The sequence below is a fragment of the Hippopotamus amphibius genome, chromosome 9 (genome assembly GCF_030028045.1).
Source record: "Hippopotamus amphibius kiboko isolate mHipAmp2 chromosome 9, mHipAmp2.hap2, whole genome shotgun sequence".
Lineage (NCBI taxonomy): Eukaryota > Metazoa > Chordata > Mammalia > Artiodactyla > Hippopotamidae > Hippopotamus > Hippopotamus amphibius.
In genome coordinates, this window is record NC_080194.1 from 33,879,189 (window position 1) to 34,455,904 (window position 576,716).

Consider the following 576,716-nt stretch of genomic DNA (forward strand, 5'->3'; position numbering starts at 1 on the left):
CATCTCACGATTCACTAATAGATAAGGTCGGGAAGGTGAGTGGTATGAAAGTATTGTGACGTGGTTTTGCAGCTGACTAAATAGCCATATCCACGGAGGATTGATAAATAACTGGTGCCCATCAACAGGAAGTTTTCCATCAGAGTCATCCTTCTTTCACCCTGCCTTAGTCAGCATTTTTATAAATGAATTGAATGAAGAAGATCAGCACAAAGTTTAGAGTCATAGCTAAGAGATGAAAGAAGCAAGATGCAAAATACTCTGAACAGCATGAAATTCAACAAGGATCATTATTCAGTTGTGTATTTAGTTTTAAAAAAAAATCAGCAGTACAAATTCATGGGGATTCCTGGCTTGGCAGCAGTTCATGTAAAAAAGCAACCGGGTTTTTTATTGACCACAGCTTCATTATGAGGCATTAATGGAATGTGACAGATAAAAACAAAGGCGAGGGCAATTCTTGACCACGGTCGTAAATCTCATGTCCAGATAAGAGGCTGGCAGGTCAGTCCTGTTCTAGTCAGATCATGCTGGAGTTCTGTTTTCACTTCCAGGCATCCATTTCACTGTTGGAACACGGCACCCTTAACCCATTTTTATGAAGAAATGTTTTCCTACACTCCTTCTCCATCCTGTGTCCCAGCATATTCCAAAAGAAGTGTGCTAAATTGGGACAAGGAAGCTATACCCTTCGTATACAGCAAGATTGCAAAGCAGTGATGTCACGTGAATGAGGTTCCTTATAGAGCTTTCAGTGCTGCCAGCTTTGTGTCTACTTATTCTTTTATTGCCGTCTCCTCTCACTAGGGACGCAGGCCTAAATCTAAGAGTGATGAAATGACCAGAAATCTGACTTACAGCCCTTCTACCACAGTCACAACACAACCCTTTGTCCTTAAACCAGACTGTCTTACCTACATCCTTATCCTTCACTCCAAGACACCAGCCTTGCCAACCTCCTATAGGAGTCCAAATCCACCTTTTAGTCTGCAAACAGAGATCCCTGCTACTCTTGAATAAGTCTGTAAAGACCAGTAAAGACCTCCCTTCCCTCATCAGGAATCCCTCCCAACTCTGATGTTCCCTTATTCCCCAGGCCTGGTGAGAACTGAAAGTAAGGAAAAGTGTAAGGAAGTGAGGAGGGAAATGAGGAAAGAAAGAAGAAGCGAAGAGATTAACTCTAATCCCAAAGATAGGTCCTTTTGTTATTGTTCCAGAAAATCATGGTTCTCTTCTTTCTACCCTCTCTGTCCCCCAACCCTCTTCAACACATACACCTGCCCAGGGTCTAGGAGAACCCCAGGCTGATAAAGCCCTCTCCCTCCAAAGAGATTGATCCTAAAACTAGAACCAGTCTAGCAGGACCAACTCCCAGCCCAGGCAAGATGTCCAAACCTCAAAACAGGCTAAGTTCTAGTTGGGATCTGCTGAGTCAGACCCTTTTGTTCCTTATCCCCAACAAAGGCTTGAGAAATGGTCTGTCTCACTAATGCCCTTGGGCTGGAAGGGTGGAGGTCATTTCTGTAAGGTAGGCTCTGGGCTAATTACTGTGAATGCTTTATCTCATTTTACACCCATGATAAATCCTGTGCTGTGATGTATCAATTAAAGATGTCTTCCATTACAAGAATAGAAAGCTCAACTCAAAATGGCACAATGTAAAGGGGATTATTGGTTCATACACTTGAAACAACAGAAGTAGAACAGGCTTCAGGATGGGTCAATTTAGGAGTCCAGCGACTTCACCAGGGGGTCCTCTATTTTCCATCTCTCCACTCTGCCACCCACAATGGGAGCTACCAGCAAAAGCTGACCCCTGTTGCAGTCTCGGAGTGGGACCACATATATCTCCCATTCTTATCTAGCAGGAGAGAGGGAACTTTTTTTTTTTCTGGGAGTAACCGGTAAACTTCAGCAAGCTCATTGGCCTGAATGAGGCCAGCACTGGGTCTATAATAATGACCTGGAAATGGAATTGCATTAGGCCTGAGCCTTCAGGAGCAGAGGGGTCCACTGGGGAGAGATGTGAATACTCTAACAAAAGCCATGGTAACTGCCATAAGAAGGAGAACAGATGTCGGGGAGGCAACATAAGGCTCCCTTAGAAATACATTACTGCAATTTTGCTAATGAGAAACTGTAGCTCAGAGAGGCTATACAGCTGTGTAAGTGGTGAAGACAGGATTCTCACCCAGGCTGTCTGGCCTAACGCCAGGATACCTTGAGAACCAAATTAAGAAAAGCCAGAATAGTCATCCCTTCACCCTCAACCTAAAGTGTGTTGGTGGGAAAGGACAGCAGGGCATTCATGAAGCTGGGGAAATCTCAGCCACTGTCTTGGCACCCACGAGCCACTGAATCAACCCACTCCACAAACCTGAGGCAGCCTTGCATCCCACCTGAGCTGATACCAAACCTAGCTCAGCAAATGTCTGCAAACTAAAGAGAAGAAACCACAGGTCTATCACTGGTGCTGGTGAGTTCTAGAGCACTGCTTCCCAAGTCCAATCTGGGTGAAATTAACGCTGTGGGCTAGCCTGGGAACCTCGCCACAATGCATAACATTGCTCCTCCTGGGGATATATTCCAAGCTCCAAAGGACAGATTTGCAAATAGACTTCTGGAGCACAGCCCCATCCACTGCTGGGAACTGCCTTTCTTTGACTTGTTTATTCAGGAGAGCTGCTCTGGACTTTCACCCAGCAGCTGCCTGGCAGGAGGTGACCTGGCTTTGACCAGCGGAGGGTGGGGCCCGCAGGAGGGTAAAGCTGCTAGCTACTGCTCAGTGCTCATTGGGCACCAAGCTATACCATGGGAAGGGAGGAGGGCAGAGAACGTTTAGAGGCTTTAGCACAGCAGGTTTCTGACAAAGGACTTCACTTAAGGCGCACGAGTCTCCTTCTGGCACCACTTCCATTCGGAAAGGGAGAGACAAGGTTGCACGCACTCACGTGGCCCGGAAAACTTTTGCAATTTTTGAGGGTCAGTGAGTATTTAAACAGCTGCTGTTTCTCATTCCTGTTGAGGTCTCTCACGAGACAGCACCAAGTTTGAGCATCCCGGCCTGCCACGGCCGCACTGGCCTTGAAGATTTCTGTGCTCTATTTTGAGCGATTTTACTGTTCGTGGTCCTGGCAAACTTATCCACTTTCTGACAATATTTAGAGTCTGATGTAAGTGTGAACTAGATAATGACCTTTAAAGCCGTGGCATGATGTTCTGCTTAAAGCTTTAATTTCTTCCTCAGAGCATCTGCAAGTTCTTCTGATCCCTCTGTATGGCCTCTTGGAGACTTCCCCAAGTTTCTGTCCACTTGCTGGGGCGAGGCTGGTGTGTGATAAGCAGAACTTTCACATGGTTTAGGCCGTGAGGAGCTTCTGAGCCTGCAGAAACCATTCCTTTCATTTTTACGCTCTTACAGAGCCTGTTTTGAGATGCATAATAATGACCGACTCATCCAAGACATGTCTTTCTCTCCGGACATTTTAGGATCTTCCCCAAAACACATGTGAGAGCATGTCACCAGCACCCCCAATGAGTTGTTACTAGGAGTTGGCTAACATTTCAAGCTTGACATGGCTAAAACAATACCATATCTGCAGCTCAACTTTAGGTGACTCATCAGAAGAGCTACTTTAAAAAGAATTTGTAGCAACTAAGATTACATTGGTTCTAGGAAAAACAGACTGAATGGACAACAGGCTAATGCAATATTTTGAAATGCTCTTTTTAAGCTCATAGAAGCCCTGCTGTATTTTCTTGACAGCATCTCAGTTACCAGGCACAACAGGAGGGGCAAGAACCAGTATCTAAAACACTCAAACAACCATGTCCTGGAACCATCTGGCGGCAGGGTGTGTTCATCAGAGGACAGGTTTGCAGAAACAGTGATCTTGTGCCTCATAAGTACGCTTGCAAAATAATGCTTGTCAGGACAACCTTATAAGGAGCAGAGCCTACCAGCCACCTGCTTACCTCATGGTCACCTTCAGTTCACTGGGCAATTACTACACGCTCTTCCCCACCCCAGGATGCAAAACCAGATTGAGGCCTCTGGCTCTGACATGTGGGCCAGGACAGGGTTTCTACAGGGAGCAAGGGATCAACAGATGCATAGGATGGTGGACTCCCACACTACTCAAATCAAACACGCAGATAAATACCAACCTCATTATTTTCCCCAGAAGTTCTTCCCATCCCCCGCTACAAAAAAAAAATTCAGAACCTTCAAGGCCTGAGCACTATCAAGATAAATAGAGTCTACTACTGTATGATTTCATTCATATGTGGACGCCTAAAAAAAATTGAATTCATAGAACAAACATATGGATACCAAGCAAAGGGAGGGGGAGGGGGATGAATTGGGAGACTGGGACTGACATAGATACACTCCTATGTATAAAATAGATAACTAATGAGAACCTACTGTATAGCATGGGGAACATTACTCAATGCTCAGTGGTGACCTAAATGGGAAGGAAATCCAAAAAAGAGGAAATATATGTATTTTTATAGCTGATACACTGTGCTGTACTGCAGAGACTAACACAACATTGTAAAGTTATACTCCAATAAAAATTAATTTCAAAAAACTGAACTCATAGAAACAGAGTGTAGAATGGCGGTGGCAGGGTGCTAGGAGGAGGGGAAAATAGTAGATGTTGGCCACAGGGTACAAACCTTCAGTTATAAGATGAATAAGTTCCGGGAACTTAATGCACAGCATGATGATTATAGGTAACAATACTGTATTGTGTACTTGAAATTTGCTGAGAGGTTAGATCTTAAGTGTTCTCACCACACACACACACACAGATACACACATGTAGATACACACACAGAGTAGCTATGTCAGGTGATGGATATGTTAATTAACTTAATTGTGGTGATCATTTCATAATGTATACATATACCAACTCATCACAGTAAACACTCTAAATGTATAAAATTTTATTTGTCAATTATACTTCAATAAAGCTGGGGGAGTGGGGGGAGAGAAAAAAAAAAGAAAACGTGAAAAGTAGAGAATCTCCAAGAGGGGAGACGCTCCAGTGGGAATCTCCACGACCCAATCCAGTCCACTTGAGTTCTCCTTCCTGCTTAGCGTCTCCCACTTTTACCTCCCATTGCCATCATCACATTAGTCGCCTCAGGGAGATGCTGATATTTCTTCAGTAGGATACAAACCCCTTCCCTGAACTCTTCTTTACATAGCTGAGATAGGCTGAAACTTTTCCAAAGTTCAGAAAAGGAATGCGGGTATAAACAAGAATATACATGAAGCATAAACACAGCCAGGCTTGTGCAAGACATTAGCAATGGTAATGCTTAGGGGATGAGACATGTAAGGAGGAATTTTACACATTAAAATCTTCTTGTTATTTGATTTTTTCCAACAATTATATTTGATGTATAAGTAGTGCACATATATTTTGACACATACAGTATTAGTTTGGTTTTTTGTTTGCTTTTGTAAATTTTTTTTTACTGGGGCGTAGTTGATGTACAATATTATATGTTTCAGGTGTACAATATAGTGATTCATGATTTTTAAAGCTTATACTCTATAGTTATTATAAAATATTGGCTGTATTACCTGTGCTGTGTCCTTGTAGCTTATTTATTTTATACATATTCATTTGTACCTCATAATCCCCTATCCTTTTTTGTCCTACCATAGCATTCTAGTTCCTATGATTCACCTACCCACAGACTTTGCCCCTTATTAAATCTAAGACTCTTCCTTCTGTTCCTTTCTACTCCCAACCCTCCCCAACAGGTCTCACAGACCTACTAGGGAAACAATGGGTGATGAGTTTGATCATTCATTCAATAAACATGCTACTACATGCCAACTATCATGCCAGACATTGAAGAGGGAGCCATCACACACCTTCAAAGCTTATCAGTACCACTCAGATGACTTCTCTTTGATAGAAGAAAGATCGTGTCATTCCCTTAAAACTTCATTCTGCGCCCATCTACAAAGTCCCAAAAGAGGAAGAATAGGCACTTAAAATTTTATGAAAGCACACTTAATAGATTCATTCACCTCTGCCAATAAAAAGAGCTTAGTTGAAAGAATTCTCAAAAGACAATGGAAAGGAACTTATTTACATATAAATGAGTCTTCCGGGAGACAGCAAAGAAAAAAATCCCATTTTCTGATTTGGAGACGCAAAAAGCTACTAATATAGTCAAGACTAGGAAGTCTCTGTCCTCAGGGTGCCTCTGGTAAGGTGACTAATGGCCCTCACTTGGCCTATCTAAGTTTGTAACTATTAACTATTCCCTTGCCCTTTACCTGTGCTTCAAGGAGATGCTATTTCTCTCCTCCACCTCATCCTCTAACTTGGGCTCAAGAATTCGCACCTGGGAGTGATTCAAACTGGGTTAACCTTCATTTTCCTGGGGACCCTACTTCCTTAATCTGCCTTAGTTTCCTCAAGAATGACAAAGATAAAACATTTGGAGACATTGAGGTTCACACATGAACCTCATCCCAAGGTTTATAGCCACCTCTGCTAAGAGCACTTCGGAAGTACTCACTGATACACCCAGGGGGGAACAGTCTGTGCCTGGGGAGTTTGCCTTTGGTTATGGCTTTCAAGACATCATTGGTCCGTGAAGAAAGGGCATCCAAACCTAAACCTCATTGACCAGACCCCGGCGTGCACTTCCTTGGAAGGTTGCCAGGGGTCAGGAAGTCTGCCCTTCTCTCCTTCGCCCTAGCAAGTTTGTACCAAGGGATGGGACTGGCAGGACTCAATGGCCTGAAAGAAGGAAGCCATCTGTGTGGCCCAGCAATCCATCCTAGGAAATGACAGGCCAGCTGGTACCCAACTATACAAACATATATTCTGAAATCCCCCAAATTCTTCAAGGCACTTTGCTAAAATAAATCAGCACATAATCATTCTAGAATTATTTCAAGAATTTATTCCTAAGAAAACAGCAGGTGGCAGCAAAGTTTTACATTTTTTTATCCTTTGGGTGAGAATGAAAACAAAGTGTCATGGAATTATCTCCTCATCTCCAAGTCAGCCAACTGGTTCCAAAACTGGCATACTGCCATCTTGTAATGTGGAGAATACAGAGTCTTCTTGAGTGGGCTCTGTGCATTGTGACAAGAGAACCCAAAAAATGTCACCCCAAACCAGAGACCTGCCTGGTTCTGCAAGCCAGGCAGGAAAGTGACAGGCCCTGAATGACCGGATCACAGAGCCAGAGGCTGTGGCTGTGAGTCTCGTGTTCTCTTGCCCAACGTCAAGGAGTTGCTCATTCACAAGGGGGAGGCCCTCATAGAAACCCGAGTATGATTAAGTGGAAGTATGCCTAAGAATTGTGTGTACACCACTTAGCATTTTCACCATCTATTATGATGTAACTCACAAGGTGAAATGTGTGGATAGAGAGAGATAGGGGAGACAAAGGGGGTTTTAAAATCTGCTCTCTGGTGCAGCTAGAGATTCAGAGACCTCTGAAGGCTACATCACCACCCCACGGCTGCTGAAGCTCTGGGCTCAGGAACAGGGAGTGCCAAGATCACTGTCTGGTTTGGTCTCAAATGTCTTCCTTGCTTTAGTATTATGCTTGGCTCCCGACTTCAAGTTGTGGCTGGAAAGTTTCCATTGCCCCAGCACAGCGCTGGAGTTTGGAACCCAAGTTTTGGCTGAATTGTTTTGCAGAACAAATCCAGTTTTGCCTTTATGAATTGACTGGCTAGTTTGTTTCATCCCAAAATGGTGCTTCAGAACTCTCTCAGATCCATTTTAGATTAAGCTGCTTAATTTCCATCCAGGAGGAAACTCTCTTCCTGTTTAAAGTAGGGATGGGGGGTGGGGGGCGGGGAGGCGATGGAGCTGGAGGATTTTTCATAGTTATTATTTTTAAAGATACAAAACTTGTTATGGAAAACAAAAGACAAAATTGAAGATCTTGTTTTCCAGATCCTAAACAGATTTTACAAACAGGTATTTGTGGGTTTTCTTTTTGGAAATGAAATTGACAGAAAAGTGATTAGACTTAGCCTTTTGTAAGTTATATAACTACATCTGCAGCATTAGCAGCTCCTGGTGATGAAAGAGAACATCTCTGAAAGGTGCAGTGGTGGTAGGAGAAATCCATTTATTTACATAACATGAGGTTTCGGTTCCAAACACAGTATTTTTCTTTCCTGCAGAGAATGTGATCTTGTTCTGAGGGCTTAAGGACAAACTTCACAGCTCTCTGCACAGAAAGTGTCCTTTAAAATTATCTACTAAAGAAAATATTTTATGATTCCTTTGAATGAAATAAAAAATATCTTTTGAGGCAACGTGCAGTGAATGTTCCAGAATGTATATCAACATTTAATTCCCTCTCTGTATGTTCTACACTCCCCAAATATGATGTTAAATCATTTAACATGGAGAATTGACAGCACCAGGAAAATATTTGGATAACTGTCTGGAGTTGCCATTATTGGCTTTAATTATGACCTACTGGCTCTTGGGTCCTGAAGCAGCCAGAAAATGAGATCTGCGTGCCAAAATATTCATTAGAATTCCCTTCTCAGTCATTGTTCAGAAAGAAAAAGTTTCCTTCTGGCCCCCATCTTCAGTGCTTTTAAGTAGGATCATTAATACACCAGATTTTGTAAAGGATCGGTCAGAAAAGATTATGTGCATACCTTGTATTCTGCATTAAAAAAAAAATCTTGAAAAGGTCAAATGTCCCTTTGCTCTTTTTCTGTTACCCTGAAGAATTGTCTTGCAGCCATGAGGTTAACAGGTACTCTCCCCCAGGCCTCCTCCTGCTCTCTTGAAAAAACATCATCCTATAAGCTTTGGACCTGGAAGTGCTAGTGAAGCACAGCTTGAGCCTCCAGAGGAACTAGTCAGAAAAGATGACCTAATTTTTTTCTGCTCTTCGTTTCTCCCTGAAAGTAAGATCTTAGAATGTTGGAGCTAAAGGGGAGGAATCAAAGATCATTGATTCCATCTCCCAATTTTAAAGATGATCAATCTAAGGTGACGTGGTACACCTACTGTTTCAGCTTTGCGTTCTGCCCAGGGGAAAGAACAGGTGCTTTTTTTTTTTTTTTTTTTTAAATCAGGCCATCCTTAGTTGTTACTATTAAAAAGAGTTGCCATTTAATGAGCATTCACTACACTACCTGGCAGAGGCTGATGCTTTCATACATGTTGTATCATTAATCCTCACAACAAGCCTATAAGGTAAATATTATTATCCCCATTTTATGGCTACTGAAACTGAGAGTCAGGTTAAGGGAATTGCCCACAATTACAAGGCTACAAGAAGAAAGAATCCATGGGCACACTCAAGACTGCCTAACTTCAAAGCCTATGCCCTTTACTCTTCCCCCATGCTGCCTGCCAAACGAAACAAGGCCAGAGTGCAAATCAAGTTGGGAGATCTTGGGCTCACATCACTTTAATTTTTCAAATAATGGGGTGTGGAAAGAGTCCTTCCTCCACAGTGATAAAGTGGAGAAGGATGCCTGTGTCCAAGCAGTCCCTGGTTACCAGAATTTGCAAAGAGATCAACAGGGACCATATAGATGTAACTATTTCTCGTCATGTTTGACAAGGCAGTTTACTCTGACAGCTTTTGAAAAACTTCCCAGCTTTTCATAAAAGTTGGCTGATTCGATGTTGACAATTTGTCTTTCATTTAATAGAAAATTGGTGAGGCAAATGTGGGAGGGATGCTTATTTTGGGAAAAAATGATTTGGATGGTTTTTTTTTTTTACTGCTCAAGGTCAAGAAGGGCTGGGAGAGCAGATGTGGTATAAATTAGGGAAGTTTATCTGATGGTTGTCCACAGTGGCACAGATGATGGAATTATTGCCTGGAAATGCTCGCATTTTCCATTGAAACACAGTTTGGGAAAGAAACTCTGACGTTTTAGAACAACTTTAATAAAGTTAAGATAAAATTGGAATGTTATGTGTTGAAGACCATGAGATGGAGACATTCAGGGGAAATATCCAAGTTTGTTAACTGAGGTGCCAGTGAAAACCCTGTGTAAACTGAAACTTTACTTTCTCCCAAAGAGAAAAATCATGTACCTGGATAAGTTATAAATAACCTGCCTGCTCCACAGTTTCTTGTCTCTGAAAATGAAGTAACTCAAACCCCTCTACAGGTAGGTAGGTGCCTAGTCAGGGAGATTTAAGAAGCATCACCTCCATATTGGGTTGTTTCAGTGTCAGATCACCTGATCCATTGTTACCCTCCTAATCCAAGCCAACATCACCGCTCATCCAGACCAATGCAGTCACAGTGTATCCAGTGCCTGGAACAGGGATCAACATAGAGTAGAAGCTTAATAAAATATTGTTGATTGATTGAATGAGATCCTGCTTGCTCAGCCAGTCCTGGTTCCCTGACTGTTGATGTGCGCCTGGTACTGAGAACCAGCCGTGACACCCTATCTCTAGGACTACATCCCTGCCCTGTTCTCTCCAATCCCTTTGACAGCAATGTGTTAGTTTACTTGGGCTGCCATAACGAAATACCATATATTGAGTGACTTAAACAATAGAATTTTTTTTTCTACAGTGCTGGAGGCAAGAAGTCAAGATCAAAGTGCCAGCAGGTTTGGTTTCTTCTGAGGCCTTTCTCTTGGCTTGCAGATGGTCACTTTCTCTTTGTGTCCCCACATGGTCATCCCTCAGTCTGCCTGTTATCTCTGTCCTAATCTCCTCTTCTTAGGAGGACACCAGTCAGATTAGATTAGAACCCACACATAAGACCTCATTTTACCTTAATTACCTCTTTAAAAGCCTTATCTCCAAATACAATCACATTCTGAGGTTCTGAGGGTTAGGACTCCGACCACAAATTTGGGGAGGAGAAACATGATCCAGCCTATGACAAACCGTCACATGTAGAGCTGTCTCTCTGCCTCCTACAGCTGGACTTCCCTAGGGCCTGCCTATAGTTTACTCCTAGGATGCCCACTGCTGGGCTCTCTGCCATTCTCGATGCCCTGGTGCTTCCTGCTGTTCCTCCTTGCTGCCAACGCCAACACCTTACAGCACAACCACCTGTTGTCTGTTACGCACACTGGGCTGGCCTTCCTCCCATCACCTGCAGCTGGTCTTCTCTCCAAACACTTGGCCCTGCTGGCTGCAGTTAACCCTTCTATTTCCGGCTGTGTTAATGTGTATAACCCTAAATCTAAAACTACTGTTAAAAAACAAAATTCAACTGAGTAAATTTGAAGAACTGATTGATTCTATTCATCAAATCATGAACTGGGCAGCATCCCATCTAGCAACTAGAAGGGTGCTCCGAGGGGTGGTACAAAATGGAAGGTTTTTTATAGGAAGAAGGATAGGGTGAGGGAGCTATTAGCAAAAGAAAGGAAAGGATTACTTTTAGGCCAGGGCATCTTTGGGGGGTGGGGGGAGGGAATGGCAAGGGTTTTATCATGCACATACCTTCTGGGGGATGGAGAGGGCCTGATGACAGATTACCTCATAGGTGCTGACCCCAAAATTCCAGCCTGGTTAGGATGACATTTCTCGGGAAGGTTGAAAGTGCAATTAGGTCAGGTAATAAGTCTAGGTTTGATACTATGGACTTTAGCACAGATGACGCTCTTTAGCACTACATACAAACATAAACCAACTCTTGGTCTCAGTCTGTTATGATCAGTGCCGTGCATTTTTGAAATAGCTGAAGAGTGATAACGTCTGGGCTGAACAAAGTTAAGTGGCTTCACAAAGATAAAATTTTACTCACAAACACGCGACATTATGCCCCACCCAGAAGAGAGTCTAGTTCAATTGGTTTGGGATGTGGCCCTGTGTCAGTACTTTTTTAAAAGCTCCCCCAAGTGGTTTTAATAGGCAGAAAAGGTTAAGGATGACTGCTCTAACTAGCAGAATAAACTCATCAAATTGAGACCAAAAATTGGGCTAGAACACACGAGTACAACTCGGCTGGGAGATCCTGTCCCATTTGTGATTTGTGAATGTGCTGCAGGGTCCAGTCCCACCCAAATACAGAGGTGGGTGGCCCTCCCTTCAGCTCACCCGTCCTTTGGTGTCAAGTGCCCCACCGTTTGATATGAGGAGTTGGGGATGGATAATCAGTGTCCTCCGCCACGGCCACTCGGAACCTTCAAGGGCTTCCTGAGGCTGACCTGCAATCTCTCCACAATGCTCTCCTCTTCTTCGTGGGACTCTTCCCCCAGGCCTCCCTTCAACCTCCTAAGTCCTTGCTCCCCCCAAGCCCAGAGGATGCTGGGGTGAAGGGGCTTAGCCAGGTTCTCCCTCTAGTTTCTTTCTAATATGTTTTTAGGGCAAAGTCAATCCCTCAGGCTTCCGGGCCTTCCCTTTTGATTCTCAAGGGCCTTTTCTTCTCTCAACAAAAACTGGTCCTGCAAATAAAAGGCTTTGGCTTTCAAAACTATTGTTTTTGATGTGGGCTTCAAGAGGCTATTTTAAAAGTCAGAAAACCGAACATTGACTGTTTTATTCTGACTCTTTCTCTTTGCATTCCGGTTTTACCAATCCTAATTCTCCTTGAGCAATACCTCTGATTTACTAGGGGAAAGGTCAAGTGGAAACAGTGTAGCAAAGAAAAGCACAAAGATTAACCTTTCAAGATACTCTGTGTAAGAAATACTGAGGCATTGGTCACTCCAGTCCCCCACCCCAACCCCACCCTGGCAAGTGAGCAGGCCAGGATGTTCTGGCTGAGTCTACACAGGCAGAGTGAAGTGGAGAATCAAGATTTTTCTTGATAATAAAGGTTCAAAATGACAATTATTAAAACTTTGTTTTCTTCAACAAGCCAATGGCATGAGCATAAAAAGTGGGGGCGGGGATTGCTCTAGATTAAAATTTAGAGATACAACAATCTTGTTTGGAGTCTGTTTTGAACTAACCACTGTTGAAAGACATTTACGAGACAATAAGTCAAATTTGATTACGGACTGGGTATGAGAGGATACCACAAAATTACTGTTAACGTTAAGTGTAACAATAGTATTTGGTTATGTAAGAAAACATTCTTTTTTTCATTCCTTTTTTCTTGACAGTTGCATACTGAATTGTGTGTGGGTGAAATGAAATGATATGATGTCTGGGGAAAAAAGAGAAGAGAAGAGAAAGGCAGGGAGGGAGGGAAGGAGGGAAGGAGAGAAGAAAGGACGGGAAAACCAGATACTCTGGCAAGAAACAAAACAAACAAAAAAAAAGGATAGATGAATTGTGTGACAAAGTCTTAATAATTGTTGGATTTTAACGATAGGTACACGGGATTTCATTATGTTATTATCTCTGCTTTTTTGTGTAAATTTGAAAAGTTTTATAGTAATTTTTTAAATTGTGAACCTGGTACAGGAAAAGATAGACTGACAGTGGAAGAGACGAAAGGGCCAGAAACAAATTCAACTATTTACTGTTTAAGATTTATTGTACTACTGGTTTGCAGGCAGATTAATTACTTCTTCAAATAAACTCTGACATGGGACCTCAACATATAAAACAAAAGAGTAGAAATGCTCCACTACTAGCTAGAGAGTCTAGCTCTTTTGCTTCCTCGTCTCCCCAGGAATCTGCAGAAGTAACTCAGGGAAACCCTGTGGACACAATTTGAAAACCTCTATAGTATATGATGAAGGAAATCTCTCTAGTCCTGCAGAAAATGTGTATCACTTAGTATACATGTTAGACAACTGCTAACCATTTGGGAGAAAAAAATAAAGTTAAATCTCTACCTCACATCATATACCAAAATAAATTCCCGTTGCATTAAAGTGTTTAAAGTAGAAAATGAAATCAGAAGAGTAACAGAAAAATCGGTGAATATTCTAAAATATTAAGACAGAGAAGGACTTCCTAAGCAAGCCAACAAAGGAAGAAATTATAAAGGGAAAATATGGTATCTTTGATTATATAAATATCTAAAGTATTATAGGGCAAATAATAAATCACACTTCATGGAAAGGAAAAAAAGGAATGTGTATGCGACAACACTTAAATATTCTTAATCATTAAGTAGAATTTCAAATCAATAGAAAAAAAGACAAACACTCCAGTAGAATAAAAGGATCAACAACAATGAAACAATGTATATGAAGACATAAACTATCAAAAAGATATAAAAATATTTCATCAACTATTGATCAAAGAAATATTGTAAGTTAAAGTAATAATGAGAATAATTAATACTGACTCCTATTTCTGGTGATAATGGCAGACTAGATAAGCTGAAAATGCAGCTACCATAAAACATCTAGAAACGCTAAAGTATACTTAACATCCTTTGAAACAGATAACCAAACTCCCATGAAAATACAGAAAATCCACAGGAGACCAAGCCAAGGTAACTAAAAACTAGAATGGAGAGCTTGAACTGAAAAGTAGTTGCCTGGGCTTTGGGGAGTGCTTTCCTCTCCCTGGTAATAAAGAGACTTGCCTAGGGACAGAAAAAAAGGAACTGAGCCAATCAAGTAAATCCAGGATCCTTCAAAGGCTTCATCCCACTTCTCCTGCACAAATGCATGTGTGCGTAGTTTAGAACACCAAATCAAGAAATCAGCATTAAAAATGGTCCCGGGCTGGTAATAACTCTGGGGCAATAAGAAAAAGCAAACACAAACCTCTCTGGAGCAAGTCACCTCAACCCAGAATGACCATAGATTAAGCTTTAATAAGATGAATTCAGAACCCAAAATTATAGAAATAGGAGGAAACAAATCATGATGACTAAGAGTCAGATATAAAGATTATTAGAATGAAGCTATAAACTAAATATGTTTAAAATTATTAATATATAAAATGCAATCTAAAAACATAAGAAAAGAATAAAACTTTTTAATAAGAAATATCATTTTTACTTACCAGATGACACAGTATGAAAAAAAGAAAATAATGCTCAGTGTTTCTAAGAATATAGGAGGGCTTCCTAGGTGGCGCAGTGGGTTAAGAATCCGCCTGCCAATGCAGAGGTCACGGGTTCGATCCCAGCTCCAGGAAGATCCCACATGCCACGGAGCAACTAAGCCCGTGTGCCACAAAAAAAAAAAAAAAGAATATAGGAAATTGACATTTATATACTGTTAGTAGAAGTAAAAACTGATCATTCCAGAGGTCAATTTGTCTGTATGTATCAAATATTTAACAAAAACATACATACTTATTGGCTCAATAAATTTACTTGTTTTTTTATCTGAAACATAGTTGACTTACAATACTATATTAGTTTCAAGTGTACAATATAGAGGTTTTTATAGATTATGCACAATGCAAAGTTATCACAGTACTATTGACTATATTCTCTGTGCTGTGCCTTATATCTTTGTGATTTATTTATTTTATAACTGGTAGTTTGTACCTTTTAATCCCCTTCACCTATTTTACACATCCTCATCTCCCTCCCCTCTGGCAACCACTAGTCTCTTCTCTATATCTGTCTGTTTCTGTTTTGTTATGTTTATTTTTTTGCTTTGTTTTTTAGATTCTACCTGTATGTGAAAACGTACAGTATTTGTCTTTCTCTGTCTGACTTATTTCACTCAGCATTATACCCTCTAGGTCCACCCATGTTGTTGCAAAAGGCAAGATTTCATTCTTATTTATGGCTGAATAATATTCCACTTTGTGTGTGTGTGTGTGTGTGTATATATACACACACACATACACACACATACACCACATATATATATACATATACATACCACATCTTCTTTACCCATTCAACTGTATGGACACTTAGATTTCTTCTATATCTTGGCTATTGTAAATAATGCTGCAATGAACATAGGGGTACATATGCCTTTTCAAATTAGTGCTTTTATTTCCTTCAAATAAATACCCAGGAGTGGAATTGCTAGATTTTTTGGTAGCTCCATTTTAATTTTTTTGTGGAACCTCCATACTGTTTTCCATAGTGGCTGTACCAATTTACATTCCCACCAACAGTGACAAGGATTCTCTTTCCTCTACATCCTCTCCAACACTTGTTATTTCTTATCTTTTTGATGATAGCCATCCTGACCCATGTGAGGTGATAGCTCATTGTGGTTTTGATTTTCATTTCCATGATGATGAGTGTTCTTGGGTATCTTTTCATTGTGCTTATTAGCCATCTGTATGGCTTCTTTGGAACAATCCCTTTTCAGGTCTTCTGCCCATTTTTTTTTAAATCAGATTGGTTTTCTGCTATTGAGTTGTACAAGTTCTTTATATATTTTGGATATTAACCCCTTATCAGATATATCATTTGCAAATATCTTCTCCCATTCGGTAGGTTGCCTTTTTGTTTTGCTGATAGTTTCCTTTGCTGTCCAAAAGCTTTTTAGTTTGATGTGGTCCCATTTGTTTATTTTTGCTTTTGCTGCCCTTGCCTGAGTAGACAGATCCAAAATAATTTTTCTAAGACCAACATCAGAGAACACACACTGCCTATGTTTTCTTCTAAAAGTTTTATGGTTTCAGAGCTTACATTTAAGTCTTTTGCTTACATTTAAGTCTTTTTTTTTGCATGTGGAGTGAGAAAATGGTCTCAATTTTACTTCTGGGACTTCCTAGGTGGTGCAATAGTTAAGAATCCACCTGCCAATGCAGGGGACACGGGTTCGAGCCCTGCTCCAGGAATATCCCACATGCCATGGAGCAACTAAGCCCGTGTGCCACAACTATTGAGCCTGTGTGCCACAACATACTGGAGGCTGTGCACTTAGAGCCTGTGCTCCATAACAAGAGAAGCCACTGCAATGAGAAGCCTGTGCACCACAATGAAGAGTAGCCCCCACTTGCCGCAACTACAGAAGCCTATGTGAAGCAATGAAGACCCAATGCAGCCAATAAATAAATAAATAAATATAAATAAATTAAAAAAAAATTTTACTTCTAAGAATTTATCTTTAAAACGATGCATAAAATTACCCTAAGATGAATACACAAAGATGTTTATTCAGGAATTTTTCATGATAAAAATGTAGGGGAGAGAACTTTAATGTTCAATAGCAGAGGAATGGTTCAACAAATTACGATATTTTCATATGATGAAATATCATGCAGGTAATAAAAACGATATTGTACAGATTTATTTACTGACATGGAAAGATGCTACAAATACACTGATGAGTAAAAATAAATAATTTTTTTAAAAATCAGGTTACAGACCAACCCAATACCACTTTTTAAAATTTGTGTGGCCCAGTGCTTCCCTGGTGGTGCAGTGGTTAAGAATCCGCCTGCCAATGCAGGGGACATGGGTTCAAGCCCTGGTCTGGGAAGATCCTACATGCCGCGGAGCAGCTAAGCCCGTATACCACAACTACTGAAGTCCGCATGCCTAGAGCCCCTGCTCCTCAACAAGAGAAGCCACAGCAATGAGAAGCCCGCGCGCTGCAACGACGAGCAGCCCCCGCTCTCTGCAACTAGAGAAAGCCCGTGTGCAGCAATGAAGACCCAACACAGCCAATAAATAAATAAATAAATAAGTAAATAAATTTAAAAAAAATAAAATTTGTGTGGCCCATTAGGGAAAGTCCAAATGACCAGTAAATAAATGAAGATGTGCTAAAATTCAGTAGTAATCAGTAACAGAAGTTAAAACAATAGTACCATATCACTTTATACCCTTTAGGATGACAAATATGAATCCATACAGAGGTTGGCAAGGACACAGGGAGGTGGGAACTCTCATGCACTGCTGGTGGGAATACAAACTGGTACAGGCATTCTCGAAAGTAATCTCACAGAATTCAGCATTGTCTGCAGAAGCTTTTTGATGCCATTTCTGGATCTATAACCTCAAGAAATTCTCATTCAGACCCATAAAAGAACATGAAACAGGATGTTCATCTATACATTATTTGTGGCAAACAGGTGCTGGAGGCAACCCAAGGGTCGCTCATTAAGAGACAAGAAAAGTTAAATGTGATAGATGCATTATTACTCCACAATATGCAGCTGAAGAAACAATCTCCTTGGATAATTATTTTTTTAAGTGTTCAGTAAGAAAAGTAGGAAAATTTTTAACACAATATATTTGTATGTTAAAAACACATGGTCACAAAACAACAAAAAAGATTTTACAGGATTATATACATATAATAAGTACAGATACCAAACGTGTTAAAGACAGTTCCTGTGGAGGAGATGGGAAGGGAAATGGGATTTAAAGGAGAACAAATAAAGTAAGTAAAACAAGAGAGAAGGCTTGCACAGACCAATAATGACAACTTAAACTGGGAAGTATGTTTAATTCAGCTCTGCACTTGAGGTTCAATTTTTTAAAGTGTGTCTGTATGTATAATACGTTAAAATGTCTAAAAAGGTAAACACTAAAATATTAATGGTGGTTATCTCTCTGGGAGTGGTATGAAAGGTGAATCTTTTTTTCTACACTGAATAAATATTGTATAATAAGTAAAATGCATTTCTTAAGTCTCAAAAACTCATCTTAATACTCAGAACTAGTTTTCTGCTTTTGGATACACATACAATAACCTACTAAATTCAGCTGCCTGTGTGGTCACAGTCATTTTATTGTTTTTCCAGAATGTTCCAAAATAACTTTGAAATAAGACCAGTGGGACCACCAGATAGCTATCTAGCCTCACCCTTCTTCCTATGCAAATGAAGACCAAGCCTCCAATCAGGCTTTGGCAGAAACCTCTGTGGGACCCAGGATAACAAGGCCCTTGGGTTTTCTGCTGGGGAAAAGAGGGACAGCCACTCATAACTCTGTCAGCTCGCTCAGCCTCTGAAAAGCTGGCTTGGGCAGCAGTTGCCAAAGACAAAGCTTCCACCTAAGGGCGGAAACTCTATTTGCAGCTTTGTAGACACAGGTGTCCTTCCAGGCCACTCAAGACCTGCAGTGTGGGACTGGGTTTGGCCAGGAATAGCTCAGAAGGCCTTCCACTCAGAAGCCAGCTCTTAAGGGCTTCAGTGTATGTTCTAACTATATTTGGCAACAAAAACCAAAGAGGTCAGTGGCTTGGGGGGGGGGGGGGGGGCACTATTTCTGATTTATAATTCCCGCTTCAAACCAGATCCAAGAATTTAAAAACTCACTTCATTTATTTATTTTGCACTCACTGAGCATACCACTGAAGTAGTTCTGGTTTCCAGTCCTACTAGCCTCATGCAAATCCTGCAGAACCACAGGTGTAAATCACCTACCCAAACCATCCTTATATTAGAGGACATCTGGGGACATCTGGCTTGACAATCCAAATGTTAAAATTATCCCACTTTACTCTCTATGTCTTCATAGCATCAAAATAGCCTGTAGCACTTGAGTGCAAATCCTGACTCCAGCCCTGATTACTCACTGTGTGACCTTGACTAAGTTACTTTATGTCTCTGAGGTTCAATTTATTTATCTGCAGACAGAACAGAGATAATAACACCTACTCCACAAGGCTGCTGTAAGAATTAAATGAGATAAGGTACATAAAGTGGCTAGGAGAATGTTTGATACAAAGCAGGTGCTAAAAAAAGAAGCTGTTTCCACTCCTCCCATCACTCCCTTCCACCCTTAGCTGTTCAGCCAAGGTGCTGGCTTTTCAAGAAATTGCTTAGTACATTGTGTTTGATTACGAATGGATGGTACCATTCCCACAGCCAGCAACAGTAGCTAAAGATAAAAGCTGCGACTACTCCTCAGCTGCCGACAGGTCGGATCAGCTCACAAATGACTCATCACTGTTGATAAACGATGTGTTCTTGGCACCAAGAGGCCTTATCCTGACAGGCTTTGACACCTTATGAAAAAAAGTCCAGAAGGAAGGTTGAATGGCTCGCAGAGAAGGTCCCCAGGGTTTGATGTTGACCTTCAGTCAATTCTAAACTTGTACCAGTCTGGTGTTAGGAGGGTCTCCTGTCTCTTCAGACATGTCTCCAATCACAGATTTTTTAGTTGGGAAGGACTCCAGCTGAGCAGCTGCGTCTTCATCTCAGAGCTGAACCATCTCCTTCACTTGCCTTGGATTCCCTGAAGGGAGTCATAAGACTCCCTGGGCAGAAGGCAAATGCCTGTTCCCTGCTCAGAACAGCCCTAAGCTAGTGCCCAACCTGCCTTTGGCAGCTTTGCTGGCTGAAACTCTGCCAGGGTGAGGTTTGGCTGAAGGGCTCTGCGGCTATGGGACAAAAGTTGGCTCAAGGAAAAGGGTGAATATTTAATCCTGAGCCACTGTCTGCAAGGCTGAAGTGTTTGCAGCTCTCAGAGTTTTTGTAGCCCCTTCAGACCACCCAGAACCACTCACTCTCATGAGAATTCCAAAACTGGATTTTTTAGTCACTCTTTCATTCTTACATCCCCTGTACCTTGTGCAGTGCCTGGCACAGAGCTCCCTCTAAGTGAGTACTTACTAGAAGGACCTTGAGGAAAGGATGGTCTTTTGCTACATTTGTAATCCCTTGAATTCTGATGAACCTCACAACCAAACAGGACAATGATCTGCATGAAGTTTGCACTGTCAACGGCCAGGTGCTCAAAACTGAGGCCTTGAATGGTCTTAAGGAAACTCCATGTACTAGCATCTACTTTCTTTGAAACTGAAACTGCTTCAGAAGCAGGTTCTCTGTGGACCCCAGCCCTAGGACCCCTTTCAGTGTCATGCAGACTTTTTCTGAAAGGAACTACTCTAGGCCCTTAGAAGGGACCCTGTGGTATGCAACTGATGCAAAAGGCCCAGGAGAAGGTAGGCTACCCTGGAAACATTTCCATTATCCAAAGTCACCCTCAGATTTTCTTCACCAGGAAGGTTTCTGAGATCACCTAGAAGCACCAACATTTCAGTCATGTTTTGAAGTGGAAAGGCCAGGGAGTCTTTCTGAAAAGGACAAGCAGCAGAACTCCATCCTGGGTCTTCAGGCTATTGGTTGAGACCAACAGGGTAGGGACATCAATAGCAGGGTGCCTTCTCTTATCCTCTTCTTCTGTCCTAACTGTTCCCACGTCCCCTGACCTTCTAGTCACTCACTGGGACTTAGTGTCCGGCTTCTATCACCAGAACTGGGGTCAACAGTCTAAGATGATAAGGTATAAATTTAAGCAAAGGGGAGGAAGGAAGACGGGAGAGAAAGGAAGGCTGGAGAGAAGTGGAGAAAAAAATGAAAAAGCCTTGGAAAGGAGGAAGGAAGAGGAGAGCGGCAAAGAGAGGCGGAACAATGAAGGTCTCAGGCCGTCGCAGGCGCACGGTTCCGGCGGCACGTCCGTCCCGCCCGCCTCCGGTCAGCAGCTGCACGCTGCACAGCGTGTGGGCGCTGAGTCACGGTCCCAGAACAGGGAGCCGCCGCGCAGGTCTAGGGGGGCCGGCCCTGCTTGGCATCTGCAAACTGTTTTTTTCTTTCCTCTTTCATTAAGGCTGTGTGCTGACTCCCACGTAGGAGGACTTATTAAACCGCACGTACTGCCTGACGACTCTCTGGCGCGTCGGAGGCGGCCGGCGGGGGGCGCCGCAGCATCGCCTATGAAGCCGCAGACTCGCTGGGGCCCCGGGCCGGGAAAGGACTGGGGTTCCTGGCCCGGCTGTGGGTTTCCCAGAGGAGCTCACACTTTCTGCTGGAGTCGCTTCTCACTTTAGCACCGCTGCAGCAGGGGGAAACTCCTCAGCCGGAGGGCCTCGGAGACCACCCCAACTCTCCGAGGTGCGCCTTCGCGCGGGGTTCTGTGAGCAACTCCATAAAATCTGGGACTCTATTGCGTAATCCGGAGAGTCCAGACTCGCCTCCCCACTGAGGGTTCACCCTACCCCACCCGGCCCGGCTGCCACACGAGGCTGTGACCTGGAGCATCTCCGCGAAGCCCCGACAGGCACGCAAAACACGCGCGCCGCAGGTCCCACCCAAGAGCGTTACCCCGACAGCTCAGCCAGCGTGGAGAGCCTCCAGCACGCGCCCGCGCAGCCGTCCTACCTTCCCACGCCAGGCGGCCGGACCCCAAGGCTCCCGGGCGGACCAAGACCGGGGACACCCTCCCTCCCAACACTCGTGACCCGAGAATGAATCAGCGTTGAAACAGTTTATTGGTTTGCTAGTTCGCATATCACCCATTTTATGTAAATAGATTATACAGACATGGTGTTTTCTTCTTCCACAAGAGGCAACCAGTCTCTTTCACGCACACACTCTCACATTCCACACAGCAAAGTTACACCTCGCTGAGACATTCTCGTATTAAAATAGAGGGGAGGGGAACAATACAATTGCTTTAAAATGCCCTTATTACAATATATAACGTACAAAAATATCTCTATATTTGAAGTTACAAAACAAAATCTGGACAGCAACAAACTTAAATATTGATAATTACCTCTGTATACACAACACGCATTGCACTTTTCCTCTCTAGGTTTTGGAAAGTTCAAGTAATAGTGAGGCTTGCGCCCCGGTGGGGTGACACCCCGTCGGAAATCAGTTTGTGGGCGGGCACGGTAGTGGCTCAGACCCTTGCCCCTGGGGGTCTCAGCATTTATTTCGCAGTTTCTCCTTTCCGTGGGCCTGGCAGACGACACTCCTTTGGATTCCTCTGTACCCCCCTCCCCACCCGGGGCACCCGGGCCGAATTAGGGTGACGAGAACACTGCCTCCGGGGAAGATGGGTTGCTGCAAATCCAGAGCTCGCCGCCGGACGGTGCCTCCCGGAATCTCAGTCTCCCAGGGCTGTCTCAGCCCCGGCCCCATAGGCTGAGGTCTCGGCTCGGGGAAGCCCTCCGCCCCCGGAGGCGCCGGCGGGATACATGCGCGACTGTACGCTGCTGCCACAGGCGCCTAAATCCTAAGGAGGGTGGCGAACGCTTGATGAGCCCGGGGGCCCGAAGCCCCGCGCGCCTGTGGCTCCGGGGACGACAACAGAGTCCGTTGCAGGCCGGCCTTGAGCAGGGAGCGCCGGCGCCGGCGGCCGTAGCCCTGGGGGCTGATCTTACTCCTGGGGGCGACGCCGTCCTTGTCCTTGTCCGTGAACTGGTAGATCTGGTGCGCCAGCTTCTGCACCGTGCACGTCCCGAAGCGACAGCCAAAGCTCCGGAGGCCCTGGAAGTTGTTCATACTCTGGCGGTAGCGCTTGACTCGGATGCGGGCGGCATCGGGACTGCTGGAGAAGGAAAGGAAGACTACATGAGACCCCCATCAAGCAGGTCTTTGGCCCCAGCCACCCGGAACCGAGCCATTCTAAGACCAGAGGGAGCTGGCAACTGCTACCTCCATCTGAACTGCTATACAGCCCTGATGATCCTCAGGGCCACGGCAATGGAGGAGAGCTCCCCTTGCCCACCCCACGACGGCGCCCCGCATTTACCTTGCCTGGGGGCTGCGAGAGGCGCCCTTCACATCCTGGGGCCGAATGAGAGTCTGGGCAGGCCCGACCTTCACGTCGGCGAGCCCGGTGGGGTAGCTGCTGGACTCGCGAAGTTCTCTCTTTCCACGACTTAGAGCCCACTTATTCCATCTAAAAAACACAAATAGACTCAATTCGCAATCGTCCAGGCGAGATCCTGGCCCATCCCTGCTTCTGTTCGCTTCCAACCCCTCGGGGACCAATGGTTAGTTTCTCTTGTCTTGCAGGTACCAGGACTGGGGAAGGCGCTGCCTGCGACTCACTTCTTTCGGAATTCTGCCGCCACGTCGAGCCGTGCGGTGTCAGCGCCTAAGAAGGCTAGCGAGCCCAGATACATGAAGGCGACGGGAACCAGCTTCATCCCGGCGGTGATGCGCAGATCCTGGGCGAGGAGAAAAAGGAACCGCGCGTGAGCACCCGAGCCTGCCGCACCGCCGGGCGGGGCACAGAGGCGGGCGGGGGACCCCGGCGCGGGCAGGCTCAACCCGCGCTCTGCCTGACTCAGACGCTTATCTCCCCGGGGCGCAGAGAGGCGCCAGCAGCATTTGCACCCGCCAGGCGGGTGACAGGCCCCGCAGGGGAGGCTGCTGCCCCGCGCCAGGCTCCTAGATGTTCCCCGCTCAACTTCTCGGAATTTGGCTGACGGAGCAGAGGGGACTGGGTCTCTGGAGTTTCAGCTGTGTCCACGAGCTGGGCCCGGAATGGGGGACGCACCCGGCAGAGGACCCTCCAAGGTGAACTGTACCCCTCACCCAGCGCTCCCAAGTCTCCGGCCTGGGCAAGCACTCCCCCCCCACCTTTAACCCGCCCCGCCGCTGTGCTTACCTGCTGAGGGGGTGATCTGCCAAGATCTTTGGAGGATTAAGTCTGAGAAGTCGTTCTGGCAGTGACAAGACCCCGACGTCCAAGCTGCGGTGAGAAACCAGAGGTGGCAAGGTTCGAGCTGTTCTGCCTAGTGTTACCAAGAAACCACTGAGTGGCCGGCTCTCGTTCCTCGGTTTTATAAGAGAGCGGGGGGCGGGGCCTAGGCTGCCCTCGCGCCCTCCCTTTCTTCCCTTAGGCGCGCGCTCTGCAGTCAGGCACGCGCATTGCTTGCCTGCGGGTGTGGGGTTTGAAGGTGGTGGCGGGGGTCCCTCATGCCTGAGGGCTCAGAGGTGAACTCCAGGAGATTGGTGCAGGAACTGCCCCAGCCTTGCCTCTCTGGGTATAGAGTGCAGACCTTTAGCCTGGACGAAGACCAGCCCGTATAACCTCTTGGTGGTCCTTACCTAGGACCTATGCAGCCCAGAATGTAAGGTGTTCTGGCACAGAACTTCAAGAGCCAGCTCGGGGTACCAGGCGGATGACCCGAACCCCGGACCTCTGGAACGGTGGCCTCGAGTGGACCGCGCCCCGTGCCGGCTCGGCGCTTTACCTGCCCGCGACCCCAGACTCCCACGGAGCCTCAGGGCAGGGCACAGAGCACAGCTGAGAGGAGAGGGGCTCGCCTGCTCCCCGAGAGCGGGGTCCTAGGAATGGTCTATTAAGAGTTTGCAATAGGGGCAAGACTCGGAAAGGCTGATGTGAGAATTGGGATTTAGAGGGAGGAGTTACCTGAAGTTTCAAAATTTGCATGCCTATTTGGAAATATAGGAATAGCCAAAATTAGGGCGAAGAATTCAGTTTCGTTTTTTCCCCCTTCTAATCCAGTTATGCCTTATAAGGTTACAACCTGAGAGTTTGCCTGGCTGCCCTTGGAACCTTCATTCACCTCTTGTAAACGTGAGGCTTTACTGCCAAGGAGCACACTAATGCTTCACGTATGTTAATCGCTTTACAGTTTACAAAGCATGGCCACATCCTGATCGCCTTTGATCCTCACACCTACCCTTGAGTTAGACAAGGAAGGCAACGTTAATTTTCTACTTGGTGAAATGAGAAAACTAAAGTTCAGACGGGTAAGCATTTGCCAAAAGTCACACCAAAGGTGGTAAACAGTAGTGTTCTTAGCTCGGACCCGCAAGCATGCACTTCAGACTAGACTGGGGCGCGGCGGTGGAGTTTTCTAGGCTGGGGCCATCATCCCCTTCAAGGGGGAGAGGAGAGTCCTAGCGCCCGCCCAAGGATTTATGCATGTTCATGATGAATCACCGCCAAGCACGTTTGTCACCCGTTTATACTCTTCCATCACTGCTTCTTGACTTCACTTTCTTACTTAACTTTTGAAGGACAAACTAGGGAGGGAACTTATCCTCGTGGGGCTCCCTACTTCTTACAGGAGGGCCTCTGGTGTACTATCACCCACTACCCTAGATGCAGGTCCTGAAGCCAAGGGCCTAGACTGAGAGAGGTGGGGGGTGGGGCCACTGGAACTCTGTGGACCGTCTTCTAGTCCTCACCCTATGGCAATTCGCTGTGTGCACCTGGGCAAGTTACCCTCCTCCCCACTCCACCCCCCTCCCCACTCCACCCCCCACACCGTTTCCCAATCTATAACTTGCCCCCAGCGGCTCTCTAAGCTCTCCATGTGCTCTGCCACACTGGTTCTGAGACCCAGTGCACAGGACCTTGCCTGCCCTGGACCGCACACTGCTGGCTCAGCCGCCTTTTCACTCCCAGGACTGACCGGTGGACATTGCACCTGGGGAAGGAATGACCGCGCCGAAGTTATTTTGAGGACTCTTCCCCGAGGGAGTCACCTGAGCGGACCTGAGTTCCAGCTGAGGGTGGGGGACAGATTCCTGGCTTGGGCTGGGGACGCCGAGGGTCGGAGGGGTGCAGCGAGGCACAACTGGCTGGGTTCGAGCCGCCTGTCTGGCCTCAGGGCAGCCGCCGCAGTAGACCGGGTCAGGCGGCTAGTCTGCCCGCACCGCAGACAGCAGGTATTACTGAGCTCCTGCTCTGTTTCCAGGAGCCTCCCTAGCCTAACTATTCTGTTTTTTCTCGCTCGTCTCCCATTTTTAATCTCTTCCTTTCAGTTCGTCCCCTGCGAGTCAGGCTTTTCGCAGCGACCCTGTCCGGGACCGGCTGTCTGTCAGTCTTGTCTGAGGATGCGACCTACTCATTGCCAGCTTCCAGCTGGGTCCGCGCCAAGACAGGTTTTTACTTTCATTTCCCCGGCGCGCGCCTCAGACTGCTGGGGAGGTCAAGGACAGCTGGGCGCCGGCCCGCAGCCAAGGAAGGTCCCATGGTCTGGACTCGTTCCTTCCAGTTCCCTCCAGCCCTGGGGGGTTTGGTCTGCAGAGGACTCTTCAGCTGTACCTCGTGGCCTCCTCGCTGTGTCCTTTAAGAGAGCTCTGATTCCAGGAGAGAGGGAGGGTGGCGGGGATGGGGGAAGGGACCGGGGACTGAGCTCTTGCTCCGGCTGCAGGACCGCGAAGCGTGCTCTTGGTGCGAACTTCGCTTTGAGCTGCTGGAGACTTCAACAAGCAAACCCAGCCCAGAAGCGGAGACTTCGCTGGGCTCCAGTGCCTACGCCAGCGGCCTAGCGGCGGTGCCGGGAATTCCCACCTGAGAGCCTTGGCACTCTCCTTACCAGCCCAGCTGTGCCTTGTGGCTCTGGCACTTAGGGGTCTGACGCTTGAGAACTCCGTCAGTTCCTTCTTTAAGTAAAGTCCTGGGTTGGCAGCTCAGAATTTTGCTAGAACATCCTTATCTCCTAAAGTGTGTGTTTGTGTTTTTGCGAGGGTCGGCGACAAGGGCCAGAGGGTTCCCCAAATTGTCATGGAGTATAAGTCGAGAAAAAAAGAAATAAAGTTTGCCAAATGTTGGCATCTATTTTTTTTTCCTGTGGAGCCTGGGGTTCGTTTACTTATTGTTAAAGGGGGGGAAATCACTAGAATGCATTCACGGTTAAACGTCGGATTTAGGAGGAAACAACCTAGCGGGAATTCTGCTTCTGGCGATTTGTTAACTTGGAGTTTCAGCCATTCAGGTTGCAGTAATTATAGATTCACATAGAGTACAAGGAAGGAAGGAAGTGAAGGAAGAAACATCTTTAAAATCTCACTGGCAAGACAAGTGAAAGAAACAGAAGAAAAGAAATTCTGGTTAATAAAGATCCACTTCTTTTGTGCCCAAGAATTTTTAAAAGGTCATGTTGTGAATAACCCCCCAAAGCATGGTAATAATTGTGTGCCTCCTCACATCATATATACAGATATACAGATATGCTGAAGCCTCATTGTATAATGGTGTCTCAACTTCTTTACATTCCAACTGAATTATTTTTAGGCCCTAAATCCAAGCTTTATTCTTAGTAATGTTTGGAGTTGTAAAAAATTTTTGGTGGTGGTTTCTCAGCTAACACTGTGGACACAGTCCTCAAGGCCAGTGTGACCACACTCGGGTCATGAAGAAAAGAAATGAGAAACAATAATATTAATAATATTAATAAGAATAACTAAACTTGAGTAGCTAAGTGTATTGCATAATTATCTCTGATGCCTCTTTTCAAACAGGAAATTTTATAATGCATTTATTTTTCATATGGTTCAAAACGCCTTTGCTAAGCTGAGGGCTTGTTTACCAAGTCCATTTGAAAACAAGTTTCAAGAAGCATCCGGGAGTCATAACACCAAGTAGTTTAGAGAAAGGAGCCAATCAGCTACTCGGATTTAGTCACAGGAAAAAGTAAAGCAGGATACAAAGCTTGGGGCACTTTTATTTTTGGAATCTCTGACTTTTCTAAGGAGCTAAGATATAGATCCTTTCCAGAAAAAAGCACATATACATAAACCAATTTAAGTATAAAATAAGCATACAATTTCAGGACATTGACCAAGTAAAGAATGCAGACACAAATAAAGAGCACTGTTTCTATAGCATTAATTTCTGTCTCAGAGTAGTAAAGGTAGGGAGGGCAGTTAGCCTCTCTCTTTCCAGGGCATAGAATTTTCCAAAGCATCAGCATGAAGAAAAGTAATGCTTTTGCTGCTTCATTTCTGTGCTGTTGCACAAAACATATGGACAGAAATAATCAGTCCTTGTATGTGATAAAGCCAGAAGACAAACCTCCCTGAAGCTTAAAGAATATAAGTTGCTATAGGACAGATGAAAGAGAACACAGAAAAGATGATTAACATATAGAAGCTTCTTATACTAACAGCTATTACAGAATGAGGTGAAGTGACTTCAGGAGAAATTTACCACTGATGGCAAAATGAATGGCATTAGTAAATGGAGTATAAAAGAGATGATTCCATCATTTGGGGTCATCCCTAGCCAATGAGAATGCTGTTAGTGAGAGCAACCATCACGCTACCTGCCTCCAGGTGGGGATACTGTACTCTCAGATTAGAACCGTCGGAATGAGGCAGTTCTAATGTAGGGGCCTACATGATTTGAAAGTTCATTCATTCCTTCAACAAACATTTACAGAGCGTGTGTTATATGCCAACTTCTGTGATAAATGCTGGGCATACAATAATCATCAATGCAAGCATCATTCTTTCCCTCAGTGAGCTTACAGCATGGTAGGGTAGCCAAACATAAACAAATCCTCATAGCAGTAAATATATGATTACAAACTGTGATAAGTGTTCTGAAGGAAAACCAAGATTAAGGAGACCTGATGTTCCAAATGTATGGAACAGCATGAGCAAATGCTTAGAGATGAGAAAGAACATGGTGCATTAGGAAAGAAAAAAGGAGGCCAGTGTGGTTGAAATGTATTGAATGAGGGAGAAGAGAGGCATGAAATGAGATTAAGGAGGTCATCAAGGTTAAATAGGACCCTTTGGGATATGATGAAGATTTTGCACTTTATTCATAGTGATTTGGGAAGCTATTAACAGGTTTGAAGACGGGAGAGAGATGATCTGATATACAGTTATTTAAAAGATCGTTGTGGGACTTCCTAGGTGGCACAGTGGTTGGGAATCTGCCTGCCACTGCAGGGGACACGGGTTTGAGCCCTTCTCTGGGAAGATTCCACATGCCATGGAGCTAAGCCCATGTGCCACAACTATTGAGCCTGTGCTCTAGAGCCCGTGAGCCACAACTATTGAGCCTGTGTGCCGCAACTATTGAAGCCCATGCACCTAGAGCCCGTGCTCCACAACAAGAGAAGCCACTACAATGAGGAGCCCACACACCACAATGAAGAATAGCCCCCAGTCTCAGCAACTAGAGAAAGCCCGTGTGCAGCAACGAAGACCCAACACAGAATGTGATGACTGGATTAGGGAGCAGCAAGAAGGGGAGCAGTGCAGTGGTGGTGCCCTGGAGAGACTGGAGAGGGCCTAGTCCCCCCCAAATCTCAATTAATCCACCCCCTCCCATTGTGCGCACCCCCTCCCCTGCACATTCCACTCTAAACTTCACCAACAGAGCTGGCTTCATGGACATGCACCCTGTTCAGTCACGCAGGGCCCCACACTTGGTTTAATGCTCTGCTTGTTGCTGTTTTGAAATTCTTAGTAATTTTTGAATAGAGAGGATCCTACATTTTCATTTTGCTTTGGCTTCTGCACATTACATAGCCAGTCCCACTCACCAAATAGACATGCAATCTAACTAAAAACAGCCTGCATTCTCTCACAGCACCTGTTTATACTGCTAATGTCAGGGGTACTTTATGTGAGTGTCAAGATTCGTATAATCACACATGTGAAAGCAACTGCAGGACAATTTCTATTAGCCATCTCTGAAGCCTCCTTCCTGCACCCTAAACATACACCCAAGGTAAAAACAGATTTAATTTGAAGACAGGGTTCATGATCCACTTACTGTCGGAAGTTTTACCTACAGGGAAAGTCTGGGCAAGGAAAAGCAGGGAAACCAGTTAGGAAGCTATTGCAATAGTCAAGGTGGAAGGTGATAGTGGCTCATACTAGTGGGGTGGCAGTGCGGGGGAAGAGAAGCATACACATTTGGGAGGTAGGAGCAATAGGACTGAGTGATGAATGTGTGAGAGCGGCAGGTGTCAAGGGTAGCAATCATTCAGTTTCTTACGTGAGCAACCGAGTGGATGGAGATGTAGCAAAGGATCAGGGAATTTTCTGCCACAGATGCTTAGTCTCCTTTGTTATTGGTTGGTAGAGACCGTTTGAAGAGGTCCCAGCCCTGCCTGCGGGCGTTTGGTCAAGTCGAACTCTCATATTGCCTCTCTGAACTGTAGTGGGTAACCACAGGAAGCACTTGAAATGACTGTACAGATCAACCACTTACTCCACGACAGCCAAATGTAGGAGCAGCAGGTTGATAATTCTCGCTCACTAGTAATCAGCTCCTTTTTGTCTTTTAAAGCATAAAGGAAAGGCATCTGCTATGTACACATCATTGTGTTGCATAGTCTTCCTCCCTCCCTGCTCCTGCCACCCTTCAGTAAAATATCTGAGTTTGCTTTACCCCTCACTCTTTGGTGAGAGGTGATGGTGGTTATCTCAGGGGGTGGTCTGGCCTTCAGCCAACCTCAGTAATCAGGCTGCCTTGTCAGGGCTTATCAGTTTCAGCAGACTGGCAGCTGTTGACTGAGAAGCAAAGCACAGTTCCAGTGTATGCTAAATATGTTCACATGTGTATACAAATACATGATGCCTTTATACACATATACCTGGGGTATGTCAAAATCCCTATACTACAAAACACCCATTTACAAATGGCCTGGCAGCCTACCTATGAACTAACAGATGAAATATGTCTAAATGCTAACAGCATTTGATTCGAGGTTTGAAAACAGCTAAGCTTTGATTAAAAATAATAATAATAATACTTTAAACCAACACTTGTGAATGAAATAAAAACACATTTAAAAAGTAAAATGGGACCCCCTACCTTATGTCATTTATAAAAATCAACTCACAATGGGTCAATGGCCTAAAACAAGAGTAAACTATGAAACTCTTAGAAGAAAGCATAGGAATAAATCTTCCCTTCCAAGGAGTGATCTTGGATTTGGCAATGGATTTTTAGATATGACACCAAAGCACAGGAAACAAAAGAAACAATAGATAAATTTGACTTCATATGGTATAATATGTATAACGGAATATTATTCAGCCACGAAAAAGAATGAAGTACAGATACATGCTACAACATGGATGAACCTTGAAAACATTATACTAAATGAAAGAACCCAGATACAAAAGGTCACATATTGTATGACTGTATTTATATCAAATATCCATACTAGATAAATCCACAGAGACAGCAAATTGGTAGAGTCTGGGGGAAGGCAAAATGGGAGTGACTGCTTTATGGGTGTGGGGTTTTCTTTTGGGTAATGAAAATATTTCGGAATGAGATAAAGGGGGTAGTTGCATAATACTGTGATGTACCGCTGAATCATACACTTTAAAATGGTTCATTTTATGATGTGTTTAAAGTTCACCTTAAAAAAAGTAAAATGGAGAAAGAACGTGATAGCTACCTTAAAAATCAGAAAAGCTATCATACAAAGGTAGATTTTATTTTTTCTGGGTATTTCCATAGAGCAAAATTGGGGGAAGTTACAGGACAACTCTGACATAATAAGGAAGAACTTTCTAACAATAGGGTTATTAAACAGTGGAATGGGCTACCTCCCAAGGAAGTTAAATTATGCTTTACTGAAAGTGATCAAGTTGGATGATGAGCTCTCAGGGAAGTTATACAGAGGATTCTTACTTGAGGTGTGACTGAAGCTTTTTCAGTTTAATTGTTATCAAGATCAACCTGTTATCTTTCCTCCATCTCTGCAACTAGGCTGATTCAGTTTGACCAAAAGCAATTTGCAAATAAACTCTTTGAGTTAAAGTATTCCTTTCTGGGAGTTTCGGTGCTAGTGCAGCCCAACCCTCTCAATCTGTAGGCGAAAAAAGCCCCCCACACAAGAGGAAATGATCAATGAGAGTAAACTTTCAGCAGCTGAGACACCAAATCTCTGAACTCCCAGTTCAGAGTTCCAGCCATTGTAGCTTCCTGCTGGTAGCTGGGGGAAACTGTATACATTCACTCCTTAAATATACTCGTTAAGCACTTAAGGCACTTTGCTAAGAGTTCTTATGTGTAAACAGTAAGGGTTAAATCCTCAGTCAATAATGACTAGTGACAAGCAAAGATGATCACATTTGCAAACCATGGAGATTCTCAAAACTTCAGTCTACCACTTGTAACATATCCTACCACTAAAACTTCATGAGATACTAACAGAGGACAAAGCAAATTCATCTAGGTGCCTCAGTTGCCGAATTCGGAACGATCAATAAGAGGTGCAGTAAAAAGAAAGCGACCTAGATAATTCGTAGATTGGATGATGAGATCCACTAATTCATTTTAATTGCATTGTTTGAACAGGGAAGTGGGAAGTTCCTGCTCCTGCTGCAAGAGCCCTGAGACCGCTGCAAGGGACGAAACCCTAGGCGAGCAGGGCTCCCTTGGGAGAGACAAGCCTCCTCCCTCGGACTCTGTTGTCCCCGGGCAGTTCGGGAGGATCCCGGGGATGCCGCGTTCTTCGCAGGAATCCAGCCTCCCCAGGCGCTCCGGGGGAAGCCCAGGCCAACCGCCCCCAGCCCACCCAGCACTAAAGCGCGAGGCGCCTCTGAGGATTGCGCAAAACCCTTTCCGTCCTCCGCCTGCTCGGTGGCATGTTCCTAAAATTCCCATCTGCACAACATAAACAGGAAACGTGCAGCAAAACCCCTGGCGGTGCAAATTCCATGCTTCCAGTCGGGGGCGGGAGAATCTCGTCTTGGGAAGCGGGGAGGGGGAGGGGGGAGGGGAAGCAGCACTTTCCAGAGAACCCCTCAACCATCCCTGTCTCTTCTTCCCAGACCCAGAAAGAAAGAGTAGAGAAGGCGGAAGAAAGGACACCCTGCTTTAGGAAAAAATAGGGGAGTGGGAGGTGGGCCGCGGAGGGGCAGCCAGTCCTCAAAGGGAACCACCCCGAGCGGCTGCGGTGGCGCCGTGTGGTGGGAATACGACTATGGCCCACTCCCCAGACCCCGCCGTCCGAGCGGACCCGGGAAGGTGGGGGTGGGCTTTCCGCCGGGGCTCGGGTCACCGAGCCGGCGAGGGTGGGGGCGGGGGAGGAGCGGACGCTAAGCGCGGCGCACGCGCAGAGCGCGCCTCGGTTGTCAAACATGGCTGAAGCGCCGCCGCTGCCGCTACTGCTGCCGCAGGGAAAATGCTGAGCCCTCTCGGGCCCGGTGGGCGGCGGCGGCGAGGGCGGCGACGGGCACCCGCATCCCCGGCGCGGCGGCGGCGGCGGCCATGGCCCGGCTGGCCGACTACTTCATCGTAGTAGGCTACGACCACGAGAAGCCAGGTAAGGGTGTGGGGCGGGCGCCGCCCCCGGGCCTCCCCGCCCCCGCCCCCCGGCTGCCGTCCAGTGGGCTCCTCGGGGCCGGGCGTCGCGGCGTGGAGGCGGGGAGGGCCGGGCCGGTCCGGGCCGGGCCGGGCCCCGGCGGAGCGGGCGCTCGGCGTCCGGCCTTCTTGGCCCGCCCGAGCCTCGCGGTGGGCGTGGGGGCCGGCACGAGGGGAGGGGGAAGAGGAGGCCGCGTCCTCCGGGCCCGGGGCGGCCCAGCTGGGTTAGCAGGGGCGAGTCTGGCTGCGGCGACCCTCGCTCTGGAGGGGGCCGGGTACCAGGGGCAGCGCCCCGGTGCCGGCGGGATTGGGCCAGGACCACAGGGCTGGGAGGGCGGGAGCCAACTGTGCTAAGTTCCTCGGGGATGAACTTCTGCCCAGCATCCTCAGTGAGTAACGAGTGACGCGGTGGGCTGTCCTCTCCGAGAGGAAGTGCTGAGAGTCCGGTGCTACCTCACCCCTGAGCTGGTGGCGGGGGCTTGTCTAGTCACAGCGCCAGTGGACGCGTGGTACCGAGGAAGGGGAGAGGATCCTTGAACTTCTAAACATTTCTAGGAAATGCTCCTTGTTCTTTCAGGACAAATGTGACGGTCATTTCGGAATGAGTCTGAACACTATCTTTTAAGTAAGGACCGTCAGCAGACCGCTGAAGGTGATCTTGTTTCACTTTAATGTGTTTTAATTCTTTTCATTTGTCACAAAATTTTCCTCATAGGGAGCAGTCTGGCAAATGCATTACATTTTAATTTAATCGATGGATTTACACAACTCAAGAGAATTCAGGTTTTATGCACGTTTATTTTTGCATTTGTATTCCTTTGTGTTACTGTATAGCTAAGCATAATGTAATAAATTGAGCTGGGGAAACATCTATTTCAGGATAACGCTTGTCGCACATTTGCAATTTTAGATCTCAGCTGGACAGTCCCTTCATTTTTCAGAGGAGATGCAGAAATCGTGTTTTGCTGATGGTTACAGCCCTTTGTAGCGTCAGAATACCATTGTTCTACCCACTCTTGGTCGACCGCCCTTTTCACTATTCCTGTCCTAATAACTTCCTTTAGCGGGGAACTTTTATATTCTTTAGTCCATCACTCTTGACCTGATTGAGGTTAACAAGGAAAGGGGTTGGGCTGTATTTAAAGTATTTTCTGGTTCCAAAATTTTATTTGTTATTTCCTAGTAGTTTAGCATAGTTTGCTACCTCTTTCTTACCAAGATTAACAATATGCAGAATCGAAGTTTGTTTTTAACATTATTTCATTTTTAGCGACATTGGGTTTTTTTTCCCCTCTCACTTTTTAAAAAATTTGAAACAATCACAAACTTGCAGAAAACTTGCAAGTACGGTGCAAAGAAATTTTTTCTCCCTGAACTATTTGCCAGGAAGCTGCTGACCTGATTCCCTCCCTGTCACCCCAGAAGGCTTTATTGTGTATTTTCTACAAACAAGGTGATTCCTCTCCATAATCACAGTGCAGGCATCAAAATCAGGAAATTAACACTGACATAGTACTCCATCTAGTTCTCAGACTGGTTCAAGTTTTGTTGATTATGCTATTAATCTCTTTACTGGCAAAAGGATCCAGTTCAGAATTATGTATTGCATTTATTTGTCATAGGACCATCTCATCAGAGGTGAGGCAAGCTCTTGGTTGGCTTTTTTTTTTTAATTTGATTTTATTGAGGATGGATGTTTCTTTTTCTTTTGTTTTTGGTTGCGTTGGGTCTTCATTGCTGTGTGTGGGCTTCCTCTAGTTGCGGGGGCGGGGGGGGGGGGCTACCCTTCCTTGCAGTGCTTGGGCTTCTCATAGCATCGGCTTCTCTTGTTACAGAGCGAGGGCTGTAGGTGCGTGGGCTTCAGTAGTTGCAGCACGCGGGCTCAGTAGTTGGGGCTCACAGGCTCTAGTCGTTGTGGCTCATGGGCTTAATTTCTCCTCGGCATGTGGGATCTCCCCGGACCAGATATGGAACCCATGTCCCTTGCATTGGCAGGTGGATTCTTAACCACTGCACCACCTGGGAAGTCCTCTTAAATGGCTTTTGAGCTCACGTGAGGAATCCTGCTGATCTTCGGGAGTTTGCTGCTTGCATACTTATTCTTGATGGCAATGAATTTCATTTTCATTTACTTTCAAGACATTTTTGGCCATGTGCTGCGTGACTTCTTCAATCTGAAACAATTCCTTCATCTTCTGTTGATTTTCATAACCTTGACCCTAATGAAGATTATAGGGCCATTATTTTGTAGAATGACCCTCATTTGGGACTATCTTCCCTCTTATGATTGGATACATAGAGATTATGTATTTGGGCAGGAATGTCACAGAAGTGGTGCTCATTGCATCCTATATAGTTTACAATTTCATTTTGTCCTATTGTGATTTTTCACTTCGATTATTTGATTACTTTGATTATAAACAATGTCTGCCAGGCTTCTTCACTCTAAAGTTAGTATTTAGTAGTTAATTAATGAATGGTGTTTGTGAGGACTACTTTGAAACTATGTGTCTTGTTCTTCATCAAACTTGTATTCCTTTATGCATTTATATCTATGTGGATTCATAGTTTTCTGTTTTTTTTGGCTGGGTTATATTGTTACTGTTATTTAGTTGTTCATATTATTCTTCATTTGGCCAAGGAGAGCGCATTCAAACTGGCTTCCATGTCTTTATTTATTATTTTAAAACATTTTTTTATTTTCATAAATTTATTTATTTATTGGTTGTGTTGGGTCTTCATTGCTGTGCGTGAGCTTTCTCTAGTTGTGGGGAGCAGGGGCTGCTCTTCGTTGCAGTACATGGGCTTCTCATTGCAGTGGCTTCCCTTGTTGCAGAGCATGGGCTCTAGGTGCGTGGGCTTCAGTAGTTGTGGCTCTCGGGCTCTAGAGCACAGGCTCAGCAGTTATGGCGCACGTGCTTAGTTGCTCTGAGGCATGTAGGATCTTCCCGGACCAGAGCTCGAACCCGTGTCCCCTGCATTGGCAGGCGGATTCTTAACCACTGCACTACCAGGGAAGCCCTTCTGTGTCTTTATGACATGTCCCCACCATTCTTTGAACATGTCTTTACTTTTTGGCATAAGAAGATGTTCTGGGCTTATCTTGTACTGTCCCTGCTTTAGTCCTGGAATCAGACATTTCTCCAGGGAGATCTAGATCGTTGTAATGGAGAGTGGCAAATAGAAGCTAAGATCTCAGTGCTTGTGTGTTTATTGTTGTTGTATTGTTATTGGTCTCAGGCTTTCTTAATGGACCAAGCTGGGGAACATATGTATGTGTACACATGTGTATATTTATGTCTATATTTATTTGTTTATCCATAAATATAGAAAACTGTGAGTTCCTGCCAGTACCACTGACTTCAGTCCAACACTCCAGGGTCCAGTCTAGTTTTTTCCTTTTTCATATTCATAATACTGTTTTCTGACGGTGAGAAATCTGGCTTCTGTGATCCTTAATGTATTTACTTCTGTGTTCAGTCTCCCTGCATTTAACCAGTCTTTCATCTTTGCTACCACCCTCTCCTCTCCTGGATACCTTTCTCTCTCTGCTGGGCTCAGATTCTTCATTCTGTCTCTCCCAACCCCCTGCCCCTGTCAGGACCTAACAGCCCATACCAGGACACCATCCTCAACCTGCTCTGGCTTGGGCTCCCCATGTCGGCTTTTGCACAGTTTGTGGGTATACTTCATATCCCACTTAGATTCTGATGTCTGACACTGGGCTGCTTCCATGGGAAGGAAGACGTCCTCCTCATTCCGTGCTCACCCAGTGCCCCATGCCAGGTTGCTCCTCTTCTTTGACACCCTGCTTGCAGTGCTTGGACTCTGACTGAACTCATTTGGGTGTACCTCCTTGATTCACTTGAGCTCTGATAACCCTCACTCCATCCCCAGGCTATAATGACTACTCTCTATCCCACAGCAGGGAAAGGGAAGATTATTTTTGTAAGTAACAAAATCCAGAAGATTTTATAAATTGTAGAATCTTGATAGTGAGTTGTATCCTTTATTTTTTAACTTGGGGTAATTTTTCTTTAGTCAAGTTTATTGAAGTATAATTTACATGTAATGAAATTCACCTTTTAAACTGAACAGTTCAATGATTTTTGATGGATGTATACATAAGTGTAGCCACTACCACAATCAAGATATACATAGAGAACACTTCCCTCCAAAAAGCTCTTCTGTGCCCTTTTGCGGTCCATTCTCTCCCAAGCCTCTGGCAATCACTGATCTATTTTCTGTCCTTGTGTTTTTGTCTTTTCTAGTATGTCTTATAAATGGATTTATGTAGTTTTTTATGTCTGACTTTTTTTACTTAGAAAAATATGTTTGAGGCTTATCCATCTGTATGTATTGTCAGTTCCTTTATATTGCTAAATATAATATAATTTGTTTATCCGTTCACCAGTTGGTGGACATTTGAGTTTGTGGTTTGGGGCTATTATGAACAAAGTTATTCTCAACATTTGCAGGCAGATCTTTGTTCATATTGTTTCATTTCTCTTTTAGATACTTAGGAGAAGAATTGCTGGGTCATATGATCAGTGTCTGTTTAACTTGATGTGAAACCACCAAACTTTTCCAAACTGGCCTTGCCATTTTGTATACTTAACAGCAATGTATGAGACTTCCAGTTAGTCTTTTAAATTTTATTTATATTATTAAAAAAGTCTAACCATTTTAGTGGACATGTAGTGGTATCTCATTGTGATTTCAATTTGAATTTTCCTGGTGGGTAATGATGTTGAGCACCTTCTCATGTGCCTATTGCACTGGAATGTTTTTGTAAAGAGTTTGAGCAAATTTTTGCTCCTGTTTATTGGATTGATTGCTTTGCTTTTTTTTTTTGAAGTATAGTTGATTTACAGTGTTATGGTAGTTTCTGCTGTACAGCAAAGTGATTGTTATACATATATATATATATATATATATATATATATATATACTTTTTTATATTCTCTTCCGTTATGGTTTCTTTCCCTGTGCTATATAGTAGGATCTTGTTGTTTATCCATTCTGTATGTAATAGTTTGCATTTGTTTGGCTTCTTATTATTGAATTTTTACATTCTAGATACAAGTCTTTATCAGGTGTTTTGCAAATGTTTTCTTCCAGTCTGGCTTGCCCTTTCATTTTCTTAGCAATAGCTTTTGAAGAGCATATTGTTTTAATTCGAATCACTTTTTAGGCATTAGAATAGTTTTATGTATCTTGAGTTGTAGCCTTTGAGTAGTTCTTTTTATGTAAAACTCTCTGTAAAAACTTACTGGAAGAAAATCCACCAAATCTATGTACTTGTTTGAATTGTAAGTGAAGAATAAACCCGAGTCTGCAAACCTTTGTTATAAAGCTTTCTTCAGGAGTTAGTGTGATTTTATTACCTACATCTCTCTAACAGCTAATCATGCTATGATAATATGATACTGAATGTTCTCTGTTTAATTCTGGAATGTTCCTGGAATTATTTTTTCAACATATTAAACTATTTTTGTTTTGTTTAAAGTATCTTTTCAATTAATAATACTTTTTAGTTGATTTTTTTCATATTTCTATTTTAAAGTTGAAAGAAAAAAACCTTGTCTTTTGAAAAATTGCTTTTACAAACTGGAAAAAGTAGTGAATACTTACTATTTGAGTTATTTGCAAAGAAGAGTGCTTGACATGTAGATGTTTAATAAAGATGTATTGAATGAATACACACTTGCTGAACATGTGGAAAATAAAAAACTTATAAGGAAGGTGAGGGGTGGGTGTGGTTTTGAAAGGGCAACAGGAGGGATTTTTTGATAGAACTATTTTGTATCTTGACTGGGTGGTGGATACGTAAACCTACATATGTGATAAAACTGCGTAGAACTAAATACACAAACACAAATGAGTACAGTAAAACTGGGGGGATCTTGAATAAGAAAGTAGATTGTATTAGTGTCATTATCCTAGTGTTAATACTGTACTATAATTTTGCAAAGATGTTATCATTGGGGGAAACTAGGTAAAGAGAAATGGGATTTCTGTATTATTTCTTATAGGTGTCTCAAAATAAAAAGTTTAATTTAAAAAAAGCTATAAGGAGGATAAAAAGACACCAGAGTAGCCTTAATTTTTCCTTAAATCGATGACATAAAGGAAGGTTATTCTATTAAATTCCAGAAAAACATAATCTTAATGGCTAAATTATTACATCTTGTGGGTATATTAATAATGGGTATAATAATCACTTCATCATTTACTTTATTATTGGATATTTAACTTGTTTCCAGTTTTTTGCTCTTCTAAATGCTACAGTTTAAGTCCCCTGCGTGTGGATGAGTTCTGCTCTGAGAGCACGTTCATAAGCCCAGTTTGTTCGTAAGTCCAACAAAGTTAGCCTCGGCACCAACTAACACAATTGGTTATCTAGTACTGTACTGTAGGTTTGTAATACTTTTCATGCGAGTTATAACATAAAAAACAAATACAAATAATAAAGAAAACATTTTTAATCTTACAGTGCCTTGAAAAGTACTGTAGTATAGTGCAACAGCTGAGCTGGCATACAGGGGCTGGCATCAAGTGAACAGGCAGGACGAGTTACTGACTGGAGGAGGGTGAGGAGGTGGGAGATGGTAGAGCTGAAGGATCATCAGCAGGGAGGGCAAGCTGCAGTTTCACTCACGCCTGATGTTGATGGCACAGGTTCTGTTCCTTACTAAATTCAGTTCTATCTTACCTTCTTGAAGAAACTATCCAGTAATGTCTGGATAGTAGCTCTTTTTTTTTTTTTGGTCATAGGTGACATGGTAGCACAGGATTGCATTCTAAATGGCTGCTGCAACCTTCGTGTACCATTCTATGTTCGGGTCCTGTGCCTCAAAAACTAACAGTGCCTTCTCAGATAAAGAAAATCCCTTTGCCGTTTTCTGTGTTGTGAATCTCTTTGGTTCTTAAGTTACTTCTTCCCCTTGTCGCTCCACTCTCTCAATTATTTTCACTTTTGTTTCCATTGTTACCACTTGGCGCTTCTTAGCAGTATCAGTTACATCACTGCTGCTTTTACGCTTTCTTCTGGACATCTTGGGTTTGCAATAAAGATACTATAGTTCTGTACTCTATACAGTATTGTACAGTAAAGTACACAAAAGCACAACCACTTGTAGAGGATGCACACATGTGATGGTATATGCCAGACACGTGAACTAACTTACGTGATTTGGACATGAACGCACGTTTGCATCTTTGAAAGTTCACAACTTGAAGGTTCATATGTAGGGGACTTATTGTACTGTCATATTGAGGAGAACATAGCTTGAAAATCACTGATTTTTGTGACAGTTTGATTTTAATAATTTGAAATTGACTTTATTTTCCTGACTTTGCATACGTACTATGGCAAAATAATTAGGAAATTTCAGTTGTTTCTTGTAGGTGAAGTCACTTAGCCAACTATCTTTATTTTTGTTATAGTTTTTACTTTCTCATACTTTGAGATTTGTGCAAGAAAAATTGATAATGACCACATGGGTAAATTCCCTTATATGCCTTTACTTTTTTCTTTTTATTTTCTTTTGCTGTCTGTTAATACATTTAGAATTTAATCCATTTATCTAGATGGTATTTAACCTGGAGTCAAGTATCATAATCATTTGAGGTTCTTGCATTCTTTCATATCAACCGGCTTAAATATATTAGAGAAAGCATTTGAAATATTTCTTGGGTATTTCATCAGTTTTATTTAAGCAGTATGAGTGAGATAAGCTAAAAGGTAAATTTATGCACAATACCTGAAGTGTCATAGTTTTAGACATTTAAACAGTTTTGATAATTGTTTATTATTGAACCATTGTAATTTATAGTCAGCCTGGAGCCCCTCCCTTCCCCCATTCTATATTGAAGTAGTTGGAATTTCTCTATTGCTGTTTGTTGCCAGTTGTCAAGAACCATTTGGGATTCATTGATTTGACAAGCATTTATTGCTTTGCAGACATTGTGCTAATTGCTAGAACAAAAATAAATGAGTAAGGAGTAAGTTTCTATCCATAACTTAGTCATTAATGGAGGCAGTCTTGAAATAAGTAGTGATAAATGAAGAAGGTGGGTTCACTTTACTGAGGGAGAGAGGAGGCTTCTTATGAGAGGTGATGTTTACGCCAAGTTATGCAGGATGAATATGCGTTTGCCAGGTAGAAAGATGGGAAGAGGAGGCTATAGGTAGAGAGAAAAACATGTAACTGTGTGAAATGTATTGTTCCAGGAATGGAGAGAAGTATAGTGTAGATGGGAATTGAGGTAAGCCTTGATGCTGCAGTGGTGGGGGTCAGATTGTGAAAGCTGTATGTATTAGGCTATGGAATTTAACTTTGACTCTGTAGACAGTGGAGTCTGTTGAAAAGTGGGGGTTCTTGAAAAGCAAGAAACACCTTAGAAATGTGACTCAAATAGCAATGGACTGGCGGGAGAAAGACCAGTGTGAAAAAACTCAGGAGCTTTTACAGTGGGAATAGCAAGGAAGGTATGGATTCTAGAGAAATTTGCAAGCTCATATTAGCAAAATTTAGTAGTGAGTGGATGTGAAGGGTAAAGGAGAAAGAGTAGTTGAGGGTAACAGTTTGTAGCTTGGATAAGTGGGTGGGTGATGATGCTGTGAATGCAAATGGGGAATTTAGGGGAAGAAATGAATTTGGATGAGGAAAAGTAATGGTGAGGTTAGTTTTGATATGTTGAATTAGGTGTGCCTGCCTGTAATCAAGGTAGAGATGTTATTTAGGTGTTCAGATATGTGGGTCAGGAGGTTAGGAGAGAAGTGAAGATTAGAGATATAGTTTGGCAATTACCAGTAGCCAGCTGATTGTCAGAAATAAAGAAAAAAAATGAGATTGTTTAGGGAGTATGTATAGAGTGAAAAGAAGAGCGGCTTAAGAATTGAACCCAGAGAAAATTCAGTATTTAAGAGAGAGATAGAGCAGTAGCAGCCAAGAAACTGAATAGGACTGGTCAGAGGTATTGCAAGAGAACCAATGCAGAGTGATATCGTGGAAACGCTGAGTGTAGAGCATTTTGAGAATGAGGAAATGATGAATAAATGTGAAATACTCTGAAGATGTCATGTATATTGAGGACTAAAAATAATGTCTTATGGGCTGTATTAACAAATTATCATAGACTAAAGGGCTTAAACAACAAACATTTATTTCTCACAGTTCTGAAGGCTGGGAAATCCAAGATGAAGGCATAGGCAGATTCAGATTCAGGGTCTTATGAGAGCTCGCTTCCTAGCTCATACATGGCCGTTTTCTCACTGTGTCCTCATTTGGTGGAAGGGGCAGGGGAGCTCTCTGGGGTCTCTTTGGTAAGGGTACTAATCCCATTAATGAGAACTCTGCCCTCATGACCTAGTCACCTCCAAATACCATCACTTTGGCCCCCCCTCCAAATGCTATCACGTTGGGGATTAGGTTTCAATATATGTATTTGGGAGGGGAACACAGACATTCTTTGTCTATGACAAATAGACTCATAGACTTGATAATTAGGATGGTGACTGAAGAACATTATAGTAGAGCTGGAGGGGCTGAAGTCAATTTGATAAATGCACGTCCCAGGTCATGTGCTATATAAACCTTATGTAGTCCAGTTTATTCCATTCCTTTATAGAAATTCACTATGACCTACAACCTATGGCCTGTGGAAAGAGTCAGAGGTGACTTCAGAATTCCAAACTTGAAGGTCTGGGATACTTGTGATACCATGACTTAAAAAAGAACATTGAAAATATTTTTCTTTTAAAAGAAAAGCATTAGTTATTTGTCTTTGTTGGCTTGGAAGAAAATGGGTTTTACATTATAGTAATCCAAATGGAGACTTCAGAAAATGAACAGGGCGGGGGCAGAACACAAAGACTTGAGAGTCATTAGTGTAGATAGAGCTGTGACACTGTGAGTGCCCTCAGAAAGTCGGTGTAGAGACAGAATAGAGGACCAAGGACTGATAAGAGGATGGAAAATAAAAGGAACCGTAGAAGAAAGAGTTGGCGAGTTTGAGAGAGACATTTAATTTTCCCTAATAGCTATTATTCCCGATGGTGATAGAACCCTTGATTTTTGGCTAGTCATGTAGCCATGCAGGATAGACTATTTTCAAGTTAGTGACAGAGACAGGTGAACACTGTTTTGGCCAGTTGGATATAAGTGGAAACAATGTGTGCAGTATTCCAAAAAGTATTCTTAAAGGATGAGGGTATGTTTTCCAAGCTTTTTCCTTTCCTGAGACTGGCACGCTGATATAAAGACTGGCACGCTGATATAAAGACTGAGGAGTTCTAGCAGCCATCTTGGACCGTGTATCTAAGGACCCACCCCCTAGGGATATCAGAGCAAAAAGCTGGAAAGAACCTGGGTCCCTAATGACTTATAGTGGGGTTGTCATAACTGCCTCTGGAAATTTTTTTTTTTTTAACATGAAAGCCTATAACCTTGTATGTTTAAACCACTATAAATTAGAGTTTTCTGTTGTATATAGTTAATCTTAATCCAGGTACACAGAGGTGGAGGAGATTGCTATCCAGAGTCACAGAAACTGAGGGAGTATTTCTCAGCATCAGGGATGGCAGATGGAGGTCAGTGAGATGTGAAGTTAGTGAAGATCTTTGTGTTCCATGAAATTTTAGAGTTGAAAGTTAACTGCACAGATCATCTGATTCAATCCAGTTTATAGATGAGGAATCAATGTGCCCATGCCCCTGCACCCCTTCCCTACATGTTTTTACCTATGAGTGGTTACAGGCTATCGAGTGGCAAATCCTGGATTGTAAGTTTCCTGATGCCTGTACTCCAGTATGCCATGCTATCCTTTGAGAATTTATATCAAGGATAGTCTTACCCCACAATTGTTTCAGCTGGAATGTTGTGTTGTAAAACAAATAGTAAAACTTTAAACAGGAAGAAAGGATAGGAAGTGGAGGCAGCAGATTAAGACCGTTTGTTTGAGTCATCTGAATTTTGAGAGGTAAGAATATCTGGTTGGAAAACTTGGAATGTTTTCAGGATAAAAAGACTTTATTCTTTTTTGTCCCAGAGCTGTCTGGCTGATTAGTGCTTAATAAGACATATTTAAATTGAATTGCAAGAAATAGCGTCGTCCATTGAGAGTTTAAAAAAATGTGTAGGGCAGATTTGAGCATACACGAAGGCAGAAATAAGAGTGGAAATCAATAGAATGAGAGCAATTGATGCTGGAGAGGGTGCGGGTAGATATGGGAAGAAAGTTCCTTAGGACTTGAAGTCTCAAGCACATGTATATAGGATATATATATATATCGGTGAGCTCTGAATACTTCCCTCTAAAAAGAGTATGCACTTTGGAAAATAATATTGCCATTTCATTAATCTTTGAGATATTCTATAATGGTGTCCATCAGAACATTTCACCGGTCATCTGTGGGGACTTTGTGGGAGGTGACAAGTCACATAGACTTATTATAGAACCAGAAATCCATGTAAAATTAGCCTTATTGGACAGGGTACTATTGGGAAAAGATAGTGCTAAAGTGTACTAAGAGAGGGGTTTGAGGGTAAGCTTTAAATTTTAGATACAAGTATCTAAAGAGTGAATTCCTAAGAAACCTAACCTCTCAAAATAACTTTTTTGAGCTGTAGTTTTATTTCTCAGTTGTAGGTTAATTTATATGTTGTAGGTTGTTGTGATATATGATAATCTTCATTAAAAACTGTCATAACAGTGGAGCCATTGATTAAATCATTGTATTGGTAGACTAGTATTTCTTAATTTAAAAAATTTGCTATTATCAAAACAGATAATTAAATATCACAGAATTTAAGGTCCTGTTTTTAATTATTGCTGAATTTGAGTAATAACGTGAGTTATGCAGTTGTTTATAAAGTAAATGCTATTCATCTAAAGTTCTCATTTCTGTAAGCTAAATTGAAGGAAAATATAACTTTTTTTTTAAGCTCTTTATTGGAATAAAATATAGCTTATAATTTCATAATTATTTTACTTTTCCTTATACATATCAATCTCTTCATTGTAGAATTTTTCAGAAAAAGATTTTTAGTTATATCTGTTAGTTTTCCATTGTTTACTGAACAAAAGGAATGAAAAAATATTTTGCCTGTGGAAATACTTCATATGATTGCTGCTTAGGTATAAATGGATTTCAAACAGTCTAGATTTTTTAAATTGTATATACAGTTCTACAGATACTAATTGTTCTGGAGTATAGAACAAAAAGATTAAAAAAGGAAAAAAGCTTGTATTTTTAAGGGATCATTAGCACTGTTACAGAGAAGTACCGGAGAAATAATCCTAAATCTCTAAAATGTCTTAACGACAGTATGATTTATTGTGTAATAGCTGCAGGTTAGCTCTCCAACGCTTGTGTTAGTTTCCTAGGGCTGCCATAACAAATTATCACAAACTTGGTGTCTTAAAACAACAGATGTTTATTCTCTCACAGTTCTGGAGGTCAGAAGTCTGAAATCAAGATGCTGGAAGGGCAGTGTCCCATGAGACTAAAGAATCCTTCCTTGCCTCTTCCAGCTTCTGGGGGTCCTAGGCTTGCTTTGTTTGTAGCAGCATAACTCTAATCTCTGCCTCATCTTCACAGGGCCTTCTTTTCTGTTTCTTTGTCTAAATTTCCTTTCTCTTATAAAGAGACTAATCATTGGATTTAGGGTCCACCCTAAATCCAGGATGATTTCATCTTGAGATCCTTAACTAATACTGCAAAGACCCTCTTTCCAAATAAGGTCACATTCTGGGGTTCTGGTGGATGTGAATTTTGTGGGATACTACTCAGCCAACTACAAACACAGTGTTCATGCAGTTTTTGTAATGCAGGCTGTTTGTAAATATTAGGAAATTTATCTGGACAGAGTAATGCTAAATCTAAGACTCAAGTTTTGGAATATAATTTTGTAACAGAGTATACATTCAAAGGCCAAATATATTTTAAGAAAATCATTCCCACAACATTACAAGTTAAAACATTTTAATGACAGAGGGTTTATGATGACCAACATCCAGATGGGTGCCTGGGACCTTCTAAATTTATGTCAGGGGCAGGGGAAGAGAGGCTTGATGCATCTGGAACCTGATCTACATTTGTGGTCTCCATGGCAACATGCCCTGTCTAATGGAATTAAAGAAATATGTGATTGTGTCTCCCACTTGAAAAAAAAAAAGCTCAGAAAAAACAACAAAAAAATTGCTCTAAATTGTTGGGTGAATAATATGCTACAGAAAATTCAGAATTTCTTGGACTATATATATATATATATATATTTTTTTTTTATATAGCTTTGCACATAGCTTTTAGAAAGGTTTAGATTAAATATATTCTTTGTTCTAACTTTTAATAGTGCCATCTATTCTCTCCGTATTATTGTGTTAGTAAAATCTACAGATACTTTCTTTGCCTGTGTCACATAGCTTACATTTATTTCTTTAGGCATTTGCTTCACATGCAGAGACTTACCTTCATTTTATCCGTTTAACTAAATTAGAGTGTTTCCACATACATTATCTCAATAACTCTTTGTGGTAACACAGTGAGTTACCCTGTAGGGTCCATCAAAATTAAATAATTAGCCCACTTTCACACAGATCATAAATGGAATTAAATGGGATTAAATAGGACTTGAACTTGATTTGACTTTTTTTTAGTATTTTTCCTGTTTGCATATGGGCTTTCTCTAGTTGTGGCGAGAGTGGGGGCTACTCTTCGTTGCGGTGCATAGGCTTCTCATTGCGGTGGCTTTACTTGTTGAGGAGAATGGGCTCTAGACATGCAGGCTTCAGTAGTTGTGGCTCACGGGCTATAGAGCACAGGCTCAGTAGTTGTGGCGTGTGGGCTTTGTTGCTCTGCGGCACGTGGGATTTTTCCAGACCGGGGATTGAACCCTTGTCCCCTGCATTGGCAGGCAGATTCTTAACCACTGTGCCACCAGGGGAGTTCCTTGATTTTCTGACTTTAAATCAGAACTTTTTTTTGGTTTATTTTTTATTTGTTTATAAAGAGTCTAAATCCAAACTTTCAATTATAAATACATTGTAGGGACTTGGGGGTGAAGAAGAGTGAGGGAGAGGAATAGGGAAGGGATTTTTAGGTGAGGGGCCAGTAGTAGCAAAGGCACTGAAGTGAAAAACTGTGACTAGATCTTTAAAGAGTTCTCCCAGGAGAGCTCTTCTGGTCCCTGTGTAGTGTATAGTATATAGTATAGTAATAGTTTCAGAACCAGAAAAGGAGTGCTGTAGGTAATAAATGAAAAGTATATTACAGTAGCTTAGACAGTTTTTTTTTGGGGGGGGTTTCCCCAGCTATTTTTGAGGCTTGTCACTTTTCATTGCATTGTTTTCTTGTCCTTTTGCGCTTAATCTCTGGAGTTGAAATTCTTGATACTTTGGAAAACAAAATTTAAAAACCTGTTGCACAGGGCTACCTAGGTGGCGCAGTGGTTGAGAATCCACCTGCCCAGGGGACACGGGTTCGATCCCTGCTCCAGGAAGATCCCACATGCCGCGGAGCAACGAAGCCTGTGAGCCACAACTATTGAGCCCATGTGTTGCAGCTACTGAAGCCCACGCGCCTAGAGCCTGTGCTCCGCAACGAGAAGCCACGGCAATGAGAAGCCCCTGCACCACAACAAAGAGTAGCCCACGCTCACCACAACTAAAAAGAAGGCCCACGCACAGCAAAAAAAACCCAAAAACCTGTTACACAAGGTTTATAAATGTTTCCGTAGAACTTTGTCAGTCAGGAAGATAAACTTGCTTTTGAAAATATTTTTCTGTTGCAAAGTATGATTGCTATTTTTTGGTATAACAGGTGAGTCCGGACTCCTAATTATGATGAGAAACATTTTCCCTTTAACTTACCAGCAGTGTCTTTTGTGTAAAGTTAAGTGTTAAACTATGCAAAGTGATCACTGTAAAAGATCATTAGCTATAATCTCAGAAAAAAATTGCTTCTTTTCAAGCTTCTTAAATTTAATGCTTTATTTGATTATAACTATGACCAAAGTTGAAGAGGATTTTCAAGTTTTGAAACCTAAAGCATGTTGTGATCTATAGTATTATGAATACTGTGTAAGTTCAGAGACAACAGTGAAATATCACATTGTTTTACGTGCTCTTTTAAGAAGAGTGTGCTTGCTTTAATAAGCCATTTAGTGGACCTTCACAGGTACATATAATTAAAAATAGAGCCTATCGGATTTTATGTTAAAATATTATTTTGGAATAGTGAATTGTTGAAGTGTTATATGTTCCCCAAGAAACAATTTTTGTTTTATCCCTTTTGTTTTACCAATTAAAGCATGTTGGTATTTTGTTTTTTTTAAGATTCTGTTGCAGCATTGGAACTGAGGAGGATTGGGAAACCTATGTTTTTTTTTTTGCGTGTGTGTTTTTTTTTGGTGCATGGGCTTAATTGCTCCAAGGCATGTGGGATCTTCCTGGAGCAGGGATCGAACCCGTGTCCTCTGCATTGGCAGGCAGATTCTTAACAACTGCGCCACCTGGGAAGCCTGAAACCTGTTTTTTTTATGAAAAAATGTTAAGCCATAGAATAAAAGTTAATGAAAAGTCACATAAGTAAAAGTAATTTTAGTCTGTAAGGTATATATTTTGACTTAGAAATGAAGAGCATGAAATTAAAACAATATTTAAAACATCCAACAAACAACTTAAAATATTTTAGTTTTACATCATGTAAGTAGGATATCACAGAGAGATGGGTGTTGTACCTACCAAGTTGTTCCAGAGAATCTTGAAGAGTAAAATATTTTTTTCTAGTCTTGGAATCTGTGGTAGTGCCACTAAATTCTTTTAAAGCAATGTTGTGCTTTCACAACTATAAGCACAAATGGGGTAACACAATTGCTTGCTTTTATAGGAAGCAGGTTAATAGCCTTTGATATCAGACTGGTGGTCTGGTTTCCTTTCTCTGCAGTCTGTATGTCCTGTTATACTCACATCTTGACTTTACCTACTTGTAGACCCACTTTCTGACTGATCTTTTCTGCTTGGCTCTTGAATTATTCTTCTGTCCAGGTGATTAGAAACTCTGCTCATCTATTTTTCTACCCAGTTTTGACTCCTACTCTCATGGTTTTGGTGCATCAGTATATTCCTGCTTTGACTGACCCATCTGTTGCTAATCTGTTTTATATTTTACTTATTATAGTAACATACTTGTTATGAAAATTTCAAACAGTACAGAAAGTTGGTGACTCTTGACTGTAATACCTATCTCTTCAGACCTTGTTGCAGTTAATTTGGTTCTATGTACTTGTACAGAAACTTTCTAGTTCTCTGGATAAAATGAAAAATACAGCCTTCCAAGGTTGACAATGGAAGGAAAGCCATTGCTTGGGAAGTGTTGGCTTGACCTTCGAGCCCAATTCTTCCATTTCTCTAGTGTTCTCATGGAACACCACCTTTTTCTTCACATTCTGGCTCAAATAACTCCCTCTCCACCCAGTCATTTCCCCTTTGTTTGCTCAGACACAGCTGAAGCAAGCCTGGATTGAAAAAAGACTTTTCTAGAGGCTAAAAACAAAACCAAAGGGTAACGAAGCCAGAGAGTAACTTTTAAGTCAGTCATCTGGTTTACAGTGTAGTTTATTCCCTTTCGATCTTTGGTCTCCTAAAGGGAAACTGTCCTACCTGGTTTCTGGCCTGCCTTTATGTGATGGAGGTCATCTTTCCTATTGACATGTCTCCTTAAGTCTAAGCCCTAGGTGGGGGCCAAGTAGACAGTCCATTCCTGTCAGTTTTATATAGGGTCCACTTTCCTGGTTCTAGTTCTTTCCCAAGGATCTGTCTCAGAACTGGGCTTCAGGAGATATTTAATTCCTTACCCATTGGCCTATAGCACGAACTTGTCCATTGTATTAGAATTCAGCACAAGAAAAGGAGCTATACACAAACAGAAGTGTGGGAATAGGACATCTTTGTGTTTTCACCTGTTTTCCACCCATGCTCCCAGCATTGACAAAACTTTGATGTTACCTAGAAATATGGTCATAACATTCATGTACAAATCAAAGCACAGCTAAACAAGCATCATATTTTCTGTTACTTTCAAAATAAAAATGTTTTGTAGCACTATGTGTTCATATTTATTTTTAATTGATGCTTTGTAATCTTTCCTGTTTGATTTTAATCTGAACAAATATTGATACCATTTTTATTACTCAGTAAGCATGAATGTTAGTTGAAGTAGTTTTTGAAAAACAGTACCTTAAGTCCAAAAACATCTAGATTCTGGATTGATTTAATTTGTACAGTTAAACTGAAGTAATGATTTCTGAAAGCTGTCCCTATCACTTTCTTTTTCATCTCTAGTATAATAGAATTTTTCTTCTACTAATGATTAAACAGAATAATTAGTTACCAAAGCATCTAATTAAGAAAGACCAAACAAAACAGTATAACTGGTCTTTTCTTCTATATACATATTGCATAGAGACTTACAAGGGATTATTTATTTTTAATGGATAATTAAAAGAAATATTATGGTGAAATCACATTTGCCTAGAATTATTTGTACTTGTGGGTCATGAGGTTTGAAACTATTGAAGAAATTGTTGAAAGACTTAAGGAAATAATATGAGTAGCTGATAACTGGCAAACAGATAAGCCTCAGCTATAGTGAGGTACTTGCCATTCTCCTAAGGAATCAAGATTGTTCTTGACTTTGCAGTTGCTAGTCCTTTATTGTTATCCGTCTTTTCAATTATAGCCGTCCTAGTGGTTGTGAAGTGGTATATTGCTGATATCTTAAGATATATTTCCAGAGATTTTTGTGTGCATCCATATGCATCTATGTGTACCATTAGTTTTATTTTAATTCTTATAAAACAAGTTCATAGCATCTGTTCATTTATTCAGTATGTGTTTTTAAAACTTAACTATATATTAGTGGCAGCTTTCCATATTATAAAATATATGTGTGTGTGTGTATAGTAGCATTAATTTTTATTAACTAAGGTGTTTTTATCATTTTAACATATAATTTAATGTACATGTAATAATAACTGTGATGAATTCTTCCAGCTAAATCTTTCCATCCATCTTTAATTTCTTGCGATAAGTAGTTAAAGAGAGAGAGGCAGTAAAGTTAATTAGTTAAAAGCATGGGATGGAATCAGATGATCTGGATTTGATTCCTGGTTTTGCCGCTTAGTAGTTCTGACTTTAGACAAATTATTTAATTTTTCTGTATCTGAGTTTCTGTATCTATAAAATGGGGTAATAATAAATAGTAGTATCTACCTCAGAGTTGTGAAGAGAAATGAGTTTATTTTTGTCATTTATTTATGTTTGGTACAGAATAATTGTATAAATTTTAATTCCTTGAAGTGGAATTGTAGGATCAAAGGATATGTATGTTTATATGGACATATGTTAATTTTCTGCCTGGCATTCCTTCCTTTGGGAAGCATTTTCTATTCCCTGTGGTTCCAGGGAAAGTTTCCTTGTTACTCCCACCCTGTACCTTAAGCTGGGCCATTCATTTATGGGTCTTTTCTTTTGCATAGAAAAGGGAAGTCTCTTTTTTTCTACTGGGATGACTAAGGTAGGGCTTAGTGTGACTAAGTTGGGGCTTTCTATGTCTGTTTTCCCTACAGTGTATAGAGAGTATATCTGAATATTGAAGAGAGGCAAAGATAGCCAAAAAATGAGGAGACAGAACTTTGGCATCATCATTTAAACTTCCTGTTCCAGCCATTCCTGAAAGCCAAAAAAACATTTTAAAAACTAGTCTTGAGGTGTATTTCTCAGTTGTCTTCCAGCAAGATTATATCAGTTTATACTCCTGTTTCCTTCAGGGGAATTTTTTAAAAATTTATTTATTTGTTTATTAGTTTGTGGGATCTTAATTCCCCGAGCTGGAATTGAACCCAGGCCCTCAGCAGTGAAAGCGTGGAGTACTAACCACTGGACTGCCAGGGAATTCGCTTCCTTCAGGGGAATTTTAATTAGGAAAAAAAACAACAAAGTTATTGCTTAAGCAACAGCAGAGGAAACTGCATGGTTTCATGAAAGTGAGAATGCTAAGGGACAGGATCAGGGAGATCAGACCTTACACCTAATTCAAATTATGTCTCTGAAACATTACAAAGTATTACCTGTCTTTGGCCTTTATTAATTACCTAAAAACATTTAAAACCTGGAGTCTAAGTTCTGGAAATTCCAAGGTCTTCCCTTTAGTATTTGCCTGATTTATCCAGACTGAAAGAGTTCCTTGAGGGCTTGGTGTAAATAAATCCCAGTATTCTATGAGTAGAGAAATCTTTGAAACTGGAAAAAAGCCCTTTCAGCAGACATACTTTTATTATTTTAGTAGACTACTTTATCTAATGGGAGTTGAACACTTATTTACTGAATATCGAGTGGACAGATTTGTAGGGCTTTCTTTTTCAGTGATTTCCCTAATAGATTGAGTTAGAAGAAAGAATTTGTATCTTTCTTGGAAAGGCCCATTTCCACAGATGAAGCCATTGTGTAGATGACTTCTTTTCCATTGAGTGGTTGTAGCTCTTTGCATGTACTTTATTAATTTACAAGATCAATTAGTGCTGCGATTTGAAGAAAACAGCTTGTTTGGAAATTTGATATCTCAAGTGTTTTTTTCCATCAAGCAAATATTCAGTTGTTACAGTTTATTTAAATATAAGATTTGAAAACTTGAAGTTGAAGATTCCTTTTTAAAGAAAATGACTAGGTTTTGGGCGAACTTTTAAGTAAAAAAAATCTGTTTATAGTTAATGACATCTGCTTGTAGGTAAAAATATGTTTTTTTTTCCATCTTAAGCTGAGTCTAGATACATTGAGAGAGAGAAATCGTGTCAGAAAAACTTGGCAAATAATAGTATGAAAATTAATTTGCAATGGAGAGTAGTAGTTGGGACTGGAGTGAATTTTACAAATGCTTTATGTAATTATCCCACGCAGTTGTATAGAATTTGAAAAGAATGTTACGTATTTCTCTTTTGAGACAGATGTTTTACCAAATAATTTTAGCTTTAGTAAACCGAAATCCACACAGGATTAGATTAATAAAACTTTTTTTTTTTTTAAGGAGGAAAGAAATGAGAGGAAACAACAATAAAAATTCATTTAGGATAGTAAATAACTGAAGGTGTTTGAAATTACAAGTTAGAAAATTTAGGGAAAAGCTGGACTTGACTCTTTTCTTTTAAAGAAAAGTTAGTAGCCTTTTATAAGTGGAATACCAGATAGCTTCCTTTTAGCTATTCAGTCAAATGTCTAAAGCCATTCAGTCAAGTCAGGCTAGGCTTGATCCAATCTCATTAGCAGAGAAATGGAAAATTCTTCTATTAAAAGGCTCATTATCTACACCAGTATGAAATGTAATGATCAGGTAGTTTTGGACAGGTATAAGGCATCAGGAAGATACTAGCAGGAGTATGTAGGTTAGGACTAGGAGGTAGAACTGCTTACAGGAAAAAAAAAATCCACCTAAATGTCCCATAGGAACTGGAAATTCAAATTCAAGTAAACATGTTCCTCTTCCAGACCTTTTCCTCTTGGTCATTTACCCAAGTCAGAAACTTGCCACATTTTTCCCTTTCTTTCTCACTTTCACTTAACAGTGTTTTTTTTTTCTTCTTAAATTTTTCTCACATTTCTCTTTTTTTTGTCTATTCCCACAGTTAATGCCATCATTCGGGCCCTCCTTTCAGTTAAATTCTTCTCCAGCTAGTTCCACACTGCTACTAGAGTAATTTTTTTCAATAAAATTTTTACATCACTCTGAGTTTAACCTTTCAGTAGTTTGCCACTGGCTTCAAATTCATACCCAAGATGAATGGATGAATGCCTCAAGGTATCTAAGCAGTGTCAGTGACAGAGGAAATCTGCATTACGTGTGTCATGCAGTCACTGTGTCTTACATGACAGGGATGTTTCTTCTCTACCATAGTGAGTGGTGTCTCCTAATCTTTTACAGCCTCAGTGCTCTGTCCTTGGCTGAAAGGTCTCTGTCCAAATAGTGTCCTTTCCTGCTCTGTACCTTTGTAGTGAGGATCTGCATGAGATAGCATAATTCATCGGTTGGTCACAATCGAGCATAAATTTTTAAAAATTAATTAATTAATTAATTAATTTGGCTGTGCCGGGTCTTATTTGTGACATGTGGAATCTTCATTGCTGCGTATGGGATCTTTGTTGCAGCAGGCGTGATCTTTTTTTAGTTGCAGGCTGCAGATTTTTTTTTTTTTCCAGCATGTGGAATCTTTGGTTGCAGCATGCGGAATCTTAGTTGAGGTATATGGGATCTAGTTCCCTGGCCAGCGATCTAACCCGGGCCCGCTGCATTGGGAGTGTGAAGTCCTAGCCACTGGACAACCAGGGAAGTCCCAAGCATAAATTCTTGAGTCAGAAAACCTGAGTTTAAATTTCTGCTTAACCATCTACTGGAGTGTGACTGTGGACAAATCATGTAACTACTGAGCTCAGTTTATCCTCTGTAAACTTGGGTTAATACTAATAGTAGTAACTGCTTCATAAGATTGTTAGGATTAAATGAGCCTGTAAGGAGATCTTCTGCCTAGCAGAAAAAGCATTCAGAAATGGCACCTATTAATTTTACATGTATGTATATATGTTCTTAATACACATATATAATATTTAGGCATGTAACACAAAATTTCAGCTGGGTATGGTTTTTAATTGAGTTCCCTGAATGTTTCCATATTAATTGGCAGGAGATACAGAAATTTTAACATATTTTAAAAAGAAATGCCTTGTGTTGATTATCTTGCTGATTTCTGTCCTTGACTGTGAGCTCTTTTAAGACAGGGACTGTATCCTATTCATTTTTTAAAAATTGAAGTATAGTTAATCTATAATAATTGTGTTAGTTTCAGGTATATAGCAAAGATTCAGTTTTTTTTATATATATATATATTCAGATTATTTTCCATTATAGGTTATTACAAGATATTAAATATTGTTCCGTGTTATACAGTAAATCCTTACTACTTATCTATTTTATATATAGTAGTGTATATCTGTTAATCCCATACTCCTAATTTAGTCCTCCCCCTGCCTTCCCCTTTGGTAACTGTGTGTTTTCTGTGTCTGTGAGTTTGTTTCTGTTTTGTATGTAGATTTGTATTACTTTTTTATTTTTAACTTTTTTTGGCTGCGTTGGGTCTTTGTTGCTGTGCTTGGGCTTTCTCTAGTTGTGGCAAGCAAGGGCTACTCTTTGTTGTGGTGTGTGGGCTTCTCATTGCAGTGGCTTTTCTTGTTGCAGAGCATGGGCACTAGGTGTGCAGACTTCAGTAGTTGCAGCATGTGGGCTCAGTAGTTGTGGCACGCAGGCCCTAGGGCTTAGGCTCAGTAGTTGTGGTACATGGGCTTAGTTGCACCACAGCATGTGGGATCTTCCCAGACCAGGGATTGAACCTGTGCCCCCTGCATTGGCAGGCAGATTCTCAACCACTGTGCCACCAGGGAAGTCGTGTATTACTTTTTAGAGTCTACATGTAAATGATATCTTATAATATTTGTCTTTCTCTGACTTATTTCACTTACTGCAATATTCTCTAGGTCCATCTGTGTTGCTGTAAATGGCAATATTTCATACTGTTTTAAAATGACTGAGTAATATTCCATTGTGTGTGTGTGTATATGTGTGTATACACACACACACCCAACATCTTCTTAAACCAGTCATCTGTTGATGGGTCCTTGGGTTGTTTCCATGTCTTGGCTGTTGTAAGTAGTGCTGCTGTGAACATTGGGGTGCCTACTCATTTTTATATTCTTGATGACTAGTAAAACCCTGGCACATAAAAGACCCATACTAAGTATGTGTGGACTGAATATTGAGTGAACAATTTGCTTAGGCCTAGATGCCATCCTTCTCCTGCTCCCATTCTCTCTTTGTTTTTTATTTTATTTTTTTATTTTTTAATAAATTTATTTATTTATTTTATTGGCTGTGTTGGGTCTTTTTTTGCTGTGTGCAGGCTTTCTTTAGTTGCAGTGAGTGGGGGCTACGCTTTGTTGTGGTGCGCGGGCTCCTCATTGCTGTGGCTTCTCTTGTTGCGGAGCACAGGCTCTAGTTGCGTGGGCTTCAGTAGTTGCAGCACACGGCCTCAATAGTTGTGACTCACGGGCTCTAAAGCACAGGCTCAATAGTTGTGGCGCAAGGGCTTAGTTGCTCCGCGGCATGTGGGATCTTCCTGGAGCAGGGATCGAACCTGTGTCCACTGCATTGCAGACGGATTGTTAACCACTGTGCCATCTAGGGAGCCCCTCCCGTTCTCTCTTTAAACAGGCGCCTTCCTGTATCATCTTCCCTAAAGAGAATTTCTAGTATAAGTCTCTAGGATGTTTATTATAACCACAGAACCATTTATTCCCAGCTTTTTTTCTGATGAGAAGCTAACTTTAATTTCCCTGAAGTATTTTGATCACTAGGGTTAGAGATGAGGGAGACTGAGTCACTGTTTGTAGAAGTTGCTAATGGGAATACAGGGAAGATTATGATTGCTGGCCATTCCTTCTTCATTATAAGGGTTGTGACAGTAAAACCGTCTTGGAATTTGACTGTGTAAGATTCCAGGCTGCCTGCCATTTCCACGTCCCTTGGTGGGCTTTATCTAAGATGGAAGCATATTTATCTAAGCACCTTGAATTAGCTTGTAGTTCTTATTTTTTATATTAACTTCATAAATCAAGAATATTTTTTATAGTTACCAGATCATTGTTTTTTAAGACCTTTTTGGATAAATTTTCCAAGTAGTGCTAGAGTTATATTATTTTTGAATATTAAATACTTTTTTGCCTTTTAGATGAATAACTTAGACTGTTCAAGTATTCTCTCACATTTCCTGTAAGAATTTTTCAATATGTTGAATGTATTCCAGAGATTTTTATTTGACCAGGATAAATTTTTCATTCGATATGGCATGTTCTTCGTTATCTTTCTAGGTAAACAGTTGAATATTCTCTAATATGGTCAAAGGTTTATGTTAGTAAGCACAACATAGAGATTTTATACAGTGTGTAATGAGGAATCTAAAACCTGTTTAATTAGGTACTTATTTACACACAGATGAGTAGTAAAAGTCTCCTGCTTATTTAACGTTCATAGTTTGTTCAAACAGAAGTTCCTGCATTTCTCTTGATAATATTAGTTAACATTTCTGCAGTTTGAATCAATCATAGTTATCATTAATGTTTTAAGGGTACAATAATCGTTCTCTTAGTTATTCATACATGTCAGTGAGGGCAGCACCTCTAAACAGAAAGTAGTTTCTTCCAGAGTTATGTCATGACAATTCAGATGAATTTAGAAAAACTTGTTTGAACATTTGCTATGTCTTATACTTCCAGCTTCATGTTTTTTCTTTTGGGGACAAAAATGTTGAATTATTAAAATTCCTATAAAATACATAGTGTATATGCTTATTTCTTTTTGCTCATACCTAAATGTTGATTTGTTGTGCTGATATGTCTTCCTTAAAAGAGGATAACAGAAGATTCTTAAATGTTTTATTATTGTCCTTTAACAGATATAGAGAAAGGACACTTGTAAAGTGACAGGAGATTTTAAGATCCTAAATGTAAATATTGTGTGTAATTTTTGAAACATGAAAGTAGCAAAACTTCTTTAAGATTAACTAAATGTTGTATTGAACAGTGGGAAGATATTGACCAATTTTAAAGAATGGCATCACTTTTTATGTAAGTGTTTTTTCATCTTATGTGATTGTAGAATTATAGACTCCATATAACTGCCTGAGGATACCTTTATCCTCAAATAAAGATTCTCAAATCTGGTGCCATAGATCTTCACAGAGTAGTTTGAGAAAGCACCAACCAGTTCTTTTTGCACAGGTGACTTCAGTAGTTGAATTCAGTAGGCATAGTATATTTCATTAATAGCCAAGGACTCAAAAAAAAACTCACGGGCACTTGGTTAAAAGTTATAATGGTTTTTATTTTAGTTTTCGGATGCATGTATGTGTGTTGTATGTGTATATATGTATATTTATTGATATTTAAGTTGATTGATAGGTTAGTTGTCTTGGAAATTATGACTCATTAAAGAATTTATACTTACAAAGAAGGAGTAGTCAAGAGATCACTACAGTCTGTCTTAGCCCCCCAGAGGCTTGCACTCTATTTTATAAATATAAGACAACATGTGAAAAGATAACTAACATAAAATTGCCAAATGAGTGCTATTGGCACTGAGACCTAATGGTCAGAGGCTGAGGGTGATAGGAAAGGGCTCATAAATAATTGATTTTGAGTTGAATCTTGAAGGATTGGGTAAGTTTTTTTTTTCTGCCTACATTTGTTTATGAAAAATTTCAGGGAATTCCCTGGTTGTCCAGTGGTTAGAACTCCAAGCTTTCACTGCTGGGGCCCAGGTTTGATCCCTGGTCAGGGGAACTAATATCCCTCAAGCCATGTGGCGTGACCAAAAAATAATTCAAAGCTGAAAGAAATTTATAGTGAACACCAAATGCCTACTACTTACACTGTACAGTTAACATTTTACTGTATCTGTTTTATTACATAGTAATTCATCTGTTCATTTCTCTATCATCCATTTATCCATCTTTTTTGGGGATGCATTTCAGAGTCAATTGTTGATAGTGTACTCCCTCCTAATTAGTTTGGCATGCATATGGTGAACTAGAATGAAATATTTTTTGGACGTTTTTTCTTTTGATGTAAAATTTATGTATAATGAGATACACAAATCTTAAGTTTACATTCTTGGAAATTTTACACATCTGTCTAACCCAACCCTCTGTCAAAATGTAGTATAGCACCATTCTCCCAAAATATTCCCTTATGCCTATTCCCAGTCAGTTCTAGCCCCCACCTTCCCAGATATAATCACTGTCACTGTTCTGATTGTTTTTCCTTCTAGATTAATTTTCCCCATTTCAGAACTTCTGTAAATGGAATTATACAGCATGTACTCCTTTATTTAAGGTGTCTTTTACTCAGCATAATGTTTTTGATTCATATTGTTATGTCTATCAAGAGTTTATTCCTTTTTTTTTTTTTTTTGCTGAGTAGTATTCTGTTGTGTGAATATAAAAGTCTATCCATTCTATTGATGGACTGTTTCCGGTTTCTGGCTATAATAAAACTGCTGTGAATATTCCTCTGAGTCTTTTTGTGAAAATATTTTTCATTTCTCTTGAGTAAATAGTTGAATTTCTGGGTTACAGGTGGGTGTACGCTTAATTTTATAAGAAACTGAGACATCTTTTCCCAAAGTGGTTGTGCCATTTTACATCCCTACCAACAATGTATGAGAGTTGCAGTTATTCTACAATCTCATCAATATTTGGTGTTGTCACTCTTGTAAATATTTGGCCATTCTGGTGTGTGTATAGTAATATCTCGTGGTTTTAATTTCTTGATTTCTCTGATGATTAATGTTGATCATTTTTTTCTTATGCTTGTTGATGAAGTGTCTGTTCAAATCATTCGGCCATGTCAAAATTCGTTTGTTTTTCATTTTATTATTGAGTTGTTACTTTAAAAAAATTTATTTATTTATTTATATGCTGCATTGAGTCTTCATTGCTGCGTGAGGGGCTTTCTCTAGTTGTGGCATGCGGGGACTACTCTTCATTGCGGTCCATGGGCTTCTCATCGTGTTGGCTTCTCTTGTTGTGGAGCATGGGCTCTAGGCACATGGGCTTTAGTAGTTGCGGCACACGGGCTCAGTAGTTGTGGCTTGTGGCTCTTTAGCGCAGACTCAGTGGTTGTGGCACTTGGGCCTAGCTGCTCTGTGGTATGTAGGATCTTCCCGGACCAGGGCTTGAACTCTTGTCCCCTGCATTGGCAGGCGGATTCTTAACCACTGCACCATCAGGGAAGCCTGAGTTGTTACTTTATATGGAGTAGTACTCAAATATGAGCTCAAATTATGCGTTTAATGAGCACAGATTCAATTACTTGTGAAAGATAATTAATCTTATTGAAGTAAAAATAATACAGACTTTTATTTTTCTTAACACATTGTGGGTGGTTAGGGGCAGGTTAATAAAAAAAAGTGGGCTTTTAAAAGTTTGATATACTTTCTCAAGTTGTTCTAACTAATTTCTTTTCTGTCAAACAGGAGAACCCAAACTAACTGAATAGAGGAGGATGATGTAGATAAATAATTATTAAAGTAACTAAATTATTCCTAGAAAGTAAATGACTTTTAATATATGAGGTGAATCTAATATGATCTAGGCATTAATAGAGTTAAAAATACAGTTAGTAAATGGTAATGAGGTCACTTGTTTTTGGATTTGAAATTGTTATTAAAATACCTCAGTAGAAACTTCTATGTATTTGTTTCCTTTGTGTTTCTTGTTATTATAGTAGGTTTGTATATTGATTCTGGATATAGTAATCTTAGAACAAGAGGAATAACATTATTTTATAGAATAGTTTATTTTGTTGTCCTTTAAAACTTATGTTTTGGAATCTTTTAAAATGTTGAAGCTTTAGATAAGGTGTATCTGGTATTGATGTAACAGTTTTACCCTGTTATGGGAAAAAATCATTTCATTAAGATCAAAGATATTTTCATAGTATTTGATATTATTAATTCTGCAAAATGTACAAAGGGTGAAAGATTCCCTAGAGTTAAGACGTGGTTAGTGTACTAGTAAATTAAAAAAAAATTTACCAGATTTTTACATCCAGAAATAAGACTTTTTTTTTTCTTTCTTGGTTATGGTCTAAGGGCAAGATTTTTATGTTGAGTGAGAGAAAAATGGGACATATTTTTCTTCCAGGTAGCCATTTACCCAGCTAAAAACCAATCCATTACTGAGTAAGAGGGAAAAACAGATACTGGGGAACAGGTAGCAGCCAGGTTGATTCTAAGCCTACAGAAGTACTGGTTGAAAAACAAATCTACCTGTTTTAACAAATTCTTTAGAGGAAATGGTTATAAATATTTGAAATATAAATAAAGGAGAAAAAAACAGGAATACATGGTAGCAAAAGTAGATAAGTTAATGTCACATCTGTCTTCACAGATATATCATCCCCCAGACATTCCTTTTTCATAAACAAAAGAGTAGAGAAATGCTGAAAACTATTAAACTTTCCTAGTTAAGCTGCATCAATATTTTAATGTTTACTTAGATTGACCACATTACTTCCTCTGATCTTTCAGGTTTATTGCCATCTCTAACCATTTCTAAATGCTGTGAACAATAACCAGTTTTGCTGAAAGTCTCTTTTCTGGGCCAAAAAAAACCCAGTTCAACTAATTAAAATTATAGGAAGAAAACTCTGGCCACAAAATTAAGAGAATTATCTAAGATCATACATAGCTAATGGATGGCAGAGCCATAAACTCAGGTCTCTTCACCCTAATACCGAGGCAACTATGTCAGAAAAAGAAAGAAGCACAACTGCTGTTACAATCCCTGGTCAGTAATGGCACAAAGTCCCTGTTCCTCCCACCCAGCTAGTCAGTTCGTCTCATTTACACCTGCTCAGTGAATTATTGTGCTTTACTTAAAGGATGTGGGTGATAGTATTAAGCAAGATGGACTCTTTCTGATTGCCAAAACTATATGCAGATTCAATTAGATTACTTTATATTGAGAGTTTAGAGCAAGAGTAGTGTGGAAGGACAGGAAAAGTCTCCACAATCAGGCCTCTTTGAGAACTGGAACACTAGTCAGAATAAAATAAAATTGGTATCCCGACAGGAACTCTAACTGATCATTGTCATCGTTCAGTTTCCTGATTCTGCCTCCACTATGACTGTAGATATGTTTTACTCTTCACCATGACTGCTCCCTGTACTACGTGGCTTCTACTGTCCTGCAACTTCTGCTTACTGCCTTTTTTGCTGTCTCATATTCAGATTCCCTAAGGAAGAGGATCAGACTGAGTTAGTTCATCATTTTGTAAGACAGAACTACTGGACAGCTCTAAGGTTGTGCTAATTTATAAGCCATTGACCTATATATACATCTCTGGTCCAATTAATTGTGGCATAGTGGAGGGAACTCATGATAGAAAGCATAACAAGTGATGCAAGCCCTTAGAGCTGCTTTTTCCAGAAATGAGCTGTGGTTGTTGCTAACACTCAGAGCATTATGTTTGTCTATGTACATTTGGTTTAAAAATCAAAACATCGTTAGGTGAATTTAGTCTGGCCAGCCCTCTCCGGAGCATAGTCTCTCACCATATCGTCACCTCTACACACACACTCCTACATAGCAGATCTCGAACAATAACCTCACCTCATACCACCCCCCATAAATTTTACTCCTGGGTGTAGAAAACTGAATAGCTTCTCTCCTACTGAGGTCTTTTCTGTGAATTGAGAGTCTCCTTTGAAGCCGTATTTATTCCATATTTACCCTAAAATGAAGTCTGACACATGACTTATGCTAGATAAAACTATTCAGATATAACTTCCTGTTATTAGGAGAATGATTGCCTTGACTGGTGTACCCAAACGTTTTCTATTAGAAACACAGGTAATTTTACAGATCACCATTTCTTAAGTATTTACCATGTCAGGCACTGGGGTAAGCACCTGATGGGATATATCACAGATTAGCAAACTGAGGCCTAGAAAGGTTAAATTCTTTTCCAAAATCACATCTAAATATATTGCAGAGCTAAAATTCAAATCCTATCTGTAAGGCCAAAGCCTGTGTTTTTTTTTTTTTTTTTCCAGGCTCTTTATTGAAAAATAATTGCTTTACACTCTTGTACCAGCTTTTGAGGTACACCAAAGTGAATCAGCTGTATTTATACATATATCCCCTCCCTCCTGCAACTCCCTCCTGCTCTCCCTGTCCTAGCCCTCTAAGGCATCACCCATCATCGAGTTGATCTCCCTTTGTTATATAGCAACTTCTCACTAGCTATCTATTTTATAGTTGGTAGTGTATATATGTCTATGCTACTCTCTCACTTTGTCCCAGCTTCCCCTTCGCCTCCTGCCTCCCAACCCCATGTCCTCCAGTCCATTCTCTGCATCCTTATTCTTGCCCTGTCACTGGGTTTATCAGTACCACTTTTTTTTTTTTAGATTCCGTATATATGAGTTAGCATACAGTATTTGTTTTTCTCTTTCTGGCTTATTTCACTCTGTATGACAGACTCTAGGTCTGTCCACCTCATTACATATAGCTCCATTTCATTCCTTTTTATGGCTGATATTCCATTGTATATATATGCCACATCATCTTTATCCATTCATCTGTTGATGGGCATTTAGGTTGCTTCCGTGTCTTAGCTATTGTATAGTGCTGCAATGAACATTGTGGTACGTGTTTCTTTTGGGATTATGGTTTTCTCTGGGTTTGTGCCCAGGAGTGGGATTCCTGGATCATTTGGTAGATCTATTTTTAGTTTTCTAAGGAACCTCCAACCTGTTTTCCATAGTGGCTGTACCAACTTAACATTCCTACCAACAGTGCAGGAGAGTTCCCTTTTCTTCACAGCCTCTCCAACATTTATTGTTTCTAGATTTTTTAATGATGGCCATTCTGATCGGTGTGAGGTGATACCTCATTGTGGCTTTGACTTGCATTTCTCTAGTGATTAGTGATGCTGAGCACCTTTTCAGGTGTTTGTTGGCCATCTGTATGTCTTCTTTGGAGAAATGTCTATTTAGGTCTTCTGCCCATTTGTGGATTCGGTTATTTGCAAAGCCTGTGTTTTAACAACTATCCCCTACTGTCAATGACTGCTAAGTAGAATTACCAATAGTATTTTATTTATTTTATTTTTTTGGAAGAGTTATTTATTTGCTTATTTTCATGAAATTTATTATTTATTTTTTAAAATAGTTCAAGTTATCTTTTCTTTTTTTAATTAATTAATTTTATTGGCTGTGTTGAATCTTCATTGCTGCACACGGGCTTTCTCTAATTGCGGTGAGTGGGGGCTATTCTTCCTTGTGGTGCGCAGGCTTCTCATTGCTGCGGCCCCTGTTGTTGTTGAGCATGGGCTCTAGGTGCATGGGCTTCAGTAGTTGCGGCACATGGGCTCAATAGTTGTGGCTCACAGACTCTAGAGTGCAGGCTCAATAGTTGTGGCGCATGGGCTTAGTTGCTCCGCGGCATGTAGTACCTTCCTGGGGCAGGGGTTGAACCTGTGTCCCCTGCATTGGCAGGTGGATTCTTACCCACTGCGCCACCTAGGAAGTCCTTCATGCATTTTAAAGAATCTTTGTCTTGGACTTACAGTGACCATGAACTTTATATAATTATGGAATCCCTCTCATCGTTTAGGAAGATCAAATCACTACATAGAAGATATCTCTCTAAAACTGATATTCAGTAACACATGTTGACAGTTATAACAAAGATTAGGAAATATAGTATGTGTATATAGGTATATATATTGGCATTTATACGTATACATACATGTAAGTATATGTATATATTATATATATATATACACATATATATGTAAATATTTCATAGACTTGACCCAGAGAACATTTGTTCTTATAAACAACTTTATTGCCTAAGTGGTAATTAGATTCTACTTGCTTGTGTGTGGCATTAACATCAATTGATAGAGAACCCAGGTGCATTCAATTTAAAAAGTTTTAAAGCAAGATATAATGTTTTACCACTTGGTTGCATTTTGAAACTATAAATTACCAGTAGTATTTTATAACAATGAAATATAATCCTACCCTGCTAAAAAATGACTCGTGTACTCTAATGCAGTGCTTCTCCAAATACTGCTCAGTGAGATATCCATTACACCGTAAGAGTTCTGTGACAAAGTAAGTGTGGGAAATGTTATATTAAAGAGCTCATCAGGGACTTCCCAGGTGGCGCAGCGGTTAAGAATCGGCCTGCCAATGCAGGGAACATGGGTTTGATCCCTGGGCAGGGAAGATCCCACTTGCGGAGGAGCAATTAAGCCCGTGCACCACAACTACTGAGACTGCGCTCTAGAGCCCATGAGCCACAATTACTGAGCCCACGTGCCACAACTACTGAAGCCCATGCGCCTAGAGCCTGTGCTCTGCAATAGGAAAAGCCACCGCAATGAGAAGCCCACGCACTGCAACGAAGAGTAGCCCCTGCTTGCCGCAACTAGGGAAAGCCTGTGCACAGCAACGAGGACCCAACACAGCCAAAATAAATAAATTAAAAACAAAAAAAGAGCTCATCAAACCTCCATGTTGCAAGGATTCTCAACTTTTTTCCCTCTCTCTCTTTTTTCTTTCAGAATTTTTCAGTATACCATTCCACACTGTGAATCTCCAGAAACTAAATACATTTGGCAGAGTTTCCCATATATATTTAGTAAAAGTTACCACTCTTCACAGGCCATTGAGTAAAACTGTTTCATGAAAGGCCCCTTAGAAAAATATTTATCTAGTAAAAATTTCACATGACCATCTTTTTCTTCGATAGTTTCACCTAAACTAGGTCAGTTAGTTGTTAATAAGTCTTATGGTACCCTCTGACCCATATCCCACTTCTAGGTGAAATGTCCTGGCCACGCTGAGGGCCAGTAGCCATGTTTTGGATCATGTAACTTTACCTCCCTTCAGAAATGACTGGACAGGATAGGAACTCAAAGGACAACCCATTCACATAGATGATCTGCCTCAAAAAGGTGAGATGGGCCCATACGATTTAGCTCCGAAATGGGAAACAATAAAGCAGTGGGTCTGTAAGAGCCACCCAGCAGCAGTAGGACAGCTAGTGAAATTCACAAAGGAATCCCAAACTACTAGGGAGCAAAGGAGCTGGCCAATGGAAAAAAAGGGGGAGCAGAACAGAGAAGGCATGCAGAGATGAGCGAAACCCAGGCTGTGTTTCCGGGCTTCGTCTAGCTCCTGTGAACCAAGCCCTTGGGTTTCTATGAGATCTTTGTTGTACCTTTATAATAACTCCCCTTTCAGTTGAACTTGCTTGAGTAGCTCTCTTTTCCCGCAACTAATCTTAGTTAAATTCAAACGAGGAAGGTTTGCTAATTTTCACTGAAATGAAGCAGGTATTAAAAAAGAGTATAGATTGTAGAGTTGAGATTGAATGCTTAAGATTGAATCCCAGGTCCTGTACTGTAAGATGCAAAACTTTGGACAAGTTACCTAAAGCCTCCATTTCCTATCTGTAAAATGGAAATAATGAGAGTATTGCTAGCAGACTGTGAGGGTTAAATGAGATGTTTAAAAAGTGCTTTGTACATACAGAAAACACTGAAGAAATGTTAGCTATTATTATTATTTTGCATGTACTTCTTTCACTCAACATAGAAATCTTGTCCTTAGACCATAACTAAGAAAGAAAAAAAAATGTTATTTCTGCATGTAAAAACCTGGTTTTTTTTTTTTTTTAATTTACTAGTACACTAACCATAATGTCTTTTAAATTATTAATTAATTTATTTTTAGCTGTGTTGGGTCTTTGTTGCTGCATGTGGGCTTCCTTTAGTTGCCACTAGCGAGGGCTGCTCTTAGTTGCAGTTGTTGGGCTTCTCATTGTGGTGGCTTCTTTTGTTGCAGAGCACGGGGTCTAGGTGCGCGGGCTTCAGTAGTTGTGGCTCTCAGGCTCTAGAGTGCAGGCTCAGTAGTTGTGACACACGGGCTTAGTTGTTCCGAGGCATGTGGGATCTTCCCCACCAGGAATCGAACCCGTGTCCCCTGCATGGGCAGGCAGATTCTTAACCACTGCGCCACCAGCGAAGTCCCCACAATGTCTTAACTCTAGGGAATCTTTCACCCTTTGTACATTTTACAGAATTAATAATATCAAATACTCTCAAAATACCTTTGATCTTAATGAAATGTTTTTTTCACAATAGGGTAAAAATATTAATGATTTTTCTTATAGCTAGTTGTGGTGATACGATTAAATAATAAACAGTAAGTCACTTTAAGTTCTGGGAGGTGTTTTTAAGAGGAAGGAACACAACATTATTACTTTTCTTTCCTGCTGATTAGAAGGTAGATTTTATGGTTGGAACTTGGGCAGCTATCTTGGACAAGGAAGTAAAAGGTATATATTGAAGATTGTAGAATGAAAAGATAATTATGGCTCCTTCATACCAACCTTGGGTTATTTCATTTGTGTGAAAGAGAAATTTCCGTTTTGTTTAAGCTACTATTGCTTAAGGTTTCCATACACTTGCACCCGAACCTAACCCTAACTGATATGCCTCCAAGTCTCTAAATAAATCTTGTGTTACTCTTTTTGATTAAAAATATTAGACTGTATTTCTTGACTTCCCATCATGAAAATGGGGATTGGATTTCACCTAACTTATTGCACTTGCCTGCACAAACAGGCTTCCCACTCACCTGGCATCTTCCCAAATGTTACATTGTAATTTTGGCTAAGTCAGTGTTCAGTGCTTTCATTTTGACTATGTAAATGAACTTAACAATCATCTTTTTTGTTGTTTGTTTACTTAGTTTTTATTGCTTGTCCTTAGTTCAAATGCAGCTAATTCTGCCAGTTATTTAAATCTCTCTATCTGCTTTATCTTCTTCAAGATCCCTCTCCTTGGGCCTACTGAGGTGCTTTATGTATTAATTGTCATATATGATGCACCACTGATATCTTGGAATTTTTCTTCCCCATCATTCTGAAGATTCCCTTTTTTCCTCTTCCTTGTGTTGCATCTCCAAATCTCACCACTTTCTTGTTTTTTTCTCTTAATTTTGTTGGAGCATATCTTTCAGTGGCATCTTGAAAAAGGGTAAAAAGGAAGTAACATTCCTGAAACCTTGCATGTCTGAAATGTTTTTATTCTTTTTTTTTTTGACATACAGTAAACTGCATATATTTAAAGTGTACAATTTGATGTTTTTTTTCTTATTAGTAATGTATATATGGCAATCCCAGTCTCCCAGTTCATCGCCCCCCTTCCCCACTTAGTGTCCATATGTTTGTTCTCCACATCTGTGTCTCTATTTCTGCCTTGCAAACTGATTGAATTGTATCATTTTTCTATATTCTGCATATATGTTAATATACAATATTTGTTTTTCTCTTTCTGACTCACTTCACTCTGTATGACAGTCTCTAGGTTCATACATATCTCTACAAATGTCCCAATTTCGTTCCTTTTTATGGATGAGTAATATTCCGTTGTATATATTTACCACATCTTCTTTATCCATTCATCTGTTGATGGACATTTAGGTTGCTTCCATGTCCTGGCTATTGTAAATAGTGCTGCAATGAACATTGGAGTGCGTGTGTCATTTTGAATTATGGTGTTCTCTGGGTATATGCCCAATAGTGGAATTACTGGGTCATATGGTAACTCTATTTTTAGTTTTCCAAGGAACCTCCATACTGTTTTCCATAGTGGCTGTATCAATTTACATTCCCACCAGCAGTGCAAGAGAGTTTCTTTTTCACCACACCCTCTCTAGCATTTACTGTTTGTAGTTTTTCTGATGATGCCGATTCTAACTGGTGTGAGGTGATACCTCATTGTTTTGATTTGCATGAAATGTTTTTATTCTTGATTGATAATTTGAATTGGCTAGAAATCATTTCCCCTCAGAAATTTGAAGTTATTGATCCATTGTCTTTTAGATTTCAAGACTGCTGAGAATCCAGAGCTATTCTGATTTCTAATCCTTTATGTGGTGCTCAGTTTCCCCTCCCTCAAAGCTTTTGGGATTTTTCATTTATTCCTGATTTCTGAAATTTTATGTCTTAAAGTGGCTCTTTTTGTATTCATTATTATAGCTGTTCAATAGGCTCTTCCAAACAGGAAACTTATGGACTTCCATCCTTCCATTCTCCACTGTCTGTGTTCTCTCTTCCTGGAATTCCTCTTTTCATCCCTTTGGTTTTTTTTTTTTTAAATTATGTCTTTTTTCTTCCACCTTTTTAAACTTCTACTGTCATTAAAAATATTTCAACAGGTCTTTTTGTCTCTGAATATTCCTTTTCATAACATTTTTGTTCTTGTTTTTTATGAATATGATATCTTCTCCTGTCTCTAAAGATAATACTAATTTAAAAAATGTTTTTGTGTTCCCAGAGAAGTCTTTTTCTTCTAGATTCCACCCCCCCCCCCCCCGACCGCGTTTTTGTTTTGATCTTCCATGTTAGAAGCTTTCCTTAGCTTCCTCATTGATCTTGTGCCTATTGTTTTGGACTGTGGCCTTCACTGTTGCACGATCTTGCTGGGATTGCGTTTGATAAGCCTCCCTTGGTCTTTTGGGTTTGTCAGATTTCCCAGAGAAGGATCTTCCAATCTCCTGCCTGGGAGGTATAGGTTTGGTTGCCAGAATTTTGGGAGCCAGGGAGAAGATCGTTTGGGGTTATAGCACTCACTATGTAAACTTTTAAAGCATTTCTTCTCTGTTCAGTTTGAAATCCTTATTCTCAATTGCTAAGTATTCCCACAGATGAGTTACCCTCTCTTTTATTTTTTCCTGATGTCAAGCCTCCACTCTTCTGCTAGAATGCAGCAAGGACAGTCGTCTAGCTGTATAGAGAAGGGAGGGTATCTGGGGTTCTAACTGCTTCTTACCTAGGCTTTCGTACAGTTCCCACCCACCCTTCACTTCTATAACTGTCTGGTATCGCCAGTCTTGTTTGGTATTGCCAGAGCTTGTTGAGCATTCTGAAGTGTAAATTGGGTAGTTTCTTGTCATTTTCCCTACGGTTTAGGGTTTAGTGTTCTGAGGTGAGCTAATTCAGCTAAATTTATCCAGTTGCTTTTCAGCTTACAAACTTGTGTTTTATCCTTTCCTGTTTTTTCCTTTCTCTCTGTTTTTGCGTGGCTAATTATTGTATCTTTGGTAGCACCTCTCCTTTATTTTAAAACTTTGAAACAGAAAAAAAAAATCAGCTTCACGTATAGTAATTTTATTTGCTTTTGGACTATAATACCCAATCAAGTTTCTTCAAAATCATTTTAAAATTTCAGAATTTCCTGGATGTTAGTTTGTAAAGAATAAAATACACAGAGCATAAGTGTACAATTTAAGTTTTAACAGACAAATACACCCTTGTAATGTAAATCCCAGTCAAGACCTTGATGCTTAACTTGAACAGGTTTTTAGCATGCTTATTTTGATGTTTGTAATTTTTTGATCAAGCTAGGATTTAATGAAGCATTAATGAACTGCTGTTCTGTTGCATCTGGGACTCTTAGGTGCTTTTGAGATATCAACTCACTTTAAAAAAAGAGTTTACAAATATATCTCGATAAAATTGCAAGAAAAAACCAAAACCAAAAACAGCAATAGCAAAAGACTTTTTAATTTTTAGAGTAGTTTTAGGTTCATAGCAAATTGAGGGGAAAGTACAGGGTTGCCAAATACCTTCTACCCTGGTATGTACAGCCTTCCCCACTATCAACATCCTGTACCAGAGTGGGACATTTGTTACAGTTGATGAACCTGCGTTGACACGTTATCATCACCCTAAATCTGTAGTTTACATTAGGGTTCACTCTTGCTGTTGTACATTCTGTGGGTTTTGACAAATACATAATGATTTGTATTTGTCATTATAGTATCGTACAGAATAGTTTCACAACCTTAAAAATCCTTTATGTTCCACCTATTCATCCCTCCGTCTCTCCTGACTCTTGGCAACCACTGATGTTTTTACTGTCTCCATAGTTTTGCCTTTTCCAGAATGTCATATGGTTGAAATCATACCATATGTAGCCTTTTCAGATTGGTGTCTTTCACTTAGTAATATGCATGTAAGTTACCTCCATGTCTCCTCCTGGCTTGATAGCTCATACCTTTTTTTTTCTTTTTTCTTTAAGAACTTTTATTGAGATACAATTGACATACAATAAACTGATAGCTCATACCTTTTTAACACTGAATATTATTTAATTGTCTGGATATGCCACAGGTTATTAATCCGTTCACCTGCTGAAGGACATACTGGTTGCTTCTGAGTTTTAGCAATTATGAATAAAGCTACTCTGAATATCCATGTGCAGGTTTTGGTGTGGACATGTTTTCAACTTCTTTTGATAAATACTGTGAAGCACAATTGCTGGGTTCTATGATAACAGTATGTTTAGTTTTGTAAGAAACTGCTACACTGTGTTCCAAAGAGGCTTTACCTTTCTTCCTTCTTACCAGAAATGAATGAGATTTCCTTTGTTCTACATTCTTGTCAGCATTTAATGTTGCCAGTGTTTTGGATTTTGGCCATTCTCATAGGTGTGTAATGGTATCTCATTATTTTAATTTGCAATTCCTGAATGAAATATGGTATTGAATGTCTTTTCGTATGTTTATATGCTCCTCTGTATATTTCCTTTGGAAAGGTGTCTGTTTAGATCTTTTACCCATTTTAAATTATTGGGTTGTTCACTTTCTTACTGTTGGTATTTGAGAATTTTTAAAAACATTTTGGATAACAGTCCTTTATCAGGTATGTTGTTTGCAAATCAAATATTTTTTATTTTATTGATGTGTAGTTGATTTACAATGTTAATTTCTGCTGTACAGCGAAGTGATTCAATTACACATATGTATACATTCTTTTTTAGTATTTTTTCAACTATGGTTTATAATAGGATATTGAATATAGTTCCCTGTGCTATACAATAAGACCTTGTTGTTTATCCATTCTGTATGTAATAGCTTACATCTGTTAACCCCAGCCTCCCATTCCATGCCTCTTCCAACTCCCTCCCCCTTGGCAACTACGAGCCTGTTTTCTGTGCCCCTGAGTCTGTTTTGTAGGTAGGTTCATTTGTGTCATATTTTAGATTCCACATATAAGTGATATCATATGATATTTGTCTTTTTCTTTCTGACTTCACTTAGTATGATAATCTCTAGTTGCATCTATGTTTCTGCAAATGGCATTTTTTTTTTTTTATGGCTGAGTAGTATTCCATGGTATATATGTACCACATCTTCTTTATCCATTCATTTGTTGAGGGACATTTAGGTTGCTTCCATGTCGTAGCTGTTTTGAATAGTGCTGCTATGACTATAGGGGTGCATGTATCTTTTTAAGTTAATAGTTTTGTTTGGATATATGCCTAGGAGTGGGATTGCTAGATCATGTGGTAATTCTATTTTTAGTTTTCTGAGGAACCTTCATACTACTTTCCATAGTGGCACCAATTTATCTTCTTAGCAACAGTGTAGGAGGGTTCCCTTTTCTCCACATCCTCTCCAAGATTTGTTATTTGTAGATTTTTTAATGATGGCCATTCTGACTGGTGTGAGGTGGTACCTCACTGTAGTTTTGATTTGCATTTCTCTAATAATTTGTGATGTTGGGCATCTTGTTATGTGCTTCTTGGCTATCTATATGTCTTTTTTGGAGAAATGTGTATTTAGGTTTTCTTTGCAAAAATTTTTTCCCAGCCTGTGGCTTGTCTTCTCATTCCCTTGAATCAACTCACTTTTTAGAAGGGAACCTGAAAAAGATTAAAGCTTAACAAAAGTTCTGATATAGAGAATGGTTTATAATGTTATGATTTAAGGTAGATCTTTAAATAAAAAACGTTATAAGCACCATTTACATATTCAGAGCCACTTAAGAGTTTTACTAATTTTGAGAAATACATATCAGTTACCTTAACCTGTGTGTTATTTAAAAAAGAAAAACACTAGTTACCCTCCATTGTAAAATTCCTCCATTATCTTGCTTCATCCCCTCTTTCCAATTTTTGTTTATTGTTGTTTTCCTTCACATAAATATAATGCACCAGCCAAACTGAATTGGAATACACCACTCTGTATTCCCCACAGAGCTCAGATTCAGGACCTTGCTTGTCCTGAGTCCTTCTCTTCTCTATTCAGAATTCTCTATCCTTTATTTATTTATTTATTTGTTTGTTTGTTTATTTGGCTGTGCTAAATGGCTTGTGGGATCTTAGTTCCCTGACCATGAATTGAACCTGCGTCCTCGGCGGTGAAATCTTGGAGTCCTAACCACTAGATTGCCAGGGAGTTCCCAAAATTCTCTATCCTTTAATTCAAGTACCACCTTTTCCATAATGCCTTCGGGAAGATTGTGAATATAACCTAAGAATATTATACAAAATTTGGGAAACTTGCTGTGTAAAGATGTTTACTGCAGCATTATTTATAGTAGCTGGTAATCTTCAGCAACAGTGGAATGATTATAATTAAAAATGTTGTTGGAGTGTATAGAAATATGGAAAGATGCTTATGGTATAGTTGGGAAAAAAGTGAAAATCTAAAATCATATATACAAAATAATTACAGCTCTGAAACACACCCAAATGAAGAGAGATGAAAGGGGGAAGTACATCAAAATAAGTTGTGTTAAAGTGGTCGAATTTTGTATTTTTCTCTCGTTTTATAAATTTTATGTAATATTAAGTTAAATAATTATAAACTGCTGTGGTAAATATATGTATGCATTTTATTTTAGGTGTTAGAAAAATCCCCAAATGAAGCGCATAAAGTGTTGAATATTGGGTAACTACATTGAAAGGGTTTGTAATGTTTTATAGTTAGCTATAAAAGAGTTATGTACTTTCAGTGACAGGGAGAGCTGAGAAACATCTGAATTTGATGTTTGGATAGTGTGGAGTTGGTGAAATTTTCTAGTGTCTGGCTCTGTGAAGAATACAAGACATTCTAAAAAAAGTCATGAGAACAGAAGGTAAAATAAGATGGGAGTATTGATGAGTGCAGATACTGAAAGGATGTAAAAAAGAGCAAGGACAGCCATATAAACAAAGATGAATATAAATGAGAGACACTGGAGTATAAAAATAGTGTGAAGAAGGCCAAAGCTTGTAATGAAGCTTGTGACAAACACTTAAGTCCATAAAAAACTTTTAAAATTGTTTTAGTAGCAGTAGTAACAAAGATAGAAAGAATAGTCCTGCTGTTTGAAACTGAGGTGCTGTTAGTAGATTGTCAGAGAAAGCAGAGCTTTTCTATTCCCAATTGGCTGTGATCTCCTCTTTCAAAATGAATTATCTTTAGATTAAGGAGGGTAAAAAGGCTATTGTTATTTTATAATTAGTTTTCAAATATATTTATTATGTAAGATTTCCATGTTTGTTGTAGATAAAAAACAGACCAATATGGGAAGAAAAACGCCACCCATATTTATGCCACTCAGATATAACTCTTGTTGATATTTTGTTGTGCACCCTCTCAGGATTCTTTTTTGCATAATGTATATATGCAATATATTTTTATAAAAAGAGATAAAACTATTATTCAGTAGTTTCTTCTTTTTCTCAGAACTTAATTTTCCCAGAAATATGCTCTAAAGTTTTCCATGTCAGTACATATAGACTGCACCATCTTTTAAAAAACTTTTAATGAAATTACAGCATGCTTAAACAGAAGTACACGAACTACCCAGCTCAGTAAATACTCCCCCAAATGAACACACCCATGTAACCACCACTCAGTTCAAGAAACAGACCCTTATCAGTACCCCAGAAGCCCTCATTATGCCCCATTCCAATCATTAACCCTTCCTCCTCTCCAAAGATATACTTCTGATTTATAACTCCATAGATTACTCTTGCTTGTGTTTGAACTTCGTATGAATGGAGGAATATAGTAAGTATTCTTTTGTCTTTCTTCTTTCACTCAGCATTATGTTTTGAGGTTCATCCATGTTATGTGTATTGTGATTTGTTTTCATTGTTGTGTAGTATTCTATTTTATGAACAAACTGTAATGTATTTATCCATTCTACTGTTGGTAGGCTTTGAGTTGTTTGTAGTTTATTTTGTTCACTGATGTATGTACATAGTGCCTAGTTTTGTGCTTGGCACACAGCAGGCGTTCAGTAAGTATTTGTTGAATTTAAGAATGAAATGTATGTCATAGAGTGTTCTGCCTATGTTTTCCTCTAGGAGTTTTATAGTGTCTGGCCTTACATGTAGGTCTTTAATCCATTTGGAGTTTATTTTTGTGTATGGTGTTAGGAAGTGTTCTAATTTCATTCTTTTACATGTAGCTGTCCAATTTTCCCAGCACCACTTATTGAAGAGGCTGTCTTTTTTCCATTGTATACTCGTGCCTCCTTTGTCAAAGATAAGGTGCCCATATGTGTTTGGGCTTACATCTGAGTTCTCTATTCTATTCCATTGATCTTCCTTTCTATTTTTGTGCCAGTACCATACTGTCTTGATCACTATGGCCTACCTCCTAGAATCAGGGAAATCAAATCAAGAATAAACGAATGGGACCTCATGAAACTTAAAAGCTTTTGCACAGCAAAAGAAACCATAAACAAGACTAAAAGGCAACCCTCAGAATGGGAAAAAATAATTGCCTATGAAACAACGGACAAAGGATTAACCTCCAAAATATACAAGCAGCTCATGAAGCTTAGCACCAAAAAAGCAAATAACCCAATCCACAAATGGGCAGAAGACCTAAATAGACATTTCTCCAAAGAAGACATACAGATGGCCAACAAACACATGAAAAGATGCTCAACATCACTAATCATCAGAGAAATGCAAATCAAAGCCACAATGAGGTATCACCTCACACCAATCAGAATGGCCATCATCACAAAGTCTGGAAACCACAAATGTTGGAGAGGGTGTGGAGAAAAGGGAACTCTCCTACACTGTTGGTGGGACTGTAAGTTGGTACAGCCACTATGGAAAACAATTTGGAGGTTCCTTAAAAAACTACAAATAGAACTACCATATGATCCAGTAATCCCACTCCTGGGCATCTACCCAAAGAAAACCATAATCCCAAAAGAAACTTGTACCATAATGTTTATTGCAGCACTCTTTACAATAGCCAGGACATGGAAGCAACCTAAATGTCCATCAGCAAATGAATGGATACAGAAGATGTGGCATATATATACAATGGAATATTACTCAGCTATAAAAAGGGATGAGATGGAGCTATATGTAATGAGGTGGACAGACCTAGAGTCTGTCATACAGAGTGAAGTAAGTCAGAAAGAGAAGGACAAATATTGTATGCTAACTCACATATACGGAATCTAAAAATGGTACTGATGAACTCAGTGACAAGAATAAGGATGCAGATACAGAGAATAGACTGGAGAACTCGAGGTATGGGAGGGGGCGGGGGGTGAAGGGGAAACTGAGACGAAGCGAGAGAGTAGCACAGACATATATATACTACCAACTGTAAAATAGTCAGTGGGAAGTTGTTGTATAACAAAGGGAGTCCAACTCGAGGATGGAAGATGCCTTAGAGGACTGGGGCAGGGAGGGTGGGGGGGGACTTGAGGGGGGGGAGTCAAGGAAGGGAGGGAATACGGGGATATGTGTATAAAAACAGATGATTGAACCTGATGTACCCCCCCCCCAAAAAAAAAAAAAAAAAGAATGAAATGTCTCAGGTTTCTTCACAATTGCTTTCAGTTTTCTCTGAATTATCAAAGGCTAATAATATGAATAGATAATTTTACCCTTTTCCAGCTAGTGTAAGGACTTTAGAATACTTTAACTTCATTTATTTCTATTGACTTGTGTGCTGCTGTTGTAGTATAATTCTATTTAAAATTTAAATGCTATAGGAAATTGTAGCTATTGTTTAAACAGTGATTTTTGGAAATTTATGTAAGTGTACAACATTGTGCATGTTGTACGTGTACTCGTTGAAGTCCAGTGTCTTGTTTTCTATTCCCATAACTTTGAGCTTTGCCCATTTAAAGGTCCAAAGAAGGAATGTTGTACATTTTTGAGGGGCTTCCTTCCCTCAGCATGACTATATTGATATTAATCCATGTGGTTGTGTGGATCAAATAGTTTCTTTTTATTGCTGAGTAGTATTCCATTGTATGGCTATTTGACAGATTGACAAAATTGAGATTTGTTGATTTATTCATCCTTAGAAAGACGTTTAGGTTGTTTTCAGTTTTTGGCTATTACAAATAAAGCTGCTAGGAACATTCTTATAGCAGTTTATGCATAGGCATAAGGCTTGGGTGTTTTGCAGTCTGTTTCTAATAATGCTCTTTTCTGGATTCCTGTGGGAGCTTTATTGTTGCTTTTTAAAAAAACCTTTCCTTCTGTGCCTAGTCATATTTCATTGAGCATTGGATATTAGAAATAGAAAAGGTATAGAAATAACTGAAGGTTTAAGATGAAGATTTATGTTTGCTTCTGGCAGATGGGTAGGGACCCTAGTGATTCTGTATCACCTTAATCCGGTTTTAAGTACTGAGATGATTTGAGTTGGGGCTGTAATCCCAAGGATAGTCAGTTTATTTTAGGCTTCCTAGATAGTAGCCTTTCAGGGTATGGACTCTAAACACTGCAGGGTGTTTAACTGTACTACCTTTTTTGGTGGACTCCAGTATTTGTTCTCTATTCCTACCTACCTGTGAAAAGCTCTGCTTATCTTCTGAATCTTAAAATGGATTCGCAGAATTGTGCTAGGGGAAAAGTGGCTCAAAATGCTGATCTTACTTCTAGGTTTCCTTCTTCTCCTTCTGGATCTGTGCCCTATGATTCTTTTCTTTCTGTCTTGCTTACTCTAATGCCTATAATCAGATGATTTTAATGTTTTTCAGCTTGTCTAATTGTTAGCATCAGGAAAGCTGGTCTAAATTACTGACTATACATTACTAGAAGTGAAACACTATTTAAATTGAACATTTTTTTTCAAGTATTCATTAGTTATTTTAAGTTTCTTCTTTGGTACCCTTTTTGGTTATCATTTTTAAAAAGGAAATTACTACTCATGTTGGATGATGATACTCGTGTTGGATTGTGTAGATGAAATAATGATTCAGCTTTCCTGTCATGGATTAATAAAATTCTGGGGCATCATCAGTATGGTCCTAGGGAGTGGTCAGTGATAGTCATTGGGGAATTGTGAAGAACTAGAGAAATGATAAGAAAATAATGATGTGAAAGTATTTTCTCATTTTTTACAAAAGGAAAGAAGTTCATATAACTTTAGGCTTGGTTTTAGTGTAGGTCAGGTTTCTCAGTTGGCTTTTAAAAAATGTTCCTTGTTCACATGGCTGAGACTTTGTCAGAGCTGCATCAGTGAGGAGGCTTTCCTGGCCCTATCCTGCCTCCTTTAATCTTTCACAGGCATTGTTCTCCAGTACATCTCTTGCACTTCTAGCTCCATCTTGGCATCTTCTTCCCAAAGGACTCAACAGACACAATTATTTAATACTGATATATAATAATATTATTATTCATCAAAGATCCAAATATAAAACTATAATTTTAGCACCTCAAAACAAACATTTATTTCTCTAAGTACCCCCTTGGATTCTTCCACGGGTACTTAAAGGATGGGATTTAGAAAATATTGCTCTACAACATTACGAAAACAAGTGATACTCTTTACAGGTTAAAGCGTTTATTTTTTTGTATCAAAATAATGAATGAATCTTCAGGGAGAAAAAAGATTGGTATAAAATATCAAAAACAAATATACTGAAGACTTTTACCATTTTATTTGGGATATTGATTGAGGTCGTGGTTTTTACCCCTGCAAATGTTTTACTTTGACACCAAGGATGTGTTTTTTCTGAGCCAATTTCTAAGCCAGTGTCCTAGCTTGATTAATTTTCTGTACAGCAGTTAACTCTGTACAGAGTCCCAGCCAAGTCAGTGGGGAGCTCTAGAGCAAAGATTGTGTCTTAGAGGAGTCCCATGTTAGGTAGAAATGGCCAGGTCCTAGTATCCCAACAATGCACAGTCATTGGTTGGGATATGCCTGGGAAGATTGTGGTTTTGGCTAAAAAGCTGTGGTAGAACCTGAAGGCTCTAAGAGCTATTTACCTTCCTTACAGGTGTATTTTATGTTCTTTCTTGAAAGGAGATCTGAGCAGCTCATCTCCTCTGCTGCCATACTAATCATCCTTTTTTTTTTTTTAAGAGAATTATCTTAGGTTGTTCAAAATAATACAGAATTTTTGAGGTAAATTTTTATTTTTTGGGGGGTTAAGGAAAAATATCTTTTTCCTTATTCTCTAAATACCAAGAGATTAAGGAAAAATAAATTAAATGGATACTTTTTACTTTAGAAACTGTTAAAAATTAGTGGTATAGATAAGATTATGAGATATGGATTACTCAGAATAAGTGCATCTGAATGATGATCTAGCAGTAGAAAGATATTTTTTTTTTAGGGGGAGGTTTGGGTACATAGTTCTTATGCTTTAAGATAAGGACAAAATAACTCTTCCTGTACAGTTGCAATGAAGATTAGAATATAAACCATATCACATATGTGAAAGAAGTCTTGTCAAAATATGATAAAAGTGGAGAGAATTGATAGCAGTGACAAGGTAACTACTTTCAAATGGAAAATTAAAGAACTCCATTTGTATATCAACATGAAACTTTTGAAATGAAGACATGTTAAACAGAAAATATCTACAAAACAGAAATAGAATTACAGAGGTAGAAAGCAAACTTATGGTTGCCGGGAGTAAGGGGAGGAGGGATAAATTGGGAGACTGGGATTCACATATACATACTACTATATATAAAATAGATAGCTAATAAGGACCTACCTTAAAGCACAGGGTATTCTACTTAGTACTCTGTAATGGCCTATGTGGGAAAAGAATCTAAAAAAGAGTGGATATATGTATAACTGATTCACTTTGCTGTACACCTGAAACTAACATAACATTGTAAATCAACTATACTCCAATAAAAAAGAAAAAATTTTAGTATATGACCAGTTAGCTCCTTTGATTGAAAATACTGGTTTAGGTTCGACATATGCAAATAAATAAATGTGATACATTACATTAATAGAATGAAAGATAGAAGTCATTTGATCATCTCAGTAGATACAGAAAAAGCATTTGGCAGCATATAACATCCTTTTAAAATATATACTCTAAACAGATTGGATGTAGAAGGAACATACCTCAACATAATAAAGACCATTTTTGACAAGTCCACAGCTAACATTGTACTCGACAGAGAAAGTTGAAAGTGTTTCTTAAATTGAAAAACCAACCCCCCTCCCCTCTACCCCCCAAAACAACAACAACAACAACAACAACAACAACAACAACAACAACAAAAACCCGGGACTTCCCTGGTAGTGCAGTGGCTAAGACTTTGTGCTCCCAATGGAGGGGCACAGGTTTGACCCCTGGTTAGGAAAATCCCACATGCCATGACTAAGAGTTTGCATGCCACAACTGAAGATCCCACGTGCTGCAGTGAAGATCCTGCGTGCCGCAAGACCCAGTGCAGGCATACAAACAAATCTGTGTTTTGCACATCTATGATAATAAATGAAGATATATGCTGTTCTTAATAGCTATATACTCTCTTTTCAAAAAATGAATTGTGCCTGTTATGACTGGACCCTCAGTGATACATGAATATACTATAATTTATTTAACCAATTTACCAGTGCCAAATAACCAAATGATATGTAGGTCATTTAAATTTTTTCAGTATTACCCAACAGTGTTGCAGCGGACAGGCTTACTTTACATATGTCTCCTGACTGCTTGTCATTTCTGTTGGATGAAGTTTGAGAAATGAAAGTCCTGGTTTAAAAGGCATGCACTTTTTAAAAACTTCTGAAACATATTACCAATTGACCTCTATAAATTTTGCCAATTTACACTTCTGGTAGCAAGACATATGCATGTTTTTTTTCCCCCTTTTAAATCTCTTCATCAGCTCAGGGTATTGTCAGTTTAACTTTTGCCAATCTGGTAAAATGATGAATGGTATCATATTTTAATTTACTACAAATGCTGCAAATGCTTGAGTCTAGAATGATGAAATGTTCCTGGGAAGTAGTAGGAATAGCTTCCCTTGGGATAGTTAGAATTTAACTGCACAGATTGTTGTTTTAAGAACTTCTAATGTAGGGTGAATTAAAGATGGCTTTTAATAGAATTAAAGAAATAAAAGCAAAAAACCAGTGTTTTCCTTTTTTTTTTTTTTTTTAAATGATGTAGTCATTGTCATCTGGTTCTCCTCTGGAGATAATAAAGGAAATATATACACAACAATTATTAGGAAATAGAATTCTATTTATAATGGCACAAATACAACCTCTGTGACTTGTCTTTCAGGACAGAGAGTACTTCTTGTCTAGGATTTAGATGTTTACTATTTTCTTTTTTTTTTTTTTTTTTTTTTTTTTTGGCACAGGGGCTTAGTTGCTCCGCGGCATGTGGGATCTTCCTGGAGCTGGGATCGAACCCGTGACCTCTGCATTGGCAGGCGGATTCTTAACCACTGCGCCACCTAGGAAGCCCTACTATTTTCTTAAGAACATTCTTATACCACTTAGACAACTACTTTTTTGATAGGAAATTGTGTTTTCAAAATGCTGAATCTACTTAAAAGATCTTTTTCATTTTTCTGGCATAATTTAATAGTCAACTTAAGTTTTTTTTTATAAAAGAAGAAATGTTTTTATTTTTGTTAATTTAAATTGTTAAATATTTTCAGTTATAGTCTCAAATTGGTGTATTTTAAAGATGTGCTCCTGATATGAATTAGTTTGGAATATTGCCAGTTTTTTGTTTTTGTTTTTAATATAACAAAGTATTTTTCATCCTGATTCAAGTAACATAGATTCTCAGGGACAGTAAGGGAAATATTTTATATTCTCTTTATTTTTAATAAAAAATTTTCATCAACATTTATTCGTTGTCAGTCTCCTCTTACTTTCCTACCCACAATATGGTAAACTAAGATGTCAAATAAACTAAAGTGAGGCAGTATTTGAGATGTGTGAATACTTGAACCTGTTTTTGGCTTTCAGTTAATTAAAAAAAATTATTAAGCATCCTCAGTATTTGTGTTGTATTAGCTATCAGGCATCCTAGCAAACCATGCAGACGTAGTCCCTGTTTTCATGCAACTATAGTCCTGTAAAAGGATCTCAGACAATAAAAAGCAAAGTAAAGCAAAACAAAACAAAACCACCATAATTATGATTTGTGACAGGTGTTATGAAGGGAAAAAAATAGTGCAGCATTAGAGGATAATGTGGAGACGTGTTTTTGACAGGGTGGTCAGGACAAGCACTTCGAAGAGGTGAAATATAAACTAGTGTGTTAAAGATTAGAAGGAGCTAGCCATTTAAATAGCTGGATATCTTAGTTCAGGCTGCTATAACAAAGTACCATAGGCTGGTTGGCATATAAACAACAGAAATTTATTTCTCAGTTCTGGAGGCAGGAAGTCCAAGATCAGGATGCCAGCATTGTTGGGTTCTGGTGTGCTGGCCTTCTTCTAGGTTGCAGATTACCATCTTCTCGTTGTACCCTCACATGGTGGAAAGAGGGTGAGAGAGCTTCCTGGGGTCCTCTTTATAAGGATATAAATTCACTGTACCCTCATGACCAAATTACCTCCGAAAGGTCCTAGTTTCTAATGCTGTTACATTAAAGATTAGGATTTCAACATATGAATTTTAGTGTGTGTGTGGGTACTTAATTATTCAGTCCACTGCACTAGGGGATAGACAGGGTAGGGGGAGTAAGCCAGTTTGAGGGAACAGTCTGTACAAAGAACTTCAGGTGTAAAAGAATTTGGTGTGTTCAAGGAATTGAGAGGAGGACCTCTATCACTGAAATATAGTGGGTGAAGTTAAGACTAGAATGGGATGAATGAGGCTGTGGAAATAGGAGCTATATCACACAGATCTTGTAAGTGTAGTAATCCCTAGTTAACATGGGATTCTGCATGATGTGTTGGCACTTGTCAGACTAATGGACACTGGTAGAAATTGCTAGTTGCCTACTTATATCTGTTTTCCCGCCTTCTTTAGAAACAAAACTCTGGTCTTTTAGCAGAACAGTTGTCACTCAACTAACACTCCCTTTCAACTGGGCATGGCTATGTGACTAGGCTTTGACCAGTGATATGTAAGTGAATTTGTTTTGTTCTTTCAGGAATTCTCCCTAAGTAATCTGTGCCCTTCTCAATGTCTTTTTCTTTTGTTTCCTTTTCTTTTTTTTTAATAAATTTATTTTATTTTTGGCTGTGCTGGGTCTTTGTTGCTGTGTGCGGTCTTTCTCTAGCTGTAGCGAGTGGGGGCTACTCTTCATTGTGGTGCGCAGCCTCCTCATTGCATTGGCTTCTTTTGTTGCAGAGCATGGGCTCAGTAGTTGTGGCTCGCAGGCTGTAGAGTGCAGGCTCAGTAGTTGTGGTGCACGGGCTTAGTTGCTCTGCGGCATGTGGGATCTTCCCAGACCAGGGCTCAAACCCGTGTCCCCTGCATTGACAGGTGGATTCTTAACCACTGCACCACCAGGGAAGCCCTTCTTTTTAAAAAAAATTTACTTATTTATATATTTATTTATTGGCTGCCTTGGGTCTTCATTGCGTGTATGGGCTTTCTCCAGTTGCGGCGAGCTGGGGCTATTCTTCGTTGTGTTGCACAGGCTTCTCATTGCTGTGGCTTCTCTTGTTGCGGAGCATGGGCTCTAGGCACAGGAGCTGCAGTAGTTGTGGCACGTGGGCTCAGTAGTTTTGGCTCACAGGCTCTAGAGCACAGGCTCAGTAGTTATGGCACACAGGCTTAGTTGCTCTGTGGCATATGGGATCTTCCCGGACCAGGGATAGAACCTGTGTCCCCTGCATTGGCAGGCAGATTTTTAACCGCTGCGCCACCAGGGAAGTCCCCCTCCTCAGTTTCTGCTTCAAACATGGATGTGTTGTTTTAAGCTCTAACAGATGTTAAACCATGAGAATGAGAGCCAGGTTTTGTTGATAGTGGAGCAATGAAGCTGAAGAAGCTGGATCCCTGAGACCATAGATCTGTCTTTAGCCTTGGGCTCCCACATCTAGACTTCCTTTACATGAAATGAAACAAGCTTCCTTGTTTAAGATGCTAATATTTTAGGTTTTCTGTCATATGGTGCTGAACCTCTCCTAACAGAGACACTGAATAGCCGGATGGATAAGGTGCCACTCCCTGAGACAGAGAATGGAGGAGGAGAAGATACAGGTTTTGTAGAAATGATGGAAAAATCCTATTTTGTCACGTTAATTTTTTTTTATTTTTAAAGAATATTTATTTATTTGGTTGCACCAGCACCTTAGTTGTGGCTCACTGGATCCTTAGTTGTGGCATGCGAACTCTTAGTTGCGGCATACATGTGGGACCTAGTTCGCTGACCAGGGATCGAACCCTGGCCCCCCTGTATTGGGAGCTGGGGGTCTTAACCACTGTGTCACCAAGGAAGTCCCTTGGTCATGTTTAATTTACTGTGTCTGTGGAAATGTTCAGTAAAGGGTGTAGATGGCATTGGGAGCTTGAGAAAGATTCTGTTTTATCTGGTAGAAGAAGGCAACGTTTGTTTCTAAGAGAGAGAAACCTCAAGGAGAACAACCAGCCTTAATTTTTTATTTTTATTTTTTAATTATTTTTTAAAAAGTTATCTATTTATTGGCTGTGTTGGGTCTTCATTGCTGTGCAAGGGCTTTCTCTAGTCATGGCGAGCAAGGGCTACTCTTTGTTGTGGTGCACGGGCTTCTCATTGCAGTGGCTTCTCTTGTTGCAGAGCACAGGCTCTAGGCACATGGGCTTCAGTAGTTGTGGCACATGGGCTCAGTAGTTGTGGCTCACGGGCTCTAGAGCGCAGGCTCAGTAGTTGTGGCACATGGGCTTAGCTGTTCCACAGCATGTGGGATCTTCCCAGACCAGGGATTGAACCTGTGTCCCCTGCACTGGCAGATTCTTAACCACTGCGCCACCAGGGAAGTCCAACAACCAGCCTTATAACTTATTCACTTCTTTTTGTAGGGCAGGAAGTTTGATTTTTGAGAATTGAACAGAAAGCATAAGGCTTGTAATATCTGTGCTGGTAGTTCTGCTCAAAGGTGAACTTTGAGTTGGAGAAAGGAAGAGATGCCAAAGAAAGAGAAGGGGAGAACACTGTAGAGGACATGTTTATATTTGGGAAGAAGAAATTTAGTATCTGTAATTCCTTTAAAGACCTGATTGATTTGCAAGGCACAGGTTGCTAGAGATTCTTTCAAACTCAGAGATTTCCTGCCTTCTCCTTTATTGAGTTAGAGTTAGGGAATCTGTTGATAGGGACTTGTTGAATGAGTTTTAATGAGAAATTTAGGTGTTTCATGCTTGGTTGCATTGTGTAACAGACAGGAATCTCTTGTTTAAGGAAGATGAACATGGTGACCTTTGCTGTTCAATCAATAACTTTTCTCCCTAGTTTAAAAATGTTCTATTTTAAAATTCTTATGCTAAAGCTAAGTAGCTGTCACATAATAATCTAATCTTCAGTTGGAGGGAAATTTAAGCAACATAGTGAAACAGCAAGTCATAGTAGAGAAGAATTGTATTTTAAATGTATAATTTTTTTATTCTGAAAGGATTGATGTATCATGGATACTATTAGGGTTTTTTTATTTTTTTATTTTTTTGGGGGTACACCAAGTTCAGTCATCTGTTTTTATACACATATCCCCGTATTCCCTCCCTTCCTTGACTCCCCCCCCCCCTTGAGTCCCCCCCACCCTCCCCGCCCCAGTCCTCTAAGGCATCTTCCAACTATTAGGGTTTTTAAACTCTTTCTAAGAAAGTTGTCTGAAATTTTTGTGTAGGATTATTTTTTTCTGCTGTATTTTCAACGGGGCTAAATATTCTGTGGTATCATGGTAATACATTTCTATAATACTTTGAGAGGCATAGGTATACTGTTATATTGCAGAAATTCCAGAAAACCCCAGCTGTTTTTTTTTCTCCATCCCTTCTCCTTTTCCATCTATGTTCTTTCTGTCCTACTACTTGTATCCCTCTTTTTTTTTTTTTGGCACACGGGCTTAGTTGCTCCGTGGCGTGTGGGATCTTCCTGGAGCTGGGATCGAACCCATGACCTCTGCATTGGCAGGCGGATTCTTAACCACTGCGCCACCTAGGAAGCCCTTGTATCCCTCTTTTTATTTGTAAAGTTGATGATTTCTCGGCATTACACACTAAACATGTTTTTGTGATATTCAGTTTGGCTTAAGATAACTTTAACCAGTCTAGAAAGAGATCTGTTATTCTACCTTATACAAAATAACAATCTTTAGGCAGTAGCCTGGAGTTCTTTGCCAGCAGATGAGTTGTTGAGGCTTAAATTCAGATAGTTTAAATGAGTATTGTTTTCCTAGCAAGGAAATCCTGTCTGGAGATTTTTGTTTACTCTTTAGGTTGGCAGTCATAGTTTTGTTCCCTCTAGTGGTAGATGTATGTATTTCACATTTTGTGGTGTCTGTTTATCATGCATAGAATTTTAGAGCCAGAAGGCACTTAAGATCACTTTATAGGTGAGAGACTGAGATTCACAGAAGTTAGAGGATTTGCTTAAGGTTACTGTTTAGAGATAGAGGTAAGACAAGACTGAGATCGCCTGATTACCAATGAGGTGTTCTTTTTTAAAACAAGACTCAATGATGTATGTATATATCTGTGAGGACTCTCTTAGATTAGTTAGAAGATACTTACTGTGGGAAGATAGTTATATTTTGAGTTCTGTTTATTCATAATTACTGTTGGTGTCTTTAGTGTAGTGGTCTTTTGAGAAATAGAAAGACCAAGATAGAAAGGGAAATGGAAATTATATTTACCTTTGAGAAGACAGTAGTTGTCTTTTTTTTTTTTTTTTCAAAGTCTTGAGAATTTAATGAAATGGATCTGTTTAGGACTCAAATTGATATTAAACATCTTAAACTGCACATAAAAGCATTCTCTTCCAAACACTAGGACAGTCACACTATTAAACAAATAAATACAACCTTCAAAATGTTTTCTTCCTTGCTAAATGTCAGTTGCTTCAAGAAAAAAAGACCAATGTGCAGAGTTAAAAGACTGTCCTATCCCTGATGGGATAATTTTTCAGGCATAAAAATCTTTATCTCCACCATTACCCATCTCTAAATTATGAAAAACTGCTGGTCTAAGTAGTGATTTTCGAAACAAGCCATACTCTCTATCCCAGGTAGTTGGAAACAGACGTTTGTCCTTTTTGTTATCTCCTTGCTGTCAAGAGCCCCTGCAGAGGCTAGACAGTGCTCTTTCTTCCCCTTCAGCTTGTCAAGGAGTTTAAGCAGACCTGCAGGAGAGGAGTAAAGTAATGAACTGAGCACATCCGTGTTTCTCTCCTTCTCACCAAATTCTCAGTTTCTTCAGCCTAGCACTGATACTACTTCATCTTCATACTAGTTTTTTCTTCCTGTCTCCCTTCTTCCATCTTGTCTAATCATATTCAACAGCTTCACAGCAAATCATACTGGCCCCAAACTACTATTCTCTCCAATGCATTTAGACCAGATAAAGGACACGGGCTTAGTCACAAGAAGGCTGTCAGAAGCAGTGGGGTTGCAGGCTTCTCTGGCACATCCAAAAGGGGGGAGGGAGGAGAGAGAGAGGGAGAGACAGAGAGAAAGACTGACAGTAGTTGTCTTTAAGTAGTTGAAGGATTACTTGTTGGAGAAGGGTGAGCTTATTTTTAGCTTGTTACATTGCGTATAGCAAATATTAATTATTGAATCTCTGGGCTTTCCCCGAGATGGTCTCGTTTCTTTCAGTAGTATAGGAAGAATAGAAGAGAGTCAGGGTCCTAGAACTGGACTTATCTATAGGGTCATACCCAGATTAAGCTCTGTGTTGAAAGAAGAGTTAATTCTGGCAGTTATTACCCATCTGCCCTGCTATAGTACAGCAACTAAAGGTTGCAAGTCAGGCAAGCAGTAAAATTCAAGGTTAGAGAAGTTTTAAGTGATCCAAAGTTTGTTGGACTAAGAATAGAGGGTGAATAATATTGCCCTGGAAAGAGGTTAGAGCCCGTTGACATCAAGACACCAGCCATTGGTTGAGAGGCATTTTGAATATTGGATTTAGGATGACTTGGATTCACATTTGTGGGCTGCTGCTTATTTATACAGTGTGACTTTGGGAGTATTACCTGCTATGTAAATTTATTTTTTTATGTGTAAAATGGAGATTAATGTTTTTATTTCATAGATTGTTAGGATTAACTGCCTCATGTATAGTAACTGCACAATAAATGTCGGTTGGATCTGATCTGAAGTTGTCTGACCTAAACAAAAACAAAACCCCAGTCCTAGGGAGACTTTGATTCTGAACAAATATATCAACATATGGAAGAACTTTCTAATAATTTGGAAAGTAGTAATTTCATTTTTACTTAGAGGTGTTAAGGCAGAGGATGAACAACTCTTTGGGGATATTGTAGAAGGTATTTAAACATTGGATTGAGTTGTTATACTTTTTGTTTAATTATCAGATATGATTTATAAAATTCATGAAGAGAATTATAGTTTATCATATGTACTTATATATTTGCTCTGTCCATTGTTCTTCTTTCCTGATGCTCCAGTATTGCTTTCTTTATCATTTCTTCTCTGTTTGAACTATTTCCTTTAACTGATCTTTAAGGATAGGTCTTCTAGTGGCAGCTTGTTAGTTTTTTTTCATCTGAGACTGTCTGGATTTCCCCTTCATTCCTGAAGGATAGTTTTGCTGGAAATAGAATTCATAGTTGGTAGTTCCTTCTCTTAGCACTTGAAAAATGTTGTGCTACTTCCTTTTGATCTCCATGGTTTCTGATGAGAAATTTGCTGTCATTTGAATTGGTGTTATCCTTTAGGCAATATATTGTTTCTCTCTTGCTTCTTCCAAGGTTTTTTTTTTTTTTTTTTTTTTAAGTTTTCAGAAAGTTAATTATTATTGTGTCTTCGTGTACATGTCTTTGAATTTATCCCATTTGAGTTTCACTCAACTCTTGAAATGTTGAGTTGACATTTTTTTTCTGTTAAGTATTTTAAAGATGTAACTCCATCGTCTTCTGACTTGCATTGGTTATAATGAGAAGGCTGCTGTCATTGTTATTTTTGTTACTTTTCATAACATGTCATAACATGTCTCTTTTCTTCTGATTGTTTTTAGGATTTTCTTTTCATATAATTTTAAAGTAATTTGACTGTGATGTGCCTTGGTATAGTTTGCCCCATTTGTGTGTGTGTGTGTGTGTGTGTGTGTGTGTGTGTGTGTGTGTGCGCGTGCGCGCGCGCGGTGGGGGGGGGGTTGTTGAGCTTCTTGATCATTGGGTTTATCATTTCTATCAAATTTGGAAAAAGAAAATTTCATCGAATTTGGCCATTATTACTTCAGATATATTTTGGTCTCCCTCCCCCCTCCGACTCCTGTTACATGCATATTAGGCCAATAGAAACTGTTTCACAGCTCGCCTATGCTCTGTTTATTTTCATTCAGTCTGTCTCTGTTTCATTTTGGAGACTTTCTGTTGCTATAACTTCATTGATCTTTTTTTCTGTGGTGTCTAATTCATCAATTCTATCCAGTGTATTTTTCTTGTCTATATACCTGAAAGTATGCAACAAAGTTATAATAGCTTTGAATGTTCTTATACTAATTTCATCACCTTTGTCAATTTAGAGTCTGTTTCAGTTGATTGACTTTTCTACTCATTATGGCTTCTACTTTTCTGCTTCTTTTCATGCCTGGCAGTTTTTGACTTAGACATTGTGCATTTTACTCTGTTGAGTGCTGGATATTTTTATGTTTCTATAAATATTCTTGAACTTTGTTCTGGGATGTAATTAAATCACTTGAAAATAGCTTGATCTTTTTGAGGCTTGTTTTTCAGTGTTGTTAGGTGGGCCAACAGCAGCATGTAGTCTCGGGCTGATTTTTCCACACTACTGAGGCAATACTCTTATGAATTCTCTACTTGAAGTCCTGGGAATAATGGCGGAGTTTTTGTTTGTTTTCCCACTGTTGGCTGTTGGGAACACAAACTATTCCTGGCCTTATGTGAGCTATGAGAATCATTCTCTCTGGTCCTTTCATGTGTTTTATTCCCTGGCCTCAGGTAGTTTTTCTCACATTCAGGTAATCAATACTCAGCTGAAGACTCAGGTACACTCTGCAGATCTCTGGACTTAACCTTTTCCTGTGAATCTCTCTTCTCTTTGGTACTCTACCCTGTGAACCCTAACCTCTTTGGCTTTCCTGGACCCTCAATTCTATTCCTTCAGCTCAGGGAAGCTTCTGGACTTCACTTGGATTCCCCTTTCCTGTCCTGCAAGTCTGGAAACTCTCTGCAGGGAGTAAGCTGGGGCAATTGTAGGACTCAATATGTTTATTTTCTCTCCTTTACTGTCATCTACTCCCTGATGTCAGTGTCTGAAAATCATTGTTTCATGTATTTTTTCTGTTTTTTGTAGTTGTTACAGGTTAGAGGGTAAATTCAGTCCTTGTTACTTTCATCTTGTGTGAGGTGGGAGTCCCTAAAGTAATGATTTTGGAATATTTTATTCTGTAGCCAGTGAGAGAATCATTTAATCAAGAGATTGATTAAATCAATAGATTGATTAATTAAAATCTTGATTTTAATCAAGAGAGTTAGCATAATGAACTATAACTTTGCAGAGCTTATTTCCATACTGCCGGAAGCTTGAACATGTCGGAGTAAAGAGCAGCACGGAGATGATGAGGCTCTAGCCATCATTTAGGTGAAAGATGATGGGAGTTTGAACTATTGGAGTGATTGTGAATGATGCTGCAGTGGGGGCACATTTGGTAGATATTTGGAGATATAGACTTGATAAGGCTTTCTTTTATAAAATATTGATATACAACTGTATAGTTTTTATAGCATTTCAGACTGTGAACAGCTTTTCATGCATTGCTATGAAAAAAGGCATTTTTATTCACTAAGAAGATGCAATCTGAAGAACTTTATCAAAATGCTAAATCACATATTTAGTTTTAATTTCAATTTGTGCCCTTTTTTCTTTTCCTAAATCTTGACATTTAATCTCTCAGTCACTGGATTTGTATATTATCAATGAAGTATGAATTTAATAGAAACTAAGGTTATATAGCTGTTGTTGACTTATTTTTAATGGTATACCTGGTTCTCTATGTATTCTGTTCAATTTTGAAATGCATTCTTTTTCACTTCTGTGAAAGCCCATGGGCTTTTTGCTAAATTTAACTCTTGAAAAAAATAGTTTGTTCTAAATAAGCCTTTTGAATAATAGGAGATTATACTGGAAATTTTGAAATCATATTGCATTCCTACCTAAATTTTTGAATAAGCACAAAAAAGCTTGTTTCAGTTGAAAAAAACAGACTTCTTTGATTAAATACTGAATGGATCGAATATGAAAGCCTTTTGTGGAATGATTTCCTGCATGCTTTCTTTTCAGTGAATGAACAGTTTTTATTTTCCTTATCCTTTGAATGTTGGTCTTTACTGGCACAATTAGATCTTGTTTTGGTGAGCTTTGATTTTCTGGTTATTTTGGCATCATAGCACAAGTCTTCTGATGAATAAGCAAACATTTAAAAAAATTGCTAAAAAGCAGATTTTTAAAATCAAGGATCAGGAGCTTGGGACCTGCAAGACCCTTATCTTAATTTCACCTTTGAACAAGTGAATTAAATTTCTGCTTATCAGCTTTTACCCTGTTAACATGTATAGATCAGTTATATGTTCCTGAAAGGTCAGAAGGTCTGATTTTCTAGCATCGTGCTTTTTGCTTTGCTCGTTTCCCTTGAGAGTGATATTCTCAATGAAGAAGAGAAGAACAGGTGCTAGGCACAGTGCTGAAGTTGCAGATTGTTCGGGAATATAATGGAATGGAAGGACTAGTGCCAGTGTCAGTAATGTGTATGTAGCATGTTTTGACCAAGACTTTTTCACTGTGGAAATTTTAACTCCAGTTGGGAAAATAAAAAATTTTAATCAGACTTATGCCGGTATTTATGAAGTGTTTTTGGAAAATATTTTCTGAAGGAACTCCTTGAGTGATTTTTTAGTATAAAACAATTAAATAATTTCCATTTTTTCCATTTTTGTTTTTATTTTACTGAAATAGTTTTTAAGATTTTGTCAACACCTATCAAACTCTCAAAGTTGGTCACATTCTATGAAATGTATGCTCCACTTAAAAAAAATGATTAATATAAATACAGTAAGTAACAGACATAGGATCTAAAACATGCATGTGCTAGGCTAACTAAAGAAATTTAACAGGTCTAATGAGTCTGAAACAGTTTTTGTACAGGTACAGGATAGCATCAAAACATGTTTATAAAAAGGTTTACATGTTTCATTGAAAAGTCTTGTGGTTGCCAAAAGACCTAGTATAACATTTTAAGCTTCATTGCTAGTAGCACAGCTGTTTAGAGCAGCAGGTCTCTATACTGAGTCACTTAGAGCACAGTAATCTCAGGCACTGATCAACTCTGGGTACCACCCAGGCAAACAGGCACACACTTAATTTGTTATAATCATGGTCATGATCATCATCATCATCATCATCAACACTTATGTAGCATTTACCATGTGCCAGGTGCTTGTTGAAACACTTTGCATGTATATTAACTCATATTTTTCCTGACAGGAGCTCTTGAGGTAGATAATAGTATCCCTATTTTGTGTATGGGGAAAAAAAAAACAAGCACAAAGAGGTAATGCAATTTTCACAGAGTCACATAGCAAGTAAATGGCAGAACTGGATTAGAGTGTAGATAATCTAGATCCCCACTCCATATTCCTAACCTTGTAAAAAATATATATATATCACACTGGGATCTGTGGGACAAATTGAAACTATTTAAGTTGAAAAAGTAAAGATCAGGGGAGGTGTGAAGGAGGAGGCGGGGATAAGATTTTTGTTAGTTATCTTCAAAAATTTGAAGGACTATCTTGTAGAAATGTGACTAAATTTATGCTGTATAGTCCCAGGAAGGAGCACCATGACCAGGAGGTAGATATTATAACAAATTAGATGTTTTCTTCTTCTTCATTTTTTTTTTTTTTTTTTTAGTTTTTCTTTCATGTCAACAAAATCAGTTACCTACTAATGTAATGAAATACTTGTAAACAAATATTTTAGTTGTCTAGGGTTGATGTGACAAAGTACTGCAACTTAGGTAGCTTGAAACAACAGAAATTTATTTTCTCACAGTTCTAGAGATTAGAAGACCAAAATCAGGGTGTTGGCAAGGTTGGTTCTTTCTGGAAGGTTCTGAGGGAGAGTCTGGTCCATGCCTCTCTTCTAGCTTTTGGTGGTTGCCTGCAGTCCTTGACATTCTTTGACTTGCCGTTCTAGAACTCCAGTCTCTACCTTTGTCTTCACATGGCATTTTTCCTGTGTATCTGTCTGTATCTCTGCTTTCTCTTCTTCCAGGGCACTGAACATTGGATTAGGGCCTGCCCTAATCCAGTATGACCTCATCTTAACTAATTAAGACCGTATTCTAAATAAGGCCATATTTCCAAATAAGGTTTTATTTTGAGGTTCCAGGTAAACATGAGTCTTTGAGGTACACTATTGAACCTGGTACACTTTATAGCTAAATACATTTCCTACCTTCTGGGCCTTAGAAAAGGTTTAAAATTATTCAAATTCGTTTAAAGATACCTATTTCTTAAAATTAAAAACTAAAAGGTATATATAGAGAGAGCCAGAGAAGAGAAAAATAGCTATTCTCCTTAAATTTTTTTTAATCTGTGAGTTTAGTTTTATTTTTTATTCCATATATGAGATATTCTTATTAAATTTTAACAGACACAGTTGTCTTCTCAGTTTGTATTCACATATTACATTTAGTACTTAGGAAAATGATTTGATAGATTGATAATACTGTACATCAGAATTAAAGTTTCCTATATCAGTTTCTCAGAAAGATCTTCTATGATAATCATCCAGAGATAGAATAGGCTGCCTTGGGACACTGCACATTTCTATCACAATATTTTCCAAACAGAATAGAGGAACATGTTCAAATATAGAGAAAACTATTACAGGAGGAAAGTATACATTACAAATAAGTTATGCTAGGACTGTTTCATTCTTCCATAGATTACAATAGTCTGACTATAGGCAAAATTTAAAGAAGATGTATTTCTCCCAGATTGTCTTAACTCTCTGGTAGCAGAAGTATTTACTCATGTAAACACCATTGCAATAAAAATAAAGTTCCCATCATTCTAAATTCCTTCATACCTGTTTTATTCAAGTCTGTCCCTAATGCCCATCCTTAGCCCTAGGTAACCACTGATCTGCTTTCTATTACTATAGATTAGATTTATCTTTTCTGCAGTTTCATGTGAATGAAGTCCTGTAGTGTGTACTCGTTTGTGTTTTGCTTCTTTTGATCTGCATAATTATTTTGAGATTTATCCATGTTGTTACATATATCAGCAGTTTATTTTTTAGTGCTAAATTATATTCCATTGTATGAATATATCGCAATTTGTTTATTCATTTACCTATTAATGACCCTAAGTATTTCATGATTTTTGATGTATGGCATATGGGTTGTTTTTTCTTTAATGATAAAGGGACTTTACATATAATCTTTTTTTTAATCTTTTTTTTTGACAAACAGTAAACTGCATGTATTTAAAGTGTACAATTTGATTTTTTTTCTTATTAGTAATGTATATATGGCAGTCCCAGTCTCCTAATTCATCCCCCATCAAACCCCCACTTTCCCCACTTGGTGTCCATATGTTTGTTCTCTACATCTTTGTCTCTATTTCTGCCTTGCAACCTGGTTGGTCTGTACCAGTTTTCTATATTCTGCATATATGCATTACTATATGATATTTGTTTTTCTCTTTCTGACTCACTTCATTCTGTATGATAGTCTCTGGATCCATCCATGTCTCTATAAATGTCCCAGTTTCATTCGTTTTTATGGCTGAATAATATTCCATCGTATATATGTACCACATCTTCTTTATCCATTCATCTGTTGATGAACATTTAGGTTGCTTCCATGTCCTGGCTGTTGTAAATAGTACTGCAGTGAACATTGGAGTACATGTGTCTTTTTTTTTTTTTTTTTTTTTAGAACTTTTATTGAGATACAGTTAACAGACAGTAAACTGCATATATTTAGAGTGTACAATTTGGTATCCCAGTCTCCCAATTCATTCCCCCCCAACCCTCCCTGCTTTCCCCACTTGGTGTCCATATATTTGTTCTTTACATCTGTGTCTCTGTTTCTGCCTTGCAAACTGGTTGATCTGTACTAGTTTTCTATATTCTGCATATATGCGTTACTATATGATATTTGTTTCTCTCTTTCTGACTCACCTCACTCTGTATGACAGTCTCTAGGTCCAACTATGTCTACAAATGTCCCAGTTTCATTGCTTTTTACAGCTGAGTAATATTCCATTGCATATATATATATACTACATCTTTTTTATCCATTCATCTGTTGATGGACATTTAGGTTGCTTCCATGTCCTGGCTATTGTAAATAGTGCTGCAATGAACATTGGAGTGCATGTGTCATTTTGAATTATGGTGTTCTCTGGGTATATGCCCAGGAATGGGATTGCTGGGTCATATGGTAACTCTATTTTTAGTTTTTCAAGGAACCTCCATACTGTTCTCCATAGTGGCTGTATCAATTTACATTCCCACCAACAGTGCAGGAGAGTTCCCTTTTCTCCACACCCTCTCCAGCATTTACCGTTTGTAGAGTTTCTGATGATGCCCATTCTCACTGGTGTGAGGTGATACCTCACTGTAGTTTTGATTTGCATTTCTCTAATAGTTAGTGATGTTGAGCAGCTTTTCATGTGCCTCTTGGCCATCTGTATGTCTTCTTTGAAGAAATGCCTGTTTAGGTCTTCTGCCCATTTTTTGATTGGGTTGTTTGTATTTTGCTATTGAGCTGGATGAACTGTTTATATATTTTGGAGATTAATCCTTTGTTGATTCGTTTGCAAATATTTTCTCCCATTCTGAGGGTTGTCTTTTCATCTTGCTTATAGTTTCCTTTGCTGTGCAGAAGCTTTGACGTTTCATTAGGTCCCACTTATTTATTTTTGTTTTTATTTCCATTACTCTAGGAGGTCGGTCAAAAAAGATCTTGCTGTGATTTATGTCAAAGAGTGTTCTTCCTATGTTTTCCTCTAGGAGTTTTATAGTGTCTGGCCTTACATGTAGGTCTTTGGTCCATTTGGAGTTTATTTTTGTGTATGGTGTTAGGGAGTGTTTTAATTTCATTCTTCTACTTGTAGCTGTCCATTTTTCCCAGCACCACTTATTAGAGAGGCTGTCTTTTTTCCATTTTATATCTTTGCCTCCTTTGTGATAGATTAGTTGACCATAGTTTATCTCTGGGCTTTCTATCCTGTTCCATTGATCTTTATGTCTGGTTTTGTGCCAGTACCATATTGTCTTGATTACTGTAGCTTTGTAGTATAGTATGAAGTCAGGGAGTCTGATTCCTCCAGCTCTGTTTTTTTCCCTCAAGATTTCTTTGGCTATTCAGGGTGTTTGGTGTCTCCATACAAATTTTAGGATTTTTTGTTCTAGTTCTGTGAAAAATGCCATTGGTAATTTGATAGGGATTGCATTGAATCTGTAGATTGCTTTGGGTAGTATAGTCATTTTCACAATGTTGATTCTTCCAATCCAAGAACACGGTGTATTTCTCCATCTGTTTGTGTCGTCTTTGATTTCTTTCATTAGTGTCTCATAGTTTTCTGAGTACAGGTCTTTTACCTCCTTAGTTTTATTCCTAGGTGTTTTATTCTTTCTCTTGCAGTGGTGAATGGGATTGTTTCCTTAATTTCTCTTTCTGATCATTCATTGTTATGTATAGAAATGCAGGAGATTTCTGTGTGTTAATTTTGTATGCTGCAACTTTATCAAATCCATTGATTAGCTCAAATAGTTTTCTGGTGGCCTTTTTAGGATTTTCTATGTGTAGTATCATGTCATCTGCAAACAGTGACAGTTTTACTACTTCTTTTCCAATTTGGATTCCTTTTATTTCTTTTTCTTCTCTGATTGCTGTGGCAAGGACTTCCACAACTATGTTGAATGGTAGTGGTGAGAGTGGATATCCTTGTCTAGTTCCTGATCTTAGAGGGAATGCTTTCAGTTTTTCACCATTGAGAATGATGTTTGCTGTTGTGGGTTTGTCATATATGGCCTTTATTATGTTGAGGTAGGTTCCCTCTATGCCCACCTTCTGGAGAGTTTTTATCATAAATGGGTGTTGAATTTTGTCAAGAGCTTTTGACATGATCATGTGGTTTTTATCCTTCAGTTTACTAATATGGTGTATCACAATGAAGCATGTGGTTTTTTAAATTTTAATTTTTATTGCTAGTATATAGAAATGTACTAGTATATAGAAATACAATCAGTTTTTTATATCAATCCTTTGAAGTCTTGCTAAACTCATTTATTAGTTCTAGTAGCTTTTTACTTTTTTAAGATTTCTTAGGATTTTCTATAGGTTGTCTTCAAATAAAGGCAATATTACTTATACTTCTCCCAGTTGTATACCTTTTGTCTCTTTTCTTATTTTATTGCACTGGTTAGCACTTCCAGTACAGTGTTGAATAGAAGTCATGATAGTGGACATCCTTTTTCTGTATCTTAGTGGAAAAGCATTTAAGTCTATATCCATTAAGTATGATGTTAGCCATAGGCTTTTTATTGTATTGAGGATGTTTGATTTGTTATTTGTTGAGGGTTTTTTTTTTTAAAATTATGAATGGATATTGAATTTGGTCAAATGCTTTTTCTACACCTATTGAGACAGTCATATGATTTTTCTTTTATTGTCCAATTTATTGACTGATTCTAATGACAGTACCACATTGTCTTGATTTCTCTAGCTTTAATTGTAAGTCTTTAAGTCAGGTAGTATAAGTCCTTTTCTGCTCAATTTTGATTCTGCTCCCTGCAGTTTCTCTAGTGTGGGGGCTTAAACTGCTCTAGCAGTTTTAGTCCTTGCTGCAGAAATGTTGTCCTTGCCCTTCCATTTTGAGCTGCTGCTCTCAAATTGGCCATTCTGCTTTCTAGTGAATACTTGTTGGCTATTTTGGAGTCCTCCTGTTTTCATACCTGTTGTTTCTTAATCCTTCATAGATGCAGATACTTTCCAGGTTTTGTGGATGTTTATGGTTTTTCTCCAATTTATATTTATTTTATTTACAATTTATATTATATTTCGGGTATACCTTTTCACCTAGTTTTCATATACATGTTGTCCATGAGTATTTGGTTTTGCTGTCTTTTTTAAAATTGTGGTAAAAAAATGCACAATATAAAATTTATCATCTTAAACATTTTTAAGTGTACAGTACATCACTGTTTACTACATATATGTGTTTGTGTGTGTGTGTGTGTGTATACACACACATATATATATGTTGTTTTGCAGCAGATCCCTAGAACTTTTTCAGATTGCAAAACTGAAACTCTGTACTCAGTGAACAAAACTCCCCTTTCCTCTCTTCCCAAGCCCCCGTCAACCACGATTCTAATTTCTGTTTCTAGGAGTTTGGCTACTTTACATTTATCATATAACAGGAATCATTCAGTATTTGGCTTATTTCACTGAGCATAATGTCCTGAAAGTTTCTTCATGTTGTAGCATATGACAGGCTTTCCTTCTTTTTTAAAGGCTAAATAATATTCCATGTATATATGTACCACATTTTCTTTATCCATTTATCTGTTAGTAGATGTTTTGGTTGCTTCCACCTCTTGGCAATTGTGAATAACATTACAGTGGACGTGGATGTGCAAATGTCTTTTTGAGATTCTGTTTTCAATTCTTTGAATATATACCCAGAAGTGGGATTATTGGATTATATGGTAATTCTATTTTTAATATTTTGAGGAACCTTCATACTGTTTTCTACAGGGGCTGTACCATTTTACATCCTAGACGACAATCCACTATAAGAGTTCCAGTTACTCTGCATCCTCACTAGCACTTGTTATTTTCTGGAATCTTGATAGTGCCCATCCTAACCTATGTGGTTTTGATTAGCATTTCCCTAATGCTTAGTGATGTTGAGCATCTTATCATATGCTTTTTGGCCATTTTTATGTCTTCTTTGCAGAAATGTCTATGTAAGTTCTTTGCCTGTTTTTAAATTGGATTTTTATTGTTGTTGTTAGAGCTCTTCATATATTGTGGATATTAACTCCTTATCAGATATATGGCTTGCAAATACTTTCTCCCGTTTTGCAGGTTGCATTTTACTGTGTTCATTGTTTCCTTTGCTGTGCAAAAGTTTTTAGGATTGATGTAGTCCCATTTGTCTATTTTTACTTTTGTTGCTTGTGTTTTTGATGTCGTGTCTAAGAAATCATTGCCAAATCCAATGCCATGAAGCATTGGATTTTGTTTTCTTCTAGGAATTTTGTACTTCAGGTCTTAAATCCATTTTAAGTTAATTTTTGTATGTGGTGTAAGGTAAGGGTCCAGCTCTATCCTTTTACATATGGATATCCAATTTTCCTAGCACTGTTTGTTGAAGAAACTATTCTTTCCCCATTGTGTAACCTTGGCACTTTTCCTAAAGATCATTTGACCATAAACATGAGGGTTTATTTCTAGGCTCTCTATTCAGTTACATTGGTCTTTATGCCAGTTCAATTTGTGCTATTTTGATACTATTTTTTATATGGGAATTCAGAAAGATTGATGAGCTGCATTTCTGCTACCTCCATCTCTGTCTTCTCTCAGATTTTTGCTTTTCACAGATTTGAAGAGGATATCTTCTGTTTTCAACCATGTAATTAATAAAAGGGTTGATTGGTACAGGGTAAAACAGGTATCAACTAAAGGCTTTCCTTTAGGTTGCCATTGATTTCTTAATAGGTTTTGGATACCTCACTTATATTGAGATAATATTAACAATGGGAGCTCCTTTTAGATTATATTCTTCAAGTAAAAGAGTAGGTCTTAAATTGACCTGATTTTTCTTCTCAAGCCTGTCTTTTGTGGCAGATTCTGTGCTGCTAGGTATGTAATTTCATTCTTAATGACAGCCTTGTATGATGGGAATTATATTAACTATACTTTGAGGTTGAGAAAACAGAGATTTCGAGAGATTAAGTGAATTTTTCAAGGGCACAAGACTATGAAATAGCAGAGCCTGAATTTGAACCTGAGTCTGACTAACCTCCTAGCCTGGGTTCTTTCCATTATACCAATCAGAGGTCAGATATACTGTGTCTGCCATGTTTCTTTATCAGAACTCTTCTCCTTTCTGTCAAAGGACAAATATATGTTCATTCTCTTCTTGTCCTCTTTGGGAGAGATGAGGATCAGTTAGGAACCAAGGGATTGGCACTCTTTGATGAAAATAAGAGGACATTTTAGATGATGTATTCTTCTACATTATCTGTTCATTTACTTGTAAAATTATTTCAAAAGTCAGTGATAAAGCTTACTATTTCATTTGTATAATATTCCTATTTAAAAGTTTCTGTTAGTACCCTTCATTAAATTTTTTTTTTCTTTTCTCTGTTTTTTCCCAGCTATTTATTGAGGTAAAACTGACAAATTAAAATTTAAGATATTTAAAGACTACATCATGGTGATTTGATATACATATGCATTGTGAAAGGATTCCCCCGTCTAGTTAATTAACTCATTCATCACCTCACATATTTATTTTTTTAAAGTGAGAACAAGTTCTACTCTGTTAGCACATTTCAGTTTTACAATACAATGTTATCAACTATAGTCACCATGTTTTACCTTAGATCCTCAGACCTTATTCATCTTGTAGTCAAAAGTGCGTACTCTTACCAGCCTCTTCTGATTTCCCCCAGCATTACTCTTAAGTGAAATACACTAGACAAAGACAAATACCCTTCTGTATTAATAGACCTGGAGACTTCTGCTTTTGCATGTAGATATTAATAAATCTAATCTGTTACTTGGTTTATATATTTGAAATGTGTTAGCCAGTCAGAAAGTCTGTACTTTAATTTCCATAATTATTCATGAGTGTCTTTGCAATATTAAATGTAGACTGAGTATAAAGTTTGCTAAGTGTACAGATCACCTGAAAAACAAAATCACTGTGAAAAGAAGTCACCATGTATACACATCTTGCACTTTTAGACAACTTGAATTGCAATTAAAAAACTGAACTATAGTTGACTTACAACATCATATTAGTTTCAGTCGTACAATACAGGACTCAGCATTTTTATAGATTATACTCCATTTAAAGTGACTACAAAACAATGACTATGTTTCCCTATGCTGTATAGTACATCCTGTAGCCTATCCATTTTATACGTTAGTAGTATGTACCTCTCAATCCCCTACCCCCGTCCTGCTTCATAGCAAAAACAGAAATAGAGTCACAGGTATAGAGAACAGACTTAATGAATTGCTTTTTAAACCATGAAAGAATATCTGCTTTTAAGATTTTTCTTTTGGATATACCATTACTTATTTTATTTGGATTCTCAAGAAGTTACATTTCTCATTATTGGACTTAAGTGATGCTACTATTATGTTAAAATAGGAATAAGAAATATCTCTGCTCCAAAATTTGGAATTTTTTAGTTTTTCTCTCCCTGATTTCCTTAGACTCCTTATGACCTGATTTCTAAACAGTATTATTTTCTTCCCTAATCTTTATCCATTGTTATACTGTACCTACATCTGTCCTTTTATTGACAAAAAATAATCATTTAAATGCTGTTTAAAACCCCAATTCAAGTTTTAAATGCCTCACAGCAAGTTTTAGCCTTAGCACCTAACACAAGGCCTGGCATTGTTTTATTGTTGAATAAATCAATTGCTGTAGTAGTCTACTTGCCAGATTTTCTGAATTTGTCCTCTTACCATCCTGCCCAGTTTTCTGGACCACAAAAACTAGTAGCTTGTACTAAAACTCGTTCTAACCATTGCTGTCTGTGGCATTTCATTCTGTTTTTGATGGTTCTCATTCTCACAAGGTTCTTCCTTTATACTGACTCAAAAATATCTCCTCTGAATTATAGCTTTTGCCTCTAGTTTGCTCCACTCTATCTTCTTCCACATAATAGCTCTTTACATATTTGGAGAAAGTTCTCATATGTGCTTCTTACTTTTTAAAGAAAGTTTTCTGACTAAATCTTCTTTTTATGTAAATTTTTCCAGACCCTTTACCAGTTTGAAAGGGCTTGATCTATCAGGGTGCCTCTTACAATGTATTAGAGTTTGGACTCTTCAGTGACAAGGAATCATAGGTCCGTTCTAGCTTAAGAGGGAGGAATATCATTACAGTACTTTAGAAGTTTTGATGACAGATGCTGCAGTGCTGTCAGAGTTTACTGGAGGTAGAACTTAGACAGCTACACAGCCTTTCTCTTGTGTCATTGCTGCTGCTTTCTACGTCTGTATTGTTAACCTGTTCTACTGGCAAATCTCTGCTGAGGTTTCTGCTGTTCTATAGCTGGCTTTACACATGACCCCCTGTGGTTGCCTGAGCTCAGTCTTGATACATCTTTTTAGCTGCTTTAGTCTCTCATTTCTTTTATTCAAGATTTCCTGGCAGAGTAATCAGATTTGTCTAGGATACCTTGTACAGCCAGGTCACTCTGGTCATAAGTTGCTTGCCAGTTTATAAATGCCCTTGCCCACCAGTAGTCCCATTCATTGACTCAACAAATATTTTATTAAGTATCTAATGTATACCAGTAATTGTTCTGAATGCTCAGGATACATCAGTAAACAAAGCAGGCCAAAATCACTTTTCATTCTAGTGAGGTGAGACAGACAAGCAGCAGTAAGCAAAGTAACCCAAATAATGATTATATAATTTCTCTCTGGCCGGTGAGAGGAGAGATAGGATTGTGTGCTTCTGAACATGACTGCTGCCCTTCATTGAGCTCTGGGTAGTGGCAGTTTTGATAGAAGGTGATCTGGGCAGATGGACTTCATAAAACAAGTCTATTGTAGATAACCACTAATCTAGTTGTTTAGATAAACATATGGAAGATTTAGCAAATTATGCGTTAGAGTAGCATTTCTCAAAATTCAGAGTCTAACACAAAGTAGTATATATTTTATACGTTTACACTTTAAGCGTACACAAGCCACTTAAATGATTAATTTTTGTCAATTGGTACACTCAACAAATATCAAGCATCCTGTTTTGTATAGAGCAGAGTATTACATTTCTTCACTTAACCCCTACTAACTCTTTAGTTCTGCAGATGAACTTCTTCCTCATACTACTGGCAACTCCTCACCTGTAGCATACTACTTAGTAACCCCCGAGAGTACTGTTTGACTTTCCTGGTGTCATCTGGTAAGGCTAGAACAGTCACTTTGACAGGGAGATGATGAATGGTTGGATCATCCTTGGTCATTTGCTAATCCTTGTGGCTGGGTTGGGTAGTCTGGCACTCCTACCAGGACCCAAGGGAAAGTGGCTTACCACACATAAAGGAGGGAAAAGTGTGCCTGATCACGCCAGTATTTCCTCACCCTTCCTAAATTTGTTTGGGGCAGTTTATCTAGCATTTGTACTTTTTTCAAAGAAGGCTATTTCCAGATGTGCTGTTATCCTGCCAAGAGTCCCCCTTTTTATGTATGAACTCCATTTGGTCATAATATATCTTGATTTTGTGATGGAGTAGAGGAGTAGTGGCTGGAAAGAAAAACGTGAAGGCCTTGACTAATAACCGCCCCCTCTTTTTTCCAATTTAGCTGCATGCAATGCAGTGAACAGTCACAATTTTGTCTGCCTAGCACCTCTCTATTCTAAGAAGTGGTCCCCTTTCTTTTGAGGAATGTCTCTCTCTCCCTACCCAATCACCCAGCCCCATCTAATAGATAGTGCAAATAAGAGCTGCTTTCACAGCCACTCTGATTGACAATCACCTACTTTCACCTCTGGACAGAGGAATCAGTCCACAGGTAGGCATTTGACTCAAGAACAGTCTTCCCTCAATGTGGCTTGTTTCTCAGTGTAAAATGTCATTTGGTCAGCATTCTTAAATACAACCAGCACTTCCTATAAGAATGGCTTTACATAAATTATATAAATTTGGAAAATAAGCTTAAACATTCAGACTAAACTCTTAAAATCCAAGAAACAAGAATCAGACAATGTTTACTTCTGTATGGTATTTTCCCAAGTTCCTCAAAAGTTGTTAGCTATATCAGTTTACATATTTGATATTCAAAACCAAGTTATTGTAGCTCTTTTCACATTTCATTTGTGAAATGCCATTTTACCATTTTTGTTTTTGCCTTTTTATAACCTAATTTCCATTTACAAATAACATTATCATATAATGAAGTTTTATCACATGAATTATATTTCTATGTGCAGTTATAAATGTTACATCAACATTTCAAACTAAGCTTTCATGTTATTGAAAGACTGCATAATGTTATGAAATCAATAAATAAATATTGCTCCTGGAGAACTTTTGAAAGTTATACTCCTGCTTATGAGGAGCTTTTTACTTCTCAAATTGGCAATAACTAAAACAGATTTTAAAATAACAGTTGTTGGTAAGGATGTGGTGAAAATGCCAGTCTCATTCTTCTACACAGAATGTAAAAAAAGTAATATCTTTCTGGTAGGCCCTTTGGCTTAGTGTGAGTCTTTAAAATTTTCATATTCTTTGATCCATTAGTTGTATACCTAAGAATTTTTCTGAGCAAAAGTGAGATGAGGATAAAGATTTATATAAAAAGATGCTTTTTGTAGCATTATTTATAGTAGAGAAAATAGAAAATGCATGTTACAATCAACGGCCCATTATAAAATATTAAAAATAAACCAATATATAAAGCTAGGTTCAGTATTATCTCAATTCTTATGAAAAAATACATGTATGAAAAAAGCCTAGGATAAAATGTTAACAGTAATTGTCTTCAGGTATGGGATTATGGGTGATTTCTTCTTTATATTTTTATATATTAAAAATTTTTCTGCAGTTAACATTTGTTACTTTTATAATTAGTAAAAATTAATGTGATAAAATATTTACTGAGTCTGCAGCGCATGAGGTGTGACTTTCAGAACTGAATAAACAATATAGGAACACCTGGTTAAATATGAGATAAATAACATGCATTTTTCTCTTTTTAAAAAGAGAGGAGATGTAAGCTTAAAACAATTTCTGTCAATATTAATGAATCTATTAAAATAAACATTTAGCTCAGTATGAACTAAGTGCCAGGCATTTAGTATGCTAAATACCTGGGCATATAAAGATGGTGCTGAAAGAACAAGAAGCTTTCTATCATTTCTTCTGTAAAGTTTTCTGTGGTTTCCTGCTACATTATGTTAGGTTCTCTTCTGTCATTGTACTTACCATGATATACTGAAATTATCAGCTCATTTTTCTGTTTCTCCTAATAGCTTATCAGTTCCTTGAGGATAGGGACCATATCTTTTTCATTATGTATCCCCAGTATCTAGTAATTTGTTGTATCAGTTTTGATGTGGATGTAAGAAGTGGTGATGCTTGAGATAGATTTTGAAAACTGAATGCCTTTGATAAATCACTTTTAGATTACTGTTAATGAAATCCTTTATTACCCTATAATGGTGGGTATACGAAGAGTTACTATACTGCATCAGTTAATTTTAATTGAGAATGTTCTTGTTTTGTCTTTGTCAAATGTGACCTCAGTTTTAGAAGATAAATTCTGAGTTGGTCAGTAAAATGAATTTAACTTTCCATTTATCTAAGGTAAGGTTTGGTCGTAAAGTGATTAAAGTCTAGGTGAGGGCCGGGGGGAAGTTCAGTTCATAGGGATGAGGATGAGAGATGATAGTGAATGACTTTTCTTTTTTAAATTGAAACAGGTGTTAAGATTTTCTTTAGTTAGATGTCCAAATAAGCAGAGTGTTGTTGCTTTTACATCAAAGTGAGTTGGAACAACATGTAGAATGTACAAACACATGAAGCTCTTTAAAAAGCATTGCAAAGGTGGTCCAGTGGTTAAGACTCTGTGCCCCCAGTGCAGAGGGTCCCGGTTCGATCCCTGGTCAGGGAACTGGATCCTGCATGCCGCAACTAAAGATCCTGCATGCCTCAGCAGAGATCCTGTGTGCGGCAACTAAGACCCGACACAGCCAAATAAATAACTAAATTTTTTTTTTTTTTTAAAGTATGGCAGAAAGCAATGTAGACCTAACATGTACTCTCTGTCCCCAAATTACGCACAGATTATATCCCCAAAGTTCAATTTTAAGTTTATCTGGATTTTAGTGTCACAGGGTAATTTTCTAACAATAATGATATAGTCCAGTGGTTTTCAACCAGGGGCATTTTTGCGTCCCCCCCCCCCCCCCCCAAGCACTTTTGGCAGTGACCTGGAGACATTTTTGGTTGTAACAACTTGGTGGTCGTTGGTGGGTGCTGTTAACTTCTAGTGGGTTGAAGCTAAGGATATTGCTAAACGTCTTATACACAGGATGGCTCCCAGCCCTCTGCCTCCAACCCAACAAGGAATTATCTGGCCCAAAATGTCAGTAATGCTGATGTTGAGAAACCCTGCCTAGACAATGTCACATTCCCAGGCCACTCTAAAAATCTTTATTTAACTCAGAACAGTGCTTATAACCCATAACTGAAGCTTAGTGCTAACAGTACCATTTCATTTGTCACTTAAAATTACTTTGTTTTCATAGAAATGTTCTTCTTAAATTTCAACTGGAGATACTGAGAAGATGGTTTTACTTATTGGGAACAAAGGGCAGTTACTTCCATGGTGTGGAGACCCCAATTTCAATGCCTCTGTCTTTTTCTAGCTTTTCGTAAGTGTTACTCTTTTGAGAGTCTATAGGGTAGAGATTGCCTATCATTTCAGTATTATATTTAGAAGATAGTTTTATACCCTTTAAAACTTGAAAATGTTTAACCAGGATATCAATTTATTCAACAAATATTCATTTAGAAATAAGTATTAGTATAATGAATATTCAGATTTTTAAGTACTCTGTAACCTAATTTACTTTGTTTTTATTAATAGGGTCAGGAGCAGGTCTGGGGAAAATAATCCAGAGGTTTCCACAGAAGGACTGGGATGATACACCTTTTCCACAGGGAATTGAATTGGTAAGTTGGTGTTGTTTTATTGTACTTTTATAATGATAGTTTTCTTTTCATGTTTCATTTATGGTTATATTTATGTTGCAGTTACTTTTTTTTAAATAAATTTATTTATTTTATTGGCTGTGTTGGGTCTTTTTTGCTGTGTGTGGGCTTTCTCTTCAGTTGCGGTGACTGGGGGCTAGTCTTCCTTGTAGTGCAGGGGCTCCTCATTGCCGTGGCTTCTCTTGTTGCAGAGCACGGTCTCTAGGAGCGTGGGCTTCAGTAGTTGCAGCACATGGGCTCAATAGTTGTGGCTCATGGGCTCTAAAGCGCGGGCTCAGTAGTTGTGGCGCACGGGCTTACTGGCTCTGTGGCATGTGGGATCTTCCTGGAGCAGGGATCGAACCTGTGTCCCCTGCATTGGCAGGCGGATTCTCAACCACTGAGCCAGCTAGGAAGCCCCGATATCAGTGTCTTTTGTTCTAATGAGGCGACTCTGGGTGGGCTTTTGGATGGCTCCTGGATGGGGGCTGGTCACTGGAAAGACCAAACCATGATTAGAAGCTTGGAGTTTTCAGCTGCATCTTCTGTTCTCTTGAAAAGGGAGAAGGGCTGAAAATGGAGTTAATGATTGATCATGCCTGCATGACAAAGTCACCATAAAAATCCCGACTTGGGATTCGGAGAGCTTCCAGGTTGGTGAAACATCCACCTACTGGGTGGGTGATGCACCCAATCTGCACAGAGAGAGAAACTCCGATGCTTGGGACTCTCCCAGACCTCGCTCTGTGTATCTCTTCGTCTGGTTGTTCATCTGTATTCCTTATCATATTCTTTAATAAACTGGATAATGTAAGAAAAATAGTTTCCCAAGTTCTTTGAGCCACTTCAGCAAATTGATTGAATCCAAAGGGGTGGAGGTCATGGGAACCTCTGATTTGTAGCCAAGTCGTATAGAAGTTGTGGATAACCTGGAGACCTACTTGCACTTGGTATCTAAAGTGGGAGTCTGTCTCATGGGACTGAGCCCTTAACCTTAATCAGTGAGTTAAATTGTAGGACACCCAGTGGGTGTCATGGATAATTGCTTGTTTTGGGGAAGAAACCCCACACATTGGGTGACTAGAGGTGTCAGAAGTCAGGTGTTCTGGGTAAGGTAAAAGTTACCACACAGATGGAGGAGGAAAGTAGATTTTTAAGAGAGCCCTGTATTCCTTTCTCTTCTCTTCCACATGCCTACAAATACCAGTAATTGGTCTTATGATGTGGATAACCAGTGTTTGTACTATTAAAGCTTTTAAACCCTGTTTCACTGTCCTTTTTAGTAATGATTGAAAGGGGAAAATTTTGGTACTGAAGGCTTTTTAGAACTTTTTGTGAGTTCCTACCTCCCTTCACATCACTGTGTGGATGGATATAAACTACATCAGTTTGACAATATGAACGGTGAACCACCTTCATAAATTTCAAGAATAACAGATGTTATTGAGTCAGAGAGACATCATGATTTGACTCTAGCTATTTAGCTATGACTGAGAAGGAGTAATTTTTTTTTTTTTTTTTTACAAATTTATTTATTTAATTGGCCATGTTGGGTCTTTTTTTGCTGTGTGCGGGCTTTCTCTAGTTGCGGTGAGTGGGGGCTACTCTTCGTTGTGGTGCGTGGGTTCCTCATTGCCGTGGCTTCTCTTGTTATGGAGCATGGGCTCTAGGCGCATGGGCTTCAGTAGTTGCAGCACATGGGCTCAATAGTTGTGGCTCACGGGCTCTAAAGCTCAGGCTCAGTAGCTGTGCCGCATGGGCTTAGTTGCTTCACGGCATGTGGGACCTTCCTGGAGCAGGAATTGAGCCCGTGTCCCCTGCATTGGCAGGAGGATTCTTAACCACTGCACCACCTAGGAAGCCCTGAGAAGGAGTAATTTTTATGTTTCAAAAGCTAAGGCATAGATCCTGTGATGCCTCTAATATTTCTCCAGTAGTGATGGAGAGACACGTGTTGACTTTACTACTTAATAAGTGGATATTTTTTCTTTGTGTGACAGACACTCCCATGTTCAAGTGCTGTCAATGTCTCTCCAATAACACGTAGAATCTTGTGCTGCTGGATTGATGAAACCGAGGTGTTAAGAGGTAGCATAACTTTTCCTCACCTAAGATTTTCCAAGATGACATCTTGGCTGATTCTTTGTGAAGCATTTCAGGATTTGGGGGGCCAGATTAATACTTAATGAATATTTGATTTGCTGGATTACATTGGGAATTTTTTTTCTTTTAATTTTTTTGTGGTTGATAGCAGTTCTCATCCTCTGATGTCTGTTGTGCTTTGTCAGGTACAGAATAAATTCATTTATCTATCAAAGCCCATTTTTAAACATAATAGAATCATTAACTGTGAAATTTTTGTTATCTTATTATTTATGGCTTTGTTCTATACTTTATAGGTTAGAGGTGTGCAACTATTCTGTGTATTAACAACTTGAATAACTGTGACAATACTATATAAATATAGAGCAACTCCTGCAACTTCAAGACCAAAGATAGGCCTAATAAAATTTTAGTCTACTTGAAGGTGATTTGGCTCAGAGCCTAAGTGTTTTTTTGATTCCAGGTTGGTAGTGACCCTTTTGTAATGATTTTTTTTTTTTTTCATTTTCACCAAGAACTTTGTTGAAAAATGTATTCACCATTTTGTTCCACTAGCTTCTGCCATTTTTCAGGCAACTTCATAATTCCACCTTCCCAAAACTTTTTATCTTTTTGAGCAAAGAATTGTTCCAGGTGCCTTTTACAGTCTCCCAGGGAACTGAAATTTTTTCCATTAGGAGAATTTTGTAAAGACCGAAATAAATGGAAATCCAAAGGTGCAATGTCTGGTGAATACAGCAGAAGAATCAGAACTTCCCAGCCAAGCTGTAACAGTTTTTGCCTGGTCATCAAAGAAACATGCAGTCTTGTGTTATCCTGATGGAAGATTATGCATTTTCTAAATGCTTTTCTTTGAGTGCTACTTTCAGTTGGTCTAATGGGGAGCAGTACTTGCTGGAATTAATTGTTTGGTTTTCCGGAAGTAGCTCATGATAGAGAACTCCCTTTCAATCCCACCATGTACACAAAGTCACCTTCTTTGGATGAAGACCAGCCTTTGGTGTGGTTGATTTACATGGAAAAAAATCTTACCCTTTCCAAGGTGGTAGCGGAACAGCTTTTTAGCAGGTAACATTAATGTTAATATCTAACAGTTGGATACAATTTATAGACTGTGATGAACCCACAAATTAGATGGTTAGAGGTTGTATATCTAATTTTAAAGGTAGGTAAATTGAGGATTAGGAAGTTTAAACAATTTCACTAAGGTCAAATAGCCAAGATGCAGCAAAGCTAGCATTCAAACCCAGGTCTTTTAACTCTCAGTCTCAGCCAAGATCTGAGAATATTCTGAGAGTGACATTTTAAGCTATGGTTAGTATTTGTATTTTAATGTAAATGCAAGATCTGTAAACAGTATTCTATAATTTGGAAGGACTGAGGTTCAGAAATGTTAAAAGAATGCTGTGTGATTAGAAACCAACTTCACTTGTTTATTTTATTGGAGGATAAACCTGGGTTCAGAGCGTAGGATTATATTGAAATTATTTTCTGTTGCCATCTTTCCTGCCTACACAGCAAGTATTTCATGTATTTAAATTCTAAATGAAAGGTATTGTAAACAGTGCTGCAGTGAACATTGGGGTGCACGTATCCTTTCGAACCATGTTGTTCTCTGTATATATGCCCAAAAGCCAAGACATGGATGCAACCTAAATGTCCATAAATAGATGAATGGATAAAGAAGATGTGCATATATACAATGGATTATTACTCAGTCATTAAAAAGAATGAAATAATGCCATTTGCAGCAACATGGATGGACCTGGGGATTATCATACTAATTGAAGTATTGATAAGGCAGACAATAACAAATATCATATGATATTGCTTATATGCGGAAAGTAAAAATAATGATACAAATGAACTTATTTACAAAACAGAAACAGACTCACAGACTTAGAGAACAAACTTATGGTTACCTGGGGGGAGGGATAGATTGGGAGTTTGGGATTGGTATGTACACGCTGCTGTATTTAAAATAAAATGTCTTTCCATGAAAAAAATAATAAATGAAAGGTAATTGTGTTCAGCCTGAAGACTAAACTTAGGACTTGTGGGAAAAGATTTTAGGCATTCATTCACTAATAAGTCAAATCCCAAATTTAAGTTAGATGATGCTGAATTTAGTCTTGCTGCTTTTGTGTAAAGAAATTGCCTTCTTTCTTTTCCTCTATTGAGAACTGCTGAGCTTTAATTTGGATGGTTTTTAAAAATAAAAATATGAAAATAAGCTAGACCAAACATAATGACTGCTTTTCCAATTCTGGGATATTTTTATCTTTTTCTTGTGCCTTTTAGGCATACATGGAAACCACAGACAGTCATATAAATAAAGTTTCAGTTAATTTTAGTGACTGTATTTCAAAGAAAATTTAAGAATTGTTTTGCAGAGGCATTCTATGGCTAACAATCTATTTCTGATTATGAAATGTTTTTATTGGCTCAGTTTTGAGCATCAACAAAATAGTATTGGTTAGGCACTAGCTCTTTTTAAAGATGCCCTGTCTCAGAAGTGAAATTTTTTATATCATAATTCAGAAAATGTGCCACAATCTTTACTAGGGAATGCCTGCTCTGAGGCATTTGTAGATCTTTCTCATTTCTTTTTGATGACTGAAGTACTGTAATAAAAAATGTTGTGGCTTGTGTAAACGAAGATTAAACGTTTCATTAGAATTTATAAATTTGAGGTTCTTAAGGTATTGGTTCACTTATTGAAGTTATAGACTAATGGTTTGACTGCTTTTCAATATGAAACCAGTTTTTTATAATTGTAAGCATAGATTGAGGAGAAGAGGTAAAAAAATATTGTATTCAACATTCTGTAGTTGTACCATAGGAGAAGTAGCCTTAGTATGGGATGCTATTTGAGGGCAGAGAAGTAAGTATAAATATCATGTAATATTTTACTTCTTTAAACTGTTTAAAATGCATTGAATACCACAAATGGGCTAGCCATTGTCTATCTGACCTAGGTATAAATACTGTTTGGTCAGGAAACTGAGTGTAGAAAGGATGGAGGCAAGCTTTCTCCCCTCTTTGTAGAAGAATATGCGTGAAAGGAGAATGAGAAAATTAGTGAACATATTGGATGACAGAATCAGGGTTCACAAAGATTTTTAAAAGGCTGGAGTTATGGGCCCTTTATATAAGAGGATTAAATATAATAGGTGAAAATGTAGGTCCTGCATGTGAGTATTAAAAACTAGCTGTGTAAGTAATTATTTAGACTAAAGATAGGATACTTTCTTAGCCAGAGATATTTGAGAAATATAAGAAGACAGCTAAAAATAAAAAATATATAATTATAAAAGAGACCTATGAAAGATACTGTAGGTAGCATCTAAAACCTCTGTGCTGAGGTAGGGTGCTTGGTGATGAATTCAGTTTTAAAGTTTGGTATAAAGGATGTGTGAAAGAACTCTTGCTTTTGCATAGAGTTGAAGCTGAAAAACAAGAACACTGCTATGACATATGAAGACATGGCCTTTTTTTTTTTTTTTTTTTAAAGAAAATCTTCATAAACTAATACATTTATTGCTTAAGTTAGAGTAGTGGTCTTTAGTTCCTTTTTTTTTTTTTAACAGAACTTTTATTGAGATATAATTGACATACGATAAATTGCATATATTTAAAGTGAACAATTTGATATTTTTTTTCTTATTAGTGACATGGCTTTTTTTTAAAGTTTATTTCTTTATTGAGGTATAGTTGATTTACAGTGTTGTGTTAATTTCTGCTATACAGCAGAGTGACTCAATTATACACATAAATACATTCTTTTTTGTATTCTATTCCATTATGGTTTATCCCAGGATATTGAATATAGTTCCCTGTGTTATACAGTAGACCTTGTTGTTTATCCCATTCTATATGTAATAGTTTGTATCTACTAACCCCAAACTCCCAATCCATCCCTCCCATACCCCCCCTCCGGCTTGGCAACCACAAGTCTGTTCTGTATGTCTGTGAGTCTGTTTCTGTTTTGTAGAGAGGTTCATTTGTGCCATATTTTAGATTCCACATGTAAGTGATATCATGTGGTATTTGTCTTTCTCTTTCTGACTTACTTCACTTAGTACGATAATCTCCAGTTGCAACCATGCTGCAAATTGCATTATTTTGTTCTCTTTTATGGCTGAGTAGTATTCCATTATATATACGTACCACATCTTCTTCATCCATTCCTCTGTCAGTGGATGTTTAGGTTGTTTTGTGACGGCATGGCTTTTGAAACATACTAAGGACTACAAAAAGGACTTTTAAAGTTATATTCACAACAAAGCAAGTGGATATAAACGGGATTTAAGCTGGAAAGTGGTGGTTTGAGCTAACGTTTTTGTTTCCTACTCTCAAAGATACAGTCTCTTTGAAGTAATAAAACTGCATGATGGGTAGGAACTCCATCCTCCACATGGAGTCTAGAGTGTGCGTCTGAGATAGCGGATTCTCTCAACATCTCAAAGGTAGAAGCTAGTCAGTCTTAGTGTTATTCTTCTCACCTTCCTTGATGCTTACTAAAGTGGTTTGTTACACTGGACTAGACTTTCAGTAACTTACAATTCTGCTTATTTTACTAATGTAGTGATAGCCTCAGTTATGCTGGAGAACCACCTACCTGGTCTCCATGGTCTGTTCTCAGAACCACCTCAGGAAAGGTTTTCTTCCCATACTGGGGTTCTGCTATCCCTAATGCTTTGACACCATAGAGAACTTCCCGAGGAAAACGTAGAACTACAGTACACAAGCCTAACCTACTACAAATTCATGTTGCAAATAGCCTGGCCCCATTACCACACAGAATACTACTACTCATGTATCATGTAATTGTCTTGTCATATCACCACTATGGGTTGTTCTGTACTTTATAACTGCCAGCTCCTTATTCTGTTCTTCATTTTCCACTGATGCCAAGTATTAGCTTTAAAAAGTCTTTTCTTGACTTTATCTCTTTTAGCTATTATCCTGTTTCTTCTTCATTATAAAATGTTTCAAATGATTCTTCTTCATTTCTGTCTCCAATTCTATAGGAGACTAGTGTGGTACTAGGGAAGGAATATGGGATATGAAACTTTAAAATCTTAAGCAAAGTTAATTTATCTTTCTGATAATATTACTGTTGCTACAAGGCTGTTATCAGGTGATTGTTAATATTTTAATAAACTGTAATGTTATGATTTCTTGCTCTCTACTCACATCTCTTATGTACATCTTACCCACATCTCAGGGGTTTATTCTGAAGTACAGTTTATGTCCTCCATTCTGAAATCACGAAGTTGAAGTTTAGTCGTGTTTTATGAATTCATTAAGGTAATACTAGATGTTGTAATAGGTAAACCTTGCAGCCTTAGTGGCTAGAATGAGGTGAGCTTTTTTCTTCTTATTTGCACAATCACTTACTTGATTAGTGGCACAGGGGTAGGTGGGAGTGTGGTTTGCTGTCTTCAAAGTGTGGTTCTCAAGGTTATCTTGGGCATCAACATTCAGTTGGCAGAGTAGTAAAAGAAAGCATGGAGAATAGTAAAGATGGGTCTTAAAGGGGTAGGCCTGGGAGGCTGTATGCATCGCTTCCATCCTGTTCCATTCATCAGAAATCAGTCATTTACTCACAGTTAACTGTAATGGAAGTTTGGCAAGTAAAACCTAGATATGTGCCTAGGAGAAAAGTGAAACAGATTTAGTGAACAACTACTTTTCCTTTGCCACAGTGTTCTTGCTGAAATTCAAAGGTCTTTTCCCTTATCTTAATTCTCCTTGGCCACTTTGTTTTTTGACATCACTAATTCAGTCTTTGTGGTAAGATAAAAAAATGACTACTGTATTTAGTTTTTGTCTCAGTTCCTGGCACAGAATTCCTGAAATCTTTGGAATTTACTGTCTTTTATATGCTAATGAGATGGCTTGTGAGTTTAGGGAACCCTAGATAGTTTCAGGAAAGGGGGTGATGTGCCAAAGGAACCAACCATGTGGTTAGAGGATTGGAAATTTTAGCCCCACTGGGGAGGGGAGAGAGGCTGGAGATGAGTTCAGTCACCAGTGGTCAGTGAGCTAATCAATCATGCCTACCTAATGAAATGTCCATAAAAACCCCTAAATGAAGGGGTGTAGAGATCTGAGTTGGTGAACACATTGATGTGCTGGGAGGGTAGTGTGCTTGGAGAAGGCGTGGAGACTCTGTCACCCCCTCCCTTCATACCTTGACTTATACGTGTCTTCTCTTTGGCTCTTTTTGAGTTATATCCTTTACACTAAACTGGTAAGTGTAGGTAAAGTGTTTTCCTGAATTCAGTGAATTATTCTAGCGAATTATTAAACCTGAGGGGGACAGTCATCTGAACCCCTGAGTTTGTAGTCTCGAGGCGGAAGTGTGAATAACTTGGTCACCCCTTGTGCAGCTGACATCTGAAGTGAGGGCAGTCTTGTGGGGCTGAACCCTGACCCCTCGATTGTGGGGTCTGTACTGACTCTAGGAAGTTAGTGTCATAATTGAATTGAATTGTTGGACACCCAGTTGATGTTGGGCAAAAACACATATTTGGTGTCAGAGAAAATACAACAGTCTTCATCATGCTAATTCTCTCTTAATCGCAGTTAATTCTCTTCCATTTTTCCCTATTTTTGTTTTATTTTGTTTTTGTGGCCCCCTTACTACAGACTTTCTGTAAAATTCAATTTTCATTTTTTTTGTATTTTGTTTTCTCTGGGAAGTGATGTTATCACTATTCTGTCAGTCTTTTGTACTTGAATCCTACTCGTGCCTTTGATTTTTGTTCTCTGCAATTCCTATAATCTAAGCGTATAGCCTACATGTCTCAAACAGAGCAATGCCATATTTTGATACCTCTTTCTAATACTGGACTTCTAATGTGAGGTCGTTTCTGGTAACAAATAGCCTGGGAGGTTTAATCAGAGTTAGTTCTTGCCTAATTTCACTTTTAGCAGTTTGTCTTATAGCGGAACTGACACTTGGATGAATAGTATGTTATTCAAACCAGAATGCTTTTGAGAGTGGAAGGTAGTGAATTGGAAAACATGCATCCTGAACACATTGATTTTTATGGTTACTTATACATATGCATGTGTAAAGTTATTCATGGCAAAAAATTGGAAACTACCTAAATGCCCATCAGTATGTCACTGATTGAGTTAGTAGTGCCACAGTCATTCATCAGAATATATACAACTTTCAAAAAATATGAGATAGAAGGAGATGTGCAGATGGCTAACAAACACATGAAAAGATGCTAACATCACTAACCATTAGGGAAATGCAAATCAAAATGATGAGATGCCACTTCACACCTATTATGATGACTAACATAAAAAAACACAACAGAAAATAAGTGTTGGCAAAGATGTGGAGAAATTGCAGTCCTTGTGCATTGTTGGTGAAAATGTAAAATGGTGCAGGTGCTGTGGAAAATGATATGGCGGTTCCTCAAAAAATTGAGAACAGAATTATTGTATGGTCCAGCAGTTTCACTTCTGGGTATATACCCAAAAGAACTGAAACCAGGAACTCAAATAGATTTTTTGTTCACATATGTTCATAGTGGCGTTATTCACAACAGCCAGTAGCAACCCAAGTAGCCACTGACAGATGAATGGATAAACAAAATGTGGTGTATACATACAATGAAATATTATTCAGCCTTAAAAATGACAGAGATTCTGACATATGCTACATCATGGATGAAACTTGAGGACATTATGCTAAGTGAAATAAGCCAGTCACAGAATAAAGTACCTAGAGTAGTCAGATTCATAGAGAAAGAAGGTAGAATGGTGGTGGCCATGGGTGAGGGTGGCAGGGGGAGAGAAGAATGGGGAATTGTTTAATGGGTATAGATTTTCAATTTTGGAAGATGAAAAGTGTTCTGAAGAGTGATTGCAGGACAATATGAATGTACTTAACACTACTGAACTGCACATTTAAAAATGGTTAGGTTGATGAATTTTATGTTATGTACACTTTACTACTATTAAAAACTTTTTAGAAAAATATGACATAGAGCTTTATTCAGTGACATGAATCAATCGCTAAGACACATTGTGTAGCAAGTAGCTGAAACAATTTGGAGATGAAAGAATAAAGTTGGAGGACTTGCACTACCTGGTTTCAAGATATACTATAGAGCTCAATATTGAAGTGTGATATTGGCTTAAGGATTGTGCTTTGTAGATTCATGCTGCAGTCTAGAAGCAAATGCACACATTGTGGTAAATATATATTCAGTAAAGTTGTCAAGGTAATTCAGTTGTGGAAAAGATAGGGTTGCTGAAACAACTGAATACCCATTTGGGAAAAAAAAATAGCCTTGACCCTGCCTCACACCATACAGAAAAAGTAATTTGAAGTAGATCATGGACTAAATGTAAAAGCTAAAACTATAAAGGTTTTTAAAGGAAAACTTAGGAGAACATTTTGCAACCTTTAGTTAAGCAGAGACTTTACATAGAACACCAAAAGCATGAATGAATAAAGCTTCCCTGGAGTATTTGAAAACCGTTGAAAAATAGTGTATCATCATGCAGAAAAGGTGGATGGTCAGATAATAAGAAGTCCCATTTTGTTTCATAGATTTCACTTGGATCTAAAGAATCTCTGAATGCTGCTTGGGCCTGTGTGTGTGTGTGTGTGTGTGTGTGTGTGTGTGTGTGTGTGTGTGCGCGCGCGCGCGCGCGCGCGCTATTTACCTTTAGTGAGGAGGAGGAGACTGGAAGAAATGACATAGGAGATTCTAGCTGCAATTCACCTAGGATTCTCAGAGCAAAATTTTCTCAGGTGTTATCTCTTCTGCCGAGCCAGATTTTCTTTGACAAGCCAGAATTTTGGATATATTCAAATCTGTAGGGCAACTTTTACAAATAGAACTTCTTTATCAAAATTTTAATTGCTATAGATGGTAGCCATCTTTAGATATAAAAACATTATTATATGTGGAAGACTGTGATATGGAGGAAAGAATACTGAACTCTGAGATTTTATTAATCTGTCTGTATTAGTATGTATACCTATATATAGATATATAATTTGATTAAAAAAGGCAACAGCTATTTAGAGAGAGAACATCAACTCTCTAGGTCTGTCTTCAGTGGTGTATAAGGAATGATATTTTGATGCTATCCATCCTCTTGCACACCAGTTCTTGTTCTAATCAAGTTCTTTGGTGATACAGACATCCTGTTTACTGCATGAAATATATTCACATCTTTTCTCTTGAGTTTGTATTGTGCTTTGAGTATTCGTGTGGAACTTTCCCTGCTATGAATATGGTCATTTTCCTTATAATGTAACAAACAAGTCAGTTTTAAAAAGTGAAGTATTTGGTGGCCTCTAGTGGTACTTATGTGTCTATAAAAAGTCACTGATATCACCAATATACAGAATTTTAGGTGGAGAGTTACTAAGTTGACAAAACTTATTGAAGAGAAATTTTGTAATCTTTGAGAACTAAAAGTTTATTACTCAGTTACAAATCTATCAGTGATGTGGCTGTGTCTGTTATAGTAAATTTTCTCTTTCCTTACTTTTTTTTTCTTTCCTTACTTTTAAGAAGGAAATAGGCTTTCCTTACTTTCAAGACATGCCTTGAAATTATAAGTATTTCTATTTTGTAAGTATTTCTGTTTTGTACTTATGTCAGTAGTTGTTTACTGTTGTATGGCACTGAAATGTGTCCATAAAGCAGATGGTAGAATGATTTCTGATGTCTCCTTAAATGTAATAAAAGCTAAAAATAGGGTCACTATTTCATAAGTTAATCATAAAGATAATCAATCCTTAGTAAAGTTTATTTCTTTAAACAGCTAATTCTGGCTAGCTTAAAGATACTTTAAGTTAGGCCAAGAATTATCCAGAATCTGAAATATATGTGGAAATTTAGATCATTTCATAAGTTGGGAAAATTTGTATAAATTCAAGATTTGGAAAGCTGAAGAGAAAAGTGACAGGTAAGTTAAGTTTGTTTTAAGTGCTGAAATTCAACTCCATTCATGTTAAAAATTAGATATTCAAATCTAGGTCATATAGCTACTTACTGTTGGCTAAGATGATAATAAAAACCTCTGGTCTTTTGACTCTCTGCTAAAGGTTTTCTAAAACTAAACTAAAATACTCTATTCTTGTATTAGATAAGGTAAGCTGATTTTTTAAAAGTTTTTTTTTTTCTGCTCCTTTTTTAAAAAATAAAAAAATTAACAAGGTAAGTCTTACTCTAATTAGGAAGGTTTAACTGGCATTGGAAAGACATGAATAGAAAAGTGTTAACTTTAAAACAAAGGGTCTGATGATACAAATCTTTGGTAATTAAGGAATTGGCAGCTTTTATTTCTTCCAAGGATGGACTGTATTTACAAGAAGCACACATAGTGTGAGTGAGCTCAGAATAACTTTGATTATGACAGCCTTAGTGTTCTAATGAAAAAGTTAGATTCTACTATTGGGTTTCTAACTGACTGGAAGATCTCGTTAAGGGGAGTAAGATCTTCAGTATATCTCTCTAATTCAGTACTATGTACTTACTTTGGAAATAGGAGTATACTGCTATAAAACTTAAATGAGAAGTGCTATCAATTTGTGAATTAATTGTGGTTTTCATTGTTTGGGGTTTACTAGGCTCTTTCCCTAGGCAGTGATTTTTCTGAGCACTGATAAACAAGATGAGGTAGAATCTTGAATTCTGGTTAAATGTTTTTATTTCTGGCAGGTCAGAGAATTGGATAAGGAGACATTTTCTGAGTTGAAAAGAGCCACAGGAAGGCTCCTTGCTCATAAATAATATTGATATTTTCTTTTTATTCCATCAACCAGAAATTCTTTTAAACTGAATGTGGCTTCTTTAAAATTTCTAGAATATGCCTTTCAATTTCACATGAATATTTACTTATATTAATATTGTTCTATCTAGGTAATACCTGCAATTTTATTTCACAGAACATCCTGTTGCCTCTTGGTGGTGGTGACAACTTTAAATAGAATGATGTGCTGCTGTTACTGAAAGTGAATAGTTGTTTCCTAAACATGAGAAGGGGGTAAGGGTGGAGTCCAGAAACTAATAACTTAGATATAGGTCTCTGGTGATTTTTATTTTTATTTTATTAAATAAAAACAATTTTAAATTGAGGTATAGTTGACTCACAGTATTATATAAGTTCAGGTGTATAGCATAGTGGTTCACAGTTTTTAAAGCTTATATTCCATTTATAGTTATTATAAAATATTGGCCCTATTCCCTGTACTGAACAATATATCTTTGTAGCTTATTTATTTTATATGTAATAATTTGTACCTTTTAATCCCTTACTGTTATCTTGTCGCTCTTTCTCTCCCCACTGGTGACTACTAGTTTGTTCTTTTTTGTGAGTCTGTTTCTTTTTTGTTATATTCACTGGTTTGTTTTATATTTTAGATTCCACATATAAATGATAACCTACAGTCTTTGTCTTTCTCTGTCTGACATATTTCACTAAGCATAATACCCTCCAAGTCCATCCTTGTTATTGTGAATGGCAAAATTTCATTCTTTTTAATGGCTGAGTAGTAGTCCATGGTATATACATATCACATTTTCTTTATCCATTTATCTGTTCATAGACACTTTGGTTGCTCCTGTATCTTGGCAGTTGTAAATAATGCAGCTATGAAAATTGGGTGCATATATCTTTTTGAGTTAGTGTTTTTGTTTTCTTTGACTATATATCCAGGAGTGGAATTGCTGGATCATATCTGGTAATTTTTAAAATAAAGGTGATTAAAGTGCTAGCTTCTGAGTACTTAAGAAAAACAAAACTTTTTTTTTTTTTTGGTAGTTTGCTCGTCTGTCCAGAATTTTGCTTTAAAATTTATAGCCATTTTGAAAATTTGGCTATGATTTAATGCCAGTTCATTCACTTAACAGATGTTTATTGAGCACTTACTATGTGTCCGTGAGATGGATATTGACAATATGGCAGTGAACCAGATAAAATCCTTGTCTTCTTAGAACCTAAATTTTTAGTAGAGAATGGACTGATACTAACTATAATGAAAAAGTAAATTATATAGTACTTGAGATGTGATAAGTACTATTAAAAAATAATAAAGTATTGGCAGGAACAATGTGGCCCATTAGTTTGTAAATGACCAAGGCAACCAGTTACCTGCTGCTGCTTGCCAAACAGTGTAAGGAAAGCAAATGAGCTAGGTTAACTAGCTTTTAGAGTTTTGCATATTTTTGATATTACAAAGCAAATTGTAATTACATACTTTAACCTTATCAAATTATTAAAGAAAATATCTTTAATATGAAGTAGTGATGGGTGATAATTTCTTGGTTTAAAGTAGCCAAAAATTATTCGGACAGGTGAGTTGTACATGACCGTGGTTATAACTTTCTGTAATCAAATAGGTTACACTTTTAGTGTGCAGTCTATTTGTATATAGTACACTACTTTAAAAAATATTTAGATTGCACTCAAGGACAAAGAAAAGAGTAGAGAGATGTATCACACATTTGCAATTTATCATTAAAGCAAGTTAAGTACAAGTAAAAAAAGTCTTATGTATTTGTATTTCTAAATTAATTCTGTAACTGAGCAGTTGCTTAACTAATAGAGGACTTTCCAATTTGAGGCTTCTAAGGAAAAAATTATTCTATGTACTTTTGATACCAGGGAATTTCCCCCCTAATTATTTGTTAGTGTATATAACAAAGCATTTAAAAGATTTATTCTTTTAATACAATCCATGAACTTGATCGTTTTTTAAGATTAATCTAATTGTCTAGTTTCAAAATGTAGAAATATGTAAGGTTAATTTGTCCTTTAGGGTTAGTGATGTTTAATGATTCTCTTTTACTCTTTCTTTCTTTTTTCCTGCTTGACAAAGATTTGCATAGAAAGACTGACTAGTGGATTATGATGCAGCCTCAAGTTACTGGTAGACATCTTTCTAAAGGTTCTTCCTATAATATAGTGTGATCCTCATTTAAAATCTTCACTGGGGTAATGATAAAAATATTGTGCAATCTTAGGGTTTGGAAAGGACCTTAAAAGTCTCCTGGTCAAATTCCAGCCTCCCTTTTGGTGGTTAAATTAGTGTGTATACAATAGTCTTGCCAAGTGGTCATGTAGTGTCTAGTGAGTCATCCTTAAGTATTTTCTTCATGCCTGTTAGGTGCTGGACAATGTGTTGGGTGCTGGGAATACAGCAGTAAAGAAGACAGATGTAGCCCGTGCCCTCAGATTCAGTCTAGTAGCATTTTTTTTTTAGTGATGATAAACTTGCTCTTGTATATATGTTCACCTTCATAGTTTTATACACATCATCTTCAAGGGTCTTGTTCTGCTCCACAAATTTATAAGAGTATTAACCTGACCTTTTCAGGTTAATATTCCAGTTGTTGTTACTGTACTTGGAAATCCTTAAAATGCTTTTTCTAAATTTGTATTAAAATATATACATACTCATATTCTTTTTTTTTCAAAAGTTGGAGGTCCTAAAATGTTTAGATGTGTCATTAAATTACAAGTGTAAGACTCTTAACCTAATAAATTTGACGTTCTAGAACATACACAGGGCAAGTGTTGAATCTTACCACCCTATTTAATTACTTTATACTGAGAATATGATTTCAGGCACTTACATAATCTAGTGGAAAGTGATTAAGATGAGGATCTGGTCCATGTAATACTGGATGTTATATTGTGTACATGTATGTTTAGGAGCTTAATTCAGTTGCCTTCTGCTTTTCAAAAAGAAATTTCAACTTGGACAAATCTTTGGGCATTATTTTTGGCTAGCTTTGAAACAGATCATATTAGAGACCAGAGACTAGTGCCAGCTATTGCTAGTGGAGTCATGAGCTCTTGCGACTGCTCTCGCAGTCATTTTTAGAGGTGTTAGCTGCAGTGCTGCGAGGGTATGAAGACATTACAAGAACATCGGAAAATGAGAAGCTAATCTGCTCCATATCACACCATGTTAATATCTGTGGCAAGTTTCAAATATCAATATCGATGTATTTTATAATCCCAAGTCACCTTAGCCCACTGGTTCAGGTAGCTACTCTTTATATGTGAAGGTAAGAGCTCACTAACTGAACAATGGTCAGTTACCAAGCAGCTAGATGAAGCTTCTCTTTGAGGTTTAAAACGGGAATAAAATAGGAGGGTCCAAGGTATAGGTCAGAATTAGCTACTGTTTCTTTCTGTCTCTCAAGAGGAAGAGCAGAAGATAGCACACCCTACATGTTGGCACAAAGGGAGCAGGGAGGTGAGGAACCCATATGAAGGACCTTCAGAGGTGTCCTAGGATTTGGATGACTCTCTGGTTTGGAATAGGTTAGAATTTATGAAGGCTGAGAGCAAATAAGTTGCAGTAGGTGAGTGTGGAACTTGCCAAGCAATGCTCTGTGCCACTTGGGTGGGCAGTCTGTGTTGAGGTATTGAGACCAGTGATGTGAGCAGTCTTGATTTACCATGTGTGCTGTGTAAATAACATCTTCTATGTTGCAGGAAGTGAAAAAGTTTGGAGAGCACTGTGATTTATCCTATGCTGTGGACTGTTTTTAAATTTGTTGGCCACTATTTTTATTTGGTTCTCTCTATTTGGTAAAATCCTTTTTATAGTCTCCAAACTGTCTCATTGATACTCATTGGAACCAAAATGGATTAAAGGAAGCACTGTGCTCCCTTGAGGGTCATATAAGTTATAATTATGGTAATTGAAGTGAAGGTACCCTACCCCCAAATGTAATTTAAGGGTTAAAAGATCACTTTATCCAGCGACCTTTTTTCCTGTAGATTTTATTTCTGGTGCTAAAACCTTAAAGTATGTGTGTTTCATTTGAGTAGGGAGTGTATTGGTACATTGTTAGTTTAAAGTTTTGCTTACCTAGTGTTTGATATATACCTGGAAGGGACTATTCATATATAGGCCAAAATGATGGGCTGAAATTAATAAGAACTTTTATGGGGAAAGGTTAAATATTGTACTGTAATTATGCCCTATAAAACTAATATAAGAGGCCTGCAGTTCATGTGAAAAAGGTGTTTTATTAATAAGGTTGGCATGAACTTTTGGCTTCTTGAAAAGCTGATGCAATTTTTGGCTACAGAGTTGCCAGCATAATAGGAGTGGAAATAGACTATGTATTTAATTGACAGGGTTTGGTTGCATGACTAATTGAATATGAATGCACTGAAGGACCAAAAATCATCTCACGGATTTAGATTTGGGTGACTAGGGGAGTAGCAGTACCTTGACAAGATAGGGAGAGAGCAGAAATAATTTCAGCTCTGTCCAGTTTTACTCTGCAAATGAATTTAAGGTGTAATACCTAAAAAAGACAATTTGGTAAAGTAATTAAGAGCATGGACTCTAGAATCTGAGTTTTAATTCTGGCTTCTCCACTTAGTAACTTGGTGATCTTAAGTCTTAGTTAAAGACTCTGTGCCTCTTTTCTTTTTTCATCAGTCTAATAAGAATAAAAATAGTATTTGACTTACAGGATCATTTATTATAAAGATCAAATGAATTAATACACATAAAAGTGCTCACAATAGTGCCTATACATAGTAATCATTGTGTGTTAGCTGTTGTTACTATTTTTATCATTTATTAGGGTGTGTTTTCCAAAATAATCCTGTGATTTGGTATAAAACTTAGTGATATAAAAAGGATTTCTTTCATTTGGAGCAATCCCAGTTGACTTCATTCTCTTTTCTTTCCTACTCTCACTACCCTCTCAAATTTATAGAACTAAGGTGTGGAAAATTAGTTATACAGTTTTAATTATTAAATCATGTTAATCTTATTACATATTTTAGGGAAGTGGGAGAAGGAGAAGGTCTTCAAAAGCATTTTATTACTGTAATTACAGTTCTTTTTTATTATTTTATAAAGGCATGTTGAAAATGTGTATTTCCTATTTTTATCATCCTCATCTGGACACTGTGTCTTAGCTCAATTTAAGTCAAAGCTCTGATGTCGGATTTCATTTTTCTATTCTACCTCTCTCCATGACATCAGCTTTGTTCTCCCATGGATTTATCTGGTCCTTTGGACTGTCCTTGCCTCAACCCTCATACACTGTGGAGTGTTCTCAAGGAACCTACAGGAAGCAATTTGCTTTCTCAGAAAAACTAAAATTAGCCTAAAGACTCACCTGGAAAAGCAGTATTTCAGAAATCACAGGTGAAAGGGACAGTCTGAGGAAAGCTGTCAAACTGAAGGAAGCCCCACACATAAAAAAAGTGTTCCTAGTTAATCTTGGATCTGTGGAAATCATGTAGTCTTGGATTTTCTTCTCTCTTATTTCCTTCTACTCATCAATATTTAAATAAGCTATGTATACCCACTTCTGTCCAGTCCTTGTAAATATTTAACTGAATGCCAAATAGAATTTGGAAGGGGCCTAGTAGTTTGGTACCCGTAACTACCAAAACCTGTTGCTGTTTTATTTATTTAATTTTTTTAAAAAAGAGTGTGTTTAAGCCTGTGCCTAAAATTATACTGTTCTCAGCTGAATTCTAATATCCTTTCATGAGAAGGGGATGCTATGCCATTTCAGTTAATGTTCTGTGTATTTACAAGGAAGAGATAGCTTTAAACCCTGAGTTCTTATTTCAAACAACTCTGCTTTGGGTGCTCAACATTAAGGTGTGTCTTGTTTCACTCTTGGTTGGCTGTGCCTACCATTGTGAATTACGTTCTTCTATTGCCTCAAAGGGCAGAAATTTCATTTAGTTCCACTAGTTGTCAGCAGCGTTGGTTAAGCTTAGATTCAACTGCGTGCAACAGAAAACCCAAACGATAGTGGCTTAAATGAGGAGGGGATGTATTTTTCTTTCCTGTAACATAAAAAAGTCTGGAGTTAGGTGATTTGTTGTTTTGAACTAGATGTATTGCCATCCCTTCCTAATGGGAGAAAAAGGGGAAAAAATAGATGTTGGGTAGGCAGCTAGCAGTCACTGTACATCCTTCAATATAGAGTTCTTACAGGGCAGCCCTCAGCTAATCATCCCTGGACTAATCATTTGTGGCTAAGAAGTTAAGATTGGTTCCTCTTGAAGTTCTTGGCTTTGCAAGTCATAAAGAACTGCTTTGGCTTGGTTTTTGAAAAAGGTGTAGGGTAGTGTAATTGGCAAGCACTATGAGGCCTTATGCCCTGCTCATTAAGAGTAAAGTTATTTAGCTTGTTGTAGGAAGAATGCATAACTGGATGTGTATGTACACGGCAGCCAGAAAAATGGATCGGCTGTCTTCAAGTAATCTAATCTCATTCCTAATTCACAGTCTTTGATCTTTACAAACATGGTGATGTCTTTCATTATATATTCTATTAGAATTTTATTTTTTTAACTTCAAGGCCAGTTCACTAGTGTTTACTTAGTAGCTTTGAGTATTTAGCCAGTATTTACCCTCTCCTTTAACCACCTCAAGTGTTGTGTGAGAAGAAACCCTTTGTTTTTGCTCATCCTTGTGTCCCTCATGCCAGGCATATATGAGGTCCTAAATAAATATTTGGTGAATAAATGATTGACTGAAGGAACAAGAATGGTAGCATTCTGCTTTACTTTGAGTACTCCAAGATTGGGAATCTGCTATTTTAGGAATTCACCTTTTCAACTTTTATATAGCTCTAGAGAGACAACATAATAGAATAGAAACAATATGACTTTGGAGTCATTTGTATAACAAACTTTTTGATCCCTTACTATGTGTCAGGTACTGCTGTGTTAGATGCTGGAGCTGGAAAACAAATAAGTATGTTTCCTTATTTCAAGGAAAGAGGGAGACGAATTTGCAAACACTATAATTATTGAATTTACCATGGTAAGTGCTATATGTGTGCACTAAGTTCTAAAGGTGCGCATGGAAGGAGTTTTTAGACTAGACTGAAACAGTGGGTTTGAAGTGAGCAGGGTTGTGGTCGAAGAAGGCTTTCCAGAGGAGAGGCTACCCATGTGGGTAAGAATTAACCAGGTAAAGGTGAATGGGGATTGTGTTCCAACTTGTGCAGAGTTACAGATATGAGGATGCAAAGGGTATGGGGAGTGGCAGAAGGCATAGGAACCAACCAATGAAGGACTTAGACTTTATCTGGAATATCATTAAAGACATTTTCAAAGCAATTTCTTTTTCTCTCTGCTGAAAGGGGAAGCACATTTTTATCTTTTGGAAGATCTCCAAAATACAGAAAGGTATATAAAGAAGAATGTGATTACTTGTAATCTTTTCAACCGGAGACAACCACTGTTAACATTTTGGTGTACATACTACCATAATTCCTCAGTTTCTCTTCCTTCTCTCTTTGTTCCCTCCTTTTCTGCTTTTCTTCTGTCTTTCCTCCTTTTCTTTTTCCCCCTGCTCTGGTCAGATTTTGTTGGCCCTTATGGCAAGGACTTGAAGGACTCACTGAAGAAAGAGGTTAAGGCGTGAAATGAGGCAGAGTTTTTGTCTTGGAGTCATCTTCTGAAATAAATATTATAGAAAGAGATATCATTTTGGGGATGGAGTGTTTGAATTTGATTACTAGGTATGTATTTTTTCCCACAGAGCACTATGTGTCCATTTCTATTTTAAGAACTTCCAAAAATTACAGATTTAAATCTCATGACAGACTTATAAGTATTACTATTTCCATTTTATAGATGAGGAAGTTGAGGTACAAAGAGGTCAAGTAATTTGTTCAAGGTTTACATAGCTGTAACTGGTAGAGCATGGAATCCAGATTCTGGATTTATATCATGGCATTCTTGCTCTACCGTTCATGCTCTTTACACTATACTATCACTCAGGTGGAGGCCAAAATGTATGTGAAACAGTCAAATAAATATATCTAGCAGGAATATGGTTATGCATTTGAAACGCAGAGGACAGGTCAGTCTTGGGGATATAGATTTGGAAATCATCACACAGGAGGATATTAAAGTCATGAGAGTTAACGTTTCCAGTATTGTCAGTCATACTGTGTGATGATACTGAACGTGCCTTGTTTCCTGGTTACTTTTCTCTGGGAATCTCATTTTGTCAATATTCCTTTTTAAACTGTGCCTTATGTAACTAGATGTAGAGTTGTAATGCAGAAAAAATGTATTTTCCCACTTTGAAATAGATATTACTTCTGTTAATGCCACCAAAGCTGCATTTTTGCCACTTTCTTTTCCCTCTCCTTAAGTATACTACATTGCCCCAACACACATATTGACCTTGTGGTAACCATCCCACACCTGCTCTTCTTTGGGTTTTGTTTACATGAAACTGTGCTGAGATATATCTGCCCCATAATGTACTTAAGATTTTTTAAGGGCCAAAGTGAGAACTTTATATCTGTAATTTATTAGAAGTTTGTTATTGTCTTCTACCTAGCCATTTTACTTTTCCTTGTCATTAGGGAAGGAGTCAAAGAGCAAAGGAAATTTCCAGAAACTTTCCCCAGTGTTCCTGCTTTCGGATGTTCTTAGACATCAGATGTGTGTCACAGAATTGACTTACACCTGTTTAAGAAGGCCTTGTATGAAAAAGGGAAAATTAAAACAGGGGATGTGAGGAGGTCATTTAAATCAGTTTTGCTTATGAGTAGCAGCTGATCAGATCAGATCAAATAATTTTCTTTTGCTTTTTAAAAAAATTATTGTTGTTTATCCTTAGAAGAGGAATATAGGGGTATGACCACAGATGGTTGGTGGTTTGCAGTTATACCACATCAACCTGCATTTGTATGCGATAAAATTTAGACATGTTATATCTAAAAATATTTAGATGAATATGAGAAAATATTGGTTGTTGTGAGAAGAAATTTATTTTGTTTTGTTTTATTTATTTATTTATTATTTTTGGGGGGTACACCAAGTTCAATCATCTGTTTTTTTTTTTTCCTTTCTTTAATTTTTATTTTTTTGGGGGTACACCAGGTTCAATCATCTGTTTTTATACACATATCCCCGTATTCCCGCCCTCCCTTGACTCCCCCCCCACCCTCCCTCGAGTCCCCCCCACCCTCCCCATCCCAGTCCTGTAAGGCATCTTCCATCCTCGAGTTGAACTCCCTTTGTTTTACAACAACTTCCCGCTGGCTATCTATTTTACAGTTGGTAGTATATATATGTCTGTGCTACTCTCTCGCTTTGTCTCATTAGAAAAGCCTTCTTTCCAATCATTTTAGTTTACCATTATTATTATTATTTTTGCTTTGATGATTGGAAGGGTGAATTTTATATAGAAATGGGTTTTAGGAGACTTCCCTGGTGGTGCAGTGGTTAAGAACCTGCCTGCCAGTGCAGGGGACACAGGTTCGATCCCTGGTCCGGGAAGATCCCACATGCTGTGGAGCAACTAAGCCCCTTTACTGCACCTACTGAAGCCCATGTGCTCTAGGGTCCTTGCTCTACAACAAGAGAAGCCCACACCACAGCAAAGAGTAGCCCCTGCTCTCCATAACTAGAGGCAGCCCATGCACAGCAATGAAGACCCTACACAGCCCCCCCCCCAAAAAAATAAATGGGTTTTATTTAGCTAACTGAGATATTCAGTTATTTTCAGTAAAGCAAATGATCTGATAGCTTGACAAGTTAGATCTCTTTAAAGATATAAACAATTTAAAGTTCTTGGCAATTTTCCTCACTTGTAACTGTTCCTATAATGTGAGAATACCTGTAGATGTGGAAAAATAAAATTATGAAGACATTTAAAAAATTATTCTATTTTAGAAGTTGAGAATTGTCAGAAATAGAAAGTTATTTAGTTATTTAATCCTGTAGCTATATGATCTTTAGAATATATGTGACCATCCCCTCTGAAGAAGAAATAAAATGAAATTTTAACAAAAGAACATAAAGAGTTTCTAGACTATAAAGATACATATATAAATTGGGGGGGGCGTTACCCCAAAATTTCATTTTATATCTCTTTTTTAAAAATTCAAATATATGGAGACAATATATCTTTTAGTATGATGTCTTAGCTTTTCTTGAACCAAGAATGCTTTAAACACTTTCAGATTCTCTTATTTCACCTTTTAATATGTGTGTCAAGCAGAACATAGCAGTGGTGTTACAAAATTTAATGTCTCTAGACATGACTTTTACATTTTCTAACATTTGAATATTCTATTGTGAGGGAAAATAAATTGTGGATTAAGTGTGACCAGTGTATGAAATTATTCTTTTCTTGGTGATGGTGAAACAATTACTGAATTATAACTATTAGCAAAAATATAGATGCCTAGCACTTGTTTTCCACATGACTGACATTGTAGCTCACTGCAAATTGTTTATCTGTCCTTTACAATAAAAAGTAAGTCTGGATATTTAGAGTTTAACACCAAAGCTGACTATATAGAGAAAGATTATTCAGTTCTTGGGAAAGCTTTCAGTAATAAAATAGGTAGTCAGAATTTTGTAATTTTGTTGGAATCAGAACCTGGGAAACTTCCATTCTTTTAACTTAAATCAGTTTCTGGATTTATTTCTAAGTGTTATAATAGGCTACATTGTAGATATATGGGTGAATTAGAAATAGATCAGCCCTCATAGGGACTGAATCCAACCCTTAAATTATTTTAACTCCTGACTGGGTTAAGGTTATCTGCTATTTATGATGTCTTTAGGCTAGCTGCCTGCTAAAAGAAAACATAAATTCACTTTGGAGGAAGATATCATCCAGAGTCTCAAATTATCTCCACCTTAAAAACAACAACAGTAATGTTCAGTATTCAATCAAAAGTAATCAATTCAAGGAGATAAGACAATGTGACTAACACAAATAATAGTAGAAGCAGTCTCACAAAGGATTCAGATAATGGCACTGACAGATAAGACTGTGCTTTAATATGTCCAGGGAAGATAAAAGATTTAGAACTTTGGCAGAGTATTGGAAACTAATGAAAGAACCAAATGAAATTCAAGAACTGATATACAGTGACTGAAGTAAGTAACCCAGAAGATTAAATTAATAGCATGTTAGGCATTGCTGAAGAGAGAATTAGTAAACTGGGAGGTAGATGAGAAGAAACTATTTCAGCTGTTTCATGGTGAGGGTTAAAAGGGTAAAAAATATAGAAATGAGTAGATTAAAAAGAACCAGTGTGTAAAATATCCTAGGGAATCTCCAAACACTACTAGAACTAATAAATGAGTTCAGGTAAGTTACAGTATATAAGATCAATATAAAAAACTAATTGTTTTTGAATATACTAGCAATGAATTAGTGGAATTCAAATTTAGATGGAAATGCAAAAGACCTAGAATAGGAAAACAATTTTGACAAGGACAAAGTTGGAGGACTTAACACTAATTGACTTGAAGGCATATTGTTAAGCTACAGTGTTCAAAATAGTTTAATATTGGAGTTTGGACAGGTAATGGAATAATACTAATTCTCTCAACAGACAGAAGAGATAATCCAAACATAGACCCCCCCCCCTCCCCCGCCACATACACACACACACACAGATATTTTGACAAAGTTACAAAGGTAATTCTGGAGAAAGGATAGCCTTTTCAGCAAGTGGTGCTAGAACATTTGATAGCCATATTAACAGATGAACTTCCATTCATATCTCAAGTACAACAAATAGATCATATATTTAAATTTAAAGCTATAGAACCTCTCTCTTTTTTTTCCTGATCAGTCTATCAATTTTATTAGTTTTATTAATCCTTTCAGCGAATCAGCGTTTGGTTTCATTGATTTTCTCTATTGCTTTTCTGTTATCAGTTTCATTGTTTTCCATTCTCTATTATTTTCCTTCTTCTGCTTACTTTGGGTTTAATTTGCACTTCTTTTTTGATTTCTTATGGTGGAAGCTGAAGTCATTGATTTGAGACCTTTATTCTTTTCTAATAAAAGGTGTTTAGTGCTATAAATTAATCCCCAAATATTGCTTTAACTGCATTTTGCAAACTTGATTAAATTGTGTTCTCATTTTAATTCAGTTCAAACTATTTTTTTTACTTTCCCTTTTAAATTATTCTTTGACCCATGGGTTATTTAGAATTGTGTTTCTTAATATTTTGGGATTTTTCAGATAAACTTCCTTTTATTTAAGGTTTTAAATTTAATTCCATTGTAATCAGAGAATACAGTTTTGTGTGGTTCACATCATTTTCATTTTATTGAATGCCTTTTACATGGCCCAAAATAAGTTCTGACTTGGCCACCATACTTATGTATAATGCTATTACAATTTTTCTTCTTGGTAATTATAACAATTTCCCATCCAGTCTTTGTTACTTTATCACTGCCTACATTTCACTTTTCCCTGAATTATTATTCCCGAATACCAGTCTGATTTGGTCACGCTTTCTCCAAAAGTCTGGTGTTATCCCACTATCTGCAGAATGAAATTCATTCTTTTTATCATGGGAGACAAAGTTAATTATCTGTTATCTTTCTAGGAAAGCCTCATTTAGTACTTTCACCCTTTTCTGTCTCTTTCCACACATTTTGTATTCCAACCATGTTAAACTGGTTTTCTTTTCCAAAAATGCATTATAACATGCATTTCCTATACATCTTTGATCAGGGTATTCCTTTCTTCTGGAATTTCCTTTCTCTTCTCTTCTTGCTTTTCATCTAACACTCATGCCAATTCTGCTGCACCTGTGGAACTTTCTTTGCTTGCCTCTACTGGTGTCTACTGTATCCTTGGGGTTTTTTTGTTTTAATTAATTAATTAATTTATTGGCTGTGTTGGGTCTTCGTTGCTGTGCGTAAGCAGGGGCTACTCTTTGTTGCAGTGTGTGGGCTTCTTATTGTGGTGGCTTCTTTTATTGCAGAGCATGGGCTCTAGGTGCACAGGCTTCAGTAGTTGTGGCACTCGAGCTCAATAGTTGTAGCTCACAGGCTGTAGAGCATAGGCTCCGTAGTTGTAGCACATGGGTTTAGTTGCTCTGTGGCATGTGGGATCATCCTGGCCCAGGGATCGAACTGTTGTCCCCTGCATTGACAGGTTGATTCTTTTTTTTTTTTAAAGCTCTTTATTGGAATATAATTGCTTTACACTGTTGCGCCAGTTTTTGAGGTACACCAAAGTGAATCAGCTGTATTTATACATATATCCCCATATCCCCTCCCTCCCACCCTGCCTATCCTGGCCCTCTAGGTCATCACCCATCATCAAGTTTATCTCCCTATGTTATGCAGCAACTTCCCTCTAGCTATCTATTTTACATTTGGTAGTGTATATATGTCAGTGCTACTCTCTCACTTCACCCCAGCTTCCCCTTGCCCCCCACCTGGGTGTCCTCAAGTTCATTCTCTACATCTGCATCTTTATTCTTGCCCTGTCACTGGGTTCATCAGTACCATTTTTTTAGTTTCCATATATATCAGTTAGCATATGGTATTTGTTTTTCTCTTTCTGGCTTACTTTGCTCTGTATAACAGTCTCTAGGTCTCTCCACCTCGTTACAGATAACTTAATTTCATTCCTTTTTATGGCTGAATAATATTCCATTGTATATATGTGCCACATCTTCTTTATCCATTCATCTGCTGATAGGCATTTAGGTTGCTTCCATGTCCCGGCTATTGCAAACAGTGCTGCAGTGAACATTATGGTACATGTTTCTTTTTGGATTATGGTTTTTTCTGGGTAGATGCCCAGGAGCGGGATTGCTGGGTCATATGGTAGTTCCATTTTTAGTTTTTTAAGAACCCTCCAACCTGTTTTCCATAGTGGCTGTACCAACTTACATTCCCACCAACAGTGCAGGAGGGTTTCCTTTTCTCCACACCCTCTCCAGAATTTATTGTTTCTAGATTTTTTGATGATGGCCATTTCGGTGGGTGTGAGGTGACACCTCACTGTGGCTTTGACTTGCATTTCTCTAATGATTAGTGATGTTGAGCATCTTTTCATGTCTTTGTTGGCCATCTGCATGTCTTCTTTGGAGAAATGCCTATTTAGGTCTTCCGTCCATTTGTGGATTGGGTTATTTGCTTTTTTGGTATTGAGCTGCATGAGCTGCTTGTATATTTTGGAGATTAATCCTTTGTCAGTTGTTTTGTTGGCAAATATTTTCTCCCATTCTGAGGGTTGTCTTCTTGTCTTGTTTATGGTTTCTTTTGCTGTGCAAAAGCTTTTAAGTTTCATTAGGTCCCAATTGTTTATTTATTTTTTTATTTCCATGATTCTAAGAGGTGGGTCAAAAAGGATTTTGCTTTGATTTATGTCGTGTAAAGTGTTCTGCCTATGTTTTCCTCTAAGAGTTTTATAGTGTCTGGCCTTATATTTAGGTCTTTAATCCATTTGGAGTTTATTTTTGTGTATGGTGTTAGGAAGTGTTCTAATTTCATTCTTTTACATGTAGCTGATCAATTTTCCTAGCACCACTTATTGAAGAGGCTGTCTTTTTTCCATTGTATATTCTTGCCTCCTTTGTCAAAGATAAGGTGCCCATATGTGCGTGGATTTATCTCTGGGCTCTCTATTGTGTTCCATTGATCTATATTTTTATTTTTGTGCCAATACCATACTGTCTTGATCACTGTAGCCTTGTAGTATAGTCTGAAGTCAGGAAGCCTGATTCCACCAACTCTGTCTTTCCTTCTCAAGATTGCTTTGGCTATTCGGGGTCTTTTGCATTTCTGTACAAATCGTAAAATTTCTTAAAAATGCCATTGGTAATTTGATAGGGATTGTGTTGAATCTGTAAATTGCTTTGGGTAGTATAGTCATCTTCACAATGTTGATTCTTCCAATCCAAGAACATGCTATGTCCCTCCATCTGTTTGTATCATCTTTGGTTTCTTTCATCAGTGTCTTATAGTTTTCTGCTTACAGGTCTTTTACCTCCTTAGGCAGGTTTATTCCTAGGTATTTTACTCTTTTTGTTGCAGTGCTGAATGGGAGTGTTTCCTTAATTTCTCTTTCTGCTCTTTGATTGTTAGTGTATAGGAATTCAAGAGATTTCTGTACATTAATTTTGTGTCCTGCTACTTTACTTAATTCATCAATTAGTGCTAGCAGTTTTCTGGTAGAGTCTGTAGGGTTTTCTGTGTATAATATGTCATCTGGCAGGCAGATTCTTAACCACTGCACCACCAGGGAAGTCCCCTTTGGTTTGTTTTTAGTATCTGTCTTATGGTATGCTTTGGCTTTGGGTGCCAATTTATGTAGGCATTCAGTGTTCCTTCAGATCTCAATAGTGAGGAAATTAAGACAATATTAAGAGGTTTTTAAAAATTAATACATTTAATATCCTTAATTCAGCATATGGATCAGTGGGTTCAGGAATGGTGAAAAATTTTAAGTTATCTTTTGGAATAAGTTGAACACTGGATTCTAGGTTTTCTGCACCCTTTATAAGTCATTAACATTAAAGACAGTGTTTGCAAATGGAATAAAATTCCCAGCTCAGTTTTCACTGAATCTTAGATAAAACCAAGGAGTAAGTTTAACAATGCTACAGAAAATAATGAATTGCAAAAGGAAACTGAAAATTGTTTATCAACTAATGTCTATAAAATTATATGTTCACAGTTTAGTGAAGGTGATATGTATTAATTAATATTGATGATTAGTTGGAAAATGAAATTATGGGTGATGTAGATATGCTACACATAGTGCAGAAATAGATGGATCTAAATATGAAGAATAGGAGGAGTTGAAATTACCTCAAAAGCTAGAAGTTACTTCTGTGGTATCCAGAGCTGCCCAATCCTTATTTTATATTATAGTCAAAATTTAGTATGTTATGATAAAACAATAGAAAGAATATCTTGAAATAATATTTCTTCTAAACAACCTAAAAACTTCTCATTATAATAAAATGATGTACATAATGTTTTAAGTTGGAAATGTCACAGGTGTTTATCATTTTTTACAGTTCCCTGCTTAACTAACTTGTTTGATCAGCCAACTAGTTATCTGTTACATACTTTGTTTGAAGTAAAGAAGTCTATAAATAATTGTTTGAATGGGAATTGTTCTTATAGCTAGGAATACAAGCTCTGTGCAGTAATAATGTTTGGATAGTACTCTACTGTTTTCACAGCCCTTTTAGGTGTGCTCTTCCTTGGGAGGAAAGGAATACTAGTGAAAGTTGTCAATGGGTACATGGAATCTCATGGTCTTTCTTCCTAATCAATGGAAGAAGGATGCAGAGGAGAGGGCTAGGTGAGCAAAGAAATGCTAAGGGAATTTCTGACTAGCATTACAGAAGCTCTTTAGAACTTGAACTATATTGTGGACATTTTTAGAGGTGTTAAGTAAGTATGGTATGTGTATGCATAGCTGAATATAGATGTTTTCAAATATCATTGAATCTTTGAAGGTTAGAGATGATGTATATCAGAATATTAGATTTGATGATAACACATAAAGTTGTTCTCTTTTAAGGGAGATGCATTCCAACCTTTATTGTAGAAAGTTGGGAGGAACCCTTTAGTTGTCAGGAGTCTTATGAGAAGTGCTGACTAGTGTTTCTGTAATGATTTCACCCCAATTCCAGAAGGTTTTAGTCATGCGTGATTGTGAATTTAATACATTAAGTAATTGCTTCAGTTCTGCCTTTATCCTTATTTGGTTTTTTATCCTTCCATTTCATGCCTGTTCTTGTTTTTATTTAGCAGTTGACCTTTTTATATGGATCTGGGGGGGGAACCCACCACACCACACCAACAACTAAATGCCTCCATCTCATACCAGCCATATTTATGAATGGTTTTCTTTAAAGTGTTAAGTCTGAGCTGTTTTATCCAGTGCAAAATGTGGGACATTTGTTTTAAAGTAGAATTATAACAGTGATTATTTATTTTCAAGGTGAAGCATTTCCAGCTAAACTGCTTAAAAAATAACTTTTGTAGTCTAGATAGTTTTAGTCAATAAAATATATTTAATTATTTAAACAGAACAGATCAGGGTAGTTAAAACAAGTCTTTTTTTAAAAACCAATTTTAAACCATGTCAGTCAACTTAAAATAAATTTAAATGTTAATTTACTAAATTTCCACTTAAATATCCCCTCTTCCATCAGTAATGCTATTCTCCAGAAATAGCTAATCTTAATCTGTTGATCTTAATCTTCTCTGTTGATATTTGTTCAGTGAATGAGAACAGTGTTCTGCCCCTGCACTACTGAATTCCTGATCCACCGATTCCATGAGCATAATAAAATAGTGGTTAATTTAAGCTACTACATTTTGAGATGGCTTTTTATGCAGCAGGAGTATTGGAAGATAAATGGAATCTGAACTTGCTAAAGAGAAAAGCCATTTGTACTGCTTTAGCAAAAGTCCTGAGATAGGATGTTAAGTTGACTGAAGCTTAGAATTTATTTTGGATTTGGAGGGATGTTAGGTCATCACAGAGAAGAGAAGGTTGCAAAGGTGGTAGGAGCCAGTTGTTTATGGCTCTTAATACTTCATTAATGGGTTTAAATTTTTTTCCTGTGTGCAATGAGACCATAAATATTTTTTAAGTATGGAAGGTTATAAAGAAAGTGACTATGGAACTTTTTCTCTTACATCATTCCAACTTCCTGGAATGTGTATCTCAAGTTCATTTATTCTTACATGTGTTTACTCAGCAAGCATTTGTCATAGATATTCTTTCTGACAGGAACATAGTTCTTGTAAAGTGTGAAGGCTTATGTTTTTGTTTTGCCCTGTTTTTGTTTTCATGAAATTGTATACAGTCAAAACAAGAGTCTAATAAGAAAGCTAGGTATAATGTTATTTATATCTCTCAATAGAGACTAAAAATTACCATAGCTTTGTGCATACATTAAGTAGTCCTGTTGAACATGCAGAGCATCAACATGGTAGAAAAGACTTGAATGTTAAATCAAGATCAGAAAATATTATTTGGTGGGGATATACATTTCTATGGATTTGTGAAAACTCATTTGTTGATATCTATGAAAAAGCATTGTGGGAATTTGATGGAGATTACATTGAATCTGTAGATCAATTTAAGGAGAATTGCCTAACAATATTGATCTACCAAACTATGAACCCAGATTTCTTTCCATTTACTTAGGTCTTCTGTAATTTCCTTTGTCAGTGATTTGTAGTTATCCTGCAACCTTGCTAAAATCACTTATTAGTTCTATGAGTTTATGTTCATTTTTTTTTAGTGCTTTTACTTTTGATTATTCCTATTTAAAAAATATTCTTGACTCTCACATCATAATAGCACACTTGTGATTCTGCTATCTTAGTCAATATGGCCTTTTTAAAAACATTTTCATCAAAATGTTGTTTTGTACAGAAACTAAGAAAATATGTATTGTTTCTAAGTCTTTGTTTTACTTTGCCTTATATTTGTTTATTACTTTACCATTTTCTACTAGAATTGGGTTCCAAAAGCCATTGCCAGTCTTTCCTTGAAAAGCAGTGCTATTTTATATCTAGAATATTTGCCATATGACAGTATTTTTTAAGGGAACAAAAAAGCTGGATATCCAATACAGAAAAAATTTTATAATTTGAAAAATAACGTTTGCTATATCATTTTACAAATTTGACTTCATTAATTGTCTTGGTGCTTTTATAGATTACTTCAGAATAGGGGTACTAACTAGTGTTACTTTCTTTCATTCTGTATTGTTTCCCATGGGATTCTGTCACAGGGGCTAGCAGATATCTCCTGCCATACCTTTCTTTGATCTCTCTTTATAGGCAGAAATTCATGTAATTGATTGCAGTGCCTAATTAATGGGAGAGATAAGAATGGGGGCCAGGACACATCAATATTTTATAGAGTAACCAAGGATTGAATGGATTTAAGAAGGGGAATACTCTCATGAGACTGTTGGTTTTGTAGCAGACAAAATATTTCACGTCTGGATACATATTTGATGTCTGCTTATAGTACCCACCTTTATGAATTCAACCTGAATTTTGCAGAATGATTCCCCTCCAAGTGTTTGTGTCAGTTAAATATCCTATCATTGCATTGCCAAGTGCTACCTTTCTTTAGATTATTATTCTCTTTCGGGAGAGCTCAGTCTTAAAATAGTATAAATTCTGATTACAAATACTTCCTCAAACTTCTGGCTAGTGGAATAGTTGTATTAGTTGCTTAAAATCAGTCTACAAGTTTAATGTGGTTGGTAGTGGAAGCACTAAGAAGTGAATGGCTTTATGGCATTATAGTTTGTCATTTATAACATCCACATAAAAGTCATTTTTGCAGTGAATGGTGACTTCAAGCACACCAGAAACTTTTTTTTTTTTTTTTTTTTTTTTTGAGAGATAGCATAACATGACCTCTGGAATTTGGGCAGGTAGAAGGAAAAATGTTTTGACTCAGTATAAACTAGTCTTGAAAAGGAAGGTTGTTATTCTTAGAAATTGTGGCTTTGTTTGATGTAGAAGCTTTCTACAATAATCCTAATTTTCAAAATAGGTGTGAGAGTCACACCTTGTACTACTCTCACATTACAGGAGGACCTGATAACATAGTCCCCTTAGATATTGAAAAATATAAAGCCATACTGCATTCCCAAGTCTCTAGCAGATGAGGAAATTAATTTACATCTAAGTGGCAGATACGTAATAAGAAATTAGAAGGATTTGTACAGTATTTCAGTTCATAGAATATCCTTGTCCAAGCTTGTGACTAAGAGAAACGTTTAAAATGTTCAGAAATGGTGCAGTTCATGCCTGTGATACAGGTTACTTACCTGCTGATAATCGTGACTTCACTATGTGCTTCTTTCTCAGAATTTCAGAATTAGCAATGAGAGAAATCTAGGCTGAAATCTTGGAGGAATGATGTTTCTTGAGGAAAGGTGCAGAGTTACAAGGCTTAAGAGCTTAAAGAGGATGGATAACTTTTACTTCATTCTTACTAACCTGAAGGTTACATCAAATGCTGAAAGAAGTCAGATTTGAGCACCTTTAGGCTTAGATGCTTTATTGCATTTAAATGCTTCATGAGATTATATCCAGGCAACAGATTTCCTCAGCATTCTGTCATCTCTATCCCTCCTTTCCCTCCCCTTCCTTGTTCTCCCAGCCTTACCTCAGAATTTATTAAACAATTGATTGTCACAGAGATGAATATTAATACCTTTACTTAAATTAAAACACAAATTCAGACCTTTTCTGGTAGAAGTTAAATCCAACTTAACTGATTTGACAAGTATTGGTGTTATCAAATGAATTATATGGCACCCATTTTTCATAAATTGAACTAAATTTGTAGCTTGAAGATTTTGATTAAAATATATCCAGAGGCTGAGAGAATTTTAAAAATTTAATTAAAAATGTCATTTTCACTTATGTTTCCAGAGAAGTAGAGTAGATGTACTTTTCCTTATTCTCCCCACTAACTATAGCTAACGTCCTTGGACATTCTGTTTTCTTTTTCTTTTTTAAATAAGAAGATTTTTAAGGATAAAGGCAGAGTGATAAAGTAACTCTTAAAGGTAAAGGGACTTGAGTAGCGTGGTAGTGAGATCTTGGGTTTTTTGTTGATTTGTATATCCCAGATTGGGTGTTGTAGAAGTCAGCAACCCAGCAATGCCAGTTGGCACAAATAGGAAAAAAAAAGGCAAGAAAAACATGCTCTGTCTAGGGAAGGGAAAGGGGAGCCTACCAAGATAAGAACTTTTAGGTAATAACCACTCTGTACAAACACCACAGGAAAAAAACTGCAGCTGCAGCTCTATCCCAACTGTGGTGGCGTCAGAGATGGCTGAGTGGGAGTTGAACATTTTCATTAAAGTCAGGACTTTCATCCATGCGTGGTGAAGAATCAGTCCCCTTCCACCTCCTGGTGTCATAGAAGCCACACGGAGAGCCTGATCTTCCACCCTTACCTGGCAGTAAGGAGGCACCTTTCTTCTATACAGTAGTGATGTCAGAGGAGGCCTATTGGAGAGTTAGGGCTTTTACCATCACCTACCACCAATGAGGCTACCACTCATGGTGTAAGTGAAGGCAGCGTAGATAGCAGCAATGAGGCAGTTCTGCCCTTTCCGATCAGAGTAGTATCAGTGCAGTGTAGTGGAAAGCCTGAACTTCTGCCTCTACTTAGCAGTGACAGGGATCCCGTTCCCTAATAGCATCCACAGAGACTGAGTAGAGAAACTGGACTTCCACTCCCATCAGGTGATAATTTGGCAGTACCCTTCTTTCCCTGCCAGAGCACTATCAGAGGAGGCATGCAAAAATAGAAGATTTGACTAAGATCTGGAATTTTATACATAATATTTTAAATTACTAGGCTTCAATTGAAAATTAATCATAATACCAAGAACCAGGAAAATCTTAACTTGAATGAGAAAAGACAGTTAACAGATGCCAACACCAAAATGACACAGATGTTGAAATTATCTGACAATGATTTTAAAGCATCCATCATAAAAATGCCTTAATGAACAATTACAAACACACTTGAAACAAGTGAAAAAATAGATTATCTCAGCAAAGAAATAAAAGATATGAAGAAGAATTAAATGGAAATTTTAGAACCAAAAAATACAGTAACTGAAAATTTTTAAAAAGGAAAAGAACCCTCAGTGGATGGGTTCAATAGCAGCATAGAAAGGACAGAGAAAAGAATCCATGAACATGATGATAGAGCAGTAGAAATTACCTAGTCTCAACAACTGAGAGAGAGTAGAACAAAACACATGAACAAATGAATAGAGCTTCAGGTACCTGTGGGAATATATAAAAGATTCATGTCATCAGAGTGCTGGAAGAAGAGGAGGAGGGTGGGACTATAAAACTATTTGAAGAAATAATAGCAGGAAAAAAATCCCAAATTTGGCAAACGTTTATACAGACTTACAGATTTAAGAAGCTCAGTGGATTCCCAAAAGGATAGAGCCAAAGAAATCTGTGCCAAGGCACGTCAAATTTCTGAAAACTAAAGAGTCTTGAAAGCAGCAAGAGAGAAATGACACCTAAGCTATAGGGGATATTGTTTTGAGTGACAGCAGATTTCTAATCAGAAGCTATGGAGGCTGTAGAAAGTGACATAACATTTTTCAAGTGATTTGAAAAAAAGAACTATCAACCCAGAATTTTATATCCTTCAGAAATGAGGGAGAAATCAAGACATTCTCAGATGAAGAAATAGTAAGCGTTTGTGTAGTATCATACAAAAATATATTTGGTCTTTGTTCCCAGTTCCTGCATAGAACTCTTAAAAACCTTGAATTTCAAAACAAAACAAAACAAACAAAACAAACTTTGAATTTCCCTGAGGGATATGAAATGTCTTTTATTTTTCATAATGTGTGTCCTTCTATTGCACCCGAATTTATGCTACTGAGATAACTTAGGGTGAGGACTCTAGACAGCCTCAGGAAAGGGCTGTCCTTCAGAAAGATCATCATTGGTCTTTCCGCCCCACACACTGACCTCCAAAAAGGTGAAGGGGGGCTGGAAATAGAGCTCTATCAGAACTCTTGAACAATGAGATTCAGAGAGATTCCAGGTTGGTGTACACATCAACTTTCTGGGAGGGTGGCACACCTACAGAGGGCGTGGAAGCACCATTCCACTCTCCCTTATATATCTTACTCTATGCATCTCTTCCATTTGGCTGTTTCTGAGTTGCATCTTTTATAATAAATCGATAAATGTAAGAACACTGTTTTCCTGAGGTATGTGAACAATTCTAGCAAATTATTGAACATGTTGCAGGGGGAGATCATGGGAACCTGTGAATTTGTAATCAGTTCCTACAAAAGTGTGGGTTGCCTGGGGATTCAAGACCTGTGACTGGCATCTGACATGAGGGGCAGTCTTAACCTGTGGGGTCTGCGCTAACCCCAGGTAGTTAGTGTCAGAATTGAATTGTTGGACACTTGCTTTGATTTTGGAGAATTTGTTGTTTATGTTAGAAAACACATCAGAATTTTTCAACAGCAGACCTACCCTATATGAATGACCAAAGGAAGTTCTTTAAACAGAAAGGGAGTGTTAAAAGAGGGAAATCAGGAGCATTAGGGAGGAAGAAAGAACAACAGAAAGAGTAAAAATAGGTAAATACAATAAACTTTCCTTCTCTTCTTGTTTTCTTAATTATGTTCGATAGTTGAAGCAAAATTTGTAACATACTGTCTGATATGGTTTTTAATGTATAGAGGGAATATTTAAAATAATGATATTACAAGTGGAGAAAGCTAAAGGAACATAAAGGGATGCAAAGTTTCTACACTTCTCTCAGATTGGATAAATGTTGACACTAGTTGACTGTGATGTTAGGTACATATGATGTAATACTTAGAGCAACCACTACAAAATCTGTACAAAAAATATAGTCAGAAACATTGAATATATCAAAATGGAATTCTAAAAGATATTTGGATAACCTACAGAAAGGCAGGAAAACTCAAATAAAGAAATGTAAAACAGAGAGGACCAATAGGAAACAAAAAATAAAATGGTAGACATAAGCTCTGGTATATAAATAGTAACATTAAATATAAATGATATATCAATTAAAAGTGTTTATAAAAAATCATGACCATTATCTATAAGAAATTAGTTCAAATATAATAATATAGGTAGTTTGAAAAAAGATAGTTGAAAGAAAAAGAATGGAAAAAATATCTGATGCAAACATTAATCAGAAGAGAGTAAGGTGGGTTGTATTAACACCAAATAAAATATTCAGAGCAGAAAAAAAAAAACTTACCAGAATAGAGACAGACTTACAGAATGACAGTCGTCCATCAGTCCATCAAGAGGTCATACACAGCAATTTTAAATGCCTGTGTATCAAACAACAGAGTTTCAAAAATGTGAAGCAAAACTGATAGAACTGAAAGGAGAAACAAATTTCCATTTATAGTTGATAGACTTCAAACCCTTCTCTCAACAGCTGATAGGATAACTAGACAGATACTCAGGAAGAATATACTATCAGCCAACAGAATCTAGTCAACATTTATAGAACATTTATGTTTTGTAAATCTACAATCTTTTTCAGGTTAAAAATTTTATAACCTGAAAAAATTTTAAAAATTGAAATCATACAGAGTATGTTCTCTGATGACAGTGGAATCAAACTAGAAGTCAAACCACATATCTGACAAAATGTTCTACAATAAGTGAACGGTTAAGCAAACTGCGGTTCATATGTACCATGACATACTCAGCAATAAAAAATAATAAACTGTTGATGCACTTGACGTTGTGGATGGATCTTAAGGGCATTATGCTGAGTGAAAAAAAGTCAGTCTTACAAAGGCACGTAGTATATGATTCCATTTATATAGCATTCTCAAAATAACAAAATTACAGAGGTCAAATTAGGAACAAGTTAGTGGTTGCCAGGGGATTGAGGTGGGGGAGGGAGTTGGGTGGGACTGTAAAGGTGTAGCATGAGTGACATCTTTGTGGTGTTGAAGTAGGTTTATTTCTTGCTTTGGATGGTGATTGCACAAATATATACAAGTGATAAAAGTGACACAGAACTATACACATTGTACCAATGTAAGTTTTCTGGTTTTGATATTGTACTGTAGTTTTGTAAGTAGTAACCATTGGGGGAAAATTGGTGAAGAGTACAAGAAGCCTCTGTACTTTTTTTAAGTTGCTTAGATTCTATAATTATTTAAAATAGAAAGTTAAAATACTGTTTTACTAGAGTATATTTAATAACATTTAAAAAATTTCCCATCCTCTTTTAGTGTATTTGATTAAAGAAGCTGTCTCTAGGTGAAAGAGTAACACATCTAGTTAATATTCATCAGATAAGTTGTTGAAAAGCCATTTTGTATACTTCTCAGAAAATGAGAAATTTAATCATCCTCCTGTCTGGCCACAAATATTTTTGCAAGTTAGATGATTTCCAGTTAGTTGCTTTCAGTTAAAGGAGGACCTGATCATTTCACAATATATACAGATATTGAATCACTGTTGTTGTATAACTGAAACTAATATAATGTCATGTGTCAATTATATCTAAATTAAAAAAAGCAATTGTGAGAAGATCTTAATTTTTAAGTCTAGATGTAGGAATATGTGTGTTCATTAAATTCTCTTTTTTAATATTTGAAAATTTTCATAATACAGTTTTTAAACTTAATGAAAAAAAATAGTGAAATGCCAGTGTAGGGTTTAGAAAGCTCACATACTAGCCTATAACTAAACAGGAGTGAAAGCAAGAGATCAGTTAGTTTGTTAACTAGTTAGTTATTTAGTTATTACAACAGCTCTGTTAAAAAGAGTATGATGGTTTGAGCCAAGCAGTGGAAATGGATGTGGAGAGAAGTAGTTGGATGTGCAATATATTTTACAGATCAGACCTATGATTATCGAAGGTTTTTAGGTGAGTGAAGATAAAGTGAGCATCAAGGAAAATAAAAATAGACTACATTTTAAAAAATTTACAGAAGGATCATAATTTGTTTCCTCAGTGCTTAAGCACAGTGCATGGCTATATGTTTAATAAATAGGTACTGATTGCTTTGGGGATAGAAGAGAAATTGCATGCAAGTAACAACAAAACATTTTTCTCAAGGCTTCTTAGCACCAACATAATAATAACAAAGGAGCAAGAAATAGTATTCTGTGGCAGACGTGACTCTTTGAGCCTGGGGTCATTGTTTGGATATTATCTGCATTGGTCCAGGTGGAGAGAAATTCCTGTTTTGAGAAGAGCTGAATTATACTAGATAAGAAAACAAGTAGAAAAATAAACATTTATTCATATAAAAATGATTAGAAAATACAGTTCAAAAGAAAACATAAGCTATTTTCCCTACCTGTTTTAAACTGATGACAAGTTCATAACTCTGTAAATTCACTACCTGTTGTTTTGTTGTGGATTTTCTCCAGAAATTGAGTTTATAAATTAAAAAAACTGATAAAATATATTATTTCTCATTTTCAATCCAAACAATAGGTTTTTAATTTTTTTTAGGACTTTGAAGTTCAGTACTGTCCTTTCATCTAATTCCGTAGTCATCAAAGTCTTTAACCAGTGTGTGATGTCCCACTACAGAGTCCTTAACTGGCATGTATTCTTGGTATTAGAACATGTTGTAAGATAGGTGGGGACCAAGATAGATTGATGCTCTCTGGTGATCCTTGCAAAAAGATAACCTTTGGTTATAGTTTTCAGGAAGACTGAATATTTTTGATGAGAGGAAGGTTTATTGTTAATGTTGTAGTAAGTATCTACGTAAACTCTTTGGACTTTATAAAGTATTAGTCATTTCATTAATTTATTCAGCAGTTATCTGAATGCCAAATTTGTGCAAAGATATAAAGAAGGAACCACAATGAAATGGGTAAGAGGGGCAGAGACACAATATAGTCAAGACCTATACTCCCAGGTAGGCGATCTACAAACAGGAGAATAATCAGAATTGCAGAGGTTCTCCCCAAGGAGTGAGGGGTCCAAGCCCCACAATGGGCTCCTCCACCCAGGGGTCCTGCACTGGGAAGATGAACCTCCAGCACATTGGACTTTGAAGGCCAGTGGGGCTCATATTGGGAAGACCTGGAGGACTGTAGGAAACGGACTTGACATTTAAATGGCAGGTGCAAAAATCTCACTTTCTTCAAGATGCAGCACAGGGCCCATAATTTGAAATGAGCCTGGGTCAGACCTACTTGCTGATCTTAGAGAGCGTGCCAGAGAGGCAGGAAGTAATTGGGACTCTCCCTGGGGACATAGATGCCAGTGGCAGTCATTTTTGGGAACTCAGTCTACCACGAGGACACTGGTGCTAGCAACATTTTGGAATCTTCCCTCTAGCCTATTAGTGCTGGGGACTTATCTGCCCACCAGCCAGTTGGCACCAGTGCTGGGCCCCCTCCAGGTCAAGCAGCCAGCCATATGGGGACGCAGACACATCCATCAGCTGGTCCAGGACCTGGTCCTGCCCACCAGTGGGCTGACATCAGTCCCAGGATCCCCAAGGCACTAGTCCCACTCAACCACAGGTCAGCATCATCCTCAAGACCACCGGCACCTGCAGCCAGCTGCCTTGGGATCTGGCTTTGCCCACCAGCAGTTTGGCACTAGCCCCAGGCCCTGCAGCCAGCCATGCCAGGACCCAGTCCCAGTCCCACCCATCAGCAGCTGGCAGCCTCCACATGAGGCAGGGCCTGCAGCCAACTGCCCAGGAGCCATCCCCACCTACCAGCACACCCACAGTAGTTGACCCTACCACAACAGAAGGGCCCACTCAGCCTACATATAGGATACCCCTAGATCATATACCTCTGGTGACCAGAGGGGAGTGTGTTGCTGAGCCACATAGGATGTTTTCTGCATAAGACCACTTCTTAAAGATCAGAAAACATAACCAGCCTACCTAATATGTACAAATAAGCACAGAGAATTAGGCAAAATGAGGTGACAGAGGATTATGTGACAAATGAAGGAACTAGATAAAACCCCAGAAGTAAAACTAAACAAAGTGGAGAGAGGCAGTCTACTTGATAAAGAGTTGTAGGTAGTGATCATAAAGATGCTTAACAAACTGGGGAGAATGGATGAGTATAGTGAGAGGTTTAACAAAAAGTTAAAAAATATAGACACATCTGAGCAGCAGAAGACAATAACTGAAATTAAAAATACACTAGAATGAATCAACAGTAGATGAGATGATACAGAGGAATGGATCAGTGACAGGAAGATGGAGTAGTGGAAATCACCTAAACTGAACTGAGAAAAGAAAAAATAATTTAAAAAATGAGGACAGTTTAAGAGACCTCTGGGACAACATCATATATATTAACATTCATATTATAGGGGTTTCAGAAGGCAAAGAGTTGGCTGGGGGTGGGGGTGGGGGGGCAGGGGGTGGGGGTGGGGAGGGCAGAGAACTTATTAAAGTCATAATAACTGAAAATTTCCCTAACCTAGGGAAGGAAATAGACCTCCAGGTCCAGAAAGCACAAAAAATCTGAAATAAGATCAACCCAAAAAGGTCTACACCAAGAAATATTGTATTTAAAACAGCAAAAATTAAAGGTAAAGAGAGGACATTAAAAGCAGCAAGAGAGAAGCAACTAGTTGCATATAAGGGAAACTTCCATAAGACTGTCAGCTGACTTTTCAGCAGAAACTTTGCAAGCCAGAGGGGAGTGGCACCATATATTTAAAGTGAAGAAAGGGGAAAACCTACAACCAAGAGTACTCTATCCTGTAAGGCTTTTGTTCAGATTTGAAGCAAAGAGCAAAAGTTATACAGACAAGCAAAAGCTAAAAGAGTTCAGCACCACAAAACCAGCTTTCCAAGAAATGTTTCCAAGAATGAGCTAAGTGAAAAGGAAAAGACCACAATTAGAAATATGAAAATAATGAAAGGAAAAAAATCTCATTGGTAAAGGCAAATATACAGTGAGGGTAGTAGATCACCCACTTATAAAGCTAATAGGAAGGTTAAAAGACAAAAGTAGTAAAATCGTCTGTATCCACAGTAAGTAGCTAAGGGATACACACACAAAACATATATAAAATATGTTAAAAACATGAAATGTGGGCAAGGGAGTAAAAATGCAGCATTGTTAGGGTTATTAGAATGTATTTAAACTTAAGAGATCAACTAATATAATCTCTCTCTCACACACACATACACAGAGGGGGGGTGCAAACATCATGCTAATTACAAATCAAAAATCTGTAATAGATATATAAACAAAAAAGAGAAAGGAATCCAAACATAATACTAAAGATAGTTATCAAGTCACAATGGAAGAGAGCAAAAGAAGAAAAAAGGAACAAAAATGATCTGTAGAAACAACCCCCAAACAATTGACAAAATGGCAGTAAATAAGTACATACCTATCAGTAATTCCTTTAAATGTAAATGGAATAATTGCTCCAATCAAAAGACATAGAGTGGCTGAATGGATTAAAAAAAAAACAAAAACAAGACCCATATGTATGCTGCCTACAAGAAACTCACTTCAGATCTAAAGATATGTACAGATTGAAAGTAAGGGGATGAAAAAAGATATTTCATGTAAATGCAGAGAAAGTGGGTATAGAAGTACATATATCAGACACAATAGACTTCAAAACAGAGACTAATGAGATGAAGGGCATTGAATGATAAAGGGATCAGTCCAGCAAAGATATAACACTTGTAAATATTTATGCACCTAACATAGGTGCACCTATATACGTAAGGCAAATATTAACAGACATAAAGGGAGAAATTGACAGTAACAGTGGTGACAGAAGACTTTAACACTTCACATCAATGGACAGCTCATCTGGACAGAAAAGCAATAAGACCTTAAAAACACTGGCCTTAAATGACACAGTAGATCATATGGATTTAATCAATATATAGAGGGAAATTCTATCCAAAATCAGCAAAATACACATTATTTTCAAATGTACATGAAACATTCTCCAGGATAGATCATATTCTAGGTCACAGTAAATTTAAGAAGATCAAAATCATATCAGGCATCTTTTCCAACATAACAATATGGGACTAGAAATCAACTATAAGAAAAAAACTGCAAATAGCACAAACACATGGAGTCTAGGCAGTATACTACTAAATAACCAAGGGGTCACTGAAGAAATCTAAAAGTGAATTTCAAAAGTACATGGAGGCAAATGAAAATGGAGACACAACCATCCAAAATCTATCAGAAACAGCAAAAGCAGTACTAAGAGGGAAATCTATAGTGATAAAACCCTACCTCAGGAAACAAGAAAAATCTCAAATAAACAATTAATCTTACACCTAAAGGAACAAAAGAAGAAGAAACAAAACCCATGGTTAGTAGAAGGAAAGAAATAATAAAGATCAGCAGAAATAAATGAAATAGAGACTAAAAAACAATAGAAATGATCAGTGAAACTAAGAGCTGGTTCTTTGAAGAGAGACACAAAATTGATAAACCTTTAGCCAGACTTATCAAAAAAATAGGGCCCAAATAAATAAAATCAGTAATGAAAAAGAAGTTACAACCAACACCACAGAAATACAAAGGCTCATTAGAGATTACTACAGACAATTATATGCCAATAAAATGGACAACCTAGAAGAAATGGATAAATTCCTAGGCACACACACTATCCTAAAATTGAATCAGAAAGAAGTACAAATTATGAATAGACTGATTACTGGTAATGAAAATGAATCCGTAATCAGTAACTCCCAACAAGCAAAAGTCCAGGACTAGATAGCTTCTCAGGTGGATTCTAGCAAACATTTAAAGGAGAGTTAATGCTTATTCTTCTCAAACTATTCCACAAAAATTGAAGAGGAAAGAATGCTTTCAAACTTATTCTATGAGACCAGCATCACCCTGATACCAAAACTAGACAAAGACACTGCAGAGAAGAAAATTACCAAAAAGAAAATTACAATGTCCCTGATGAACAGAGATGCAAAAATCTTCAACAGAATATTAGCAAACTGAATTCATCAATACATTAAAAGGATCGTATGCCATGATCAAGTGGGATCTATCCCAGAGATGTGAGAATGGTTCTACATCTGCATATCACAGTTTGATATACCACATTAACATATCACAGAATCAAAATCATAGGATCATCTCAGTTGATACAGAAAAGGCTTTTGACAAAATTCAACATTGATTTATGATAAAAACTCTCAACAAAGTGGGTATGGAGGGAGTGTACCTCAACATAATAAAGGCCATGTATGAGAAACCTACAGGCAGGATCATACTGAACAGTGAAAAGCTGAAAGCATTTCCTCTAAAATCAAGAAGACAAGGATACCCACTCTTGTCACTTTTATGCAGTATAATATTGGAAGTCCTAGCCATAGCATTCAAACAAGAAAAAGAAAAGGCATCTGAATTGGAAAGGAAGGAGTAAAACTGTCAATGTTTGCTGATAACATGATACTATATATAGAAAATCCTAAAGATGCCACCAAAAAGCTATTAGAATTAATAAATGAATTCAGTAAAGTTGCAGGATACAAAATTAGTGTAAGGAAATCTGTTGTGTTTGTGTACACTAACAATGAATTATCAGAATGAGAAATTAAGAAAACAGTGCCATTTACAGTCACTTCAAAAATAATAATTAGGTATAAATCTAAGGAGGTAAAAGACCTGTACTTGGAAAACTGTAAGACATTGATGGAAGAAATTGAAGATAAGACAAAGAAACGAAAAGATATATTGTGCTTGTGGATTGCAAGAATTAACATTGTTAAAATGACCATACTACCAAAGGCAATCTACAGATTTAATGTAGTCTCTATCAGAATACCAATGGGATTTTCACAGAACAAGAACAAATAATTCTAAAATTTGTTTGGAAATACAAAAGATGCTAAATAGCCAAAGCAATCTTGAGAAAGAAGAACAGAGCTGGAGATGTCATGCTCCATGATTTCAAACTATAGCACAAAGCAACAGTAACCAAAACAGTATAATACTGGCACAAAAACAGAAAGATGGATCAGTGCAACAGAATAGAGAACCCTGAAATGAACCCACACTTATATAGCAATTAATCTATGACAGGAGTCAGGAATATACAGTGAGGAAAATACAGCCTCTTTAATAAATGGTGCTGGGATAACTGGACAGCTACATGTAAAAGAATCAAACTAAAGTACTTCCCCACACCATATACAGAAATAAACTCAACATGGATTAAAGACTTGTATGTAAGACTTGAAATGATAAAATTTCTGGAAGAAACCTGTGTGGTATGCTCTTTTACTTTGGTCTTAGTAATATGTTTTGGATCTGTCTCCTCAGGCAAAAGAAACAAAAGCAAAAGTAAACAAATGGAACTGTATGAAGCTAAAAAGCTTTTTTGCAGAGCACTGGAAACTATCAACAAAATGAAAAGGCTGCCTACTGAATGGGAGAAGATATCTGTAAATGATACATCTGAAAAGGGGTTAATATCCAAACTATACCAAGAATTCATACAGCTCAACATGAAAAAAACAAGTGATTTTATTTTTAAAAAGGGCAGAATGTCTGAATAAACATTTTCCCAAAATTCAGATGGCGAACAGATACATGAAAAGATACTCAACATTAGTAATGATCAGGGTAATGTAAATCAAAACCACAATGAGATATCACCTCACACCTGTCAGAATGGCTGTTGACAAAAAGGCGGTAAATAACAAATGTTGGTAAGGTTGTGGAGAAAAGGGAACTGTTGCACTGTTGCTGGGAACGTAAATTGGTTCAGCTGCTATGGAAAACAGTATGAAGGTTCCTCAAAAAATAAAAAATAGGACTACTGTTTGATCTAGCAATCCCACTTCTGGGTATTTTTCCAAAGAAAACAAAAACACTAATTCAAAATGATATATGTGTTCACTGTAGCATTATTTACAATAGTCAAGATATGGAAGCAACCTAAAGATTCATTGATAGATGAATGGATTAAGAAGATGTGATTATATATGGATATTACTCATCCATAAGAACAATGATATCTTGCCATTTGTGACAACATGAATGGACCTAGAGAGTATTATGCTAAGTGAAATAAATCAGATAAAGACAAATATTGTATGATTTCACTTATATGTGAAATCTAAAAAATGAAACAAATGAGCAAACATAAAACATAAATAGTGTCATAGATACAGAGAATAAACAGGTGGTTGCCAGCAAGGAGGGTGGTAAAGGGATGAGTAAAACAGGTGAGGGAGATCAGAGTTACATACTTCGAGTTACAAAATAAATTAGTCATATGGATGAAGTGTACAGCATGGAGGTTATAGTAAATAATTACCTAATATCTTTGTGTGGTGGCAGATGGTAACTGATAGTGGTGATCATTTTGTATGTTGCACACCAGAAAGTAACAGTGTTGTAGGTCAATTATACTTCAAACAAACAAACAAAAAACAAAAAGGTCAGATTTGTGGTTACCACAGATGGGGGTTAGGGGAGAGGGAGGGGGAATTGGACAAAAGTGGTCAAAAGGTACAGACTTCTAGTTATAAGATAAATAAGTGCTAGGGATGTCATGGACAACATGAATAATAAACACTGCTGTATGTTATATATGTGTGTTGTTAAGTGAGTAGTACTATGAGTTCTTACTGCAAGGAAAAAATTTATTTAATTTTGTATCTAAATGAGATGAAAGATGTTCACTAAACTTTTTGTGGTAATCTTTTCATGATAGATATGTCAAATCATTATACTGTACACCTTAAACTTATATAATGTTATATGTCAATTATGTCTCAATAAACTGGAAAATAAAAAGAATATTTAATACCACTGAGTGATAATTTTAAATTGGTTAAGATATTAAATTTTATGTTTGTAAATTTACCACCATAAAAAATTGGAAAAAAAATAACAAAATTTAGTATCTTAACCTTGTTTAAATATACTGTTCAGTGGCATTAAGTGTAATCACACTGTGGTGAAACAGTCACCACTATCCATTTCTAAAACTTTTTTATTCATCCCATACTGAAATTCTGTACTCAATAACGTCTCCATTCCCTTTCCTCTCAGTCTGTGGTAACCTCTGTGAATTTGCCTAAATTAGGTACTTCATATCTGTGCAATCATATAACATTTGTTGTTTTATGTTTTGTTTATTTTACTTAGCATAATCACTTCAAGGTTTATCCACAATATAGCAAGCATCAGAATTTAGTTCCTTTTTTAAGGATGAATAGGACCTCGTTATAGGTATACTCTACATTTGCTTTAGCCATTCATCCATCAGTGGACATTTGGATTGTTTTCACTTTTTGGCTGTTGTGAATAATGCTGCAGTGAGCATGTGTGAGCAAATATCTCTTTAAGTTTTTGCTTTCAGTTCTTTTGGAAATATATCCAGAGATGGGCTTGCTGGATTATATGGAAATTTTATGTTTAATTTTTTTGTGGTGATCTATTTATTGAATATATTTTGTTTGAACCTGTTTAATATTGCTTAACTTCACTTTCTCATCCTTCATGTTTTATGGTAGGTCAGATCACATGCTCCATTTTTTCCCACTCTATTGCTGTTGCTCAGCTTTGTTCAGTTTGCCTTCCAGTTGCTTTTTTAAAAGTTTATTTTTTTTTAAAGTATAGTTGATTTACAGTGTTGTGTCAGTTTCTGGTGTAAAGCAGAGTGATTAAGTTATACATACATACATCCTTTTTCATATTCTTTCCCATTATGGTTTATTACAGGATATTGAATATAGTTCCCTTTGCTATACAGTAGGACCTTGTTCTTTATCCATTCTGTATATAATAGTTTGCATCTGCTAACCCCAAACTCCCAGTCCATCCCTCCTCAACTCCCTCTCCCCCTTTGCAACTACAAGTCTGATCTCTGTATTTGTGTGTTTTTGTTTCGTAAATAAGTTCATTTGTGTCATATTTTAGATTCTACATATAAGTCCCATCACTTTTTGATCTGTTAATACCCTGGCCATCTGTCAAGATCTAAATACTGCTTCTCTGATAAACAATGGAGTTAAAAAATGATAGTAAATTAGAAAACCAAAAATATAATTGCTAATAAAACTGAAAAGAAAAGGTGTGTAAAATAGGCCAATCTAAAAAACACCTAAGAAAAGAAGAAAAAACAGTAATATACTGCCTCAGAATTGAGATAGGCACTATATTGGCAGATTTAGAGAATATTAACAATAAGGAGTAAAATATTTTGTGCAGTTTAAACATACACAGTTTTAAAAATCTCATTGAGGCAGATTATTTTTTAAACACAATATAAATTATCAGAATGAAACTCAAGAAGCAGTAGAAAACCTGGAACAGATTGATAACAATGATTGATTGAAAAAAACTGGTACTATCCAGATCATCAGTGTTGACATTAGCAGTAATAAGTCATGTTGATGGTGTACCACTTGATAATGATGCAATGAGAAAGGCCTTTACTTCTGTGACATTCTTTCTTCAACCCATGACAGCAGTATATTCTTCTTCAAGAAGAATAACAGGGCTTCCCTGGTGGCGCAGTGGTTAAGAATCCACCTGCCAATGCAGGGGACACGGGTTCGAGCCCTGGTCCGGGAAGATCTCACGTGCTGTAGAGCAACTAAGCCCATGCACCACAACTACTAAGCCTGCGCTCTAGAGCCCGAGAGCCACAACTGTCGAGCCCACGTGAGGCAACTGCTAAAGCCCACATGCCTAAAGCCCGTGCTCTTTAACAAGAGAAGCCACCGCAATAAGAAGCCCCCGCACTGCAATGAAGAGTAGCCTCCACTCTCCACAACTACAGAAAGCCCACCTGCAGCAACGAAGACCCAGTGCAGCCAATAATAAAAAAAAAAATAACAGCAGTGTATTCTTCCTCAAACCCATAACAGCAGTATAGTGTTGTCAGAACACATCAGACAAACCCACATTGCAGGACATTCTGCCAAATTTCTAACCGGTACTTGTATTTATTTATTTATTTTTTGGTGGGGGCGGGTGCTGCATTGGGTTTTCATTGGTGCACGCAGGCTTTCTCTAGTTGTGGCAGGTAGGGGCTACTCTTCATTGTGGTGCTCAGGCTTCTCATTGCAGTGGCTTCTCTTGTGGAGCATGGGCTCTACGCTTGTGGGCTTCAGTAGTTGCAGCATGCAGGCTCATTAGTTGTGGCGTGCAGGCTTCAGTAGTTTGGGCGAAGGCCTTAGTGGTTGTGGTGCATGGGCTTAGTTGCTCTGTGACGTGTGGAATCTTCCCAGATCAGGGATTGAACCCAAGTCCCCTGCATTGGCAGGCAGATTCTTAACTGCTGTACCACCAGGAAAGTCCCATCCAACCAGTACTTTTAAAAACTGTCAAGTTATAGGGAAAAAAAAGAAGAAGGAAAGAAGGGCAAAGATTGACTGTCATGGATCATAGGAGACTAAGGAGTCATGACACTAAATGCATTTTGGTATCCTGAAATAGAAAATGGACATTGGCGGACAGATAAGAATCTGGATGGCATCTATAGCTTAGTTAATAGTATTTTACTGATGATAATTTCTTAATTTGGACAAATGTACCATGGCTATATAAGATGTTTAGAGGAAACTGGTAAAGAATAAACAGGACCTCTATTATATTTACAATTTTTTTGTAAGTCTAAAATTATTCTAAGGTAAAAATTTTACTTAAATGGTTAAGAAAAGAGCTGTTAAAGATTTGTCATAAAAGACATGTCCATATGGTTTTATTGGCCTACTGCCCTTTCTGTTGTAGTTCATTATCAAGCAACTGACAATTCTTAAATTGTTAGACCAATTCCAGAATGTTGAAAATACAAAAAAAAGAAAGAAAATACAGAAAGCATTGCAGTGAATTATATGAAAGCAGCATCACTTTGAGCAGTAATACAGAAAACCTAGTGAAGATAGCAAAAAAGAACAAGTGATAGGTGCAAAAAGCCTAAACAAAGTACTGGAAAATTATAGGATTTTATAAAACTACCAAGTTAATAGTGATAACCTTCAGTTTTTTCTACCGATATTAAAGAGGAAGAAATCAGAACAAGTATTAATAGTAAGTTATCACCAGAGTATCTGTCATAAATAAGCTATTAAGAAAGGAAGAATGAATATTTTTACTCAGCAAATTCTGTTTGTCAGCTAGGCCTTGTGCCTCATTTCTTACTCCCATTTCTTTTCCTCAATAATCTTCCTTTCTGCTTTTCTTTTTCAAGTTGAACATTCTTAGATTCAGTTTTGTAGTATCTTGTGATACTCTAATCCTGAAATTTCCTTTGCTTTCACTAGGGAAAATGGAGGGAGTGTTTCCTTCAGTTGAGTCAGGTGGTTGGAATGGTGAAACTAGGCAGGGAGGGGTAAAGCCAGACTTATGTGGTGATTCATGAAAGAGTCAGAATTGGGTAGCTGCTGGCAGCAAGCAGAAGAAAGGTATAGATAAGGTGTGTATATGTGTGTGCTACAGCTGCACAGGTATGTGCCTTGCAAGCTATGCACCTTTCTAAAATTGCATACTAAGGTAAGTTAATCTTTGATGAGTAAAGCTACTCAATATGAGTATCATTTCTCATAATATGCTGTAAGTAGTGATGTTTGCAAGTAACATGCAATGTGTAGGTAGAAGGGCCAAGCTAGATGATTGTGCTTGTTCATACTTCCATGTCTCCATCTTCAGCCCCAATATGTTTACATTTTTTATACATTAGAAAATCATTTCATTGAATTTACTAAAATTGTGTGTAAACTGATAGTTTCTGATAACTCAGTGAGAGTCAAAGATTCTCCTTTGAGGAAATCAGATGCCTTTTAACAAAGATTTTTTTGATGTCTAGCTCACTCCCTAATTGTTTGCTCATTTGACCCGTTTTTAGGGTCTTGGTTGTATTGTGCATAATTGAGGGTAATGAACAAGTGATGATGTTGGAAAATTCTCGAGATTCAAGTATGAAGCCGATTTTGAGGACCTGCTTTGAGTTCTAGCTCTAAATTCTAAAATATATGAGATATACAGTTTATTCTGTATGTCTGCAAGTAAATGCTTGGTGGGTACCAAAGAATATTCTTATATCAATGATAGTTGTTTTGTTTCTAAAATGGTCAGCCTTAGCTGAAATAAGTGGCCAACTATGAGTCAGTCATCTTGAAAATTGGCTTGTGAGGGTACCAGCCCTTGAGTACCTCTGCCTTATAGCTGCTTAAAGTTTCTCCTTCTTACCAAGTGAAAAAAATTTTTTTCATATCTAAGGCTCTATATGTAAATGTCCCAGGGAGAAATCATAAACATTCCCAAATTCCATATTAAATCCTTTCTTAAGAACAGAATTGAATTGAAAGAGAGACTACTGTATAAAAAATGGAGAGACTGGGGAGGTTCAAGGAAGGAAGAAGGCTGAGCAGGACAGAAAAAACAAACCAGTTTTACCTGAAGGTTTTGAGTATTTTCTAAGTGTATTTCAACCATTACCTCTCTATGCTTATTTTCTCTTCTGAATATCGGTTCTATATCTCTGACTAGAGAGAATTCTTTGAATGTTGCCAACCATCACTAACAAGGAAATACAAATCAAACCTACAGTGAGATACCACCTCACCCCGATTTGGACAATTACTTTCCCAAAACCAGAAAATAGCAAGGGTTAGCAAGGATGTGGAGAATTTGGAACTCTTGAGCACTGTTGGTGGGAATGTAAAATGGTGCAGGTGCTGTGGAAGACAGTGTGGCAATTCCTCAAAAAATTAAAAAATGGAATTACCATATGATCTAGCAATTCCACTTCTGGATAAATACCCAAAAGAATTGAAAGCAGAGTCAAGGAGATATTTGTACACCCATGTTCACAGCAGCATTATTCACAATAGCTAAAATGTGCAGGTTACCCAAGTGTCCATTGACTGATGAATGGATAAAGAAAATGTGGTATATACATACAGTGGAGTATTGGCCTGAAAAACGAAGGAAATCCTGTCACATGGTACAACATGAATGAATCTTGAGATTAATTGTATGCTTGTACTTAATATGAGGTCTCTAAAGTCGTCAAACTCTTAGAAATAGAAAGGAAAATGGTGTTTGCCAGGAGCTGGGGGGCCAGGGGGGCGGGAAAATGGTGAGATGTTCAATGGATATAGAGTTTCAGTCATGGATAAAGTTCTAGAGATTTGTTGAGTAGCAATGTGAATATAGGTATCACTGTTGAACTGTACTCTTAAAAATAGTTGAGGGCAAATTATTTGTTATGTGTTTTTACCACAGTTTATAAATTTAAAAAATAATTTATACTGAGGCCTGCCTGCCAAGATAATTCTGATTTATATTATTTGGGTTGGGGTTCTGGCACTGAAAAATTTTAAAAGCCTCCCAGGTGATTCCACAGCATAGTCAGGTTTGGAAACTGTTGAAACAAACAAAAAACCCATAAAAACATTTTTTAAAAAAAGGAATTATCAGACAAGCTGCAAAGTAGATAATATCATGTGCTCTTATAAATTTATAATTTCTTTCCTGGAAATTAAATACTCTTTGGTTCACCTACTGTTAAATTCTAACTTACTAAGCAATCATTTATTAATTCAGCTGTAAGAGTTGAGATCAGAGAACCCTTTTAATAGTAAATTGAAGAAATTTATAAAAACAAAAATATCAAGTTCTCTTATGAATGATTTTCACCAATGCCTACATAAGAATTTTTTTTTTAATATTGATTTATTCATTTGGCTGCACCAGGTCTTAGTTGTGGCGCTCGGAATCTTCGTTGCCGCGTACAGGATCTTTAGTTGTAGCAGGCGAACTCTTAGTTGCATCATGTGGGATCTCGTTCCCTGACCAGGAATCAAACCCAGGCCCCATGCACCAGCAATGTGGAGTCTTAGCCACTGGACCACCAGGGAAGTCCCAGAATTTTTAAAACTACTTTTAACTTTGTAGTGGTATACATAGTGAAATAACATTTATTTAACCTAAATTTTTCCTTATTTGAAAGATTAAATGCTGTTCAACTAGAATTATGTTTGTTGTTGCTTTATACATTCAACATTTTTTTCTGTACATATATCCATACTGTCACTTTCTGGATTTTTCAAAATAAAATTTGTTTCTAGTCTGTTGATGATAATAGTATTTACCCATGAGAATCAGAAATGATGAATATATTTGATGCAGAGGCAAGGGGTAAGGAGAGTACTGAGACAATTTTTGTCATTATAGGGTTTTAGAAAGTATGGTGCAAATTAAAGTCTCAGAGGAAGGTGGCAGACTTCTTCCGTGAAACATAATCATAATACAAACATTTTAATTTTCTGAGTCTGGGATGTCTGTCTTAAATATATGCGAATATAAAACTATTTCTTTGAAAACAGTTTTCGTCCTGAGCGTTGCAAAATGTCTACTGGCAGGATATTAACTTAGAATAGCAGACTGTTCTTTTTTTAGTAGCCTTTTTCCTGCAGATGTGACTTTAACAGAGGAAGATGGGTTTTTTTGTTGGTGGTGGTGGTGTTTTTGTTTTTGTTTTTGTTTTGTGCTCCCAGCAGGCAATCGGCAGTAGAAGGAAAGACAACTGTCATTTGTTAAATGAACTCTGTTCAGTTTAGGTATAGAATGTGTACAGCTGTTCAAATGTAATTTCTAGTGTTCTTATAAAATTGTTTTTTGAAACTCCTCTAGGTAAATTTTAGAAATAAATTTTTGAGTACTTCAGTCATATCATGTTTGATTTTTGGTGGGGGAAGAAAGCAAATATATCTAGTTTCTGTTCTAAAATAGGAGATGAAAAATTGATGGTAATATTTCCGATATCCAGTTATCACATGACATTTGAAAAACAGGATGTGTGGTATAATTGAATATTATTTATTACAGAATCTTAAAAATGCTTTGTAAATACTTTCCCTTTACATATGTTATAGTGTACACTTTCTGATCACATTTTGAATTTAATACTAAGGCAGAATTAAGTTGCTTTAGGCTGAATTAAGTATTCAAAATTTTATTTAAACTTTTTATTAAAGATTACTATCTCATTGGATAGGAATTTGACCCAAGCTTACCTACATATGTGTGTATGCTTCTAACTCTTACCCTGACACTTGACTTTTTGAATTTTTTCTTTGTTGTACTTCAGTCCCTGTCGTAATCTGGAATGCAAAAAGAACTTCCAGGAAGGACGTAGTAGTACTTTAAAAATGTGCAAATAGGATTAGAGTCATCAGTCAGTGACTAAGGATAGCTGAATTCAATTTTGCCAATGTTTAAATTGTCTAATGTCCTGTCTTTCAGTGAGACCAACATTTGGCATTCAATATCTGGGACTGTGGGTGAGGTGAGAGGAAAGGTGAATTCTAATAATGAATCAAGGCAGGAACTGGAAGGAGGCTTTGTTTGTTTCTTTAACTTGTTTTATAATAAGATCAGTTGTTTCAGTGAATAACCAGGTTGTAGTGACATGAGGAATTGCACGTTGCTTGTGGGGTGTAGAAGGACATAGGAACGGCCAAAATTCTTTTCATTTATCATGAATTCCAGAATGAGAACTTTTGACCAGAAGTATCACATTCCTGTTTTTTTTTTTTTTTTTTTTAAACTAAACACTCTTCGTTCCTTAGGGAATACAGCATTCCAACTTTACTCGAAATCCCAAATGGAATCATATTGCATGATTGTAATGAGAAAAAAAAAAAGTGTAAATAGCACCCAAGAGAGACTCTTAAGGCTGCTTTACCAAGGTTAAATACAATTTTGTGACTCTAAGCAAGTCCATAACTAATGCTGTCTCTCCTCCCCTCCCAGTAACCACACCTAATTTGTATTGGAACTTTAATTCAAAGTTCATAAACTTTCAGTCTAATTGGAAAAGAGGAATGTCAGTGGGTTAACATGCAAGTAACAGAAGCATATAATGGCCCCGTTTGTGATTTTATTTTTTATATTAAGCTAAAAAGCAAAATGAGACCAGGATTTGATACATATCTTTTGTTTTGCTCCTTACCTCATGTGTCAATACTTTGTTGAAGGTAAAGATCACTAAAATGGGCTTTTGTCTAGGTTGAACTGTTTATATTTATATCTTTGATCTGGGCATTACATTTAATTTCTCTGAGATTTAGTTTCCTATCTTTTAAGTCCTTTTTTTTCCCCTAATAGAATTTCTTTTGTCTAGTGTATAAGAGAAAGGCTGGATGATGGTTTTCATATTTCCAAGGCTCTTAAGATCTAAATTAAGAAAAAGCAATAGTTAAGAAACACATAAGTATTATTGATAATTTATATGATAGTGTCTCTAGCTACAGCAGGAGCTGAAGATTAAGTAGGTTAAGACTTGAATTGCTTTGGAGGGTAGGGTAGGATTTTATTTGTTAGGAAGAAGATGATAGGGGGAAGTGAACAGATCAGGGTAGGGTTGTAGGAAAGATGGGGCTTTCCTTTAAGAGAGTGACCTGACTGAAGCAGAGACTCAGGGAGGTAGAAGTGGGGGAAAATGGAAATTAAAATTGCATAAATTTATGAAACCAGATAAAGGATGGCCTTGAAAGTTGTTTAAAGTGTGTATTTGAATTAGGAGGTAACAAGAAGCCATTACAGGTTCTTGAACAGGAGAATAACATGACGAAAGAAGTGTTATAGAAAATTTATCTATCAGTGCTTCACTGGAATGTTTGGAAGAGACTATCTGAGTTTTCCCTGATGCATGAATTCTGTCCTGGCATGGGAAATCAGCAATTCTTAAAGAGTTCACATTTCTCCACTGTAATTATCATACCTGGTATGTGACAGTCAACTTTATTTATGTATTCTTACTTTCTCTTTCAGAGCAGCATTACAATATAATCTTTTTAAAAGAATTTAAAGACACCTAGGGATTCAATTTGAAGTAAAATCCAATCACATTTGGTGCCACAAATGCAGATACCTCAACCAAGGTAATACTCAGATGAACAGATATTTTATGTGCACAATTGTACTTGTAGTGATTTCATAACTTACTTCTCTGCATAATCACCAGCAGGTTTCTTTTGATGTTAGTTGGGAGAGCCATCCCTTTTTGAAAAATAATTAATTAATTAATTTATTGGCTACGTTGGATCTTCATTGCTATATGCGGGCTTTCTCTAGTTGCGGTGAGCTGGGGCTATTCTTCATTGTGCTGCGTGGGCTTCTCATTGCGGTGGCTTCTTTTGTTACAGAGCTCGGGCTCTAGGCACAAGGGCTTCAATAGTTGTGGCACGTGGGCTCAATAGTTGTGGCTTTCAGGCTCTAGAACGCAGGCTCAGTAGATGTGGCTCGCAGGCTTAGTTGCTTCACAGCATGTGGAATCTTCCCGGACCAGGGCTCGGACCCATGACCCCTGCATTGGCAGGTGGATTCTTTGCCACTGCGCCACCAGGGAAGTCCTGGGGATCCATCCTGATTGTAGAAACATTGAAGTGTGAAAGATATGTCTTAGAATGGATATTACATGATGTTTTCATAATGCTTATAACAGTATCATATGTCTAGTAGATTTGGATTCTCGGTCTTTTATACTAATCATTGAGGCAGTAAAATAGGTAGGGAGCATCTGATTTATTTATTTATTTATTTATTTATTTATTTATTTATTTATTTATTTATTTATTTATTTTTATAGTTGTGGCACACGGGCTTAGTTGCTCCATGGCATGTGGAATCTTCCCAGGGCAGGGCTCGAACCCGTGTGCCCTGCATTGGCAGGCGGATTCTTTACCACTGCGCCACCTAGGAAGTCCCGCATCTGATTTAATATCCAGAATTAGCAGGAAAGAAAAAGAATACTTACCAGAAACAGGAAATCAGATATGTATACTACTAATGAAAACTAAGTAAGAGTGTAGTATATTTTTGTGCCTGCAATGAGCCAACAGCTTTGAACCTCAGATCTTTATGTCTAAAATGAGGGTAGTATTTCTGGCCCTATCATCTTGGTGGTTGTGAGGAACAAAGGAAAGATGCTGTATTTTAAATTTAAAGGATTATATAAACTCATACTACCCAAATGTATTTATTATCATTATTATGATTATTTCTGAAAATACACAGCAATATATTTTAGTTCTTTATTAAAAAGGTGATTTATAGAATAGATTAGAATTGCCAGTACTTGGGATAGGAGTATACATTTCTGGGATCAATTGAATATATTATTATTTAAGGGAAAAACATCTAAAGGAATGTCACATTTATTTGCTCACTGCAGCCAGGAATTCCTGTAACAATGGTGAAGTCATCCATATCATAATTAAAATAATAATATAAAATAAACAAAAAGGTTCATACAAACTCAGTACAGATGAACTTTTTTCTCATCTCCCTAGTCAGGGACAGTGAAATTCTTTGGGGCCTGGCAAAAGCAAATGAACATGTGTCTGTCCTTTAGGTGTGTTTTCATAGCTCAGGGCATACAAAGGTCCTGTAGAATAAAGCAGTCTCTGCTGAAGATTGTACACATTGTAAACCATAGGAGGAAACTGCCATGTGGAAAATGAGTAGACACAATAGGCAAGAAAATAAATACAAGAGCTGGAGATAATAGAAAAACCTTAAAGAGACTATAAGACAAGTTTGAGACTCAACAGATATAGAAAACAAACTAGTGTTTACCAAAGGGGAGAGGAAGGGGGAGGGGCAAATTGGGGGTATGGGATTAGGAGATATAGACTACTATGTATAAAATAGATGAGCAAGAAGAATATATTGTATAGGACAAGGAATTATAACCATTATTTTATACTAGTTGTAAAAATGCTGAATCACTGTTCTGTACACCTGAAACTAATTTAATACTGTAATTCAACTATACTTCAACTTAAAGTTTTTTTTAAAACAAAGTTTGTTTAAAATGATTAGAGATTAGAAGAATAGGAACAGCACTGGAAAACTTGTGTAATATGAAAGAGGAATAGGGAGATTTGAAAGAGACCAAACAATGCTTAAAAATGAAAAAATACAGAATTGAAATTAAAATGTCACTGATTTTCATTCAACAAACTTTTGCATTCTTTCTGTGTGCCATAATGTATTTCTTACTATGGTATTGTATAATCATTTGAAGAAAGAATTAGTTAATTTGAAGAGGGATTTGAGGATACCACCCAGAAAGCAGCACAGATACATGAAGAGGGAAAAAAAAAATTAAAAAATGTTAAGAACGTGGAAGACAATTAGAGGGTCCAACTTACATCTCATAGAACCAGAGAAGAGAGAGAATGAATGAGACAGTATCTGAAAGGAAGGTAAAGGCAGTAAATTTTCGAAAATTAAGGAAAATCATGAGATTTTAGATTGAGGAAACATACTGTGTTCCAAACAAGATGCTTAAAAATAAGTCCACACTTAATAATAATGTGTACTATTTATTGAACACTTACTGTTTGCTAAGCATGTTTTGAGTGCTTTACATGTATTATCTCGTTTAATTCCTTCAGTAATCTTTGCGGAAAGTACTATCCTTATTCCTATTTAAAAATTGAGGAAAGCCCAGAGAAGTTAAAAGCTTACTTAAGTCCACACAACTTATAAATGATGGAGCCAGTATTTTAACTTGGGCCAAGACCTCTGATGACATTGGTCAAGAAATGGTGGAAGTAGTACACACTAACAGAATTAGAGGTATAAAGGGTTCATGTTGAGATTTTATAAAATTATAATAGCAACTTTGAACAGGTTTATTCTAAAAATATGAAAAATTTGAATAAAATTTTAATTTTCTAGTTTTCTAGAAAAATATAAATTACCAGAGTTGACTAAAGGAAGTAGAAAATCTACAAGAGCGCTAACCATTAAAGAAATGGATTCAGTTTTTAAAAACTGCATGTAAGAAGCATCAGTCTCAGTTATTTTACTTGTGAATTTTACCAAAATTTCTATTAGTAAGTTACTTCTGTCTTATATGAAATGTTCCGGAAAGTGAAAAATTGAGTGATTTTCCTGATTAGCACTTATCCCATCTCTAACTTATGTTTTACTGCTCCACTGGAAAATAATGCTTAGGAGGGCAAGGATCATGCCTTACTTATTTGCCAACTGCATCTTTAGCATTTAGTGGAATACTTGTCATGTGATAAGCTCTCAGTAAATATTAGTATTTGGCTGAAAAATATAGCAATATTTTAATTTTTTGTTTTAAAAATATTTAGAAATATTTAATAGTCATATTCTTTTTCTTTATTTGACCAATCATAATCTCTGTAGAGAAATATAAGATGAGACAAGCTTGTGTGTATTTTAATATTTTGTTTTATTCTGCAAATATTTATTTTATGAGATTTTAGTAAAAGTACATAAGATTTTAAAAGGATGCCATTTTAGATGTCTTAATTAACTCAGTGTGTGGGGGAATCCTTTCATGATGTAAATGTGTATCAAATCATCATGTTGTACACTTTAAGTATCTTACAATTCTGTTTATTAATTACACCTCAATAAAGCTGGGGGGCAGAGAGTGCCACAAAAAAAAAGCACATTATTTTAAGCATGTATATTATTATTAGAGAATGATCTCTGTCAGATACAACAGTTCTTTGATGCTTTAAGAAGATAATTTGGTGGAAGAAAAGATTAAACAAAATTCCTCTTTTGTCCATCATAAGTACACAGTTTTAATGCATTTTTTCTATTTATAGTTCATCCTGTTTTCAATATACTTAGTTTTTGCCTTAATAGGAACACTCTTTCGTATTCTTTTTCTTTCATGTCCTTTATTATTTAAAGACCTATGTCAAATTTAAATGATTTTACTTTCCCTCATCTTACCTCTTCTGTTTATTCTTTTTGCCTGAGTGTTCTGTTTCTTGCATCCTGCAAATTTTACTTTATCCAAAGATATGTTTGCTAATTGAGTTACCAAAGATTTCAGTTATCCTTATTTGATTATAAGTGTGAGATTTAGTGTCAGTTTTTTTGTTTTCCTTTTATGAGTTTAAAGGAAAAATCAGATATATTTTAGAAATCAAGGTTTCATCTTATCATGTATGGAATGTGACATGTTCATGGCTAACGTCATTCATATTTTATTCCCTGAAATCAGATTTTTCATCATTCTGCAATTCAGTTACTTTTATGTTCAAATTCAAATATGAAGTTTAAATAAAACATAACTGGTTTCTTCTTAAATGAATAGGAGTTTTTGTGCTTGATAGTTTTTTTTTTAATAGTGAAAAGAAAATATCTGTTTTCTTAATAGCACTTAAGTTAAATTTTTGTTCTTAATTTATTTGTATTTAAAATCCAACCACAATTACTTACTTCCAGAGAAGAATTCTTAGTGAAGCTGAGGGTGATCGACACAACACCATAATTTTAACATTTTATTAAATCACTGAGAACATAAGGACAAATATTGTCAGTTTAGTGTGCTTGTGTGTGTGTTTAGATTTTTGTGATGTGCACTGATGCCCGACCAGCTGCTGCTTCTTAGTGCATTAAGCAGTTTTCATATAAAATACTTATTTGTCACGCCTGCTTACAACTGTTGTAACTAATTAGCATGTATGTACATCTTTTTCCTGGATAAAATTAAACATTTCAACAATATCACCCATTTTCATGATTAAACTTTTTCTTTTTTTTTTAATTTAAATAGGAACTATTACGTATTTAAAGGATCTCTGGTGGAGGGCAAGGAAATGTATGTGCCAAAGTAACCATTTTTGTTTGTTTCTAGTTAACTGAGATCTTAATATGATGGTGGTTGGTTTTATGATATTAAATTTCTTGACTTTTTAACTTGTGTCATTGGTATTATAAAATGATTTAAAACTTTGAGACCAGACAATTAGATTCAGGTGTATGACTAATTTTATTAAATTTTGCTGTGATTCATGTATTTCTCTGAGAATTTTTTCTCAGATGTTGAAGTCATGACATTTTAATAAAATTGTAGGTGTATTTTTCTCTTTGTTTTCCAATAATATCAAAAGAAAGTTTAAAACAATTTATGTTATAATTAGTATGGCTACTGAACACTGAGAAAAATGGTGGATTATATATGTTAAATTGATTCTGAATTACCAGTTACCTTAATGTTCCTTGATAGTGTATCAACTGTATATGCAGTGTGGTTAATTTAGTAATAATTCAGTAAATGACTGCTTTAGAGTAGAAGACTCAAAAGATTTGTAGGATTTCTGTTTTTGCTGCCTCTGATTTTAGTGTAATTTTAAGGGGTTGCAAATAAAGGCAGTGAAGAGATGTTTTATTTTTGAAACATATGAAATACATCTGGAAGAATAAATTCACATCTGGTTCATGGATTTCCTCCATGGAGATGATCCAAATTCAGTGTCAAGATTAGATTTGTACTCATGGGTTTGCAGAATCTTGTACGGAATTTGAAATATTTTGTTTGGAAGTAGTTGGGGAAACAATTGATTCAGATGTTTGTGTTAAGTTCTAATTTTAGACCTATTTCTCCCTCATTAAAAATAAAGATGTTTTGTGCTTCATAATATAATCAAGGTACTTGTAAACAGTTTATATTTAAGATATTTTGTGTCACCATTCTCAAACATTATTTTATGAAAGTTTTGTGAAAGAGAACAATTAAAATTTTAAACTTATCAGGTCATGATCATTGGTGACTCTTACCATTAGCAGAAATATATTTCTTGTACATAATGTTGTATAATCTCAACTATACCGTCACACTTCATTGACTGCATTTGGAAGCAGCAGCAGTCATTTAAAAAAATTGTTGTATTCTAAATTCTTCCCAACTCAGCTGTATATGTTTAGAATATAGTGGTTTATGTACTCAGTTCCTCCCTCAGCCTCACAATGCTAAAAAATGTATTTGTGTCTGAATGGAGTCCCTAGAGTAGCATAAAGTAGAAGCATTTATGGGCTCAATCCAAGAAGCATGTGAACTAAAAATAATATTGTCAAACTTTTATGAATTATTTGTCTTATGCATTGAGATTGCCAAACCAAGCTGCTAGTCATGTGAATTAAGCGTGATATACTAGAACAAATGGGTGTTGCTCATTAAAGAGGATGTTTGGTTTTTTTCAAGGATTGCTTTTTCATCCTTTAACATGTGATACATTTTTCATGTAATGACATAGTAAAGTTTATTTGTAGACAAATCTATAGTTATTTGTTTTTCTGTATTTTTTTAACTTTGAATTTTCTGTAGAATAGAAGAATAAAAAATCCATTTTGCATGTGTTTCATTTGGTGGTTTCCGAACAATATGGCAAGAGTTTTTGTGTTTCAGCAGATTTTCCAGTGCATCACCAAACTGTAGGTGTTATTAAGAGTCTAGGAATGGGGCAGTCATAGAGAATTCCTTCTTTACTCTTTTACTCTCAGTTTTAACCCTTCCTCCCACTTTAGTCATTGGCATATAAAATTTTGTTCTTGGCAAATGAGAATGAAGATGGAAACGTGAATTTTTTTGGTCATACTTATACTAGTGTTACTGTTAGAAATTCTGGTTTCCTGTACTGGTTCAAACAGCCACCTTCAAAAGTTCTCTCTGCTCATTTGCTTTTGCAACCTTCTTTGATGTTTTGTGCTCCCCACTTTTTGTTCTGTGGGTCTCTGGTTACCGCGGGAACTCTGAATGAATGCTTCATTGATACATTGACTCTTTTCATGTATTACTAATTCACTGATATGTTGACTCTTTCTGAGTATATATTTATTAGCCTTTAAAACTATTCTTGAGGGTCTGCTTAGCAGGCAATGTTCAGAGTACTGATTTTAAGCTGTCTGATTTACCTTTCTTCCCTTTTAGGTAGCAGAACTCCTTCTTTAGCCCCTGTCATTCATAATTTACAGTCATTCAGTTCTGCTGTTCTTTCTCAATTCCATGTCCTTTCCAACCCCTTTTCCCTTTCTCTTACTTCCAATTTGTGATTACTTATTTTGTTCAGTACCATATGATGGTTGTATTTTGAGACTCAGATGTCAGTAATGAAGGTGTTCTTGTTGCAGAAAGTATATTTTAATAGCTTTTAACATATGCATATATCCATGAAGCCACTACTGCAAGCAAGATAATGGACATATCCATTACCTCAGAAGTTTTTTTCATGCCTCTTGGTAATCCTTTTTTCTTATTGCTCCCCATCCCAGACAACCAGTGATTTGCTTTCTGTCACTGTACATTGGTGGGTTGAATGTTGGGTTCCCAAAAAATATGTCCACATGGAATCTGTGAATGTGACCTTATTTGGAAGATGTAATTAAATTAAAGATCTGGAAATAAGCTCACCCTAGCTTAGATTGGGCCCTAAATCCAATGACAAGTGTCCTTATAAGAGAGAGAGAGGATGTAGAGAGGAGAGGTGATGTAATGGAGTTAGAAATTGGAGTGATTCATCGACAAGCTAAGAACTGGCAAGTACTGCTGGTAGCCACCAGAAGCTAGGCAAGAGGAATAGAACAGATACTTCCTCGGAGCTTATAGAAGGAACCAACCCTACCAACACCTTGATTTTGGATTTTGGCCTTCAGAACTGTTACAGAATAAACGTCTGTTATTTTAAGCCACTAAGTTTGTGGTAATTTCTCATAGCAACCCAATGAAGTAGATACAAGATTAGTTTTCATTTTCTCAAATTTTATGTAAATGGAGTCATGCAGAATATATTCTTTTCTATCTAGATTCTTTCACTCAGCATACTTATTTTGAGAGTCACCTTTGTTGCATGTATTAATAATTCACTTTTTATTGCTGAGTAGTTGCATATATGTGTATATATATACCACATATATATGTATACACATACATATATGTGTATATATCGACCACAATTTGTTTATCCATTCACTTGTTGGTGAACATTTGGTTATTTCCAAATTTCTGCTATTATAAATAAAGTTACTGTAAACATTTGTGTCATCTCTGCGTGTGCATATGATTTTATTTCTCTTGGATAAATTTCTAGAAGTTGAATGGCTGTGTATATTTGACTATGTATATGTACATATTAAACTTTTTAAAGAAACTGCCAGAGTATTTTTTGAAAACATTGTGCCATTTTACATTCCCTCAAGTAGTATATAAGAATTCCAGTGCTGCCACATCTTGGCTAGTTCTTGGTAGGGTCAGTCTTTTAAACTTTAGCCGTTGTACTGTGTGTAGTGACATCTCATTATGGTTTTAATTTTCATTTCCCTGATGACTCATACTATTGAGCAATTTTTCATGTGCTCATTTTCCATCTGTATATCTTATTTGGGGAATTATGTGTTCAAATCTTTGGCCCATTTTTTAAATTGGGGTTTTTGTTTTCTTATTATTGAGCTTAGAGATTTGTTTGTTTTTAAAAATCTATCTGGATACAAGTCCTTCACCAGGTATATGATTTGTAAATATTTTTCTCTCAATCTGTGTCATGTCTTTTCATTCCTTAAAAGTATCTTTCAAAGAGCAGAAATCTTTAATTTTTTTTCTTTAATTTTAATGAACTCCAGTTTTATCAGTTTTTTAATTAGCCGTGTGTGTGTTGTATCTCAGAGATGGTTGTCTTCCTGTGTTTTCCTTAACTTTTTATTTCAATGGGTTTATTAAGATGTAATTTACATATAATGAACTACACATATGAAAAGCTACACATATTTGAAAGGTTTTGACATATACCCATGAGACCACCACAGTGAAGATAATGAACATACTCATCACCCATACTAATTTCCTTTTTTCCCCTTATAATCCCTTTCTCCCATTCCTCATCTCCCTCCCTCTGCCAGACATTCATTTATCTGCTTTCTATCACTATGGATTAAATTTCAGTTCCTAGAGTTTTATGTAAGTTGGAATCATATACTGTGTTCTCTCTTTTGTCTGGCTTATTTCAGTTAGCATAAATATTTTTAGATTCATCTATGTTTTATCATGTATCAGTAGTCCATTCCTATTTTTTTCTTTTGATTAATACTGTGTTGTATAGATATATTACAATTTGTTCATGCATTTGCTTGTGGGAGGATCTTAGGGTTGTTTCAAGTTTTTGGCTATTATAAATAAGCTACTACGAATATTTATGTATTATTTGGACATATGCGTTCTTTTGGGTAAAAATCTGGTAGTGGAATGGCTGGATCAAAAGAAATGTGTAAACCTTTTTTCCAGAGGGGCTATACCATTTTATGTTTTTCCATCAGTGTACGTGAACTCTTATCACATCCTCAGCAACACTTAATATGGTTGGTCTCTTAAATTTTAGCCATCCTGATAGATATGTCATAGTATTTGAATATGAACTTCTTTAGTGGCTAATCATGTTGAACATATTTTCATGTTGTTATTTGCCACATTGGTATTTTCTTTGGTGAAGTGTCTATTGAAATGTTTTGCAATTTTCTAATTGGGTCATTTTCCTCTTTTAGAGTTTTGAGTTGTCTTTTATATTATGGATACAAGTTATTTATCAGATATATGTTTTGCAAATTTTTTCTCAGAGCTGTGGCTTGTATCTTCATTTTCATAACACTAGGTTTTTTTGTTTTTGAAGAATAGTGCTTTACATTTTTTAAATTAATTTTTTATTGGAGTATAGTTGATTTACAATGTTGTGTTAGTGTCTGCTGTACAGTAAAGTGAGCTTTAAATTTTAATCATGTCCATTTCATGTATTTTTTCCTGTATGGGTGGTGATTTTGTTGTCATATCTAAGAAATCATTGCCTAATCCAAAGTGGTCACTAAGATTTATTTCTTATGTTTTCTTCTAAGAATTTTAATTTTTTAGATATGTTATCAGGTCTGTGACCCAATTTCAGTTGATTTTTGCATATGGTGCAAAGTCTGGGTTCATTTTTTTGCCTGTGGAAATTCTGTTGTTCCAGATTGCTTGTTGAAAAGACTATCTTTGCTTTGCTCTTTTGTAAGAAATCAGTTGTCTATGTGTGCATCTGTGTCTGCACTCTTTATTCTGTTCCATGATCTATTTGTCTGTCTTGATACCAATACTACTATTTTGAATACTGTATCTTCGTAATGGGTCTTGAAATATGGACTTTGCCCCCTTTTTTACAGGGTTGTTTTGGCTGTTCTAAGTCATTTGCATTTCTATATAAATTTATTAGCAGTGTGATGATTCTTCATGAAGGAACAGAAAGTTGGAGATATAAATTCCTTGTATAAAATGTTTCTGTCATCATGTTTCAGTGGCTCAGTAACAAGATGTTAAAAGTTGCTGAATTCTAGCAAAGTGGGTTACTTATTTCCTAAGGTTGTTTTGGAATTTCTCATATTTGTGTCTTTAGTTATACCGTTTCATCACCCCTCTCTCCTAAGACTGCCTTTCCTAGGCCAAACTCAAATTATACTACCCATGTCAATTCTGGCACACAGTGTTTTCTTTTTTCTTTTGATCACCTACAGCATTTACTTATTTCTAATCAGAGAGTCTTTCAGTCAGTAAAGGAGGAAGAAATACTTACTAGCTTATTATGAGACTAGCATTATCCTGATCTTAACTAAAACCAGGCCAAGACATTACAGGAGAAGAAAACGACAGGCTGCTATCCCTAGTGGAGATAGATAAAAATATCCTTAACAAAATATTAGCAATTTGAATCTAGTAATATTTAAAATAGATCATGTACTGTAACCAAGTGGGCTCTGTCCCAGGAATACAATGATTGTTTAACACTCAATGGAAGACAGAAAAAATTTGTAATCAGACATGACTTCTGAAATGATGGTGTGAGATGCTTTTGTAGACCCTCTTCCCTATAAAACCAGTGTGACTGATGAAGGTAAAACAAAGAAGCAAATAGAAAAACCCCAACCAGCCATTTAAAGTCTCTCCAAATGGTTATAAGGGCAGATAGCAAATGAAGAAACATTTATTCAAGAAAATCTACTAAATCTTAGTGAGAACAGTGAGTCTGGCATTTGAGCCACGACCTTCTGCCTTCTTCCCTAGCAGGTCAGCAGTAGAAACCTTACTCCAAGCAGGTTCAGACAAGTATGCAGGGCTCCTTCTGCCATCCCATCCCCTTAGCTCCCAGTCTTAGGAGTATGTTCTTCCCCTGAAGGGGCAAGCTGACAGCATTTCTTGTTTTCCCCCAGCTCTATGTTGCAGAAGCTCTATTCTAGGCAAGAACAGTTAAGAGGTCTGGGACTCTTCTTCCAGCCAGCCCCCGTCTTTGGGGGCAGCAGGCTGAGAATACTGCGGTCTCAATCACCCTTAGCCCAGCATGCTAGTAGGGTTGAGGTTTCACACAGGGAGGGGCAAGATGAGAAGACTATAAGTGACCGCACCCAACTGTAAAGCACCCTATTCATAAAGCAAGGGTGTCAGTCTGAGAGATGGCCACAGTTTCTAGCTCCAGAGAAGTGGTACTAGGTTTTTGCCTGGAGAAGAGGCGGGCCATAAGAACCAAGAGCTCTGAAGTTCTCCCCAAGGGAACTGACTTTATTTAGAATAGAGTATGGGAAAGTTCAAGCCTAAGGGTGGGCTCACAAAAATGGTGATTTTGGTGTAGGCTGTTAGCTCCATGAGCACAACAAGATAAATTGTAGACCAGCTAGAAGTTTACCAGGTAAAACCAGGGAAAGAGATAGCTAAGAATAGTCCTCTTGGGGTTGAAACACTTCAAATACTGGCTTCAAAGACTACCCTTTGTAAAGAAGATAGGATTTAGTTGGATAAGACTGTCGAGCAATTTATGCCCAGCATACTGTTGAAAACAGTTGAGCAGTAAGCAGGCAGTTAAGGGAGGCTAACAGCTGAGTGTGATACTCACAAAGCTGACAACAGAGAAATCAGGGAAAGAGACAAGGAGAGTTCCCCCAAACTGTCATCCCAGAGTATCTTTCTGCATGTCCTAGGCTGTGTTCTCTGAGGAGTAGCGTTAGAGGCTATACACTGTGAGGGAGATAGATTTCACTAAAATGGTCCAGCCAGGTCATTGAAGAAATAAACAAGCAAACCACAGCAATAATCCCTGGATGGGTGGGAGATCATTATCCAGAGTTAATAAATATATTATCTAAAATGTATGGTTTTAAACATGCAAAGAAAAAGGAACGTGTAACCCATATATAGGAAAAAAAGCAAGCAATAGAAACTGCTTTTGAAGACGCTTAGATGACACTTAGCTGACAGAAATTTCCAAGCAGCTATTATAAATATGTTAAAAAAAACTAAAGGAAATCATGCTTTAAGAAGTAAAAGATAACCATATCTCATAAAATAGAAAACATTATTAAGGGATTTATTGGGGAAATTATAAAATATTGCTGAGAGAAGTTTTAAAGGTCTTAAATAAATGAAGGTAGATGTCATGTTCATGCATTTGAAGATTAGATTTTTTTATTGAAATAGTTAATTTATAACATTGTTAGTTGCAGGTATACAGCAAAGTGATTCAGTTATACATATATATATTTTTTCAGATTTTTTTCCATTATAGGTTTTATAAGATATTGAGCATAGTTCCCTTGCTATACAGTAAATCCTTGTTGTTTATCTGTTTTATATATAGTAGTGTGTATCTGTTAATCCCATACTCCTGTTTATCCACCCCCCCCCCCTTTTCCCCTTGGTAACCATGTTTGTTTTCTATGTCTGTGGGTGTATCTCTGTTTTGTAAATAAGTTCGTTTGTATCATTTTGTTTTAGATTCCATATATAAATGGTATCGTATAATATTTGTCTTCCTCTGACTTACTTCACTCAGTATGATGATCTCTAGGTCCATCCATGTTGCAGCAAATGGGAATATTTCATTCTTTTTTTTAAAGAATTTCATGCAGATAAAATTCTTTAAAAGGCAAAATCGTAGGGACAGAAATCTTATCAGTGGTTACTTGGGCCTAGGAACAAGACAGATAGTCAACTGCAAAAGGGTAAAAGGAAACTTTTTAGAGTGATGGCTACATGACTCCTCAGTTACCAGCATTCATCTAACTATATACCTGAAACGAGTGTGCATTTTTATATGTATTCAAATTATACCTAAATCTACTTTAATTTTTAATTTATTTTTATTTTGTTTTTTGAGGGGAGTGTAATGTCTCTTTAATATCCTAATTTCAGTTCTTTTGTTAAATAGCCAAATGTGAGATTGCTCAGTCATATGGTAATTCTAGTCTTATTTTTTTGGTCAACCTCTCTTCTTTTTTCCGTAGAATCTGCACCATTTTGTATTCACACCAACAGTATACAAGGGTTTCAATTTCTTTACATCCTTGCCAACACTTGTTTTCTTTCTTTCTTATAATATCCAGCCTGACAGGTGTAAGGAGCTATTTCATTGTGGTTTTGATTTACAATGCTCTGATGGTTAGTGATGCTGAGCACCTTTTCATATACTTGTTGGCCATTGTTATGTTTTTCCTTAGAGATATGGCTCTCTGTCCTTTGCCCATTTTTAATTTGGGTTAATAGTCTTTTTGTTTTGTTTTGTTTAATTGAGTTGTAAGAGTTCCTATATATTTTGGAGATTAACCCCTTAATAAAGCATTTTTAAAAGGGACATATAATGTTACCCACAACAACACGAATGAATCTCAAGGTCATTATTCAGAGCAATAGTAATAATATTTGAAGGACTACAGTCTATATGATTCATTTATATAAAATTCCTGATAAAGCAAAAACTATAGTGACACTAAGCAGATCAGTGGTTGTCAGGGATCTGGGATGTGTAGAGGGAATAGACTTCATCACAAGGCAGGAAGGAATTTTTTGAAGTGACAGAAGTGTCCTGTATTTTAATTGTGATAATTTCATGGGTCTATATAGTTTTCAAAGTGCATCATGTATATATACTTCAAAGGGGTACATTTTATTTATGGAAATTGTGTCTCATTAAAACTGATTTTTTTAAAAATTTGGGATGCAGCTAAAGCAGTGCTTAGAGGAAATTTTTTTTACCTTTAAAAGATTATATGCTAAGATGAAAGATTTAAAAATAATAACTTATGTTTCCACCTTAAGATATAAAATGATGATCACATTAAATCCAAGGTATATAGAAGGAAGTAAATGGTAAAGATAAAAGTAGAAATAGAAAACCAGCAAAGATGAAAAATGATGTATTTGTCTTTTCTAAAAGTTAATTAAAAAAATTCTACAGCCAAAAAAAGAAAAAAACCAACAGAGAGAAATAGCCATACAGATTTTTTGGAGGGAAAAAATTGCAAAACTTGAAGAAGCTGTCAAGTCTAATAAAACTCACACTTGCACACACAAAAATTACTGTTATTACCAATGAAAGAGCTTATATTACCATATATTCTGCTGATACTCACAAGAAAATGAAGGAATGCTATGAACAACTCTATGTCCATAAACTTGACAAGTTAGACGTAATGGACAAATTTCTTGGAAAAAAATATAACTTACTAAAACATAAATTGAAAGAGAAATCTGATTAGCACAGATCTAGTGTAGAAATTGAGGACTTGCACGGTGGTGCAGTGGTTAAGAATCTGCCTGCCAGTGCAGGGGACATGGGTTCGATCCCTGGTCGGGGAAGATCCCACACGCTGCAGGAGCAACTAAGCCCGTGCACCACAATACTCAGCCTGTGCTCTAGAGCCCTGAGCCACAACTACTGAGCCAGTGTGCTGCAACTGCTGAAGCCTGCGAGCCCTAGAGCTGTGCTCCACAACAAGAGAAGCCACTGCAATGAGAAGCCCGCACAGAGCAACGAAGAGTAGACCCTGCTCACCGCAACTAGAGAAAGTCTATGCATAGCAACGAAGCCCCAATGCAGCCAATAAATAAATAAATAAATAAATAAATAAATTTATTTTTTAAAGAAATTGAATTCGTTGTCAAAACCCTTTCTACATGGAAATCTTCAGGTCCAGATGGCTTCAGTGATGAATTCTTTCATACATATAGGAAGAAATAATACTAATTTTACACAAACTCAGAAAATAGGGGCGACAGAGGAGGGAAGATTCCAAACTTACTCTTTTGAGGTCAGCATAAAGCCTCAGACCTAAACTAAATAAGGATGTTAAAAGAAAATTGTGGATGGCTATCCCTCATGAAAGCAGATGTGCAAATCCTTACCTAAATATTTGCACATCAAATCTCTAGCAATATTTAAAAAGCATACCATATCATGATTCATCATTAGTCAAGTGGAGATTTACCCATGAATGCATGGTGCGTTTAATGTTTGAAAACTGATCAGTGTAATTCATCATATAAACACAAAAAAAGACAAAGTGACCATATATATGGTTGTTTCAATAGAAACAGGAAAACCATTAAAAGAATTGAATATCCATTCATAATGAAACATTTTTCCCCTTATATAAGGACTGTAAGTAAACTTCACTAATCTGATAAAAGTCATCTTCAAAAAACTTAGAGTGAACATCCTACTTAAATGGAATGATATTGAAACAAGTTCCCCCTAAGATTGGGAACTTAACAAAGATGTTCACTCTTACTGTTTATATTCAACATAGCTTTGTTGTTCAGTAAGGCATGAAATAAAGGAAAGGCATAACTATTGGAAAGGGAGATTTAGAACCATCTTTATTTGCAAATGATGTGTATATTTGGAAAGTTATAATCTATAAGATAATTACTAGAACTAAATAAATGAATTTAGCAAGGTCGCAGGATACAAAGCCAGTATGATAAATACAAGTTTTCTTTCTATAGTCTAGTGGCCTTAAGTGGAAAAGGCATTAAATAAATTCCAATTTTAACAGTTTCTAAACACATGAAATACTTTGGATTAATTTAAGAAAACACACAGAACCTCTAATTGAAAACTCTGAAACATTGTTGAGATAAATTTAAGAAGATAAAGCAATAGATTGGATTAGATTTCATAGAATTGTCAACATTCTTCTTGTTTTAATCTATTGTTTTAGTATAGCCCTAAACATAGTAATCCTCATGTCAGTTTTTGGTAAAAGTTAACAAGATGATTCTAAAATTTGTATAGAAATTCAAAGGACCTAGAACAGCCAAAAAGTTTTGAAGGAGAAGAAAGCTGAAAGATTATATTCTGTAATTTCAAGATTTACTGTAAAGTTGTAGAGCTCAAGTCAGCATTATATTAGCGTAAAATATACAAATCCTGTAGGTCAATGGAACAGTGTAGAGAATCCAGAAGAAGATCCACACTTGAAAGATCAGTTGATTTTGCCCAAGGTGACAAAGCAGTTCAGATTAGCGAAAGGGATATTTCTCAACTAGAATGCCAGAAACAACAATCAGTTCTAGATAGATTATAGGTCTAAATTAAAAGTTTGAATTGTAAAGCTTTTAGTAAGATGCTTAGGAGAGTATCTTCGTCACCTTGGGGTAGGCAGATACTCAGTACAGGGCAAACAATAATCATAAAAGGGCAAACAATAATCATAAAGGAGCAAACTGATAAATTAGACTTCTTTAAAGTTAAAGGATTTTCCTCATCAGCCACTGTTAAGAAAATGAAAAGGCAGGTGACAGATTAGGCCTAACTACTTATAAAACATATATCTGACAAAGGATGTATATATAAAATGTCTAAATAGTAGTCTACAACTCTGTTATAAAAGAATATTACTTGTGAGATTAGGGTTTTTTTTTTTTTTAACTCATTCAAAGCATCATTTATTAATAGAACATCTAATCTGTTTTTGCAGTGTATTTATATAGGTTTCAGTAAGTTTTAAAAACAGGGATTAGGTTTTGAAAGGACCACAGCTTCCATCTTCAGTGTGCTCTCTCACCTTCTCTCTCTCTTGAATAACTGGCTTTGGAGGAAGCCTGCTGCTGTATCTTGAAAACCCTCAGCCAGCCCATGGAGAAGCCCATGTGGGGAGGAACTGAGGCCTGCCTACCACCATGGACAGCCATGGGAGTGAGCTTGGAAAGAGATTGCAACCCGGGCTTGACAGACTGACAGCAATCTCAGAAGAGTCCGTGAGCTAGAGCCACCCAGGAACTAAACTCCTAGAGTCTGACCCGAAGAAACTGAGATAATAAATGTTTGTTGTTTTAAGCTGCAGTTTTGGGGTAAAAAGGCTCCTTAACATGTATGTGCCTGGAAACGGTGTCACAATATGAGGGAAAAAACGAATAGAACTATAAGAAGAAATAGATGAACCCACTATTATAGTTGTAGACTTCAACACCCCCTGTATCAGAAATGTTCAGATCTAGTAGGCAGAAACGTAGTAAAAACATAAGTTTTCATCAATCAACTGGATTATAATGGACACGTATAGAATACTTCATCCAGCAGCAGCAGGATACACATTCTTCTCAAGCTCAGTTGGAACATTCACAAAGATAGACCACATCTGGGGCCATAAAACACACCTTAACAAATTTAAAAGACTGGAAATCATGTAATGCCTGTTCTCAAACCACAGTGGAATTAACCTAGAAATCTGTAATAGAAAGATAGTTGGAAAATCCCAATGTACTTGGGAATGAAACAATACATTTCTAAATAACACATGAGTCAGAAGAAATCTCAAGAGAAATTTTAAAATATTTTGAACCATTTCAGGTAGCTTAAGGAATAGTAGGTTGAAATAAGCATAACATTTATTTGTTCAGATATATGCGTCTTACCTAGCAAGTACTTTTTTTTCTTCTCTCAGACTCTACACAGCTCTGTTATAAAATATTACAAGATAGCATGTATTAGTACTCACAGGTATTTGGGATAATTTTTTCTGTTTAGAAAAAAAGAATGTACTTAAAAATATTTTTCAAACAGTTTAATTATAATTTTTAAAAAAGTGAGTGGTCTTGTTTGTTTGTTTGTTTATTTGGCTGTGCCAGGTCTTTGTTGCAGCGTGAGGATCTTTTTAGCTATGGCATATGGGAATCTTCGTTGCAGCATGCAGGATCTTTTAGTTGCAGCATATATGATCTTTAGTTGCAGCATGTGGGCTCTTTGTGGCATGTAGGATCTAGTTTCTTGACCAAGGATCAAAACCAGGCCCCCTGCACTGGGAGGGCAGAGTCTTAACTACTGGACCACCAGGGAAGTCCCTAAACAATTACAATTTAATAAGGGAATAGAAATTACATATTCATTATTTATTGGCTTTAAAAATAACAATAGAGGAGTATTGTTTGTTTGTTATGTATAGTAATATGTGATAATCAGATTCTAAAGTTATACATAAGGCAAAAATCTTGTATTGCCAGGGTAATCTTATGAAATTTGATCAATCTGTATGGTACAGAGAAAATATAAAACTGAATCTTTGGAATGTTCTTCCCATTGTGATAGTCCTTCATTATAATTAAAATTTTTCCCTGTCTAAAAGAAAAAAAAAAAACTAAAATACTAAACCTACGTCTAAAGCAGCTGGTTCTTTCAACGCTGAAAGAAACTGATTATTTTTTTCTAGCTAAGCATTGGATGGAGTTCATGTTAATTGAAAATTATAAATTGTGGCTTAAATATTTGAATCATACACAGTACAAAGATTGTTTTCCCTAGAAGGCCTTCTTGAATTGAGGTCAGCTATGTGGAAAAGAGGTCTTTGCTTCTCATCTTATGCTTATTTTAGGTTATAATCTCACTGAGTGGATTATTAGGTGAAATTGGCCACACTACATTCATGGTGTGTTTTCTGTCACTGTCACTATCTGTATCTCTCTCTCTTGCTCTCTCTTGCTCACACACACACACACACACACACACACCCACCCACCCCACCTCCCGCACATACACTTTGGTGTTGGCTAGGCTCATTTAGTATAATTTCTGAATTTAAATACATGTGTCTGTGCCATCCCCTTATTATAACCTTAAATGGTTGTTCTTTGCTTCCAATTCATATCCTCTTCATTCCTATCACAGAAATTATGGCTTTCTTACAGATAGCAAGTTGACTTAAATGTGCCTTCCTAGGTGGTGCAGTGGTTAAGAATCTGCCTGACAGTTCTCTAGTCCTAGAATGTTAGACTTATTTCTAGAAAACATATCTATGATAAATAATATGAGTTATATGATTACATGGTAGCCCTGGCAGTGACTTATGATATACTTCTTTCTCATGTTTGTATGAGAAAGTTAAGGCCTATTTTAGAGTAGGCCAGAATTTTCACATGTAACTTCATACTTCAGCTAATCACAGCTGTACGTAGGTTGCAAAAAAGTCAACTTAGATCCTGTACTCATAGATCTGTATTTTTTAGAATAAGTTGTTTTAAAACTAAATATAGCCATAAAAACCATCTGTTTTCTTAGGAAGAAATAAAACCACTTAGTAGATATTATCTCTAAGAAGAAAACTAGGGTATTAGCTATAATTTTGATTGCTAAATTAAGGATCTTTCTAGGGCCCTAGACCCTACTGTTCTCCTGTGATTTAGTATTTCAGTTTCCATTCCTTAATATTACTAACTTTGCTTTTACTCTGCTTTTGTATATGATTTGAAAAATTATTTTTAAAAAATATTTTCTTCATATTATGTTTCACTTAGTTTTTCCTCTATAGTTGAGTTTAACTATATTTGGCAACTTTGCAATTTTTAATTTTGAATTCCTTATAAATTAGTTTTACAGTACAAATAAATTGAATTAAATTTTTACTTGAGTATGCCAAATTGGGCTAATATCCTCTGGATCTCTTCTGAATAAGAGAAAGATGGAAGAAACTCCCTAGGAATCTACCAGGAACTGAAATTTCATCCTAACCCACAATTTTCTGAATTTTAGATAATTTCATGCTTCATTAAATCTATCTCCTTCTGCAGCAAACCACAAAAATATGCACTGGGTCACCTAGAACGTGTTGAATGCCTTCCTTGTCCATAGTGTTAATACTTTTTGAAGGGAGAAAATTGATGAGATATAGGCCCTCCACTCGCCCTCATTCCCATAGTTATTTGCATTGCAAACCTTAATTAGTAATTAATTGTTTGCACTTACTGTGTATCCTGGGAATTATTCCTGAGTGCTTAACTTATTTGGAAACATGCATTTCAGTTCATTGAACCTTTATGGAGCACTTTCTTTATGTACACAATTATGCTAAGCAATATGGATATTTTCTTTAATGCATAATTTTGGGGGTAACAAGTCTACTTATAAGAAATTAAATACAGAATATGGCATATTGTATACTCAATGATATATAGAGGTGAGAAATAGTTAAGGAAGGCCTTCCTAGGTGGTGCAGTGGTTAAGAATCTGCCTGCCAGTGCAGGGGACACAGGTTTCATCCCTGCTCCAGGAAGTTCCCACATGCTGCGGAGCAACTAAGCCCATGCGCCACAACTGTTGAGCCTGCACTTTAGAGCCCGTGAGCCACAACTATCAAGCCTATGTGCCACAACTACTGAAGCCCACAAGCCTAGAGCCCGTGCTCCGCAACAAGAGAAGCCACGGCAATGAGAAGCCACGGCAATGAGAAGCCCGCGCACCACAACAAAGAGTAAGCCCCTGCTCACCGCAACTAAAGAAGACCCGCGTGCAGCAACGAAGAACCCAACACAGCCAATTAATTAATTAATTAATTGGGGGTAGGGGGGAGAATAGTTAGGAAAGACTTCATATGGAGGAGAGTAACCCAGTAGAGAAATGATACTTCTTGAAAACCATGGACAATTTTATAGGAAAGTTTGTGTTATTTTTGATCTGGAGATTTCTTCCTTAGCTCCTTTAGGCTCTATTGTTTGTGCCACTCATTTGCCACCAAGTATATATTAGTTTGTATTGTGTTTGCCCTTTTGCACTTACCTATCTAGATAGTATTACACTTCATTATACTTAATTTGTAGCATAATATCTTGCATATAGTAGGTACTCAGTGATACTTCATAGTTATATCATCTTTTGAAGGTATGTTGATGAGTTTCCAATAATTATTTTTCAAATACCATTTCCTTGCATTTTCCTTCTTGAAAACTGCTGTAACAAAAAACTTAGGTTTCTTAGTAGAAGCTACTTTTTTAATTAACTTCCAGAGCTGGAAATTCAAGAAGTGGGGGAAAAGGATGTGTATTTGGCTTAGCATACCTGCTTAATACTAGGAAGTGGGCAGTTTTCTTTGGATTCTTTAATTATACCAGGTTCTGATAGTTTTATGTGTTCACTTTTCATAGTAAATTTATATCTACTAGGTGGACACAGTCCCTTCTATTTGGGTCAGTGTTTGAGACCTGTCACTTCTTCCTTCACTAAGTTTATTTATCTATTTATGGTAAAATATACATGAAATAAAATTTACCATTTTAATCAATTTTAATGTACAGTTCAGTGGCATTAAATATATTTACATGTTCTGCAACCATCACTACTAACTATCTTTAGAACTTTTTCATCATCTCTTGCAGAAACTCTGTACCCATTGAACCATAACTTCTCATTCCATCCTCCTCTTCCTGCCCCTGGTAATCACTGTTCTTCTTTCTGGCTCTATGAATTTGGCTCTTCTAGATAGTTCATATAAGTGAAATCATACAATGTTTGTCCTTTTGTATCTGTCTTGTTTCACTTAGCATATTATCTTCAGGGTTCATTCATGTTATAGTGTGTATCAGATTTTCATTCCTTTTTAAGGCTGAACAATAATTACACTATATATACACACACATGCACATACATACATACATACCACATTTTGTTTATCCATTCATCCATTGATAAACCTTTGGCTTGTTTCTATCTTTTGACCATTGTGAATAATAGTGTCATGAACATTGCTATGGTCACTAAATTTTTATTTCTTAGTATGTGTGTATTTCCCGTTTCTCCTTGTCTCCTTTTTAGTTAGTGTAGTACTTTTGAGAATGTTTTTAAAAAAACTCAGAATGCTGTTAGTTGTGTCTTGGTCTGGCATATAGACCAGAATCTCTTTAAAAGGTGACTTTATTCTGTTAAAGTGTATGGATTCCCTAAAATTTAACTTAGAACATAATCTTATTTCTTTCATTTCTAGGCTTTTTGAGTACCTGACTGACCTCTGTACACATAGTACTTGTTTACAAGATGTATAAAATACTCTGGGCATCCATGGAGGTGATAGAGTTATTTTAATTAAGTTAAATCAGGGACATGTTTATAGAGGAAGTGAGATTGAGCTAAGGCTTGAAAGATATGTAGTACTTTGATGAATAGTTGGAGTTTGAGGCAGGCATTCAAAGAACGAACATTTTGAAAGATACAGAATCGAGGAAGTCCTAGGTATGTTTGAAAACAAAATTTTATTGACACGTAAGTTGTTTAGGTTGAAGAAATATAGTAAGAGAGTAATCTGGAAAATACGTTGGGCTAAGATTTCCATAAGGGAGTCTTTGAGTTTTGGGCAGTGGAATTTGGTTGTTTTGGTTTCTTTTATGCTGTGACCTTGTTACTTTGGGATCTAGGATGAGTAGTAAGGTGTGTGAGGCAAAGAGTGGCTGAGGACTACCAGACACTATGTGAACTTATAGTTTAAGGGAGAGTTAGAGATTGTGAGAAGAAGAGAATATGAGGGCTAGGAAGAGGAAAAGGTCAGATTTTTATGTCTTAGAGGTAGAATAATTTCATATTACAGTGAGTCTTAACTTTAGACTTTGCCAGTTGAGTAATTGAGAAGACCCAGAATTTAGAAAGTGGTTGAACATACTAACTCATGAATTTAGTAAACATTTAATTTACTCTATTGAAGGCAGTGTCCTAGGTTATGATGATTAATAAATGAGTAAAACACAGTTTTGCTTTTAAGGGCCTTACTCTGGTAAGTAGATTTTATTTTTCTGTAAATTTTTGGTAACTTAATTCCTTAAAAGATTTATTTTGGAGCATAATTCCTTAAAATTTTCAGATGATAGAAGAGCGTTCAGCTAGTTCTTTAAAAGCAAAAACTTACTATTCTGATTCTTTTGATAAAGTTTGGATTAAGATTTAATGAGGGAAAGCTATTAAAAATTGATCAGTTAACATGTACAAAATCATGGGGTGATATAATTTCACTATTTAAGAGGATCAAGCATTTCAAGTTCTCAAAGTCCTGGAAATTTTTATTTACATGTGTTTTTTTCATTTAGGTATAATAAACTGTACATTTTATGAGGCCAACATTACTATGATACCAAAACCAGACAAGGATGTCGCAAGAAAAGAAAATTACAGGCCAATATCTTTGATAAGCATAGATGCGAAAATTCTCAACAAAATATTAGCAAACTGAATTTAACAGTACATTAAAAGGATCATATACTATGATGAAGTGGGATTTATTCCAGAGATGCAAGAATGGTTCACCATCCACAAATCATTAGTGTGATACACCACATTAACAAAATGAAGGATAAAAATCATATGACCATCATTAGATGCAGAAAAAAAGTATTTGATAAAAATCAGGATCCATTTATGATAAAAACTCTCAATGCAAAATGTATAGAGGGGATGTACCTCAACATAATAAAGGCCATATATGACAAGCCCACAGCTAACACCATATCAACAGTGAAAAGCTGAAAGCTTTTCCTGTAAAAATCCAGAACAGGACAGGGATTGGAAATATAGTATTGGAAGTCCTAGCCAGAGCAGTTAGGCAAAAAGAAGAAGTAAAAGGCATCCAAATTGGAAAGGAAGTGAAACTGTCACTATTTGAAGGTGACATGGTATTATATATAGAAAACCCTAAAGATGCCATCAAAAAACTATTAGAACTAATAAACAAATTTAGTAAAGTTGCAGAATACAAAATCAATACACAAAAATCTGTTGCATTTCTATACAGTAATAACAAATTATCCAAAAGAGAAATTAAGAAAACAATTCCATTTAGAGCTGTATCAAAAAAAATAAAATACCTAGGGGTAAATGTAACCAGAGACAAAAAGACCTGTATATTGAAAATGACAAGACATTTAATGAAAGAAATTGAAGAAGACACAAGTAAATGGAAAGATATTCCATGCTAATGGATTGGAAGAATCACTATTGTTAAAATGTATATACTACCCGAAGCAATTTGCAGATTCAGTGCAATCCCTATCAAAATGCCATGGCATTTATCACAGAAATAAAGCAAATAATCCTAAAATTTGTATGGAATCATAGGCAACTTTGAATAGCCAAAGCAATCTTGAAAAAGAACAAAACTGGAGGCATTATGGCCTCTGATTTCAAACTATATTGTGAAGCTATAGTAATTAAAACAGTATGGTCTTGGCATAAAAACAGACACATAGATTAATGGAGCGGAACAGAGAGCCCAGAAATAAACCCACATGTATATGGTCAATTAATTTATGACAAAGGAGCCACGAATATACAATGGGGAAAGGACAGTCTCTTCAAAAAATGGTGTTGAGAAAAATGGAAAGCCACATGCAAAAGAATGAAATTGCATTACTGTCTTGAACCATACACAAAAATTAACTCAAAATGGATGGAAGACTTGACTGTAAGACCTGAAACCATAACACTCCTAGAGGAAAATATAGGTTGTAATCTCCTTGACATCAGTTTTAGCAATGATTCTTTTTGAAACTGACCCCAAAAGCAAAAACAACAAAAACAAATATAAACAAATGGCACTACATCAAACTAAAAAGCTTCTGCATCACAAAATGAAAAGGCAGCCTACAGAATGGGAGAAAGTATTTATAACTCATATATCTGATAAAGGATTAATATCCAAAATACATAAAGAACTCCTACAACTCAACAGCAAACTTTAAGTTTTGGGTTGATGCTGTTTTTTATGTTGAGAAGTTTCCTTCTATTCCTAGTTTGCTGAGAGTTTTAAATCATAAGTGGATATCATATTTTTGTCAAGTAGGTTTCTCTGTTAAGCTGATTGTATGGTATTTTTCTTTTCTCTCTCTTGATTTGACAACAGTGTTTGTTATTTATTTATAGTTTTTTAAATTGAAGTATAGTTGATGTACAGTGTTGTGTTAGTTTCTGGTGTACAGCAAAGTGATTCAGTTATACACATGTATATTCTTTTTCATAGTCTTTTCCATTATGATTTATTACTGGATCTTGAATATATTTCCCTGTGCTGTACAGTAGGACCTTGTTGTTTATTTTATATGTAGTAGTTTGTATCTGCTAATCCCAAACTCCTAATTTAATCCTTCCCCACTCCCTTTTCCCTTTGGTAACCATAAATTTGTTTTCTGTGTCTGTGAGTCTGTTTCTGTTTTATAAATAAGTTCTTTGTATCATATTTTAGATTCCACATATAAGTGATATCATATAGTATTAGTCTTTCTTTTTCTGACTTACTTCACTTAGTATGATAATCTCTAGGTCTGCCCATGTTGCTGCAAATGGTGTTATTTCATTCCCTTTAATGGCTGAGTAATATTCCATTGTGTATATATACCACATCTTCTTTATCCATTCATTTGTTGATGGACATTTAGGTTGCTTCTGTGTCTTGGATATTGTAAATAATGCTGCTGTGAACATTGGGGTGCAGGTATCTTTTTGAATTTGAGTTTTCTCCGGATGTATACCCAGGAGTGGGTTCAGTCTCTTGATTTGAGGAATTATACTGATCAGTTTTCAAATATTGAATTAGCCTTTAATTCCAAGGATAAACTCTATTTGGTAGGATGTATTGTTCTTTTTAGATATTACTGGGAACAGTTTGCTAATCTTTTGTTGGGAATTTTTCATCTATATGCATGTGAGATATTGGTCTGTAGTATTTTCATTATGGCTTTGGTTTTGTTCTCAAGGTTATACTGATAAATGGAATATTTATAAATGGAATATTTCCTGCCATATCAATAAACAAAGGATGTCACAGACATCAAGGATTGCAGTCCTCCAGTGTGAGCCAGTGAGCTGAGAAAACTAAGGGCTGAAAAGAATGCCTGCTATCTAGCAGCCATCAGACTGCAGCCACTCCCTGTGGTGAACCCTGAGGAAACTCTGGATGTAAAAATATAGGCCCCCAGATAGCCAAGGTGCATATCAGAGGAATGATTTAGTGAGCCCAGAGCTTGCATCTTCCCATACATAAAAAAGCACTAAATTTTTTAACTTGAAATATCTGGTTTTCTTTAATTAACAGTAATCTTTTGACATTCCTGACTACCTGTCCTTTGTTGCAAAACTCCTATATGTCCTGGCTTCTCCCCTCGCCTCCTTGGAGCAGTTTCTCAGAGTTATCTGAAAAGCTGTCTCCTGGGCTTCAGTCCTCATTTTGACCCAAATAAAACTTGAAACTCTCACGTTGTGTCCATATATATATTTTTTAAGTCACCAATACTCAAAAAATAGATTTGGAAATATTACTTTCCTATTTTCAAAAAGTTTTTGTGTAGAATTAATATATCTTCCTGAATTGATTAATTGAATTTGCTTATGAAGCTATAAGGCCTGAGTTTTTTTTTTGTAGTAAGGTTTTAAACTAGAAACTTCAGAGTTACAGGGACTATTCAGAATATCTGTTTCTTCTTGAGTGTCTTTCAAATTTGGTGTCTTTTAAGAAATTTGTCCATTTCATCTTGTAACAGGGAAGAGCTAAATCAGATTCCCTATTGGATCTGTTTCTTTGAGTTTAACCTTTGCTTTTCGTTGCCTTTTTTTTTTTTTTTTTTTGCTTTTGTTATTATAATCATACATGATAGCCTGCTTCAGGGAACCCTGCCCCTCTGTCTGAATGTTGAACTAAAGTGCCTCTGTTCAGCTCACTGGCAGTCACCCCTGCCCACCTGTGAATGGCTGCAGAAAAGAAGAAATTAACACATCTTTCACCGAGGCTAGTCATTCCAGATCTTTTGCAAGACTGATGACCCTTTTATTTTACTTCCCCTCTCCCTCTCCTGGCTCTGTTCTTCTTTTTTACTTTGTCACTGCCCCTCCCTCTCTGATTCTATAAAAGCAACTGGCATCCAGACCCCGATAAGACAGTTTTTTGGAGACACTAGTCTGCCATCTTCTTGGTCTGCTGGCTTTCCAAATAAAGTCGTATTCCTTGCCTCAGCACCTCATCTCCAATTCATTGGCCTGTTGTGTGGCCAGCAGAGGAAGCTTAGACTTGGTAACAGTCTGAGCTATTGAGTTATGGGCATGAAGTTATTTTAAATACTCCCTTATTGTAGTATTAATGTTCTTTGGATCTGTAGTACTAAAAAGAAATTTCTGATATAGATGATTTGTGTCTTCTCCTTTTTCCTTGTCCACCTAGCTAGAGGTTTATAAATTTTGTTGAACTTTTCAGAGAACTAGCTTTGGTTTCATTGATTTTTTTCTGATTGTTTTTCTGTTTTCTATATTTTTCTTACCCTCTCTGACCTTTGTTATTATTAATTTTTTTTGCTTCCGATCCATTCTCTATTGAATACTTGAGGGGAACCCTCAGCAAATCTCTGGAGTTTTCTCTCTTAGCATTTTTGTCTTCTGTGGTACCATGCTCTGCAAATTCTAGCTCCCTTGGTCTTTCTGGATATCTGTTCTGTCTTCTCAACTCAGGGAGTCTGTTGGACTTTATCCCTCTCTCTTCTGCGACCTGGAAACTCAGTGTGGGAAGCTGAGGAAATCCTAAGGGTCACTTCATTTTTCATGGATCATTGCCCTTTATTACCTGATGTCCAGTGTCTTGAAAACTGTTACTTTATATATTTTGTCCAGTTTTTTTCTCTTTTAAAAAATTTGTTTTTGGCAGGAGATTAAATCTAGTCCCTCATTATTCCATCTGGATCCATCATTTACTTTTCAACTGTTTTCTTATCTAAATGGTAAACTCTTGAAGGGAAGATAGCTTTTGTACCCCTTATAGTATGTAATATAGGGCCTGGTACTCAGTCAGTGCTTATTGTAAGTTTGACTTGTTTCTGGAGTTTACTTGAAATAAATGGAAGAGGAAGATACAAGGGTGAGTCAAAAATTATCCGCACTCTGGCTGTAGAATTTATTTTAAGTAACTTTAGAAAAGACAATTATATCACTTTCTGACATAATCTCCTTGCTTTTCAATATACTTTGTCCATCTGTCAACAAGCTTTCGTATTCCCTCATTAAAAAATGTTTTAGGCTGAGCTGTGAGCGGTGAATGCACCACTAGGTGCATTCGTCCTCGTAGGGCTGCTTTCAGGGAACCAAACAGGTGAACGTCTGGTGGAGCAGGATCAGAACCAAAGGGAGGATACTTTAGCACCTCAAAACGAAGTAATCCACGACAGACTTAGGTGTCGAAAAGTTTGTGCGAGGTGGGTACGGAAACAACTCACAGAAGAGCATAAACAGAAGCGTTTGAATATCTGCAAACAAAATTTGGACAAATACTCTAACGAAGGTGAAAATTTCTTAAAGAGAATCATTACTAGTGATGAGACATGGATTTATCACTATGAGCCTGAGAGTAAATGGCAGAGTATGGAATGGAAACATCCTTAATCGCCGACCAAGGAAAAGTTCAAAAATCAACCATCAGCTTGAAAATTGATGCTTACAGTTTTCTGGGATTCTCAGGGGCCAGTATTGGAACATTATCAGGAAAAAGCTTCAACAATTAACAGTGCTCGTTATAGTGAGATGCTTATTGAAGAGCTGAAGCCTAAACTTCAGGTTAAACGCAGAGGACTGCTATCCAAGGGCTTTGTGATCTTCCACGACAATGCACGTCTGCACACTTCTGCCCACACTGTCGGCACTCTGCAAAAACTTTGTTTTGAGGTATTAAAGCATCATCTGACTGCAATTCCCCTGCTTGTCAAGTGAATGCTCCCTGAAGCCTGGTAATAGAATTTCTATGCTCCACTCCCATCTGACAACTCTAGCCCTTTCAGCTGAATTACTTGGAACTACCTCTTTAACCCCCACCAGATATCATGTGATCCAACTGGTCCATTTAGCCTTAGTTTTTATAAAAATGTGTAATTTGTAAGATGTTGAGGGGGCAGAAATATATGGGAAAATCACAGATTAAGAAACAATCTCAAAAAAACTTCTCTTGATGATTACTCCAAATTGCCCAGTTTCATTATTAATCTGAAGATTTAGTTTTCTTTTGTTCTCAAAATTTTTCAGCAGTTATTGTTTCATCACGATTTATTTTAGTCCTTTTTTCTTAAACTCACATTACATAAATATTAGAGCCTCTCAATATATACCTTATATGTCTTTTAGCTGTGGTTTCAATTAAATTTTTTTCTGATTCTTTGTGCTGAGTTCTTGGGGAATGTATCAGGACTTTTTTTTTTAAGTATTTATTTATTTGGCTGTGCCGGGTCTTAGTTGCAGCATGCAGGATCTTTTAGGTACAGCATGTGAACTCTTAGTTCTGACATGTGGGATCTAGTTCCCTGACCAGAGATCGGACCCAGGCTTCCTGCATTGGGAGCTCAGTCTTAGCCACTGGACCACCAGGGAAGTCCAGGACTTTTTTCTAATTCAAGAATTCTGTCTTCATTTTATCTAGAGAAGAGTTTTATTTCATCTTTTGATTTTTAAAAATTTCAATGGCTATATTTTTCATTTTCAAATTTTCTAATTGGTTTCTCTTCATACCTAGATTTCTTCTGCTTTTATTTTCATTATTTCTTATTCATTTTCAGTTGAAATTTTGCCTTCATTTATCTCCTTGAACATTCTATATGAACTTATTTTTAAAGTTTTTATTATTTCTATAAAATTATTTTCATATTGAGTAAATTCATGTTTGATTATTGATTTTTTTCTGGCTATAATTTTTAGCATTAGATTTCTATGATTTTGAGTATTGGTTTGCTGCTCATTTTTCTACTGTTGTTTTTTTCTCCCCTTCCTCCCTCTCTGTTCATACCCATCTGTCTCTAGGTATTCAGTTAATTTTTACTTTAACTTTACTTGTCTCCAATCTAGAACCAAGTCTTATTCCAGAATTTCGGTAATTCTATAACCAGTTATGGTGGAGATAGGACAGAAACATTCAGTACTTTGATTCCGTTTCTAGCACTAGGTTAGTATGTTAAGTCAGCCCACCTCCCCCAGCCCCTGCCCCCAGGCAGGAATTTTTCTAAAAGCTCTAGACGAAGGTTAACTGCTCGTGCCTGGGCACACACACACTTACTAGCCTCCTTTCTTGAAGCAGCTCATTGCTTAGAGGCAAGGGCTAGTGTGTTGCTGATCTCTGTCACTCCTGTTAGAGTAATCTATAATCAGGAGACCTGAGCTTTTAACCAAATTTACTGTTTTTTTTTTTAAACCATTTCTGTTTCATTACTGGCTATTGGAGTTGTTTATCTTGTTTTGGAACTTGGCTATGTGTTTTTTGTTATCTTTTCATATATTGTATATGTCCTGACTGTGTTTTTGTTGTGCAGTTAATGATTGAAGGTTCACTATTACCCCATCCTGAGTTTAAGTCACATTCCTAGGTTAGTAGCTTTCAGAATAAATATACAGAGTTTAATGTCTCTTGATTTTCAGTGGACAAGGAAAGGCAAAGAAAACTCAGGATTACAAATCAAATGTTATTCTTTTACTGGCGCTCTGCAATAGATAATATGTAAATGATTTCTTTATAGAGTAATGCTAACTTGTGATTGCTTAGTTTCATTTTAAATTCTGTGAGTTATTTCTCCATGAATTTCTGCTCCCTAAGTCTTCTAAACACTGTTGTACAAAGGAACACTGTTATCCTAGAAGTCAGAGTTCCTAGAACCTACTTGGGTGAATCTGGGCACATTATTTAACCTTTCTGTGTTTCAGTTTCCTCTTTTATAAAACAGGTATAATATCTGCTTTCACTACCTCATGGGATAGTTATGAGCATTGTGGAAGATAATAGAGTCAAATTCATCAAAGTTTTACTTAGCACCTGTTTGGAGAGAGACATAGTGCTAATAAGTTCTAGGGAAATAATTGAATAAAACACCACCCTATGGTTATTAATAATATAGTGAGACATACAACCTGTTTTATAATCAGTTGTAATACAAAGTAGTCTGGGTGAATGTTCAAATACAGATATTAAACAAGAGGGCCCCCCAAAAGGAGCAATTTAGACTTGAGGAAATGAACGAACACTTCACTGAGGCACTGATTCTTTGATCTCAAGCCCTAGTGCTTTGAAAATGCCAAGGTGCTATGTAAACATAAGCTGTGCTGTTATTTTATTTTATGTTTCAAACATTTTCCCATGAGCTAATCTGATTGGAGACCACTTAGCCATTTCTTCTTTACTTTTTTTGTTTGCTGCTTAGGTCTGACCTTCCTATTAAATCTTCATTCTTTTTGGTCCTGATGCTTGGTTCTGGGCACACCCAGGGTGGTGTGGCACTCAGTCTTTCTCTCCTCTGTGAATGATTGATTTAATTGTTGCTTTTTCAAGGAAAGAGTTTTCTCTTTGTATATTTTATGTTTTGATAATTTAATAATTGAAAGGAAGATTTTCACCTCCAGGCTGCTTGTCATAGATTGTTACCTCTGAAGTTCCAAGGAGACACTCATTTTGCTATTATCCAGATACATTTAGACTGAGATTTTGCAGTAGAACATTTTGTTCTATTTGCTGTAATTTTTTTTTCAAGGGACAAAGATAAACAGCTTAAACAGATAACCATCTCTGGTTGCTGTTTCTAACAATAATATTTAGCAGCCAGTGAATATTCTGCAAGTGCCTTTCTCAGAAAGGATGCATTAAGTAAACAAGTAGTAAATATTCTGGGTGACTGATAGATGATAGAATTTAGAGCCAGCCAGCTGCCCATATCAGGCTAAAACATTGTTTTTCTGTTTTGGTATGTGTTAATACTCATCTTGTTTAGACAGTTCTTATCAAAAACAGTGTTAATATTTCATGCCAAACATTTTTATAAAGCTCATAAGAGCTAAAACTAACAAATTTTGAACTGCTTGAATCATTTCATTAGTTTCCTTAGATGTATATTTTGATTTACTTCCAAATCACACGTTATACTATATCCTGTGTTTTGGAAAATGATAGCTTTTGTGCAGTGTTCCAGTCAGTTACGATTTACAGTAAAACTTGAGTTGTTTTTGCCATTGAAATCTTAGCCGTGGATTGAATTGACACTTGGAATTGATACTGTCATTTGATCCTTGGCTGACAAAGGATTTTATTACAGGTGTTTTGTGAGGTTTATATACTTGATATTTGGTGGTATCTATATCTGGTATCACTGTGATTTGAAGTATCATCCCTTTTGCAAACTTATAATACCAGTCTAAGGGATGTAGCCATTTCTAGTACCCTTGCCTGGGTCCACAAAAAAGATAGCTACTATATAAATATATATATATATATATATATAAATATTTCAGGGTTTCACATGTTTTCTTGAATTACATTATATTCAAGTAACAACTATGTGTCATTGGAGTCACCAGAAACACTAGAACATAAACTGCCATAGGGCAGAGACTTTATTTTTCTTATCCTGTTTTAGTGCTTGGCATGGGGTAGTTGTTCAGTAAACTAATTGAATTAGGTACCATCATTCCCACGGTTACCATCACCACTCCCATTGCTTATAGAAATACTGACACATGGATCCTATCCTTCAGTAATGTCATCTGTCTGGTCCCTCTGCTGTCCCACCCTTTTTTATCTCAGATGCGATGTTTCCTCTCTTCCATTCATCAGTTACTTACTAGAACCCTTATGTAATAATATCAATAGCAGTAGTAATGAAGGTGATATTGATTACTGGTATATCTGAGTACCAGCTGTGTGACAGGGCAAAGATTCTATAATAGTGTTTATTAATCATCTACTATGTCCCAGGTACTATGCTAAACAACTTACATGCATTATATCATTTAATCTTAGCCACAAAATATGAGGTATTTTATGTTTAAGAAAAACTGAGGTTCAAAGAAATTAGGAAACTTCACCAAAATCATAGCTTCAATTAAGACCAGAATCAGGAGTCAGTTCTTTTCTGTCCGGTGCCAAAGGCCATGAGATTATCAAGTTCAGCCTCTTTTATGAACCTGTTTTTCAGTATATCTGATAAATTGCCATCTAGCTTCTGGTTTAATATGTCCAGTAAGGCGTTCTAATTCTTTAGGAGATAGTTAATTCTGTTTGACAGCTGTACTTACTAAAAGGTTTTTCATAATATTAGGGAGACATTGATAAATTTTCCTATAACTTTTAAACTATTGTGTCTTAATATAAAGTCTTCCAGGGATAGCCAAAATAGAATGAATCTACCCTTACTAATATTGGCTATATTTAGCAAATTGCTTTTAATATAAATATATCATATGTCTAAACAACATTTGCCTGGCTATAAGCAAGATATTTGTTTTAAATGGATTTAAAATTGTGTGTGTGTGATGTTAAAAAAAACGACTCTAGACAGGTTAATGGATATATTTTAAATATTCTGTATCCTTTATGTAGTCTATACCTATATCCATATCCATATCTAGTAAACAAAGATAGGTAATGGAATTCAGAGCAAATGTTTTTTAATCAGCCTGAAATCACATATAGTATTGATTAAAAGTAAGTGAAAGGGATTGTGGTGTGAGGAATGTATAGCTATTATAAACTTTAAGAGGTAGTAAAATCTACACAATTAAATCACATGTGAAAATTTTATAAAATTTTAAGAACATTTTGTTTCTAATTTTTGTTTTTCTATTCTATCTTCTTCTGCTAGTCTAACTAGTTTGTTTTGGTTTTAGCCCCCTCTATGTTGTTGATGACGTGGTTATCTGTATTTTTGTTAGCCCATCGTTTCCTGTAGGTAATTCTTTCTAAGAAGAATGTTGATTTAGACATCATTTCAATGTTTGTGTTTTTGATATTTACTGTGTGTCATAGAGAGGATGACAGATTGGGCAAGTGTCTAGTTACAGGTGGGGTTCTCGCCTCAGTTTTCTAGTCATTAAACACATAGAAAAATGAAAACATCAAAATAGCAGTGAACTCCCATGTACTCATCATCCAGTTGCAACTGTCAGTAACTTTGGATCATTCTTTTTTTCATCTATAAGCTCTATCCACTCACCAGCTTCAGAATAATCCACCCTCCCAGCTGGATTATTTTGAAACAAACCACAGATATTTATTGAACCACATGAAACTGTCTATATCCATCCATTTTTAATCTACGAAATGATAATTCCATATGGTTCAACTTAATATCATTTCATTCATTAATATTTCAGTTTATATTTCTAAAAGATTAAGACCTCTTTTTGTTTATTAGCACAACCACAAGGTCATTATCATATCTAAAAAATTAACAATAATTTCTTAATGTCACCAATATCTAAGTCTTCATATTTCCTCATTTGTGTATGTATGTTTGTGTAATTAACTTTCACTATCTTTTAGATGCTTGAATCAACATATAAACAAGGTCCACATATTGCTTTTAAGTTGACAGGTTTCTTAAATCTTTCTTAATTGATAGTTTTCTTCTTTCCTTGATTTTCCTTGCAAGTCATTTGTTAAAGAAACTGCTGTCTCAATTTCAGTTTTAATAAGGAATTTAATACTTTTAGTAATTTAAAAATCAAAATAACAATTTTAGTAATTTTATTTCAGTTTCATGAGGAATATAGGAAATATATAAGTGTAACTCAGTATATGTAAAAGACTTTTTTTTATTGAGTAGTTGATTTATTATGTTAGTTTCAGGTATACAACATAGCGATTCAATATTTTTATAGATTACACTCCATTTAAAGTTATCACAAAATATTGACTATATTCCCTGTACTGTGCAATATATTCTTAAAGCTTATTTATTTGATAGATAGCTCTATCTCTTAATCCCATACCTCCTTCCCTCGGCCAACTGGTAACCACTAGTTCTCTATATCTGTCTCTGTTTTGTTATATTCATTCATTTGTATTATTTTTTAGATTCCACATAATAAGTGATAACATTTGTCTTTCTCTGACTTGTTTCACTAAACATAAAACTGTTGGTGGAAATGTATTGCAGCCACTATGGAGAACAGTATGGAGGTTCCTCAAAAAACTAAAAATAGAACTGTTATATGATCTAGCAATTCCACTCATGGGTATATATCCAAAGGAAAAAAAAACACACTAATTCGAAAAGATACTTGCACCCCAATGTCCAAAGCAGCATTATTTACAATAGGCAAGATATGAAAGTAACCTGAGTGTCCATCAACAGACAGATGGATAAAGATGTGGTGTGTGTATGTGTGTACATACATACACACACACACACACTTATACACAATGGAATACTACTCAGCCATAAAAAAGAATGAAATTCTGCCACATCTTCTTAACGTAACCTTCATTGAGTACTTACTGTGTGGCTAGGCACTATTCTAAGCACTTCCATATTCACAACTACCCTACAAAAAAGGCACTATTATTGATCCTATTTTACAATACTTGCAGTCGCTCAGAACCCAAAAATCTAAATCTCATTCTGGGTACTCCTCTTTTACTCACATGCTATATCCATCCCATTAACTGCACCTTCAAAGTCATCCATTAATTTTTCTCCATCTCAACACTAAGCACAGTCCTAGCTGCCATCATCTCTCTCCTGGATGAGTGCAGTAGCCTTGAAAAGTTAATATTTATGTTCGTGGTGAAAAATTTAGAAAGATTATAAAGGGAAATGTCCTCTCTATTCTGACCCTCCAGAGGCAGTTTCTTGGGTTTTATTTCAGAGATAATTCTGTTACTATCTAGCCATACATGTTTACCCATCTGGAGCAAATGCTGTTGTTGCGCTGCCCGTCTTTCCTCAGTGCCCTGCCTGTAATCAGCACCCTCCGTTTCTGTGCATGTTGTCTTGATGTCTGACTGCCAGTACATATAATTTTTAGCTTGGGGGCTTTCTTTGTTCCCTGGAGCCTGTTCTACCCCTGCACATTGGCAGACCAGGACTTCTAGGGAATTCATGCCCCATAGGAGCAGCCAACTAATGACTGACAAATTGAGGGGAAAGTATCTAACTCCCTTGCCCCTTGAGTGGGATAACTAATGCAAGTCCTGCACTCTCAGTGAGACAGCTGAACTCCTGTAGCCCACAGGTGTAGCCTGCTCATTAATGTACACTGTGGCTGCCTTCTCTTTCCTGCTTCCCTACTACAGATTCCTGGGATTATTTCCCAAACTACTTGCACTAAAATCCTTACTTCAGGGTTTGCTTCTAGGGAAACCATAACAAATCATGGCACACTTAAACCTGCATTTGTCCCCCTCCTAAGTAGTCAAAGACATCTGGAAAAAAAATTCTATATATTTGGCCTTAAACACCCAATTTGGCCATGTTTATTTTTTTAATTCTCATAGGCAGCTGCTGGGATTAATAGAATTTTGTCTATTATTCTTAAAAAATTTTTTATTGTTTAAATTATTATGTAGTAAAGTTGACCTTTTTATTTGTTTAGGATACAGCTATAAGTATTTTAACACATGTATCTCCACCACAACTACGGGATACAAATGGTTCCATCACTCCAACAAACTTCCTCATTGCTATCCCTTTATTGTCACACCTCCCGCCACTTGTAACCGCTGGCAATCAGTGATGTGTTGTCTGTTACTGTAGTTTTTTTTCATCGGTGCCATATAAATGGAATCATACTGTGTGTAACCTTTAGATCCTGGTTTCTTTCAATTAGTGTAATGTATTTGAGATTCATCTAAATTGCTGCATGTATCAGTGGCTTATTCCCTTTTATTACTCAGTATTCCATTATGTGGATGTACCATATTTTTGTTTATCCATTCATCTATTGAAAGGCATTTGAGTTGCTTCCAGTTTTTGGCTGTTATGAATAATGTACTGTGAACACTTGCACAAGTTTTTGTTTAGACCCAGTCTACACAAAACTACCCAGTTTTTGTGTAGTTTCCATTTCTCTTGAGTATATACCTAGGAGTAGAACTACTGATTCATATGGTAAGCTGTATGTTTGACCTTTTGCTGAACTGTCAGACTGTTTTCAAAAGAGGCTGCACTGTTTGACATTTCCACCAGCAGTTTCTCTACATTCTTGCCAATACTTTCATCAGCCTTTTTGATTATACCCATCTTAATGGGAGTGAAGTACTATCTCATTGTGTACTTTATTTGCATTCCCCTAATGACTAATGTTGTGAAGAGTCTTTTCATGTGTTTTTGGCTCTTCACATATATCTTCTTTGGATAAATACCTATTCAAATATTTGCCTATTTTCTGGTGGGATTGTTTGGTTTTTTTTACTGTTGAGTTTTGAGGGTTCTTTATATATTCTGGAGACTTGGCTTTTAATTTTCTTAACACTCTTTCTTACAGGCAGAATTTTTAAGTTTGGTGAAGTTTCAGTTAATTTTTTTTAATGGATCCTGCTTTTGGTGTTATTTCTAGGAAATCTTCAGTTAAACTCCAGGTTGTGAAGATTTCCTCTTGTGTTTTCCCCTAAAAGTTTTATGGTTTTGTGTTTTATATTTAGATCTATTGTCCATATTTGTATAAAATATGAGGTTTAGATTGAGATTAATTTTTCTTTTTGTATGCATATAAATGACCTGTTGTCCCAACACTATCTGTTGAAAAAAAGACTGTCCTTTTGCATTTGAACTACTTGTGCTCTTTTGTCAAAGATCAGATGGCCCATACTTATACGAGTCTATTTTTGGACTTCTATTCCATTGACTTATGTATGTCTTCACCAATACCTCTCTCTCTCTCTCTCTCTTTTTTTGCCACACTGTTTGGTTTGCAGGATCTTAGTTCCCCTAGCAGGGATGGAACCCAGGCCCCTGGCAGTGGAAGCGTGGAGTCCTAACCACTGGACTGCCAGAGAATTCCCTACACTCTCTTGATTATTGTTGCTTTATAATAAGTCATGAAATTTAGTAGTGAGATTCCTCCAACTTAATTTTCTTTTGCCACATTCTTTTAGCTATTGTAGTACTTTTATCCTACCATGTAATGTTTAAGAATGAGCTTATCTATAACTACAAAAAAAGCCCTGCTTGGATTTTGATTTTGATATAGGTCATTTTGTTGAAAATTGATATCTTTAATGTGGTAAGTCTTCTGATGTTGTGTCTCCCCATTTTTTAGGTCTTCTGTCATAAGTGCCATGATTTGTTTGATTTATACATATTTCTATTAGTAGTGTGTCTGTGCATCTGTGTGCGTGTGGCAGAGGAACTATGATAGGTGTGAGACTTCTCCCTGTTGTCAGGCAGTGTTCCCTTGAAGCTGGCAGGGGATTCCCAACCCAGGGAATATCTCTATGTCAATCTTGTCATTCATGGTTGGCAACAAGAGTGGTGGGATGGGTAGGAAGAGGGTAAGGCTTGGGTGAGTATGGGTTCTGAAAAGGGGTTCCAGGTAGGCCTCAGCTGTGGTCCTAGGAGTTTTGAAAGACATAGGAGGGCAAACATGGGTCTTCATCACTGGGTTCGAATATGGCCCAGCTGGGCCTAACCCTTTCAAGTACAGCAAGAACCAACAGGATCTTATCATTCCATTCTGAATAAAGCTCCATGAGCTGGGTTGGAGGGTGGGGAAGCTTTTATAAATGTTACTGGTTTTTTTTGTTTTTTTTTTTTTTAATTTTTGGTTTTATGTTTATTGCTAGTGTATAGAAATTTAAGTGATTTTTGTGTTTTGACTTTGTATCCTGCAGTTTTGTTTGTATTAGTTATAGGAATGTTTTTAAAGAATCCCTGGGATTTTCTACAGAGATATTCTTGTCATCAGCAATCTGGGACAGTTTTATTCCTTCTTTTCTGGTCTATATTCCATTTCTTGCCAGAATGGTGAATGTAGATATCCTTGCATTTTTCCTCTTTGTAAGTGGAAAGTATTTCATCTTTCACCATTTACTGTGATGTTCCCTGTAGGTCTGTTGCACATGCTGGTTGAAAGGTTCTCCTCTGTTCCTAGGTTGATGAGTGTTTTTATTCTGATTGGTGTCAAAGTTTTGTTAAATGATATTATGATGTGATTTTTCTTCTTTAGATTAATATGATGGGTTATATTGATTTGTTTTTGAACATAGAGCTAGCCTTAAGTTGCTTGAATAAACTCCACTTGTTTGTGTTTATTATTCTTTTTATATACTGCAAGATTCAATTAGCCAGGATTTTGTTGAGACTTTTTGCATGTGCTTTATTTTGAAGCCAGTTTTTTTAGTATACTGAACTTAATATACAGTAGGTAATTTTATTTTATAAAAGGTTTCACCTGGGGCAATTTTTCCATCTTCAAATCTGCTAGTAAATCATTTCTTCCTTGGGTAGGTGATATCTGTTTTTTCCTTTTGTTTTGTAAATGTTTCCCTTAAAAATAATACCTCTAGTACGTTACATTCATTTTTTGCTTTTTAGATGAGGTTGTGTTAGGGGATAGCAGGCCCTTGACTTTTATTTTCTTTAAGTGGAAGACCAATAATTCTCAAGTTTACCTTCTTCCTTGGGCTATATTATGAAGCACTTTAAAGGACAAGAATGCAAATGAATGTTTCACACATGGTGTAATTTCTCAAGTTTAATTTTCATGTAATGAGTCACATTATGTATAGGCTTTTTGAAGGAGTTGGTTAAAATCAAGATTTTCATGGGTTTCTTTGTTTTTAGAGATCATGGTAATGGAACTATAAGTGGAAAAGCCCCAAATGATAGCATTCCTTTCATTTGTCATCCAGGAAATTAGTAAAATTCCAGTGTTTATAAACAGTGTTTATAAACTGGAAAGAAAGAGGAATTGTAATGAAACTCACCTTATTTCCTGTATTTAAACACTAAAATTTGAATTTATTCTAAAAAACCCAAGGAATTCTTATGACTATTTGTTAATTTCCATTTTTCAATTAAAAATATATCTATAACTGACCCTGAAATACGTATTTTTGACTCTTAAAGGGCAGTGAGCTTCAGGAAGTGAGTAGATTTGTTGGGCCTGAAAGATTTTGAAATGTCAGCTCTCTGACTAGGATCTTAATTTTCCTATAAAATTACAAAGTCTTGATGATACAATTCATCTTTTCTTCAAGCTATTTATAAAATTTCAACTTCAGTAACTATAATCTTAATAAGTTCTACCTTAGACGCTAAATAAAACATGTGAAATGCCTACATTAAAAAGCAAAACTAAATATTTGTATGTGGTGAAATGGTGACAGTGAATCTAGATAAGGAAAGATGGGTTTCATTGCACTATTTGAATTAGACCTTAATATTTATATACACACATACATGTATATATAAATGATGCAACAATATTTGGAAGGAAACATAAAACTATTAATAATGACATATGGCTGGAGGTGAAGGGTAGAGTGTACACATTACTGGATTGGGCAGCAAGAATTTGAACGTTTTCTTTACAAATATTGGTATTGCTTGGATTTTTAACAACAAAAACAAATTCATTAAGTATTTGTTTTAAAAGTTGTAAATAATATGAATATTTGTCCACTGGCCCCTTGAAGGCAACAATGCTGTGAATCGCTTAGAGCTTAAAGGTAGAAAAGAATCAAGTTGAAATTAATTTGTAGGAAGTAACTGGGTGTAGGTAGGTAATAATAATAGTGATAAAGATAATAGCAACAGCTACTATTTATTAAATGTTTACTCTTTGCTGGGTACAGTTTTTAACGTTTTAGGTACATAGGTGTAACAAAAACTGCGGAAGGTAGATCAATGTATTTCTATTTCAAAGATTTGAAAACGGTTTCTGGGACCTGACCCCACACAGTTAAGTATGGTAGTACTGAGATTTGAATACAGTTCTGTTTTATTCAGGAATCCTGTCTTAACCACAGTGGTGGAGCCTTAATAATAAAAATGGAGAAGAAACAGGAAAATAGTATTTCTAAAGACATAGCTCTGGAACTGGCTGCAATGGTCAGATCAGTGGTGTATAGGACCACTGGATGGAAGGCTTGACCTTGGATTTAAACAGAAAGAGACTCTCTTTCTCCTGAGACCAAAATGAGGCTTTAGGAATAGCATTGAATGGAAGGGTTTAAATAAGATGAGCTGCCTGAAAGTTCTATAACTCCAGTAGTTCATTCCCTAGGACAGATGTCTAAGGATTTAGAAAGAGTGAATTATAAGCAGATAACTCAGTTGCCTCTGAGTTATTCTTTAAGTCACTTAAGGAAGCACTTAATCCTATACGTATAAATATATGCAAAGTAAAATTTACTTTTGTGGGTATTGTGCTGAGGTGACAATTGGAGGTGACTTGCAAGCAGCAATAAATCAGGGAGCCCAGTTTTTTCTGCTTAGTGACCTTCTCCATTAACATGTTGCTTCATTTCATTATCGTTTACTTTTGGAACATATAACAGTTAATCTTTCCTTGAGCAAATGTTAAAATTTCCCACTAATAGGAGGAGATCAGTTCTGTGTATATGTGTGGGTTTATTTCTGGACTGTCTGTTTTGTTGCACTGATCTATTTGTCTCTGTTTATTCTAATATCACACTCCTTTTTTTTACTCTGGCTTTATCACAATTCTTGAAATCAGGTAGTGTTAGTTCTCTGATTTTGTCTTTTTCTAAGTTGTTTGAGCTATTCTGCATCTTTTACATTTCAATGGGAATTTTAAATTCAGTTTTATAATTTCTACCAAAAACAAAAAAAAAAACCTTGCTGGCATTTGGATTGGAATTGCATTAAATTTATAGATTTATTCAATTATAGATTAATTTGGAAGGTTGACAGCTTAATAATGAGTTGGGCAACCCTCGAACAAAGTATATCTTCCTACTTATTTAGGTCTTCTTTAGCTTTTCAGCAATATTTTGTAGTTCAGTATACAGGTCTTTCATATTTTTTGACATACTATCCTTATTTTGTATTTTTGATGCTATTGTAAATGATATTTTAATTTCTGATTGTTCACTCCTTGTACGTAGAATACAATTGATTTTTTGTGTATTGATCCTACAGCCTTACTAAGCATCACATATTAGTGCTAGACACCTTTTGTAGATTTTCTGCACTGACAGTTGTCTGTGAATAAGGGGTTTTATTTCTATTTTTCCAAAGTGTATACCTTCTGTTTCTTCCTCCCTTGCTTCTCCTAATTGCTGCAGCTAGAGCCTCTAGCATGAGTAGATGTACTAAAAGTGGACATGCCTATCTTTAAAAAAAAATAAACTTATTTATTTGTTTATTGGCTGCATTGAGTCTTCGTTGCTGCGTGCAGGCTTTCTCTAGTTGTGGCGTGCAGGGGCTACTCTTCATTGTAGTATGTGGGCTTCTCATTGGGGTGGCTTCTCTTGTTGCATAGCACAGGCTCTAGGTGTGCAGGCTTCAGTAGTTGTGGCACACAGACTCAATAGTTGTGGCTCATGGACTCTAGAGCACAGGCTCAGTAGTTGTAGTGCATGGGCTTAGTTGCTCTGAGGCATGTGGGATCTTCCCAGCCCAGGGATCGAACCTGTGTCCCCTGCATTGGCAGGAAGATTCTTAACCACTGTGCCACCAAGGAAGTCTGGACATGCCTGTCTTGTTCCTGACGTTAGCAGGAAAGCATTCAATTTTTAAACATTCAGCATGACGTTAGCTGTAGGTTTTCCATAGATGTCTTTTATTAGGTTAAGGAAATTCACTTTTACTCCTGATGTGCTCAGAGTTTTTAACAGAAATGATGCTGATTTTTTCAAATGTTTTTCCTGCTTCTATCAAAATGATCATATTGCTTTTCTTCTTTAGTTTGTTATATTTTCATATGTAAACATGTTAAAATGATAAATTACATTGTTTTTCAATGTAAACCAACCCTTTATTCTTGGGACAAGTCCTACTTGGTCATGATGTATTAACCTTTTGCTATATTCTTAGATTCAGTTTGCTAAAAAAGTGTTTTTAAAAGAATTTCTGAGACTGTGTTCATGAGGGCTATGGTAGTTTTCTTTTCTTATAATGTTTTTTGTCAGGATTTGGTATCTGGGTAATACTGGCCTCATAGAATGACTTGGGGATTATCCTATCCTTTTTACATTTTTAGCAGAGTTTGTGTAGAATTGCTGTTATTATTGATTCCTTAAATGTTTAGTGGAATTCACCAGTAAAACCATCTGGGACTCTATTTTTTATTGTGGGAAGGTTTTTGTTTTTTGTTTTTTGTTTTTTTTGTTTGTTTGTTTGTTTTTTAATTTTTTTATTTGGTATCCCAATCCCCCAATTCATTCCCCCCCCAACCCTCCCCACTTTCCCCACTTGGTGTCCATGTGTTTGTTCTCTACATCTGTGTCTCTATTTCTGCCTTGCATTTCCTCTTTCATAGTTGTTAGCATTTGCCTTATGTATTGAGGTGCTCCCTTTCTTGTCTCTTGTAACATTTTTTATTTTAAAGTCTATTTTATCTGCTATGAGTATTGCTACTCCAGCTTTCTTTTGATTTCCATTTGCATGGAATATCTTTTTCCATCCCCTCACTTTCCATCTGTATGTGTGTCTAGGTGTGAAGTGGGTCTCTTGCAGACAGCATATATATGGGTCTTGTTTTTGTATCCATTCAGCCAGTCTGTGTCTTTTGGTTGGTGCATTTAGTCTATTTACATTCAAGGTAATTATCTATATGTATGTTCCTATTACCATTTTCTTAATTGTTTTGCTGTTGTTTTTGTAGGTCCTTTTCTTCTCTTATGTTTCCCACTTAGAGAAGTTCCTTTAGCATTTGCTGTAGGGCTGGTTTGGTGGTGTTGAATTCTCTTAGCTGTTGCTTGTCTGTAAAGCTTTCGATTTCTCCGTCGAATCTGAATGAGATCCTTGCTGGGTAGTGTATTCTTGGTTGTAGGTTCTTCCCTTTCATCACTTGAAATATATCCTGCCACTCCGTTCTGGCTTGCAGAGTTTCTGCTGAGAAATCAGCTGTTAACCTTATGGGGGTTCTCTTGTATGTTATTTGTTGTTTTTCCCTTGTTCCTTTTAATAACTTTTCTCTGTCTTTAATTTTTGTCAGTTTGACTACTATATGTCTTGGTGTGTTTCTCCTTGGGTTTCTCCTGCCTGGGACTCTCTGCGCTTCCTGGACTGGGGTAGCTATTTCCTTTCCCATGTTAGGGAAGTTTTCAACTATAACCTCTTCCAGTATTTTCTCGGGTCCTTTCTCTCTCTCTTCTCCTTCTGGGACCCCTATAATGTGAATGTTGGTGCGTTTAACATTGTCCCAGAGGTCTCTTAGGCTGTCTTCAGTTCTTTTCATTCTTTTTTCTTTATTCTTTTCCGCATCAGTGATGATCACCATTCTGTCTTCCAGGTCACTTATTCGCCCTTCTGCCTCAGTTAATCTGCTGTTGGTTCCTTCCAGTGTATTTTTCATTTCCATTATTGTGTTGCATATCTCTGTTTGTTTGCTCTTTAATTCTAGGTTTTTGGTAAACCTTTTGATCTTTGCATCCAGTCTTTTTTCAAAGTCCTGGATCATCTTCACCATCATTATTCTGAATTCTTTTTCTGGAAGGGTGCCTACCTCCTCTTCATTTAGTTGTTTTTCTGGGATTTTATCCTGTCCCTTCATCTGGTACAAAGTCCTCTGCTTTTTCATTTTCTCTATCTTTCTGTGGCTGTGGTTTTCAGTTCCACAAGACGAAATACTGCTGATGCTGCTTGATACTGCTCTTGTCCACAATGTTGTTTTTGTTTATACAATCTTTTTTTTTTTTTTTTTTTTTGGCACACAGGCTTAGTTGCTCCGTGGCATGTGGGATCTTCCTGGAGCTGGGATTGAACCCGTGACCTCTGCATTGTCAGGCGGATTCTTAACCACTGCGCCACCTAGGAAGCCCTATACAATCATTTTTAAAAGAGATTTAAATAATGAGAAAAAAATCTTATTTACCCACGTATTTACACTTGTGGTGTTCTTCATTGTTTTGTGTAGATCTATTTTTCATCTGCTGTTATTTTTGGCCATTATTTATTCAAGTGTTTTTTTTTCTGTTCTTCCTCTTCCTCACTTCCTTGATTCTTATTTCTCATATGCTAAGTTGCTCGAAGTCCTCGATCTCACTGATGCTCATTTTGTTTTAGAGGGTTCTTTTTTCTCTCTGCATCTTATTTTAGGTAGTTTTTATTGGTGTGAATTCAAAGTTTACTAATCTTTTCCTCTGCAATATTTATGTGTTGTGTATCCCATCCATTTTTTAAAAATCTCATATATTGTAGTTTTCCTCTTTCGGAGTTGATTTGAGTCTTTTATATTTTCCATGTCTCTAACTTGTCAGCATATGGGAATCAGTAATAGTAACTCTTTCTGTGTCTTTCTTTTTTGCTTGTTCTGATATCTCTGTCAGTTTTAGGTCAGGTTTGATTGATTATTCTCCTCATTATGGGTTCTATTTCCCTACCTCTTTGCATGCCTGTTAATCTTTGATAGGATGCCTGATATCCTAAATTTTATTTTGTTAGGTGATGGACATTTTGTATTCCTATGAATCTTCTTGAGCTGAGATGCAGTTAAGTTACTTTAAACAGTTTAATCTTTTGGGGTCTTGCTTTTATGATTTGTTACATAACTTTAGAGCAGATCTAATATAGGGCTAATTATTCCCAGTACTGAGACAAGACCTTTCTGTGTACTGTATCCAGTGTCCCATGAATTATGAATTTTTCCATTCTGGTTGGTGGGAATAGGCACTTTGCCCAGCCGTGCTTAAATGATGGGTGCTGTTTTCTCCAGTCTTTTCAGATGGCTCTTTTGCCAGCCTGGGTGTTTTCCTCATATATCAGTACATGTACTGATCAGTACCCTCCTGAATTCTCAGAGGAACCCTCTGCAGATATCCCATGTTCCTTCTCTGCACAGCTCCCTCCACTCTGTGTTCTGTCCTAAGAACTTCAGCTGCCCTGTTCTCCAGGAGTCTCTGCTCTATTTCCTTGTCTAAGGAGTCCTCTAAGCTCCACCTCTGTTCCCCCTCCCTGCACCATGGCCTATCAACTCTCAAGGCAGAAGAAAATGGCGCCAGTAGTAGAGCTCACATTGTTTCTTGCCTTTCGGGGATCTTTGTCCTTAAATTGCCTGATACCTAGTGTCTTGTAAGCCATTATTTCATATGTATTGTCCAGCTTTTTAAGATATTTCAGTCTGTAGGATAAATCTTGGCCCAAAATAAGTCTTCTCTATTTATTAATTTAAAATTTTATTACGTCATTGTATTTTCTTATTGTTCATAGTAGTTTTTTAGTTGATCCTCTTCAGTTTTCCAGGTTATACAGTTACATCATTGGAAAGTAATAATAATTTTATCTTCCAGTTTTTGTATCTTTAGTTTCTTTCTCCTGTGAAATTGCTTCTGCTGTTATGTCCAGTAAACAATATCAACAATAATGAAATTCATTTTTAATTTAAGAATGGGTGTTATGTTCAATTATGTCCTATTTTAAAAATTGTGGAGTTGAGTTTATTACTTTTATAATTTTATTTATTAATGTAATTAATTATGTTAATAGATTTCTGTTGCTATTTTGATTTTTGATCCATTGTAAAATACCTAGCCTTTTCTCATTTTCTTTATTTTTTTTCTCTTTAGGTTCTTCTTTTTTTTTTTTTTTCCTTTTTTGAACTCTCATGATGATGCACTAAAACTAATGGGTCTTAAAAAACATTAATTCAGTATGCTAGACATATGGAAATTTAATCCTGTCCTAGGTTTTGGGCCTTTGTGGGGGAAGGTGGGGCTGTGTCATTACTTCTTTTACAAATTTTTCCTTTATGTGCACTCTCTCTGAATTTCCTGTTACCTAAGAATTAGAACTCCCGCAGCGATCTAAGTTTCTTACTTGTTTCTCTCCCATTTTTCATTTGTATGTCCCTTTTGGGGGCCTACTGGGACAGTGTTCCAATTTCTTAATTTAAAATTTTTATTATCTCTCGTTCTGTAAATGTTCTCTGATATACAGACTCTTCTTAATGATTTTGATCTCTTCATTCTCATGTGTTTGAAGTTTTCTGCTTCCGCTTGTATTGTCTTATGGTCACTGAGTGCCTTCTTTTTTGTTTGTTTTGGTCTTCCCTTCATGTTTGTGACATTCATATCTACCTAGTGCCTCTCATTCACTATCTTTTCCAGGAATTTGTAGTGTAAACCAGTTTTCTGGCTTCCAAAATCTTGTTAACATGTTAAACCTGTTATCTTTCATATTACTTTGCTTTTTTTAATTGCAAGTTTAGAGTGTTTTCAGGAGGTCTTGGAGGTAAACTCATTTGTTTCATCTGCCATGCTTAACTGGAAGTTAGTATTAAGTTTTCTTTTGCTCTCTTCATCTTGGAATTCTTTTAAATTTGTAAATCATGTACAGTTGTATTTTTTTGGAAGTTGGATGTTAGAAGCTATTCTAAATGTTCATTTTTCTCTTTGGAGTTTGCTTCTTAAAATGTTTTGTATTTAAAGGCTTATTTGTAGGTCTATTCATGAGACTGATATGCCAAAATATTCAAAACTTTAGAGATTAGGTTAGTTCATCTTGTGACTTTGAGGACATGTTAAGGTTATGAATAAGATCTTTTTAAAAACTACTTGTTGCTGGTCTCAAGGAGAGCTGTTGATTTTTATGTGTTCTTATATCTGGGTACATAACTATACTCTTATTTACTCAAACAATGTTTATTCACTTTGTTACCTAGTCCAAGCTCGTTCTGCTCGCCGCACAACAGGCCAATGCCTCGGAGATGAGGTGTTGAGGCAAGGAATACAACTTTATTCAGAAAGCCAGCAAACTGAGAAGACGGGAGACTAATGTCTCCTCAAAAAACCATCTTATTGGGGTCTGGACGGTGGTTTGTTTTATAGAACCAGAGAGGGAGGGGCTGTGGGGAAGTAAAGTGAAAGAGTCATCAGTCTTACAAAAAGTCTCCTGGAATAACCAGCCTCAGTGAGGGGATATGTTAATTTCATCCATTCACACAGGTGGGCAGGGCAGATTGTCCCCAGGTGGGCTGAACAGAGGCACTTTAGTTCAGCATTCAGGCAGAGGGGCAGTGTTCCCAGAGGCAGGCCATCATGTATGATTACAATAAGCAAAGCAACAAAAAGCAAGGGTTAAAGTCAAAGAAACAGATCTAACATGGAGTCCGATTTAGCTCCACTTGGTTACAACTTTGCTTGGATCATATTATTTTACACATAAAGTTTTATTATACTGATGAGGGCAGTGTAATGTTGTGTAGTTGTAATACAATATCTGAATGTAACTTTCTACTAAAAGCGGCCCATTTAAACTGTTTCATTTGAAGCAAATTGTTTTGGATAGTCTTTTGAGAGTATATTTCTTCAGAAGCTGTCCACCAAAGTTAGGCACATATGTGTGATACTCATTATTCTGTGGATAACAAAATATTTGAAAGTTTCCCAACTTTTAAATTGCTTTCTCTTCCAAAGTCTTATAACCACTTTGTTTTTCTCTGAACTTTTGAAAAATATCTCTCTAAAGTATAGAGCACACACCTGACACTGCCATGGCCTAGCTTGGCAATGGAGTTCAGTTTCTTAAGGCTTCTGTTACTTTATTTCACAAGTCAGTTCTTCTTTGGTAGTCCATAGAATTTAGTCCATAATAACAGTTCTTTGTTATCACTTCTTTCTTATCTTCTTTATAAAAGAGCTCTATCAGCAAAACAAAATAATTTGGGAGTTGCCTAACCTTTAAAAAGGAATTCAAGGACAGTTAAACACTTTTTTGTGCTCATTTTGGTTGTGCGCTACAAACCAGTTCTTTCCCAAAAAGCATAATGAGACATGCCTGGGAAAATTTATATAATACCATGCTTATCCCAGAATTAATTATTTAAAAAAACTTGTGAACAACCTAAACAACCCACAATAGGGAATTGGTTATGTTGTGGTACCTATATGCTGATGTAATCGTTATGAAGAATAATTTTAAAAAAATATGTAGGTACATGAGAAAATGCATATGTTACAGAAGGTGGAGAAAAACAGGACTCATAACTGTATGTATAATATATCCCCATTTATATAAAAAAATACAACCAGAGATAAATGATTGCAAGAGAAGGTTGTATATTAAAGAATTTAGTTCATTTTCATTTTTTCTTTCCTAATTTTTCTACAGTAAACTTACATTAATGTAAAATAATATCCATAAGGTGGTTTATGTAGATAATTCAGCAGTGAGGAGGCGCAGTTCCTAGAGATACAGAGGAGTGAATTCTAGTCTTGCCTTTGTAACATACTAGCTATATCACCGGAATGTCTCATAGCCTTGGTTTCATCATTTGTAAAATAAACCTTGTGGGATACAATTATATATAAAGTGTTTCACAGATATGAGGGGTTATTGGCACTTACCTTTTATTTGGGTGGCCTATTTGCACATAACCTACTTCATACATTTGGGCAATTAAAGAAACAAGCAAATAGACAGAGTTGGTATTTGTAATGCATTGTGTAGAACCTTAAATGTCTGTCAGTTCTAACCTTGAGGTATCATTTGTTTCCAGGTTATGCCAAGGTCTTAAAACTGGAACTGAATAAAGACAGATAACATCCTGAAAAGGAATCCCTATATTGGCTGTTCCCAGATATGTTGTAAAATTTTTATGAGCATGATCTGTGGGAAATGATGAGAGTCAGGTGAAAGGGAACAGTCAAAAACATAAGCTGTTGCACGTACACTCATGTATTTATGAAAACAGTATTATTTGTCAGCTTATATGGTATGTCCGTTGATAGTATCACTCCAAATACATGTGTTTCCTCAGTGACTTGAAAAAAGGAGGGCAAAATGTAGGCCAGTCAGTTATGACAGTCAGTTCTAAACAGTTTAGGTTTTGCACCTGTGATAGCATTTTTTTTTTCTTGTTTGCCAACAGAGACACTGGGGAGAGCAAAATCCTGATTTTTATCCTGTTTGTTTAAAACTTATCGTTCTGCTTACTGTCTTTTAGTGACTATTCTGTTTTCAGCTGTCTAAACATTTTCTCACATTCCTGTCAGAAATGTGACTCGAGCTCAGGTTCAAGAATTGCAATGTCCACTCCTTTTTTTTTTTTGGCTCAGTGCTGCGAGGCTTGTGGGATCTTAGTTCCTCGACCAGGGGTTGAACCCGGCCCCTCAGCAGTGAGAGCATGGAGCCCTAACCACTGGACCACCAGGAAATTACCCTCTCATTGTTTATTGCTTCCTCAGCACACTTTTAGTTAAGATTTGAAATGATTAAACCAGCTAGCATTTTTATATTTCAAATCCAAATCCTATAAGGAGTACATCTCATTAATAGTGGGATCATCTCCTGATACACCAAATTCTGTTATTATTTAATCTTATGATACGGTGAATTTGAAAAGTAGACATTTAACTGGAAGGTAGGGCCATTTCATTTCATCCATTGAAAAAACATTTCTATAAACTCAGTTATGTGAGCTATTGTTTATTTATTATTTGTGTATTAATATATTTCATTTGAGAGTGCAACATCAGAATTTTTATGAAGTATGTTTCTAATAATAATACATAGCATAAAATAATTCCTTTATATAGCTGTACTTTTATGTGTGAGATAAAGGGTCTCATGTAATCAGTTGTGAGCATCCATCTTGACAGCTTCTTTGTGAAAAATTTAGTAAAAATTATCTGACCAGGCCTAACATAAATTACCATTACTATCTTAGCTGTGGTCACATTAAGCTTAGTTTTGAAGAAGTACTTACTGAATCTGAAAAAACAATCCATGGAATTTCCCAAAAGTTTTACTGTTAATACTTTTAAAATCAGAATTTAACAGAATTCCTGTTACAATGTAAACTTAGGGAAATGAGGCCATTTAAGTAACTAAGGAGGTCTTATCTCCTGGATGCTATGTGTTTGTTTTCTATGAGAAGGAATTTTCTTACAGGTTTCTTTTTTTAAAGGGACACCTTTAATTTTTTTAATTAAAGGTTGAACAGTAAAATGTGGTTTAGTGAGCTGTAAATTTACAGATGTGTATGAAGGTCTTGGAAAATACTGAATGACTGTTATCCCAGAAACCTTCTACAACATTTCACCTTTGAGAGATCTTTCACGTTAGTCACAATAATGCTATGGACATCTTTTATTGTTCTGTAATATTTTTATTATATTCTCTGTATAGGTAAATTATTTGAGAAAAGTAGGCACGAGTTGCTTTTTCTAGTTTTAGCAGCAAAATATGTGATTGCTTATTTAAGTAACGTATCTATTTGCTTACAAAAGTTAATTTGTTATTTGTGAACACCTCTCTGATGGGTACCTTTGATTTGAGAAATCAGTAAATTTGGTAGAATTGAAATAACATAAGGAAATTTAATTTAATCTTTACTGAAAACTTACAGTTTCATTTAAATTATGTGAAAATATATAGTTGTCATTCTATGGTGTATAGATTTTAGTACCATTTGCCAAGCCTGATGAGCAGCTATGATAATGAATGACAGACCTCTAAGAGAATGCGATTATTTTTATTAATTCACAGAACTCATTCACTTTGTATCAGAAGACTTGTTTGTTGACTAAGTAGACCTGATAATACAGGCTCTGTATCATTATATGATTTCATAACCCAAGCTCAGATGCGAGGATTCTGAAAGACACTTCTGCGTTTTGTTGTAACCTGTTAAAACTTCCCTTTTCCGCCAAAGATTATACCTTTCTGCTACCCAAGTAGCTTAAGCCAAGGCTAGTTACACATTAACATCCATTCTTACTAGAATAGCAAGTCTTGTACTTTTGGGTCTCACACTTTATACTCTCACAAATGATTGAGAATCAGCAAAGAGCTTTGTTTAGGTAGTTTTATCTATTAATTTTTGTGTTAGAAATGACAACTAGAAAAATTTAAATTATTTATTTATTTAAAAAGGACAATAAACCATTGCATATTAAATAGCATATTTTTTGAAAAAATAACTTTATTTTCCATAACAAAAAACATAAGGAAAAAGAGTGGTATTGTTTTATATTTTTATAAATATCATTGCTATTGGCTTAATAAAAGACAGCTGGCTTCTCATACCTGCTTCTATGCTTTTACAGTACGTTGTTTTGGTTGAAGTATGTGAAGAAAAACAGGTCTCACAAATATGTAGTTGGAAAAGGAGGAGTATTTTTATAGCCTTTGCAGATACTTGTGGAAGCTCTTGTTTGAATACTACACCAACATTCAACAAATAGTAGTATCTTAAAGGCTAGTTGCAATGTGAAATATGTAAACACATCAATGAACTTTTTTTTACTCTGCTACAATAAAATCTATTGGTTGGCTTTGCACTTTGAAAGATCTTTTATGCATGCATGATTTTATAGCATCATGCATTAGTCATTTGGCAAATACGGATCAATGAGTTATGCCGATCTTCCAAATATTGACATATATAGTATTTAAAATATTACATTGGTTAATGATACTGTCATATTAATCAGGAATGCAAAGCTGTCAGGCTCATGATGGCGCTTGAAAGTGCGTTTTATCATTGGTAACAAATAGTCTCAGATCTTTATCTTCAAGTGACAGGCCCACTTCATTCATTTTGAGAAAATGTCTACCAAATACATAAGTCTGTATAAGCATAAACATATTTGTCTGTCAGTTATTCTTTCAAGTGAAAAACGGTGTTCTTGAGGAGAAAAAGAGAACAGTTCAGCTCACAATTTAAACAAGTAGTTTTTTTTCTAAACAATTATCATACTTCTGTATGCAGCAAAAGTGCTTTATTCAAATATTCTTTGAAACAGAATATTTTAAAAGTTGTATGCTCAAGGATCAAGTTATAATGAAATTAAAATGTTTATTGCTTCATCAAGGAAATTATTAACGGAAACTTTTTTTTTTAAACTGCAAATGTGCAGCTTTGAAGAATACAGTGACTACAAGTATAGTTTGCTGCTGCTACATTGATTACTGTTAAGTTACCATCAACTTTACCCACCATTACTTTTCCACCATTAATGTAAATGTAAACAAAGTGAAAGAAACAACCATTTCTTAGTTTATTAAGATAATACTTTTGACCACCAGGACCTCTGTGATTCTGTGTACCATACTTTGAGGGTTGCTGTTCTAGAATGAAAAAGGCTTATGGTGGCCACAGGTAAGTCTAAGATGTAAAGTCATGGAACTTAAAATAAACGAGTTGTTCAGGGAGAAGTATACACATAAACAAAATGACAAGTCAACTTTTCTGTACCAGGTTAATAAAATATGTAAGTTCCAGTGATATATATATAGGAAGAAAAGGTTGTTATAATTATTTATTATAATAACATATAAAACAGTTTGGAACACATGAGTGGAACTGCTTGATTCTTTGGTTTGGAGGGGGCTAGAGAAACTGGGGAGTTTCAGAAAAGGCTTTACAAAATAAGTGATACTAAAGTGCTCAATAAGTATTTGTTCAATGAATTATATTTCAAAACAAAAATGTAGAAGAGAAAAACATTTTCACTTATTAGCTAATTAATGTCTTTAAGGTTTTCATGCTATTTCTTTATGTATTCTTTATGATGTCTACTCAAGGAAATGAGTCTGGTAGAATTTTTCGTTCGGTAGAGAGGCTATGAATGTGATTAATGTGTCTCTCTAAATGTAGGAAATCATCCAAATAATACTTTTTTGATGTCTCTTTGAACTGAGGCAAGGAATCAATGAGGTAAAGAAAGGAGAGGCAGGAAAAAACTAATAATGAAGGGGAAAGAAAGTGTTACAGATATGATGATAGAAACTAGGGTTAGATCAAAGGAGGTAATAATCATAATAACATTTACCACACAATTATATGCAGAGGCTATTCTGAGTACTTTTCATGTGTTACCTTGTGTAGCTTGCAAGAGTACTAGTAGGTAGATATTAATATTCTGCCTTTTATAGATGAGGAAACTAAGGCGCTAAAAGTTTAAATAAAATGCTCAAAATTACACAGTTGTTAAGCAGGGTAACAGAAGGTAATCTGACACAGAGAGCTGCTGTATTGGTGAGCTCCTTTCTATTTCTGTTCCATCTCTTTAACAATATTGTTATCAAGACATCTTTTTCTTCATTTGTTTAGAGATAGACTTTACTTTTTAGAGTACTTTTATTTTTATTTTTTTTATTTTTTATTTTTTTTGGCACACATGCTTAATTGCTCCGCGGCATGTGGGATCTTCCTGGAGCTGGGATTGAACCCGTGACCTCTGCATTGGCAGGCGGATTCTTAACCACTGCGCCACCTAGGAAGCCCTAGAGTACTTTTAGATTCACAGCAGAATTGAGCATAAAGAACAAAGAATTTACATATATTCCTGGTTCCTAAAGCACACAACTTTCCACAATATCAGTGTCCCCCACCGCAGTGCTACATTTGTTACAGTCGATGAATGAACTTACATTGATCATATCGGTATCAACCAAAGTCTGTAATTTACCTTAGGTTTCAGTCTTGGTGTACATTCTAAAGATTTTGACGAATGCATGATAATATGTATCCACAGTTATAGTATTATACATAATAGTTTCACTGCTCTAAAAATCCTCTAAATTCTGCCTATTTATGTCTTCCTGACCCCAGGCCAACTACTAATCTTTTTGCTTTCTGTAGCTGTGCAATTTCCATAATGTTATGTAGTTGGAATTATATCATGTGTAGCCATTTCAAACTGGCGCCTTTCACTTAGTAATGTGCATTTACAATTCCTCCATGGTTTTTCATGGCTTGATAGCTCATTTCTTTCTAGCGCTGAAAAATATTCTGTCACCTAGATGTGCCTTCACCTACTGGAGGACATCCTGGTTACTTCCTAGTTTTGGCAGTTATGAATAAAGTTGCTATAAACATCCATGTGCAGATTTTTGTGTGAACGTTTGTTTTCAACTCCTTTGGGTAAATAGTTGGTATATATGGTAAAAGTATGTTTAATTTTGTAAGAAACTGCCACGCTATGCTCCAAAGTGGCTGTACCATTTTGCATTCCCACCAGCTAAAAATAAGAGTTCCTGTTGCTCTGCCTTCTTGTCAGCATTTAGCATTGTCACAGTTTTGTATTTTGGCCATTCTAATAGGTATGTAATGGTATGTCATTGTTTTAATTTGCTTCTCTTATGAAAATATGATGTTGAACATCTTTTCATATGCTTATTTGCCTTCTGTATATCTTTTTTTGGAGAGTTATCTATTCAGATCTTTTGTCCCCCCTTTTTAATTGGGTTGTTCGCTTTCTTATTGTTGAGTTTTTAAAACTCTTTGTATATTTTTCATGACAGTGCATTATCGGATATGTGTTTTGCAAATATTTTCTCCCAGTCCTTAGCTTGCCTTCTCATTTTCTTGACTGTCTTTCACAGAACAGAAGTTTTAAATTTTAATGAAGTCTAGCTTGTCAACTCTTCTTTCCCGATTCACGATTTTGGTGTTGTATCTAAAAACGTTGTTGCCAAAACAGAGATCATCTAGGTTTTCTCCTATGTCATCTTCTAAGAGTTTTATAGTTTTGTGTTTTACATTTAGGTATATGGTCCACTTTAAGTTAATATTTTTGAAGAGTGTAAGGTCTGGGTGTAGATTCATTTTCTTGTATATGAATAGTTAGTCCAGCACCATTTGTTGAAAAGACTATCTTTTCTTCACTGTATTGTTTTGCTCTGTTGTCAAAGCTCAGTTGATTATATTTGTGTGGTGTGTTTCCGGGTTCACTGTTCTGCTTAGTTGATCTATTTGTCTCTTCGTTCACCAGTACCACACTGTCTTGATTACTGTAACTTTATAATAAGTCTTGAAGTCAAATAGTGTCCCTTTTCCAACTATGTTCTCCTTCAATATTGAGTTGGCTACTCTGGGTCTTTTGCCTCTCCATATAAACTTTAACATTAGTTTGCCAATATCCATAAAATAACTTGCTGGAATTTTGTTTGGGATTGCACTGAATCTATAGATCAAGCTGGGAAGAATTGAAACTTGACAATATTGAGTCTTCCTATTAATGAACATTGGAATTCCTCTCTCTTTCTCTCTACTTAGTTCTTCTTTGATTTCTTTTTCAGAGTTTTTAAATTTTCCTTATATAGATCTTATACATAATTTATTAAGTTTATACCTAAGCATTTCATTTTTAGGAGTGCTAATGTATGAAGATGGTATTGTGCTTTTAATTTCAAGTAACACTTGTTCATTGTTGGTGTATATAGGAGAGCAGTTGGCTTTTGTATATGAACCTTGTTTCCTGGAACTCTGCTGTAATTGCTTATCACTTTCAGGTTTTCTTCATAGACAATCATGTCATTTGGGAACAAAGACAGTTATGATACGTCTTCTGTCCTAATCTGTAAACCTTTTATTTCCTTTTTTTGCCTAACTGAATTAGCTAGGACTTTCAGTACAATTTAGAAAAGGTGTGGTAAGAGGTGGCATCCTTGTCTTATTCCTAATCTTAGCTAGAAAGTTTCTAGTTTCTTACCATTAAGTATGATGTTATCCATAAGTTTTTTGTAAATGTTCTCTATCATGTTAAGGAACTTCCCCTCTATTCTTAGTTTGCTGAGAGTTTTTATCATGAATGAGTGTTAGATTTTCACAAATGCTTTTTCCACATCTACTGATATGATGATGTACTTTTTCTTTTTTAGCTTCTTGATGTGATTAGTTGATTTTCAAATGTTGAACCAGCCCTGCATACCTCAGATGAATCTTATTTGGTCATGGTGTGTAATTCTTTTCATACATTGCTATATTCAATTTGCAAATATTTTGTTGAGGATTTTTATATCTATGTTCATGAGAGATATCGATATGTAGTTTTATTGTAATTTCTTTTTCTGGTTTTGGCATTAGGGTAATGCTAGCTTTATGGAATGAGGCAGGAAGTATTTTCTTTGCTTCAGTCTTCTGAAAGAGATTGTGGAGAATGTTTTAGTTTCATCCTTCAGTGTTTGGTAGAATTCACTGGTGAACCCATTGGGGCATGCTACTTTCTATTGGGAAGATTATTAATTTTTGATTCATTTTCTTTAATAGCTATAGGCCTATTCAGATTGCCTATTTTTTCTTGTGTGAATCTTAGCAGATTATGTCTTTGAAGAAATTAGTTCGTCTAGATTATCAAGTCTGTGGGCATAGAGTTATGCATAGTATTCCTTTATTATCTTTTTAATGTCCACAGGATCTGCTGTGATGTCCCCTCTTTCATTTCTGATATTAGTAATTTGTATCTTCTTTTTATTTTTAGTTTTAGTTTGTCTGGCTAGAGCCTTGTTGATTTCAGTGTTCTTTCCAAAGAACTAGCTTTAGGTTTTGTTACTTTTCTCTATTGATTTCCTGTTATAAATTTCATTGATTTCTGTTCCAACTTTATTATTTCTTTTCTTCTTACTTTGGATTTAATTTGCTCTTCTTTTTCTAGTTTCTGAAGATAGAACTTAATTATTGATTTTAGATTTTTCTTCTTTTCTGTAAATTCAATGCTATATAAAATTGCTTTTGCTGAATCCCACAAATTTTAAGTTGTATTTTCATTTTCATTTAATTAAACATATTTGAAAATTTCTTTCGAGATTTTTGTCCTTGATCCATGTATTATTTAGAAGTGTGTTGTTTAATCTCTGAGTATTTGGGGATTCTGTAATTGATTTTTAGTTTAATTTTATTGTGGTTTGAGAGCATGCATTATAAGATTTATATTCTTTTAAATACATTAAAGTATATTTTATAGCTCAGAATGTAGTCTGTCTTCATGAACAAGATATCTTTTTCATTGTACTGAATTGAAGAGTCTTAGATTAATGACAATATTTTAAAATAATTTTGTTTGCCATCCGTGGTAGATACTGAGCACTTTATCTTCAACTTATTTCATGATTTGTTCTAATGGTGCACAGTTTTTCATCTTAGTACTCTGTTCCTACATATGCCAGCCTAGGTCTCAGAATGAGTGGCATCTGTGGAAAATCTAGGCTGTCTTCATGAAATGCATATGCACATTAGTGAAAGTATTTTACGTTGTGAATGTGCAAGTGACTTAAAAAAATACTGGCTGAAGTAACATATCATATCTGGAAATTTTTTAAAATGGGGAAACATTTAACATTTCTCAGAGATTTATAAATAATAAATTTACCTTATACTTTTAAGATGTAACAGTTTTTTTTTCTATCTCATTTAGTTTTGTCAGCCTGGTGGGTGGCAGCTGTCCAGAGAGAGGAAGCAGCCAACGTTTTTTGTGGTGGTCCTGACAGATATTGACTCAGATCGACATTACTGCTCATGCCTAACCTTCTATGAGGCAGAGATCAATCTTCAGGTACAACTTTCCTAGCCAAATTACAGCCAAAGGGACACCATTTAGGAATCTTTTTATTATACCATATTTGTTTTGTTAGAATAGTAAGCTTGAGTTCTTAGAGCTGCTTTAAAAAGACTGAAGTACTATGTTGTTGAAGAGAGCAAGAAGATAAAGTTATTGTCCAAGTTTAATTGTTCTTCTTTAAAATATTGTTCATAATCTGCATATTTCTAAAAATAGCATATCTGCAAATTGGTTTATTAAGATTTGTATCCTCTCGTGGTAAACCTGTGATTTTTCCTTTTTAGTCCTTCTCCTGAGATGTCTTTCACAGAATATAGAGCATTTAATCAGAATGTTTATAAATCACTTATCACAATACCTGATATTATTTTTTAAGCACTGGAGTAACTGTTAAGTCATTATTAGTGGTGTAGTATCAAAATGATGGGACTGAAATTAATAGGCTAGAACTATGGAAATTAAAAATATTGGGTCTTTCAGAGTATTAGTTGGGGTTCTTGCAGTTTCAGACAACTTGCTATATTGTCTCTAATTTATTCAGAAAAGCATTTATGAGAAAGTATTGGATAGTTTATGTAATTTCATGGATAAGGGGTGAGCAGAGAACCAGTTTGGGATACTAGGAACTGCCTAGCTTGGGGCTGTTCTGGTAGAAACCATACTTCTTCACCCTTTTATCACTTGACGCTTATGATGTTGGATACCAGACAATATAACCTTCACAATAATTGCACTAAAAAAATCCATTCTCCCACATGTAGCCACTACCACATGTAGGTGATTTCTGCTTTAACTATCGTATGGGTTGTTTGCTTGTGTAAATCAGATTGTATGCAGATGCCCCCCCGCCCCGAATCAGAAAGACTTTTTCTTTTTCTTTTTTTTAAGCTCTTTATTGGAGTATAATTGCTTTATACTCTTGTACCAGCTTAGGAGGTACACCAAAGTCAATCAGCTGTATTTATACACATATCCCCATATCCCCTCCCTTCCGTGACTAGAAAGACTTTTTCTTGTTGTTATTTGTTTGTCTGTTTTGCTTCAAGGCCCTATAATATGAGAAGGAAACTATAAAACAGTTTTGTAGAGTGTTGAGTGAGCCAGTTTGCATTATCTGCTGTGCTTTCTGCTACAAACAGGTGAATGAGTATTAGCACCAGGGAAAAGGATTGGCTTGCTTTCTGAAATGGCCTCACAAAGGAGCATTTGTTATTTTTGTTATTTTAATTTAATGCCAAGATCTGAATTTTCTGAATGCAGAAATTTCATTTTTCAGTACAAGAGGAGACAAACCACCTTTTGTGTGTAGACTCACATTATCCGTGTTGATTAGACTGATGTATTAAAAACAGCATGCTAGTTTTTTAATTTATAGTGATAAGTTAAAAGGTTACATGGAACAAAATATACATTATATTATCAGCACATTTTCTCCTTGTTGTCAGATCTCTGTAGGAAATGGCATCAAAATCAGAAGCATTTTGATTGTGAAATGAAAATAAGGAATATTTGATGTCAGATATTTAATAGCTGACAGGTTGACACAGCTCATTATTTATACAGTTGACCCTTGAACAACATGGGCTTGAACTGTACAGGTCCACTTATACATGGATTTTTTCAGTAAATATATACTACAGTACTACACGACCCATAGTTGGTTGAATATGTGGAGGCGGAGGGCCAATTGTAACGTTAATATGTGGATTGTCGACTACACAGAGGGATTGATGCCCCCAAACCCTGCTTTGTTCAGGGCTGTTTTTGAAATTAGGGATTATATTGTCAGTGCAGACAGAAAACTTAGATGTCTATGATTCTAGTCATTTCTGTCCTAAATAGTGTTCTGGTGGATGTTGCCGACAAAGAGCTGATCCAATTCCCATTTTGGTCTATTCAGTTTAAATAAGAAAGCAAGTTTTCTAGTTGAGAGCCTTGCTCTCTCTTTCAGGTGACCTTTTATTTCTCTGTTGATCTTTTGAATATAAGTTAGTGCTAAGAATGCAGTATTTTAATATTTCTGTATTCTTGAGAGTACCTCTTTACAACTCCCTAGAATTATCTAATGAAACTGTGATTATTTGGGTTCTTCTTCCTCCCTCCATCATTACCAACCCCTTTTCCCCCCAAATAAACTCACAGAAAAGTAATACATTAAGACAATGTAGAGGGTTCCAGTCCAAGATGGCTATGTATGAAGCTTCTGAACTCACGCCTGTGGACACACTGAATCCACAGCTATACATGGAGCAATTTCTGCTGAAAGAAGTCCAGAAACTAGCTGAGCAGGTCCTATATATCAGGCAAATGAGAAAATACCCACATTGAAGGGAGTAGAAAAGGCTGAGATGCAGTCTCACCATAAACCCCACCCCTGGCACAGAGACATGCAACTTACAACTTCCAGCTCCTCCCCTGAGGTGCTAAGGGTTTGGACCCAACATCTAGCTGCCATCTTTTTAGACTTCCACCTGAGGTAAGGATCCCAACAACACCTAGCTCTGAAAAACAATGGGGCTTTTATTCATGAGACCCACCAGACTATAACAAAGGTTCTTAATGGATTTTCAAGGATTTGCTGTGGCTCAGCATGGAGGAAGCAGAGAGAAGCACCCATCTTTCAGTCTTTGCCTGAAAGAATCCTATTTGCATACTTTAAAAGCTACTGCCTGAGGGTCAGGATGCTAACTTAGTGCACATCTAAGAGCTAATTTTGATTCTCATTGGAGACCAGAGATCTGGCAGGTACCATCTCTGTTCTCTCTCTGGCCTGCTCCAGTTCACTGGTTTCTTCTTGGAAAGAGCTTGTGCACATATCTGGTGCCCCAGATTTTGCAGCTGCCGCCTAAGGGACACACCCTTTTAAACCTTTGACTCTGTGGCCAACAGGACTTGAGCTCCCAGGTCCCACAGGATTGTAGCAAAGTTCTTAACTGTCTTTCTCCCCAGGCTCAGCCCAGAAGCAGCAGACAGAAACACCCATCTCCCAGGCTCCACTGAAACATACATATTTGCATACATTAAAGGCTGCTACCAAGGGTCTGGTTTCCGATCCACCTGAATCTATGTGCTGACTGTGATCTTTCTCTTTGGAACACTGACAGGTCTTGGTATACCCTCAACTGCAGTGAGCACTAAGAATAAAGTAGGCTGCTTGGACCATCGTAAAGATTTGAGAAACAACCAAGAGCTAGGGCAGTTTTGAATAATAAGGTTCATCTCCTACAAGAGGCGACTCCTTCAAGACTAGGAGAGGTGGATGTTTTATCTAATGCATAGAAACCAACACAGACAGTCAAGGAAAATGAAGAAACAAGAATATGTTCCAAAAGAAAGAACAAGGTAAAACCTCAGAGAAAGACCTTAATGAAATGTAGATAAGTGATTTACCTGATAAAGAGTTTAAAATAATGATCATAAAGATGTTCAGTGAGCTCAGGAGAAGAATGGATGAACAAAATCAGAATTTCAACAAAGAAATAGAAAGTATAAGAAAGTACCAAATAGAAGTCACAGAGCTGAAGAGTATAATAAGTGAACTGAAGAATACAATAGAAGGGTTCAACAGCACAATAGATGACATGGAGAAAGGATCAGTTTACATGAGGACAGAACAGTGGAAATCACCTAATTGAAACAGCAAAATGGAAAAAATGAAAAAGAATAAAGATAGTTTAAGGGACTTATGAGATAACATCAAGCAAACCAACATTTGCATTGTAGGGGTCCCAGGAGGAGGAGAGAGAGAAAGGGGCAGAAAAACTTACAAGAAGAAATAATGGCTGAAAACTTTCCTAACCTGGGGGAAGAAACAGATACTCAGATCCAGAAAGCCCAGAGAGTTCCAAATAAGATGAACCCAGAGAGACCAACACCAAGAGACATTATAATTAAAATGTCAGAAGTTAAAGACAAAGAGAGAATCTTAAAAGCAGCAAGAGAGAAATAACTTGTTCATAAAAGGGAATCCTGATAAGATGAGCAGCTTTTTTAGCAGAAGCTTTGCAGACCAGAGAGGAGTAGCAAGATTAATTCAGAGTGCTGAGAGAGAAAAAGAAAAGCCAACCAAGAGTATACCTGGCAAGTTGTCCTTCAGAATTGAAGGAGAAGAGAGAAAGAGTTTTGCAGGCAAGCAAAAGCTAAAGAAGCTAATTACCACTAGACTGGCCTTACAGGAAATGTTAAAGGGACTTCTTTGAGCTGAAATGAAAAGGTGCTAATTAGTAACAGGAAAACATATGAAAGTATAAATCTCACTTGTAATGGTAAATATATAGTAAAATAAAGATAAAGAATTATGAAACAGCAAGGAAACAATTAACAAAATGACAATAGTAAATACATACTGATCAATAATTACTTTAAATGTAAAATGACTAAGTTCTCCAACTGAAAGATATAGAATGGCGGAATAGATTTAAAAAAACAAAAAGACCTAAAACAAAACTCACTTCAGCTTTAAGGACACACATTGACTGAAAACGAAGGGTAGAAAAAAGATACTTCATGCAAACAGAAATCAAGAGAAAGCTAGGGTAGAGACAAAATGACTTTAAATTAAAAACTGTAATAAGAGACAAGGAAGGTCAGTTGTATAATGATAAAGTAGTCAATTCATCAAGAGAGTATAACACTTGTAAATATTTCTGCATCTATTATCACAGCACCTAAAAATATAAAGCAAATCTGAAAGTAAAAATTGATAGCAATACAGTAATAGTAGAAGACTTAAGTACTTCACATTCAACAATGGGTAAATCATCTGGACAGAAAATCAGTAAGGAAAATTGAACTTAAACAATATGTTAGACCAGATGGACCTAACAGACATATATAGAACCTTCCATACAACAGCAGCTGAATACTCATACTTCTCAAGCACACGTAGGCCATTCTCCAGGATAGATAATGTGTTAAGCCACAAAACAAGTCAGTAACTTTAAGAAGATTGAAATCATATCAAGCTTCTTTTCCAACCACAAAAGTATAGAACTAGAAATTAATTACAAGAAAAGAACCAGAAAATTTATGAAACGTGGAGGTTAAACAACATAATGCTGAATGGATCAAAGAATAAAAGAGGAATAAAAAAATACCTTGAGACAATTGAAAATGAAAATACAACATACCAAAATTTATTGGCTAAAGCAAAAGCAGATGAAAGGGGGAAATTTATAGCGATTGACACCTACATTAAGAAAAGAGTGAAATCTCAAATGAGCAACTTAAGTTTACAACTTAAGGAACTAGAAGAAGAAGAACAAAATAAACCCAAAATTAATAAAATGAAGGAAATAAAAATCAGAGTGGAAATAAATGAAAGAGACTAAAAACACAATAGAAAAAAAATCAGTGAAACTAAGAGCTGGTTTTTTTGTTGTTGTTTTTGTTACTTTTTGTTTGTTTGTTTGTTTGTTTGGCACACGGGCTTAGTTGCTCCGTGGCATGTGGGATCTTCCTGGAGCATGTTGTTGTTTTTGAAAAGATAAAATTGACAAAACTTTAGCTATACTCAGCAAGATAAAAAGAGAAAGGATTCAAATAAAATTGGAAATATTAGATATGATACCATGAAAATATGAAGGATTATAAGACTACTATGAATAAATACACACCAACAAATTGGACAGCCCAGAAGAAATTAATAAATTCCTACTGACATCCAACCTATCAAGTCTGAATCATGAAGAAATACAAAATATGAACAGACCAGTAATAATAAAGATATTGAATTGGTGATCAAAAACATGCTACCAAAGAAAAGTCAAGGACCATGTGGCTTTATTTGTCAATTCTACTACACATTTAAAGAAGAATTAATAATAATCCTTCTCAAATTCTTCCAAAAAAAAGAGAGAGAGAGAAGAGGAAGAGACACTTACAAACTCATTTTACAAGGCCAGCATTACCCTCATACCAAAGACAGACATTGGGCGTTACAAGAAAAGGAAACTACAGGTCAATGTCCCTGATGAACATAGATGCAAAGATTCTCAACACAATAAAGGCAAACCAAATTAAACAATACATTAAAAGGATCATACACCATGATCAAGTGGGATTTATTCTTGGATGCAGGGTTCAACATATGCAAATCAACGAATGTGCTCCCCCACATTAACAAAATAAAAGGGTGAAATTCATATGACATTCTTAATTGATGCAGAGAAATCTGTCAGAATTCAACATCCATTCATGATAAAACTCTCAACAAACTGGGTATAGAGTGAACATACTTAAGCATCATAAAGGCCCTTTATAAGTCCACAGCTAGCATCATGCTCAATGGTGAAAAGCCGAAAGCTTTTCCTCTAAGATCCAGTACTAGTCAAGAATGCCCACTCTTGCTGCTGTTATTCAACATAGTACTGGATGTACTAGCTAGAAGAATTTGTCAAGAAAAAGAAATATAAGCTATTCACATTGTAAAGGAAGAACTAAAACTGTCTCTATTTGTTGATGACATATTATATATAAAAAATCATAAAGACTACCAAAAAAACTGTTGGCACTAATAAAGGAATTCTGTTAAGTTGCAGGATACAAAATTGATAAACAAAAATCAATTGAGTTTCTATACACTAACAACAAATTATCAGGAAGAGCAGTTAAGAATATAGTCTTATTTAGAATTGCATGAAAAAGAATAAATATACCTAGGTTTAACTTTACCAAGGAGGTAAAATATCTGTGTCCTGAAAACTGTGTATGACATTAATGAAAGAAATTGAAGAAGACACGTATAAATGGAAAAATATCCCATGCTAATGAATTGGAAGACTTAATAATGTTGAAATGTCCTACAAATCTGAGAAGTTTACAGACATAGTGCAGTCCCTATAGAAATTCCAGTGGCATATTCCACAGAAATAAAAATCCTAAAATTCATATGGAACCACAAAATACTCTGAATAGCCAAAGTATTCTTGAGAGAGGATAAAGTTGGAGTCACACTTCCTGATTTCAAAGTGTATTACAAAACTTTATTAATCAAACCGTATGAATTTGGCATAACAGCAGACACATGGATCAATGAAACAGAATACAGAGCCCAGAAATAAACTCATGTGTATATAGTCAATTAATTTACAGCAAAGGAGCCAAGGATATACAACGGCAAAAAGATAGTCTATTTGATAAATGGTGTTTGGAAAATTGGACAGCTATATTCGAAAACAAAACCACCAGGATCCCTATCTTACACCATACACAACAGTAAATTCAGAATGGATTAAAGATTTGAATATAAGGCCTGAAACTGAGTAAGTTCTAAAAGAAAACTTAGGGGGTGAGCTCCTTAACAAAAGTCACGGCAATGACTTTTGAATTTTTTTGTTGCTTTTTAGCAACAAAAGAAAAAATAAGTGGGACTGCATGAAGCTAAAAACCTTCTGCACAACAAAGGAAACCATCAACAAAATCAAAAAGCAACTTACTGAATGGGAGAAAATACTTGCAAATCACATATCTATTAAGAGGTTAATATCCAAAATGTATAAAGAACTTATGCATCTCAATAGCAAAAAAAACAAAAAAATCCATTTTTTATGTAGGCAAAGGACTTGAATAGACATTTTTCCAAAGAAATCATGCAACAGGTACATGAAAAGATGCTCAGCATCACTAATCATCAGGGAAATGGAAATCAATACCATAGTGAGATATCACCTCATACCTATTAGAATGGCAGTTATCAAAAAGAGAAGAGATAACAAGTATAGGCGAGGCTGTAGATAAAAGGGAACCTTTGTGAACTGTTGGTGGAAATGTGAATTGGTGCAACCACTGTGGAAAATGGTATGGAGGTTCCTCAAAAGTTTAAAAATAGAACTGCCTTATGATCCAGCAATCCCATTTCTGGATATGTATCCAAAGGAAATGAAAACAGGGTATTGAAGAGATACTTGCATTCCCATGTTCATTGCAGCATTACTCACAATAGCCAAGATATGGCAAAAAGCTAAGTGTCCGTCAACAGTTGAATGGATAAAGATGTTTTATATACATGCATACATACATGTATACACACATACCTATATATCTCATACAGCATACATACATACATACACACAATGGAATATTCACTCATAAGAAAGAAGGAAATCCTACTGTTTATAACAATGTAGATGGTTATGCTAAGTGAAATAAGCTAGACAGAGGAAGGCAAATAGTGCATGGTATCATTTATATGTAGAATCTTAAAAACAAAGGTCAAACTTAGAGAATAGAGAGTAGAGAGTAGAATGGTGGTCCAGGAGCAGAAGCATTCAGGAAATAGGGAGAGGTTGGTAAAAGAACACATGCTTTCAGCTATAAGATTAATAATGATGTCTGAGGATCTATAGTAAAACATGATGACTACAGTTGATAGCACTGTATTGTATAATTTACTAAGAGCATAGATCTTGAATATTTTCATCTCCCCCCACCCAAAAAATATCTAAGGTGATGGATGTATTAATTAACTAGATGGGGGATACCTTTAACAGTGTATCCCTACATCAAATCACCACTCTAAATATCTTAAAATGTTATCAGTTATACCTCTATAAACATGATTTTAAAAAGACCATTTAGCATGTGTAAAGAGATTCTAGGAGCCCCAATTAAACTTACAGAAATCAATATAGGAGGACATTGTAGCAGGCATTTGTTGAAGAGGTTCTAGGAATTCTTGGATATTTTTCAAACTTTTCATTTGGAAATAATTTCAAACTTACAGAAAAGTTACAAGAATATTACAAACATCTATATACCTTTTACCTATGTTTGTCCATTTAAAATATTTTTTCCCTTTTCTTTATTATTGTAAATATTAATTCTCTTTAATAGACCCCCCTCTCCTTCCTTTACTCCCTCTTTCTCCTTACACACACACACACACACACACACATTCACAAATTTTTTTCTGAACTATTTGAGACAAATTTGTGTGCATCATTTCCCTTTGCCCTAAAGTCTTCAGTGTATATTTCATAGGAATAAGTATTTTCTTATGTAAACATAGTATGGTTATCAATATCAGAAAATCAACATCAGTATTACACCTTTATCTTGTCTACCATCCATATTCAATTTTGTCATTTAACTTAATGTTCTTTATGCCCCTCCCGCCCTTTTTTGGTCCTCTAGTACAGGATGTAATTTAAAATCATGCAGTGCATTTAATTATCATTTCTCTTTTGTCTATTTTCACCTGGAATAGTTGTTCAGCCTTTGACATTTCCAAATAATGCAGGTCCCAATGCCCCTTTTAAATAGAATGCTTAATAGTTTCTGTTTTTCTGATGTGTCTCACTTTAAATTCAGGTTATACATCAGTAATTGGATTACTACCAACATTTGGAATACTAAGTGTATGTCCTTCTAAGGGCACACATCTGGAAGTACGCAGTGTCTATCTGCTACCTGCCAGCCTTACTGATGCTGTTCTTTTTGAGTATATGGTCTGATGATTGTCAGATATCTCCATTATATAGTTGCTATTTTTTTTTCTTTGCTTACAACTAATAAGCAATGAGTGGTAAGATACCTTAAGACTATGCAAATATTCTATTACTCATTAATTATCTCCCCCTGCCAGATTTAGCATTTAGTGATGATTCTTTCCTGTGCCAATTATTATAATGGTTGCAGAATGATTATTTTCCAGCTCTGCACACCTGTACCTTTACCGTTCAGCAGTTGACATTTTACTTTTTCTGTCTCATCTATCTGTGTGAGCTATAGACGCATGTATTTCAGTTTCTTTTTTCTTCAGTAGTATATAATTAATGCTTTTCACTGTTTTAATGCACATATTGTCCAAGATTTGACAGTGGGCAACCCTTCAGAGTGGTTTCTATGTTCTCTTGACAAGACCCCATCAGGGTTTTTTAAAGCATTTTTTAACTTTCTTTCATAACAAGCTGATCCAGGATCATCTTTTTCCTCCCCTGCCTCAGCCTTGAAATCAGCCAATTCTCCAAGAAGCCCTAGCTCACTTGAGTAGGGAATAATATTAAAAACCAAGATTAGGGTTCTTGTATATTTAGAATGAATGTTTGAAAATTATTTTTCTTTTTAGCTCAGATATTTTCCTACTTGCCATTTTAACTGGACCAAAACACTGTAATTTATTTAGTATTTACAGTCACCTTACAGAAAGTTAAAGTCTGCTTCTTATGAGTTTTTTAAGATTCTGAAAATGTAAATAAGTTATAAGACTTCTGGCTTCTTTATAAGTTCACTTAGGTAGTAGATGCTAGCCAGAATTATGTAACAGCTTTTCTGTGTGAAGAACAGACAGATAATATCTTTTGAAATTGGCCCAAAAAATGGTAAAAACAATGAGGTAATATTTGAAAAAGATAATATTAAAGCCCAGATGATTTTCCTTTCTAGGTCACCATTAATGTTGTTCCCATTTTCAATTTGAACAGTTAACTATGTACTTTTTAAAAAATGTGTTTTTCTTTTATTTTTGGATCATATCATCAATTCAAAAATAGATCTTTTAATTCTCATTTAGTGTGAGTTACTTCATACCAGATATAGTATGACACATTTGGAAGCCTAAAGAAGAGGAACTTAGGGACACAAACCATCCGAAGTATGATTGTGCAACTTTAAAAATGTTGTCTCTTATCTAAGGTACAGTAACACTGTCAAAAATCACAAGCATTAAACTTTTGATAACACATTCCCAGAATTATTCAGCTAGGAAATGTGATTATAAAATTTTTTAAGTAATCAGTAAAATAGATATGAGGTTGCTTTATGACTTACCTTTAAAAATAATAGATCTGTCTAAATTTTTTATTTAGTTGTTTCATTTCAGAGTCTTTTAATGTATTTATAAGAGTCTTTATGAGCCAATAATGATGCAGTTCACAGAAAAGACATTTTGGTATGGCAGCAAACAAAATGTGATCAAAGGAAAGGGGCGAAATGACTGAATGTGCTTTGGAATGACGTTGACATATAGTAGGTGCACAGTGAAGGTTTTATTTGTTTCATTTTTTCTTATGGAAATTCTGAAACAAATAGAAAATTTAAGTGAGTAGTATAATAAATCCCGTTACACTTGACCCAGCTTTAAAAATTATCAACGTTTTGTCAATCTTTTAAAATCTAAATCCCTGATTTTTTTTTTTTTTTTTTTAGGGAGAGACATTTAAAAGCAAATCCCAGACACCATATTTCACCTGCATATATTTTAGTCTGTATCTCTAACTGGTAAAGGCTTATTTACATTACCAATCTGCCATTATAATTTTTAACAAAATTAATTATAATTTTGAATAACCCATTAATGTTATCTAATATCCAACTTACATATTTTTACATATTTTTAAATTAAAAAAATCATGTCAAACAAGTCTTGGTTTATTCAAACAAGTTCCACACGTATTTAGTTGACATTTCTTAACTCTTTTCTGTAACAGTCCCTCGGGGTGGTAGAGAAACTCGGTCACTTGTCTTACGGCATGCTCTATATTCTGGATTTGGCTGATTAATTCTCCATATTATTTTTTAACTTGTACCTCTGTTCTCCACAATTTGCATAGAGTAATATTTAGAACTAGAGGCTTGATTGGATTCGCATTTAATTTTCAAAGCAGGACTACTTCAAAGATTTGTACTGTACTTCCTGTTGTGTCACATCAAGGTGAACTTATTTTCTGGTTGTTCTACTTTTAGTAATGTTAAGAATGTGGGTTTGGGGTAGTGTCAGCCTTTCACTTAATAGTTTGGGATGTATTGATGATCATTGCCTAAATATAATATTTCAGTAGGAATTGCAAAAGGTAATTTCCTCATTCTATCATTCCTTCTGCATTTATTAACTGAAATTCAACTATTAAGAACTGTCATTGACTACAGTTTGATAGAAAAGACAATTATTTCCCCTTATTTTTTAAAATTTTCAAAATAGTAGATTGGTATCCTAGCAATCTTCAGTAAGAACAATTTAAAAATTATCATCATGAATTCATGGATTTTTGTGTATTTGTTGAATTTTAATCAGTTGCAGTTTTTATTTATTTTGATTCTGTTAGTCTTTAACAGATTCTTTACTTTTTTGACTAAGATGAATAGTCTCATTTTGTACATTTTTCTGACCCAAATATAGAATGTCACTTTTCCAGGGAGTCCTGATTTCCTTTACTAGAAAACAGTATTTAGTAAGTTCTTGATTATATAAATGAATTATTAACATTGGTATGATGCTTCATGTAGTGTCTGGCATACAGAATATAATATACATTACAGTTACTATTTTCTCTTATCTTCTCATATTAATTAGCCTAGAACTGCGGTTCGGTTCTTTATGTGTGGTCCCTGGATCAGCAGTATCAGTATCACTGGGGAACTTGTTTGAAGTGTAAATTCTCGGATTCTACTTCAGACCTACTGAATCAGAAATTTTAGGGGTGAGACCGCAAAATCTGTTTTAGCAAGCCCTCAGTGATTTTGTTGCACACTGAAGTTTGAGAACCACTGGTCAGGAGTAGAAGTTCCTAACTCATCTGGTGAGAATGGACCACAGGCATGCTGAATATTTTCTTAGGGCATTTTCTGATCTTTTCAAATCTTATTTTACTTAATGAAATGTGAGAGTTAATGAAACATGTCAAATATAATATGTTTATGAAATAAGCATTGTATTAACCTAGCCTTATAAGGATACAGAACATAGAAATATATGCATATCTCAGTTTCATACATTTTCTATCCTAAAATAGCTTGCAGCAGTCTTTCTCAGCAAGTGTTCCATAGGACACTAAGTCCTTTAGATGTTCTGTAATAAAGAGGGTTTCATTGGCCCAGTAAGTTGGAGAAATAATTTATATCTCCTTTGCTTAACATTGTACAAATAATGTTTGCATATCAAAGTCTGAAAAATCCTGCAGTAAAGAAACCTTTTTAACTTGGTTTTTTTTTTAATAAATTTATTTATTTATTTATTTATTTTATTTATTGGCTGTGCTGGGTCTTCGTTGCTGCACATGGGCTTTCTCTAGTTGCTGAGAGCGGGGGCTACTCTTCATTGTGGTGCGCAGGCTCCTTATTGTAGTGGCTTCTCTTGTTGTGGAGCATGGGCCCTAGGCGCGTGGGCTTCAATAGTTGCGGCACATGGGCTCAGTAGTTGTGGCTCACGGGCTCTAGAGCACAGGCTCAATAGTTGTGGCGCACAGGCTTAGTTGCTCCGTGGCATGTGGAATCTTCCCAGGGCAGGGCTCGAACCCTTGTTCCCTGCATTGGCAGGCAGATTCTTTACCACTGCGCCACCTAGGAAGTCCTTTAACTTGGTTTTAACTTACTATTTCCAAAATGTTTTGATTAGGAAACCTTTTTTGCTAAGCAATATCTGTTAGCTTCCAGCAGAAAACACTTTGGAAAATGCTGCCCTATGAGTTTATTTAAAAAAAAAAACAAAAAACTTATGGACTCTGCACCGCTTAAAAATAGGGAGCTTTCTGGGTAAATATATAGTAGCCCTACAAATGAATTTGTCCTGCCTTTGGAATACTGTAGTGCACAGGAGCTATTGAAGGGGAAAATATCAGGATATTCTCTTTGCTAACGGTAAACTGGATTCTGAACTGAAAACTAGTGGCCTGATTTGTCTGAAGCCTTTTTATCCTAAAATGTGTATGTTTCATGTAGTCATTATTTTCCACACCAATGGAAGGATAAACTAGGTTTTGTCATATAGACATGTCAACATGATTAAGGGATTATTTGGCAAGAAATGAAGAAGTTTTCAGGGGGAACTGTAGACCTTACAGAATTTTGCAACTACTTAGACTCCTTTATTTCCAATTTTGGAAAATCTTAAAGTCCTTAAATTGCTTTACTGAGGCAACTCTATATAATGGTACACTGTAGTAAATTACTTTTCAGAAAGGAAATGTAGAACTGGAAATTTTTTACTTGCATAATTCCTTTCCTCCTTTTTTAATTGAGTGTTTAAAGAAATTTTGTAGGGAGAGTTAGTATGAAACAGTGTTGTTGAAAATTAACTTAGCACAGATGATACTGAATACAACTAGTCTTTTCAAGATAGAGGAGATAGGAAACAAGCATCAGGAGCACAAGAGATGAGACTTAGTATTCAACCTGAGTGAAAGGATAATCTTCTTAAAGATTGTGCCTATCTGCTATATGGAGTCATTCCATAAAATCAGTACTCTAAAAGTTTTTGGCATTTTGATCTCAGGATATGTTTAAAAGGCAATAGTACTTTTAGGGCAGTTTGCTATGATGGGTATTAATTTATCCCATATTTCTGAAGCACGAAGACTATGAGAGCTACATAGAATAACTACATAGAAGCTGGAATCCCACTAGCAGTTGTGGTCCATAGTAACAACAGGAAGAAAAAAATAGCAATAAACGGGCAGGTTGTGGCATATGCTTATGATATGTATAAGAGATAAGGTCACGTTACAGGTCAATGTGAAGCAGTTCGATAAACAGTATTTAAGGTAAATTTGTATCTTTAATGGGACCTACTAAAACCAAAGAATAATCTTAGCTTAGAAGAAGGCTTGTAAATTGTTGAATGAGATAAAATATGTGAAAATGTTTTATACTATAAAATGTTACATTTCCAATCATTATTATAATACCTATTACATTTGTATCCTGTGTTTTTAATTTCCTACTTACTGTTAAGTTTCTCACATCTTTTCAATATGTGAAAACCTGTCATTGTAAAACACAAAACAAAGTTAGTATCACTACATAGTTATTACACAAAAGGTTATCTAGCAGCTATAAAGAAGAAGCCACTATTCCCTTATATGATAAATTACTTATAGAAAAATTTAACCAAATCATGACATTTCTGTCTCCTGGAATAAGCCTTATTACAAATAACATTTTAAAAAAATCATATCGGTACATTTTACTTTGAAAAAAGGAATATGAATTTTCTCTAAACTTGGGATGTTGTATTCTTATAAGAGAGCTATTGGAATTAAGAATAACAATATCTAATGGAGAAATGTGGGATAAAGTCAACCTGGTGAGACGTTAATTGCAGGATTTAGGTGGTGGATCGATGGGTGTTCTCTGTCCAACTCTTTTCAACCTTTCTGTATGCTTGAAATTTTTTATAATAAAATGTTTGTTTAAAAGTAAAAAAAAAAAGAATATTTATAGCACATTTATAAAGTAAAAGTAAAAATCTATAATAGAAGTGATGTAAAAAAAATGAAATTGTTTTTATGTAATATTGATTAACATTGTTTCACACCTTTTTTCTTTCTTGTTAATAATTATTCCAATTAGTGAATATTTAATTAAAGAATAGCTTTAAGAAATGGCCAATTCATTCTATTTTATGTTTCGGTTAACGCAGGTTAATGGTCATTTATATGAAATGGTTGTGTACTTACTCAGACTGACTTCTAATGGTACTCTAGGGTATGTATCACAATCTCATAAAAATGTGGATAGCTTTATCTCTTTCAGGAATTTCAGTCATTCTTTTGTCCTGAAAGGACAGAATTTGTTAGTAATCCATAAAGAATATGATTCATTAAGTGTGGAAGTCTTTGGTAAATTCTTATTCATCACATTTTTATTATTTCTAAGAGTTCTAAGAACCACCCAACCTAATTTTAGCTTTTGCTTTGTAACAAATGAAAATCTTTCAAGAGCATATGGATCTTATCATACATAATAAAAAGTAAACAGATATTTCCCTTTGGATATGTGCATTCCATAGACATCTAATACTTGGTTATATTTCACTGTATAGAAACTATAGTGGCTCCAAAGGAGATAGAAATACACTTCTTGGCCTCCACAAGTAGGGGGAAAAACGTCCCTTGGTAAAATACCCAGAAAGCTATTCGAAGAAAATGCATCATTCCTGCATGAATGCAGTGAACAGGTATTAAGTAAGTAGCAGCTATTGTGCCCAGCTCTTGTTTTAGAAACTGGGAAATTACCAGTGAACAAAACAGAAATCCTGGTATTCATGGAGTACAATCTAGTGGAGGAGACAAACAAACCAGAAAACAAGATAAGTGAAATAGATAATATGTTGGATGGTAACAAGTGCCATGGAGGAAAATAAAATAAGGAAAGGGGATATAGGGAGTGTCAGCAGGGCATTGCAGTTTCAAGTAGGGTGCCAGCAAAGGCGTAACAGAGCAGAAGTTTGCTTGAATGAAGACCTAAGGGAGATGAGGGAATTATTTATTGTATCCATTCCAGGCAAAAGATTAATAAAGAGTATGCCAGGCAAAGGAATAACTGAGTGCTTGAGACCCTTATGTGGGAGCATGCCCAGCATGTTTGAGGAGCAGCAAGGAAGCAAAGTGGGTCTAAAGAGGAATAGAGGAGACTAAAGGAAGCTGTTAAAATAACCTGGACAAGTGATGATAGTGGCTCACAGTACGATGGTAGCAGTGGAGGTGGTGAGAAATCAGGATTGCTGACAGTTTGGATACAGGTTATGAAAGAGGGGAATCTGGACTTTTGATTTGCTAAGTGGGAGGATGGAATTTCTGTTAACTGAGATAGGGAATACTGCAGGAGGAGTGGAGTTTGGGAAGAGATTGGAGCTATGTTTTGGACATGTTTGAGATACCGATTAGTCATCTAGGTGGAGAGGTCAAGCAGGCAGTTGGATATGGCATTTTGTGGCATTTGGGGGAGAGGTTTGGCAGGAGAAATAGGTGTGAGCAAGTGTGTGATACGTTGATGAACTGTGCTAAGAATTAACAATAGGAGAAAAATCAGTGAAGGAAAGCTTCAGGAAGGAAGATAATTTCTAAGCTGGACCTTTGAGTAATGGAAAGGAAAGAGAAGAGGATTCTAGTTAGGGAAAATGTCCTAGCATTGTAGAATATCATGTAGAAATAAATCTGAATACTTTACTACCTTGATTGTTTTTTCTTTTCACTTGAAACTTTTATAGTGCATCATATAGTATTATGGAACTATATGGATGCACAGGAAATATTTGTTGGCTCATAAATGAGAATAATATTTTTCAAAGTTTATTTATTAACCAGTATTTAGTCTCTGAACACTTAGGGTTTAAAAAAAATTCTAGATATTTTTATTGTGCCAAAATATGCATGACATAAGCTTTACCATTTCACCCATTTCTCAGTGTACAGTTTAGTGGCATTAGGTACATTCTGAAACTTAATTTTGTGTGTAAAAATATCCTCTGTTTTCATAATGCACTGTGGGTAACCTAAATGGGAGGGAAGTCCAAAAGGGAGGGGATACCTGTATGTGTATGGCTGATTCATTTTGTTGTGCAGTGGAGGCTAACACAACATTGTAAAGCAACCATACTCCAATAAAAAATTTAAAATAAATCCTGTTTTCAAAAAATTAGCATTGTCGCTTCTCAGCAAAATGAGTTTAGAGCTGATTGGGCTTTACTTCTAAGAGCATTAAGCCTTCTGCAATATAATCTTAAATGATTATCACTTTTGTTTGAAAGTCCAAAAAACAAAAATGAAAATTAGTGCCTTACTTCTAAAACAGATTTTTTTCTTTTCTTGAAAACTGAATTTCCATCAAGTATCATTTGTTTTTGTCTGAGTCACTAATGAATGTGTCCTATTTACTTTTGATTACTGGTACCTCACACAGAAAACAAATGCTCATGTAAAATTGTGGTATGTATCTGGAGCTTAAGGAGTTTTCAAAAATGAAATAAGTATGCCCTGTTTTATAATTTCTTTGCCTACTTGCTTCTCAGATTCCTCTCAAAGTATGTTCTTTATTTTTAGTTTGAGTTTTGTAAATTATATTTTGTAATTTATTTTGGATTTTGTAAATTACATGAAAGTGTGTGATATGTCACTGTATGTCACTAGGAAATTGTCTGCCTGTTGATTACAGTGTCTTTTTCTTTAGGGAACAAAGAAGGAAGAGATTGAAGGTGAAGTGGAAGTGTCTGGTTTAATTCAGCCTGCAGAAGTGTTTGCTCCCAAAAGCCTGGTGTTGGTATCCAGATTAGATTATCCAGAAATTTTTAGGGTAAAGAACTCATAGTTGTCATTATTGATTTGTATTATTGTATAAATCTATTTTGAGTGAACCATGGTAACAGGTTCTTTGTATCTAAAATATCTTTAAATTGATTAGGAATTCATCAATAAGATAAAATTACTGTGAACAGAAGAAATGTATTTCATGTTGGATGAAATAAATACCTAAGTTAATATGACTGTTTAAACTTATAAGGATGTACTGTTTGTTTTAAAATCGGTCCCATCTTTACTGACTCCAAAATTTATGAATCCTAAAAACATCATTTGATTATCTGCATCAAATTTAAAATGCATTAGTAATATAACAACTTAGTGTATTTTTATTGATCTTTTTTTAGGAGTCTTGATTACAAGATGATTACATTTTGTCTTCCATTTTACCACCTACCTTCTTCTGAGCTTAAAGTGTTAATCATATCATGTCTCTATTTTGCTATTGTTTGTAGTAATTCACATAAGTTAAGTTTCCTGTAGAATAAATGTTCTGATTTTGTAAGAATCACAAAACAAGATAAAGTTTCTAAATTTTTATCTTGAAATTTGGAGTTTTGCAAAATAAGTTGAGGCAGAAACTGTTTTAAACCCTACAAATTCGCTAGAGTGGTTATCTAAGCACAAACACCTGTCTTACAAATTATGGATTTCTGTTTTTATAACCTCATCTCAAAAGCTCATTTAGAGCTTCTGGTTCTGGAGGAAAATTTAATAAACTTAATAACATTTGCTGCTTAAAATTTATTCCATGGTCACTGTAGAATCTACTAGGTTCAAAGAGAAATTTTCCTGGGAGCAGATGTCACAACAATTTATTTTTAGTGCTTGCTTTTTCCATGAAATAACTACATGCTTCTTTTCTTTGCAGGCTTGCCTGGGTTTGATCTACACTGTATATGTGGACAGTCTGAATGTCTCCTTGGAAAGTCTCATTGCAAACCTTTGTGCGTGTCTTGTCCCAACAGCAGGAGGGTCTCAGGTAAATAGAATAGAAAGGGAGATGAAAAGGGCCTGCTTCTCTTCTCCTCTCCTCCAGTTAATTTATGAAGAAAAGTAAAAAAAGAATTCTTTAAATATTTTCGTTTTAAAGAGGATCTTAGTTTAGTTAAGCATTGTCCCTATGGTCTGCCTTCTAGAACCTCAAGATTCCATTCTTTTCTTAGGTCATAGGGTTAATTTTAACACAGGTTTCACCTTTCACATAACATAGTTAGAAGTCATATTCTGTGTAATTTGAACTCTAGCTTACATTTTCTTGGAAATACACTTTTTAAAGTTGAACTTCAAATGTGTTCTTTATACCTTTCTTATTCCTCTATATGTTTATGCCTCATTTTATTAACTTAAAATTTTTTTCAGTGATAAAAATTGAGATAACATTAAGAAAACTTTCAACATAATTCTTTGTAACATTATAACTACTTCTGGATAGATTAATTCATTTCTAAATTTCCCTTCATAAAAGCAATTATATGTGGTCCTAAAACCATTTTGTATGTGTGTGTAATCTTTGATAGAATAGCTTGCATTTAAGCTTCAGAAGAAGAGGGCTTATTTTTCTTATCTCAGTTTGCCACCTTTAGTAATAGTAATGTTGACCATTGTCCAAAATCACAGGTCTTCTTTGGAAAATATAATCTATACCCTAAAATTACCCAAGGATTTTATCATAGATTGAGCCCATGAGGACATTAAGCTCTTCTACTGAAACAAAACTTCCTTAAAGTGGCATGTTTTTCATCTTCTGTATGTCCTGAAATTTTTATATTTGTCTCTGAAGTAGAAAAATGAGAACCTCAGCTGCTATGACTTAATGTTCCTAGGGAACTTTACTATTTTTTTTAAGACTCCTTTCTTTAAGTCTTAAAATTGATTATTTGACCACTTATTTTGCTTATTCTTATGTAATATTGAAGAAAAGGATAGCCCTCTAAAAATAACATTTTTTAATCCTCAGTCTGATAGAGATGTTACTTATAGTAAAAAGTGGCATCTTTTTTCCTTGCCTTTTGCCTTTTTACCTGTCTGCTGTCTTTCCTAGCATCTTTTGGTTACTCAAGTTGTTTTTCCTCCTGCACTCTCCTCCCTCATTCTCCTATTTCTGCTCTAAGGGCAGAATATGAAATGTGAGTTTGGTCACAGTTGTACCTAAACTTTAAAGCAGCTGAGTTGTTTTATGAGCCTTTATTATGATGGGAATTTTGTTGACATGATTTTATTTATTTTTTAATCTTAAAAACGTTTTTCGTGTGGCTACTGGAAATTTTTAAATTATGTGCATGATTCATATTACTGTGTTTCTTTTATTTTTCCAGTTTTATTGACATATAACTGGCATATAAATGTTAGCTTTAACATTTTATTATTTTTTAGTTAAGTATTATCAGTGATTTGTGTATCTCATGATTACTAAATTTTCACCTTTCAACTACTAAATTTTCTTGTACCATGTTCATTTGGGCACAAAGTAACTTGAATGTTTTGGGCTGTATTATTGTCCTTTGCATATGTTAATTGGCTCTTATATGGTCATCATCTGCTCTAAATTTGAACTTCAAAGGGATTTTTTTATCTCAAGAAAATGTCTGAAGAGAAATCATTTGTGGTGTGTGTATGTTTCCCCCCATTCTACAGAAGCTGTTTTCCTTGGGTGCAGGAGATAGACAGCTGATCCAGACTCCCTTGCATGATAGTCTTCCTGTCACAGGCACTAGTGTGGCTCTCCTGTTCCAGCAACTGGGTATGTCTTGTTCTCCCATTTTCAGTGTTCTTATAAAAGTCTATGAAAAAGAGATTTATTTTCAGCCCACATCACTTGACATGAATCCGGAAAATAAAAAGCAAACCATTAGATGACTGAAATATAAAATATATAATTATATGGGTTCTAATCTTAACTAGTATTCATTCTTTTTAAAAAGTAACCCAAGTCCCCTTTGCACTGAAATCAATTAGGCTTTTAGAAAGTAAACATATTTTTTCTGTGCTTTAAAAGATGAATCGATAGTATATTTTGTTTTTCCTTAGACGAATTGCTTTTATAGAAACCTTGTCAGATGGAATTAAAAGTTCCATCCTTTTCATCCCACCAGCTGAGACTTTATCTCTAATTTTCTAGCAATGGCTAGGATGAAGAACTAAGGGGGAGGACACTAGAAAGTGCCCTCTGTACGTTGAACAGCTCATTCTTCATTAAAGGAGTAGTATAACTTATAAATGAGTATGTTTCAGGCCAGTGCTGCCAGAGATTCCCACTTACTTAACCTCATACTTGTCCTTCGTATGTACCTCTGTAAGAGTGTTCCACTCTCTTTGATTATCTTTCTCATTGTTCTGCATCTGTGTTTGTCTTTTTCTGGTTGAAATGAAGCCTTCCTTTTCCTGGGGCTTATAGTCTACTTCTCCATGAAATTCTTATTAATTCCTTGCACAGAAATTCTACCGTCTTATTTCCCTCCTATCTCTTGTTGAATTTTACTCCCTGCTCAACTCTGAAATTTATCACTCCTTTTCCTTTAGTGGCCCCATACTTGTTCTTCTGCTGTGACTTCAATGAAGTAAAATTTAGAAAGCCTTAGAAGAGATTAATGTAAATACAAATAGAGTTTCTAGTATCCTAATAAAGATGAATGGTAACATCAGTAGTTCTCTATTACATCTGCTTCACCTTAGGATTTTAAACTTTTAAAAATTACATATTCCTTCTCTTCCTCCCTGAAGATTTCTGCTCATTGAGTCATCTCAACCAAGTTCTAATTTAATTAAAGCTACTTTTTTTAATGTGTGAAATAGGTACTGTCTCTCTGGTGGTACTTACTTCTCTAAAGAATATCTTGTTGACTAAAACCTCTCTCCACAAACTTTTGGATATAATCTTAGGGGTTCACAGACTACCTATAGCCTGTCCCTGGTCCCTACTAATCACTGACTTAATTGATTTTAGCTAACAACTATTCATCTGACCTTTCTCAATTAGGAGGGCCTGTATACCTCTAAAGGGTCAATCAAAGCAAAGATTTACCATGAAGAGGAATAGAAGGATATGACACAAATAAAATTTCACATTCCCAGTGCTACCATTGATCTTATACTTAATGAGTGCCTTATAAGCCTCATGCTTTGTGTTTTCACAGTGATTTGAAGGGGAGGGCAGGGATTGTTACTGGCATTAATGCCCAGGACCCAGGAATATTAAACATTCTTCATGCATGACATATATGCACCAGAAGATTTTCTTACCTCAAATACTAGTAGCACTCCTGTCAAGAAAAACTGCTGTAGATAATGTATAAATTTATAAAACCTGGACCTCTCTTCCAGTACTGGTGGCCTATGTAATTCAGACTAACCCTCTTAACAGTGAATACTAGGAAAGCTATACAAATATAAACAACTTATACTTGAAAGCATCAGAAGCAATAAATAATGACCAAACGATGGTCCAAGAGAAGAAGAAAACCTAGAGAAGTGAACCAGACATTTGGGACCACTTTTTCCCAAGCACCTCTTGATTTTGAAAGAAGTTACTAAAAACTGATCTTTGCTATTGATATCCAGTGGGGAAGGGGAAAACCAGAGTTCACATTTTACGAAGGGAAATTCCTTTATAAAGCTCTCTTGCTTTCGGTTAGAACCATAAAGGACCATATCCTAGGAGTGGGTAAATCACAAGTGGATAGTCCTCCTTAGGAACTGAAGTGCAGCTTGAAATCATTTCAATTCCTAGAAACAAATTAAAATGTTCCTTGGGACTTCCCTGGTGGTGCAGTGGTTAAGAATCCTCCTGCCAATGCAGAGGACACAGGTTTAGTCCCTGGTCCGGGAAGATCCCACATGCCGTGGAACAGCTAAGCCCGTGTGCCACAACTACTGAGCATGAGTGCCAAAATTGCTGAAGCCCATGCACCTCTGCAATAAGAGAAGCCACCACGAGAAGCCCACGCACTGCAACAAAGAGTAGCCCCCACTCACCACAACTAGAAAAAAGCCCACACACAGCAAGAAAGGCCCAACGCAGCCAAAAATAAATAAATCTTAAAAAAAAGAAAGGAAAGAAGGAGAAACAGATTAAAGTGATTCTTAATGCTACTATCTTTAGCCTTTTAGTAGGAGTAAAAGTAAATCCTCTCTGGAGCAAGGTAACTGCATTCTGAACCTCCAATATATCTCCAGAGTTTTACATATATGCCCAGTACTCTCCAAGGAAGACATACAGATGGCCAAGAGGCACATGAAAAGATGTTCAACATCAGGAGTTATTAGAGAAATGCAAATCAAAACCACAGTGGAGTATCACCTCACACCTGTTAGAATGACAGTCATCAAAAAAATCTACAAACAATAAATGCTGGAAGGGGTGTAGGGAAAAGGGAACCGTCCTGCACTCTCAGTGGGAATGTAAATTGGTGCAGCTACTATGGAGAACAGTATGGAGGTTCCTTAAAAAACTAAAAATAGAGCTACCATATGATCCAGCAATCCTACTCCTGGGCACATATCTGGAGAAAACCATAATTTGAAAGGATACATGCACTGCAGTGTTCATTGCAGTACTATTCATCATAGCCAGGACATGGAACCAACCTAAATGTCCATCAATGGAGGAATGGATAGAGAAGAGGTGGTACATATATTACCATGGAATATCACTCAGCCATGAAAAGAACAAAATAATGCCATTTACAGCACCATGGATGGACCTAGAGATTGTCATACTGAGTGAAGTAAGTCAGACAGAAAAAGACAAATATCATATGATATTGCTTATATGTGGAATCTAAAAAAATGGTACAAATGAACCTATTTACAAAACAGGAATAGAGTCATAGATGTAGAAAACAAACTCATGGTTACCAAGGGGGAAAGGAGGGGAGATGAATTAAGAGATTGGGATTGACATATACACACAACTGTATATAAAAGATGACTAATAAGAACCTACTATATAGCACAGGAAACTCTGTTGGGTGCTCAGTAACGACCTATATAGGAATGGAGTCTGGAAGAAAGTGGACCTATGTATATGTATGGCTGATTCACTTTGCTATACAGCAGAAACTAACACAACATTTTAAATCAACTATACTCCAATGAGAAAATTAAAGAAAAATAAAGTATACCATCAAGTTAAAAAAAAATAACCAAAAACATGAGGACTAAAGCTATCTGAAAGAAATGTAAAAGAAACCATGGGCAATATAAAAGGCCTACAGGGGCACCAGAAAGTAGTTATCAGATATTAAAATAACTATTCTTAAATAGTGAAGGAGATGGACAATCAAGAATAAAAATTTGAGGACTGACATCAGAAAGATGGCACAATAGGAAATGCCAGTCCCCACAGAGACGTCCCCACAGGAATGTCAATTTAACAGTGATATACAGACCAGAATACCTTTGTGAGAATTCTAGTTAAGAAGTTGTGGTACCCCAGATGATCACAGAGCTGAGAACAGCCACACTGAAATGGGTAAGAAGAGCAAATTCACTTTACCTGGTCAGCCTCTCCCCTAAGCCAGCACAGCTCAGCATTGGGAGAGAACACCCATCTTGCAGCTTCTCCTTGGGGGTAAGGGAAGGAGAAAAGTGGATTGTCCCTCCTATGTTCCAGATTTATGAAGGCCTGCTGAGAAACTGTCTTGCCTTATTCAGAGCACTGACAGAATTAGCATGTTTTGGATGCCTGAGGGCCACTAAGAACAAAGAATAATGAGGGGTGGCTTGCAGTGTTGGGAGAAGGTACACAATCACTTGGGAAGGAGGGAGAGTAACAGTAGCATTCCACCTTTTCAGAGGGCTGCCTGAAGTGGAGGAATTGCAACTTCAGTTTACTGCTAATGGGAGTGGGAATGGGACAGCTACCTTGGAATACAGTTTGACTTTTTTAAAAAGTTAAATAAACCAAATAATCCAGCCATTTCACTTCTAGGCATTTACTTAAGGAAAATGGTTGCGTTGTCCATAAAAAATATTTGTATGTGAATGGTCATATCCTTATTTTTATAATAGTGAAAATCTGGAAACAAGTTCAATGTCCAGAAATGGTAATGAGTAATTGTTATGGTAATGGATAAATAATCGGTGCTGTATCCATAAAATAGAATACTACCAGGCAATATAAAGAAATGAATTTGTTGATACATATTACCACATGGATTAACCTGAAAATAATTATCCTCAATGCAAAAAAAAAAAAAAAACAGACCAAAAAGAATGCACCATGTATAATTCAGTTTCTCTAAACTTCTAGAAAAGCTTCAAAAATTATACTAATTGCAATTGATTGAAACCCACCAAATGTTTTAAGATCCATTAATTCATAATATATTAAAATTTTTAAATTATTACCTCAGCATATGACAGGGAACCAGTTTATCTTGAAAACTTATCAATAAAGGAAAGGAATCAAGCATTTATTGTGCCTTGCCTGTATGAACTATAGTACAGGGTAACCTGATAGTAGGTGAGGAGAATTGTCTTTTTTTTTTTAAGATTTATTTTATTTTTTTTAAGAACTTTTATTGAGATACATCTAACAGACAATAAACACCATATATTTAGAGTGTACAATTTGGTATCCCAATCACCCAATTCATTCCCCCCCAACCCTCCCCGCTTTCCCCACTTGGTGTCCATGTGTTTGTTCTCTACATCTTTGTCTCTGTTTCTGCCTTGCATTTCCTCTTTCATAGTTGTTAGCATTTGCCTTATGTATTGAGGTGCTCCTATATTGGGTGCATATATATTTATAATTGTTATCTCCTCATCTTGGATTGATCCCTTGATCTTTATGTAATGTCCTTTCTTGTCTCTTGTAACATTTTTTATTTTAAAGTCTATCTTATCTGATATGAGTATTGCTACTCCAGCTTTCTTTTGATTTCCATTTGCAATATCTTTTTCCATCCCCTCACTTTCCGTCTGTATGTGTGTCTAGGTGTGAAGTGGGTCTCTTGCAGACAGCATATATATGGGTCTTGTTTTTGTATCCATTCAGCCAGTCTGTGTCTTTTGGTTGGTGCATTTAGTCCATTTACATTCAAGGTAATTGTCTATATGTATGTTCCTATTACCATTTTCTTAATTGTTTTGCTGTTGTTTTTGTAGGTCCTTTTCTTCTCTTATGTTTCCCACTTAGAGAAGTTCCTTTAGCATTTGCTGTAGGGCTGGTTTGGTGGTGCTGAATTCTCTTAGCTGTTGCTTGTCTGTAAAGCTTTTGATTTCTCCATCGAATCTGAATGAGATCCTTGCTGGGTAGAGTATTCTTGGCTGTAGGTTCTTCCCTTTCATCACTTGAAATATATCCTGCCACTCTGTTCTGGCTTGCAGAGTTTCTGCTGAGAAATCAGCTGTTAACCTTATGGGGGTTCTCTTGTATGTTATTTGTTGTTTTTCCCTTGTTCCTTTTAATAACTTTTCTCTGTCTTTAATTTTTGTCAGTTTGACTACTATATGTCTTGGTGTGTTTCTCCTTGGGTTTCTCCTGCCTGGGACTCTCTGCGCTTCCTGGACTGGGGTAGCTATTTCCTTTCCCATGTTAGGGAAGTTTTCAACTATAACCTCTTCCAGTATTTTCTCGGGTCCTTTCTCTCTCTCTTCTCCTTCTGGGACCCCTATAATGTGAATGTTGGTGCGTTTAACATTGTCCCAGAGGTCTCTTAGGCTGTCTTCAGTTCTTTTCATTCTTTTTTCTTTATTCTTTTCCGCATCAGTGATGATCACCATTCTGTCTTCCAGGTCACTTATTCGCCCTTCTGCCTCAGTTAATCTGCTGTTGGTTCCTTCTAGTGTATTTTTCATTTCCATTATTGTGTTGCATATCTCTGTTTGTTTGCTCTTTAATTCTAGGTTTTTGGTAAACCTTTTGATCTTTGCATCCAGTCTTTTTTCAAAGTCCTGGATCATCTTCACCATCATTATTCTGAATTCTTTTTCTGGAAGGGTGCCTACCTCCTCTTCATTTAGTTGTTTTTCTGGGATTTTATCCCGTCCCTTCATCTGGTACAAAGTCCTCTGCTTTTTCATTTTCTCTATCTTTCTGTGGCTGTGGTTTTCAGTTCCACAAGACGAAATACTGCTGATGCTGCTTGATACTGCTGTCTGCCCTCTTGTGGAGGAACCTGTCTAGGCGGCTGGTGTGTGCTTCCTGATGGGAGGGACTGATGGTGGATAGGGCTGGGTGGGTGGAGCTCAGTAAGGCTTTAATCTGAATTGATGGGTGGAGCTCAGTGACACTTTAATCTGCTTGTCTGCTAATGGGTGGGGCTGTGTTCCCACCTTGTTGGTTGTTTGGCCTGCAGCTACCTAGCATTGGAGCCTACAGGCTCTTTGGTGGGGCTAATGGCAGACTCTGGGAGGGCTCACACCAATGAGCACTTCCCAGAACCCCTGCTGCCAGCACCCCTGTCTCCTCGGTGAGCCACAGCTGCCCCCCACCTCCGCAGGCAACCCCCCAACACCAGCAGGTAGGTCTGGTTCAGTCTCTTATGGGGTCACTGCTCCTTCCCCCTGGGTCCTGGTGAGCACACTTTTTTGTGTGCCCTCCAAGAGTGGAGTCTCTTTTTCCCACAGTCCTGTGGAGGTCCTGCAATCAAATCCCACTGGCTTTCAGAGTCTGATTCTCTGGGGATTTCTCCTCCCATTGCTGGACTCCCAGATTGGGAAGCCTGACGTGGGGCTCAGAACCCTCACTTTAGTGAATGGACTTCTGCAGTATAACTGTTCTCCAGTTTGTGAGTCACCCATCCAGCATTTATGGGATTTGATTTTAACGTGATTGCGCCCCTCCTACCATCTCATTGCAGCTTCTCCTTTGTCTCTGGATGTGGGGTGTCTTCTTTGGTGAGTTCCAGTGTCTTTCTGTCAATGATTGTTCAGCAGTTAGTTGTAATTCCAGTGCTCTTGCAAGAGGGAGTTGATTTATTTTTATTATTTGTTTATTTTATTTTTGGCTGCATTGTGTCTTTGTTGCTGCTCACAGGCTTTCTCTAGTTGTGGCGAGTGGGGGGCTACTCTCTATTGCAGTGCAAGAGCTTCTCATTGCAATGGCTTCTCTTGTTGCGGAGCACACGGGCTCTAGGCATGTGGGCTTCAGTAGTTGTAGTGCGTGGGCTCAATAGTTGTGGTTTGCAGGCTCTAGAGCACAGGCTTAGTGGTTGTAGCGCACGGGCTTAGTTGCTCTGAGACATGTGGGATCTTCCTGGCCTGTGTCCCCTGCATTGGCAGGTGGATGGCCTGTGTCCCCTGCATTGGCAGGTGGATTCTTAACCACTACACTCCCAGGGAAGTCCCGGGAATTGTCTCTTTTTAAAAGTATTCTATCAATAAAAGGAAAAAAAATTCTCGAAACAGAGCATCATCATTTTACTACCCTCACAGGAAGAAAAGCAAGCAGATATTATGTGCCTAACCTTGCCAAATACTACCTGTGTTTTGCAAGAGAGATTAAATCTGATTTTGATCATAGAATATACAGAAGATAGGGAACCCATTGCCCCAAGAGACTGCAGTTGTCAAAATACAAGCTCTCAGAAACTATTGGTCAAATATCCCAAGTTCTTTAGCAAATAAATTATAAGGAATGAAGAGCAATGAAATAGGAACCTCTAGATTAAAAGAGATTTGAGAAACTTTTTTGGTGGTCCATTCGTTAAGACTCTGTGCTTCTGCAAGGGGTGTGGTTTGATCCCTGGTCAGGGAACTAAGATCTTGTGTGCCATGCAGTGTGGCCAAATTTTTTTTTTTTAAAGGGAGAGATTTGAAGCACATCCCATTTTTAATAGAGTGAGATTGAACTATAATGTCTAGGGTTGCACATTTGGGTGATAAAAATGTCTATAGGAAAAGTTAGGAAAATGGTTAATAGAATAAAGTCAGGATGTTGGTTACCTAAGGCAGTGGAGAGGTGGTTTTGATTAGAGGCACATAGAAGGGGCTTCTAGGGCTGCTGGCAAAGTTCTTTCTTGACCTACGCAGTGTTTGTAAGATAATTCATTAAACTATATGTTTGATTTGTATACTTTTCTATATTTGTGCTTTATGTTACAATACAAATGTTTAGAAAACTTGTACAACTATTTAACTCCATATGTACATCTTTTATTTTTTTAAAAAGTACAATGCTTGAACAAATTACAGATTTTATTCTCAGATAACAAAAAGTCTAGAGATAGGCAGTACATGCCTGATATATTGATACCCAGATGTCTTCAGGGAGAGTATGGAAGTTCTCCCCTGTGCTTTTTCCTTATTTATTAATAGGGAGTTTTCCCTTACTTGACTGGGAGCTTTAAGAACTGCCTTGTCTTATTATTCCTTGAATCTTCTATATCTGGCATAGTGCCTTGGGCACAAAAAGCATCAGTGTTTATTGAATAAATTAATACACTAGCCATGAAGAAAATGGCAGTCATATCTCCCACGAGAATTCTGTGTATGGATGAAGTGTGCCAGAACACGATTATTAGCCATTTGAATATCAGATTTCATTATTTTACTCTCTAGTATTTTGAGCTTTATTATCTTTTGCTTACATATTCAAAATTTACTTTTTCAGGGAAAGAATAGGGAAAAGATAAGAAAGGAAAAGAGAAAGAAAGATGCCTCTAAAACAGCATTGTATGCAGAGTTGTAGTTTCCAGAGCATGTGGTACTGATAATTCTGCTAAAGGCATGCTCTTTTCACCAGTCATTTTGGTTGGGCTGTTGTTGAAGGCCAATATTAGACCATTATCAGAGTTCACTACCTGGGTTGGGGGTGGGGTAGTGGTGGTAGATTTTACAAAGCACAGACAGGAAGCAGATAAGACTCTTAAGATTCTTTTGTAGCCTTGACTAGTTTTCCTGTAAAAGGTCTAAATGTAATGATAGCATTTCCTTGGTTCTTCTCTCCAAGGATTGTTATGGTAATGAATTTGTTTTTCACAGTTTCAGAGGTCTCTGTGTTTGTCTGAAGTAATTATGTGAACTTCTGCCATTACCCACCTCATTCCTTAAAATATTCTGTTAACCATCTTCATCTGCAACTTAACACCTATTTTTTTGTATCTTTTTGTACTCTATCTGAATTGTTTTTGGTTTAGCTGAAGATTTGTGTTTTGTGTAGAAAACTGTGATTTTTTAAATTTAATAGGATTATAGTCACAAGAACTGGCTCTTATAGCTCCTCTGATTTTTTAATCTAATCCATAGCTCAGGTATCCCTCCTTGACCCAAATAATTATGTGAAATTCTCATGACATCTTTTGTCATATATGTTCACCTATAATTTGGTTTTTAACTACAAACACACTAGTTCTAGAATACTTATTCCCCAAGTTTTGTAGTATACAATTTATTAGACATTTTTAAAGTGACAGACTAAAATGATCCTAGGGCTTTAGCTGTTGTCATTCTGTTTCCATAGTAAAACAACATTATTCATGTAATATCTATGTGTATTGGTATATTATTGACATATATATAAGTTTAAGGCTTACAGTGTGATGACTTGATGCTTGTATATATTGAAAAATAATTACCACAATAAGATTAGTTAACACCTCCATCCCTTCACATAACTATCATTTGTGTGTGCTGATAACATTTAACATCTACTCTTATCACCATTTTCAAGTATATAATACAGTATTGTTAATTATAGTCACCTTGCTGTACATTAGATTCTCAGAATTTATTCACCTTATGCCTGGAATTTATACCCTTTAACCAGTATCTTCCCATTTCCTCCACCCCTTAGTCCCTGGCAACTACCATTCTACTCTTTATTTCTTTAAGTTCAGCTTTTTTAGATTCCATATGTAAGTGAGAATAAAGTATTTGTCTTTCTCTATCTGACTTATTTCACTTAAGCATAGTGCCTTTAGGGTCTATCCATGTTGTCATGAAAGACAGGGTTTCCTTCCTTTGTATGGTTGAATAATATTCCAGTGTAGTACATATACATTTTCTTTTTCCATTCATTTGTTGCTGGACACAGATTGTTTTCATATCTTGGCTATTGTGAATAATGCTACGGTGAACACATGAGTGTAGATACCTCTTTGAGATAGTGATTTCGTTTCCTTTGGATATACATCCAGAAGTGGAATTTCTGAATCATATGATAGTTCTGTTTTTTATTTTTTGAGGCACCGTCATACTGTTTTCCATAGTTGCTGGGCCAATTTACATTCCCACCAACAGTATACAAGCATTCCCTTTCCTCTTTTGATGGTAATCATTCTAACTGTTGTAAGATGATATCTCATTCTGGTTTTGATTTACATTTCCTTGGTGATGAGTGAGGTTGAGCATCTTTTCATGTGCCTGTTGGCATTTGTATGTCTTTGGGAAAATGTCTATTCAAGTCCTTTGCCCATTTTTTAATCTTTTTTTTTTCTTTTTGTTATTTACATTGTATGAGTTCCTGATATATTTTAGATATTAATGTCTTATCAAACAGATGGTTTGCCCATAATTTCTCCTATTCTGTAGATTGCCTTTTCTTTTGCTGGTTGTTTCTTTTGCTGTTTAGAAACTTTTTAGTTGGTGTAGTCCCACTTGTTTATTTTTGCTTTTACTGCTCGAGCATTGAGTGTTACATCCAAAAAATCACTGCCGGGACTTCCTAGGTGGTGCAGAGGTTAAGAATCCGCCTGCCAGTGCAGGGGACATGGGTTCAGTCCCTGCTCCAGAAAGATCCCACATGCCACAGGCAACTATGCCCACATGCCACAGCTGTTGAGCCTGCGCTCTAGAACCTGTGAGCCACAGCTGTTGAGCCCATGTGACGCAGCTACTGAAGCCCACGCACCTAGTGCCTGTGCTCCGCAACAAGAGAAGCCACAGCAATGAGGAGCCTGCGTACCACAATGAAGAGTAGCCCCTACTCGCCACAATTAGAGAAAGTCCGTGTGCAGCAATGAAGACCCTACACAGCCAATAAATAAATAAATAAATAAATTTATTTAAAAAAAATCATTGCCAAGACCAATATCAGGAAGATTTTTGCCTGTTTCCTTTAGTAGATTTATAGTTTTGATTCTTTTATTTACGTATTTAATCCATTTCATGTTATTTTTTGAGTGGTGTGAGATAGAGGTCCAATTTCATTCTTTTGCACCTGAGTATCCAGCACCACTTGTTGAAGAGACTATCCTTTCACCATTGAGTATTTTTGGCCTCTTTGTCAAATATTAGTTGACTGTATATATGTGTGAGTTTCTGTATTCTCACTTCTATTCCATTGACCTGTGTGTCTATTTTTATGCCAGTAGTATACAGTTTTGATTATTGTGGCCTTGTAATATAGTTTAAAATCAGAAATTGTGAAACCAGCAGCTCTGGTCTTCTTTCTCAGGATTCCTTTAGCTATCCAGGGACTTAAACAAATTTTAGGATTGATTATTTTTTGTATGTCTATGAAAAATATAATTAGAATTTTGATCGCATTGAATCCATAGGTGGTTTGAGGTGGTGTGTATATTTTAACAGTTTAATTCTTCTGATTTATGAACATGGAATATATTTCCTTTTTTTGTGTGTCTTCAGTTTCTTTCATCAAAGTCTCATAGTTTTCAATGTACAGATCTTTTACCTCCTTAGTTAAATTTATTCCTAAGTATTTTATTCATTTTGATGCTACTATAAATGGGATTATTTTATTTCTTTATCAGATATTTCATTGTTAGTGTATAGACATGCAACTGATTTTTGTATGTTGATTTTTATATCCTGAAATTTTACTGAATTCATTTATTAGTTCTAACAGCTCTTTGGTGGAGTCTTTAGGATTTTCTATGTATAAGATCATATCATCTGCAAATAAAGACAGTTTTACTTATTCCATTCTGATTTGGATGTTTTCTATTTCATTTTCTTGCCTAATTCCTCTGGCTAGGACTTCCAGTACTGTGTTGAAAAGGAGTGGGCACCCTTTTCCTATTCATGGTCTTAGCAGGAAAGCTTTCATGCTTTCACTGTTAAATATTCACTAAGATGTTAGCTGTGGGCTTGTCATGTATGGCATTTATTATGTTGGGGTATGTTTTTTCTATACCCAATTTATTGAGAGTTTTTGTCATGAAAGAATATTGAATCAGATGTTTTTTTCTGCATCTATTGAGATAATCATAGGTTTTTTTTTTATCTTTAATGCTATTAATGTGGTATATCACATTGATGGATTTGTATACGTTGAACTATCCTTTCATCCTGGGAGTAAATTCCACTTGATCATTGTATATAATCCTTTTAATGTGCAGTTGAAGTTATTTTGCTGGTATTTTATTGAGAATTTTCACATCTATGTTAATCAATAATATTGACTGCAGTTTTCTTTTTTAATAGAGTCCTTATCTGGCTTTGTTTTTGTTGTTGTTGTTCTTCTTGGAAATTAATACAACTGCAGACTTTTTAAATATAAATTTTTATGTTTAAATTCTTTGACTCACAGAAAGTTGCTAAAATGGTACAGAGAATTCTCAAGTATACATCAGCTACCTTCCCCCAATAATAATGTCTTATATAATCATAGAACATTATAACAACCAGGAAATTGATATTGGCACAATACTATTAATTGAGGGAAGGAGTGACATTTCTCTAAGTAGACCATCTCATGTAGTTTTTTTGTGTGTGGGTTTTTTTGTTTTGTTTTTGTTTTTTGAGGTTTTGTTTTTGTTTGGGGGGGAGGGTTTGTTTTTGGCTGCTTTGTGTTTCACTATAACTATATTTATGATTAATCATTTTTTGACAGTTTAAATGTCAGCTGTTTGTCTTGGGGATTTGAAACAAATTAAATCTTCTCACTAGTCTGTTTGGGAGCACTTTTCTGAAGAAACTTCTTACCATGTTTACTTTATTCCAGAGTTCTAAGAATTTCTAGGGAAGAGTGTTTCAATTTAAGTTTTTGTAATAAATAGCACAAAGAATAAAGTTTCTGTGATGCCTATCTGTCAGAGTATATTTTTCTCATCAAATGCTTACAAACCCATTACCACGTGCGAAGTCCTGTGCTAGGTCACTAGTGATATAAAGATGAAATAATCTCAGCCCTTATCCCAGATACTTTTAGCCTAATGAAGAAACAGATACGTTTTAAAAATTATGGTACAGTATAATTAGTGCAGTAATAGAGATACTAAGAGCTAACTCTTATTAGCTAGAAAAATGAAGAAAGACATTCCAGTCAGAAAGAAGAGCATAAACAATGGTATAGAGCCATGATAGGCCTTCATGAAATAGTAAGACGTTTAATGAATCTTGAGCATTCAGAAGTAGTCAGAATGTTATCAGGAAATTAATTGCTTTCTTTTCGAAATTAAACATTAAATATTTATGCTAGTTTTGGAAAAGGAACCATTTTTAAAATACCAAAGACTGACAGTCATTGACCAATGGAGTACTTGTTGACTAATGTACTACACTTGCTAGAATTACACATAAAGTATGTGCTTGCTACATGATATCATTTGAAGACAGTTCAGAAGAATCCTGATTCAAAATTTTCTTCTCCACTTTCCTTTTATGGCATTTAAATGCTGCCACTAAGTAGTTACCTCTATCTTTGAATTGAATTATTCTTTGGTAAGTGCAAATGTCTGAGGCAGGATCGCTATTAACTGTTATCCCTCATTGTCACAAAGTTCTCTTGTCTAAAATTACATTTTGCTCTTTTTTTTTTTTTTTGGCCCCACACTGCACAGTATGTGGGATCTTAGCTCCCCCAACCAGGGATTGAATCCACACCCCTGCAGTGGAAGCATGGAGTCTTAACCACTGGACCGCCAGGGAAGTCCCTCTTTGAGCACTTTAGAGATTAATATTCTTATAAAATATGGTTCATTCCAACAATTAAGTATGCAACTTACAGATGGTGGCAGGATAAATTATCCTCTTTCCTGTACTCTGTAGCATTTTGTGCAGGTCTCTATTCTGTTGTGTATTAACTATTTTTTTTACCAACTTGCCATCTTTACTGAACTGTGAGCTCCTACGAACCTGCCTCAAATTTCTTTACATCTATCCCCAGAGTTTAGCAGTTTCTTGTATTTCTCAACAGCTAGGTAAAGATTTAATAGTGGAGGGAAGGGATGAAAGGGGAGAAGAAAGTTTTAATTAAAAGAGTTCATTTTGCCAAGGCAGTTGCCTCCTTTTTGTTCCTTGCTTTAATTCTCCAGTTATTCACTGTATATTATTCTCTTCCTTTGTTTGCTATTCTGTTCCTAAAGTCTCGTTTGCTTCCTGCTTCTTAAATTTAAGCATTAAAGTAGATTTAAAAACCTGGTCAATCTTAAGAGACACAGACTAGGAACCTGGGCCGTTTGGGGTTGATGTGATTAACTTTGACCCAGAGAACCAGTTGTGGTGTTCAACAAGGAAAGAAATATGCTACACCTTTTCACAAAGTTTTGCTTAAGTTGATCTTCTATGGATTATTACTTGGGCTATATATATACAGTTTTAGATTTGAATTCTTTGTGGACATAAGTATTTTTTAATTGACTTCTTATATTTAAAGATTACCACATTGTTAAACTCTACTTATAAGTATGTAAAGTGTATTTTATTCAAGGGAATAAGCCCTTGTTCTTAACCACTAAAATATACCCCTGCATAGTTGCCCAGTTCAGTTACATTTCTTAGTTACTTTTTACTTAGAAGATTTCCACTTATGTTTGGAAATAATATACTGAATTTGTAACAAATATTAAACATTGCCTCTCAGTGGTGGTTACAAAACTAAACTATATAAAGCTTTAGATAATCTGGGAGGGTAGGGATTTTGTTTTTCTTCATTATTGTATTCCTGGCATCTGGAGCATAGTAGCTACTCAACAAATAATGATCGAATGAATGAGAAATCTCCTTTTTTCATGACTTGTATTAAGCCGTGACCATTATTAAGTTTTCTCCATTGTGGATTGACAGAAGTATAGTCAGTTGTTTAAGGCTTTTAAAAGTATAGCCTGTCTTGAAAACCATGGTTTTCAATTCCTCAGTTTGCCCATTTGAAAGCCAAGACATAGTGTTCTATTTGTATAGAGTATCGTTATTCAGAGAAGGGGAGGATTCTGGAGAAAAGTTTTTGGTATTGTTTTCTTCAAAACGGGTAACAAATGTGTTCATTAATGTTTGATGCTATGAATTTTAGAACTTTAACCCCTAAAGAAGAGTTAAGATCAGGAAGTAATTTTTCAGAATGTTTCATTATTTGAATAATCAACAGGATGTGTATGTACCATTGTAGTGAAATCAGTAGCAATTATCACTGGAATGTTTGTTTTTCATATTGTTTTCTCTACTGTTATTGTGTAGCTTTGGGTGAACATTGGCTACCAAAGACTAGGAAACAATTCAAGGTTATTTAGAAAACTGATTATGACTAGTAGTTCAAAGAAAATGAATTTGTAAGTAACTCTGTGAACACAGCAACAAGTGTTGCTAGTTAGGAATAAAAACATTAATGTAAAAAAAAAAAATTAATGTAATTTCTTAAAATATTTGAGATTGTTGATTATCTAAAACTGAAGAATGCATGTGATATTTAAAAATATAAAATTTAAGCAATCCTTCAGTTACTCAGAGGTAAATTTATTCTATATTATGTTAAATAATTTTTTGGATATTGAGAAGCTTACCCTTTAAGCACTAGCATCATTTCTAATACATGAGACATAAATTCTCTATTAGTAAGTATAGTGTAATATTTCACCCCTTGATAGCACAAATCGATTGTTTTTACTGATATAAGTAGGATAGAGTCCCTTAAAACTGCATGCCTTCTTCATAGTTTATCTAATACTACATGATGCTGACTCTGAGTTTTATTTTCTGATGGATTATCTTTTTTGTGGGGGATTACAGAGGGTTCAGGTGGGAGTGGAGAGGGAAAAGTTCTTCCCTAGAGACTTCAGGAAAAAAGCTTGGACTCCTTCCTATGGTATACAAATCTTCATGAACCTGCCCTTGGCAAAACTACTTCTAGGTCTCTCTGAGTGCCTTTTCCTCCCTCAGTCCTGTGTTTCTTTGCACATGGTCTTCTGTCAACTTTGAAAGCCTTAATGCTCTTTTCTCCCTGCTTCTAACTTCTGCTTATCCTTCAAAATACAACTCGAGTATCAGTTCCTTTAGTTGGGCCCCATATAATCATAAAGGTCCTTAACAGATGGAAGAGGGAAGCAAGAGTCAGTATCAGAGTGGTGCACTCTGACATCACACGAGGGAGAAAGAGGCCACCGGCCTTAACCAGCTTTGATGATGGAAGGGCACCATGAGCTCAGGAATGTGGGTGTGCTAGAAGCTGGAAAATGCAAGAGTATGTCTTCTGACTTGCCGAACTTTGAGATAAATATTTGTGTTGTTTTAGGCCATTAAGTTTGTGGTAATTTGTTATAATAGCCTTTGAAAATTAATGTAGATTTTTTTAATATAAATTTTTATTTTTAAATACTTTGACTCACAAGAAGTTGCTAAAATGGTACAGAGAATTCTCAAGTATACATCACCTACCTTCCCCCAACAATAATGTCTTATATAATCATAGTACATTATAACCACCAGGAAATTGATATTGCTACAGTACTATTAATTGAGGGAAGAAGTGACACTTCTCTGAGTAGACCTTATGTAGCTTTGACTTTTCAAAACTTATTCAGGTCGCACATCTTCAGAAAATAATATTAAATCAGTCATGATGGGAAGAAACAAAAAAAATATTGAAACTAAAAGCATACAGAAACAAACTCCATTTTCTTTCAAATGAATAACATAACCATACTGAAGAGGAAAAACTAATCAAAGTAACTTACAAACACACTATCTGACTATATAACCTCAGTTTTGGAGAGATTTGAGGAGAGAATTGCAAATAAATTGTTAACTTCTTTTTAGTTGGTGTGATTTTTTTTGAGTTAGAATGGCTGAAAAAATTCTGCAGTTTATATGTAATATAAGACTTAGCAAATGAATAAATGTGTTTGTGTTATTAGGATCCAGGGTTCTTACTGGAGGAAGGGACATAAAAATATGTATTGGAGTCAGTGGGGAGACCCTTTGAGAATAGATTGGAATTGAAAGTAATGATGTGGACTCAGAATTTCTCAAATATATGTGTGTATACATGTATATGTGTATGTGTCTCTCTGTCTCCATGTATATGTGTTCATGTATGTACATGTATTTGCTTTATCTGCAGAAGTAGCCCAGAAACAAAGACACCCTAGTAGAAACGATCTAACATTTACCCTAATAACCCAGAATCCTTGGTCTTTAACACCCTTCCTCACAAAAAGGGGCCACTTCTCCTTGGAGAAGTGGCTGACTTCAGAGCAGGAACAGGGTAGGTAAAATATGAGCCTGCATTATTTTGTCAAGCCAGAAAGGAAGAAAGAACTTTAAAAAAAAAAAAGTTCATATCACAGGACAGAGAACAGAGACACAGGAACTAGGTTTAAAAGGGTGCCCACTGTTAAATCTAGGACTTAATTGGCACAAAAATAATTAAGGGCAGTAATAACTTATAGACTATTGGAATAAAAAAACAGAAATCCATGAGTCCATACTGATAATGGATATATAAATAAACAGGTTAGTGGGGAAATAAATGAGGGTTCTGCTTATTGCAGGATGTTGAATGCTGACTGGTGAATGTGGAGGAAGTACTGGATTTGGAGAAGAATTTTATATTCATCTTAGTAAAGACTGATTCAGGTAGTAATTATCAATAGATGCTAAATCTAGGTAGAAATTTTGGTGAGGAACAAGATATTTGAGTGTTCTAAAGTGTCTGAACATATATTGCTTATTAGTTACAAGGAAAAATATGCAGTATACGTTGGAGAAGTTAGATAGCAATAAACAAAAGTTTAGGTGAACAAAATTGACATCATCAAGGATAATGATTCTGGTTATGGCAGTATAAAGAGTACAGAAAATCCTCTCCCCAAAGAATCAGTGAGAAACTAGACAAAAATTGTTGCATACAACTATTTCAGTGCTCTGGAAATTAACCAGAAGTAAACAACGAACTCAGAAGCATTTATTCATGCTAGAACTTTGGATAAGAATAATAGGAACCTGCAGCATTCTTACCTGGGGTGGCTCCCACCTTTCCCACATGTCAGTACTATCAGTGAAAACGATAGTTATGCCAGGGCGGGGCTGGCCATAAAACCAGCAGCTTTGCTGCCAAAACGGTGGAAAGCTTAGTCCCGCAATGTTGTTGTCAGGAAAAATAATACTGAATACAGTAGGAAATGAAAGGGAAAAAACTCTAATTATGCTTTTCTAAGTTATAATCGTATTTGGGGCTAGTGGTAGACCAGCTAGAAATTTAACAGGAAAATCCTGGCAATGAGAGAGTCATAGAAGGGCTAGGTTAGACTCAGCACCAAGATGGCAACATAGGAGGCTCCTAAATTTCACTCTTTCACAGACAGCTGCACACAGAGCAATTCCCTATGAGAGAAATCTAGAAACTAGTTAACTGACTCCTGTACCTTGGGCTCCTAAGAAAATACCCACATTGAAATGGGTAGGAATGATGGAGATACACTCTTGCTATAAATGCACTCCTTGCACAGCACCGTATAATGGAGAAGGTACACCCAATGCCCAGCTTCTCCCTGAAGAGCAAAGGGTTGGGGCCATACATCTTGCACATCAACTTCTTTTTTTTTTTTTAGATTAAAAATTAATCTTTTTTATTTTTAGAATTAATCAAACTTTTAGATTAGGCTAGATATAAATGATCCATTGCTGAAGCACAGAAAAAAAAAACTAGCTATATATATTACTAGTTTTCTACATTGTTGTTACAAAACTTGACTGACATCTGTGATGTACTCTGTAACATTTTTGAAATGATGAAATAGGTGATCAAGAGACTTGAAATAGTTCAGTACTTGTGTATAGGATTTTCTTCCATGAACTAGAAATGAAAAAAGTGACAATGTTTCCTTGCTCAAGTTACATTAAATGGATTCCCTTATATCACTTGCATTCATTTATTTTAAGCTCTTTATTGGAATATAATTGCTTTACACTGTTGTGCCAGTTTTTCAGGTACACCAAAGTGAATTAGCTGTATTTACACATACATCCCCATATCCCCTCCCTCCTTGCGACTCTCTCCCACCCTCCATGTCCTGGCCTTCTAAAGCATCACCCATCATCAAGTTGATTTCCCTTTGTTATACAATAACTTCCCACTAGCTACCTATTTTACAGTTGGTAGTGTATATATGTCTATGCTACTCTCTCACTTCGTCCCAGCTTCCCCTTCACCCCCCCGCCCCCCAACCCTTTGCCCTCCAGTCCATTCTCTGCATCTGCATCCTTGTTCTTGCCCTGTCACTGGGTTCATCAGTACCATTTTTTTAGATTCTGTATATGTGAGTTAGCATGCGGTATTTGTTTTTCTTTTTCTGGCTTACTTCGCTCTGTATGACAGTCTCTGGGTCTGTCCACCTCATTACAAGTAACTCAGTTTCATTCCTTTTTATGGCTGAGTAATATTCTATTGTATATATGTGCCACATCTTCTTTATCCATTCATTTGTTGATGAGCATTTAGGTTGTTTCCATGTCCTGGCTATTGTAGACAGTGCTGCAGTAAATATTAAGGTACATGTTTCTTTTTGGATTATGGTTTTCTCTGGGTATATGCCCAGTAGTGGAATTACTGGGTCATATGGTAGTTCCATTTTTAGTTTTTTAGGGAACCTCTAAACTGTTTTCCATAGTGACTGTACCAACTTACATTCCCACCAACAGTGCAGGAGGGTTTCCTTTTCTCCACATCCTCTCCAACATTTGTTGTTTCTAGATTTTTTGATGATGACCATTCTGACGGGTGTGAGGTGATGCCTCATTGTGGCTTTGATGTGCATTTCTCTAATGATTAGTGATGTTGAGCATCTTTTCATGTGTTTGTTAGCCATATGTATGTCTTCTTTGGGGAAATGTCTATTTAGGTCTTCTGCCCATTTGGGATTGGGTTATTTGCTTTTTTGGTATTAAGCTGCATGAGCTGCTTATGTATTTTGGAGATTAATCCTTTGTCTGTTGCTTCGTTGGCAAGTATTTTCTCCCATTCTGAGGGTTGTCTTCTTGTCTTGTTTATGGTTTCTTTTGCTGTGCAAAAGCTTTTAAGTTTCATGAGGTCCCATTTGTTTATTTTTTATTTTATTTCCATGATTCTAGGAGGGGGGTCAGAAAGGATCTTGCTTTGATGTATGTCATAGAGTGTTCTGCCTATGTTTTCCTCTAAGAATTTTATAGTGTCTGGCCTTACATTTAGGTCTTTAATGCATTTTGAGTTTATTTTTGTGTATGGTGTTAAGAAGTGTTCTAATTTCATTCCTTTACATGTAGCTGATCAATTTTCCTAGCACCACTTATTGAAGAGGCTGTCTTTTTTCCATTGTATAAGGTGCCCATGTGTGTGTGGGTTTACCTCTGGGCTCTATTGCCCCTCAAACTCCTAGCTCTAAAAGCCAAGAGAGCTTGTGTTCACAACTCCCATAGGCTGTAGAAAACAAAGAAGTAGTTCTTAATCGGCATATGAACATTTACTGTGGTTAGCCCTCCAGGCTCAGTGTTGTAGGAGCAGACAAAAACACCCATCTCCCAGTGTTGCCCTAAAAGGTGTTTTGACTGCATAGTTTACAAGGCTCAGCTTCTAATTAGCACAAAGCTAGGTGCTGACTGCTGTCTTCACTGGAGCCTAAAAGAAAAAAGACTCACTTCAGCTTCCAGGATACATATAGACTGAAGGTGAATCTACATAAAAATATGTCTCATGCAGATAGAAGCCAAAAGAAAGCACAGGTAGCTACGTTGATATCAGACGTAATAGACTTAAAGCCAAAAACTGTAATAAGAGAGAGAGTCATTATATAATGATAAAATAGTCAGTTCATCAAGAGGTTATAACAATTGTGAATATTTATGTACCCAACATCAGAGTACTTAAATATATAAAGCATATATTACAGATCTGAAGGGGAAAATTGACAGCAATACAATAATAGTAGAGGACTTCAGAACCCCACATTCAACAATGGATATGTCATCCAAACAGATCAATAAGGCAAATAGTAAGGACTTCAACAACATGTTATAGCAGATAGACCTAACAGAGATAGACAAAACCTTCCATTCAACAGCAACATAGTATACAGATTTTTCTCAAGCACACATTGAACATTCTCCAGGATGAATCATATATTAGATCACAAAACAAGTCAATAAATTTATGAAGATTGAAATCACATCAAGCATGTTTTTCAACTAGGATGGTGTGAAACAAGAAGTCAGTAACAAGAAGAAAGCTTGTAAATTCACAAATATATGGAGATTAAGCAGCATGCTCCTGAACAACCAGTGGGCCAATGAAAAAATCAAAACGGAAATCAAAAATATAAGACAAATGAAATTGGAAAAGCAAACACCAAAACTTACTAGATGCAGCAAATGCAGATCTAAGAGGGAATTTTATGGTGATAAATATCTACATTAAGAAAAAAGAAAGATCTCAAGCCTCCCAACTTTACATTCCAAGGAATTAGAAAAAGAACAGCAAATGAAGCCTGATGTTAGTAGAAGGAAGGAAATAACAAAGGTCAGAGCAAAAAACAAATGAAATAGAGAATAAAACAGAAAAAATCAATGAAACTTAAAGCTGTTTTTTAAAATAGATAAGTAAAATTGACAAACCTTTAGCTAGACTAAGAAAAATAAGAGAGAAGACTCAAATAAATAAAATCAGGTGTGAAAGAGGAGACTACTGTGCACACACCAACAGTTAGGTAACCTAGAAGAATGAATAAATTCCTAGAAACATACAATGTACCAAAACGAAATAATAAAGAAATAGAAAATCTAAACAGAACGGTTACTAAGAAGCAGATTAAGTCAGTAATCAAAAACATCCTCAAAAGAAAAGTCATGGACCACATGGCTTCTCTGGTGAATCCAACCAAAAATTTAAAGAAGAATTAATAGCTATCCATTACAAACTCTTACAAAAAATAGAGGTGGGAACACTTCCAACTCATTTTACAAGGCCAGCATTACCCTGCTACCAAAGCCAGACTTGGACACTACAAGAAAATGAAACTACAGGCCAACATCCCTGATGAACTTAGGTGAAAATGTCCTCAACAAAATATTGGCAAACCAAATTCAACAATATGATGAAGGATCATAGACCATGATGGAGTAGGATTTACTCCTGGGGTGCCAGATGGTTCAGTAAACAAATCAATAAATTGTTCTCTTTGAAATGGTTAATTTTATGGTATGTAAATTTTATCTCAGTAAAAAAAAAATAAAATTAAGGTTGTAGAAATGCTCCATATTGAATGGGAGTACAGAAACATGACAGCTAAATGGAATATCAACCTTAGAATGAATCCTGATGATAGGGGGAAAGCTGCAAAGAATAACATTGAGTCAGTGGACAAAACTGGAATTCAAATGTAAGATTAGACTTAAAATATTGCAGCATGTTAAATTTGCTGAGGATGATAACCACACTGTGGTTAAGAAAGACATTATTATTAGGAAAAACACACTGAAGTATTTAGGGATAAATGTCATGATGTATATACCTTCACATGGCTCAGAAAAATGTGTGAGTGTTTGTAGAAAGAGTCAGGACATGCTAGCACATAAGTAGGAATGTTAAAGCAAACAGATCAAAATTTTAACATTGGGTGAATCATTATGAAGGGTAAATGAGTGGTCTGTGCAGTATTCTTGCAACTTTTCTGTAAGCTTTAAATTATTCCCCCCCCCCAAAAAAATCATGTTTAACGTATCTGTGATCCAGTTTAATAAATGTAGCATCATGAATACAGTTGAAACTTCCTGTGTATGCCTTCTCATCCCAGAGATAAATACTGTCCCAAATTTGGTACTTTTTTAGTCCCAGGTGTATCTTTATATTTTGACTGTATGTTTGTATATACCTGAAAAACAATATATATTAGCATTCTGTATGGTAATATGTAAATGCTGTCATTCTATAGAATCACTTTACACCTACTTTCCTCACTCAATATTATATTTGGGAGTTATTCATGTTGATATATGTAGCACTAGCTCTCTTATTTTCACTGCTGTAAAGGTATCCCAGAAGTCTTGGTGATGTTTTAATCTATCTTAAATTCACAAGTATAAATGTCATAGACCTACCCCCAAAGCCATATCACTTGAAAATTGTATTTAAATTTCTTTAGTAATTATTTCATTTTATAGATTTCGAATAATAAAATTTTAGTTTTAGTTTTTTCTTTCAGTCCACATTTGCCATTTTCAGTCAGAGGAAGTTTACTTTATAATATGATTTTACTATAATTTATTCTTCATTCCTACATTTAGGATGTGTCCATTTTTTTCATTATTTAAACACTTCTACAGTGTGCCTTTTTGTACCTTTTCTTCTTGGGTGCATGTGAGAGAGTTTCTGTGATAAATAACTAATAATGGAATTACTAAAATTACTGTAATAACTAGATCATATAGTATGTGCCCCCTAACTTTATTTATATTCCTCACAGCAATATGTATGATAGTTCCTTTCCCTATGCTTCTCATAAAAACTTAGAATTGTCAGGCTTTGATTTTGGCGATTGTAGTAGGTTTAATATCATACCTCATGCATTTATTAGGTTGAATTTTTCTGACTATTAGAAGTGTTCGAGGGACTTCCCTGGTGACGCAATGGTTAAGAATCCACCTGCCAATGCAGGGGACACAGGTTTGAGCCCTGGTCCAGGAAGATTCCCACGTGTCATGAAGCAACTAAGCCCATGCACCATAACTACTGAGCCTGCACTCTAGCGCCCAAGAGCCACAACTATTGAGCCCTCATGCCACAACTAATGAAGACTGCGTGCTTTGAGCCTGTACTCCACAACAAGAGAAGCCACCACAATGAGTAGCCCCTGCTCACCACAATTAGAGAAAGCCCGTGTGCAGCAACGAAGACCCAATGCAGCCAGTAAATTAATTAATTAAAAAAAGAAGCGTTGGAGCTTCTTTTCATGTTTATCAGCCATTTTGTAAATTGTAAATTCATATTATTTTCTTATGTTGCTTTTTTCTTGTTGATTTTAGTGGAGATTTCTTAAATTTTCAACTATATGCTGTTTCCAAGAAGTAGAGAAAGGTTGATGTAAAAAGGCAGAAAAAAGATATATCAGGAAAATTTCAGCAACAAAACTGGTATGGTTATGTTAACATGAGACAAATAGACCTTAAAAGGGAAAAAAGTTATTAGAACAATGCCAAGCATCTAAAACAGAAATTTAAGTACAGACCTTGGAGATGAAGTTGAAAAGATGATAATAGTGTATTTCCAAAACTAATATATTCAATGAGTGTTACATTGATTTGAAGAATAAAGACAAACAAAACTGAAAGTTTGGGAAAACAAATACCCATAGGCTCTATGGAATTTATAGTTTAACCAACTATTTTTCTTCAGAGATTTTTAAAATATTGGCTTTTTCATTCCATGTCATTCTTTGTTGGCAGCACATATAAAATTAAATGCATTAGGTAAGCATTTGCTTTTTGTGATTTCAGGAATTCAGAATGTCCTCAGCCTCTTTTGTGCAGTCCTCACAGAAAATAAGGTTCTCTTCCATTCTGCAAGTTTCCAGAGACTTAGTGATGCTTGTAGAGCCCTGGAATCATTAATGTTTCCTCTTAAATATAGGTGAGAGTTTTTATTTGGTATTTTTATTTATTCCCAAATTATGCATTACTTATCAATGATCAGTCAAAACATCATAGCACAACAGTTTTGAATGGCAAGGGCATATTTTACAAAGTTTTGCTGTTGTAAGAGTCATGATTCTCATAGAAATCTAGCCTGGAATTTGGAATTTTTCCAAGTTGTCTATTATTGAGTGGTGATTTATTTCATGAAAAAATAATTAATTTGAATAGTATTGTCAGCAACATTTAATTCCCTTTGAATACAGTTGGAGATAAAAGTCTTAAGATAGTACACTCTGATTAATATTAAGGATTATTATTAATTTGGGGGTTATCATGGTATTATGGTTTTATTTTTAAAAGAGTCCTTATCTTTTTAGACATGTAGTAAAGTATGTATAAATGATATTATATCTGGGATTTGCTTCAAATAATATGGTAGGGAAGACAACAAAAATGGATAGAAATACGTATGTGACCATGCTTTGGTGATTGTCAAAGCTGAATTCGATACATGGGGCTTTATTTTCCTTTCTTGTCCCTATTTTGGGGCAGGGAGAGGAATGTTAATTTTTCGTAATAAAAAGTAAAAAAAAAAAAAAACAAAACCAGTCTAAACAGTGATGACTGAGAGTGCTGTAAGTAGAATATTCTAATATTCTTTTTTATCAATTTGATAATCACTATATCTAGGAAACTTAAGTTCATACCAACTAGAAAAAATTTAGACAGTCTACAGATTTTATTAAAACTTTTTTTTAACCTATGTGCTTTTCTTAACGTTTGGATAAGAGAGCATTCTAAACCTTCATTTTTGTACCTTGCCATTCTTATTGAATATAAAAATCAATTATAAAAAATGGAATTCAAGTGATTGTTTTATATACACAAATAAATCATCACCAGTATTGAGGGAGTGGTTCCATCAGGGAGTCAGTGTTTCCATCTGATGTCAGATTTCTATGTAAGGAAAAATTCTCTCAAGCAAGTTTGAAAAACCTAAAGAGACTGCTTGCCTAGGAGGGGTGAAGGATAAGGAAGCTGCCCGTGTTTACTTTGTATCTTGTTATGTCAGATCATATCTTTCACATGAAGATTTTTTAAAATCTTTTTTTCCCCAAGAATTTAATATCAAGAACCCTGAGAATATTATTGATTATTTCTAAACATAGGTAGGTAAAATAGGTAAAATTCACACAGCATGAAAACGAAAGCTATGTTGTATTATGGAAGAACAAATGTATCTCACGTATATTTTTATTATTTCCAGTTATCCTTACATTCCTATTCTCCCGGCTCAGCTGCTGGAAGTTCTGAGTTCCCCAACACCTTTCATTATTGGAGTACATTCTGTCTTTAAAACTGATGTTCATGAACTTGTAAGTATTCATCTTTAACTTGCCGGTTATTGAGGTCAGAGGTTTTTCATATTTTTTTGAGTCCTATAACATTTCAAGTAATTACTATTTTCAGATCTGTTGCAGTCCCAATAGAAAAGAGTGGCTGGAAGAAAAGCATCATTCAAAAATCTAAATATATTAATTTTTCCTTATAGCAAGTACAGGCGATTTATAAAATGAATTAATGTTTTAAAATTTCCCTCTGCAGGCATATTGTTTATCTTTCTTTATTCTTTATCCTGCATATGAGAAAGGAAGATAAAATTATCCATTAATTAGTAGTCTAGTTATACTTTTGTTGAGTGCTTTAATGTATTCATATTTGAAATGCCTGTGTTAATGCTGATTGGATGATAACTAAAAAACAAAAAGCATTTGCAAAAGAGCAAAGGGTTTTAGTGGAATACAAGTTCAGTATAAGCCCCATCAAATTATTCTGTTCTTAGTGCTATACGAATAAAATACTAAAGAGAAAAAAGTAATATTCTGTATTCAGCGAGTTCTGAAATAACAGGTTTATTTCTCTATACTACACTTTAAGAGGGACTGTAACAAAATAATGGACTTCAGAGCAGGGTATGTAGGATATCAAGAGTTTAGAAACTATATTCTGTGAGGCCCTAAGGAAATTTTCTCAGGTAATTGCCTAATGTTATTTGATAGCTAAAGATAAATATTTAAGTAGCTGTCATAGAAAAAAAGGGTTAGAGGCTAAAATAGAATCAGTGGGTATGGTGGGTATAGAAACAGTTTCTCCTCAGTATAAGAGTTTTCAACTAAATAGAGATGCCCAATGATGATGAGTGGGTTTCCTTATGTGTAAGGAGTATACTCTCAGGTAATGTAAGTAGAGTGCAAGGAACAGGTTATGTGACACTTTTCAGGAAGTTTAAGAAAAATTCTTCACTGAGAAATTGGGCTGTTATGACATCAATGATCCACAAATCCTGAGGAGTTTGTAATTCAAATTCTGTTTTAGTTTTAAATGCCAGCAAAGAGGTAAGCTGTGTAAGTACTTTTACATAATTATAGTTGTAATCAAATCATAGGTGTCATTTAAACTGACAAAAGACCATTCTACATTGCAGTTGTAAGCAGGATTCTCATTCATATATTAATCATTCTTTCTAACCTTATATATTGATATCTAGTTCCTATTTAACTGATATCACCATATAGAAATCTGTATAAATCAGTAAATATTAAGTAAAACCTCATTATTACTAATGAGAAACACACTTATCTGGTTTGTAGGTTATTTTTTCCCACTAAATATAAACTGTCTCTGGAAATTAGACAAACCAAGCGCTGACAAAAGTAAATTTCTTAATTTTTTATTGAATAAATTAGAATTAATTTTAATCCTATTATCAACATAATAACTTCATCAATCTTGGCTTAGTTTCTCTATTACATTTTTACATGTTATTTTATTTTATTTTATCTTATCTTATTTATTTTTTTGCCATGCAAAATTATCCCCCAAATTTCCCCAGACTCTACTGCCCCTGATGAAGGCACTCAGCAAGTTCTTTTCAAAAATAACCCCCTTCAGGACAGCCCCTTTCTGTTTTACACAGCATTGTCTTAGAACTGGGGTCGAAGTAATTAAAAAACAAGCCAACAAAAAGCAGAGACTCCTGAGGCCAGTGGTGCTAAACTCACAGGCCAGAAGGGGACACCATGACCTCTCCAGGAGCTGCCCATTCATAAGCTGACAAAATGTAACCTCTAAGTACAAAATTCCAATTATCAAAAACAAACAGGTGTCAAGCATAAGCTACAGTAGGTACTTCCTCTTGGAACAGAGAACTGTCACGCTCCAGAAGGTAAAGGGGGACCTGAAATCCCATCTGCTGATCAAGCCAAGTGCCTATTTGAGAAGCTGGGGACAGGGCTGAAGGAAGAAGGCAGCCATCAGTGAAGACCCCACCAGCCAAGCAAGTGGTCCCCTCCAAGGGTATAGTCTCATGATGCCAGGTGTTCTGACCTGGACTTCAGCACTTGGGTTACCCACTGGCATCACATAATCTTTCTGATGATTCCACATTTTTTCTTGACCAGAGACTCTGATTTGGCAAACCAAATCCTAGCTTGGTGCTTGCCCCTTCACTGGGACATGATTCAGATCCTAATGTAAACACCACAAGAACAGCTAATGGAATCAGAGTGCTGAGCTCTCATCTGTGACACAAACTATCTAGATGACATTCTTGATTCATCTCACCGTCAGAGATTGTGGTCACTAGAAAAGCACTTCAAAACACTTCATTCCTTCCTACTAAATGCAGAAATTGTGCCGAGACAGGCATCACCAGCAACTTCTCTTATTTTTAAATACTTAAAAACAAAAGGGTTTTCTAACCATAAGCCAATCCTCATGCGTCCTGCATCCCCTAAGGGGGACTGAGGTATAAAAACACAGACAGCTACAAAATATGCCCTAGAAAAATGCACAGTCCTCATAAAACCAACATCTCCCCATCAAACATCCTACTAACTCAGCACAGAAGTGGTGAAGGCTCATCAGAAAATACAAAATGAGTATTATAGAAATAGAGCCTGAAGCACAGAGCATGGTTTCCTCTGGATCCTTCTCACACCCCTGCGTCCCCTCCTCCTTGCTGCTCCAAGAGGAAGGTTGTCCCACTCCGACAAGGGAAGAGGGAGCCCAGGAGACAGCAGTCACCCTTCCTTCTGGATCCGGACACATGCCATTTCCAACTTTCGAGTCAGAGAATTAGGCTCTAAGAATTCAATGCTAATTGCAATAGCTTTGCACTGGGGAAAGTTTGCCAGAATTGCCAACAGCCATGGGGCTGACCAAAAAGCTGAGTCCATCGTTGTGGCTGGAGATGTTTTCAGTAACCTTTGCACTCTTCTGCTCCATGCCTGCACCAGTCCTATGCCTACCTGAGCAGTGGAATTAAAGTGGCTAGTCTGTCACCAAGCACCATGCTAGGGTCCTTTCCTTGCCACCCTCCCCACAAGGAAAGGACTTGCCTGCTCTGAGATCTGTGTCCTTCCCAGAGAGAGTCCTGGCTGTTATCTGGAAAGCAGAACAAGGACTCTGAAAAACATGACTTGGGGAATAAGTCCACACAGAAAGGTAAAACCTGGCTGAGATTTCCATGGCGATGCAGCCCTTAGAAGACAGACTCCAGGAAGAAAAGGCATGAGACACCAGAGCTCCAGGGCTGTTGTCCCCACTGCAGGGACAGTGTCCTGCTGCCCCAGGGGGGCCAGAACCCCAGGGTCTTCTGATGGTTCTGCACCATCCCCCCTTGGTTGGGTTATGCATTCACTGGTTGTCAGAAGTTTCTGATACTGCTGGGGTGTGAAGGGAAGAACTGGCAGAATGTCCTGCCCTGCTCACTAGACTATACACGTCATAACGGTTCAATGTGTACAAGTTTGGGTAGCTCTGCCGGCTGTACTGGAAGTAATCCGTCAAGATGTTGTTGCAGCTGTGCTGATAGTCCCCTTGCTGGGGGAAGAGGATGCCATTAATGGGGCTTCTCCAGGGGGCTCCAATGATGCTCCTTACTGCTCAGGTCCCCCCTCGTGATGGGGAGGAGGTGCTTCCAGGCTCGCTGATTCGCGTCATACTTGGTCTTGTTGTACAGAAAGACCCCCAGGATGGCCGTCATCTTGTCCAGGACGTTGGTGCTGGTGACTGGGTTTCGCAGTATGATCAGGGACACTGTGATGACCATGATTCTCTTGGTGGCATTGGCAACTGAGTAACTTAGAGGGCTGATGAAGTTGAGGATGGTGAATGCAATGATGTTCTGGGCAAAGTTATAGAAGCCACTGACAGCCTGGAGCAGAAGCGTCAAAAGCCACTGAGACACATAGGTCAGGTCACTGCTGACCAGGAAAGCCGAGAGGTCCATCAGGACCCACATGGGAGTCATAAAAAAGACAGCATGGGAGCCCAAGATATTCAGCAGCCGGAGATGGTGGATCCTTGAATCTCTTAATACCTTTTTTGCGGAAAATATTCTGAAGCGAGAAGCACGATGTGGCAGCAAGGGCACTGACAAGCCCCCACTTGTCGAAGGACAGCTTGGTGACAGTGGCCAGCAGGACATTGCTGGGGATGAGTGAGCGGTATAGCTTGGCGCTCTGTCTCTCCTTCATGATGATCCGGGAGAGCGACATGAAGTATCTGCTGAAGGCGAGCAGCAGCGGCGCAGCGGCAGAAGTGGGTGGGTGACTGATGTGGACCAGGCCCAGGGCCTGAGATGCTCAGCAGTGGGGGCACATGCCAGGCGCCGAGTAGAGATGGGAGCCCCGCACACAGTGCCAGGATGTGGCACAACGACACAGTCACAGGGAACGGGTAGGCACTCAAGATCACCTTGTTGACCACAGTGCTGCCCGCACTCAATGCGTACCACAGCAGGCACAGCGCCGCCACCTGTGCCGCCAGGCCCACTGCACCAGCTACATGTTATTTTAAAATAGACTTTGTAAAGTGCTAAAAATAAGTTTCTTTCTTACTTGCCTACACAGTACCATTTTGATGTATACTAATTGCTTTGCTTGCTAACTCTTATAATGATTACTGTGTTGTTTAGGATGGGGCTGAATTACTGTAATAAAGCGTGCAAAATGCAGTGGCTTAAACAAAATGGAATTTTATTTAACATTCATGCAGCAGTTTGTAGGTAGAAACGTTCCATTGTGTCAAACCAGTTTGCTCTGTGAACTCATTCAAGGTCCAAGCCTCTTTGCTTCTTGTTCCTCCACTAGAATCCACACAGGCATTGTCATCCTCTGAATGTTCAAAGTTGGGTTACTGCTGGTTCATAGTTTCAGCCATGGGAAGGGGAAAGAGATGGTAGGAGGGCCTTAGCCCCGCTGTTTTGAATGCCTAGAAGTGTGCACATCAGTTTTCACATTCCATTGGCAGAAATTTGGTCACACGCCATAACTAATTTCAGAGGAAGCTGGGAAATATACAGTAGCTGGGAAGCCAGTCTAGAAATACATTTATTAATTACAGATTAATTTTTTTTATCTTTTTTCAGTTAGATGTAATCATAGCTGATTTGGATGGAGGCACTATTAAAATTCCTGAATGTATCCACCTCTCTTCCCTTCCGGAACCACTTCTACATCAGACTCAAGCAGCTCTTTCTTTGGTATGATGTATTTTTTATAGTAATTTTCTCTTGATTTAAATCTAAACTAAGATAATTGGATATCATTCATTGACAGTGTAATTACTTAAAGAGAGTTATGTCTTCTTAAAACATGAAATATTCTCCTATAGTAGTTAGAATAGGATTATTTACTACATATTATCTAAAGAATATACTTTGAATCCTAACTGAATATTTGTTCTACTTTCATTTTTTCACTCAGCATACTTATTTAGTAGTTGCTACATACTGAATACTATATACTGAACACTATGAAAACAAGACCAGACAATGCCTTGAAATCCCTGATTCTCGACATCCCTTATTAGAGGCTAGCACCTGTTCCTTTTCCTTCACCTTGCATCTCCTTTCTTTTTGGTAAATGTGCTTTTTGCAAAAAAAGTGTGATAGTGACTGGCCAATGTTTCCAAGTTACTACAATAAGATGTAACCTATTGATAGACTAAATGTCCAGCATTCTGTGCAGAGAAGATTTAAGAAATCTTGTGATCTGGGTGTTTCTCATGAAACAAATTTAAATTTTTTTGTCAACCTTTGTTTATTTTTAAAAGCACAGTATTTTATTTTACTGACAATATTTTAGGTGCCCATTCATCCATCATCAGAAATTTGAAGTGTATAAATTCTGTATTCCCTTTCAAGCTGTTACTAGAACTAAGGCATTCATATTCATCTTCAATAGTATTCCAGTCTGAGCTGTTTAAAATCTTTTTTTTTCTTCCCTTAAATAGGAACTTAGATAGGAACTCAAAAGTCTAGGATTACCAGGAGGGATTTATTCTCAGAAATTTCCAAATTTGTGTCAGTCCTTATGTTGTTATAGTGGTATCTATGGGATGGAAACTTTTAGAGAAGACTGACTTTTCCCAATATAATTTGTAATCTGAAATACAAGGTGTGATAGAGTAAAAAGCATACTAATTTAGGACTTAGGAGACCTAAATTCCAGTCTACATCCTGCCACTTGATATTTTTGAGCAAATCATACTTTATGTCTAGGCCTCTGTTTCCTAGTCTTTATTAAGAGGATGAATGTTTTGTACAAAGAATGACAAATGACTGTTTCCCAAAGTGAAGTATGGAGATGATTTGGGGTGGTAGGTGACAACTTTTTTAATTTTAGTAATTATGTATTTATTATAATGTTTATTAAAAATAGCATACAAAACCTGTGACTTCACAGATGACATCTGAGAAAATACTAGATTTAAAGATGAGTTGATTTAAACACATTTTAAAGAAAAATATTAGCTAAATAATTGCATCAGTGGTATATGGTTATAGCAAAAGCTGAGACAGTAGTAGAGTGATTGAAAAAAGTTTTATGTTTCTAGAACTATTAAATAAGTTAAAAAATCTTACATATGATTACTTGATATTTTTAATTATTCAGGGATTAAGTACCAAAATTAACAAAGATTAAGATTTTAGTTCTTAAGTTGATGGCTCTTGGTAGAGGTTCTGCTGCACACTGGTAAACCTTAACCTATAACACCTGTACCACCAAATTTGATCAGTGAGTAAAATTCATTTCTGATGAAATTGAGTATGCCTTTTTGTATAGTTTTCAAGCACTATAGTGGATTATGTGCTACAGTGTACATGAGAGCATAGTATACTGGCAAAATAGGACCAAAAGGAAATTACATTTGGTGTTCTGTGTGGGAGATTTGACACAGAAGTATATGAGCTTCATTTGATCAGTAAATAATTGTAATCAAATGGTTACACAGTACTCCAGCTATATAGTAATCATGGATAATTTTATAGACATGAAGACATTATACTGTAGTAATGATTTGGTGATTGGATTATAAATATTATCAATATTTTGGTGCCATGTATAAGTATTGTTTTGAGTCTTTTGGTCTATTGTAAGTATACTACCAAACCCTGAGTATTTGAAAATGATTCTGCAAAGACAGAAATTTGCTGCATTCTGATACAGAATTATTTTTTTCTCTGTGTAAGTCTTACCTGGACCTTTCTTTCACACCTGCTCCCCAGCCTGCTTTCTTCAAAGCCTAATGCAAATGTTACCTTCTTTTTTTTAACTTTCCCTTGGTTGAATTAATTATACTTTATTTTCATATATTATTATTTTACATATTTATAATACTTGTCAGATTGTGTTATGCTGTTATCCCTCTGGACTGTGAGGTTCATAAACTTATTTCCTTTCTCTCCGTATTTTAGTTAATTAATTAACTAATTAATTTTTAATTACACTAAGAAACATAAAAACAAATGCTTAGGATTTTCAACTGTGTAGGCAAATAGCTCTGCTCTAGACCATTCTTTTCCCAGAAGTGACTACTATTTTATAGTTTAGTGTGTGTTTCAGAACTTCACTTTCATTTATATGTATATCAGTGCATGTACATATACAGATTTAGGATTTATTTTGTTTTATTTTCAAATAAATGAAATCAAACTGTGTTTTTCTAGAACATGTTTTTTAATTAAGTAGTTTTTCTTAGAGATCTTTTCACATAGTACATACAGAGCTGCCTCAACTAACTCGTATTTCACGGAGGGAATATATTATCATTCACGTACTGACACTTTTTCATCTTAATGCCACAGGTAGATCAAATAATAGGTTTTATTGATGTTAAGATCTTTTACATAACAAAGCTTCTTTGCTTTAGATTCTACACCCAGATTTGGAAGTAGCAGATCACGCTTTCCCCCCTCCACGAACAGCTTTATCTCACTCAAAAATGCTGGTAAGAAATTTAATATTTAAATTTGATGTTTTTAAAGAGTTGCTTTTCTTTGTATGTTTTTCAGAGAAGCTGAGTATAGTGAGTGTTAGATGGACAGCCTAGTAAAGGTGTGCCAAATTAGAAATTAGAAGAATTGTCACTGACTGACCTTGTGACCTACTCAAAGAGAAGCCACAGGCAGTAACTGGCTGGAAGGGGAGTAGGCTAAAACTGTTGCTCTGAGGAGGCATGAGTAAGTATAGGACAAAAAATCAGAATCTAGATTAGAGTCTGAAAAACTGCCAAGCATCAAATCAAAAGGGTCAGGCAAGGATAAAAAAGGGAAGCTTACAAAAAATGGAAAAAGAGATTGTTGGTTACAGGAGAGAATTAAGTTTAAGGAATGAGTCGGTGAATGTAGCTCCAAATGGAAGCCATAAAAGAGTGAATATATAACAGAGACACTTTTTTTGTTTTGATCAATGCATTTCTTAGAGATGAGCTTTGTGGCCAGTAAGGAACATTATGGAGCTGCACAGCTTTGACAAATTATGAAGCATTTTTAACTGTTTCTTCATCAATTAAATAAGGGTTTGACTAAATAAATCTGTAAGTTTCCTTAGAGTTCTAAAACTATGATTTTTTTAAAAATATGCATTATCAAAACAGATTTTTAAATCATATCTTTTTAATTTAAGAATAGATTTTTATAAATTGGATAAACTTTGGAACTATTTCATAAGCCTTTGAAATACAGTCTTTTTTCTTTTGTATTTGTGACTATAATTCTTTTGATGGGTATAAAAATCTTGGGAAATATGCCCTTCTCTAACATGGTGAAAGGGAAAACCCTGTGATTTATGATTTTTTCTGAGAGGAAAGTTGGATTACTAGATGCAAGTTTTGTTCAGTTTTTAAAAGAACTATTTAACAGCCTACACTGTCCAAGAATGGGACAGACTAGATGCCCACCACTTAGTCCTGCCACAGATGAGACTTCCGTGTAGGAAGCATGGACAGATTTATTAGAATCTCTCAAGTTCTTTCCAACTTTTTGACTTTGTGATTTTTGTTCGTTTTTTAAGAAATTCAATTATAGAACATATCTCTTCTTATATTTTCAGGATAAAGAAGTACGTGCAGTTTTTCTTAGATTATTTGCACAACTTTTCCAAGGATATAGATCATGCTTACAACTTATACGAATTCATGCAGAACCAGTAATACATTTTCACAAGGTAAGATGTAATACGATACTATATGTGTCCAAAATGTAGACTCTAATTTAATATAACAACTTGGTTGTCTTTTTCTAGCCCTGTATTTTGACCTTAATTTATCAAATGTGATTATTTAACATCTTTGCTTTGTGTAATTAAGTGATAATTTTTTTTCTTTTTTTCTTTATTTTTATTGGAATATAGTTGATTTACAATGTTGTGTTAGTGTCAGGTGTACAATAATCTTTAATAATACTGCAGAACTGACATTTTCCTTTAGAGTACGTTAACTTTAAATTGCTTTTTTCTTTTAAAATTGAGGTTATTTCTGATTTCTCCTCCTGCTTTAGACAGATTCATTTTTATTCTTTTCAATATATGTAGTATTTCGGGTATCAAAACCCTTTCAGAGAGAAATGTATTTTATAACAACACATTTATGCATAAAGACATTTATTCAGGCTTTGATCTTTCTATTATATTTCCGTTTTGACCATTCATCCATTACTAAGTGATAACTTATTCATTTCACATTTTCTTTCTTTACAGACAGCTTTCTTGGGACAGCGTGGTTTGGCTGAGAATGATTTCCTCACTAAAGTTCTCAGTGGAATGGCATTTGCAGGCTTTGTTTCAGAAAGAGGTCCTCCTTATAGATCCTGTGATCTCTTTGATGAGGTATAGTTCTTATCAAATGAATGCATTATTTACAGACAAAATTAGACTGGTAGATAAAAGTAGAAAAGTAGTGTTTTAAACATTTAATCAAAATTAAAAAAATTTATTATTATGCATGTAAGATCTTGGTGTTTATAATGTGGTTTAGAAAAATTAGGAAAAATATAATTATTGGTTGTCTCAGAAGTACATAGAAATCCTGAAAACTGAATTTTTTTTTTTGGCTCTGCCATGCAGCTTGCAGAATCTTAGTTCTCTGACCAGGGATGGAAGCTGTATCCCCCGCAGTGGAAGCGCAGAGTCCTAACCACTGGACCACCAGGGAATTCCCTTGAACAACTAAATTTTAAATACGTGATTAAAATCTTTTTGAAAAATTGACAGTGATTGTATAAATAGAATTTATCAGTTTTATAGAGAGAAAGGTCTAAGTTTAATGTATAAATATTTTATTTCAAATTGCAGTTACATTTAGTCTGTCAGTGTCCTAGAGCCATAGTTTAGCTAAGCCTTTTTTTTTTACTGTTATCTTTTTTTTTTCTTTAAGCTCTTTATTGGAATATAATTGCTTTATGCTCTTGTACCAGTTTTTGAGGTACACTAAAGTGAATCAGCTGTATTTATACATATATCCCCATATCCCCTCCCTCCTCGTGACTCCCTCACACCCTCCCTATCCTGGCCCTCTAAGGCATCACGCATCGAGTTGATCTCCCTTTGTTATACAGCAACTTCCCACTAGCTATCTATTTTACATTTGGTAGTGTATATATGTCTATGCTACTCTCTCACTTCATCCCAGCTTCCCCTTCGCCCCCCACCCCCCCAACCCTGTGTCCTCCAGTTCATTCTCTGCATCTGCATCCTTATTCTTGCCCTGTCACTGGGTTCATCAGTACCATTTTTTTTTTTTTTTAGATTCCATATATATGAGTTAGCATACAATATTTGTTTTTCTCTCTCTGGCTTACTTCACTCTGTATGACAGACTCTAGGTCCATCCACCTCATTAAAAAATCAGCTTTTTCTAGCTCCCTTAGGAGATATTAAATCTATGGAAGACAGATTTAGTCTCTATCTTCAAGGAATTGGCCAGATAAAAGAAGAATTAGGGCAGATATAACTGAAAATAAGGATGCTATTTTGTTAGTTGTGATTTTTCTTATTGAAATGCATCTTTCCATTTATCATTTGACTATGTTCACAGCAGCCCATTCTGGTGCATTGGGCAGTGACTCTTACTCCCATTTCAGTTTCTGGAAGAGCATTCTATTGGAACCAATAAATGTAAAAGTTCGTAGAATTCTATAAAAGAATAACACTCCTGGCACTCAAGGTATTGGAGAATAGTAATAGTGATCATATTATGCTGCTGGTGGTTTTATTTTATATGGAGAAGTTAGGAATGAAGCTTTTACAGATGGTTGGTTCAGAGAAGGGTCTTTTATTCTCTATAAAGATAATTAAGTAAGGTAAGAATGAAAGAGAAGGCACAGGTTTTAGTTCTGAGTATCGAGATCTGCACCAAATGCTTTACTTAATAACACAAAGCATATGAAGATCTAGGAGAGATTGCCATAAGGTGGACAGTTTTTTCTAATCACTATTAATCTCTGATTCTCTAATATGATCGATCAGTGATTATCTGATACTAACATATACCAGCCTTTAGATCTTGAACTAATTGATACGTAATGTTTTATGTGGATAAATTAGGTGCTACCCAAGGTCCTTTCTAGTGCCTACATTTTAGTAGTCTCTGACGCATTCTAAATAGTAACATTGGTTTATGTACCCCTTTCCTTTCTATCCAAATTCCTTTAGTAACTCTCTTTGGCAGCTTCATCACAACTAATAAGTCAGATTGATTACTTCCAGAAAACTGGCTTGCCACAGCCTCTGACTATGCTTGTAAGTGCTTCCCTTGCTTGAAGTGCTCTCTTTCTGCTTTTCAGTCCATTTTTCATACTCTGTTCATATCTTACCACCTCCTCCGACTTTTCCAGAGTAGATGACTCTGAGAGCCACTAGTCTGCATTAAGCTTTATTTTATGCCTCTAACTTTATATGGCAACTTGTCTTTTATTATGCATATTTATTTACACAAGATAGCTAGCTTGCTAGCTAGATACTTCAGATTGGAAACAATGATAAGGCAAGGACTCTGTATAAGATTCCTATTAGGTCTTCCCTTAGTGTTCATCCAGTTCTGTATGTTCTGTCTGCAGTTTTGATTTTTGATGTCTTATTGATGTTGTTACTTGAAAGCCAGTTATTCATATGTATACTTCAGTCAAGAGCCTAAAAGAAATGAGACACCAGACCTATGTAATTTCTTCTTCTACCCTCTTCAGCCATTTAATTGGTTTGCAGAGGAATGTGCTTTTCAGAAAATTGCATTTGCGCCTGGGAAAGGGATCCTTGTTTTCATTTAGCAGAGGGCAGCCTACCACACAGAAGGCCTATGGAGCTTTGAGCGGCAGCTTGCACTGTGTGTGTCTTATCCCCACACTCCCATCAAAAGACCTCTTAGAGGGAAAGAAATGTTTGACTTTCTTTGGCAATCCTTCTGAATTCTGGCCTAGAATAGGTGGAGTCATTGTTTTATGTGTCTTTCGGCCCCAGTGAATCTATTAGTTCCTAGAATGAAGGGTCCTGTATTATACCCTTAAAAAAAAAAAAGTCTGTCGTCTACCTCCTCCCTGTACTTCATTTTTGCCTGTCAGTACTCTTTGCTCCACTCCAAGTGTACACGCTAACACAGTTCTCCCAGTAAGTTAGTTGGTAAGGAGATGGATCAGAGTTTATATAATTTGAGAACTAGAAGGAACCTGAAGGTCATCTTGTTCTTCCCTCTTATTTTAGAGATGAAGAAACAAGCTCAGGAGTTTTAGTGACTTGTTTCAAATCACGCTGTTAGCAGAGCTAGGACTAGAGTGACCCATCTTGAATATTTGGTTTATATTTTGTGAGTTAGGAAAATGTTTGAAAACTTTCTGACCATCTAAAATTCTCAGAGTGAGAGAATTCTCTAAGTGAGGCCTGGAGAATGAGAGAATCTGAGTTCCAGAAATGACTTTTTCCAAGAAAATCATCAGAGAGAGACCCCCAGAACATCCAAAGACTTGATTGACTCTGTACCTCTAGAATAGAGGTGAAACCTAGTAAAAACCTAAAATACTTTGGTTTAATAATAGTATACATTTTGGATGCTTTTTGGTTTACAGATTCTGTGAAATTATCACACGGCTTTCTAATTCAGCATATTTTGGTATTGATGTTTTGCTATTTGATTCTTTTTCCAAGTTGGTAGCTTTTGAAGTAGAGCGAATTAAAATTGAAGAAAATAACCCATTGAAGATGATAAAGCATGTCAGAGAACTTGCTGAGCAACTATTCAAAAATGTAAGTATATTTATTTAGACAGTCCTTAATTTTATTATTTATTTTTAAAGTATTTATTATTATTATTTTTTGGCTGTGTTGGGTCTTTGTTGCTGTACACAGGCTTTTCTCTCTAGTTGTGGTGAGCAGAGGCTACTCTTCATTGTGGCGCATGGGCTTCTAAGTGCAGTGGCTTCTCTTGTCAAGGAGCACGGGCTCTAGGCGCACTGGCTTCAGTAGTTGCAGCACGCGGGCTCAGTAGTTGTGACACACGGTCTTAGTTGCTCTGCAGCATGTGGGATCTTCCCAGCCCAGGGGTCGAATCCATGTCTCCTGCATTGGCAGGCAGATTCTTAACCACTGCGCCACCAGGGAAGTCTCCAGACAGTCATTAATTTTAAACATATTAGTAAAGTATTTTGTTTGAAAAATTGAAAAGCTTCATATTCCTACTGATTATCTTTTTTGCTCTGATTTAAAACCTTTGGGACTATGGGTTTACAAGATATTACAGTTCGTACTATGCCTCAAAACAGACCTCATTTTTCAAAGTGATTTTCCTGTCAATTGCTGTATTACAAAAACATATTAGTCAGAATTTTCCAGTTTGTCATTTGCCTTCATTGTGATTTTCATTTATTAGGTTTCTGTCTTCTCAAGAGTGTATTGAACATTTTTGAGATGTAAAGATTAGACTCATTGGAGACCAGAACGACCTCAGACAGAATTGACCAATGTATTCTGCTTTAGCTTGGTACAGTGATTGTCCACAGTATCAGGAAAAACTTTTGAGTTGTGTTGTTTTGAACATACAGGGAGTGAAAAGCTGAAAGAAAGAAAGAAAACTGTCAGGTGACTACAGAAACTCAAGGGTGAAAATATTCCCTGATAGAAGAAATGCAGTAAGTTAAGAAGGTTGTAATGTGGTTAAGTGTGCTTTTGGATACCAGAAGAGACATAAACCTAAGATGCATGCAGGAAGGTGGATTGTGGCTGATTACTAGTCATTTCTCCCGTGTGTGAAGATTTTCAGAGCTGAATCTTTTTACTAACAAAAGGGAAGTAAGTGAGAAGTATGATCTTCCAAGGGAAAGTTGAGGGAAGGTGTATTTTAAAGGAAATACAGTTAAGAAGGATTTGGGGTTAGTATCCTGGTGTTGTATGGCTTCATTATTTGAATAGGTGGACTTTTTTGGATGTTGGATCCTTAGTAAGTGCTTTGTCACACCCATTCGAAATCTGAGAACCAATTGGATAAAAGCAGGAATACTAAACTGGGTTTCTTTGTTTTGTATTATTCAGTTATTTAAGAATTTTACTCCTAAACTTATTTTAAAATTTATCCCTTGGACTGATATCAATTCCACATTTATAACGGTGTCCAATATAATAAATCTGTTTCTTGATTAGTATGCTAAAACTTAAAAAGAATTCTGTCAGAAGGAAAAATTGTGTTCTGTGCTGGTCTTTGCCATTTATTGTCAGTATGATGGCTGTATAGTACTAACGTATAGTGTGATCACATGAGAAAATTCTGTTGACTTGTAATAATAATAAATTTGAGTGTTTAGCACAGCGTCAGGCATGGAATTTAGCACTTTGCATACATCATCTCTAATCCTTATAACAATGTAAGATAGGTGTCATTATCCCCATTTTACTGGGAATAATTGGCTCAGGATCATATGGTTGTTAAGTGGTTGAATCCAGATTTTAAATTCAGGAATTTTCATCTGTCCAGTTCCTAAGCGTATGTTCTTTCACTCCATTAGGCTGGCTCATCTCCAATTGGAAAAATAGTGGTACTTCCAATGGCTGACTTTATACTTTTTTCTTTATAAAGCTCTGTAATGCATCTTCTCATTTGATCTTGGAAATAGCCCTGTGAGATAGATAGGGCAGGTGTTGATATGTGAGGAAGTTGAAGATTAGAAGGTTTTTTTCTTTGCCCACTAGGAGTGATATATTTATGGATTTCAAAGAATAGCAAAACATCAAATGGGAATCAGTGTTTGAGACTGTGGGACCGATCTCTTTAATAACTGAATGTTTATTTCTTAGGTTTTTACAAGACTATTCCAGAACTGTAAAATTTTATAGCCAATAAGTGACCAGAGCTGGGGTTCTGACACAGGTTTGTCTCTTGTCACAGGATAGAATATGCAGTGTGTGTAAGGGAGTGTGCCAAGCCATTTTGATGCAAAAACAAAGTAACTTAAATGTAATGATAACTTAAATTTGATCTATAACCTACATTTAGTGAGATGTAGCTTACACTAAGCCAAAACAAAACTGAAAACTGCAATAAAATAACTATCTAGTAATTATACATTCTTAAGAGTGATTGTAAAACACAAACAGCCTGCATCCTATAGAATAACCCTTTTTTTTTTAAATTTTATTTATTTATTTATTATTTTTTGGGGGGTACACCAAGTTCAATCATCTGTTTTTATACACATATCCCCGTATTCCTTCCCTTCCTTGACTCCCCCCCCCCTCGAGTCCCCCCCACCCTCCCCGCCCCAGTCCTCTAAGGCATCTTCCAACCTCGAGTTGGACTCCCTTTAGAATAACACTTTTAAAGTGATCATCATGAGGGACTGTATTACCCAGGTAAGATATGGAAATTGCCCTTCAAATGTACTCTGCATTTCTTGAGCGCTCGCTGGAATTTTTCCCCTCCACACTCTTAATTCTGTTCCATTAAATTTAATCAAATCTGTATATCAGGTACCTATTAGTTCCAGGCATTTTCTAGGTATATGATTCCACTAATACCTTTGAGAAGAGGATACACGTATGTGATGAGTGAGTATTTGAGAATATCCCAATGGATTGTCCTCAGACTTTATGAGATTCCTTCCAGTTCTGTGATTCTGAAGTCCATGATGGTCCTAAGATTCCTGAAGTAAATACTTTACAAAGTTAAAAAGCAGACATGATGGTAAGATTACTTTCTTGGATTGTGCAGGAAGTTGAGGGGAGGGAGGTCTCAATGCGAAGAAAATAATCCAGACGGTTCTATTTTAACTGGTCAGTTTTTTTTTTTTTTTTATCACATTTCTAAAATTTCCTTTTGGTAAGCAAAAGCCAACCATATAATTTGACTGTTTCCTTATTATTGGGTTAGAATTGAAACCTGGTGATTCCATTCAGATGTTTGTAAATACTTTATTGCACTGCAGTCTGGTATGTGTATCTAGCCTCTCTCTTTCACTTTCCTTTGAAGTATCTCAAAAACGAACCTTAATTGTCCAGTTTCTTATCACCAGTCCTTTATAGTGCTCTTCAGTGAGTAGGAATGTGAGTAGATGTGAGTAGGATGAATTGCAACTGGATTTAGCTGCTCTTTTAACTTTTGAAACTTCCTAAATAATTAAGAAAAATGTTTGGTGAGTTTGGTGGAGGAGGAAAAGGGAAGGTGGAATGAAGATGAAGGAAAGGAATAAATCCGTTAGAGACAAATCTGTGTTGGCAAAGTTATACCGTGAAGATTTTTATTGGCCATACATTGGTACAGCTTTTCTTTTCATGCCCAGTTGATAATAATGTGTCTGCCTACTTTGGCTTTCAGAATCCTTGATGTCTACATGACAGCACACTTAGCTACTCACCTGCTCTTTCTCTATGGTTCTTGATATACACTTATAAAAGACAACTTGCTGAATGCGAAATGAGAATATTAAGATAGGTCAGAAGAAGAGCATTATAAACATCTATTCCAAGGCATCAAGAAATCAATTGAACATGTGTTTTACTGTTTTACATAGTGCAGTTTTTCTAATTTGTTTTGCCGCTGTGGTAGTACATAAACATTTGCCAGATTGTGTAATTTGTCTCTTTTCTTAAAAATTAAAGGAAAAATGAGAGGACTTGGACTTTTAATATGAGATTTCTAATTATGCCTAATAGGTATTTTGTTGCCCAGTGTTGAAACAAATAAGTTTTAAAATTCCAGTGAGAGAACAAAGCCCTAATACAGGAATAGCCATTCTTAATCACGTAAGATCCGTTCCCTTTACGTTTCTGCAGAAAGTTAATTTTACTAGCAGGCCCATTTAATCTACGTTGATGATATTTGTACTTTTTGCCAACTGTGAATAAAGGGATTTGTTGTTGTTATAAGAAGGAAGTTAAATATTGTGATCATCTTTCATCTCAAAAAGTCAAAACCTAACTTATTTATATTGTTATGATGAAGTGAGGCCCCCAACCCAAAGCATAAAAATCACATTCCTTCCTCCATCCTATCTGATTTGTTTGTTCATTGTCAGATTTACTGCGGTATAATTTACATATAGTAAAATTTACCCTTTTAATGTACAGTTTGGTGGATTTTGACAAATGAATGAAGTTATACCACCACCACCACCACCACTCTAAGGGTATAGAACATTTCTGTCACCTGCAGAATTTTCTTAGTGCTCCCTTAGAGTCACATCCTCCTACCACTTCAGACTTTTGGCAACTGATCTGTTTTCTGTCCCTGTAGTTTTTGCCTTTTCCATAATGTCATTATGTAGTTTTTTGAGTTTGGTTTCTTTCTCTTAGCATAATGCATTTTAGACTCACCTGTGTCACTGCATGTATCAGTTATTCCTTTTTATAGTTGAGCAGTATTTCATTGTATGGTTATTACCAGAGTTTTATTTATCTGTTGAGCAAATGAAGGACAGTTTTGGCAATTATAAGTAAAACCACCCTAAACATTTGCACAGGTTTTTGTGTGAACATAAATATTTTTTTCTCTTGAGTTAATATTTAGGAATAGGATGCTGGAAAATGGTATAAACAAAAGAAATTAACTATAAGAAACTGCCATACTGTTTTTCTAAGTATCTATACCACTTTGCATTCCTGACAGCAACATATGAGCATTCTGTTTGCTTTCTGTCTTCACCAGCACTTGGTATCCTCAGTTGTTTTTTTGTTTTGCTTTGTTTTTAGCCATTGTGATAGGTGTGGTTTTATCTTTTTATGGCTTTAATCTGCTTGCCAGCGGATAAGTGAGAGTATTAGGTCTCTTAGCTAGTCACTTTGTGCTCTTTTGGTACTTGTAAAAGGAATACTTGTCTTAAACCATGAAGCCTCCATATAGAGTCATGAATTATTAGAGTAGTTGTTCTAACAGGGGCATACTCCATCCCCCCAGAAATTTGGCAGTGTCTGGTAACCTTTTATGGTTGTCATAACTAGAGAGGGTATACTACTGGCATCTAGTAAGTAGAAGCCAGGGATGCTTCTAAACATCTTACAATATACAAGACACACATTTTTCCCCACCCAACCCTCCCACCAAACAAAGAATTATCTAGCCCAAAATGTCAGTAGTGTTACGGTTAATAAGAAACCCTGAATTAGGGCAACCAGCCCATTAGATATTAAAGTGATACACCAAATTTCTTTGTATTAAGGATGAGACATTAATTCTATTAGGTGATCATTGAAAGGCCTGTGAGGATGGAAAATTGAGAGTGTTTCATTCTGTCATATGTTACGTTCACAGCCAGGCAACTTTAAAAAGTGCAGTTACATTTTGTCAGTGTTTAATGATTTAGTTCAATGATAGTATTGGTTTTGGCTGTATTTGAAAGGATTTTTAAGAATTTGTGTAACACAGGTCTAGGTATGATTGGTGCACATTAAATAATTATTAGATGCCTAAATTAATATGGGAAACTCTAACAAGGTCACATTGATTTGTCATTCATTGCTGAGACCAATGTATAGGAAGAAACTTTTTTCCCCAGTGTGCCTACTTTGAATTTCCAGTAGGGTTTGGGGCGTTTTGTGTTGTTTTGTTTTGCTTTGCTTTGCTTTGCCTTCATTTGAAGTGCTTTCTCAGCTTTGTTTTTTGTAAGTCCTAGGCATATTCTCATTTGGCTTGCCAAAAAAAAAAAAGAGAAAGAGAGAAAAGAAAAATCCATGTTTCCAGACCAGATGGTGTGTGTGTCGTTTTTTCAAGTCTGAGAAAATCATTAAACCTCCCATTGCTGTAGGATACTCTAAAAGCAGGATTACAGAGCCCAATTCTTGAAAATCATTACCCAACTTTAAAATTGCCTTTAAATGATAGTACATTTTGCCAGTTTTCTGGTTGTGTTGGACAGAATTATTTTCACCGTAAGTATGTAGTGGTCTAAATCCTTGGTTATTACTTTATATTTGCACTTCTCTAAAATCAGAGATGAATATTTGGCTGCTTCTTTATTCTGTTGGAAAATAATGCATTTCCTTATTTCCACACAGAGATTCAACAATGAAATTGGGCTGCGGTTTTTAATGAGCTCAGTAATCTTCAAGGGACTGATCTAAATGCATTTGGAGTTACAAATAATAGCATGTTTTTCCAAGAACATGCAGAGTTCAGTGAGCCTTAAAATGTCTCTCATTTCTGCTGCCTTCCCAAAAGTCATTATGTGACTAAGTTGGGTGTGAGGTAGTGAATGTGGTCCTATATGTTTACCACACTGCCCGTTAGAGGGCAGCAGTGTACAGATATGGCAACCAGAAAACTAAATAGTACTAGATCTTGGGGCATGAGCCTTTTTTGAATTTTCTAAACATCGTTGAATATATTATCATTTAGTAACTTTAGCCTATAATCTGAATTTTTATGAAGATTTTCTGTACACCTGAAGGATAGCCTCAACTTTGAACTTTGTTTTAAAATCAGTTTTTAGAATGCTTATTACTAAATTACGTATGTGTTTGGTTTACAATATTTCAAATTGCTTACGAGAAGAAAAACACTATTAGTGACAAATAGCTATATCTTTTCTTTAATAAGTGATTTTTGTTTAAACCCTTATTGAGTACTAAAATATAAGTAGCTGTAGATATGATAGGAATCTTGGGAGAAAGAGGTGGTTTTAATTTTAGAGGCATGATGTCATGCCATAGAATATGCAGTGACTGAACATTTTTTAAATGAATATATTCTCTAAACTTTTGGAAAAGAGCTTTCGGGTTTATTCTGGGGTGGGTGTGTGTGTGTGTGTGTGTGTGTGTTGTAAAGCTTTTTTTAACAGCTTGTTCCACCCTCACAAGAACCTTATGAAGTAGGTACTGTATTATTGTCTTCCTTACAGATGAGGAAACTAAAACACAAGTGATAAAGAGAATTGATACTGCACCAGGTCACGCTGCTAGTGAGTGGCTAAACTAGTATTTAACCCAGGCAGTCTGATGTCAGAGATGAGCTGAAAATACTTTGTTGTGTTACCTTCTCTCATTGAATTGTCTAACTTTTCCTTCTGAATTATAGTACCTCCTGTCTCTATTACATTTTCACACATGGTCCTTTTCCTGGGCTTATCTATTCCATTAGCCCTTTAACCCTTCAGTGATACCAGTTACCATACTGTATTAATTATTAAAGGTTTATGTAAGTTTTGATATCTGGAAAGTTTGACTTCTCCATTTACTCTTCTTCAGAATTGCCTTGACTATTTTTGGATCTTTGACCTTATAAAGTTTAGGATGAACCCATAACATTACAGAATTTTGACTAGAAGCAATCAATATGTATATCTTTATTTTTCTAAACCACCTTGTCATTTTTGGGATAAGATGGAAGAATGTATATTGAGAGAGAGATAAAATATACTAGAAAAGATACTGGCATCACTGAGAAGATTTCTACTTTTATTTTTCCATGTTTTAAAATTTGTTTTAATGAGTATTCTTTATATCACAGGAAATATATTTAAAGTTTTTATTTTATTATAAAGAAAATAAATGTATATAGAAACAGAAGTAGTTAAGAATATACTCTGAAAGATTCAGAACTCAAAATCCACATGAATTACTTCCCCAGGCTGAAAGAAATATCTGCCCAATGGGTTTTAGAAAATTGATATTTATAACTTTTGAGAAGAGAAGGTATCTTGAATATTTGTGCCTAAAGAGCAGAGAACAACCATACTGTTTTTGGAAAAGGGCAATTTCAGAAACTCCAGACCAGTGATATTGGTGTTAATCCAGGCATAATTTTAGAACAGTTTTTTCAACATATAGTTTAGAAAGTGATCGTGAAGACTTGGCATAGGAATTTACTTATTTTTTCCTGTTTTTGCTAAAGATATTAGAGGAAAATACAAAGTGTGCATGAGGGCTACTTTAGCAAGAACAAGTTTTCAAACTAATTTCACCTTCTCAGGAACCTTTTAAGAGAAGCATAAGTACAGGCATACCTTGGAGACATTGTGGGCTCAGTTCCAGACCACCGCAGTAAAGCAAATATCACAATAAAGTGAGTCACACAAAGTTTTTGCTTTCCCAGTACATATAAAAAATTGTGTTTGCACTATACTGTAGTCTATTAAATGTGCAATAGTATTTGTATCTAAAAAAACAATGTACATGCCTTAATTTAAAATACTTCTTTTTGCTAAAAAAAAATGCTAACCATCATCTGAGCCTTCAGCAAGTCATAATCTTTTTGCAGTGATAACATCAGAGATCCCCGACCAGAGATTGTCATAACAAATATAATAATGATGAAAAGGTTTGAAATATTGTGGGAATTACCAAAACATGACACAGAGACACAAAGTGAACAAACGCTGTTGGAAAAAATGGTGCCAGTAAACTTGTTCAACACAGGGTTGCCACAGACCTTAAATTTGTTTAACAAACAAGCAAACAACAACAAAAAAACCCAGTGTCTACAAAGCACAATAAAGTGAAGAGCAGTAAAACAAGATATGCTTGTGTAGACTTAGGCAAAGTTATTTATCCAGCATCACATAATGAGCAGGGCAAAAACTAGAACCCAGGCTTTTTGACACTTAAAAGAGTAATATATCCATTGTATTGCTGAGATATGCTCCCTATACCATCTGCTGTGGTCCAACCTTTCCTTTATCTGGGTCTGGGCCAAGTAACCAGAAAGAATGATGGGGAGCAGCGCTGGTAGATGATGACAGTTGGCCATTGTAACTGTTCAGAGAATGTATAGGGCAGAATTGAGCCTAATGTACAATGTGAATAACACAGGTTCAAGAGCAAAAGAAATTTTCTGGTTGCAAAGAATGACAAATGCAAGAGTTTGTCTAAGAATGATTATAAAGCAGCCTTCCTTAGAGACCTTTTTAAAAAGGATGGATTCCACTGTGCTTGTCGTATTTGAAATATAATTCTACTTAAGAAGTGGCTGGATAAAAGTCCGTGCCAGTCCTAAGGGTCAATGAAAATATTAGCTGACACAAGTAATTTAATTATTGCAATTCTAGTATGTGTTCAACATTGTGTCCCATTCATCAGGATACAGTAGGAAGTAGTTTAGGGTGCCTGCTATGTGCCAGGCAGTTTCTAGATAAGTATACAGCAGAGGACAAAAAAATTTTTTAATTGACCAAAATATCTGTCCTCTGGAGTTTTATTTTAATGAGAAAAGGGTAGACAATAAACGAGTTAAAGAGAATTTATAGTATGTAAGAAGGTAATAAGTGCTAAAGAAGAAAATATAATAAGGGGGATAGGGATTGTGTTGGGGGTATAATCTTAGATAGAGTGGCCAAGAAAGGTGGCCTTTGAGCAAAGACATGCAGGAAGAGAAAGAGGATGCATTGCAAATTGGTGGGAGACAGGCATTCAGGCAGAGGGAACAGTTAAGTGTGAAGACTTTGAGGCAGGAATTATAGAAGACCTGTGTAGCAGGAGCAGAATGAATGAAGGAAACAGTGCTAAGACACAGTCATATAGAGAAGCCAGATCTTATAAATTATTGTAAGAACTTTCAGTTTTACTCTGAATGAGATGAAGAGCTGTTCGAATGAACAGAGTAGTTAGGTGATGATGTGACATACTAAACTAGATCACTCTGCCTGCAGTGTTAAAAGTAGAGTGAGGGTGGGAGCAAGGGTGGAGCGAGGAGACTGGTTAGAAGACTGTTCAGTAGCAATATGAGAGATGTCTTGAACCAAGGTGTGTTGAAAAGTGGTCAGGTTATAAACATATTTTAAAGGCAAAGTCTAAAAGGTTTGCAGAAGAATGGATAATTGGGTGTTAGATGGGGAGGACTGTAGAAAGCAGATTTGGAGGAGGTGGATATTAAGTGCTCCATTTTGGACATATATTTATGATGTTATTTTAAATCCAGATGGAAACACTGTGGGTGGGTGGTTGAATATATGAGTATGGAGTTCAGGAGGAAGCTCATTTGGAGGTAAAAATTTGTGAATCACTGGTGTTTTATGGTTTGAAAATAAGAGACTGGAAGTTATCACCAAGGAAGTAAGTGTAGATAGAAAAGTAGCCCAGGGTCTGAGCCTTGGGGTATTCACATAGTTAAGAGATTAGGGAGATGAAAAATAGACAAAGGTGTTGCAAAAAGACCTAGAAGTCAAGTGAAGAAAGTGTTCATTGAAGAGGAAAAAGAGTGATCAGCTGTATCAGATGCTGCTGGTAGATCATGTAAGAAGTAAGATTCCGGTACTCTGTTTTATAGCATATATCTGAATGTATATACAATCTCTCATCTATCTGATTTCACTTTTTGCCCCTCTGGCCAACAATCTGGCATTGTTCTTTTAACTTTGGAATAATTTTACCTACGTTTGATTTTGTAGGAGAATCCAAACCCTCATATGGCATTTCAGAAAGTTCCACGCCCAACAGAAGGATCCCACTTGCGAGTTCATATTCTTCCTTTCCCAAAGATTAATGAAACTCGGGTACAGGAGTTAATGCAGGAAAATCTTGCTAAGAACCAGAATGCACCTCCTGCTTCAAGAGTGGAAAAGAAATGTGTTGTGCCTGCAGGACCACCTGTTGGTATGTATTTGTCCATTTGTTTGTTTTAAAAGTAAACCTTTTATCAAGGTATAAGACATGAAAACAAAAGTGCATGACTTGATGAATTTTCACAAAGTGAACAAAATCATGTAACCAGAATCAGCACTATCAATACCTAGAAACACTGTTCTATTCAGTCCCTCTCACAAGGGTAACCATTAGCCTAATTACTCCCAATGTAGAATCTTCTCTTTTTTAAAAACAGCTATATCGAGATATAATTCACATACCATAAAATTCACCCATTTAAAGTGTGCAGTTCACAGAGTGCAACCATTTTCAATAATTTCAGAACATTTTCATTACCCCAAATAGAAATACCCATACCCATTAGCAGTCACTCCCCATTCCCCCCCAACCAAAACAACCAAAACCACTCCTTCCCCAGCCTTAGGCAGTAATCAACTTCCTGTCTTTATAGATTTGCCTATTCTGGACATTTTATGTAAATGGAATTGTACAGTATGTGATCTTTTGTGATTGGCTTCTTTCATTTAGCATAATATTTTCAAGGTTCATCCATGTAGCGTATATAGTACTTCATTGCTTTTTGTGCCTGAATAATATTCCATTGTATGGATATATATATATCACATTTTGTTATCCATATATCAGTTAATGGACATTTGGGTTGTTTCTACTTTTTGGCTACTAATAATAGTGCTGCTGTGAGCATTCATGTGTAAGTTTTTGTGTGGACATATGTTTTCAGTTCTCTCGGGTGTATACCTAGGTGTGGAATTATCATATTATGTGGTAAGTCCATGTTTAATGATTTGAGGAACTGCCAGGATGTTTTCCAGAACAACCACACCATTCCTACCAGCAGTGTATGGGCATTCTGCTTTCTCAGCATCCACTAATATCTTTTCAAGTACTTATTGGCCATTTTTATATCTTCTCTGGAAAAAATGTCTCTCTATTCAGATCCTTTTGCCCATTTTTAAATTGAGCTGTTTGTCTTTTTTGTTTAAGAAGTCTCTGTATATTCTGTATACAAGTCCCTTATCAAACGTGATTTGCAAATATTTTTTCCCATTCTGTGCATTGTCTTTTTTTTTTTTTTTTACTGATTTTTATCTCTTCTTTTTCTTTAGCTATTGAGAGAGATGTGTTAAAGTCTCCCGTGATAAGTACTAGAATTGCCTAGTTCTCATTTTAGTTCTGTCCATTTTTTCTTTATGTATTTTGAAATTGATTTATTGTATGCAAATACATTTGCAAATATTATAGCACCCTGGTGATTGAGCCCTTTATCATTGTGGAACATCCTTCTTTTTCTCTGGTAATGCTTCTTGTCATAAAGTGTGCTTTGAGTTTTATATAGCTATACCTGCCTTCCTTTGGTAAGTGGTTGTATGGTTTATCTTTTTTTATTCTTTTATTTTCAAACTCTGGGTCCTTATAATTAAGGTTTGCCTCTTGTAAGCAGCATGTAGGGTTTTTTTTTTTAGCCAGTTTGACTGTTGTAGTATATTACTTTTATTTAGCTCATTTATATAAATATAATTACTGGTACAGTAATGGCTTTAAATATAATTTACTGGGTTTTTTCTGCTTGATCCTCTCGTTTTACATTTTCCCCTGCTTTCTTGCCTCCTTTTGGATTAATAAACTATTTTTATTCCATAATTTATATCTGTTAACTTGTTATTTATATATGTTTACCGTTCTGTTAGAGGTTTACTTCGGGACTATAGCATACATCCACTTTTGTCTGTTCAGTGTTCACCAGAAACTTTGCTGGTCAACCTGGCCATCTGCCGGAATCAAGCCCAGATTCTCAGCCTCCTGTGTGTACCCAATATTGGCAAATCTCTTAGGGAAAAATTGGATGTGCTTGTGAAATTACCTCTTTGGTCTTTTACTTTCTCTGGAATTTTAGGTCCTCTAATCCTTGTGCTTCTGTAGCTCTCTGATATATTTAAATAGATGGCTTTTGCATTTTATGTTACTTTTATAATTGTTCCTGGTAGGAGTTTTAGTTTGCTGCAAACTGTTCTACCATACCTGGAAGTGAGTGTAATTTTATTCTTAAAATTCCAGGATGTGTTAACTATTTATATAAGTAATTAATTTATATACAATTAATTATTTACATAATAACAATTATTTATATGTAATTTTATTGTTAAAATTCCAGGATATATTAATTATTTATGTAGTAATGTTAGTAATTATGTATGCTTAACATTTGTTATGTAGTAATGTTAATATTACTTATTATTTTTTACTTAATGTTAATTTGCTATTATTTCTCTAAGTAGTAACAGCTTTTACTTAAGTGTTGATTGTACTTTCACATAGAGAAGAGAATGGAGGATAAGTAGACATGTTAGTGTAGTTATTTTTTGAGTGGTTTGGTCATGTAACTTTAATATTCATGAGCTAGTTGAATGCTTTCTTTAAATACTCACATGGACAGATTAGAAGTTGGTTTAAATTTTAATTTTCTTGAATTTTAGCTTTGTTTCAATATTATTTTTGTATAATCTCTTTACTTTCTTCATTTTCAATCAACACCAAATTCTTTTTTTAGATGCATATGGGATGTCTCAATGTAGTCAGTGAGAGAGGTACACATGACTCAGTATTTGTCCCTGCATGCACTTCCTGTAAAGACTGAATGAATGAATGAATGAATGAACAAGCAAACAACGAAAGATAAATGAAGAAGTGAAAGATGAATGCAGGGACCTCTGTCCCAACTTTCTGGCTCATTTAAGTTCATCAGAGTCAGGATTTCCCTTGTATGAATGAATGTTTCATTTTACATGATACCATTTAATATGAGTGTAGAATTGCTCTGTCACTTTAAGAGCCATTCACATTTTGAGAGGTTAATTAGTTTCCAGCTATCCCTCAGAGGAGCCAGAGTGATGATAAACAGCTAAAAATAGCATTTGAAAGCCAAAGCTTTAGGAAGGAAGCCCTGGGAAGTCAAATACCCATAAACCAGAGTTGTTATCAAATGTTAGAAAGCTAGTATTAGGATGCCACAAGTGGGGATTTGGCCAATCTCTGATATATCAGTAACTCTAAGTGAAGAACTTTCTTCTGGGAATGAACTAGGGCATAGTCTCCAAAGGAAAAGAATAATTGCCAGATGGTAAACAGATTCATTGTAAGAAAATGTGGAATTTTTAATGCTTCATCCTAAAGAAAATTTAAAATGCTGCTAAAGAGATTTTAGAATTAAAAACTTATAAACATAGGTTAAAGATGTTGCTTTCTCAAAGTATTTGGTCTTATTTGGAGACTAAGAAGTTTCTACTCTAAATGTAGATCAATTTCAGTCTATGCCACTAACCTACACATGTGGGAAGCACCAGAGTGCAAAATTAAGAATGCACATTTCAGACAGAGAAGTCATATGAAATAATCTTTTACCATCATGGTCATTAATGTTACTAATACATGATTTTAAATGATCTCAAGAAAACTAGTAAAAACCAAGTAAGACTGATTTCCTGATTCTGATAAAGCACTACAGTTATGTGAGGTATCACCATTGGGGGAAGCTGGGTGATGAGGGCATGGATCTTCTCTGTGCTAATTTGCAACTTTTTGTAAGCTTATAATTATTTCAAAATTTTTTAAAGTTTAAAAAATTATTTGAAGGATAAAAAGTTTTGTACTGATGAAATGAAAGGAATGCCAAGAGTAAGATATGGTGGTCTTTCTTGTTAGATAAGAGCAGCCATAAAATATAAAGCTTAAGAATTATTGATACTGCTTCATTTGTACAAATGGTGTAGTGTAGTTCTTTGTGAAATTATACTTTTTATTTAACTTTAATTTATATCTTTCTAATATTTTTTAGCAAGTTAAATTTATTTTAAATAATTTTAGCCTATGTAGTACACTAGAATTATCCAACCTGGTAAAGTTGGTAGGTACTAAGTTCACAGAACTGAAAAGTGACTTTCCCAAATTTGTATAGCAGTTCTTTGGCCATGATCATTTCTCTTTGTATGCAGTGCTTCTTCAGGTCACCTGTACTCAGATTTTTAGAACCTAATTTTTTGTGGTATGTGGTTTTTCTTTGATAGTATGTTAGAAATATCAACTTCTTTTTCTTTTAGTAGTCAGTTCTCCTACATATGAGTGTTAGCTATTTTTGTCATGATCCTGTACCCAAAACATTGCTTATCTGCTTGTTTACAATTAAAGGTTAAAAAAAAAAAGATGTTTACCTTTGCTTAATAAAATTTTACTGAGCAGTGTGAATTAATTTGCAGAAGAGTTAAGTGCAGTATTAGGATCTATCCTGTGAAATTATCCTAAATAAGCCTTTGACTAGCCTGCCACTTCACAACCTAAAAATGTAATCAAAGTGATGAAATGAAATACCTTGAATGTCATGTAACAAGGGGAAAAAACACTTAAGTGTTGGTCATGTAAACAGTTACAGTCATATAAACTGTAAACAGTAATATTCCCCTTGTTTTTGTGATTGCCAAAGGAGTTTAATTTGTTTTCCTTATATTCCTTTACTAGTTTCAATAATGGATAAGGTGACAACAGTTTTCAACAGTGCACAGAGATTGGAAGTTGTTAGAAACTGCATCTCATTCATATTTGAAAACAAAACATTGGAGACTGAAAAGGTAATAAAATGCTATCTTTCCCAAGTAAGCATTCATCGTATCCCCTTCAGATTTCTGTGTTTAGCTTGCTAACTGACCTCTCCTCTAATTCAATCCCTTTTCCTTATAAAGTATCCTTTCATTGTTTTGATCGTTTTAAATGAACAGTGTCTAAGATTTAAAATGTTAGCCAAGCCTAATTATATGGCTACCGGAAAAGTATTGATAGTCATTTTTTCCCTCTGAAACTTTTAAACAATATTCATTAATTCTGTTTTGGCATATTACTTAGAAGCTTAACATTTAAAATATAATTTTATTTACTACAAAGAATCTAGTTAGAACAAGTAATGAATTATAAAAATTGTGGTATTCATTTAAATGTGCCTTGTTAAAGCACATTTTCTTGCCTTCTTTAATAAAACACATTAAACATAATGTAACCTTTTCATAATGACTCATCATAGTTCTAAACATTTATTACAAGGGCTAGTAAGACAGGTAAAGTAAAGTTTTTACCCTTGCAGTAAATGACCTCAAGCCTCTTTATGTGTTGAATTTTTTTTGATATCCATTTTTTTCTTATGGTTGCAGTGTTACAGACTTTCTTTTGCTTCTCTTGCTTTCAGCTTTCACACCCTGTTTCTTGTACCTGTTGTAACAATATTAAGTCTCCCTACTCTCAGTCTTCTTCCCTTCCTTCTTATTTGCCCCTTTGTTCTCATTTTAGGTTTTCAAAGTTAAATAAGCCTATTATTATTTTATGTAAAGTAAATTAACTGGGATCTAAAGGTGAACTGGAAGAGGCATTCTTGTGGGTGTTGAGAGTTTTAGTACATAAACCCAGAGATTTCTGTTTGTTCCTGTGAGGGTTTTTTTCCTTCTTAATTATACTTTTGAAATAAGAAGAGTTTGCAGAATTTTCCAGTCATAAATTAAAACTGAGTAGTGGTTTAAGTTGCTAATCACTTTAAAAGTGTAAAATTACCTATGATTCTTGTCATTTTAATTTTTCCTTCAATTCTTGCCATGGAAATGTGACCAGTTATTGAAAGAATGTGTTGTGTCTATGTGTCCGTAGTTTTGATTCATAATCTGAAGCAGTGGTTATTTTGGTGACCACAATTTTGATGAGTTTTTTTAATGAAGTTTAATGTTTTTTAAATGTATCACATAAGCTAGTCCTACTTATTTTCATGCTGCTTTACAAATAAAAAATCGCTATAAATTCATCTGTTTACAGTTGTCCATAACAACAAATCAGCTCTTTTCTAGGAGTTTAATTCAACTGATAACTCTGTTAAATGGTTTACAGGATACATGTGAGTTTTCAGCGTGATCGAAAGTTACTTTTTCCAGTGGTGCCTTTTGTTCATGTCTGCCTCTCTTGTCCTCAGACACTTCCTGCTGCATTGAGAGCCCTTAAAGGAAAGGCAGCAAGACAGTGTCTCACTGATGAGCTGGGTTTACATGTTCAGCAAAACCGGGCAATATTAGACCATCAGCAGTTTGACTACATAATAAGGATGATGAACTGTACTCTACAGGTAACTTTTAGTTCTTTCTGATCGTCCTTCTTATTTGAGAATACTTGTTATTTTTCCAGGTGATTCAGTAATTACCAATATAACAGGTTCTTGAGCCTTCTACACCTAATAGGATGAAGAGCCGATATCCGTACCATTTCTGTCAAAAATACTTATGTATTACTGGGCATAAACACTAAGAGTTTTTTACTCTTTCTTTGTTTTTTCTTGAAAAATATTAGGTTATTTTACTAGTTCTATAAGCAAGCTTTCTGAAAATGAAAAGTTATCTTTAAAACATTCATTTATATATTACTTGATGTCTGTATTCATGTCAGCCCTTTCAGTCAGTTTTCAGTTGTACTATTAAAGCAGAGGGCAACGAATGATGGGTAATCCAAATGATAAATGAATTACTCAGTTAAGTGTTTACTAAGTACTTTGTGTAGGTAAAGCACAAAATATTTCCAGTTGCCTTCAACATATGTGTATGATCTTATAGAGGTAAACTTCCCACAAAATAATAAGCACACAATTTAGGAAAAGCAAACAATCTGATTTCCCCATCCTGTCTCTCGTGACATTGGCATCATATTCTTTACAGGTGATGCAAAAATCCTTTCTTAAACTTTTTGCACAAGGAGAAAAACGTATGTGATTAAATATTGAGATTTCAAAGACTATCTGTGGGACTCCAGAGAAACTGAGTAAAATACATGTTAAATTTTGGTAGATTAGAAATTGAGAATTACAGGGTATAATTAATAATAAAATTTGTGGATGAAATAAGGCCTAAATAAATGGAAAGATATACCATGTTCATGGATTGGAAGACTCAATATTATAAAGATATCAGTTCTCCCCAGAATAATCTATAGAGTTACTGCAATTCCCATCAGAATCCCAAATGGAAGAGCAAAAGTCTGAGAATTACCAACATATAAGATGGCAAAGCATGGGGATTGGCAGTGTCACATATCAAAAATTAGTTTAAAAGAAGATGGCCAAAAGGTAAGTGAAATGTGCTGAAGGTACTAATCATCAGGGAATTGCAGATCACTATCACAATGAGATACCACCTCACATCTGTTAGAAAGGCTATTATCAAAGAGACAAGAGATAATAAATATTGGCAAGGTTATGGAGAAAAAGGAACCCTTTTGCACTATCGGTGGGAATGTAAATTAGTGTAGCCACTATAAAAAATAGTATGGAGATTCCTCAAAAAATTAAAAATAGAACCATACTATATGATCCAGCAGTTCTACTCTGGGTATATCCAAAGGAAATGAAAACAGGCTATTGAAGAAGTATCTGCACTCCCACATTCACTGCAGCATTAGTCACAATAGCCAAGATATGAAAATAACCTAAATGTCCATCAGTGGATGAATGGATAAAGAAGATGTGGTGTATATACACACAGTACGGTGGAATATTATTCAGCCATGAGGAAGAAGGAAATTCTGCCACTTGCAATAATGTGGATAAACCGTAAAGGCATTGTGCCAAGTAAAATAAGCCAGACAGAGAAAGGCAAATACTACATGGTATTATATGTGGAACCTGGCGAGGGGGAGGGAAGGTCAGACTCTTAGAAACAGAGTAGAAAATGGTTGCCAGGGGCTGAGGGGTGAAAGAAATAGAGAGAGGTCTGTAAGAGGTACAAACTTTTAGCTATGTGGTGAATAAGGCCTGAGGATCTAATGCACAACATGGTGACTATAATTGATAACACTTTATTATATAACTGAAATTGCTGAGAGAGTTGAACTTAAATGTTTTCACCAAAAAAGAAAATAAAGCAACACAAAACTAAACAACAACAAAAAATACCCAGATAAATATGTGAGATGAGGTGTCATTTAACTCAGTTGTAGGAATCCTTTCACAATGTATACATATATCAAATCACCTCAATGTACACTTTAAATATCTTACCATTTTATTTGTCAGTTATACCTCGGTAATGCTTAAGATTTTTTTAGTTAAAGATCGTAGTAATTAAAACAGTGTGGTATTGGCAAAATCATAAGCAAGTTAGCCAGTGGAACAGAATTTAGAGTTCATAAACAGATGTACACTTTTGTAAAGGTGATTTATGACAGAGTTGGTGTTTCAGATCGGTGACAAAGAGGTAAAAAATTCAATAACTAGTATTGGGACAGTTGGGTGACCATGTACACATAATGAACCATGTACAAAAAAATGTACAGATACCTTACACTATACAGTAAAATCAGTTTTATGTGGATTAAATATTAATACTTAAATATGAAAAGCCAACCTATACAGTCTTTCAAAGAGAATAAACGAAATAGCCTTATGACTTTGGAGTAGGAAAAGATTTGTTAAACAAGGTACAGATAGTGCCAATCTTAAAAGAAAAGATTGTTATATACCAATTTTACCTCAGTTAAAAAGAAAAGATTGGTAAATTTGACTGCATTAAAATTAGAACTTCTGTTCATCAAAAAAATACCATAAAGAGAATGAAAATGTAAATTTCAGAGTGAGAAATATTTGCAAAGCATATGACTGCCAACAGATTAGTACTCAGATTATAAAAACTCCTACAAATCAATAAGAAAAAGACAACCCAAATTTTAAATGGGCAGGAGACTTAAAGTATCCCAGAAAAAAGGAAATCCACTTGGATAATTAGTGTATGAATAAAATGACATTTTTTGAAAAGATGATCTATGTCAGTAACTAGAGAAATGTAAATTAAAACCACAGTGAGATAGCATTTTACATTCACTATTTTGTGATAATTTTATAATTGGATAATATTAAGTATTGGTGAAGTTATCGAACAAATGGAGCGTGTAGACTCTGCTTGTTAGTGTACAGTGGTACAGTCCCTTTAGAAAATTTAGTAAGCTATAAAGTGATAAATAAGATTTTCCTGTAAAGCTGAATATGAACATATTCTATGACCCAGTGATTCCATTCTTAGAGGAGATCTTACCCACATACACCAAGAGATATGCACAAAAATGTTCATAGGAATATTGTTTGAAATAGCAGAAAACTGGAAACACCTCATATGCCAACCAGCAGTAGAATGTATAGGTAAATTGTGGTATCTTATGTTAGAATATTATTTAGCAGAGGTAATGCATGAATTGCAGCTACAATGAACAATGTGGATGAATGTTAAAGAAGATAATTTTGTGCAAAAATAAAAAGGCAATTCAATTACAATATGCTTTCATTCATATAAAATTTGAAGCATGTAATATATTATTTAGAGATATTTAAGTTAGGGATACAACATGTGGTAAAACTAAAAAAGAAAAGCAGTGTATACATATATTAAATCACCATTGTATGCTACAATTTTATCTGTCAAATATACCTCGGTAAATCTGGGAAAAAAGAAAATCAAAGGATGATAAGCAAAATATTGAAGAAAATTACCTCTGGGAAACAGAGAGGAAGGACATGAACATAGAGATCGTCAAAGGTAATGGTAATACTCTATTTCTTAAATTACGTATATGGGTGTTAATTGTATCACTATTATTTATGCTCTTATAACTTATACACATTAATGACAGGGTATTGCTGTTATTTTTTTTTGCAGGGCATATTTATCTTTTCAAACCCTATTTCAAGTTATATCTTTCTCAGCAACTCTAACTTAAAATCTAGCATCAAAAATGTAATCTTGTAATAAGCACTTTGTAGTTTGTAAGAGACTAGCTATAATAGTTTATAATAGCAGAAATGGAAAGCCTCCTAAATGTTTACCATTTGGATATTGACTGATCTAATTATGGTGGAACTCTTCTTTGGAATACTGTTTAGCTGCTAAATAGACAGGCATAGCTCTATTCTAAGTAGAGCTGTAATATGTAGCTCTATAATATGTACCCATGTGAAAAAAACTTCTGTTATATATTGCCAGGTGAGCAAAAAGGAAGTTACCTAAAGTAGATATAATTATACTTTTGACCTAAAATTACATTGTATGTATGTATGTATGTATATCATACTAAAAATTTGGAAGGGTATTTATACTAAATCCTTAATAATGGTTATCTCTGGCATATAGATGGAAGAGTTTTGACTTCCATTTGAACTTTTCTCTGCTTGAAACACACACGTACACGCAAGCATAATTAAATTATATAGAACATATAACAAACATATTTTATAACTTAAAGATTCTCATTTTTGTAGGAAGGAAATTATTGAACATCTCTGAGAAGAACAAGACATGGTAAATTTGCCTTAAAAAAACTCACGTCTTTTGCTACTTTTACTACTTTGTTACAATTACTTTGGTACTCTCATTATAGAAAACAAAGGAATTTGATTAATAGATTAAGGTCACCAGAAGCCCTAAAGTTAGGTAATTTCCTGATTCCCTATAACTGGTGATAAAACTACAAAAAACTATTTTAGGGAGTTTTTTTTCCATTTTGTACTTTATGTGCTGTAATTAACTGAGGAACTAAGTTATAAGGCTTTCTCTAAACTTAATTTTAGCATATACTAATTAGTAATTCCTTATAGAATTGCCACAAACAACAAAAATATTCCTTTTCATTTGAATAATCATATACTGGGGGAAAAACTTGAATTTTTTTGTTGGTGTTGTTGTTTGCAAATACACCTGCACTGTTGAACACTTAATATTTTATAATTCAGCATTTCATAAATACATAAAAAAATAGATCCTGTCTTCATTCCAGCATATGCTGTTGTTTAACATTATAGAGAGGCTCTTTTCAGTTATAAATGGATTCACATGTGATACTCTTATTTTAATGGATTATTCATTACCAACTTGGGATTTATTAATATTTATATTCTTGTGTCAACAATGTTACTTGTGGGGATTTAACATGACATTCTGAACATTTTTTACAAAAACATAGGGTTTCAAGGCAGCGAGGCCAAACATCTGTGTTGGTGTTTTAAGATGGAAGCATTAAATGAACTAATTTTTAGGTAGTGATTCAAAAACTTTAGTAATTTTTGCTTTTCATGATCTTGAAGTTATTCTGTCTTTTTTGTCCTCAAGGGAAAATTAAATGGAACATAAGTACTGCCAGGGGGTTATTTTGTTTATCAGGTTCTTTCAGTGCCAAAATAATTTTTTAAAGAATGGTTTATAGAGATAATAGATTATTCCTATGTATCTTCTCATCTCAAATAACTGATCATATTTTAGTATTTTTTATAACTGAGGTTACTATAAATCTCTTCAAAAATATCATGGCCTTAACTTTTCATTTTTGCAGATATATGATTTTTATATGTCAAGATCTTAGCCAAGATCTTTTAACAGTAAATTATATATTTTTAAAATAAATTTATTTATTTATTTATTTATTTTATTGACTGTGTTGGGTCTCTTTTGCTGTGTGCGGGCTTTCTTTCAGTTGCGGTGAGTGGGGGATACTCTTTGTTGTGGTGCATGGGCTCCTCATTGCCATGGCTTCTCTTGTTGCAGAGCACAGACTCTAGGCATGTGGGCTTCAGTAGTTGCAGCACATTGGGTTAATAGTTGTGCCTCACCGGCTCTAAAGTACAGGCTCAATAGTTGTGGCGCACGGGCTTAGTTGCTCCGCGGCATGTGGGATCTTCCTGGAGCAGGAATCGAACCCATGTCCTCTTCATTGGCAGGAGGATTCTTAACCACTGGGCCACCTAGGAAGCCCAACGGTAAATTATAATTTAAAAACTCAATGAAGTCCTCCATTTCCAACATGGTAATAATGAGGGACCCTCTCACTAACATAGAAATAGATCTTAGAAAATTGCAATAACAACAAAAAAACCCATGATTTTGATATATTGTTTTTCCCAAGAAGAAAAGAAAATCTCTAATAGGTCCCTTGTCTACTCTCAAGGAAAGGACAAATAGGGAAAACCAAATTCTGAGCTATTAGCTGTTGGGGAAACCAGATTTGTGAGCACAATTAAGCCTTGACTTCGGTAAAGGTAGCTGGCTGAACCTGAGAGCTTTATTTACATCAGGGTAGAAGACGGGAAGAGGAATAAAATAATCCCTCTTCAGTGGCATGTCCCTCACCCTTGCCTCCAGAAGAAGCAATTGTAAATCCTCTCTAGAATAATGCAGTCCCAGTTTAGGCAGTCAGGATTTCCACAGATAAAATTCAGTAAGATATGAACTCACAATTTTAAAATGACCAAATACCAAAGAAATAAGCCAGTATGAAATAGTGTCTACAGAAACAACCAATAACAGATTGAGACCCCCAAAGTCTTTAATATATTGAAATTATTCCATTTTAATATATAATTGAAATATTTAAATAAGTAAAGGATTGAATACAAAATAAGCAAATAACAAGAAACTAACAAAAATGGCCAGGTAAGTTTAGATTATATAATCAGTAAAGTAAAAATTCTAAGGATATGGAAAACCCAATATCATTAGGATGTCAGTTTTCCACAAATCATTCTGTAGCCTGAATGCAATCCCAATAAAAATTGCAGCAGACTTTTTTCTAGAAATTGACAGGACAATTCTAAAATTTATGTGGAAATGCAGACTGCTTAGAATGGCCAAAGCAATCTTGAAAAAGAACACATTTGGAGGACTTATACTACTTAATTTCAAGGCTTACTGTTAACCCATAATAATCAAGACAGTGTGATGCTGACATATCAGATAGATCAGTGGAAAAGAGCACCCAGAAATAGACATGCATTTGTGAGATTTTTGACAAAGGCACCAAAGCAGTCCAATAGGGAGAAGAAAGTTTTTTCCACAAATAGTGCTGCAATAACTGAATATCCATATGGAAAAAAAGTGAACCTCTACCTCACATCAAACACAAGGATTAACTTGAGGTAGAGCACAGACATAAATATGAAATATAAAACCATAAAGCTTGTAGGGGAAGGCATGGGATAGGTTCATGACTTGGAAATGAGCAACAGTTTTTCTTCTTTTTTTTTTTTAAATAATTAATTGAATCTTTTTTTTTTTTGGCTGCATGGCTCTTTGTTGCTGCCGACAGGCTTTCTCTAGTTTTGGCAATGAGGGCTGTTCTTCGTTGCAGTTCATGGGCTTCTCAGTGTGGTGGCTTCTCTTGTGGCAGAGCACGGGCTCTAGGCACTCAGGCTTCAGTAGTTGCAGCATGTGGGCTCAGTAGTTGCGGCTCTTAGACTCAGTTGCTCTGTGGCAGGTGTGCTTTTTGGCCACTTATATGTCTTCTTTGGAGAAATGTCTGTTCCAATCCTTTGCCCATTTTTAATCAGTCTAGTTGCAATTTTTTAAGAACTTGATATTATTATTCTAAAATTTATGTGAAAAAACATGAACAAAGAAGGGATTTTCTTTATCAGATATCAAGACATACTTTGAAATCATAATAGTAAAACCAGTGTTGTATTGGAACACAGCCAGACTAATAAACCAGTAAAACAGAGTTCACAGAGACAGACTTGTGTGTTTATGGGAACTTAATAGGTGTTGCAAATCAGTGGGAAAAGGAGAGCTTATTTAGTAAATGGTGTTGGGAAAATCAGATCACTATATGAAGCATTCCTAGATAGCAACATGTATAAAGATTTTCTTCAGATAAGTTAATAACATCTAAATGTAAAGATAAAACCCTAAAGTTAGTAGAAGAAATGAAGATGAATATCTTTGTGACCTAGGGGCAGGGAAGAAATTCTTAAAATTTAAAACGTAAATATAACAATATAAAGAAAAAGCCAGGTGTATTTAAGTTACTGACTCTTTAATCAATGAAGGACAACATGAATGAAGCTAATATAGAGATGTTAATTAATAGACCAGAAGTCTTGTTTGTTTTACTATGTCTAAAATCAACAAGGAAATAATATTTAGAATATAAAAAGAATTTCTGTAAATCACCAAGAATAAAACAACAACTCCAGTGGAAAAAATGAGAAAGTATGAACAGACTCCTTATAAAAGAGAGAACTCAGGAAGCTATAAGGATATTCAAATTAAAGCCGTAACACTTCATACTCTTACTCAGACTGGCAAAAATTAGAAAGTAGGATGATGCAAAGTGTTGGTAGCAGTGTGGCAATATAGGAATCCTCATACATTGCTGGTGAGAGCAGAGATGGGTACAGTCATTTTGGAGAGCATTCAGGTGGTACTTAGTCAACAGGAAAGTATACATACTGTATGACCCAGCAGTTCTGGATTAGGAGAGAGAGAGGAGAGAGAGGGAGGGAGGTCTTGTACAAGACTATAAAAGGACTTGTACCTGGTTACTCACTTATTCATGATAGCAGGAGATAGAGATAGTAGCTAGATAAAAATTTGGTGTATGTATGGGCGCAATACACCATGGAGTATTAATCAGCAGGTATTTTTTAATCTGCTAAAGGTATACAACAACATATATATTAAAGGAATTATTTGTAATCCTATGTAATAAAGTATAATATTCACATTTACCCTTGCTAGTATGTGAATTAAAATATGGGATTTACATACATCTGTAGTTAGTTTACATTTGTAGATTATTTAATCTATCCACATATTTTCCTGTTTCTGAGGAGGGAGAAAGCAAGTACAAATTGGAAGCCTCTGTATCTCTCACTGCCTCTAAGCCTTCAACTCTGATGATGCAGTTTACTTGCAGAAAATGTTAATTCTCTTCACCACACGGCTGCACATACACTAGCTCAGAATTCAAAGATGCTGGAAGAGGAAATCCAGCTGGAGGAGCTGCAGGCCTGACTGACAAGATAAGCCAGCAGATCAATGACAGTATGTGCACACAGCACCTAACCCTACACTGACTTCTGAATGTAAGCATGGGTGCTGCTTCACTTCCACCTTCCAAATCTCTGGCAACTCTAACTCAGGACTGTACAGTGAAGGGAATTCTGGGGACTGTAGTTCCAGCTTAGCTGAACTGACACAGTACAAAGGCACCACACTCTTCTTCCCAGTCAGTACCCTCATTTAACATGAGACCCTGTAAGGTTGGGAACTCAGTTTGTATAGTAATTCAGTCACCTATGAGTTAGACTTTGTTATGATAGTTACACATCTCAACTCTGCAGCTACAGGATCTTACTTGATTTATCTTTTAGAGTAGTCATAGAAACATTCTGGCCCCTTACCTGAACCTTGTGATAGAAATTTAGCATCTTGAGCTTATTATGATCTTCCACAGATTCTGTAGTGAACTTTGATACAATGGATTAGCCTTATTGTTCCCATTATTTGAATTAAAATATTTATGGCAACAATTACTTGGTTATCTAGGCACTTGATTACGGTTGTTTATAAGTGTGCATTTAAGTTACCATTTACTTTTGAGCGCCAGGGACTACTAGTTTCTCATTAACCACTGGCAAAAGATTTATTAATGCTTTTTGTTTTATTAAGACTTTTCTAGGAACAGTTTTAGGTTTACAGCAAAATTGAGGGAAAGGTATAGAGATTTTCCAGGTATCCCTTGGCCCCACACTTGCATAGCCTCCCCCATTATCAGCATTTCCCACAGAAGTGGTGCATTTGTTACAATTAATAAACCTATATTGACACGTCATAATCACCTAAAGTCCATGGTTTGTATCATTCTTGGTGCTGTATATTCATTGGGTTTGGACAAGTGTATAATGAGATGTATTCATCATAATGGTATTATACAGAGTATTTTCACTACCCTAAAAATCCTCTGCCTTTCCATATCACCCCTGCCCCAGCACCAGTTATTAATGTTTTTGAGTCTAATCAGAACAAAGAACCAAGTCCAGATTTCCATCCTTAGGTTGCTTTTTTCCTGATAAAACTTCTGGTATAGGTCAGGAAAATCCTTAAGTAGCCATCCTCATTTTCTCCAAGTTTGTTTTATTTTACTTATCTCAGTTACATCTACCTAAATGTGTAGGAAGACCAACAGTAATTTTTAAAGATTCTGGACAATAAAATGCTTCTGCAAATGGAATTTAAAATATCTTACCTAGTTATATCAGATTTCATTGAGTGTTTATATATCTAAGGGACGCTTAATGGAAATTTAATAGACTGCTGACAGTCGTAGGTTTGATCTTCTATATGCTGACTATTTGAGAACAATCCATGATAAAGAGTAATTTGTATTTTTGCTGAGGCAGAAATATGAACTGTACATGTAATACTACTGTGTGCTAGTGAAACACTTAGCTAGTGTGTAAACCTTGAGAATTGTTACCCATTGTGCATCTCAACTTGACCTTGTTTTCAAGCAGTCGTGTGACTCATGAAATTCTGTTTGTAAAATTTATGGTAATAATGAGTTTAAGATTAAAGATTAGTAATAAAACACACTCAATATCTAGTTTAAGAAATAGAACATTCACATTAAAGTTCTTGGGAGTTCCACTCAGCTGTTCTCACTATTCCTCTCTCTTTAGAGCTGCTCTCCTGAATATGATATTATTCATTCCTTTGCTTTTCCTCGTGGTTTTACCCCATATGTGTACTCTTAAACTATAATTCAGTTTAGTTTTGACTGTTTTGACCTCTTTGTAATTGGAATCATCCTGTTTTTTCATTGATACAATAAGTATTTTTTGAGTAACTGCTCATAATGATCATCCGTGTTGATGCATGCAGTTATGGTTTATTTATTCACTGCTATATGAGTCCATTCTCCTGTTGAAGAATATTTGGACTGTTTCATTGCCTCAGCAATGCAAACAGTGTTGTAACTAAAACAGTGTTGTAATGACCATTCTTATACACTGATGCACTTGTGTAAGAATTTCTCTTGAATAAACACACAGGAATGGAATTGCTGAGTCAAGAGTATGTGTAACTGCAACTTTACTAGATTATGACAAATTATTTTTTCTAAAATACTTTTATAAATTTACATTCTTGCAACAGTGTATGAGAGTTTCTGTTACTTCACATCCTTGCCAAATTTTGATATTAAAAAATTCTTAATTTTTAAATTCTGCCAGTCTGGGCATTATATAAGGGTATATCATTGTAGTTGTAATTTGCATTTCCCCAATAACTAATAAAGTGGAATAATTTTTCATGTGTATTGGCTGTGCATGTTTTCGATGTAAGGAAATGCCTGTTTGCTTCTTCAGCCCTTTTTTCTTTTAAATTGTTTATCTTTTTCTCATTGATTTATAGGAGTTCTTAATATGTTCTAAATACCAATCCTTTCATGTTGCAGGTGTCTCTTCTTAGATTGTGGTGTCTTTTATTTGTCTTTCTGGTACCTTTTGATGAATATAAGTTTGTAATTATTTCCTTTATATAGTCTGTATTTTTTTTGTCTTGCGCAAGAAGTCCTTCCCTTCAGTGAGTTCATAAAGATATGCTCATATCCACTTAAAAAGTTTAATAACTTTACCTTTCATGTTTAAGTCCTTTAATCTATCTGAAATTGATTTTTGTGGGTTATATGAGGTAGAGATTCAGTTTATTTTTTTCCAAATGTATAACCAGTTGCCCACATAATGATTTATTTCTATAAATGATTTATTTGTTTTCTCCAGTGACTTGCTATGGCCCCCTCTTCACACACCACATTTCTATAACTATGTGGGTCTATTCAGGATTTCTGTTCTGTTAATGTTAGCCTGTTTTCACAAAAGCATCTCATAGTCTTAATTAAAGTTTATTTTAATTTTAATATCTGCAAGGCAAGTCCCCATGCTATGTCTGCCTAACAAATATCTTGCCTATTCTTTGCCCTTTGTTTTCCAATATAACTCTACAGTCACTTTGTTGGATTCCATGAGAAACTCTATTTGGGACTTTGATTAAAAGTACATTGAATCCATTGACTAATTTAAGGAAGAACTGACAGTTTTGCAAGTCTTCCTATCCATAAACATGATATATTTCTTAATGTATATAGGCCTTTAATGTCTTTTAATAACATTTTATGATTTTCTTTATACATCTTTTATTAGATCTATTCCTGGTTGCCCTGTTTTTTTGTTTGTTTTTACTGTTGTTATTACAAATGGTGTCTTTTAAAATTACATATTCTAATTGCTTTTTTCTAATATATAGAAATATAATAAATTTATTCATTAATATTGCAAACTTCCTTAATTCTTACCATTTGTCTACGTATTCTTTTTAGTACTTTGTGTTGGCAAGCATATAATCCAGTAATAGTAATGCTTTTTGCCTTATTTTTGAAATGTTATACATTTTATATCTATTTCTTATTGTATGGTAAGAATTTATAGTATAACATTAAATAAAAGTGATAGCACTTTTCTTTTAAAGTTTCATTATTGAGCTTTGTATTTGATAAAAAGTTTTTGATAAATGTCCTATATCAAGTTAAAAAGTACTCTTCTATTCCTAGTTTGTTAAAGAGTTTTTATCATTAATAGGTACTGAATTTTATGAAATGCTTTTTCTGCAACTGTCAGTTGTTTTTATGGATTGTTGGACTTGATATGTTAGGAATTTTTCCCATGATTGTTTTTATGATTGAAATTATCCTATACCTGTTCATATTGTCTTTGACTGGTATTGGAACAAGGTTACGTTTAGTTTCAGAAAATGAAGTAGGGAGTGTTCCTCTGTATCTCTCTCCGATATAGTGCATATTAGATTGAAATTGCAATCTGAAGTTTGTTAGAGCTCATTAGTAAAGCCATCTGAACTTAGTGTTTTTTTCTTTGTAGGAATATCTTAAATTTCTAATTATAGACTGTTGAAATGTTTCATTTTTCTTGAGTTTGATCAGTTTTTCCTAGGCATTTGTCTATTGTTGACTTTTCTTTTTTCAGAAGAAATACCCTTTGCCCTTGTATCTTTGTTTTCTGTTTAATTTCTGCTGTGTTTGTATTATTCCCTTTTGTCCACTTTTTACTTTTATTCTATTATGTTTAACTTCTTAAACTACAGGTTTAAGAGGTTCCCAAACCTCCTGAGTTCACAGAGTCAGCATCTCAGCAATTTTTTCTTGGTGCCCCCTGGGCCAAAGAAATACCTAACAGCTTCACTTCTTAAGTAGTTAGGGCCAGCTTAATATGTATTGATGTCATTGAAACTGAATATCCATTTGAAAAAAATACACATAAGTTGAAAAAATTAATACTTTTATTTCATTTTTAAATAACTATAATCATTTACTAATGGAATGTGTGCTTCTGTTAAGTACTTCATAGCTGCTCAAACCATGATATGCACTACCTACATATCCTGTTCCATCTTGCTTTTAGCATAGTACTTGCTTTTAAATCACAGCAACCACTGAATACCCAGCTTCACAAATGATAGTAATGTAGTGCAGTCTAATGTTGAAAATGTGAATTACCTCAAGCTAGTTATTCATGCAAGGTCAAGAGATGTTGAAAGATGCTGTATTTCCCCTGAACATTAGAATTATACCATGTCACTCCTGTGATTCTAATGTAGCACCCCAGGATGACTCATCTCACAGTTTAGGAACCAGGGTTCTAAACATTCTTTGTAATTACTGCATAATATTTCCTGGTGTGACTGCAACCCAGTTTTTTCAAGCATTTCCCTGTTGATGGGAATTCACGCTCTGTCCAGTTTTTTTTCCAACCTTAAAGCTTTAATAAATAGCACATGTCTTTGTTTACTGTTAGTTTTGCATTTCTTTGGGTTAGATTCCTAGGAATGGAATTGCTTGGTCAAAGAGTGTGTATGTGTGTGTGTGTGTGTGTGTGTGTGTGTGTGTGTGTGTGTGTGATATCTAAGGATGGATAGATATAGATATAGATATAGGTATAGATGTAGATACAGATATAGATGGTTGGCCAAAAGGTATGTTCAGTTTTTTCCGTAAGATGGCTCTGGTAGCACTTAGTTGTCTTTAACTTCATTCAAAACAATTTTGTTAGATTGTATGTGACAGATGTCATATCAGCGTGCATTTAAAAAAAGACATCAAAATTGGTGAACTTTTGTGTAGCCATTTTAATGTTGAAGATGGAAGAAAAAAGCAATCTTTTCAGCATACTATGCTTTATTATTTCGAGAAAGGTAAAAATGCACTGAAATGCAAAAAAAAAGATTTGTGCAGTGTATGGAGAACGTGCTGTGACTGATCAAACATACCAAAAGTGGTTTGTGAAGTTTCGTGCTATAGATTTCTTGCTGGACAGTGCTCCATGATCGGGTAGACCAGTTCAAGTTGATAGAGATCAAGTCAAGACATTCACTGAGAACATTCAACGTCATACCACGCAGCAGATAGCTGACATACTCAAACTATCCAAATCAAACGTTGAGAATCATTTGCACCAGCTTGGTTATGTTCATTGCTTTGATGTTTGGGTTCCACATCAGTTAAGTGAAAGAAACCTTCTTAACTGTATTTCCATGTGTGATTGTCTATTTAAACATAATAAAAACATTTCGGTTTTTAAACAAATTGTGACAGGAGATGAAAAATGGTTACTGTACAATAATGTGGAATGGAAGAGATCATTGGGCAAGAGAAATGAACCACTGCCAACCACACCAAAGTCCGGTCTTCACCCGGAGAAGGTGATGTTGTGTATATGGTGGGATTGGAAGGGAGTCCTCTATTATGAGCTCCTTCCAGAAAACCAATTAATTCCAACAAGTACTGCTACCAGTTAGACTAACTGAAAGCAGCACTCAACAAAAAGTGTCCAGAATTAGTCAACAGAAAACGCGTAATCTTCCATCAGGATAACGCAAGACCACATGTTTCTTTGATGACCAGGAAAAAACTGTTACAGCTTGCCTGAGAAGTTCTGATTCATCCGCTGTATTCACCAAACATTGCACCTTTGGATTTCCATTTATTTCAGTCTTTACAAAATTTTCTTAATGGAAAAAATTTCAGTTCCCTGGAGGACTATAAAAGGTACCTGGAAGAGTTCTTTGTTCAAAAAGATAAAAATTTTGGGAAGGTGGAATTATGAAGTTGCCTGAAAAATGACAGAAGGTAGTGGAACAAAAGGGTGAATATGGTGTTCAATAAAGTTCATGGTGAACTGTTATTCAACATAGTTTTGAAACTTTTAGCCAGAGCAATCCGAGAAGAAAATGAAATAAAAGGAATCCAAATTGGAGAAGAAGAAGTAAAATTGTCACTCTTTGCAGATGACATGATATTATACTTAGAAAACCCTAAAGATTCTACCAGAAAACTGCTAGCACTAATCGTTGAATTTAGTAAAATAGCAGGATACAAAATTAATGCATAGAAATCTCTTACATTCCTATGCACTAACAATAAAAGAGCAGAAGGAGAAATTAAGGAAACACTCCCATTCAGCATTGCAACAAAAAGAATAAAATACCTAGGAATAAACCTAACCAAGGAGGTAAAAGACCTGTACACAGAAAACTATAAGACACTGATGAAAGAAAGACGATACAAACAGATGGAGAGGATACCACGTTCTTGGATTGGAAGAATCAACATTGTGAAAATGACTATCCTACCCAAAGCAATTTACAGATTCAGCACAATCCCTATCAAATTACCGATGACCCTTTTTCACAAAACTAGAACAAGAAATTTTACAATTTGTATGGAAACGCAGAAAACCCCGAATAGCCAAAGCAATCTTGAGAAGGAAAGATGGAGCTAGAGGAATCAGGCTTCCTGACTTCAGACTATACTACAAGGCTGTAGTGATCAAGACAGTATGGTACTGGCACAAAAACAGAAATATAGATCAATTGAACACAATAGAGAGCCCAGAGATAAATCCACGCACGTATGGGCACCTTATCTTTGACAAAGGAGGCAAGAATATGCAATGGAAAAAAGACAGCCTCTTCAATAAGTGGTGCTAGGAAGATTGATCAGCTACATGTAAAAGAATGAAATTAGAACACTTCCTAACACCGTACACAAAAATAAACTCCAAATGGATTAAAGACCTAAATGTAAGGCTAGACACTATAAAACTCTTAGAGGAAAACACAGGCAGAACACTCTGTGACATAAACCAAAGCAAAATCCTTTTTGACCCTCCACCCAGAATCATGGAAATAAAATAAAAAAATAAACAAATGGGACCTAATGAAACTTAAAAGCTTTTGCACAGCAAAAGAAACCATGAAGAAGACAATGAGACAACCCTCAGAATGGGAGAAAATGTTTGCCAACAAAGCAACTGACAAAGGATTAATCTCCAAAATATACAAGCAGCTCATGCAGCTTAATACCAAAAAAGCAAATAACCCAATCCACAAATGGGCGGAAGACCTAAATAGGCATTTCTCCAAAGAAGACATGCAGATGGCTAACAAACACATGAAAAGATGCTCAACATCACTAATCATTAGAGAAATGCACATCAAAGCCACAATGAGGTGTCACCTCACACCTGCCAGAATGGCCATCATCAAAAAATCTAGAAACAATAAATTCTGGAGAGGGTGTGGAGAAAAGGAAACCCTCCTGCACTGTTGGTGGGAATGTAAGTTGGTACAGCCACTATGGAAAACAGGTTGGAGGTTCCTTAAAAAACTAAAAATAGAACTAGCATACGATCCAGTAATCCCACTACTGGGCATGTACCCAGAGAAAACCATAATCCAAAAAGAAACATGTACCATAATGTTCATTGCAGCACTGTTCGCAATAGCCGGACATGGAAGCAACCTAAATGCCCATTACCAGATTAATGGATAAAGAAGATGTGGCACATTTATACAATGGAATATTACTCAGCCATAAAAAAAGAATGAGTTGTTTGTAATGAGGTGGAGAGACCTAAAGTCTGTCATACAGAGTGAAGTAAGCCAGAAAGAGAGAAACAAATACCGTATGCTAACTCATATATATGGAATCTAAAAAAAAAAAATGGTACTGATGAACCCAGTGACAGGGCAAGAATAAAGATGCAGATGTAGAGAACGGACTTGAGGACACGGGGGTGGGGGGGAGGGACAAAGGGGAAGCTGGGGTGAAGTGAGAGAGTGGCATTGACATATATACACTACCAAATGTAAAATAAATAGCTTATGGGAAGTTCCTGCATAACATAGGGAGACAAACTTGATGATAGGTGATAAGTTAGAGGGACGGGATAGGGAGGGTGGGAGGGAGTCGTGGGAGGGAGGAGATATGGGGATATATGTATAAATACAGCTGATTCACTTTGGTGTACCTCAAAAACTGGCACAACAGTGTAAAGCAATTACATTCCAGTAAAGAGCTTAAAAAAAAATAAAGTTCTTGGTGAAAATGAAAAATGTGTCATTTTTCTTTAAAACCTGAAGGTACTTTTTGGCAACCCAACATAGCTAGGTAGGTAGATAGATAGTTTTAATAGGTATTGTCAGTTTGCTTTTTCAAAAAGGCTGTTCTGTTTCATATTTCTGCCAATTTATTGAGGGTGTCTCCTTCCCCACATCTTTGCCAGTGATAGGTTCAGTTGCTCTTTTCAATGTTTGCTCTTTGACTGATGAGCAAAAATTAATATGGCAAAAATTATGTATAAAGGATTTTGTTTAGTTCACTTCTGATCCCCAGCACCTTGAACAGTACCTGACCCATGGAAATTTTCAATAAATATTTGTTGAATGTGTGAATCAGGAATAAATGAATCAACCAGCCACCCAGTCAATCAGCTAATCTCACTGTTCCTTCAATTTGCAGTTCTTTGACTGTTACTGAATTTTAGCATCAATTTAGAAGTTTGACCTTTCTGGAGTTGTTCTTCTGTGACTTGCTTATGTATACCTCTTGCCCATTTTTCTTTTGGGTTATTTCACTTTTTCTAGCCATTTTGTAAGAGCACTTTGTTTAATGTACATATTGCCCTTTCAGTTTTTTTCCCCAATACATTTATCTATCTCTTGGCTTTGTATTTTATCTTTTGCTATAGAAAAGCTTAATTTTTTGCTCAGATTTTGGCTGCTCTTTTTTTTTTTTAATAACCTCTGTATTTTCATTCTAATTAAGACCTTTGTTTTCATTCCTAAGATATACATATTGTCTAAATGTTCTTGCAAGATTCTTATTCCATCTGGAATTTATTTTGTATTTATGTATTTCTGTAATTATATAGTTTATTGGAAGTGTCCAATTTTATTTTCTTCCAAAAAGATAACCAGTTAATGTCAGCACAACTTAAATAATTCATAGCTTTACTGTTGAATTGAATTACCACATTTGTCATATATTGAATTCTTATATGTACTGTAATTTATTTCTGAACTTTTTTATTCCAATCCATGGATATTTATATATATCTAAACCAATACCATATTGATTTAAGCAACTTTATTATGTTCTGATAAAGGAAATTATCCTACAGTGATATTCTTTTCTGTATTTTTTTTTGCCATTCCTGGCTATTGATCCTTTCATATAAACATTAAGATAATAATATTCAATTCCTCAAAATATTCCATTAGAACTGAGAATGCAAACCAATTGAAATTGCATTTTTTTATGTCAATTTGGGGAAAGTTAATATTTTATTATATTGCCTTCCCAACGAATAACTGGTTTGTTTTATGTTGTTTAATTAGCTTTTAAACTTCACTTCTTATAAGTTTTTTTTGCTTTGTTAAATGTATTATTTCCTAGTATTTGTAGTTTATATTGGGGTATTGTGAATGAGGTGCTTTTCCCATTTCCATTTCTAGTTACTTTTTCCAAAAATAAAGCTATTGATTTTGTATATTTTATATCAATCCATTTTACCAAACTCTCTTATTAATTTCTGTTTTCTATTATAGTGTTTGGGTTTGCTAGGCATCTAATAGTACCAGTCCCCCAAAATGATAGTTTTATTTCTTCTTTTTCAGTGTTTACACCATTTATTTATTTCATTTTCATGTCTTATTCTATTTGTCACAACCTCCAAGACAGCATTAAATAAAAATTTCATGGAAGTCATCTGGGTCTCATTCCTGATTGAAATGGTTGGTGTTTTGTCACTTAGGGTAGTATTTATTATTTGGCTTCAGTGGATGTTTCTTATTAATATTTAACTAGCTTTCTTCTATTACTGTTTTACTTATTGTCTCTATTGACTGGTAAATATTTTTATGGATTTTTCAGCACCCATTATAATGATACGGTTTTCTCTCCCTTAATGTGCTGATAAAATGGATTAAAGGGATAAATATCCCATATTGAACCATGCCTGCATTCCTTTACCCTTCCCATGAAACAGTTTGTTTTTCTCCTTGGAAGCTTGTAGGATCTTTTCTTTGACCCCAGTCTTCTAAAATTTCACAATCATGTCCCCTGATGTCATTGGGCTATTTGCATGTCTTGTGCTGGATACGTGATAGGCCTTTTTAATCTGGAAGTTCCTGTCCTTAAATTCTGGGCAATTTTCTTCAGTTATTTTCTTTGATATCCTTTCCTTCATTTCCTCAATTTGTTCTTCTGGAATTTATGCTATTCAGATGTTGGCCTTCCTGGACCAGTACTCTAATTTTATTTTCTCACTATTTTCTGTCTCTGCCTTTTTGCCTTAACCTCTGGGAGATTACCTCAACATTATCTGGCAACTCTTCTATTAAATTTTACATTTCAGCTATCATATGTTTTCATACCCAAAGACACTTTTATTCTCTGAATATTCCCTTTTTTGGTATTCTAATTTGGTTTCATGAATGTAATAACTTCACCTATCTGTCTGAGGATATAGGAGAGAGAAAGGGAGGGAGGGAGAGGGAGAGAAGGGAGGTAGAGGGAGAGAAGGGTACGTAGTTTCTGTCTCCATAGTTTTCTTGGCCAATTATTTTTGGTTTTGGTTTTTGTCTTTTATTAGAAGCTTTGCTCAGATGTCTGGTAGTACTTGGTTGTGTGCTTATAGGGCAACCCTCAATTAAAGCAGTAGCTTTAATTTTCTTTTTTTTCCTTTTTTTTTTTTTTTTTTTTTTTTGTTGGGGGCATGGAGCTGGTCATATTTCCAGAAAATTATCTGGTCTCCTCCCTGGTATGTAAAAACCTGGCTGCCAGAATTATAGGAACCCAGTAGAGTAAGAGGGCTAGGTGTCCTAACATTCGGTATGTAATATTTTACTTAATTTCACTCTTTTTTGTTATGGCACACCTGCCTTCAGCTGGGTCTTGTGTCCTGCAAATTAGGAAAGATGATACCTCCAGCTTTGTTCTTTTCTCAAGATTGCTTTGGCTATTTGGGATCTTTTGTGGTTCCATAGAAATTTCAGGATTTTTTTGTTTTATTTCTGTGAAAAGTGCCATTGGAATTTTTCTAGGGATTGCATTGAGAAAATAATATCTTTATTGCAATTTAAGTGGGGTTTTAAGAGGAAGCAAATTTAAGGAATAAGCAAATTCAGATGTGTATAAAATTTTCAACTTTAGTCACCTACAAAGTCAAAATATCTTCGAATGGCATCAAAGCCATGCCTTTCTTTCTAGCCTTGTTATCACCACGTCATCTTACTAGTTTAAATTCCACTCAGTCACATTCTTTACAGTACGATGACCAAACTATGTTTTGTCTTTGTACCTTTGTTCAACTTTTTTGTCCTGTATTGCCCACTACCCTTTAATTTCCCCCATATCTGATGAACATATCATTCGAGCCTCAGCTCAGCTTTTATCTTTCGTGTCTTTCTCAGGTAAAAAGGGCCACTATACTCATCTCTTATGTACTCTTACCATAGCACTGATAATAGTTTTTTGTAACATTTTAAACTGAACTTTTAACATATAATAAACTGGACATATTTCAAGTGTACAACTTGATAACTTTTTAAACATGTGTATACACCTATGAAACCATCACCACAATCAAGATAATGAACTCTTTTTCTGCCTCACACTTCACACTTCAGTGAAATTCACTTAGCTTGGATCTCACTGCAGAAATTGGCTGAACTTTAAGCAGGTGTGTAGAGAGGTGCACTTTTAAAAGGGTGAGGAAAATCAATCAGATATAGACACTTGGCCAGTAAGTGATTCATTCCAAAAGGTCACTGCTAAATCTCCCCTCCTGCAGTTCACAGCAAGATGGCCATACGCCAGGAGGAGCCAGGCTAGAAAATGGTCTACGACCTGTTTTAGAGTCAAGAAGACATGCTCCTTTTTATATAACTTTTCATTATTTAAGCTTACTCAGCTTTTTGAAGATTCAAAATTTCACAACCATAGTAAACAGTTGCCGTTATTTTTCTGTGCACTAAGAATTATATTTAGGCTGAAGTATTCTAACCATGTTTTCAGAGAGTCCCGTAGCAAAAAAATCTTCCCCTTGATTTAAATCTCTCAGGCTTTCTGTTATGAAATTCATTTCTGGCCATATCTGTGTTGTTGTTGTTGTTTAATTAGGGTATGTTTCAGAGCAGGTTTTACAGTTTGAGGAATGACTTTTCTGTCAATAATGCATCAGAAAGTTGTTCAGCCAAGGTTTTGACCACCGCCATGGCCTCTTGAGACACTGCTCGTTAGAGATGAAGTAATGTAATTTTTAGAACACTCTTTTCTAAGGTGGTATGTCATGAACACGTTTTGAGCCTAATATTGTGTTCTGTAAACTTCATCCGACTAGCTTCTGGAATCTACCCTTGTAGCCAAAGTATTTGTGGAGGATATTTGCCTAGATAGCCAGAAAAAGAGGCATTCTCCTTCTTGATATGTATTTTAATAATTGAACCAATTGAAATCATAAATGGAATTCAAAAGGGTTTTGACAAAGAGAAATAAAAATTAAGGTCCTTAGAGATCATTGAGTCCAGACTTTTCTAGATGAAGAAACTAAACTTCAGAGAGGTGAAGTAATTTCCTCAAGATCACAGCACCAGATAGTGACATACTGTGTATAAGAATATGGTCTTAATGTTGTTCAGTCCTGTGCTTTTTCCAATATACTACACATAGTCTTTAAACAATAAAACAGTTTTTGGTCTATAACCATAAGACCATTCCTTCAGATTTATTTAAAGAAACATTTAAAATTCACTTAAATAAACATAAAGTAGCTCAATATTGGAAATTTCTCGAGTCAAATAATAATGCTGTTCTTTTTTTTTTAAGCTCTTCATTGGAATATATTTGCTTTACATTCTTGTACCGGTTTTTGAGGTACACCAAAGTGAATCAGCTGTATTTATACATATGTCCCCATATCCCCTCCCTCCCGCGACTCCCTCCCACCCTCCCTATCATGGCCCTCTAAAGCATCACCCATCATCGAGTTGATCTCCCTTTGTTATACAGCAACTTCCCACTAGCTATCTATTTTACAGTTGGTAGTGTATCTATGTCTGTGCTACTCTCTCACTTCATCTCAGCTTCCCCTTCGCCCCCCCACCGCAGCCCCATGTCCTCAAGTCCATTCTCTACATCTGCATCTCCACTCTTGCCCTGTCATTGGGTTTATCAGTATCATTTCTTCAGATTCCATATATATAAGTTAGCAAACGGTATTTGTTTTTCTCTTTCTGGCTTACTTCTCTCTGTATGACAGTCTCTAGGCCTCTCCACCTCATTACGTATAGTTCAATTTCATTCCTTTTTATGGCTGAGTAATATTCCATTGTATATATGTGCCACATCTTCTTTATCCATTCATCTGTTGAGGGGCATTTAGGTTGCTTCCATGTCCTGGCTATTGTTAATGCTTTTCTTAAAATCAAAATCACTGGGCCTCATTTCCAGTGAGAGAGAGTCATGTTTAACCTTTATATATTTTTTAAACACTGCATCTAAAACCATGTGCAAGATAGCCATTAACTGGCATATAAGAGGAAAAAATAAATCAGGGATGTGAAAAAAGAGAAGTTAATCCAAAGAGCCTGTTCATCTTCCAGTTCAGCTCAAATGCCCCACATTCATAAAGCCTTTTCTGATTGCTGCGGTGGAATCACTGCCTCAACTATGCTCCCATAACAGCTTTTTCTGCTTCACTTCACCTGTGGCACATTGAGCACATTGATTTTCATTAGCTCTTGTTAGGCTTGTGTGCTGGTTCCGCTACCTTGTAAGCCCTGTCATGTAGGGACCATGTGCAAGTTTTCACTTTGTAGGCCCATATTTATTGGTGAAAAAAATGAAGCCATGTAAGTATAAGTTAAATAACGTAAACTTATTTCTTCTGAACATTTAGATTTTAGTCTAAGGCATTTGGTGCCCGTTACTTTTAGCAAATATAGAGTAATTGTAAAAATACTTCACACATTCACATAAATCTAAAATCAAGTCAAATATAGTACTGTTTTTCTGGAATGGTTCACGGTTATATCAGAAAGGACAGTTCTGGTACACTGTAGGCCGGTGATTCTCAAAGTTTAGCATGTATTGGGATAACTAGAGAGCTTGTTAACACACAGGTTGCTGATCCTCACACCTAGATTTCTAAGTCAGTGGGTCTGGAGTGGAGCCTGTGAATTTGCATATTTAACAGGTTCTCGGGTCATACTACTACTGCTGGTCCAGGGACCTCATTTTCTGAAATGATATCATAGGCGAATAGACTAAGAAGGAGAGGTAAGCTGAAGAAGAGAAAGAAAGAAGTGCATTAGTGTACACAATGAGTGGGAGGATTAAGGGAAGGAGCAGTTGTGCAGCCCTGACAGAGCACCAAAACGTTAGAAAGATGTGGTCTTTCTGCACTTCGTACTTGCCTGACTGGGATGCCACTGACCTGTTACCTAGTCATTCTGAAATAAAGGCACTGGGCACCACAACCAAACTTACTCTCTACCAGCCAATCAATTTCATTTCAGAAAATCAGCCTCCTTCTGCAGCTAGTCATTTGAAACCAGTGCTTTGAGGGACAGCTTTTCTACACAGCACAGGAATCTCAGGGAGAAAAAAGGTAAAATCGTAAGGAACTCTTAGACAATGTCTTTTTTCACATATAAAGAAATAAAAACCTTATCTAGTGGAGGAGAGTTTAATCATCTTAGCCTGATCATAAAATTCCTTTATATGTATGCTCTGAAAGACATATGTGTGCTTATACTAGTGCCCAGAGTGTCCATGTTGGGTCTTATAAACTACACTCAAAACTGATAGCTCCTCTCTGTATCAGGGAGCTTGGCCTGCTTTTGCCTTTTCCTTCTGTACCTTCCTCCCCCTACTCCTGCCCAAAGCTTAGTTGCCCAACTTAGAATATATTCTTTCTCAGTGCGTCTTTTCCAACAAGGATTCCTCTCTTTTTTCCATAACCTTGCCACTTCTTTTCTAATGTCCAGCACCTCTGCAGTTTCTACAGCCCTTACCGCCTTTTCTCAGCTAGCTGAATTCTATTTTGTATGTTTGTGTGTTTTTTAGGAAAATTACACAGAAAGAAAAAAGTCTGATTTTTTTCAGAGAATTCCAGCCAATGACGTGATTTGTTTTCCCCTAAGAAAGCACTAGGAATTAAGTAAAGATTTGGTCGATTGTTCAGTTTCAAGGTTAACTCTCATATCCTTTCAAAAATACCATGGCTCTGTGTGTGTGTATGTGTGTGTTTGTGTGTTCATTCCACAAGTTTTGTAGAGGAAACGTATATGGTTCTCTAAAATGTTTAATCAAGATCAGAAGAAGATTTTTCTGATAGGCTGTCATGCCAGTCATTTGGCAGGTAGACTTTAGTGTTCCAAAATTTAAAATTAGACCTAATTTCCACCTGAGATTTAAGACCGAAGGTATGTGTCGCTAATATTTGCACACTGTTGCCTAATGAGGTATACATGGTTGCTATACTGTCCTAATGCACCTACCTACTTACTGAATTTTATTTCCTATTTCCTCAGTGACTAGATGACTATGTAAGACACTAATAAGTTTTTTTTTTTAAGGAATGAAGTAGAGGCTATTTCAGATTTTCTTTCTGGAAAATCACATAGCTAGGAAATGTTAAGGAAAAGATATTAAAATATTCTAACAATGGTGGCATAGAGAAACTTCTAGAAATTATGAACTCTAGGATGACCTGATTTGAGGCTCCTGGTCACTTACCTCCACACATTAATTTCCATTTCCCTTCTGAAACTCAACAAAAAAGGGACAGTATAGGGATTTTTTAAAGATAAACACAGGTCTACAAGAACAAAAAAAACAGGTAAAGAAATGTTAACACAAATTTTTAAAAGAAAGCACATGGACAAGTATTAACTGATTTAACAGACATGAGAAAGCTGAAAGTAGGAAGATGGGGGAAAGCAGAGAAGCATTCTGATTTATACTGCAGAACTCCCCAAAGACTAGAAATTGATTGGAGTAAATAAGTTATATCTATGGTGAAAGCCCACACAAAGTAGTCAATATGAAGATGAGGGAACAGGTGACAAATGTGACAGAATTAACAGTATTGGATTCAGCTTCAAGAGGGCAATGATTATATAACTGTTTAATTCAGAGCCCCTAGTATAGTGTACCTAGTTCAACTAAAGATATTTGTTGGGTGAATAGATGGAAGCAGGATCACATTGGAAGCATCCACTTGATATCTGGTTAAATATGAGAGTATGATGTGATAGAAAGGTTTCTAGGTAGTTGACTGAATAGATAGATGCTGGTCCTTTTTACCAAGATTGTATGGAAGAGTATCAGGCTTTGAAGGTGGATGTGGGGGGTGGAGATAATTCAGTTTAAGATATATTGAGTTTGAGGGCTTTACAACAAATTGGAAGAGTCCAGTCAGCTGGAGCTGAGGAGAGTTGTCTAGGCTGGAAATTTAGTGGCACTTTATCTCATAGAAGTGGTTGAGCCAGTCTAAGAAAAATAGATACTATAAGAGAGGAGATCTAAGGATGAAACAAAAAAAGAGAGAAATACTGACATTTAAGGGGTGGGCAGAATAATAAAACCTCTAAAGGACATTGAGATGAAAGGGTCAGAGATGTAAGAGGAGAAAAGATGTAAGAGGAGAAAGTTGGGTCATAGAGGCCAAGGTAGGAAATTAGTTTAAGAATGAAGTGACTAGGAAGAATGCAGGCCAAGGTGGTAGAGTAGGAAATCTGTGAGCTCACTTCCTCCCAGGGGCACACCACAATTACACCTATTTACAGAGCAACTATTGATGAGAAAGATCAGAAGACTAGCAGAAAAGATTTTCTACAACTAAAGATGTAAAGAAGGAACCACAAGTCAAGTAGTAGGGGCTAGAGACTCGGTATAGTGAAGACCCGTACTGCCAGGTGGGCAACCCACAAATGGGAGGGTAATTACATTTACCAAGGTTCTCCCCAAGGAGTGAGTGGTCCAGGTACCACATTGAGCTAACCATCCTGGGAGTCCTGCACTGGAAAGATAAGCCCCCAGAATGTTTGGTTTTAAGGCCAGAGGGGCTTACTTTTGGGAGAGTGAGAGGGCTGTGGGAAATAGTCTTCAAAGGCATACATGAAATCTCACATGCTCCAGTACCCAAGGTTGAAGCAATAATTTGAAAGGAGCCTGGGTCAGACCCACCTGCCTCCCAGATCTTGGAGAGCCTCCCAGAGAGAAGCTCACCTTGGAGCCATAGCCACTGACGGCAGCCATTCTGAGAGCTCGTTCCACCACCTGGAAACTGGTGCTGGTAAGCACTATTTTAGAATCTTCCCTCTAGCTTATCAGTGCCAGGACCCAGCCCCACCCATCAGCAAGCTGGCAACTTTAAGAGCCCCTGAGCCCACAGCCACCCTGGAATGTGGCCCTGTCTACCAGAGTGCTCAGCACCTAGCCCTTGTATACCAGTGTGCCAGCACTAGCCCTGGGACCCCCAGGGCCCTGCAGTCACAGACCCTGGGATCCAGCTCCACCCACCAGTGGGTAGGCAGCAGTCCCTGGACCCCCTGGGCCTTGGCCCCACCCACCAGCAGGCCAACACCAATTCTGAGACACCTTGGACCCCTCAGGCAGCTGCCCTGGGATCCAGCCACGGAGGCCAAAAGGAAGTGGCGTGATATATTTAAAGTGATGAAAGGGAAAAACCTACAATCACGAATATTCTACCCAGCAAAGCTTTCACTCAGGTTTGATGGGAAGATCAAAAGTTTTACAAATAAAAGCTAAAAGAGTTTGACACTATCAAACTAGCTTTATAAGAAATATTAAAGGGACATTTTCTAATCCAAAAAAAAAAAAAAGAGGCCACAGCTACTAACATGAAAATTACAAAAGGAAAAATCTAATTGGTAAAGGCAAATATATAGTAAAGGTAGTAAATCAACCACATATAAGCTAGTAGGAAGGTTAAAAAGTAGTCAAATTGGGTATCTGCAATAAGTAGTTAAGGAATACACAAAACAAAAAAAAAGTCTAATATGTTGTCAAAAACAGTCAGTGCAGTGGGAGGTGAGTAAAAATGCAGTGTTGTTATAGGGCGATTATGGGGGAGGGGGATGGTAGGGGAAGAAGTAGGCGAGGGAGATGGAGAGGTACAAACTTCCAGGTGCAAAACAAATGTCACAGTATGAAATGCACAGTGTGGGGACTATAGTCAATAACTGTGTAACGATCTGTGGTGACACAGTTGTGACTGGACTTATGGTGATCAGTTTGGAATGTGTAGACGTATCAAATCGCTATGTTGTGTAATAGGAACTAACAGTATTGTAGGCCAATTGTACTTCAAAAACACACAAACTCATAGAAAGACAGATTGGATTTGTGGTTACCAGAGGTAGAGGGTCAGAGGAGGAGGAATTGGCTGAAGGTAGTCAAACGGTACGAAATTCTAGTTATAAGTACTAGGAATGTAATGTACAACATGATAAATATAGTTGACACTGCTGTATGTTGTATTTGAAAGTTGTTGAGAGTAAATCCTGAATTCTCATCACAAGAAAATAAAAATTTTTTTCTGTTTCTTTAATTTGATATCTATATGAGATGATGGATGTTCACTAAACTTATTGTTTTTTTTTTGTTTTGTTTTTTTGGCACACGGGCTTAGTTGCTCTGCGGCATGTGGGATCTTCCTGGAGCAGGGTTCGAACCCATGTCCTCTGCATTGGCAGGTGGATTCTTAACCACTGCCCCACCTAGGAAGCCCTAAACTTATTGTTATAATCACTTCATGATGTATGTAAATCAAATCATTATACTCTATGCCTTAAACTTACACAGAGCTGTACGTCAGTTGTATCTCAGTAAAACTAGAAGAAAAGTTAATTTTTTTAAAGAATGAAATGATTATATAAAAGTAAAAAATTATATGAATAAATATACAGTTCGTGATTTGGAAAAATATGAAGCATAGACACCAAGATGTTACATTGGTTGTTTAAAGGTCATGGGATTTGTCACAAGATATTTTTCTTTTTTTTCACTTACCTGCCTTTCCTGGATCTTTTGTAATGAAATGAAAGTTTGTGAGTTTTTTTAAAGGAAAGTAGTTTTTTAAAAAGAAAATATATTTAATCTTAACAAACGGTACAGAGGTTAAATTAAATGTCTAAACATAATCTATTTTGTTGGCAAGTAAGAGGTCACTAGTGGTGACCTTTGCCAGTGAAAGTGGGGGTGGGGGGTTCAGAAGGCCAAAGCCAATCTAGAGGGGGTTGATTTTCTGGCCAGTGTCTAGTTCTATGTTGTCATTAAGAAATAAGTTCAGAATTTGCAAACATTGTTTTCTTAGGATCCCCAGAAATGCTTTCATGTTACTACCCTGATCTTAAGTAACAATTTACATTTTACTGTCTTTCTTATCAGTGCATCAGAAAAAATGTATTTAACCATAGGATTGATAATCCCTTGCCTATTTATATTTAAGGGTGGTTAAATATGGTTGTCTCACCTTTCACATGTTTCATTCACTGTGTGGAACCTGATTTTGACTTTCAAAAAGCTTTTATAAATAATACTACTAATGAGTCTTACAATTTAAAATTTTTCTGCCAATGTCCATTTTTAATTCATCATAATGACATTCAGGAATAATTTTATTGAAACTAAGAGCTAGTTAAGTTTTTTCTGATCTTATGTTATCATTGTTTTTACAATATAAATCACAAAGAATATTGTCTCTAGTTATTTTTGATAATTGGTTGTGTAAGTATTTGATTATTTTATCTTTTGCTAATATTATAAAGGCAGCATAATGATAACCTGTGGATTTAAAATGCTAAAAAGAGCTGTTTTTCTTTATAACCTCACTTATATACATGAAGGCTTTTCTGATGTAGAAGTCTTTTCTGTAGGTTTTATTTATTTATTAGTCCTTCTAAATGTGACAGATAAACCATTCTAAATGTGGCAGATTTATAATTCACTTTCTTTTTTTGTCACAGGAATTTCAATTATGGTCTTTTTGAGGGGGAGGGGAGTATAGGAAAACAAACAAAAAATATGTTATAGTAGCTACCTTGAAACTATGTAAACTATATAAATTATTAATGTTATCTCTTCATGGTTGTCCACTAGCTTTTCCTTGCTTTGAAGATAGAGGAAGCAGTTTATCAGTTAGAATTTGTTTTTGAAGCCCTCTCTTTCTTTAGCTTCCATGATGCAACATTTTCTATATATCCTCATACCTTTCTGGCCATTCCTTCTCCCTCTTTGAAAGCTCATCCTTCTCCACTTGGCCTTTAATTTTTAAAGCCTTATATTCTTTTTTTTTTTTTTTTTTTTTTTGGTCTCATTCTATACACACTTCAAGGATGATCTCTTTCATACCCTCAACTTAAACTACCACCTACATGTTGATGACTCATAAGTTTATTTTTCTACCCCAGACCTTTTCTTTGAGCTCTACACCTTTATATCCAGCTGGATACCTGATATCTCATTTTCATGTGTCAAAGACGCTCAGCTTTAATGGTTATAAACTGAGCTCATGATCGTGCATTTCCTCTACCCCTCAACCCTCAAACCTTATTCCCTTCCATTGTCCCCAGTCTTGGCAGATGGCAGCACCATTGATCCAGTTATGCAAGCCAAAACCTGAGTCATTCTTGACACCTTCTTCTCCTTTATCTCTAACACCAAGTTATATTGATTTTTACCCTATAAAAACCTTCTAACTCGATCCTCTTATCGCTACCTCCACCTGTAATACCCCAATCAAAGCTACTGTCATGCCACCTAGGCTGTTACAATACCTGTCTAAACATCCACTTTTTTTTTTTAACTTTTTATTTTATGTTGGAGTATAGCCAATTAACAGTGTTGTGGTAGTTTCAGGTGCACAGCAAAGTGATTCAGCCATACGTATGCATGTATCCATTCTCCCCCAGACTCCCCTCCCATCCAGGCTGCCATATCACATTGAGCAGAGTTCCCTGTGCTATACAGTAGATCCTTGTTGGTTATCCTTTTTAAATATAGCAGTGTATACATGTCAATCCCAAATTTCCCAACTGTCCCTTCCTGCCCTCCTTCTCCCCTGGTAACCATAAGTTTGTTCTCTAAGGCTCCACATCCACTTTTGTTCCTGCCCAAATGCATTCATTATCCCATAGCCAATAGTGCTCTTTTCAAACTACAGATCTCTCTTAGCCTGGGTTCCCCAGAAAACAATGTGTGTGCTACTACTTTAGTAGGAAGTTGTTTCAGGTTGGAAACAGGTTCCTAGGCAGAATTTAGTGCAAAGGATGTTTGTTAGGGAGTGTTCTTTGGATCCACATCTGTGGGAGGGAGGGAAAATAAATAGAATTGGGCAAAAGGAGAAGTCAGACAGTGTGAGCTCAAGGGTAGCTTCAGCCTGATCCACACAGAGTTCTGGAGCTGGAGTTGCCCCACATTAAATCAAAACGGCTGGGTATGGACCCACACCTTAATCAGTCATTGAATATTTGCTGCTTTGGGAAGTGCAGTTGACAGCACTGCCAGTCATGGGGGCAACAAGTTCTTCCTTGAAGGGGTGTTTGGGTAAGGCATTGTCACGTTCATCTCTCGTGCTGCTCGCCTCCACTTCTTCATGGGTATTCGTTAGCAGTTCCTCCAGAATTCTAGTGTGCCTTTCTTGCTGGGGGAAACTTGGAAGAAGGTAAGTGGGAAAAATGTTTGCCTTGCAGATCGTAGGATTGCAAATGATGCTAACTTCCCTTCTTATGACCCAGACTGTCATCCTGCAAGGGTCGTAACCTCTGGTCACCTTGTCTTTCTTAGGCCAGGGTTGCTGCACTTGTTCATTTTCCATCAGAATTTGTGAAGGAAGTACCAAGGACTTACCTGGGTGCCAAACACATTCCTCCTTGTTCCCGTTGTATGACATTAACCCTACGTCCCAGGCATTCGGGTTCAGTTATTTCTGCCAAAATGATGGCTCCTCTTGTCTACTAGTTCCTGGGCATTAGGAGTCTAATGTGCTTTGGTGACAGCCATAGTGTATAGATTAATGAGGTTCTTGTTTTGTCCTCTGGTAGAAAAAAGTTCCTCCTTTGGGGACTGGAATGTGTAACCCTGCACAACTCAGAGTTACAGCAATGGAAAGTGCGAATTCTGTAGGTGGGTCACTGATTGTGACAGTAAGCAGGGCTTCTTAATTCCTGGATCTGCTACAGGGCCCTTTCTTGTTCTGGGCCCCACTCAGAGCCGGCAGCTTTTGTGTCACCTGGTATGAGCCTGCACAGTAATCCCGGATGTGGAATATGCTTCCTTCATAGCCCAAAGAGGCCTACCGGAATTTGTGCATGATGTCATCAATGTAGTAGATCAGTATAATGTTCTGTATGACATTCAGATGGTCCAAATTTCTTCCAAGTGAATTTGGATGGGAGGGAGTTTAGCTGACATATCCCTGAGGCAAAATTGTAAATGCTTACCATTGTCCGCTTCATGTAAGTGCAAACTGTTTCAGATCCTCCTCTCTGATAGGTATGGAAAATAACTTATTCACCAAATCAGTGATTGCATGCAACATACCCACAACCATGATAATCTGCTGTAGCAAAGACAACACATCTTTATTATAAAACTGCCATTGGAGCTACTGCGGGATTGAATTTGCTGTAGTCTATTTTTATCCTCCAGATCTGTCTGGTTTCTACAGACACAAGACTAGAGAATTAAATAAAGATATGACAGAGACCATCACTCCTGCATCCTTTAGATCATTAAGAGTAGAACTAATTTTCACTATCACCACCAGTAAATCCATTTAAAATGAGAACTAAAATTTCATAACAAGTAGCAGGAGAAGGGTTTTTGATACGTTATACTTAAAAGAAGAAATATAAAATTTTAACAAACATTTAGGTTATAATTTCACCATGTGCTGATATTTTTAGAACCAAAGTATGAATCTCACTTTTGCTTGGGGAAGGGAAAGGTATTTAAAATAATTTTCCTAAAAAAATTGCATCATGACTTACTTTATGTTTGGCTTTTACAGCACTATCCCAAAGATGATCATTTTTGCAAAAATATTCAAAGCCTTCATTATTTTCCTTATGGGACTCCCTTTAGTCCTCTGACATCAAGTCATTTTCTTTTAAAACAGTTAGCATAAAATCATCCTAACTGGTGATCTTTTTTTCACTTGATCTAATTTTGTTAGATTTTCCTTTGTGAGTACAATTTGATATAAGCAATTCTTTGACATTGCTGTGGTAGACTTTATGAAGTCCTACATGTTTACACTGGTGTGTTTGATGGGGTAAATAGAGATAGAGGCCAATGTTAATTAAGAATGTGTGTTTCGGTAGTGACTAATTTGATGATGGTGATGATGGTGTGGTGGTGATGTGTTCTTTTTGCCTTGATTCTTTGCATCAAAATTTGTTTGGGAGATTCGTCCATAATGTTGGATATAGTTATAATTTGTTTATCTTCACTTTCAGGAAGTATTATTCTTTTGTATCAATATACCACATTTTATTCAGTCTACCAAATATCTTTTTTCATTTGTCCTGTCTGACACTCACTGGACTCTTTGCATATGAAGACTACATTCTTTTCATTATTTCTTTTACTTTCTTCTACCAACTTCGTCCTCTATTTCTAGCACTCCTGTTAGGCATGGTTTAGCAGCTTTGACTTGATCCTCTATATTTCTTAATTTTTAAAGAAATTATGAAGATAGAGATGAAATAAAAGGATACCCTGAGGGAAAAAAATTAACTTCCAGGCCTTCCTTTGCATTTTGATTTTAGCAATCACATTTTAAATTTTCAGTTGCTTTTTTACACATGTGGTATAGTTTTAACCTCTCTTGAGAAAATTATTTATAATTAGTAGAAAATTTCTTCTTTTGCCTGAATTATGTGTTGCCACAGATGCCATTTGTAGAATCGGTTCTATACTTTATTGCATTTGAGAGGCAATAGGACATAGAGCTTTAAAGCACAAACACTGGAGTGAAACTACCTGGGTTTGAGGTCTGGCTCTGCCATCTGTGCCCATGTAATCTCAGTTAATTATTTTTTTTTTTTTTTTTTTTTTGGAACCGTGGACATTTTATTTCTTTTTTTTTTTTTTTTTTATTATTATTTTATTTTATTTTTTTTGGGGGTACACCAGGTTCAATCAACTGTTTTTATACACATATCCCCATATTCCCTCCCTTCAGTTAATTATTAAACCTCTGAGAGACTCAGTTCCTTCATCAACAAAATGGATGTAATTATGTATCTACCTCCTAGAGATGTTATAAAAATCAAATGAAATAATTTCTGTAAATTCATACTGAAAATATGTTTGATATTTAGTAAGCACTCAGTAAATGTTAGCTATTATTACTATATGCCAGGTGCACTGTCCTAGTTTACAGACATATAAAATTGAAGCAGACTTCAACCATTCACTCAGAAACTTAAAACAAAACTTGATATTATTTGTCAAGTCTAGCATTAATCTTCTGTCTCAATGGGAGTAATGGTACATATTTAAATAACCATAGTGGTAAAAATTGTGATACATTCTTGATGGTTGTATTAGTAGATTTAGGATTAAAATGTAACCTGAGGTTGAAACAGTGAGTCCTACTGCTTATTTTGTACTTATCACTGTACTTGGAAAGGGTGGGAAAACATTAGGGCAAGCATATGGAAGTGCCAAGCAGGAAGAGTGTAAATGATAAAGCCAGGCTTGGGTTGTATTCCATGGATATTAGGTGTGGTAGGAGTAATTATGATGTGAAATGGAAGATGATAAATAAAGCAGACTGACTAGAGCTGCAGCTTATAGCAGGAGAGCTGTATGGTCAGGTAAGTGTGGAGAGGGTCCAGACCTTGGAGGGCTTACAGGTTTGGCAGAAGAGTTTGGTCATTATCCTGAAATGGTCAGGACATAGCTGACGTTTTTGAGCAGGAGAGTAGTGTGATACACAGAGGTACTTTAGGCTTTGGTAGTTTTAATTTTTGTCCCTATATAGAAGATACAAATGTTCTCAATGTTTTGGACAATTCAAAAAAGAAATTTCTGAGCTATATCTAAACTCAAGAAAAGTCAGTTTTGTAAGACATTCTGCCTTTCAGTCTCATTTTTTTCTTTAATGTTTACATATATCATATTTGAAAGATTCCAAAGTTTTATGAAAATAGCAATGCTGGTCATGACAGTTCAAAGTATACAAATCAAAATATGAAGTAACTGAGGGTAATGAGAAATTAAGATTGCAGGGCTCACTCTTCAGTTGTAGGAAGAAAATTAAAGGTAAACTACATAGCAAAGTTCAGAATAAAACATGTAAAGGCATTCAAGTCCTTGTAAGCTTATAAATTGCCTGATATGTCTATAACTGCTTTCCTATTATGTGGCCAAAACACAGGGGACTTCAGGATGTGTGTTTATGGACTGATTCCCCAACAGATAACTGCACTATTCCGGAATGCTATTGCTATGTCAATAGTTGTACTTACTGTTTCAAAATTTTTTCCATTTTTCAATCTAATTAACTTAGAATGTCTCTAACGTGATTTGCAAAGAATTTTATATTTATATTTTGCAATCAGCGTTTGACTGGCGCTCAGGTTTGAGACATGCACTACAATGTGTAAACATTTTGTAAGATAATAAATAGCTCCTAAATGTTTTATGATTGCCTGTTCCCTGCTAATTGGTCATGGATTGAAATTCCCCATTGTTTAATTTTTTTAATTTGTGGGAAATTTTTATAAATGAGTGTGTGGGACTTCATATCACAGCTGTTGTCATTTAAAGTTTGGACAGCATCATTACAAATGAAGCCCTGCTGTGAAATCAAAGTCAAAAGGCATCTTGGCATCCCAACCATTTCCTTAGGAGAAGATTACAGCTCAAGTCTGTTGAACTTTATTGCCTTGGGCCTCATGACAGTCTTCAGAAACATGCAAGGCATTTCTGTTAAAGAAACTCAGATGTGCTAGGACACAGGGGATGACATTCTTGTGCATAGCAGTGTCCTAAGCAATAGGGTGAGGAATAAGTCAGGAAGAAAAAGATGATTCACACTTTTTGCCGTATTCTGGGATTATTTTATAAAATCCATGGAGATGACAGAGAATATGGAAAAGATGTGGTATTTTCCTACATGGTCTGTATATTTTTTCCAGTTTTACTAAGGTATAATTGGCAAATAAAGTTATATTTAAAGTGTAGCACATGATGGTTTAATATACCATACATTGTGAAAGGATTCCCACAATCGGATTAATTAACACATCCATCACTTCAAAAATTTCCTTTTTGCGGGGAGGGGTAAGAATACTTAAGTTCTACTTTCTTAGCAAATTTTAATTATGTGGTACAGTATTATCAACTATAGTCACTATGTCATTCATTAGATTCTCAGACCTTAATCATCTTATATGTGCTCTTTTGCCAACATCTTCCCATTTCTTCTATGCTCCAGCCCCTGGCAACCACCATCCTACTCTCTAAGTGTGCCTTTTTGGTTTTTTTAGACTCCACCTATAAGTGATACCATGCAGTATTTGTCTTTCTTTGTCTGGCTTATTTCACTTAGCATAATGCTCTCCAAGTTCGTCCATGTTGTTGCAAGTGGCAGGAAGTGCAAGCCTTCCTTTGTAAGGCTGAATAATATTCTATTGCATATATAAACCACATTTTCTTTATCCATTTATCCATTGATGGATACTTAGGTTGCTTCCACACCTTGGCTATTGTGAATAATGCTGCAGTGAACATGGGAGTACAGGTATCTCTTCAGGATAATGATTTTGTTTGCTTTGTATATCAGTATATACCCAGAAGTGGGATTGCTGGATCATATGATAGTTCTATTTTTAATTTCTTGAGGAACTTCCATATTGTTTTGCATAGCAGCTGTGCCAGTTTACTTTCCCACCAACAGTGTGCAAGCATTCCTTATTCTGTACATCCTCTTCAGCACTTATTTGTTGTCTTTTTGATGATAGCTATTCTAACAATGAGGTGATAGCTCACTGTGGTTTTGATATGCATTTCCCTGATGATTAACGATGTGGAGTACTTTTTCATGTACCTGTTGGCCATTTATTTGTATGGCTTCTTTGGATAAATGGTTCAGTTCCTTTGCCCATTTTTTGAGTTATTTGATTTTTTGCTATTGAGTTGTATGAGTTCCTTGAATATTTTAGCTGTTAACCCCTTACTGGATATATGGTTTGTAAATATTTTCTTCCTTTGCATAGGTTGCCTTTTCACTTTGTTGATGGTTTTCTCTGCTGTGCAGAAACTTTTTAGTTTGATATAGTCCCATTTGTTTATTTCTGCTTTTGTTGCCTTTGTTTTTAGTGTCGAATCCAAAACGTCATTGCCAAGAGTGATGTCAAGGAACTTACCACCTATATTTTCTCCTGGGAGCTTTATAGCTTCAGGTCTTACATTCAGATCTTTAATCCATTTTGAGTTGATTTTTGTGTATGGTATGAGTTAGGAGTCCAGTTTCATTCTTCATGTGGATATCCAGTTTTCCCAGTCTGACTTTGTGACTCCAAGGTAATGACTGCCTTCAAAGTCATTTCTCAGTTGATTTTGTTGTTTTCTTTGAAGGGAGTTCTCAGTGATTCATATTTTTCCTCTTTCCCTCCCCCACCCCTTATCTGTCTTTCTCTCTCCCTCTGTCCCTCCCCCCAACCTGTCCCTCCCCCCAACCCATCCCCCCCCCCCCCCCCCCGTACTTCTCTACTTCTCTCCTCCCCTCTCTCCCTTCTTCTCTCTAACGCATGCTTATTTCTACAGGTATGGCTGAGTGATATTACTCAGCTAGTTCTAGTATTCACTCTTTTTATATCTAGAACTCATGTCCTTGGATTTAAAAACAAAGATCACTTGATCTAACTTAAGATCTACCCAACCAGTAATCTGACTTCAGCAATAAATATTTGTTGAATGAATGAAAATTATTATTCAAAGGAGTACCCTGCTAATTACTTTCAAAGATCATTCTGGAGATCTAAGACCTGGCAAGATAATTTGTTTCTACTGATTTTTCTGCTTTGTGACATTCTAAAAAAGGCATAAATCATTCAGAAGCTTTCCATAAATATTGATACTTTTCTCATTTACTGCTATAAAAGTACTATCGAAGAGCTAATAGTTTAGTAAGGAGACAGAAAAGTAAATAGTTATGATACAGTCCTAGTCTCAGTGATAGTAAGAGTTAACATTTATTGAGTACTTGGTATGTGCCAGGTACAATTTTAACTATTTTACTTGTACTAATGATTTCTAACTTAATTGTACTGTGGTCTGACAACCATATCTATATGATATTAATCTTTTGGAATTTACTGAGACTTATCTTATGGCCCAGTATGAAGTCAGGTTTTCTAAATCCGTATGAACAGTTGTGGGTACAGTGTTAGAGTATAAATAGGTCAAGTAGGTTTTTGTATATAGTGTTCTATGTATTTCCATTAGCTCTAACTTTAAAAAAAAAAATCTTCTTTAGGAGTATTGATTTTTCTGCCTGCTTGATCTTTCAATTACTGAGAGAGAGGTGTATTAAAATCTTCCAATGCAATTGTGAATTTACCTGTTTTTCTTTATATGACATTATTTGCTTTATGTGTTTTAAGGCTAAGGCAAAGTTATTAAGTTTATACACTTGCTTTAAGATTATTTTGTATCATTGTTAATTTCGCTGTCTCAGCTTCTTTTGATAGTTTCTCAGTACATCTTTTCCTACCTTTTTGTGTACCCTTAAGTTATGTCTTTTTGAACAACAAATATTTGAATTCTAGTTTCTTATTCTGTTACAATAGTTGTCTTTTAACCAGAATATTTGGTCTATTTCTGCTATTATAATTTTATTTATTCCTACTATCTTATTTTGTTCTCTTTTGATTGTTTCTCTTTTCTAAATTTCTTTTCCTCGTCCTTGCTTTCCTTTGGGTTGTAGGTTTTTGTGTTTGTTTCTCTTTCAGTCCATTTTTCCCCCACTAGTTTATAAGTTGTAACTCATTCTATTCCTGTTCCTTTGGCAGTAATACAGAAAATTTTAAATGCTTACTTAATTTATCAAAATCCAACTCCAGTCTATCACCTTACAATGTCTGTGCTACTGTGGTTGTGTATTTTAGTTGTATCTTATTTTTCTTTAGTACTGAAAGACATTATTTTTACTGTTTTATATAGTCATTGTATGCTTAATTTACTCATATTCATTACTTCCCTTGCTGAATTATCTTTTTATATCTCAGACTTCCCATCTGGTGTTCTAGGTGGCCCTTAGGGGATCCCTGCTTTATTATAGTTCTCCTGATGGACGTCCTACCTTTAGTGAGCACTGGGTTTTGTCTCCTATGTTTTGAGTCCTTTGAGTTGTTCAAAGTAATACTCAAATTTATTTTGCTCACCAATAGTTGCTGAGGTAAACTTGTACTTTGGTGCTCTCTCTCTCCAAGTTCCTACTTAACTTATACTTTGGCTTGAGTATTCTTTACTTCTCTTATCAGTTCGTTGCCGTCCATTACAGAGTTTGAAATATGTTATCTAGTGTTTTTAGTTGTTTATAGTAAAAATGCCTATCAGTATGTGACCATAAGTCAAGAAATAAAAGCTCATAACTAAGTTTTTAAATGATCTTTTGTTTGGAATGCTCGCAGAAGATTTTTTATGATATTAAATCATTTTTTCAAAATATGTTTTTCAATTGCTTTCTTAAAAATGTTCTTAGTCAAATTAGGTTTGAAATGCTGCCTACCAAATTCCTTTCATGCAGTGACAGTATAAAGCCCTGAGAAGTCCTACAAACAAAAACATCTTAACATTTAAAAACAATGTTAACATTTAACATTTAAAAACAAACAGAAACATATCACTTAATATTGTTTACCCAGCATTTCCCCAATTTCTCCCCAAGTAACAGCTATCAGTACTCCATAAAACCAGTGTTTGCACAACAGTCTGAGGACACTCCCTCAGCTGCCCCTATAGAAACCTCTTAGGTAGGCCTGAGTCTCCCTTGTGGAACCAAGCTTCTCTCTCCTAATATGTTATATTTTCTGAAATAGTCAGGAATCCTGATGGTTAAAATAAATTCTGTTTGTTTGCTTTTTATGGAAATGAGATGTTTCCCCCTTAGAAATGGGGACCACATTGATTAGCAGCCATATCACAGAAACCTTGCTTTACCAGTGACCTTCCTTTTCCAACTCTCTCTCCCTTGGATTTTCCTTCTTGGTGTACTTGGGTCCCTTCTAATTCTTATAGAATCAAAGGGTTATGTAGAATCTTAGTATTCATGTGGTTCAGCCTTACCAGGATTCATTCAACCAGCTATTTGGATGTCATAACCCCTCAAGCAGCTTCCTTCCCTTTACAACTATCAGTGTTTGCACTCAGGGACTTTTGTTTTACTCTACTCACTTATGCCCTTATCATGTCACCAGTGACCTCTTTGATTCACAAGTTTCTTGGCTTTTTCTCAATCTTCATTTTACTGAATTTCTCTGAAGCTTTCAACACTTTTGGTCATTTCTTCTCTTGACATGTATAGTACTGTTTTCTCCTAATTCTCTTTTCCATCTTGGTTTTCCTTTATTCCTTCTGTGTGTGTGTGTGTGTGTGTGTATCGTTCCCAGGTTTCTGTCCTTAGCTGGTTCTCCTCATTCATCTATCCTAGATTTTTATTCCTTTATTCATTCATTTACTCATTTATCCAGTAAATTTTTTTTGTGTGGTGAATTAATTAGAACTATTATTTTTAAAACAGTATAGGAAGTTTGAGCCTATCTTTTAGTTATTTTTTAAAATTGGGCCAGAGAATGTCACCTATATGAGAATGATTCTTTATGACAGAGATGTGTCTTGTAACTCATTATTTATTTCAGTATTCTCTGGAGTTGAACATTTAATGTATTCTACAGCTGTGTTTTTCAGAGTTGAAAATGCATGAAATTCTATTAAGAACTCTTTAATTTTATTTTTATTTTTTAATTGAAGTATAGTAGGTGTACAGTAATATTATACAAGTTACAAGTGTACAGTACAGTGATTCATATCTTTTAAAGGTTACACACCATTTATACTTTTTACAAAATATTGGCCATATTCCCCATACTATACAATACATCCTTTTAGCTCATTTTATTTTATTTTATTTTTATTTTTTTCCCTCCGATCTTTATTGGAATATAATAGCTTTACACTGTTGTGTCAGTTTCTGCTGTAAAACAAAGTGAATCAGCTGTATTTATACATATATCCCCATATCCCCTCCCTCTTGAGCCTGCCTCCCACCCTCCCTATCCCACCTCTCTAGGTCATCACCAATTATCAAGTTGATCTCCCTGTGTTATGCAGTTACTTCCCACTAGCTATCTATTTTACTTTTGATAGTGTATAAATGTCAGTGCTACTCTTTCACTTTGTCCCAGCTTCTCTTTCCCCTCTCCCCATGTCTTCAAGTCTGTTCTGTACATCTGCATCTTTGTTCTTCCTCTGCCATTGAGTTCGTCAGTACCATTTTTTTAAATTCCATATATATATGTTAGCATACGGTATTTTTCTCTTTGTGACTTCACTCTGTATGACAGACTCTAGATCCATCCACCTCACTACAAATAACTCAATTTCATTCTTTTTTATGGCTGAGTAGTATTCCACTGTATTTATGTGCCACATCTTCTTTATCTGTTCAGCTGTCAGTGGACATTTAGGTTGCTTCTGTGTCCTGGCTATTGTAAATAATGCTGCAGTGAACATTGTGGTACATGTATCTTTTTTGAATTATGGTTTTCTCCAGGTGTATGCCCAGTAGTGGGATTGCTGGGTCGTATGGTAGTTCAACTTTTAATTTTTTAAGGAACCTCCAACCTGTTTTCCATAGCGGCTGTTATCACTTTACATTCCCACCAACAGTGAAGGAAGGTTCCCTTTTCTCCACAGTGTCTCCAGCATTTATTGCTCCTAGATTTTTTGATGATGGCCATTCTGACTGCTATGAAAACCTCATTGTAGTTTTGATTTGCATTTCTGTAATGATTAGTGATGTTGAGCATCTTTTCATGTTTGTTGGCCATCTGCACACTCCCATTTACCATTGCAACAAAAAGAATAAAATACCTAGGAATAAACCTACCTAAGGAGGCAGACGACCTGTATGCAGAAAATTATGACACTGATGAAGGAAATCAAAGACAACACAAACAGATGGAGAGGATACCATGTTCTTGGATTGGAAGAATCAACATTGTGAAAATGACTATACTACCCAGAACAAACTACAGATTCATTGCAATCCCTATCAAATTACCAATGGCATTTTTCACGGAACTAGAACAAAAAATTATACAATTTGTATGGAAACACAAAAGACCCCGAATAGCCAAAGCAATCTTGAGAAGAAAAAACAGAGCTGGAGGAATCAGACTCCATGACTTCAGACTATACTACAAAGCTTCAGTAATCAAGATAGTATGGTACTGGCACAAAAACAGAAATATAGATCAGTGGAACAGGATAGAAAGCCCAGAGATAAACCCATGTGCATATGGTCACCTTATCTTTGACAAAGGAGGCAAGAATATACAATGGAGAAAAGACAGCCTCTTTAATAAGTGGTACTGGGAAAACTGGACAGCTACTTGTAGAAGAATGAATTTAGAACATTCTCTAACACCATACCCCAAAATAAACTCAAAATGGATCAAAGACCTAAATGTAAGAAGGCCTGACACTATAAAACTCTTAGAGGAAAACATAGGTAGAACACTCTGTGACATAAATGACAGCAAAATCTATTTTGACCCACCTGCTAGAGTAAAGGAAATAAAATAAAAAATAAACAAAAGGGACCTAATGAAATTTAAAAGTTTTTGCACAGCAAAGGAAACCATAAATATGATGAAAAGACAACCCTTGGAGCGGGAAAAAATATTTGCCAATGAAGCAACTGACAAAGGATTAATCTCCAAAATAAATAAGCAGCTCATGCAGCTCAATATCAAAAAAAACAAAAAACCCCATCCAAAAATGGGCGGAAGACCTTTGGGCCATGACTTATAAAAGAAAGTTTCCTCCTTTTTTTCCTCAGTGCAGTGCTATACCCTCCCCACTTCCACCCTCAGCCCTGCCAAGCTGTAGTAGTATTTTGAAATAGACAAAGGTTGTCTATGGTATATTTTCTCTTTGCTTCTGACTCTTTCTCCTTTTTCTAGGGGCTTTGTCCCTGGTACCAGTGCCCTCTTGCAGCTTTAAGCCTCCAACTGCTCTGCTGTTGAGGCCTGTTCTCCCTCCCTCACACTCCAAAGTTAGAGCTGGCAGCTCAAAAAAGTCATATCCTCCACCTCAAGAATATGAGGAAAGCAATCAAGTACAAAAGGCATTGTTTAGAGGAAAAAGGCACCAGGCTGATAGGTATATAAATCTAAATTCTAGCCCTGGCTGACTTCTAGGCCTCCTTTTCTCATCCGAAAAGTAGAGAAATTGCATTGGAGTAATTGATATTAAGATCCCAGCTCTACGGGGATATGTGTATAAAAACAGATGATTGAACCTGGTGTACCCCCCAAAAAAAAAAAAAAAAACAGATGATTGAACTTGGTGTACCCCCAAAAAACTTAAAAAAAAAAAAAAAAAGATCCCAGCTCTGTGAGTTTAAAATCAATTCATACAGACATATGAACTACTCATGGCTGATGAATTTGCATTTTGATGGAGATAGTTATATTCTCTACGATTGGGATTGAAATTACTATACCTGACCTCTCTAAGGAGGAAGTTATTTGCAACTTTTGCTGCCCTTGGACATTGTTCCAGGTCATGGCCCTACTATGGCTGTTCAAGTCACTGTTGTTTGGAGTGTAAATCCAGAAGCAGAATTGCTGGATTCTGAAGTTAAAATGTGGGGGGGGAAATGTGTATCTTAGAGTCAATGAAATATAGTAGTTAAATTTTTGAACAAAGTACACAGCTGTAAGCACAATTTTTGTAAAACAGAAAAGTAAAAGTAGCTACTCACAAATAGTGTATGAAAATACCTTTCTCAAATGTATATTTATATCATTTCTAAAGAATGCTTTTTGGGGGACTTCCCTGGTGGTCCAGTGGTTAAGACACCATGCTTCCATGGCAGGGGCCATGGGTTCCATCCCTGGTCAGGGAACTGAGATCCCGAGTGCTGCATGGAATGATCAAAGTAAAAGAAATTTTTTAATTAAAAATAAATTAATTAATTTAAAAAAAGGAATATGCTTTGGGATAGTATTTTTTTCAAACTTTTTTTCACATTTATCTAGGTAAGCCTTAATGACAATTTGAAATAAAAGTAAAAACCCCTTAGGGCAGTAAATAATGTATCATAGATTTTTGTTTCCATATATTTGTGATTTCTGGTAAATGTCCTAATAATGCTCATTTCTCTTTGTTTTGTTTAAGGATTGTTCAAGTTTAGAAGAATATAACATTGCTGCAGCATTACTCCCTTTGACCAGTGCTTTCTATAGGGTAAGTTTCATTGGTCTATATATAAGTCATTATGATTTACATAGATGTGTTCAGCTTGATTTGTCATGGAACTACATCAGTCCTGTCCCCTTAGTGTATCTAAGACATATCTGTGGTTATATTTATTATAACATTTATTGCATAGTATGTGTAAAAAATGTAATATATAATGTTAAATTATCTCCTAAGATATAACCCCACCATTCCATCCCTACTTTATTGTTCTTTAGAGTACTTAATAACACCTGAAATTATGTTGTGTGTTGGTTAGTTTACATTTGACTGTTTTCCCTCACCAAAGAACATAAATTTCATGAGGCTGGGATATTGTCTGTCTTATTCATTGCTGTATCCCAGTGTCAGTCAAATGTTTGTTGAATGAATGAATGAATGAATGAACAAGCTAGATAAATAAATGGAGGCAGAAATTAGAGTTTAACTTTATTGGCAATTTCTATGAACTGTCTGAAAAATTTCCGTAATATTCAGTGCATTTCTTAACTTTGTCATTTATTATAGTTGTCCTATCCATACCTTTTCATAGAGAGATTAATTCTTATGGCAAACAAATCCAGCAAATTCCTATTTGCTCTTTTTCTGTGAGTGACTTGTAAGGAGTTAAATAGCCGCACTCTGAATGGCACATTGAATACGTCCTTCTGAAATGTACAGGAAGCAATAAACCTGTGGTGGCCAGGCTGACCCCCTGGTTCAGTTACGTGCGGTTAGCTTCAGGAAGCCCAGGACTTCAGGAAGTTGGTATGGGAGGACTTCTGATGTATGCTACTCCACGTTTCATGGGCTCTAAGTCAGAAGAGATTATCAAATATTCCTAGAGCTGTTTTAGTAGAGAATTAGGTACCAATAAAATGCCTTAGCTGAGTCAGGAAATGATCCATACCCTTAGATGCTGGCAGTATTCTCTTAACTCTTTTTGTTCTGCCCATCGTTTTTGTTTCATCCACCATTTCTAACTGATGAGGTCTAGCCCCCGTTCTGCAGTTAGTAGGTGCTCAATAAATATTTCTTGATAAGACCGGTTTTTTAAAAAGTTTACTTCAAATGGTTTGCCCACAGTCTCTGAGTTAAAGATCTTAACCCAAAGATTCTCCATAATCAGGAGCTCTTTCTCTGGTGCTGACTCATTGCATATAACTCTTCCTCCTTACTTTCCCATCCTCTTCTAAAACAGAAAATGGAATTTATGAGACTTACACTTCTGAGACCTGGCTGGTCATACTGAGCGTGCTCAGGAAACAAAGACAAATCTCAAAAATGTTAAACAAATTAATTTGGGTTTAAAAACTGATGACGACCAGCTGGAGCTTGGGCATCATCTTTTGGTTTTCCCTTCTCAGCTTAAACCCATCTCTAGGCCACTCTAATTTTTCTTAAATGGCATACATACTAGTCTTCTCTGAACTCTCCCTAGTAGTTCTTCATCTTATTTCTCTCCTAGTATGGAGAACAGCAGTGTTACAAAAAAAGGTCAGGCTCTCCTGTATCTTAAGCCACCAAGGAAATTTGTCTCCATATCTCAGCATAACCAAAAAACTTGGTTCTAACTAGCCTTCATATGGGCTCTCACATGGGCATTTGTTAAAGAAAATGGCATTAAAAATTTTTCCCACTATAACATATAAGATATTTATGTAGAAATAAATAAGAAACATAGGGAAAATAAGAATTGACAGTAGAAACTCAATTGCTCAAGAAATCCAAATTAAGATTTTTTAAGCTGGATCATTTATCTGTTTTATAGTGTATATTAGTGAGGGTTTGATCATCAGAGCAGAAGCACCATGAGTGATAGGAAGTAAGGAGTCTATTATAGAGACTAGCTTTTATATTGTTATAGAAGCTGGGGAAGAAGTTTATGGAAAGCTTTGAATTAGGGTCTTCCTGTGGCCCTGAAGTGACTGTAGACCATCAGGCCAGCAATCAGGAAGAAAAGCTGGGCATGATACAGGGAAGAACAAAGACAAACTAGAATCTGTGTATGTCTCTTACGTCCTCCAACCTCAAGAAAGCAGGTGACCTAAAAAAGAAGCAGCATTATTGGCCATGAAGCTACATATGTGCCTGGCCCTGACTAGGAGCAGCTAAAAGAAGAGATCCAGCAGGAACTGGAGGAAATGTGAGCACAGTTCTTTCCACACATCAAGATGATCCAGTAGATCAGTGACAAAGTGTATGAGATACAGCAGCACGTGGCATCCTATACTGACCTTCAGAATATAATGGCTGCTGCTTCATTTTTGCCTTCCAAATCTTAGACAGATTTCTCTGTGGTCAACCCTAACCTGGAATCATGGAGGAAAGAGAATTCTGGGAAATATAGTTCTAGCTTAGCTTAGTTTACCCAGTACAAAACCATCATACTGTGTTTTTTTTGTTTGTTTCGTGGAAGTTTTTAATGCAATTCGTTAACAAGTTGAGCTACATGCCATGCTTTTCTCTGTGTTATCAAACTTAATAAGACAAACTTATGTTTTATGATGGGTTTGTAGATTTAATTCTTTGTTGTTGACTTGGCTTGATTTTCCTTGATTTGTTTTGGTTTAATTTGAGTTTGGCATGAATTAGTCAAGGTCCAGTTAGGAGCCAGAAACCATACCAGTAATATGAGCAGGAAAATTTTAATATAAGGAGTTATTAAGTAGTAATAGGGGATTAACTGCAAAGAAATAAAGAGAATTTTAAAGTTGGAGAGGGCCACTCCCCAACAAGACTGAGATTCAGACCTTGTTGGAGAGGTGTTGCTATGGCCACTGGATAGCATTGAGGTGAACTTCCCTGAGGCTGGCAAGCAGGAAACTGCCTACTGGAGTTCTGGCAAGACTTGCTAGGAATCCCTCACTAGGGTACCACTGAAACTTGCAAAGTGGTGAGCACAACTGGGTGTCCACACATGACCAGCAGGTACATGTCATAGGAACAAGAGGGAAAAAGCACACTAGAACTAGAAAAAGAAACCACTTCATACTGCAGTGTTCCTACTGACAAAGCTTAATACTGTGCCAACTAGAAAAGGAGAAATTTTTACAGGTCCAGCTCCAGTACCACAAAGCAAGGCAAAGAAAGGTAGGTTTGGAGGAAAGAGGGACTGCATTGATAACCGACAAAGAGGGTTGGTTAGGGAGTGGATCATATTGATTCAGATGCTTTATGAATTTCTATCTTACGGGAACATAAAAGGTTACTATGCCAGGCAACATCTTGGGCAGCAGGATGAACAAAAGATTGATGTGGCCACTAGGAACTTATATTAGTCTTTATAATACAATGAATAATAAATAGGGACTTCCTTGGTGGTCCAGTGGTTAAGAATCCGCCTTCCAATGCAGGTGACGCGGGTTCGATCCCTGGTCAGGGAACTAAGATCCCACATGCCATGGGGCAACTCAGCCCACGTGCCACAACCACTGAGCCCGTGCACCTCAACTAGAGAGGCTTTGTACCACAAATTGCAGAGCCCACGCCTCTCTGGAGCCTGTGGGCCACAACTAGAGTGAAGCCCACGCACTACAACTAGAGAGAAGCCCACATCTTCTTAAGCCAATCACTTTTCTGTTGATGGGCACTTGGGTTGTTTCCATGACTTAGCTTTTGTAAATAGTGCTGCTGTGAACATTTGGGTGCGTGTATATTTTTGAAGTATAGTGTTTGTTTTTTTCTGGATATATACCCAGGAGTGGGATTACTGGATCTTATGGTAGTTCTAATTTTAATTTTTTAAGGAAACCTCCATACTGTTTTTCATAGTGGCTGCACCAATTTACATTCCCACCAACAAAGTACAAGGGTTCCTTTTTCTCCACACCCTCTCCAGCATTTATTATTTGCAGACTTTCGATGATAGTTATTCTGACTGGTTTGAGGTGATACGTCACTGGTTTTGATTTGCATTTCTCTAATAATAAGCAATGTTGAGCATCTTTGCATGAGCCTCTTGGCCATCTGTATGTCTTCTTTGGAAGAATGTCTCTATAGGGCTTCTGCCCAGTTTTTGATTGGGTTGTTAGTTTGTCAGTATTGAGGTTTATAAGCTGTTTGTATATTTTGGATATTAATCCCTTGTCAGTCGTATCCTTTGCAAATATTTTCTCCCTGTCCGTAGGTTGTCTTTTCATTTTGTTGATGGTTTCCTTTACTGTGCAAAAGCTTTTAAGTTTGATTAGGTTCCATTTGTTTATTTTTGCTTTTATTTCTTTTGCCTTGAGACTGATCTAAGAAAATACTATTATGATTTATGTAAGAGAATGTTTTGCCTATGTTCTCTTCTAAGAGTTTTAGGGTGTCATGTCTTAAATTGAAGTCTTTAATCCATTTTGAGTTTTTCTATATGGTGTGAGGGAGTATTCTAATTTCATTGGTTTACGTGTAGCTGTCCAGCTTTCCCAACACCATTTATTGAAGAGACTGTCTTTTATCTGTTGCATATTCTCATCTCTTTTATCCATAGATTAATTGATGGTAGGTGTGCAGGTTTATTTCTGGGCTCTTTATTTTGTTGCATTGATCTATATGTCTGTTTTTGTGCCAGTACCACACTGCTTTGATTATTGTAGTTTTGTAGTATAGTCTGAAGTCTGGACGGGTTATTCCTCCAGATTTGTTCTTTCTCCTCAGGATTTCTTTGATAATTCTGGGCCTTTTTTGATTCCACATAATTTTAGGATTCTTTGTTCTAGTTCTGTCAAAAATGTCATGGGTGTTTTGATAGGGATTACGTTAAATCTGTAGATTGCTTTGGGTAGTATGGCCATTTTAACAATATTAATTCTTCTCATCTAAGAGCATGGGATATCTTTCCATTTCTTTGAATCATCTTCAGTTTTCTTTATCAGTGGTTTATAGTTTTCAGCACGTATATTTTCTTTTTAATGAAAAGATGTATATCTTTTAATGAAAAGATTATGTATACACTTACCATTCTCATAAAATCAGAGTATTTTGTTGGCCCAGATGAAATGAATGTTTATCTTTTATTTTTTTTTTATTTTATTTTTTTTATTTTTTTGGGGGGTACACCAAGTTCAATCATCTGTTTTTATACACATATCCCCATATTCCCTCCCTTCCTTGACTCCCCCGCCTCGAGTCCCCCCCATGTTTATCTTTTAGAGCTTTACTTAGAGTAAAATATGTTCAATTTGTAACATTATCTATATTAGATCTTTGGGAATTTGTTACACCACAGCCACCATAAATTTAGGTTGTTTTTTTTTTTTCTCTCTACATTTCCTTTGCACTTTTTTCTACTTTTAAGAATTTGGATGTATTTCATGTTTCTTTAACTTATGAAGCCTGTCTTGAAATTATTAGGGTTACTTTTATGGTAAAAAAATAATCTTTTACATTTATATTATGTTTATTATTTATATGGTGTTTTCCTTCTCAGTTCAGCAAATATTTATTCGGTGTGCCAAGCCCTGTGCTTATGTTTGTTGCAGAGTTACAGATGAATGACATGGTCCTTACCCTCAAGAAACATACTGTCTAATGTTGTATCCATTAATGAATTAACTACTGACAGAGGATCCATTTCACAGTTAATGAATAACGTTGGGCTACTCTTTGTTTACTTAGGTCCTTTTTATTCAAAGATCATGTTTATTAAATTAAGAAGCAAAATATGTACTCAAAGTTTAAAACAGGGGTTCTTGTCTAAATGTTACTTTTTTGGGAAGAAAAATAATTAAAGAGTAAGATAAAACCAATAGGCAGTACAGAATTGGAACCAAAATCAGATATTCTTTCCCAGTGATAGCAGTGAGCAACAATGAAGGCCATGGGCTTCTCCACCATGAACCACCATTTAGTACCTTCTCCTAGTGACCCACGTACCTTAGGGTCACCCTATTGCAATTCTTAATAACCCAGGTAATCTGGAGAGTGTCCTGGAGTCTATCAAAGTATGACAAATTACTTCTTTGAGGCACATCTATTGGTTACTGATGCTCAAAACGACTCCCAGGAGAGATGACACTCTCTCCTTTGGTACCTATTGTGGTTTATGTTTACCCAGGGAAGGAAAAGCAGCACTCTATTCACCTTAAATTCAAGCACCCTGACATGTTGCCTTTCCAGATTCCAAAGAGCTCCATATGCGGATGGCACTTTGAGGATGTTTGATTGATTGATTGACTGATTGATTGAGCTAGGGCTTATTTCAGCATAAGAACATTATTCAGGCTCTCATTCTCAGTAGAAATAGATTTCATCTTCAAAATTCTCATCTCATTTAGCATGTAAGAATGTCTTTTCTAAAATCTAGCCACATGGAAGATTTATTTTTATTAATAGATTTATTGAGGTGTAATTTAAATACCATAAAATCCACTTATTTTGTTTCATTTCAGTGACTTTTAGTATATTTACAGCATTGTACAAGTATCACCACCATCTTATTGTAGAACATTCCCATCACCCCAAAAAGAAATCTCATGCCCATTTACAGTCACTCTCCATTCTCTAGCAACCACTAATATACTTTCTTTCTCTATAAATTTTCCTTTTCTGGATATTTTATATAAATGGAATCATACAATATGTGTTCTTTTATGTCTGGCTTCTTTCACTGAGCATAATTATACTTGAAGGTCACCTGTGTTTTTAGAAGATTTCTTTAGGGCTGTTAATTATTAATGAAAAACTTTTCACACCTTTAGTGCTTAAGTCACCTTCTGTATTGTTTCAATTTATACCTAATTAAAATGTAATATATAATTAAACTAATTATCATTTAGTAAATATATTAGGAAAAAATATGAGGTGTAAAACCTGATTTCTCAGTTTGAAGAAATATGTTTTACATTTCTGTCTACATGATTTTATAGTTCTTTAATTTTTCCGTTGCTAAATTTTAACTTTTGCTTATACATTCTAAATCAATATCCACCAGCTTATCTGACTAAATAAAATTTGAGACCTGGATATTATTTCCATTTCAAAATATAGAAGCCCAAAGCAAATATATTCAGCATGGTGTGATAGGAAAATCTGTGGAAAATCTGAAAAAAGGCATTTGGGTAAACCTAGCTTACCTAATCAGAGAAACAGAAGTGAACTTTAACTTAAAGCACGGAGAATCTCAAAATTTGCTGGTCCATCTCCTGAATGATGAGCTTCCTGCCACAAGACTCTAGGAGTAATTCTGCCCCCAACATCTGTTCCCCAAAACAAGTAAACTAAAATCTATTATCTGTCTTTCATGTCAAAGGTTTATATCTCTTATTTAAGCCTGTGCACCTGATAGAACATAGTAAAGAACAGAAGTCCAGAGGAAGGTGTTAGGAATGATATTTATTGAATTTTACTATGTACAAGGTGCCATGTTTGGTTTACTGTACCTAATCCAGCTCAATGAGTATTATTCCCATTTTAAGACAAAAGAACTCTGGCTTAGAGAGAGTTTGTACCACTGAGCTAGTAAGTGGCAGAGCTGGGACTCAAACTCAGTTCTACTTGACTCCAAAGCTCATTTTCTTTAACTATAATAGGATTCCCCACATGAGTTCCAATTACGCAGCATACTTCTTAGAGCTTTTTTTTGTCTCTTTGCTTAGAGGTATTGAACTGGCATCACTTCTGCCTCCTCATTCCTCCAACCATTTTCATCCATATATCCAGCAAGGCTATTTCATTAAGCTTTGGCTTGGAGGAGGCAAAGTTAGGAAATACTGACTAATTGTATATTATGGTTAGTTTAATAAATAATTATCACACATCATTATTTATAAATCTCTAATTTCCACCTATTTCTAATGTAAAACATACTAAGTACTCAAAATCACACCAGATGCACTTTTGTATTTTGATGACTTAGAAGTTACTTGAATAACTAACTGGCTTTGCCTCTTAGTCATTAATGTGGACCTTACTTGTCCTACTGTAGATATGACAGCTTGTAGTTAATTCTAACTGATGAAAGATTGCTGCTAGAAGAAAAATCTTATAGTAATAAAATAAATAGATATTTCATCAGTCTTTATTTCCCTGCCCATTGGTAAATGACAAGAGAGATTCTTAAAAACCTACAAAATAGGAAAAGAATTTTGTTTTCCTTAGACTCCATGACCTGGATACATTGCATTTCCTGTAACAGGTCTCAAAGGATTACATTTTTGGCCAAAAAAAAAAAAAAAAAAGAGGAGGGGGGTAGTGATGAAGGGTCTTTTTTCATCTTTTTTTCTGCTGTAAAATCAAATACTAATCTTAAAAATTAGCAGAAAAACGTTTCAAAGTGAAGACAGGCATCAACACTAGGCTGCATCCAAATTTGGCCTGGAAGAGATATGAATGTGTTTATTATAGCAGATGCCTCCAGCACAGCAGAATTTTAGAATGGCCAGAAAAATAGTATCTTGCTTTTACTTCCTGCATTTATTTTCTTCTTTTCTTTAGGACAGCTTAGCATTCCTTCCTCCTCCTCCCTCTCTGCACAACATCTTCTTGCTTCTCTCACTCTTTCCAGTTTTACATGGCTGCTCCTTTCTCCTGGTCCTCCTGGAAACCTCTATAATTATATAATTAGTTTGTAATTACTGTTCTTTACTAATATTAGTTTCATATTCACAGTTTAAATTTGTGATACAAGGCAGTTATTGAATAATTTACTCAAAAGCTCAAGAATGGATATTATTATATTTTCCAGTGAAGAATTAACAAGTATTTATGGAGCATTTTTCTGGACTTTTCAACTTTTTCATATTATGGAAATCACTAGTACTAAGTAGAATAGGAGGAGACAAAGTGAACTGTTATACTGAGTAGGAGTGTGTCAAGGATTAAGGAGACTAACCTATTCTTTATTTTTTTTTAATCCTCCAGTCTCCATGATATATAATGACAGCATGATTTATGGGAATTCTGTTTTCTCTTCCTCCCTTTTCCTTTGGATTCAAGATTTGATATGTGTGAGTTTTGTCCCCTCCCTCACATGGGGGCCTTCTCCATCAGGCTTTCTAATCAACTTTCCATGCTTTCCTGGGCTTATTTGTCATTCTATCCTTGTTTCCCTCTTTTCGGAACCCTCTTTCTATTATATCTTCTGCTTCAGCCAATCTTAGAGCATCCTTCAACATTAATATACATGAAAGCTACACAAATCAAGACACTTTTATTAATGTTCTAGAGAAAGTTGTTATTCACAAAGGATAATTTGTTACCAACAGTTAACCTTCAACCTCAAGATTTATTATCAGTATTCAGTCAAAACTTAACTCCAGTCATTCTTTGAGAAGTATCCACCTTGAAGGAGGAACCTGCCATTTCTTTTGTTATTATCGTGTAACAGAGTCAAGATTGAAGTACAAACTACCGTTCGAGGTGGGGGTCAAATCAGATGCTTGGGAATAGAAAGATGGTCTGACTTTACTCTCTTCTTAGTTTTTAATATTTATATTTTTTTGTTCTGGAATTTGGTGCCTTAAGTGAGAACAGTGTCTACTATAGTAATAAGAGATTGGGAGAACATGGTGTAAGTACAATTATTGTAAAGGGTGTTCAATATACTAAGAAAAGCTGAGAATCTTGGTTACATAAAAACCTCAGCTAAATTCCAGAAATTTTTCATAAGTGTTTTCAGGCAATAGCCTAACTTTAAAAGGAGAATTATAAATGCAGATTTCAAGTATTTATGTGAAATGGATTAGACACCATTTATTTAAATATTCTTGAAAAGATTCTATATAATGGTGGTGTATAAGTACTTACTTTTACCCAACTTAGTTTCCTTACTAATACTGGTTGATTTATTTGTTTAATTTGATTCACACCAAACTGAACATTACATATAACCTTCTCTTGTGCATGTTCTCTGGACCTAACTACAGAAGCAATTGTCTGTGTTTTTTCCCAGTGTCACTAGGGCCCAATTAAACTGAATGACAGATTAAAAATGACACCAGTAAGACCCCATGTGTAAACTGTCTTGTGACTATGATAGGCATTAATGCTAATTTTAGCATAACTATTATAGCTATTAGCTATTGAAAGAAAATAAGTTTAAAAATAATAAAAATCATAATTACTTTTATTGAGTACTTCTGACATACCAGGAACTAAGCTAAAAGCTTTATATGCATAGGAAATAATAACTATTATTATTCCCATTTTTAAAACATAATCATGCTATTTTTAAAAATTCTTAACATATGGTCTGACTTCTTATCATCCATTGATAAATTTTGGACATGTCTGAAACTCAGATATCTAGATTTTAGAAAACAGGGTGAAAGCTCATGAAATAATTTTTTTTTCATGGATTTTCTAATACTTGATAGTTTTTATTTATATACAGAATTCACTGTGAAGTTTTTAAAATTTACCCACAAAGATATTTTCAGAGTCAAAAAAAAGTAAGTCCTATTTGAAGCCATTTAACTTGCTAAACCTCAGAAAAGATTTTTATTATTTCACTAATACATTAATATGTTATATTTTTTATTGAAGTATAATTGATTTACAATATTGTGTTTTAGCTATACAGCAAAATGATTTGGTTCTTATACATATATAATATATACATTCTTTTTCAGATTCTTTTCCATTATAGGTTATTATAAGAAATTGAATATAGTTCCTTATGCTATAGCTATACAGTAAATCCTTGTTTATTTTATATATAGCAGTGTGTATCTGTTAATCCCATTCTCTTAATTTATCCCTCCCCCCTTTCCCCTTTGGTAACCATAAATTTGTTTTCTCTGTCTGTGATTCTATTTATGTTTTCTAATAAATAAGTTCATTTGTATTGTTTTTTAAATTTCACGTAGAAGATATATAATATTTGTCTTTCTCTGTCTGACTTACTTCACTCAGCATGGTAATCTCTAGGTCCATCCATGTTGCTGCAAATGGCAATATTTCACTCTTTTTAATAACTGAGTAATATTCCATTTGTGTGTATATACCACATCTTTATCCATTCACCTGTTGATGGACACTTAGGTTGTTTCCATGTCTTGGCTATTGTAAATAGTGCTGCTGTGAACATTGGGGCACATGTATCTTTTTCAATTAGAGTTTTCATCTTTTCTGGATGTATGCCCAGGAGTGGGATTGCTGGATCATATGATAATATGTTATATTATTAACATGTGCTGGGCTGTCCTTGGTAGGGAATGATGAGATAGTGGGTGAGGTCCAGCCACCACAAACATCACAAAGACTGTAGAGCTGATTTCAGGAGAAGAATTGAGTTCTCTCTGAGCCATCCATTGTTATATGCCAGGTTCCCTTCATGATTAGCTCAGGTTATAAAATAAAATTTTCCTTGTGGAAAGCTAAACACTCAGATCAAATATTCACTTCCTTTTCTAGAACTACTCACATTGACCAGCCCAGACTGTGATTTATAAGTCAGATAACATTGATTTATACTTGATACATTTTATGGGAAATTTTAAATTATACTCACTTTAAAATAGAAACCAGTTAAACTTTTTTCTTGTAGTATCTTGTTTAAATTGCTAATAAGTGTAATAGTCTCATGGAAAGAGGAATCCTTATGCCTCCTCCAAGCAACCTGATGAGCATCTCACCCATTGCCACCATGTCAATTGCGAGAAACCACTGCCTAGAAGAAAAAAACCACTGCCTAGCATTTCGGTGGGACCCACAAGTTACAGAGAAGAAGTCATCCTTTATTTCCATCTGTTTGCATCCACTGACTATTCTTGAAGGCATGAGATTGTAGAGTCTGACATTTGGCTAGTTAACTTCCCCCTTTACTTCTGCTCCTGGGGTAGTGGAAGGTGGCAATAAATACAGCATGGGTGTTTAACTGAAGACATTTAATGGATTACAGTTAGATGAGAGCAGCCCCTATTCACTTTTCTAAAGGGAGTGTGTGGCAAGAGTTCTCATAACATTTTTATGCATTTGGCTCTGGTTGCGATGCACACTTAGAGACAAACTAGCTGCATGTCTTTTCCACTGAGCACACTGCTATTTGTAATTCATTTTCAACAGATCACTTCAGCAGTTGTTTATTGAATACCTACTGTGTATAAAATGCTACAGGCATGACAGTGACGGTGATGAGAGCAGCGATCAGTTCTATTCAGCATTTCCTATGTGCCAGGCATTGTGGCTGAGCACTTTACGTTAGAAGGTGGTAGTCTTTACGACCACACCATGATCTAGATATTATATTCTCCATTTTACATTTGAGGAAACTGAGTCTAGATAAATAACTTGCCAAGGTCATACAACTAGTAAATGGGAAAAGGTGGAATTGAAACCCAGGGACTTCCACTCTGACAATGTGTCATACTAGATGTTCTGAAACATCCCCAGCCAACACTCCCACCACCAGGAATAAAACACTGAACATGTAAGATAGAATATCTTATTAAATGCACAAACAGGCAAAAGAAAGTAAGGGAAATCTTCATGGGTGAAAGATGAAAAGGAAACAGGAATCAAGGTGGTTTGCTACTGCTGGCTAAAGCTGCAGCTAACCTGAAAGCATCTACCTATACCCTGAACCTAGAGCCTTTGGCATTGGGTGGGGAGACTGAAATCTATAGACATACTTATAAATTAAAAAACATTTCTTAAGCCATGGCAGTCTCTTGCCTGGATTATTACCCTCTTATTGATTTCCCTGCTTTCACCTTTGCTCCCTACATTCTGTTGTCAACACAGCTGCCAAAGTTACCCTTTTTAAAATATACGTCAAATCATGTCATTCCTATGCTAAAACCCCCCAATTGCTTCTCATACTCAGAGGCACTTTCTTAAATTAACTCCATGATTTCGTCCCTCAGTTCCCTATCTTTGCTTAAATGTCACCTTCTCAGTGTGGCCTGTCCTGATAACCCTATTTAAAATTTTATCCATCCAATACTCTTACTCCCCCTTCTCTGCTCTTTTGTGGGTATGCGCATATCACATATATTTATTACATTTATTTTCTGGGTCTTGCCACTAGAATGTAGCCTCCAGGAAAGCAGAAAATTTCATTTGTTCACTGGTCTATCCCCATCTCCTAGATTGTATCTGATACATAATCAGTCCTTAATGAATGAAGGAAATTAATGAAAAGTGAACACAAAAATACAGTACAGAGAATCAACAAAGCCCCAAGTTGTTTTCTGAAAAGAGTAATAACTAGACTTTATATTCCAGTTTTTTCTAACTCTAGAATCCATCCCTTTAACCATAACACAGTATACAGCTTCCAAAATACAACTTCCTTCCACCTTCACAAAGCTTCCGTCTAGTGAGTGGGCACTGGAGTCAGATTGACCAGGACTTAATAGCTCTGTGAGCTTAGGTATGTTATTTTACTTCTCTTTGCCGGTGTCATTAACCATAAATAAGGATGATAATAGTATCTACCTTATAGGGTTATTATGACCATTAAATGCTGTAGCACATGGAAAGTGCTTTACTGACCAGCACATGATAAGCCTTCAATAAATGTTAATGACTACTGCTGATTTTTTTTGTTATTACACCTTCTCCTCCTCCTTTTCCTTGGGTCAAGTTTAGCTCAGTTCTCCCAGGAAGTGTTATAAATGTGGCGAAAGCCAATCAGAAGTCCTATAGGTGAATACATTGGTTGTCCAACACAAGAAACAATACTCAAACCAACTGTCCAGTTAATTCTTATTGGCTCTGTGCTGTGTTGTGTTGTGTTTTGTTTTGTTTTGTTTCGTTTTGTTTTCAGAAGCACCGAAGATGTATTTATTGCATTTTCTTAGCATAGGAAGTACTGTGCAAAAGTTGTGCTAAGTTTTGATGGCAGTAACAGACCAATGATGTGAGGAAGAGGGGAGTTGTAGACAAATGGAAGACATGGTCTGTATATTGCTCTTGGATCAAGAGAACTTTGTGATAACCCTCCCGGGGCTCCATAAGAACAACCCTCCCCTTAATACACACATACAAATACGCACACCACTCTACTTATCAGGCTGTACACTCCCTGCTGAAAGGTCATGTGCTGATTACTTGAACTGAAAACAAACAAAATACCTGACTGACTCTCCATTGATATCATGGCAAATATATGGATTTAGAGGTAGACTGTCACTAAACATTGACACTTTGGGGTGGAAGGAATCTAAAAGTTCTAGTCAGGCATGCTATATGTTCTTCTTATCCTCTCTAACAAGATTGTAAACCCAAACACTTAAAGAAGCCAGACTGTTAATGTAAAAGATTGAAGTGGAAATGTACAGAACTGCAGAATGCTTATTCCATGTTAAGAGAACATCTTGTATTTAGTTCCAGTCATTTGTTGTCAGGCAGAAGTGTGGTCAAGTGCTGCTGGGTCTTGCACTTTTAAAAATAAGACGGAAATCGGGGGGGGGGGGGGGGGTGTTGGTTTGTTTGCTTTTAATTTTATTGAAGTATAGTTGATTTACAATGTTGTGTTAATTCTGCTGTGTACAGTTTTACAAATTTACTGCTGTGTACAGTGTACAGAGTGACTCACTTTTATATACATATATTTATATATATATATATATATAATATATTCTTTTTCATATTCTTTTCCATTATGGTTTATCACAGGATATTGAATATACTTCCCTGTGCTATACAGTAGGAGCTTGTTATTTATCCATCCTATATATACTAGTTTGCATCTGCTAATCCCAAACTCCCAGTCCTTCCCTCCTCTACCCCTTCTCCCTCTTGGCAACCACAAGACTGTTCTTTATGTCTGTGAGTCTTTTGTAGATAAGTTCATTTGTGTCGTATTTTAGATTCCACATATAAGTGATATCATATGGTATTTGTCTTTCTCTTTCTGATGTACTTCACTTAGTATGATAATCTCCAGGTCCATCCATGTTGCTGCAAATTTTTTAAATTTTCCTAATTATTAATAAAATTCAAAATAAAACGAACTGCAAGATACCAGTTTGTAGCCTTTACAATAGAACTTCTGTGTGGATTTGTGTAGAAAACAATGAGAAATGCAGCATTTTAACTTGAAAGAAAGGTCTGGCTAAAGATGTAAGTTTGAGAGGCTTCTAAAAAGAGATGATTACGGAACCCTATTGGGAAGAGAGAGAAGAGAAAATAATAGAGGTCAGAAACTTGGGAAAAAATCTGCGAAATGAGAAAAGGAAGAAAAGCCAAAGAATGAAACAGCACAAGAGGATCACATGTAGGAGATCAAGAGAAGTTGCAAAATTCCTGCTTTCGAATAGAAATTAAAGTTGCAAATTTGAGTAGTCTTTCAGTAGGATATGTAGTGCCATTTTAAAATCAACTAATCATTTATTTTATAAGAAAACAATGAGAATGGAAATATAATTATGAGCTGAAGCTAGGCTGTAACTTATTCTACAGTAGCATGGAATTTGATGTATTCTGTTGGCCCCTCCAAGTACCTTTGAAGGAAGGAGGCATTCCATCTGCTGAAAAGTCATACTGGAAGATGTGGGCAGGGCTGCAGACTCTCTGTAAGGCTGATTCTGCCTGAGCCTTAGTATATACCTGATGTCCTAGATCCTGTTGCAGGATTCCAGGGCAGTCAAATAATTCCTAACATACAGATTTAAAGGTAAAAGGTTGGGCTTCCTAGGTGGTGCAGTGGTTAAGAATCCGCCTGCCAATGCAGAGGACATGGGTTCAATCCCTGCTCCAGGAAGATCCCACATGCCACAGAGCAACTAAGCCCGTGTGCCAAAAAAAAAATAATAATAATAATAAAGTTAAAAGGTTTACTACAGAATAACTTAATCAAAACATAAAAATTTGTTTGAAAGTTTTCATCTTCTAGAGAAAATGGACTTCTCCCAAAAGTATATCTCTTCTGTATGTGCTATCACCATGTATAGAATACAGTATAAAATGTTTATATCCCACAAATTGAGAAGGGGACTATCCGGGCTTAATGAACTTGGGGGGTTGGGGGGGGCAGTAGTGCAGGGACATGATTGTGAATTATACAGGTCTGGACTAAACAGGGTATTCATGGGCAACATAAGGATTGGAAGATAACATTAGACTGTAGATTTTGAATTATTTAAAGAATATTCCACTTTTTTAAATAGTGCAGTTAAAAGTATATGAACTACTTTGGAGTGTTGACATCATGTATAGTAATAGGAAGTAATGACACTATTTCAATATCTAGGTCCCAGAAGCTTTGGTTTCTATATTGACCACCTTAGGATGTTTCCATGAAATGTTTGGAATGTGTTTACACAATTGAATACCTAACTTATTTTGTTAGGCTTTCTTTTAATATTACCAAGAATAATTGGAGAACAGTGGGTAATTCTTGATTTACCTCAGAGGACACATGGGAGAGCCTAAGTGAGAAGTCAAAAACTAGACACAGGCTGCAGGGCCTCCCATAGGGCTTCAGCAGATAGAGACCCTCCAGGGCCAGGGTTCTTATGAGCACGTGTATTTTGCACACCCACAGCTCTGCAACAAACACTTGTCCCCATTTTGGTTATACTCCAGGAAAAGTGAAATCTGAAACCTTGAGGTCAGGAACAAGTATATCACCAAAGCTATAGGATGAAAATGCTATAGGGTTGGAGAGTTAGCATCCTACTTAGCAGGAAGGCAGAAATTCCTAACCCCAACCCACTTCCCTTTTGTTTCTTTTGTGTACCTTGAATTACGAATAAGATTTCATTTGAAGAAAACCAAAAATTACATTTTAAAAAAGGGTTTGAAACCCACCCCCATCTTTAAATGGTCCAGAGCATTTCACCAAAAAGTTTGTTGCATTGATTATTTGGCATTCAATACAAGAGCCCAAGTCCCTTGATTCCCAATCATTTATTTCTCTAAATGAGCTCAGATCCTTTTACCTGGATCCATGACTCTCAACCCTGCTGCACATTAGAATTACCTGGATTGCTTTTAAAGACAACAGATATAAAACTCCTGTCATAGGCCAATTGAAACCAAATCTCTGGTGCTGAAGCCTGGCTATCAGTGTCTTAAAAGTTCCACAGTTACCAAACATATGGACACCAAGTGGGGAAAGTTGGGGGGGGGGGGGGGGATGAACTGGGAGATTGGGACTGCCATATATACATTACTAATAAGAAAAAAAAATCAAATTGAACACTTTAAATATATGCAATTTATTGTGTCAGTTGTATCTCAATAAAAGTTCTAAAATAAAATAAAAAAAGTAAAGAAATAAAAAGTTCCACAGTTGGGACACAGTTTCAATCCCTGGTCCGGGAAGATCCCACAAGCTGTGGAGCAACTGAGCCAGTGCGCCACAACTATTGAGCCTGTGCTCTAGAGCCCATGAGCCACAACTGTTGAGCCCATGTGCCGCAAATACTGAAGCCCATGCACCTAGAGCCTGTGCTCCGCAACAAGAGAAGCCACCGCAATGAGGAACCTGTGTCCCACAATGAAGAGTAGCTCCTGTTCTCTGCAACTAGAGAAAGTCCATGTGCAGCAATGAAGACCCAACACAGCCAATGAATAAATAAATTTATATTAGAAAATAATAACCTTGAAGGTTATGAGATTAAAAACCCTACTTATATCTTTATTTGACAGATGAGGAAAATAGAGCACAGAAAAAACAAGTAATTTACTCAAAGTTATTTAAACTCAGGTAGCCTGAATCCAGAATCCATTCTCCTAGCTATCAGTCAACCTATAAATACTAAGCAATAATGAAATGGTTGTTTTTAAGCTACTAACTTTGGGACTGTTATTTTTACACAGAAAATAGATAACAAAAATACTGGTACATAGTAAGTGCTAAGTGAGTGTCAGCTACTATTATTATTATCACTATGTAGCTCTTTGATGCCAAGTCCTGACATCCAAATATGATCAATAAGGAGCTGTCATAGGCGCTTGGGTGAGGAGATCAATATAAATGATACAGTTTTTATTAACTTTGCAATGGAATATGGCTTAAAAGAAATACTGATTAGTGCAACAAAAGATATTTGCAAGAACTGTATTAGAAATTTCATAAAAATAAAACACCATATTTGGAAGTGCTTTTCAGTGGTCACATGCTAAATTACTTCACATAATACAAATGTCTGCTGAAGTTGTGCAATTGTGTACCTTCTGTGATTCAGGATACTGTGTCACCATTAATAATTCTTGTTCTTCCTCATGGTTACAATCAAAATTTTACTGGCTTCATCCTACCTATGAATTTTGAAGGAAATTTTCCACAAAATAACAATGAAAGTACTAATTCATAATTCTCAGAGGTTAACAAATAATGAAGAGGTTTGTTTTTGCTCAAGCAAGCCCTAGAATGCTTTTCCTGAAATGTTCTCTGGCAGCCATTTGCATTTTCACTGTCTCTCAAGTTAAGGAGACATTTGTATTGGACCAGAATTTTTGTCTATTTGCTAAGTAAGTCATTTCCCAATTGCATGTTTGATGACTTAACTCACTATATTATAAAGACCTGTGGTTTGCAAGAAAAGCTGTGGAAGAACAACACATTTTGCTTTATTGTTTTTCCTACAAAACAAATTCATGTGTTTAATTGGGGGTGGGGGTTTGGAGTTGCAGAGACTATACTTAGCCAAAACTGAAATCTGTGATCTTTTCCATTCAAGAAAGTTAACTGAAGCTGACATGACTTCTGGGAAGTGCATTGCAGCTGACATCTGGGCATGCCCCATGCCAAAGTGTTATCTTGAGAAATTGGTCCACCAGGAGTGAAATTTGAATCTAGAAGACTGAGTTAAAAAAAAAAAAAGTTATCTGGACTGTATCACCTTTTTTGGAATGAACAAACTTAAAATTTTTATAGCATAACTCTTTTCTCTAGCGGGATGCTGTGTCACAATTGGCAGTTAATTGTTCTTCCTAACACAACACTGTGCTGTTTCATAGGGCTTCATCCCAGTGTTTTAAAACCTTATAAGGGACAGTACGTTTTAGAATTACCATGCTAGCCCCCTGCAGAGTGCTAAACACATCTTCGGTACTCTGGAAAATGTTCATGGTTATAGTATAATATATCCTTAGGTACCAGTGCTGTGCAAAAAAGCCTTCTGTCCAAATGCAAATCTTATTTTATGTAACCATTGCTTCAGTTTATTTATATCTTTTATCTGTCATCTTGCTTTTCTTCTTGATCTTGAAAAAAATGAGATTCTGTATCCAAAAATGCTTTAGGAATGCTTACTATGCTGTAAAAGGCAAAGGAGCGCTATATCTTTATGCTTATGATTGACATTTGTGTAATCTTAAAACAACATGGACCCCAGATCTTTTTGTTTTCCATGGGCGAGCACTTGCCAAAGGCAGTAAAAAAGATTAAGGCACGCATCTCACAGGATGGGTGTAAATAAATTATATTTCCTATTCCTTCTTCTCCTTAAATCTGAAAATCACACTTCTTGTTATTTAAGTCATTGATTAAGATGTTGAAAAGAGCAGAACTTCATAGCAGGCCACTTGACACTTCCTTTTCAGATAATGTCAATCTACTTAGTAAATATGATGGGAAAGGTAATTTGAAATCTAATCATAGAGTGCCTGGAATGTTACGTTATGGAGTTTAGATTAATGTTATTCTCTAGTCACTAAGACATGCAATAGCATACTCTGGAACAGGACAGTGACCTGCTTGTGTTTCATAAACTTAATAGCAGTGCAGAAGATGTTCAGGAGGACTGAGAGGTTAGAGGAACAGAAGCCACTTAATAGGCTAGTGTAACAGGCAAGTGTTGATGAGGGTACTTAGGGAGAGATCCACATAGAAAGTTATCTATAGCATGGATTGCTTTTAGCAAGGGAGACAAGCCAAATGCCTATGGAGGACACGAGGTTGGGGGGGCGAGGGGTGAAGGAGAAGCTGGGATAAAGTGAGAGAGTAGCATAGACATATTTACACTACCAACTGTAAAACAGATAGCTAGTGGGAAGTTGCTCTACAACAAAGGGAGATCAACTCGATGATGGGTGATGCTTTAGAGGGCCAGGACGGGAAGGGTGGGGGGGGGGGAGTCGCAGGAGGGAGGGAATATGGGGATATGTGTATAAATACAGCTGATTGACTTTGGTGTACCTCAAAAACTGGTGCAAGAGTGTAAAGCAATTATATTCCAATAAAGAGCTTAAAAAAAAAAAAGGTGGGATCCACAAATATACCATTAGTGGTTCCTCAGTGGTATGAGAAATTTTTTTAATTTGATATTTTCATTTCAAAAATGGAACAATGTTAGTGAAACCCTATTGGGGTTGATGTGGATGATAAAAAAAAAAATGCCTATGGAGGCCAAACAAATAAGGCAAATGAGTTAAGCAGGCCAAAGGAAGAGACTGTCTAAAGAGGGCAGGGCAGCCCCTCCTAAGCTCCAGCAGTTTTCACAGTGCAGGAATGCAGGACTCTTTTTACTGTGTCTTTCAATTTTTCAGAAGTTAGAAACTTAGCTTTTATGTAGAATTTCATTTATAAATGTTGGCTTAATTTTTTAAAAGCCTTCGACAGCCAAAAAAAGAAACACATCTGCAGCCAGATGTAGCTAATAGGATGCTAGCTTTACAACCTGTAGCTTTTAGCTTTTTCTGGTTGTGAATTCTTGAGTGTAGTAAGGAAAAGGCCTAAGGATAGGAATTTAAAAACTTTTGATGAGATACAGCCTGATAACATAATTGAGAAAAGAATGGAAAATGCAAAACTTATGACTCTCTTTGTGGAAAATCAAAGCAAAGGTTTTATTAACAACTTGTCCCTAAAGAACACTTTATATATAGATTATTCTTCCAGTTTAATTTTGCTTAGGTAGCACTGTTTCCTTCTTATTAGTCAGCATTGTTAGCATTTTTGAGTAATCATAGATTTGATGGAGACTTGTGGAGGAGCTGCTGAATTACGGAAGAAGTTTTTACAGCAGAAAATAAATTATGTGGTGCTATAAATACTTAACTCAGTGACTCAGCAAATTCCCTTTATGTCCAAAGGGAAACATTTTGTACCTAACTCATGAAGTCTGTTTTTAATTTCTGCAGCTTTGCAGTTGTCCCTGTTTGTCACTGATAGATTTTTCTGTGATGAGAGAGGCGTAAAGATAAAGAGAGACCACTTTCAGAGGGAGATTAAGTACTGGGGAAATGAAAGCGGGGGAACCCTCAGTCATAGGAGTGCTTCAGTACTGATGGCAGGGGATTACCAGGAAGAAGTCAGAGAACCAGCTGGAATGACTGTGAGAAATTAAATAGTTTTATTATACTCTTGGATGACATTTCCAGCTAATAAAATTAGAATGAAAATTGTAATGTTAGAAGCAGACCGCTGGGAAACAAGCAATTAACTTTTTTAGACTTCAACAAGCATTCTATGTATTCCCAATACTCACATTTAAGATACTTTAACCAGACATTTGAGTTGATTCCAGAATGTGCCAAAGATGGTCTCTGCCCTCAAAGGCTTTAAGAGAGAGACTATATATGTACACAAAAAATTGTAATTATTTATGTTTCCCCAGCCTTGTTCAATGCCCTTTTCCAGTGTCATTGGCCCTCTTACTTTCTCCTGCATCAGACTTCCAGTTCCCTCATGACTGCTTTTTCTACCCTCCTAAGGAAACTTAATTTCAAAGCCTTTTTCATATTCATTGGTAGACAACTAGGTAAAGGTATCCCCAAACCTGCAAGGATATTTACCTTTTAGTAGGAACTAGGCCTTAAACTATGAGTGAAATATGAATAATAAAATTCTAGACATTAATGAATGGACATAAAGGCTGGAATTGGGAGTGCAGAGGTGGATTTTGTGGTGTTCCTAAAAACCTTAGAAGTGGGAAATGATCCCTTGAAGCTTGAAAACCATCTCCAGTCCTAAAAGAGTTTAGTATAGCTTTACAGCTATTTATTCTTAGCCTGGACCTGTCTTAGTTATTTTTAGCCAGATAATTACTGTTATTTATTTTTTTGTTATTCTGGGTATAGTTGTGGACTTACCATGCAAATACTTAGGTAACTTTGACCTGATCTGTATAATTCAATAGATAATTCTTCTTGGGAAATGGCTACTAGATTAACAGCTTGTTCATCATTCTAGAGGCTCAATTTTAATGAATCTTTCCAAAATAAATAACAATGGAACTAAAGTTGAAGAAGAGCTGTTTTTCTCAAAACAAAGGCTTATTTCTTTTCAAGAAATAACATTTTCCCCCACTGTATATAGTCAGCTTATAACACTAAGTTTTTCTTCTCAAAAATAGGTTGATCTGCCTCTATCAAATCCACATCCAAGTCAAGAAGGTTGTATCTTTATAGTGAACTTAAGCTAGGAGCTTAGGTGACTCATCTGAGAATATTTCATCAGTCAGAAACACTTCAACATCCAGCCCTAGTATTTACTGCTCTGTGGCCTCCACTTTGTGTGGGCACCAGCTTAGTGACTCATACTGACTGTCCATCACTCATTCTCTGAAGACCACAGTTTCAAAGTATAACCCTTAGAAAACAGTTGCAGTTACTTCACCCGCAACTGACTATACTATGGATGCAACCTACAATTTGAGTCTTTATTTGGGCATTGACAAGTCTTAAGTTTTTGAGTCAAAATTTCAATGAAATTCAGAAATTTAGGCCCCAAGATGTTGCTTTTGTTGTTTGTAAGGATGCTTTCAAGACTTACTTTGCTTTTCATAATTCTAGCAAAATAATTATGTGTGTGTCTGTGCGTGTGTGTCTAGAAAAGTTGAGTAGATGGAAACTAAGGAAGGAAAAGATGTGCCTCAAAATTGTAATCCAACAGTACTGTGATTTCTGCTTTCATCTAGTAAGAGGTAGAAAGTACCGTAAGGAAGAAGTTCATTTTTCTTAAGATTATTTCGTTGGTAATAAAATTCAAGTTAAAAGTCACTTGAAATCAAAGTTTGCTAATTGTGTTTTCCCTCTAGTTTCTTTGTCATCAGAACAGTCTCTAAGATAGTGGTAACATTATGCAAATTTAATCGGAGGATTTAAACTCTAAAGTTTAATCACATTAGGAAAGAAATGTGTTTTTCCAGGGGATACACCTTTGTCTTTTTTATCCTAATATAGTAATGAACTGTTACACGCAGGACATCTAGAGCTGGATGACCATTGCCAGCTTTCTAGGTGCCTGGCCTGCCCCGCTACCTCTGCAGGTCCCTAAACTGCTTACTGTTCATCTACCCAGGCAGGCGTTTATATTTTCCAGAGATATCCATGACTTCCCACATAGGCTTTCGGCTGTTGCACTATAACCTTGTACAACTCTGCCACTGCCCACTAAATCCTTGAGCCCCTGGCTGCTGCTACTATTTACTAAATACATAGTAAGTGGCAGGTATCATGCTAAATGTTTTACGTATCTAATCTTTCCACCTCCTTGGGGCAGATCTAAGCTGAAATGAAATTAGCGCAGATGATATACCATAATCTTCTTAGTTTTCCTTTCATAATATACCTTCTGAATTACCAAGGCTGTGGTGAATGACTACTACCATTCATGATTGCGAGCTCATTTTTTTGCGTGTGGTAAAACACACATAACATAAAATTTACCATCTTCACTACTTTTAAGTGTACAGTTCAGTGGTATAAAATGCATTCACCTTGCTGTGCAGCTATCACCATCATCCATCCCATAATTCTTTTCATCTTGTAAAACTGAAACTCCATACCTATTAAACAGAAATTCCCCATTCACTTCTCCCCCTAGGCCCTGGTAACCACCATTACATTTTCAGTCTTTATGATTTTGACTAAGTATGTCATATAAGTGGGATCATACAGTATTTGTCTCTCTGTGACTGGCTTACTTCACTTAGCATGATGTCCTCAAGATTCATCCATGTTATAGCATATTGCAGAATTTCCTTTTTAAGGCTGAATAATATTCCATTGTGTTTATATGCCATGTTTTGCTTATTTGTTCATCAGTTAGAGTACACTTGGGTTGCTTTGACATTTTAACCATTGTGAATAATGCTGCAATGAACATATCTCCACAGATATCTTTTTAAGGCTCTGCTTTCAGTTCTTTTGAAGTAAAATTGCTGGATCATATGATAATTCTATTTTTAACTTTTTAAAGAATTAACCTTAGTATTTCCCACAGCAGTTATGCCATTTTACCGTCCCACCAACAATGTACCAGCGTTCCCCTTTCTCCACATCCTCACCAACACTTGTTATTTTCTGATTTTTTTGAAAGTAGCCATCCTAGTGGGTATAAGGTGGTATCTCATTGTACTTTTGATTTGCATTTCCCTAGTAATTAGTGATGTTAAGCATCTTTTCATGTGCATATTGGCCATTAGTATATCTTCTTTGGAGAAATGTCTATTTGAGTCCTTTGCCCATTTTTAATCAAGTTGTTCTGTTGTTCTTGTTGAGTTTTAAAAGTTCTATATATGTTCTAGATATTAATCCCTTATCAGATATATGATTTGCAAATATTTTCTCCCATTGTGTGGGTTGCCTTTTTGCTCTGTGGATAGTGTCTTTTGATGCGCAATATTTTTAGTTTCATGAAGTCCAGCTTGTCTTTTTTCATTTGTGAGTAGCTATTAGTAAAAATTATAGTAAAAATCTATTATTTTTATCTAGGAACAATATTCAGTTCCATCAGTGGAGAAATGAGTTACTTTAGAACATGTGCTGTTTTGGTAAATGTATAGCATCTTTGTCTTTGTCACCCCATCTCTGGAATCTGCCAAGCCAATAGAGCTTGGGCATTGGAACCAGTGGTTGTCAGTGCCTCTTCCACCCTCACTTGTTACACTATTGCATTGTTACAAATGTCAGCTCTCTCACTCAAGATCAGTTTGCTTAAAAGATTGCCTGTGCTCCAGGAGGAATTTTGTACATACTAATGAATAAAGAGAAAGAAACGGTATAGATCATCTACTATGAACAGTATAAACAGTATAAGTCAAGGGAATGCCTTCTTGTAAATTAGATTTCAGTTAATGGGTATCTTTTTTTTTTTTTTAAGAATTTATTTTATTTTTTAAATTTTTTAGCTGTGTTGGATCTTCGTTGCTGTGCACAGCCTTTCTCTAGTTGTGGCCAGCTGGGTTACTCTTTGTTGCAGTGCACGGGCTTCTCATCGTGGTGGCTTCCTTGTTGCAGAGCACAGGCTCTAGGCACACAGGCTTCAGCATTTGTGGCACGTGGGCTCAGTAGTTGTGGCTCATGGGCTCTAGAGTACAGGCTCAGTAGTTGTGGCGCATGAGCTTAGTTGCTCTGTGGCATGTGGGATCTTCTCAGACCAGGGCTCAAACCCATGTCGCCTGCATTGGCAGGTGGATTCTTAACCACTGCACCACCAGAGAAGTCCAGTTAATGGGTATCTTTATAGAAATGTATCCTTAAGACAGAGATTGTATAATAGATTGAGGCCAAATCACAGAATTTTAATATCCAGCAAAACTTTACAATATGCTGATTAATTTTTTTCAAATTTACCTAGGATTAAAACATTTTGGGGAAGTCCCTGGCAGTCCAGTGGTTAGGACTCCACGCTTTCACTGTCAAGGCCCGGGTTCAGTCCCTGGTTGGTGAACAAAGATCCCACAAGCCATATGGCATGGCCAAAAAACAAGCAAACAAACAAAACCCTTAAACATTTCATTTCAAACCACATAGTTGAAAATCTTATTTTGGACCACTTTCCTGCCTTGATAAATACAGTAAAATAAGCACAGTTGGCCAAACTTTTTATTTCAGAGATTTTAGGACTTTAGGTTTATTATTTGAAATGTAGTTCTTACCTAGGAATAGAAATTCTGTAAGTAAAGTTTCAATAACCTGCTGAATCTTAGCTGAGCCTAAGACGTACCCTGTGAGGTTTGCAGTTTGAATTTGTCATTTTTCTGAAATCTCTCAAGTACTAGGGGTAAATACTATACCTCTGGTTGCTAGAGAATAAAAACTACATGACAAAGATTTATTTCCAGGCTACTCAAGGGCCCACATATTTTGTAAGAACAAAATTCTAAGATAATGAAAGAACTTTAACACCTGCTTCAAGGTCATTATAAGAGAAGTTGACCTATCCACTAACTTAGTCTAAACATATTTCTTTTCCTTGTCTCAGTTTACATATTTGTAAAACAGATTTCAAAAGAAGGTTCTCTGAGAAGCAACTAATAAAAATTATTTTCTATTTAACTCTATTCCACATATAACTGCATTTTAAAGTGTTTTCTAATTTAAGGCCTTTCAAAGTAATATATGTATTTAAGTCAGAAATACAATGATTACATGGTTTATAACAGAAAGCAAAGGTCCTTGCCTTACTTCCAATATCTACTTTCCAGAGGCAACCATGTTCAAGTGTTCAGATGTTTATTTTGGTATTTGGCTTAGTGTTTCTGACATGTATTTACTGCTATTTCTTAATTTTACAATTTTAGATGTTATCCGTTGACTTGGAAACCACCACTCTGCATACTCTTACTTATAAATTCCCTCCCTCCTTTCATTCCATGCAAATACACCCCACTTGTTAAAAAGACTGATGCCGTAGTGATTTCTAATCCCTTGAGTGTTGCCCATTTTTTTCCTTGTGCTCCTTTATGGGATTCTTCTTTAAGGATTAAGTGTTCATAATGATATACCTTAATGTGGTTCATTTTTCATTCAGTTTGCCAAACATGAGATGACTCTTTCAGTTTGAAAATCCGTGCCCTTCAACTTACTTATCTATTTAATCATCTCAGTTTTTCTTGTTTTTCTTCTTAGAGCGCCTACTAGTTGCATACTAACACCTAGACTAATACTCTATTTTTTCTCAATATTTTATTATGAAATTTTTCAAACATGAGAGAAAAAAAAATTTTTAATTTACAGTAGACATCCATAAACCTGCCTTCTAGAGTCTAGTATTAACACTTTTTCCATCCTTTATTTATATATATCTATCCATCCATCAATACATCTTGTTTTTAATATATTTTAAAGCAAATTAGGCTTCCTTGGTGACACAGTGGTTAAGAATGCGCCTGCCAGTGCAGGGGACACAGGTTCGAGCCCTGGTCTGGGAAGATCCCACATGCCTCAGAGCTGTCGAGCCCATGCGCTACAGCTACTGAGCCTGCTCCCTAGAGCCTGTGAGCCACAACTATTGAGCCCACGTGCCACAACTACTGAAGCCCACACGTCTAGAGCCCGTGCTCCGCAACAAGAGAAGCCACTGCAGTGGGGAGCCCATGAACCACAACGAAAAGTAGCCTCCTTCCCCCCACCCCCCGCAACTAGAGAAAGCCTGTGCAGCAACAAAGACCCAATAAAGCCAATAAATAAATTAATTAAAAAATAAATAAAGCAGATGCTCCCACAGTTGGCTCTGACCAAGGGAAGAAGGAAGGAGGAAGGAAGAGGAAAGAGAAAAAAAATTAAATTACTATATATGTCTCATATTCTCAAAATATCCCTGTAGGTGGAAAAAGGGTATACTCTATCCCCAAAATGATAATAAAAAAGTAAGGTTTAGAATGGTAAACTGAGAAACGGAAGCCAAATAGCAAGTTTTAAAATTAAAAAATAAATAAAGCAAATTATAAATAAATAAAGCAAATTATAGTCAACATATAATTCCAGTACTTCAACATGCATATCATTTTGTAGTGAGAATTGTAATTAGAGTTTGCATTTTCTTCTTTCGAGGTAAAATTCACATACAATGAAATATTTTAAACTTATGTATACATTTACTAAGTTTTTTTAGTAGCTTTGTTAAAGTATAACTGACACATAATAAACTATCCATAGTTAAACTATACAATTTGATTTGATAAGTTTTGATATATATATATACATACACATACCCCCATGGAACCATCACCACAGTCTGTACCATGAACATACCCACTACCCCCAGCAGTTTCCTCATGTTTCATATAATCTCTTCATCTCATCTAACCTTCATCCCCATGCCCAGGAAACTAGTGATCTACTTTTCTGTCACTTCCGAGTTTGCATGTAGTTAGTGTATTCTATATATAGAATACATTTGTATATAAATGTAGTTATACAGTATGTGGTCTTTTTCGTCTGACTTCTTCAGCATAATATTTTGAGATTCATAAATTCATAAACTGTTGTTGCAATTTACTCCTTTTTATTGCTGAGTATTCCATTGTAAAAAAATAAACCCCACAATTAACCTGTTGGTAAACATTTGAGTTGTTTCCAGATTTGAGCCATTACAAATAAAGCTACTGTGAATAGTTGTATACAGATCTTTGTATGGACATACATTTTCTTTTTTCTTGGGTAAATACCTAAGAACAGAGTGGCTGGAGCATATGGTAGGTATATGTTTAACTTTTTAAGAAATGACCAAACTTTTTTCCAAAGTGCTACCTTTTTATATTCCTTTCCGTAGTGAATGAGAGTTGCAGTTTCTCACATACTAATGTCATTGCATTTAATTTTAGCCATTCTAATAGATATGTAGTGATATCTCATTGTGATTTTTATTTGCATTTCCCTGATGACTAATAATGTTGGTAAACTGTCTGTTCAGGTATTTTGCCCTTCTTTTAAAACTGAACTGTTTGTTTTCTTATTGTTGAGTTTTGAGAATTCTTTACATATTCTGGATATAACTCCTTAGCAGATGTATGATTTGCAAATATTCCTAGAAGCCTTATAGTATTAGGTTTTACATTTAAGTCTATGATTCCTTTTGAGTTAATATTTTTATATGGTAAAAGATCCAGTTTTTCTGACACTATTTGTTGCAAAGATTATCCTTTCTCTACTTATACCTTTATGTAATTGCCTTACACCTTTGCCAAAAATCAGTTGTCCATATACGTGGGGGGTCTTTTTCTGTACATTTTGTTCCTTTGATCTATATATTTATATTAACATCAGTCTTGAGTACCATAGCTTTATAATAAAAATTTAAAAATCAAATAGTGTTAGTCCTCCAATTTTGTTCTTTTTCAGGGTGGTTTTGTCTATTATAGGACCTTTGAATTTCCATATGAATTTTAGAATGTTTTTCCATTTCTATAAAGAAAAAGTCTTCTGGGATTTGGATTGGGATTACATTGGATCTTTAGGTAAATTTAGAGGAACTAACATTTCAACAGTATTGAATCTTCCAATCGATGAATGAGATCAATCTCTCCATTTATTTAGGTCTTCTTTATTATTTATTTAGGTCTCTCAGCTTTTGTAGTTTTCAGTGTCCAGGTTTTAATGTATTTTGTCAGGTTTACACCTAAAATATTTCATTTTTTAGCTATTATAAATTGTTTTGGTTTTGTAGTTTCAGTTTTCATTGCTAGTACATAGAAATACAGCTGACCCTTGAACAACATGGAAAGTTTAGGGGCGCCAGTCCTTCACACAGTCAAAAATCAACATATAACTTTACATTCCACCGTGTGTATCTGTGGTTCTCTGTTCACGGATTCAACCACCTACAGATCGTGTAGTACTGTGGTATGTATTTATTGAAAAAAATCCACATGTAAGTAGAACTGCACAATTCAAACCCACCTTCACGGGTCAGCTGTACAATTTATTTTTATATATTGATTAAGTATCCTGCAACTTTGTTTAACTCATTTAACAAGTAGCTTTTTTGTAGATTCTAGCAGATTTTCTACAAAGACAATGATGTTATCTACAATAAAGACAGTTTTACTTCTTCCTTTCCAATCTGGATGCCTTTTATTTCTTTTTCTTGCCTTATTTCACTGGCTAGAACATTCAGTACAATGTTGAGCCTGTACTCTTCCTGATCTTAGGGGAAGAGCAATCAGTCTTTCCATTATACCATTAAGTATAATGTATAGCTGTAGGTTTTTCATAAGATGTCTTTATCAGATTGAGAAAATTCTCTTCTCTTTCTAGATGCTGAGTTTTTATCAGGCACTTCGTCATATGCTTTTTCTGCATTTAATGAGATAGTCATATGGTTTTTCTATCTCAGTTTGTTACAGTGAATAGCACTGATTGATTTCAAATATTAAACTTACCCTGAATTCCTAGGATAAACCTTACCAGGTCATAACATATTGTTGACCCTTGAACAATGTGGGTCTTAGGGGTGCTGACCCTCTTCACAGTAAAAAATCCACATATAACCTTACAGTTTTACCTCTGTATTCAGTCAACCACAGATCATGTAGTACTGTAGTACAGGGGTCCCCAACCCCCGGGGCCATGGACTGGTACTGGTCTGCGGCCTGTTAGGAACTGGGCCACACAGCAGAAGGTGAACAGCAGGCAAGCGAGCGAAGCTTCATCTGCTGCTCCCCATCAGTCACATTACTGCCTGAACCATCCCCCCCAGGACCGTGAATAAATTGTCTTCCATGAAACCAGTCCCTGGTGCCAAAAAGGTTGGGGACTGCTGCTGTAGTACATATTTAGTGAAAAAAAATCCACATATAAGTGCAGTTCAAACTTGTGTTTTCCAGGATCATGTATTATTCTTTTACTATATGCTGTATTTGATTTGCTAAAGATTTTATTTGGAATTTTCACATTTATGTTCATGAAGCATATTGGGTTTTTAAAAAATTTTTATCGAAATGTTGATTTACACATATTGGTTTACTTTTGTAATGTCTTCTGGTTTTGTTATTAGTATAACACTGGCCTCATAGAATGAGTTGGGAATTATTCCCTCCTTGATTATTTGGAAGAATTTGTGTTGAAGGGGTATTATTTCTTTCTTACAAACTTGGTAGAATTCCTAGTGGAGCCATGTGTCCAGAATTTTCTTTGTGGAAAGATTTTGTACTACAATTTCATTTTCTGTAATAGATATGGGCCTGTTCAGGTTATCTGTTTTCTCTTGATTGAGCTTTAGTTGTTTGTATTGATATCTTCCAAGGAATTTGTCCATTTCATCTAAGTTGTCAATATTGTCAATAACAAAGTTATTCATAGTGTTTCTTTATGATCCTTTTAATATCTGTAGAATTTCTAATAATGTTACTTCTCATTCTTGATAGTGGTAATTTTATCTTTTTTCTTTTTCTAAGCAATCTGACTAGAGATTTATCAGTTTTATTAATCTTCCCAAAGAATCAGCTTTTGGTTTTGTTGGTTTTCTTTATTGATTTTCTGTTTCATTGATTACTGCTTTAATCTTTATTAATTCTCTTCTTCTGCTTGTTTTGACTTTAATTTGTTTTTCTTTTTCTGATCTATCTGAGTATAAGCTAAGGTCATTGATTTGAGACCATTCTTCTTTTCTAACATAGTCATTTATTGCTATAAATATCTCCCAAAGTATAGCTTTAGTGGCATCTCACAAATTCTGAAATGTTTTCATTTTCATTTAGTACAAAGTATTTTCTAATTTCCCCTTTTATTTCCTCTTTGATCCATGAGTTATTTAGTTTCCAAATATTCGAAGATTTTTCTAGGTATCTTTCTCTTATTGATTTCTAGTTTAATTCCGTTTTGGTCAGAGAATATACTTTGTATGATTTGAGTCCCTTTAAATATATTAAGACTTATTGCCCAGAGAACAGGTTTTCTTGATAAATGTTTTGTATGCACTTGAAAAGCATAGTTATTTTGCTGTTGTGCTATCAGTGTCAATCAGGTTGTTAGTTGATAGTGTTATTCAAATCTGTTATATCCTTGCTGATTTTCTGCTTACATTTCCATTAATTACTTAGAGATATTGAAATTTCCAACTATAATTGTGTATTATCTCTCCTTGCATTTCTGTCAGATTTCATTCATGTATTTTGAAGCTCTCTTGTTTGTACATAAACACTCTCGGGTTTTATGTCCTCTTGATTAATTGACCCTTTACCATTATGAAATGACTTTCTTTATCTGTGGTAATATTCTTTGCTTTGAAATCATCTTCTATTAACATAGCCACTCTAGCTTCCTTTTGACTAGTGTCAGTATACTATTCTTCCATCTTTTTTTAGAGTAAACTTTTAGAGTATCTTGACATTTACCAAAAGTTGCTAAGATAAGACAGTTTCCAAGTGTACTTGCTCAGTTTCTCCTGTCAGCAACCTTTTCAAAATGTTTTCTTGACATATAATTCACGTCATAATAATTCACTCAAAGTATACATTTCAGTGGTTTTTAGCATAGTCCCTTTCACCACGATCAATTTTCAAACATTTTTATTACCAGAGAAAGAAACACCATACCCAGTAGCTGCCACTACCCATTTCCCCCCATCCCCCAAGCCCTAGGCTGCAACAAACCTACTTTCTGTCTCTATGTATTTGCCTGTTCTAGACGTTTCATGGGAATGAAGCCATGCAATATATAATCTTTCATAATTGGCTTCTTTCACTTAGCGTAATGTTTTCAAGGTTCAACCATGGTATAGCATCTCTCAGTACCTCATATTTTTTTATTGGCACGAATTACATTGTACATCTATACCACATTTTATTCATCAGCTGATATACATTTGGGTTGTTTTCCATTTTTTAAACTGAGATATAATTCATAAACTATAAAATTTACTCTTTTAAAGTGTGACAAGGGCTTTCCTTCTCTATGTAGTAGGGGGTTTCAGATTTATCTTACCTTCAACATTTGTTACTGCTTATAAATCCATTTTATGACTTCTAAAATTTTATTAACATCACTTATCTGGTGTTGTCTCCTTTCTCATTCTCTTTGTTCTTGTATATTTTTAACATTTTTTTTTCTTTTACTCTCATTTCAGTGGAGTTCAGGGAGCAAAAGAATATTCAATCAGCTACATTTAATTTTTAAATCTCTTAAAATTATTTTTAAATTTTTATTTATTTTTTGCAGGGGCTGCGTTGGGTCTTTGTTGCTGCGCAAAGGCTTTCTCTAGTTACAACGAGCAGGGGCTACTCTTCGATGTGGTGTGTGGGCTTCTCATTGTGGTGGCTTCTCTTTTGTGGAGCACGGTCTCTAGGCATGAGGGCTTCAGTAGTTGCAGCATGCAGGCTCAGTAGTTGTGGCTCACAAGCTTAGTTGCTCCACAGCATGTAGGAACCTCCCAGACCAGGAATCGAACCTGTGTCCACTGCATTGGCAGGTGGATTCTTAACCTCTGCGCCACCCGGGAAGTCCCTTAAAATTATTTTTGAAGAAGGAAAATAAATTGTACAACATTCCATTACCTTTAATTCATTTTCATTTTGCCTTTTTCCTCCCAGTCTTTGTGTGCTTGCAGACATAATCATAGCATAATTGACTTGTTTTTCTGAAATATAGCATAAGCACTTCCTTAACAAGCACATTATCATATTAACCACTTTGATGGTAGCGTAATATTCTTTTGTGTTAATAATGTACCATCATTTGCCTAACCTTTCTTCTGTATAGTTAGACATTAGAATTGCTAACTTTGGAGAGAGTATAGTTATTAAAGATAATGCTGTAATAAACATTTTTGTTGAGCTTTTGGGCCATTTGCAAGTACACCTAGTGAGAACTATGACTCACAAAATTCCTCCATTTCCTGTGCCAGGACTCACTGATGCCTTTCTTCTGTTGTTCCTTTTGCACTTACACCTCAGAGAAAATACCTTATCATGTATCTACTGGTCTTTTTGCTGATGATATTTTCCCAGTCAGGCTCTTTATCCTCCCAGTTTACAGTGCTGTTCTAAACAACATTATTAGGTTCATCAGTCCACAAATTTCCAGTAGACACTTATGGATAGATTTTTTTTTTGTCTTGTTTCTAAACAGGTTTGAAAGTAGTTAAATCAAATATGTTTAAAAATCTGAGAGTTTGCAAAAATATGAATTTAAAAAGAAAAACTAATTGTTCATCTATAATGGATGCTAGAAAAACAAATCATTCTTTTTGTTTTATTTTATTTATATATTATTTTTTTAATAGCTGTGTCATGGTTTTTGGTTTGTTTGTTTGGATTTTTTTTACTTTATTTTTTTTCCATATCTTTATTGACGTATAATTGCTTTACACTGTTGTGCCAGTTTCTATGCAACAGAGTGAATCAGCTACATATATATATATGTGTACATATATATATATGTATATATGTATATCCCCATATCCCCTCCTTCATGAGCCTCCCTCCCACCCTCCCTGTCCCACCCCTCTAGGTCATCACCAGGTCTCCCTGTGTTATGCAGCAGCTTCCCACTAGCTATCTATTTTACTTTTGGTAGTGTATATATGTCAGTGCTCCTCTCTCACTTCACCCCAGCTTCCCCTCCTCCTCCCCCCCACTGGTGTCCTCAGGTCCATTTTCTACATCTGCATCTTTATTCTTGCCCTGCCACTGGGTTCATCATACCAACTTTTTAGATTTCATATATATGCATTAACATATGATATTTGTTTTTCTTTTTTCTGGCTTACTTCACTCTGTATGACAGTCTCTAGGTCCATCCACCTCACTACAGATAACTCAATTTCACTCCTTTTTATGGTTGAGTAATATTCCATTGTATATATGTGCCACTTCTTCTTTATCCATTCATCTGGTGATGGGCATTTAGGTTGCTTCTGTGTCCTGGCTATTGTAAATAGGGCTGCAGTGAACATTGTGGTACATGTATCTTTTTTGAATTATGGTTTTCTCAGGGTATATGCTCAGTGGTGGGATTGTTGGGTCATATGGTAGTTCTTTTTTTCAGTTTTTTAAGGAACCTCCATACTGTTTTCCATAGTGGCTGTACCAGTTTACATTCCAACCAACAGTGCAGGAGGGTTCCCTTTTCTGCACCCTTTCTTCAGAATTTATTGTTTCTGAATTTTTTGATGATGGCCATTCTGACCAGTATGTGATGATACCTCATTGTAGTTTTGATTTACATTTCTCTAATGATTAGTGATGTTGAGATGTTGAGAATCTTTTCATGTGTCAGCCATCTGTATGTCTTCTTTGGAGAACTGTCTATTTAGGTCTTCCACCCATTTTTGGATTGGGTTGTTTGTGTTTTTGATATTGAGCTGCATGAGCTGCTTGTATATTTTGAAGATTAATCCTTTGTCAGTTGCTTCATTGGTGAATATTTTCTCCCATACTGAGGGTTGTCTTCTTCTTGTTTTGCTGTGCAAAAGCTTTTAAGTCTCATTAGATCCTGTTTGTTTATTTTTGTTTTTATTTCCATGATTCTAGGAGGTGGGTCAAAAAGGATCTTGCTTTGATGTATGTCTTAGAGTCTTCTCCCTATGTTTTCCTCTAAGAGTTTTATAGTGTCTGGCCTTAGATTTAGGTCTGTAATCCATTTTGAGTTTATTTTTGTGTATGGTGTTAGGAAGTGTTGTAATTTCACTCTTTACATGTAGCTGTCCAATTTTCCCAGCACCACTTATTGAAAAGGCTGTCTTTTCTCCATTGCATATTCTTGCCTCCTTTGTCAAAGATAAGGTGCCCATATGTGCATGGGTTTATCCCTGGGCTCTCTGTCCTGTTCCATTGATCTAGATTTCTGTTTTTGTGCCATTACCATACTGTCTTGATCCCTGTAGCCTTGTGGTATAGTCTGAACTCAGGGAGCCTGATTCCTCCAGCTCCATCTTTCCTTCTTAAGATTGCTTTGGCTATTTGGGGTCTTTTGTGTTTCCATACAGATTGTAAAATTTCTTGTTCTAGTTCTGTGAAGAATGCCATTGGTAATTTGATAGGGATTGCATTGAATCAGTAGATTGCTTTGGGTAGTGTAGTCATTTTCACAGTGTTGATTCTTCCAATCCAAGATCATGGTATATCTCTCCATCTATTTGTGTCGTCTTCGATTTCTTTCATCAGTATCTTATAATTTTCTGCATACAGGTCTTCTGCCTCCTTAGGTAGGTTTATTCCTAGGTATTTTATTCTTTTTGTTGCAGTGGTAGATGGGAGTGTTTCCTTAATTTCTGTTTCTGATTTTTCGTTGTTAGTGTATAGGAATGCAAGAGATTTCTGTGCATTAATTTTGTATTCTGCTACTTTACTAAATTCATCGATTACCGCTAGTAGTTTTCTGGTAGCATCTTTAGGATTTTCTATGTATAATATCATGTCATCCTCAAAGAGTGACAGTTTTACTTCTTGTTTTCCAATTTGAATTCCTTTTATTTCGTTTTCTTCTCTGATCGCTGTGGCCAAAATTTCCAAAACTATGTTGAATAATAGTGATGAGAGTGGGCACCCTTGTCTTGTTCCTGTTCTTAGAGGGAATGCTTCCCGTTTTTCACCATTTAGAATGATGTTGGCTGTTGGTTTGTCGCATATGGCTTTTATTATGTTGAGGTAGTTGTGGCTCACAGGCTCTAGAGCGCAGGCTCACTAATTGTGGCATATGGGTTTAGTTGCTCCGCGGCATGTGGGATCTTCCTGGACCAGGGCTCAACCCCATGTCCCCTGCATTGACAGGCAGATTCTTAACCACTGTGCCACCAGGGAAGTCCCTCCTTTTTCAATTCTAATTCTGTTGATTTGCGTCTTCTCCCTTTTTTTCCTGATGAGTCTGGATAATGGTTTTTCAATTTTGTTTATCTTCTCAAAGAATCAGCTTTTAGTTTTATTGATTTTTTTCTATTGTTTCATTTGTTTTTCATTTATTTCTGATCTGATCTTTATGATTTCTTTCCTTCTGTTAACTTTGGGTTTTTTTGTTCTTTCTCTAATTGTTGTAGGTGTAAAGTTAGGTTGTTTATTTGAGATTTTTCTTGTTTCTTGAGGTAGGATTGTATTTCTATGAACTTTCCTCTTAGAACAGCTTTTGCTGCATCCTATAGGTTTTGGGTCGTCATATTTTCATTGTCACTTGTTTTTAGGCATTCTTTGGTTTCCTCTTTGATTTCTTAGTAATCTTTTGGTTGTTTAATAGCACATTGTTTAGCCTCCATGTGTTTCTGTTTTCTACAATTTTATTACTATAATTGATATGTAGTCTCATGGCATTGTAGTTGGAAAAGATGCTTGATACGATTTCAGTTTTCTTAAATTTACCGAGGCTTAATTCGTGACCCAAGATGTGATCTATCCTAGAGAATGTTCCTTGTGCACTTAAGAAGAAAGTGTGTTCTGTAGTTTTGGGATGGAATGTCCTATAAATATCAAGTCCATCTGGTCTAATGTGTCATTTAAAGCTTGTGTTTCCTTATTTATTTTCTGTTTGGATGATCTGTCCATTGGTGTAAGTGGGGTGTTAAAGTCTCCTACTATTATTGTGTGTTACTGTCTATTTACCCTTTTATGGCTATTAGCATTTGCCTTCTCTATTGAGGTGCTCCTATGTTGGGTGCATAAATATTTACATTTGTTATATCTTCTTCTGGGATTGATCCCTTGATCATTATGTAGTGTCCTGCCTTGTCTCTTGTAATAGTCTTTATTTTAAAGTTTAATTTGTCTGATATGAGTATTGCTACTCCAGCTTTTTTTTTTTTTTTTTTACTTCCATTTGCATGGAATATCTTTATCCATCCCCTCACTTTCAGTCTGTATGTGTCCCTAGGTCTGAAGTGGGTCTCTTGTAGACAGCATATATACGGGTCTTGTTTTTGTGTCCATTCAGCCAGTCTGTGTCTTTTGGTTGGAGTATTTAATCCATTTACATTTAAGGTAATTACTGATATGTACATTCCTATTACCATTTTCTTAATTGTTTTAGGTTTGTTTTTGTAGGTGTTTTCCCTCTCTTGTGTTTCCTGCCTAGAGAAGTTCCTTTGGCAATTGTAAAGCTGGTTTGGTGGTGCTGAATTCTCTTAACTTTCGCTCATCTGTAAAGCTTTTGATTTCTCTGTCGAATCTGAATGAGATTCTTGCTGGGTAGAGTATTCTTGGATGTAGGTTTTTCCCTTTCATCACTTTAAATATATCCTGCCCACTCCCTTCTGGCCTGCAGAGTTTCTGCAGAAGGATCAGCTGTTAACTTTATGGTGGTTCCCTTATGTGTCATTTGTTGCTTTTCTCTTGCTGCTTTTAATATTTTTTTCCTTGTGTTTAATTTTTGTTACTTTGATTAATATGTGTCTCAGTGTGTTTCTCTTTGGGTTTATTCTCTGTGGGACTCTCTGGCTTCTTGGACTTGATTGACTATTTCCTTTCCCATCTTGGGGAAGTTTTCAACTATAATCTCTTCAAATATTTTCTCAGACCCTTTCTTTTCTTCTTCTGGGACACCTATGATTCGAATGTTGGTGCACTTAATGTTGTCCCAAAGGTCTATTCTTTTTTCTTTATTCTGCTCTGTGGCAGTTATTTCCACCATTCTATCTTCCAGCTCACTTACTCATTCTTTTGCCTCAGTTATTCTGCTGTTGATTCCATCTAGAGTATTTTTAATTTCACTTATTGTGTTGTTCATTACTGTTTGTTTGCTGTTTAGTTCCTCTAGGTCCTTGTTAAATGTTTCTTGTATTTTCTCTATTTTGTTTTCAAGTTTTTGGATCATCTTTACTATCATTACTCTGAATCCTTTTTCAGACAATTTGCCTATTTCTTCTTCATTTATTTGGTCTTGTGGGGTTTTGTCTTGCTCCTTTGCCTTCAAGGTGTTTCTCTCTTTTCTCATTTTGTCTAATTTATAGTTTTTGAGGTCTCCTTTCCCTAGGCTTTCTAGTTGTAATTCCTATTGCTTTTGTTCTGTGCCCCCTGTGGTGGGGTTGGTCCAGTGTCTTGAGTAGGCTTCCTGATGGGAGGGACTCATACCTGTGTTCTGGTGGGTGCATCTGAGTCTTTTCCCTCTGATGAACAGAGCTGTGTCAAGTGGCGTGTTTTGGGGTATCCATGAGATTAGTATGACTTTATGTAGTCTGTGTGCTGATGGGTGGGTTGTGTTCCTGTCTTGTTTGTAGTTTGGTGTGAGGCATCCAGCACTAGCAGTTGCAGGCAGTCAGGCAGAGCCAGGTCCTAGACTCTGATAGTGGCCTCCATGAGAGTTCTCTGCGATTATTATTTCCTGTGGCTGGGGATTCTCTAGTGGTCCAGAGCCTCAGGCCCACAAGTCATTGTTTTAAAAAATGATAAATGAAGGAATAAAATCATGTATTTATCCTGCTTTCTAATATAGACTATATATTTGAGTCTCCAAACAGTTGATAAGGGAAAGTTTTTCTTTATAGAAATATTCTAGCTCATAAGTGAGGAAGTAATGATAGAATGAGAAAATATCAGTATTTTATTGTTCCTAATGATTAATGAATCTAGGCATTGACCATCAGTGGCTTTTAATATTACAAAAAGAAAGAAACCCAGATGTGCCTCTTAGAGATAATAGTATCTCCATGAGATATTCTTGCCAAACACTCAAGCCTGAATCTGATCATGCTTATAGATCCAGCTACCAATTTTCAGGAAATGGAAAGGACAAAAGAATATGTCACATGAGACCATTGGGATGCAGTAAGCAACCACAAGACGGATGGAAGTTCTATTGGACAAATGATCCAATTTCTTTAAAAAATAGATTGCAAGTGTGGGCGGGGGGGGCAGAGAGTGGGGGGCGAAGAAAGGCAGGCAGACAGGTGGTAGAGAAATCTATAGATTAAAACTGACCTCAGAGATATATAAACTCATGTAATATATGGACCTTATTTGGGTCCTTCTTGAGTCTAAAACAAACTGAATGTAAAAAAAAAAAGAAAGAAAAAAAGAAAACAAGGAAAAAACAAAGAAAAACTTTTTTAATGTTTATAATTATAAATTTAAATACTGACTAGATATTTTATATTAAAGAATTATTAATTTTTTCAAACAGTAAATTTGTAAAAAAGTCTATGTGAAAAACAGAAATATAGATCAGTGGAACAGGATAGAAAGCCCAGAGATAAACCCACATACATATGGTCACTTTGACAGAGAAGGCAAGAATATACAGTGGAGAAAAGACAATCTCTTCAACAAGTGGTACGGGGAAAACTGGACAGCTACTTGTAAAAGAATGAATTTAGAACATTACCTAACACCATACCCAAAAGTAAACTCAAAATGGGTCAGAGACCTAAATGTAAGGTCTGACACTATAAAACTCTTAGAAGAAAACCTAGGCAACACTCTATGACATAAATGACAGCAAGATCTTTCTTGACCCACCTCCTAGAATAAAGGAAATAAAGACAAAAATAAACAAATGGGACCTGATGAAATTTAAAAGCTTTTGCACAGCAAAGGAAACCATAAATATGACAAAAAGACAACTCTCAGAATGGGACAAAATATTTGTCAATGAAGCAACTGACAAAAGATTAATCTCCAAAATACATAAGCGGCTCATGCAGCTCAATATCAAAAAACAAACAACCCAATCCAAAAACGGGCAGAAGACCTACATTTCTCCAAAGAAGACATACAGAGTACCAACAAACACATGAAAAGATGCTCAACGTCACTAATCATTAGAGAAATGAAAATCAAAACTACAATGAGGTATCACCTCACACCAGTCAGATTGGCCATCATCAAAAAATCTAGGAACAATAAATGCTTAAGAGGCTGTGGAGAACAGGGAACACTCCTGCACTGTTGGTGGGAATGTAAATTGATACAGCCACTATGGAGAACAGTACAGAAGTTCCTTAAAAAACTAAAAGTAGGACTACCATATGACCTGGCAATCCCACTGTTGGGCACATATCCAAAGAAAACCATAATTCAGAAAGATACATGTACCACAATGTTCATTGCAGCCCTATCTGCAATAGCCAGGACATGGAAGCAACCTAAATGTCCATCAACAGATGAATGGATAAAAAAGATGTGGCACATATATACAATGGAATGTTACTCAGCTGTAAAAAGCAATGAAACTGGGACATTTGTAGAGACATGGTTGGACCTGGAGACTGTCATACAGAGTGAAGTGAGTCAGAAAGAGAAAAACAAATATCATATATTAACACATGTATGCAGACTGTAGAAAAATGGTACAAATCAACCGGTTTGCAAGGCAGAAATAGAGACAGATGCAGAGAACAAACACATGAACACCAAGTGGGGAAAGCAGGGAGGGTTGGGGGGAAATGAATTGGGAGATTGGGATACCAAATTGTATGCTCTAAATATATGCAGTTTATTGTCTGTTAACTGTATCTCAATAAAAGTTCTTAAAAAAAAAACTAACCTATGCAAAAAAAAACAAAAACAGATGAATGGATAAAGATGTGGCACATATATATATAATGGAATATTACTCAGCCATAAAAAGGAATGAAATTGAGTTATTTGTAAAGGGGTGGATGGACCTAGAGTTTGTTATACAGAGTGAAGTAAGTTTGAAAGAAAAGAACAAATATATGTGTATGCCAACACATATTTGGAATCTAAAAAAATGGTACTGATGAACCCAGTGACAGAGGAAGAATAAAGATGCAGAGGTAGAGAACAGACATGAGGACATGGGGAGGTAGGGAAGGAGAAGCTGGAACAAGGTGAAAGAGTCGTATTGACATTTATATACTACCAAATGTAAAATAGATGGCTAGTGGTAAGCAACTGCCCAACACAGGGAGATCAACTCAGTAATTGCTGATGACCTAGAAGGGGTGGGATAGGGAGGGTTGGAGGGATGCTCAAGAGGGAGGGCATAAAGGGATATGTGTATAAATACAGCTGGTTCGCTTTGTTGTACAGTGGAAAGTGGCACAACAGTGTAAAGGTATTATACTCCAATAAAGATTGGGAAAATTAATTAATTAATTCAAGGGAAAAACACTAAAAAAAAGCCTATGTGAAATAATTTCTCATTAGAAAAATAACCGACGTACAATAACCCAAAAATGTTTATTGATATAGATAGCAATGGGAATATTTCTTAGGCTCCTCTCAAGTAGTTCTAGGCACTATTAAAGTGTACTGAAACTCATAATCAAAGTTGAAAGTTGACATGAACCATTGTTTATAATAGCTAAAAAGTGGAAACAATACAAATGTCCATTAATAGGAACAAGGAAATGCACTATGTTCATACAGTGGAATTTTACACAATAGTTAAAATGTGCAGTGATTAAGAAATTAAATTCTTAGCTAAACTACCTGGGTTTGAATCCCGGCTTTGGTTGCACCATTTCCTGGCAATAATCTCTTGGACAAATTACTTAATTTTTCTGTGCCTCAGTTTCTTCCTTTTTAAAACAAGGGTAATAATAGTACTTATCTAAGCGGATCATAAGCTTGCTGTAAGTACCAAGTAAGTTGATAAATATATATAGTGAGAGATCAGTACAAGTTAGTTGCAATAATTATTATTTATTATTATTATTACCTTGATAAGTCTAGCAACATAATATGTGAAAAGCCAAGTGGCAGAATAAAATACAATATGGCACCACTTATATAAAGTTTAAAAACCTACCAAAAAGGGGCAGGGATTTAGATCCTGTTTTGTGTTTTAGGAGTACCAGACCCAGGCAAAGGACTTGACAACAAGCTTGTATTTGATTTCTACTAAATTCTGGACCACAAAGGAAAGAAATTGATTCATCCTCTCTTCTCTCAATATTTAAACAGCTTAATACAGAGAATCATTAGAAGGATATGAGGTTTAAGGACTTCAACCCTGTCATTGCAGCTGCTGACACTGGCACATCAAATGAATACTGGGCAATGCTTGTGAATGAATATACTTCTTGTGTAGAATTGTGTACCTGGATCTTCTTAGCAGCCCAGGAGGGGTTTAGACCATTACACATTTGAGGTTACTTGCACTTTTCAGTATCAGGTAGTAGAACAGGAAAAACTGTCATAGATTCTCATATTACCTCCTTTTAACTAATTGGATTATTCACCTTTTTGTAAACCCCACTGATTAATGAACACAGTATTTTAAATACTCATTGTTGTAGGCCACTCTCTTTGTGTCCCTTCTGAGTTGTATGTTTACAAAGAGCCAGGTGTTTTGTCCCAAGTAATTAATAGTTTAATTAAATATACATAAACCAATGAAATATAAGATGTATACTTTGAAAAGGATTAGTAAGGAATAAAATGAAACCTGCAGTATAATCCTGTATATTCTTTATGGATATAAACAAGTATAAAAACATAAATGGGAATGAAAAATACCTAATTCAGGATCATTGTTGTCTCTAGGATAGGAGAGAAATGAGAGGTACAAAGTAGATTTCAACCAAATCTATAATGTTGTATGTCCTTTGTTTAAAAAAAAAATGCACAAAGCAAATATGTTTAAGATGTGGTTAAGAGTTGATAAATACAGGTCTTGAATACAGATTTTTCCCATTCCTGTCTTCCTTTTGTTTGTCTCTCAAGACTAAGCATTTCACCAAAGTTCATCAGAAAATAGTCAGAAGTTAGTTCTTAAAGTGACTTAATATGTGGACTTCATCAGGCCAGTGCAGAATCATAAAAAGACTGGCTGGCACCATCCCTGAACTGTGCAGTGAGGTACACTTGTATTCCAGTGCCCGGAACTGGATAGGAAATACCCAGCAATTTAAACAGTGAATCTTTGTATTCTAATTATTCTTTAAGAACATTACATATTTATGGAATCAGTCCTCCCAGAAGCTTTTTCTCCTGAAATCTGGCTTCCCTCTGAGCTCCTTAATTGAAGCATTGGGCCTGGAGAGCAAGCATATCTAGCCAGACAGGCCTTAGATAGGCCTCTCATACCGATATCTTAACCTTCCCTTGAGCAACTCGTCTCTGAGATGACTTGTATCCATTTATTTGGATTTGAATCTGGCCTGCTGGTTAATGAGCCCCATGAAATTTATTCTCCATATCCTGTCCCATGCTAGGTTTCCTTTGAATGCTTTGTGGAAAACAAATGGCATTGCTTAATCTAGTACCTTCAGAGCTATTTTCTCTAGATAAGGAAGGAAATCAACACATTCTTAAACATCCCATAAAATTGCATGGCAAAATATCACTTGTTTCTCTAGGATAAAATCATAAGAATTATTATGAAATGTAAATATTGTTGCCAGAATTGACGGGGAAGAAAGATGTCATCTAACAACATCCTTACCACCACCACCACCCTCAGACCTTCAGTGTGGATTGAGTCTCAGCTGCATACAAAATAAAAGGTCATGAAGCTGCCATATGGGCCAATGAGAGAGGCCATCTTGGGAAAGTCTTTCTTTCAAACCAAAGAAGTGATTAGAATCATGAGATAGTTTTATCCACAGCTGCTTATTTTCTTTACTAAAACTTCTACTAACACTATCACAGGATATAATGAATCTGAACACCTAAGCAGTATCATTGCATCTTTCTCTAGGTAATTATAATTTTCTTTTGTGAAATATCTTAATTTTTATATCTTACAGAAATGACATAGAATAATGGAGAACCTTATCTCTATTCCCTTCTCTTCTACCCATCTTGCTGTGTGACCTTGGGCAAATCAATTTTCTTTATGAGTTCTCTCCAATGTACAGTGAGGAATGCAGTATTCACCTTCCACCCAACTTTCTAGCCCAGTCAGACTGCATGGCTCCATTTTTGCAATTCCTATTTAAAAAACAGCCCTGATAGAATCTAGGCAGAATAAGGTGCTACTGCGCTCTGCTGGTCCTAAGAACACACCTGCCCATCAATGCAGTGACCCTGCCCATCCGAACAGCAAGGGACTCAGTGCCCCTTGCTTGCACTTGAGAAGACATAGCAGGAAACCACAAATAAAAGAAGCACATTCCATATATGGAAAAATAATAATATTTTAAGTATTGGGAAATTTATGATTTCTTATGTATATATCAGGTGCCATCACCATTTGTGACCAACTTGCCACACCACAAAGTGCTTATCCTATAATCCCTTCACCTTTCTGCCATTCTCACCTAGTAAACAAGCTGTGGGTTCTGACCCTTTGGGCCACTGTCACTGTTTTACGCCATTTTTCTGCCTTGGAACATATGTAGTCCACTTTTGTTCAAAAGATTTAGGAAAGTTTTTGCATATTCACTTTTAGTTTATGAATAAACAGGAAGATAATAACTAATAAGGGCCAAGTAAAGTGGATATGCAGCATCAGTGAGAAAAATGCTGAAAGAGGAAGGCAGGGCTTTATTAGACTCTCAAATTCCTACAGAGCTCTGTCAAGTTGTAATAAGAGATTTATAATAATAATAACTCTTTGTTTTGTTGATGATCCTAAAAGGACTTCATGTGAGAAACTGATAAGGATTTGTTAAGAGCTTAGTGTTTCTAAGCTCATCTATAGTAATATAATTTCAGAACTCCAAAATATTAGAATCTGTTGTTACGTTGTATTTTTAGAAATGGTGCTGCCTCTGACTATACTCATGGGAAAGACAATTGAGAATCATGCTTTTACCTTGTTTAAATTTTATGCCTTTAAAATCTCTTTCACTATAGGTCTGTGCACTGCCACTGAGGTCATTGTTATTTCTTAGAGTGGTTGGGGCAAAAAAAAAAGTGCAACCCACATCCCAAGTATCCTCAAGCTGAGTATATAGAAGGAGTATGTGACTCACAGTGTCTGTGGCTTCTGCTTACATACTCACAGAACCACAGACATTTTGTCTTTGATTTCCCATAGGTAGAGGGTAGCTGTGTCTTAAATGAACAGTCCTTGTGCAGCTTCCCATTGGGGAATCTCCTGCTATTTGCTTCATGGTCAGTTCCAGCTTTTAGCCACCTTAAAGGGTTATAGACAATCACCCCAACAGCAGTACACTGACCTATCTTGAAAGAGACTTACATATTGGATGCACATAGTACACAGACTCTCATAGGCAAAAATCACAGCCACCCCACTTCCAACTACGTAAGTACTACATTTCATGATGTACGTGATACCTATTCCAGTTGTAGGTTTAGTCTGCTCTAGACCAAGAAGGAAATTAGCATGTATTGAGCATATCATTTTTACCAGGTATCTTATACATTTGTTGTGCATCCCTAAGAAATGGACCAACTTTTTGCTACATAACTGTTATGTATATAACCTTAATAGTGATCTTCAGTGTCTAACATTTTAGAAGAGAATTTGCTTATTAAATTGCTTCAAAATAAAACTTACATTATCATAAACTTTAGTTCTACTGATAGAAAACTAATTAACTCAATTCTAAAGAATAAAATCGACCAAAAAATGTGTCTATTGAGGTTATTATCAGGTATTTGCTGAGAAATAATGGGTTTTAAATTTTTTGAAACATTTTTAACTTTTAGAGGTGAAAGCAACAGCCATGGAAAGGTGACTCAAATCATTTACTGAAGCTTGGCAATAGTAAATTATATGTAAATTTTAAAACACAGTGTTAATTAAAATCATATCAGAGGTTTCAAGGCAGAATATTACTTTGGGAAACAAAATCCTAAAGTGAAGAAAAAGAAAACAGTTGTGCTAAACAGTATTTAATTTATGATTTGCCTTCAATTTGTTTGCAGGATAATTTGCTATAGTAAAAAGAGCAGGGGCTTTGGAAACAAACAAAATTTGGTCTTGAAACCTAGTTCCACCACGTATGTAATTGCTATATGGCCTTGAGCAATCACTTAAACCTCCGCGAACGTCTATTTTATCTTCTTTAAATTGGCAATGGAAATATGCGCCTTATGAGATTTTTAGTATTAAATGAGATGTATAAATATTTCTGAAGTACCTCAAGTGACTGCGGAGTTAGTTTTCTTTCCCTCTGTTGTTAATCACAGAGTAAGGTTTACTCTTACTTAGAAGCCCAGCAGGAAGTCCTGGAAAGGAAGGTTTGGTTTGAGATTACCTTCCCACGCCCAGACTTGGTTACCAGAAAATGCCCCAGAAGCCCTGGACAGTCTGCTAGGGATTATGTGAGCCAGGCAGCAGCCTCGGTAGGGAGGTAGAAGGCTGGAGTGAGCAGCAGGGAGGGTGCATTTCCTCTTGAGTCCCAAATTCATAATATGCCCTCATTCTGTATGTAAGGGGAAGCTGTAGTCTCACTCGCATTTAAAATCGTCCCCCCAGCGCCACCAAAATGTACTCTAATACCAAGTAGAAGAAATTTTGAATTATCTGGAGTTTTATATTTAGGTTGTGATGGATTTTATTGTATGTCCTAATTGTAATAAGAGCTACCAACTCTACAGTGCCTGCTGTGTGCATAGTAGTATTTAGGTACTTTTCATATGTTCTCTAATTCGTATAATACCTTTGAGTTTTAGCTGTTGTTAAAATGTCCATTTTAATAAAGTGACAGTGATCCTGAAGGTTTTGATAGCAAGCCCAAAGTTGCCATTTAAAATGCATAAGTTGCTGATTGTTTAGATAAATATTTAGATAAATCCTTAGATCACATTTATGATTATCTGTGGCCCCTGTAACCTTCTGAACTGTCATGACTCTGTCAGCCCCATGGTGATGTATATCATGTGTTCTCACAGAAACTGGCCCCTGGAGTCAGCCAGTTTGCTTACACCTGTGTACAGGACCACCCCATTTGGACGAATCAGCAGTTTTGGGAGACAACCTTTTACAGTGCGGTGCAGGAACAGGTTCGCTCCCTGTATCTCTCAGCCAAGGAAGACAATCATGCCCCACATCTAAAGCAAAAGGTAAGATAAAGAAAGGTACTTGTGTGGGCTGAGGTCCTGGCTTCAAGGAAGGCGTACCTCAGTTATTCCCAGGGCCAAAGGAAATCTGGCCACTTCCTACCAGTGTATTTAGGGTTTACTTTAGGAAACCCTCTGGTGAGCATCTTTCTCCTATTGATTCCTGAGATTTTTTCCCATAATTTCTTACTACAGTTCTGTAGCACTAGAATTGTTTTATTATATTTAATAAATAAGAATTCCCTGGAAACAGTTACAGGAAGCCGAACAGAAAGAATAAACCTAAAATACCTAGGCAGATGTCTCTATGCACTGAACTTCTTGAAGAAATGTCAAATTAAAGTTAACTCACTCTAAAATAAATGCTCAAAAGTATGCCAGCAATAAATCTAGGTCTTCTTTTAGAAATATTCTATATGTTTCCATATATTTTTACCACCATAAAATATATTTATGAAAACTATCAAGAAAATACTGTAAATTAAAGAAAATTGGTTTTAATTTGAAAGAGTAGTTTAAATTTTTCTGAAATTTTGAAAGGTCATACACTTAGCTGTCTGGTCTTGGGGAAATCACTTTACCTTTCTGTGCCTTATTTCTACATTGGTAAAATGAATAGATACTGTACGGTTTTAATGTCTAATACAAGTGAAGGACATTGAAGAGTTCCTGGCACATACTAAATAATAACTGTTAGAAATTACCATCCTCATTAATGGAACTTAACTCAGCACTAAGGGCTAATTATCAATATTGATTCACTTTAAGAGTAATTTTTTTTAATTTTTTAAAAATTTATTTTCTTATTGAAATATAGTTGAAGAGTAATTTTTAATTCTTTATGCTGGGCTAGTACATTGCTACTAATTCTTTCCTCCATTTTAAATTTGCCTTATATTATGTGAGATAAATGAACCTAGGGACTTCCCTGTTGGTTCAGTGGCTGGCACTCCTTGCTCCCAGTGAAGGGGGCCCAGGTTCAGTCCCTGGTCAGGGAACTAGATCCCACGTGCCACAGCTATGAGTCTACATATCATAGCTGAAGATCCCATGTGCTGCAGCTAAGACCCCACCTGGCGCAGGCAAATATGTAGTAAATAAATAAATAAATATTTTTTTAAAAATGAACCTAGATAGCTAACTGAAACTACCTAGTATTCACATATTTCTATGGCCTCAAGTAATTTTAAACATATTATTGATCTGTTATTGAGTGTGATAAGAACAGAAACTTTAATAACAGCACTGTGTGGCATCTATCTGATGTTCAAATTATTATCGTACAGTTAGTTTTAATTGTTTTCTTAATTTAAAAACTGTTTTTTTCTTTCAAAACACCAGATGCGCTTGGGTAAGGGGTAACTTATAGCAGATCCACAGTGTATTAGCTTGAGGCCATATTTTAGAAATAATTGGCCTGGTGGGGTACTTTTGATAATTTTTAAAGAAGATGTGGTCACATTGGTATATCTCAAAAACATTCATAGATCAAATACATGTCACTGCTTCTGTGTCCTCTGTTATATAAAAGTCTGTCTTTGAGCCCGAGGTTAGATATGAGTAAGACTACAGATATACCAGCTCTTCATAAGCTGTAAAGTGCTGTGCAGATGTGGGTTACTGCTATTGTTTAACTCTTCAGCCTGTAGGAAACCCCTCTTAAAAATCCCATGAATACCTATATACCCATGTGGTGATAATGTTTGACTCTCACATTTACAGGGAAACCTAGCTGTTTTGTGTGTGTGTGTGTGTGTGTGTGTGTGTGTGTGTGTGTGTGTGACTTTGGTCATTCTTTTTTTCCCAAAGGGCAGAAGAAAAGAAACATAGCAGAGTATGAGAAAATGTTACTGGCACATTTGACCTGAGCATTAATAGGTACTTTAGGTCTACAATTTGTTATAACTGGCAACTTGAAGGGGATAGAGCCATAGAGATAAATAAATGCAGTGAAATGTTAGCATTGAGAAGTGTGTACATCTTTGCTTTGCTGCTGCTTCCTTGGGTTTGTCACATGGTTCCATTCAAGGCCTGTTGGAGCTCAGAAAAAAAGAAGACTAGGTTTCATGTTGTTGTTGTTATATTTTGTTTATGTATTTTCATTTTTACTGACATAGGTATTTAATAGATGAATTATTAAAACATCTTCCATGTTTTTTGAAGCTCATGTGAAGTGATATACTTGGATTTTTTTTTGCTTTGGCTTTTAGGGTAAACTGTCTGATGACCAGTATCAGGAGAAGACAGCAATGGACTTGGCAGCCGAGCAGCTACGCCTTTGGCCTACTCTGAGCAAATCAACTCAGCAGGAGTTGGTGCAACGTGAGGAAAGCACTGTCTTCAGTCAGGCCATTCACTTTGCAAACCTCATGGTCAATCTACTAGTTCCACTAGATACAAGTAAAAACAAGCTCCTAAGAACATCAGCACCAGGAGACTGGGAGAGTGGGAGCAACAGCATTGTCACAAACAGGTACGAAATGTGGACACAAAGAGACCCTCCTGTTCTTCTTGGCTTAGCACAGAATGTGAAGTATTTTGGGATAAATATTGCTATACATATTTCAAAAATTAACCATTTTTTTTACCTTCAGACTTGCTCAGCTTTTCTCTATCAAAAGACTTTCACTACATCCAATTATTCTTAATCACCTCCTGTACTCTCTTCTCTTTTATGACCTCTGATTTTTCAAATGTCTCACCCACTACTGATCCACCCCTTAAGTTACTTTCTGCCACAGCAATTTACAGAAAGCACTCTGGAAAATTACTAATGAACTCCTTCTTATCAAAGTGATTATTTGTTTCTTGGCCTCCTCTTCCTCAGTTTTCCATTGCATTTGCCTATAATCATGTCCTGAACCACTCCTTGCTCTCAACCCTACTAATTCCCATGCTACTGAAAATAAAACCAGAAGGCCTAACAGGATCTGGCTCCTGGCTACTGCTCAGACCTTATTTACTGTTACTCTTCTATCAACCAAACTGGTCTCCCTGTTCAACATTCGATGTGTGATCCTGCCTCAGGGCCTTTGTACTTATTGTTCCTGCAGTCTGGAATACTTTCCCTGAAATAATCACAAGAATCACTCCCTCCCTTCATTTAGTTCTCTGCTCTAATGTCACCCACCCAGAGAGGACTTGCTGACTTCCTGTCTTAGGTAACACATCCATCACTTGCTCATACCTTTTGTTTCTTTCATAACATTTTCTACAGTCTGATTTACATAGTGAGTGGCTAAGGCACCTACATTCTTTAATGCTTTGGGATGGTGTAATGGCCATATTCCCTGCTTTGCTTTACTTCTAACACTGATTCAGCTAATGTGGTTGGATTTGAACGAAAGAGAACTGAGTAGTTCAGAATAGGCAGCAAGTCTTTTCCATGACCAGCAGTCTAAAAGAAGGCATAGGAGGCAGGAATATTTATTGAATTTAAGGCAACAAGGGCAGGGATTACACTTTCACATCTGCTCCATTTCAAATTTATTCCCTTCTTTTGCATGATTTTTATCACCTGCAAACAAATGAGGGCTTCAGAGTGAGCAAAATGGTTGTGATTCACGAGAGAAAGAAAAATATTGGCAAGAGAAAGGTTCATAGGACAATTTTGTTCTTCCACTTAGGAGAATATGCTACTTGCTGAAAAAAGTTCTTTTACTTTGCCTACCAGGGACATGTCCCCTGGTTGCCAAAGGCCAAAGATAGCCATATGACTTTGTCTGGCTCCCTGTGGCAATTAACTTGGGAGGACAAGTTTTTTTAGAAGGTTCAAGTATCAGATAATAAATTTAAAGAGTCTCTTTTTGTTTTATTTTCTGTGGTTCATGAGTTCCTCTCAGAAAAGTGACAGAAGGTATTCCTTACAAAAACAAATCTGGACCCTAAGGACAATGTCTGACAATAGCTTCCAAATGTAGGCAAGCAGAACATCATGTTTCACCATTATCACTTACAGAAAAGCCATGGAGTTAAGTGAGGTTTCTACTTGAGTATACATCACTTTGAGCAAGTTTAAATTGCTGTGGAAAGTCACTGTGATATAGTAGTCATTTGTTATATTTGAGTACTGGCCATGATTTCTTTCCTTGACTTTCTTAGTATTGCAGGAAGTGTGGCTGAGAGCTATGATACAGAAAGCGGGTTTGAAGATTCAGAGAATAATGACATTGCCAATTCTGTTGTGCGTTTCATTACCCGATTTATTGACAAAGTTTGTACAGAGAGTGGAGTTACTCAGGATCACATCAAGAGCCTGCATTGCATGATACCAGGTAATCACTTTGCAGATATTAGAGAAACAGAATATTAGAGATAAATGAGTAAGAATTATTCTTATGGGTCTACTTTTTCCAGCATGACACTTGGCTTCCATGTAGTTTAGCCATGCTATTTATTTTTGTTTTGATTATTTTTTTAATAGTTTTAAATAGTAGTAAAATATATATTATAAAATGTGCCATTTGAAACTTTAAGTGTAAAATTAAGTGGTATTAATAATATTCACAATGTGTAAAAAACTTTTTGTGTACCAAAACTTTTTCATCACCCAAAACAGACACTCTATACCCATTAAGCAAGAGCTCCCCATTCTCCACCCTTTAGCCCCGGTTACCTCTAATCTACTGTCTACCTCTATGAATTTGCCTATTCTAGATATTGCATATAAGTAAAATCATATAATACTTGTCCTTTTGTGTCTGGTTTATTTCATTTAGCATAATGTTTTCAAGGTTTATTCATGTTGTAGCAGGTATTGTAACTTCATTTCTTTTGTGACTGAATAATAAATACTCTATTGTATGGATATACTACATTTTATTTATCCATTCATCTGTTGATGGATACCTGGATTGTTTTGACCTTCTGGCTTTTGTGAATAGTGCTACAATGAATGAAGTTATCTGAGTCTTATTTTCAGTTCTTTTGGGTATATACCTAGGAGTGAAATTGCTGAGTCATATGGTAATTCTGTGTTTAACTTTTTGAGGAACCAACAAACTATGATTAATTTTTAATTCTAAAATATACAGAATTTGTTTTAATTCTACTTGTTTGGTACTCTTTCATTTTGAATACTCTGACTCATCCCAGGAATTGTAGCTATGCACATTGAAACCCTAGAAGCAGTGCATCGTGAGAGTAGAAGACTTCCACCTATACAGAAGGTAATTATTCCAGACTACATGCTTTCAGGGTATAATGTCTCTTAAAAACAGCAACAGTAGACTGATGTGCCCCCAGAAAGTACCTTCTCCTAACCTTCTACAGAGACCAGCCCTAGTTTTAATGATGCATTAAAGTTTGAGAGGAGTTTACATGTAGAACCTCATAAAAAAGAATAGTGAAGCAGATTAGTGGATCAACAAAGGAACAGTAATAACCTCTTGTTGAGTCTACTTTTATAGGCAGGGCATAAATTATGAACATTCTAACTTCCAAGCCCAGGCCACGACTTTATGCCCTGCCTACTTCCCCCCAAAAGTGACTTAAGGCAATTACCATAAAATCACCAGATTCCTGAATCTGTATGCATTACAAGCATACATCACAAACATCTGGGAAGTCTATTGAAAATTGAGAGGCCTGAATCCCAGCCCAGCCTCCTGAATAGGATTACCCTGGGACTTGGCCTAGGAATCGGTACTTTAACAAGCCTCCCAGATGATTATTTTGCAGTTAGTCTGGCACCAGTCTGTGGGACTAGGGTTCAGGACCCTCTTACCTATATAACAGAACTATTAAAAATAAATTCAAAGGAGAAATCAGAAGCCAGATGGAAAGGAAAGTTAATTCTATCAGAAATCTGACACACAGTGATCATTATACTTTGGCTTTACATTTAGCTCTGAGCTTCCTAGAGCCAACAAAAAGAATAGTGCTGATTTATATATAGTTTTTACTGCTCAGTAAAAAGAAAGGAAGGGAGGGAGGGAGGGAGGGAGGGAGGGAGGAAGGAAGGAAGGAAGGAAGGAAGGAAGGAAGGAAGGAAGGAAGGAAGGAAGGAAGGAAGGAAGGAAGGAAGGAAAAACAAGCATATTAGATCTTCAGAAGAGATGGATTTTTTTTCCCTAGCCTGAACTCTTCAGGGGAGTGTAACATGTAGTTCCTCAATTTCCCAAGATGATAAATGGTCATAACTTGGCCATTTTTTGTGTTAATATTTATTAAAGGCTAAGGAGGGCTCTTTAAAGATGCATCCATTTAAAAAAATATTTCGTTTTTTCAATATTCAAAGTAACAAAGCTTTTGTATAAAATTGAAGCATTAAAGAAGACCACATTGTACAAAATGAAAGTCTCCCATGGTCCTCCTCACCCCGACCTCTACCCTTAACCATGATAGCACCACCTTTAACAGTTTGGTTCATATTCTAAAATGGGATCATAATATACATACTGGCTGGTAACTCTTTTTTTTAACTTAGCAATGTATTCTGGCATCTTGCTATGTTTGCATGCATAGATCCATGTCATTCTTTTTAATGGTTGCAAATTTCCATTGAATATGTGTCTTAAATAGTTCAGTAACTTCCAGTGATTTTGCTGTGAATAAGCAATGCTGTGAAAAATCTTTTTACATTTGGATGCAGAAACATCATTTCTGCCTTCTCCCAAATCTGTTTACTCCTTTTGGCTACTCGGAAAGTCTGGCTCAAATTTTTTATATCTGTAACTGAAAAGATAACCTTGGTCTAAGGGTTGGAAATCCCACTATAATTGGGTTTTAAATAACTTTCTCTGTTGTTAGCCCAAGATTCTTAGACCTGCTCTACTGCCAGGAGAAGAAATTGTTTGTGAAGGTCTTCGAGTCCTGCTGGATCCTGATGGAAGAGAAGAAGCCACTGGAGGCCTTCTTGGAGGTCCTCAGCTCCTGCCAGCAGAAGGAGCCTTGTTCCTCACCACATACAGAATTCTGTTCAGAGGGACTCCCCATGATCAGCTAGGTATGGCTCATATTATGCCATCAGAACAGGGATATCTATGTGCTACATGAGGCTTTGAGTGCATCTGTGTGCAGTGATTTGCAGGCCAGTTCAGATTCAGAGTAAGCCTTTTGCCACACAGGTATTTTTTTACAATATTTTTGTCTGTCAGAGCTAATGATCATAGATTCTTATTTGAAGAACCAAGGGTATCTTCTAGACAGCAAACCACGGTTCATCCACTGAAACTATAATAATTTCATAAGGCAGTATTTTATGACTTAGGGCTATTCACAGTATCCAGCTGCTAACAACATCCCCTGCTGATTCGCCCCACCTTCTGAATCCTGCAGTAAACTGTAAGGTTGAGGTTTTCCAGACTCATGATCCCTTTTGTGGAAAGATGTGCTAAGCATTTCAGGGCTGTACAGCACTAAGTAACCCCACTTCTCTCTCATTCCATTTCAACTAACCCCATTCCTCTCTTAGCAGACCTCTCTCCTACTCACGAAACTTCCTTAACTTCTGTTTTCTTCTACTGTCTACAGTCTTCTGCATTAGAAAGGAATAGCATACCTGTCAAGTCTGAATTATCTTTTTTAAATCACTGTAGTCTCTATATAAACTGTTCTGGTTGATAGGAAAAGCATGTAAGGTTTTGGGTAAAATCATTGGACTCCAAAACAGGAAGCTCAGATTTAGATCACTGTTGGACCAGTCTCAGTGTCTTAAATAAGTCCCCTAATCTCTCTGAGTTTCAGTTTCTCCTTCTAGAAGATTAGGGGATTGGGCTTGCTTGGTGATAATCCAGTGGCTCTCAGTCTTGACTGCATATTTGAATTACCTGGGAAACGTTAAAAAAAATTTTTTTCTGGGCCTAACTCTCAAGCAATTGAATTAGAATCTGTAATAGGATTCTAGGAGGGGGAGACCCAGGCATCTGTGTATTTTTGACATATACTGAGGATTGAGAAACATTGGGATAAATAGTCACTAGAATTCCTTCCTTATCTGAAATTATTTATTCGGTAGCATTTGAAGAGTATGTACTATGTGTTGTGCACTTTGTTAGACAGTGGAATTCAGATGTATAAACTGTATTATCTTCAAAATCTCACAGTTGCATAATCCCTTGCTTAGATAGAATCAAGATGGTTTATTATGTTGGTCATAAAGATTGCTTACCACGTGAAAAGCAAAAAGTTCGTAAAATTCAGTAAACAAAATGAATCAACAGGAATAGTTGTGCTTATTTTGAAAAAGAGTGAAAAATAGAGCAAAATTTCTCAACCCTCTTCTGTCATATTACTGTAAATATGTAAATTACATTTGTATTTGTAAGCAAGTATATTTTTAAAACTAAATATCTAGTACTTAAACCAATTTTTTGTACTAAAACCTTTGTGAGCTCAGTGGCCATTAACATACACTTTGGGCATATAAATATATGCGATACTTGGTCATTTAAAGTGCTCTAATTTATGTCTTTTAAAGAAATCAAAGCTGTATTTAGTGTGAAAGCTTGTACTGATCTCTTGTTTTTTCCTGACAATTTTTGGGTTAATTTCACATTTTAGGAAAATTATTTTCATCAGAGAAAACCTTTGTATTTGCCTCTTTTATTTTATTTCTCTTTTTAAGTTTAAGTTAATTAAAAAAAATTTCTCCTTTAATGACACATAGAAATCTGATCATTTGACATGTGTTAAGCATAAGTCGTTTAATACATCTTAGAACTTAAATCCTGTGTATGTCTTGATTTTGTTTAGTCTCTGGGTATGAGTTTAATATGAGAGGATAATCAGAATTTTCCAGGTTAGGAATTTAGAGCTTCAGGGAATGAGAAATTCTGATAATAGTAAGTAGGTGAATTAATATACGGGCTCCTAATGCAGATAAACCTAGTCGGATCTCACCCCCTCTGGCTTCCTGGCTGAGGGGCCTTGCCCATCGCTGCTCCTGTTCTGTCACTCGTACCACTGCCTGAAATGCCCACCCTTTCCCCCTCTGTAGATCCAAACCTACCTTCTCTTCAGAGCTCACCTTTTCTCTCACTTCCTCCAGCAATCAGTCTTTAGCCATCTAGCATGCGGAGGTATTCTCCCCTTCTGACATATTTAAAACCATGTACCCTCAAACCCAGGAGCTAATTGCATGTTGTTGTATTCTGCATGTGACTTTCCTCTCCTGTGGGGAACTGTGAGCTCTCCAAGGGAGGCTTCATGTGTGCTACTTCTTTTCTAGATTCTCATCTTCATACCCTCAGGTAGTTGATAAATAATTATTTATATTTTTCCCTTTCTTGCTTTAATATTTAAACTCCTAAAAATCTTAAGCCTAAGCCCAGTCCTAAATCTTCTGAAGGCACATATATTCATAGTATAGCACCTTTATACAGAAACAAACTCTGACAGTCTTTTCTCTTTTGCTTTTTTATTACATTAGATATGATAAGTGTCTTTTCAATATTTGAAGATACTTCTTTTCTTCTGTATGAAACCTACCCTTCCTCTAAGATGCCTTAAACCAGATGATCTTGTGTGGCACACAGTAGGTTGGGGAACTAGAATGAAGACTGGCAGGCAGGGACAGTTCCTTCACTCCAGGAAAGGATTGAAAGTATCTCAGGAATGAATTGCCATGCAACAAAATTGATGAATGTGATTCTAGAATCATGGCACTTTCTCTTGCTGCATTTCTGGACATTGTCCTTTCTAGACACATTTCTCCAGCAGAGGCTGGTGAAATGAGTAGCAGAGACTGTAGAAATGAGCTGTAACATGCTGTTGCTTAGTCTGTGCCTCATCTTCCTATAGTTGGTGAGCAGACAGTTGTGCGAAGTTTTCCCATTGCCTCCATCACCAAGGAGAAGAAGATCACAATGCAGAACCAGCTACAACAGAACATGCAAGAAGGACTACAGATCACATCAGCATCTTTTCAGGTATTAAGAAAGGGAGCCATTCTTCTGCTGTTAAAAAGTTTTCTACAAATGATGTCATGGCCACTTTCTTTTGATCACATGGTCAGGAGTTAGAGGATGAGGAGGATCAGAGGGTCTCTCTGAGAGGGTAATCTTTGAGTCAACTCAAGAATAGTATTGAATTTAATCCTCCATTTCCTGAGCCCTGTGGTCAACTCAGAGTAACAACAGATTATCTGTCGATATTCAGTGATCGTAGAAATTCAGACACACACAGTTGACTCTTATTCTCTGCCGCTTACCTCAGTTTGTGTTTGGTAGAGCCTTTAGATAGAAAGCATCTCTTGTCATCTGTTTCAGAAGGAAATGCCCTGTGGCTCTTCTGTGAAAGAGAGAGAGCTCTAAGAATTATAGCTAGGGCTAAAGTACTATTGGTGCTAACTAAGGAACCCCTGATGAAGCAAAGGTTTTTTCAGGGGGCTCTGAACATATCAGAACTTGTGGAATTACTGATGCAAACCAGACACTTGGAAGAGTGATCTTTTCCTAATTTTCCTTTTTGTGTAATTCTCCATTTGTGACATTATGCCATTCTCACTCTTCCTGCCTTATCTCTGACTTCTCAGATTTCCAGGGGTTCCAATTCTTGCATTGTTCCTTTCAGTCAAGAAGCCCTCCCTAGTACCTCCATATGCTAATTGTGTGAAATATAAGTCTGCTGATCTCTAGGCCCAGAACTGCTCTGGTCACCTGAGAGCAGTGACCTCCTAGGGATTTCTTCACTATTCCAACTGCTGCATGGGTCTACTGGTTAGGATTCTAGTCAAACTGAATTTTTTCTTCCTAGATTTATAGTATCTCTGGGTAGGAAGAGACCTTCTTAGGCCAAATCCCCTATCTAGAACCAACAGTTGATATATGAGAAGGACATGTTTCCTACTCTAGCCACTACAAATTAATTTTCCTATCCCATCACAGAAAAGATAGTCTTGAATTCTCTGGCAGTTCAGTGTTAAGACTCCATGCTTTCACTGCCAAGTGCCTGGGTTCAGTCCCTGGCCAGGGAACTAAGATCCCACCAGCCGCATAGCACAGCCAAAAAAAAGAAAAGAAATTGAGAAAAGATAGTCTTAAAGAAACCCAACTTCAAGATACACAATTTTCCTTGCCAACTAACCACCTATAACAAGTAAACCTTTCTGAGCCTTACTTTTTTATTTTAAAAATTTTTAAATTGCATTGCATGATATCCAAGGTCCCTTCAACTTCAAAACTCTTGCCATTTAGTGTTGTTACTTTTTTGTTATTTCAGTAATTTGAGGGGGAGCTATCTGGAAATCCTTAATGTTTCTTATATGTTTAATTTCTTTTGTTTCTAGTTGATTAAAGTAGCATTTGATGAAGAAGTGAGTCCAGAAGTAGTAGAGATCTTTAAGAAACAGCTGATGAAGTTTCGTTATCCTCAGTCCATTTTTACCACCTTTGCTTTTGCTGCTGGACAAACTACCCCTCAAATAATTTTACCCAAGCAGAAGGAAAAGAACACTTCCTTTCGGTAAGAAAACAGATTTCTTCATTTCAGCCCTCCCATAGTTGACTGTCAGGGCAAGTGACCTATCTTTTAGGTCAATATGTGACTATTCTTTTTGTTTGCTGTTCTGTCACATCCCCTGAACCAAGCTCAGGAGTTATGGAACAGCAGCATCAATATATGTAACAATCACGTTTATTGCTCGTGATGCATTTTTTATAATGCTGAAATTCTGTTCTCCCTTTTTCCTATACTGATCACTTTCTAACTTCCTTTGAGCAGTCGCTTCAGTTTTCGTTAATATCCAGGCCTAGCAGACAGTTTTGCTCTGATCTAGAGATGAGAATGTTTACTTTTTCTTTTTCTTTGTAACTTTTTATTAGATATAGGAAAGTTACAACATAATACAAAGGATTCCTGTATGCCCTTTACCCAGATTCACCAGTTGTTTGTTTTGTTCCATTTTCTTTATCATTTTTTCTATCATTTTCTCTCTCGTGCATATTTTTTCCTAAACCATTTGAGTTATATACATAATGCCCTTTTATCCTTACATATGTCAATATATATTTCCTAAGAACAAAGACATTATCTTATAATAACCACAGTACAATAATCACAACCAGGAAATTTAATTGTCATAAAACTTTTATCTAACCCAGATTCCATATTCAAATTCTGTTTCTGATCCTTTACAGGTACTTTTTTTTCTGTCTAGTACAGGATCCAATCCAGGACCAGGCATTGCATTTACTTGTCATATTTCTTTAGTAGGAATCCTTATTTTCTGATCAAAATGTTTAGGAATTTATGTTGAAACTTTTAAATTTCAGTTATTACAAAATAACAGTTACCTTAAAATTCTCTTCAATTAGTGATAAAATATAAGGGTTAACATTTCAGTCCATTCATTATTAAATACCTGGAATTTGGGCATCTGCTAGTACAAATTACATATTAGGGACTACTCTGTAGACTTTGGAGAAAAGGCCTTCCTTTTTCCTGAAAGAGTGGTAGGTTGGGGATTATAGGTGATTTGGAGTTGCAGACAGTATGTCATTCTAAACTGCATAGCTAGCCACCTGTACCGTTGTTACCTGGTAAGCAAAGGAGACCACACATATCCAGGTACGAGATGCTGAAGAAGTATGAACAGCTTTCTAGACACTTACAGTGGTGAGCCAAGCATCTTATCTTAGCACTGTGAGCTCACAGGGGAGCCTATGATATTCATCATCTCAGCCATCTATGGGAGAAACAAAGCTTTGTATGGTGTTTGATGTTTAGCAACTGTCGGGGTGGGGCGGTTATATATATCTATAAAATCAAGCTTACTCTGTCAAGCTACAACAGAGATATAGCAATTTTAAATTTTAAAATGTCTTCGAATTGTCTTGCATATATAAAACAAAAGATATAGCTCTAGCTGGAAAAAATTCAAAAATCCCATTGAGTTTAAGTTGCACCTGAAGTGATTTACAGTAGGCTTAATTTAGGAAATATCGGTATTCTGTGATTTCTAACGATTATGTAAAACATGTTCATAACCCTCAGATTTACATTTCAGATTACTAAAAACAAGGTCTGGTAGAACTATTTGACAATAAAACAATCCTAACAGCTCTTCATCAAATGACAAGAAAACACAAAAAGAGTTCTGTTCTTTGTGGTAAAAAAGAACATAATCAAAAACAGTCTTCCTTGAAACCTTCACCTCAGTATGATTATTCAGGAAATAGGTTCTTTGTTTAATTCTTTGGATTGTAAATATCTACACCCAGAATTTATATCAGCAAGAAAAAGTAAACCATTTAAATAAATAAAGTGCTTCTAGGTCCAAATGACTTAAATCCTAGTTTCTCTTTAATTAAAGCAGATTCTCAAAAAGATACTCAAGTTTCTGATTTCTTGTTTTTTTTCTTTCAAACAGGGAAATTATGCTACTCTTTTCTATATCTCAGAAGGTTTCTAGTGTCAGAAGGCAGGACACCACACATACACATTTAAAACACTTAAGAAATAAGTAAAGGTGTTGCCAACTATAATTGTCAAGATATTAAAGAAAAGCTTACGAGTTAGTAGAGAGTTTGAATCAGTGGAGAAAGGGGCAGGCTGGCTTTCCATGCAGGGAGACTTCCGCAAACGTAGTCTGTGGGAACTGATGGAGGCAGTGGCATGGATAACCAGAGTTGGTTAGGGGCCTGCTTGACCAAAAAGCCAAACTGAGGAGTTTAGATTGGGAATGATAAGTAGTTTGTGTCCCACTCTAGGTTCTTGCACTTTTTTACCTAAAAGAATATCCTGATGACAACAGTGTTTTATGGGAAATTAGTCTGCTGCCATATAAAAGGTGATCTAAAGACGGAGAGGCTTAATGAAGGTCTGGACATGCTGGTAGCTGTGGGTATAGAGAAGAAACAAGTTGAGCAACGTAGGTATCAAAAAATATAAGTGGCATCTTCATATTAAATTGACATTCTCTTTGGTTTTATGACTTGTAGTACCTTCTCAAAAACAATTGTGAAAGGTGCCAAAAGGGCAGGGAAAATGACAATTGGGCGGCAATATTTATTGAAGAGGAGGACAGGGACGATTGTGGAAGAGAGAGTGAACCGTCCTGGATGGAATGAAGAAGATGACATATCTGGTATGTAAGAACTTGCTTTTCCTTCATGAATGAACTTTATTCTTTCTTCTTACATGAGTAAGAACAGGAGACTAAGACATAGTTGCACTTAAACCGGACTCTTGAAAACCTAGATCTATCTAATAAGATGGGAGGCACTTACCAGCTTCTCAGAACTGGAACAACATTTTTTTACTTTCCCAATATTCCATTGTTCAGATAAGATTTTTTTAAGTTATATTCCTCCTCTACTAAATCCATAGAGCTGATTGGCCATTGTTATGTGGGTCTCATTAAAGGGAGAAAGAAAGAAACCCCCATTGCATAGAAAATTTAGGTATAAAGTAGTCCCCAGTACCTTATTGTTATGGAATAAGAATAAGGACATTAAATATTCAAAGTTGAAGATTTGAGGTTTTGTTAAGAACATTGTGGGTGCTCTTAATCAAAATGGGGGGCCTAAGATAAAGGCATTCTTAGATGATAAGAAAAAGATGTCTGCTAAATATTTAAAAGAGCAGAATCTGAGAAGCTGAGATAACTCTCAGGAAAATAGAAGCAGAAAACCAGTAGCAAAATTTTTCTGTTCCTTAGCCCAGTGTCAAGTATGCTTATGGAATTAACACTAGAGAGAATCTGATCTAATAGAGAGGATGCCATTGCACCCTTTTGCTTCTCAGGCTCTTAGACTTAGTCACCAGTGATTATATAACTGCTACTTTTACTGCTATTAGTAACAACAACAAGAACATTTTAAAGAAAGAAATCTCATCTTTAGAGAGATCACTGGCTAGAGGTCTCCATTTCAGTATGTATATCTACAGGCTTGCCTTTGGGGGCAGTGAAAAGACCATTTACTGGAACCCTGGCCTCTCACAGTCACATGGAAGGCCATATAAAAATTATTGCTACCCATCACTATTGACTCTTCTAATTCAATGTTTTTATGATTTCACAGAACAAAAACTTATTTTATGATAGTTATTCCACCAAGAGACCAAATTATATAATGCTCTTTACTCCTCTGAAGAGGCCAGCACAAATAAAACTAATACCTAGTGATATATTTGCATTGTGAAGTTCACAAACTAATACACAAAGTCTTTTATTTATAGAGATAAGCTGTCTTTTTTTTTCCTTTTAATGGAAGAGAGCCATATCATTCCCTTTGACATTAGAACTTTGAGTACAGTTCCAAAAACTTTGAAAGCTTAATTTGACTTCTCTCACTTTAAAAATAAATAGGGAAGTAAATAAAGACAATTTTTAACATGGAATTTTTTTTTTTAGTTAGAACATGCAGTACCAATTAGGAATGTTGTTTGTTTGTTTTTTTTTTTTTTAATCCTCCCTAAAATACTTGGCTATTGGGTAAATTCTTCCAATATCTAAAATCTTAAGGGGCTCTGTAACCTGAGATTGCAAAATTATGAGGGCGTTTCCCATGTACACCACATCCTCTGACAAAATATAACCTCCACCAAATGTAACTTCTTCATACCTCTCTAAGAAAGGTCTTTTGCCACTAGTGAACTTCTGCTTAATCTAAAAATTTCCAATAAAAGTTTATGCTCTTTAAAGTTAACTGAAGCCTGGAATGATGAGTTTGTGTAGTGATCATGTTAGAGATCAGTTTTACTGACAGGTTAGTCTCTCACAAAGTATGAATGTTTATTCTATAGAGTCCTAAATAGAAATCACTCCAGGTGGACAGTAATAAGCAAGCCCAACTTAAACAGGAAAATATGGGTAATGAATTTAGAATTATATTGTTTTTAGAAATTTTGAGTTAATTTACGTGACATTTTGAGTTAGTTGAGCTCCTGATATTTTGTTTCCTGACTATTACAGTTTTAATTTATGGTTGAGCATAATGATTCCTCATAGAAGTTACATGATTTAATTTTGGGTATACATAGCACCTCTAGCCCTAATATAAACCTCTTTTGGTTAAGGATCTGCTTCAGAAGGAAGTTTTTAATCCTGTTCTTCGAGCTGTATCATTTCTTCAAATCCTGTTTCTGCCATCACAGTTTCAGATGATAGTGAACTCCCCACAAGTACTACCCTGAAGGCCTCGGAGAAATCTACGATGGAACAGTTAGTGGAAAAAGCTTGTTTCAGAGACTATCAGCGTTTAGGTTTGGGAACCATAAGTGGCAGCTCTTCTCGCTCAAAACCAGAGTACTTTCGGATCACTGCCTCCAACAGGATGTATTCACTCTGCCGGAGGTAAGTCTATTAGTGGTCTCAAAAAGAGACCTTTCTTTCCTTCCATTTGAGTCTTGAATGGGCTGTTTGCATCCCTAGCATGGAGAGAAAGAGAGATGCTAGAAAAAAGGAGCAAGGTTTCCAAAGGTATGTGTGTTTAAGGGACACTTTTTATGCAGCATGTGCAGGCACCTCACTGACATTCTCATAGGTACAATTACATCACTGAACAGTGCCTATATTAGATCAGAAAGTGAACAGTGAAAGTTTTTGTCCACTTTATGAATTACCCATATTTGTCTTTCTCTTCCCATTTGCCTCTCTTCTAGCATGCCTGAGATAACTTGAAGTAAGAATAGAATTTGCCGGCAGAGAGGAGAGATGAAAATCTGCTATAGGTCAGGAGTCTGCAAACTTTTTCTGTAAAGGGCCAAATAGTACATATTTTCAGCTTTGCAGGGGATATGTTCTCTCATTGCAGCTACTTAGCTCTGCCATTGAAGCAGGCATAGATAATACATAAATAAGTAAATGGGCAAGGCCAGTTTTGGTTCATAGGCTGTAATTTCCTAACCCAAGTATAGGTAGGGTGTCCTTATGCTGTCTAATTAGAATTTTTTCAAGAGATATTACTTAAAGAATGTAAATGAACACATTTTCTTTTTTCTGTTCTTGTGTCTATTGCTGTTTTATATCTGTTAAAACATGTGTTATATCTTTTAAAACTACATTTCTACCACCCACAAGTTTAATCATTTTCATTTCAGGGTAAGTTCTTTTCTTTGCATTTATAAATTCCTGGTTGGATTAAATACAATAATGCTGCGAAAGTACTTAGTAAATTGTAAGCCTTGTACATATTTTAGAAAGTTGTCTTAATGTCAGTATTAGTTTTAACCCTGCTATTCTTGAAGAACTATAGATATCTCATTTTAAATGACAATTTAAATGTACAAATACCAATGTGAAACTTGAGAAACAAATTGGGAATGTAGTTTGAGATTTGGGACAAATAAAGTTTTAACATTAAGTACTGAAAGGCTGTAATTTTGATGAGTATGCAGGAATTTTCCTGATACTCTATCATCCTAACTAAATTCTCTTTGTAAATAAGTGTAAGTAAAGGTGTAAGGTGTGATGTCCTACTTGAGAAGCTTGCTATCAAAATCACACCTGACAGTGAGAAAACAGACATATTTATCATTTCAATCTGTCAGAAACAAAATAAAATCTTAATAGGCCATTTATTAGAACACTTATTGTAAAGAACTTATGTTGATATTAAATAACATAAATCCCTCAAGCTATTGGAAGGAATAAAAAATGGAATAATAAAAAATAATCCAAAAGAAGGCAAGAAAGGAGAGAAAAGGAAGCGTGGGACAGATGGGACAAATAGAAAGCAGATAGTAAGATTGTAAATTTAAATTCAAATATATCAGGGATGGAAAAAGATATTCCATGCAAATGGAAATCAAAAGAAAGCTGGAGTAGTGATACTCATATCAGATAAAATAGACTTTAAAATAAAAAATGTTACAATAGACAAGAAAGGACACTACGTAAAGATCAAGGGATCAATCCAGGAAGAGGAGATAACAATTATAAATATATATGCACCCAGTATAGGAGCACCTCAATACATAAGGCAAATGCTAACAACTATGAAAGAGGAAATTGACAGTAACACAATAATAGTGGGGGACTTTAACACCCCACTTACACCAATGGACAGATCATCCAGACAGAAAATTAATAAGGAAACACAAGCTTTAAATGACACAATAAGTCAGCTTGATTTAATAGATATCTGTAGGACATTACATCCAAAAACAGCAGATTACACATTCTTCTCCAGTGCATATGGAACATTCTCCAGGATAGATCACATTTTGGGTCATAAATCAAGCCTTGGTAAATTTAAGAAAATTGAAATCGTATCAAGCATCTTGTCCAACCACAGTGCTATGAGATTAGAAATCAATTACAGGAAGAAAACTGTAAAAAACACAAACACGTGGAGGCTAAACAATACGCTACTAAATAACCAAGAGATCACTGAAGAAATCAAAGAGGAAATCAAAAAATACCTAGAGATAAATGACAATGAAAACAATGATCCAAAACCTATGGGATGCAGCAAAAGCAGTTCTAAGAGGGAAGTTTATAGCAATACAATCCTACCTCAAGAAACAAGAAAAATCCCAAATAAACAATCTAACCTTACACCTAAAGAAACTAGAGAAAGAAGAGGAAACAAAACCCAAAGTTAGTAGGTGGAGAGAAATCGTAAAGATCAGAGCAGAAATAAATGAAATAGAAACAAAGAAAACAATAGCAAAAATCAATGAAACTAAAAGCTGGTTCTTTGAGAAGATAAACAAAATTGATAAACCTCTAGCAAGACTCATCAAGAAAAAGAGGGAGAGGACTCAAATCAATAAAATTAGAAATGAAACAGGAGAAGTTACAACGGACACTGCAGAAATAAAAAGCACCATAAGAGACTACTACAAGCAACTGTATGCCAATAAAATGCACAACATGGATGAAATGGACAGATTCTTAGAAAGGTATAATCTTCAAAGACTGAATCTGGAAGAAATAGAAAATATGAACAGACCAATCACAAGTAATAACATTGAAACTGTGATTAAAAATCTCCCAGCAAACAAAAGTCCAGGACCAGATGGATTCACAGGTGAATTTTATCAAACATTTAGAGAAGAGCTAGCACCTATCCTTCTCAAACTCTTCCAAAAAATTGCAGAGGAAGCAACACTCCCAAACTCATTTTATGAGGCCACCATCACCCTGATACCGAAACCAGACAGAGATACTACAAAAAAAGAAAATTACAGACCACTATCACTGATGAATTTAGATGCAAAAATCCTCAACAAAATACTAGCCAGCAGGATCCAACAATACATTAAAAGGATCATACACCATGATCAAGTGGGGTTTATCCCTGGAATGCAAGGATTCTTCCATATACGCAAATCAATCAATGTGATACACCATATTAACAAATCGAAGGATAAAAACCACATGATCATCTCAATAGATGCAGAAAAAGCTTTTGACAAAATTCAACACCCATTTATGACAAAAACTTTCCAGAAGGTGGGCATAGAGGGAACCTACCTCAACATAGTAAAGGCCATATATGACAAACCCACAGCAAACATCATTCTCAATGGTGAAAACCTGAAAGCATTCCCTCTAAGATCAGGAACAAGACAAGGATATGCACTCTCTCCACTACTATTCAATGTAGTTTTGGAAGTCCTTGCCACAGCAATCAGAGAAGAAAAAGAAATAAAAGGAATCCAAATTGGAAAATAAGAAGTAAAACTGTCACTGTTCACAGATGACATGATACTATACATAGAAAATCCTAAAGATGCCACCAGAAAACTGCTTGAGCTAATCAATGAATTTGGTAAAGTTGCAGGATATAAAAGTAACACACAGAAATCTCTTGCATTTCTATATACTAACAATGAATGATCAGAAAGAGAAATTAAGGAAACAATCCCATTCACCATTGCAACAAAAAGAATAAAATATCTAGGAATAAACCTGTCTAAGGAGGCAAAAGACCTTTACTCAGAGAACTACAAGACACTAATGAAAGAAATCAAAGATGACACAAACAGATGGAGAAATACTCTGTGTTCTTGGATTGGAAGAATCAACATTGTGAAAATGACTATACTACCCAGGCAATTTACAGAATACTCTGTGTTCTTGGATTGGAAGAATCAACATTGTGAAAATGACTATACTACCCAGGCAATTTACAGATAGTGCAATCCCTATCAAATTACCAATGGCATTTTTCACAGAACTAGAACAAGAAATTTTACGATTTGTATGGAAACGCAAAAGACCCCGAATAGCCAAAGCAATCTTGAGAAGGAAGGGCAGAGTTGATGGAATCAGGCTTCCTGACTTCAAACTATACTACAAGCCTACAGTGATCAAGACAGTATGGTACTGGCACAAAAAGAGAAATATAGATCAGTGGAACAGGATAGAAAGCCCAGAGATAAACTATGGTCAACTAATCTATGACAGAGGAGGCAAAGATATACAATGGAGAAAAGGCAACCTCTTCAATAAGTGGTGCTGGGAAAACTGGACAGCTACATGTAAAAGGATGAAATTAGAACACTCACTAACACCATACACAAAAGTAAACTCAAAATGGATTACAGACCTACATGTAAGGCCAGACACTATAAAACTCCTAGAGGAAAACATAGGAAGAACACTCTTTGACATAAATCACAGCAAGATCTTTTTTGATCCACCCACTAGAATAATGGAAATAAAAACAAAAATAAATAAGTGGGACCTGTTGAAACTTCAAAGCTTCTGCACAGCAAAGGAAACTATAAGCAAGACGAAAAGGCAACCCTCAGAATGGGAGAAAATATTTGCAAAGGAATCAACAGACAAACGATTAATCTCCAGAATATATGAACAGTTCATCCAGCTCAATATCAAAAAAACAAACAACCCAATCAAAAAATGGGCAGAAGACCTAAATAGACATTTCTCCAAAGAAGACATACAGATGGCCAAGAGGCACATAAAAGCTGCTCAACATCACTAATTATTAGAGAAATGCAAGTCCAAACTACAATGAGGTATCGCCTCACACCGGTTAGAATGGGCATCATCAGAAACTCTACAAACAGTAAATGCTGGAGAGGGTGTGGAGAAAAGGGAACGCTCTTGCACTGTTGGTGGGAATGTAAATTGATACAGCCACTATGGAGAACAGTATGGAGGTTCCTTGAAAAACTAAAAATAGAGTTACCAGATGACCCAGCAATCCCACTCCTGGGCATATACCCAGAGAATACCATAATTCAAAAAGACACATGCACTCCAGTGTTCATTGCAGCACTATTTACAATAGCCAGGACATGGAAGCAACCTAAATGTCCATCCACAAATGAATGGATAAAGAAGATGTGGCACATATATACAATGGAATATTACTCAGCTGTAAAAAGCAATGAAACTGGGACATTTGTAGAGACATGGTTGGACCTGGAGACTGTCATACAGAGTGAAGTGAGTCAGAAAGAGAAAAACAAATACCATATATTAACACATATATGCAGACTATAGAAAAATGGTACAAATCAACCGGTGTGCAAGGCAGAAATAGAGACACAGATGCAGAGAACAAGCATATGGACACCAAGTGGGGAAAGTGGGGAGGGTTGGGGGGGAATGAACTGGGAGATTGGGATACCAAATTGTATGCTCTAAATACATGCAGTTTATTGTATGTTAACTGTATCTCAATAAAAGTTCTTAAAATAAATAAATTAATTAATTCAAATATATCAGTAATTATATTACTTATAAATTGATAAGTGCTCCAATTAAAAGAAAAAGATAATCAGAATTTTTTAAGTTTTATGCTGCTTTTAGAAGGGCTATATCTGATGTACAAGATTGCAAAACAGTTGAAAGTGAACAGAAAGAATACACCATGCAAAACTATCTCTAAAAAAAGTTATGGTCGCTATATAAATATTAAAGTAGATTTTAAAGTAAAATATTACTAGCAATAAAAAAGGATGGTTTATAATGACAAAAGGTTCATTTCATGCAGAATTTATGACCACGTGTAGTTTAAGAATACAAAACTGACTTGACAATTGAAAATTAATTGGCATAGTTTACCATGTTAAAAGAGTTATGAAGTGTTATAAGTTCATTGTATACAGAAAAGCATTTTATAAAGTGTAATATATATTTATGATTTTTTTACAAAAGAACCCTAAGCACATTGGAAATACAGGGGAAGCTCCCTAATCTCATAAGTGTCTCAAAGAATCCTACTTAATGGTAAGCTATTTAAAGCTTGTACTGTGAGATCAGGACAAGAATGTCCACTATCCCCACTTCTAGTCAGTGTTGTACTAGAGGTCTTAGGAAGTACAAAAAGACTAGAAAAAAAGATAATAAAAGTTACAAAGATTGGAAAGATATAAAACTGTATTATTCCCAGATGATCTGATTATACACATAGAAAATCTGAAGGAATCAACAGATAAACTTGTTATATTAACAAGTGAGTTTAGCAAGGTCACTGGTACAAGGTAATTCGTTATACAAAAATTAGTCATATATATGCCAAAAACAAATAATTAAAAAATGAAATTTTAAGTGATGTTATTTTGGTACTACTGATATTATTTAAAGTAACACTAAAAGACATTAAATTCTTAGAAATAAATCTAATACAAGATGTGTAAGACCTCTACATGGAACAGTGAGAACAATGTTAAGAATCATTAAAGATACAAATAAATAGATATTTAATGTTCTTGGACTAGAATATCCAATACTCTAGAACTGTGATTTCTCCAGACATTGATCTATGGATTCAATGCAGTCCCAATGAAAATCCCAGTGAAATGTTTATAGAAATTGAAAAGATGATTCTAAGAGTTACATTAAAACACAAAAGCCTGGAAGTAGTCAGGATAATCTTACAGAATAATACTACAGGATATCAAGATTTCTTATAAAGCTACAGTAATTAAGGCAGTATGGGATGTACACAGGGATAGACAAACAGACCGCTGGAGCAAAATAGGGAATATAGAAATATCTCAACATATAAGAACACTGGATTTACGATAAAGATAGCCCTTAAGAGCAGTGGATAAAAGATGTTTTTTCAATATATGGTGCTGGATATCCATACAAGAAAAAAAGTAATTTGACCTCTACCTTACACTATATAGACAGAAATCAGTCCCCATTGATTTGTAGATCTACACGTAAAAGGTTAAAATAATAAAACTTCTATAAGATAGGAGAATATCTTCATGCCCTTGAAGTAGGGGAATATACAAGACAGGAAAAATACTATCCAGAAAGTAAAAGATTGATAAAATAAGAAGTTTTATGTATCAGAAGACATTGTTAAGAGAGTAAAAAGGCAGTAGCTAATGGCAATTGAAAATAATCTTGTGAGTATATCCTGCTGGGTAATAAATATCTGAAAAGATGCTTGTATGGCTGTTAGCATAACTGATGCCCTCTTGGGCCCTTACAGTTTCTCCTGTCCTTTTGCTAACCCTACCCAGCACTGTACTACGTGGTGCATCACTTCTCTGTCATCAAGAGCTTTGTAGTTAATAGATATTGTTTAATGATCATTAGAACTGGGTAGCCTCTATGCTCTATTAGTCCCCAAACAATGATGAAAACCTTCCCTGAAGTATTCCTGGTGCCCATGAGACTAGTTACCTATTCATAAATCTTAATTGGGAATGCACATCCTGTTTCCAAGCACCTACCCCATACCCTAGGTTAACTGTAAAATTGTCCCAGTGGCCTTCCGGTGGCTCGGAGTACAGTTGTGAATGTTTCCTGATCATTATCCACCCGATCTAGATCCCACCCTGTGAATAAGTTACCCTGTAATAAACTGACCCGTTAATTATATGGAGCTGCCTGCTCATTTTTTAGTTTCAAGATGCCTTCTCAGTTTGCTGGGCACTTTTGGTTCCCTCCGTCCTCCAACAATGCTCAACCTATTAGTCTTCAGATAAATGCAAATTAAAGTCCCAATGAAACTGCTTTATACCTGCAAAAATAGCTAAAATTTAAAAGACCAACAATAGAAAATGCTAGTAAAAATGTTGAGCAAGTGGAACTCTTTATTGCTGCTGGTGTGACTGTAAATTGGTTAATCAACTTTAGAAAGCTGTCCGGCAGCATCTACTAACCTTCTAGACTTGTATTGAACATGTGCACAATCTGTTGTATATCTGTTGGAAATTCTACTCCGTCTAGGAATGCGTATGTATTCCCAAAAGACACCTACAAGAATGTTTATGGCAACATGTTTCTCACATAGTCAAAAACTAGAAACTACTCAAAATCAACAATAGAGGAATAAATAGTATAATCACATAGTGGGATGCTGTACAGCAACAAAAATGAACAGACTACAGTTACATGCAACGGCATGGATGGGTCTCATAAACATACTGTTGAGCAAAAAAGCCAGACACAAAAAACTAAATTCTGGTCATTCCTTTTTTGTAAAATTCAAAAAACAGGCACAACGCATCCGTGTTATTAGCAGTCAAGGATAGCAATAATCTTTGAGGAGGAAGAGGGAGAAATAGTGATTGGGAGGTGACACAAGGGGATTTCTTGGATGCTGGTAGTGGTCCATTTCTTGACTTAGGTGCTTATGATATGGATTTCTTCTTGTGTTAATTCATTTGTGTTTCAGGCATTTGTATATGTATCATTCTTTGGTTAAAAGTTTCCACAGCAGCTCCTAAAGCTCAGTCTACCTGAAGGCTTACTCTGGAACCCATGGCTGATGGCTCTGGGTAGTGATAGTAGGATAGGGTGGGTGGCAGGGTAAATGAATGTATCTTTCATTGCTAAATGAGACTGGTACTGAGAGTAGCCTCTGCTGGTCTTCAGGTTCTATGCTATTTGCCCCAGCACCAGTGGCTATCCAGCTGTCACTCCACCCCATGCCTGGGACCAGGAAAGTCTTAGATCCTGTGTGTAGCAGAGCATGGTCTGTGGTGCTCATGCCCCATGGAAGGAGGGGCGGGGCATGGGGTGGAGGGGTATGCTGGTTCTTTCCCAGCTACTGAAACAGTACCTAAAGCCATTAAGCATTACTCCCTGATCTAATACACAAAATCACTGTAGTATCTAGAAGCAAACGGGGCAAAAAATAAAGTGGAGTTAGAAATAGAAGGCCTTTGCTGTACACCTGAAACTAACACAATATTGTAAATCAACTATACTTCAATTTTAAAAAAAAAAGAAAAGGAATAGAGGGCCCTAATAATGGAGTTGCTTTTCGAGTCTCCATGAATGATTATGTCTACAGTTAGATCTCTTTATCAATTTGTGGTAAGAAAAATACAGCCTGTAACTTCCTGAAGCACAGAAGTACTAGGCTTTCAGAATGCTTCCAAGGTATCTGTGGTTAAGTATGAAAGGTAAAATTGCCATTCACTAAAGTCATTCAAGGTTATGATTTATATGACCATGAACTGAGTTTTCTCTCCCTGCTCTCTGCACTGATTTATAACAAGATAAAGGATTAAAAGTTCTGGAAGTGGATAGTTGTGATGATTGCACAATACTGTGAGTTAATGTCACTAATTTGTACACTGCAGATGGTTAACATGTTAAGATTCATGTTAGGAATAGTTTACCACAATAAAAAAAAATCACACAAAAAATACATGGGATTAGAGGTTACGAGATCATTAATACGAAATCTCTTTAATATTTCTAAATAAACTAAAGGAAAGAAATACTTTGAAAACTGCCTGTCTTTTTGTACTTAGTAACCTATAAAAACAAGGTCTCTTGTCTGTTTTTCATTTTCCCAGCATCATATCCTGTAACTTTATGAGTTAACCTTATTTTTTAATTATCAACATGTAGTGTTAATAAAATATTTAAACTCACTTGACATTTGAACATATTGTTTTCATACCAAAAATCACTTGGTTTTGATTTTTAATCCTTTCACCATCTCTGGGAGTCTAAATGTTAGTGTACTCTGTTCTCTGTTGTCATTTTAGCAATCCAGTGAGTTGACAGTTTGATTTGTCCTTCTCATAAAGTTGACATTAATACATTAATCTTTCAATCTTTATTTCAAGTCGTGTATAAGGCAAGGGAAATCATGTTTAACAGAGGCCTTTTTTAATCATTCTATGTAACATTTTTATTTTCTAAGCTTATGTTACTCGGCAAAAGGCTGCAGTATCATCAAAGGAGGCTTATTTGTTTAAAAAAAATACAGATTAGTGGATGAGTTGGCTGTTTCCACCATTTAGGCCTTTTCTTCTCAACCCCTAAAGAACTGAGTTGAAACTTAGTTTCATGTTTGAAATCTGTGTCTTACCACTCCACTAATATGTTTTTGAGTCTTAGAATATTACCATGGTATTATGATATTCATATTCTTATATTCTCTCTCTCCCCATTTCTTTTTTCTGCTCTTCTCCCTACCCCACCTTGCCAACCCAAATTATTCTTGTTCTCCCTTCCATGTCTCTAAAGCTATCCTGGCCTTTTAGTTGTACCTCAAGCTGTACAGGACTGTAGTTTACCAAGAGTAGCCTGCTGTTATCGACACAATCGCCTGCCTGTTGTATGTTGGAAGAACTCAAGAAGCAGTACCCTGCTCCTCCGATCTGGAGGATTCCATGGGAAGGGAGTAGTTGGCCTTTTTAAATCTCAGAACTCCCCTCAGGCAGGTAAGCAGGTCTCTACAGTACTATTATGATCCTTCCAGTTTGGAGTATTCCAAAAAAAAATAAAGGAAGTAAAATCTGGGAATGCCAGTTGTGCCATTTCATCAAGCCTCTCACACATAGACTTTTCCACTGTGCTATATACAACGTGTACAACTTAAGAAGTAGACAATGTGGGGCTCCACCTTGAATTTGACATCTTGCTTAATATGTCTGTCTATATTTGGATTTTAACAGAAATTAACATAATAAAGTCTTTGGTTCTAGGTTGTTTTCATTTTACAAACCAGTTTTGTATCCACAGATGGAAACAGGTTACATATACTAATCATTTTCTTTTCTTTTGGGAATCATTCAAATATATTTAACAGCTTCAGAAGCAAATAGGGATTCTGTCCCATGTGGTATAAGATATCCTATCTCATCCCTACAAGACACACACACACAAATAAGTCTGCAAACTAGTGACCAAAATGCTGCTTTAGGAGCTCTCAAGCAGAGAGGTTTTCAGGAAGCTAGAGGCTGGCCAACTTAAGAAAAAAGATTTACTAAGTGCGCTGCCCCTTTTTCTGAGGATATTTTTGAGCACTGTGTCTGAGGTCTGAAGTCAGGAGCTATATTTTGCTAACCTTTCTCATAACTTCTAGCTTAAAGTAGATGCTCAATAAAATTAAACAAGGACCAATAAGATATCAGATCCAATTTAGGGATGATTGTTGCATTCTTTCCTCTTTGGAAATGAACTAACTCAAGTTCAGTGGTTCACTAGGTAAAACCATGTACTTTTTGATATCTCTTCTTTATTCTCATCCATTCCTTTCTGAAAGGTAAACGCTGGCCAGCGCGTCTTTGATCATTCGGTTGACTGGGGGCATTACACACACGACGCTATGTTTTGTTGTTATTCCTCCTGGTGTTCTTGTATAATTGAAGGCAGTTGGCTTTTAACCTTTTCTGCCCTGAGGACTCCTCCCAAGCCACATAATGGGTATAATAGAACACAGCATATGTAGGTTACATAAGGTGAGAGAATCATTTCAGGGGCATTAATGAGCATATCACTGAAATTTTAGTTGGAAAAAAGTTGAAATTGTTTTATTCCACTGGTTTCTGATTTTTCAACATAATACAATACAAATTTACTATATTTCACATTTTTGAGCTTACATGGGCTCACATTTTAATATCTTTGAAATTGGAATGCGACTTACAGTTCATGTGATCAGAAAGAATTGTGTCATGGTTTAAATGGCAGAGTTTTTTATTCTTAGTACGTAAAGTAGTGGTGCATCTTATAATTGATGACATTTTAGAGTTTATAAAATATGATGGCACTTTGAAGTTGATAAAATACAATAATGTAGTAATGCTAATTATTTTCTATTCACATTGTAAGAAAATTTGTTAATATCTATTGTCCTTCTAATGAGTCCCTCCCGATGCCACTTTAAAGTACCTGGGCCAATTTCAGTGATTCTGTTTTACTCAGACTCCCCCCAACCCAGAATTGCTCTCACAGTTGTTTCCATCTGTGCATACTTTTTGATCCTCTTTTAAAAGGACCAGGGAATTGAGAAGTAGCTGCTCCTGTCTTCTGCTCATCTTCCTCTACCCTTCCCACAGCCCTCTACAAGTTCATGTCCCCTAAGCCTATGTGACAGAATTGGAATAAAGTTACTGGTATTGGGAAATCCTCACCTCTGCCCATTCTGGGATGCTGAGGGAACCTGCTCCATCCTCTTCTCCCAAACAGTAGCATGGACAGGGTGGTTGGAGGAGATCATCAAGGAAATGTTGTCTTTTATGAATCTTAGAGTTGGTTAGATAATGAGAAACTGCACCTATGCTTGGAAGGACAGCTGTGTGCTGGTTTTCCAGACCAGGGCTCTTTCTGGGAGGATGATGAGGCAATCAAGAAGTAGGTGTGGTGAAACCAATACCACAGGAGGATTAGCCACTTAATAGTTTGGAGCTTTAAGTGGGGCTGGTTTCTATATTTGGGTGCGGTAACTTAAAGACTGTATATAGAAAGAATACGTGTATGTATAGAGAGAGAGCCTGTTTCATTAACGTAGATACAGTTTGTTTTATTTAATATCTTTTCCTTTTATAGCTCCTACTTCCTCTTTAGAATTTTCCAGTAGCATAGAACAAGAAAAGTACTTGCAAGCCTTACTGAGTGCCGTTTCTGTCCATCAGAAACTCAGTGGCAATAACACCCTTACTGTCAGGCCAGCACTTGCACTGTCTCCAGGTAAGATTTAATAATACTTTTCTTCTTGACAACTGTGAAAGGTTATGTTCATTCCTATGGTTAGTCTCTTTAGTTATTTGCATTGTTCCTTCAGTATGACCCATTAATGTTTTACCTTGTGGGGCTATGACTTTAGCTTATTTAAAAATCAGTAAAAATTATTCACTATTTCTAGTAAGTAGTAACCAAATTTGAAAATTCAATTATTTCCTTTTTAAAAGAGTAATAGGAAAAAAAAAAAAAGAGTAATAGGAGAGGTGGTGGTAAACATTAAAGTCATGTGGGGTTTTTTAAACTGGAATCTGTTTTACATAGACTTTATATTACAGAGTTGAATGTGTAAGTTAAACATCTGTTCATTAAATGTATATTTATTAAAATCATCATGTATAAGTTTGAAATTGTTGAAATTTCTGCAGCCTTTTATGATGTGCAGTACAGTTTGTTTTCACTAGATTTGGATGAAGCTATTAAGACTTGTACTAATATTCTGTTTCAGTTATCATGTGATGGAACCCCAAAGGGTTCATGTAGAGGTAACCCTAATGTGTTAGACACAGGAGCATGTGACTTGAGAAGTTGGTCTCCTTGGCTTAATCAGCTATTTGAATTAGCTCAACATAAGCAGAAAGTGGCTTTTCTTGTAAAGTAACACCATGCATGCCTTGCTTCATTTATCATTAAATTCTCTGATTGCACTTGCCAAACCTAACTCTCTATAATCTTGCAGATGTGTGTATCTCTGAGGAAGCAGTAACAGTGCCTTGTTATCTCTATTAAAGCTTTGGGTACTTAAAAAGTACAATGTTTGGCAGCAATTAGACATGCTACACATGAAGATAACTTTTTGTCATTTGAGTAATGTTAACCCGAACGACATGGTTTTTGTTCTTCTTTTTGGCTGACTTTAGGGACTGAAAGGAGGACTTCAAGAATGTCCACTGTGCTTAAGCAGGTAGTGCCAGGACATTTGGATGTAATCCCATCCAATAGCTTTGCTCGAGGAGGTTAGTAAGATTGATTTTATAACTGAGCACTGATACAATCTTAAAAGCAGAAAACTTTTTTCTAGCTAGTGATACTTTAAATCAACTAATTATGGTTAAATTTGTTTTTAATTACCCTTTTCTAAATGAATGATCAAATTTATTACTAGCATGGTGACAGATGAGTTTAGCCTCATGGGACAAGAGGTATAATAATTGCTCAAATCTTACATATTGATGAGCTTGGAAGCACTGGGAGGGGAGGGGAGCATGTCTAAATGGTGACTCAGCTCTGGCAGCATTCCATGATGCTTCAAGTTTGCAGTGTAGAAAGACTGAGCACAGAAGCATAAACAGCTAGGGAGACATGATCCCAGATTCAAAGGCTGTGCCTCCGATGCCAGTTATTTTTACTCTTATTCTCTGAAGTGCTAGTTTGAGGAATAAGAGACACTAGTTCAGAATCAACATAAAGACTCATAAAATTTACTGTTTTTCCTTTTGAAAACCAAAATTACTATGCACATCTCCTGGCAGTCATATTGATTCTTTAGATATTTTTTTCCTACCTCCTCAGAACTTTCTGTGATTGCACAATTTCCTAAGAGCTTTCACCCTTCTTCAGTTATCTTCCTAATGAGGCCTTAAGGTCATTGTATTAGTTTGCTGGGGCTATTGTAACAAAGTGCCACAAACTGCGTGGCTTAAACAACTATTTGTCTCACAGTTCTGGAGGCTAGAAGTCCAAAATGAAGATGTCGTCAGGGTTGGCTGCTTCTGAGGGCCGTGAGGAGTAATCTGTTCCATGCCTTTCCCCTAGCTTTTGGTGGTTTGCAGGCAATTTTTGGTATTCCTTAGCTTGTAGAAGCATCAGCCATATCTCTGCCTTCATGTTTACATGGCATTTTCCCTGTGCATCTGTCTCTAAATTTCCCATGTTATAAGAACACCAATCATAGTGAACTAGGGGCCCACCCCACTCCAGTGTGACCTCATCTTAATTACGTCTGTAGTCACCCTATTTCCAACGAGGTCACATTCTCTGAGGTGCTGGGGGTTAAGGCTACAACATCAGAATTTTGACAGGGGGTGGGAGGGACCACAGTTCAACCCATAACAATCATATGTAGCTTTTTCCTGAACTTTTAAGAGACTGTTGTTTTAAAGTTTAAGATACAAACTTAATTCTTCTCATCATTTCTTTCTTGGTGAATTTGAACTAAAAGATAGTACAGTGACTTTCTCTTAAGGTTTGTGATATTTCTGTTGCTAAGAACTCCTGTCAGAATTTGGTTCAAAGTTGCAATTCTCCTTATTGCTTTACTTGCCATCTGAAAGTTTATATTAGCAGGCATGTCAGCAACTTTTCCCTTTAACTTTTAGTAGAATGCAACTTCTGGTATGTGTCTGGTTAATTGAAGCCCTCCCATCCTCACCCAGCTCCTTTGTAAACTTCATCAACACATTATCTATTCCTCCATTTGGCCAGGTGACCTGTAATATAAATTTTAGGTACAAAACTGTCTCCTCTGTTAGTACCTAAGGCACAAGGATATTCACCAATCTGTTTCAACTATATTATCTTCTCTTTTTTTATATGGCCTCAGACTTGTGGCTTTTTTATACAAGGGAATCTCCAATAGTGGTTACATTCTAGTCATGAGTCCATTCTTCACTATTCTCAAAGGTACCTGGAAGGCTGTATTTACATCTTGGGATTAAAATCTCCTATTTAATTTGTTTATGACCCTTTCTATCCATAATTATTATTTCTGACCCCCTTCCCAAAATATTTTCTTCTGAAAATTACTGTAACCTTAGTGTGTTTCCTTGTGACAGCTTTTTGCTCCTAACCAGGTCCTTCATTCTGGTATTTTAACCTAGGATCCAGAAATGCAGATCTTTATTATTTTATTCCATCTCTTAATTCTTCACTCCCAAAGCCTCCAAATCTCCCAAGGCCTCAGTGATTAACTGGAAGATGAGATATGGCTGTTTTCTTGCACCTTCAACTTCTGTGACACCCTGGAGCTGCTTTCCTTTGTCTCTTCTGATAGCGTCACCCCTCCTCACTTAGAGCAGCAGGAATGGACTGGGGCAAGCAAGTTTGAGACATCTCAGAGATTCCCTGTTACTATGAACATGGCACACACTCAGATTGGCCAGGGCAAGACTGTATGTAGACAATTGCATGCCCTGACATTAGTTCATTTCCCTGTTCCCACCCTCTAGGACAGAATCTCTTCATTCTTCCTACCACTTCTCCAGCAGTTCCTCATTTACCCTGCGTGGGAAGAGCATCTTATCTCGAAATCTCCCTTCTAACCTTCTCCTTTTTTCTCTTCTGTGTATTTTCACTGTTTTTCCATTCCTTTCATTGTCATAGAATCTCCTGGTTTCCTTCTTATACTATTTCCACTATGTGCCTTTCCCATACTGATGAGCCAAGGTTTAGACTGACCTCCACCTTCTCCTTCACCCTTTTTCATTCAGGGTGTCCACTTAGCATTGAGCATGCATGTTGAAGAGTTCCTAAGGCAGGGGAAGCAACTTTTTTTTTTTTTTTTTTTTTTTTTTTTGCAGATCTTTACTGGAGTATTATGCCAGTATCTGCTGTACAACAAAGTGAATCAGCTGTATTTATACATATATCCCTATATCCCCTCCCTCCCGCAACTCCTTCCCACCCTCCCTATCCCACCCTTCTAGGTTCATCACCAGTCATCAAGTTGATCTCCCTGTGTTACGCAGCAGCTTCCCACTAGCCATCTATTTTACATTTGAGAGTGTATATTTGTCAATGCTACTCTCTCACTTCATCCCAGCTTCCCCTTCCCCACCCCCACCCCTGCCATGTCCTCACGTTAGTTCTCTACATCTGCATCTTTTTTATTTTTAGCTCTTTATTGGAATATAATTGCTTTACACTGTTGTGCCAGTTTTTGAGGTACACCAAAGTGAATCAGCTGTATTTATACATATATCCCCATATCCCCTCCCTCCTGCAACTCCCTCCCACCCTCCCTATCCCAGCCCTCTAAGTCATCACCCATCATCGAGTTGATCTCCCTATGTTATGCAGCAACTTGCCACTAGCTATCTTTTACATTTGGTAGTATGTATATGTCAAAGCTACTCTCTCACTTTGTCCCAGCTTCCCCTTCCCCCCCACCCCCACCGTTTCCCCAAGTCCTTTCTTTACATCTGCATCTTTATTCTTGCCCTGTCACTGGGTTCATCAGTACCATTTTTTTAGATTCCATATATATGAGTTAGCATACAGTATTTGTTTTTCTCTTTCTGGCTTACTTCACTCTGTATGACAGTCTCTAGGTCCATCCACCTCATTACATATAGCTCCATTTCATTCCTTTTTATGGCTGAGTAATATTCCATTATATATATGTGCCATATCTTCTTTATCCATTCATCTGGTGATGGGCATTTAGGTTGCTTCCATGTCCTGGCTATTGTAAATAGTGCTGCAGTGAACACTGTGGTACATGTTTCTTTTTGGATTATGGTTTTCTCTGGGTATATGCCCAGGAGTGGAATTACTGGGTCATATGGTAGTTCTATTTGTAGTTTTTTAAGGAACCTCCAACCTGTTTTCCATAGTGGCTGTACCAACTTACATTCCCACCAACAGTGCAGGAGGGTTTCCTTTTCTCCACACCCGCTCCAGAATTTATTGTTTCTAGATTTTTTGATGATGGCCATTCTGACTGGTGTGAGGTGATACTTCATTGTGGCTTTGACTTGCATTTCTCTAATGAATAGTGATGTTGAGCATCTTTTCATGTGTTTGTTGGCCATCTGTATGTCTTCTTTGGAGAAATGTCTATTTAGGTCTTCCACTCATTTGTGAATTGGGTTATTTGGTTTTTTGGTATTAAGCTGCATGAGCTGCTTGTATATTTTTGGAGATTAATCCTTTGTCAGTTGCTTTGTTGGCAAATATTTTCTCCCATTCTGAGAGTTGTCTTCTTGTCTTGTTTATGGTTTCTTTTGCTGTGCAAAAGCTTTTAAATTTCATTAGGTCCCATTTGTTTATTCTTGATTTTATTTCCATTTTTCTAGGTGGGTCAAAAAGGACCTTGCTTTGATTTATGTCACAGAGTGTTCTGCCTGTGTTTTCCTCTAAGAGTTTTATAGTGTCTGGCCTTACATTTAGGTCTTTAATTCATTTTGAGATTATTTTTGTGTATGGTGTTAGGAGGTGTTCTAATTTCATTCTTTTTCATGTAGCTGTCCAATTTTCCCAGCACCACTTATTAAAGAGGCTTTTTTCCCATTGTATATTCTTGCCTCTTTTGTCAAAGATAAGTTGCCTATACGTGCGTGGGTTTATCTCTGGGCTCTCTATTCTGTTCCATTGATCTATATTTCTATTTTTGTGCCAGTACCATACTGTCTTGATCACTGTAGCCTCTACATCTGCATCTTTATTCTTGCCCTGCCACTGGGTTCATCAGTACCATTTTTTTAGATTCCGTATATAGAAGCAACCTTTTTGATGCAAGAACCAGTTAAGAAAAAGATGATGTGACTAGATCACATTGCTTTTCATTTAAAATTACAATAGCTTTTATGCCCCATGGGGAAGATGCAAATATTTGCAACTTGATAAATTACCTTGTTGTATAGAAAAATGCCATGAGAAAATCTGCCTCTTAAAAATAAAAATGAAATACTTGGGTATATTTGAGAAGTAGCCACATGGAGGCAGTTTTTACATTTTTCATCCTTTACATTTCCATAGCCCTTTAAGTTCCTCTACAGTGTTATTTTATCCTTGAAATAACCTCCAGGACAGGTATTTTAAGAGGCTTTGAGAGATGACGTGACTTAGCCAAGATCACTTAGCAAGTAAGAGCATAACTGGGACCAGGATTATTTTGGTCTATTTCAGTGCAGCATTCACTGAATATAGCTTGTACCTCATGCACTGTGCTAGGCATAAGGTCACATTGATAAATACAATACCCTGTCCCCACATCCAACCCAAGCATCTGTTTTCTTTCTCTCCTTTGTTTGTTCTGAACAGAATAGAGAGAACAGTACCATTGCTTAGGAAATGCTCATACTCTGAACACACTGCATCCCCATGGGTGGGATGAACTGGCACACTTCTTCCCTGAAATAATCCCCTTAGCCAGACCCTGCTGGACAGATCCAGGGTCACACGATTGCTTAGGTGACTAGACACTGAGAGTTTGGTTCAGTTACATTCAAATTCAAACTGCAGTCCTACCACTTAGTGTATGATATTAAGCAACTTAGGAAACCTCTTAATTTTCAGTGTCCTCATCCGTAAAATGGAGATAATAAACAGTATTCTAGCTTTAGAGTAGTTATGAGGAATGAATGAAATAACACATGTAAAGCATTTAACTTAGTAACTGGCTTATTAATAGGAGCTCAGTAAGTGTTAGTTCCATTGATTATTGTTAAGGTTATTGTCATTATTGTTGTTTCATACTCCACTGAAATGGGAGGAAAGTCTGCACTTGCATGTAAATTGCCTTAAGCCTGGTTGCTTCTCACTGGCCAAAGGCAAGCACATAAAGGAGAATGTGCCTTAGGCCTAGACCAGTAACTTTCAAACTTTTTTGATCGTGACTCACAGTAAAATACATTTTATATCTATATGTATACATATACATTTTATATCACGATGGTAGTACTAAGTCACAATGCGAAATGTATATAGACTATAATGAACCACATGCAGTGCTCATAGTATTTTCCATTCTAATCTGTTTCACTTCTTTAAAAATACTGATTTGACCTTCTAACATGATTTCACAAATGACTAAAGAGGACCCTGCAGTCTGGAAAAACACAACTCCAGGTCAGTGTTGCATGCTCAGGACAAGTATCTGACACCTAGGAATCACTCAGGAAGTTAAGCAGGCCTCACCACCGATGCAGTAGTGAAATGCCTTTGGTTAACACGACTGCCAGATGGAATTACAGTTCTCCAAGCCCTGTGTGAGCCCTGTATCAATACAGAGTGGTTTCTCATTGCTGATTTTCTGCTAGGTGATAAACACTTGGCAGTTTTTCATTAATGAGATTCTGCTTGAGGAAGTGCTTTTTTTTTTTTAATTTAATACCCTTTTCATTCTTTCAGGGCAGATAATTGTGTTGAAAATATAGTAGAAAACCACAACAGCTCACATGTATCAATTTTCAAAAAGAAAATAATCAACAGATGTTTGCAGTACCTATGTATCAGACTCTCAGCGCGGATATAAGACTAAATGTAATTAGGTCCCTGCCCTTTGGAGCACACAATCAAGTAGAATAAAATGTGCGAATAATCACAGTGCAGTAGAATCAGAGTTCAGATAGAACTCTTTACAACTGTAGGGACAGTCAGGAATGCTTTTCAGAGGAGTTTACATTGTTCCTGGATCTTAAGGAATAAGGAGTTTGTCAGGGAAATAAATGGAGGAGGTCATTTCATTCTAGGATGAGAGACTAGCATAAGAAAATGATGTATTTAGGGAATAGTATCTCTGAATCAGGAACGAACCACTCAGGCTTCACTGGAAGCATTTACTGATCCATATTCCAATAGGAAAGCTTAAAACCTTGGCAGAAAGGAGAGCAGTCGGCTAGCACACAGGAGGCCTTGTGCCTTTTTCATGCTGTCCCGGGTCTTTGTTCTGTCTTGCAGTAGCATTCTTTTTATACAATCAGCCAGTGCCTCTGCAACCTTTAGCTTTTTGACTTCCTTTGGCCACTAAAGCTATCAATGCCCTTCATTTACTGCTTCCAAAGGAGTGAGGCAGAAATGAAAAATCACTTCTGATGATTTTTCTTTTATCAAATTGTCATATTTTATGCAGTTTTGAAATGGATAGCTTAATAATCCTGCCATTAATGTTTTCAATCCTGAATAAGTACAGAATCATTTTCCTTACATGACTTGAGCAGTTCCTTTGTTCAGGAAAGACTGTAACTGTAACTTACTGCTCACCATTTTTGGTATTATCAGGTAAAGTTTGCCATAGTCACAAAGCACCTTCTTTCTGTCGGAAAAAAACAATATTACTCAAATTACAAAACTATTATCTTTGATACTGCCTATCATTTTGGTGCAAATAAGGATTTTAGGAGAAGTCATTACGTCAACCATCATAAGCTGTATTTTTAGTGGCATTGGGTATTGTCACAGGGTTTTTTTGCTGCTCATAACTATCTATCTGTTCATAGAAAATAAATGGAATTTCCAAATGAAAAGAGAAAACAGATAATGTGGCAATGCTTAATGCTCTACTGCAAAAACATGCCCTTTGTTATTCCAAATGGTTCTTAGAGCTTCATTCCTGATGTGATGACCTTGCTCAAAGAACGTGTTGTACAACACATCGTATTTGCCAATCAGTCAGCCTCCTCAAATACTAGGGCCAATATATTCCTAACATTCACCCTTCCCCAGATTCCTTAATTTTATTATAAAAATCTGTTTCTCACCAAATGACAACCTCCAAAAGCTTATTCCATTTGGTATAATTTTTTAGTGGCACTCTTTGCTGTGCTGTCCATTTCATTTTGCTTATAATATTTATAAACAAGTGCTGAAATTTCATTTAACAGGCACTCAGTTCATCTTTTTTGTGTGATTGTGCAGCTTTTTGTTAATCAAATCTTTTATTATATTTACATTTTTCCCCTATTGTTAACTTAATTTTTTAAATTAACCTGTTCTTCTCTTACTCAATTTGCTCTGATGTTTGCTGCTACATACATTTCATTCCTCCTTCCTTCTTTAATCTTACCTACCAGTGCATGGGTACAGAGATAAATGTTTTACTCAGTCAGATCCCAAATCTTCAGCTAAGAAAAGAGTCCATAATCAAGGTACTGTATTATCTGTCCTGATGTGTCACTCTTTTTAACCATCTTCATATGAAAACATATGTGTTACAAGTGACTTTTTTCACATTTGTTTGTCAAGTTACATTTTTTATTCTCATCCACATTCTGAATTTCCTCTGTGATTCCATTTACCAAAAAAATTAACACTTGCTGTAACATCTGAAAAAACTCATAGGTTATAATGGAAAGTTTCACCCATGTTAAGCAGAAATTTACAAAACCTTTTCTTGAGAACTGGTCTCCTGACGCCTTATAGATGCTTATAGAGAAGCAGATGTGACATTATCATGGTGACTTCTAGTCACCAAGAAACATGACTTGATTTAACATTTGGCAAAGATAAAAGCTTCTCAAAGAGCCTTTCCAAATCTAGAGAATGCACTTTAGGGAAGCAGTGGCAGTGTTATGTACCCCTGTGACTCCTTCACTGACCTGAACACTACAGTCTATGGGCATCTTTAAGGAGCTCTTTCAAATTTAGGACTTATTATATACCTTTGTGTTTAGATATTTACTATTTGATAGTCTCACTTGCATATAGAAATCCTTGATTTTTCTAATTAATATAATTAAGGTCAACTTATGAGATTCTTCCAGTAGCCTAATTTGACCTTTCCCTTAGAAGACATCTGCTTCTGACTATACCTTTTAAATAAAGCCTCCTTAGATTGGGTGAAATGCAAATTACTGAATTTTTAACTTCTCACTGTTTTTCCTGGATACTGGGGAAAAAAGACAAGAATATAATCTTTACTGGATTAAAATTACATCATTTTGGCATGATACACAAATATTAATTCTCAGATTTTAGTGGGTTTAATAAAGCTCTAAATTATTTCTTCATGTGGATTTCTTGTTGAATTGACTGACTAAAGCAGAAGAATGTTCCTTACTTCTTTCTTGAAGCCCTAAGCGATTTACTCCACGTTCTTCTCCCTAGGCTTCATTATTGCCTCCTATCCACATTTTGTCTTTCCTAGAGTCAGTGCACTCTTTCTATATGATCTCAGTATTTACTTATAAATACTGAATTTACATCAGTATACAAAAATAGAATTGACTTGGGTGACTTCTTAGGTTCCTCTGAGCCAAATGATTTTTGAAATGCTATATTAATAATGCTTATATGATGCAAAAGTAAATGACAAATGACCAATATGATACATGATTACTTAGATGAATTAATTTGCTATCACCTCTAAAACTGTACCTGCAGAGCATGCATCTTTTTCCCTATTCTGTATCATTCTCACATCAGATTATCTCACTCAATTGTTTTGACTTTTGTGAAGGTGTTTGGGCAAGTCTTCGCTCTAGCACTCGCCTGATCAGCTCTCCAACATCCTTCATTGATGTTGGTGCCCGGCTGGCAGGCAAGGATCACTCAGCGTCCTTCAGTAACAGCACTTACCTGCAAAACCAGCTCTTGAAACACCAAGCAGCCCTTTATATATTTGGTGAGAAGTCGCAGCTAAGGGTAAGATTTCTTTTTCTTACTTAGAAACTTCATGGATATATGAAGGCAGTTTTTAAAACTTATTTCATAAACCAGCTTTCCTAGAAAATTTTTCTTTTTTTTGCAGCACAGAGTCTGCAAACATGGAATTAATAATCAATCTCAAAAAAAAATTAGCTCATGTATACGTATGTCTACCTGTACTTATGTAGAGATACATATGCATATACACCCATGCATATTTATTAGCCATGAAAATAAGTGCTTATTCATAATTATTTTAAAAATCAGCATAAACATCAGGAGTATTAGGGAGTGTACATTAAAAATACAGGGCTTATTCAGGCTCTGTTTTTGCACTGTCTTAGTTCAGCTTCCGTAGGGATCTGTGCCCATGGCAAAACAGATTTTTTTGTTCTTGTAAACCTACTGATAAAGCTACAGGAAGGAAGAAGAGTGGAAAGAAGAGTATGGCACTGCATATGGAGGCAAGGGAAGGCCAAGGCTATACTTCTTAAGTTACATTTTTTAAGACTTCTCAAGGCTATATACAGAGACACATGTCCTAAGACATGTCAGAAAATGAAAGATATTAGCTGGTAATCAACTTTATTCTTACTTTTAAATTATTATGTTAAAGAGCTTCACTGTGCTCAAGTCCCATAAATTGTAAAGATAGTCTCTATCTCCAAAAGCAACAATAATTCCTCAGGATTTAATATTTTTGCAGTTTACACATTACAAAATAAATTTCATTACTACTGACAGGTGTGTGGGAAATAAACGTACTTGGGGCTTTTGCGGGGGGGTTTTGTTTGGGTTTGTTTTTTTCCACTGCACTGGGTCTTCATTGTGGCATGTGGGCTTCTCTGGTTGTGGCGCATGGGCCTCTCTGGTTGTGGCACATGGGCTTTTCTAGTTGTGGCATGTGGGCTTTTCTAGTTGTGGCACACAGACTTAGTTGCCCCATGGCATGTGGGAATCTTAGTTCCCCAACCAGAGATAGAACCCGTGTCTCCTATATTGGAAGGTGGATTCTTAACCACTGGCCCACCAGGGAAGTCCCTAAAAGTATTTGTTAACTCAGAAATCCCTTCAAAGTTTAGTCCAGTGCTCCAGTGAGCACTGGACAATCTAGACAGACCTTCAGTTCAACTGTGGCACAGACGCTGTGAGCAGGATCCCACATGCTTGGTCCTCAGGATGCCAGTGACTGAGTCAGCTCTTCAGTGGCAACCTGGCTTTGCTAGCTCTTCTCCCACTGCTTGGACTACTGCAGTCACTTAATCACCAAACTTTAGGGTAGAGGGAATGAAACCGCTGGATAATACTCAGTTTTTAAATATGTACATGTGTCTTCTGATACAGCAGATAATTTTATACCCAGAAAATAGTTGGGACACTTTTCAACAGTAGTCCAGGGATGTCTGCACAGCCTCCTTGGCACCAGTGTCTTTCCCAGAGCACAGACTTTCCACACTTCAGCACACTACTTATTTATGATCTGAGTCACTTCCCAAGGTTTGTCTCCTGAATGCTTATCTCTGCTTTTCCCTTTGCATCAGTCCTCAGATAAGCTGTGTGATTGTGCTTATATGAGTAAGAAAGACCGACCAATTGGGACCCTTCCTCCTTTCCTCCCTCCCTCCTTTCTTTTCTCTCATCAATAAAATATTATATTTAAAAAACTTAATTCCATAATTCCAAACAATTTCTGGCACAGTAGTTATTAGGATTTTGTATATTCCATTCACATTTTGCTTTTTATTAATTCAGCTCTGTCTGTAGAGTATGGGTAGATAACTGTCTGATGTGTGCCACAGTCTAGCCAGTACAGTGCTGCCTTGTTGCAGCTCCACACCTTTTTCTCCCAATAAAGAAACCTAGGAAAGCAAATAAGTGAGAGTGACTTACTCTAAGTAATCTGGAATTGGCCTTATTTACCTTTCTTAATTCACGTACTATAATATCTTAGACTTAGTAACAAATTCCTTATAATCTACCAGTGTGTCTCAACACTATGGTTGATAGCTCCTGCTTTATAAGGTAGGTATACCTAGCTCAAGTATAGTTGGGAAATGGAAAGGAATCTACTTTTCCTGGAAAGTAAACTACTTTTTATTTAAATTAAAAAAAAAAACTAATACAACATTGTAAATAACTATACTCCAATAAAAATTTTTAAAAATAAAGTAGATAACCAACAAGGACCTACTGTATAGCTCAGGGAACTATACTCAGGAATATAAATGTTTAACTATCTTGGTAAATATGTCTGGATTGTAATAATATGTTTTGAATTGTATAGAACTTTTAAAATAAAGCAAAAAAAAAAAAAAAGATTTTAAAAAAAACCTAATAGTAAAGAACTCATGTTCTCATACTGCTGCTAAGTTCTGTATCTCAAGCCATAATATGTTTCTATGTTGTATAATAGACTTCATAATTATTTTAATCACTGCATAACTTTCTATATTGTTGGATGTTTCGGTTACTTTATCGTCTACATGTAAAATTGTGGTCACTTTTCAAGCATATAGCTTTTCATTTTTATTTTTTATTGAGACACAATCCATAGAGGATTTTTTTCTACATTTTAGATTACTTCTTCAGGGTAGCTTCCTAAAAGTGGAATTACTAAGACAAAGAAACTTTTTTTTTATTACTATATATTGGGAATGTCATTTAAGAAAAAAACTTGGGAATTTTTGCTTTTTAATTTGAAACTTTAATAGGCCTTTAAAAAATACTCTAAAGTAACCAATGTAAAACATGAAACAGACCCTATATATGTCTTTGCCAGCAATTTTTTTTAAATTGTGGTAAAACACAACAAAGTTTGCCACCTTAACATGTACAGTTCAGTAGCGCTAAGTACATTCGTATTATTGTACAGCCAATCTCCAAAAAGCAGTTTACTCTTAGAAAAGCAGATGACCCAGTAGAGTAATTTGGGTAGAATGTGGAGAAAGTGAAAAGAACGTGAGAAAATTAATTCATTCTTTGACATAAGTTAGAGAACTTTTAAATCTTCTTCAGAGGTAGGCAACAGATTATCAAAATAAACTATTTCAGTGGGCCATCAATTTAGCATTCTTTAGTTACAATTGCAAACTTACATAGAAAAAATTCCATATGGATTAAAAATATACATGATAAAAATACTCAAATATAGATTGATATGTCATATTGAGTGAAAAATATTGTCCAAAAGCTAGAAATCAACAAAGCCTTTCATGTTTTACTATATATTTTTTTTTATTATTGGCTTTAAAAGAATAACTACAATATTAGTAGTCTTAGGGCAGTGAGATAGTGATTTTTATTTCCGTCTCAGTGTTTATCTCTTTTTTTTTTTCCATTTTCACAATGACTGTGTTTTACTTGCATAGTAAGAAACAAATGTGTATGTCTATAAACTTTAATTTGTAGAGCTCTGGAACCTCAACAGCATATTACCGTTTAATTATAATGCGCATCTTGGGGAGACTTAGTTTACAGTTTTGCATTAATCATGCTGTCATGCGTCTTTGGTTCCTCTTTAAGACTTCCAGGTTCATGGCCGTATAAATAGCTTAATGTTTGGTGCTATAAGCTCCATCAGGTTCAAGTCTCCTAGTAGCCTCTTTAAGTTATCAGAATGACAACAAGCTAAGTCAAACCACTAGACCTTACTAAATGGCTCTTTCCAGCAATACTGACACATTACCCACACAAGGTTGACTTTCTTGATCCATTGTAGCCCCTGCAGCTCCTTGGAGTCAACTGTGTATCATTAAGCATTGCCCTGTTGAAAACATTGTTCTTTTACCTACCTTCATCCACAGAACTTCAAGTTAGAATTTGCTTTAAATTGTGAGTTTGTTCCTGTTGAATTTCATGACATCCGACAAGTGAAAGCCAGTTTTAAAAAGCTGATGAGGGCTTGTGTCCCAAGCACCATCCCTACTGACTCAGAAGTGACCTTCCTGAGAGCCCTGGGAGACTCTGAGTGGTTCCCACAGGTAATGTCTGGAGCAGCTTGTCTTATAACTCAAGGAAAGTAGATGTACAGAATTGATATTTGAGGAAAAAAATATTGTGTTCCCCCACTACCTGACATTCTCCCTTTATTGTGTGCCCTTTGTAAAGGCCTTTCAGTCCAGGGAATCATGTAATATAGGAGATGAAGGGGTAGAATTCTTCATCCCTGGGTTTCTCCCTCTCTCTTGTTGACACTTGGTCTCCATAGGATGCTAAGGAGATTATTATTTTTAGATGGAAACTTTGATACACAACAAATTTAAACAGCATGTATTTATCGGGCTCCTGCTCTGTTGTTAACAGAGTGCAGATCCAGGACAGAATGTGATTTCTAGGTGACTCCAAGGGGCTTTTCCTCTTACCTTCTCCCTTTCTATTTGTCTGTGCCTATACTGTGTCTCTGGATTGTGGATTCACTCCCAAACCAGACCACCAGAGGCACATTGGATGCCCTGAAGCCTACCTAAGGTTTAGGGAAAACCACATATCCTTCCTTCAGCTAAGTCAAGCTTGGGATGCTTTTTGTTTTTGTTTTTTAAAGTTTATCTGTTTTTTTAACAGTTCGTTTGGTTTTTTCTTAATTATGGTAAAATATATGCTTGGGACATTTTTAATTGAACTCTTACTGAGAAATTAAGGAGAAATAAGTGTGCCAGCACACATAACCCATATTTCTTCCAAACCACAGAAAGGAAGGTATTTATGACATGCATGTTTTAGACACTGATGCATATATTTGGCCAAGAGCCTCTCTGCAATAAGCTTTCAGCCTTGTCTTTAGGCCCCTGATGCTGTGTCCATAATTCCTTCTCCCCCTGCAGGAATGCACAGCCCCTCTATCCCCTGTCCACATCAGCCTCCAAGCCTCCCGCCTCTTTTTTTTTTTCTCCTGCCTCTCTTGAGGAGGAAAAAGGGTTGTTTACCATGGTACATTGGACTAAAAAGCAAAAAAAAAAAAAAAAAGCCAGGAAATGATGTAAGTACCCAGGGCAGTGACTATTCTCAAGGTACTTAAACTCTAGGAAAACAGCCACATTAACAGTTAGCTATAAATCTATATGAGGCTATGTGAATTACTGTTAAGGCAATTCAGGATACTTTGAGTACCCATGGAAGGAGCTGATCAGTACTCCCTTCTGTCCCTAAGCGATGAGCCCCATCCCCAATGTGTTCCCATGACCCAACCTGTCTATCTACGTTTTTGCTATTCTGTGTTCTGCTCCTTACTTCAAAGTGGATCCATATCAGAAGTTAGTGACTAAAAACAATGGAAAACATTGCCCCATTTGGAATCTTGGCAGTTTAAAAGTTAACTCAGCAAATGCTAAAGCCCAAGAGAATTCAGGCCTGGTGGTAGTTGTGTTATAGGAACAGTGAGTGAGGAGCTTCCCATTCCTGGAGAGGACATGTGCCTTGTTCCTGTATTTAAAATAGCCTAGCTCTGTTTAAAATATGGGGGTGGGGATGTTTTGTTTTAGTTCAGAGTTGGATTCATTCTACAAATTATATCAAGTGATGCTTAAGAATTTTTTTAAACCAGAATGTTACACATTTAGTTTTGAAATCTATATGCTGTACTCACACCCTAATTGTTCATTAGGGATTTGGAGTCAATTGGCTTGGCTTAAAAAGCTGAGCACAAATACAAGTTTTTTCCCATTTAATATGCAGTACAAATATTTAAGTGCGCAGTTCACATTTGATAGAAGCAATATCTTTTTGTAATTTCTCTGGGGAGATGCATTATATATATTTTGTAATATTTTTATTTCTCCTGAGATTTTTTTTTGTACATATATTTTCTTTAATATTAGAGGTTTTTAAAATGAAAAAAATGTAAAATTCAGTATTTTTTAGTATATTTAAAAGTTGTGCAGCTGTCTGAAATAGAACTTACTACATCATATAAGAACAAATTTTAAATCCAATAAGTATGTTGCGAGGGCCACGTAGAACCTCAGTCTTTTCCGCTGGATAGAATTATAGCTCTTCTGCTTTGAGGGGAATCATGTAAGGTCAGTTTATTTAGTTAAGTATCACTTGAACTCATTGTCTTATAATGTGTTTAATCTTGATTTTGACAAAGAACTTTGAGTATTTAAAATTTATATTCTTTTGTCCAAATATTTTATCCCCAACTTGTTTGATTATCTAAGGTTGATAGCAAGTCTGTCTATTCTTGGTGCTCAGAAAGCAAATGGTCTGATTGTGGCCTCCTTTACTATCTCTTAGCTTCACAGGATATTGCAGCTGGCTGTGGTTGTATCAGAAATACTTGAGAATGGTTCCTCAGTTTTGGTGTGTTTGGAAGAAGGCTGGGACATCACTGCACAAGTAAATTATTAAAACATATTTTCAGATATTTAATTTTATATTTGTATTTTAATACGGTTATTTTAAAATTCTGCAGATGAATCCTTTGTCTAATGACTAACGTGTTTATGGACAGAGAAAGTCCTTAGTTAAACACCACCTGGTATCCATCAAAAAGCTCTGTGCCCAACTCGATGATGGGTGGTGACTTAGAGGGCTGGAATAGGGAGGGTAGGAAGGAGTCACGGGAGGGAGGGGATATGGGGATATATGTATAAATACAGCTGATTCACTTTGTTGTACAGCAAAAACTTGCACAACAGTGTAAAGCAATTATATTCCAATAAAGAGCATTAAAAAAAAGAAAAAAGGAAAACGCTCTGTGCCATGAGCCTCCAGGCCTTACATAGCCTGGAGCTCTGGTGCCAGAGCATCAGGCTCCCACACCACAGATGCATCATGCAAGCGTGACCAGCAGTGTAGGACATGGACCATCCTTCCCTTGTTTTGTCAGTCCTTTCTCTGGGTTCTCTGTAAGCCCCTTCTTTACTCACTCTAGAGTGAAAAGGAAAACTATATTCTACAGTGTAATCTGTAGTAAAACGTTAATCTACATCTGCCAAAAAGTAGATGTGGGTTTGAACTGATCCCCTGAGCTTATTAATTAACCTAGGAGAAGGCCACAGTCAGCAAACTGGCCAGGCAAGAATTAAATTCTTAATTTTCTGAAGGAAAATATAGCCAAAATGAATTTGAATCTTAGTTTTTAATGGAAAGTTTGTGGAATTAATTCAGTTAGTTGTCCTGGAGCAGTTAGTGAACAAATTTGTCATCCAGGTACCTTTGCTTGTTAATTAGCTGTCATTAAAAGGAAGTGCTTTGTCTTAGCAGAAGGAATTTTTCAGGACTGAAAGTAATGAAGTATCCAACCTGCTTGTACCCTAGGTGACCTCCCTGGTTCAGTTACTCAGTGATCCCTTTTATAGGACACTTGAAGGCTTCCGGATGCTGGTCGAAAAAGAGTGGCTCTCTTTTGGTCATAAATTCAATCAGCGGAGCAGCTTGACCCTCAGCTGTCAGGGCAGTGGTTTCACTCCAGTTTTCCTACAGTTCTTAGATTGTGTACACCAGGTAAGTAGAGCAAGCATAAATCAACTTGATACGAGAGAAAGAAAAGAACTAGCATTTATTGAGCACTGTATTGCTGTGCCAGGTACCTTTGTCACAACTCTGTTGGACTCAGCCATGAGACTTGGTAATCTCAGTAGATTCCTGGAAATGGAAAAGAAAAAGAACTAGTTGGTTTCTGAAACTAGGACAGTGGAGCTGGCTATTGAGCTGGCTTCTAAGTGAAGTGGCCAACACTCTAAATTAACCATCTCCTAAGAAAAGGAGCAAATTTGGGCTTGTTCTCTAAGAAGGTTTGATCTGGTGTAGAACAGCAGAACTCTCTAGGTGATGGCAGAGCCTGAAATCCAGCACGTGGTCTTCCCAGCTGGGGAGGGCCCTACCTTGTGCCTGAGAATACAGGAGGTGGAACTTAACCCCTAGAGAAAGAATCAGGGCCCAACCAGGCAAGCCTCTGAGATTGAGAGCAGTGGCTCAGTTCTACTGGGGTGATGTAATCAGGGCTAATCAAGAGACCAGACAGAAACCCAGATATACAATCCAGTCCAACCCAGTGGGAGCAGAGAGTGGGGCAGATATGAATGCTCTGGGCTCCCTCCTACCTTCATCTCAGGCCTTGGTCAGGATTGGGCTTGAGAATTGTATGGCATTAGGTTTTCAAGTTGAAGGCATTGGCACCAGTGCCTAAATTGGCCTAGGAAAAGCAAGATTGACACTTTTAGCCTTGTTTCATCTGCACCACAACAGTGAAGGGGTTCTGGCATGTCGAACATATTTGTCAGAACAGTGAGCCTCTTTGAAATTGAAATACATTGGCCTCAACTATCTACTGGAAAGAAATGTAAAAAGTAGGAACCAGTATTGGAATTAGGTCATCTTATGTATGGTTATGTTTTGTTTTGGTTTTTATTCTGTTAATCACTTGATCAGCTTTATCAATTCAATTCATAATTTTTTAAAAATGTATTTAAAGTGTATAGTTCAATAGTTTTTAGTATATTCCCAGAGCTGTGCAATTACCACAAGCAATCTCAGATTATTTTATCACTCCCAAAACAAACTCCATACCCAACAGCAGTGACTTTTCCATCGCCCCTGCCTGGACCCCATCCCCCACATAATAAACACTGGAAGTTATGTTTTTGATTGCTCCAATCAGTTTCTCAAAGAAGAGCCCCATTGAATAATTTTAGTTGATTTGAGTAGCATCTGGGGAAGCTGGTCACAAGGCTGAGCTTATACTTTTAAAATCTTTGCAGCAAATGATATATTTGCTTCCTGTTTGAATATTTTAGCTTTTTTATTGAGACTCCTTTTGGCAAAGAGATGAGGAAGAAGTTTGAAGCCCATTGTCTCTGAAACAGAAAGCTTAATTGAGACCAAAGGGGAGGAGCAAGCATCTTTTCTCACTTCTAGATAGGTGAAAGCATATGAGTTCTTCATGAAAGCACCTGTTATCCTGCACATTGTCTTACTATGCTAACCAAGTGCACGAGGCTATTTCCTGCCTCCATGCCTATATCCCACTACCACCTGCAGTCATTACTAATATTTCTTGGCTGCTTACTATATACCTGGCACTGTTCTCAGCACTGTATTTTATTTCATGATTCTTTCTGAGTAATCTTTGAATCTTTTCCTGGCCCCTTCATTTGTATCTGCATCTATACACAGGAATCTATCTATTTGTATGTGTCTTTTGTCTTCTCTTTAGACTGAGAATTCTTGGGAGCAGGGTCTATGTTATGTTAAGTCTTTCATATCCCTAATATCTAATACAATTATAATTTTAGTCTCTGGAATGTAGTAGACCCTCAATAAATATGTATAATGAATAAATGAAAATTTGAATGACCACCTAGTTCAGCCTTGTTCAGGCTCTCACCACCCTTTATCAAGACCATCTAGGATGTCCTAAGTAGAATTGCTAATAAAATCTTCTGAATGCTCAGATATGATGCTGTTATACTCTTACAAAAATCTTTAAAGCAAACAGAAACTTTCAGTGGCTCTATATTTCTTAAAGAATTACTCTTCCTCACATCCAATTTGACTGTAATAAAGTCAAAATTTTGCTTGAAAGGTTCTTAAGGCTCCTCACTGATGCCTGTGTTGTCTTAATAAGTACACTCAACCGATTTTACCCCTGCATTGAAATATCACTCTATTCATCTGAATACTAGATGAAGCAGTTGACTTTCTATTAATGCCTTTAGCATATAGAAATGGATAAAATGGATAAAAATCTTTAAAAATTAAAATCACAATCTTCAAATTGTGGTATTCACACTTAAAGAACATGTAGGGATTAAAAAAAAAATCAATAAAACCAAGAGTTGGTTCTTCTAAAGGGTAAACAAAATTGACAAACCTGGCCAGGCTCACCAAGAAGAAAAGAGAACCCAAAGAGAAAAAAGAAACGAAAAAGGAGAAACCTCAGCTGATACCACAGAAATACAAAAGAAAATAAGAGAATACTATAAACAATTCTATGACAACAAATTTGACAACCTAAGAGAAATGGACAACTTTCTAGAAATATACTGCCCACCAAAACTGAATCAAGAAGAAATAATTTGAACAGACTGATCACTAAAAGTGAAATAGAATCTGTAATTTAAAAAAACAAGGAGATAGGATTAAGATGGCGGAGTAGGAGGACGTGCGCTCACTCCCTCTTGGAAGAGCACCAGAATTACAACTAACTACTGAACAATCATCGACAGAAAGACACTGGAACTCACCAAAAAAGACACCCCACATCCAGAGACAAAGGAGAAGCTGCAATGAGATGGTAGGAGGGGTGCAATCGCATTAAAATCAAATCCCATAAATGCTGGGTGGGTGACTCACAAACTGGAGAACAGTTATACTACAGAAGTCCATCCACTGAAGTGAGGGTTCTGAGCCCCACATCAGGCTTCCCAACCTGGGAGTCCAGCAACAGGAGGAGGAATCCCCAGAGAATCAGACTCTGTAGGCCAGCGGGATTTGATTGCAGGACCTCCACAGGACTGTGGGAAAAAGAGACTCCACTCTTGGAGGGCACACAAAAAAATGTGCTCACCAGGACCCAGCGGGAAGGAGCAGTGACCCCATAGGAGACTGAACCAGACCTACCTGCTGGTGTTGGAGAGTTGCCCGCAGAGGTGGGGGGCAGCTGTGGCTCACCGAGGAGACAGGGGCACTGGCGGCAGGGGTTTTGGGAAGTGCTTGTTGGTGTGAGCCCTCCCAGAGTCTGCCATTAGCCCCACCAAAGAGCCTGTGGGCTCCAGCACTAGGTGGCCTCAGGCCAAACAACCAACAAGGTGTGAACACAGCCCCACCCATTAACAGACAAGCAGATTAAAGTTTTACTGAGCTCTGCCCACCAAATTAGATTAAAGCTTTACTGAGCTCCACCCACCCAGCCCTACCCACCATCAGTCCCTCCCATCAGGAAGCACACAGGAGGCTCCTAGATAGCTTCCGCCACAAGAGGGCAGACAGCGGTATCAAGCAGTATCAGCAGTATTTCATCTTGTGGAACTGAAAACCACAGCCACAGAAAGACAGGGAAAATGAAAAAGCAGAGGACTTTGTACCAGATGAAGGGACAGGATAAAGCCCCAGAAAAACTAAATGAAGAGGAGATAGGCACCCTTACAGAAAAAGAATTCAGGATAATGATAGTGAAGATGATCCAGGACTTTGAAAAAAGACTGGAGGCAAAGATCGAAAAGTTTACCAAAGACCTAGAAGAATTAAAGAGGAAACAAACAGAGATATGCAACACAATAACTGAAATGAAAAATACACTAGAAGGAACCAATAGCAGATTAACTGAGGCAGAAGGGCAAATAAGTGACCTGGAAGACAGAATGGTGATCATCACTGATGTGGAAAAGAATAAAGAAAAAAGAATGAAAAGAACTGAAGACAGCCTAAGAGACCTCTGGGACAATGTTAAACACACCAACATTCGCATTATAGGGGTCCCAGAAGAAGACAAGAGAGAGAAAGGACCTGAGAAAATATTGGAAGAGATTATAGTTGAAAACTTCCCTAACATGGGAAAGAAAACAGCTACCCAAGTCCAAGAAGTGCAGAGAGTCCCAGGCAGGATAAATCCAAGGAGAAACACATTAAGACATATATTAGTCAAGTTGACAAAAATTAAAGACAGAGAAATGTTATTAAAAGCAACAAGGGAAAAACATCAAATAACATACAAGGGAACTCCCATAAGGTTAACAGCTGATTTCTCAGCAGAAACTCTGCAAGCCAGAAGGGAGTGGCATGATATATTTCAAGTGATGAAAGGGAAGAACCTACAACCAAGAATACTCTACCCAGCAAGGATCTCATTCAGATTCGATGGAGAAATCAAAAGCTTTACAGACAAGCAACAGCTAAGAGAATTCAGCACCACCAAACCAGCCCTACAACAAATGCTAAAGGAACTTCTCTAAGTGGGAAACATTAGAGAAGAAAAGGACCTACAAAAACAAAAACAAAACAATTAAGAAAATGGTAATAGGAACATACATATCAGTAATTACCTTGAATGTAAATGGACTAAATGCAGCAACCAGAAGACACAGACTGGCTGGATGGATACAAAAACAAGACCCATATATATGCTGTCTACAAGAGACCCACTTCAGACCTAGGGACACATGCAGACTGAAAGTGAGGGGATAGAAAAAGATATTCCATGCAAATGAAAATCAAAAGAAAGCTGGAGTAGCAATACTCATATCAGATCAAACAGACTTTAAAATAAAAAATGTTACAAGAGACAAGAAAGGACATTACATAAAGATCAAGGGATCAATCCAAGATGAGGAGATAACAATTATAAATATATATGCACCCAATATAGGAGCACCTCAATACATAAGGCAAATGCTAACAACTATGAAAGAGGAAATGCAAGGCAGAAATAGAGACACAGGTATAGAGAACAAACACATGGACACCAAGTGGGGAAAGCGGGGAGGGCTGGGGGAGAATGAATTGGGAGATTGGGACACCAAATTGTACACTCTAAATATATGCTGTTTATTGTCTGTTACAAAAAAGAAAGAGAGAAAAAAAGAAAAAAACAAAAAACTCCCTACAGGACCAGACAGCTTCACAGGCAAATTCTGCCAAACATACAAAGAACTTATACTGATTCTTCTCTAACTCTTCCAGAAGATTGAAGAGGAGGGAACACTCCCAAAGACATTCTATGAAGCCACCATCACCCTGATACCAAAACCAGACAAAGATACCACCAAAAAAGAAAATTACAGGCCAATATCTTTGATGAACATAGATGCAAAAATTCTCAACAAAATATTAGCAAACTGAATCCAACAACACATAAAAAAGATCATACACCATGACCGTGTGGGAGTCATCCCAAGTACACAAGGATGGTTCAGCATATGTATATCACTGTAATATACCACATTAAGAAAACCACATGATCATCTCAATAGATGCAGAAAAAGCATTTGACAAAGTCAACATTCATTCACGATAAAAACTCTTACCAAAGTGGTTATACAGGGAACAAACCTCAACATAATAAAAGCTATTTATGACAGATAGCCAATATAATACTCAATGGTGAAAAGCTGAAAGCCTTCCCCACTAAAATCTGGAACAAGACAAGGATGCCCACTCTCTCCACTTCTATTCAATGTAGTATTGGAAGTCGTGTCCACAGCAGTCAGAAAAATAGAAGGTATTCAAATTGGAAGGGAAGAGGTAAAATTGTCACTGTATGCAGGTGACATGACACTATATATAGAAAACCCTAAGGGTGCCACACAAAAACTACTAGATCTAATAAATGAATTCAGCAAAGTAGCAGGATACAAGATTAACATTCAGAAATCAGTTGTATTTCTTTATGCTAACAGTGAAATATCTGAAAGGGAATGCAAAAAAAAACAAAATTTTTGCACCCAAAAAAAAAAAAAAACACCTAGGAATAAGCCTGACCAAGGAGGTGAGAGACTTTTACACTAAGAACTATAAAACATTAATAAAGGAAAGTAAAGAGGATTCAAAGAAATGGAAAGATATCCCATGCTCTTGGGTTGGAAGAATTAATAGTTAAAATGGCAATACTACCCAAAGCAATCTACAGATTTAATGTGATCCCTATCAAGTTACCCATGACATTTTTCACAGAACTAGAACAAATAATCTTAAAATCTATATGGAAGCATAGAAGACCCAGAACTTCCAAAGTAATTCTGAGGGACAAAAAGCAGGAGGCATAACTATCCCAGATTTCAGACAATATTACAAAGCTACAGTAATCAAAACAGTGTGGAATGAGAGGAATGGCAGGTCAAGTCACCCATGTAAACTTTTATAGTAAGGATTAAATTGAACCAGTGTCGGTTTTTTTTTTTTTTTTTTTTTTTTGCTATGCTGCTTGGTTAGTGGGATCTTAGTTCTCCAACCAGGGATTGAACCCAGGCCATTGACGGTGACAGTGCAAATGGAGTCCTAACCACTGGACTGGCAGAGAATTCCCATGTCAACTTTTTTAAAAATAAGAATTAAACTGGCCTTGCAGATGCCGCCACCCCGGAGCCTCCCACGCAGTCTAGCCATGGTTAACCCCACCATGGTCGACATCGCCGTCAACGGCGAGCCCTTGGGCCGCGTCTCCTTCAAGCTGTTTGCAGACAAAGTTCTAAAGACAGCAGAAAACTTCCGTGCTCTGAGCACTGGGGAGAAAGGCTTTGGTTATAAAGGTTCCTGCTTTCACAGAATAATTCCGGGATTTATGTGCCAGGGTGGTGACCTCACACGCCATAATGGCACTGGTGGCAGGTCCATCTATGGGGAGAAATTTGATGATGAGAATTTCCTCCTGAAGCATACGGGTCCTGGCATCTTGTCCATGGCAAATGCTGGCCCCACCACAAATGGTTCCCAGTTTTTCATCTGCACTGCCAAGACTGAGTGGTTGGATGGCAAGCATGTGGTCTTCGGCAAGGTGAAAGAGGGCATGAATATCATGGAAGCCATGAAGCGCTTTGGGTCCAGGAATGGCAAGACCAGCAAGAAGATCACCATTGCTGACTGTGGACAAATCTAATAAATTTGACTTGTGTTTTATCTTAACCACCAGACCATTCCTTCTGTAGCTCAGGAGAGCACCCCTACATCCCCATCTGCTTGATATATCCTATAATCTTTGTACTCTCACTGCAGTTCTTTGGGTTCCATATTTTCCTTATTCCCCTCCAAGTTTAGCTGAATTGAAAAGTTTAGGATTATGAAATAAAAACTAAACAAAAAAAAAGAAACTGATAATAGGCCATTTGTTTGCAGATTTCTTTCTTTTTTGTTTTTTTGGTTTTTTTTTTTTTGAATGCAAGTAGTTTATTTTGGAGGTGGTGACAGGAAACATCATTAGGGGTGTAGGGAAGTAAAATAGGGCAAAGTAAACAAATGACAACGAAAACACAACAACCCAAAACCTATGGGACGCAGCAAAAGCAGTTCTAAGAGGGAAGTTTATAGCAATACAGTCCTACCTTAAGAAACAAGAAAATTATCGAATAAACAACCTAACCTTACACCTAAAACAACTAGAGAAAGAAGAACAAAGACACCCCAAAGTGAGCAGAAGGAAAGAAATCATAAAGAGCAGAGCAGAAATAAATGAAAAAGAAAGGAAGGAAACCATAGCAAAAATAAATAAAACTAAAAGCTGGTTCTTTGAGAAGATTAACAAAATGGATAAACCATTAGCCAGACTCATCAAGAAAAAAAGGGAGAAGATGCAAATCAACAGAATTAGAAATGAAAAAGGAGAAGTCACAAAGGACACCTCAGAAATACAAAACATCATGAGAGACTACTACAAGCAATGATATGCCAATCAATTGGATAACCTGGAAGAAATGGATAAATTCTTAGAAAAAATACAATCTTCCAAGACTGAACCAGGAAGAAATAGAAACCATGAACAGAGCAATCACAAGTACGGAAATTGAGGCAGTGATTAAAAATCTCCCAACACACAAAAGCCCAGGACCAGATGGGTTCACGGGCGAATTCTATCAAACATTTCGAGAAGAGTTAACACCTATCCTTCTCAAACTCTTCCAAAATATTGCAGAAGGTGGAACACTCCCAAACTCATTCTACGAGGCTACCATCACCCTGATACCAAAACCAGGCAAAGATGTCACAAAAAAAGAAAACTACAGACCAATATCACTGATGAATATAGATGCAAAAATCCTCAACAAAATACTAGCTAACAGACTCCAACAGCACATTAAAAAAATCATACACCATGATCAAGTGGGGTTTATCCCTGGGATGCAAGGATTCTTCAATATACGCAAATCAATCAATGTGATACATCATATCAACAAATTGAAGGATAAAAACCATATGATCATTTCAATAGATGCAGAAAAAGCTTTTGACAAAGTTCAACATCCATTTATGATAAAAGCTCTCCAGAAAATGGGCATAGAAGGAAATTATCTCAACATAATAAAAGCCATATATGAAAAACCAAAAGCCAACATCGTTCTCAATGGGGAAAAACTGGAAGAATTCCCTCTAAGAACAGGAACAAGACAAGGGTGTCCACTCTCACCATTATTATTCAACACAGTTTTGGAAGTTTTAGCCACAGCAATCAGAGAAGAAAAAGAAATAAACGGAATCCAAATTGGAAAAGAAGAAGTAAAATTGTCACTCTTTGCAGATGACATGATATTATACATAGAAAACCCTAAAGACTCTACCAGAAAACTGCTAGCACTAATTGATGAGTTTAGGAAAGTAGCAGGATACAAAATTAATGCACAGAAATCTCTTGCATTCCTATACACTAACAACGGAAGAGCAGAAAGAGAAATTAAGGAAACTCTCCCATTCACCATTGCAACCAAAAGAATAAAATACCTAGGAATAAACCTGCCTAAGGAGGCAAAAGATCTGTATGCAGAAGACTTTAAGACATTGATGAAAGAAATCAAAGATGACACAAACAGATGGAGGGACATACCATGTTCCTGGATTGGAAGAATCAACATCGTGAAAATGACTGTACTACCCAAAGCAATTTACAGATTCAATGCAATCCCGATCAAATTACCAATGGCATTTTTCACAGAACTAGAGCAAGAAATCTTACGATTTGTATGGAAACGCAAAAGACCCTGAATAGCCAAAGCAATCTTGAGAAGGAAAAATGGAGTTGGTGGAATCAGGCTTCCTGACTTCAAACTATACTACAAGGCCATAGTGATCAAGACAGTATGGTACTGGCACAAAAATAGAAAGGAAGATCAGTGGGATAGAATAGAGAACTCAGAAGTAAGCCAAACACATATGGGCACCTTATCTTTGACAAAGGAGGCACGAGTATACAATGGAAAAAAGACAGCCTCTTCAATAAGTGGTGCTGGGAAAATTGGACAGCAACATGTAAAAGAATGAAATTAGAACACTTCCTAACACCATACACAAAAATAAACTCCAAATGGATTAAAGACCTACATGTAAGGCCAGACACTATAAAACTCCTAGAGGAAAACATAGGCAGAACACTCTATGACATCCATCAAAGTAAGATCCTTTTTGACCCACCTCCTAGAATCATGGAAATAAAATCAAGAATAAACAAATGGGACCTCATGAAACTTAAAAGCTTTTGCACAGCAAAAGAAACCATAAACAAGACTAAAAGGCAACCCTCAGAATGGGAAAAAATAATTGCCTATGAAACAACGGACAAGGATTAACCTCCAAAATATACAAGCAGCTCATGCAGCTTCATACCAAAAAAGCAAATAACCCAATCCACAAATGGGCAGAAGACCTAAATAGACATTTCTCCAAAGAAGACATACAGATGGCCAACAAACACATGAAAAGATGCTCAACATCACTCATCATCAGAGAAATGCAAGTCAAAGCCACAATGAGGTATCACCTCACACCAGTCAGAATGGCCATCATCACAAAATCTGGAAACAACAAATGTTGGAGAGGGTGTGGAGAAAAGGGAACTCTCCTGCACTGTTGGTGGGACTGTAAGTTGGTACAGCCACTATGGAAAACAATTTGGAGGTTCCTTAAAAAACTACAAATAGAACTACCATATGATCCAGTAATTCCACTCCTGGGCATCTACCCAAAGAAAACCATAATCCCAAAAGAAACTTGTACCATAATGTTTATTGCAGCACTATTTACAATAGCCAGGACATGGAAGCAACCTAAATGTCCATCAACAAATGAATGGATACAGAAGATGTGGCATATATATACAATGGAATATTACTCAGCTATAAAAAGGGATGAGATGGAGCTATATGTAATGAGGTGGATAGAACTACAATCTGTCATACGTAGTGAAGTAAGTCAGAAAGAGAAGGACAAATATTGTATGCTAACTCACATATACGGAATCTAAAAATGGTACTGATGAACTCAGTGACAAGAACAAGGATGCAGATACAGAGAATGGACTGGAGAACTCGAGGTATGGGAGGGGGCAGGGGGTGAAGGGGAAACTGAGACGAAGCGAGAGAGTAGCACAGACATATATATGCTACCAACTGTAAAATAGTCAGTGGGAAGTTGTTGTATAACAAAGGGAGTCCAACTCGAGGATGGAAGATGCCTTAGAGGACTGGGGCGGGGAGGGTGGGGCGGACTCGAGGGGCGGGGGAGTCAAGGAAGGGAGGGAATACCGGGATATGTGTATAAAAACAGATGATTGAACCTGGTGTACCCCCAAAAAAATATAATAATAAAAAAAAATAAATTAATAAAAAAAAAAATAGGGCAAAGAAGGGAGTTAATAAAATGAACATTATCAAGCAAAGATGCCCCAATGGGCAAAAGAACAGTCTTAGAGGAGCTCCAGGAAATGGTGTAAAACACACTCTAGAATTATGGGCTGGGGTATTTATACACAACTGAGAGTCATAACATGAAGGCTACTCCCAAGGGACATTAATTCCTCAGCACTTCCAGTCTGCCATGAACACAAGCAGGCAGAGCAGCCTCTGAGGGCAGTTACACTGTCAGTGGACACTGACAGCATCCGTTTGCAGATTTCTTTACTGAGCATTTTAAGATATCATCCATAGGCATTTGAAAATACGCATATTTTTGGTTTCACATATTTTTATCCTAAAATTAACTTAAACATTTTTTATGGCTGAAATAAAAGTTTGTAACTGCTCCTTTTTCATATAACATGTTAAGGTAACATCCTCAGATTTCAAAGTGTGAAATAAAGTTTAAAATTAGTAAGTTTAACTGCTGCTTTCACAAATGAGGGATTAAGACTCTAAAGACAACTTTCTCCCACAGAAAACAATTATAAAACCAAGACATGGGGAAAGGAAACTTTTCAACAAGTGGTATTGGAATAACTGGATATCTGTATAGAAAAGTATGAACCCTGACCCTTACATCATTCACAGAAATTTGCCTGAATTGGATCATAGATGTAAATGGCTAAAAGAAATTCTTCAAGCAGAAAATAAATGATAAAAGAAGGAATCTTGGGATATCAGGAAGGAAAAAACAACAGAAAGTAAAATATGAATAAACGCAATAGGCTTTTCTCCTCCTCTTGAGCTTTATAAATTATTCTTGATGGTTGAAGCAAAAATTATAACAGTTTGATGTTCTCAAAAAACACTAAAGATAAAATGAAATTCTAAAAAATGTTCAAGTAATCCACAGAAGACAGGGGAAAGAAAACAAAGGAAAAAAAAAACAGAACTGAAGAGAAAAAGTAAAATGACAGACCTCAGCCCTAACATATCAATAATTGCATTAAATGGAAATAGTCTAAATAAAACATGATCTAACAATATGCTTTTTATAAGAAACTTGCTTCAAATATGAAAGTATTATTATGGAAGTTTTATTTATAATAGCCAGAAATTGCAGGAGGGAGGGGAGAAAATGTCCTAAAACAGGTAAATGGCTAAACAAACGGTGGTGCATCCATACTGTGGAGCACTACTTGCCCTTGAAAAGGGGCGAGCTGCTGATACAAGCCACAGTTTGAATGGATCTCAAGAGCACGATGTTGAGTAAAGAAAAAGCAGTCTCCAATGGTCACTACTGTATGATCTCATTTATATAATATTCTCAAAATGACAAAATTATAGCGATAGAGAATAAATTATTGGTTGTGAGGGTTTGGAGATAGTGGAGGAGGGGAATGGGTATAAGTATAAAGGGGTAGCATGAAAAACCAATTGTCCATCAGCTGTTGAACAGATAAACAAATTCTGGTATATGCATGCAGTGGAATACTACTCAGCAAGCAAAAGGAAAGAAATATTAATACACGCAGCATTTTAAGATGAGTCTTAAAATCATGATCAGTGAAAAAAGATACCACAAGGAGAAAAAAATTTTTTTTATTTTATCTATATGAGATGGTGGATGTTAACTAAACCTATTGTGGTAATCATTTCACAATATATGTAATTCAAATGGTCTTGCTGTGTGCCTTAAACCTACACAGTGATGTATGCCAACTATTTCACAATAAAAAACAGGGAAAAAGTGGGTAAAAAAGACTGCAGACTACACACTATATGATTTCATTTATAGGAGACCCTGCAAAAGGCAAAATGGTAGTGGTAGAAAAGCAGATCAGTGGTTGCCTGGAACCAGTAGGCAGGGGAGGGGAGGACTCTGAAAGGGCATGAGCAAACTTTCTAGGATGAAGGAACTGTTCAGTATCCTCACTGTGGTGGTGGTGACACAAATGTATAACCAAATGACCAGTGACCAAAACTAATCAACCTGTATGCTTAAAACAGGGAAATTTTAGTATATTTAAATTATACTTCAGTGAAACTGAAAAAAGGGTTTTTTTTTTATTAGTAAGTCCAACTTCCCAGTAAACTGGAGTTCTAAAAAAAAAAAAAAAAAGAAAAGAAAGGAAAGGAAAATAAAATAGTAGCTTTCTAGTTTCTCTAGAGGAATATTTGCCTGTGTGATACCCAGAAGGTACTTATTAGCCTGGCTGCCTGCTTTCTGGCAGGAGATAGGTACAGGGAAATCCCTTTTTCTGTACTCATCATTAACCCAGTTGTGCATGGTATTCCCAAGTCCAGAACTTATCAAGTTTGGTTTTTCCAGAGAACAAACCTCTACTCTCTTGCTTGGGTAGTCACATGACTACATGGGGTAGGAAAGGACCCTGGAGGTCTCACCACTGCCTCTCTAGACTTGCAACTAGTTTCTCATTTTTAGCCCCCATTTTCTCCCTATATAGGACTTGGGCCTCTCAGTACTGAGCCTTTCTGGGTTTACAGGGCAAACTGTTACCTTTTCAAATCATTTTTATCCCAGTGTAGCTTCTCATCTTCTGTCATTTTCTGCTATTCTACCTTCTGTTTTCCATCTTTCTGAATTTTCTTGGCCTGCTACTCTCTCTCCTCCCTTTCTCCCCACCTCCTTTTTTGAGTTTTTACCTTTTAAAGATTCATTTCCTTTAATTGAGGGAGAGTGCTAGGGACTGAGTTTGTACGGCTGAATTTGGCTTAATACACTATTAAATGTGTTAATACCCGTATTCAGCTTGCAGAATTCTGCATACCTAAATATTAGTCAGCAAAAGAATCCACTCACAATCAGTAAGAAATGGGAAGTTCTCATATAAGTCATACTGTACTCACAGAATATTGTCCCAAGTATAATAATAATTACTTGGAATATGTGCTTATATTTTATTGTTGGGGGTGAGGTGAGGTGAAGGAAAGTGTGAATAGTCTAGAATGTTGAAAAGTAACCTGTGTTCTGCAAGTACCTCTTTAGTGGTGTAAACAAAGCAATTCAACATAAGTATGAATGACATTCTTGTTATCTTTAGCATACATTACAGTAAGTGCTTAAACTGTGTAATGTTAAGTTATATAAAGCAACTTGGGGCATATGTTTAATTGTTGGAACTGTTTTTATTTTAAATAAGTTAAAGTTCAAATGTTCTATATAAAACTAGATAGTTCTGAAATTGAAAACAAAAGTTGGCTTTTAATGAAATCTCAGTTATTTGTAGGTGAATGCTTCACAAACTGTAGAAAATAATATTGTTCAGGGTCAGAAGACCCCTCTAGTATGATTTCAAATCTGGTCATACCACGTTAAAAAAAAAAAATTAAAATATAAATTTTTAAAAATTTGTCTGAACTCTTCAACTTAGTACTCTCACATATAATAACCTGAGTACAGGCAAGTCATGGCAAAGTGAGTGTATGACATTAATTGCAGTTTTGGTGAAGTATATTATTTTGTGCTGAAAAGGGACTATTTATTCATTCAAAAACATAAGACTATAGTCAATAAATAGTGCTTTTGATTCTTGCTGACTTAATCTTAAGGTAGGGTTTCATCATCTCCTACATACTAGTTTTAGGCATTAGAAAATGCCTTCTTCGAATACTTTTCAAATGAACACTGATGCTTTACATGACTCTGGCTTTTGCCAGACAGTTCGAATTAGTGCTGTCCTCAGTCTCTCAGAGCACAAAACAGAGCCAGGCCTAACAACGTTTTAAAAAATAAGTGCATGTACCTCAAAAACTGGTACAAGAGTGTAATGAAATTATATTCCAATTAAAAGTGTTCATAAATAAATAAATAAATAAGCGCAAAATTATGCAGCAGCAAGCGAAACTTCTCCAGGTGGAATGTGTTCCCTGCTTGTTAACCATTTCTAACATGATGAATGCCAAAAGGCAGTCCATGGATGTATGCCTGGACTTGCCCATTAGTACTAATAGAGTTACAAAGAAAACAGATGAAGCACTGATCTTAAATTAGAACTGCCTCATCATATAAAAAGCCATTGTTTACGCCAGTATATCCAGGTGTCAGATGAATTATAAATGCTAGATCACTGTTTCATAATAGCAACATCTGGCAGATTTTTTGTTGCTTCTAAAAGAAATTGGCTTAGCTCAAATGATATCATTACAGGATGCTTCCTTTTCTTAAAATAGTTGAACCAAATTCAGAAGGAAAATACATCCAAAATACAAAAAAAAATTACCTAAAATTTCTTTTTTAAATATAATACTAAGGGGAAAAAATATGTATAATATGAATGAAAGTATGACGTATAAGAAAGCATCTCCTTTATTCCAGCATTAGAGTAAATCTTTGAGTGCATCTTAGAACTTTCTCATTATTTCCTACTTTGAGAAAAACAAGTAACAGTTATAACTTTGCCTTTGAAGTTTATTCAAATTGTAAATTGACTCACTCTGGTCTGGCTTTGTGATATGATTCTTCTCACAGTTCTGTATGCCAGCACTATGCTAGGTTCTATTCCAATAGAAAAACTATTTGCCTTTTAAAGATATGAGCTTTCCCTATGAGCACATGTGTGAGGAGCTAAGCTGCCCTCACACAGGTTGGTTACTCTAAAATTTATCCATGAGTGTTGGCAAAATAACTGAGTTTGCCTGTCAGTCTCATTTACTAATTTTTGGTTTTTAACAAATTATTTAACCTCTCTGTGCTTCAGTTTCTTTATATATATATATATATATATATACACACACACACACACACACACACACATATATATATCAGAAGGATTAAAAAATCTTATGTGAAGTGATTGACACAGTAGAAGGTACACAATGTTTATTAAATGTTAATCTGTGAAATAGCAAAAACTAGTATTAGCTACCTACTTTCCTCGAGTGAGTCTAACATACCCATAATTTTTTAAATGTTGATACCACTAAATATAGGGTCTCTTGTAGCTTAATGTTTGTAATTCCTGAAAGCACAATCCAATTTTAACTTATTATATTTTATTCCCAAGATGTTGATCTTTCCTGGGATTTGAGTCATAGCTTATTTTTATGGGCCTTTAAATTTTACAAAGTATTTAATGGCGTATGGGCAAAAAATAAGACCCTATAAATTCATATTTCTCCAAATTCCATTTCAGATTCTCTTCTTATAAATAAGTGAAATTGGCAGATTTTACTCCATAATGGAAAACAAAACCCAAATGCGTCAAACAGCTTAGTCTTAGTATTTTAAATCTGTGTATTTTTTCTGTTCATCAAAATAAATGGAAAATTATTTTGAACAACAGAATCCAGATGATGACTGAAAGACGCCTAAAACTATTCATCAGTGTATTTGGGGAGATGCTCACATAGAATTAATTTATAGGCTGAGATGTCTATCATTCCCAATTCTACATAATACAATAAGGCTAAATTTATTTGAAGCAGACTTGGCTTTAGGCCCCCCCAAATCTTGTGGCCAAGAATAAAGAAAACTAATGAAACCAAAAGCTTTTCTTTGAAAAGATCAATAAAATTAATAAACCTGTAGCCAGACAGATCAAAGAAAAGATGGAAATTAACAATATTAGAAATAAGAAAGATGACATCCCTACAGATTCTACAGATATTAAAAGGACCATAAGGGAACACTGTGAACAATTTTGCATTAATAAAATTAAAAATTTAGTTGAAATGGACAAATTCCTTGAAAGACACAAACTACCCACTCAATCAGGAAGAATTACATAATTTGAATAGGCCTATGTCTATTAAGGAAATTGAACTTTTTTTTTTTAACTTTTTATTTTTTTAATTTTTTACAATAAACTGCATGTATTTAGAGTGTACAATTTGGTCTCCCAATCTCCCAATTCATTGCCCCCCAACCCTCCCAGCTTTCCCCACATGGTGTCCATATGTTTGTTCTCTACATCTGTGTCTCTGTTTCTGCCTTGCAAACCGGTTGATCTGTACCATTTTTCTATAGTCCACATATATGTGTTAATATACAATATTTGTTTTTCTCTTTCTGACTCACTTCACTCTGTATGACAGTCTCTAGGTCCATCCATGTCTCTACAAATGTCCCAGTTTCATTGCTTTTTACAGCTGAGTAATATTCCATTGTATGTATGTACATCTTCTTTATCCATTCATCTGTTGATGGACATTTAGGTTGCTTCCATGTCCTGGCTATTGTAAATAGTGCTGCAATGAACATTGGAGTGTATGTGTCATTTTGAATTATGGTGTTCTCTGGGTATATGCCCAGTAGCGGGATTGCTGGGTCATAGGGTAGTTCTATTTTAGTTTTGCAAGGACGCGCCATACTATTTTCCATAGTGGCTGTATCAATTTACATTCCCACCAGCAATGCAAGAGCATTCCTTTTTCTCCACACCCTCTCCAGCATTTACTGTTTGTAGTTTCTGATGATGCCCATTCTAACCGGTGTGAGGTGATACCTCATTGTAGTTTTGATTTGCATTTCTCTAATAATTAGTGATGTTGAGCAGCTTTTCATGTGCCTCTTGCCCATCCATATGTCTTCTTTGGAGAAATGCCTGTTTAGGTCTTCTGCCCATTTTTTGATTGGGTTGTTTTTTTGATATTGAGCTGGATAAACTGTTTATATATTTTGGAGATTAATCCTTTGTTGACTCGTTTGCAAATATTTTTTCCCATTCTGAGGGTTGTCTTTTCATTCTGCTTATAGTTTCCTTTGCTGTGCAGAAGCTTTGAAGTTTCATTAGGTCCCACTTATTTATTTTTGTTTTTATTTCCATTATTCCAGGGGGTGGATCAAAAAAGATCTTGCTGTTATTTACGTCGAAGAGTGTTCTTCCTATGTTTTCCTCTAGGAGTTTTATAGTGTCTGGCCTTACATTTAGGTCTTTTATCCATTTTGAGTTTATTTTTGTTTATGGTGTTAGGAAGTGTTCTAATTTCATCCTTTTACATGTAGCTGTCCAGTTTTCCCAGCACCACTTATTGAAGAGGTTGCCTTTTCTCCATTGTATATCCTTGCCTCCTCTGTCATAGATTAGTTGACCGTAGTTTATCTCTGGGCTTTCTATCCTGTTCCATTGATCTATATTTCTGTTTTTGTGCTAGTACCATACTGTCTAGATCACTGTAGCCTTGTAGTATAGCCTGAAGTCGGGAAGCCTGATTCCACCAACTCCGTCTTTCCTTCTCAAGATTGCTTTGGCTGTTCGGGGTCTTTTGCGTTTCCATACAAATTGTAAAATTTCTTGTTCTAGTTCTGTGAAAAATGCCATTGGTAATTTGATGGGGATTGCACTGAATCTGTAAATTGCCTGGGTAGTATAGTCATTTTCACAATGTTGATTCTTCCAATCCAAGAACACAGAGTATTTCTCCATCTGTTTGTGTCGTCTTTGATTTCTTTCATGAGTGTCTTATAGTTTTCTGAGAAGGAAATTGAACTTGTAATTAAAATCTTTCCACACTGAAAAGTTCAGGCCTAGGTAGCTTCACTGGTAAATCCTACCAAGTATTTAAGGAAGAAGTAACAGCAGTTCTACAAAAACTCTAACAGAAAGTTTAAGCAAAGGGAGTACTTTCCAACTCAATCTATGAGACCAGCATTACCCAGGTCTGACAAAGACAGGAAAAGAAAACTATAGGTCAGTATCCCTGATGATCACAGATTCATATTTTCTAAACAAAATTTCAGCAAATCAAATTCAACAATATATTAAAAGGTAATATACCATGGTCAAATGGGGTTTATTCCAGGAATGCACAGTTTCACATTTGAAATCAATCAATGTAACTCACCATATTAAGGAACTGAAAAAAAAACCATATGGTCTTCTCAGTAGATGCAGAAAAAGCATTTGACAAAATATTACATCCATTCCTTGTGAAAATTCTCAGGAATTTTCTCAAAGTAAAAATAGAATCTATTGAGAAAAAAAAAAAAACCCTACAGCTAACATCATACTTAATAGTGAAAGACTGAATGCTTTCCCTCTAAGATCAGGAACAAGACATGAATGCCTGATTCACCACCTCTGTTCAACATTGTAGTAAATGTCATAACACATACAATAAGGCAAGAAAATGGTAGTAATAAAGACATCCACAGGACTTCCTTGGTGGTCCAATGGGTAAAACTCCATGCTCCCAGTGCAGGAGGCCCAAGTTCAATCCCTGGTCAGGGAACTAGATCCTGCATGCATGCCACAACTGAGAGTCCACATGCCACAACTAAGAAGCCTGCCTCAACTAAGAAGTCCGCATGCCACAACTAAAGATCCTGCATGTGGCAATGAAGATCCCATGTGCCGCAGCTAAGACCCAGCACAGCCTAAATAAATAAATAAGTAAATATTTTTTAAAAAGTGAAATCAAATTGAACATTTAGGGGAAAAAAATAAAATTATTTTAAAAAGACATCCACATTAGAAAGGAAGAAGTAAAACTATCTTTATTCACAAACAACATGATTGTCTATGGAATCTACCCCCCCCCCCAAAAAAAAAAGAAAAAAATCTACTAGAATAAATGAGTTTAGTAAGGCTGCAGAATACATGCTCAGTATACAAAAATCAATACTAGCAATAAACCATTGGAAAATTGAAATTTAAATGTCATTACCATTTAAGACAGTATCAAAAAATATTAAAGAAATCTAGCAAAATACCTTAAAGACCTGGACACTGAAACTATAAAACATTACTAACGACTTAGAGGGCTGGGACAGGGAAGGTGGGAGGGAGGGGATATGGAAATATATGTATAAATATAGCTGATACACTTTGTTGTACAGCAAAAACAAGCACAACAGTGTAAAGCAATTATATTCCAATAAAGAGCTAAAGAAAAAATTACTAACAAATTAAAGACCTAAATAAATCAAGAAATACCTGTTGTTCATGGATCAGAAAACTCAATGTAGTTAAAATGTCAGTCTCCCCAAATTGATCTAAAGAGTCAATGTAACCACAATAAAACTCCTAGGAGGCTATTTTGTAGAAATTGGCAAACTTATTCTAAAATCCATATGGAAATGCAAAGGATCTAGAATAGCCAAAACAACTTTGAAAAAGAACAAAATTGGAGGACTAGCACTATCTGATTTTATTATAAAACTATAGTAATCAAAACAGTGTGATAGTTGGTATAAAGATAGGCAAGTAGATCAATGGAACAGAACAGAGAGTCTAGAAATAGTTCCATACGTATATGATATATGGACAACAAAGATACAAAAGTAATAGGTAGAAATATGGTGTCACTTATTTGTGGAATCTCAGATATGATACAAATGAGTTATTTATAAAACAGAAACAGACTCACAGACATAGAAAACAGATTTATGGTTACCATAGGGGTAAGGGGGTGGGGAGGGATAAGTTAGGAGTTTGAGATTAGCAGGTGCAAACTACTATATTTAAAATAGGTACAGGGACTTCCTAGGTGGCACAGTGGTTAAGAATCCGCCTGCCAGTGCAGGAGACATGAGTTCGATCCCTGCTCCGGGAAGATCCCACATGCCACGGCACAACTAAGCCCGTGTGCCACAACTACTGAGCCTGCACTCTACAGCCCGTGAGCCACAACTGTTGAGCCCATGTGCCGCAATTACTGAAGCCCACGCATCTAGAACCCATGCTCCACAACAAGAGAAGCCACTGCAATGCCAGTGCACCACAATGAAGAGTAGTCCTCACTCACCACAACTAGAGAAAGCCCGTGTGCAGCAATGAAGACCCAACGCAGCCAATAAATAAATAAATAAAATTTACTTATTTATTAAAATAAAATTAAAATAGGTATGACTTCCCTGGTGGCACGTGCCACCAAGCAACTAAGCTTGTGAGCCACAACTACTGAGCCCACATGCCTAAAGCCTGTGCTCCGCAACAAGAGACGGCCACCCCAATAAGAAGCTCGCGCATTGCAGCGAAGAGTAGCCCCCACTCTCTGCAACTAGAGAAAGCCCACGCACAGCAACAAAGACCTAATGCAGCAAATAAATATATAAATTTATTTTTTAATAATAAAAATAAAATAGATTAACAAGGTCCTACTGTATAGCACAAGGAACTATATTCAATATCCTGTAATAAACCATATACATAACTGAATCACTTTGCTGTACACTGGAAATTAATACAACATTGAAAATCAGCTATACTTCAATAAAATTTTTTAATTTAAAAAAAAGTTTAAAGCAATAGGTAGAGAAAGAATAGTCTTTTCAACAAATAGTACCAGACAGTTGAATTTCCAGATGCCAAAAAAATTAACTTTGACTCATACCTTGCATCAATATAAAAATTAATTCAAAAGGGATCATAGATCTAAATGTAAGACCTAATACTATAAAACTTCTAGAAGAAAACATAGGAAGAAATTCTTGTGATCTTGGGTTATTAGGCAAGGATATCTTAGATTCAACACCAAAAGCATCATCCATAAAAGAAAAAAATTGATAAATTAGACTTCGTCAAAATTAAAACCTTTTGTTCTTCAAAAATCACTGTTAAGAAAATGAAAAGACAGATCACAGAGTGGGCAAAAACATTTGCAAATCATATATCTGCTAGAAGACTTGTATCCAGAATATATAAAGAATTCTCAAAATTCAATATATAAGAAACAACCAACCTGATTTTTTTAAATGGCAAAACATTTATACTGACTTCATCAAAGATATACAGATGGAAAATTAGCACATGAAGATACCTGACAGCATTTATCATTAGGAAATGCAAATTAAAATCACAGTGAGATACTACCACATACCTATTTTAATGACTGAAATTTAAAAACTGACTACCCCAAGTGTTGACAAGGATGTGGAGGAACTGGAACTTTCTAACACTGCTGGTGGGAATATAAAATTATACCACTGTTTGAGAAAACAGTTGAGCCATTTCTTAAAAAGTTAAACATACCTATCTACCATGTGATTCAGCATTCCATTCCTAGGCAGTTACACAAGAAAAATGAAGGCTCTATGCCCATAAAAAGACTCATACATAACTGTTCACAACAACATTGTATGTAATGACCAAAAATCTAGAAGCAACCAATGTCCATCCACAAGTGAATGAACAAACTGTGATATATCCATGCAATGGAATACTACTTAGCTATAGAAAGGAGTTACTACTGGCAACCCAACAACATGGATGCATCTCAAATAATTATGCTCAGTGAAAGAAGGCATACAAAAAAAGAGTACATACTTATGGTTCCATTTATATAAAGTTGTAGTAAATGCAAATTAATCTGTAGTGACAAAAAGCAAATCAGTCATTGCTTGCAGGGGAGGATACAGGAAAAGGCAGAAGAAGCACAAGGAAAGTTTGGGGAGTTATGGATGATATGTTCACTATGTTGATTGTGGTGATGATTTCAAAGGTGCGTGGAGATGTCAGAATGTATCAAATTGTACACTTTAAATATATGCAGCTTATTGTATGTCAGTTATACCTCATTAAAGTTGTTAAAATAAAACAAAACAAAAATCTTGTGGTTAACAAACCTCTAAACCCTCACACATTCCCTGTAATAAGTTCTTAGAGGCAGTCTCTTGGGCCTGATCCCATTTCTTCTATTAAAACAATACTTAACAGGAGGAGAGGGAAGCCCATAGTTTGTGCCTTGTGGTGGGGTACAGCAGAAGAGTCCAGGTGTTTGACAAGGAGGAAAAAAAGCCAATTAACTGGACAAATTGAGTCCCTGGGATGTAGGACTTAAATGGTGGAGAAAGTATAATTTTTCTCTTTTACTGGAAATCTAAGCACCAGATTTTGTCTTATGAACACAATCAGGTCTTCCTTACTCATTATGGTAAAAAGACATTCCAGAAAATTCCTTGTGTTTCTTAATGTTAGATTCCAAATGTGGTTATCTAGGCATTAATCAATCCAGCATTTGTTTCAGGTCAATTTGATTTTTTTTTCCATTGAAGAAATGTTCACATACTTGTTGCTTAAACTGTTGCTACAGAGTGAAAAAACCAAATTGTTCAGCATCTTCTCTTCCACTTCCAATAGACCTGATAACCAACCCCAGTATGTGGACAGACTGTTTTTTTAACCCCAAACAGTCAGCAGCTGCAGGTGCTATTGTGGCACACAGATGCAGACACACTGGTGCCCCCAGGCTCTCACACCTTGATTGGTGTTTTCTAAGCACCAATTCCAATTCAAGCAGGGATGGTGCCAGCGGCCTTGGAGAAGCGTCTGGCCTTTCTAACGTAATTGTAGAGTGCAGGGTTTGTGGCGAGGCCAGTCACTCAGTACAGTGGGCTGTGAAAGCATTTTTCCACTTGTAGAGGAGTTTTGCTTCTAATCCTAGCATCTGATCTCCCTGAAATGCCTGTAAGTTCAACTTAAGGTCATTCCATTCTACTTTACCTCAGAAGTGGGTCCTTAAAATTATATTCCTAAGCATATTAAATATCAGAATAATCAAGGAAAGATAGAGTTATATATGAGGCAAGTGGTTTTCATGGAGTACAGTCATTGAGAGAAATGTTTTGTTATTCTGGGGCTTTAAAAACTTGTTTAACAAGTTTTTAAGAGAGTTTTTAGAACTGTCGCAGGCTGGGTCAGTGGAAATAACCCTGAACTCTTCTTCCCCTGGCAACAGTGAGCCAAGGCTCTGGCCTGTGATTACCGAGGTTTATTCCAAGGGCTATTGGGGTAAAGTTGTTCTTGGAGCTCACCCTGCCCAAGTACATTGCAGATTTCTCCTCCCTGAGACTCTCATATGATAGAAAACCAAGTTCCATCCTTCTAGACCTGTCTCCTCCTTATGTCCCATCACTCACAATCCAAGTCACCTCCCTCCATGATGTGCACACCAACCCCTTGAGGTGGTGCTGTTGATTCTGAACCAGGAATTCAAGCTAAAGACTTTAAGTTCTAAAACCTGGCATATGGCGCACTACCTTGCTATTCAGAGCCACCTCCCAGTTGTCTCATGGAAGGGACAGACGCAGCAGGAAGGGCAGTGACTCAGGTCAAGAAAGCAGGTCCACAGTATGCAAGCCCAAAGCATAAGAGTCAAACTCTGTTTTAATACATCTTCCTAATGTCCGTTTTATTTTGTATTACTTATGAGCTAAAATTTTAGTTCAATGTAAAAGCCAGAAAAAATGTTACAGGAAAAAGAACTTTAATCATCACAGAAAAATAGGTTTCTAAACAGATGATAAACGTTGATAAAATCAGTGATATCCAGATCATGACTTTAAGTTCCCATTGATCTATTGGGTAATCAACATATTGCACACGTGCCTGCTCTCTTTGCCTGACCAAGTGTGGGTCTACATCGCCAAACTGAACATGGAGAGGAAGCTGGCTTTTAGATGGCCTGCCTGCAGTGTTCATTTGAAACAGCTTTTAAGCAAATACAGCTGTGATTGGAACTTATCTCAACCAAGCAAAACTCATGAGAGAGTGAGCAATCCAAGAGGTGTGATTGCTGGGTGGACTGGAGAGCATCGCGAGGTCACCAGCCTATCTTCTGCCAACGTGAGATGGCTCCCTAGAGTCTGCGTACCGCTTGCCTAAAGCACACTATAGCTCAGTGACTGTTCCAGGCTCTGCCTTGCTCCCACCCTCCCATGTCATCCCCTCATCCTTATTCCTCCCTCCAGTGACCTCAGTAAGTTGCTGATGGAAGATTAAGGTTAAAAGGAGCAAGCTCCTCCCCCTTCCCTTGGCACTTGAACATACCTTTCTTTTTATCTACTTTTCTATCCCTCCTCATTGTTAAGGCTGTTCCCTGTTTCTGGACCTTAGCTTCAGTCATTCTTGCTTTCCCAGGGTCTTACTCTCTTAGTTATCAGCTCTTTCTCCACAGTTTAATTCTCTCTCTGTTGGCTCCTTCTGCATTGCCCTCAGACAGGCACACATTTCTTTTGTCAGTAAAACACCTCTTGCTGTCCCCCCAAACCACCACCTTCTCTTCTCATTCCTGTCACTGCCAAACTTCTGTAAGTATAACTTTTCTTGTTGTATTACAATACTATTACACCACAAATGCCTGGAAAGCAAGAGCCACAACTTATGGTAATTTGTCTTCAAGTATCTAGCACAATATATAGTAAATGAGGCACAGACCAAGGAGCCTAACAAGCCAGGGTTCAAATTTGGGCTCACTAGTTACTGTGAATGACCTTGGGTAAATTATTTGATCTTGTTCATCTTCAGCTTCCTCATTTGTAAAAGCACGGGATGGCAGGTAATAATAATTCTCATCTTCAGAGGATCTGAATAGACATTCTTCCAAAGACATACAAATGGCCAAACGTACATGAAAAAGTGTTCATCACTCACTAATCATCAGGAAAGTACAAACGAAACCACAATGAGACATCACTTCACACCTGTGAGAATAGCTGTTATCAAAAAGAAAAGAGGTAACAAGTGTTGGTGAGGATGTGGAGAAAAGGGACCCATTGTGCAGTGTTGGTGGGACTGTAAATTGGTGCAGCCACTATGGAAAGCAATATGGAGGTCCCTCAAAAAGTTAAAAATAGAACTACCATATGACCCAGCGGTCCCACTTCTGGATATATTAGAGGGAATGAAATCATTATTTCAAAGAGATATCTATACTTCCATGTTCATTGCAGCATTATTCATAATAGCCAAGAAATGGAAATAACGTGTCCATCTATAGATGAATGGATAAAGAAAATGTTATATATATAAACATTAGAATTTCATTCAGCCATGAGATAAAAGGAAATCCTGCCATTTGCAACAATGTGGATGGAACCTGAGGCATTATGCTAAGTGAAATAAGTCAGAGAAAGACAAATACTGTATGATCTCACTTATAGGTAGAATCTTAAAAAGCCTTATTCATAGAAACAGAGTAGAATGGTGGTTACCAGGGGCTGGGGGTGAGGGATGGAGAGATGTTTGTCTTCCAGGTATAAGAGGAGTATGTTCTGGGGATCCAATGTACACCACGGCAACTATAGTTAACAATACTATATTATATACTTGAAAGTTGCTAAGAGAGTAGATCTTAAACGTTCTCACCACCAGAAAAAAAAAAAAAAAGTAATCATATGAGGTTTTGGAGGTGTTAACTAACCCTATTATAATCATTTCACAATAGGTGTGTATTAAGTCATCACATTGTACACTTTAAACTTACACAATGTTATATGTCAGTTATATCTCAATAAAGCCAGAAAAAAATAATGCCTATCTTGCAATGTTGTTATGGAGATTATATGAGATTATGTTTATAAAAAACCCCTAGCATGGTGTCTGGCAAAAGGCTGGTTCCCTTCCCACTTGCACTCATGGTAGGGATTCAACTGTGACTGAGCGATGAAATGGTCTCCTGCGTATTTCAGGTCAGCACACAGTGGCATGGCATCCACTTTGTGTCCCATTTGATTCTTACTCTTTTCTTTGCCTTGTGTGTTTCAGGTTCACAACCAGTATCCAACGGAGTTTGAATTCAATCTCTATTACTTGAAGTTCTTGGCTTTCCACTATGTGTCTAATCGCTTTAAAACATTTCTCCTGGATTCAGACTATGAAAGATTAGAGCACGGTACGTGTTTGCATACCCTTGTTCCATCTTTTTTGTTAATTGTATGTGTTTTTAATTAAAAACTCTAATAAAATAACCACCTCCAAGGGTGGCAAGGCGTTCTTAAGGTTTTACTCTACGCAAATAGAATGGACATGAATGAGCAAGATTATGTGCTGTGTTAGCTCTTAGGGACTGCAAGTAGTCATTATGTAGCACCTTTGAAAAGTTAAATCTGCTTATTACTATTTTATTATCTCCAAGCAGTATCACTGTTTGTGGAGAAACACTTGACTCATAGTGTTTCCATCCCTGGTACACTCTGGTAGGTAAGCTGCCTGCCCCTGGAAGCAGTTTGCAGAGCAGTTACAGCCATTGGCTCTGGAGCAAACAGAATAGAGTTAAATTTCAACACTGCCAGTTACCAGCCAAGTGCTTTGGACAGGTTAGTTACCTCTCTGAGTTTCCTCAGTTTCCTCATCTTTAAAATAAGGACAATAATAGCATCCACGCCTTTGGGCCAGGATGATCACATTAGGAAATATTTGTAAATTTCTTAGCATTGTTGCTAGCACATAGTAAGAACTCAATAAGTTTTAGACATCACCATCATTATTATAATTTTTAATAGCAGTAATAATTGTAATGAGTAGATTCTTGAAAGCCAGTCGCCCCTGTTTTCACACATTCCCCAAGGGGATTTTTACATTCTTACCTTTGCTTTTGTTATAGGGAGGAGGAAAGGAGGATACACATGAGTATTTTTGTTAAGAAGACAAGCAAATAAAGAAAATCAGTATATTTACTATTTATTTTCATATATATACCTGAATATTCATAAAGAGGACTCTTTTAATGGCTGAAAATATTTACTAATGTTCTCAGTTTAAAATATGAAAGCAGGAAATACTGCTTTTCAGTGCATGTTATTAAAATTGTCTGGTATGATATTTCATACTTTTGGTAGGGAAGATAGCACTGCTGAGACCATTTCCTTTCCTGTTTGTGCTTCCAGACCTTTGTTGACTCATAAAATTGTCATTCCACACATAATCAGAAACCTTAATTTTTTAAGCACCCATTTGTTGGGAAGACATTAAGTAGAGCTGGTTACAGTGGACATTAGAGTCACTTGGAGAACTTTTTTTTTTTTTTTTTTTGGCACACGGGCTTAGTTGCTCCATGGCATGTGGGATCTTCCTGGAGCAGGGATTAAACCTATGTCCTCTGCATTGGCAGGCGGATTCTTAACCACTGCGCCACCTAGGAAGCCCTGGAGAACTTTTTTAAATGACTGATATCGGGGCCCATCCTCAGAGATTCTGATTTAATTGGTCTGAGGTGAGACCTAGGCTCTATGAGATTTTTTTAAGCCCTTTTTTTTTTTTAATGAGTGGCTAGGATTGAGAACTACTGTTCTGCACTCTACAGTTAAAAGGCAGAAAAGAAACAGTAATTAGTCTTGGGGGCCCCTCATATTATAGGATTTTGTGCAGGCTCGGGCATGAGACATTCTTTTATGATAAATAAAATGTTTGTTGACTTTTGACTGAGTCTTTTCATTCAAAGCAAGAAAGACAGCACTCCTATGAGAGGCACCCTTCCTGGCCTTTTAAAGAAATACCTCCTGCCTCACCCTGACACATCTTCCTCTCTGTTAAAATCAAAGTGGGCTCATGGGAGTAGACAGATTGACTGTTTGAAAGGTACAAATGTAGTACCTGAAGTGCCCCCCCCCAAATTCAGCTTTTGTTTTTAACTCACCCAAGGATACAGACCACACACTTCTGACATCCAGAGTCTCCATGACCATGATTTGTGGTATATGTAAACTACCAAAGAAAACACTTTAAATGGCTTCATAATAAAAAACTTAAAAAAGAAACATAAAATTATGTTTTTAACTGAGTTTCATCAAATCATTTTCCTTCCACTTTCTCTTGAAAAGTGTGTAGAATGGACCTCTGTGAATCTAGATATAGGATGCTGATCAGAAGGGAGTCATGATGTATTGCTAAATGCTTGGAAAATTTTTATCACGTTTTCCTTCCATTTGGATTTGTTTCCATATAGCTATGAAGTCCGTTCCTATCTTTAGCTTTGCAGTTATTTTCCAAGGTTTCTGTACGTGCACTGCTCTTTCTAGAGCCATATGAAATATTCCATTTTTCATCTGCTGCATGCATTATATTTTTAGGCAAACTGTTGATTTATTTGACTTCTGTTTTGCTGATTTTTTTTTTACAGGAACTTTATTTGATGATAAAGGAGACAAACATGCCAAAAAAGGAATTTGTATTTGGGAGTGTATCGATAGAATGCACAAGAGGAGTCCCATTTTCTTTAATTATTTATATTCACCAGTGGAAATAGAGGTACAGGAAGAAAACATTTATGTTTTCATTTTTGGAATATTTTGTATTAAAGTTTTCCTTACTTTGAGCATATATAAGCTGTTTAAGCTTTTTATAAACATCAGACTAGGCTTCATACCAGAAGCTATTTAAAAGTTGATACACTATGGGTTTAGGTTATCATAGAATGGAGACTGTTACAAAATTCTTGACCACAGAATTTAGGATCTGGCCCCCTAAACACAGAAAGGATAACTTCAAGAAAGTCAGCTTTCCCTGGGAAGAAAGAAAAAACAAAACTTGAAACCTTAGCAGGTTGTCTAAGCTGAAAAATCTAAAATACTTCAGAAGAGATTTCCCCGAGTCCATTTGTACCAAAGCCATGGAAGAACCCCTGTGAGAAGCAGGGATCTTTGGAGCCCAGCCCAAGAAGGATGACTTCTCAGGGGCAGCCATCCTCTGCCATGCATGTCTACATGAAATAGGCTCTGCAGTGGAGTGGACCACCTTACTCAGGGGCAAGAAGGCCCAGTCCTGGGCCCCATGCAATAGGACCCCACCCTGGCCTTTCTCCAGATGCACCCTTCTCATGAGGTGAGGTATATGAGAAACCAAGGGTATATGAAAAACCCTCCTCCATCCAGACCACACTCTGGCACTTCAAGATTCCGTGCCCAAATTCACCAGACCACTTCCCCAAGCCAGTGAATGTATCCCTAAGTCAAAAAGGCAGCTAAGAAGTAGCTGTTTGGACAGGGAGTAGACAAGAGATTAGCTGCATGGGCTGGGTATATATACATGTTCATAAGAGACCCTCAGAATATAGGACAGAGCTGGGTCAAGAGGAGCAGGGGTTTAGGCTAAGAACTGGGAGCTGGGATCAGCTTCCCTAGTGCCACCACTTTCTGGTATAGAATTCTGAGGAGTCCAAGAATTCTCAGTTGGAGCCTGGCCTTCTAGGTCATTTGGAAGTTATATTTGTCATGGTAGGAGGATAAAACATTTTATCGAATAGTCATGTTGATGTATAATGTTTAAATATAGACATGGGGCTTCCCTGGTGGCACAGTGGCTAAGAATCCACCTGCCAATGCAGGGGACATGGGTTTGATCCCTGGGCCAGGAAGATCCCACATGCCGCAGAGCAGTGAAGCCTGTGCGCCACAACTACTGAGCCTGCGCTCTAGAGCCCATAAGCCACAACCATTGAGCCCACGTGCCACAACTCCTGAAGCCCACGCACCTAGAGCCTGTGCTCCACAACAAGAGAAGCCACCACAATAAAAAGTCCATGCACCACAATGAAGAGTAGCCCCCGCTTGCCACAACTAGAGAAAGCCCGCCCAGCAACTAAGACCCAACACAGCCATAAATAAATAAATAAATTTATGTAAAAAAAAAAAAATATATATATATATATATATATACACACACACACAGATATGGTATTTGAACCTCTATTCATACTCTTTCTCCTGGACCTTGCAATGTTAGGGGCTGGAGCTTGGGGCACTTTGGGGTCAAGATGAAACTTTATTTCAGAATTTTCCTTAAACAGGCCCTGAAGCCCAGTGTAAACGTTTCCAGCCTCAAGAAGTGGGATTACTACGTAGAGGAGACCCTTTCCACGGGGCCTTCGTATGACTGGATGATGCTGACCCCCAGGCAGTTCCCCTGCGAGGACTCTGAACTGGCAGGAGGAGCCGGGCCCCAGAGCCAGAGGAGAACAGTGTGGCCGTGCTATGATGATGTCACCTGCACTCAGCCCAATGCTCTCACCAGCCTTTTCAGTGTAAGTCAGCCCTGTGTAGACACACTCCTAGGGCACCAGGGGTCCTGGAGGCACGTGAGACCTCAGGAACCAAGCTAAGTTCAGACTGGTTCACCAGCGCCTGGACGTGGCTCTCCTTACTCTGGGTTAGCATTGCAGCTAGCACTTGCAGGAGTATGAGGACACCAGATTTGCTCCCCAGCATCAGTGGGGAACCAGGCTCAGGTACTGGAAAAGGGTCTCAGTAAAAATGAGTTTTTCAGCATTACGGGGAAGCATTCGAGCAAGTGGACCAATGTGCAGCTTCCCAGCTGTTTCAGCTGGCCAAGCAGCCCGAGTCAGGCCTGGGTTATGGCTTTTGTGGGTGCCTTACTTCCTCTGGTCAGAAGTGTGGGTAGCTGACGGCGTGATGGGAGCACTGCCAACCATCTTCTACAAGGAATATTCTGGAGTGAAGCCATCCTGGCAGCAGCTACCCTGATGGGAAGAGCAGCCCTGAAGAAAGGGTTTGAGCCCTGATATGGGCCAAACGGTTCCTGAAGAGTCTTCTCCGTCTCGTTTTCGGACCAGGAGGGGCATGCCTCAGTGAAGGCACTGTCACAGAGGCCGCCACTCTGCTCTCCTGCTTCCCTGTCTGAAGGAAACTCCATTCCTTGGGCATTTCTTGGTTCATTCTTTCTACATCTGGTTTGAATCATCAGAGCTGAGGGGTTCCTCTGTCAAGGACAGACTTCTCATATACCTCAGCTATTACGGTTTGGACAGCGGCCCAGTGCTTGACCTTTTGCTGTGGCCGTCAGATTTCCTATGGGCTGGCCAAGGGTGAAGGTGTTTGGGATACTTATTTCATCTATTTAAGCCATCTGTACAAAAAAGGCCCAGTTGCAGATCCTAATAAATCATCTTTGCCACAGTGCATCACACCGGCTAGAGCTCCCACCACTCTTCCTGGCTTGGGAGACCTCTGAGGCCCAGGGCTTTACCAGCAGTCTTTCACTGCCCTCTGGCCATGCTGTTCTGGTACAGAGGGGGTGTGGCTCTGGGGAACATCCTGATTTCTATGAAATGCTTATCTGTCAGAAAACTCCTTTTAATTACTTTGCAGGAAATTGAAAGATTAGAGCATAAATTGAACCAAACCCCTGAGAAGTGGCAGCAGCTATGGGAACGAGTAACCGTGGACCTTAAAGAGGAACCCAGGACAGACCGCGTGAGTTGGCAAAGTCCTTTGAAGAGCTTCTTCTGAGCTTCTTGCGGGTGCTAGGTCAGGTGGGGCCTCTGCCACAGGCAATCAAGAGATTTATGGCCAAAGGGAGGAGAATAAGGGAGAGGTCATGCCCTGAGGGTCCGAGGCAGAAAGTTCCAAGTGACTGAGTACTTCCTGAGTGTCTCACTTTACCACAGTGACATAGTACTTATGTTCCAGGGCCCCGCATCGAGGGGAAATTACCAGGTTCTTTTCTATCTCAGCGCTTCTGGTTTCAGCTCATCCTCTACCACGTAAGGGAGGAGGGGAATGCCAAGACCTTGTTTGCTCCAGAGAAACAGAGAAAATGAAATGTTTTAAAAACAGCAAAATGTGCTGCTTTCTGTTGTTCACACTCCCTTTTTGTTTCTGAATTAAGAAACATTTATCGTAAAAATATTTTAAAACCAAATACTCTGTTTTCTGCGTCTCACAGCCCCTTAACCTGTAGTATGTGGAAGGGGCTGTGCTGAGCACCGTGCACACTTTGCATCCTCTCAACCACAGCGAGGCAGTGGTGCCCCAGCTCACCCGCGCTGGGGCAGGCTCAGGTCACACAGCTGATACGGGGGGGCGGCCACCAGCCAAGCCCACATCAGATTGGCTCCAAGTGCGACAGAAGGGAACTTAGGACAGACGAGTGTCCTGAAGAGCACTTCGGGAAAGGAGAGGTCAGCAGGGTCAGATGTCACAAAGGGGTCAAGGAGAATGGAGTGTAGAAGAAAGCCTCCAGTGTGGTAAGAAAAGGTCCTTGTGGCGCAATCTTGCCTTCAAATGGCAGCTCAGGGGCTGTTAACAGACAGGCCACAGGTGGGTGATGTCTTACTGCTTTTTTTCTAAGAACAGTTTAATTTTTTTTCTGAGTATGAAAGTAAGATTTATGTGTTCTTTTAAATAAGAAAATACACAGAAAGTTGTGAAATAGACAGAAATCACCCAAAATTTATAACCTAGAAATAAACCACTATTCCGTCAAACTTATTTTATAATTCTAAACAGACATATAAAAGGGATTTACTATACATGCCATTTTAAAAACCTGCTTTCCTTTTTACTTAATATGTGGCATACGTGTCCTTCCATTTGTCATTATATAAATCAGCATCATTTTTTTTGTATGGGATTATTTATTGCAGACAATTCTTTATTACCACAGCAAATTAGCTTGAACAGCCCAAGAGAAATAGAAATGATTTTGTTAATACAGAACTCTTCTTTGTAATGATATTCTTTAATCAGCATCATTTTTAATGACTGTCTAGAATTCCATTGTATGGAAATACTTTTTTTTTAACTAGTCCCATAGTGATAGACATTTAGGTGGTTTCCAGTTTTCTGCTGTTGTAAAAAAAAAAAACTCCAGGATAAACATCTTTTTATATATATTTTACATATACATACATATGGTCCAATTTTTCTCCTGAGGTAAACTTTTAGAAGTGAAATTATCAGATCAGTTACTTAAAGTCTTTGGAAAGCTTTCCTAGCTCCTGTTCTTTTTCAGCCTCAGAGACACCCTTCAGGCTCTCCAGGAATTGTGTCTACCAACCTCCCTTCCTATCAGAAGAGGTCTCTGCTGCACCTCCCAGACAGCATCATGGGGGAGGAACAGAATGCCAGCATCTCCCCATCCAACGGAGTGGACCGGAGAGCAGCCACACTGTACAGCCAGTACACGTCCAAGAATGATGAAAACAGGTTGACACTGCTGAGCCCTACTGGTGTACTGAAAAGGCTCTCCCCAGCCCGCCCATGGCCACAGCCGCAGGCCCTTTAATAAGCCAGGCCTGTGCCATGCCACTTTATATAAACTTAAAATGGATCCACCTTAATTCTTTGTTTCTGTTTTAAATGTGTTAGATGGTTCTTGGAAGAGGAAAAGTCAAAATTACAACTAAAATAAGTCCAAGAGGTTGTAGTTATTTGTGACAGGTCCTGATTGTTCTTATCTCATGTCTGCCAGATCTTTTGAGGAAATATGTGTTAGCACTTTTTCAGCGGCAGACTTCAGAAATCCAGTGTGTGGCTAGCTCAAGCAGGAAGGAATTTACTCACATGAAGTGAGAAGGCCAAGGATGTGCCAGTTTCTCACACAGTATCTTCAGGCTTCTGTCGTTTGCCAGCTCTGCTTTCTCCTATGGGCTGCGCCAACCCCAGTGTGGTACAAAAGATGGCTACTGAGGGCGCCAAACCTCACGAATTTGGTAATTCCAGCAGAAAGAGGCAGTCTTGCCCCAAAGGTCTAGTAGGGGGAGCTCTGATTGCTCTTTTTTGGATCATCTGGGGAAAATAGAGACTTGACCAACAAAAACAACAAATATCCCCTTTACAGCACTATTTAAATGAAAAATCAAATTAACTGCCATGTCATCATTACTTCTAGGTCCTTTGAGGGAACGCTCTACAAAAGAGGGGCTTTGCTGAAAGGTTGGAAGCCCCGTTGGTTCGTTTTGGATGTAACAAAACATCAGGTAATAAATACCATCACAGCCTATAGAAATAACTTCTCCCTCGGCTGGGCTCAGTCCCTGCATCACTCTCAGCAGACAGGCACAGTCCTCGTGGACAGAATGCTTTCCTCAGGCCTCCCATATACTGCCTGGGGGCTTCTCTGTGGACCCAGCACGTCCCTGAGCGAGCGCAGTAGCCTTCTGAGAGATGGCATGTGTGTGTGTAGGCAGAGGCAGTGACTGCTGAGCCCAGAGCTTTAAGAGCAATAGAACTCTGCTATTTAATGCTTGTGTATCTCCTGCTGCCTGCTCTTAAAACCCATGACTGATAGAGTGATAGCCAGTCCTTACACATAGTAACCACTCAATCAAATGTTGAGCTATTTATTGTTTTTTAAAAATCATTTTATATCTACATGCTATTTGGAAATTTGCTTTTTGAATATAATATAGCTTGAACATATTTTCCTACCAGTTGATATAGATCTCATTTTTGAAATGTTGTCTAGAATTCCATATTATTGATGTACCATCATTTAATTAACCAACATCCTATTAACAGACACATATATCTTTTCAGTTGTTAGCTGATAAAGGCAGTGCTAAGGAAACCTCTTTATAGGTGTGTCTTTGTATGTTTGTGGGAGTGTTTCTGTGGAGTAAATTTCTAGAGGTGGGAAGGGTGTATCAATAGGTATAAACATTTTAAATTTTAGTTCATATTGCCAAATCGTCAAAGGTTTCTGACTAATCATGTCCCCACTAACAGTGTTTGAGAATACCTAGTGCCTTCCATTCAACCTGAATACTGTCAGCCATTTTTAACATTTCTTAATCTAAGTGAAAAGTGAAATCTCAATTTCATTTGCTTTTTTTCTTTGATCAGTTAGGTTGTTCATCTTTTCAGGTGTTTACAGGTCACTCACATTTCTTCTGAGACTTGCCTGTTGAAATCCTTTGACCATTTTTCTATTAGGTTGTTTATCTTTTTCTTCTCAATTTCTCAGAATTCTGTATATATTCTAAATATTAAGCCCTTTTTTATATGTTATATGTATTTTTTACAGTTGTTAGTTGACTTTTTTTAAGATGTAATACATTTATTTGTTCATATTTCAAAAAATGTCTTTTTCCTCCTTTCTCCCAGCAATCTAATTCTTCTTCCTAGAAGCAACCGATGTTTTTAATTTCTTGTCTATGCTTCCAGGTGTAGTTTAGCACAATGTGGGAGGGTATTCAAATACATTTTGAAAATGTATTTGAAACCATGCTGGTTTCCCTTTCTGTGTCTCTTATATCCCATGTATCCTTTTGGTTCCAGCTGCGATACTATGACTCGGGTGAGGACACAAGCTGTAAAGGCCACATTGATCTGGCTGAAGTAGAAATGGTCATCCCTGCTGGCCCCAGCATGGGAGCCCCAAAGCACACGAGTGACAAGGCTTTCTTTGATGTAAGTTGATATTGTCTTTTCCTGGCTCTGTTTGCACATGATCCCTTACAATCCATCCATGTCCAAGAATTATGGGGCCTCAGAGCAATTGGCGATGACTGCAGATGGGTCACAGACCCACCCTGGCAACGGGAATTGCTACAGAACTTGAACCCAGCACTCTTAATCACCAAACCTGACCTCTCCCTGCTGTCCATGTGTCTCAGAAAGGCTGCACATTGCTTTGCACAAAAGACTCCTTTAAAAGGTATCCAACTACACATCTCCTTGTTAAATATTGTTTGTTATTCACTCACCACCTACTGTCAAGAGCAGATGTCACTTCCCTTTGTATCCGTCGGTCTCCATGCTTGATCATCCACAAGAAACATCCTTAGTCACACCTGATGACTGTCTGCACTAACATCTACAGCAGTCCATAGGTGGGCCTTGGGGCATTTTATGGGCCACATGATAGGGGACTTACCTAATACCCAGAGCCAAGCAGGACTTCATACAGAACACAGGTCATACTGTAGGGCCCTGCTCAGGCTGTGAAGCCATTGCCCTGACTCTGGGCTGCCAGCATGACCCCAACTGAAGACTTAGAGAAAGGGATGGAAAGGGGACACAAAAGCCAACTCCATCATGGTGTGGCTGAAGCTCAGCCTTTCTGGCGCCTGTGCTACACTGGTGCGGGGCGTGGGCGGGGCCAGAGACTCCAGCCATTCCTGACCCTCTTTCGCAGTCAAAGGTGGCCCAGGAAGATGCAAAGTCAGGCTTTCCTAGCGCTCTCTTCTCTGGCAGGCCCTTCTGTTAACGTCCCCCATGACTTTGGGAACCAGGAAAGTAAAATGACTACAAAGGCAATGACAGCATGATAGTGAAGGGCAGAGAAAATAACAGAGGTTCTGGGGCAGAACACAAAGGGAAGGTCACAGGGATTGATTTGCACACTTGCCCGAAGCCATAGACTAGCCCTGCCCTTCATCTCTGGTTCTCTTCATTTGGTTTTGTAGCTCAAGACCAGCAAACGTGTGTATAACTTCTGTGCCCAGGATGGGCAGAGTGCCCAGCAATGGATGGACAGGATCCAGAGCTGTATCTCTGACGCCTGATGCCCATGGTCAGCCCAAACAGAAGAGGGAGGAGGGCTCGTGCTGCCGGACAGGAAAAGTGTGAATCCTTGAGGAGCTGACAGCTTCCTGCTCCGTGCTGACGAGTCATCCTAGGGCCTAAGGTTCTCCTGCCGCGGCTTACCCATTCCCCTCTTTCAGCAGTTGCTATGTCTGCTTAGCCTGAGTGGATGTGTCACGCAGGTCTAGTCAAGAGCCCCAGGCCCTCCCTGTATCTTGCACTAGGTTGCTCTAACAGGGTCTTCATGGTAAGGGATCAGAAGAATGCTTCCTGAGCCAACTGTCACCCATACCCTAGGCAAAGTGGCTACCACCTACCTGGGTCCTTCTTCATGAAAGCTAGATGCTTTTAGCTCTTCAAGGTCCTAATTTCCTTGGAGAGCTTTCTGACAAGCAAAAAATCAAAATCCTCCCAGACTATCTTCCATTCTGCATAGAATAGGTTTCCCATCAGAGGCTTCTATTCTTACTGCCTGACCTTTCGAGATGCTCAGTTCTCTGGTGCTGTCAAAGGTGCTTTCACAATACCTGCTCGGCCATTGGGGTTCACAGCAAGACCATCAGTGCTCAGTGGCAGGCAAAGGGGGCACACAAGGTTATCCTGATGGAAAAAGATTGTCCAGGGAATGAGGCAATAATCACCAGGCCAGTGCAGGAAAATACTGCTTCCAAAACACTGAATTTTCTAGGCCAAAGGTGCCCTGAGGATCCAGGACTTTGTGTTCCCACGTATTCTTCTGCTCCCTGACAGCTTCTTACACAAAATAACATGCAAAATGCTGAATGCACTAACTCACAAAACAGACACTTGCACTGAACTCCTAATAAAGTGAAGATGTTGGAAAGACAGAAGCCAGCTGTTTATGACCACACGACGCCTGTGACAAGGGCTGTATAGACTGTGGTCTCACTGTGGCGTGACTGGATACCCAAATGGCACCTTTGCACGTGAACAGTAAGGACTTGTTTAGTCTTTAGGGTTTCTTTACTCTTGATAACCTGTGTTTGTTCAGCTTAAGATACCGGGAATGCTGTTTGTTCACCATGAACAGAAACAGCTTTTCTGCCGCAGCCACTGCGGTCAACTGGAGTCGTAGGTAACTAGATCATTACATTTGTTTTGAAATGTTAATATGTTAAATACCAAACTAATATTTCAAAATATGTATATATGACTTCTGTATCCTTGTTTTTCAGATAGTCTGCTTATAATTTAATATAAAATTAACTGATTCATTCGTAAGATTTCAGTAATGAAATGGTTCCCTTTTTAAAAAGCCACTTTGTCTTTGTAGATTAAAAATAAATCAGATTTCCAAATTTAAAATTATCTACACACTAGAAAACAGAACTGTGTTAATATATAAGAAACTGGGGAAAAATAACAATGAAGGATTTTTCTATCATTTTCATTTTATAAATTGCCACCTGTGAAAATGGTTTTTGCACATTATTTGTATTTTTCTTTGTATATGAAATAATCTTTTGTACTCTGTAAAATATGGAGCCCATTGTACCTTCAGCTATTTGAGACTACGCAGTGCTTCTTTTGTAACTGGATTCTTTTAACTTTCATGAAGGCGCTGCATGCCTTGCATTCACTAACCACCTTGAATTAAATTTATTTCTTAAGAAAAAGCCATCCCTCATTCACTGAAATAAAGTTCACTGCACTGCGTAGCACTCGGAAGGCAACATTTATGATTCATACATGGGACTAAACATTCAAGCATAAAATACAGCATAACCCATTTCTGGCCTTGGTTCTATTAAATGTCATCAGTGCCCTTTGCTCAGGAAGTAACCAGAGACACTAGAGATGCTGACCTGAGCTTCTGGGATCTGGACACACTGCTTCAGAGTTTAGGTAAGAGACCTGAAGCTGCCACTCCCACCCTGAGCCCCCAGTGAGCTGTGTGAAATTACCTCTTCCGGGTCGCAGTTTCACCACCTACGGCATATGGCAATTTGTGAAAATTTTAGGCAGGAGAAATTTAACTGTAGTTTGGAAGGAGGTTTTTCTGTTTCAGGAAGTTATTAAACAGCACAGATGAAGCATCAGTGCTTTCCGTCCTGGACAGCACTTTCTCTAGTTAAGCCCTTGGCGTTTACCTTGGGGACCATGACTACCATCTCCACACAGAGCCAACAGCATGCAGGTTCTCCTCAGGGCTGAACCTCTAAGTCTTGACATCCAGGAGCCCTCACTGAGCCAGGCAGGAAGGGCCCCCAGGGTGAGGCAGTGGCATCCCCCTCTTGAGCCTTCAGATTTCCTCCGTCTAGAGGGCTCCTGCAACCCAGGCCACAGCCCTCAGGCCTTCATTAGCCCCAGGCCTCTCTTCTTAATGGCTGGCCCTGGGACCTGCCATTCTGCCCTGCTGTGTCCCTGACCTTCAAGAAGGAGAGAAACAACTGGGGTCGGGAGTTAAGCACAAGAGTGTCAGGATGTCCTTCTTTCCTCCCATCTTAGCTGTGATGAGGAGAAGGCCACTAGGTTCCAAGGAAAAAAGACTAGGGCCTCGTGCCCTGCCCCTGCGGCTCCTGTGACAAAGCCTTTCTACATCTGGGTTCTTGAAAGATGCAGACCCAAGGGAGCACATGAGCGCAGGTCCCACTCCCCAAAACCTCCAGCCCAGGTTCTTTATTCTTAGCTCCCAAACCCCTCCACCCAGTGGCCTCAGTCTGGAGCTAGAGCGTTAACTGTTAATGGTACAGCTGGTTTGCTTCTCAATGAAAGTTGACATTTATAGATATTTCATTAGGAGTTCTTTTAAGAGTTGTTAAGTAAGCCCATTATCTCATAAAGAATTTCCGAATAATCTCAAGATCTCAGGCTGATAGCCAGGAAATGCCCTTAGCTATGGCACCCAGCAGCCAGAGCTGTGAACTAAGCCAAGAATAAAGCAGCACTGATGAAGAGATAGGCTTGTATGCCAGACAGACACATAATGCAAGCCATTTGTGTATCTTTTTTAAAAAGTAAAAAGGAAGTTAATTTTATAACTTTTATTTTCAATAATATAGTTTATTTACCATAATCTATCAAAAATACTATTTCAACATGTAATCAATACAAAAATTTATTAATGAAATATTTTATAGTCTTTGTTCATACTGAGTCCTCAAAATCCAGGGTGTATTTTGCACTTACAGCACATCTCAGTTTGGACTTAGTGTGTTAAATTTTTTCTGACACGGCTTCTCATACTAAATGCATGTTTTCCCACTCCGTTCTCCAGTTCTCCCATACCAGTGGGGTGTCCAGCAGTTCATCCAGTTCTGACACATCCTCCCCAGAGGCAGCACAGACCCCAGAGCTAAGGGCTTGGTCCCACAAGACTGCCTCCTTCAGTTGCAAGTCCCGGGGGCCACCATAGTTTTGACTAACCAGCTATACACTTGGGGGTTCCCACGACCCCCTCCTTGGGTTCACTGATTCTCTAGAACGCACAGAACTCAGGAAAATACTTTGCTTATGTTCACTGGTTTGTCATAAAGGAAACAACTCGACAACAGCCATGTGGAAGAGACGCGTGGGGCAAGGTTTGGGAGAAGGGAGTGACGTGGCGCCTGCATGCCCTCTCTGGGCGCGGGCGTGCGGCCCTCCCAGCACGGTCGCGTGGTCACCGACTGGGAAGCTCTCTGATCTTGTTCAGGATGTTTTAATAACCCACTCTCCAGTCCCCCAGACGCTGTAGCTTCCCACACTCTAGTCACACGTTGTTCCTTCTGGTAACCAGCCCTCCTCCTGAAGCTATCTAGGGGCCCCCGCCTGAGTCACTGCATTCACATAATCACAGGTGTGGTTAAAGGGACTCGTTATGAATAACAAAGGCACGCCTTTCACTCAGGAAATTCTAAAGGTTTTAACAACTCTATGCCACAAACCCAGCACAAAGACCAAAAAAAGTTTTTTATTATGCCACAACTAGCCACATTCCAGTGCTGCCAAGCTAGGCAATGCAGATTTAGAGCAAGTAGCCGGCTCACAGCAGAGCCAAAGTGAAAAGAGCCAGGAGGCAAGAGACCTGGGTGCTGGCTCTGTTCTAATTCACGGTATGACCTTGAACCTGTGCCTTCACTTTGTAGGATTTGACCTATAAAATGAAAGACCTAGATCTGTGATTTTGTGATTCCAACGGTTCACCTTGGCAATAACTGAGATTCCAAACTGAGATTTAAAGGATTTGCTGAAAAAGATCAAGTCATCTATAAATCAGCGCTTCTCAAATTGTAGCGCGTATATGAATCATCTTGTTAAAATGAAGATTCTGATTCAGTAGGTTTGAGAGGGGCCTGACATTCCATACTTCTAATAAGCTCCCAGGTGACACTGAGGCTGCTGGTCCAAGGACCACACCTGGGGTAACAGATGTGTTAGCCCCAGTCTCTAAGGAGCAGGCACAAATGGGAAGGAAAGCATGGGAGGCTGGGAGGGCCAGGAGACCTGGGTGCAGGTGTGACCTTGTGAAAGACAAAAGGAAGGGAGGGAGGAGGAAAGGTTGGTGGGAGACTTAGACTGTGGAGCAGCTCTAAGGAAGTCCAGCGAGGCAGATGAGAAGTCCTCAGGAATGTCAGAGGAACCCCACACCTCCCAAGTGCGGGCCTGCCTGGGACCCCTGTCCCACTCAGTCATCAGCAGGCAGCAGCCAGGGAAGCAAACACAGTAGTAGCTTCCAGAATACACAGCTGGGGCCAACCGTCAAGCACAGTCCCTGCAGTCAGAGACCGGGGTTGGGGGCGGGGGAGCGGCTCTTTTCACAGTGGTCGCAGTCTACCCCTTGTGGCCAGGTTCAGAGAGCAGTTCCTCCCTGTCTTCCCTTGGGCCTTTCTTCCTGAGGGAAATTCAGAGGAGAGAAAGAGGGGAGTCGGAGAACTAACTACAGCCGCTGTCATGCAGTTAATCTCATGGTCTCCCTCCCCCACTCTCCATTCTGAACTCCCCTCTCAACAACCTCAGAAGACCTGGTGATGTGACCCAAATCTTCACTGGGGGAGGCGGGACCTAAATGCTTGGTAATCAGATCTGTCTCAGGTCAGGGCTGCTGCACAGGTCCTTTCTCAGTTACCGCGGGGAGACTACTTGGAGGCGGCTAGGGGATCACCAGCACACGCCCTCCTTCCTGCCCTCGTCATGTAGAAGCAGCCCGGCCTCCTGCTGATCAGGTCAAGGATCCCTGCTGCTTCAGGGACCTAGGAGTCCGAAGCGCCCTGGTGGCAGCCGTGGACTATAGTTCAACAGGTGCTTGGCTGTGTGGAATTCCACACCTTTGGATCAGGCCTTCTGTAAGTCCCTGGGCGGTGGTGCTGACTGAGGCTATGTGGTCAGGAAAGGCAAACCCAGAAGCGTTCTCTGTCTCTGGGAGGATGAACCACTCCTCCAGGATGGAAAGGGCCTGATGTAGCTGACTTGCCCCAGGCGGGAGTAGTGCCGTGTGAGGGCCCGGCTTAGGTTTCTGCTGCTGGACATCGAGAGGCAGCAGTGCCTAGAGCTGCTTTGGCATATGAGGGTCTGTGCTGTGGGGCCCCTGTGAGCCTTAGCCATGGCTTCTCCCTCCACCGCTGTGGCGACTCCCCTCAGGCGGATTGTGCTGGTTTTATGTAGCCAGTGACAGGGACCCGCCAACGTCAACCGTCCAGGTCGGTTTTTTTTACTTGCTTATTCACTGCCTCTTTCTAATGGGTATTAACATGTGGCAGTAGAATCTTCATGTTTTCTCCCATATGTCCATCCACTTGTCTCTACCCCACATCTCCTTGTCCCCAGTCTTCCCGTCCTTTTCCTGCGAGGCCCCTGATCAAACAGGCCATTTGACCATTGCCCAAGAGTGGTTCTGTCTTCTCACCACCCTGGGCCACTTTTTGCACATGACCAAGTACTCTGCTCACAGCTCTACCCAGTGGGAATATTTTCCATTTCCCTCTGTCATGTAGCCACTGTCCATCTTCAGCTTGTACCCACGTACCACAACAACCCATCCATAAACCAAGCTCAAGCTTTTCCCTCCTCTTTCAGCTGGTTGTACAGGACCCTTCATGTGGCCATAGGTACAAGCCAGGGGACAGGCACTAGCTATGTCCTCATGCGGTTTACTCGTGCCCCCTGGCCCCACTCAGGCTCACCCCCAGAGGAGCATTTGCATCTCGTGGTGGTCTACTGCCACACCCATCCGACTCTATCAATCGATGCGTCCAACAGACCCCAGCTCAGAATGGGCAGTTTCAGATGCCCCACATGGTGTGCCCTGGTCAAATGTGCTGTCTCTACCAGAGCCTAGTAACGCGCCAGAAACTGTTTCTCAAAAGGTGTGTAACCCTCTGTTGCCAGTAGCATGGCCTCACTGTACCGGGACTTGTCACAAGCTCCTACTACATCTTCTCCCTTTCCCACTAACACTTCCAACACCAGAGAGTCTGCCAGACTGTATGACCCAAATGGCAGGGCTGCTTGCCTGGACCTTCTGCAGGGCCTGCAGGACCCTGTTAGGGGACTAGCTTCCATGTCACCCAGAGTAATGTGCTGTCCCTAACCCCAAAGAGGGGTACCAGGCACTGTGCTGTCTTCACCACTGTAAAAGAGACAGGATGCAGCAATTGCTTTTACTTGGGAGGGGATATCCTGGCAGACCCCTGGCCACTGAACTCCTCACAAACTTCACTGAAGTGGCAGGTCCTTGAGTCTTTGTAGGTTATATGCCACACTCGGGAGGGCATGTGATCTCGCCATAGCCTCCAGCACAGAGGCACCTCTTGCTCATCCTGTCTCGTCACCATGGTGTCACTGATGTAATGGATCACTGTGATACTCACGTGGCCCTGATCTCTGGGGATTATATTATGACAAAGGGCAAGACGGTTAATGCAGCCCTGAGGCAAAACTGTAAATGAATATTGTTCATCCCACGTGAGTGTGAGCTGTTTCTGATCCTCCTTTCAAATTGGAATGGAAAAGAACACATTTGCCAAATGATCACAAACCACATACCTAAGGCCTTATTAATCTACTCTAGCAATGAGTCGACATTTGGCACAGCAGCTGCAAGCAGGGCAATCACTTGGTTAAGCCTGAGACGGTCTGCAGTCTTTCTCCAGGATCTGTCCATTTCTGCAGAGGTCAGGCTGGAGAATTAAATGGAGAAATGGTAGAACCACCACCCATTCGTCCTTTAAGTTGTTAATGGTGGCATTCGTTTCTGCCATAACCCCTGGGGTGAGATGTTACTTTTTATTTACTACCTTGAGCAGGATGAGGGAGTAAGGAGAAGACAGTGCCAGAAGTTTCCACTTGGCCTTCTCTGCTATGATAGCTCCTACCTACTAGGCCAAGCACCCAACGTGGGGTTACTCACACTGTCAGAGCACATGAGTTCTACTTAAACACTTGGATACAAGGGACTGCTGGGTGGGTCATGGACCCAGTGAACCCACCGCAAGCCAAACTGTAGCCAGGATTCCACGTGCTACCTGACCTCCATAGGCCCCCGCTCTGAAAAAGGGCCTGTGATGATGCTTTGAATCTCCAGGTGTTAAGTGTCAACTCAAACTGTGTCTACTGGTCCCCTTTCTCTAGTGAACAGTCACCCAAATAAATGGCCATAGACCTCTGGGGAAAAACTGAAGGAATCATCATGATACCTGCTGGTTGCAGTTGTGCAGGGTCCTTCCTCCTAGAGACTTGGCCACCTCTCCAGTCGATGGGTGCCATATCTGAAAACCGGCTCAGCTCTGGGGACTGAGCGAGGGGCCGTGACTTTCTATTGCCCCTGCCTCCTGCTCCTCCATTCCTGTCTGCTTGCCCTGCTGCTGATATGAAGCAGAGCCTGTGGGCCGCCTGTCTGTTTTGCCCCTAGGGACACCATGCTCTAGTCACCATCTCCACAACCTTCTGTGGGGCAAGCCCCCTTGCCTGCCCCTCCGTCCTTGCCTGTCACTACTGGACTTACATAATGTGTCATTCCAGGTGCCCACTTCCCTGAGCTGTCATAAATTTCTTCCCTACCATCTGCCAGGGGAACTTGGGCATTTCCACTTCGTTGAGTGCTGGCCACTACTTTTTCCAGACTTCTAGGAGAGTCTGCTCCATCCCCTGGCATCCTAGCTAGGGTATTAAATCTTGTGTCTCAACAAAGTGCCCTCACATCAATAGATTCTTGCTTATCCAGTCTTGTGTTCCAGCTGCCTTAATCAAGCACTCTCAAAATCCAATCCCAGGAGCATCCCCAACCTCCTGCCAGTATCTACGAGAGTTCCTACTCTTTCACGGATAATCTCTTTCCCCCTTATCAGGCCCAGATGCCCCCAGCCAGATTACTCTGGAATTCAACCCTAATCATTGTCCTTGGCAGACAGGAGAGGAAGCAGGGGCAGCTCCTGGGAGGGCACCCCTTGCCCCATGGGGGCAAGGCCTCTGTGGCACCTTTCAGTGCAGCAGAGGCGCCAGGTCTCACGAGGAAGGGTGGGTCACCCCTGCCAGCCCAGAGGGTCAGGGCAGCTGCAGCGCCAGTGACCTCAGGGGTGCCATGCAGATGTCTTCAGCTCAGGTCTCAGGGGTCCAGATTTCCCCGGCAGGGCCCGGCCCGCACACGACTACCCTGGCTGAGCGCTCAGATTCTTCTGGAGCTCTGCAGTTCTATTTGTTTTCACCTGCCCCTCAGCTGCACCTGTCCTCACTGCCAGAGATAAGGGCCTCTTCGTAGCTCCCCCACCCCCCGAGGCTCCCGGCTGTCACACTCACCCGCTGGCTACTGGGAGCGGCCAACAGTCCTTCTTCTCTCTGCGGGGCATCAGGATGAGCGCACAGGGACCAGCCGATCTTCTGAAGGCACTGTTCCCCCCCATATTTTTCAAATGCCTGAATTATCACACCTGCCACAGAATTCCTCTCCTCTAGGAACTTTTCCCAAGTCCTGCTCTAGGGACCACCTGGGGCCTCCTCCAACCAGGCTGGCATCCTCCTGCCCTCCCCTCTGAGTGGGACAGTCCCAGGTCCCCATCTTACACTGTTTCCTCAGACCACTGATGTCAGTTCTGGTCCCTGAAGGAGTAAACAGGAAGACAGGATTCCACGTGCAAGAGATTTCTAGGGGGAACACCTGTGAGGGAAGATGAGCAGGGCGTGGGGGCGAGCTGGCAGGGACATCAGACTCCTGTAGGTGTGATCCCTACGGAGGAGAGACTGGAGGACAGAAGGTGGAGCAGAGACGTCTTAGGCTGCAGTTCAGATCTAAGAAAGCAACAAGGCCGGTGGGGAGTCCTCACGCCGAGACTGCCTGTCAGTGCCCGTGGGCCTGAGAGCAACGGGTGACGGTGTCGGAGCACAGCAGCGGGGGCCAGTCTGAAACCTGAGAGGTGCATTTTCAAGGCCACCACCAAGGTCTAGGGGCTTGTCCCTCTCAGAGCCCAAGACTCAAAGGAACACAGGCGTCAGCCTTGTCTACTGAGGTCAGCGTACACTGAGCTTCTGCTCTGTCACTTGCTAGCTCTCTGGCCTTGGGTGGTTCCTCACTCCTCTGAGCCCCATTTTCCTCGCCTATAAAATGGAAGCAAAACCTTGGATGATGTGCGTGAACGTACCCAACACAAAATGGATTCTCCGTGAATTGTTGGCTGATTTATTCAACAAATATGTCATAAACAGCTAGTGAGGGCTGGGCACTGCTCTGCCCACGAGGCGTGTGCAGGTGAGTAAGACACGACAGAGGCCAAGGAGCTCATAAATGGAGGGAGGGACAGACCATCTCTGACGTGCCCGCCCCGCCCCCAAAGATGTCTGTGCCCACATCCCCAGCACTTGTGGACATGCTGCTTCACGTGGCAAAGGAGAATTAAGGTTGCAGATGGGGACTTCCCTGGTGGTCCAGTGGTTAAGAATCCATCCTGCAATGCAAGGAACGCCAGTTTGATCCCTGGTCAGGGAACTAGGATCCCACATGCCGTGGGGCAACTAAGCCCAAGAGCCACAATTACTGAGCCTGAGCACTCTGGAGCCCACGTGCCACAATTAGAGAGAAACCCGCACCGCAAAGAAAGATCCCGCCTGCTGCAACTAAAGACCCAAAGCAGCTAATCAATTAATCAATCAATAAGGTTGCAGATGGAGTTAAGGCTGCTAATCAGCTGCCCTCCAGAGACTATCCCAGATGGGCTCAATGTCATCACCAGGGTCCTTATAAGCAGAAGAGGGAGGCAGAAGCTAGTGTCAGAGTGATGTGATGTAAGAAAGACTCAGCCGGCCATCGCTGGCTTTGAAGATGGAAGGGGCCGTGAGCCAAGGAATGTGGGCAGCCTCTGGAAGCTGGGAAAGCCTCCAGGAAGGAACACAGCCCTGCTGAAACCTTCATTTTAGCCCAGTGAGACCCATTTTGGACTTCTGACCTCCAGAACTGTAAGATAATAAATATGCTGTTTTAAGCCACTAAGTTTGTAGTGATTTGTTACAACAGCAACAGAAAACTAATACAGCATCGTACAGATGAACTACCGTGACACATGCAATGACAGAGATGTGTGTAGGGCGCCAGAGCCCTGGGCAGGGACGCCGTGTGGAGCATGGCCCAGGGAGAGGCAGGAGGGAGGCAGAGGGTGGAGGTGCTGTGGAGGCTGGGCGGGGAGCTGCTGCAAGGCCCTGAAGGGGGCACTCACACGCACGCAAACCCAGTCCCGACACACAGACAACAGACCAGGGCTGCGCGTTCACACACGTACACTAGCACATGTACACACCCTAGTGACACAGGCATTTATACATGCAGACGCTGTCGGACACGGGCCCACCTGTTGCCTCTGTCGACATTCGAATTTCCTGGGGGCAGCCGAGTTTAGCAGGTGGTGCTGGGGGTCCCTGCCATGACCCCATCGCTTGAGCCTCAGCAAAGGGAGGTGACCAGAACTGATGTCTCTGCCCGGGGCCTGCGTATGTGAGGTGCCAGGTCAGCCCTAATAAGGGGCACGTTCCCCCAAACCTCCAACTGTGAGACAGAACGTGCTGTGAATGGGCCCTTCGCCCCAAGCCACAGTGTGTCCATCCTTCCATCTGTCCATCATTCATTCATTCCACAAACACTGATGCCTGCTGTGCACTGATGCCTGTTCTGGCTACGCTGGACCCCAAGGGATGTAAGCCATTATCCAGACCTGCGTGGTTTGATATCTAGTGTAATCAAAGCTGCGACAGGGTCAGGACAGCTAGGGGCCCGTGGAAAGGTGGCAGGAGATCCTAGTCCAGCCCTGGGGACCAGAGAAGACTTTCCTGAGTGACTGAGATTTATGCTGAGTTCACGGGTGCAAAGGTACACAGAGGAAGGCAGGCAAGGCACTTAAGCCAGGTTGTGATGCCGTTTAGAAAGGTCCCCCTGGTGAAGAACACACGGAGGGGAGGGAGAGGGGAGGGGAGCTCGCGGCCACGGTGGTTGTTCAGACTTGAGAAGGCAGCGTGGCTGGACAGACACGGAAGACTTGGAGACGGGCCTGAGGTGCCACCTGTAGGACTTGGGACCTGACTGGTGGGCGGAGGGGAGGGAGGGGGAGGGGCAGTCAGGACAGTCAGGTGGTTGCCTGGGACACCTGAAAGTGTCCCCAGCCTCAGAGTCCATTGCCAGGAGACAGGGAAGGACGGCCAGCTGGAGAGCGGAGGCCCTGGCCCTGCCTGCACAGGAGGCCGCGTGCTGTTTGGGGTGGGGGTGGGGGGGCCCATGAAGCGAGGGCCTGGAAGCCCCCCTGGGCTCTGGGAGGGGTTGGGTCCCACAGTGTCGGGCAGGAGACCCTCTGCCCAAGTCACAGACCCTCGGTACAGCTTGATGGGAAGAAAGAAAGCGAGTAGCTCCTCCCCACTTTGCAGCTGAGGGGCCAACAGTTTAGAAAGTTTCACTGACCCACCCAGGGTCACACAGTAGCATCTGTCAGAGCCATGTCTGTACCCAGGCTTGTGTGACGGCTTCCCCGGCCTCATCCTCCCCAGCCATTGTACTTCATCTGGGCCGGGGATCCATGACCTCTGCCTCCCACTGGGCCTGGCCAGGCCACCTAGAGGCCACTCAAGGCCAGGAACATACCTCCAGGGCCTCACCCTCCTGGGACTGGACCAGGACGCAGAGTTCCATCTGTGGGTGGCATGAGCTGGGGTCCCCCACCGGGGGGCACAGACAGGGCCCCCAGCTGACTCACGGCTCTCACGTCCTCTCCACACGGGCCCCACCCCACAGCTGGGCCACCTGAGAAGCATACATCCTGGTCTGGAAGTGAGGGTTCACACCTCCCTCCAAGAGGAGCCCAGACCTAGCTCACCTGTCCCCCACTGTCACCCAGCTCAGCAAAGCTGGACCTTCCAGGAAACGCAGACCTGGCCAAAAGAAACAGAGTTCAGGGCTTAGAATCAGGATGCGTGCGTGATCCTGGTGAGACCTGGTCCTGTCTGAGCCTCTGTTTCCTCATCCGAAATGTGGGGTTGGGCTCCTTTATCCTAAAGCTCCAGCAGCTGTGATGGATTTTTGTGTCTGCTCTACAGTCCCTGGCCCCATTCCAGCCTAAGGGTTGGACGGCAGAGGCCTGGCCCCTGCAGAGGGCCCCCGACTCTGGCCTCAGCACGTCCACCTCCTCACTCCCCGTAGGTCCCCCGAGGTCCGGCGCAGCCCCAGCCAGAGGAATGTGAGCCATTCCCGGCATCTCCTCCCCTGTGGCCAGCCCGGAGAGGAGCTGGGGCCTCTGGGCCACTCTGACAGGAAATGAGCTGGGCCTGGCCTTCCCCACTACCAGCTGCTCTGCTGACCCTGACCCTGTGTTTTCCGAAACCTGATCCTGCAAATTTCACAGCCTCTTCTCAGTTCCCAAGGAGGCCTGGCTGCGCTCTGTGTCCAACGGGCCTCCAGCCTACACGTGGGTCTGCCTTCCTGCCCTGGAGACAGGGCCGCCTGGACTCCAGCCCCTGCTGTGACCCTAAGCCGCTCTATCCTCTCCAGGCAAGTCATCTCCCATCTCTGTGTGTGAGAGCTTCTCTGACTGTCCTCCTGAGTAGCAAGCCTTCTGCCCGCCCCCCCACAAACCGCAGCAGTGACACAGATGGGGAACGTGGGGAGGGGGGAGGGCTCTCGGGAAACAGGAAGGGTCCTCTACCTCTTGCCAGGGACTTGGTTTTTAACTTTGCTCTTTTATAGTAGGATTCTGAAAGAAAACCAATAAAATGCACATAAGCCATCAAAAATAAATACATAAATAAATAAAAGGCAGAACCCGTGCACAGAGCGGCTGCAACATGGAAAAGGGTCTGGAGGCACATAAGGGAGGATGTGGGGAGGACACTTAGGAGGCTGTTGTGGTCCAGGGAAGAAGGATGGTGGTTTGGATTCCGGTGGGACAGTGACGATGCAAAGCACTGCACAGAGTCCAAAGCAACTGAGGCAATGAGATGGTGAGAGATATGTTATCATCTGGCCATAGAGGCCCAGGGGGAGAGGTGTCAAAAGGGGCTGGCCAGGGCTGCCGCGGGATGGGACAAGATGGTAAGTTTGGCCTCAGGCCCGTGGAGGCTGAGGTGTCTTTATGATGGCCTCATGAACATTTGGACACACACAGAGGAAGAAGCTAGAGGCGCGCATTTGGGAGGCAGAAAAGTAGGGATGGTCATCCGAGTCGAGGGCAAGAGCTTGGAGGAAAAGGGAAGAGAGGCAGCCTGTGCCTTCAGGACACTGGGTGGTGGGTGCACCTGGCGGGAGGGGCGCCAGGGATGCAGAGAGAAGCAGGGGAACGTGGTGCCACGCACGGAATGGAGAAGAGCAGTTGGAGGAGCCAGGAGTGTCGGGAGGGCTGGGAGCTGCTGCACAACCAGGAAGGGGAGGGCTGAAAAGTGGGCTTAGCGTCCTGAAGGCCACCGGCGACTTGAGGGGGCACGTTTGAGTGGAGTGAGGGGGGCAGAAGCCAGGCTCTAGTGGGTGGGGAGGTACCTGAGAGGGGAGAAAACAGACACAAGCATATAAGCGGCTCTCTGGAGGACATTTACTGTGAATGGGAGGCAGCAGCTGGAAGGGATGTGGAGTCAAAAGAGATGTTTATTTGCTTTTTAAGGCAAGTGAGACTTGAGCATGTTTCAGTGATGCTCAGGAGGATCCTGTTGAGATGAGAGGTTGGCAAACCCGAGAAAGCGGGGATGACAAGCAGAAGGATGGTTTGGGCTGCAGGGGCCTCGCCTGGGCCGCTCTGCACGTCCACAGCTGGGCTAGAGGGGGTACCACCCACAGCCTCTGGCCCGGGGTGTCCTCACTGTCCGCCCAGCCACACTGCTCCTTAAAGGTGCCAGGAGGGACTTCCCTGGTGGCGCAGTGGTTAAGAATCCACTTGCCAATGCAGGCAACACGGGTTCGAGCCCTGGTCCAGGAAGATCCCACATGCCGCGGAGCAGCTAAGCCTGTGCACCACAACTACTGAGTCTGAGCTGCAGAGCCTGTGAGCCACAACTATTGAGCCCTCGCTCCACAACTACTGAAGCACACGCACCTAGAGCCCATGCTCCACAAAAAGAGAAGCCACTGAAATGAGGAGCCTGTGCACCACAATGAAGAGTAGCCCCACTCACTGCAACTAGAGAAAGCCCGTGTGCAGCAACAAAGACCCAATGCAGCCAATTAATTAATTTTTTTACAAAGTGCCAGGAGCAGCCCCAAGAGCCACCCCAGCCAGTTCTGGACAGATAAGAACACCTTCTCTGGGATGCTGAGATTAAGGAACGTGAGAGCAGCTTCCAGCACTTCTGAGGGCAGTTCCTGAGGCACAGGGAGCACGGGGGCTCAGCGGGGAGGGACACCTCTGCCCTGCGCGCCGGGCTGGCCAGAGCACTGTCTCAGATTGCTCCGCATGCCACCCCCAGCCTTCGCTGGCCAAGTGCACGCACCTCACAGACCCCATTTAACCCTAGCTGTGGAGGCCAGAGATTGGAGGTAGCTGGACAGACAGTGCTGGGCAGTGGTAAGGGTGCTACATCTCCAGGGAAGAGACATGGGCCCCTAGACCTATCGTGGACAAAAGCCTGTTGCCAGTGACAGGACGCCTGGACACCTGCTGTGTGACATCCCCATCCCTCCATCTGGCCTGGCAATGCTACCTTGGCTGTGCCGTTTTGTAGGACAACCCCAGGTACCCCAGAGGGCAGTGGTTCTCAGAGTGTGCTCCCTGGACCAGGGGCACCAGCATCACCTGGAACTAGTTAACTCTCAGGCCCTACCATGAATCTATTGAAACAAAACCTCTGGGGGCTGGATCCAGCAGCCTGTGTTTCACAAGTCCTTCCAGATGATTCTGAAGTACCACTGCCGCAAGGGATCAAGACATCCCTCCCTCCAGTCACTGTCCATCCATTAACCTAAAATTCACATACCCATCAATCTAGAGTCATCATCTACCTGTCACTTCTTTATCCAATTGAATCATCCGACCAGCTACCAATTATCCCTTTTAATGTTCTCTCCAGCCGCCTCTGCCCACCTGTCTGGTCCAGTCTGACCTAACGGCTCATCGGCCTAAATAAAGATTCCTTTATTCACATGACATACACACCTAGTCATCGAGTCACTATTCTCACAGCCCATTTATACTAGAGAAGAGTATTTGAAACTCTAGTACCCATCACACCCACCTTCCCTTGCTGAGGAAAATGGACACAAACATTTCTTTCTGCATAGATCTTGAGGGTTATATCATATGTATTAAGTGAAATCAGTTCTACTTCCTTAAACAACCCCGATTAGGACTTCCCTGGGGGTCCAGTGGTTAAGAATCCACCTGCCAATGCAAGGGATGCGGGTGCAATCCCTGGTTGGGGAACTGAGATCCCACATGCCTCGGAGCAACTAAGCCTGTGTGCTCTACAATCCCATGTGCCGCAACTACTGGGCCTGCACTCTCTGGAGTCTGCACGCTGCAACTAGAGAAAAGCACATGTGCCACAATGAGGGTCCCATGTGCTACAACGAAGACCTGATGCAGCCAAATAAATAAATAAATATTTTTTAAAAAACACAACCCTGGGCTTCCTAGGTGGCGCAGTCGTTAAGAATCCGCCTGCCAACGCAGGGAACACGGGTTTGAGCCCTGCTCTGGGAGGATTCCACATGCCACGGAGCAACTAAGCCCGTGAGCCCATGTGCCACAACTATTGAAGCCCACACACCTAGGGCCCGTGCTCCACAACAAGAGAAGCCACTACAATGAGGAGCCCGCACACCACAAGGAAGAGTAGTCCCCGCTCGCAGCAACTAGGGAAAGCCCGTGTGCAGCAACGAAGACCCAACACAGCCAATAAAATAAAATAAATAAGTAAATTTAAAGAACAACAACAACAAAAAACATGTGTAGAGACGGAGCAAGGATGGCTGAGAAGACAACTGCTGGGCCACAAGGAGGAAAACCAAGCCAGGTGGGAGAGGAGTGAATGAGGGCACCAAGGAGCAGGCGCGACCAGACCAAGAGCTGCTCAAGGCATGGGGAGGAGCCACAATCCCAACGTTCGTGAAGCCTGGACATCAGTGAGGTCTGTAAGGCGCCCAGGGAGCCTCACAATCGTTCCCTGCCCCTTTCCTAATGACACATGGGGGCGGGGGATTGTTCCTTGCAACCAAAATAGCCTTGACTTCCAACCACCCATCCATCCGCGTCTCCACCCCTACTCCTAGCTGCCCAATCATCCAGACATCTAATAATCTGTCCCCCGGCCCCTCCATCCCTATGAGCATCCATCGGCCTAACGTCCAGGAATCCACCCATCAGCACATGACCAACGATCTCTTCACACATCAGCCTTTCAAAACACACATGGCAGAGCAGGGCCAGGTTATGAAAGGGTCTTGAGAACCAGGCTAAGGCAATCCTTTATTGCTAAATAGCGGGGAGCTATGAAAGGCTTTTGAGCAGAGAAGTTACATAATCAGATCTGTATTTTAGAAAAATAACGCTGGCAGCTGTGAACAAGATGGACTAGAGGGGGTGGTCTAAAGGCAGAAAGATCACTTGGGGTAATATTGCGATATTCTGGATGATGAAATAGGGCAGAGGCATAGCTGCTAGAGAAAGGAAGAGTCAAGCTGCAAACGGGGAATGGCCCTGCAAGCAGGCCTGCCCAGATGGGGGACCGTCTAAGAGGCCTTGGTCTGGCACCCACCAGACGGATCCAGGCACTGTGCTTGCCCCTACCCACAAATGGGGCTGTGCCTCCTGCACATGTGGCCCAAGACATCCAGGATAGGTAGTTCCCGGGGGGCCAACCCAGAAGTGGTCCTTTCTGGGCCCATCTGCAGAACCCTCCGCCCTGTAGCTCAAGCCGCTGACATGTCGAGTACACAGTCACCCACCAGCTCTCATCTCATACTTCAGCCCTGGCTGGGGCCTCTTCTCTTAATTTTCTCCAACTCCTCAGAGGCTGGGCCTCAGGCCCAGTGAAGTCACGGTCTGGGAGGCAGCCCTGGCTCCCTGCCCGCCCACGGAGGCTATATTTGGAGCAAGACAACTCCCTGCAGACACAGACTGGGGACCCACCCTCCAGTGCTGCCCCAACCTACTTTACTGAGTTTACCAAGTTTCCAAGCAGTGAGATATCACTCACATATTCATTTGTTTGTTCACTTATTCATTTGTTCACTCACTTATCTGTTCCACAAATATTTATTGATCCCCTAGCATGATGTACACGTACATGCATACATATGGGTACCTGTGTCTAAACAGGGAGGGCAGAACACACTCTCGGTGCCCTTCCTCAGGGTCCAACGGCGCTGGTGACTCAGAATCAGGTGCGTGTGGCGTCTGTGGGTACCTGTGTGCGTGTGCGTGCAGGCACGTGCTCTCTGAGGGGCAGCCGTGACTCAGCCGCACCGCGTCTCCGCACACCTGGGTGGGAGCGTCTGTGTGCAGGCAGAGCAGAGGCTCTGGCCCCCCCGGGGTGGGGGAAGGGCTTGTGACTGACTCAGCTCGCATATAGTGACTGCGCGCCCGCAGGCCAGCTGTGACTTTATGCCCTTGCTCACTTGCCAAGCCAAACAGCCAGTGTTGGGTGCAAATATTCCATACAGAGGAAGAAGAGGTCCTAAGCAGGGAGAGACTCAGCAGCCTGGGTGCAGTGCCATTTGCCCTGGGGTGCCCCGCCTGTCCCTATACCGCAGGTACAGGGCCCCCCATCTTAGCCCGTCTGGCCTGGCCTCCTGGAGGCTCAGAGGCCAAGCCCCAAGCACCCTCACCCACCAGTGCCAGGTTGGCACACGTCGGGTACCAGGCCCAGAGGTACAGGGCTGCCAGCCCAATGCATTTTCCTACCACACAAAAACCCTTCTGTTTCCACTATGACTGCAACTTTCTCCAACACTGGAGCCCAGTCGTAGCTTAGCAGTCGCAATTGGGAATCTCTTCTGACCTCTGGGTCTCCAGACCCACCGCCCGGGCTGCTGCCCTGACCCTGCACCTGCCCCCACTCCCGTCTCCTCATCTGTGTCCCTTGCCCTGTCTATGCCTGGCTGTCTCTCTTTATCTGTCCCAGGGTCTATCTTTGTCTCTTCTCCAGGCAGGCCGTCTGCAGGGGAGGCTTCCCAACAGCAGAGGTGCTGACAGGGAGGGGGTGTGGGGAGGACACTCCGGGTCCTTTCTCGAGCTTTATCGGGAAAAGTGAAGTTACTGCTCAGAGCGCAGGCTGGAAGTTCGCCCTGGATGACCTTGCTCAGTTTGCTGGGGCCTCCCCGGGGACAGCCGGGGTCAGGCCAGGCAGGAAACAGGCCCCTGCTTGTTGGCTGCGCCTCCTGCCTCCTCACCCACTCTCACCCCTGCCGGCAGCCTCCAGCCAAGCGTGTCCACAGAGAGCAGAGGGCTGCCCGCTTCCAAGGCGCCTGCGGACACAGGGCCCTGGGCCGTGCGCCGCGGGGGAGGAGCGAGCCACGACCCACGTGCCTGGGGCGCCAGCACGGCCCTCCTGAGGCCCCCGAAGAGGAAACCCCCAGGGGCTGAGCGGGGAGGGGGAGCTCCCGGCCTCACCCCACGTGGCCCCCAGGCCGGCCCGCGCTTGCCCGCGCACGCACGTGCTGGGAACGGCTGGGCGCCGCCCTGGCGTCGCGACACCTGGGCTTTGCCCCAGATCCCTCGTGACCTGCGTCCCCTTGGGCAGCTGCCTAACTCTCCGAGCCTCACTTTCCTCATCGGTAAAATAGGAAAGCAGCGCCGAGTTTCCGGGCTGTTGAAGACAAAACGAGCGGGCAGCAGGGCTCGCTCTCGGTGGGCCCCGCGCCTGGGGGGCTTCCTGCACCCTGGGCCCCGCCCCGCCCGCCGGGCCGTCTGGCCCGAGCCCGCGGGAGCCCCGGGAGCCCTGTGCCTGGTCCGGCCGGGACCCGGGTCCGTGGCGCACGCCTGCCCCCTGGCGGCCCCGCGGGTCCCCGCGCCCCGCACGAGGGCTTTTCCCCCAAAGCGGGGACCTTTCCCTGCCTCTGGGTCTGGGCCGTTCGGGGGGCTCTGGGTGTGGGATGGTCTCTGCGGGGCGGGTTAGAGTGCAGGATTTTGTTCTTTGCATCCCTGTTTCTCCTCCATTTTCCACATTGTGTGGGTATTACTTTGCGATAAGAAAAAATCTTACAAACATTTCTACTGCTTCTTTTTTTTAAAACCGTATGGAGCCTGTCCCCGCAAGGGAATTCTGGAAGTTCTGGGTTTTCCAGCGTCTCCATCTTCATGAAGTCTCCCAGCGTTGGCTGGAAGAAAGGAAACAAGGACTTCTGGCATTGGGGTTGACGGTCCCCCTCCGCGTATGCTGGGATTCACTTTAAGAAGAAAGGGAAATGTGTCCTTAACCTCAGAACAGGGTAGGGGAAAACCCACGACTGAGAGGCGATTTGTGGGGCCGGACCGTCAAGCTCTGAGGGTGCCCAGGGGGGCTGTGTTGGGGATTTTTGAGAACAAGAATTTATTTCGGGAAGGGGCTGTTAGCAAGCCGGCATTTCCGAGGAGGCCGCCTGCCCCTCCCAAGCACTGAGCTTGCCTGGGGGAGAGTTCATCAGAGCTGAAGTGTCAGGGGGAGCCGTACCCCACTGGCGGTGAGGGGAAATCAGCAAGAATGTCAAATGTGGTACGTGGAGAACAGCTCTGGCTGTACAGAGAAAAGCTGTAAGGGCCACCAAGGAAACCACAAGATCCCTGAGGGGAAAGCAGAGCCCAGGGGTCCTTGGGAGTCTCCTGGGAGGCGGACATCCTAGGCCCTTGAGAACCACTTTGCAGCCTGCTGGGGCCCTCTGAGCGGCTGATGTGACTGGGGAAGTGGGAGCCTGGCTGGGAGGAGCCTTCACTCTAGGCCAGCACTCGTTCACTCAGAAGTGACACCTGCCCATGGAAGTGTAGCCTTGCATGACTGACCTACCTCAGTCACCTGTGGGATTTTCTCAGATCTTGCCAGTCTGCCGGCAAAACCCCCTTAGGGGAGCTGCCCCGGCCAAGATGGAAAGCCCCTCACCACAAGACCTTCTGATGAAATGCACTGAGACAAAACCTCAGCGGGGAGTGTGTCGCTGCCAAGTGGAGAAACCTGAGCTGAGTACGCGTTCCCTCACCAGTAGGAACGGATGGACATCACGTGCCTCCAGGTGTGACACCCTCCAAAGGACACATTCCCTCTGAGAATGCAGACTTCAAATCCAACTCACCCAAGGTAGAACCATGACTAGGACCCAGGTCTGCGTCACTCTGAAATCCAGGTTCTTTCCAACTCAGTACTTTTGAAAGCCTAGCACTGACCAGCTATAATCTCAGGCTGCGAGGGCAGCCACTGTAGAAAGAAGCCATTCACAACTGTCCCTTTATCTTAGAGCTAATTGTGCTGTGAGGAGACTAGGGCCTTGGGACTCAGGGATGAAATCTTCCACCTTTTTTGGATTCCCTGCGTGCTCCTTGTGAACAAATATTTCAGGCACAAATGCCCTCCACCTGGGAACGGAGAGCCCAGTTTGGCAGCGTTGGGCAGTTGCGTGTGAGGAGGGGGTGGGCCTGGGCTTCGGAGGGGGTAGAGGGACAGCTGAACATGGGGGTGGCAGCAGTCCTGGCACCCCTGACACCAGCCTGTGGGCTTACAGTGCATCTTCCCAGGGGAACTAGCCCATGATGGTCCTGGCTGACCCATAAGGAGGGGTAGAGACCTTGAGAGCAGAGGAGAGAAGACATAGAAAATGGGACCCCAGGGAGGCCGCTCTCAGAGACCCATCGTGGGAGAGAGTGGCCAAGACAGTGGAGGAGAAAAACCCAGAGCTCATCTCCTCTCGGGAGCACACCAAAATCACAACCATCTGCAGGACAACCATTGATGAAAAAGACCAGAACCTAACAGAAAAGATCTTCTACAACTAAAAGACATAAAGAGGTGTTGCCAGAGCTGCTCCAAGTCTTGCTCAAAACCCATCAGCAACCGCTTTAGCAGGAGTGAACTATATCTTAAGTTAAAGGGTCCAGAGATAACAAATGAAACTACACACACAGAAAAACCAGCAAAAGTGTATATTTAAGTTTATAATCTAAATGCTCTCATTTAATCCTACTCTTCCAGAAACTGGTAGAAAACCACGGTGCTAACTTGTACCATCAGCGCAATTTGCTCTAACTGCTGGGCTTCGATAAAGAAAAACTGCTGTCAAATTTAAAATGTGACTAGCTCCTAATTTACTGCCTCCGTAGAGCGTCTATGTTTTCAACCTGTTTTCTGATTCTAGGCTTTTATTCTGTTAAGACTATATGAGGGTGAGTCCAAAATTATCTGCACTCTGGTTATGTTAAAACTTCTGTAAATTCTACAGCCAGAGTGTAGATAATTTTGGACTCGCCCTCGTATTTTAATGATATACCTAGTTGTGCTGTATCTGTCAAGGATTTTATTTTGGTGACATTTCAAAAGATTAGTTTTTAATCAGCCTTCTGGTGAAACTCTGCATTACTCAATAAGAAAGGCAGATTTTTAATGATTAAAAAAAAAAAGGCCAGGCGGGACTAAGATGGCGTCAAATCTGACCTCCAACAGACCCTGAGTCTCATTATACATTGATTTTACTACATTAGCGTATTAACTAACACACCAACCAGTGGCCAAGACCAGACATTAAGGACCAAAAAGGGATAAAAAGGGGACGCCACCCCACTCCCTCAGAAAAAGCCCTGCTCCTTGCCCGCAGACTAGTGCCCAGGCCTCCCCTTCTTTAGCTTCACTCCTCCTCCCTTTGTCTTTACTCTGTAAAATTAAGTCCCTCCTGCCAGGTGGGCGAGAAGTCCATCTGTGAATTACCCGCTTCTCCATTCTTTGGCCACTGGGTAAGCTTATGCTGTGTCAGTTTCTGCTTTGGTTTCATTGTCTGCTTGAACCCGGAAGGAAAAAGAACGCTACCCTGGCAAGGCAGAGGGCCTCGATTTGGCTCGAGGGCCCGAGTTGGGTCCACACGCCTTAATTAGGTAACAGAAGGGACCAAAACGAGACAGATAGAGGGAGACTCGCGATATAATCAAACCCCATACCCCCTGAGTTGGTGACCCACAAACTGGAGAATAATTACAGCGCAGAGGTTCTCCCACAGCAGTGAGCGTTCTGGGCCCCACATCAGGCTCCCCAGCCCGGGGTTCCGGCACCAGGAAGACAAGCCCCCAGAGCATTTGGCTTTGGAGGCCAGCGGGGCTTAACTGCAGGAGGCCCTCAGGACGGGGGGAAACAGCCTCCACTCTTAGAGGCCGCACACAAAATCCCACACATACCTGGGCAAAAGCAGTAATTTGGTAGACGCCTGGGCCAGACCTACCTGCCAGTCTTGGAGAGGCTCCTGGAGAGGCAGGGGGCATGGCTGCGGCTGACCCTGGGGACAAAGACACTGGCAGCAGCCCTTCTCGGGAGCTACTCCTGCCGCGTGGACGCTGGTGCCGGGCGGGGCCGGTGCTGACGGGCGCCATCTTGAAACCTTCCGCCAGCTCATTAGCCCCACAGCCTGCAGGTGCCCGCGCGGGGACGCCTCAGGCCGAGCAGCCAACTGGGCGGAGACACAGCCCCAGCCTTCTGCAGACGGGCTGCCTAAGGACTAAAGAGCCCACAACTGCCTCTCCACGCGGCCCTGCCCGCCAGAGGGCCAGGCCCCAGCTCCACCCACCAGTGGGCAGACACCAGAAGCAGAAAACAATCCCCCACCTGGGCCCTGGCTGGCCCTGTCCACAAGCGGACGAATGCAACCTTCGGGACACCCCGGACCTCATACCCAAGTGTGTCAGGCACCGCCCCCTGCCCACCAAGTGATCTAAAACAAGCTCTGGGAAATCTGGGTCCTGCAGCCAGACTCCAGGAACCAGCTCTGCCTGCCAGTATCCGGCACTAACCCCAGGCCCTGGCTTCACCTGCCAGTCGGTGGGCAACAGTCCCAGAGTCTTCGGGACCCTGACTCCACCCACCAGTGAGCCAGCACTAGCCCCGGGGCCTCCTAGGGATGAAGGAACGAGACAGAACCCCAGGAGAATTCAGTGGACACAGGCAATTTACCCGAAAATAAGAGTTCAGAGAATGATCACCGGAAAGAGTTCTGAGTCATGATCCTAAAGATGATCAAAGAACTCAAGAGGAGAATGGATGCACAGAGAGAGAAATCAGAAGCTTTTAATAAAGAGTTAGAACATATAAAGAACAACCAAACAGAAGTGAAGAATGTAATAACTAAAGTGAAAAACACACTAGAAGGAACCAACAGTAGACTCAATGATACAGAGGAACAGACCAGGGAGCCGGAAGACAGAGTGGTGGAAATCACTCTGCAGAACAAAAACGAATGAAATGAGGACAGTTTAAGAGCTCTCCAGGAAAACATCAAGCGCACTAATATTCACATTATAGGGGTCCCAGAAGGAGAAGAAAGAGAGAAAAGGCCTGAGAAAATATTCGAAGAGATAATAGCTGAAAACTTTCCTAACCTGGGAAAGGAAACAGTCACCCAAGTCCAGGAAGCACAGAGTCCCACACAGGATGAACCCAAAGAGGAACACGCCAAGACACATTGTAATCAAGAGACCCATCGTGGGCTGCTGGTCAAAGCACAGGGTGTTGGCCGAGGGGAAGAGGCTGGGTGACCTGAGACAGGAAATGAGAGATTCAGAATGGGGGTTGCTAGACAAAGCTACCCTCTCCCCCACTCATCACGTCCTGATGGCCATCCGCTGGGCCCTGAGGACTGCTTTTGAGGAGGTGGACGTAAACCCGGAGGAAGGCCTTCATTCCTGTGGGCGCACAGGGTCAGTGTGCTGCGTCTGTGTGGCAGGGGTAGAAAAGGAATCTGAGGCTAGCCCTGGGTGAAACTCAGCGTCTACCACAGACTTACCCACTACCCAAGGCCAAAGACTCAGCAACCTCAGAAAGGTCAATGGAAGCTGAGCACAGGACAAGAAGGGGTCAGGGCCACCTCCTCCACAGAGGGGTGAAGCAGGGACACACAACCGGCTGCATGACAGGAGGTAAAAACACACTGAGATAAAAACGTGTGACATCAAATGTATTTAAAGGACCCAGGAGGAGGCAGGTGGTGTCATGAACCACATCCTAGGAGAGGGTAAGCTATTCCTGGGTAGATCTGGCCCATCCCCTTCCAGGTCCTTCTCTGCAAAGCGAGGGCTTTGGACCAGCTGACCCCTAGGGAGCAGCCAGCCCAGCATGCTAGAGGCACTAGTTACAAAAAGCAAACTACAAAGCTGGAGTGTAAAGTTGATATATTTTACTTATGTAACCGCTACCCATTTCCAGCATCCCAGAAGGTTCACTTGGTTCCAGTCAATAACCACCCTTCCCACCCCCAGGTAACCACAATTCTGACTTCGAAATCCACAGATTAGCTCTGCCAGTTATGGAAATTAATATAAATGGAATCAAACAGTATTTTCTTTGTTGGGCTTCTTTGCTGAACATAACGTCTGTGAGATTCACCCATGTTGCCGCATCTCCCAGTGACACTATTTTTAATTAAAGTATGCTATCCTTGGTCTGAATATACCACATTCACCAATCTGTTCTCTGCTGATGCGCACTTTGGTTGTTGCTGGTTTGGGTCATCTTGAAGGAAGCTGCTGTGAACCTCCTTGCAGAGTCTTCTTGTGGACTCGTGCCTCATTTTCCTTGGAGGAACCGCTGGCCCGCAGGGTAGGTGTTGTCTTTAGCTTGAGCAGATATCACCATATAGCTTCTTAACGTTGAGGGGTGATTTTTACAGGTCTCAAAATGAATATAAAAATAAAGAAGGACACAGAGGGAGAGCAAGAGGAAAGAAAGACCTTAAAGTATTCCCAAGACTTATTCTTTCAGGAAATGTCGAGCCCCTACTATGAACTGGTAGAAGCTGGGCCTTGCCTCTTCCCCACTTCCCCGTGGCCTGACATCACCTGATCCCCGCTCCACTGGGGCAGCTGTGCCCCGCTGGCATGACCCTGGAGGCACAACAGAGGCTTTGCCAAGTGGAACAGGCATCAGTGCTCTGCGAGGTACACCAGCTGGGCCGTAAATCTGAACACTCATCCCTCACCAGCTGCTGAATGGTTCCAACAGCCCCTCCCTGTGCTTAGCCACTCAGGGGAAGAAATCAAAGTCATGGCAGATTTACATTTCACACCTCAGCAACCTGCATCCCAGGAAAGCTTTAACGCATGTCCAAAGCAATTCCCTTTGCACCTATGATGAAAAGGCATTTATAGAGTTTCTGAAGCACAATGACCCACACGGGGTGAGCTAAGGCTCCTGCCCTCTGCTCACAGAGCACACGGCCGCTCTCCTCCCACACGTGCCCCATTTACACCAAAGAGGTCAACTCCTGGCGCTCCTCCTGGGGAAACCCTGACTCCAAGAGACTGCTGTGCTCCGAACCTAGAACTTGCCTTTCTGCAGAGGTTTTCTCAACCTTGGCACTATGCACATCTCAGACCAGGTAATTCTTTGTTACGGGGACCGTGCCGTGAATTGCAGGATATTTAGCAGCATCTCTGGCCTCTGCCCTCTAGGTGACAGTAACACACCCAGCAGTGACAACCAAAATGTCCCCGGACACTGCCCCTCCAGACTTCGGCTTGGGGGCTGGGGGGAGTCATCCCTGGTTGAGAACCACTGCAGTAGAGAAGGAAGTTAAAATAACACCAACCAGTGTGTTCTCTCCTCTAGAAGGAAATGATCAGCTTTCCAAGACACAATCAGGCTGGACTGAGTGGGCCTGCTTAATCCACAGCAGGCGTTTTCATCTTGGCCACAGTGTAAAACCAAAACAAAAAAACCACACTGTTTACTCTGGTAAAACTGAAAGAAAAACAGAGAGACATAAAAAGAAAATTCGGGAAAGCAGAGGTAAAAGGATCTGGAGGGAAGAGCAACAATGAGGGAGAAACCATCTTTGTAAGTTCCCGTTTGTGAGCTGACACATCCACCACGGCTTCCCACGTCGGTGAGTGACTCAAGCACCAAACTTAAGGCCATAGCTCACTTCGTGATAGCATTGGTTTGAGGGGTCCAAACTGCAAACCCAGTGTTTTCAGGAAGTGTCCCTAAATCCAAGTTCATCTCATTATATGAAAACATGCAGACATACACACAACCTTACCCTCTTGTTCTATTAAAGCAGACAAGTTTAAAATGTATGCTCTTCTGATATTTTTTATTTTCTTACTGACTCCACTTAACTAAAACAAACAAAAACCATACAAAACATTTTTAATATATCTTAGAAAATTAGCAAAAAATTAAGAAAGTTCAGCATATTACATTGTACAATATTTAGGTAAGAATGTTTGAAAATTATAAATATTTTGTTCCCTCTCAACATAGCACATCACAAAAATACACTTTAAAACTTTTTTCATGTATAATTCCTAGAAATGATCATATCCCTATTTATTAAGGAAAAAGTCTGATTAGGACAAGCCCTCACACACACCTGAATGTTCTGTACAGTAACTACAAAAGTAAAACCAAGGGGTCTGCCAGCATTTGGACAGTTGACACCATTTTAAATATTAGGAGGAATTCAGTTAGTTATCAAAACATCATTCCACATGGGATTTACTTAGTTCATCTTCGTGCTGTCTTTGATTCATACGTATCTATCTCAGCCAAAGTATTGTTTAAAAGACTTCTGCCCCCTTGAGCCAGTGCCGCCGGAGCCAGGATGCCAACCGGTCACACTGCATTAAATAGAAACCTGCACAACTAAAGGCACGGACGGCCATCGCTTAGTCAAGAGTGAGGACCACGTGCGGGAGAAGGGCCTCCTCCAGCAGAGCAGCCGTGCTCAGAGGCAGTCCGTGTCAGCCGCGGGCCACAGCAAGCACACTGGCCCATCCAGCTTAGAAACAAGCACTCAGAGGATGAAACACAACAGCCCCAGCCCACAGAGGTTCTGATACCCGGTGACCTGAGCAGCTCCTGCTCCCGGACACACGCTGCGGGTCGATGAGGGTGTCACCGAGCTGTCTGTGCACTGCCTCCCCAGACAGACAATCTGCGGGAGCTAAAGGGAATTTTCAGAAGCTGAAGTTTTCAAAGGAAGAGTAAATAAAGAGCTTGACGATGTTGCCTTTTTTTTTTCTTTTCAGGTAAGCCCTTATTTACAGGCAGATAAATACGAAGGCTTGCTTAGCGTACTGACCCCACAGGATGCGTTGAAAGGAGAAGAGTTAGAAGCAGCAAAGCCAGGTCCTTTGTCTCTAGCATAGCGGGTTCCAGTTACACTCGGAAGCTACATAACTGACGGGACTTCTGCTCACTCTGTGGTCTTCTTTCCTTTCCAGTTCTTCTCCCTCTCTTCAAGTTCCGCCTGGGTGAAAGCTGCAGGGCCCCAGTTAGTGATCAGGTGAGGGTTTTTTGAACCTAAGAGACGAACGTGCATTAAACACAGGAAGTCTTATATTCTTCAATTCACACTGTCATCGTTTCACAGGCAAAAGCGTAACTTGTCTACTTTATTTCTTCTGTGAGGAACACCCGTAAAGCTTACACCAGCCAAAACAACTAGACGATGTATACAAAGGGTATACAGGCTTCCTCCCCTAGCAGAGGGCAAGGGATCATTCAAGAGAAATTTACTGTAAACGGCTGGGTTTCCGTGTATTTTGGCTGAGGAAGCTGTTTTTAGCACAATTCAAGTACACAAATAAAACAGGAAAATAAACTGACTAAATATCTGATTACTCCGAAGGGTGTGTTACCTGGTTCTATCAACCGAATTAATCCTTCATGCTGGGCCACTTTGTCCTTCCAGCTCTTGGTCTTGCTGGTTGCCATCTCCAGCTTCTTCTTAACTCCCTGGAACAAAAGCAGATTTTAGACTATGCAAACACACATGTAGTTTCAGAGCCAAATAACAGTGACTGGGCGCCGCTATAGCTTGTGGATCATCTCATTAAATTATCACAGCCATAGAAGCACAAACTAGTATCACCTCCATTCTACAGGTGTGGAAACTAGGATTCAGAGCAGTTAAGCAACCTGCCCGAGGTCACATGGAGAACGTAATTCACACTAATTATAGATAAATGTAGAAGATCCTCCTGTGCCAATTATGCTTACTGCCTCTCGGCTCCAAATCCACCCTTCGCGGTCCTGCCTGTGCCGTCAGGCTAATTCTCCCTCGCCGGCTGGCACCACTTGAGCTTTGTCGGTGGAGGGGCTGACAGGGGCTCTGCTTCCAGGCTCCACTGTGCTCGTCTCAGCAGCTCCCGTGGCACGTGGGACACCCATGGTGCTCGTGCCGGTGAGTTTTAGTGGCACTTCCGCTCTGGGCAGCTGCCACCAGTGCCCCAGAGGGCGGCTTCCCAGTCTCAGCACCTCGTTGAGCTGGGCTGCCACCCTGAGAGCCAAGGCCATGCCCTCTCCAAGAAGGGCTGGCTCACAGCACCGGGCTTACAGAGGAGACAGGATGTGTTCCTTCCGTGTGTGCTCTGCCTCAGCCCCAGAGGCAGTGGCTGCTTCCTGTGTCTGCCCTTCCTGCATCTTAGAGTTTTCTTTGCTGCTCAGTAGGTAATCCCCTGTTATAGTTAACAGTTGTTTGTATTAAACCTTCCCTGTTCCAGTTACTGTATGGTTTCAGTCTCCTGAATGGACTCCCACTATCACACCTCATCGCCTGTAAAACAAAAACTCCTACCTACAGCTAAGCACAATTCTTACACAGCTTCTTACAGTAAGGCAAATATTCTGTTGTCTTAAATGTTGAAGAATTTAAGTGCACGTGTTTGCAGGGATGGGTTTAACGACCTCGTACTGCTCAAGCGCCTGCTTCCGCTCGAGCTCGAGCTGCTGCAGCTGCTCCATGGCTTCCTGGAGCGCCTGCTCTTTGATGACGCGCTGGTTCTCCAGCTCCTGCTTCTCGGCTTCCGTCGTCTGAATGGCCTGCTGCTGCTCCAAGTGCCACTTCTCCAGTTCAGCCCTCTTGGATGACTCTTCCTCCAGCAACCTGCAATGCGGAGAGCTCGGGGTCAGACCCACGCGGGCCACCACGCCTGACCCAGCAGTGACAGAGCACGTCAGAGCTGCAGAGGAGCCTGGGGGTCATCGAAACCACTTCGCATTTCACAAGAAGGAAGCCAGGCGCTGGAGAGGCCCAGATGTACAACGTGGATAAGGTGACCCACGAGTCCTGCTCCAAGCTCTGTTTCACCCTTTTATGAAAAAATGAAATTCAATTAAAATAACAAGTGTTGAAGGCTTAATGGGCCAAGAAGTAAGTGTACTTTCTCAATCCTCTCAATAAACTTAAGTACTATTATTATTCAGTTGAGAGATGAAAGTGAGGCACAAAGGTTGTGACCTGGACGTAGGTCATTTACCTGGAAGGCAGGTGACAGGGCCAAGCTTTGAAATTTGCCTGATTGCTACAATATTAAAACATTTTTTTATCAAGCAAAAACCTAGTACCAAGGAAAAAGCTGACTAATGAAGGCAAGAGAAGAGGAGCTGACAGAAGGTAGAATAAGCAGATGCCGTTTACTAACCAAGCACTGCATATCAGGCTCTTTGACCTTCATTGCTTCTAACCCGCCACAGTTCTGCAAGGTGTTATTATCCCTGCAGATGAAGTCAAAGGGTTTAAAAGGATGACGCACAGGGGAGTAATGGATTTCAACCCAGGCCTGTGTGACTTCAAAATGTTATCTTTTAATAACAGGCTATCTGAGAATATCCAGCTATGCAGGTATGTAATAAATAAACTAAAATGCAGTCCAACCTGTACCCAAAGAGTAGACAACGTGGTTAGACACCAGCCTAGGACAGGACGCATCTCTACAGGCTTGACCGTCATAATTATGGTAACACGGCAGGCCAGTTACTACTACCTAAGAGCATTTGTGCTTCTGAAACCAACAACAGTGGAAGTAAAGGAACAGACTCCACAGCCCTGATCTGACTACCCCAATCCCCAACCCTAATCCCGCACCACTGTAAGAATTCCCTCTACAACATCCTACAGGGAGGTTCTCCAACTCTGTGTGATGGGCCACTGCTTCACAAACTGGGTCCATTTATTTCTGGTCAGCCTTGATTCTTAGGAAGTTCTTCCTCAAGGAAGAGGAGCTCTCCTATCCCCTACCCCGGGTTCCACAAAGGGCCAATCCGCCCCCTCTGAGACATCCCTTGGAGACATCCGCAACGAACACAACACCGCCAACGTGGGCTGACCAGGGCAGAGCGGACTCACTCGCTCCGCGTGTATATACTCCACATCGTCCACGGGCTTTTCTAGGCATGGGGGATACAGCAGTGAATGAGACAGGAAGGACCCTGCCTCTCCATCCTAGTGGTGAGAGCCTGCAGGGGAAGGGACGCTTGCAGGAGGTTAGGCTGCCCAGCCTGAATCCTCTTTATGTGTCTGGGGTGTCTTGATGGAAAGCTGGGGTCTGTCTCCCACTACAGAAGCCACCAGCCCTGCGCTCCTGCCGCGGGCAGCCAGGCTGCGGTGGGCGCCCGAGCGGGGCTTGGCTAAGCAGATGCCCCTCCCAGAACTTTGACCGTGAAGCCACTGACACAAAGGAGCAGAGACAGAGGAAAATTTATCTTCTGGTGGCAGCAACATCTAGGCTCAAAGTGACGGGAGGAGCAATGGGGACAAGTGACTGACGGACCCACGGTGCCAACGTGGGGATCAGCGGCATCCTCGCTGGGCTCCTGCCGTGGCCTGCTTGGGGCTGCTCAGCCTCCCTTGGTTCCTGCCTGTGTTCAAGGCCTGGCCCCCTTTCTGAGGAACTGGCGAGTTTCTCAAGAACCTGCCAACAAATGCTTTTATTGCTTTAGCTAACCCAAGCTGGTTTCCGTGGTTTGCAAACAAGACTCCTAACTAAAGACTCGAGCCTCTCTGTGCCCCGGTTTCTTCCTTTATAAAAAAGGGATTGGAACTATACCCACCATCGACGGTTTGCAGACCCACTGAACGTGGTGAAGCAGGCGAGGCACTTAGTGCCTACCGCATCTGCGTGCTGAATAAACATCAGCTTACATTATTACAGTGCAGCTATTACCTCATTTGCTCCAAATACTTCATGAAGGCTGCCTGAGAGTATGTGAGGTTTTTGGCAATCAATCACATCAGGGAAGTAAAAGCCTGAACTTTTACAAATGATCTGCTATTAAGCTAAGTCTCCTGGATCCTGTACTTGTTCTGTTAATATTTTACATTATCTTCTTGCTCTAAAACCATCATTCCAACCAGGTTATTTTTTTGAATGCTTATTTGACACTCTATACATGACATATCTTCCCCATCTGCAAATGAGCTAAAGGAACAGAAACCAACATACTCCGAGTGACTACCACATCCAGACATTACACCAAACACTCTGCAAGCATCACCTCCTTTAACCTTCACAACAACCCCATGAGCTTATTCTACAGATAAGGAACTGAAGGCTGAAAATAATGAAGTAACTTTTTTTAAAATTACACAGCTAGAAAGTACCAGGGAATCAAACCCACACCTCACTCCAGGGCTCAGAGCCAACCTTCCTTCAGAAACATGAAAAGTATTATCGCGTGCAAGAGACTAGATGTTGTTCCACACAGCCCCGTGAGTAGAACCTGGATCCACTCACTCAAAAACCTGGCCCCGTGATTCCTTGATCACGTACTGTGTGCCAGACCCTGTACTAGTTGCTGGGAATACAGACCGAAGGTGTGCTCCCAGGCCTTCAGACGCAAAAACTTAGTGGATGGAAGTTATAACGGGAGACTATGGCTCAATCTCAAGAACTCTCCAATAATTGAGTTGCCCAAATGTTAAATGAACAGTTTCCTTCTGAGTTCCCATTCAGGAGAGGCTAGATAACCTTCAGGATTTACACATTAAAAAAACAAACTTCAATTTTAGTGGCAGGGTGGGGGGACACGACCCAGATGGCTCAAGTCAAAGTTCTTGTATTTAAGCAATTCACAGTGAAAAGTATCTCTGGGGGAACTTAAGACACTGACAGAGAAGGGACCATCCACTGGAAGAACAATGAGATGCCAAACATTCCAAGAATGACTTGCTATTGCTTAAAGCAAGGACAGAGGTCAACTAAAAAGCCCTAAGATTATGTTTCAGTTCATTAGTACCAGACTTAAATGTTTCTATCTCAACTCCACGATGACTTCCCTTGATCTGCTACCCAGAAAGGCCTACTCTGAGGAATGGGAGCAAGGAGAAAGCCTGCTTTGCCAATCTGACAAAATGGCCCTCTGAATCAGGCCCAGCCTCCTGTGACTTCGGGAAAGAGATGGATTCGCCTTACTTAAAAATGACCACTAGAGGGCGCGAATCTGTCCATGTCAAGTTCCAAAAACTAAGTTAAAAGAAAAACAATTTAGAGTAACAAAATGCATAAGATGGACTTTACACCTCAAGAAAAAGTAGTTAGTTTTCGTGCAGTAATTTCAGCTTATTGGAGCAGAAATGTACGTAGTAGTTACATTTGCATTTAAAAGGTTGAAACCATTTTGCCATTTACTTAAATCAGAATGTACAAAACAATTAGCCACAGCTTTTCCTTTTTTTTTTTTTTTTTCTTTTTGGCCTTGCCACATGACATGTGGGGATAGTTCCCTGACCAGGGATAGAATCCGTGCCCCTTGCAGTGGATGTGCAGAGCCCTAACCACTAGACAACCAGGAAATTCTCAAGCCAGAGTTTTTTAAATAACAATACTCAATGCCTGGGCTCCTATCCACAGTTATTTTGACTTAATTTCTGACAGGCCCTACATGTGTATTTTTTTAAAGCTTTATAGGCGATGCTGATATTTACCACCGGTTCAAAACTACTGGCATCAATTATCCAAAACTGTCCTATTCAAAACATCACTCATTCTATAAACATGAAATAACTAATGCTTTAATAGGCTTCTAGAGTTATCTGGTTCCCTTTACGATCTAATCTCTGCCGTGCAAGAATGAACCTCCCTCAAAGCTTCGAAGTAAATATATATAGCACATCTCACCTGTGAATTCTCTGCACAAGGATGACCTACAAACTCTCGACACATCGCAAACGATGAGGCGGTTCAAAACGTCTAGTATCCCCTTAGAATGTGTCTCTTTGGAAGTCACATGGGACCAAACCCTCCCATGCGGTGGACAGTGTGCTAACATCACTGCCGATGACAACCGGGTGGTGGGTCCCATCCCCTGGTTAACACCATGGTGACCACACACTTGTGGGGCCCATAAATGCCAGGCAATGTGCTAAGCATTTATCTTTCTACTTAATTTTTCCTTGATAGAATCAAAATTTTCTAAACCTAATTCATTTATATTTGAAGTCATTTTGGCAACATATATAACAAAAAAACCTCCTTCTTTCTTCCCATCTGAAGATTAAAACATTATCTTTTGCTGCTCCATGTGTGTGATGGCAGCCATGGGAAATGTGCCCCAGCTCATCCCACACGTGCTCCCAAACCAGAGGGTGTAGCTCAAAGCGTAAGATGCGCCTGCACTGACCAGCTGGGGAAACGGTGTTTAGTGCTGCCTCCCGACCTGGCGTGTTAAAGAAAGCAAATGGGGAAGCAAGTTAGAAACTGGGAGAGGGTAGCTGAAATTTGCTCTTTGGGGTCTTCATCCTACGTCATCCTCCCAGCTGCTACAAAGGCCAAAACTTGAGAATTCTCATCTGAGATCTTGACTATCATACACAGTAAGCCTACCTTGAAAAGCTCTAAGGAAAAAAGAAATTGTTTCAAGAACTTCTAAAACTAAGAATTCAAGTAATAACTGTTTAAGGAATGTCACCAACCCTGAATCACCAAATGGAAACTGCTTAGTTCTCCCTTATCCCCCAAAGGGGCTGCACCTCTGGCCTGCCAGGCCCCTGCCTCCACACGAGGGCCTTCTCAGGTCTGGAACAAGTCGAAGGAGCCAGCTTCTCACCAGGGCTGATCCTGGGTCCACAGACATTCTAGAATCTGACTAAGGGTACCCCAGCAAACACATCCATTCGACTGCTCTGAGACAGATACAAGGCCTGTCTTTAGCCCCAGAAACCAGGGTCTCCCAGCGGCCCAGACTGGGAATAAATAACCCAGCCAGCCAAGCCTGCAGGGTCTCTCCAGTGCAGCAGAGACTCCTCCCTCTTCACAGAGTTAGTCATTCCTAGAAAGTGTATGAGCCCAGGCAAAGCGCGTAAAGCACAGAGGACACGCTGATCTGGCACCTGGCCTGAAGCTTCCGCACAGTCTCTTCATCTTGCCGGGCCTGTCTCTCATCCTCGAGAGCCTCCTGCAGCTTTAGGTACATGTCTTCCAGCTCCCGGACCCGCTGCAAATACTGTTCCAGTTCAGAGGATTTCTGGGCAACCTGTTCTTCCATCTGCTGCCTGATCTGATGGTATAAAAGAGTCATGTTTAAACTCAGGTTGACTTCGCCCTCAGGGAAGGCCTCCCGCTCCTCCACCATCCTGAGCGAAGCCACAGCACAGCCCACAGCCGCAGCCCATCAGGGTGGGCACGGCCCTGTCCTTCACTCCTTGAAGATGGAGGACGCAAGAGCACCACACCCAACACCAAGACCACAACCAAAGAGTCTGGGCATACGAACTACACCCTAAACGCTGTTCTCCTGCCCTAGTACGTTTCTCATCCCTTTCACTCCACATTTCAGACTCAAGAAAAAAATATTTCCCTGTGTAATTTCTCTCTAAATTCCTTTCTGTCTTAAAGCTACAACCTCTTTACCAAGAGTCTTCTCTAAAAGGAATGAACCTTTTCCCGGTCAGAACAGCCAAAGGGGGATCCTCCCACATTCACCTGGCTGCCCAGCACCTCGTTCCCTTCTCCCTGCCTAGGGCACTACCAGCCCTGGGGGACCTCAAGCACTTAATTAATGTTCTAACACGTTTATGGTTTCTGCATTCTGGATTAAAGGGCTTTGAATCTCTGCCTTAAAAGCTAAAAGACAAGGACATCCTAAATGCAATACCGTACACATAAGCATATGTCCTGCAGTTTATAAGATCCTTCGCTTGCATTAGCTTATTTCATCGTCTTAAGGATCACGCGAGATCATATGACTGTCCCCCTAAGTTGAAGAAGAGAAACTAATAGTCATACACAAGAGCAGAGGACACGAACCCGGATCTTCTGGCCAGGAGTGCAGCACCCCTCACGTCACATGTGCCTTCCTTTCCCAACACAAACACGTCCATTTCAAGTCTAAGCAACAAAAAGTTGCTAAAAGAAATGTCACAGCACCTACTTAATAGGCCCGGGGCCCAGCCCTCTCCCACACACTGTAACTCAATGTGAGGAGATGTGTGCTCCAATTAACCAGCTCACTGCCTGAAGCAACCTAGACCTTGGGTCTCTGGGGGATGAGAACCTCTAAGATGAGTCGGAGCTGCCAAGAGCGGCAGACCAGCGTTCATGTGTTCATGTGTTCTCGTGACTTCAGAAGCCCCACTCTGCTCACTACAGAGGAGGAATGTCATGGAACTTATGCTTACTTTTTCCATAGCTATTTATTTTCCAAGCCAAGACTCTGAAGGATGAAAGAGATGCTATTAATAATTATACCAGGATGGCAGGGACTGTCCCCGGCAAACCAGGACTGTAGTCCCCCTAGTCATAGGACTTATCATCCCATTCCATAAATTTCTACTTGGGGGTCTTGAAAGCAAGGTTTACCTTTATAACCTTGGCACGCTGCCTGGCATACATAAGGTGCTCAATAAATCGATAAGGCATGAACAACAAACACACAACTTCCCCAGCAGCCCACTGCGAGTCAGCAGCAGAGCCAAGCTGGCAAGATGATCTCACTCTAGCCTCCCAGGTCTTCACCCTCCACCAACCCAGGCTGGCCTCTGCCCCTCCACCCACACAGGCTGGCCTCTGCCCCTCTGCCGACCGGGGCTGGCTCTGCGAGTTAAGGCAGCAGCATCCCCGGGCGTGAGGTACTCACAAGCTTCTCCCGCTCCAGCTCCGTGCTGAACCTGGCCTGTAGCTCCACTTGAGTCTGAAGGCGCTTCTTTTCTTCTTCTGCTGCCCGAGATGCTGCTTCTTCCAGTTTCTACCCAAAAATCCATTCACAGAAAAGCAGGGAATGTTACAATGGAAGTGTATTTGGAGAGAAATGGTCACACAAACATTATGGAGGAAGTGAAACATTCTCAGTGTTCAGTAAAGACAGATCCACTGGAATTCCATTCTAACATTTTTCCCAGTCAACATACAAAACAAATTAGGTAAATGAATGACTAATAACTCTGAATAACATTTTGCCATGAAAATTTTAGCACAGTCATAAATTCACTTGCAAATGCATTCATGAGGTTTGAATCTATTTCTTGAGCTTATCCTAGACAGTTCTGTCATCTTCACCGTATTGCTTAAAACTTTACCAGAGCTCAGTTTCCCAAAGGGTGACATGAGGAACTCCACAGACCTTTTCCCTAGCGAAACAACATATAGAAACAAAGCTAACACAACCATTTAAAGTCTCTGGGAGTTATCCTAAGAACACACAGCAAGTGGAGAACATTTATCCAAGAAAATCAATTAAATCTCAGCAAGAATAGTGAAAGTCTATGACATGTGAGCCATGGTGCTGCCCCCTATCCCCTCCCCCCAGCAGCGGAAGGAGGCTCCACCTAATGGCCATGGAACGAAGAACACAAGGCTCCCTCTCCGGTCAGTTTCCAGTCTAGGGCTAAGGTATCTCACAGGAGGGTGCAGACAAAAAAATATTGCCTGCCATTCCAATAAACAAAGAATATTGCCCGCCATTAGCCACTGCAGCTGCCCCAACGGTGTGCCCTGAGGGGAATTCAGGATGAAGGAAAACAGGATACTGGCCCTAGATAGTTAAGATGCATATCTAAGAAATAGTTTTAATGAGCTCAGATTTACATCTTCCCATATAATGAAAAACACTAAAATCATTAACTTGAAATATCTGTTTTTTGTGATTAGCAGTAACTACATGTTTTGTTTTGTTTTATTTTTTTTCAACAAAAACTCCTATATATCCCAGCTCCCCGCTTACCTCTTTGGAACAGTTCCTCAGAGCTGAAAGGCTTTCTCCTGGGATGGCTAGAGTCCTCAGTAAAGTCCCCGAATAAAAATAATTCTCAACTTATAGGTTGTGAGTTTTTTCAGTCAACAAGACCAACAAATTAAACCACAGGCCAGCTAGAAGTTTGACATGGGAAACCAGGCGAAGACAGCAAAGAGCCCCCATGTAGTAGGAACAAGTCTCAAAGACAGGCATCAAAGACTACATGTGGGCCAGAATTTAAACAGCAGATTGTGGGACAAGTCAGGCCCCAGGGCATTGTTGAAAATAACAGAGCAGTCACTGTGAGATGAACAACTGGAGGTGATACCAACAGAGGCAGCTGGCTTAACAGAGAGATCAGAGACTAACAGAGATCAGAGATGGAGAAAGTCCAAGAACCCTGCTGCCACACACAAAAATAAACTCAAAATAGATTGAAGACCTAAATGTAAGACCAGATACTATAAAACTCCTAGAGGAAAACACAGTCAGAACACTCTTTGACATAAATCACAGCAATTTTTAAAAAATCCGTCTCCTAAAGTAAAAGAAATAAAAGCAAAAATAAACATATGGGACCTAATTAAACTTTAAAGCTTCTGTACAGCAAATGAAACCACTGACAAAATGAAAGGACAACCTACTGAATCGGAGAAAATATTTGCAAATGGTATGACCAATATCCAACAATATATAAACAACATATATAAACAGCTCATATAACTCAACATTAAAAAACAAACAACTCAAACCCCTTGTATACTGTTGGTGGGAATATAAATTGGTGCAACCACTGTGGAAAACGGTATGGCGGTTTCTCAAAAAACTAAAAACAAAACGACCATATGACTCAGCAACTCCACTCCTGGGTATATGGCCAAGAAAAACAAAAGCACCGATTTGAAGACATACATGCATCCCAATGTTCATAGCAGCATTATTTATAACTGCCAAGATATGAAAGCAATCTGTCTATCAACAGAGGAGTGAATAACGAAGACGTGGTGTATACACATATACAGTGGAATACTACTTAGTCATAAAAAAGAACTAAATTCTGCCATTTTCAGCAACATGATGGACTTGTAAGGCATTACACCAAGTGAAATAAGTCAGAGAAAGACAAATACTGTATGATATCACTTACATGTGGAATCTAAGACATAAAACAAACCAGTGAATATAACAGAAAAGAAACAGACTCACAGCTGTACAGGACAAACTAGTGGTTAAGGAGGGAGAGCAAGATACGGGTAGGGGAGTAGGAGGTATAAACTACTGGGCGTAAGACAGGCTCGAGGGTGTGTACAACACGGGGAAGATAGCCGGTATTCTGTAATAACTGTAAATGACGTGTAACCTTTAAAAACTGTATAAAACAAAAGACTATCCCCCCAAAAAACACCTCCCAAAAGCCCCGCTGACACCTCTGTGACCCCAGGGCATTGTGCGCATGGCCCAAGGTTGTGTGGTCAGAGGCTGTATATCATGAGGAAAACAGATTTCACTAAAATAGTCCAGTCAAATCACCCAACAAATAAACAAGCAAACAACAATAACAAGCCCTTGGGGGAGGGGCGGAAGCCATATCCAGAATTGCTACAGTATATTATTTAAAACCTCCAGTTTTCAACAAAAAATTATGAGAGGTGTGAAGAAAAAGTGTGATTCACACACATGGAAAAGAGCAGGCAATAGCAACTGCCTTTGAAGGGGCCCAGATGCTGGATTTAGCAAGGAACTCAAAGAAGTTATTATATGTTCAAAGAACAAAGAAGACCATACTTAAGAAAGCCATAGATGATACGATGATATCCCATCAGACAGACAACATCAATAAAGAGACAGAAATTATAAGAAAGAACCAAATGGAAGTTGTGGAGTTGAAAAGTACAATATGAAATGAAAAACTCACTAGAGGTTCTCAACCATACATTTGGGCTTATATAAGAAGAGTCTATCAAAGATAGATTGATAGAAATAATGCAATTTGGGCTTATATAAGAAGAGTCTACCAAAGATAGATTGATAGCAATTACACAATCTGAAGAACAGAGAAGAAAAAAGCCTCAGAGAAATGTGAGACACCCATTAAGCACACCAACATTCACATAACGGGAGTATCTGAAGGATAGGAAAGAGTGAAAGGAGTAGGAAAAATATTGGAAGAAATAACGACTAAAAACTTTCCCATTTTGATGGAAAACATTAACCTACACATTCAAGAAGTTCAATGAACTCTAAGATAAATACAAAGAGTTTAACACATACATCAAATCACACAGAAATACACATCATAGTAATACCATGGAAAACCGAAAACAAAAAGAAAACCTTGAAAGCACCAAGAAAAAAATGATTTATCACACACAAGGAAACACCAATAAGATAGAAAACCAACTTCAGAAATAGAGGAAGTCAGCACAGAGTACGGCATTTCTAGGGGTTGCAAAGGGAGAACCCCACCAGGAATCTGGGGCCTTAAACTTTGAGCAACCCCGACATCCCAGGGCATAAGTGCTGCACAGGAGGACACAAAAAGATGCCTGAGCTTGTGGTTAGCAGGTTTTCACTGATTCAAGGCAGAAAGACTCAGCCGAAAGATGCCCCAAATAAAACCATGCCCACACACTGGGGACTCAGCACCACGCCCAGAACCCTGATATACACAATCAAGGAAGAAGGCTTCCCAATGAATGTCAACTATTCCATACAGCCTGCGGTACTTGACCTCCTAGCCTTGAGATGGAAAGAGAAGCTGACCCAGACTGTACCTCTGACTCCAAACAATAAGTAAAATCCACAATTCTAACCCTAAGGGTCTTCCAAGATCCTCATGAGTAAAGATGGGAGCTAAGGGGGAAAACCTAAAAGAGCAACAGATCCTGTCCAGTTCACCAAAAGTGACCTTGACATCCTTAGGGGAATACAATTTCTCATCTTCCTCTAACAAAATTCAACTGTTCTTGTTGTTCAATGAAACATCCCTGCTGCCCTGAGACCCTCATACTTTCAAGGGCTGGGGAAACTAAGATGTCTCCCTCAGTGGTCTAGATACACTTCCTGGAAGCACAGTTCACCAAAAAAATCTCCCTAGACTTGTAGTAACCTAGTCTTGGTAGAACCAAAGCTCCTAAGTAAACTCGCAGTGGCTCCTGCAGTGAAATGACCGCCCGCCGCCAGCCCAGCGTCCACTCCCACCTTCCTCACGGTCTCCAGCTCCTGCTGCTTGTTTTCGTTTGCCACCTGGAGCTCCTTCATCTGTCGCTCCAGCTCCTCCTGCTCAGCCAGCAGCTTCTTCCGGAGCTCTTTCCGACGCTGGCGGGCGTCTTTGTGTGGTGGGGCGCTGCGCAGCTTCAGCAGATGGATGGTAGAATTAATGGCTGTGAAAGGTATAGGAGAAAAAACGGGAATACACTTTATTCTTTGTAAGCCTAACATGTAAACAGCTTAGTGGGAGGAAAACCAGAGACCCAGGATCGTTCTGACCTGCTACTGAGCAGCAGTGTGACCGTGAGGAAGTCACGGTGCCTCCTACAGCATGGCTTTTTCATTTCTAACATGAGAGAGATGATCTCTGAAGCCCCTTCCAGCTCCAAAGTTCTGTAACTGCCTATCTGTGCTTAAATAGACTTTGATTTGGGAATATCACACATATTTGGGGAACTCCCAACACTTCCAACTCCCTTCCCTACACTTCCCAAAAGGCTAAGTAAGAACAAGACATAGCAAGGGCTGAGACTCAAAGTTCCTGGTATCTGATGTGCTACCTGCTGTTTTTAGTCTGCCCCTCATCTACGCCTTATGAAACCATCTCCCTATACACTCCCTTCCCGAGGTGCCAATAGCAGCTACCATGTATTGAACATTTGCTATATGTATACCCTTTACATGCATTATCTAATTTTAATATGAAATCTGATTTCTTCCCTGATTGTTTCAACTATTTAAATAGCTAGTACTTTCATACTGTTCAAACTCAACAGCATGAAAGGACATATATGAAGTCTCCCTCCTACTCCTATCCCCGAGTACTGAGCTCTCCACTTCACTAGCAATTAACGCCAATAGTTTCTGTGCATCCTTCCTGAGATACTTTAAGCATATCCAAATAAACATATATATATGTTCTCCACCTTCTGTTGACACAAACGCTGGCATAACACACTCTTCAGAGCCTTGGTTTGTCTGCTTACTTTATCTCGGAGAGCTTTCCAAACCAGTACATACTGCACAGTACTGCACAATTCTCCACTGTGTAGCTGTATCATAATCTATTCAACCACTCCCCAGTTAATGGACATTTGTTTGCAATCTATCACAAACATTTCTTCGATGATGTGTCATTTTTTAAATATGCAACCATATCTTCATTATCTAATTATTAACCTTCACAACAACCCTGAGAGGTAGGTACTATTATGTGCCCCATTCCATAGAAGAACAAAGCTGCTACAGAATTCCTAACTCACCCCCAGCAACCCAGGAAAGAGGATTCAGACCCAGGTAACACTTGCCTCAAACTCTTAAACTATATCAAAATGACCACAATTTTCAATAAAACAAATTTTACTTATGTTCAAGAATATAACATTTAGAATCCCCTCTGATTAAAAAGAAAATCTCATAGTGTTTCATTCTTTACTAACTTTGGAGTAATACTTTAGTTTAAAATTCATTCAATCAGAAGTTGCGTTCTTGAGATAATTATTTGAAACTAGTGATTTCTTGTGAAAGTAACAGACCTTGAAAATTACTTGAAGTATTCAAAAGCTACTGCACAATTCCTCTTTTGTTTTACATATTACTAAATATGCAAAATGGCCACTTTAAAATTCTTCATGGTCCTTAAAAGGGGAAATTCCATATTCTTTAAATAGTAAGAGTAAATAAAACCTAAAAGTCCAGTTTATAATTTTCCCAGAAGTTTATTAGGCAAATGAAACTGATGAAAATTTCGGGAACGCCTCTCAATTTTTCTTTTAGTTACTGTTTCACAGAGAAATAACTACAGACAATGAGGAAACAATGCTTAGTATCTTTAATAAGATCCCAAACAGAAAGAGTTCTCAAGTTATATCATGACAAGTAATAAAAATTACCTTACCCTGAATCCACTCTTGCTTCTTCTTCTTATCTGAAGCACTGATTTCAAAGGTCTTATCAAAACATTTTATGAGAAAAAGGCATTTCTTTCCATCTCTGTCAGGCAAGGACTAAGAAAGCAAAATCAGTCTTTAAAATTTTATTTTCAAGTATTTAGATTAAATTCAATCTTAATTATTTATACAAGAAGTACCTGTAAATGAATATTACTGATTTACCAATGCTGCCCCCTAGGCAACATTACTTATGATAAAAATGACCCCAGATTAGTATACTACATCTAGACTGGGAGAACCAATAGCTCCCGATGGGCCATGCTTTGGGCTTTCCTGAGCACAGCAACCCTTGTACCTTGCACCTTGTACCTGAGTACATCTCTTACTGGAACCCTGGAAGACATACCCACGGAACTGTTCCAATGGGTATTGACTCCTATGGGATATAAGGCTTCTAACCCAGGGTGATTCCAACTCCTCCCAGACGCATCTCTCCCCTCCGTGCACCGGGGATGTTGTTGCTGACAAGCTGTGGTTCGTGTCCTGTACCCTTAAAAGTAGGCTGGTATGGCCTATGGTAATCTTGTGAGTCTCCACGTTTAGTTGAATCCAAGAAGACCCCCTACTGGGCGCTAAACACCCTAAGACATCAATACATACAATTTCATCCATCAAAACTATCATTTACGGGAGGAGATCTTAGGTATTTTAAATGTTCTTCAACAAATACAGATGTGGTAATAGTTCAGATATAAATTAAAAACTCAAAACTTTATATTCTTGAGAACTTCACATCTTTACAGAATTAGCAGCGGTGAATAAAGTGTCCTGAAAGGCACCCTAAGTATTCAAAGACAATGCTCACATCTTCTTTTGGTATATTTATTACACTCAAAATGGCCCAGGTTTTCTGATATATTCATGATTTCAAATGCTTTCTTAATGAATTCTTTTTGCTTTATTTTATTTATGACTCGATTTTATTCAAGAAATGATTCCTTAAATGTACAAACAAATGAGACTTAACCCCTATATTTTATTCTCGAGTATAAGACAAAAAATAAATTCACAGTAGAAAAAAATTTGTCATGTATCTTTAATTTTAGGTTTAGAAACTATGGCTACTGTGTGCCTATATTATTTTGGAAATGTAAATTTAAGATTATTTTTGAGGCTCTAGAGCCTAGAGGAAGGAAGATAAAGTACTTGAACAGCAGGGGGCAGCACTGGAAAGAGGTAACCATTGACTCTTACCTCCACGCAGCAGTTCCCATCCAAGAGAATGTCTCCCTTCTTATCTTTCAGATCCTCACTCACATAATAAGAAATTATGTTGGGTTTTAGTACAAACCAGCGTTCAGTCCAGTTTTTCCGTCTATGGCCTTTTTTCATCATGTAACCCTATGAAAGATTAAATCTGATATAAACACCTGTCCTTTTACTCGTAAGAGCTGATATCTCTTCCTTGATATTCTTGCCTCCTCCATTATCTGATGTGTGGTCTTGAATACATGAATGTCAAAGACTCTTGTCCTTTGTGGATCATGAACCCTTTGAGGAGCTATGAAGGCAGGGCACTATACCCAGTCAAATTCAGGCAAGCATGAGCAGATATAAGTTTACACAGAACTTTAGACACTCAGAGATATCTTCGCCCCCTATCCCCTCACCCCACCAAATGCTATGTACAGATAAGAGACTGCAGGACCCCTGGTGTTAATAGCACTGTGGGGTGTTTTTTTTAATACCTTATCTTTTAGGGATGCTTACTGAAATATTTATAGATAAAATGAAATGTCTAGATTTGTGTCAAGATAAGACAGGAGACCAAAGAAATGCAATCATTTGTTGGGTCACACTAGTGTGATTTATAGGTTAGAGACCATTCCACTTAAACATTTATAGTCTGTTTGCATTTCATAGGCGGTGATACCATGTTTTCCACATGTCAGAATTCTGAGTTGTGATTTTATTGGCTTGTTGCCTGCTTATTTTAGGCTTTGTAACTTTTAATGTGTTTGAGTATATTATCCAAATAAACAGAATACTTTGGTATCTTAGAGAATATTTGCTTTGAGGATAATTCTCATTATGATAAAATAGAGCACTTAAATCTCTAAAAGACGCCTAATAAAATCCTGTTTTCCAAGTAAAAAAAAAAAAGAAAGAAAAAGATAAGACAGGAGAGGTAAAAGTAGGTGGGGAGGATAAATCAGGTGTCCGTGATTCCTGGGGCTGGGTGATGGGTGTACGAGAGTTCACTATACTATTCTATCTGTTCCTTGTAAAACACAAACACACACATACATGCACGCATGCACGCACCTTAACAATGATTCTCAGTAAAACCAGAGCTGCATCAGTGAAGATGCTGAAAGGTGTCAGTCAACTTGGCCAAGTATATCTTCTCAGCCAGTCACCCTCTGGCACCAATGTACCTCTCTACCTGACCTCTCACAATTCTGGAGGATGAACTCTGCTCCAAAGGACCAGTAGTTAGGATACTGGCTTCTAGTATAGCTCCTATGCTCACACTTACTAGCACTGTACTTCCCACATATCAGCCTCAAAGACGTGTGATTAAAATTTTTACTTCAGCAAAACTATGCATTTATTATAGGCCAAAACCCTTCAGGATTATTCAAGAATAGCCAACATTTTAAATAATAAATCTATAGGTGCTAATAGCTTGTGGTAGACTACACACATCATTAAACATATGATAATATCTTGGCTGTATCATCTGATTATTATACTAAATTCTTATCATATCACTTGTTCAGTTTGCTAATCCTTGAACATTTCAGCCAAAGCTATCTCACGCTGCAATTCACCTGTAGTTCTATATTCTGCCATCCCGATGGGCCCAAAAGTCCTCTTCAGACAGAGACCATGTCTCGTAACTATCTGTAGTACCAAAATCCTACACAAATTAAGCCTCGATTAATTTTTTTGATGGGCTCCATTTGGAAAAAAGAGCAAAAACAACAATACATCACCTAACAGAGCAAAGAAAGGACCAAAGTAAGGAAATCCCAAATCAGAGTTATTATTCAATATAATAATGTAAGAAATCTAATCTAATCCACTAAAAATATATAAATTCTATTTAGTAAGCATTAAGCTTCCCATATGCATATCAGATGCCTTGCAGGTGCTGAGAAAACAAACTTTATAATCTAATATGATAAACACAACTTTAAAGGTAATTTTTTCCCAAGAGTATTTTTATGATTTTATAAAAATAATATATATCATATATACAAAGAGAGATCAATGTGTATAAACATATATGGTAGTAAGCCCAATAATAAGAAAAGACCAAAGAATAAAAAAAAATTCCCAGAAATCCCACAATTCAGCAGCGATGGCTGTTAACATTTGGCACTCATCCTTCCAGACAGCTCTAAGCACATAGCACACTGCATGAACAAGATTACAAGACACCTGCTGTTCAACAACCTGTTTTTCTCACTGAACAACACGCCATGGGAGCTTTCAGATCAATCAGTATGGATGCACACATGACGTGAAAGTACTTAAAAGTGTTTAGAAATGTGATCATTCAGGGGCTTCCCTGGTGGCACAGTGGTTAAGAATCCACCTGCCAACGCAGGGGACCAGGGTTCGAGCCCTGGTCTGGGAAGATCCCACATGCCGTGGAGCAACTAAGCCCATGCGCCACAACTACTGAGCCTGCGCTCTAGAGCCCGCGAGTCACAACTATTGAGCCTACATGCCACAACTACTGAAGCCCGCGCGCCTAGAGCCCATGCTCCACAATAAGAGAAGCACCACAATGAGAAGCCCAAGCATTGCAACGAAGAGTAGCCCCCGCTCTTCACAACTAGAGAAAGCCTGTGCACAGCAACGAAGATCCAACACAGCCAATAAATAAATAAATAAATTTATTTTTAAAAAAAGAAAGAAATGTGATCATTTGAACAATTCTTTCAAAATAGTAACTTCCCAATGCCTAACTGTAATTCTTTACAATGAAAGCCTAACACAAGACTGGGAAAATAAGAAACTTTATTCCTGTAAAAGTATAAGTGACTTAGACTCATCTTTGTGATGAAAATTTGTTTTATTTCAAACATGTCAAATTTCAAAGGCGAGAAGATATAGTGTTACAGGACTCTTACCTGTTTCAGCACATCTAATATAAGCTCATTAAAGACCTCGTTAATCGCCATGGACACCGTCTGCCGATCCATCCCTTTGCTGAACTGTCCGTTCCCAATAAGCTCAATCAGTTCCCATGCAGAAAGGCCATCTTTACTGTCATCAAAGTTGATTTTATAATTTTCAAATTGTTCTTGTTGCCAACCTCCTCCCATAGCTTCTGTAAGTTTCTTAAGCAGGTATTCAATCTGTATAAAGAAGTTTTAAAATATCATTTCATAGCCAAAAAATAACTTTTAAACTTAGGTACGTATCTAAGTTATTTACACTGAAAGGTCCATGTAGGAAATATTCTTTTACAGTTCCGAAAGTGTATCTTTAAAGAATCATGATACTATCAGGGAGAAGGGTATGGATAAAATGCCACTGATTCTATATTAAACGAGAATAAGTAATCAAAAACTGGAACCTTTAAGATTATAGTATATGTGTATACAGAACTAAAGCAAACTGCACACATACTATCATATACAAACTAACTGATGTGATCTGATTACTCTGTTGGATTTCAGTGTATCAGAATATTATTTTACTGAACAATAAGCATCTCAAAGTATGCACAAGTTAGTCGCCAATTTATTAATTTTCCACATAAGCCAACTATTTGAAATTAATGCTGCTGCATCTCATTAGAACACTGACAATGTTGTAAACAATGGTGAATTCCTAGCCTGGGCTAGAAAAGTCTATTAAGCCCTGAAACACATAGCTTTGCATAGAAAAATAGTAGAAAATACTGCACTCACCCTTCCAGGCAGCTCTACACACAAACATCACACTGCATGAAAGGGATTACAAGACACCTGCTGTTCAACAGCCTGTTTTTTTTTCAGATGAATGAGTATGGATGTACCCGGTGACATGAAAGTACTTTAAAAGTGTAAATGAAATAGTAACAGTTAAACAAAACAGCAGGCAGTAATACTGAATGAGAATCCTCCTATCTTCTGGAAAATCTGGATGTCCTACAGCGCTCTCTCAAACTCAGCATGTCCAAAAATGAATGAATCATCTCCACCTTCCAAATGGTTTCTCCTCCATAATATTATGGATTTCAGCTGGGAACAACACCCCATTCACCCATGCCAGGAGCCTTTTCCCCACTCCTTTCCATCAATTCGATGACAAAATCCTACTGTTTTCACTTCCCCTCTTTAAACCCTGCCTGGCTCGCTATCACCTCAAAGATAAACGCAAGCTCCTCTGTGTCCCGGGTGATCACCCCTGCCTACTGCCTCTGACATGTTTCCCACTGGGCCCCACTGCAGATTTTACGCTCCACCAATACCACCAGCAACACACATCCCAAGCATGTTCTATAAAGAGCTAGCTTGTAAACATTTAAGACTTTCTACATCTCTGGTATATGTTCTTCTTTGCCTGGGCTTTTTTTTTTTTTTAAACAACCCTTTAAAAATGTAAACACTATTTTAGCACGTGGGCTATACAAAAATAGGCTGTGGACAGAATTCACCCAGCAGGCTGCTGTCTGCCAACACCTGCTAGAGATTATTAGTTTACCCACTTAACACACTTTTTTATGCTTCTATGCCTTGCCTCATGCTGTCCTTTCCCCGTTTCTCTACCCAGCTAACTGGTATCTGTTCAAATCCTACACCGTCTAGAATATTCCCACTCAAAACAGTCCAAAATGTGGACCCACAGCACCAGCAGCAACTGGAAGCCTGTTGGAAATGAAGAATCTCATATTCCACAGAAGACCCCAAAATCAGAATCTGCATTTCAACAAGAACCCCAGGTACTTCCCTGTGCATATTAAAGTTTGAGAAGCACTGCTCTGGTAAAACTGCTCTGACCCCGGTCAAGTATTACTCTTCTGTGTCACTGCACTCAGCATACTGTATTGAAATTCTCTCTCTATATATACACATGCTGCTCTCTGCCAATTTTCTGAATTCCTTATAGGAGGGACAATGTCCCATTCATCTTTGAATCTCCAGAACTCAGCACTGTACACAGAATGTAGTAGAGCTTAATTAATGAAATGGAAATAAACTAAGCTAAACCTCAATTTTCTCATCTAAGAAATGGGTATAAAAACACTCATCGTACAGAACTACTATGGAGATAAAATGGGACAAAAATAGAACATTGTGCACAATGTCTGGCATAGTAGGTACTCAATCAATGTTACTTCCTTCTGCACTGAGTAGAATATTATTCAACCATTTAAAATTACATTTAAGAAAGCACTTATGAAATAACAGTGAGCAAGAATGCAAAATTAAATTTACCTATGATTTCCACTGCATAAAGATTATGTAAATATTTTGACAAATACTAGAGGAAAATATTAGAGTCTAATTTGTTACACATAGGATTGTGAATTAATTTTTTCTTTCTCTTCTTTGCACTTCCAATAATTTGGTTACAATGTTGTTTGTGAAATAACACACTTTAACAGAAAAGGAATGTCAACAATAGGAAAAACATGTTTGCAAAGAAATATACATTCACAAAATATCACAAGATCAAAAAATATCGAGTTCTCTTGATGTAATTTGATGAGACAGTATAAGCTCCTCTAGTATGCAGATTATCTAATACCCTAAATCTAGCATACAGTAGGTACTCAACAAATGTTTACTTGATGAAGAAAAACATACTAAGGTCTTTCCTTTCTCTTGCTGGAGATATATCATCTGCTGTTATGCTTATCGGATACTATTTTCTCAGCTTTTAAACGGAAGTAACAGGGATAGGCAGTGAAAAAGAGAAAAAGGAAATGATTGAGAAGAAAGGGAACAAGAAAGGAGAGAATGGGACAGAAAAGAGAAGGAAAAAAGATTAAAGGTAATAAGACACAAGAGAGAAAAAGAAAGTCAATTATATAAAAAACTGACCAAAGTAAAATAACTTAAGAGGTGTTACCACGCACAGAAGTTCAACCTCCTTAAGGCAACAAAAAGAGGGGACTGTGCTGCCTGGTCACTATTTGGGATAAAGGTTGCACAGGCACTACTAGAAGTTTTAATGGTGAGGCCATGGGTGTGGCCACACGTATGGACCGGATGACAAAAAGTGGGCGTGACAAGTCAGGAAACAGCTTTGGCTTTTCCTCACCTACCACCATGAACGAACCTGTGCCCCTCACACTCTGAGCTTCAATTCCTCTTGTATATTGGAATGTCTTTTACAGTGTTTCCTGTTAGCAGCAAACTCAGCTCTAGAGGCAGCTTCCCACGTTCATCCTGAACCTTTCTGAAGGTGCCCTCCCCTCCCCTTCAGAGTCTGCCATCAGCACCCAGCATCTGCCCCGCACTCCCAGTAACTGTGCCAGGCAACTAATCCAGATTCATTTCCTGTTGACTTTCAACACAATCATATACTTATCACAACCAAATAACTTAAGGACCTCTTAGTTCATTATATTGGGCCAAGGAGAGACAAACATTGCCATTCTCAACTATTCGAGTATACTACATAATAAACCACGTGCTCCTGTGTTAGTCTGAGTGGCTGACATCAATTCTAAGAGCTCATTCAGTTTCAGGAAGCAGCTAACTTCCTCCTTCCAAGGCAAGTTGCACCAAAAATAACAAAGAATAAACTTTCAAGTTGCATGTGATCTTTGAGGCCTCTGGCCCCAAAATTTATTTGTTAAAAGTTCTTTCCCTGTAATCACTGAAGAGGGCCTTTATTAACTTAATAACAATTCAGGTTTTATTTCACTGAGGATCTCTGAAAACTCGTTCAGATTTAATATTTAACCGCAAGAAGGCAATTCTTCCAAATAAGCAACAGACACATCCTGTTTTGTTCTTGGCTCTGTGGGAAATGAATACTAATGTAAAAACTATATTTTACAGACACACATTTCCAGGAATATCATTTGACAACAATTACGGAACCATCTCAAATGCAGACATGCAATTGCTTGACTTTTGGTACTAAGTCACTTAATTTATTCAATATTCTTGATACCACTTCTGGATGATAGGAAACAGAGTCAAAAGCAAACTTACTTGTACCACTTGTGTTGTTCATGTAACTACCACTGTTACTTATATCTTACACAGTAGTAATCGAAGCTGGAGAATAAAATCTTAATTAAAAATATTCTGGACTTAAAATGCAAATGACCATTATGGTAAATGACTTATTGGAAACATAAAAATTACTTTGAATTTGAAAAGCCTAAAAGCTGTTGGTAATATTGCAAATCAAACTCGTTCATGACAAATTAAGACATTATACTTCAAAATTTATTTTTAAATATGTGTTTCCATACTTCATTTTATTAAAATCTGTAAGTCTAAAACTAGTTCAAAATACAGTTCTTTTTAATACTATTAAAGTACTTAGGAACGAAGCAAAATGTAACAGAGAATGAGCACCTTAAGAAATGACTCTACTGGTTTAAATAAACTGTGCAGCCTTGAATTTGCAGTGCTTGGCAAAGGCCAGGAGATGTGCTAGGAGCTCAAGAATACAAGGCCATATTTTAAACCTTAGGAGGTCGGTTCAGCAGCCAGACAAAGCAATTCTACAGAAATCTGTTTTAATGATCTCTTCTTTCCCCACACAACTACTCCTGGCCACAGAGGAATAATCTGTAAAACTAACTCTAATTCCACTTCTAATCAGAAGAATGCTGAGAGCTAAGGACATCAAAACAACCAAGTCCAACAATGACATAACAAGGTATGCTGCCTGGCTATCCTGACAAGTCAAAAAGAGGCCACTCCCTTCTCAAATAAGATTAACTTGTTTGGGAGAGGACCAAGACATTCCCAGTCAGCCTGCAAAGAGGAAGTCAAGCAGGCTGCGACGTCTTCGCTGGGCTCTGGGTGCATAAAAATAAAGTCACGGTTTTTCGGGCCACCTAGAGCAGAAATCTTAAGAGTGTCACAGGCAGAGCAGTCAGGAAGCTGATGCTGACTGGCTGCCTCTACAGCCTGTGATTCAGTGATAATCTAAAGCCAATGACAAGTCCTCCACATCAAGTAGGAGCTGCTGTGAGGAATATGGTAAGTCTCCTTACAGACTAATTTCTAATTCTGAAATCAGGACAAAGTCACTTTCAAGTTCCACCATGAATATTTTAGTGATGGAAAGAACCAAAAGATCACGGGTAAGAGAATCACCCCATCTCCAGTTCCAAAGAAAACTCAAATAAATTTAGAACACTGAGTGGAACTACAAAATTCACTTCATTAGCATAATTCTTCCAAGCAGAGCTGAGTTTTAAAAATACCATTAGCATGTCTTTTTCCACATCTATCAACATTCTATCCCCTTCTATATGTTTCTGTATCAAGCAAGACAACTTTTGTGGACAAAAATTCCATAGCTTTTTTTTTTTATTTCCCCTTTAACATATGTACACAATTACATTATTATTATTATTATTATTAAGCACTAAGAAACTGTTCCTACCACTACAGTGAAACTGCCTTCTCCTTGTTTACCAATGACCACCTAACTGTTAAATCCAAGGGCAACTTCTCACTCATCACCCTCTAATTTTTCTATAGCATATAATGCTAAGAATTACTGTCTTGCTTCTTAGAACTTTTTCCTTCTTTGGCACCCATGACTCAACACTCTCCCAGTTCTCCTCCAACCTCACAGACTACCCAATCAGCTTCCTTTACCAAATCTACTTCCTCCCTCTGCTACAGAAACAGGCCCCAGGTCCTGTCCTCACTTCTCCTGCCCTCAGCCCTCGCTTCTCCCACTACTGTCTCTTCCTCCCTGATCTAACCTACTCCCATGGATTCCTGTCTCTGTCTCTGGCCCTGGCCTCTCGTAGCTCCAAACGTACTCTACCAGTTGAAACAGGACAGCTCCACAAGGATGATCCACTCAAAATGCCAAATGTACCAAACCCAGCATCATACATCATATTCCCAATTTGTTCATCACGCTGTCATTCATTCATACACCCCACACACACACCCCATTTAGCAAGCATTTATCATGGAGCCAGACAAATTAAATGCTTCATATATATCAACTATTTTAGTCATCACAAGAGTCCAATGAAGGAAGTAGTGATCCCCATTTTCCAGATGGGGAAATCCAAACAGGGAGATTAAGTAATCTGTTCACGGTCACATAGCTAAAAAGTGGTCGAGCAGGGATTTAAACCATGGTCTGATTTGAAAGACCATGCTTTAAACAACTACACCATATTACCTCCCAGTCGCCCAGACCTGAAACTTGTCTCTATCTCTGCACAGCCATCATGTTCTAGTTAGAAAGGACACATGTCATTCTTTTTGACCGCCCAGCACCTAACCCCCTTCTTACGTCTAAGGAATTCCCAATGTGGAAGCTAGAAACACAAATGGACCCTTTCCAGGCCTTCTTGGGCATCTGACCTAGGTTATAACAACTGGATGCATCATGCCCTGACTGTGATGAGGACATAAGCATAGAAAACTCTTCATGGTAGCAAGAATGGTTACTTGCAGGAAGATTGAAGTTCCTGGGCTGCACCCAGTGTGCAGGGCCAGAGGTGTTCCATGATACAACACGCACTTTCCTGGTGGTTCCTCACTGCACAGCCTCCACACCTGGTTTTTCAGCCATCACAGCCATTCTGTAAGCTAACCAACATCCTTTTCAAAATTCCCTTTTTGGCTTCAGTCAGTCAGTCCAGCTGTTTTGAAGACTGGCAATTTAGTCAAGCTGGATACCTCACTTATCTCAGACATGCCCTTCCTTTACTTTTCTGCCTCATATAACCTTGCCCACTGTTCCTTCCATCCAGAATTCTTCTCCTCTGCCTTCTTCATTAGTCATAATTCTTCCATCTCTTAAGGCCCAGCATAAGTGCTACTTTTCCCCCTTAAATATAATAGCTAACACTTAAGCACTTTCTAAGGGCCAGGCATTCTTCTCATTTGAACTTCACAAAAACAGCAGGAGGCAGATACTAGCATAAGCTGCAGTTGAGGAAACTGCTGCAAAAACTAATTAAGTAAACTGCCCAAGGTCACACAACTAGTGAGCCGTGATGGAGCCAGAATTCAAATCCAAGAAATCTGACTCCAGATCCCTGCTCTTAACCAGGGAACACCAAATTACAGCCATGAGTCAAATCCACCCCAGCAGCCAAATCTGGCTCTCAGCCTCTTTTTATACACCCTTGCTCTAAGAATGGTTTTTACATTTTTAAGTGGTTGGAGGGCAGAAAATCAAAACAATAATAATAACTTCATGGTCCATGAAAATTATATAAAACTCAAATTTCAACATCCATAAATAAAAGTTTTATTAAAGCACAGCAACATACTGTCTTGTGGCTGCTTTCACACTATTAACAGCAAAGTTGAGTAGCTACAACAGAGACAATATGGCCCAGAAAGCCCACAAAGCCTCAAATATTTTGTCTGGCCCTTTACTGAAAAAGTTTAAGAGCCAGCTTTTAACCACTACATTATATTGCCTCTCTCAAAAAGCCTTCCCTGATCCCCGACTTCCCTCAAGCTGGAATAAATCTTTCCCTTCTCCGTATTTGCATGGTATTTGCATCTCTCTTATAATGGTAGTCTAGTTTGCTATGAATCACTCCTGACTTTTTTCTTTTCCTTGAGCAGACTGCAAATTCCTTGAAGGCAAGAAGTCATGTTTTTCACTTTGTATTCCTCTTATTGCCTCATTTACTGTTGCCAGTCAATAAATGCTTGCTGATTTGAAATAAAATACTGCAGTGTGAACTTTCAAACAGATTTTCCTAACATGAACATGAATCATACAAATACATCACACACCAGACTCCCCGCTGGCAGGATGGGTAACAATGGACACCCTCAATCACTACTGGTAGGAATATAAATTGGTACAGCCTTTCTGAAGGGCAATTCTGCCTCCTTCATCTACTACCCTGAAAGTATGCCCTTCTTAGGACTTAGAATTCCACTGCTGGAAACGTCTCCTACAGAAATAAGCAGACTAGTGTGCAAAAAATGTATGCAATAATACCAGTCATAGGAGCTAACATATTTACTGAGTACATATCATGTGCCAGGCACTGAACTAAGTCCTTTATTTTTTTCCCTAGTCACAATTTAATTGTTTTTTTAATTTTAGGTTTTTTATTGAGGTGACATTGGTTCATAACATTATATAAGTTTCATGTATATGACACTGTATTTCTACTTCTATATGCACTATACTATGCTCACCACCAAAAATTTAGTTTCCATCTGTTACCACACAGTTGACCCACTTCATCCATTTCACCCTCTTCACCCATTTCACCCTCCCCACCCCCACTTCCCCTCTGGTAACCACTATTCTGTTCCCTGTATCTCCACGTTTTTTGTTTGGTTTGTTCAATTATTTTGTTTGTTTATATTCCACATGAATATAACATGAAATATCTTTGACTTACTTCACTTACTGAACTAAGTCCTTTAAATACAGGGCCTCACAACCCTTAGAACAAACATTTTTATGAGCCCTATTTTATAGATGAGGAAATTAAAACTCAAGAAGTTAAATAATTTGTCCAAGGTTAAGAGATTACAGATGACTTTTTTTAAGGGGAGGACTACAGTTGATTAATCTGCATATTATTAGCCTTTTCTAAATTTACTACTAATAAGCATGTATTATACAGCTGATGTTTTAGGGCAGTAAGACAGCACAGAATCCTTACTCCTGTATTCCCCGCCCCACCCCACCTTGGAAGCTCAGGGGAAATAACCCAGAACAAAATAAGCAAAAGTCCTTTTTCATTTACTTTGGAAAGTATGGTTTAAGAAAAGTCTCTATCCTTGACTTTGAAACAAGAATACTTATTTCCTCACATAAATCAGCCTTGGGAACAACATTCTGGATCCCATGTGTTTCCCACATAGCATCACTCAGCCAGTTCTTATGGTTTTGCCAATATGTACGTAGACAGAAAATTATGTTGTGACTTGTACTGAATAAAGACTCTTTCAACATGAGGATGGATTTGTCTATAATCATAGCAGTTTAGAGAGGAAGAGTCCCACCCTTTGTGCAAATCTCCAGGGTTACTGCATAACCCCAAATCACTAAGTTTTAGACTTTTTTGGACCCAAGCTTTTTTGTCTGATCCAAAAACACTAGTATGGGATCTCCTTCCATATCTACACCAAATTAACACAAATACTTCCAAGTTAGACCTCTTAAATGCTAAGACAGCCATGTAAAACTTCCCAGAGCCACACTTACCTCTTCTGGCACAATAATGAGTGGATACTTGTCCTCAGATAAAAAGTTGAAAATAACCCATACTTTAAATGCATCTTCTTCCGTAATGAGCAGGGGACTCTTTGTGAGGTTTTTTTTGACACAGAGGGTCCAACACATCCTATTGAATTCAATCTTATCAAAGTTGTCTTGGACCTAAAAAGGAATGATAAAAAATTCCAATGAACCAGTCCAAAATAAGCGGCATATAAACCAACTAAAACAGAAAGACAAAGTCTACTACAGGATTCCATTTTAATCAATCCAATTAACCAATAACCATTTCCTAAGTAGTTTCTTCAGTACCACACTTTCAAAGACTCAATTAAGAATGTCACATCGAGGGACTTCCCTGGTGGGCCAGTGGGTAAGACTCTGCACTCCCAATGCAGGGGGCCCAGGTTCAATCCCTGGTCGAGGAACTAGATCCCACGTGCATACTGCAACTAAGAGTCTGCATGCCACAACTAAGAAGTTCCCATGCCAGGACTTCCCTGGTGGCGCAGTCGTTAAGAATCAGCCTGCCAATGCAGGATACAAGGGTTCGATCCCTGATCCAGGAAGATCCTGCGGAGCAACTAAGCTCATGCGCCACAACTACTGAGCCTGTCCTCTAGAGCCTGTGAGCCACACCTACTGAGCCCAAGTGCCACAACTACTGAAGCCTGTGCACTTACAGCCCATGCTCCACAACAAGAGAAGCCACCACAATGAGAAGCCCACACACCACAATGAAGAGTAGCCCCTGCTCACTGCAACTAGAGAGCACGCACACAACAAAGACCCAACGCAGTCAAAAATATAAATAAATAAAGTCCACATGCTGCAACTAAGAAGTACGCATGCCACAACTAAACATGCAGCAAGGAAGATCCCGTGAGCTGCAACTAAGACCCAGCACAGCCAAAGTAAATTAATTAATTAAAAAAAAAAAAAAAGAAGGCTATATTGAGCCTGACACTGAAGCAATATCTGCCCATATCACTCAGTTGGCACATAAAATACTGGCTTGTTAAATAGTTTTCATGTATAAACATTATCTTTTAAATAGATTACCAATCCTGGTACAGAGAAGTTAAGAATGTCAATTACTCAATATGAGCCACATGTAGATATCTCATCTTTATATGGTCAAAGAAGATACCTCCTCTTGGGAAGAACTGTTTTAACTGAAATTCTAAAAAGACAGCTCTGCCACTCAGTCATTCAATCATGCATTCAACATTCCCTCAGCGTCTACTATGAGCCAAATATTATGCTACAAAGTAAGGATATAAAGATGAAGGACTTGGTCCCTGCTCTTAGAATAGTTACAGCTTATTAGGAAAAACAGACACGCAAATAGATAAATTTTAACTTAATACAGTACATAATTCAATAGTTTTTCACTCATTCAACAGATAAAATTTCAACAGTAATTATTATCTGCCTGGGACAGTGCAAAGGTTCTGATTATACTACTAGCCCATGTCTCCAGGGAACGTCAAGGCAATTACAATATAGTGTGATAAGTATTAGAGGTAAGCAGAGGATTCTGTGGGAACACTGAGGAGCTAACCCAATCTCAAGAATTGGGGGAAGATTTGCAGAAAAAGTAACATAATAGAGCTGAGTCCTAAAGGACCATCAAGAGTCAAACAATTTGAGAATGAGGTAAAGAGTGTTCCAGGTAGAACAGAATGTGAGAAAGCCCAGAAGTGGAAACAACATGGTTAGTTTGGAGGAACTGCAGGATGGTTAACGTGAAGTGGCACTTGGTACTAGAGGGCTGTATGAGTCAAGGCTCTTTATAAGTGCAAATAACAGAAACTATCTGGAGTTCCTTTAAAAAGATAAGGAATTTATTGGAAAAGCAATGGGTAACCTCAAAGATCTAACACGAGGGATGAAAAACCTAGGCTCTAAAACTAAGCCATTACCAATCTAGGCTGGGCAGTCGGAACTGCAGTTGAAACTGCTCATGGTACCAGCGGGTGGAGATACCACTGCCAATATATCATGAGGCCATCACTGTTGCCACTGACCCAGACCTTGATCCTCCGTGTCACTCAGTGAAGATTCAAAGTCCCACTGGGTCACATTCCTATGCCCTAGCTGCCAGGGAACAGGGAAAATGCAGATCTAAACTTTTCAATATCTGAGATGTGAGACAGGTCCTGTCCCCCACCAAGACACTGTGGAATTTCCCAGACATAAGAAAAGAGTTCAGATACCGGACAGATGAAAAAATGACATATGTCCACTGCATGGGGCACAGTGAAAGACTAGACTAGAGAGGTAGGTGAAAACCAGATCATGAAGAGCCTTATAATTCATAGTAAAGAGTTAGGATTTATCTGTACTGAAAGAGTGGGAGGGGCAACATAGACAACCTGCATTTTAAAAGCCATGTTGGGGGGACTTCCCTGGTGGCGCAGTGGTTAAGATTCTGCACTCCCAATGCAGGGGGACTGGGTTTGATCCCTGGTCAGGGAACTAGACCCTACATGCATGCTGCAACTAAGAGTTCACATGCCACACCTAAGGAGGCTGCCTGCTGCAACTAAGGAGCCCATGCGCCACAACTAAGACCCGATGTGACCAAATAAATATTTTTTTAAAAAACAGTTTAGGGGCTTCCCTGGTGGTGCAGTGGTTAAGAATCTGCCTGCTAATGTAGGGGACTCGGGTTCAATCCTGGTCCGAGAAGATCCCACATGCCACGGAGCAACTAAGCCTGTGTGCCACAACTACTGAGCCTGAACTCTAGAGCCCGTGTGCCACAACTACTGAGCCCACATGCCACAACTACTGAGCTGGAGCCCGTGCTCCACAAGAGAAGCCACTGCAATGAGAAGCCTGAGCACTGCAACGAAGAGTAGCCCCCGCTTGCCACATCTAGGGAAACCACGTGCGCAGCAACAACGACCCAGTACAGCCAAAACAAAACAAAAAAAAAATACCAGTTAAAAAAAAAAAAGTTATATTGGGGATAATATGGAAAATGTACAGGAGGAGGCAGAGTGGGTGACAGGACAACATGAGCAAAGTTTTTCTTTTTAAAGAAAGATGAACAAAGTTTTGTATGTAAAGTAAGGAAGAAATCACTGGTTGGCTGAAGGAAGATGTTTCTCTTACTCTCTAGCCAGAATTTGTGATTGGCAAACCAGTTTCCCAAGAGTAAGAAGATATCCTTTGTGCTCTGCCTTCAGCATTCTGTCTGAGTCTGACATCATTTCCCGTACCCCCACAAATGACCCCATGAAGGGAAAGTAATAGCTCCTGCTTCTCTTTTTTTTCTTCTCTTTTCATTGTTTTTTCCCCTTTAACACCATTTATTGAGGACTTAGCATATGGTTGGCATTTTATATGTAGTTTCTCATTTAAACTTTGTATTGGCCCCATAAGGTTAAATATTGTCCCTATGTTACAGATCAGGAAATAGAGGTTCAGGAAAATTGAGTACCAAGTTTACATGGCTAGTAAATATCAAAACCAGAGTTTAAATCAAAGCTCAAATTCTGTCTCTTTTCTATATGCCAAATTGCTTGTCGAACTCAGCAGATGGAGGACATCTATCTATGTGATGGAAGATATCTCTGCAGCACTAGTTCAAAGGCCACTACTCTCAACTCTATCCACCCACACCCCTAAATAGCACTAAGTGGAAGATATACCACCAGGGGAAATGACCTGTGCAGGAAAGCATACGCCTTGCCCTGAGGAACAAGAAGTGATTCTAAGCAGACCATGGGATGAATTCTTGAGTTCCTAAGGGGGGGGGGGGTGGCTAGATTTATAGCTAGAAAAGCAAACACAGACAAAAATCACCAAGGGCTTTACAATTTTAAGAAATAGCCTGTAGGAAACCCCTAATTTTAGAGCAAAGAATGAGCAGGTCATCTGCAGCCCACATTAGTACTTTGCAGAAAAGATGGTATTCAAGGCAGACCTTGGAAGTGTATTGAAGAGTAAAAGGAAAAGTATTCCAAAGAATAGGAAAGAAAACGGCATGAGCAAAGGCACGGCAGGAGTGGCACACCAGTGAAGAGGACGAAAACAAGGGAGGAAGAAAGATAAGGTGTTCAATTTTGTGAATCTTCAACCTGCAGTTCTGGTAAGACATTTAGATGGAGGCGTCCAAAGACAATCAAAGAAGGAACTATAACCTAACAGGAGAGGCAGATTTGTGAATCAACTGCATGCCGACAGTGACAGAAGCCACAGAGGTCAATGAGATCACTAAGAGAAAACATAAAGTGAGAAAAGAGATGGAAGCAAAAACAGAACCTCAAGGGAGTCGCCCACTTACAAAGCGGGAGGAGGAAGAGGAATTATAATGACTGGAAGAACAGTCAAAGTGGTAGAAGAACCACAAAGACATGAAAACTGAGTGAGGAAACAGTAAGAGGAAGGTTTGATCAACCCAGGAGTCTCCCCTTATCTACAAGGGATAAATTTCAAGACTCCCAGTGGACACCTAAAACCATAGGTAGTACTGAACTCTATATCACATGTTTTTTCCTATACATACAAATCTATGATAAAATTTAATTTATAAATTAGGTACAATAAGAGATTAACAACAATAATCAATAATAAAATAGAACAATTATAAATAATATGTTGTAATAAAAGTTATGTGAATGTGGTCTCTCTCTCTCTCTCAAAATATCTTACTGTACAAATTTAATGCCTTTTCCATCTTTAAACACTTATGTACTTGGCCATAACTTTTGCAGTTTGAGGTGCAACAGGAAAACTAGCAGAATTTCTTTTTCTTTCTTCACAATTTCCTGGAGAGAAGATTCATTCTCACCATAGATATCAGCAACCTCAGAATACAATTTTTTTTTCTTTCCTTATTAAGTAAAGAAGTTACACTGTTTCACTTAAAGGAAGCACTTTTTTTTTTTAAGGATTCTGTTCACTTATTTATTTATTTATTTCTGGCTGTGTTGGGTCTTCGTTACCGCACGAGGGCTTTCTCTCCAGTTGCCACGAGCAGGGGCTGCTCTTCATTGCAGTGCTCAGGCTTCTCAGTGCTCAGGCTTCCCTTGTTGCTGAGCACGGGCTATAGGCGTGTGGGCTTCAGTAGCTGCAGCACACAGGCTCCGTAGTTGTGGCTCACGGGCTTAGCTGCTCCTCAGCATGTAGGATCCTCCTGGACGAGGGATCGAATCCACGTCCCCTGCATTGGCAGGCAGATTTTTAACCACTGCGCCACCAGGGAAGCCCCAAAGAAGCACTTTAAAGCTTCTCTTTGGCCTATCTGAATTGCCAGCATCACTACTCTCGTGCGTTGGGGCCTTTTTTAAGTAAAGTAAGAGTTACTTGGGAATTCTCTGGCAGTCCAGTGGTTAGGACTTGACGCTTTCACTGCTGTGGCCCCAGTTCGATCCCTGGACAGAGAACTAAAATCTCACAAGCTGCACGGCATAACCAAAAAAAAAAAGCTACTTGAACACAAGGACTGCAATACCTCGACAATTGATCTGACAACCCAGATGGCTATTAAATGACTAATGGGTGGGATACACTGGACAAAGGGGCGATTCATGTCCTGGGCAGGATGGAGCAGAAAGGTGCAAAGTTTCATCACGCTACTCAGAATAGTGCACAATTTAAAATTTATGAATTCTTTATTTCTGGAATTTTCTATTTAATATTTTCAGACCACAGTTGACCACAGGTAACTGAAACCATGGAAAGAGACACTATGGATAAGGAGAGGCTACTGCAGTGCCAAATGCTATAGAGAGATTAAGGAGGAGTCGTTTAAGCAAAGACTACTATCTTGCAATTCAGTAGTCACTAGTTAGTTACCTTCAAGACAGACAAGAAGTATGGGTACAAGTCAGACTGCAATGGGATCAGAAACCAAGCAAATTCTCCATGAATTCGTTTTGCAGGAAAAAAATAGTGGCTTTTTCGTGCAAGTTCTCTGTGTCTTACTTAATTTTAATAAATTGTCTGTTTGACTTATAACTTCTCTATATTCTAATCTACTATTCTTTAATTTAATCATGCTCAAAGGTAAAAGTATATCAAATGATGGCATTTACACCTTTAAAAAAAGAACAATATCAGATCATATATAAAAAGTCCACAACTAACATCATACTCAATGATGAAAAACTGAAAGCTTTTCCTCTAAAAGATCAGGAACAAGACAAGGATGCCCACTCTCACCACTTCTATTCAACAGAATTCTGAAAGACCCAGTAAGAGAGATTAGGCAAGAAAAAGAAATAAAAGGCATCCAAATTGGAAAGAAAGAAGCAAAATTATCTCCATTTGCAAATAAAATGCTTTTTCTTATATAGAAAACTCTAGAGATTCCACCAAAAAAAAAAAAGTGTTGGGCTTCCCTGGTGGCACAGTGGTGAAGAATCCACCTGCCAATGCAGGGGACATGGGTTTGATCCCTGGGCAGGGAAGATCCCACATGCCTTGGACCAACTAAGCCCATGTGCCACAACTACTGAACCTGTGCTCTAGAGTCCGCGAGCCACAACTATTGAACCCTGCGCCCACAGAGCCCATGCTCTGCAACAAGAGAACCTGCCACGAGAAGCCCGCGCACCACAACGAAGAGTAGCCTCTGCTCTCTGCAACTAGAGAAAGCCCATGCACAGCAACAAAGACCCAACACAGCCAATAAATAAGTAAATAAATAAAGTTAATACTAATAAAATTAAAACTAATAAACCAATTTAGCAAACTTGCAGGATACAAATATCAACCCTCAAAAATCAGCTATACACTGACAATGACAATCTGAAAAGAAAATTAACAATTCTATTTGCAATAGCATCAAAAAGAATAAAATACTCAGGAACAAACCTAACCAAGGAGGCAAGTGACTTGTACATTGAAAACTACAAAGCATTACTCAAAGAAATTAAAGATGACACAAGTAAATAGAAAGACTCTATGCTCATGGATTGGAAGAGTTAATATTGTTAAAATGTCCATACTATCAAAGGCAATTTACAGATTCAACACAATCCCTGTCAAAATCTCAATGGCATTTTTTTTTTCAAAAACAAAAACATCATTCTAAAATCATATGGAATTTCAAAGGTCAGTGAGAGTCAAAACGGTCTTCAGATGGGACTTCCCTGGTGGTCCAACAGTTAAGACTGTGCTTCCAGTGCACAGGGTGTGGGTTCGATTCCTGGTTGGGGAACTATGATTCCACACGTCCTGCAGCATGGCCAAAAAATTAAAAATCTTGAGAAGACAAAGTTGGAGGCCTTATACGTCTTGATTTCAAAACCTATTACAAAGCTACGGTAATCAAAACAGTATGGTGCTGGGGAATTTCCTGGCAGTCCAGTGGTTAGGACTCCACGCTTCCACTGCATGAGGCATGGGTTTGATCCCAGGTCGAGGAACTAAGATCCCAGAAGCCTCATGGCACAGCCCCTCCCCCCACCCCAAAAAAAGAGGAACTAAAAAAAAAACCCAGTATGGTACTGGCATAAAAACAGACATATAGACCAATAAAACAGAATAGAGAGCACAGAAATAAACCCTCATGTATACTGTGAAATGATCTTTAAGAAGGGTGCCAAGACCACACAATGAGGAAAGGACAGTCTCTTCAACAAGTGATGTTGAGAAAACTGAATATTCACATACAATAGAATGAGGATGGATCTTTATCTTACACCATATTCAGAAATTAAGTCTAAAATGGAGTAAAGATCTAAATGTAAGAACTGAAAGTATAAAACTATTAGAAAACATAGGGGAAAAGCTTCATGACATTGGAATGGGCAATGCTTTCTTCGATATCATACTAAAAGCACAGGCAACAAAAGCAAAAACAGACAAAACTACATCAAACTTAAAAACTCCTGCACACAAAGGAAACAATCAACAGCTTGGAACATGGGTAAAACAGTCCTTGCCATACCAGAACTTACACTCCAGGGCTGGGTAATAAGATATCAAACTATACAGCAATAACACAACCACCTATGTGGTGAAAACTGTGGTAAAAAGGAAAAGCACAAAATGCTGCAAACATACATTACAGGAAAGCTGGTTAGGTCTAGAATGGGTGGGGTGCTACCTGGAGAAACCTCCCTGGGGAAGTGACAATCAAGCCGAGACCTCCACATTATGTAAGTGGAGAAAACCTTACTGCAGAGGAAGCAGCATCTGAAGGCTCTCTGTCAGGAAGCGTCTTAGGAATCTGAGGAAGGCCAAGATGGTTGCACTGAAGTGAACAAGAAGGGAGGGGAGAGAAGGAAGAGAAGGCTAGAGAGGTTGCAGAGGCCAAACTGAACATGGCCCTGTGTGCCATGATAAAGATGCTGGACTCACCTAAAAACAACAGCAAGCCATTGAAGGGTAAGGATTCAATACTCAATGTTACCTCAATTAAAATAAATCCATAAACTGAAATGGTCTCTAGGTCCATTCTAACTATAAAAACCTAGAAATCTATGATTCCATACTCCATCTCATCTATAATTACAAACTTGTGCTCCAAAATTCCAGTTTGTATCACACATATTAAATCAATAGTCTCACATTTAATAACAATGGCTGCTGGTGGTTTCAGGGTGTCCAAATGAAGAATAATTTCCTAGAAAGAAGTGTGTAGAACCGTTCTTATTTTTAACATATAATTACACCAAAATTCATACATATGAAGAAAAAGACAGCACCTCAATTCTGACTCAAAGCACTGAAAGTATTTACAAAACTAAACTCACATGTTCTCTAAACTAGAAATTTCATAGAAACCAGCTCAAAACTAAAGTGACTGTGGAACAGAGACAGTTCTCAGAAGACAGGGAAACTGGCCAATCTGATACTTTAGAAATTGATTATAGAAATTTTTTTCTAAGAAAGCGTTCATACTCTTTGATCAATAATTTACTTCAAATAATCTATCCTAACAATGGAATCAGAGTCAGATTAAGATTTACCTAGGATGGTCAGTATCGTTTATAAGAGTGGGAAAAAAAATTAAAAGTCTACCAAAAAGGGAATGGTTATAAAGTCACGGTACAAAACTATTATACAGTCACCGAATACTACTTAGTACCTGGGTGACCTTGGACAAGCAATTTAACCCAAGGCCCATCTCTTCATGTTTAAAATGGTGGAAATGATGATACTTAACCTACAGAGCTGACATAAAGACTTAATTAGAACACCTTTTTGAAACATTTAGTACCTGATACACAATAGACTCTAAATAAATGTTAGCATCTGTATACTCAAGGTTTTTTTTTTTTTAATTTAATGACATGGAACAGTCAATATTAATGTTAAGTGTTCAATATGATCCCAACTTGAAAAATAATATATAAAAACATATTTTAAAGAATAAAAATTTGGGAATTCCTTGGTTATCCAGTGGTTGCATCTCCGGGCTTTCACTGCCAAGGGCACAGGTTCAATCCCTGGTTGAGGAACTAAGATCCCACAAGCTGTGTGGCATGGCCAAAAAAAATAAATGAAATAAAAAATAAAAATTCAAAGCAAACATATCAAAATGTTAACAGTGACTGCCTGTGTATGTTAAAGTTCTGGGTGATACATATTGTCTTAATAAGTTTCTTTTTTTTCTTAATTACAACAATATCCTGTTATTACTTTTACAATAAAAAAGAAAAACACTTTAAAACCAGTACTTTACATTAATCATCAGGGAGATACAAATCAAAACACAGTAAGATATATACTTCGCACCTACTGGAATGGTTATAATAAAATAAAAAATGTTCGTGAGGATATGAAGAAATTGGACCCCTGAGACATTGCTGGTAGAAAGTAAAATACACAGTTTGGAAAGGGCTTGGCAGTGCCTCAAAAGGTTAAACACAAAATTGCCACATGACCCAACAATTCCATTCTTAGGTATATACCCGAGAACTGAAAATATACATCCACACAAAAATTTGAACATGCATGCTGACAGCTGTAAATTCATAATAACTAAAAAGTGGAAAAAACTCAAATGTCCATCACTCAATGTGCAAACAAAATATGGTATACCCATAATGAAATATTATTCAGCCATAAAAAGAAATATTATTCAGCCATACTGTTATGTGCTACAACATGGATGAACTCTGAAAACATGATGCTGAGTGAAAGCAGACACAAAAGGCCACATATTATGATTCCAGTCATATTGTATGAGTCCAGAATAGGGAAATCCACAGAGGTAGAAAGCAGATTAGTGGTTGCCTGCAGCTGTTGGGGAGGAGACTAAATGCTAATAGGTATAGTTTTTTTGAGGAGGGGTAATGAAAATCTTTCAAAATTGATGGCAGTGATGGTTGCACAAAAATGCGACTATACTAAAAACCACCAAATTGTACACTTTAGTTAAACTATATGGTATATGAATTATATCTCAGTAAAGCTGCTATTTTTAAAAACAGTATTGCTTTAAACTACATGACTCAGATCTATCTTGCTAACCAAAGTGTTCAATGACATAAAGTCATCCAAAGTTCTCAGCATGGAAACTCTTTAATCACTCAGAAGTTTTTAGTCCTGTATAACATTATAAATCTGATGAAAATGTAGAGTCCCACTTGGCCACTGTACCAAATTAATACTATATAACTTTCAAGTATCAATGAAAGAAAAGAATAACATAGGCTAAAGGACAATAAGAATTATGCAAAAGCATGGTTTGGGGAATTTAAGACTGTACCCCTTTCTATTTTTTTTTAGCTCTTTATTGGAATATAATTGCTTTACACTGTTGTGCCAGTTTTTGCTGTACAACAAAGTGAATCAGCTGTATTTACATACATATCCCCATATCCTCTCCCTCCTGTGACTCCTTCCCACCTTCCCTATCCCAGCCCTTCAAGTCATCATCCATCATCGAGTTGATCTCCCTGTGTTATGCAGCAGCTTCCCACTAGTCATCTGTTTTACATTTGGTAGTATATATATATGTCAATGCTACTCTCTCACTTCGTCCCAGCTTTGCCTTCGCCTGCCCCCCGCCGGCCTGCCCCCGTATCCTCAAGTCCATTCTCTACATCGGCATCTCTATTCTTGTCCTGTCACTGGGTTCATCAGTACCATATATCAGTTAGCATAACATATTTGTTTTTCTCTTTCTGGCTTACTTCACTCTGCATGACAGTCTCTAGGTCCATCCACCTCACTACAAATAACTCAACTTCATTCCTTTTTATGGCTGAGTAATATTTCATTGTATATATGTGCCACATCTTCTTTATCCATTCATCTGGTGATGGGCATTTAGGTTGCTTCCATGTCCTGGCTATTGTAAATAGTGCTGCAATCAATATTGTGGTACATATTTCTTTTTGGATTATGGTTTTCTCTGGGTATATGCCCAGTAGTAGGATTGCTGGGTCATATGGTAGTTCCATTTTTAGTTTTTTAAGGAACCTCCATACTGTTTTCCATAGTGGCTGTACCAGCTTACATTCCCACCAATAGTGCAGGAGGATTCCCTTTTCTCCACACCCTCTCCAACATTTATTGTTTCTAGATGTTTTGATGATGGCCATTCTGACCAGTGTGAGGTGCCTCATTGTGGCTTTGACCTGCATTTCCCTAATAATTAGTGATGTTGAGCATCTTTTCATGTGTTTGTTGGCCATCTGTATGTCTTCTTTGGAGAAATGTCTATTTAGGTTTTCCACCCATTTGTGGATTGGGTTATTTGCTTTTTTGGTATTAAGCTGCATGGGCTGCTTGTATATTTTGGAGATTAATCCTTTGTCAGTTGCTTCGTTGGCAAATACTTTCTCCCATTCTGAGAGTTGTCTTCTTGTCTTGTTTATGGTTTCTTTCACTGTGCAAAAGCTTTTAAGTTTCATTAGGTCCCATTTGCTTATTTTTGATTTTCTGTCCATTATTCTAGGAGATGGGTCAAAAAAGATCTTGCTTTGTTTGATGTATGTCATAGAGTGTTCAATGTTTTCCTCTAGGAGTTTTATAGTGTCTGGCCTTACGTTTAGATCTTTTATCCATTTTGAGTTTATTTTTGTGTATGGTGTTAGGGAATGTTCTAATTTCATTCTTTTACATGTAGCTGTCCAATTTTCCCAGCACCACTTATTGAAGAGGCTGTCTTTTTCCCATTGTATATTTTTGCCTCCCTTGTCAAAGATAAGGTGCCCATATGTGCGTGGGTTTATCTCTGGGCTCTCTATTCTGTTTCATTGATCTACATTTCTGTTTTTGTGCCAGTACCATACTGTCCTGATCACTGTAGCCTTGTAGTATAGTTTGAAGTCAGGGAGCCTGATTCCACCAGCTCCGTCTTTCCTTCTCAAGATTGCTTTGGCTGTTCGGGGTCTTTTGCATTTCCATACAAATTGTAAAATTTCTTGTTCTAGTTCTGTGAAGAATGCCATTGGTAATTTGATAGGGATTGCACTGAATCTGTAAATTGCTTTTGAGAGTGGGCACCCTTGTCTTGATCCTGTTCTTAGAGGGAATGTTTTCAGTTTTTCACCATTTAGAATGATGTTGGCTGTTGGTTTGTCATATATGGCTTTTATTGGGTTGAGGTAATTTCCTTCTATGTCCATTTTCTGGAGAGTTTTTATCATAAATGGATGTTGAATTTTGTCAAAAGGTTTCTCTGCATCTATTGAGATTATCATATGGTTTTTATCCTTCAATTTGTTAATATGATGTAGCACACTGATTGATTTGCATATATTAAAAAATCCTTGCATTCCAGGGATGAACCCCACTTGATCATGGTGTATGATCTTTTTAATGTGTTGTTGGATTCTGTTTGCTAGTATTTTGTTGAGGATTTTTGCATCTATATTCATCACCGATACTGACCTGTAATTTTCTTTTTTTGTGACATCTTTGCCTGGTTTTGGTAGCAGGGTGATGGTGGCCTCATAGAATGAGTTTGGGAGTGTTCCTCCTTCTGCTATATTTTGGAAGCATTTGAGAAGGATAGGTGTTACCTCTTCCTATTAAATGATACTTGTTAGGCATACATTTGATGACATTTTGAGTGCTGAAGACATATTCATTCCACTAACAGAAATTTGAAAACATTTTTTTTAGAGATTTTTTTTTTTTGATGTGGACCATTTTTAAAGTCTTTTATTGAATTTGTTACAGTATTGCTTCTATTTTATGTTTTGGTTTTTTCACCATGAGACATGTGGAATCTCAGCTCCCCAACCAGGGACTGAACCTGCAACCCCTGCATTGGCAGGCGAGGTCTTAACCACTGGACCTCGAGGGAAGTCCCTGAAAACTCATTTTATGGGAGAACTATAACATAGGAACAGCAAGCATCCAGTAAGAAAGTATAAATGCCCAGCCTAGGAAAACAGAATGCAGACACTGCTAGACTCTAGAGAAGGGACATTATATTGAATGAAAATGTTTCTCTTTGTGTTTTTCTTTTGTGTGTGTTTATGTATGTTTCCAAAAACAACAACAAAAAAGGATTATATTAGAAAGCAGCAAATTCCCCAATTAGGACTTGGCTTCTTGCCAATGGATTATTGGTTTTTAATCAAATAGCCCAGACCAATCTTTAACGTGTAGATTTAGGGAAAAGAACTGACAATGATTTGGACCAAAAAGCCTGCTAGGCTATTAAATCTCATGAAGGGCTTAGATTGCCTCATAAACATGCTGAGGCAGAACTAGTTTTTGATGTAGCCTACTAGGGCTCAATAGTAAAAAGTTAACAATACACCACTTTTTTCAATTACTCACTGTCAGATAAGCCAGGCACAGTGTCTTTTTGCCCCCCAAAAGGCAGGAAAGCTCACAAAAAAATTCTTCCTAGATGTTTACAGAATCCTATTCTTTACTAAAGAAGGAATTTAACCAAATTTAACCAAATAACCAAAAAAAGTTAATCAGCGGAGGCAAAATATTTGCTACAAGAACACACATGTTAATCATTTGAAGTCTCAGGAAACATGAAAATAAATTCTATCAATATGCAGAACAATAAGAATTATTCTCTCTGAAGCAAATATAGAAACCAAATGGAAAAATTATTTTGCAAAGCGAGTTTCATTATAATTTATCTCTTGGTCTCAACCCCTTCCGAGTAATTCTCTTAGGCAAAGGCAGAAAACCTCTCAAATAATCTGGGGGGAAATGACCAAAATGAACACTGAGGAACACCAGATACTAATTAAGAAGAAAAAAATCACCTTAAAACACTTGAGAAAGAACCTAAGAGAACTTAGACGGAGGCTGAGATAGTTTGAGATGATCAGAATGGCTTTTAAACTACTCCACCCCTGCCCTCACCACTCCACCCCCGGCCCTACATATCCAGCAACTGGAAAACATATCAATTCTGGAAGGGCGTTATTAATTCCTCAATAGTACATACAGTTAAAAGAACACTGGTCTAGAAGTGAAATGGTTCAAAATCTATCTAGCCCTGATTAGCTAGGCAACCTTATGCTCTCTACTGCCTCCTGAGTTAAATGCGGATAAGAATTCCAGTTATGTATCACAGGATTACCATGAGGATCAAATGAGACTTTTTATATATATGAAAGCACACCTTGCAAATATTTAATCATTATTTCATATTTTCATTGCATAACTGACGACAATCTCTAAGTTATGTTAACATTCTTCAGTCACTATTGGCATTTCTTTAACCACATTACAAAGCAAGGCACTAATCTTTGGTCAATTTAAACCCACACCATGGAAACCTTGGCTGCTTTATTCGGATTGAAGGCCTGGCAAAATTCCACTCCAGGTGGCTAAGCAATAATAAACAAGGGCTCACTGTTTTCATCACATCCTCACATGCTCTGTGAATAAGTTTTTCTCCAAATTTAGTGGCTAATTTTGGACATTTTAAATACTGCTGTATTTTCACCCCAGTTACAAAACTTTAAATACCTAAATTCTAAAACAAAGAACATTTTAAAACTTTAAAATTCTAGACATTTAAAGAAAATTACATCAAAGAGAACAAAATGTGGTATCAGGATACAGCATTTCAAGATATTCAACCATGTTTCTCTACCCACTAGTCCAGCCCACACAAATTCTAGCACTGAAAAACAAAGCAATTTCCAGATTTCTGAGGATTTCCTAGTATGTTCTATATATTTTAATAACAGACATAATTCTGCTTATTGTCTTTAATTTTTAAGATTAAACACATGCACACAGTAGGTCATCAAACATTTGCTGACTATAAGACATATTTACTACCTGAACTGCTTTTGGTTTTGATTTTAGTTTAAATAAATTAAAATTTCTTAAAAAGTAAAAATATAAGATCATAGTACCTGTTATAATTACTTTTTTCTATTTTAAAAGTAGGGTACTTTCCAGGCGGCGCACTGGTTAAGAATCCACCTGCCAATGCAGGGGACACGGGTTTGATTCCTGGTCCAGGAAGATTCCACATGCCGTGTAGCAACTAAGCCGGTGAGCCACAACTACTGAGCCTGTGCTCTAGAGCCCGCAAGCCACAACTATTGAGCCTGTGTACCACAACTACCGAAGCACCTAGAGCCCATGTTCTGCAACAAAGAGTGGCTCCATTCTCTGCAACTAGAGAAAGCCCACACGCAGCAATGAAGATCCAACGCAGATAAAAATAAAAATTAATTTTTTTTAAAAAGTAGGGAAGACAAGTTTTTATTTTCATTTATTTAAGTCCATGATGCCAGAGTGCTAACACATACTTTAGGAAAAAATTAGGAAACTAGCCATTGTTTGTCCTAGAGGCAGAGAGAAAGGGAGTCCTTTGGATTTGACGGTCCATTGCAGACTGACTTGTTTCTAGTCCATAGTGTTTAAACTTGATTAAAATAGATACTGAGAGAAAAAAAGGGGGATATATCCTAATTTTGACCTCTTCTGTGGGATCTGGGCATGCATCATGTCCTAACCACTTGTCTTACGTGTTGTTAATGGAGCGTAATGTTCTCACAGCTATGGTTTATTCAAAACTTCTTGTCTTTTATTTAAATTAACACAGAAATAAAATACTGTTTGATAACAGTAAACTCAAGGACTCTGAAGCTGTTGTAACTAATCATGGTGAAGAGAATTTCCTTAAGACAGAGAAAGACAAATACTATATGTTCTCAATATACATAGAATATTTAAAACAATGAACTCAAAGAAATAAGAGAAGAATGGTGGTTGTCAGGACCTGGGAGGTAGGGGAAACGGGGAGATGCTGGTCAAAGGGTACAAACTTCCAGCTTTAAGATGAATCTAAGACCTGCGATCTAGTGCACAGTATTGTGACGATAATTAACAATAAAGGACTATATACTGGAAAGATGTTAAGAGAGTAGATCTTAAAAGTTATAACCACACACACAAAAAAAGGTAACTAGGGGAGGCAATGTTAACACAACCTTATTGCGGTAATCATTTCGCAGTATATACATGTATCAAATCATCACGTTGTACACCTTAAATTTACATACATTAGGTGTCAATAATATCTCAATAAAGCTGGGGAAGTTTTCTTTAAATAAAAAGAATTTTTTCACAAACAAACCAAAAAAAAGACAGATTTACTTCTAATTCAACTATAAACACAAATGAGCTACCTGATTAATGAACAGAAAGGCAGCCCAAAAAAACTTTAGAAAATAGTATAGCATCATACCGTCGTTTTGAAACCTCACACACCAGTTTTTGCATAATTTGTTTAAATCTTTTTTATCATGATATAATTCACAGACCCTAAAATTCAGCCTTAAAGTGTATATTTTAGTAGTTTTTAGTATATTCACAAGGTTTTGCAACCATCATCACGATCTAACTCTAGAACATATTCATCACCCCAAAAGGAAATCCCAAACCCATCAGTAGTCACTAACTATTCCCACTTCCCCTCAGCCTCTGGCAACCACTAACCTATTTTGTATCTCTATGTGTTTGCCTATTTTGGACATCACATAAATTGGATCACACAATATGTGGTTCTGTGAGTTTGAGTAATTCTTATACTTCATTAGGCTGTGGTTTCTGCCTCTGCAGTTTTTTCTAATTAAAGCATGACCAAATACACACACAAATAAAGAGCAAAAAATTACATTGTGAGGCTGATATGGAATAATACAAGGTGAGTCAAAAATTATCCTCACTCCGGTTATATTAAAACTGTTGGCCGCACTGTCTTATCAACGCTTTCTGTTCAAGGCTACTATCTGCCCAGTCACTGCTGTGCAGGTGTGAACGTGTTACATCAGTTCATTTATAACTGCAGTGCAAGCAAAAATGAATGTCCCACTTGTGATCTGCACGAAAGAAGAGCAGAGTGCAGCGATTCGTTTTTTGTGGTCTGAGTGTGTACCTGGTGCCGTTATTTATCAAAGACTTTGTGCGCAGTATGGAGAAAGTGTTTTGTCACAAAAAAATGCGTATGAGTGGATAGAGAAGTTGCTCTATCAGACTTTCTCCCATTTGGTCCCCTGAAAGCAGCTCTACGAGGACAAAGATTCACTTCTGATGAAGAAGTGAAGACAGTGGTGCATTCATGGCTCACAGCTCAACCTAAAACATTTTTTATGAGGGACTACCAAAGCTTGTTGACAGATGGAAAAAGTGTATTGAAAAAAAAGGAGATTATGTCAAAAAAATGATGAATTTGTCTTTTCTAAAAGTTAATTACAATAAATTCTACAGTCAGAGTGCAGATAATTTTTGACTCACCCTCGTAGATATAGGTACAAAGAATACTATTACCTAAATGAATACACTGTAATTTTGACAATCTTTGCTGCAAAATTTCTGAAAAATATAATGTGATTTTCAAAAAGAATGCTGACCAACATTGTGGCATTTTCCACACTACTAACAAATTATTATAAATTTTATTTACTATACTTTGCTATTATAAAAAAGACACTAAACTGTAAAAAGAATTTATACATACAAATAGCTATAAAAATCCAAAAAAAGTCACAGAAAAAAATGTCAGTAGTTATTATATTTAGGTGATTGGAAAAGAGGCTTTTTAAATGTGTTTTCATTTTTGATTTAGATGTATTATCATTGTCATTTTTTTTTTTCACCAAGAACTTTATTGAACAGCATATTCACCCTTTTGTTACACTACCTTCTACCATTTTTCTGGCAACTTCATAATTTCATCTTCCCAAAACATTTTTTTCTAATTTTTTTAAGCTCTTTATTGGAATGTAATTGCTTTACACTCTTGTACCAGCTTTTGAGGTACACCAAAGTCAATCAGGTGTATTGATACATATATCCCCATATCCCCTCCCTCCCACAACTCCCTCCCACCCTCCCTGTCCTGGCCCTCTAAGGCATCGCTCATCATCGACTTGATCTCCCTTTGTTATACAGCAACTTCCCAATAGCTATCTATTTTACAGTTGGTAATGTAAATATGTCTGTGCTACTCTCTCACTTCATCCCAGCTTTCCCTTCGCACCCCACCCCAACCCCATGTCCTCTAGTCCATTCTCTGCATCTGCATCTTTATTCTTGCCCTGTCACTGGGTTCATCAGTACCATTTTTTTTTTTTAGATTCCGTATATATAAGTTAGCATACAGTATTTGTTTTTCTCTTTCTGGCTTACTTCACGCTGTATGACAGACTCTAGGTCTATCCACCTCACTACATACAGCTCCATTTCATTCCTTTTTATGGCTGAGTAATATTCCATTGTATATATGTGCCACATCTTCTTTATCCATTCATCTGGTGATGGGCATTTAGGTTGCTTCCAAGTCCTGGCTATTGTAAATAGTGCTGCAATCAATATTGTGGTACATGTTTCTTTTTGGATTATGGTTTTCTCTGGGTATACGCCCAGGAGTGGGATTATTGGATCATATGGTAGTTCCATTTTTAGTTTTTGAAGGACCCTCCAAACTGTTTTCCATAGTGGCTGTACCAGCTTACATTCCCACCAACAATGCAGGAGGGTTCCCTTTTCTCCACACCCTCTCCAACATTTATTGTTTCTAGATGTTTTGATGATGGCCATTCTGACCAGTGTGAGGTGATACCTCATTGTGGCTTTGACCTGCATTTCCCTAATGAATGATTAGTGATGTTGAGCATCTTTTCATGTGTTTGTTGGCCATCTGTATGTCTTCTTTGGAGAAATGTCTATTTAGGTTTTCCACCCATTTGTAGATTGGGTTATTTGCTTTTTTGGTATTAAGCTGCATGAGCTGCTTGTATATTTTGCAGATTAATCCTGTCAGTTGCTTCGTTGGCAAGTATTTTCTCTCATTCTGAGGGTTGTGTTCTTGTCTTGTTTATGGTTTCTTTCACTGTGCAAAAGCTTTTAAGTTTCATGAGGTCTCATTTGTTTATTCTTGATTTTCTGTCCATTATTCTAGGAGGTGGGTCAAAAAAGATCTTGCTTTGATGTATGTCATAGAGTGTTCTGCCTATGTTTTCCTCTAGGAGTTTTATAGTGTCTGGCCTGACATTTAGGTCTTTGCGTTTCCATACAAATAGTAAGATTTCTTGTTCTATTTCTGTGAAAAATGCCGTTGGTAATTTGATAGGCATTGCGTTGGATCTGTAAATTGTTTTTGGTAGTATAGTCATTTTCACAACATTGATTCTTCCAATCCAAGAACATGGTATGTCTCTCCATCTGTTTGTATTGCCTTTGATTTCATCAGTTTTCTGCATACAGGTCTTTTGCCTCCTTAGGCAGGTTTATTCCTAGGTATCACTGTCACTTTTTGAAAGACTTTTTTGATGCATATCCAAAAATTTCATGCTTGGTATTATAAGCAAAACCAGGAATTCCCAACCCTTCACGTGCATGAGTGATTACTTTCATATCTAAACTAAATGTACATGATATGGAAAAATGACACTAATATATAGTTCAGTTAAAAAAAAAAAGTTGAACTATATGCAGCGTAACCTATTGGTACTGAAACAAAACATTATGTATTGTATAGGTATGTGTTTGCATGAATATAAAAAGGTCAGCAAAGATAGTCATCAAACAGTTAAAAGTGGTTACTCCTGGAGATTCAGACTAAAAACGGTAAAGAGATTTTACTTTTTGTTTCATATATTTGTATTAATTGTCTATTTAATAACAAAGCTACCTTTTGTAATTTTTTAATCATCAATGTTTTTAATTAAATGTGCCATCAACTTAGATTATTGTCTTAAAAAAAAAGAACATTAAATTCAACACTTTAATGTGTCATTTTTTAACTATCCAAACCAAGGGAGAAACCAAACCTGGCAGAAAATACCAATAGGTTATATTTGGCTTCCAAACACATCACAGTTCTTTACAGCATCTTTACTCCTAACATATCCCAGAGGAAACATCCAAGTGGTACCTGAAAAAGTTTAAGATGAAAGCTTTGCTGTATAATACCGATAAAGATAATTAACATCACATTTTACCCCATCATATCCATGCTTTAACAATCATTGCCAGTACATGTAGAACCAGAATTTAAAAAGAAAAAAAATTCCCTAAGAGAAGACAGGCACAGATTAATACAAAATACTTAATTTCAAAAAAAGAGCCACATTGTAAAAATAGCAAACCAAGTTTTAGAAGACACTGGAGAAGAGAAATAGGAAGCATTGTCAGTCTCATTCTCTTTCCTTTCTGATTTATCTTGTGATGATTCACACCTAAACCCCTTAGTAACTTCACCAACAAGGGGCTGCGGGGCCCACTTGAAATGTGCAGTTTGAACAATGCTAGAAGTAGGAAGAGGTTAGTATCATACCTTTTCCAAAATGAACTTGTTTAAGTATGGCATGTAGCCCTGATTGGAGACAGGCCCCTCATCATCATCCCTGAAGTGCTCTTCAAGGGCAACAGGGTCATGTGGAACCTTCAGCACCGTGCACAGGTTATGGGAAAGGACCTAAGGGAGAAAGAGAGTAGTTTAGAGGCATCCACTAGCCAGCACATGGCACCTTCACTGTCCGAACACTGGCTGCTCCCTGCCCTGGGAAGAGAAACATGAAGGATAAACTGCCAGCTGCCAGCTCCGCACCTGTTACCCATAGTGTCTCATTCCTTCCCCAGTTTTGGTTCACTTCAAACAAGTCTCTCTAACATGCCTACAATGAGCCAGGCTCCATGCAAGATCTGTGACTACCATCATACTCCTTGTAGTCTTATAAGAATTGGCCCACAGTAGAAAGAAAAGGGGGGAGGAGAGCAAGAAAATGTGTTCAAAATTAAACTTCTCTTCAAGGAGAGCAGTGTCAGTCAATTAGAGCTGTAAGAGAAAGAAGCTGGTACTGAACAGCTGCAGCTGGGGGTTCTGGGCAAGGTGGCAGACCTGGGCCAGCCACAACCTCTCTGGGCAACCTCAGTTCTCTCTTTTGTTCAATACAAAGGGCCAAGTTAATACACGAATATACCAAATACTGATTAGTGGTCTCTAAGCATCCAAACATCTCTAAAATTCTATGATGCTAGGCTAAGTTTTCATGATGAGTATAAGAGTATAAATAGAAAAAGAAATCAAGGACCTGGTTTAGAAATACATGAAAAATCAATAACAAAAAATATCTCAGGAGTCATCAAAATGGCTGAAAATATTTTGTAGAAAATTTGCATTCAGGTCTTGCAATAATCCAAGTGCATACTTTAACATTCAGGTAGTTGAATTAGCAGTTTGGGCTATTTCAGTACTAATCTTGTTTCTTATTAAACGAAAATTTTAAAATAAAACTTAGGCTTTCTCACCTTCTGAGATGGCCTACACTCTGTTTGCAGAGTATATTTCTCTCTAAATAAATCTCTAAATAAACTTACCTATCAAATAAATAAATAAGTAAAAAAAATAAAATTTAAATCCCTTCCATTCCATTTGTGCATTTTAAACAGGTCAGGGTGAGACAGGGAGGGTGGGAGGGAGGCTCAAGACGGAGGGTATATGGAGATATATGTATATATATAGCTGATTCATTCTGTTGTACAGCAGAAACTAACATAACATTGTAAAGCAATTATACTCCAATAAAGATTTTAAAAGTTTTTTAAACAGGTCAAATTACATAGCTACTGCTGTACTTCCTCTAACACTAAATCTTATCAGATGTTAAATCCAAAGTTAAAATCTTCCCTATTTTTCTCATCCCTACCCATTTAATCGCTTAAGGAGCCACATTCTTCTCAATGAATACTTTCAATTCCACCAAGCAAGTCACTTTTTTCTGCATACACATATTTCAATTACAATTTTTTAAGATTAAAAAAAATTAATCTATAAAAAGAACATTTGCATATCTTCTTTCTACATTTGTTTTGTTTCTCAAAGCTTCAATTATGTGGAGATCCTTTTCTACATGCTCTACTGGTTTTAAGGAAGTAAGTAAAGTAAAGGAAGTAAATTCACAAATGGCTATAAATGAACTAATGAAGACTTTTTTTCAGTGCCTACAAAGCAGGCTGTGTTTCTCAAGTAAAACCTCTATTTGCCAGTAGCAGAGCACATGAAAAGGGCACGGTGGAACTTTTAATTGAATCATGCACCACAGTCAGCAAAATCCTAAATAGAAACTTCCTTCCTCTATTTACCCAGTAAAACCTATGGAGTAATTATCTACCTCCAAAAAGATTTTGTGAGGATCAACTTCAGGACTGTAAGGTGCTTAAAAACTGCAATATACCATGGAAACAAAGAGAAATAAAGAGCATACTCCTCATATAAGGCTCAACGGCCATTCAGATTTTAAAATTATTTGGGACTTTACTCAAGTAAAAACTCCCAACCACAGGTTAACCTATGGTACATCCATAAAACATTAAGGACAATGAGGAACTGACTGTGTAGTGATATGAAAAGATCTCCAAGATGAAAAGCAATGTATCTAAGACTATATATAGTGTGCTTTTATGTAAAAGAAAAAGGAATAAAAATTAAGAAACTCTAGAGGGATATATAAGAAACAAGCAGCAGTGGGGGCAAAACTAGTATGATAGCAGACCAGGAGCAAAAAGAAGATTTCTCACTGTATTTCCCTTTTCATTAAGTTGAGAAAAAAATTTTACCTATTCAAAAAACATAACTATTTTAAAAATTAGACACACACACACAACATTTTTCTTAATGGCCAGCTTAAGATCATACAGCTAAATCTACTCATCTTCAAACTCTGCATTTTTTCTTCTACATTAACTTACTCCCTAGAGATTAGGTATAAAAGGAAGACATATTCCACAGCAGTGTACCACGACTTAACAGATGAATAAAATGTAAGGGCAATAAATGAGTTCAGAAAGAACAGTGTGTGCTACAATGACTTCATAGATTAAGTGAAATGTAACCTAGGCCTTAAAATAAGGCGAGCTTTTGGATAGGAAAAAGGGCAACTAGCTTTCCAGAAGGCTTTCCAGATAGAGAAATAACAGGAGAAACGTAATTGATTAATGCAAAATCCTCAGGGTACAAAAAGCAGACACCAATCTCTCTCACGCCCACCCCTTTCTCTGCCTTTGGGTTTCACAGATCCTCCAACTAAAGTCCTGGCACGGGCCTTAGATGCCATATTGTCATCTTATAGATAGTGAGTACTGGCTCAGAGATTAAATTTGTTTTCTTGACTAAGGTGACTTAGGAGAACTGAGACTAGAAGTCAGGTTTTGTAACCCCTGGTCCAACACTCTCTAGTAATAAGGAACATTATGTTTCCAGTTTTCTAAAGTCAACAACGTCTTTGCATAGGTGCTTTAGTTCAATCCAGTGATCCCACCGAAGATTTAGATTTAAACTCTAGACTTCAGCCTTGGACAATTAAACAGCATTTCTGTTAAACACGGGGATAACTGAATTCAGTGATAACTTTCTTAACCACCTTCATTTAGTTAAGCAAATTGTGAAGGAGGCAGCAGATCATATTACAAAACCCTGGAGGAGGAGACCTGAGTACCAGCTCTATTCGTGTGGTCTGTTCCTGTTCAGTGGTTTGCCATTTACCTTTTTAAAATATTAGAATATTTTGCTACTTACTCAGTCTCAGTATCCGCACTGCAAAATGAAAGGTTGGTGACTCGTCTCTAAAAATGTTTGTAAAAGCCCAATCCTTAACTATCAACCCAAACTCATTTCATGAACTCAACAGAAAGAACTATAATTTAGATCAGAAATTCGGCTTTTTTCATTGTCAGTAAGGCCTAGAACAGGGAAGTCTTCAAACTAAATAACAACAAGCTGAATAATAGATAACTGGAAAAGTTTTGTAACTAAAAGAGAAAAAAAAAATGTGTTCTGTTTTAAACTTGAAAAAAAATATTATCCGTAGTTTTTTTAAAACCCTAGACAGTATCTTAATTTTTTTTAAGTAAAAAGTAAAATGTATTTAAATTAACAAACTCTTGAAGGCCAGAATATAAACTAATAACAAGAAGAAAAATCTCCATAAGTTTATACAGCAGTTCATGCTTTTTAGAGTAGACTCACATCATCCATTAGTTGGATTAGTTTTAGTCTCACCCCTGGAGAGTAGACAGTATGGCTACTTTACTGATGAAAAGGCTGAGTAGGAGATAAGGAGATGTCTCCCAAATCACAGAGTTTTATGTGCTGTGAAACTAGGACTAGAACCCAAACCTCATACTTTGGTGCTCTTTCCATGCCCTGCCACCTTCCCTCTCCTCCTGGAAAAACAGAGAGCCCTGCCTATACAAAAGTGACACATGCGCTGTGGCCATGCATGCATGTTACTACTAACGTGCAGTGATGGACTGGTGCCCAGCCGGTCAGTTCTCCAGCACCCAGCAAGATGGCTGGAGCTATTTAGCAGAGCCAACTTAAATCCAGTGGTGAAGAACCACAACTGCCTAGAAATCTGTGACCACTCTCTCCAGGAGCACCCGCCTTTGGGGAAACTGTTTCAAGAGGTACTAGCCTCCTCTCCAGATGAGGAAGCTGGAAAACAGATGAGGATAAAAGCAATCAGGAGGAAATAGGACTACAAGTTCTTGATTTGTAAAACGACTGCCCCTGAATCACTCTAATCAGTGTTTCCAAGTTTCTTGAGAAAGCGTAATTTATCCTACTTCAAATGCCTGCTCCTGCAAAGGCCATTCCTTCAACGCCCACATAATTGCTAAGCAACTTTGCCTCATGCCCTGATTTGAAGAATAAACTATTGTTACTACAATAAAAGATTCATATCCACACCAGACCCTCATGTCTCCAGTTCCTCCATAGCTGTCTGCTTGTGCCTCTGCAGGGCCTCCGCTGACAAGAGATGACTAATTAGCTGCTCGTGTGGTCTGTTCCTGTTCGGTGGTTTGCCATGTACCCTTTTTAAGCATTTCACTCCAACTATCGTGAAAAATCAAGGATGATGAACGACTCCAGTGTTTTAACACACATGAGTGCCTAATGCTTACCGTCCTCCCTCCCAAAGATGTAGAGATTATGAAGGTTCTCTGAAATGAGCCCCCCAGTCACAGACTGTTTCCCTTTACAGGATGTGCGTAATGGGCAAGATTCAACACAGAAAAAAAGGGGGCTGGGTATCTCTATTCCAACAAGCTTATCTGAACCGACACAATTACAGAACTATAATTCATAATGGACAATCTTTTTTTAAAATATGCAAATTCCTGTCTGACTTATACAATTTCAAGCTGATGGCAAGTTACCAGAAAACTCTTCCTAACAGAATGACCAATTTCCTACCAGGGCTATGCCCTGCCTTAAGGGCATTGTGTTAATAGAAGTCCCGCCCCTTACCACAAGGACTCTTTTTCCCCTTCCCGACAATATCTCTTCATCCTGCTTGTCACTGCTTTAAGGCCTGCTTGCTTTCTCTTAAATTATCTTTATTATACTTGGCCTCAGAAATATCAAAGTCATCTTTGACTCAGTCCCTGAATGTAATCAATCACCATCCTAGACACTTTTATCAAATTAATTTACTTCAAGGGCTGCTGACCTCACATTATCACCTTGTCTGGAAGTCATCAAAAGCCTACAGAAGTAAAAACCAAGGAGGTATCTGAGCCCCACATTTGTCACTTGGCAGGCCAGCCCCACTTCACCCTCCTCGCCTTATGTTTTCCCATCCTTCTGCACCAACTACACAAATCTAGCCAAACGAGTTTACTCACGGCACCCCAAACATATCCTGTACCACTCCCCTGCCCCCTCCAGGCCTCTGCTCCAACCACCCCTACACCTCCATTTCTACCTAACGGCCATCCCTTCTGAAGCCTCCACCAGCCAAAACCAAGATGGTCTTCCCCACTCTGCGTTTCCCAAACACTCTGTATTTCTTATCTTATACTACCACACATGATTTTCTCTCTCCCGTAAGACTGTAAATTTCTGAAAGGCCCATGTCTTATCTACCCTTACATTCCCACAGCACCTAGCATGCTACTCAGAATGCAAATGACATTCAATACATGTTGAACAAATTCTTTCTAAAAACTCTCTTTTGGCAAAAAAACCATAGTACTTTAACAATGACAACAGTCTCAGGCAATATCCTATCTCATTTCATTGATAAAAAGAGGTCTGAGACTTGCCTAAGTGACACAATGGTTAGTAACAAATCAGAAACAAGAACCCACGTCTCCTAACTGCCTGTCCCACAATCATGCCCTGTGCTGGAAACATTCTCTTTTGCCTAGTCACATCCTTCAAGACTGGGTCATTCTTCATAAACTCTAGGAAATCTTCACCGCCCCCTCTGTCCACTGAACTCCTATTCAGCACTTACGTGAATTCTGTTTCATATACTAGTAATATCTCAACTACCTAACTGCAGCTCAGTGAGGGAGGAAACCCTGCCTAATATTGTTCTTCCATATCCTTCACAGTGACTAGCACAGGGTTAAGGGAGGACTCAGTAAGAGCGTAACACTTAAGGGCTCATTAAGGCAGGATATCCAACTCAAAACCATCTGTTATGATGTGTTCTCAGAATACATGTCATTAAACTACAGTATATGCCACTGGATTACATTCTAAATAGACTACCTTTAATGAGTTATTCTGGATAGTTCACTAAGTTAGCCCTCTTCAGAAATCAGAAAGAAAATGCTGGTAAACTTGACCACATAAAAATTCTTAAATTTTCCTTTAAAAAGAGGCACTATAAACAAACAAACAAAAAAGGCTAATAGCTCCAATATTCAAATTACTCCTAGAAATTAAGTAAAACATGAACACCTAATTTTAAAAATGGACAACAGACATGAAAAGAAAATTCTCAAAAGAAGCTAATGACTAATAAATACAGGAAAAGATGCTTGACTTCACTAGTGATCAACATAATGCAAACTAAAAGAGCTACTATTTTTTGCCTGAAAAACAATACCTGGTACAGACATAGAGGAGTAAAATTTGCCAGTACTCAACATTGGAGAAGGTATAGAGCAGGTTTTCTCTGTCACTGCTGACATTTTAGGCCAGATAATTCTTTGTTGGGGAGCAGGGGCAGGTGTCCTATGCATTGGAGGAAGGTTAGCATCCCTGGCTAAAAACACCTCAAATATCTGTGAATAGGAAAGTACTTAAATAAAGTATGACTCATCAACACAATGAAATAGCTCATAGTCATAAAGGATGATGGTGTCTGTATCTATGTGCACTGACATGGAAACATGACCCTAAACACACTGTTTAAGAAAATAGCTTACAAAAGTATATGAAATAGGATCCTATTTATATAAAAGGATATATATGCGTATATGCACGTGTGCATGGGTGTGTGTACATGTAGGGAGCAAGGGAAAGAGAGGGAGAAAGAGGGAGGAAGGATGGAGAGGAAGAGAGGAAGATGTTAGAAAGAAAATCACTGCAAAGTTAACTGCATCTGTGTTTGGTAGTAGAACATCAGGTGCTTTTATCTTTGTCTCTATACTTTAAAGTATTGTTTGAATATTCTATGTTCTATCTTTATAATCAGAAAAAATAAAGCTTTTATATTTATGTAAAATTTTAAAATTAAAATTTAAAATCCCCCAGCTAGAGAGGACCAATAAAATTATAAAATACGAAAAGATCATTGTAGGACTATAAAGTTGATGAAATTAACTCACTTGAGTTATCCACAAAGAATTATGCTTTGCCACACTTTTTTTTTTTTAATAAATTTATTTATTTATTTATTTTTGGCTGTGTTGGGTCTTCACTGCTGCGCCTGGGCTTTCTCTAGTTGTGGTGAGCAGGGGCTACTCTTCATGGAGGTGCACGGGCTTCTCATTGCAGTGGCTTGTCTCGTTGAGCACAGGCTCTAGGCGCACGGGCTTCAGTGGTTGTGGTTCATGGGCTCATTAGTTTTGGCTCATGGGCTCTAGAGCGCAGGCTCAGCTGTTATGGCACAGGGGCTTACTCGCTCCGAGGCATGTGGGATCTTCCCGGACCAGGGCTTGAACCCATGCCCCCTGCACTGGCAGGTGGATTCTTAACCACTGCGCCACCAGGGAAGTCCCACGCCATGGCTCTTGAAGAAGCCACACTATGCGCAACAAAGTCTCCTGATATGGGCAGCCCCCTCAGATTCCAGCCTCCCACTGGACTAAAGCATAAACAAATGTCTTTAAGAGGTTAAATCAGGGACTTCCCTGGTTGTCCAGTGGGTAAGACTCCAAGCTCCCAATGCAGGGGGCCCAGGTTCGATCCCTGGTTGGAGAACTAGATCCCACATGCATGCCGCAACTAAGAGTCCACATGCCACAACTAAAGATCCCACATGCCACACCAAAGACCCAGCACAGCCAAAATAATAAATATTATTTTTTTAAAAAGATAAATTGTGTGTAAGAAGATTTAACTCCAGTAAGCTTCTGTTTCTATTTTTCCCACTACTCTTTAAGCTCCTTAAAGAGAGGATCTTTATGGCATCTATCTTGCAATATCAAAACCTAATATTGGAAGCAATCTAAATGCCCCTCAACAGACGAATGGATAAAGAAGATGTGGCACATATATACAATGGAATATTACTCAGCCATAAAAAGGAATGAAATGGACCTATATGTAATGAGGTGGATGGACCTAGAGTCTGTCATACAGAGTGAAGTAAGCCAGAAAGAGAAAAACAAATACTGTATGCTAACTTATATATACGGAATCTAAAAAAAAAAAAATGGTACTGATGAACCCAGTGACAGGGCAAAAATAAGGATGCAGGGCTTCCTAGGTGGCGCAGTGGTTAAGAATCCGCCTGCCAATGCAGAGGTCACAGGTTCGATCCCAGCTCCAGGAAGATCCCACATGCCGCGGAGCAACTAAGCCCATGTGCCCAAAAAAAAAAAAAAAAAAAAAAATAAGGATGCAGATGCAGAGAATGGACTTGAGGACATGGGGCTGGGGGGGCGGGGGGCGAAGGGAAAGCTGGGATGAAGTGAGAGAGTAGCACAGACATATTTACACTAACAACTGTAAAATAGATAGCTGTTGGGAAGTTGCTGTATAACAAAGGGAGATCAACTCGATGATGGGTGATGCCTTAGAGGGCCAGGACAGGGAGCAGGGGAGGGAGTCGTGGGAGGGAGGGGATATGGGGATATATGTATAAATACAGCTGATTGACTTTGGTGTACCTCAAAAGCTGGTACAAGAGTGTAAAGCAATTACATTCCAATACAGAGCTCAAAAAAAAAAAAAAAACCCCTAACAAAGCACCAAGGAGAAAGTGCCTGATGTCAACAAATTTTTGCTAAATGAGTCCCATTTAAGAATTTTTTCTTTTTTTGGTTTTTTTTGTTTGCTTGTTTAGTTTCATTTAACTTGCTTCTCCATCATCTTTAGATGTAGGTCTTTTAATGTATTTCACTATACTACCAGAATATTCTTTCCAGAAAGAATTTCTAATTGGAATCTCTAATTTAGATCATTTTTAAAGTAAAAAAACAACAGCTCCATTAGTTATTAACACTATCAGAACTAGCAGGCATTACTCATCTGACCTGAGATCTAGTAAAGCAGTCCAATTCCTCAAAATTTCCATAAAGATTTTTGAGGAAAGGACTCAAGAGAAATTGAGTGTATGAGAGAGAAGCCTGCAGTAGAAGACAGAGATTAGGTAGTTCAATTCAGCACACCCTTCTCCAAGAGGAGATCTGAAGCCACAGTGTGCACCCAAGGCGATGACAGGGACCGCAAACCTGTGGTATGCCTCCGCCGCCCCGGCCTCTGGCCACTCCGTCCCCTTGTTCCCTTCTAGTCACTATAATATGGCTTCTACCCCTATCAATGTCATGAAATTGCTTTTTCAAAAAGATTCTGTGGCAGACACAGAGCTGCACCCCTCAAGAAAGGAACTGCTGCCCAGCTGCAAGGACTGTGGTTAACTAAGAACCTCCAGTAATTAGTACCTTCGGGGTCCACCTCAGCCAACGGCTGAGCAAGCTGGTGACACCATCTCTCCCCAGCGTGGGCGTCCTCCAACAGGCTATCTTTGCTCCATAGCTCCTGATTTTGTTAAGTCTGAATCATGGTTTGACAGCTCCTTCTCCTAATCCTGTTTCCTCTTTCTTTTTTTCCATGTTTCTTCCCAATAACCCTTTTGCACTCCCAACTCTGTCTCAGCATCTGCTTCCTGGGGAACCCAACCTGCGATAGTTGCCTTCTAAACAATCCACTCTCCCAAGTCTCTGGCACTGGGCAGTCTGGATCATTCTCTCTTAAGACTTTTTTGGTCCCATGACATACTGTTTTCTAAATTTCACAACAAACTTACTCTAACTGCTCTACTTTTATGAGGTCACCTCCCTTACCCTTCATTCTCCCAATTTGGACATTTCCCAAAGCCCAATTTTGAGCTCCAAGTTCTTAAAAAGTGCTTTAATTCTGAAAACGTTAAGTCACCTTAATGATTCTCAGATCCTTTCTGGCCTTGACCTGTCAACTGAGCTCTGGTTTATATCAGTAAGATTAAAGATTTCTATGCTAAATTTGCCTCACATCCAAAAAATCCAACAGAGAGTTCGTTACCTTTCTTCCCCAAACAGGTTTCCCACCCTGATTCTGACTTTAGTACCACCATTCCCTTAAAAACAAAACTATGGACTCTCCTATTCTTGTACTTTTTGTTACTTACAGTTTGTCCTATTTCTGGATCCAATTTAGTCCCCTCCCCCAATGCCAATCCCTCTCTCCACTGAGTGAGCTTCTCTGTTAGCATAAGGCTAACAAGAAAATGTGAGGCTGGGGAGAAAGGGCTCCCTGCCCACAGCAACAGGTCCCATTCTCTCTTCTAAGGCCCGAACAAAGACCACTCATTAGGATATGACCATAGTAAACATATCAAGCTGATGAAGTTTAGTCAGGGGGCTAAAACTTGAAGATCTTGTCTGCTATTCCGCATTTCAAAAATGAGGAAAATGAAGCCCAGTGAGAAGAAATCTCCCAGGGTCACAAAAATCACAGAGCAGAGTCAAGTCTTCCGGCTACCTAACCAGTGCTCTCTCTCCTGACCCATCTTCCTGTGCCTCCAAGGGATTTACTTTCCAAATCTTTCATCATAGATGTTCTTATAGAGGAGCTTCACACATTCTTTAAGGTCCGTGACAACTGTCTGTTCCTCCAGAAGCACTCTCTCACCTAACTCCTTCAGTCCTCACCACAGGCTAGGTAGGTTCCCTTCCTCTGTTTCCCAGCACTGTGTACTTTCTTTATCTCATTATACTTGATTTTTCAGTTTGCTGATCTATATCATTCACAAGACTTCAAGCTCCACGAGGGGAGGGAGTGCATCGGCTTTGATTCCCACTGTCACCATCCCAGCCCAGCACGCGTCAGCTTTCACAGCAGCCCCCCACTCGCCACCTCCAGACTCTCCCCTCATATCCTCACGAGAATAATCTCAAAACTCTACCTTTGTCATATATCTAACCAAAAGGTATTTTAATTTTTTTTTTATTGGCTTGTTGGGTCTTCCCTGCTGTGCACGGGTTTTCTCTAATTGCGGAGAGCGGGCACTACTCTTTGCTGCAGTGCGCAGGTTTCTCACTGTGGTGGCTTCTCTTGTTGCAGAGCACGGGCTCTAGGCGCATCGGCTTCAGTAGTTGTGGCACGTGGGCTTAACTATTGTGGCTCAAGGGCTCTAGAGTGCAGGCTCAGTAGTTGTGGAACATGGGCTTAGTTGCTCCCAGGCATGTGGGATCTTTCCAGTCCAGGGCTCGAACCTGTGTCCCCTGCATTGGCAGGCAGATTCTTAACCACTGAGCCACCAGGGAAGCCCCCCAAAAATATTAATAACTTTCCCTCTTTACAGGATCATTTCTAAACTACTCATTCTAACATCGTCAACGAATACATATTAATCATCTATTCTGTACAAGAACAAAACCATCCAAAAGGTAACCCCATCTCCTCACAAATACTCGAAGTTTTAGCTCCTGCTCTTATCCACAATGCCACCACCATACCTGTCATCTTTCTGTGACTATACTGGACAAGATCTGCCCCATTCCCTCAAGAAGCAGCTGACATTCAATCTCCTCCATGAAATGTTTCTTGTCTACAACTGTCTGCATCTTTTTCTCTATTTCCTTTAAACGTCTATAGCAGGTCCATGCAACAGAAATAATGCAAACTATATAAGGAATTAAAAAATTTTAAAAGCCACATTTTTGAAACATAAAATGAAACAGGTAAAATTAATTTTACTAATATATCCAAAACATTATGACTACAACATGTAATATATTTTTAAATTATTTAAAAGAGATATCTTACATTATTTTCTTGTACAAAGTCTCTGAAATCCAGTGTATATTTTATATTTACAGCACATCTCAATTCGAACTAGCTACTTTTCAATGCTCAACAGCCAGATGTGATTAATGGCTAATGCACTGGACAGCATGGCCTACAGCCCTCATTTTCCACACTTTCCAGAACTTGCTTATATGTTATCTTGTTGTAGTCATTTCATGTATTATCTTCTTTACTAAACCACACACTCCTCAAGGTAAGGGACAATGTTGTATATTTTTCACTTCTCCAGAGTCCCTAGCAAAAGGTATAGATTAAAACCTTCATATTTATATACTGTTTTGTAGATCAATTTTCTTCAACATCAGTGTTTGGTAAGAAACAGTCGGCTAGTAAATGTTCTGTTGTTACACATAAAGGTTGTGAGCTCCATCTATTCAAGCAAGCATGTTGTTAAAATGTCTTATTATTCCCATTTAACACAGTCCTAAAATACAACAAGCAAAGCAAATTTCCCCAAGTCACCCCAATGAAGAATTTCAGAATATCGACCTAGTTCAATGTACTAACAACCTGGTATCCCATTACCTAACAGCCTTTTCTGAAATCATCAGTGAAGGAAGTCACTGAGAATGAAGTCAGCTGCCCACCAGGTCCTGCTGTCAACTCCAATGTAACAGCATCTGGCTGAGACATACAACACCCCATGAACTAAAAGAACTGATAGGGATGAACTGGGAGTTTGGGGTTGCTAGATGCACACTGTTACATTTAGAAGGAGTAAACAACGAGGTCCTAATGTATAGCACATGTATAGCAATATCCTATGATAAACCATAATGGAAAAGAATAGAAAAAAAGAATGTATGTATGTGTGTAACTGAGTCACTCTGCTGTACAGCAGAGACTGGCAAAACACTGTAAATCAACTACACTTCAATTAAAAACAAAAAAAAAGAACTGATAGAGATGTGCTGCCTGGTAAGGGAGGTAGTGCTCCATCCTCCCAAAGTTGCCTACCCAGTGAAATATAATACCTTCAACACTGTGCATCTGACAGAACAACTCTTATCCTAACCGCTGTCACTTCTGGTTGGTACACCATGCCCATATGTAACACTCTCCTGGTGGTTGTAAAGCTAATTATTCCTAAAGAAGCAAAAGGTAGAAAAGGCACAGAAGAACCTTAAGATGAAAAAATTAGTTTTTCCAATATTTCAGAAATCTCTTCCCAATTGTAAGATCTCCTTATACGAAATTCAACTATATGCAGATGTACTCCCAAATACCTTTCCACAATTAAAAGCTTAATTTCTGAAAACTGCAGTTTCAAGTAGACACAAATTTGGGGTAAAAAAAGAAGGAATCTGAAGGTAGAATGAAAAGAAAGAAATAAAGCAGAAAGCACAGGAGAAAACAGATTTATGAAATGAAGCCTTGGAGAACACAGAGGAAGGTGAGGTAAAGGCTACCTCAGACTTACGCTGCAGGAAGGGAAGAGGGCCACGCGTAAGAGAGACTGAGGAGGCCAGTGGGAGCATCCGGACTCCAGAGTGTTAATAATCACTGAGGGGTTTATAATAACCCTCCTTTTAGGGTGAGGCGCTGTTGCAGGGAGTGGGAATGAGAGGGCAAACTGAATAAGTGAGAAAAGGTCACTAAAGGTCACACAAAGCCTCTTCCGTCTCTAGTTTCCAGTTACTATGTACCTCTGGGACTGCAGTAAGACCCCAAAGGAAATACAAAATGGGGACCGGGAAGGTTAAGAGTCTCTGAGTCATAAGACTAGAAATGCACTGGCTATTAAGATGGAAGGCCACACACACAAAAGTGCCTCACGGATTGCAGATTATCCTCAGTAAGGCAAAAGTTTACATGTATTTCAAAAAAACAAAAACTTCCAATCCATCTCACTGAAAAGTTTCTAGCAAGTAAGAAATGGAAAAAGGAAATAATCCATTATTACCATTTTAAGATTTGTAAGTGTTTCTTACATGGTCTTTATTTGGAGAGCTGTCTTTATTGTTTCATTTCGGTGAGATACAAAAAATATTTACAAAGACTTTCACAAAGACTTTCACAGGCTCGCTCACTCGTGAGTCACACTCTGGTCCTCTAAATGGGGATTTTTTAATTAGATTTTTAGAACAGAAACAACTTTAACCACAGGGGTTAACAGAAACATAACACTAAAGATTAGGGAGGGAATATTATACATGCCAAGTTCACAAGAATTAACCAAATCTTTTACATTGTGTTTCACACAATAAAAGCCCTTTACTGCAACTTGCTTCCTTTATATTTTCAACAGACCACTGGCCTGGCTCAATCACTTTTGTAACTAAGCAAGATTAAAAATTTTTGAAGCTAACTGCTTACATGAGAACAGAACACATGACATTATTCACAAGATATGCAAATCAACTGCAGGGCAAAAATTAAAGAACATTTAGTTGAAAATCTATCACTGAGAAATGAATAAATATTCAAACTATTCATGTTGTTCCTCAATTTTTTTTTTCATTTAGATCCTCACTAGTCGTGAGCTCTTTTACTTCAAAAGGGCACAATTTAAAACAAAACCAAACTCTGTGTTTCTAAAAACAGGATAAAACTGCAGAGCCAATAGCTTATTTCAAGACATTTCCAGCACTGACATGTAATTCACACTGCAACCATAATTGTAAAGTAAACTTATAATACAGGTTGCAAAAATATCACTAGATTTTGCTATATTTAAGGAGACAATATTAACTATAACAATAGTACTAATTTTAAGGTACTTTTTTATTGAAGTATATAGTTGATTTACAATGTTCTGTTAGTTTCAGGTGTAAAGCAAAGTAATTCAGTTATATATATATACTATATACATATGAAATATACATATAATTTTTCGATTATTTTCCCTTATAGGTTATTACACCCCTTACAGCAATGTTAATCCCAACCTCCTAATTCATCCTTCCCTACTCCTTTCCCCTTTTACCCTAAGTTTGTTTTCTATGTCCATGGGTCGGTTTCTGTCTTATAAATAAGTTATTTGTATTTTTTTTAAGATTCCACATATAAGTGATATCATATATTTGTCTTTGTCTGGCTTACTTCATTTAGTATGATAATCTCTAGGTCCATCCATGTTGCTGCAAATGGCATTATTTCACTCTTTTTTATGGCTGAGCAATATTCCATTGTGTATATATACCATATCTTGTTTATCCATTCATCTGTTGATGGACACTTAAAGTTGCTTCCATGGAAGACTCGTTTCCACCACTAGCCTGCTGCTATCTACTTCAGCACCTGAAAAGTAGATCTCTACACAATTAGAACAAGCTTAACTTAAAACAATAGCTTAGTTTAGTATCCCTCTGTATTCCAGCCTGAAAAACAGTGACAGCAAATCAATGACAATTAAAAAAATGAGTTGCCTTCTAACAATCCAATTATAAATTAAGCTAGAAGATGGTTTTTTGAGGAGACACTAGTCTGCCATCTTCTCAGTTTGCTGGCTTTCTGAATAAAGTTGTATTCCTTGCCTCAAAAAATTAATTAATTAATTAATTAATTAATTAAGCTAATATAGCTGATGACGTCTATGGGGGTGCACAGGCTGACCGTGGGGGTGACAGCCTATACAGCTACAACTCAGGTGGGGAGCCAGAAATGCCACCACCGGAGCCGAAGAGACAGAGGTCCCCTGGAGAGGGTGCACAAACTGCCAGGAAGAAGCTCAAGGAGATCACAGGGAATGTGGGAGGAAAAGGGAGGAAGAATCGAGGTCAGGAAAGTGAGGCAGAGTTGGTTCCCTATTTGGTAGAAGGCACGGAGGCAAGAAGGGGCGTTCTTTAATGAAGATCAAGATATTGACCTATAAATAAAGTGATCTGTGAGTAGGGAAACCCTTCAGACTGGTTATATTATGAGCTGTAGAACTGTTACCATTTTTCTGTTTCCTAGCTGTGCCCATGAAAGAGATGGGTCCAGGCTGGAGACTCAGGCTCAAATGGAGGAACAAGCAGCCAAGGACCAATCTCAGTTTGGTCTGACAGGTGAATTTCAGCAACTCTCTAAACTCAGCTTTTGTACCTGTAAGACTCTGAGCCATGCAGATAGTAATGGGAAAAAACTTTTAGAAAATAGAAGACAACTCACTGGTTACTCCGCTGAATGTGATGTAAGTTGCCAAATGGAAAATGAATGAATGCAAAGAAAAACAGTGCAGCTGGCTTGTGTGCCACACGTTTATTATTCAATAAATATTCTGTGGTTTGATGTGGGAAAAAAAAAAAAAGATACTGACCTGCAATGACCTCATGCCCATTTATTTTTAACAAGAAACATCACTGTGACTAGAGCAGGGGTCAGTTCGCAGCCTGTTAGGAACTGGGCTGCCCAACAGGAGGTGAGTGACAGGCCAGTGAGCGAGCCAAGCTTCATCTGCTGCTCCCCATCACTCCCCATGGCTCACATTACTGCCTGAACCATCCCCCCCGCCCCCCTGTGGAAAAACTGTCTTCCACAAAACCAGACCCTGGTGCCAAAAAGGTTGGGGACCACTGGACTAGAGGGCAACCCAACATCTGCTTCTATAGTAGCTTACATAAGTCACAAGCAGTTTTTAAATTATGTGTTCTGTATTTTTATCTTATTGGTAAGTTTAATGAATGTCTATGTTTGCCTCAACAAATATCTTTCTTATGTTAATTTTTTCTTCGTATTTTAAGTTTCAAAATTTCTATAGATGGTAATTTTTGTTTTACTCAAAAATATGTGATTAGTTAATAAATTTAAGTATAAAAGATAAGCTTTTTACTTATGGTTGCCAAGGGGGAGGGGCGGTGGGAGAGGGATGGACTGGGAGTTTGGGATTAGCAGATGCAAACCATTATATATAGGATGGATAAATAAAGTCCTACGGCATGGCACAGGGAATTATATTCAATATTCTGTGATAAACCATAATAGAAAAGAATATGAAAAAGAATGTATATACGTATAACTGAATCATTTTGCTATAAAGCAGAATTTAAAACAACATTTTAAATCACCTATACTTCAATAAAGTAAACTCTTAAAATTTTTTAAAAATTTATTTATTTATTTATTGGCTGTGTTGGGTCTTCGTTGCTGCACACGGGCTTTCTCCAGTTGCAGTGAGCAGGGGCTACTCTTCATTGTGGTACGCAGGCTCCTCATTTCTGTGGCTTCTCTTGTTGCGGAGCACAGGTTCTAGGCACGCAGACGTCAGTAGTTGCGACACATTGGCTCAATAGTTGTGGCTCACAGACTCTAGAGCATAGGCTCAATAGTTGTGGCGCACAGGCTTAGTTGCTCCACAGCATGTGGGATCTTCCCGCAGCAGGGATCGAACCCGTGTCTCCTACATTGGCAGGCAGATTCCTAACCACTGCACCACCTAGGAAGCTTTTTTTTCAAATAAGCTTTCTGTACTAAATTGGGGGCCCTCAAGGAGAATATTTACTAATTATAGCAGTGACCCAAACACATTTATCTAAATGAATACTGTATTGCAAAGCAATCTCCTTAAAAGTAAACAATAAATTTATTCCCAAGATGATGCCAATACTCCAAATTTTTCACAACTTCTCTTCAGAAAAGAAGAAATAATGTAGTTTATGAGCTATGGCAGGGTAGAATCAATATCATTATTTTACAACGTCCAAAATATATGTACATAATAATAATAAATTAACTCTCAAAGATAACAGACCATGTTTTCCTTGAAAATATCTTCTCCCTCAGCACCAATGTTGCCCCAAAGTGGTTCTTATATCTCAATTCTGGTCCCCTGGCTTCTATTCTTCCTCTCATCACCTACTCTAGCCATTACCCAAGGCCATTGTTAAACCTTTTCTCTCCTTTTCCCAAGCGTAACTACCAAGATCCTGTACCAACAGCCCCACACTTACCCAAGGACATCATCTCCAGCTAAACATCCATCCATCAAAAACTCTTTCTTATACATACACACAAACACACTCACATCCTACACCCCAATCAAAATAAGTTACAAGCAAGTCCCCAAAAATGCCTGATTAATTCCTGTGGCCTGCAGTAGTTCACAGGGATCTCTTAGAGCTAAAAGCAGTCAATAAATACCCACTGAAAGAATGAATAAATGAATGAATGAATAGAATAGGCTTAATCCTCCCCCATTTCCACATAATCACATCCTAGCTTTCTTCAGAGGTCATTTCAAAGCTTTCTTCATGAAGTAATTCCACCAGTAAAAAGTACTGGTCTCTTCCTCTAAAATCTCCTGGCCTCTTACCTCCTATCACATTCAACATCTTCCTCTCAACAGTAATTATGTACTTCTTATCTCTACCACCAGATCTTACATTTTTTTAAGGACAGGGTAATTGTGTGAGTAATATAATCTATATATGCATATACACAGAAAGACAGAGAGAGACTTCTCTAATGGTTGCCTATTTTTTAGTTTGCCTACCGAAATTAAAACTCTTTGAAGGCAAAAATTCATGTTTCTTTTTCTTCCACCTTCACTATCATATCACCCTTAGAATTAGGCATATCTAACATATGAAGTGTCACCGCTCACGTCAAAAATTGTGAAGGTAATTCAAAAAGACAAGTGTCAAAAGTATGTTACCAATGCCCATATAGTTTTCCAAAGCAATAAGTTTTAACCTCATTTTGGGCATGTAATTTTTAGTCTGCTATTTAATAAATCAATTATATGATATTTCCCCCAATTATATGATATTAAGAGCCTAAAAATACTGATCTTTTTATGAAATTAGCATGGTACCTTACACAAACTAAACACAAAAGGTCATTTATGAACAAATGAATGAATGAGCAAGTTAAGGCAAAAACTCTATTCCCAGCCAATGGATCAATGAATGTCAAACTTTAGAGTCACAACTCCAAAAAGTAAAGAACTAAATAGAAACTTTTTAATATTTCCAATCCCAGAAACACTGGCAAGATGAACAGAACTGAATCAATCCCCAAATCTCTCAGTTAAGCAGAAAAGAGACAAAATACAACTGCACATTTGCATTATCAACATCTGTGGGTAAAAGCTAAGACCTAGGATTCTATACTTCCTGCCAAGCCTGCAGTAAAGAATCCTCTGGACACTTTTTCCATAAGCAGCCGCAAAGACAATTCTGAATGGTGTACAACAAAAGTAATAGAAAACATTTCGTTAATGCCATCAATTGGAAAAGAAAAAACTGAAAAAATAGTGAAAACAAACCGAAACCAAATAGTAAAATGGTAGCCCTAAGTCGAAACACATCAATAATAAATGTAATTGGTCTAAACACACCAATTAAAAGACTGTCAGAATGGATTAAAAAAAACAAGACCCAACTACATGCCATCTACAAGAAACTCACTTCAAACACAGTGGTATAGGTAAATTAAAAGTAAAAACAGTGAAGAGTAAAATGCAACTCTATTCATAATCACCAAAAAATGGAAATAACACAAATGTTCTTCAAGGGTGAATGGATTAACTATGGTACATCCATACGATGGACTACTGCTTAGTAATAAAAAGAATTACTGATACACACAACATCCCAGGTGAATCTCTAAGGCATTATGCTGAGTAAAAGAAGCCACTGTCAAAAGGTTACGTACTGCATGACTCCATTTTTTACGACGTTGTAGAAAAGACAAAACTATAGCAATTAAGAACAGATCATTGATTGGCAGCAGTTGAGGAAGAGGGGGCAGCATGAGGGATCTTTTGAGGATGATGGAACTAATGAAACCCTGATTTGGGTATTCTGTATATATAACATACATACAAATCTAGGTATGTTAAAACCAGAACCAACCACCAAAATCGTCCGTTTTACTCTACGTTAATTTAAAAAATATTTTAAGTCAAAGATTAAATGTATGATCTCCCTGAATCCTTCCAGACTATGATTTTATGAATGAGAAAAAAAGAGGTTGGTGAAAGGAAAACAGGCAGAATGCTAAGTTCTACCGGCATAAAAGCCACTAGTCATACTGCACAAAATATACAAAGCAAACTCAATCTTCGGAAATTCACTCCCAGAAGAGGCTAAGAAAACCAGACATTCAGATCCAAAATGTGTATGTTTTTAAATGCCTATGAATGGCTCTTCTTGTCTGTTTCCATATTTTACACTTTCAAGAAGCTGCCAATTTCTCCTGGCTAAATGCCAGTTACCCTGCTTGGGGTAACTCCATTTACAAGCATTCCTTTATTTATACCTTATACTCTCCCTTAACGATGGGGTCTTTGGCAGTCACAAGAAAGACTATGCAAAAGCAGTTGCTTTTGCAGAGTGCCAGATGAGAGAGTTCCTCACCCGGAAACTAAGGTCCCTGCGGGACACGGCACACCCTCGACTCGTTCCAGACCTGAGGACGCTAGGTCTTCCTCACTGGCGCCCCCACCGCCAAAGCGCCCCAAAAGAGGAGGCCCCTGGGGGCTGGGCTCTGGGGTACGTCTCCCTTCTCGGAGCTGCCTGGGGCGCAGCTGGCGGTTTTGAGGACTGCCCGGGCGCGGAGCGCGCGCCTTAGACGGCTCAGCCGGTCACCCGGCGCAAGTTCCTTCCTCTCCCACAGTAAGGAGGAAACTTTGGATAGGTTTCCTAAGGGAGCTTCCCACCGCCCTCTCCGAGTCTGAAGCTCGCCCGAGAGCCCCCACCCGCGCCGTCCCTTGCTCGAGAGGAGCCCTGAGGGAACGAACGCACGGGCCCGAGCGCGCGGCCCCGAAAGCAAGAGGGAGGCAAAAAATGCCAAATCGCGGTCTCTGCCCGCTCCGGCCCGAGCAGGCCGCTCGGCCGCATTCCGGCCCGCCACTCCCTGTGGTCACCGCCCGCCTGCCCGCTTGCAGCCCGGAGCGCGCGCCGAGGAGGAGCGCGTGGGGGGCCGGGGGAGGCGGGTGCGCCCACCTTGAGCTGGGACTTGGAGACTTTGCCGCTGTGGTCCAGGTCGAGCGCGGTGAAGGCGTGCCAGATGGCCTTGAGCAGCTCGTCCTTCAAGCCCCCCATGGCCGCGGCCCTGCTACCCTGGCTGCCGCGACTGCCCCGCCAGCCACTCCGCGCGTCCGACTCCCCCGCGCCTGTGCCGCCCCCGCCCGCCGCGCCGTCACCTGACCGCGGCAGACCCCGCCCCCGCCGGGCCCAGCCCGCTCGGCGCCGGCGGGGACCTGCGCTCTGCAGCCGCCTCGCTGGCTCGCGGGGGCTGCCTGTCCCTGCGGGTGCGGACGTCTGGGCTTCGTTCCCGGCTAGGGGGCAAGCGCCACCACGCATCCCCCTAGTGCTCCCAAGACCAGCTCGGGCCATTTTCGGCGCTCGCATGCCCCCCAAACAAGAGCCCCTGTCCCGAGGGAAAATATGAGAATCGGGTGAGCATCCTCCCTGGCTTCAGCCGGCGCCCCACAGGGAAAAATGGAGCCCTGGTCCTGCCCCCGGTGGGGGGGGGGGGCACTGTCTGAGAAGGCCAGACAAGATACCCAAAAGTCCCCGGTCAGGGGCTCAAATGCTGGCACAGACCCTAGTGGGAGAGGAGGGGGAGGGGAATCAGAGAAGGGCCTCGAGGGAAGTTGGTTCATGCATTTCGCAAACATTTCTTAATGCCCACTGTGTAGTGGACTCCGGGGCACAGAGACGAGGTTTAAGGTGGGTTTAGAAGTCAGAGAGTCAGGCAACCTTTTCTTTCCATTTCTCAGAGGTTGAGGGTCAGTTCACAATTTAGGAAGGGTTTGACATGTGTAATGCTTCTGTTTCCTGGTGCTTCTGTGCTTGCATAATAGGAGATCTGGAGCAAATCACTCCACCCATCTTTCTAATCAGAATGGGTGCACCATTTAAAAGAACCTATCTGTGCCCAGAAGAGCGTCCTCCTCATTGTAGATGTTCATTTGATATCTGTTGACAACGATCACGAGCTGTTTGTGCTTCAGATTTTCCACATATGAAATGAGCATGGTTGCGCCAGATGTTCTGGAAGGGTCCTCCTAGTGTTCACATCCTAAGATAATAACTATTTCTGGCTGACTCCAGTCTGATTAAGTCACCAGGCACAGTGCCTTGCATCTCTAATCCAAGACCAAATCTGGACAAAATGGGAAGAAAAACAAATACCAAGAGTTTGCAAAGGAAAATGGTTCTCAGATGAAGTCTGGTTTTGTTTTCCTCTTTTATGTACCTAAATGCACATATATGCACTTTATTAAAAGGAAAAGGGCATCATAAGGAAGGGGGATTTGAAGAGAGCAGAAAAGGAAGGAGCCGCTTCAGTGAGCTTGAGGCCAAAGGGAACTTGGTGGGGCAGAGGAAAGGATGACCCAGTTGAAGGGAAGGGGCAGAAGCAGAGGGACTGTCAGTCTCTCACTGTGAGGGCCCTAGAGGCCCCACTTCTCCATTTGTCAGGACTTGTCTTGCTCTGCCAGAATGCAGTCTCTATCAATGATCTTCCCCAACTCCAGCTCAAGTCTGCTAGTCAACAGAAACACATGATTTAACCTCTAATTTCTTCACCCCAACTCAGTTTTCCCTGAGTAGTGACAAAAAAGCAACCTTTTAATTCTCAAGGTTCAAATTAACCACTAGATGACATTCCTCCTTCTTTCTCTGTATCTGGAAGCACCAAAAAGATATTTGAAAGCTTTGAGGTGGGGGTTGGGGGAGGGGTGTCACATGACCAGTCCATTCTGAACTTTCAAATTCCTGTTCTTCCACAGTCCCTATTCTCATAATCTGAACAAGTTTTAAAGCAAAATAATGTCATGGAGGGAGCTGTGCCTTGGAACCTAACATTATATTAATTATCTACTGCTGCATAACAAATTAATCCAAAATTTAGCAGCTTAAAACAATAATATCTCATATTTTCTATGGGTCTGGAATTTAGAAGCCATTTAGCCATATACTTCTGGCTTGAGGTCTCTTTTGAGGTTTCAGTCAGGATGTGGGACTGTAGTCACCTGAAGGGGAGGCTGGTGCTGTGGAAATTACTTGCACCATGCTTCACTCACATGGACTTGTTCACAAAAGGCCTCCGTTCCTCCCTGTATGGGTCTGCCTACAGGCTCCTTGAGTGTCCTTACAACATGTCACCTGGCTTTTCCCAGAGCAGGTGGTCCAAGAGAGAGAAAGGTGGAAGCTGCAATGTCTTTTTTGATCCTGCCCCAAAAGTCGCTTGTCATCATTTCTGCAACATTCTACTGATTACTCCGGTCAGACCTATTTAAGGTGGGAGGGGAACTACAAAAGAGCATGAGTATCAGAAGACAAGAACCACCGGGGCCCAACTTGGAAGCTGGCTACCACATAGACGTAGGGCAGAATCCAAACTCCACCATTTGCTTACCGATGAGCAAATATGAGGTTTCATTTCTTCATGTGTAAAGTGGGAGTGATAATATTTATCTTGTGCCATGAGGCTTAAATGAGACACTAGTATATATGAGACAGCATCCTGGTACCTGGCAACTGTTGATATTTGGCTCATGTGGTGGTTTTGTGCTGTGTCAGTTTAACTAAACTGAAATTTAGTTCCCCAGATTTCCCTTCCCAGTCTGATACTAAGATAGGATTGGTCACGAGAGAAATTTGTGTAAGATTTGAAAGGAGTAAGTGAAGCAGCAGCTCTTGTGCTCTGAAGATGCCAGGTACCAGCTGCAGATTGTAAACTTGTTACTGACCTGCTGGCACACTGTTGGTGCAGAGCAGCAACTGGTCCCCAGCTCCTCCGGCTCCCACCACATCTCCTGTTTCAGCTTCTCCAGGCCTCTGGGGCAAGGCACACACATAGTTCTGTGGTAAAGGCATCAATTTCTCCGGCAGACCACCTGCATCATCAACGTGAGAGACAGCTGTGGGTTCTGTGTTGTCCTCATAGGTTCCAGGTTGTCCTTGTGGATTCTCGTTTTCCCTCACTCTCCCCCAGTTCAATCCAAGTTGTCTTCCTGCCTGCCAACCCTGATGACCTATCAGTTTCAGGCCCATTTCTGGATGCAGAGGCTATAGCCCTCCATAGACTTCTTCACCGGCTTTCTTTTGTGATCCCTGGTTAGTTTTCTTTGATCCTCCAGCCATCTCCTTCCAGACTTTTTCTTCTCTAGCTTTTTCTGAAGTTGTGTTGTATTTAATCCCTGCGATAAATCCTGTATTCCTTAGTGGTGCTGCTTCCTCCGCGACCAGCCCCCAACGGATATTGAAATTTGTGAAGCCAGATGCTGCCAACAAAAAAAATCATGTGTTATTGGCTTTGGGCCAGGGGGGGCAGACGCTAAAAGGATCTCAGGTAAAGGCTTGAAGGATTGAGAGAATTGTTATTGAAGGTTGGTGCTTTGACTTGAATTGTGTCTCCCCAAAATTCATATATTCAAGTCTCAATCTCCAGTACCTCAGATGGAGTTTTACAGATGTAATCCAGTTAAAAGCTCATTAGGGTGGGCCCTAATCCAATATGACCGGTGTTCTTATAAAAAGAGGAAATTTGGACACAAACATAGAGGAAGAATGATGTGAATATGAAGACAGAAATCAGGATGATGGGTCTACAAGCCAAGGAACACCAGAGATAGCCAGCAAATCACCAGAAACTAGGAGACAGGCATGGAAGAGATTCTTCCTCATAGCTTTATTTATTTATTTATTTTTATTTCTTTATTTATTCATTCATTCATTCATTCATTCATTTATTGGCTGTGTTGGGTCTTCGTTGCTGCACACGGGCTTTCTCTAGTTGCAGAGGGCAGGGGCTACTCTTCATTGCAGTGCACAGGCTTCTCATTCCAATGGCTTCTCTTGTTGTGAAGCACGGGCTCTAGGCACATGGGCTTCAGTAGTTGTGACACTTGGCTCAACAGTTGTGGCTCACGGGCTCTAGAGCACAGGCTCAGTAGTTGCAGCACACGGGCTTAGTAGCTCCGTGGCATGTGGGATCTTCCCAGACCAAGGCTCGAACCAGTGTCCCCTTCATTGGCAGATGGATTCTTAAGCACTGTGCCACTAGGCAAGCCCCTTCCTCATAGCTTTTTGAAGAGACCAACACTGATGGTAGCTTGATCTTGTATTTCTAGCTTCCAGAACTGTGAGACAATAAATTTCTGTTGTTTAAGCCACCAGTTTGTGGTAACTTACCATGGCACCCCCAGCAAACTAACAGAGGTGGACAAAAGCTTATAGCCGCTAAAAAGTTTGGCAACACTGTTGTCTGAGGTAATGTAAAAAAAAATAGAAAAGAGTATCTAATGAAAAATAGGTAGGATACTTAATGATTTTGTAGATCTGGCTAAGGAGAGTTCCAATCATAATGTTGAAACTGCCAACTGGCTTCTTTTATTTATCTAAGACAAAATACAAAAAGGGAGTTGAACTAAAGATGGAATCGTTCAATTTTCGAGTAGAATCTAGAGGAGCTGTAAAGGAGCCAAGATATGCTGGGTTCAAAAATAAAACTGTTCCCAATCCCCAATCTCTATTGGTAAAAGGCAAGGAGCACCAGGCCTGCCAGTGAGCTCTGTTGAGCTCTCATCTTATCTTGGCGAAAGTCCTGTGTCAAAGAAAAAAATTCAGTCAATAGTCAATCTAAGAAAGAAATAGAGGATTTTCTACAAGCCAACCTGAGGATTATAATGTGGAAGCAGTCTTTCAGAAAGTTCTGAGGACTGTTGTACCTGTTAGAGGTCAAAGCACTGCTATATAAATTTTTGAGACAAAGGGTTATACATCAAAAGACATACTGACAGTGGACACAATCAGATCTGTACATACAAAGTGGGTCATCATGACCCCTTATAAGATTAAGATGGAAAACATTCTCCTAAGGAGGTATGGGTGATGCAGACACACAACACACACTAAAAGGGAAGGTGAGGCCCAAACAGGCAGAGAAAAATTTTTTTATTGGAATATAATTGCTTTACACTCTTGTACAAGCTTTTGAGGTACACCAAAGTCAATCAGCTGTATTGATACACATATCCCCATATTACCTCCCTCCCTTGACTCCCCCCCACCCTCCCCATCCCGGCCCTCTAAGGCATTATCCATCATCGAGTTGATCTCCCTTTGTTATACAGCAACTTCCCACTGGCTGTCTGTTTTACAGTTGGTAGTATATATATGTCTGTGCTACTCTCTCACTTTGTCCCAGCTTCCCCTTCAACCCCCGCCCCCGCCAACCTCATGTCCTCCAGTCCATTCTCTGCATCTGTATCCTTATTCTCATCTTGTCACTGGGTTCATCAGTACCATTTTTGTTTTTAGATTCCATATATATGAGTTAGCATACAATATTTGTTTTTCTCTTTCTGCTTACTTCACTCTGTATGACAGACTCTAGGTCTATCCACCTCATTACATATAGCTCCATCTCATTCCTTTTTATAGCTGAGTAATATTCCATTGTATATATATGCCACATCTTCTTTATCCATTCATTTGTTGATGGACACTTAGGTTGCTTCCATGTCTTGGCTATTGTAAATAGTGCTGCAATGAACATTATGGTGCATGTTTCTTTTTGGATTATGCTTTTCTCTGGGTATATGCCCAGTTGTGGGATTACTGGATCGTATGGTAGTTCTATTTTTAGTTTTTGAAGGAAATTCCAACCTGTTTTCCATAGTGGCTGTACCAACTTACATTCCCACCAACAGTGCAGGAGGGTTCCCTTTTCTCCACACCCTCTCCAACATTTGTTGTTTCCAGATTTTTTGATGATGGCCATTCTGACTGGTGTGAGGTGGTACCTCACTGTGGTTCTGACATGCATTTCTCTGATGATTAGTGATGTTGAGCATCTTTTCATGTGTTTGTTGGCCATCTGTATGTCTTCTTTGGAGAAATGTCTGTTTAGGTCTTCCACCCATTTGTGGATTGGGTTATTTGCTTTTTTGGTATTAAGCTGCATGAGCTGCTTACGTATTTTGGAGATTAATCCTTTGTCCGTTGTTTCGGTGGCAACTATTTTTTCCCATTCTGAGAGTTGCCTTCTTGTCTTGTTTATGGTTTCTTTTGCTGTGCAAAAGCTTTTAAGTTTCATGAGGTCCCATTTGTTTATTCTTGATTTTATTTCCATTATTCTAGGAGGTGGGTCAAAAAGGATCTTGCTTTGATGGATGTCATAGAGTGTTCTGCCTATGTTTTCCTCTAAGAGTTTTATAGTGTCTGGCCTTACATGTAGGTCTTTAATGCATTTTGAGTTTATTTTTGTGTATGGTGTTAGGAAGTGTTCTAATTTCATTCTTTTACATGTAGCTGTCCAATTTTCCCAGCACCACTTATTGAAGAGGCTGTCTTTTTTCCATTGTTTATTCTTCAGGCAGAGAAAATTTTTAAGTAAAATATGAATTTTATTTCATCACCTGAAATGCCCTGTAATCAGTGGGCACAATCTGACAGCAAGAAGCAGAAATGCTGAGCAACTGTGCCTGAAGTCTGCAGATGTGGGAGTGGTGTCCGGCCCTCGCCACTCAGTGGCTGATAGCATCTTTGTGACTGCCATTACCCCACAGCTTTCCTGAGAGGAAGCTTCATGTTCCACGGGAAGTTTCATAAACCAATGCCAGGATTTCAGTTCTCAGAACCAGGACAAATTTCAGTCTCCTCAACTGGTGAAAACAGCTCTCTCTGCCTCCTGGGGTTACTGTGAGGATCAAATAAAATAACAGCTGTGAAAGCATGGCATAGTCACTAAAGCCCATCCAAATGGGAGGGGCAATCATGGCAAACAGGAAGGAGGAGAATAATGGAGTTCTGATGCCAACAAGGACAAAACCCTCTGAGGCCTTAGGGTTGGGTGGTTTGCTCAAAGTGT

General features: G+C 38.0%; 4 protein-coding genes across 9 annotated transcripts; 2 read left to right on the top strand and 2 right to left on the bottom strand.

Annotated features, from left to right (window-relative positions):
• Positions 1 to 21,987: 21,987 nt before the first annotated feature.
• On the bottom strand, positions 21,988 to 24,290 carry ADM (adrenomedullin). Of its 2 annotated transcripts, none has more exons than XM_057749483.1 (4): positions 24,142 to 24,290; positions 23,580 to 23,698; positions 23,278 to 23,427; positions 21,988 to 23,073 (listed from the first exon to the last, which is right to left on the bottom strand). In XM_057749483.1, the coding sequence occupies exons 2-4, from the start codon at positions 23,675 to 23,677 to the stop codon at positions 22,752 to 22,754; spliced, it is 570 nt and encodes a 189-aa protein (XP_057605466.1). In that variant the 5' UTR covers positions 23,678 to 23,698; positions 24,142 to 24,290; the 3' UTR covers positions 21,988 to 22,751. The 2 variants fall into 2 exon arrangements, with proteins under 2 accessions (XP_057605466.1, XP_057605467.1); XM_057749484.1 differs by having other exon boundaries at positions 21,988 to 23,070; positions 24,142 to 24,277.
• A 9,058-nt stretch (positions 24,291 to 33,348) lies between these two features.
• On the top strand, positions 33,349 to 474,345 carry SBF2 (SET binding factor 2). 5 transcript variants are annotated; one of them, XM_057749271.1, is made up of 41 exons: positions 33,349 to 33,541; positions 107,312 to 107,397; positions 220,700 to 220,837; positions 238,724 to 238,846; positions 239,723 to 239,833; positions 241,489 to 241,594; positions 266,431 to 266,563; positions 267,836 to 267,944; positions 273,002 to 273,115; positions 275,788 to 275,865; positions 276,969 to 277,082; positions 277,614 to 277,742; positions 281,049 to 281,147; positions 291,704 to 291,908; positions 296,430 to 296,539; positions 297,916 to 298,065; positions 341,604 to 341,672; positions 388,844 to 389,014; positions 391,222 to 391,484; positions 393,113 to 393,285; positions 394,106 to 394,179; positions 395,762 to 395,957; positions 398,753 to 398,880; positions 400,239 to 400,414; positions 402,892 to 403,037; positions 405,050 to 405,248; positions 415,326 to 415,522; positions 417,633 to 417,773; positions 418,685 to 418,780; positions 427,942 to 428,126; positions 431,933 to 432,109; positions 434,361 to 434,462; positions 435,387 to 435,572; positions 461,827 to 461,953; positions 464,180 to 464,307; positions 465,845 to 466,078; positions 467,163 to 467,267; positions 468,808 to 469,001; positions 469,687 to 469,774; positions 471,075 to 471,206; positions 472,205 to 474,345. In XM_057749271.1, exons 1-41 carry the CDS (start codon positions 33,487 to 33,489, stop codon positions 472,301 to 472,303), a joined length of 5,646 nt encoding a protein of 1,881 aa, XP_057605254.1. In that variant the 5' UTR covers positions 33,349 to 33,486; the 3' UTR covers positions 472,304 to 474,345. The 5 variants fall into 5 exon arrangements, with proteins under 5 accessions (XP_057605254.1, XP_057605256.1, XP_057605257.1 ...); XM_057749272.1 differs by lacking the exon at positions 33,349 to 33,541 and adding an exon at positions 107,003 to 107,096; XM_057749273.1 differs by lacking the exon at positions 418,685 to 418,780.
• Positions 442,129 to 442,853, top strand: LOC130860705 (peptidyl-prolyl cis-trans isomerase A-like). The gene has a single exon (XM_057749276.1). It carries the CDS (start codon positions 442,132 to 442,134, stop codon positions 442,657 to 442,659), a length of 528 nt encoding a protein of 175 aa, XP_057605259.1. The 5' UTR covers positions 442,129 to 442,131; the 3' UTR covers positions 442,660 to 442,853.
• A 24,595-nt stretch (positions 474,346 to 498,940) lies between the features above and the next one.
• SWAP70 (switching B cell complex subunit SWAP70) lies at positions 498,941 to 570,024 on the bottom strand. The gene is made up of 12 exons (XM_057748966.1): positions 569,837 to 570,024; positions 548,994 to 549,134; positions 528,281 to 528,454; positions 519,064 to 519,291; positions 516,173 to 516,319; positions 514,924 to 515,032; positions 513,018 to 513,199; positions 508,722 to 508,829; positions 506,977 to 507,143; positions 501,555 to 501,753; positions 500,507 to 500,603; positions 498,941 to 500,168 (listed from the first exon to the last, which is right to left on the bottom strand). Exons 1-12 carry the CDS (start codon positions 569,933 to 569,935, stop codon positions 500,062 to 500,064), a joined length of 1,758 nt encoding a protein of 585 aa, XP_057604949.1. The 5' UTR covers positions 569,936 to 570,024; the 3' UTR covers positions 498,941 to 500,061.
• Positions 570,025 to 576,716: the final 6,692 nt, after the last annotated feature.

Coding starts and splice junctions, on each gene's coding strand:
- ADM (XM_057749483.1), bottom strand. CDS start 23,677: ATGAAGCTGGTTCCCGTCGCCTTCATGTATCTGGGCTCGCTAGCCTTC. Junction 23,428..23,579: donor GCGGCAGAATTCCGAAAGAA/GTGAGTCGCAGG, acceptor TGTGTTTTTTAG/ATGGAATAAGTGGGCTCTAA. Junction 23,074..23,277: donor TCTCGCAGCCCCCAGGCAAG/GTAAATGCGGGG, acceptor TTCCTTCTCCAG/CAGTCCCGATGCCGCCCGCA.
- SBF2 (XM_057749271.1), top strand. CDS start 33,487: ATGGCCCGGCTGGCCGACTACTTCATCGTAGTAGGCTACGACCACGAG. Junction 296,540..297,915: donor AAACATTGGAGACTGAAAAG/GTAATAAAATGC, acceptor TCTTGTCCTCAG/ACACTTCCTGCTGCATTGAG. Junction 403,038..405,049: donor TGAAGAAGATGACATATCTG/GTATGTAAGAAC, acceptor CTGCCATCACAG/TTTCAGATGATAGTGAACTC.
- LOC130860705 (XM_057749276.1), top strand. CDS start 442,132: ATGCCGCCACCCCGGAGCCTCCCACGCAGTCTAGCCATGGTTAACCCC.
- SWAP70 (XM_057748966.1), bottom strand. CDS start 569,935: ATGGGGGGCTTGAAGGACGAGCTGCTCAAGGCCATCTGGCACGCCTTC. Junction 528,455..548,993: donor ACAAGTTCATTTTGGAAAAG/GTATGATACTAA, acceptor ATTCCTTTTTAG/GTCCAAGACAACTTTGATAA. Junction 508,830..513,017: donor AGCTGGAGACCGTGAGGAAG/GTGGGAGTGGAC, acceptor ATTTTTGGGTAG/AAACTGGAAGAAGCAGCATC.